The 569,266-nt window shown below is 40.5% G+C and overlaps 4 protein-coding genes and 1 long non-coding RNA gene across 15 annotated transcripts; 3 read left to right on the top strand and 2 right to left on the bottom strand.

The window, feature by feature from the left end:
• The first annotated feature begins 120,684 nt into the window (after window positions 1-120,684).
• ATP10B (ATPase phospholipid transporting 10B (putative)) lies at window positions 120,685-396,154 on the top strand. 4 transcript variants are annotated; one of them, XM_054556180.2, is made up of 26 exons: window positions 219,249-219,380; window positions 221,216-221,333; window positions 228,281-228,441; window positions 254,184-254,310; window positions 276,975-277,269; window positions 278,798-278,992; window positions 294,422-294,626; window positions 315,331-315,416; window positions 320,367-320,473; window positions 324,004-324,135; window positions 328,256-328,383; window positions 329,972-330,224; window positions 332,188-332,426; window positions 342,028-342,219; window positions 343,667-344,270; window positions 346,650-346,756; window positions 348,661-348,787; window positions 351,701-351,885; window positions 357,512-357,833; window positions 360,572-360,648; window positions 361,922-362,047; window positions 365,636-365,836; window positions 367,329-367,409; window positions 368,760-368,864; window positions 388,743-388,930; window positions 392,523-396,154. In XM_054556180.2, the coding sequence occupies exons 5-26, from the start codon at window positions 276,995-276,997 to the stop codon at window positions 392,968-392,970; spliced, it is 4,383 nt and encodes a 1,460-aa protein (XP_054412155.2). In that variant the 5' UTR covers window positions 219,249-219,380; window positions 221,216-221,333; window positions 228,281-228,441; window positions 254,184-254,310; window positions 276,975-276,994; the 3' UTR covers window positions 392,971-396,154. The 4 variants fall into 4 exon arrangements, with proteins under 4 accessions (XP_054412154.2, XP_054412155.2, XP_054412156.2 ...); XM_054556179.2 differs by lacking the exons at window positions 219,249-219,380; window positions 221,216-221,333; window positions 228,281-228,441 and adding exons at window positions 120,685-120,980; window positions 185,585-185,652; XM_054556181.2 differs by lacking the exons at window positions 219,249-219,380; window positions 221,216-221,333; window positions 228,281-228,441; ... (1 more) ...; window positions 276,975-277,269; window positions 278,798-278,992 and adding an exon at window positions 279,680-280,235.
• LOC129059602 (uncharacterized) lies at window positions 340,073-490,273 on the bottom strand. 3 transcript variants are annotated; one of them, XR_008525604.2, is made up of 3 exons: window positions 489,487-490,246; window positions 441,725-441,845; window positions 340,073-340,320 (listed from the first exon to the last, which is right to left on the bottom strand). It is a non-coding gene; the product is annotated as an uncharacterized LOC129059602 (long non-coding RNA). The 3 variants fall into 3 exon arrangements; XR_008525603.2 differs by lacking the exons at window positions 340,073-340,320; window positions 441,725-441,845 and adding an exon at window positions 463,078-472,652 and having other exon boundaries at window positions 489,487-490,273; XR_010140066.1 differs by lacking the exons at window positions 340,073-340,320; window positions 441,725-441,845 and adding an exon at window positions 483,436-485,120 and having other exon boundaries at window positions 489,487-490,273.
• Window positions 490,274-529,207: 38,934 nt separating this feature from the next.
• On the bottom strand, window positions 529,208-538,772 carry PTTG1 (PTTG1 regulator of sister chromatid separation, securin). 4 transcript variants are annotated; one of them, XM_003776709.5, is made up of 8 exons: window positions 538,321-538,772; window positions 537,946-537,980; window positions 536,053-536,259; window positions 535,547-535,648; window positions 535,057-535,241; window positions 533,636-533,729; window positions 530,075-530,233; window positions 529,208-529,345 (listed from the first exon to the last, which is right to left on the bottom strand). In XM_003776709.5, exons 4-8 carry the CDS (start codon window positions 535,635-535,637, stop codon window positions 529,266-529,268), a joined length of 609 nt encoding a protein of 202 aa, XP_003776757.3. In that variant the 5' UTR covers window positions 535,638-535,648; window positions 536,053-536,259; window positions 537,946-537,980; window positions 538,321-538,772; the 3' UTR covers window positions 529,208-529,265. The 4 variants fall into 4 exon arrangements, with proteins under 4 accessions (XP_003776757.3, XP_054412153.2, XP_009239533.3 ...); XM_054556178.2 differs by having other exon boundaries at window positions 537,946-537,985; window positions 538,665-538,748; XM_009241258.4 differs by lacking the exons at window positions 537,946-537,980; window positions 538,321-538,772 and having other exon boundaries at window positions 536,022-536,149.
• A 12-nt stretch (window positions 538,773-538,784) lies between these two features.
• On the top strand, window positions 538,785-556,537 carry SLU7 (SLU7 homolog, splicing factor). 3 transcript variants are annotated; one of them, XM_009241256.4, is made up of 16 exons: window positions 538,785-538,912; window positions 542,641-542,826; window positions 543,472-543,625; window positions 543,968-544,048; window positions 544,327-544,491; window positions 545,427-545,495; window positions 548,983-549,030; window positions 549,218-549,349; window positions 550,116-550,213; window positions 550,371-550,438; window positions 550,568-550,707; window positions 551,560-551,721; window positions 553,061-553,165; window positions 553,316-553,387; window positions 553,638-553,754; window positions 554,728-556,537. In XM_009241256.4, exons 2-16 carry the CDS (start codon window positions 542,657-542,659, stop codon window positions 554,905-554,907), a joined length of 1,761 nt encoding a protein of 586 aa, XP_009239531.1. In that variant the 5' UTR covers window positions 538,785-538,912; window positions 542,641-542,656; the 3' UTR covers window positions 554,908-556,537. The 3 variants fall into 3 exon arrangements, with proteins under 3 accessions (XP_009239531.1, XP_009239530.1, XP_054412151.1); XM_009241255.4 differs by having other exon boundaries at window positions 538,853-539,343; XM_054556176.2 differs by lacking the exon at window positions 538,785-538,912 and adding an exon at window positions 540,709-540,839.
• A 1,500-nt stretch (window positions 556,538-558,037) lies between these two features.
• On the top strand, window positions 558,038-565,044 carry FAM200C (family with sequence similarity 200 member C). Its single transcript, XM_009241253.4, has 2 exons — window positions 558,038-558,550; window positions 562,649-565,044. Exon 2 carries the CDS (start codon window positions 562,698-562,700, stop codon window positions 564,480-564,482), a length of 1,785 nt encoding a protein of 594 aa, XP_009239528.2. The 5' UTR covers window positions 558,038-558,550; window positions 562,649-562,697; the 3' UTR covers window positions 564,483-565,044.
• Window positions 565,045-569,266: the final 4,222 nt, after the last annotated feature.

Here is a 569,266-nt window from a genome sequence, read left to right as displayed (position 1 = left end):
GCACTTACTTCATGAAATACCCTTTAAAAACAAAAATGGAGCCAGGCAACCAGCAAAGTCCTTTGTGATTTTGGCAGCTCTAGCCCTAGTCTTTTGTGAATTGGGGGTGAATATGGCAGCAGGGATGAAGGAGAAACAGATTTCAAACCATAGATTCAGTGCAGCCTCATTCAACATCCACAGCAGAGCAGCAATGCTCTCAAAGAGTTAAACTGCCCTCCCTTAAGCCCAAATTCACAGGCCCAGAGGAGTTTGGGGTCTAAAGGAATTATCCTTTTTGTTTTTATTAAGTCTATTTATCTATCTCTAATAGAAAGATGGGAAAAAAACTATAACATTATAAAATATTATAAGCCTCTGTTCTGTGGGATTTTTATAATTCAAGCAAAAGCAATCTGGAAAATGAAAACTTTAAAGAGGTTTCTTTTGCAGAATGGAACACAGGAGTTGGGCCTCTTCACCTGGCTAATGCTGATAATTATCTGTGAAGACCTCTCTTGCTCTCTCAGATGAGTTTCTCTAGGTTTCAAAAGGAACTAATTCCCCAAGAGCTTGAAAGGATAGAAAAGAGGTTGTCAGATGATAAAGTTGTTTGGCTTGACATAAAAGATTCTGAAACTCAATATGAAAAGAAATGCTTCTAACATGACCTCCTCAATGACAAAAATTGGCATGTTTTAAAATTACAACAATGTTTTATACAAAGTTTTTTATAAACAAACCAATTGTCTAATGTTGTCTTTATTATAAATTTCGTGATGATGGTATTAGAAAACCTGTAATTTAAACACACTAAGGAATGAAATAGAATTACTAAGTTATTAAGTATTCGAAGTAAAGACCTTAGAGATTAACTTGTTTGTTCTCTTTCATTCAAAGAAGAAGAAATCAGTCCAGAGAGAGAAAGTGACTTACACCAGGTCATGTGGTAGATTAGTGTCAGAGCCCAAGTTAGAAATCTTGTCTCAAACATTATTTTAAAATAAGCTGGATTTGGCAGACATGGATCTGGATATTTTATTTTTTTAATATGCAAGCTTTTGTTTTAAAATCCTCACTATAATCATCCATGAAAATATAGACGTTTCGTGTTTTCAGGAGCTTAATACTATCCCTTTAAGAATAATAATGTGAGCACTTACTTCTAATAACCACAGGAGCAATACTGCTTTAATAAAATGCCACCTAGTGGAGCTTTGGAAGCAAAACACACTTCCTCCATATATCCCTCTCAAAAAGAAATACCTTCCTTATTCTCACACTTTAATCAATATCATTATCTCCCTGAGTGCTACATGATTAAAAATAACACCGAAAATTGTCCTACTTCCAGAACACAGCAGGGAAGATGACACTGCACAAAAATAAGTTGGATCACAAGAGAGAAGGCATATGGGGTCAAATTGAAACACACGGGGCTAAGGGGCCTTAAATCTTTACCCCCATTTTACTGTAATAGAAAAAAGAATTAGAAGCAAGTTTGTTGTGCTACCAACTTTCCATGGTTTGGGGGATCCAAATTGGCCTGGAAGGTGGTGCATGTAAAGGGTGAACATTATGGACAACTTACCAGAAAAAAAAACTCTCTGGAATCAGAAAACCTCAGGACTACGAAGTACCTAAAATGGTTTCTGGTTCAGCTCTCAGACTGTGGTGAGGTCCTCACTGATTCAATTTAAAGACCCCACCCAGATAGTAACGTGGACAGCATCATGGAAGAATGAATGAGCCAACCTGTAAAGTTACACATGGAAAACTAAAAATAATGCATGAATACTAGCTAGGCTTTTTCAACTCAGTAGAAAAAAGAACCCTCAAAATCAAAAGTGTCCAACATGGAATGAAAAGGCTGTCCCTGGAAGGCTGGAGAAGTATAAGTCAAAACTATTACACTGTTTAATTTAAAGAGGCTTACTCTTAACCCTATAGAGACCTAATATTTAAAAGGAATTGGAGAGAACTGTGCTTAAGGGGAGAAGATTTAGGAATCTGTCTTTGTCTTAGGTTGGTTCTTCCGGGAAACAGACTCTGAGAGGGAGATTTGAGTTCAGGATGTTGATTGAGAAGTGCTCTTGGGATCAGTACCTGTGGAGGACTGAGGGAAACAGGGCTGGGCAGAGGGAGGCATTGAGCGGTTATACACAATCAAGAAAGGCTTCAGCAGATTCCATGAGGAGGTCTAGAGCTGGAATGGCCTTTACAGTTGCCCTGTAAAGAGGTAAGGAAGCTAGACTGTTATATGCCTGCTAACCAGTCATGGCTTTGGGGTTGCCCCAGGGGCAAGGGCGTGATCTTGTATTAACAACCTTCTTTGAGAATAATTCTCAGAGGGAAATTCAACTGAAAGCAGTCAGCTGTCAATACATGAGTGCCTCAGCTTTAAAGGGGCATGTGGACAGCTCCTGACAGCATCCACTAAAGTATCTCTCCCTGTCTCTCTAGAATGTAACCAGGAAGCTACTCTTGTCATACTCCAAAGATAAATAACCTTTAGCCTGCAGTTGTTCACAAAAGAGTGTTCCTCAAGCTTTTTTGTTTTCTATCTGCATGCTTCGGAATACCTCCCCCACCGCCCCACATACAATCGTTTGCATTGGCCCTTTTCTATAATATCTCAGGATACAATAGCCTATGTTATGATAAGATAAAAGTCTAACTTATCCTTTTCTGACATTTGTCATATAAATTGTGTCCCACTTTGACTCTTAACTTCTCTGCACCTTATTTTTTAATCTACCAAATGGGTATAATCATATCCCCTCTCATGAGCTATTATGGAGACTAGATAAAATAATGGCTGCAAACTAGCATAATATTTAATCCACAGTAAATACTTAAATTGCTATTCATTATTATAGAAAGAGAGAGAGATTCGTGTATATATGTACTCACACACACACAAACACTTTCAGCCCCTAATCTCCAATGTCTTTGCCTAGATCAACGGTTCTCAGAAGTCCCTAAGACTCTTTTCATTGGCTCATGAGGTCAAATTATTTGTGTAGTAATACTACAGTATTAATTGCCTTTTTCACTTTCCTTTTTTTCTTGAGGGTAAAATGAAGTTTTTCAGAGGCTGATATGTATTGATGTCATTTCTTTGATGTCAATATGTAATGAGTTTATTACTGCTATTTTGAAATAAATTTACAAAAATTTAACTTGTTTTTCTAATTTCCCATGTGCTAAATATGGAGAGAGGTAATCTACATAAAGAAAACCTTTCAGGAAGTCCTCAATAATTGCTATAAGTGCAAATGTGTCCTGAGCCTAAAATGTTTGAGAACCACTGACCTGGACACACCGTTGCCTCCTTCCAAACTTCCCTCCACATTCACCACCCACTTTTACCACCAAACCTGCCTGATGGCCTTCCCTGACTTCTATTTCAAGGCTGCTCTCTCTGCTTTTAATATTAAGATCAACTCAGGATACGTTCTTGGAGATGGAGACATGGGATGAGGTCAGAGAGTACGCAATATGCTTTGCCCCAAGGGACAGCCACATGGAAGCTTCTTGAATATCAAATGAGGTACCAGTGAATCAAACATTGCAGTTAGAACTTGCACAGAAGATGCTGAGTGGCACCAAATGGATCACAGTGACTGACGCCCTGCTGCACAGTTGCTGACTATATTTTAGAACAAGCAAGTGCAGAACTACGTGGATCCCATCGTTAAATAAATTATCACGTGAGACTTTCTCTAGTAATTACCATAGAGATGACTCATTCAAGTCAATTCAACAGTGGAACAGAAAGTTGCAACAATGCAGTTTTAAACTGTCAGAATTTAGAAAAGAAGTAACTCTCATGATATTTGCACAGACCTTAGTTTCTTATCTTCTCTCTAGCCCTTGAGGATTGTAAGCTTTCAATGGAGGAAGGGGTAGGAATAGCAACAGGAACACGGTGTGTCCCTGCAAAAAAGAATTTTATGCGAAAGGGAGAATGAAAAATGTTAAGAAAGGTACTTGTAATGCTATAGAACTCTGCGTCCTGCAGCAGTTCAGGTGCTGCTCTCATTTTTTCCTCCCAAAAGTCCTGTTAAGAAAAAATGGCCACCCACGTTTGACAGATAAGAAACTTGAGCATAGGAGATGTATAAATGACTTCCCTGAGGCCACTCCTCAATTCGGTGATAGAATTGGGTTGCTCACCATGTCTTCCCCAACAAAAAAATCACACTTTGCCTTTTGTGAGCCAGATTGATCCAATTTTGAATTTAATTTAGTGTTTATTAATCACCTAAATAGGCACTGAGCTAGAATCAATAGGGTCTTCAAAGGCAAAGCTGTACATACCCAGAAGGCCCCTGCCCTCAACGGAGCCATTGTGATAATGAAGTAGACATAGAGTTCTGCAGAAACCCAGAAGGGGGTGAAAGGGAAGAACTCCCTGAAGAAGGTATGATTCTTGTCCTATTTTATAGACAAGAAAACAAGAGTCTCCAAAGTGATGAAACACTGTGTTCAATGTACACAAGTAGGAAGATCTAGAGTGCGGATTCACATGGCAGCCTGTGTGATTCATAAACCCCAGGACTGTTCTGGGGGGCACACTCCTCAGCATAAGGACCTGGGGAAGACCTTGTATGATGAGTGTGTACAGCGGACTAGGATGTCTTTGTCCACCCCTCAATTAGAATTACACCCTCCCTCTAGCCAGTGTGTCCTAATGGCCAGGAAGTCAGCGTTATGAGTAACAGAAGAGACTTCAAAAACTAGTAATAAACATCTGCTTGCAGAAGGGCGCTCTGGATGGGGAGCTGGGGATGTGAAAAAGTTTTATCATTTACCTGACAGCTTTTTTGTGCTTTTATCGTAACATCATATACAAGTGTTACTTTTTTAATTAAAAGAAAGGCTACTTACAGAGAAAGTGGGGTATAGAGGGAGAGAAGAAGGAAAGAAGGGAAGAAGGGGCCTTTGAGATGGGATTAAAGGGTGTATAGGATTTTGAAAGATAGAAAAAGGGAGAAGACACTTCAGGAGACAAAAATTTGAGCAGAGGCTGCAAGATAGCAAAGTACAAAGCTTTTGTTAGGAAGAGCCTGAAGTAGACAGAATGATGAAAGACCAGAAAGGATTATAGGGAGATAAAGTAGAAAAAGATAGATGGGGGCAGATCCTGCAGAGCTGTGCCTGTCATTAAAGAAGATCAAATTTCCAGACCAGCTATGAAGAGTAAAGAAGAAAGAAAATGATTTCTTTTCCATAGTTCTTCACATTTCAGAAATACTTTCACCAGAAAGATTTCTAAAAATTTATTCCTCCTGACCAATTGTAAAATTATGTTGTCTAACCAAATTTATAATTTTCCACACTAGAATGGATGCCCTTTCTTGTCTAATTATTTTATTCCTTTCTTGATACCATCCTCTGCCTTATTTTTGTATCCGAATTTGATTCTAAACCTCAACTTTCTAAGGAGTATGAAACAGCAAAAACATACTGACCTGCAGCTTTGCTGAGCAGAATATCAGAGGAAAGAGTGTTTTCAGAGTGTCTTAACCCGTCCCCTTAGTTCACAATCAACAGAGTGAGGCCCAGAGAGGGACAGGGCTCTCCCAAGGTCACACAGACAAACTCACAGTCCAGTGCCCTCATCAGTTTGCTGTGTCTGGCCCATCACCTGTTTGCCTGCTCAACTCATTCCAGGGGCTCAGTTTTTGCTGAGGTAAGAGCAGATTCCAAACCAGATCATCATTTTTCTACATAAAGAGAATATCATTCCCCTGCTTTCAGGAGTCAGGAGGGAAAGCGCAGAGAGATCAGGGGCTGGCCCACGTCACACACCCAACTTGGCCAGAACTGATGCCATACTCATCTCTCCACAGTCGCATGATATCTCCATTTTCTTCACCCTGCAAGCAATTTTGGCATAAAGTTCTAGATGGGAAAACAGATGCAATCAATATGCCATTACTGTACCAATTTCCAAACTCAAAAGGACCAACTTTCATCCAAGAGGCCATGTGTCATAAAATATAAAAGCTTCTGCCACTCTACCTCCAGAAGCACTTCCTATTTGACCATAGAGTAGACACAGTCAGGGGGGAATTGGAGCAGAGTTTGGAAGTTAATCTATACTTTAGTCCCCAGCAAATTGCCTTTGAGTTTCTGCTTAAATTTTGAATAACGTGCTACTACTACATATCAGGCAGTTTTCCCTATTTTCAGTCACTTGTTTTAAAGTTGTATTGTTATTAAAATTTCTATAATGATTCAGTCTCAAAGGACTTCATGCTCAAGAAGTACAGTCCATATGCAACAATAATGAGAAAGGAATTTCATTCTACACTCAAGAGCTTGAAAAGGGACCCAAATAAATGGACTACAACTGCATATAATGAAATCCTCTTTCTTCTTTCATCCTTTTTTCTCAATGTGCAGCTGTTCGACATCAACCTCCATCAAAATTCCTCCTCTGCTCCCATTAAGGCAGCTTCTTTTCCCTTTCACTTCAATTGCCCTCTCTTTCCCAACCATTTATTCTACAGTTTGACTTGGCATCTATCTTAGCAAGAAAACTTCACTCCTTTAGAAGAGGGAGAAATTGATCTGGCAATTTTGGGATTCTCTTTTGTGGGCTGTGTGAGTGTATGTAAATGTCCTCATATTAGTTCATTCTTGCTTTGCTATAAAGAAATACCTGAGACTGGGTAATTTATAAAGAAAAGGGATTTAATTGGCTCATGATTCTGCAGGCTGTACAGGAATCATAGCTGGGGAGGCCTCAGGAAACTTACAATCATGGTGGAGGGCAAAGGGGAAGGAGGCACATCTTACATGGCCAGAGCAGGAGGAAAGGGGGGTGGAGGAGGTGCTACACACTTTTAAAACAACCATATCTCTTGAGAACTCTATCATGAGAAAAGCACTAGGGGGATGGTGCTAAACCATTAGAAACCACCTCATGATCCAATCACCTCCTACCAGGCCCCATCTCCGATACTGGGGATTACAATTTGACATAAGATTTGGGCAGAGACACTGACCCAAACCATATCAGTCCCCTAATTTCTTCCCACTGATCCTGTTGACCCTAGAGTCACTCTTCCACAATACAGGACTTTTCATATTTGACAAAATATCTTAAGCCCGTAACTTCCCTCTTTTCTGTTCTCCAAACTAACCATGCCCATTGTGAAGTCTCTGGGCCTTCATATGTAACATATGATGTGAAATTCTTATGCAAAAAGAGGGTGAAAGAACAGACGTTGGTAGTGTTGTTAGCAAATATCAATTAAGCACTCAAATCTGAATTAAGCCAGGCATTGTTCTCGGTGCTGGGAGTAAGGTGCTAAACAGAATCCCTACCCTAAGAGAGTTTACCATCAGATTGGAAGAGACTGAAAATAAATAAACAAATAAATATATAAGATATTATAGAGTGATAAAACTATGAAAAAATTAAAATATAACATGAGATAGAGAGTTGCTGGGAGTTAGGGTAGACTTACATTAGCTACAGTGCTCAGGGAAGACCTCTGGAGGTAGTGACTTTGGGGGTGAGACCTGAATAATCCTAAGGAAGCAATTGTGTGACAATTGGAAGTCCAGCACAATGAACTTAAAATGATAACCACTTGGCATCTTCAAGGAAAAAGAAGAGCATCCCACTGGGTTAGGGCGCAGTGCCTAAGGGAAAGAGTGATGGTCTATCACTTCGTGGTGGAGAGCTTGAGGGACTATGGGTAGGGAGAGCACATTTCACTCTTAGCAAGATAAAAAGCTATGTGAGGATTTGAGGCAGGGAATGCTATGCTGATCTTGTTTTTAAAAGTTTGCTTGGTTGTTATGTGGAGAAACAACTGACAGGAGGCAAGAGAGATGGCGGCGATACCAGGCAGGAGTGGTCCAGGCGGAAGATGAGAGGGGTTCCAACTGTGTTTGTAAGAGTGGAGATGATGTGGTTCTGTGATATGTTGGGAAGGTAGACCCATTAGGATCTTGGTTTTTCAGTTGTGCAGTCCTGCCAGCATGCTCACAGAATGTTCCTGAAGTCTTCCTTGTTACAACCTCTGATATCTGTGAGCTACTATTCAAATAAAAAGTACACATTACCTTAGAGCAAGCCACCAATTTTAGTTACATTTAAATCTGAACCTACACTTAGAAAAATTATCACTAAAATAAAGAGAGTCTGAAGATATGCATTTTTGTGTACAACACACAAAAAAAGTTTTACCTGATTACAGAGGAGTTCAGCTCCTTAAAGCTCCAATAGTTCCAACCCTCCACCTCCATTTTTTGGTCCCATTTACAACATATAACTAACTATGACTTCCCCATGGCCAGTATTAGAACTCCAGAGTACCAGGACTGTTAGTTTGACTCCAAAGCTCAAGTGGTGTGGAGGTTTATGGATGACTCCACAATACTGATTCTACTCCAGGTAATAAGTCTAGGCCAGGCCAGGTAATTGTGTTTTTCGCAAATGATTGCCTCTGAAATTTACATAAGTCTCACTTAGTTAAGAAAATGTTAGAAGATAGTCTTCTGGAGACTTCTATCAAATACATTCATTATCCCTAGAAAAGAAATACAGAAAGAGAGAGCCATTATTCTCTGGATATTATCATGTCTGGAGGTAAGACATGCAAATCCTACAGCCATCATTGAGTTTGTTACCTTCCATAAAATAAAGCCTATGCTGAAGCTGACACAATAAAAAGATGGAAAGAATTTGGGTCCTTGATGACACTATTGAGGCGCTGATCAAAAATGCCTAGAGCGTGCTGTAACTCTAGACTTCAGGTTTTTGTGAGATATATTTTCTTTTTGCCTTAGCTGGTTTGCATTGTAGTTTTCGGTTACATTCAGCCAAATTCATTCCACCAGATATGTTGAGGTTCATTTTCATAAAAACATTAACAGATATTTATTAAGCACCCACTACATGTCATGTACTATTCTAAGTGCTGGTAATATAGAGGTTAATAAGGCAACACTGCCTATTTTTGTGATACTGAATATTCTCATTTGGAGGCAATAGGAAATAAGTAGAAATAAATCAGTAATCTCACATAACAGTTAATGCTATGAGAATAAAATGAGGTAAGATGCCAGAAAAGTACTGGAGGCCATAAGGAAAGGGGCAAAGTCTTATTTAAAAAAATTAGGTCTATGCAGAAGTGCACCAACCACATGGATGCTCATCACAGCAATGTTTGTAGGAGCAAAAATAATGATACTTACTGGAAATAACCTAATGAAACACATTTTGAAACATTTATATGGCATTCAAACAGGCAAAATATATTGTCAATAAAAAAGACTGGGTTAGGTCAGGTGTGATGACTCATACCTATAATCTCAGCACTTTGGGAGGCTGAGGAGGGAGGATTGCTTGAGGCCAGAATTTTAAGACCAGCCTGGGCAACAGAGAGACCCCTATCTCTACCAAAAACAAAAAAAAAATTTTAAAAGACTGGGTTAAAAGAATATATGGGATTATATGACACTCTCTCTTTGACATATTCTTAATAAAAATAAAAAGCTGGTTGTAGAAGAGTATGTACAGTGTTACCCCAATTATAGGAATTATGTAAAGGATTGATGGATACAGAAAGGTCAATAAAGATAGAGAGATAGAGATAGAGATAGAAATAGGTAAAGATTTACTTCTCATTGGTATGTAGTAAAGTTTATCAGTGTTGCTTACCTTTCATAAGAGACACAGTAGAAAAGGTAGAGAGAAAACAGACTTTTTTATTTCTTGATTTTCTGTGCAGTTTTCAAATTTATTTTACTATGTGCACTTTTAAATTTATAAAAGAAATACATTTAAATTTTTTAATTACATGTAATTTTTTTCAGGGGAAAGCAGAGTGAGGAACAATAAATGTAAGTAAAGATTATTGCTTAGGAGAGGTTTCGACATACATGACAACAAAGGAGGAGCACCGGAATTGAAATAGGAACTAGGCAGAAAAGGAGGCCATCTGTTCTACCTAGTGTTACCTGGCAAATAGTATCCCCACCATTAGGGGTATAAACACTGCAGGAAAAAATTCTACCACCAGAAGCTTTGCGATTCCAAGAGCAGCATTGTATGGGACCGGGTGCCAGGATTATCCACAGAGTAATTTCAGAGCAGAGAGATGTTGGAGGAGGATTTTATAAAAATACTTGAGAATGCCACAACAGGCCAAAGCACCAACAGATCACAGGAGTACCAGGCAAAGTGTCCCATGGCAAGGGACCTCTGAAGACCTGCACATTGAGGAGAAGGTGTAAGATTATTACCAGGTATATTTATATGACCTTGGAGAGATTCTTCCTCCCAGGTCCTTTTGTCTGAGCCAGGCCAAGAACCTGTGTTGATTTCACTTAAGCTGTGACCCCCCTCTTCACTGAACATGTGTTTTGAAAAACCCTCATCTGCTACACATCAAACCCATATTTGTGACATGATTAGCAGGTCTCCAAAGGAAGCTGAATCAAAGCCAATCTGAAGAGCAGGGCAGATTGAGCAATCTATTCTACAATAATGGAGGAGATTAGGGGAGGAGTGCTTTTCTGGATGCCTGATTTTTTTCTTTCAGTTTTGTCTTCTTGTCTTATCAATAACCATCATATATTTGATAGTTAGAGAGCCAATTTTCTGATAAATAGTTCACATGGTGAGAAATAATAGATCAGGATGAAGAAAATAGGTTTCTGTTCACCCATGGAAGATTCCACACCCTCAAAGCACTGTTACGTGAGTGCCTGTCCTTCAAGGTGTCACACGCTGTTGCTTAATGATAAACCAAAGTTGCTGTCAACCTGGGGATTTTTGCTGTTTCTCACATTAACCATGCAGCTTCAACCAGATCCTTTCACCCATTCCTCCCTTGCTTTGTTCGTTGCTAAAGTAGGATACCAGCCAAGGTAACAATCCAGGTAAAAGAAGGCATATAAAGTGCCTTGCCTTCTTATTAGTTTGTTTAGTTAATCTTAATTTCTAAAGTTATTCTCTTAATCTCTAAAAATCTCTAACTCAAAGCAACCAAGATTGAGACACGTGTGGCTTTCTTAAACCCAAAGCCAGCATTGCATTGTGTACAGCACCACTTTCTCCTACTGCTTCCAGATGTGAGACCTGAGAACCTCAGGCAGTTACTTTAGAACTGACAGGTAAAGACAGTCTATTTGCCATTCCTGCAGCTGCTAAGCCAGGCATTTTCTTTGAATCCTAGCCATGGTTTGGGTGCCAAAGGAGTCAATTTCCCTTGCCTTTGCGTGGTGCAGTGTTTGTGTGTGTAATTTAGTAGATCATGGCATCACTAATGGGTGACTGCTGAGAAGCTTTTAATTTGCATGGAACACATCCTTATGCTGAAAAGAAAGCCAAACTTTGCTTATGAATTGTCATCTGTCACTGAGAGAAAGTCTCAAAATATGTGGACTCACTTTCTTGAGGATTTCTGGAGAGTTTGAAAACAACTCTAGGGCTGGGCACAGTGACTCATGCCTATAATACAAGTGATGCAGGAGGATGGCTTGAGGTCAGGAATTCGAGACCACCCTAGGCAACATAGCAAGACTCTGTCTCCAAATTATTTTGTTTTTAATTAGCCTGGCATGATGGCATGTGCCTGTAGTTCTAGCTATACTGGAGAGCCCAGGAGCTCGAGGTTACAATGAGTTATGATCACACCACTGCACTACAACCTGGACAACAGAGCAAGACTCTGACTCTAAAAACAAACAAACATACAGACATAACTCTGTGTAGGGAAAGGCATTTTAACCTCTTTTTATCCATTCCCTTCCCAGATCTCCTTTAAAAGAGAGAGGGGAAACTGCTAGAATAATTGGTCAGAGATCAAGAATTAATTGCAACATGAATATTAATGGATAGGGCCACTGCATTAAAAGGCCTTAATTCCTCTTCGGCTATTCTCTACGTGCCTGCACTACACACAGCTTGGTCAGTAAGTCAAATCAGGACTTGCCCTTGGCAGAACTTGTCAGCTGCCTCTCTTGTTCTGAAACTTCAAGAAACACTCACCTAGCTGAGTCAGGGTTTTCCTTGGAGCCCTGCCATCACTGCCTGAATGCTAAATCACTCTGGATGTGGCAATGGGTTAGTGTCTCGTTCACTTTCAATTCCTTCTAACAAAAATATTTTGAGCACCCACTATGTCTAGACATAATTGTAGGTGGTAAACATCCATCCAACTATATATATATACATATACATATGTTTGTGTATATATACATATATATATAATTCTAGTCAATAACTAAGTAAAACCTAACTGGTAAGTGCTTTGGAACAAAATTAGACAGGCAAGGGGACCAGGGAATTCAGGGAGGGAAGGGAGATGTGTTCTGATTTCAGGTCGTATGACTGAGAAAATGACAGTCGAATCATACCTGAAGAAGCCAGGATCCGGTCTTGTGACTATTTGGGGACAAGGGCAATCCAGATATGAAAAAGAGCAAAGGCAAATGGGAGGAGGCATTTCTGTGTGTCTGTGAGTAGTAAAGAGGCTGAGTTGCCTGGACAGAGTGAGCAAGAGAAGAGTGACAGGATGGGACATCAGAGTTACCAGGTGGACAGAGGGCAGCAAATTGCATGGGACTTCTGGGTCACTATGTTGGCTCTGGGTTTTACTCAGGGCAAGAGGGAATAAACAAAGACAATTCAGGTTGTCTAAGTTTCCTATTGATGCTATTTCAAATTTGTCACGAATTACCACATGGTTAGCAGTTTAAAATACCACAGATCGACTCTGTTATAGTTCTAAAAGTCAGAAGTCCAAAATCAGCTTCACTGGGCTGAGATCAAGGTGTAAGCAAGCCTGTTTTTTTTTTGTTTAGGCTTTTTTTTTCCAGAGGCTATGAGAAGATTATCTGTTTCCTTGCCTTCTTCAGAGTTTAGTGACTACCCATATTCCTTTGCTTTTTGCCCCTGCTTCCATCATCAAAGTGCATCACTCCAATCTCTGCCTTCATCCCAGTACTTTATCCTCTCACTCCTCCAACATCCCTCTTATTAACACTTTTGTGATTACATCAGATCTACACAGATAATCCAGGCCAGTCACCCCATCTCAAGATTCTTAACTTGCTGGCTGGGTACAGTGGCTCAGCACTGTAATCCCAGCACTTTGGGAGGCCAAGGCAGGAGGATTACTTGAGGCCAGGAGTTTAAGACTAGCCTAGGCAACAGAGAGAGACCTTGAATCCACAAAAAATAAAAATAAAAAAATTAACTAGGCATGCTGGTGTGTGCCTTCACTCCCAGCAACTCAAGTGGAGGATCCCTTGAGCCCAGGAGTTGGAGGTCACAATAAGCTATGATCATGCCACTACTCTCCAGCCTAGGTGACAGAGCAAGACCTTGTCACTAAAAATAAATAAATTAATTAATTAATTAATTAATTAATTCTTAACTTACTCATTTCTACAAAGCCTCTTTTTCCATATAAGGTAAAATTCATAGGTTCCAGGGATTAGGACATGGACTTATTTCTATGGCCATTGTTCACCCTACCACAGATAATCTGATTGAATTTAGGTTTCCAAAGAATTATCTGGAGGCTCTGTTGAAAATGAACTTTTGGACTGTATGAGCAGAAACAAAAAAACCAATTAGGTGGCTCTTGCAATACCTTAAGCAAGAGATGATGATGGTTCAGTCTCAGGCAAGAGATAATGATGGTTCATCAGGGGTATTGAGAAGCCATACCTTGGAAATGTTTTAAAAACAAAACCAACATATTTTGCTGATACGGGTCATGAGAAAAATAGAAGAGAAACTGATTCCTTTAAGTTTTTAGTTTTAGCAGCTAGAAGGATAGATATTCTTTTTCCTAAATGGGAAATGTTATTGGTTATTGAAGGAGAAGATTTGGAGGAAAGATAATGAATTTAGTTTTGTATATTAAATTTAAAATTCCTATTGAAGACCCAAGCTGAGAGGTCAACATTTGAATTAAATATTAATATGTGAGCCTAAACAGGTGCATCAAACTAGGCTTTACCATAATTATGCACTGAGAATTATTATACATTGTACTTGAAATACCATTTGGCAATTATTCCTTGGATACAATTCAGACAGAAATATTGTGAGAACAAGGAAACATGGAAGATATGCAATAGCAGGTCAGGATTCATGAGCTACCAAAACTCTAGCTGTAATACCATCAAAATGCCATGCAAGAGACCCAAGATCCCATTTAACACTAACACTGTATGTATTTGCAAACATAGTTGCAATTTCCAAGGCTGACACTGAGATGTACAGAGATCCTGTTTCTTGGCTTATGGTCTATTAATCTGGGAACTTAAACTCTGGTTTGCATCAGAATCAGCAGAGTAGTGTGTTAAAATGCAACTTTCTAGATCCCGTCTCCAGATGACTCAGGAGGTCTAGATGATAGTAGTAGTGGTCTGCAACCCAGATAACATTGAGAAAGAGCAAAGGAAGGACAGATGGGCTGTGGTAAATGAGTATTTGTGGTGGGTGTTTTATTTGGTTTGGTTAGTAGTTAAGAACTCACTGAGCACTTACCATGGGTAGGTATGATCTCACTTTATTCTCACAATACTTTAAGAAGTGGGAGGAAAGTACTATTATTACTCTCATTTTGCAGATGAGAAAACTGAAGGCATAGAAATTAGATGAATTTCCAAGATTACACAGCAGTCAAGGCAGAGTTGATCTTTTCTGCTGAGCTTATTTGGCTCTAACTCTCACATCCATGCTGGTACCCAGTGTTCTGTGTTGGGGATGGGAACATGGATCAATTGAGTGGTATGAAAAATGGAAGGGTACGACTCTAAGATACTGCTGATAATGTCTGGATTTCTGTTGGAATTAGTAGGACAAGCTCTGCAGCCAGGCTGCCTGGTTTCAAACCTGTACTCTGCCACTTGACAGCAAGGTGACATTGTCTATGCTATTTCACCTCTCTAAGTTTCACTTTTCCCCTCTACATATAGAGATATAAATAGCACCCATATCATCAGTTATTGTGTTGGTGAAATAAGATGATACTTTGTAGTCCTGTTCTCCATGGCCTCCAAAATCTCTCCATGATCTGCTATCTTGTTTCCTCCTCAACTTTCTGTCTGTACTATTTACTTCACCATTGTGCATCTTGCTCAAAGATGTTGCTTCTTTTTATTCCACAAACAAATCTGGCTCACTGGGGACATTTATCTCAGAATTTTCATCTGCCTGGAAAACTCTCCCTTTCCCTCCCTCTCCCAGACTGTAACATGGCAATTTTTTTCTTATTGAGGTCTCAGTTCACATGTTTCTCCTGTAGATGAGTTATTCCTGTACACTCAACAGAAAGTAGTCCTCTATTTCCTGGCCACAATCATATTATGATTTTATCTATCTTTTCATAATATGTATCACTATCTGTATTTGTGGTGTTTGTTTACTGGTTTATTATTATCCCTACAACTAAAATTTAAGGTGCATAATGTCGCTTGTTCATTACCACAGTCTGAGCTCTTAGAACAGTACCTGCCATGTAGAGGGAACTCAGTGAAAATTTATAGACAGGAACAAAAAGAAGGGAGTGAAGGAGTGCTGTGTATGACTAAAAAATTCAGGGAAAGAACCCACAGTGGGAATCACTAGCTCCTAGATCTCATTAAATTCAGGACCCATAACCACATTTTTAATATCTTTAGAAAATCCACATTTAGCTGGAAATTGTCCTGTGCGCACACTCATTTTCCGAACCCATCCCAGACAGAGGGATCAAACAGATGGACTCTGCATTGCACCTGGGAGTGCAGCCAAATCTAGCTGTGCTGGCTGCATTGGAAAATCTTACAGAAATGGAGTAGAATTTACAGATTTCAAAGGGGAGTGAGGTCCTGCATCCCTCTTCCAATTTTGAATCACCCAGGTTATGGCTTTTAAGTGGACATTTGTATTGTTTTTCTCTGCTTAATGTTTGTTCCTTTTCTATCGGGGAGGATGAGACATCATCTGGCATTTCTGCCAATCTCGTCACCACAATTATCTGCCAGGCAGAGGATGGCTGTTTTGGGGAAAAGATACAGCTTCTCCAGTGAATCAAGTACATGTACCCCCTCTTCTTCAGGGTCGTGGACAATGGTGAGGGAGCAACAGGAAAGGTTTTGTGTGTTGAAAGACATTTTGGGATCCCTCATTTATTTACCAGTTTCAATTAGCAGTTGAGCAGAAACAACTTTTAACTGAGACATAAACAGGGTCAATTCCCAAAGAAGAACTGTGGTCTGTGTTAGGAAGAACTTTTGAATCCCCTCTGGGGCATCTATAATGAGAACTTTTCAAGATGGCAGCACCAGAGACTTGACATTTGAGAACATCCATCTTACTCAAACTTGGATCTTCTCAGTCTAAATGGCAGGCCTCTCGCTGTCCTCCTAACTTTGACAAAGTAAGTGTTGGGATTCGGTCCACTTCAGCAAATACTTACAGAAGAACATCTACCATGTTCCAGGCCCCATGTGTTGGTGTTACCATGGTAAACTAGGCACTTATCTCATGGAGATCACAGTCCAGTGGAAAATAAAGTCAAGAAAATAGATCATCACAATGCAATGCAAACTAGGTTATATATATAATAGGGTATATTATACAGTACTTTTTGGAGCACAGAGATATGTACCTAATACAGACTTAGGTGGGAAAAAAAGTCTACCAGACAAAGCAATATCCTAAGCTTAAACCTGAATGATTAGATGTACCTGAAAGGATTTTGGACCAGAAGTCAATGTACATGGATGCAGGCCCGATTCTTTGAGTTATTAGCTTTGTACATTTAAGTAAGTCATTAATTTTTTAAATAGTCTCCTGTCTTGGAATTGTGGATAATGGTTCAGCCATCTCACAAGACAGGTAAAAACAATAGATGTGCAAATGATTGGTAAATTCTAAAGCCTTTTACAAAATTCTAGCTATTACATGAGGCATCATTTGCTATCAATACTCCAGCACCTCAGCTTGTTTGTGCTTGAACTAGGGCCAGAAAGTTTGGTTTCATCCTTTCCCAGCATCATTTATCTCTGAAAGTTCTTGAGGTTATTTCATGACCAAGCTTTACAAATGTAAACCCAAATTTATTGCTAGCTTAACTCTGCAGATACTCAGTCTTATCCTCTGCCACACCTCAAGCTCTGACCCTATAGAGTTTTCTCTACTCTTTATACTTTTCTAGGAAACAAAAGAACATGATCCATGGATACTTATTAATATGATTTGTGGTTTGTCAGCAGATTTGGGAATAAAATGTTAATATTCAAGCACCATAATAGAATCACATTTATATAAAACACAAGATTCTATTGCAAAGCAAATATGAGGAGCAAGCTCTTCCATGGCAATATAGCAAGATATGACTTCATTCCTCATCTTTTTTTTTTTTTTTTTTTTTTTGAGACAGAGTCTCGCTCTGTCACCCACGCTGGAATGCAGTGGCACGATCTCTGCTCACTGCAGCCTTCGCCTCCAGGGTTCAAGCAATTCTCCTGCCTCAGCCTCCTGAGTAGCTGAGATTACAGGCATGTGCCACCACACCTGGCTAATTTTTGTGTTTTTAGTAGAGATGGGGTTTCACCATGTGGGTCAGTCTGATCTCAAACTCCTGACCTCGTGATCCGCCCACCTCAGCCTCTCAAAGTTCTGGGATTACAGGCATGAGCCACCGTGCCCAGCCCATTCCTCATCTTTTATAAAGCATAATAGCACTTTTGACTCATGGGGCAGCCCCTTTCACCTACTGCCCTTACAGGCAAGTTAAAGATCTCCTAAACAGAAATACATTTTTCCACTAATGAATGTAATAGTAGTGTGTTCATCTCCTGTGTGATCTGGGATTACCTATGAGATAGTAAACCAAACTTTAGAAACTCTGAGCCTAATGCCCAAAAAGCCCATGTCAATTTGTTAAATAGATTTGGGGAAAAAAACACACGCACACACACAAACACCCAAATGAAGAGTGAGTTGGGAGAGCAAAAGACAACCTGAAAGAAAACAAGAGATCCACTAAGGATTAATGTATGGAGACAGCATTTATGTCCTGCCCTACATTATCCTAATTTGAAATAAGCAAGTACTTTTTTTAAGAAACAGACTTTTCCAGAAAACCTTGAAGCTGGATGAGATCTCTTCCACATACCGGAGCTCAGAGAGCTAAGATAAAAGATACCTTGCAACGTAACACCACCTCCAGACTTGCATAATTTGGCCAAGGACTCAAATTGATAAAAGAAAGCTAAATCAGTAGGTTGAGACAAGAATTGATGGATAAATTTTTCTCAGAAGATGTTGTGATTCATTAAAATTTAGCTAAGAACTTCTAGAATTAGATGTTTCCATCTGAAGCTTTTTTTTGGGGAGGAAGAGTAGTAAATGGTTAAAAATCTGAATTCTGAACTCTGGTTATAGTAAATTTAGCTGTGCTGTTTGCATTTGGGGTTAATACAGAAAAGCATTCATTTCCCTTCTTACCAAAAGGATGAAATCTAATGAAAGAGCAATCACCTAACAAAATAGGAAATGGTGGAGATAGCAAATCTTCTTCCAGAGTATCAGCTAAAGCAAGTCACTGATGGGGTAGTATAGAGAGAAGGTGAGTTGAGGATGGCTTCACATTTAAGAAAAAACATCTTTTAGCATAACTGAGACAAACATCTGTTTGTGTTCAATTCAAACTTTACATTTTTTCTAAAGGAAGGATATCTTTCTGCCCAAATGAAAGTAGAATCACAGAGGCAGCACAGAGATGCCTCAAAAACAGAAAGCTGCCACTATTAGAATTTACCAATTATTCTCCTTTCTGCTCTCATTCTTAACATGCTTCTTCCTGCCCTCATATTTAACTCTGCCCAATTTTGCATCCTTTAGCTAAGGTTTCCCCCATTTCTATATTATGAATTCAAACAAGACTGAGACCAAATATTGTATCTTTCTCTGTATTGTTCCCTCACCTTGCCCACTAAGAGCGCGTATAATAAGCATTCACAAAGTGTTTGGTAAAAAAAGAAAATAGATAAGTACAGTTGGATTCTCAAAGAGTCAGCACTTTTTTTCCTATCAAGTCTTGCCTCATCCTTAAAATGAGGAAGAAATATGTTTTAATTAAGTACCCTCATTGCTACTCTTTTATTACTTACTATTCCCACCCGAATCTCATTCTGCGTACTTCTTTCCCTCTAGACATGACATATATTGCAAATGTCAAAACTTACCTGTTTTACTTCTCATTTATGTAAGAAATTATGTTTTCAGATTTTCATGGTAAAAATTGGTTTCCTGATAAACTAACCCATGATCCAATAGCTAATGGCTCATCATACCTTAGGTGTGCTAGTCCAAACTATTTCATAGGAGAAAAGATTCTAAGTCTATTCTAGACTGTTTAATAGGCCAATGGAAAGATAATCTAGAGTGGAGAAGTTTTCTAGTGCCCTTCAAATCTCTTAGCCTGAAACTTGCTTTAAGATCTAGTTAGGAACAAGCATCCACACACAAAAACACATGAAAAGTCAAGATTAAAGAGAACATCAATCATTCGATTTTCAAAAAGTCACGCCTAGGCAACTGGTGCCAAAAGCCTCATAAATGAACCGCTGCTTGAGATGAGCTTGTATTTTACGTACTTAAACACATTAATCTTAGAAATATGAACAAGAAGTCAGTGAAGCTGTTTCTTTATTCTTTGAAAGCTCAGATCTTCAAGTCGCCCTCCTCCACTTGATTTTCCTGCATCTGTTTTTTTTCTGTAGGTTGCCAGAATTCCAAGACGTGAATGATCATTGCAACTTAAATAGGCCATTTTGGCTAAAGAGAAAATCCAAAGGGGAAGTAACAGGCAAAGAAAGTCTGCTATGGGCTGACTATAAAAAGAGGTGACTGCAGAGAACATGCTTCTAGGTGTGAGGAATTGAAGAAAGATTGCTTAATGTTATAGCTCATCTTTGACTTTTAGAGGCAGAATACATAGCTGAACACAGAGGAAGAAGAAAGAGTAGCAGAAAGGCTCCAAAGCAGGTCTTTGAGTAAGGACACTTGCTCTGCCACTTATAGGGTGCTTTAATCTGGAAGACTGGAAGTCGCTTTGCTTTTTGGAGCCCAGGTTGCCCCATATAAAATATAAAAGCTGTTAGACCAAATGGTCTCCAGTGTCCCTTTGGAGAGATGATCTGATGCTCGAGGAATTCAGAAAACTACTTGGGGTGTTTGGACCTGTCAGCTCTATGATTAAAATTTTCATTCATATTTATTTTCCTCCTGTGCATTCTCAGGGTGCTTGGCAGTAGATTAGGTGTAGCGTTCAGTTCCCAGACCTTTGGATCTGAAAAATGTAGTGTCACTTTCTCATCATTGATTCCAATTGTATATTTTGGTTTATGATGCATAAACCATATTGTGAAAAATAAACCCTCCAAGTTGATGTGCTGAACCATTAAATGATGCATCTTATCTATAGGTGAAGTTTTCTAAAAGGATTTATCTACAGATAGACCATGAAGCCAACTACAATGATGTGATGTACTTTGGAGCTTTCAAACAGGCACAGATTTCTGGTTGAGAGGGAGTGCAAACAGACTCTGGCATTCAGAATTGGTGGGAATAATACAAAGCTTGGAAAAACCTAGCAGAGATTGTATTTAATATGGTACTCTGTCTCAGTTATTCATTCAATAAATATTTATTGAGCACTTATTGTGTACCCGGCACTGTGTTAGGCACTAGGAAGCAGAAGTAGGATAACTTGGTCCTTGCCCCAAAGAAGTTTATGGTTTAAAGAGTGTTATGAGAGTTTCATATGAGACAGCCTTCAGTTGAATGTCAGGAAAGCCCTCTCTCCATAATAGCATTTAATAATTGAAAGGCATCTCTTCTGTCTCTCCTAAAGGAAGAAGAACAGTTCTTTTAGATATTCCTCACATGGGATGTTTTCCTTTTTCTATCTCTGAAAACACTGCAGTTTATCCCCCTTAAGTGGGACCATCAGAAGTGAACCCCAGATGCATCTAATCTGAGAAGAGAGAAATAGGACTCTCCTTTCTGAGTACATAGTTACATTAATATAGCCGGCAATCCTATTAGCAATATTAATAATAAAATAGTAAAGTGACAATAATGATGATGGTGATCAACAAAAATAATAAGAAAGCCAAGACTCTGAATGCTTGAACTAAAGTTCATATTCCATCTCCATCTTGGTTTGAACTCCTGCAAAAGCAGAGGTAGGTGGGGCACAGTTACAAGGCCTAGATCACCTGACTCTCTGCAGTCTATTCTCTACATGCTGCTCCTTCTGCTGAGGAACCCCTCCTCTCTTCCCACAGGTCTCTCCTTGCCCACTCTCCAGCTGGCAGTGCCTTTAACAACCTCAGGTACAAGCCTAGATACCACATGCTTCATTCAGAAAGTTTTTCTCAGCTCCCAGGCCTTGGCAGATTGCCCCCTTGAGTTTTCACAGCATCTTGCCTTTGCTTGTCACAGCACTAGTCTTGCTATGTTCAAATTGCCTGTTGTGTGTTTGGATTCATGTGACTGTGGATTCAAAATGGACATAGAGGGTGAATGAATAAATAAATGAGTGATGTTGCCTACTTTGCTCAAGGCCAACTGAGCATGAGTTCCCCCCCATAACTCTGATTTCGAAGAAAGCACAGATCTGCCTTCAGCACAAATTTTCACTTATTCCCAATGAATATTCTTTCACCGGGCTTACTCTGGTTTCCTCCAGCCCATGAAATACGACTTATTTTGGCTATTGAAACAGAATAAAGAAAACACATGGTTTTTAGGAACTGCTTGGTAGCTGTTAGGAGGGATGATCCCACGATAATCAGGCTTCTCTCAGCCTGTAAGTTCCAGTGAGTCTTTCCAAGACAGCTCTGTATGGTATATTCAGGAAACTGCTCAAGTCTCAAGGTTCTGTGGGTCCAACGATGATGCTATTAATGATGCAAGAAGATGTGAAAACAATGTAGTTTCCCCCTTAAAACTCACTCAGAAAAGGCCTCGTGCAGCCCAGTAAAACAAAATTCAGGACCTGAAGAATCTGCAGAAGAATGGGGAAGAATGCAGGCATTAATGCCTCCGAGATCTTGAATTAAACCTCAGGTCTGCCCCTTAACAGCTGTATTATCTCACATTAGTTTTTTATATTCTATGAGCCTCACCCTCCTCTACTGTAAAATGAGGATAACATTCCAGCTTGTTAGGTTAAACGATATAACGCATGTTGTGGACCTAATAGGCTTCCAGCTGTTTGCTTTTTTCAAAACCATGCCTGGGATTTAACATACTTTAATCTTAAAAGATGCATGATTATAATAACATACATACCAAAGAACACCCCATTTGAAGTGGAGACAAAAAGGCAATAGGTTACTACTTTTAAGGAGCAGATACCTCTTCTACAAAGGTTCTTTTAAACCAGTGCTTTTCAACCTTGGACATAAACCATGCTCACCTGCAAGGCTTGTTAAAATAAAGATTGATGGGCCCAGCCCCCAGAGTATCTGCTGAAATAAATATGGAATGGGGCTAGAAAGTTTGTATTTCTAACAAGCTCCTAGGTAGTAGAGATGCTTTCAGTCCTCAGACCACATATTTTGGGTATCTTGAGGACATCAAGACCAATACCCAGCACCTATAACATTTCCCGGTGCAGAGCAAATACTTGGTATGAATAAATATTATTTTGGCATCCACTAAGAAATGCCCAAGAAAGCAATGGATGGGCTGCACATTTCTGGAGAACAAGTCACAGACTGTCCTCAGTTGCAGTATACCCAGGCTAAATCCTTCACAGCCTCAGCATTGCCTATTAGCTCATTACTCTCTAAAAGTACATTATTCTCTTTTGAATTAGAAGTTAATTTTTCATATATTTAACTTCAGTTTTGAGAATGTTCTAATCTATTACATTTCTAAGAGTACTCCTTCATTTCCAAAATTTGAGGTACAAAAGGGCATCGAATTAGAATGAGTCAGGGGGCAGAAATGAAAACAGAGTCTGCTCAGATATAATTTTACTCAAAAAGTAGGTCCTCTGCCTCTGTTTCCACTGAAAACATGAAGAAGAGAATGGCTAGATCACAGACCTGAAAGAGGAATCAGGGATCTAAATAAAACACTCCCTTACCCTGAAGTTGGCTAGGCATCAAAGCAGGGATGAGAAGGATCACAGGATGTGGACCAGGTAACTTCTAAGAACCCTTTTTCACCAGCACCAACAAAGGAAGAGATTGAGAATCAGGTTTAACTCCAGATCCCAACCTTTTCTTTCTAACTAAGATGTTCACCCCTACCATTTGAACACTTCTAAGAATAATTGAGGAACTCCTCCTTATAAATGGAAGAGGATGGCCAGGTGTGGTGGCTCACAGCTGTAATCCCAACACTTTGGGAGACCAAGGTGGAAGGGTCACTGGTACCCAGGAGTTCAAGACCGGCCTGGGCAACAGAGTAAGGCCCTGTCTACAAAAAATTTAAAAATTAGCTGCATGCGATAGTGCATGCCTGTAGTTCCAGTTACTCAGGAAGCTAAAGCAGGATCACTTAAGCCCAGGAGGCTGAGGATGCAGTGAGCCATAATCATGCCACTACTTCAGCCTGGGCCACAGAGATCCTGTCTAAAAAATAAAACAACAACAACAACAACAAAAATACTTGCAGAGTTCCTATCTATCTCAAATATTCCAATGACCCAATTTCTCCTTCTTAAGGAATCATGACCTCTCACTTTTTACCAAGACATTATCAGGTTTAGAGGGGACCCTGTGCACTGAAAATTGAGTTGGCCATATGGTACCTGATTTACTCACTAATTATTTTAACTAATTACTGGAAACCTATGTGACAAGGATTGTGCTGGGCCCTGGGGATATCAGATCAAATTCACTTGATCCCTGTCTTCACAGACCTAAGAATTTAGTTGTAGAGACACTATGTTCTGACACACAGAGTTTTAACAAGACAATATCACATTCAGACTTTCCCAGAATATCCCTAAGCCCTGTATTGGTACACAGAAATGTTCTGAGATGGGTGTTAAAATGCAGCCCCCAGGTTTCACCTTCACAGAGTTCATTACATCTGGGGTCATGCCATGAACCTAAATTTTTCACAAGTTCCAAAACTTTTCTAAGGTAGGTGGTCTTCATATCACTCTGGAGACACTGCTCTATTAAAGGGCACCATTCTTCACTAATGGATTTTTATGCAGTCCTATATGTAGGCCAGATTGTATTTCCTCCAATTTTAATAAAGGAATTACTTCAAATTAAATCTCCATGCTTCACTCTCTTCCTCTGCTATTACAAAGGCCTTCAGGGAGCTGTTTTAATTAAGTAATTCATGGAGAGAACACCTGTTCAGGTGTGCCTTGGCTTTACTTGGAAAATAATGATTAAAAACCAAAATCTTACTATTCCTGGAAGGAGATGGGCATCTCTTGTTTGAACACATAGATAATATTTGCAAAAGAGGGGAGGGCAGTGCAAGCATATGTTAGACTGCATGTAGATTCGTGTACCATCTGATAATATTGATGCACGGAGGTCTGATTTCATGCTGCCATTCTAGGCACTGCAGGTGGCTATGCAGTTTTTCCCTTTTTTCAAATAAATTTTATTGTGCCCATTTGGGGCTAACAGCATGGTTGATGTGATACACATAGATCATAAAATGAAGCTTTTCAAATAGAATAATCCTAAATTGGAGGTTCCAAGATGGCCAAATAGGAACAGCTCCAGTCCACAGCTCCCAGAGTGAGCGACACAGAAGACAGATGATTTCTGCATTCCTAACTGAGGTAGTGGGTTCATCTCACTGGGGGTTGTTGGAGACTGGGCCCAGCCCACGGAGCATGAGCCGAAGCAGGGTGGGGCATCACCTCACCTGAGAAGTGCAAGGGGTCGGAGAATTCCCTTTCCTAGCCAAGGGAAGTCATGACAGACGGTACCTGGAAATTCAGGACACTCCCACCCTAATACTGCACTTTTCCAACGGTGTTAGCAAACAGCACACTAGGAGATTATATCCCGTGCCTGGCTCCAAGGGTCCCACACCCACGGAGCCTCACTCACTGCTAGCACAACAGTCTGAGATTGAACTGCAAGGCAGCAGCGAGGCTGGGGGAGGGGCATCTGCCATTGCTGAGGCTTGAGTAGGTAAAGAAAGTGGCCGGGAAGCTCGAACTGGGTGGAGCCCACCACAGCTCAAGGAGGCCTGCCTAACTCTATAGACTCCACCTCTGGGGGTAGGGCATAGCTGAACAAAACGCAGAAGAAACTTCTGCAGACTTAAACGTCCCTGACAGCTTTAAAGAGAGCAGTGGTTCTCCCAGCACGGAGTTTGAGATCTAAGAATGGACAGACTGCCTCCTCAAGTGGGACCCTGACACCTGTATAGCCTAACTGGGAGACACCTCCCAGTAGGGGCTGACTGACACCTCATACAGCCAGGTGCACCTCTGAGACGAAGCTTCCAGAGGAAGGATCAGGCCGCAACATCTGCTGTTCTGCAATATTTGCTGTTCTGCAGCCTCTGCTGGTGATACCCAGACAAATAGGGTCTGGAGTGCACCTCCAGCAAACTCCAACACACCTGCAGCTGAGGGTCCTGACTGTTAGAAGGAAACTAACAAATAGAAAGGACATCCACACCAAAACCCCATCTGTACGTCACCATCATCAAAGACCAAAAGTAGATAAAACCACAAAGATGGGGAGAAACCAGAGCAGAAACGCTGAAAATTCTAAACATCAGAGCACCTCTTCTCCTCCAAAGGAATGCAGCTCCTCACCAGCAACGGAACAAAGCTGGATGGAGAATGAATTTGATGAGTTGAGAGAAGAAGGCTTCAGACAATTGGTAAAAACAAACTTCTCCACGCTAAACGAGGATGTTCAAACCCATCAGAAAGAAGCTAAAAACCTTGAAAAAAGATTAGACAAAGAGCTAACTAGAATAAACAGCATAGAGAAGACCTTAAATGACCTGATGGAGCTGAAAACCATGGCACGAGAACTATGTGATACATGCACAAGCTTCAGTAGCTGATTTGATCAAGTGGAAGAAAGGGTGTCAGTGATTGAAGATCAAATGAATGAAATGAAGTGAGAAGAGAAGTTTAGAGAAAAAAGAATAAAAAGAAATGAACAAAGCCTCCAAGAAATATGAGACTATGTGAAAAGACCAAATCTATGTCTGATTGGTGTACCTGAAAGTGACGAGGAGAACGGAACCAAGTTGGAAAACACTCTGCAGGATATTATCCAGGAGAACTTCCCCAATCTAGCAAGGCAGGCCAACATTCAAATTCAGGAAATACAGAGAATGCCACAAAGATACTCCTCGAGAAGAGAAACTACAAGACACATAATAGTCAGATTCACCAAAGTTGAAATGAAGGAAAAAATGTTAAGGGCAGCCAGAGAGAAAGGTTGGGTTACCCACAAAGGGAAGCCCATCAGACTAACAGCGGATCTCTCAGAAGAAAAACCTACAAGCCAGAAGAGAGTGGGAGCCAATATTCAACATTCTTAAAGAAAAGAATTTTCAACCCAGAATTTCATATCCAAACAAAGTAAGATTCATAATTGAAAGAGAAATAAAATCCTTTACAGACAAACAAATGCTGAAAGATTTTGTCACCACCAGTCCTGCCGTAAAAGAGCTCCTGAAGGAAGCACTAAACATGGAAAGGAACAACCAGTACCAGCCACTGCAAAAACATGCCAAATTGTAACGACCATTGATGTTAGTAAGAAACTGCTCAAATGACGAGCAAAATAACCAGCTAACATCATAATGACAGATCAAATTCACACATAACAATATTAACCTTAAATGTAAATGGGCTAAATGCTCCAATTAAAGACACAGACTGTCAAATTGGATAAAGAGTCAAGACCCATCAGTGTGCTGTATTCAGGAAACCCATCTCATGTGCAGAGACACAAATAGGCTCAAAATAAAGGGATGGAGGAAGATCTACCAAGCAAAGGGAAAACAAAAAAAGGCAGGGGTTGCAATCCTAGTCTCTGATAAAACAGACTTTAAACCAACAAAGATCAAAAGAGACAAAGAAGGCCATTACCAAATGGTAAAGGGATCAATTCAACAAGAAGAGCTAACTATCCTAAATATATGTACCCAATACAGGAGCACTCGGATTCATCAAACAAGTCCTTAGAGACCTACAAAGAGACTTAGACTCCCATACAATAATAATCGGAGACTTTAACACCCCACTGTCAATATTAGACAGATCAACGAGACAGAAAGTTAACAAGGATATCCAGGATTGAACTCAGCTCTGCACCAAGCGGACCTAATAGAAATCTACAGATCTCTCCACCCCAAATCAACAGAATATACATTCTTCTCAGCACCACATTGCAGTTATTCCAAAATTGACCACATAGTTGGAAGTAAAGCACTCCTCAGCAAATGTAAAAGAACAGAAATTATACCAAACTGTCTCTCAGACCACAGTGCAATCAAACTAGAACTCAGGATTAAGAAACTCACTCAAAATCACTCAACTATATGGAAAGTGAACAACCTGCTCCTGAATGACTACTGGGTACATAATGAAATGAAGGAAGAAATAAAGAAGGTTTCATTTGAAACCAATGAGAACAAAGACTCAACATACCAGAATCTCTGGGACACATTTAAAGCAGTGTGTAGAGGGAAATTTATAGCACTAAATGCCCACAAAAGAAAGCAGCAAAGATCTAAAATTGACACCCTAACATCACAATTAAAAGAACTAGAGAAGCAAGAGCAAACACATTCAAAAGCTAGCAGAAGGCAAGAAATAATGAAGATGACAGGAGAACTGAAGGAGATAGAGACACAAAAAACCCTTCAAAAAATCAATGAATCCAGGAGCTGGTTTTCTGAAAAGATCAACAAAATTCATAGACCACCGGTAAGACTAATAAAGAAGAAAAGAGAGAAGAATCAAATAGATGCAATAAAAAATGATACAGGGGATATCACCACTGATCCCACAGAAATGCAAGCTACCATCAGAGAATACTATAAATACCTCTATGCAAACAAACTAGAAAATCTAGAAGAAATGGATAAATTCCTCAACACATACACCCTCCCAAGACTAAACCAGGAAGAAGTTGAATCCCTGAATAGACCAATAACAGGCTCTGAAATTGAGGCAATAATTAATAGCCTACCAACCAAAAAAGTCCAGGACAAGACAGATTCACAGCTGAATTCTACCAGAGGTACAAAGAGGAGCTGCTATCATTCCTTCTGAAACTATTCCAATCAATAGAAAAAGAGGGAATCCTCCCTAATTCATTTTATGAGGCCAACATCATCCTGATACCAAAGACGGGCAGAGACACAACAAAAAAAGAGAATTTTAGACAAATATCCCTGATGAATATTGATGCAAAAATCCTCAATAAAATACTGGGAAACTGAATCCAGCAGCACATCAAAAAGTTTATCCACCGTGATCAAGTTGGCTTCATTTCTGGGATGCAAGGCTGGTTCAACATATGCAAATCAATAAATGTAATCCATCATATAAACAGAACCAAGACAAAAAACACATGATTATCTCAATAGATGCAGAAAAGGCCTTCAACAAAATTCAACAGCTCTTCATGCTAAAAACTCTCAATAAACTAGGTATTGATGGGACATATCTAAAAATAATAAGAGCTATTTATGACAAACCCACAGCCAATATCATACTGAATGGGCAAAAACTGGAAGCATTCCCTTTGAAAACTGGCAAAAGACAGGGATGCCTCTCTTGCCACTCACATTCAACACAGTGTTGGAAATTCTGTCCAGGGCAATCAGGCAAGAGAAAGAAATAATGGGTATTCAATTAGGAAAAGAGGAAGTCAAATTGTCCCTGTTTGCAGATGACATGATTGCATATCTAGAAAACCCCATCATCTCAGCCCAAAATCTCCTTAAGCTGATAAGCAACTTCAGCAAAGTCTCAGGATACAAAATCAATGTGCAAAAATCACAAGCATTCCTATACACCAATAACAGACAAACAGAGAGCCAAATCATGAGTGAACTCCCATTCACAATTACTTCAAAGAGAATAAAATACCTAGGAACTCAACTTACAAGGGATGTGAAGGAACTCTTCAAGGAGAACTATAAACCACTGTGCAATGAAATAAAAGAGGACACAAACAAATGGAAGAACATTCCATGCTCATGGATAGCAAGAGTCAATATTGTGAAAATGGCCATAATGCCCAAGGTAATTTATAGATTCAATGCCATCCCCATCAAGCTACCAATGACTTTCCTCACAGAATTGGAAAAAACTACTTTAAAGTTCATATGGAACCAAAAAAGAGCCCGCATTGCCAAGTCAATCCTAAGCAAAAAGAACAAAGCTGGAGGCATCATGCTACCTGACTTCAAACTATACTACAAGGCTACAGTAACCAAAACAGCATGGTACTGGTACCAAACAGAGATATAGACCAATGGAACAGAATAGAGCCCTCAGAAATAATACCACACATCTGCAACTATCTGATCTCTGACAAACCTGACAAAAACAAGAAATTGGGAAAAGATTCGCTATTTAATAAATGATGATTGGAAAACTGGCTAGCCATGTGTAGAAAACTGAAACCGGATCCCTTCCTTCCTCCTTATACAAAATTTAATTCAAGATGGATTAAAGACTTAAGTGTTAGACCCAAAACCGTAAAACCCTAGAATAAAACCTAGGCAATACCATTCATGCCATAGGTATGGGCAAGGACTTCATGACTAAAACACCAAAAGCAATGGCAACAAAAGCCAAAGTTGACAAATGGGATCTAATTAAACTAAAGAGCTTCTGCACAGCAAAAGAAACCACCACAGAGTGAACAGGCAACCTACAGAATGGGAGAAAATTTTCACAATCTACCCATCTGACAAAGGGCTAATATCCAGAATCTACAAAGGACTTAAACAAATTTACAAGAAAAAATCAAACAACCCCATCAAAAAGTGGGCAAAAGATATGAACAGACACTTCTCAAAAGAAGACATTTATGCAGCCAACAGATACATGAAAAAATTATTATCATCACTGGCCATCAGAGAAATGCAAATCAAAACCACAATGAGATACCATCTCATACAAGTTAAAATGGCGATCATTCAAAAGTCAGGAAACAACAGATGATGGAGATGATGTGGAGAAATAAGAATGCTTTTACACTGTTGGTGGGACTGTAAACTAGTTCAACCATTGTGGAAGACAGTGTGGCGATTCCTTAGGAATCTAGAACTAGAAATACCATTTGACCCAGCCATCCCATTACTGGGCATATACCCAAAGGATTGTAAATCATGCTGCTATAAAGACACATTCACAAGTGTGTTTATTGCAGCACTATTCACAATAGCAAAGACTTGGAACCAACCCAAATGCCCATCAATGATAGACTGGATTAAGAATATGTGGCACATAGACACCATGGAGTACTATGTAGCCATAAAAAAGGATGAGTTTATGTCCTTTGTAGGGACATGGATGAAGCTGGAAACCATCATTCTGAGCAAACTATTGCGAGGACAGAAAACCAAACACCACATGTTCTCACTCATAGGTGGGAATTGAACAATGAGAACACTCAGACACAGGGTGGGGAATATCACACACTGGGGCCTGTCGTGGGGTGGGGGGAGGGGGGAGGGATAGCATTAGGAGATATACCTAATGTAAATGACGAGTTAATGGGTGCAGCACACCAACATGGCACATGTATACCTCTGTAACAAACCTGCACGTTGTACACATGTACCCTAGAACTTAAAGTATAATTTAAAAAATAAAATAATAAAAAAGAGTAATCCTAAATTACACTTCTTATCAGTTTAGAAGGCATGACATCATGGGACAAATGCTTGACAGGCTTGAGTCCCAGCTCCTTCAGGACAAGGGAACAAGTGCGTGACCACAGATAAAGAAGGGCCAGTTTTAGAACAATGCCAAGACAAAGACAGAGAGACGTCATCATTTACCCAGTCTACCTGAGGCCCCTGAGAGACTTTGAGCACCTAACCCACTACTTCTGAAGGCAAGGCCATGTCAAGGCTGTCCTTTCCTCCACCTTCCCCACTGGCACAGCCAAATGCTGTGTTAATGGCCTCTGTAAGTTCTAAGTCTTTTGCCCTCTCTCCATAACATAAGAAAAAGAGAATACAGATGCAATTTACATTGTCAGACTAGCTTGGCAAGACATTAGCACAGCTTATAACCAGAGAAAAAAGTCCCTCAAACCCTTAATAAAAATTAGCTGGAAACTATGTCACATTTCAAATTGATGTAAGTGCTTTTGTCTCTAAGCCAGAGGGAAAAATAAAAATATCAGAAAGAGATAACGTAATTGGGCTTCTGTTAAATCAAAATGTTCTACGTTGCTAAGCTATACTATGAAAGCTTAAAAACCGATGGTGGGCATGGACATAAAGATGGAAACAATAGACACTGGGACTACTAGAATAGGGGGAGAGGAAGGGAGATAAGGGGTAAAAAAAACTATTGGGTACTATGCTCACTCTCAGAGTGACATGATCATTCATAGCCCAAACCTCAGCATCATGCAATATAGCCATGTAACAAATCTGCACGTGTACCCCCGAATCCATAAAGTTGAAATTATCCAAACATATTGGTGATAGGTGCACAATCTAAAAATAGATCTTGAGCGACATTCATGATGACTTTGGTCTACAATATTTTATTAATATATCTGTATACAAGGCTCCACAGTTGAGTCATCCATCAAGTAAAAAATTATCCACTCTTTTGTGCCATGGTGACTTTTCTTATCATTCACTCACAAATATTTATGGACCATAACATGTGCAGAACACAGGGTGAGACACTGTAGAAGGTCACAAAGTTAAATCACAGGAGAGCACCCTCTCCCTATGGAGACAATGTGCATGTGAATGTTGTCATCTCACCACATTGCGGAACCCACTACCTGTATCTTCACTAGCGGCTTCTACAGTGAGGAGACAATTGGGGCAGAGACTATAAGAGAAGGAGTCTTATAGAAAGCCGAAGAAAATCTTGCAGTGAGTCATAAGGGACAAAGTAGCCATAATTTGTTGAAGAGTAATCAGGAGTGCATTCTAGGCAGCAAATCCAAAGGCCCAGATTTTGAATCAGATGAGTCTTTCCCTGATGAAACCATGGGGAATTGTTTTTTTAAAAGTTCTATTTTTAATTAGGAAAAAAATGCAAAGTAAAAATAAGACAATATTGTCCACTGATCAAATTTGTAATATGAAATAATTATAATCAGAGCTGGCAAATCATGCTCTGAGGTTGTGTGTGATTGGCTACAACTCTTTTTTAGTGAGAATGGGCAATATATATCTATGGCCTAAAATCTGATATACCTTCTAAGATAAAAATGCCCCTTCTTAAAAGTTGTTACAAGGATGTTGCTAAATATGTGGAACTTCATTGTGGAATTTTTTTAAAAAGGAGAAATTACAAAAACCCAGATGTCCAATAGCAGGAAATTAGTTAAATTGTGGTGCATCCATATGGTGACTAAATTATCATAGAGAGAATGTTTAATAAGGTAAAAAATATTCATAACAGTGGATGAAGGTGATCCAATTTTGCTTTTTAAAATATTTGCATGAAAAACGTTTAGAGATGTATTCACCAAAATTTAAATCAATGATGGTTCTTTGAGTTGTAAAATTAAAGGTAATTTGTATTTTTTTCTTTTTATTCATCTGTCATTTTGAAATTTTTTATAATGAACAGGTATTACTTCAGAGACCAGAAAAACATTAAAAGTATTCAGTTAACCACTAAAGAGAGATATTAGATGCGTAAAGGTCAGTGGTTTCCCACTGCTCACAGTATCAAGGTCAGATTTGCTCACCTGGGTTGGCCCCCAACTGCCACCCCAATCCCCTCTCTCATTATGCCTCTACCAGCTCTCTCAGCTCTAGCCATGCAGGTCTCCAGGTCTTTTGTTATTTTCCTGCTACCACAGAGCTTTAATATAGTAAATTGTATTATTTTTTTCAATTGTTCATTCCCACCTGTGAGGGAAATGGCTGCATTTCCATCAGGAGTAGGCCAAGGCAGCCTTTTGGTGCAGCATGACTCAGCAGGTTTGGAGTGCGGGCACACAACCCCTCCACACATTATGTAACCATTCCATGTGAGGTGCATTAGGTAATCACCCATGAAAGCTTGTGCTTGGGTTGGAGCCACTATTGTCAGTAAAAAGTATAATTATCCTGCTAATGCTGTATATATGGCTTGTGTCCAGGCTCTCCTGTGCCCAGAGAGAGAATAAAGCCATGTTGAAACTCTCCACAATTCCTCAAGTGTTTTTCCAACTACCCGCCACTCGCCTGACTCCCCTTGGATCTCAGTTAGAACCTGACATTTGGCGTCATGAACAGATCCTGAGGTGAGTGAGCCTTTGGTCCCCACAGATTCTGGGTCGGCCATGTGGCCGCAACATGGGTTGTGGTACCCAGTGGCAGTTATGCTGCTCAGATGGGCTCTGGTGGAAACCAGATGGGCAGTAGTAGATGGGTCCTCCATGAGCATGGAGAAGGCACTGATGAAGCTAGAAGCACAGAGCACCAAGAAGGAGCAAGCTTTTGCTGGCAAAGTTAGATGGCATTTTTGACTGTGCTATGAGAAGTACACACCAAGTCCCTGAGGGGTAAAGCACAAGTAAGGGCCCTCTAGGCACAGGTCGGGCACCTGGAGGCCCAGCTACACAGCTCAGAAAAATAGTTAGAAGCTGCCATGAATGAGAAACTCCAGGAGCAGGCGGGATGCTTGGAGGCTCAGCTACAGAGCTTGGAAAAGGAATTAGAGGCTGCTGTGAATGCAAGCCTGAGTGCATCATGTTGGCCGGAGACCCCTCACTTGGTCTGATACAAAGGAGGAAGAACCCCCATTGCAGGCTCGCCCAGTGGTCCATCAGAAGGTAGATCATGAACAGCCATTGAGGCCACAAGGGCATGCTCAGGGACGCCCCACTGTAATACAAAATACTTTATATACTGCCTATACCCCAACTGAGATGCAGAAATTAGGCAAGCAGTGTCGCCAGTATCCAGAGGAACCTCTGTCCACCTGGATGCTTCATTTGTGGGACAAGGGAGCATATAACATCTCCTGTTCTGCCTCTGAGGTGGAAAAGCTGGCCTCTATCATGACTCACCCCTCCCTCCAACAGCAGTTGCAGGTGAGCAGGCAGTTGGCACAAGGGCAAGGTGACCACACCCTGACTGAGTGGCTATGGCCAGCCGTACAGACTGTGTGGATCAATGCCGAAGAAATACCCAAAACCATGAGTAAATGGCAGTCGTATGCCGATTTGGTGCAAGTCATCTGGGAGATGGGTATGCGGCAGACTATGTTTGACCTGAATACCCAGGGGCCAGATGATGAATGTTTCACCTCCCACATGAGGGATCTTATGTTGGGTTCTGTGCCCCTGAGTGCCTTTGGCTCCCTAGCTGCTGTCCTCACCCCAGACGTAGGGGCACCGCATACATGGAGTGACCACTGCTATGGTGGCTCTCAGGGAAGCAGAAGGCTGCCAGTGGGACCAAGGGGTCTGCGCCATACAAAAGGGGAAGATGCCCTGCCTTCCGGGGGCACCCCATGGGAGAAAAGGGGGCTCCAATGAATGACACACTCACATATGTGGGTAGATTTGATTTTGGCCAGGGTTGACCAAGAGAAAATCGATAAGCAGACCAATGAAGTTCTCTTAACTTTCTGGAGACAGTTATCTCTGAAGCAGCAATTCCAGAAAATGCCCAAGGGGGATAAGGATATTGCTGCGCGACCAGGTCCCACCCAGGCATTTCAGCTCAAAGACTACTTGCTGCAGCCGGCAGAAATCTAGAGCCTTTTCTGTTTGATTAGGGAACTGGCAGAGGCACCCAGTTTGGGAGGAAATCAGATGACTGGAGGCTACATATGGAATTAGGGATCCACTAGTCCCCCACCAATGTGCAGTGGGTGCTGGCACTGCTGGATACTAGCGCAGATTGCAGCCTTGTTTATGGGAAACTGGATAAGTTTCCTGGCAAACCTGCTTACATTGACAGTTATGGAGGACGGTCAGTGAAAGTGACACCTGTATCTCTGTACCTTGGCATTGGCCACTTGGCTCCCCATTTATATACTATGTATGTCTCTCCTATTCCAGAATACATTCTGGGGGTAGACATTTTACATGGCCTGGTGTTACAAACCATGGCCAGGGAATTCAGACACCAAGTGCATGTGGTGAAGCTGGTGCTGTGCAGATATACACATTACTAGCCTCAGGTCCTGCCCACAACCCCGACGAGTTACTTCCACTCATCAATACCATTTGCCAGGTGGGCATACAGAGATAACTGAGACAACCAAAAAGCTGGAGGAGGTGCAGATAGTGCGTGGCACCCACAGCCTCTACAATTCTCCAGTGTGGCCAGTTAGAAAGCCTGACGGAACTTGGCGGATGACAGTGGACTATCGAGAACTCAATAAAGTAACACCCTTTTTGCATGCAGCTGTACCATCAATCATGGATTTGATGGACCAGTTGACAATGGATTTGGGACAGCACCACTATGTAGTGGACTCGACCAATGGATTTTTCTCCATAGACATCACTCCAGAAAGCCAGGAACAGTTCACCTTCGCGTGGGATAGGCAACAATGGACTTTTAGTGTTGCTGCAGGGCTATGAGCATAGCCCTATCAAATGTCATGGTCTAGTTGCCACAGATTTAGCCACGTGGCAATGTCCAGAAAGGCTCCACCTATTCCATTTTATTGATGATATTATGTTAACTTCTGATTCTCGTGCAGATTTAGAAGCAGTGGCACCCTTCTTGTGGCAACATTTGGCTGCATATGGTTGGGCCATCAACAAATCCAAGGTCCAAGGGCCTGGATTATCTGCGAGATTCTTGGGAGTTATCTGGTCAGGTAAGACAAAGGCCATCCCAGAGGCTATCGTTGATAAGATTCAGGCATATTCCCGGCCCACCATGGTGAAGTAGCTGAAAACTTTTGTGGGCCTCCTGGGATATTGGCAGGCATTTGTGCCCCATTTAGCTCAAATGATAAAACTGTTGCATCTGTTAACAAAGAAGGGAGCTACCTGGGACTGGGATGATGCGGCTTAGACTGCCTTCCTGGCAGCCATGTGGGCTATTCAGCAGGCCCAAGCCCTACAGTTAGTTGACCAGGGGTGCCCATTTGAGCTGGATGTGGCTGTGACCACAGATGGTTCCAGTTGGGACCTGTGGGACTTCATGGAGTGCTTGAGAATTCCAGTAGGCTTTTGGTACCAACTGCGGAAGGGAGTTGAGCTCCAGTATTCCTTGATAGAGACACAGCTAACAGCTGTATATGCTGCCCTTCAGGCTTGTGAAATTATGACAGGATGGGCTGCAGTCATTGTGTGGACAACTTACCTGATAGTGAGATAGGTGCAATCATGGGTAATGACCCCCCAGACTGGGACAGCACAGACATCCACTTTGGCAAATTGGGGCATCTACTTGGAGCAGCAGAGTACACTGACTACACGTGTCTTAGTGGCAGAGTTACAAGAGGTCTTGGGGACTGTAGTCCTACTGCAAGATAAGGCCATGGGGCCTGAAGCACCCCTAGACCCTGAGCCTTCACTGTTTAAGGAAGGGCATTCCCCCATTCCCAATGGGGCATGGTACACAGATGGATCTAGCCAAGATGCTATTTCTGCCTGGACTGCTGTTGCAGTCCAACATAGTAGTGACACAATATGGTTTGAAACCAGGTGTGGACAAAGTAGCCAATGGGCTGAAATCAGAGCAGTGTGGATGGTGATCACCAAGGAGGTGATGCCTGTGGTAATCTCTACCAATATCTGGGCAGTCTATTGAAGCTTAACCTTGTTGTTAACTACCTGGAAAATAGAAAAGTGGCTAGTTGGCCACTGACCCATTTGGGGCTGAGCCATGTGGCAAGACCTCTGGGAAATGGGTCATCAGAAAAAGATAACTATCACATGTCAGGCCATATGTCTTTGGCCACCCCTGGCAATGATGAGGCAGATGCCTTGGCCAAGATCCGATGGTTAGAGTCAGCACCTACATGAGATGTGGCCTTGTGGCTACACTGGAAACTGGGACACGTGGGGGATAAACAGATGCAACAGGTCAATAAGCGTTGGGGTCTGTCCCTGTCCACACAAGACATTTGGGAGGCTTGTCAGAAATGCCCAGCATGTGCTCAGACATACCCTAAACAGAGGCAGCTGCCCAGTGTTACACAGGTAATGACAGGGCAAGTGTCCTTGACTAAGTGGCAAACAGACTACATCGGGCCACTGCCAAAGTTGCAAGAGTATACACATACACTAACAGCTGTGGGCATGGCCACAGGCCTGTTTTTCACCTACCCTTGCAGGGTGGCCGACCAACAGAACACCATCTGGGCCCTGCAACACTTATGTGCCCTGTATGGTTGCCCTCTGGCCATTGAGAGTGATAGGGGAACATATTTCACTGGACAATAGGTACAGCAATGGGCACAACCAATGGACGTAAAGTGGGAATTCTGTGTGCCATACAACCCGCAAGCTGTGGGTATGATTGAACGATATAATGAGCTCTTGAAGAATAGATTATGCTTGCATGTCACACCCCCATCTTTTTGGGACCGGAGTTCAAGGTTGGACCTGGTGCTCCAAATCTTGAATGAACAGCCATGGAAATGTGGCTGGTCCAGCCCTGGTGAAGGCTTTGTTACACTGGGCTGCCCACCCCCCAACCACCTTCAGTTGCAGATACACACAAAGAATTACCTCCTCCAACCAGGTATGGGGATGAATGGAAACCTGTTGTTGCCTGCCCCTGTTGCCTGCCCCAATGGTCCCTGAAGGCAGGGAACAGAAAACCTGGCTTTGGCCATGGACCCTCCAAGACTCCACTGCCAGTGGTTGGCCATCATAGCTCTCTGGGGGGAGGGCCTACATCATGACTTGCATGTCACTCCTTGGGTGTTCAATACACGGCCCCTGAGGTTGACTGTTCATAGAGAAATGGCCAGGGAAGGAACCCTTCTCCAGGGGACATATGTACTGTCTGTGTGGCCTATCATGAGCTTCCCTGTGACTTTGGCACAGATACAAGACTCAAAGGAACCATGGGGAGCTGATAAAGTGTGGCACCATCTCCCAGGGCAAAAGCCCTTGGTGTCTGCATTGTTATCCAGAGATGAAAGGTTAGACTGTATTTTGCCTGAGGGACATGATTTAACTCTGTTAGTACCTGTGCCTGCTCTGTCATTTCGACTGTAGGTTAACATGCTCCAACTGCATTGTGGACTGGGCCCACACCTTCACTGAGGTGACCAATGTTTCCAACTGTTGGATCTGCACCATCCTTCCAGGAGCAGCTGCAGATGGCTTGCCTTGGCACATACATTCAGCATCTGCAGAGAATTAGACATGGCTGGAGACTTTGAGTCCCATGGCCGACACCTGGAATGCAACAGGGCAAGCTGCAGACAAAGAATGCCGCAAGACCCATAGCATGCCTGTCCCATCTTGCCTGTAGCATTTATGATGGGAGGGGCTGGCTAGTGGGGAAATATGTAGTACCCCCAGCTCAGGGATGGCAGTGCATAGAGCAACACTGGGGTAACACCACTGTGGGATGGCTACCCTGCAAGGCCTGTGTAAACATAACACATGTCACCACACCGAAGATATGGTGGAACATGCGGCCCCACCCAAGGTCAGGCCCTGATGGATTTTATGATCCCTGGGAGTTTATGGGTCATTGAGGACACAGGGTGTCCTTACCTAGCAGCAGACTGGCCTGGACGTTGTACCTGAGTTTGGACTTACGTACCTGGCACTCTTCTCCCTGCTTTGCCCAGATGCCAGAATAACTGGGAGGTGCTATGCTCTCACTTTTTGTGAGTGTGACGAGGCCCCTGGTGGTTCTTCACCTTGGAAGTGACTATCCCTGGAGTGGGTGTCATAACTGTAAAAGCAGAAGTTACTGCTTTTGCAGAGCACACTGCTCGGGCTCTGAATCACACCCGAGGGGCCCTCCTCCTGTTAATGGATGCAGTTGATCAGATCAGGAAAGCGGTGTTGCAAAACCGAATGGCCTTAGACATAGTAACTGCTGCCCAAGGAGGCATCTGTGCCCTTTTAGGAACACAATGTTGTACCTTTATCCCTGACAGTCAACAGAACATAACAGCAGCCCTTCAAGGGGTCTCATGGGAGAATAAGTTTCTAGGGAGCCTTACTGATGAACCCCTGCAGAGATGGAGGGGCATCCCTAGGCTCTGGCCTATGCTGGGCCCCAATAGTTATAAATAGTGTAACTGGGATCCTAGTAGCTTTTGCTCTCTGTATTGTTGTTGTGGGTTATAGATTCAGGGCTCTGCCCTATGGGCACATGTCTCTGCCCAGAGGACACTCTTGGCCTAGGGAGTGGAGGGTAAGGAAAATGGCTGCACTTTAGTCAGGAATAAGCTGAGGCAGCCTTCCAAAGCAGCATAACTCAGTGGGTTTGGAGCACAGGCGCACAGCCCTGCACATTATGTAACCACACCATGTGAGGTGCATTAGGTGATCACACACGTGCGCTCGTGTTTTGCTCAGAACCACTATTGTCTGTAAAAGGTATAATTACCCTGCTAAAGCTGTACATATGGCTCGCCCCCAGGCTCACTCATGCCCAGACTCACTCGCACTTAGAGAGAGTAAAGCCATGTCAAAACTGTCTACGCCACTCACCCCACCAACTCCCCTGGGACCCCAGTTAGAACCTGACACCACCCCCTTTCCCTGTAAGAGGAGTGCATTCCTGCCCACTGCCATGCAGCTTTCTATGTCCCCAGTGGGAGGCCCATGCATCCGTGTCCCATCAGCTTTCGGCTTTGACCAAAGGAACAAAAGCAGACATGACGGAGGCCACATCCAAGTAGAAACTCTAAGAGGCAGGACAAGTGTCCACAGTACTCCTGGTCTTTCTGCTATGGGAATAGCATATCCCACTTAGGAAGCTGTTCCTTCAGCTTGAGTCCCTGAATGGGAAACTGCTGCAGCCGAAGAGAGCTTCAATCAATGCATAGCCTCCCTTTAATAAACCTTGTGGTAGAAATTTCTGAGATTTGGAGATCATTTGTTACTGCAACAATACTGACCACTACACATGGTGCATGGTGTTTCTCTATCTGGAACAATCTGATGCCAACCCCACTCCTTTGCATCGTTAAATCCATCCCAGTTCTAATCTGACTCTTTGACCTGGACAAATCTCTTCACATGCTTTCACAGCCCTGGGTATCTTTCCTCGTTAGCATTTATCCCAACTGTCATTTCACCACTTGTATGTGATTATTCAATCAATATCTGCTGTGGTGTAAACTCCTAGAGTCAGCACTTTGCCCAAAACCACACAGCTGAAAGCTGGTGGCGCCAAGGACTTGAATTCCAGCAGTCTGGTACCAAAGTCTGTATTTGTAACCACTAGACTAGGCTGCTATTAATTTCATCTGATGAATGATACAATCAGAGACCAGGTGATAAGTACTGGGAAAAAAAAAAAATGTTGTGATCTGCACAGGTGAGTCAAGGAAATAATTCTTTATTGTATACACAAAACCACCTGAGCTTCCGATGAGACGGGGGTGAGCAGCCTCAAGACAGCAGGTCTTCTTGGGTAAATATAGATTTAAGGGTAGATTTCCCTACTTTCATTATTGCCCTCCACCCAATTCACTAGTAAAACAAAGCAAATTATAGTAACAACAACAGCATCAACACCTTGGGTCCTCTTCACACCCCTTGCTGTGCCTAGCAAGATGCCCTGTACATATCAAGTGCTTAATGTGAATTGAATCAAATGGATCCTGTAGTCATTATCTTATGATTAAATGCTTGACATAAACAAGTGGTCATATGAGACCTAATTGCCCATATAATAACTCCACTTGGTGAGGCAGGTGGGATATGAGAATCTCATTCTAAAACTGAGTCTGACTCTAGAAATTAGGAACCTAAACACAGACTGCCTCAGCCATAGAGGAGGGAGAGGATGATTCTGGGGCCCACACACCTGGGTTCTTCTCCACAAGAAGAGAGACTGGGAAGGGGCTGGCATAGGAAAATTGGCTTTGGAACAGGTGATCTTGAGGAGCCTGCAGATCTCCTAGAGGTGACAAGGTGTGAGACCTGGGCCTCGGGTGGAGAAAGGGCAGGACTAGAGCTCAGTGTCTGTGCTGGTGCAGTAACAGTTCAATGGCATCATTTCTAAAGCCTCTTGTAGCTGGAATATCTTTGAGGCCAAGGCTCTCTCCTCTGACAAAGCTCATTTGTGAGTTAAAGGGAGGAGGGAGATGCTGGAGTCAGCTGCAGAATTCCTGAGGGGAGGGTAGAAGAGTGAGTTGGAAACAATGTGAAATAGCTGGTCCCCAACTCAACTGGGGCTGGTAATAAAGAATTGAGATTGAGTTAATGGGTGCAGCACACCAGCATGGCACATGTATACATATGTAACTAACCTGCACATTGTGCATATGTACCCTAAAACTTAAAGTATAATAATAAAAAAAAAAGAATTGAGATCTATTCTCAGGCAGTAGTTCTTCAAGTACAGGTGCAAGACAATCCAAATCAGAATCGCCTCAAAGAATTTTTTTTAAATATGAATTCCTGGGCCCTCTTGGAATTGACAATTGTGTGCAGAAATCTGTATTTTTCATATTCCAGATAAGACTTATGAATCCTAAAATCTGGCAATATCTGGAAGAAAGTAATACTAACTTGCCAGGGTAGGGAAATAAAATCCCAAATCCTTAGATTTGGCACCTGAATACGTGTTCTTTTTCAAGGATATTTAAGTCACCTTTAAGATCACCTGTGGATTCAGTGGAACAGTTGTTAATGGGGGTGACTAATTGCTTTTTAATAACAGACATGCCGTACGTTGCTAAACTTTCCTTGCTGATTTCCCTAACACTACACAGAGGAAAAAATGGAATTTCTTTACGTCTTGTGAGCAAATTTCAAACTGTTGCTCAAACTGTTGTTCAAACTGTTTCAAACTTCTCTCTGCTGAGAATAAGGGTAGATGCTGCATCATGCTGAGAAAAGCTTGCAACCTTGAGGTACTGGTGCAATACGGCCAAATCTCTAGCACCAAAGACAGAGTCAACTTGGTTTGTATTGAAGCCATTTCATGCAGCAGCTAAGCAGGGACCCCATTTCCTGATACCTGGTCTTCATATTTCTACAGCTTTTTAATCAAGCACCAGAAAACAGGTACTCTTCATTTTTTTCATAGCAGGGCCAAAGTCCCAAGTTCTGGCTCTAATTAACCCAGGTGCTCTCTCAAAATCAATTGTGTGGCCACAGCTGGGCTGGTGGAGACATGGGTTAGCCACCCACCAGCTAAGAGCAGCACACAGGCAGCCTTTCTGGGGTGCCTGAGCTAGTTAGGCCAGTCCTGCCAGAAGCCAAGGGAGGAGGGTGGAGATGCAGGGCTTGGAATAGGAGCCTAGAGTGGATAAGGAGGGTGGGGCTAAGCAGGTTTCTGCAGCAGGCCCAGAGAGGAGGAAATTGGGGTGGAGGAATTGTGTTCAGGCGTGTGACACTGAAGGCTGGGCTTCTATATGGGTGGGGACCACCTGCTCCAGCCACCCATGAGGAGGTTCTTTGGCAGTAGCTCCCCTTTGATGGCATATCTGGGGGTGGTAGCAGCTTAGTCCTTCTCCGTAGTGTCCCATCAGAATAAAAACGCCCAAGGAGTGCCAACCCTCCCTGTCAGCTGTGGAGTTTACACCAAGGAGGTAGGAGGTAAGTGTCTTGTTAAATCCTAAGGCTGGGGGGTGGTCTTTTCTTCTCAGTTCTCTCCACCAATTGCCGGCCTGGGACAAGGATGCTACTTCAAAGGGAGCCTCTGAGGCTGTCCTTCACCTTAGTACTCTGGGTCCTGGGGCTGCAAGCTGTGTTCACCCTCAGCTACCAGCAGCAACAGGATCCCAGGGACCCCCAATCCTCTATCTATTTGGGAAGCTCTTTGCCCAGGGCATATAGGTGACTGTGTTATGAGGGCTGTTGCAGATGGTAATGGTGATAGCTCTATGTGGTCGTGGTTCCTTTCACATGCTGATGAGCAGAGCGCCCTTGCAGGTAACCTCTACCTTAGCTACTGACTGCTTGGAAATGAGTTGCCTGTCTGGACAGTCTATAACATATAGCCATTTGGCACTACTTGTACTATTTCAAGGCCTCTTTCCAAAAGGTTACAAGACCACTATGCAAGAATTTGAAAGAAATGTGTGTGGGGAAGAGAGGGAGAGAGTTGGGATTTTTGTGATGGTGCCTAATAAAAATCATAACAGAGCTTATTGAAGCCTTATGATTTGCAAAGCATGACTGAGAAGCACTTCATATATTATTACAAGCCCATGAGGCAGGTGTTATCTATCATTACTGATGAGGATGGTGAGACTCCCAGAAGTTAACTGAGCCAACGAGAGTTTACTGATCCCAGAACCCATGCGCTTGACTTCAGTTGATGAGACCATATTTGACCAAGAGTCTTCCAGTTTCAAAGTATACAGGGCTGATAAGGAACTATTTGGGTTTGTAAATAGCCTTTCTCCAGGCAGAACAGAGGTGACGGCCCCAATCCCCAGTGACCATGCTCAATAACTAATTCAAAGCTTGGTTTTCCTCTTAGACCTCTATGGCCCGCCCTTTTGAGCTTGGAGACTGTTAAGAGTTCCTGTCAAAAACATGTAACCCATGTGGCCTGTGCCATTAAGAATACAGGGACTGTGCAACTCAGAAGTGAAGCTAATTCTTGAAGCTCTAGAGCAGTCAATAAGAAAGGGAAGGAAATGTGTTTGAGAAAGGAGAGCTGGAGACTGAGCCAGTCTCACCTCCAAAGCATGGTTCACTGGACTCATGACTCTAAACCTGGCCCTCTCCCCACCCTCACCTAATATCAGGTCCACCAACCTATAGTGAGCCAGCAGCCCTAGCTGTTGCTGTCTGTTTCCTTCTCAGGACTTCGGCACTCTGTCTTCCCTCTGCCTGGAACACTTATTCCTTGGCTTTTCCCAATATTAGCTTCCTATTTTTAATCAGGTTTCGGCTCAAAGGCCATCTCTTCACAGAGAGCTTCCCAGATCACAGCATCTAAAATACTACCCCCATTCATCTCCCTCACTGTGTTATTTTCATAATGCCTATCACAATCTGAAATTCTGTCTTCCCATTTATTTTTTAACTCTCCAGTTAGCACAAAAGTCCCATGAGTGTAGAGACCTTTCTTCTACTTCCTAGACACTTCTGTGTCCGCTGGGCTTGGCAGAGTCTCTAATAATAGCAGGGGCTTGGCTAATGCTTGCTGAGTCAATGAGTAATTGAAAGGAACAGGAGATATCATGACCACCAGTTTACCTCTTTCTCATTCAACACCTCTGCTCAATCCACCTCAGGAAGGTAAACATCTTGGTCTAAAAACCGAAGTAAAGAACACCTGGATTTTTAAGTGCTCAGGGAGCAGCTGATTTCATTCTTGGGGTAAGATAAAAAGGCTAAATGGCATCACATGGATTTAGTCCCCTGAGAAACAGCAAGGTGTGGTAAGACTGGCTCTGCTGACCAGTCTTGAAAAGGGACAGCATTTCTGACTCACCCCAGCTTGTCCTTCTAGACGCCAGGTATGGTATTGATCTTAACGATGTGGGGGTGCTTGTCATGCCAATACAATTTCAGAAAGTTGAAAGTGCACTCTTTTGCCCTGCTTTCTCAAGCCACCCACTTAAATTTCCAGTGCACTTTGCTCGCATATCTCTTTCTGTTTTGGGTGCCATTCATTTTTAAGATGGGAAGAGACCTACATTTGGAATCAGGGGATCCAAGGTGTTTCTATGAGCTGTACTCCTCTCTGCAATTGTGGGCAAGTCACTTAGTGCCTGCATTTCTTGTGTTGTTCCCTCTGTAAAATAGAATAATAACTACTGTCCTCTATAGCATGTGAGGTTGTTGTGAGATGCACAGGTAATGTGAGCCCTTCGCAAGGCACTAAGTGTGACAGTGATGTAGAAAACAGCACAATACAGCTCTTGCTCAAAAGCACACAACTCCACAAGCAATGGGGAGCAGGGAATACACAGGAAGGTGTGTCTGATTTGGAGAATTTCACTTGCAGAAAATCCACAGTACCAAAAGAAATCTATCAGAGGAAGTGACTTCTAGGCAGGATTTCTTTTTCCCGGCCGCTACCTCAAGAATCAACTTACATGCTTTAATTAACACCCAGCCTATTTGCTTTGCAGAGAGAAGTATTTGAATCTAGCCTAGTGATGCTTCCTCCTTGGCAACCACATGGCATTTGGCAGTATTTCACATGCTGGTGGTTTTTATGGGTCCCTTATTGCACTTACGTCTTCTTCATTGTAATGGGTGTTAAGCGTTTCTGGCGTCAGCCCCAGCCCTGTCTCTGTTTGATTTAAGAGACATCTGATTTTATATCTGATCCTCAGTTTGGCTCCTGTGATCCTGTTTTTAAGTCTCTCCTTATCTTGTTCTATTTCCCTGTGCTAGTCTTTATTTGCAGATTTTAGGTAATGCCTTTTTTGAAAGAATACATTTTTGAATTAGAAGCCAACTCAGAGTCCTAACAATTTTCTGGGAAGCTAGGGGCCCATAAGCAATGTTGTATTACGAAAAGAGAATTACATTAAGTTTCTGAAGACCCGAACTTGAATCCTGGCCATAATTACGAGGAATTCTTTTGCAACTTCTTGTGCCTCGATGGAGATAATAGCAATATTGGCACTGAACTTTTATTGAGAATTTACTAAGTCCTAAGAGTCTTCCTTGTATAATCTCATGTAGATTATCCAATGCCTACTATCATGCCTACTATCTGTTTTTGGAAATTGAAAATGTGAGATTTAAAAGTTCCAAGGTCACCAGGTGGTAAGTGATAGAACCCAGATTAGAATGCACACTGGTTGATTCAGAGCACATGCTCTCATCCACCAGGTGCAATGCTTTCTACTGGGCTATATTACCTGGCAATCCTTGTGGATACATCAATTGACATTACCAGGCATCTGCTTTTCACAGGATGTCATCTGATGAGGTGAGGCCTATGAAGGTACTTGGAAACTGTGCACTTTTATTCACCATTGTCCACTTGTCTTGTTTACCAAGATTTAGGAAGAATATTCCAAAAGGACTCCTATTTTCCTGGAGTAATTTCGTGGCCTTTAAAGAAAATGACAGATATTTTCATAAAGAAAAAAAAATACAACTTACCAAAGGAGAACATGAAACCAGTCCTAACTTAGAGTATACATTGTTTACAAGGCTGAAACCAAACTGTTTTAAATTCTTTAACTTTTTAGGAGAATTTGCAGCCACTGTATCCCATGTGAGGAATTAATAACATAAGCATGATAGTCAAAATGTATTTACTACTTCATATCTGCCACTGATAGAAGTATTTCTCTCATATGCAAAAGGCAATTTATCATAGTGGCTAAGGGGGTGGGTCACGGCTTACAGTGGCTGGCACTGCCAGGTGCTAGCTGTGTGAGCTTGGGCAATTTTCCCAACCACTCTGTTTTAGTTTCCCCATCTACAAATGGGGATGATAATAAACTCATCCCCTAGGGTTATTGTGAGAGTTGTACAAATCGATATGTATGACGAGCTTAAATAGTGATAGGTCCGTAATGAACTTCAGAAGTTTGCTGCTGCCGCTGCTTTTCCCTCAACCCTTTTATGAGATAGGTCCTATCATCCCCATCTTTTAAGTGTAAGGAACTAATGAATAAAAGGCAGACCACATGGCCAGAGTCAGGATTAGAACTTTGAACTGTTAAAATCCACAGCCTTCCCTCTTCAATGTCATATTTTAATAAACTTTCAAGGAAACATAAATTCCACTAGGAATTTAGTTTGACAGGAGTTTATACTCAAGATCCAATCTACTTTCTAGGTAATTATTTGTGTCCTGTCATCTTTAGCCTGGTAAGTGAAGTGTCTTGTTGCAAATGACTTAAGTTGTGTCTCTAGGATTTCACCAGATTGGCCAGAACTTTCTCCTCTCTTCAGGATTCTCTCTGTGGGCAGGCAACCATACAAGCCTAGATGTAATAAGTTTGCTTATTAAAAGCAATCAATGGAGCTACTGTTCCCCAAGACAGAGCTCTGGACCTGGCCATTTCGAGGGCCTCTTTCAGCTCTGTGATAACATTGCCCTGTGCTGGCTTAAATCTGTTGATATAAAATCTCTTGAATTAGAATGTTAGGATAAGTGACAAGAAGAAATTGTTTCAAGGGCTGTGCTGGGCTGGTCAAACACAATGACCATTTCTCGTGTCCCTAAGCCATGATAGCCAGTTGGATATTGGAGTTATTTTATTGGATCATTCTCCAACTGGGTGGTCCCTGGCTTCTGCTGCAATCCCAGCACACGATTACTGCACCATGACCCCAATAAAGCAGTCATTCTTCTGCTGTCTGCACCAAACACGCAAGGCTCTCAGGTGCTTCCCACGTAATAACAGCAGTTAATTATTAATACCTTTTATTGAGTATTTACTATCTGTAAGTTTACTTCATTAGTTCATGTAATTCTAACACAGCAACACTCTAAAGTAGATTCCAGTATTATCTTCATTATTTTAAGGAAGAGGAAACTGAAACTTAAGGAGCACACAAAGTTGGCCAGGGGCACCCAGCTGAAGGTGGCAACACCAAGGCCTAACCCCAGCCCCATGTGATTAAACATGCCCTTCAACTCTGCTCAGCTGCTCCAAACTCCTATTGCCTGAATGGGGCTCACAGAGATAGTTTGATAACACATTACAGGTTAACCTTGAAAAACCTGTTCTGCTGGCAAGGGATGGGGACAAGCCTGCCTCACTTGTTTTCCTTAGTCCTTGCAGCCCTGGCCTAGCTGGTGGAGCCTGTTTGTTTTTCTTTTGCCTAATTTTATTCAAACATGGTTGCGCTGCTTAACTACTCAGTTTGGCTTTCCCAGACAATGCTTTCATCAAGAGAATGTCCCAATAAGTTAACATGAGGGCAGGGTGTTTGTCTCTCCAAGGCACCTCAGCCCCATCCTTTTGAACACCAATCCTGTTGCATTTTTCCAATTTCCTTTCTTGTTCTCTGTTCAGCCTGGTTTAATAGTAAGTGGGACTTGATCACAGATCATAAAGTATATTTTCAGTGCTATGAGATAATATCAGTAACTGGCTTCTTGGCTTGAGGACTAGCTTATGTATCCTGTCATTTACAAACACAGACAAAACGGTGGTCCCATTGTGGCTGTATGTCAAGAAAATCCTGTTTGTTCCTCATAAGTGGTGTTTATGCAAGCTGGCTGTTAACAGGAAGGTGTGTAAAGTCAGAAAAATCTAGTTAAAGCTTGGACATCATCCTCTTTAATGTCTGTGTGATCATGAACAAATGCATTTTCCACAGTTGCATAATACTGCATTTATTTTGGTCAGCTCTGCACACATTTGTGATAACACTTTCACAGCGTCCTGGACACCGTGCTGATTCCTGTATGTATACCTTTTCACTTAACCTCCAACCTAATGAGGTAAATACTGTCATCATTGTTTACAGATTAGAAAACTAAGGTTGGTAAGGTTAAGTGCCTATTAAATGGCAGAGCTGGGATTCGAAACCAGTTATTTAGATGTCAGAATCCATTCTCCAGGCCAATGTCATGTACTGGGGGATGATTTGATGTTAAATTCTTCCTCTTCCACCACAAGATCATGCACAAGTGTTTCTTGTGTGCACCGTCTCCTTTTGAAGCTAATACTGAGGATGTGTTTTCAAGCCTTGTCAAGCTGCCCTGCTCTTCCTTGCTTGCCAGCCTTCCGATCGATGGCAGGCACAGCTTCTGTCTCATGCCCTGGCCACAGCTCGTTTTCTTTTCTGCTCTGTCTATTCTCCACATCACAGAAAGACACTTCATCAATGAGTGTAAACTTTTTTCTTTACTAATGATTGAAAAGTCTTCCAAACAAATACTTGTGCTTACCTCTGAAAATAAAACCATCCTATTTCCTTCCTCTGCAGGGCAGAAAAGTCAGCAGATACTACTGCATTTCAGGACCCTCAGAGAAAAAGCAGGGGCTATATGTGGGGCCAGTTGAATGGGCCTTGGATCAGGGGCTTGGAGGCACCCCATTAGGATGTAAGCCCGAGAGTGCAAAGATCTTCTCCATCTTGTGTGTCACTGTCCCCAGCACCCAGAGCAGCTTCCAAGTACATAGGAGCTGCTCAAAGATATATTCGCTGAATCAGTATGTCAGCTTCTAAGACAAGTGTGTGTCTATTGCAGATTTGTTTTTCAGATTGGTTTTTGTTTGGTTTGCTTAGGAGTAAAAATAAGGTTAAGTACTGGGTCATTGGAATTCTCTGTAGACACATTGTCTTCTATCGACATCTCAGTGTTCCTCTGCCTACTTAGTCTGGGTAGTCACAGGTGAAAATTTGGCTGGGCGGCGACCATCTGAGTGTCCTTGGACCTGCCTTTTTGCCTACATCCTCCTCCATTCTTTACTTCCTTTTCAGTGAATCATCTGAAACTATAATATTTCTATTTACTGGGTACTAACAATGTGGCAGGCCCAGTGCTAAATACCTCCATATATTACTACATTTAATCTTTATAAGATCTTCACCTCTACATTTTGCACATGAAGAAAACCAGTGCTTGGAGAGGTAAAAGTGACTTGCTACAAGACACTCAACCAGCTGGTGGTAAACCCAGACCTCAGTGCCAGGTCTGTGGACTCCCAATCCTGAGCCCTTTCTCTTGTCTACACAGTGAATCTACCTCTTCCCTTCAGCTGAGTTCTGCTATGAAGCTTTTCATATGAGTCAGATGCTGATCCTTCTCTGACTTTTCTCAAGCCAGACAGCCACCCACATGAAAAGATGTCATTTTCTAGAAGGGACATTCCTGAATGTCATCTACTGTTAAATGCCTGGGGTTGTGTTCCCTATCTCTATCAGAGGACACAAAATCCTGTAAGAGGCCTAGGCCTTTATTCTTGTTTGCCATTCCGTTAAGGATGAGAAAAGAGGAACTGCTTTGTGGTCTGAAAACAACTCTAGCACTTAGAAAAGGCTGCCTCCGGGCGTAAGTCATGAGGCCCAAAAGGGAAGCCATCTTTGCTCTCCTGCGAGTGAAGGTAAAGGTCATTTGGGCGCACAGCAGGGGGCCAAGGGAATGTCCTGTGTTTGAGTCCTTCATGTTCAACTTTCACATCTTGTGGCACAGCCAGGTGCAGCCTTCACTGATACCTATAAGACATTGCCATTTCAGTGGAACTTAGGTTTGTTTAAAAGGAAGACTTCTTTAATGGGACAATCAGTATTTCTTATCACAAACAGAGAATGACTATAAAATTAAACACAGAGCAATATGTGTAAACTCTAGCCAGACATTGTGGAAAGCTCTGGTTCTGAGACCTGTAAAAGGAGAGTTGAGTATTAACTAGCCCTATTTATTGAGTGCAAAGTTTCAGATTGGGAAGATATTCATTCTGGAGATAGATGGTAGTGATGGTTGCACAACATTGTGAATGTGTTTAATGCCATGAACTGTACACTTAAAAATGGTTAAACTGGTAAAAGTTATATATATTTTACCACAATAAAAAAGAATGAGGCAATTCTTTATGTACAATTATGAAACAATCTTTAAGATACATTAAGAAAAAAAAAGCAAAGTGCTGAATAGAAAGCTGCTATTTGTGGCTTTTTAAAGGTTATATACACATGTACATTTATGGTTGTATATGCAAGGATCCCTCTGGAAGAACGGCAATATTTGATCCTGTAGAGGAAGAATGACAATATTTAATCCTGTGGAGGACATGAGCTTCTAGTGTCTGGGACCATAGCGGGAAAGGTGGGGAGCGGGTGTCGTGTCTTTGTTCACTGCTTACTATTTGATTTGTGTTGCATGTATAACTCATTATAATTGATTAATAGTAATTTATTAAACCTTTACAAAGAGAGAAAAAAGACTAGCACCAAACTGACACTGTATCCTTAGAACTGTGTTTCTCAACTTTGACTACACCCTAGACTCCAACTGCTCAAAGTGAGGCCCCCGACCAGCATTGACATCACCCAGAAGCTTGTTAGAAATGCAGAATCTCAAGTCCCACCAAGGTTTTTAGAATCAGAATCTCCATTTTTGCCAAGCTCTCCAAAGGGTTTGCATGACACTAAACTGTGAGAAGCACTGCAGGGGACTAACTAAATCAGCATCTCTGAGGTGTGGCTTGAGCCTAGGAGTTTATGAAAGCTTACCCGGTGATTGCAAAGGGCAAGTGATGTTGCAAAACACTGACTTATGTATCTGGGAACACTGAAGTGGTTTAACAGGACCCATTTTGTTACTATGTGATTCAATTCTCAATGTAAGTTCCATGTGCTTATTCAAAGATCCTTGCATGTCCCATGCTTGAGAGCACTGGCCAGAATGACCATGTCAGAGCTCATGAATGCTGAGAACATGGAACATGCAATATTGAGATTCTTCTAAGCTTTGAAATAGCTTTGAGCCCATTTCTTCCTAATATAAAATAAGTTTCACTCTACACCAAAACATGCACCTATTAAGCCCTTTTTTATCCAGCAATTAAGCAAAACATCAGAGTAATGGCAAAATAAGACTTTGGAGTTAGAAAGTTGTCGATGCAAATTCTTCTTTGAGCAGCTTCTACATACCCCGTAGGGCTGTCATGAGATGGTGTCAGAGATGCTCGATCGACTGTAAGTGCTTGACCATTATTCAGTGTCCACTCTCCCTGCCATTGCCACCCACCGGTGTCCTGAGCCCCTCTCACTGCCACTGTCCCTTCACATTTGCTTATTTTGCTTTGAGCATCTCAGATACAGAGGACAATTTTCACATTGCAGTTGAAGCTCAGGAACTTGAGTTCTACCTCCCCTGTTTCTTGACAAACGGAAAAACTCTGCTGTCTCTTACTGAATTATCTGACACATTTCTAAAATATAACTGAAACCTCATTACATGGATGAACAGCTTTCCATTGGCTCATTCCTAGATCTGATATTTATAGAATTGTTGCCAAGACATCACAGTTGGCCTCAGAGGCAGTCAGGAAGTCACCGTCATTAGCGACCCCAGATGGCTGCAAGGGTAAAGAGAGCTACCGGAAGCTACTGGGATTTCTGCATGGGTAGATGCCACTGTAGAGTGGATTCCCTGGTTCCCTTCCATTGACATGACAGAGATCAGTCAGCAGAGAGGGGCTGGGTGTCTAATCAGAGAATAGATATCCTCCTTCCACAGCAACCAGAATCATCTTTTCAAAATACAAATCTGAACATGTTTAAAACTCTGCTTAAAATCCTCTAAGAGCTTCTCACTGCTATGAACATCAGTACCAACATTCTTAATAGGGTCTACAAAGGTTGGCTGCTAGCAACTCCTCCCAGTCATCTCCCCAAATCCCATTTGTTTGATTATTGGGTTGTCCTTCCCACTGGATTGAGTACTTGCTTTGTGTGAGTCCTGGTTCCAAGACGATGGGCCAAGTCTGATTTTGCACAGTATCATAGCCTTAGGGCCTAATACAAAGTAGATGCCCCAGTAAATATTCATGGAAAGAATAAATGCGTACAGGGATGCCATGCAAGGGTTTCTTGCCTGATCTTCCACTCCCTGCTTTGTACCGTCCCTCTTAGTAACACTAAAATGCTGGTAGCTGCCTATACAGGTACTAGGTCATTTTCTACCTCTAAGCTTTCACTTAAGTTGTGCCTCCTTGCCTAAGATTGTCATCTTATGCCTCTCTCCCTTTGCTTAGGAAATCTTCCTCTGAGCGAGGTTTATCTACTCCATAAATTTCCCTTGGCTGGTGGACCTTCTGAGATGTTATAGACCTCCCTTTTGTCCCCATGATGATCCAACCCAACCTCTCTCTTCACTTTTCCATTGCTTGTGTCTGCCTCTCCAACATCTTAAGGAAAGGGAAATGAGAAAATGTGAAGTGTGTAGTATGGAAAGTGCTGAGTAAGTAGGATTTATGTGTATGTGCATGTATGTGTATGATGTATCACTGGTATTTCATGGTGAATATCATCATGGTCTATCTAGCCTTAAGGCTTTTATACTCACTGTTCTCTCCATTCAGATGCTCTTCCTACCTCTCCTGCTTATTTTAACCCTTCAGAGCTCAGATAAATTCTGTGACTGCCACACGGAAGCCTTCCCTGCCCATGTCCCTAGACTCAGTCAAGCCCCCTGGTTATGTGTTCTTCTAGCTCTGTAGTTTATTACCACTTCTTGATATAGTTTATTGCCACTTCTAATTATAACCAGTATATTCATTTGGTCTAAGTTTGCCTCCCCCTTTATGCTGAAAGCTTCATGGGGACCTGCTCTATCTCCACTTTCCCTTAGCACCTAACATAGTGCCTGGCACCCCATAGGTGCTCACTGACAATGACTGGTTGATCATCTGCATCCCTATTAGGGCCCTGAGTGTGAAAAGGGAGAGTAGGGAGAGTAGACAGAATGAGAACACACAGCTGTCCTTCCTCACTGTGGTCCTGTGAGGATGTTCCTCAGCTGACTGTGCAGGTAAACCTTGAGCAGCCCTTTAGCATCTCAGGGACTTGCCTGGAAGCTCTGTCGCTGCTGGTCCTCACCCTGCTCCACAGTGTCCCCTCCCTGCTTAAATCAGGTCACAGCTCCCTGAAAGCTTGCTCCTTGGAACACTCAGCCAGCTGCAGCTGACAACTGCTGAGGCAGCAAAGGACCATGACAGCAATCCTGGAAGGGAGGGTAGGTGGCAGGGAGGCCAGCAGAGTTGTGGCTTGTAAATAGGTCTGACATCCCCAGACATGTTCTGTCTGCAAGAATATGTCTCACCTGAATCTGGGGGCCCGGCAGAGTGAAAGCTGCTATCTTCCTCCTCTATCCAAGCTGGCCCAATCAAGGCACACAAATGGTGTGATTTGACTTGAGGATTGTAAAGATCTTCTAGGTGATAAATGCCCTCACTCCCATCGTAATCCCACCACTTGTAGCTGAATGTTTTTCTGCCATTGACATTGACCAGGATATTGTTCCTGACATTGCCAAACTATCCCAAAGCTTTTGTTCCATTTGCCCCATCCTAGAAAGCCTTCTGGTGCCTGTTCCCAGCCTGTTCATGGTTAGAGGGGTTTAAACATCCAGGTAGCCCAGGGAAAGCCTTGGAAGATATGTAACTGTGTCCTTGTCTGATAACAGTCCCTTACACATGAATGGGTGGTGGCCTGGTTACAGTAATGAGATCATGCACCAAAAAAAAAAAAAAAAAAACCCTAGAATCAGGAGCCCTGGCCCCACAACCCAGCTCCACCTCTGATGTGCTGTGTGTCTCCTGCTACCTGTTCTCTGTGCCTCATTTGCCCCTTATAAGACAAATGGACAGGCAGGAGGAGATTAGTGGCTTTCACATGATGTTCTCTGGAGGTATAAGGTAGAAGAGATGCTATAGAGCCACCATGGCGGGCAAAGGGGAAAAATGCTGAGACTTTCATTCCTCACACTCACCCCTACATCTTACACACCTTTGCATACACATACACTTGCACATATACTCAGACACAGCACAGGCACTCCTGATCTCTCTTCTCCGAGAAGCTTTCATCTGTTCTATACCAGCATGCTGTAAACAACACACGGCACTGTAGATGGAAAGAGAATAGAGTCCAAAGGAATGTGATAAGGCTTAGAAGCCACTGAACTAGATGCTTTCTAAACTGTGCCGGCCCCTTGAGCTCAGCTGTAATCAGGGGAAGACAGTCCTTCTCAGGCTATTAGAGAGTAACAGAAATGTCATGGTTAAAATGTGGGTTCTGTAGCCCAACTGCCTGGGTTTAAATCTGGCATCTATGACTTACTCTGTTCCCTTAGGAAAGCTTCTTAATCTCTCTCTTCATTTCCTTATCACTAAAATGGAGATAAAGGAGCACTTACCTCCTAGAGTCATGAGAATTAAAGGAGTTAAACATGTGCAATGCTTAGGACAATGCTGAACACCATCAGTACTCACAAGTATTGGCAATTGTGATTTCATTACTTAGCATTATTAAATGGGTGCTTCACATTTGGGGGGCACATGGACCCCAGTAAATCTGTTAAAGCTATGGGCTCTTATCCTGGGAAGCTATCTACAAAAAAAACATCTTTTGCTTTCAATTCAGAGAGCATTTGGTCCAAAGTCTTCAGTAGAAAACAGAGACCCCAAATAAGAAATTTGCCTAAAATTAATAAAGTTCAGCAAAACAAGGGCTGGAGCCCAGGCTTCCTGATTCTCAGCCTTGTGTACTTTTCAGCACATACATCCCCAAATCCAGACATAATAAGGGTGGTCACATAGACTTGGATTCCATAGCTGCTTTTCCACTTGCTAATTGTGTGACTTGGGCAAATTTCTGAGCCTTAGTTTCCTTATCTGTAGACTAGGGATATACCATAACTCAAGAGTTGTTACAAAGTTCCTACCTCAGTGGAGCATGGAGGAGGGGATCAACCCCCATCCTACTCCCTGTTTCTGTGGTTTCAGGAGGGCTGTTCTAGGAAGTGAAGAGTCCCCGCTACATAGATGGCTGGCTGAGGGAATGCAAATAATTCAGTGCTATGTGATTTTTACAGTATGCTGGTATAAAACACAGATGAAAGCTGTGAGAAAGAACAGGAGAGCATGTACTCTGAGTATATATGCAAGTGTATGTGTGTGCAAAGGTGTGTGAGATGTAGGGGTGACTGTGGGGACGAATGTCTGTTTTGCCTCTTTGCCCACCATGGTGGCTCTAAATCATCTCTTCCCAAACCCTACAGCTCCAGAGAACATCATGTGAAAGCCACTAATCTATTCCTGCCTGACTTTTGTCTTATACGGGGCAAATCTCCAGAAGGTGTGATGGTACTAGAAAATAAGTCAGTGGGGCCGGGAGCTGTGGCTCACACCTGTGATCCCAGCACTTTGGGAGGCCAAGGCAGGTGGATCACCTGGGGTCAGGAGTTCAAGACCAGTCTGGCCAACATGGTAAAACCCTGTCTCTACGAAAAATACAAAAATTAAGTGGGTGTGGTGGCAGGCACCTGTTATCCCAGCTACTCAGGAGGCTGAGACAGCAGAATCACTTGAATCCTGGAGGCAGAGGTTGCAGTGAGCCGAGATTACACCACTGCATTCCAGCCTGGGTGACAGAGTGAGACTCCATCTCAAAAAAAAAAAAAAAAGTCAGTGTGCTCCAGGGAGAGCCCAGGGAGAAAGTGTGGGGAGAATACCTCATCCTGTCTTTTTGTGAGTTCTCCTTCCCTAAATATCCAGGGAGGTGACTCCCCTATGGCACAACCTTCAAACAGCTTCCCCACCTTCAAATGTTATTTCATCATATTTTTGAAAAGCTTTTAAAGGCATAATTTAATATGATTTGAAAAGGGTTTAGTGATTCATTCAAGAAGGGAGTTACTTGTGAGGCTAGCATGAGAACCCAGGACTCCTGATTCTGAATTCAGGGTACTTCCTTTACTATTGCAGGCACTGTGGTCTTTATAAAGTCCCACTTCTAAGCCCCTAAACTAGTCTCAACCTTGTGCTGCTCCAGCCTCAAGTGAACCTTCTTCCAGGCTTTACAAAATATCTGCCACAAGCCTTGCCCAGAATTACAGTTGTCATGCTGTTTCTCAGGAGAGGCAGGCATCTCCCTAGATCTGAACTTGGAAAGGAATTTTTCTCATGGTCCTTTGAAATGGAGCACTGAGCAACTTCCACAAACTTGTATTAAAATTGCAGAAAGTCTGCCTCCTCCATTTCGTGTTGGTAACTTCTGTCCCTGAACAGGTGCATAGTTAGTACCTGGGTGTATGATCTTGCCTACCTATAGCCTTCCAGTTTTCATGTCCAATCAGCCCTCTACACATGCAGGCTCCACATCCATGAATTAACCAACCTTGAATTTAAAATATTCAGAAAAAAGGGAAACAGTAAAAAATAACAGTACAGCAATACAAATAATACAAAAAAACCAATAGAGTAAAACAACTATTTAGATATCATTTGCATCATATAAGGTATTACAAGCAACCTAGAGATGATTTATACAGGAGGATATAGGTAGGTTATATTCAAATGCTATACCATTTTATTTCAGGGACTTGGGCATCCCCAGATTTTAGTATCTACAGGGAATCGGGGGGCCTAGAACAGATCTTGCATGGATGCCGAGGGATGACTATAGTTGGTTCATGTTTATAAGTACATAACTCCTCAATTAGACTTACACACTTTCTTTAGAATAAGGTAGTGTTTTATGACCTCTTTGGCATTGATTCTAACACAGTTCTCAACATAGAAGAAAGCTTAGTTTAACAAATAGTTGTTTACCTATCCAGGCAAAACATATAAAATCCTGTTCAATTTTGTTCCATAAATATACATATATAAACACACACATATGTAGACATATACATTGAAGTGACAACTACTTTGCAATCTACCCTGAAGAATTTTACTTTTTCAACCTAACCTGTCAAACAGTGAACAATTTGGCAATTAACAAATTATGATAAATGATTGTTAATTAAATTTTATGACACATCAAGCAAGGACAATCTACTTTCATGTTAGAGAGAATCCAATATTTTTCTTGAATTGCTGCAAATCTCTCAAACAAGATACACATTTATTTAAGCACCTTCCAAAGGGACCTAGTTTCAGGAATTGCAATTTGCTAAGAGATTGGACTGGGTATTTTCATGGCAAATAATTTCATTTACATTACACCCAGGCCCAGTAACACTACATGGCCTGAATAACTCATTGCTATCAGTGTGAGGTTTCCAACCCCATAAAATTGCAAGAGCATAAAAAATACATAAAGGAGACAGAACACTGAGGTTCTTTAAATGCCGTCAGCTTTTTTGCCAGCACTTTCTTCTTAGGAGACTTTAGTTGGAGGGAAATTAAAGAAATGAGTTGCACAACCAAATTAGGGTGGGAGATTTGGGCCAAGTAGATAGAGGTGAAGAAGATAATGGATGGACGGGATAACGAGCTCAGGGAGGACACTTGTAAATGCAAATACTAGGAATATGAATATGATGTTTTTATTTTGCCAAAGCTGGTTTTATGAGACTGCAGTCCCATAGTAACTGCTTCTAGTGCCAGTGTGGCCTCCATGACCCAACAAAATGCTGAAGGAGGGAAGGAAATAAGAGGAGCCTGAAGAGAATCTCTCTAGCATCCTATTTTCTCCATCAAATCTTAGCTTCTGGGATTTTTAGAAGTAGAAGGGCAACAGGGAGCAGCCGGTCCTACTGAGTTTCACAGTGTGGTTCAGTGTTGCTGAGGGCTGCAGAAAGCACAGAGCTGGGAACAGAATTTGAATCTCTTAATTCTCGTTCCAGTTCCCATAAAAGAAGAGGAAAGAGCTCTTTCATCTGTTTAGCTACCTAGAGCCCTATTAGAAAGGGTTCTTGTTGCCTCGTTTAACAAAGTTAAGTGTTTTAATCATATTGGAAATGCTGTCACAATCTGCAAAATGACTATTATATGAGAAACATTGGGACACTACTCTGTAATTGAGTCATGGCCAGTATGTTCTCTTGTCCCACGGGGCCAGTGGCCTCAACACCATTCTGTCTCCCTTGCAGTACTGTCTTCTTAAATACCTATTTCTCAAAGAAGCAGGGGAACACATCTTATGAATTATATGAACTCTGTTCTTGAGCCTACAGAGAACACAGGAAAGTATGGCAAGCCAGATAGATAGCCCCGCTGAACTATCTACCCGGAGGTAGGAAAAGCACACTTAGTTAACTATCTTTCTTTCTTTCCTTTCTTTCCTTTCTCTTTCCTTTCTTTCCTTTCTTTCTCTTTCTTTTCTCTTTTTTCTTTTCTCTTCTCTTTTCTCTTCTTTTTTCTTTTCTCTTCTCTTTTTTCTTTTCTCTTTTCTCTTTTTTATTTTCTCTTTTCTTTTCTCTTTTCCCTTTTTTATTTTCTTTTCTCTTTTTTCTCTTTTCTCTTTTCTTTTCTCTTTTCTTTTCTCTTTTCTTTTCTCTTTTCTTTTCTCTTTTCTTTTCTCTTTTCTTTTCTCTTTTCTTTTCTCTTTTCTTTTCTCTTTTCTTTTCTCTTTTCTTTTCTTTTCTTTGACAGCGGCTTACTCTGTTGGCCAGGCTAGAGTGCGGTGGCATGACCTCAACTCACTGCAACCTCCACCTCCCAGGTTCAAGTGATTCTCCTGTGTCAGCCTCCCAAGTAGCTGGGACTACAGGTGTGCACCACCATGCACTGCTAAGTTTTCTTTTGTTTTTGTTTGTTTGTTTGTTTTGGTAGAAACAGAGTTTCACCATATTGGCCAGGCTGGTCTCAAACTCCTGGCCTCAAGTGATCCACCCTCCTCAGTCTCCCAAAGTGCTGGGATTATAGGCATGAACCACTGCGCCAGGCTGAATTATTTAATATATTTCTAATTACAAATGATCATTTTCACCTGAATGTCTCATACTTCCTTGGGTAACTTATTCTTCATTATTTTATTCCAATTTTCTAATTGGTCTTTATTTAGATCTACTAGTGATAACCCAAGTGTAATAGTTAGGCTGAATGCAAAAGTTCTGCCTGTCCCCTTTCCACCCACAGCCACTTCTCACATAGACCCTTTCAACACCTATAGATGTAATATCTTTCTCTACTGGAGTGCAAGCTCCTTAGTAGTGGTTTTACTTTGTCTTCTTAAGTCTTTACACATAGCAAAGTGTTTAAATATTTGTCAACTTAGAATATAATAATCATGACATTAACCAAAATATTTTCACACTTACTATTTGCCAGACACCAGTCTAAGATCTCTAGTGCATCATCATGTTTAACAAGCAGGTTGCTGTTGCCTTATGGATGAGGTAGGAGCAATACTATTGTATTTTTTGTGTCTAAAATAACTAGGCTGGGTGAGATGGTCCCTGCAGGTGGATTTCATCGGTAAGTGTATAATCCTCTGATGACCTCCCTCCCCTCTCAGACCTCCTGAAAAAGAAACTTTATTATCATAAATCCTGTTGCAGGAAATATATCTTCCATTTCTTAGGACCTAGATATTTAATTTCACAGGCTATCAATGCAGCAGACTCACACATGCTTGGGGTAAAGTTTCAATATGCCTGATCATGTTCACTCTTCTCCCCAACCAAAACCAAAGTCGAGGATTAGAAATGACCTTGAGAGGCATCTAGTCTAGCCTCCTACTTCCAACCAGCTCTGTACTCAAGCACCCTGGACACATCTGGTGAACGGAAGCCTCTGTCTTCCTTTGTAATACTATTTGAGTTAATTCTTTTCTCTCACCAAATCTTTTTGGGTCCATTGAAGCTCACGTTTATCCTTTTTAGTTCTCAGTCATTGTCTTAACACCTAGGGTATGTGGAGGCAGAGATGAGGGAGAATGATGACTTTAGAATTCCAAGAATGTCCAAGGTATAGCAGAGTTAGTTTTGAGTTGTATCTCCTTTGTCCTCTAAGCCATGAAAAGGAAGATAATGGAGATTATGCTAGTTATGACCAATACACTTGGGATACCAAAGGCACCAGAAGAAACAGTAGTTTGAAAGTCAGCCTCTACCACTGGCCAGCTTCAGGCCATTGGAAACATTTCTCCCCAGTTTTTTAAATGGGCATTGTCTTAGTTCATTTGTGTTGCTATGAAGGAATACCTGAGGGTGGGTCATTTATAAAGAAAAGAGATTTATTTGGCTCACAATACTGCAGGATGTACACGAAGCATGGCTCCAGCATTTGCTTCTGGCCAAGGACTCAGGCTATATCTGCTTCTGGCCAAGGACTCAGGCACTCACAGCAGAAGGTGAAGGAGAACTGGTGTGTGCAGATCACCCGATGAGACAGGAGGTGAGAAAGAGGAAGAAAGACTCTTTTCAACAACTAGTTCTCTCATGGGAACTAAGAGTAAGAACTTACTCCCAGGAAAAAGGCACCAACCTTCATGAGAGATCTTCTCACCCCAGGCCCCACCTTTAACATTGAGGATCACATTTTAAGATGAAACTTGGTGGGGCCATACAAACCATATCCAAGTAGCAGGTATTATTCATGAAATTTTCTTGATTCTGAGTCCTGTATGTACTTTTTTAACCATTGATGTTTCTTAATCAGATCCAGCCTTAAAATTTGTAAGCACATTAAATATAGTGTTTCTTCCCCTTTTCGTAGCCTCAAAAATTACTGAACTGATTATCTTACTAGCAAAATAATTCAGTCTTGGTGATGAAATACAATAATTTTTGCTTAACTTTCAGGATAGTGAAGCCTGAATGAGACTAAACTTTGCAGAGTATTTTGAAAATTGCAGAGACTCATACAAGTACTCATTGTTATTTTTATTATTCAGTTGGCTGTTTGACATTTACTGAGCACATACTGTGGGCCAGACTTTGTGCTCGATATAGGGGCTGGGGCATTAAACGAAATTGGCAGAGTCTCCTCTTATGGAGCTCTCCTTCTAGTGGAAAGAGATTGAGAAAATATATACAAATAGGCGATCTCAGAAAGTGATGAATACTGTGAATAATATGAAACAAGTGATTCAGTAGTACCGGGAAGGACTGCTTTAGCTAAGAGAATCAAGGGAAAACCTGTCTGAGCTGAAACCTGAATGTAAAAGGAACTAGTCTCATCTTGAAAAGGATAGGGGAGCAACTCAGGAAGTAATGAGAGCAAACACAAAGGCCCTGATACAGGCTTCTTAAGAGTCAGGACAGAGTGTGGATGCAGCTTAGTGGATAAGAAGGGAGGGGCAGGATAAGGAGAGACATGAGCAGAGACCTGATCATATGGGGCTTGATGAGAAGTCTCTATATTTTAATTCACCCAACCCCTGCCTTTAACAAACTCAGGAACTAAAGCTCAAAGGTGAAGTGGCTTCTTCAAGGTCATGGAAACACTACATGGTTTTGGAAATTAGATCTCTTCACTTCCTGACAGTTGTTGTTCTGCTTTACTGAGCTGCCTGCAACCAGCAGCTTCCATGTCAGTCAGCAGAGGCCTTAGAGATGGAAACTAACACTGCCCTGCACTCTGCAGTTGTGATTTTTCCCGAGCTCTTTCTCCTAATGTATTATTTCCCTCCTAATTAGAGATGAATATGTTATCGTCACTTAGCTGCTTTATAAACAAGAGAAAAAACAGAAGTGATTCCACATTATTTAAGTAAACATTAGTTACTGAAATATTGAAATTGTAAAAATAGAAACAAGATCCAGTGGGTGGCTCTGCACATCAGCTCCTCAGCTGTCTCTATTGCTGTTCCATTGGGAAATGCACAGTTACCTTCTATATCTAACAGGATCCTGCTCCTGCATTCAGGAAACTTACCATCTTAAGAAATGGTTCTGCAAAAGCCTCATAGCCCTCCAAAGTCTTCCTCTGCTCATGTGTGTGGTCAGGGACCATCCCATGGCATACCTGATGGAGAAACCAGTGTGCTATGTGATAAGACCAAAGCTCTAGTATCAGATTTCTCTAGCCACAGTATCTGTGTAAAGGAGTCACCAGCAGCTGCATGTACTGTTTGGGAACTAAGAATTCAAAAAAAAAAAAAAAAAAAAAATTGTCTGTGTCTTACCTTCCATCATGTTTTGAATTCTTTGCCAGATAAATTGGCTTCTTACAGTGCTGAAAAGAGCACCCTTCCTCACAGTCTGGGCTGAAGTGCCATCTGGGCTGAAGTGCCTGCCCTTCTCTATCAGAGCCTTCATCACACTGCATTGCAATTGCCTTTCTTTGACCCCCGATAAAATCATAGGCCACTTAAGGTGAGCAGGTGCCATATCTGTTACATCCACCATTCATTCCCCAGAGCCTCGCACAGTACCTGGCACATAGTAGATATTTGATTAATATTTAATATAGTGAACTAAATTTAGATCACTACCTAAAGCAGAAGGGGGTGGGTAGGAAATAAGGAAGTTAGGGTCAGAACTTGGAGGGCATAAAGGCTAGCAGAAGGTTAGATTTGATGAGAGGACAGAAGGAGTGTTGATGGTGAGAATAAGGGAATAATAAGCATCAAACTGTATAGCCTGCTCCCCTCTCAGCAGAGGGATGAAGATGGATGGAATAAAATTAGCAAAATCATTATCATGATGATAACCACAATCTCCTCATGCTGGGAGCTAGGACTTAACCAGGGATGTTCTCTGCTTTCAGCCTCCATGCCTTTCAGATCACCATTGTGTTCCTGCTGAGGGCAGAGTAAGTGATCCTCAAACCTGGCTGACCCCAGGGTCCTCTTGGAGATGAGATCTCTGTGGGAGAGAGGGAGGAAGCAAAAAAGTAAGCAATGTCAGTTGATCCTAATCCTTCAGTAGCAGATGAGCAGCTCACTCAGGAAACACAAACCTTTGGATTCTGGGTATGAGCTTTGAAATCAGGTCTTCCATAGTTTGAATCCATAGTCTTTCACTTACTAGTTCAGTGACTATGGGCCAGTGGACATTCAATAAGTGGCAGAGGAGGTTTTTCTAATATCAATTATTATCTTGTATGCTTATTTCATTATGGCACTAGGGAGATCTCCATAGGCCTGAATCCAAAGCAGGAAAACAAAAGGAAAATTGAGAGAGAACCAGGCGAGGACTTGCGGGCTCAAAAAGGGTCATTTCTTTTTTGTTTTGTAGATGCCATTTCCTCTTTTAGTTCTGTGTTGTTTGTAAAAAGATAGCACATAGTGACATACTGTAATGCGCTAGAAATGATTTCAAATTCTAGCCCTGCTAATGCATTGGTCAGGATAATTAACTCTAACGCACAACAGACAAACTGAACTCCCAGTGGCTTTATTGGGTAGTGGTTTACTCCTCCTGTGTCATAGTCCTGTTTAAGTTGGGAGACCATTATCCAACCTGTAGCCAAGTTATCCTCCAAGCTCTCCAAGATCAATGAGGCAGAGTATGAGAGATAGAGGAGGCGCACCAGCTTTTAGCTGCTCAGCCTGGGAGTGGGACATGTTACCATCACTCATATATCACAAGGACCAACCTAAATGCAAGGGAGGCTGAAAAATACCAAGTAGCACATGGGTATTTGGAAAGTACTATCTCTGCCATAGACACTTTTTGCTGCTGACATTGGAGAGATCACTCAACCTCTTTAAGTCTCAGTTTCCTCAACTTTGCAATGGACTTAAGTTTCTACTATTTGGAGTTTGTGAGAATTACATGGGGCCCAGTGCAGTGGTGGCTCATGCCTGTAATTCCAACGTTTTGGGAGGCCAAAGCAAGAGGATTGCTTGAGCCCAGGAGTTTGAGATCAGCCTGGGCAACATAGTGAGATCCTGTGTCTACAAAAAAATTTAAAAATTAGCTGGGCGCAGTCACACACACCTGTAGTCCCACTCAAGAGCATGAGGTGGGAGGATTGCTTAAGCCCAGAAACAGAAGCTGCATTTGATCATACCACTGCACTCCAGCCTGGGCAACAGAACCTATCTCAAAAAAAAATTGCGTAGGATAACGCAGGTAAAGAGTTTAGCGTTTAGTACATTGCCTGGCAGGCAGAAACTATTCAATAACAATGTTGTGTAGATTTAAAAAAAAAAAAATCAACTAGGGTTCCTTGGCTACAGGCAACAGAAACAGGCTCTATCTAGAAAATATGAAATTTATTAGAAAGATTTGGGGTAGCTATTATTGAACCTACGTGAAGACCGAAGAACCAGATTATAAAAGGAAACTAAGGCTCCATGGCAGGAATTACAGAAAATGATTTGATTAGTGCCAACCCCTTGGCAAACTGAAGGCTGGGTATTTTGACAATCTTCCTTCCCCAGAGCTCCACACAGGAAAGAGGTTGTTCTTTTCAAAGAAATCTAGGAGGGAGTGGAGCCTGAGTGGCCACAAATAACAAATACCCATTCACTGTATTAGTTAGGAATAAGTCACATACAGGTCAATCAAGACCCAATTACAGTGGCTTAAAAGGGCAGAGGGAAGCAGCCAGTTGGTACACTGATTCAATGATGCCTTCAGGGACCCATGCTTTGTCTTTCCTCTCTGCCACCCTTAGCACATTGGCTTCTCATCCCTGTACCTTATCGTCACAAGATGACCACTCCATGTCGAGCAGGAGGAAGAAGGAGAGGCGGTACTGGGTACCGACAGATCTCTGTTATGTTTCATTGGGCAAAATTGTACCTCGTGGCTACTCCTGGCAGCAAGACATCCTGGGAAATTCTTTTAGGTTTCTAAATACGCTTTGGTATATTTAAGTAAAGGAGAAGAAGTAGAGATGGATGTATAGATCTGCTAATCTACAGTATCTGCCAAATGTCTATAGTTTAACATTAATATTAATAAACCAATGTCCTGTGACAGGAAAGAGGTGAGAGGAAACAAAACCAATTGACCTAAAGATACCTTCCACTGACTCCTCCTTCCAAAGTGTTTAGAAGAATTATAGAAAAATGTGAAAATTGCTCCTTGGGGTCTGTGGAACCCCTTTTTGGCCCAGGAGAACTTGAGTAGCATAGGGTATGGAGAGTGAACTGCTTGATTTTTTTTTTTCCCCCCGAGGCTGCTTCTGAATAGATCCCTGTACTCGAAGCTCCTTCTATAGTGAAATGTCTCAAAGGTCCAAACACAATCTACTTCCATGGTCACACATTAACAAGAAAGATAGAAGAATATTTTACAACGTTAACATGCCTTGCATAGTACCTGATCCATTCTAAGTTCTTGGAAAATTGAAGCTATTTTCTATTTTCCCTCAGGACCTATCTTTCCCAGCTTTTGATGTTCAAAATCTAAAATCTAAAAGTCAGGTACCTTCTTGGGGCAGGTTTCTGTGTATAATAGGAAAATGGAGGGAGTGCAGAGAAAGTGGAAGAAGGGCATTGGCAGATCTCCGGAAATTTGTAAGTCTTTGGGTAAATAAAATTGTCCCATTTCTTCCTTAGCTCTTTCCCCATTCTTCCTCTTACTCCAGACACATTTTTTTTTCAGGCCAGTGAAAGCAGGTAGCTTTGAAAGAGGCTAAGCATAAATACTTATGCTTTTTAATATTTTACAAAAGAACTCAGTTTATCATGCATTTAATAGCCAGCATTTATTGACTGTCTGCAATGTGTTACATGCTACAGTTGGGTTATTTTTTTTATAACACATTATCATAACAATCCTAGCTAACATTTAGGAGGCACTCATTGAGTCCCAGGTCGTTTGTTGAGTGCATTATATAAATGATCTTTTTTACTTATTACAACAAGTCCACCATGCAAAGTCTTATTATTTAACCTGTTGCAGATGAGGAAATTGAGGACCCACATAAGTTATAAAATACGTCACATATAGTTTCAGTGGTAGAGCTATGAGTCACAACTAGCTGTCTCAAGCACTAGGCTATGCTTGCTGTTTAATTTTCTCAGCAGCTCTATGGACACAGATTGTCTTATCTTATACCTGAGGAACCCAGGACTTGAGAAGTTGAATAACTTGCCCCAGGCCAAAAGCAGAGCTATTAAATGGCAGAGGCTGGATTAAACACAGGCCCATCTGAATCTTAAGTGCCAAGCTGGGCTATGTCACAAGGCTGAATATAAATTCAATCCTCCTTACCTACAATTCTACTAGGAAAAGTTGCACACACAATATAATGTAGTAGTCGAGAACACAAACTCTGGTACCAAACTAGCTGTCTGACATTAGGCTGGTTTCTTAAACTCCCTGAGCCTCAGCTTACTTATCTGTAAAATGGGGCTAACAGTGCAGTAGTATGTAAATAGCAGGGTTGTTGTAAGGGCTTGGTATAATACCCAGTCCGGAGTTACTGTTCAATAACTGCTAGCTATAATCTTTCTTCCAGCTTGTTTAAACTTTTCATATTTTCTCACTCATTGAATAGCCTTAAAGAATCTCCTCCTCTCTTTTGGCCTCAGTCTCCCCATTTGCAAAATAGCTAGAGTTTGTTTCCATATTCTCCAAATCCCCTTGTCCCCTTCCAGCTGTCATTCTATGCTTCTCACACTTCACAGTCAGGCACCATGTGAAGCCACGCTGTCTTATGCTGGCACCTACGGGAAGCATAAGGTCTCCGTGAAAATAAACACATGGTTAATGTTGGCAACAGAAGTGCCACCAGCCCCCACGTTCCTATGATTATAATAGCTGTCATTTGTACAGCCCTTGCTTTGTGCCAATTGCTTTTCAGAATTATAGATACATTATTGTACATAATTCAAGAATCTGCTCATCCCTTTCCTTCACTCTTGCTGATGTTGGCAAAATATATATTTTGCCTAAAATATGTATTGCAAGTTGGGCAGACAGTCTTGACAAGGTATCACATTAGCTGAAATATACATTGTAGGTAATATGAAACATACACATACAAGCGCACCCAGACAAACAGGCAAATATATATCTATAGAGAGATCTTTAGATTAGTAATGCGATACCATGTACCTTGTCAGGACTGTGCACCTATCTTGCATCCATGTGCAGATTGTCAAGACCCAAAATCTATTCCTCACAGTTGCCCTATAACGCAAATACTATCGATATCTCCATCTCAATATATAGATAAGGATATGAGGCTCAAAGAGATTAAGTAGGTTACCTAGCTAGGAAGTGGAAACCCTGGCAGTCTGACTCTGAGACTTTATACTATCAACCACTAGACTAACAATGTTCTGAAGTTTTCTTAATGTAAGCCCCCCTTTAAAAAGCAGGAAACCATATCCAACTTCCTGATAGTTTAAAAAAAAAAAAGAAAGAAAAACTGGCCTCTTCCTTGCCCACTGGGAGCTTTTCCAGGAGAGCAGGTAGTAGAGGTGGTATCCTCATCAGGAAGTCCCCTCAGGTGGGCTTGTTGAAGCCTTTACTGCTGACGCCATCCAGTACTCAAGCCTATGGTGAAGAAACTGTCAGGTGAAGCTGACCCATACATATCCTGACTTCCCATGTGTTCTGCCTCTTTATTCACCAGGCAGACACCAACCTGGGCTACTAGCCAGAGTAACAGACACCTAAAGCTGAGTCTATTCCTTGCTGATCTCGGGTGTGAATAGAGCTTCAGTTTACAGCTGCTCTGCACACCTGACCTCCTCTTTACCCAAGGAAAATACAAGAAGGGCAGGCAAGCAACACTCTGCTCCTGTTCTAATCTTCTGTGTGAGATAACTGAAGGAAGTAGCTGTGCTGCATTTTTGTCAAGCATGTGACAGAGATACCTTAAATGATGAGAGGGTGGCTCTACCATAATCTAAATGGGATGGAAAAATGATAGTAAAACTGTAGGCATGGCTTCTGCAATATTTAATTTGCAATGGACCATCAAATTGTTAGGTATTTGGCATTTTGTGCAACAGGATAAAGCAGATTCATGTTATTGCAAGTTTTCCATTTACAGAGTAAATGCTCTGTGGCTCTGATCCTTTGATGACTCTGTAAAGCTACTCCCAGTGCAGACAAAATGTGTTTGGACCTGTGAGAGCGTGTACACCAAGGCCTGCTGGAAGTGCCTCTTTCTGTGCTCTAGGTATGCTTAGCTGGGGACTGCATGGAGGAGGCTTCAAGCTCTGGTATCTGCAAGCTGCTCAGTCTCACCACATCGAGAACTGGGAGAGGCTTCTTTGAAGCCCATCCTGGCAACTTAGAAACTTCTAGTCAGCAGACCAGGTTCCAGTCTTGGGTCTGACCTAAGCAAGCTATACATAGCCCTGAGCACGTTTCTGGGCATCAGCTTCTCTGTCTATAAGCTATCATGGTTCGAGTGGATCATCTCTAAGACTCCTCCCTTTTTAGTCTGTCACACAGCTAGTAATAAATAGCCATTCACTGTTGTTAAGTTACTATTATCATTAGTTTTTAAGGCAAAGTAGTTGCTGACATTTCTCTTCTAAATTCAGAGCTGGCATCCACAGATCCTCCTAGCAGGTTCTCACGTGCACCCGTTCAAACACAGGTAGGCTCATCCTCTGTGCCCAACCTAATTGCTGATTACAAACATCTAAGGCTTACACAGAGGACCCCTTTAGTCATCTGACTTTGTGATTTTTCTTGTTTTCTCTGTCACTTACTAATCAATATGTCCCTTCCAATCTCTCAGAACATTCGAAATTATTAATCAGTCACTTGATAAGCACCTAATATGTGTTTGACCCTCTGATAGGTCCCATAAGGGAAAAATAGAAAATACTAGGCACTGCTATCAGTGAGTCTATGGATATTTGGAAGAAAAGATGCCCAAACTTTTCTCTATCACGCTCAGTTCTCAGCCTGACATTATTCCTTTTTCCTCCGTCATTAACTCCATTCCTTTCTTCCAGAACCAACTTCAAGACTATTTTCAACTATGCCATTCTTTGTTTCATCAAATGCCTGGTGTTTCTCCATTTTCAGGGAAGTTTAACCCCTCTAGGTCTCACCTATACATTTGCCAAAATCTCTCATGTTGCTGAGTGTTTGACAGCAAGGGCATCATTAGGGACCCTGAAGTTGAAAGTGGTGAGTTTGTTTCTTTAAGGTCATATAGCAAATTAATTGCAACACCTAGAAAATAGGGTTCCAAGTCTCACTCAGTCCTCTTCAACCCTCGTGCCCACTGGAATACTTTGTGGAAGTCTTAGCATCTATTTGAGGTATTACCAATGCAATGAGACTAAATTTTCTTTTTACAAGGTCTCATTTTTCTAGAATTTTACCTCACACTTAAAAGAGCAAGTGACTTCTATAAAATTACCATTTAGTTTTGAATTTTCACCATGTAAATAGTAATGTGCTTATTTTTAGTTAGTTTTCTGATTAAATCTTTTTGTATATGACCTCATACCTTTCCTCCATCAGGAATTAGTAGAAGTAGGTGCATTTTGGAAGGTACCCAACAGATGAGGGCTTGGATCATGGTCTCTGATGCATCAGCTGGGTGACCTTGGGCAAATTAACTTTATTTTACTCAACAGCAGAATGTAGGAAAATAAATAACTACCTCATGTGGTTGCTACGTAGGTTAAGTAAGGTGTCATCTATAAGACATGGCGCTTAGCAGATAACAGGAGCTCAATAACCTATTCTCTGAACAAAGTTCAACAACTTATCGGTCTCCTACTGTACAAAAAGTACTGTTGGGTATGATGGAAAAACAGTTGACGTATTCATTTATGAACCAAATATTCGATAAGTACCTACCATGTACTCCCTATTCAACCATCTTAGTTTCAATTCTCAACTCAAATGTTATTTATCTGTAAGGCCTTTCCTGACCACCACATCTAAAATCAGCACCTCAATTACTCTTCATTGCATCACTTCGTGTATTCCCTTCACGGTACTTCCCAGAATCTATCAATGTTTGTTTCGACGGCATGTTTATTGGTTGCCCCTTCCCCATGAGCTAGGGAGGCCTGAACATCATCTACCTTTTTCTTACTAAATCCCCAGCACTCAGCCCAGTGTTCAGAACAAAGCAGACATTCTAACTACTTTTAATTTAATGAATGAATCCTTAGCTGCTGAAGATACACTGAGAAACAAAGCAGACATAACTTTTTACTTGAACTGATTCAAAATCAAGTGGGGAAGTGTAAGAAACTTTGAAGTTTCTCTTAACACTATCAAGAGCAAACAATGACAGATTTTAAAGGTAGGTATAAATGGAAGTTCCAAACCCAGAAGAAGGAAAGAGGTAGTGGAGGTGAAGGAGATGCAGAAATCTTAGGTAGAATGTGGCTTTGGTGTGAAGTTCACAATATTTGCGAAGCATTCCCCGGACAGAGCTCCTTCTCAATTTGGCTTGTGGTGACTCTTAGGGAAGAAATCCCCCATTCTGAGCTGAGAACAGAGTTTTGCTTCAGATGTGTTTTGATTTGCACCTTTGATATTTTCCTACAACTTCAGAGCAATCACATTGTGTTGCTCCTGGAAGAGATGAGGCGTCACTTGCTAGTCAGAAAGAACCGAGATTATAAGAATTAAAACAAAAAGCATCTCTACCCCCCAAAAGGATTTATACTTTTCAGAGTGTTCTTGTTCTTTTTTCAATGACATGAGTAATACGTGTTCATCACAAATATTTTTAAACCACAAATAAGCCAAAAAAAAAGTAAATCTTATCTACCATCCCATAATGCAGATACATTTTGGTGTATATGCTTCTAACTTGTTGTATACATGTCCTAATCTTAATGTACATAGTTATTGAATGTGTTCTTTATGTGTATCAGTACGCAATAATCATTTTCTATACCATTTAATGTACTTCTACATTAAATATATTTCATAAACAATACTTCACCTAATGGCAGTAGCACATACATTAACACCTGTGTAAAGGGAAAAGAATGAGGACAATTTGGGAAAATTATGAAAGGAGGTATATTTAGAAGTTAAGAGCTGAGACTCTGGAGGGGACGGAGGTTCAGTCCTACCTCTGCATTTACAAGAGGCAGGATATCAGCAAGCCATGAACCTGACACTGCATCATTTTGCTCATCTGTAAAATGGGAATCATGACAGAAACCGTTTCCTGTGGTGGTTTTAAGGATTAAATTAAGTAAAGCGCTTGGCCCCACAGCGTTTAATAAATATTAATTTCATATTTAAAAGGGGAATAGAACAAGAACAAAAGAGAAAGAAAATGTGCATGAAGAAAAATGGCAAAAGAAAAAGAAAAGATCAAAGGGGTAGGGATGTCTTGTCCATAACCTGGGGAACTACTCAGTAGTTGGGGGAAGGCTGGGAGATGGAAGGCAGGATCAGGAGAGGTGACTGGGATGGCTGCACAGGAAGTGGTGGATTTTCTACAGGAGCTACTGATCTGTGTCTGAGCTCCATACTCTTATGCGGGGAAAAATAACACAACAACTACAATGACACAACGTCTGCCCAGAGCATTCTTGTCTGGGCTGGAAAGCTTTCCCTGGAGTGGCTGATGGGGGATTCCTTGCCTCTGCTCCACCAGGGGAGGGAGCCCTCTTGAGGGTGGAGCTAAGGAGGGCTGGACGGCAGCTGTCCCACACTCTGGGAAAAGGACCCTCAAGAGTGTCCCATTCCAGAATTCCCAGAATCAGTGAGATGCATTATATCCACTGACAGGAGCTTAGATCCTAAGCCTCCCAGCCAGAGAAAATCTGTTGCTGTTCATTGTCATCTAATTTTTTTTAGTTTTTAACAGCTCACTCAAAGTATAATTGCATATAATAAACTGTTTTTGCTTATTTGTATTTTTAAAAATATTTGTGATGAACATGTATTACTCATATCACTGAAAAAAGTACAAGAACTCTCTCTGAAAAGTATAAATCCTTTTTGGGGTGAGAGATGCATATAATTGCACGTATTATACTATAATTGCAATTGTAATTGCATATAATAAATATTAAAATCGTACGATTTGTAACTTAGACATACCCTGTGAAACCATTACCACAATGAAGACCAAAAACACATCCATCACCCCCAAAGTTTCCTCATACCTCTTTGTAGTTTCTCCTGTCACCACCCTGTCTCCCAAAAGCCTTCTACATGACTACATTTTTCTTCCTTTCCCCACTTTCTTATTTTTAATAAATATTAGAAAATTTGGTATTACGTCCCTATCATTTCATTTTCCTGAGAAGGGGTGCTCACAGTATTTTTCTTCATAACTCACTAAAAACTGTGACCCCCCCCCCACTTTCAATATCAAAGTGGCTTTAAAAGGCAGCAGCATCTCCGTATGTGTAAATGGAAATGCTTTTATATTGTCTCTCTTTTTATTATTATACTTTAAGTTCTGGGATATATGTGCAGAATGTGCAGGTTTGTTAAACAGGTATACATGTGCTATGGTGGTTTGATACACCCATCGACCCATTACCTATATTAGGTATTTCCCCTAATGCTATCCCTCCCCTACCCCCCCACCCCCTGACAGGCCCCAATGTGTGATGTTCCCCTCCCTGTGTCCATGTGTCTCATTGTTCAACTCCCACTATGAGTAAGAACATGCAGTGTTCGGTTTTCTGTTCCTGTGTTAGTTGCTCAGAATGATGGTTTCCAGCTTCATCCATGTCCCTGCAAAGAACATGAACTCATCCTTTTTATGGCTGCATAGTATTCCATGGTGTATATGTGCCACATTTTCTTTATCCGGTCTGTCATTGATGGGCATTTGGATTGGTTTCAAGTCTTTGCTACTGTGAATAGTGCTGCAATAAATATACGTGTGCATGTGTCTTTATAGTAGAATGATTTCTAATCCTTTGGGTATATACCTAGTAAAGGGATTACTGAGTCAAATGGTATTTCTGGTTCTAGATCCTTGAGGAATCGTCACACTGTCTTCCACAATGGTTGAACTAATTTACAGTCTCACCAACAGTGTAAAAGTATTCCTATTTCTCCAAATACTTTCCAGCATCTGTTGTTTCCTGACTTTTTAATGATCACCATTCTAACTGGTGTGAGATGGTATCTCATTGTGGTTTTGATTTGCATTTCTCTAATGACCAGTGATTATGAGCTTTTTTTATATGTTTGTTGGCTGCATAAATGTCGTCTTTTGGGAAGTGTCTGTTCATATCCTTTGCCCATATTTTGATGGGGTTGTTTTTTTCTTGTAAATTTGTTTAAGTTCCTTGTAGATTCTGGATATTAGCCCTTTGTCAGATGGATAGATCGCAAAAATTTTCTCCCATTCTGTAGGTTTCCTATTCACTCTAATGATAGTTTCTTTTGCTGTGCAGAAGCTCTTTAGTTTAATTAGATCCCATGTGTCAGTTTTGGCTTTTGTTGCCATTGCTTTTGGTTTTGTTGCCAATGCTATTACCTAGATTATCTTTTAGTTTTTACGGTTTTAGATCCTATGTTAAGTCTTTAATCCATCTTGAATTAGTTTTTGTATAAGGTATAAGGAAGAGGTCCAGTTTCAGTTTTCTGCATATGGCTAGTCAGTTTGCCCAAAACCATTTATTAAATAGGTCATCGTTTCCTCATTGCTTGTTTTTGTCAGGTTTGTCAAAGATCAGATAGTTGTAGATATATGTTGTTATTTCTGAGGCCTCTGTTCTATTCCATTGGTCTATAGATCTGTTTTGGTACCAGTTCCATGCTGTTCTGGTTACTGTAGCCTTGTAGTATAGTTTGAAGTCAGGTAGTGTGATGCCTCCAGCTTTGTTCTTTTTGCTTAGGATTGTCTTGGCTATATGAGCTCTTTTTTAGTTCCATATGAAATTTAAAGTAGTTTTTTTCTAATTCTGTGAAAGAAGTCAATGGTAGCTTGATGGGAATAGCATTGAATCTATAAACTACTTTGGGCAGTATGGCCATTTTCATGGTATTGATTCTTCCTATCCATGAGCATGACATGTTTTTCCACTTGTTTGTGTCCTCTCTTATTTTCTTGAGCAGTGTTTTGTAGTTCTCCTTGAAGATGTCCTTCAAATCCCTTGTAAGTGGTACTCCTGGGTATTTTATTCTTTGTAGCAATTGTGAATGGGAGTTCACTCATGATTTGCCTCTCTGTTTGTCTATTATTGGTATATAGGAATGCTTGTGATTTTTGCACATTGATTTTGTATCTTGAGACTTACCTGAAGTTGCTTATCAGCTTAAGGATTTTTGGGGTTAAGACAATGGGGTTTTCTAAATATACAATCATGTCATCTGCAAAGAGAGACAATTTGACTTCCTCTCTTCCTATTTGAATACACTTTCTTTCTTTCTCATGCCTGATTGCCCTGGTCAGAAATTCTAATACTATGTTGAATAGGAGTGGTGAGAAAGGGCATTATTGTCTTGTACTGTTTTTCAAAGGGAATGCTTCCAGCTTTTTCCCATTCAGTATAATATTGGCTGTGGGTTTGTCATAAATGGCTCTTATTATTTTGAGATACATTCCATCAGTACCTAGTTTATTGAGAGGTTTTAGCATAAAAGGGTATTGAATTTTATCAAAGGCATTTTCTGCATCTATTGAGATAATCATGTGGTGTTTGTCATTGGTTCTGTTTATGTGATGGATTACATTTATTGATTTGTGTATGTTGAACCAGCCTTGCATCCCAGGGATGAAGCCAACTTGATCATGGTGAATAAGCTTTTCCATGTGCTGCTGGATTCAGTTTCCCAGTATTTTATTGAGGATTTTCACATTGATGTTCATCAGGGATATTGGCCTGAAATTTGTTGTTGTTTTGTTGCTGCCAGGTTTTGGTATCAGGATGATACTGGCCTTATAAAATGAGTTAGGGAGGAGTCCTTCTTTTTCTATTGTTTGGATAGTTACAGAAAAAAAAAAATGGTACCAGCTCCTGTTTGTACCTCTGGTAAAATTCAGCTGTGAATCCATCTGGTCCTGGGCTTTTTTTGGTTAATAGGCTAATAATTACTGCCTCAATTTCAGAACTTGTTATTGGCCTACTCAGGGATTCGACTTCTTCCTGGTTTAGTCTTAGGAGGGTGTATATGTCCAGGAATTTATCAATTTCTTCTTGATTTTCCAGTTTATTTGTGTAGAGGTGTTTATAGTATTCTCTGATGGTAGTTCGTATTTCTGTGGGATCAGTGGTGACATCCCCATTATCATTTTTTATTGTATATATTTGATTTTTCTCTCTTAATAATCTGGCTAGTGGTCTATTTTGTTAAACTTTTCAAAAAACAAGTTCCTGGATTCATTGATTTTTTTTTTTTTTGAAGGGTTTTTTTTGTGTTTCTATCTCCTTCAGTTCTGCTCTGATCTTAGTTATTTCTTGCCTTCTGCTAGCTTTTGAATTTGTTTGCTCTTGCTTCTCTAGTTCTTTTCATTATGATGTTAAGGTGTCAATTTTAGATCTTTCATGCTTTCTCCTGTGGGCATTTAGTGCTATAAATGTCCCTCTACAGACTGCTTTAGCTGTGTCCCAGGGATTCCGGTATGTTGTGTCTTTGTTCTCATTGGTTTCAAAGAACTTCTTTATTTCTGCCTTCATTTCATTATTTACCCGGTAGTCATTCAGGAGAAGGTTGTTCAGTTCCATTTGTTGTGTGGTTTTGAGGGAGTTTCTTAATCCTGAGTTCTAATTTGATTCCACTGTGGTCTAAGAGACTGTTTGTTATGATTTCCGTTCTTTTGCATTTGCTGAGGAGTGTTTTACTTCCAATTATGTGGTCAATTTTAGAATAAGTGCTATGTGGTGCTGAGAAGAATGTATATTCTGTTGGTTTAGAGTGCAGAGTTCTGTAGATGTCTATTAGGTCTGCTTGGTGCAGAGCTGAGTTCAAGTCCTAGATTTCCTTGTTAATTTTCTGTCTTATTGATCTAATATTGACAGTGGGGTGTTAAGTCTCCCACTATTATTGTGTGGGAGTCTAAATCTCTTTTTAGGTCTCTAAGAACTTGCATTATGAATCTTGGTGCTCCTGTATTGGGTGCATATATATTTAGGATAGTTAGCTCTTCTTGTTGCATTGATCCCTTTACTGTTAAGTAATACGCTTGTCTTTTTTTGTCTTTGTTGGCTTAAAGTCTGTTTTATCAGAGACTGGGATTGCAACCCCTCATTTTTTTGCTTTCCATTTGCTTGGTAAATATTTCTCCACCCCTTTATTTTGAGCCTATGTGTGTCTTTGCAGGTGAGATGGGTCTCCTGAATACAGCGCGCTGATGGTTCTTCACTCTTTATCCAATTTGTCAGTCTGTGTCTTTTAATGGGGGCATTTAGCCTGTTTATATTTAAGGTTAATATTGTTATGTGTGAATTTGATCCTGTCATTATGATGCTAGCTGGTTATCTTATCCATGAGTTGACGCAGTTTCTTCATAATTTCGATGGTCTTTAAAATTTGGTATATTTTTGTAGTGGCTGGTACCGGCTATTACTTTCCATGTTTAGTGCCTCCTTCAGGAGCCCTTGTAAGGCAGTCCTGGTAGTGACAAAATCTCTCAGCATTTGCTTGTCTGTAAAGGATTTTATTTCTCCTTCATTTATGCAGCTTAGTTTGACTGGATATGAAATTCTGGGTTGACAATTCTTTTCCTTAAGAATGTTGAATATTGGCTCCCGCTTTCTTCTGGCTTGTAGTTTTTCTGCAGAGACATCCACTGTTAGTCTGATGGGCTTCCCTTTGTGGGTAACCTGGTCTTTCTCTCTGGCTGCCGTTAACATTTTTTTCCTTCATTTCAACCTTGGTGAATCTGGTGATTATGCATCTTGGGGTTGCTCTTCTCGAGGAGTATCTTTGTGGTGTTCTCAGTATTTCCTGAATTTGAATGTTGGCCTGTATTGCTAGGTCGGGGAAGTTCTTCTGGTAATATCCTGAAGAGTGTTTTCCAACGTGGTTCCATTCTCCCCATCACTTTCAGGTGCACCAATCAAACATAGGTTTGGTCTTTTCACATTGTCCCATATTTCTTGGAGGTTTTGTTTGTTCCTTCTCATTCTTTTTTCTCTAATCTTGTCCTCACACTTTATTTCACTAAGTTGATCTTCAATCTCTGATATCCTTTCTTCCGCTTGATTGATTTGGCTATTGATACTTGTATATGCTTCACAAAGTTCTTGTGCTGTGTTTTTCAGCTCCATCAGGTCATTTATATTCTTCTCTAAACTGGTTATTCTAGTTAGCAATTCATGTAACATTTTTTCAAGGTTCTTATCTTCCTTGCATTGGGCTAGAACATGCTGCTTTACCTCGGAGGAGTTTGTTATTACCCACCTTCTGAAGCCTGCTTCCAACAGTTCATCAAACTCATTCTCCAACCAGTTTTGTTCCCTTGCTGGTGAGGAATTGTGATCCTTTGGAGGAGAAGAGGCGTGTTCTGGTTTATGCAATTTTCAGCCTTTTTGTGCTGGTTTTTCTTCATCGTTGTGGATTTATCTACCTTTTGTCTTTGATGGTGACCTTCAAATGGGCTTTTTGTGTGGACGTCCTTTTTATTGATGTTGATACTATTCCTTTCTGTTTGTTAGGTTTCCTTCTAACAGTCAGCCCCCTCTGCTGCAGGTCTGCTGGAGCTTGCTGGAGGTCCACTCCTGACCCTGTTTGCCTGGGTATCACTAGTGGAGGCTGCAGAACAGCAAAGATTGCTGCCTGTTCTTCCTCTGGAAACTTTATTCGAGAGGAGCACCCGCCAGATGCCAGCCAGAGCTCTCCTGCATGAGGTGTCTGTCGACCCCTGCTGGGAGGTGTCTCCCAGTCAGGAGGCACGGGGGTCAGGGACACACTTGAGGAAGCAGTCTATCCTGAGCAGAGCTTGAGCTCTGTGCTGGGAGATCCACTGCTCTCTTCAGAACTGGCAGGCAGGAACATTTAAGTTTTCTGAAGCTGCACCTGCAGCTGCCCCTTCTCCCAGGTGCTCTGTCCCAGGGAGATAGGAGTTTTATCTATAAGCTCTTGATTGGGGCTGCTGCCTTTCTTTCAGAGATGCCCTGCCCAGAGAGGAGGAATCTAGAGAGAAAGTCTGACTACAGTGGCTATGCATCGCTGCAGTAGGCTCTCCCCAGTTCAAACTTCCCTGTGGCTTTGTTTACACTGGGAGGGGAAAACCTCCTACTCAAGCCTCAGTAATGGCATATGCCCCTCCCCCCACCAAGCTCAAGCATCCCAGGTCGACTTTAGACTGCTGTGCTGGCAGCAAGAATTTCAAGCCAGTAGATCTTAGCTTGTTTGGCTCTGTGGGGGTGGGATCTGCTGAGCTAGACCACTGGCTCCATGGCTTCAGCCCCCTTTTCAGGGAAGTGAATGGTTCTGTCTCACTGGCATTCCAGGTGCCACTTGGGTATGAAAAAAATACTCCTGCAGCTAGCTCAGTGTCTGCCCAAACAGCCTCCCAGTTTTGTGCTTGAAACCCAGGGCCCTGGTGGTGTAGGCACCCTAGGGAATCTCTTGGTCTGTGGGTTGTGAAGACTAGGGAAAGCATAGTATCTGGGCTGGAGTGCACCGTTCATCATGGCACAGTCCCTCACAGCTTCCCCTGACTAGGGGAAGGAGTTCCCCATCTCCTTGCACTTCCCGGGTTACATGACATCTCACCCTGCTTTGGCTTGCCCTCTGTGGGCGGCACCCACTGTCTTACTGGTCCCAGTGAGATGAGTCAGGTACCTCAGTTGGAAATGCAGAAATCACCCACCTTCTGAGCTGATCTTGCTGGGAGCTGCACACTGGATCTGTTCCTATTCATCCATCTTGCCAGCCATACCTGTATTGTCTCTTATTATTGTTTTTTTACTTGACTGTGGAATTGGAGGTAAAGTAACTGGAGACAATTTGGTTACCAGGGATGGAAGACAAATCATGACTTTATTCATTTGACAAAGGGGAGGTTCTTTGTGTATAGGAGAAAAAGCAATACAATGTTTTTGTGCTTAATGTAGTTCACAGTTTAGAAAGTGGGAACCTACCACAGCCAAGTAAACAAATAATCACTTTGTAAAGGAAAACAAAAATCATGCAGTGACCCAAAAAATTATCTGTTTTAAATGTAAAGCATAAGGAATGGTCTGTCTGAATGGAGGCAATTCATTAAGTTGAAAACAGAAGCCTGGGGAAGTTTGGGGGATATAGTTCAAGGCCATTCATCAGCTAATGCTAAGGACCTTAGTGGCAAGAAATTGAGGTCACCAGAACAGCAAGTCAGCATGGCTGGAGCATGTGAAATTGGGAGAGGCCTGAGAGTACAGCCAAAGGGAGAGGCAGGGGCCAGATCACATGAATCCCGGAAGGCATTGGAAGGAGCTTGGAGCTTGGGTTTTAGTCTAAATGCAATGAAAAGCCATAGGAAAGTTTATCACCATCTGATCTGTTGAATATTGCAGCTTCTCACTAAAGAACATATAAAAGAAAAAAATCATTAATTTACTGACTGAAGCAAATAATTATGAATGTAATATTGTTTCTCTGCTATAGCATCTTGGCTGGGAGAAAAATAACAAATGGCTGTTTTATATTGAAGCGTGCTACCTGCCAGGCATAATTCTAGACCTCTTACTCATATTTCTCATTCACCTCTACGAAACATGTAGTATTCCTACACTCATATAGATGGGAGCATTGACTCAGATTAAATAATTTCCCCATTTACAAAACTTCAAGAATAGCTCACCTAAGTAAATGGAGTCAGGGAAAATGTCTTTTTCTATCAAAACTTTTCTTGCAACTTTTCACTGCAAGGGGTCATTTAAAACCTGTTTCTGGCTGGGTACGGTGGCTCACATCTGTAATCCCAGCACTTTGGGAGGCTGAGGCGGGTGGATCACTTGAGGCCAGGAGTTCAAGATTAGCCTGGCCAACATGGTGAAACCCCATCTCTACTTAAAATACAAAATTTACTCTAGCGTGGTGGCCCATGCCTGTAGTCCCAGCACAAGAATCCCTTGAACCTGGGAGGTGGAGATTGCAGTGAGTTGAGACCGCGCCACTGCACTCCAGCCTGGGTGACAGAGCGAGACTCTGTCTCAAGAAAATAAATAAAAAATAAAACCTGTTTCCTCCATGGAGCTTACTGGTTTTTAGATAAAAAGCAGGTCATGCATTGGAAGGAGAAGGTCAGAGAGAACGAGGAAGGAGGCAAGAGGAAAATCACTGGGGGTGAAGGACACATACTGATGGGATTCTGAGGCAAGAGACCTACGATGTTCTTCCAGAGCATGATTAAACTTACTCTGCCACCTGGCAAAGTAGCATGAGGACAAGTTGTGGAGACCTGGCAGTCTGGCAACACAGAATGTTGGCAAAGAAGCAAACCTCAGCAACTGCAAACATAGGTAGCTGTTACACAAAAGGCCTCAAAAAGTTAAACAGAATTACAGTATAGAAAAAGTTTAACAGAGAACTACAGTACGATTCCACAGTTCCACTCCTTAGTATACATGCAAAAGAATTAAAAAGTTATTTAAACGCACATACATACACATACACGCATACACACGCACACACATACACGTAAACAAATGGTCATAGCTGCACCACTCATAGTCATCAAAAAGTAAATGAAAACAGTCCAATTCAGCCTGGTCAACATAGTGAGACCTGTCTCTACAAAAAATAAAAAACAATTGCCAGGCATGGCAGCATGAGCCTGTAGCTCCAGCTACTCAGAAAGCTGGGAAAATCACTTGTACTTAGGAGTTCGAGGCTATGGTGAGCTGTGATTGTGCCACTGCACTACAGCCTGAGAAACAGAGCAAGACCCTGGCTCTAAAAGATAAAAGAGAAAAAAAAAAAATGGAAACAACCCAAATGGCCATCAGATGATGAATGGATAAACATAATATGGCATATCAGTACAATGGAATGTTGCTCAGCCATAAAAAGAAATAAAGTTCTGATGCCTGCTACAGAGAAAAGCAATTTCAGAAACATTGTTAAGTGAAAGAAGCCAGATACAAAAAGCCACATGTTATATAATACCACTTACAAAATATCCAGAATAGTCAAATCCAAAGAGACAGAAAGCAGCTGAGTGATTGCCAGGGACTAGGGCAGAGGGGAATAGGGAGTGACTGCTTAATGGGGAGGGTTTCTTTCTTTGGGATAAAAATGCTAAAACTAGATCAAGGTGATGGTTTCACAACATTGAAAATGTAGTAAATGCCACCATTTGTACATGTTAAAATGGTTAATTTTAGGTTATGTGACTTTAGCTTCAATTAAAAAAAAAAAAAAAAAAACTCAGCAGGGTCATAAGGAGCACTTAGTCCATAAAGAACATCTTTAGATAATTTCTTTATTAATTCTACATATCTATGAAACTTCTATTAGATTACTTATTAGGATCGGCCAAATAATACATGGTCTCTGCCTTCATGGAGTTTACATTTTAATGGAAGAAACAGACATTAATCAAATAACAAGAATGCAAATTAAGGATGAGGCAAACACTCTGAAGGAAAAGCACCACATTGCCAGGAGGGAGTCAGGGAAGGCTTCCCCAGTGAAATGGCAAATGAATCTTCCAAAGAATTTACTAGGGAAGGGAGGAGGAGAGGGAACAAGATTCTATGTAGAAGGAATAGCTTATGCAAAGGCCTCGGGGCAGGAGGTGTGACAGGAGACGTCAGGTTCTGAAGCAAAGCCTCTCTGGCTGGTTGTAGATATGAGAAGATGTTCAGCATAAGATGAGGCTGCCAGGAAAGGCAGCTTGGGGCCACGTCCTGAAGATCCCTGCAGACCTATTCAGAATTTTGGTTCTAGTCTTTAAAAGAATAGGAGACACTCCCCAGTTTCACCTCCCCATGTGTCTCCATTCCCTGCCCTGCATTTTCCATTCTCACATGTCTTTATTTACTGTCTCCCACTACTTCTATGTAAGCTCTATGGGATAGATTCTTTCTGCCTACTGATGTGTCTTCAGTGCACAGCATGCACTAGGTGCTCAAAGGCTTGTTGAATGAATTCATGGATTTCCATTTTGAAAATATCACTCAGGCTACAGTCTGAGGAACAAATTAGTTGGGAGTGAGAGAAGCAGCAGGACAGTCAGCTGATCAGTTCTGTGGGGAGTGGGAGGGGAAGAATTAGGTTTTGAGCAACTCCTTTTAATTACCACACATGCTCCACTGCCTGTGGATGGACAACAGCTGGTTCTTTTGCAAGAAGCAGGTCTTACCTTGAAGAGTAAAGACCCTCCTATCAGCTGAGCACTCTAGCCACCTGATTCAGACTGCCCTGGTAGAGGTTAAACCCTCGGATGTCAAAGGGTAAGGGGAACATCTATTCAATGAGGAATGTTGGAAGGCTGCGGTTGGCTGGCAGGTTAGTGTGGCTGTTGAGAGGGCATTGGCACCAATGTCCAAAGACCTGGACCCTACCAAGCCTTTGGTCATTTCACCATGAAACCTTATGGTCTCTCCCTGTATCTAGTTCCCCATCATATTAAGCATATAAATGATGGGCTTGGTTTAGGTGGCTTATCCCCACCCTATTTTTTCCCCACAGTAGATTTTGTCTAATATTGTGACATTAACAATGTAAGTTTATTTAAGCCATTGTGACAAAAGGTTACTGCATTGAGTGTTATGACAAAACAATGTAAATTCAGCAACACTTTTAATGGATTCTTCAATATCCCCAGTAACATCTATATCTCAAAAATAGGTGTATAAATTGTAAAATCTGATATTCAATCTAGAGACAGTGTTCTAGTGTTCATAGATTTGGAGACCCTTGTTACCAATTTTGTGGCCACGAATTGTAAGTCATGTGGTTCTGAAACCACCGGAATGGAAAACATAAAAATCAGAATCCTAGGAACAAAGGAAGACTAAAGCCAATTGCAGAAGGGAACATGGAATTGCTTCGCAGTCTGCATGAATGTTTTGCTGCTTGCCTCTGCCTCCTCCCCTCTGCTTCCTGATTCCGGAGAGAAGAATGGTCCTTCTAGATTCAAGAAGCAGATTGTCTTATTTCCTGCCCAGATGAAATACTGTTTCACCAGTGGCAGACCCTGGGTGGCTTCTAGAATAGCTCACAAAATGAGGAACGTTTAAAGAAGCTGCCTAGACATCAAGAGACTTTTGATAGCTGCTTAATAAAGTTTATGAGAAGCAAAACTTCTACATCTTTGAAGCAGAGAAGCCTCAGGTCTGAAAATTGGTGCTGTCTTCTCTCTTGGCCTCTGCTGCATTTTCAGGATTTTTTTTTTTAAGAGATTTGTCAGAGGTGCTGATACTCTTTTCCCCAAGCTCATTAATTTCTCAGCATTATACATTTATTTTATCCTATAATTAGGCATCACTTCTCACATATTTATGGTAGTGAATGCCCATGGGCCAGGATTACCCCTTCTTGTACAGAGGCCAGTCTACACTTTTGACTTGTGTAACAACTGCATGCAGAGGCAGGGCAAGAGCCACAGACCAAATGAGATTTATGGCAGCCTCCTTTGTCCATATGCCTTTTATGCAATACATTAAACAAATATTTGAGCAATTACTATGTTCCACGTGTTACTCTAGATGCCTGGGATTTTTGCAGTGAACCAAATACAAAAATCTCTGCTTCCCAACGTAAGTAAACAATATCATAGGTTAGCAGTTGATATAAGGGCCTCTTAGGAAAAAGAAGAGAGTGGGGTAAGAAAAGCTGGGAGTGCCACGGGGTAGCAATAAGGTGGAGTGTGCTTGTACATAGGGTGTCCGGAAGTTGGCCCTTGACAAGGACTTTTATCAGGAAAAAGCCACACAGGTGTCTTGGGGAAGAACAATCCAGACAGCAGGGACAGTGAGTGAAAGACCCTCAGGAGGGTTTGTGACCCATGTATGCAGAGAATAGTCAGGAGATCAATGTAGCTGGAGAAACATGAGTGAGGGGGACACAGCAAGGTTGAGGTCAGAGAAGTAATGGAGCAAGATTATATAAGACTTTGTGAGCCTTTAAGGACTTGGGCTCTTACTGGGAGTGAAATGGGGGCCAATTGTGAGTTCTGATCAGAGGAGTGATGAGGTCTCACTTGTGTTTTAGTCATTATATGCTTATATGGTCGGCCCTCCATATCCATGGGTTCTGAACCTGTGTTTTCAAGCAACCATGGATATAAAATATCAGAAAAAAAAAATTCGTGTTGAAGAGGAATAGACATTTTTCTTGTAGTTATTCCCTAAACAATATAACAACTATTTATGTAACATTTACATTGTATTAGGTATTATAAATAATATAGAGATGATTTTAATTATATAGCAGGATATACATTGGTTATATGCAAATAGTGCACCATTTTATATCAAGGACTTGAGCATCTCTGGATTTTGGTATCCAAAGGAGGTCCTAGGACCAATCCTCCACAGATACTGGAGGACAGCTGTATTTCCATTTGCCTTATAGCCTTAACAGCAATTGAAAATTCGTGCCTGGCTCAATTACATTAGAGTTTGCAAAATGCTTTTCATAATTCTGTCACTTGTTCTATAGTTATCAGCTGACATTTCCTTGTGAAACAGAGCCTTCTCTCATCAATTTTGGGTATTTGATTACCCAGGAATACATTTCCTGCTGGAGGGTAAAAATAAATGCTTAGGTTTTTCACTTTAATGGAGCATTTTCAAGGAAAGTATTTCTTTTAATAGTCACCTCACATAGCGTCAAATGTGCCTTGTGCTTTAGAGGGACTCTCCCATAGTCTCTATCTTATATGGTTTGTTTTTGTTGCCTGGACAGAAATTCTGGCATGGACCATTGCCCTGAGTTAGCTGTCATCTTTTAGAGGCTCTTTTTGCATTGTGCATTCATGATTTCTAGGAGGAAAAGGACCACTCTGGAATGAAGGGATGTTAATTCTTCCCTAGATTTGTTGGTCAGATGAGCCAATTCTTGTGTCTAGATCCTAAAGGGCAGCCTTGATAGTGTCATCACTCCATGAGCTTCATTATTTAAAGCTAAACCCAAATGACCTGGCCGGGTTTTTAAGGCTCTGTGAAATCTGTGCCCAGATGGGCTTTAACTTCTTGATTATTTCCCAGTTATTTCCCCTCACCAATACAAACACACACATAGCCCCTCTAAGCTATCCAGGGCCTCAAAACACACTCTACTTTATTCTACCTCCAAATGTTGTCTATGGTAAAATTGTCCGCTGGGATGCTCTTCTCCAGTTATCTGTACCTGTTTAGTTTTATCCTTCAAGGCCTCCATCAAATGTTCCTTTCTTGATCTCCACCCTAAATAACCCCTAGGTTGAAATCCAATTCCATTTTCTCTGTGCACCCATGTCATTTTGCCTTATCCACCTCTCACTTTGTTTCTCATGTCCTTGCTTGTATAAAATTTGTGTTTGTGGCAACCACAGCCATGGGTTTACAAATCAGGAGATGTTGCCTTGATTTTTAAAAATTCCCCCGATGGCTAAAAGTAGTGTCTGTTTCCTGGTAGGTGCTCAAACATTCATGGAAAAGAATCTGATTCTTTGATGATTTTCAAATTTCTACTGTCATTTACACATTTAACCAATATATACTGATCACCCATTGTTTCTCAAAAAGTGGTTACTGTGGAGGATACAAAAATGAATCAAGAAGCAGATCCTGACTTCTGGGAGAGTCCAATTTAGGAGCGAGAGGACAAGTATGTAAGTTACTACAGCACAAAGTAGGAAATGCAAAAAGCTAGAAAATCAAGAACAATAGGTTGAATTCCCTCTGGCATTTCTTTGCACTGCCACAGATATTTTCTTCAATAGCTTATGATTTATCCCATCAACTAGGATGAAAACAACTTTCATAAGGCACAAGGGATTTTCTCTTGTCCCTAGAAGAGCTTTCAGTGTCATGCTGATGCCTGTCTTGAGCAGAGAACAAAGACAGACTCATTCTATGCCATGTTTTTTCTCTCATTAATTCAGGCTGAGTTCCCACTCCAAATGGGATTTAATAACTTTCCTTTCCATCAGCAACAAAGACTCCTATTTTCATGATTTCTGTAAGTTAGGAATCAATACATTTGATCCTGGATTTTCACCAAGGTGTCTTCCTCTGACTTGTCTGAAAAGTTATTTTTGGGTCCATTGTTTACATGGGCTTATCAGCCATGCAAACACATCTGGGGAGAAGACACTCACTAAGGAACTGCTTTTTCTCTAGTTTTCTGCTGGTTCAGACTTCACATTCCCCATCTGGGCCATGCAGGGTGCTGCCTTCCTTGTTAGAATCACAGCGTGCTCCTTGCATCCGCTTTCGTTATCGAAACAGGAGAGCTGAGAACAATCAGAGCTCTGCAATTCTCCCTCTCAGCTCATCTGTTTTCTCTGTTTACTTATTCATTCACTTATGTATTCATTTATTCAACAAATACTGATTAATCACTTCCTTTTTTATATACTCTGCCTATTCCCAAAAGGATCAGAGGTGGCTTGTGGGATCAAACATAATGCAAAACAGGGTAGCCAGGGATAAAAACAGAAAGCAAGGAGGAGGCCTTGCCACCAGTTCCAAAGGTGACTGGAATTTGGTCTTGGCTCTATTGAAGCAAAAAAGAGATTTGTTGGATTCCTGGGTTTTTCTTTCTGCCCAACCAAAACATGCAAATTTGTGTACAGAATATAACTTTTTCCTGCAACTAAACATCCAGTAGAGTGCTTCGTTCTTGTACTCAAATGCCTTTGGAATACATGAAATAATTAATTCACTGTTTCTCAAATTTTAGGCATTTGCATGCCACCTTTCGAATGTTTGCTTAAATGTATGACTGCTATTTATGTTTTACTTTTCTTTAAATTAACTTTTTACTTAAATTTATTTTTTATTTTTTCCATAAATGGAATACTTATATCAATTGCTATAATGAAAAAGTAATGATAAAAATAAATATAAATAACATTTCACTCCAAATAAATAATGACGCCTGCCTAAAACTCTGAGCTGTGGTATCTCCCACAGGGAGATTAGAGAGATTAGAGCATGTTATATGTTTAAATCATGCTAGCATCAGACTGAGATAGCCAGTTCTTTTGATTATACTAAAGGAAACTTAAAAAGAAAAATTATCACTATAGACATAAGTATGATATTATTTTTAATTATCATCCTACATCATTTCATACTACCTAACGTCTTTATACATCTTTATACATGTCAGTCCCCTACTTAGAAAATATTGATCAATTAACTGAAGCTGACTTTTGTGAGATAGAATTTCCTCCTACCTGGAAGATGTGAAAACTCTTTGACTCTTACACACATTGTGTTTATTTCAACAAGTACAACATTAAGCCACCTAATCTACTCCCTTTGTGTATTTCACAAAGGACTGTTACAAGATGGTTGGCTCCAGAAAAGAGTGTGTGTGTGTGTCTCTGTGAGGAGGTAACAGTCCCAATGAGATTTTGGCAGGCTTGCTAAAGTAGCAACAGTGAATTATACTTATTTAACAATATTAGGTTGCTTATAAGCAATATGCTGTAGAGAAAAATGTACAATTCGTTCATTTGAAGAGTGCTAACAATTCAAAACTGTTTTCCTTCACTTATTGCATGTCTCAGTTTCAAGATGCTAAGATTTCCTGATAGAGTCTTAAGGGAAAAGAAAAGTAGTGCTAATTACTTAAAAGATATTTAGTTCACTGATTGTTGAACTGTACAAACACTAATATAATGTAGGAAAGCAGCCATAACCACTCAAACTCTTAATAACTTAATGTAAAGTCCATGGAATACTTTTGTTAGCACTTTTTAAACTCCTTTAATATATAGGCTCTTTTTCATTCTTTTTGCGTGTGTTTTGATAATTTGGAAGGCTTACACTTCTGCTCTAGCAATAATTTTAATTGTTACTCTAGTAATTATCATTTCTCCAATTCTTTAAATAGAATCCATCAACTTTCTGTTATAAACATGATAAACTAAGGCATGTTCTCTTTTCCCCTTTACTCTGCCACCCAAATCAGTTTACAGTATTACTGCTAATGTTTACTTTTGTTATACTTCTAGTGCTTCTAGTGCTTAATTTACTATTCTCAGCCATAAAAATGTGAAAAAAAATCACTACATACCACCTGCCCTTATTTATCCCTCTCCTCCTTCCAACTTTTTCCAAGGTTGGTAAAACTCATATTCTTCCCTGAAACCATTATCCATGCATGACATTTAGTCTCAGCCCTGTAGTTAAAGAGATTCCATCCTCACCACAAGTCTTTTTTGCTACAATTTTTGTAACCATATACAGATGGGCTGAAGTTTTCTCCAATAGATTCTTCAATAAAGACTCTTGGGAACAGTATTTCCTACATTCTTGCATGTTCAAAAATGTTTCTCTGTTTCCTTTATATGCAATTGATAGTTTGGTTGGGTATGAGATTCTTAAGAGATGTTTTCTGTTCCTGAGTATTTTGTAAGTAATGCATTTCCTGTAACTATTTACCTACTTATCAAGACTTGAACTGGCATCCTTTGAAACTTGCTTTTCCCGTTCCTATATTTGATGTTTACTATATTTATCCTAGTTTTTAGTTTTCTTTCTATGGCTTTTCATTTTAGATTTATTTTTGTGTTGGCTTCAGTTTTATCTTTCATTTCTTTTTGTAGACCAACCAATTCTATTTTTTCTTCTATATTCTTACAAATTTCCCTAGGTTTTAGAATTCTGACTTGATCTCTGGTTTTATGGTGATTGCTTCATTTGGTGGCTTAGTTGTGTTGTGTGAACAATGAAACCTTGGTCACAATTTTATCTCCTCCATAGCCATATATTTTTGAGTGTTCATTATTCTTAACTTGTTTTTTCTCTTCCATTCCTCCACACCATTGTTCTTTATGGTATTTACCTGTTAAATTGACAAATTTTATGACATTTCCTTTGTGATTACTCATCTTTGAATAAGACTACTTGTTTTCAGGAGGGTTTTATAAAGAAGAAATCATTACTTTTTTATGAATTTATTTTTTAACATCAGGCACAATGGCCACGCTTGTTATCTCAGCAATTTGGGAGGCTGAGGCAGAAGGATCACTTGAGGCCAGGAGTTTAAGACCAGGCTAGGCAACATGGCCAGACCCCATCTCTACAAAAAAAATAAAATTTTTTAATTTAAAAATAATGTATTTTCTTAGAACAATCTTAAGTTCACAGCAAAGCTGAGAGGAAGATGCAGAGACTTCCTACATATCCCATCCCCTACACATGCCTGGCCTCTCCCATTATCAACATCCCCCACCAGAATGGCATATTTGTTAAAACTGAAGAATCTACACTGACACATCATAAGTACCCCAACTCTACATTTTACATTAGGATTTGCTCTTGGTATTGTACATTCTTTGTGTTTGGACAAATATATAATGATATGTATCTATCATTATAGTATCACAAAAAACATTTTCACTGTCCTAGAAATTCTCTGTGTTCTGCCTGTTCATTCCTTGCCTCCTCCTCCCCCTTCCAACGGCAAACGCTGATATTTTATTGTCTCCAGAGTTTTACCTTTTCTGGAATATTATATAGTTTGTAGCCTCTTTAGATTGGCTTCTTAAACTTAGTAATATGCATTTAAGGTTACTCTGTGTATTTTCATTGCCTGATCACTAATTTTTTTAGCATTGAATAATATTTCATTGTGTACATGTACCACAGTTTATTTGTCCATTCACTTATAGAAGGAAATCTTGGTTGCTTCCAACTTTTGGCAATTATTATTATTATTTTGTTTGTTTATTCATTTTAAGATGGCGTCTTGCTCTGCCGCCCAGGCTGGAGTGCAGTGGCGCCATCTTGGCTCACTGCAAGCTCCACCTCCCGCATTCACACCATTCTCCTGCCTCAGCTTACCGAGTAGCTGGGACTACAGGCACCCGCCCTAAGCCCAGATAATTTTTTATATTCTTAGTAGAGACGGGGTTTCACCATGTTAGCCAGGATGGTCTAGATCTCCTGACCTCGTGATCCACCTGCCTCGGCCTCCCAAAGTGCTGGGATTACAGGTGTGAGCCACCGTGTCTGGCCCAACTTTTGGCAATATTAATAAAGCCACTATAAATATCTGTGTGCAGGTTTTTGTACAGATAAAAGTTTTAAATCCCTTTGGATAAATACCAAGAAGCAAAATTGTTGGATTATATGGTAATAGTATGTTTAGTTTTGTAAGATATCACCAAACTGTCTTCTAAAGCAGCTGTGCCATTTTACATTTCCACCAGTAGTGAAGGAGAGTTTCTCTTATTCCACGTTCTTGCCAGCATTTGGTGTTGTCATTCAATGGATTTTGATCATTCTAATAGGTGTGTCATGGTATCCTGTTGTTGTTTTAGTTTGCATTTTCCTGATGCCATTTAATGTGAAAAAATAAACATTTTTTCATATGCTTATTTGCCCTCTGTACATCTTCTTTGGTAAAGTGTATTAAGATCTTTTGTCCATTTGTTAAATAGCTTGCTTGCTTTCTTGTTGATTTTTAAGAGTTCTGTGTATATTTTGGGTAACAGTCTTTATCATACATTTCTTGGTAAAATATTTCCTCCCAGTATATGTCTTATCTTCTCATTCTCTTGATGTTGTCTTTTAGAGAGCAGAAGTTTTTAATTTTAATAAAGTCTAGCTTATCAATTACCTCTTTCATGGAGTGTGCCCTTAGTGTTTCATCTAGAAAGTCATCACCATACCTGGGATCATCTAGGTTTTCTCCTACATTTTCTAGGATTTGTATAGTTTTGCATTTTATATTTAGGTCTCTAATCCATTTTGAGTTCATCTTTATGAAAGATGTAAGATCTGTGCCTAGATTTTTTTTTGCATGTGAATGTCCAGTTGTTCCAGCACCATTTCTTGAAAAGACAGTCTTTGTTTCATTGTATTATCTTTGCTCATTTGTCAAAGATAAGCTGATTGTATATATACATGGGTCTTACGTGGTTCTATTTCTGGTCTCTCCACTCTGTGCTGTTGATCTATTTCTCAGTTATTTTACCAGTACCACATTGTCTTGATTATTGTAGCTTTAAAGTAAGTCTTGAAGTTGTGTGTCAGTTCTCCCACCTTGTTCTCTTTCCATATTCTGTTGTCTATTCTGCATCTGTTTCCTCTCCACATAAACTTAGTTTGTTGATAGCCACAAAAGAACTTCTCGGAATTTTGAATGGGATTGTATTGAACCTGTAGATCAAGTTTGGAAAAACTGATATCTTGACACCTTGAGTCTTCCTATCCATGAAATATCTCTTCATTTATTTGATTTTTCCTTTGATTTCTTTTATCATAGTTTCTTTTATATTATATAATTTATTTATATATGATACATAAAAATATATATTTTTACTTATATTTTATATAATAAACTATTATATAATTTCTTTTATATTATATTATATAATTTCTTTTATAATAGTTTCTCATATAGATAATATATTCTGTTAGATTTATACAGAAGAATTTCATTTCTAGGAGTGCTAATATATATGGTGTTTGCTATGTTTTGAATTTCAAATTCCACTTGACCATTGCTGGTATATACAAAGCAATTGGCATTTGTATGTTAACTTTGTATCCTGAAACCTTGATATAATCACTTATTAGTTCCAGAAGTTAGTTGTCTATTCTTTTTTTTTTTTTTTGGATGGAGTCTTGCTCTGTTGCCCAGCCTGGAGTGCAGTGGCGCCATCTTGGCTCACTGCAAGCTCCGCCTCCCGGGTGCACGCCATTCTCCTCCCTCAGCCTCCCAAGTCGCTGAGACTACAGGTGCCCACTAGCACGCCCGGCTAATTTTTTGTATTTTTAGTAGAGACAGGGTTTCACCATGTTGGCCAGGATGGTCTCCATCTCTTGACCTCACGATCCACCCACCTCGGCCTCCCAAAGTGCTGGGATTACAGGCGAGAGCCACCGCACCCAGCTGTGTTTTTGTCTATTCTTAAAGATTTTCTACAGAGACAATCATGTCATCTGTGAACAATTACTATTATATTTCTTTCTTCCTAACCTGTGTACCTTTTATTATGTTGTCTTATTGCATTAGCTAGGATTTCTACTACGATATTGAAATGGATTCGTGAAATGGAATAACCTTGCCTTGTTCCTGATGTTAAATGAGAAATTTTGAGTTTCACCATGAAGAATGATGTTAACCATAGGTTTTTTGTGGATATTCTTCATCAAGTTGAGGAAGTTCTCCTCTGTTTCTAATTTACTGAGAGGTTTTTTTTTTTTTTATGATGAATGAGTGTTAAAATTTTTCAAAAGATTTTTCTACATCAATTGATGTGAACATGTAATTTTTCTTATATAGCCTATTGATGTGATTTAGTATATTGATCTTCAAATACTAAACTAACCTTGCATACCTGGGATAAAACCCACTTGTTTGTGGTATATAATTCCTTTGTATACATTGTTAGATTATATTTGCTATTATTTTGTTGAGGATTTTTACATCTATGCTTATAAGAGATGTCGATCTATAATCTTTCATACAATGTTTTTGTCTGGTTTTGGTAATAGAGTAGTGCTGGACTCACAGAATGAGTCAGAAAATATTCCTTCTGTTTCTGTCCTCTAAAAGAGATTGTATAGAATTGTTACAAAGTCTTTCTTAAATATCTGGTAGAATTCACCAGTGAACCCATCTGTATCTGAGGCCTTTTTATGGAAGTTTATCAATTATTGATTCAGTTCCTTTAATAGATATAGGCCTATTAAGATTATTTGTTTCTTCCTATGTGAGTTTTGGCAGACTGTGTCTTTCAAGAAATTCATCCATTTTATCTAGGTTATCAAATTTGTTAACATAAAATTTTTAATGATAATCCTTTTAATGCCTATGGGATCTGTAGTGATGTTTCCTGTTTTATTTTTTTGATCCATGCGTGATTTAGAAGTGTGTTTAACCTTCACACATTTTGAGATTTTCTAGTTATTTTTCTGTCACTGGTTTCTAATTTTATTCCATGGTGATCTGACAGTAGACGTTGTATAATTTCTATTCTTTTAAATTAGTTAAGGTGTGTTTTATGGCCCAGAATATAATCTAGCTTGGTGAGATCAATTCCAGTTGAGTTTAAGAAAAAATATGTATTCTGCTGTTGTTCTGTAAAGTAGTCTACAGATGTCAATTATATTCAGTTAATTGATGGTGGTGTTGAATTCAACTATGTCCTTACTGATTTTCTGCCTGCTGGATATGCCCACTTCTGAGAAAAAGGTGTTGAGGTCTCCAACTATCATAGTGGATTCATCTATTTTTCTCTGGCAATTCTGTCATTTTTTGTCTCATATAGCTTGATGCTGTCTCGTTAGGGTCATATACGTTAAGAATAGGATTATGTCTTCTAGAAAAATTGACTCATTTGTAATTATGTAATGCCATTTTTTATCCCTAATAACTTTCCTTGCCTTGAATTCTCTTCTGTCTGAAATTAGCATAGCTATGCCTGCTGTCTTTTTATTAATGTCAGCATGTATATTTTTCTCCACTTACTTCCATTCAATAGTGTCTTTATAGTTATGTTTATGGTAAACAATGTGTAGTTATGTCTTGTTTTTGTTCCATCCTAGTAATTTCTGCCTTTTAATTGGTGCCTTCAGATAACACATTAAAAGTAATTATTGATATAGTTGGATTAATATGTACTGTATTGGTTACTGTTTACTATTTGTTACCCATGTTATTGTTCTTATTTTTATCTTTCACTCTTTTCTGCTTTTTATGGTTTTAACTAAGCATTTTATATAATTTCATTTTATCTTTCTTAGCATATAAGTTATAATTCTTTTCTTTTTTTAGTGGTTTTCATAGAGTTTGCAATATACATTTACAACAAATCCAAGTCCACTTTTAAATAACACTATACCTTGGAAAAATAAAACCCTCCTAGCTTAAATAAGGAAGAATTAGATACTCTGAACAGACCAAGAACAAGCAGCAAGATTGAAATGGTAATTTAAAAATTATCAACAAAAAAAGTCCAGGACCAGACAGATTCACAGCAGAATTCTACAGGACATTCAAAGAAGAATTGGTACCGGTCCTTTTGACACTATTCCACAAAATAGAGAAAGAGGGAACCCTCCCTAATTCATTCTATGAAGCCAGCACCACCCTAACACCAAAACCAGGAAGGAACATAACCAAAAAACAAAACTATAGACCAGCATCCCTGATGAACATAGATGCTAAAATCCTTAAAAGAATGCTAGCTAACCAAATCCAACAACATATCAAAAAGACAATCCATCATGATCAAGTGAATTTCATATCAAGGATGCAGGGATGGTTTAACATATGCAACTCCGTGTGGTACACCACATAAACAGAATTAAAAGCAAAAATTACATGGTCATCTCAATAGATGCAGAAAAAGCATTCAACAAAATCCAGCATCACTTTAATGATTAAAACTCTCAGCAAAATTGGCATACAAGGGACATACCTCAATGTAATAAAATCCATCTATGACAAACCCACAGCCAACATAATACTGAATGGGGAAAAGATGAAGGCATTTTCTCTGCTAAGTGAAACAAGAAAAGGATGCCCACTCACACCACTCCTCTTCAACACAGTACTGGAAGTCCTAGCCAGAGCAATCAGACAAGAGAAAGAAAGGGGATCCAATTGGTAAGGAGGAAGTTAAACTGCCACTGTTTGCTGACAGTATGATCATTTACCTTGAAAACCCTAAAGACTCCTCCAAAAAGCCCCTAAAACTGATAAAAGAATTCAGCAAAGTTTCTAGATACAAGATTAATGTACAAAAATCAGTAGCTCTTCTATACACCTACAGTAAGCAAGCAGAGAATCAAATCAAGAACTCAACCTCTTTTATAATAGCTGGGGAAAAAAAAAAAAAACCTTAGGAATACACCTAACCAAAGAGGCAAAAGACCTCTACAAGAAAAACTACAAAACACTGCTGAAAGAAATCATAGATGACACAAACACATGGAAACACATCGCGTGCTCATGGATGGGGTAGAACCAATATTGTGAAAGTGAACATACCGCCAAAAGCAATTTAGAAATTCAATGCAATCCCCATCAAAATACCACCATTGTTCTTCACAGAGTAGAAAAAACAATTCTAAAATTCATATGAAACCAAAACAAGAGACTGCATAGTCAAAGCAAGACATAGCAAAAAAACAAATCTGTAGGCATCACACTACCTGATATCAAACTATACTCTAAGGCCGTAGTCACCGAAACAGCATAATACTGATATAAAAATAGGCACACAGGCCAATGGAAGATAATAGAGAATGCTGAAATAAACCAAAATACTTACAGCCAACTGATCTTCGACAAAGCAAACAAAAACATAAAATGGGGAAAGGACACCTTTTTCAACAAATGGTGCTAGGATAATTGGCTAGCCACATGTAGGAGAATAAAACTGGATCCTCATCTCTCACCTCATACAAAAATCAACTCAAGATGTATTAAGGACTCAAATCTAAGACCTGAAACTATAAAGGTTCTAGAAGATAACATTGGAAAAGCCTTTCTAGACATTGGTTTAGGCAAGGATTTCATGATCAAGAACCCAAAAGCAAATACACTAAAAACAAAGTTAAGTAGTGAGACTTAATTAAACTAAAAAGCTTTTGCTCGGCAAAAAGAACAGTCAGCAGAGTAAACAGACAACCCACAGAGTAGGAGAAAATCTTCACAACCTATACATCTGACAAAAAACTAATATCCAGAATCTACAATGAACTAAAAAACAAACAAATAAATAATCCCATCAAAAAGTGGGCTAAGGACGTGAATAGACAATTCTCAAAAGAAGATATACAAATGGCCAATAGATATATGAAAAAATGCTCAACATTAATAACCAGAGAAATGCAAACCAAAATCACAATGCGATGCCACCTTACTCCAGAAAAAATGGCCATAATCAAAGAGTCAAAATAGTAGATATTGGTGTGGATGTGGTGATCAGGGGACACTTCTACACTGCTGGTGGGAATATAAACTAGTACAGCCACTATGGAAAACAGTGGGGATATTCCTTAAATAACTAAAAGTAGAACTACCATTTGACCCAGCAATCCCACTACTGGGTATCTACACAGAGGAAAATAAGTCATTATACCAAAAAAGTCATTATACAAAAAAGTCATTATATAAAAAAACACACACACATTTATGACAGCACAATTCGCAATTGCAAAATTGTGGAACTAACCCAAATGTCCATCAATCAATGAGTGAATAAAGACACTGTGGTGTATATACATGATGGAATACTACACAGTCATAAAAAGGAATGAATTAACGGCATTTGCAGTGACCTGAATGAGATTGGAGACTATTCTTTTAAGTGAAGTAACTCAGGAATGGAAAACCAAACATCAATTCTCACTGATATGTGGGAGCTAAGCTATGAGAATGCAATGGCATAGGAATGCTGCAATGGACTTCGGGAACTTGGAGGGAAAAGTGGAAAAGGGAGCAAGGGATAAAAGACTACTACAAATATGGTACAGTGTATATATACTGCTCAGGTGATGGGTGCACCAAAATCTCACACATCACCACTAAAGAACTTATGTAACCAAATACCACCTGTACGGCAATAACCTATGGAAAAATAAAAATAATACTATACCTCTTCAAGGGTAATGTGAGTACATTATAACAACTATTGAGTAAAAATGATTAATTCTAATTCCCTCCCTTCTGTTCCTTTTGTCGTTGCTGTCATTCTTTTCACTTATATATAAGCACATATGTGTATATATACATACATATGGAATAAAGCATATTGCATCTTTATTTTGAGCAAACTGTTATCTATTTGATCAATTAAAATAAAAGTTTCAGTCCCACTTTTACTTATTCTTTGATGTTCTTCCTTTCTCTATGAAGATTCAAGTTTCTGACCTGTATTATTTTCCTCCTCTCTAAATAACAACACTTCTTACAAGGGTGTCTACTGGCAACAAATTCCCTCAATTTTTATTTGAGAAAGTCTTTATTTCTCCTGTATTTTTGAAGAATAATTTCAAAAAGTACAGAATTGTGGGTTGTTGGTTATTTTCTCAACATTTTAAATATTTCACTCTATTACTGTTTACACTTTCTGAGGAAAAGTCAGATGTAATTCTTTGCTTCATTCTATATGTACAGTATGGTGTTTTTTTCCCCTCTGACTTCTTTCAGAATTCTTTCTTTGATTTTCTGTAGTTTTAAAATAATATGCTTTGCTGTAGTTTTTTTTTTTTTTTTGGCATTTCTCATGGTTAACGTTCTCTGAGCTTTCTGGCTTTGTGTCTGACATTAATTTGGGGAAATTCTCAGCCAGTATTGTTTCAAATATTTATTCATTCTCTGCTCTTTTCTTTTTCTCCTTCTAGTATTTCCATCATTTGTATGTTACTTCTTTTTTAGTTGCCCCATTCTTGGATATTCTGCTCTGAGTTTTTAGTTTCAGTCTTTTTCTCTTCTTTTTTTTGGTTTTGGAGGTTTTTGTTATGTTTTCAAGCTCAGAGATTCCTTTCATCTCATCCAAGACTGGTTCTGCTGCTTGTTCTGTCTCCTCAAATTGTGGGGTTTTTTTTTGTTTGTTCTTGCCTTTTAGTACACCTTGTATTTTCTTATTATCATCATATCCATTATAGCTGAACATGATGTACCAGTTAAAAGAAACAGCCACAAATAAGCCTTTAATATTGTACTGGCAAGGTATGGGAAGAGGGGAAACACTATAGTCCTGTGATTCAGTCTGTCTTTTAGTGAGCCTATGCCTTTTGACTGTGAACTTCACAAGTGCTTCTCAGTTTATTTTCTTTCCCCTTACATGGGACAGGATGGCTAGGATGAACTGGAATTGGGTATTTTTCTTCTCCCACGTGGAAGGCTGGAGGGAGTCGGAGTTGGGTATTTTCTTTCCCCTAATTCAGTTAGGCTCTGATCATATTCCAACAGTTTAGGCTCTGGTTGGCTAACCTCCTCTGAGGGCAGGCCTTGTTAAAAAGAACAGAGTTGCCTGGTATATTTCAAAATGGTTCATTTTCCCCTCCCCTGACAGAAGCATGTTTGAAGGGGAGGGGTTCATTATTTACTGTGAGCACCTGGCCAGGCTCCTAGAGTTAAACAAAAATATTGGCCCCTCATGACAAGGTCCTGGAGTTTTAACTCTCAGACTTGTCCCCAGTAAGTCTCCAGCAATTTGTTCATTACAGTTCAGCTTTTCCTATCCTAGCCCAGGTTCCCACTGTGATTTCTGCCTGTGAGTCTGTTTTCCAGCAAGCCATGGTTTGCTGTATTCACCTGTCTTTCAATCTTGGGGGCAATGATTTGCCTTGTGTCCTCACTTTTCTTACAGATACAAGAAGAGTTTATTTTTCAGTCTGTTCAACATTCACTTGTTTTTAGAATGGTACATTGAATTCCAAGATCCTTACATGCAGAATTGGAAATTAGAAGTACAGGGGGAATCTAAATAAAGGGTTTTTGTGAGCAAATATTCTAAGACTTTCTTTTTTTCCCCAACTGAAATAAAAAGGCAGTTTATAGGACTATTTTTTTTTCCTCTGGTATTGTTTCCTGGAAATCAGGCTTTTAAAATAATGTTTATGTTTAGCTATACTTAGCTCCTTTTAATCAAATAGGGGTAGGGGTGATATATGATAGTAGCTAAGGAGATGAATTGCATCATCCAGTTCTCATTCTGATGGGAAAAAATGAAAGCAATTAGTTATGGTACCTGAATTTACAGTTGAGTTGGGCAGAGTGTGGTAATAATAGCAACTGCAATTTGAGTATTTATTATACCAGATCATGTTTATGTGTACACACATATGTCAGATATAGAGAATTCACATATATTTATATACATAATTTATAATAACTATGTAAAGTAGACATTGTCATACTTGTTTTGCAAATGAAGAAACTAAAGCTGACAGATAAAGTAGCTTTCAAAGGTCAAATAGCCAAAGATGGCAGAAGCAAAATTAGAACCAAGTCTCTCCAAATTAATTCCAATGTATACTTTTCCCTAGTGGTTAATACAGAATCAAGCCATATAGGAATTTCTTGGTTTTCCTGTTCCTGTTAGATTAAAGCAATTAAATAGTTGTAGATTGCATGTGTAATAATATGCCCTGGCTTCATCCACTACTGAGGACCCCAAATCTTGATTTTCTTAATCTGCATAAGTATAATGAATTCCAAGACCCTCCTATCAAATATTCTTGGAAAGTTAGTCATGTCTAATGTGTAATTCCAATAAATCCTAGTCTTCACCAGTCTGCAAGTCTTAGAGGTCATTTGCCTTCCCACAACTTGGGGTAGTATCATGCTATTGATTTGTTCAGGAAAGAAAGACTTTTCTCTATGAGCTTATTATAATCCAATCTCTGACTTCCAGGTCAGAGAGATATAGTTACATTTGTGTGTGTGTGTCTGTGTGTGTGTATGTGTGTATATCTGTTCATATGCCTTAGAAGTTTGGTTCTTGTTAGAAAATATGCAAGGTTTTTCTCTTTTAAAGAAACTCACAAACTTCATAGCAGTGGCTTCAGCAAGTAAAATATTCAATGTATGTAGCATAAACTGCCTAAAGCTCTATTGTCAACCTTGTGATGTTTACTGGTCATTAAGTGAGAGAGAGAGAATCAAAGGGATAAAATGAACCATAGGTTTTCTCTGAGATAATAACCAACTGTTCAAGATATTCAAATTAATCAGGAAGACAGAGAATCCAGGAAAAGAGTCAAAAAGGCATTGACTCTTCTGTGCAAAATTAGTTGCTATGCCACATCATATGTGACAGTAGTCTGGCAGCTTCTCTAGATGCAGAAAGGCTGTTGGTTTTTGTACTGGAGCTTCACATGGCAGACCAGACATAACTACAACTCAGGTTTAACTCTCCCCTTGCCTTGTGATGCTATGATGCTCAGGATGTTGTTGGTTTTCAGAGCTTTCAGTTACCCCCTAGTTCTGTTATGTGATTTAGATAGGCACAGGACCTGAATAGCGATGCATGTTCAGCTCTGAGAAAAATCCATCCCTTCTATCTGGAAAATCACTTTGAATATTTGCATCCAATGAATAGAAAATAATGTACGAAGACAATTGAGTGATTTTCTTAATGCTTTTATTTTTTCCTATATTCTTATAACACTTTTCCAATCAATGATTTCTTCCCAAATGCACAGTTAAAACTTCTAATTCCTTTGAAAAGGGGATTCACATCTATTACACTAAAACACAACCGTGCCAACAAGTTCTGAGGCTAGAAATTCTATTTTAAATTAGCAGCTATAATTCTGGTGAATGTTCCATAACATTGGTCATTTATCCTCCCAATCTAAGTCAAAAATATCCTATGGATACATGCTTATCTTTGTAATAAAGTATGTACAGATTATTAGATTTGTACAATTTTGGAAAAACCTGAGATTTAGTTCCTTGACATTCTGCTATGTGGCAAGTTGCTCAGGAGTAGCCCCATTTCTGTGTGTGTTCTAAAATAAAAGTTATGCCTCACATCTAGGCCATGAGCTTGCTTGAATTACTTTTAAGTCTTTATTATATATTTAGTATAGACACAAACAAGACCAGTGCTATAGCTAGGTAAGTGAGTTCTCCTAGTTGTCTCCCATTACAACTACCTGTCATCAATTGAATTTACTTTCAGTGGGCCCAGATATTAGCAAATGGGTTATTGAGTGGTAATAGCCACTATTTTTAAGCTCTGTAGATACTTTTATATCCATATATATATATGCATATATATGAGACTCTCATAAATCCTAGTTGTATGCAGACAGATTTATGTGACTGCTACACATTTAATTTTCATAATAACTTTCTGAATGTTTACAGATGTAGAGACTGAGGCTAAAAAAAGTTAGGTAATTTATCTAAGAACATATAGCTAGTGCATGATGGAACTAGGACATAAATCTAGATCTGACTGACCTAAGTTCATATTCCTAGCCATAATACTATACTGCTTCTTGCTTGTAATGAAACACAGCCTTTTGGTCCAGTCTTTCATAAAATGGAAGCCCTTTATTTGTTCACATAAATCTCTTGCTACTTCTATTTCAACAGTTTGGGGGGTACAGGTGGATATTTTAACATGGATAAGTTCTTTAGTGGTAATTCAAGATTTTGGTGCACCCGCCACCCAAGCAGTGTATACTATACCCAATATGTAGTCTTTATTCCTCACCCCACTCCCATCCTTCCCCGAAAGTCTATTATATCATTTATTTTGTTTTTGTTTTTGTTTTGTTTTGTTTTTGAGACAGAGTTTTGCTCTTGTTGCCCAGGCTGGAGTGCAATGGTGTGATCTCAGCTCACTGCAACCTCCACCTCCCAGGTTCAAGCAGTTCTTCTGCCTCAGCCTCCCAAGTAGCTGGGATTAGAGGCATGCACCAACAAACATGGCTAATTTTGTATTTTTAGTAGAGATGGGGTTTCACCATGTTGGCCAGGCTGGTCTTGAACTCCTGACTTCAGGTGATCCACCTGCCTCGGCCTCCCAAAATACTGTGGTTATAAGCATGAGCCACCACACCTAGCACATTATATCATTCTTATGGCTTTGCATCCTCATAGCTTAGCTCCCACTTTTATAAGTGAGAACATGCAATATTTGATTTTCTATTCCTGAGTTACTTCACTTAGAATAATGGCCTCCAGCTCCATCTAAGTTGCTGCAAAGGGCATAATTTTGTTCTCTTTGGGGGCTGAGTAGCATTCCATGGTGTATATATACCACATTTTCTTCACTTGTTGGTTGATAGTCATTTAGGTTGGTTCCATATTTTTGTAATTGCAAATTGTGCTGCTATAAACATACATGTGCATATGTCATTTTCATATAATGACTTCTTTTCCTCTGGGTAGATACCCAGTAGTGCTATTGTTGGATCAAATGGTAGTTCTACTTTTAGTTCTTTAAGGGATCACCATATTGTCATTCATAGTGGTTGTATTAGTTTACATTCCCACCAGCAGTGTAAAAGTGTTCCCTTTTCACCACATCCACACCAACCTCTATTGTTTTTTGACTTTTAATTATGGCCATTCGTGCAGGAGTAAAGTGGTATCACATTGTAGTTTTCATTTGCATTTCCCTGATAATTAGTGATGTTCAGCATTTTTTTATGTTTGTTGGCTGTTTGTGTATCTTGTTTTGAGAATTGCCTATTCATGTCCTTTGCCCATTTTTTGATGGGATTATTTTTTCCCTGCTGATTTGAGTTCCTTGTAGATTCTGGATATTTGTCCTTTGTCAGATGCATAGTTGTTAATATTTTCTCCCACTCTGTGGGTTCTCTGTTTACTCTGCTGATTATTTCATTTGCTTTGGAGAAGCTTTTTAGTTTCATTAGGTCCCATTTATTTATTTTTGTTTTTGTTGCATTTGCTTTTGGGTTCTTAGTCATGAATTCTTTGCCTAAGCCAATGTCTAGAAGAGTTTTTCCAATGTTATCTTCTAGAGTTTGTAAGATTTCAGGTCTTAGATTTAGGTCTTTGATCCATCTTGAGTTGATTTTTGTATAAGGTGAGAGATGAGGATCCAGTTTTATTCTTCTACATGTGGCTTGTCAGTTGTCCCAGCACCATTTATTGAATAGGGTGTCCTTTCCCCCAACCTTGTTTTTGTATGCTTTGTCAAAGACCAGTTGGTTGTTTATTTCTGGGTTTATTTCTGGGTTCTCTATTCTCTTCCATTGGTCTATATGCCTGTTTTCTTACCAGCACCATGTTGTTTTGGTAACTATAGCCTTATAGTACAATTTGAAGTTGGGTAATGTGATGCCTCAAGATTTGTACTTTTTGCCTAGTAGTGCTTTGGCTATGTGGGCTCTTTTTTGGTTCCATATGAATTCTAGGATTGTCTTTTCTAGTTCTGTGAAGAATGATGCTGATATTTTGATGGGAATTGCATTGAATGTGTAGATTGCTTTTGGCAGTATGTTCAATTTCACAATATTGATTCTACCCATCCATGAGCATCGGATGTGTTTCCATTTGTGTCACCTATTATTTCTTTCACCAGTGTTTTGTCATTTTCCTTGCAGAAAACTTTAACCTCCTTGGTTAGGTATATTCCTAAGTATTCTATTTTATTTTATTTTTTTGCTGCTGTTGTAAAAGGGATTGAGTTTTTTATTTGATTCTTAATTTGTGTTGTTGATGTATAACAGTGTTAATGATTTGTGTAAATTGATTTTATATCCTGAGACTTTACTGAATTCATTTATCAGGTTTGAGCTTTTTGGATAAGTCTTTAAGGTTTTCTAGGTATACAATCATATTAGTAAACAGCAACAGTTTTACTTCCTATTTTCCAATTTGAATACTCTTTATTTTTTTTCTCCTGTCTGATTGCTCTGTCTAGAACTTCTAGTACTACATCAAATAGAAGTAATGAAAATGGGCATCTTTGTCTTGTTCTAGGGAAAATGCTTTCAACTTTTCCTCATTCAGTATGATGCTGGCTGTGGGTTTGTCATAGATGGCTTTTATTACTTTGAGGTATGTCCCTTCTATGCCAATTATGTTGAGGGTTTTTTTCTCATAGAGGAATGGTGGATTTTATCAAATGCTTTTTCTGTGTCTATTGAGATGATCACATAATTTTTGTTTTCGATTCTCTTTATGTAATGTATCACATTTATTGACTTGTATATGTTAAACTATCCCTGCATGGCTGGTATGAAACACACTGATCATGATGTAATATGCCGTTGGATTTGGTTAGCTAGTGTTTTGTTGAGGATTTTTGCATCTATGTTCATCAGGGATGTTGGTCTGTAGTTTTCCTATTTTTTATGTCCTTTCTTGTTTTGGAATTAGGGTGATACTGATTTTATAGAATGATTTAGGGAGGATTCCCTGTTTATCTTTAATAGTTTCAGTAGGATTGGCACCAATTCTTCTTTGAATGTCTGATATAATTCAGCTGTGAATCCATCTGATTCTGCACTTTTTTGTTGGCAATATGTTTTATTACTGATTTAATCTCTGTGCTTGTTATTGTCTGTTCAGGGTTTCTATTTCTTCCTAGTTTAATCTAGGAGGGTTGTATATTTCCAGGAACTTATCCATCTCCTCTATATTTTCTAGTTTGTGTGCATAAAGGTGTTCATAGTAGCCTTGAATGATCTTTTGTATTTCTGTGATATCAATTGTAATGTCTCCAGTTTCATTTCTAATTGAGCTTATTTAGATCTTCTCTCTTCTTGGTTAATACTGCTAATGGTCTACCAATTTTATTTATCTTTTCAAAGAAATCATTTTTGTTTCATTTATCTCTTCTTTTTTTTGTTTCAATTTCATTTAGTTCTCTGATCTTTGTTCTTTCCTTCGCTGGGTGTGGATTTGGTTTGTTCTTGTTTCTCTAGTTTCTTGACGTGAGAGATTAGGTTGTCTATTTGTGCTTTTTCACACTTTTTGGTGTGGGCATTTAATGCTATGAACTTTCCTCTTAACGCAGCTTTTGCTGTATCCCAGAGGTTTTGATAGGTTGTGTCTCTTGTTACTTTTTAACACATGCCCTCTCCTCCAGTTCAGTTTTCATTTTATTATCTTCTATTCCATCTTTCACTCCTTTGGTTTTGCCATTTCTCCCAACTTTTTTACTTTTTCTCTTCCCTTTCACCTTTCTGTGTTGCAACCATTCTCTGGGACCTCAGACAACCATTCAATTAACAGGCTGTTACCAGGTACCTGCTGATTAGTTATTATCCTTGTCTTCCATAAACTCACTAACGAGTGGGAGCATCAGATATTGGGTAGGAACTCCATCCCATAATGGAAGTAGCTGAAAAAGATTAAAGTGAACCTGTTCCAATGCCTGAGGTTCAAATAAGCACCAGTAGAATTAGATTTCGAATCACTTTATCAAATATCATCTCGTATCTTTAGAGGTGAATAATCATATCTGTCTATGGTAAATTACAATCTTCTTGAACAGAAAGCACTGTTTCTTTTGTATCACTATTATTCAGAGCTTAGAAATAGTTATGTAATCAATATTTGATACGTTTTTGGCTAACAAGTATGTATAGGTAAGATATGTTTTCTATCCTATGGTCTGTTTCCAAGGAACTTTTATGTGGCATGTGTGTATTAAAAATATGAATATCTATTTCTGCAAGTATGTTTCCAAATATATTAGAAGGTAATTATGGTAAAGAATAAAGATTGATAAAGGATTGGAATAGGAACTGGAAATTTAAGGATCAAGATTAAGAGCTGCTCATGGATTGTACCATTTGGTAAATATCCTCTTTTGGGATAGAAATTCTGCCTTATTGGTGCTACATAATTATTATGTTAAGCCATTTAGGTTAGTGACATGAAAGGCTTTATAAAGAATACTGTATACCAGTGATTCTCAAAGTAAAGGGCTGAGGACCCCACAGGGTCCCTGTATCAGTCACAGTTTAACCAGAGAAACCTGTAGGAGATATCAATGAATAAACTTATTGCAAGAAATTGACTTACATGATTATGGAGACTGGCCAGGTAAGCGTGAAATCCACAGGGTAAACCATCAGGAAGGGCAGGCTGGAATTATCCAGCAGTAGCTAACGCTGCTATCCACAGATGAACTTTCTTCTTCACAGAAGACTTAGCTCTGCTTCTGCGACCTTTTAACCGATTGAATCAGGTCCACTCAGGCTATATAAAATAATCTCTCCTATTTAAAATCAACTGACTATGGACTTTAATCATACCTACAAAACACCTTCATGGCAACATCTAGATTAGTGTTCAACTAGACAACTGATGATTGTATCCTAGCCAAGTTGACACAGAAAACTAACCACCATAGTCCCAAAATCCTTTCAAGGAGTGCACTAATTCCCCTTTTACCAATTATGTATGAGGCTGGATATTTCTTCATGTACTTCAACCAAAACAACACAGCAAAAAACACTGAATGCATAAGCAGATATGAGAAGTTATTTTCTATTAGTCCAAATATGAAAGAAAAATTCTTCCTAATTTTTTGTTTGGAAAATAGTTATTTATCATAAAAATATGCCATTTGTTAAGATGTAATAGATATATTGTTATTTTTAAAGAAGTAAGTTATTTTAAAATGTCCGTTTCTGATACAGTAAATATAGATCCACATAAATAAAAACTCATTTAGGTCCTAAATAATTTTTAAGTGTGTAAAGGAGCCCTGATTCCAAAAGATATGAGAACCACTATCCTATACAAATAGAGTGATTATATCACCTTTTTCTTATCAATATAAAAAACTCAATACTTCTCCTTGTATTCAGCATAAATAATTGTGAATGTCTTCTATTGCACAGCATTTACAGTGTAAAAACTTTTCCATACTTTATGAATATCAAAACTAATCCATTTCTCCTCATGCATTGATTTGAACAAAAAATTACAATTTTATTTTGTGACCCGTTTTTGTGACTTGATCTAATGCTATAAAGTATCTATTTAGATTTTTGATATAAACATTTCAACATCAGTATTGAGTTATTTTATTTTAAAACTTAACTTTCTTCAGAATTTAGTAAGTTACAAGTTTCGTTCCATAATCATCAAAATACTTATTTTGGAGAGATTTTTATTCATGTTTTATATGCTAAAAATTAGTAAGCTGATAAAATGAGCAGAAAAGAGAATTATGGTAGTTCTCTATTCTAGCGTGTAAAATAGGAACATCAATTTCTTCCTCACTATTCAGCCACCTTTTGATTAACTGGAAAAATTAAAGGAAAATAGGTCATGGCAAAGTCAAAATCATGAGTAAAACAAAAATGGCCAAAAGATGGTACAAAATGCACTTGATAAAAATTAAGCAAAATTACATATCAGATTCTGAAACACAGTATTATTATATAGTGTCATCCTAAAGAGCAAAGTAAAGAAGTATGAAAATAATCTTTTAAGATAGAATTTAAAAACTGAGTTGCTACAGAGGCCAGGCAAATAATATGACCTACTGAAGCAGTTTGGGTGAGGAATGGGGATACTTTTGCCCTGTCCAAAGTGGATGGCCATTATTCAGCAATGGCCAGCACTTGACTTGTGGGAATATGTACCCATCATCAACAGTTTTTTTGACTTGTTTCTTGAAAAATATAGCTTCATTCTCATGAGAAATCTCCCAATGTTTGAATGTTGCCAATGAATCTAAAATTTAAGTCTGTGAAGGCTAAACAAAATATCTCTGCAGATTTTTACCATTGTGTGATATCTGGTTTTGGAGCACTGAATATCACATAAAATACTTTATGACAAAGGACCAAAAAGTTATCCACTAAGGCAACCTGCAGTTGCTGATGTTTTTTAGCTGAGTCTGTTCATGCCCCCTTCAACATTGTTTAATATAAAGTTTCTTCATTGTTGTTTCATCTTTACCTTCTAAAATTCTTTCAGAAATCAAATTAATTGGTGGAGATTTCATACTCCTTCAAACTCCTTTCTAAAAATTTGCTTTACATGTATCTAGAGGAAGAATCAAGCCTATGTTGGGGAAAGGTAGACAAGACCCATTAAACTTATCTCATTTAGTTAGTGAATCAGTCCTGTAATTATCATAACAGAAACAATGTGACATTTACTAGTTATTCTCTAATTCTGTATAGTAGGTATCTTTTAATATATTCTTGTTTTAACAAATTTATTAAGATTTTATATTTTCTACTACTTTATACATTTGTACATTTGTTTAACTTTGATAAACATAAGTTAATTCATTCCCAGTAATCAAGAGTTGGCTTTCATTTCATGAGCCAAATTATCCTTAAGTGTACAAAAGTCAAGAACCCTGGGCAGACAATTGAATATCATTGGAAAAAATTTGAGACTGAATACATACTATTGCCCAAAAAGAGATTATCTTCACAAAGGAAATATAATGGCTTTGTACGTTGTTTTATATTTTTTAGAAATAAAGAGTAATATACATTTATTCATAATAAAATGAAAGATGTACAAGTAAAAATTAAGCTATTTCTACATTTCTGCAACAACTAGAGGTGACATCACAAAATGGGTCCTTAGATACTATCACTGTGTTCATGCAAATATCCAGTCACACAAAGATGCACACATAGGCCATTATTTATAAATGGAGTTGCCCTGCACAAGTTGCTTTTCTCAGTTAGAATATACTACAATGCCTCCAAGTTACTAAGCATACCTGATGGCCATACTAAACTTAGTTTTCTAGTCACCAGTCACCAGTGTTGGATATACAAGCCCTTTCCAACAAGCAGTGGGAAACAATCTACTCTAGATGTTAATAAATTCCAGATTTCTGAGTTTTTTGCGGTTTTTTACTGTGCCTGGAAGATAAATAGTAGAGTGCCAAAGAGCGAGATAAAAGATGTATTTTAGATATGTACAAGACTGGGATCAGAATAGACTTATCTAAAATTTAAAGGATATTTGAAGGGGGATTAGGGGGAGGGGGCCTGTGCTTTGAATTTACAGATTTAAGAAGGTGAGGAAATCCCAAACAGAATAAATTCAAAGAATCTACACCAAGATATAAACTTCTGAAAGGCAAAGACAAAGAAAAAAATCTTGAAACCAACCAGAAAAAGAATAATGGCTTACCTTAGAGGAAGAATAATTTAAATGACAGAGTATTTCTCATTAAAAATAATGGAGGCCAGAAGGAAGTACAAAAATATTTAAGTGCTACATAAGAAGTTTCAATCTACAATTCTATACCCAGTAAAAACATCCTTTAAAAACAAAAGGGATCAATGCTGTGTGTGAAAACAAACAAAAAAATAAAGGGGGAAATAAGACATTCGCAAATGAAGGAAAATCAAGGGAATTAATTGCCAGCAGACTTATCTTAAAAGAAGGCTAAGAGAAGTTCTCTAAACAAAAAGGAAAGACAAAATAAGTAATCTTGGAACATCAGAAAGGAAAATATAACATGGTAATTTTAAAAATAGCTAAATACAATAGGCTTTTCTTAAACTTTCTAAATTATGTTTCACTATTGAAGTAAAAATTATGACACATTTCATTTGGTTCTAAATATATGTAGAGGACATTTATGAAAATTATAAATTAGGAAGAAGAAAGGAAGTAAAGTTTTTATATGTCACTCAAACTGGTAAAATGATAAAACTATAGATTGTAATAAGTTGTATATATATAATACAATATCTAAATCATTCAAAAAGCTATACAAAGAGATATACTCAAAAATGCAAAAGCTGAAAATGGAATTCTAAAAAAATATTCAAACAACCACAGGAAGGTAAGAAAAAGAAAAAAGACAAAAACAAAGTGGTAATCTTAGTCCCTAACATATTAATAATCACATTATATGCAAGTGATTATGTCAGTTAAAACTTGGGGTTTCGGGCCTGGAACCTCACCATGCAGCCTGCCTTTTTCCTCCACTTACAGACCCACTGGGAGGTGGAAAATATCTGGGAATCCAAGGAACACAGTTTACATACCAGTGACTTGAGAAACAAAATTCAAAATTTATTTTAAAAAAAGACTGACAAAGTAGATTTTAAAATGATCAATTACTTGCTTGCTATAAGAAACTGACTTCAAATACAGCAATATAAGCAGATTAAAAATAAAAGGATGGAAAAAGATATATTATGGAGACATTAATCCAAGGAAAACAAAAGTACCTATATTAATATCAGACAAAGTAAACTTCAGAACAAAGAAAATTACCAGAGACAGAGACATTATATAATGGTCAAAGGCTCAATCCACCAGGGAGACACAATTTTAAATGTGTATGTACCAAACAACATAGTCACAAAGCATGTAAAACAAAAACCAATATGACTGAAAGGAGGAGAAATAGACAATTCCACAATACCCCACTCTCAATTGATTTTTAAAAAATAAAAAATCAAATATAAGCAAATTTTACATCAAACAAAACAGATTAATAAACAAATGTAGAATACTCCTCCCCCAAGAAAAGTAGAATATTCATTCTCTTCAAGTGCCATCAAATACCAGGAAATAATATATTTTGAGCCACAAAATGAATGTCAACAAATTTAAAATAATTAAAATTGTACAGAGTGCATTCTCTGACCATAATGAAATCAAACTAGAAATTAATTATAGAAAGATAAAAGAAATCTGCAATCACTTGAAAATTAAACTATACACATCTAAATAGCTCATGAATAAAACAGCAAATCTCAAGGGAAAAATACATTGAACTGAACAAAAATGAAAATACAACAGAGTAAAATTAATGGGACACAGCTAAAGCAATGCTGAGAGAGAAATTTATACCACTAAATGCCTATGCTAGAAAAGAGAAAATTTTCTCTAACAATCTAAGCTTCCATCTCAGAAATCTAGAAAAAGAAGATAAAAATATCCCAAGGCAAACACAAAGACATAAATTAAAAAACAGAAATCCCTAAAACTGAAAACAAGAAAATCAACAAAAGAGCTGGTTCTTTTAAAAGATCAACAATTAGAATTAATAGACCTCCAGCAAGACTGACAAAGAAGAGAACAGACAAAAATTACTGATATCAAAAATGAAATGGATATCACCACTGACACAGCAGAATCAAGAGATAGTAAGAAAATAATATAGACAACTCTAGACAAAATGGACTAATTCCTTAAAAAAAACACAAACTACCAAAACTCACTGAATGCAAAATAGATACTTTGAATAGCTCTATATGTGTTAAGGAAACTGAATTTGTTATTTTAAAACTTCCAAAAAAGACATTTCCAGACCCAGATGATTTCACTGGGGAATCCTACAATTTGTTTAAAGAAAAATTAATTCCAATTCTGTAAATATTTTCCAGAAGATAAAGTAGAATAGCTTAACTCTCAAATTGTTTTATGAAGCTGGTATTACCCTGATATCAAAACCAGGAAAAACAGTACAAAAAATTATAGACCAAAATCCTTCATGAATATAAATGCAAAAGTTATTAACAAAATATTAGAAAAGAGAATTCATCAATAAAAAATTATACATGATGGCCAAATGGAGTCTATTTCAGGTATGCAAAGCTAGGTCAAGATCTGAAAATCTGGTGGAGGAGCCAAGATGGCCAAATACGAACAGCTCCGGTCTACAGCCCCCAGCGTGAGCAACACAGAAGACAGGTGATTTCTGCATTTCCATCTGAGGTACTGGGTTCATCTCACTAGGGAGTGCCAGACAGTGGGCGCAGGTCAGTGTGCGTGCACACCGTGCACAAGCCTAAGAAGGGCTAGGCATTGCCTCACTCGGGAAGCACAAGGGGTCAGGGAGTTCCCTTTCCTAGTCAAAGAAAGGGGTGACAGACGGCACCTGGAAAATCGGGTCACTCTTACCTGAACACTGCTCTTTTCCAATGGTCTTAGCGAACGGCACACCAGGAGATTATATCCCGCACCTGGCTCAGAGGGTCCTATGCCCATGGAGTCTTGCTGATTGCTAGCACAGCAGTCTGAGATCAAACTGCAAGGCGGCAGGGAGGCTGGGGGAGGGGCACCCGCCATTGCCCAGGTTTGCTTAGGTAAACAAAGCAGCCAGGAAACTCGAACTGGGTGGAGCCCACCACAGCTCAAGGAGGCCTGCCTACCTCTGTAGGCTTCACCTCCAGGGGCAGGGCACAGACAAACAAAAAGACAGCAGTAACCTCTGCAGACTTAAATGTCCCTGTCTGACAGCTTTGAAGAGAGCAGTGGTTCTCCCAGCACGCAGCTGGAGATCTGAGAACTGGCAGACTGCCTCCTCAAGTGGGTCCCTGACCCCTGAGCAGCCTAACTGGGAGGCACCACCCAGCAGGGGCAGACTGACACCTCACACAGCCAGGTACTCCAACAGACCTGCAGCTGAGGGTCCTGGCTGTTAGAAGGAAAACTAACAAACACAAAGGACATCCACACCAAAAACCCATCTGTACATCACCATCATCAAAGACCAAAAGTAGATAAAACCACAAAGATGGGGAAAAAACAGAGCAGAAAAACTGGAAACTCTAAAAAGCAGAGTACCTCTCCCCTCCAAAGGAACACAGTTCCTCACCAGCAACGGAACAAAGCTGGAAGGAGAATGACTGATGAGCTGAGAGAAGAAGGCTTCAGAGGATCAAATTACTCCGAGCTATGGGAGGATATTCAAACCAAAGGCAAAGAAGTTGAAAACTTTGAAAAAAATTTAGAAGAATGTATAACTAGAATAACCAATACAGAGAAGTGCTTAAAGGAGCTGATGGAGCTGAAAACCAAGGCTCGAGAACTACGTGAAGAATTCAGAAGCCTCAGGAGCCGATGTGATCAACTGGAAGAAAGGGTATCAGGGATGGAAGATGAAATTAATGAAATGAAGCAAGAAGGGAAGTTTAGAGAAAAAAAGAATAAAAAGAAACAAGCAAAGCCTCCAAGAAATATGGGACTATGTGAAAAGACCAAATCTACGTCTGATTGGTGTACCTGAAAGTGACAGGGAGAATGGAACCAAGTTGGAAAATACTCTGGGGAAGATCTCCTGGATAATATCCTGCAATCTAGCAAGGCAGGCCAACATTCAGATTCAGGAAATACAGAGAATGCCACAGATACTCCTCGAGAAGAGCAACTCCAAGACACATAATTATCAGATTCACCAAAGTTGAAATAAAGGAAAAAATGTTAAGGGCAGCCAGAGAGAAAGGTCGGGTTACCCTCAAAGGGAAGCCCATCAGACTAACAGTGGATCTCTTGGCAGAAACTCTACAAGCCAGAAGAGAGTGGGGGCCAATATTCAACATTCTTAAAGAAAAGAATTTTGAACCCAGAATTTCATATCTAGCCAAACTAAGCTTCATAAATGAAGGAGAAATAAAATACTTTACAGACAAGCAAATGCTGAGAGATTTTGTCACCACCAGGCCTGCCCTAAAAGAGCTCCTGAAGGAAACACTAAACATGGAAAGGAACAACCGGTACCAGCCGCTGCAAAATCATGCCAAAATGTAAAGACCATCAAGACTAGGAAGAGACTGCATCAACTAATGAGCAAAATAACCAGCTAACATCATAATGACAGGATCAAATTCACACATAACAATATTAACTTTAAATGTAAATGGACTAAATGCTCCAATTAAAAGACACAGACTGGCAAATTGGATAAAGAGTCAAGACCCATCAGTGTGCTGTATTCAGGAAACCCATCTCATGTGCAGAGACACACATAGCCTCAAAATAAAGGGATGGAGGAAGATCTACCAAGCAAATGGAAAGCAAAAAAAGGCAGGGGTTGCAATCCGAGTCTCTGATAAAAACAGACTTTAAACCAACAAAGATCAAAAGAGACAAAGAAGGCCATTACATAATGGTAAAGGGATCAATTCAACAAGAAGAGCTAACTATCCCAAATATATATGCACCCAATACAGGAGCACTCAGATTCATAAAGCAAGTCCTGAGTGACCTACAAAGGGACTTAGACTCCCACACATTAATAACGGGAGACTTTAACACCCCACTGTCAACATTAGACAGATCAACAAGACAGAAAGTTAACAAGGATACCCAGGAATTGAACTCAGCTCTGCACCAAGTGGACCTAATAGACATCTACAGAACTCTCCACCCCAAATCAACAGAATCTACATTCTTTTCAGCACCACACCACACCTATTCCAAAATTGACCACATACTTGGAAGTAAAGCACTCCTCAGCAAATGTAAAAGAACAGAAATTATAACAAACTATCTCTCAGATCACAGTGCAATCAAGCTTGAACTCAGGATTAAGAATCTCACTCAAAACCACTCAACTACATGGAAACTGAACAACCTGCTCCTGAATGACTACTGGGTACATAACGAAATGAAGGCAGAAATAAAGATGTTCTTTGAAACCAATGAGAACAAAGACACAACATACCAGAATCTCTGGATGCATTCAAAGCAGTGTGTAGAGGGAAATTTATAGCACTAAATGCCCACAAGAGAAAGCAGGAAAGATCCAAAATTGACACCCTAACATCACAATTAACTAGAAAAGAGCAAACACATTCAAAAGCTAGCAGAAGGCAAGAAATAACTAAAATCAGAGCAGAACTGAAGGAAATAGAGACACAAAAAACCCTTCAAAAAATTAATGAATCCAGTAGCTGGTTTTTTGAAAGGATCAACAAAATTGATAGACTGCTAGCAAGACTAATAAAGAAAAAAAGAGAGAAGAATCAAATAGATGCAATAAAAAATGATAAAGGGGATATCACCACTGACCCCACAGAAATACGAACTACCATCGGAGAATACTACAAACACCTCTACACAAATAAACTAGAAAATCTAGAAGAAATAGATAAATTCCTCGACACCTACACTCTCCCAAGACTAAACCAGGAAGAAGTTGAATCTCTGAATAGACCAATAACAGGAGCTGAAATTGTGGCAATAATCAATAGCTTACCAACCAAAAAGAGTCCAGGACCCGATGGATTCACAGCCGAATTCTACCAGAGGTACAAGGAGGAACTGGTACCATTCCTTCTGAAACTATTCCAATCAATAGAAAAAGAGGGAATGTTCCCTAACTCATTTTATGAGGCCAGCATCATCCTGATACCAAAGCCAGGCAGAGACACAACCAAAAGAGAATTTTAGACCAATATCCTTGATGAACATCAATGCAAAAATCCTCAATAAAATACTGGCAAACCAAATCCAGCAGCACATCAAAAAGCTTATCCACCATGATGAAGTGGGCTTCATCCCTGGGATGCAAGGCTGGTTCAATATATGCCAAGTCAGTCCTAACCCAAAAGAACAAAGCTGGAGGCATCACGCTACTTGACTTCAAACTATACTACAAGGCTACAGTAACCAAAACACCATGGTACTGGTACCAAAACAGAGATATGGATCAATGGAACAGAACAGAGCTCTCAGAAATAATGCTGCATATCTACAACTATCTGATTTTTGACAAACCTGACAAAAACAAGCAATGGGGAAAGGATTCCCTATTTAATAAATGGTGCTGGGAAAACTGGCTAGCCATATGGAGAAAGCTGAAACTGGATCCCTTCCTTACACCTTATACAAAAATCAATTCAAGATGGATTAAAGACTTACATGTTAGACCTACAACCATAAAAACCCTAGGAGAAAACCTAGGCATTACCATTCAGGACATAGGCATGGGCAAGGACTTCATGTCTAAAACACCAGAAGCAATGGCAACAAAAGCCAAAATTGACAAATGGGATCTCATTAAACTAAAGAGCTTCTGCACAGCAAAAGAAACTACCATCAGAGTGAACAGGCAGCCTACAAAATGGGAGAAAATTTTTGCAACCTACTCATCTGACAAAGGGCTAATATCCAGAATCTACAATGAACTCAAACAAATTTACAAGAAAAAACCCCATCAAAAAGTGGGTGAAGGACATGAACAGACACTTCTCAAAAGAAGACATTTATGCAGCCAAAAAACACATGAAAAAATGCTCACCATCACTGGCCATCAGAGAAATGCAAATCAAAATCACAATGAGTTACCATCTCACACCAGTTAGAATGGCAATCATTAAAAAGTCAGGAAACAACAGGTGCTGGAGAGGATGTGGAGAAATAGGAACAATTTTACACTGTTGGTGGGACTGTAAACTAGTTAAACCATTGTGGAAGTCAGTGTGGCAATTCCTCAGGGATCTAGAACTAGAAATACCATTTGACCCAGCCATCCCATTACTGGGTATATACCCAAATGACTATAAATCATGCTGCTATAAAGACACATGCACATGTATGTTTATTGCCACATTATTCACAATAGCAAAGACTTGGAACCAACCCAAATGTCCAACAATGATAGACTGGATTAAGAAAATGTGGCACATATATACCATGGAATACTATGCAGCCATAAAAAATGATGAGTTCATGTCCTTTGTAGGGACATGGATGAAATCGGAAATCATCATTCTCAGTAAACTATCGCAAGAACAAAAGCCAAACACCGCATATTCTCACTCATAGGTGGGAATTGAACAATGAGAACACATGGACACAGGAAGGGGAACATCACACTCTGGGGACTGTTGTGGGGTGGGGGGAGGGGGGAGGGATAGCACTGGGAGATATACCTAATGCTAGATGACGAGTTAGTGGGTGCAGCGCACCAGCATGGCACATGTATACATATGTAACTAACCTGCACATTGTGCACATGTACCCTAAAACCTAAAGTATAATAATAATAAAAAAATCTGAAAATCAATGTAATAGACCACATTACCAAGCTAAAACAGAAAAATTACATGATCATATCAATTAATGCATTAATTAAATTCAAATGGAATTAATGCAGAAAAAACTAATTCAACACCCATTCACAATAAAAAATACCTCAGAAAAATAGAAATACAAGAGAACTCCCTCAACTTTATAAAAATCATCTACATACAATATACAGCTATAGTTAAAACAATTTTGAAAAAAAATAAAGTGGAAGGAATCTATCTACCTGATTTTAAGATTTATATGATTATAGTCATCAAGACTTGTACTGGCAGGGGTATAAACAATGGAAAAGAAGCCAAAATCCAGAAATAGATCCACACAAATATGCAACTAATTTTTTTTTTTACAAAGTTACAAGAACAATTCAATGGAGGAAGGACAGTCATAAAACAAGTGATTCTAGTACAATTGAAAATCCAAATAAACACACAAGGAAACCTTGATCTTAATATTACACTTTATACAAAATTTAACTCAAAATGGATCATAGACTTAAATGTAATTCATAAAAGTACAAAATTTTTAGAGAAAATAGGATAAATATTTAAGATTTTAGAAGTATGCAAAGAGTGCAAAGAAAAATTCATTCAATATTGCTTTAAAAATTGATATAAATAAATCTTTTGGTCTATGTAATACCCTGTGAAGGGGATAAAAAGATAAGTTTTGGATTGAAAGAAAACATTTCCCAACCACGTATCCAACAAAGGAATAGTATATAAAGAACACTCAAAACTAAAAAACAAAACAAAAAAAATTAATTAAAACATAAGCAAAAGACATTAAGAAATATTTCACCAAACAAAATATATAACTGAGAAATAAGCACATAAAAAGATACTCAACATCATTATCCATTAGGAAAATGCAAATTAAAACCAAAATGAGATATTGCTATACACCTATTGAAATAACTAAAGAGTAGTGACAACACCAAATGCTGGTGAGGATGTGGAGAAACTAGGGCCCTCATACGTTGCTGGTAAGAATGTAAAATGGTATAGTCACTCTGGAAGAATATCGCAGTTTCTTAAAATACTAAATGTGCAAATACATCTAGGATTAAAATATTAAACACACATTTATTAAAATACTAAACATAGCATACAATCCAGGAATTAAACTTTTGTCTGTGCATTTATTCTAGAAAAATACTTCTATTCACACAAAACCTGTGCCCAAATGTTTATAGCAACTTTATAACAGAGCTGGAAATAACTCAGACGTCCTTCATAGGTTAATGGTTAAACAATCTGTAGTTCGAGTCCCAGATGCTTCCTAGTTATTTTATTCCTTTTCCTCCATTTTCTCTCTTGTAGAATAAGAATAATTGTGTCAATCTATTAAAGTTTTTGAGGGAATTAAATGAGTCAAAGTATGTAGAGCACTTAACATGGTGCTGGCACAAAGTACTCAGTAAAAATTAGCACCAACAGGGAGTGTAAATTAGTTCAACCATTGTAGAAGACAGTGCGGAGATTCTTCAAGGATCTAGAACCATAAAAACAATTTGACCCAGCAATCCCATTACTGGGTATACACCCTATAAGTCATTCTACTATAAAGACACATGCACACGTATGTTTATTGCAGCACTGTTCACAATAGCAAAGACTTGGAACCAACCTAAATGCCCATCAATGATAGACTGGATAAAGAAAATGTAGCACATACATACCATGGAATACTATGCAGCCATAAAAAAGGATGAGTTCATGTCCTTTGCAGGGACATGGATGAAGCTGGAAGCCATCATTCTTAGCAAACTAACACAGGAATAGAAAACCAAACACCGCATGTTCTCTTAAGTGGGAGCTGAACAATGAGAACACATGGACACAGGGAAGAAACATCACACATGGCGGCCTGTTGGGGGTTGGGGGGCTAGGGGAAGGGATAGCATTAGGAGAAATGCCTAATGTAGGTGATGGGTTGATGGGTGCAGCAAACCACCATGGCACGTGTATACCTACATAACCTGCATGTTCTGCACGTGTATCCCAGAACTTAAAGTATAATTAAAAAATAAAAATTACCACCAATAACACTTGCATAGCTTGTAGAAGGTAGTCTTAAGATTATGAAATCCACCCTGGTTGTGTGGTACTGGTGTCGGGGATGGGAGCAAAAGCCTCTGTCTACCATTGCTTCTTTAATTGACTAGTTTGGGCAGCAAGAATATAAAAGCTAGACATGACACACTGTGTAAAAATCAGGAATGAAAAGCATGATGTGGTGAATAAGAAATGCAAATACATACAAAAATGCTAAATTGCTTTAGTGTAGAAAGATTGCCTGCTGGAAATAGGAACTATAAGTAAAACTCTGTGAGTGTGATTTTTAAAATATGATTTATTACAAAATTCCAGCAGCCTAACAAAAGAAAGATAGTCTCTCTAATAAAAACTGAACATAGCATTTCTTATCTATTATTTGTTTATTAGGGTTCTAATTAGCCAGACAGTGTCACTTAATTTCAACACATTTTATAAATAATTTGCCATATGTCTGTTAGTATTTACTATTTCCAGGCAATTTGGAAAATGAACATATTTGAGGACTCTCTATTCATTGGTTAGCGTGAAAACCCAAGGGATGCTACAGACACATTTGTTCCTAAATTGCATGTGCCTCTCTCTTTACTGGGAAAGTGATCATGGGAAAGAGCTGGTCTTAGGAGAAAGACCAGTGATGGAAATATACTAGTCTTAGGAAAAAGACGATGTGGTTTGAGGTCCCATGTTCACCACCGAATTCCCATGTGGCTTTGAGCAATTGTATTCACTTCTCTGAGCATCAGCATTCTCCTCCATGGCACAAGGGGGCTGCACTAAATAACCTCTAGTTACCCACTAGTGCAATATTCTGCAATTTAACTGTATCTGTGATTCTAGACCACACTAGTCCCTAGAAGCCAGAGCACTCTGAGTGAAGGGAAGTAAAGGAACAGGGACTTAAGCATTCTTCTCTTTAGCAGATGGAGAATTTTGAAATGCCAACTCGCTCTTTTAAAAATTCTAGACTGTCTAAAGCATAGGCAAATTTCATGTTCTTAAAAATTCCTAGCTTGTGTCTTACACACACAGCGATGCAGATTTTAGATGGTGTGGGTGTTTCTTCTCTTGTAAAGTGTTTCCTATGTCCATGTTTCTTCTTGGTATTCTGATAAGATCTGTAGGTACATACAAAGTTCACAATTACTCTAACAACCAACCAAAATCTTATGTAAAGATTTTCATGAAGTTAGATATTATGTTCACTTCTTTCCAACACCTTTTGTTCCTAAGTTTGGTAATATTTCTTTTTTACTACCCTTAAAATCAACTTATTGCTCATTCTACCTTCTCTTTTATTTATGGACCCATCAATAACTATCCATCAATACGGCAGCTTGCTCATGACATTTATGCCAATTAGTTTAGTTGTAGGTAACTTAATAAAAGGATTATGCATGAAAATCTCATTTTAGGGTATGAATCAAAGCTATCAATAAGCCCATTAATAATTCTGATTTTCTGTATGTTTGTACCATTCACATAATCTGCCACTATAATATATTGGTCCCACTTTCCTTATTTTGTATAATCAAACAGTAATCAATAAAAACTATGACTACTGCAAAATGAGACTTCTGAAGCTTTGAGGGTAAATTCTTCAGCAGCATGCATATAAAAGTCACTGCAGAGAGTCCTTTCTTTCTTAAGTGTCCTTGAAACCCAGCAACTGAATTATATTTCAGGCCCCCCGAAGAGAGCTACAAGGTTATAATTGTCTCACACTTAATTACATGCATTACCAAAGGTAGCTGGACAAAGTCATTTTGTACCATGCGTAGAGAATAAAAATCACTATGAATTTTGATATTGCTGGCTCATTGATTCACAGAAAGTAGAAATTTATGCAAGAGCCATGTCTAACAATGTAAATGTTCAGCCAAGTCGAAGAACACTGCCTTCACTGTTTTGGGACTCGGCCTCACATTCACAGACTTGCTATTCTTCTCTTTCACTCTTGGGCCTAGTGAGGCAGCTTATTTTTCCTTTTTCTTTCATTGGTCACAGTTATTTATTTTCAGTGTGTCATCTTCTCTAAGTTTCTGAGGGAGTGTTAGCTTGAGGCCTTGCCTTGACATAATCAGATATAATCAGAAAAATGAAAAATTCCATAGGAAAGAGAACTATTTTAGCCAAGGTGTGTGAGAGAAATACCACCACTTTCAAGCACTGTTTTCTTGTACTGGAGCCTGCTCAATAGGGACGTCAACTTTGCTGGGGTAAGTAAAAGCATCCCGGCCTTAACCTATATAATGGGGGAGTAATTGCCTCTTAGAATCATCAAGTCTAAGTTCTGAATTAGGCCCAGGATATAACTACTTTTCTTTACACTGCATTTGAAATTTAATTTGGCTTGCTGGGTGCGAGATCCACATTTCTTTTCTAACAGAATGTTTTATTTTTCGTCAATTGATTTCATTATGATAAGCTGATGGCAAATGCTACTTCCTTACCCAACAGGGCTTGCAGCCTGAATGTGCCTGAATACATTTTATGATAAATAATATATCCTGCTATCCTGCATTCATCCAGCCCAGCCTGAGGAAGCAGATGGAGTTACAGCCTTCTTCTCAAAGCAGAAAGAAACTACAGCTTTGAGGAAGAGAATGAGATCATTACATGGCTTCCCAATTTCATCTTGATAAACTCTGAAGCTGCCATATTGCAGTAGTTTTCAACTATAGGTGGGAAGTTTGACTTTCCTTTGAGTTCAAAGGAGAAAACTGTTGCTTAAAGAAAAATGTGTTTGTTCCCTAAGTATGAGTTATTCCTTCCAGAAAAAAAAAGAAAAAAAAGCCCCATGCATGCAGGTCTATGATGAATACATTTAGGACAGTCCTGTAGCCTGCTATTAAGGCTGGAGTGACACTATCCCTAACCCTAAGGTGAAAAGTAATGTTAAAAATAAAAGTTATACTGAGCCGCTAGTTATTTTGCCTACGGGAGTGCATGCATGTGTCTGGTGGAATTTGGTTTTTCTCTGAATTTGCCAGGCAATTCTGGCCAAGGTAGGCAGAGGAGAATTTGAGAACTGTGGAGAGGAGCTTGACCTCCAAAAGCCAATCTGGCACTCTGCTACTTCCTTCTTCCACAGTTTCTTCTCTGTTTCCAGATCTTGCATATGTACAGTCAAGAGTGCTTGGAGTATTATTCCATCAACAGATGTACTGTTACATTAAGCCATTAATCAGGCAAATCACAGATGTTGTTTTCTGTCTAGATGTTACTATAATTACTCTTAATAACACCTACTGAGTTTGTCATTTCATCCATTGATGACTTTTTAAAAAACTGTTAGATAATTCATTTCTTAGAGTCTATTTATATGGATTTAAGGGTTCAGGATCCCTCCTCAGGTTTTCACCATGTATTTTTAAAGAGTATAGCAGTATAACATCACATATGAGTGGATTAATAGGCTCTTGAGAAACTGAAGGTTGAAACCCACATGCTGTCTTTACAATTAAATCATACTCCTCTCGTGCTAAACGATGAGACTTATCTTTTGAAGCATGCGATACTGGTAAGTCCAGTGAAGGAGGCTGCCTTTCAAAGGAACGGAGCTTTGAGGAATGGAATGGAACTTAGTCCAGCTGCCTAGTTTACAGATGATAAAACTAGGACCTAGAGAAATGAAGTCTGAATTACTGAGACAAAAGGACACCAGAGTCCAAGGCTCAGGGCTCTGAATCCAGTGTTGCTGCTTCTTGTTTATTTTGTTTTGTTTTGAGATGGAGTCTTGCTCTGTCACCCAGGCTGGAGTGCAGTGGTGCAATCTCAGCTCAGTGCAACCTCTGCCTCCTGGATTCAAGCAATTCTCCCGTCTCAGCCTCCCAAGTAGCTAAGATAACAGGCGTGCACCACCATGCCTAATTTTTGTATTTTTTTTTTTTTTTTTTTTTTTAGTAGAGACGGAGTTTCACCATGTTGGCCAGGCTGGTCTCGAACTCCTGACCTCAGGTGATCCACCCACCTCAGCCTCCCAAAATGCTGGGATTACAAGCATAAGCACCGCACCCAGCCCAGAGTTGCTTCTACTACCGCTTTCATTCTTCAAATAGCTTCTGCCATGTCAGAAGGGAATGAAAATTTCTTTTGTGACTCAAAAGTAAACTAAAACTCGTTGGATTCCTGAGACTGATTCTACCCATTTACCCACTCTCCTTAAAGTAAAACTTAGCCAGGCATTCTTAAATTTTGCTTTGAACCTAGGGAGCTCTAGCTTTTCTGCTGATTAAATATCACTGATTTCTCATTTTCTGGTGACATTGTTTTACAATTCTTTTGACTACAAAGTTTAAGCTTCTGGAGACTTTTCTTCTTTTCATTTTTTATAAAATACACTTTTATTAAGAGATGAAGTTGGGTAGTCAGAATAGGAGTGGGTGTGGTTTAGTAGAAAAAAAACATGGGCTTTAGAATAAAACTTGCCTATGAATTCCAGTTCTACTTCCTATAATTGTGTAACCTTGGCAAGTTACTTCACCTGTCAAATGCTCACATTAAAAGAGTGTGTGTGTGTGTGTGTGTGTGTGTGTGTGTGTAATTACCAGTACAATTCAATAACTGGCCCACAGAAGGCACTTAATAATTGCTAGTTACTACTAAGAGAACCAGATGAGAAAGAATATTAATGGATATGGCATTTTTTGTTTATTAAGTACTGTCTTAAACGTCTGGAGAAAAGGAGGCGAATCTCATTTTCTGCTTTCGGTATTAGTGATCACTGGCTGCTGTTGCCAACGCAGGGAGCCTTGCAGATAGTTAGCAGCCTGAAAACAACTTGTGTTATTTGAGAGGAGGTACTTTTGTCTGTCAGGTAAAGTTTTTGCAGGTCGCTCTGGTATGGTGCAGTACCTATCTGAACTCATTAAATTGAAGAAGTGACACAGGAACACAAGAATGCATTGTTTCTTTGCCTCATCTGCTTAATTAAAAATTCCAGATCCCTCCACTCACAAGCAAGATTGATGGTGAAATCTTCACACACATGCTACCATATGTTCTCTACCTCCTCCTCCCCAAGTACAACCTAGAGCGGTGGTTCCCAAATATGCTTCCTGGGCTAGCTGTATCAGAATTACTCAGGAACTATTAGAAGGGCAAAACCTCAGGCCCTGCTGCAGACATGCTGAGTCAGAAACTCGGGATGACTCAGAAATCTGTTTTAAACAGGCCTCCAGGTGATTCTGATGGAGTTCCAGAACCGTGACCTGGAGAACATGCCCAGTTACTATATGTACTGCAGTGTTTCTCAAAGTGAAGAACAGGTACCAAGATAGAACCAAAAATGATCTTAGGTAGGACAAAGATGACTTTAGGTGATACTCACATATTATATCAAATATCTAGATCGCATAGTAAAAGTTTTCCCCCTGAACTCTTTTTCCATCGTTAAGTCTCATTTTGGTGTGACTAGACCTTTAATACCTCTCTAGGCATTACTAATCTCCCATTTCAACAAAGAGAGCTGGATGCAATTTCGATGTCTTTAGGTAGCAGCAGGGTCCAGCTAAAACTCAGCAATAGTTTTCTTCTCTTTATGGCGTGCTATTTAAATGGTGATAAACTTTTCCTTTATAAATGTTTACATTAATTAATCACAAAAGTTAAAATACAGTTGGCACGTGGATTAGCAAAATTATGTCAGTGATATGGCAGTGAATGTATTTAGAGAAATGCTGGTATGCTAGAAAGAACCTAGTTACATCAGTGCATTAATTTCATTTGTGCCATTTATTAGCTGTGCTATTTTCTTAGCTGTGCTACTTTTCTAAGCCTCAATTTTCTCATCTATCAAATGGGAGTGATACCAACTTCATAGAAATGGTATAAGAACTTATGAATGGAATATGCCTCCTGTAACCCTCAGAACATAGTAGGAACTTGCTACATTCTTATTCTCTCAAATCTCACTTTGAAGTCAGGTTTCTGTGTGGCCTTCTCAATAGCATTTCTGTTGGGGCTTCAGATTCTTCATTTGTAATGTGACAGTAAAGAAGACTTGAAGATCTGAAAGGTTCCTTCCAGCTCTTAACTAATATGTATTTACACATGTGGATTGTATGTATGTATGTTTACATATAGTGTAAATTCTGCATATAAGTATGACTTAAGCATAAATAGTTATTTTCCCCAGGCATGAACCTGGAGTGTGCAGGGATAATATTGAAAATAGATGGCTGTGTTGGAAAAATAAAAAATCAAATTGTGAGAGATGTGGGCGCTGATGTACATATCAGAGCTCAAAGGTAATTTCATTGTATTTTACCATCATCTGTCAAACTTAAAGCAATACCAACACTAGAAAATAGATTTTTGCAGAGGTTTCTGAGGACAATGGTTTCCATGAGCTGGTGTAAATATATTCAGAGAGACTTGTTCCTACTTAATAACCCGCGTTTTTCCTTCTGAATTGCTGATGCATTCACTTACAGCATTTGAAAGGCAGTTTGTCCTTTGCTGTCAAGTGAACTTGACAGAATAATAAGAAATTCTGAAAAATTCAATCAAATCTTGTTGCTTCTCAAAGGAATTTCTCGACTACTTATTCTGTTTAAGGAGAAAAAGAGAAGACAGTGTTTCTTTGGTCTTGTATAAAACACTAACCAAGTTTAACGGCACAGGTTCTTGTTAGCAGGTGCCACATGGAGTTTTCCCTCTCAGTAATCCAGGGGACAGTTCTAACTGAAGTTTGGGGGTTCTTTGGGAAGTAGCAGCAATACATAAGGGGTCACTGCAGGACTGTACTGTTATAAAATCAGAAGCTGTTATCAGCTTATTTATTGCTTACAATATTCTTGTGAATCTGGAGACCTAAAAACAGATAAATAGTGAAACTTGCTTCTCTTCCTTAGACGATAAAATAGCTTGCATTGTCTTTTACATAACTATTATAGAATCCCAGAAGCTAGATACACTCAAATATTGGCAATTCTGATGAAATGCCCCAGGAAATATTAGACTTGATTTAACAGGCACTGAACTGAAAATTAGCATGTAAGACAGAGAGAGAATGTGCTTGCAATCATGCAGACAACAGTTCAAATTACTCTCTTTGAGCTCCAGTCTCCTTATCTATAAACTGAGGATAAAATGTTTCTACCTCACAAGATTGTCCTGAGAATTAATCAAAGAGGTAATATTGGAAGTAGCCAGAACATCTAACATTAACTGAGCACTTACTATCTGCCAGTTGCTATTTCAAGGGCTTCAACCGCATAGGATCATTTAAGCCTCAATAAATCTCTGAGATAGTTACTATTATTAGCTCCATGTTGTGGATGTAGGAACTTATACCAGAGAAAATGTAACTAACTTGCCAGCCACAATGTGGCAGGAAGAGACAGAGCCAACATGGGAACCCAAAAAGTCTGGCTGCAGATGCTCCTTTAAGGCTTAAAAACACTTGACATTGTAATCAGCATTTCATATGAGTTGAACCATGTGAAATTATAAATACTTGACCATTTTTGACATAAAAATAGCAATTTTTTGTGGTGGCACCTAATAAGCGCTGGATATGTATTAGTAGTAGCTACAGTTGCTACTACTGCTAATAGTAGCAATCATAATATTGATTTTATCCCAGACCCTCACTCATTAAGGAATACAGGTGGCATTATAGAGTAAAAACTACTAGCTTGGCGATCAGAAGCTGGGTGAACTAACTCTAGGTCTTAGTTCTCCCATTTGTAAAATAATGGGACTGGTCTTTTCCAGTTTTAATTATCAATGGCAGAACCTTAAAAACTACCTATGAGGAAGAACCAGATATTTCTATCCAATCTATCTTGGACCAATATCTAGTTCTGTCATGAATGACTAGTATATAGTTCATGTCATATACAACTCACCATGTGAGTTTGACAATACCCAAATTGGTACCTAGCCTGCTCAACACGGCAAGTTACTGAGCACATGCTTGGATATTGTACTAGAATCAAATTTAGGCACTCATTTCTAAATACCTATTTTCAATGCCTGTACTTAACTTGCTACAACCCAATAGTAAACAGTTTGTGGACTGACACTAGTTTATGCACTACCCTTTCAATAGCATTGGAACTCTGTGATATATATATAAATAAATTCTTAAAGGGAATATGTGTGTGTGTGTGTTCCCTTCTTTTAGAAATGTATTCTCTTTGGAGATTAGAAATGAGTGTCCACAAAGCAAAAGAATATTTTTAAAAGAAAGACCACAGATGGATCATAAAAACAGTAGTACTTGGGGCATTCATATAAGATAGAGAAAAGACATCAGTGTGTACCAAATTTTGTTAGTATATGTGTTTTTTTAAGTGTTTTTTATTTAAACAACAACTAATGGTCTTTCATGTCATCATATTTGAAGCACTAGAGAATTAGACATAAATGAGACATGGTGACCATCCACTCATAGCTCACAGTCTAGCCAGAGACCTCAAAATGTTAGCACATAATTGTAGAATAGTGACTAATGCTCTGAAGGAAGAGGTATTTAATTTGGCTTGGGTATCACAGGGGGCTCTGTGCTTTCAGGTGTGATTTCTTACGTTTTGTTGTTTAGAATGGTTTTACTTTATTTTTTAAAAAATTTTTATTCATTTATAACACAATATGAACTAGTCTTAAGTGCACAGCTTGATGAACTGTAACAAAGTAAACACAACCACGTAGCTACCACTTGATCAAGAAATAAAATGCTACCAGCTTTCGAGAAGGTCCTGGTGTGCCTCTTCCCAGTCACCACCCTCTCCCTTTTCACAAATGTAACCACATTCCTAATTTCCAACACCAAGAACTAAGTTTGCCTGTTCTTAAAACCTATGAATGGAATCACACTGATATATTCCTTGGTGTCTGGCTCTTTTGCTTAATGTCATGTCCACAGTCATGGTTCCCAAACTGTGTGCTAAAGCATCCCAGGGTACCACAATGTGCTCATAAGGAAACAGCAGGATATGTTTTAAATTTTAGAGTCACATAATGATAATTGACAACTTTCAGACACTGAATGAAATAATAGCTCATGGTAGTTCAGTTTCGACATTAGATTGTGCTACATTTCTTTTGATGTTTTATCTTTTAACACCAGATTTTCAAGAGTGATTAAAAGCAAGTACACACAAAAGTCAATATGAAATGAGGGTGGCTAAATCCAATCTGATTCCAATATTCAAGAAGCGCTGATATGCCCAACAGGCACAGAAATCCTATTAGTAATTTCTTGTGGTTATTTAAGAATGAAAAATATCAGTTTTTTCTTTCAATTCATGTGTATTTTTAACATGACCGCTAAGTTATTAAAACATAAGTATTGGCCAGAGGCAGTGTCTCACGCCTGTAATCCCAGCACTTTGGGAGGCCAAGGTGGGCGTATCACTTGAGGCCGGGAGTTCAAGACCAGCCTGGCCAAATAGCAAAATCCCATCTCTACTAAAAATACAAAAATTATCAGGACATGTTGGTGCACGCCTGTAATCCCAACTACTCAGGATGCTGAGGCAGGAGAATCACATGAACCCAGGCAGTGGACATTACAGTGAGCCCATATGGAGCCACTGCACTCCAGCCTAGGTGACAGACCAACACTCTTTCTCAAAAAAACAAAGTATTAAGCTATTGGGACCTTACTACTTAATAATCAGAACTATTATGTATTTCTTTTGGTGTGGTGGCACCTGTGAAAAACTTCCTGAGACACTAAGGGAGCTAAGAAAGTTTCAGAAATCTCATTATGAGATTCATTTTTGTTGCCTCATGCTATAGTCATTTGTTAATTTTCATTTGTGTGTGGTTTTCTATCATGTGAGTACACCGCAACTTATTTACATGTTCTCTTGATGGAAATTTGGATTGTTTCCGGGTTGGGGCAATTATGAAGAATGCTCCTATGAACAGTTTTGGGCATATCTTTTAGCACATGTATATATATGTATTTCTGTTGGGTATATATTTAGGAGTGAAGTTGCTGAGTTTTAATTGATACTGCTAAACAGTTTTCTTAAAGTAATTATTCCAATTTACATTCCCACCACGGTTGTTGGAGAGTATCAGTTGTTCTACTCAAAATAACACTTAATATTTGAACTTATTTTAATACTAGTAAATGCAGGCATATACAGATTTTTGTACTTTCTAAAGCTTAATTCAATTTTGGGGGTTCTACTTAAGAAAATAATACTAAACAAATTTAAGTTTAAAATGAGTAATTACTGAAAATGAGAAAATAAATTACAGAAAAGTATAAAATTTTAAAGCTAAAAAATAATCCCAAATATTACAAAATGAAAAAAACTTGAGAAAAATAATATGAATTCACTGCTCATCACACCCCTGCATTGTTTTGTTCCTATGTCCTTTTGCTGGACATTCTTGAATTGCCCCTTCATATGGAAACAATTTTGTATTCTCACTTTATGGAGAAATAGATTGGTCTTTGTTATAGTATGTTTGACCAAAACTTTTTAAATATAGTTTAGAAAAGTTTAAGTTCACAATTTGTCAAATTTGGGGAAATCTATCAGATTTTTTTTAATGAACTGCAAATTTTCAGTTCATTTTAAGTTGTATAGTAAGCTTAAATCTTCTTTGAATTGGCAACATTCATTAACAGCTTTTTTTTTTTGTCAGTGCTCTGTTTGTGGTAGCTTATGTGTTTGCTTAGATAATCCTCTTTGTTTTGTGTTGACATCTAAATCAATGCAGCAGGCAATAGGGTATGCCTAGAAGCCACTTCTGCCCTTGGAAAGCTGGCAATTAATTACTCAGTAAGTAAGGCAATTAAGTACTCAAGGCTGACCACAAGCCATGTAAAAATATTTCACTAAACTGAAACTAAACGTATCCCCAGCTCACTTTAACCCTTACCAGTTCCCACATACACATAGCTACTTCTATTGAAGTGATTATATGACTTATCTCCTCTTTTTTCTAAACCTCTTTATGTTGAAATACATTAGTTGCTTTTCTAACATGAAGCCAGCCTTGCATTCCTGGAATGTATGCCACCTGGTCATTATGTATTAGTCTTTCTATCAATCTCTGGATTTGTCTGGAAATATTTGGTTTAGGATTGTTGCTTTTATGTTTATAAAAGATTGACCTATAATATACTTTTGGATTTTTCTTTCATTTTATTTAAGAAGTTCATCTGCTTTTGGCATCAATGCTCTGCTGGCCTCATAAAATAAATTGGGAAGTGTTTTCTATTTTTATGTTTTCTGAAACAACTTGTATAAGATTGATGGTACTCCTTAGCTCTTGGAAGAAATTATGAGCCAAGCCACGTGGGCCCTGATTTTGTGTGTGTGTGTGTGTGTGTGTGTGGGGGAATGTTTTAAATAATGAATTCAATTGCTTTAATAAATATAGGACGATTCAGATTTTCTGTTTCTTCTTATAAAAAAGAGGCTTTATTTTTCTAGGTTTGTATCCTAGAAGAATTATTATTAAATAAATTTTTAAATTTATTGATACAAATGTGCTCATATCTTCCAATGGTATTATTTTTAAAATATCAGTTGAATTTTTAATATTCCTTAAGTTCCCTTCATTCTATTGGTTATTGGTTATTTGTTTCTTCTCTTTTTTTCAGTTTTATCAGTTAGCTTTTTTATAGTACCAAATTTTGGATTTTTAAAATTCTTTCTACTATACTTTTTATATTTTATTGACCTTCTTCCGTTTACATTTGTTGGGTTTCATTCGCTCTTTATTTTATCTTCTTGTAAAATATACTTAAACAATTGGTTTTTAGCCTTTCTTCTTTTCTCATATAGGCATTTAAGGCTATCGTTTCCCCGATCATAGCTTTAGGTGCATCCCATACATTTTGATATGCCGTATATTCATTTTCATGTAATTTAAGATATTTTAGAAACTTCCATTTTGATTTATTCTTTGGTCCATGGGTTATTTAGAAGTTATTGCTTGGTTTTCAAACCTAGGGGAAAATGTTTTTTAGTTATCCTTTGGTTACTTATTTCTAGCTTATATCTATTATGGTCTGAAAACATGTCTATCATTTCAACTCTTCAAAATTTTTTGAGACTTGCTTTATGGCTAGCCTGTGGCCTATTTTAATAAATGTTTCGTGAGCCCTTGAAATCCTTGTAGGCCGGGCGCAATGGCTCAGGCCTGTAATCCCAGCATTTTGGGAGGCCGAGGAGGGTGGATCACCTGAGGTCAGGAGTTCGAGACCCGCTTGGCCAACATGGTGAAACCCCATCTCTACTAAAAATACAAAAATTAGCTGGGCATGGTGGTACACACCTGTAATCCCAGCTACTTGGGAGGCTGAGGCAGTAGAATCGCTTGTGCCCCGGAGGCAGAGGCTGCAGTGAACTGAGAGCTTGCCACTGCACTCCAGCCTAAGTGACAGAGCAAGACTTCTTTAAAAATAAATAAATAAAAAGAAATCCTATGTAAAACTAGGAGTATACAGTCAAATACCCTGTATTAATTGAGTTAGTTTCTTCTTCCTCTCCCCTTTAGTGAGGTTATGTTATTTGTTTGAAATATAGTTGAGTTTGTTTTCAGTTTTATATTTTTCTCCTTCCCATCTTTGTCAATTTAATTTTTTATTGAATATAGAGAACATTAACCTACATCTAAATATCAAAATTATACAAAAACATATGCTCAGAAAAGTGTCACTGCCTCCTGTATTTCTTCTGCTTCATTCCCCTACCTCATATGGGGAGCCAATGTTGTTCTTGTCATTGACTTCCTGGGTTTCTCTTTGTAAAGATAAGTAGATATACACATATTCTCTTACTACTTCTTTCTTTTATACAAGGTAGCACATAAGCTCCTTTGCAATTTGCTTTTGTTTTCACCTAACAATGTATCTCAGAGGTCACTCTACATCAGTTCATAGAGATCTTCCTCATTCTTTGTTTACAACTGCATTGTATTCATTGAATGTATGGGGTTATAGTTTAATCAATCAGTGTCCTATGCTCAGACATTTTGGTGGTTTCCTACAGTTATTACTTTAATGAGTAGCCTCATGCATATATATGTATCTTCAGGATAAATTCCTAGAACTGGGCTGCTGAGGTGAAAGACAGATGCATGTATGGTTTTATTAACTGCTGCCAAATCTCCCTCAGTAAGGATTTTGCATTCTGACCAATCTGCATGCCTACCAGTAATTCATGTTTTCCACAGCCCTATGAACAAACTATATCGTCAAGCTTTGAGTTTTTTGCCCATCTAAGTGAGAAATAGTATCTCAGTGAATTTTAACTTCCGTTTATCTTAATGTGAATTAACTTTAATAGCTTTTCATATGTTCAAGGCCCATGCTTATATTATTTTATAAATTGCCTCTCCTTTTCTTTTGTTCATTTTGCTATAGAATGATTATTTTTCCTTCTTTTCCAGTTTGTCATTTGTCTTTTGACTTTGCTTCTGGTATTTTTGCCATATGTAGTCAGTTTATCAATCTTTTATCACATCTGGACTTTCTAGTATCAGCTAAAAACTTTTTCATAAACCTAGAATATAGGAGAACTCACCCATATTTTCTTCCAGTAAAGTTACATTATTTTACATTTAGAATTCTGATCCATTTATTTTCCTGTTTATGACATGAAGAAGGAATCTGTTTATTTGTGAAAAAATGGTTATCCAGTTGCCCAACATCATTTATTTAAAAGACTGTCTTTTCCTTAGCTATTTGAGATACAACCTTTTTAATATACTAGATTTCTATAGATTTCTATTCCGTTGGTCTGTTTGTATCCTCATAAGGCACTACCATACTATTTTAATTATAGTCTTTACAGTGTTAATATCAATAGGACTATACCCCCTTCATAGCTCTTCCTAGTCACTGTTTTTCTACCTATTCTTATGTATTTATTTTTCCATGTCAACTTTGGTCCCAATATATCTTACTTGATAAGAAAGCTTGTCAATATTTTCTTGGGTGAATCTATAAATTAACATAATTAACAGATACTAAAATAATGAAAAATGAGATCTTCATTATGTTGAGACATCCTAAACAAGAACAAGGGCCATCTTTCCACTTGCTCAAATGTATTTTTGCATCTTTCGGAGGTATTTATAGTTTCTTCATATACATTTGAACATATCTTATTATGCTTGCTCCTAAATATTTTTGTTGCCATTGTAAATAAAATTTTCTTATTATATATTTTATCTATTATCTATGTACATGAATGCTATTGAGTTTTATTATAGCTTCATTCTGAAATATGGTTTTTAGCATTAAAAAATATCTTTTGCCTCCTGTTATGCTGTTTTCTACTTTGTCCAATACGAGGATTTCAGTTCCTACTTTCTTACTGTTTCATTTGCCTGCTAAACAGGCAAATGCTTTTGTCCATTCCGTTATCTTTAGCCTTTTTAAAAACTGCTATATTTTAGATATGTCTCCTGTATACAACATAGAGTTGAAATTTGATGGGTCAATTTGAGAATCTTTTTATTTTAATAGGTGAGTTAAACTCATTTGTGTTTATTGGTATAACTGCCAAGCTTCTCATCTTATGTTGTAATTACTATAAGCACTATATTTACTGTATTTTTTCTATCTGATGTTCCTTTGCTTTTCCTTTTCCCTTCGGCTATTATGAAGTTTTTGTGCTTTTGTTTTGGTGTTTAGTTTTGTACCTCTATAGTACACTTGACCTTTTTTGGTCTTACTTAAGGTTTTAAAGCTTTCAATGGCTCTCCCTTCTCATAACAAAATCCAGTATCTTTGCTGTGGCCCATAAGACCTTTCGTAACATAGTTTTTGACTATATATCTGAACGGTTTTTTCCTACCACTCTGCACTTAATCACTGAATTCCAGCAACTGAACTTTCTTCGTCATCCTCAAGTCCTTCACACTTGAGTTTTCTCCTTCAGAATATCCTTCTCCCTTCCCCAAAATTTTTACACAATTCAATATCCCATTTCATTCAGGTTGTATTAGTCAGTTTTTTTCTTTACTATAAAGGAATACCTGAGACTAGGTAATCTATAAAGAAAAGAGGGTTAATTGATGTATGGTTCTGCAGGCTGTACAAGCATGGCACCAACATCTACTCAGCTTCTGGTGGGCCCTTAGGAAGCTTACAGTTATGGTGGAAGGCAAAGCAGGAGCTTGCACCTCACATGGCAAGAGTGGGGGCAAGAGAGGGAGAAGGGGGAGGTCCCAGACTCTTTTAAATAACCAGATATCATGTTAACTGAGAACTCAGTTATCACCAAGAGGATGGTGCTAAACCACTCATGAGGGATCCAACCCCATGATCCAATCACCTTCCACCAGGTCCCACCTCCAACACTGGGAATCACATTTCAATATGTGAATTGGAGGGACATATGTCCAAATGACATCACAGGTCTTGGCCTTCATTTCATTTCATCATCCAAAATGTCCCTAACCTTCTTATTTAAAAGATTACTCCACATCATTCTCTGGTGTCTAGCATAATGGTTGAATTTGTTTCTCAAAGTATATACATTACTAACCATTATTCATTAAAATCACAGGTAGATTCTGAAGGCCAAAGAAAAATATTTGAATGGGTCCTTTCAACTAAAGAATATATGCTCCATGGTTTTTTAACATAATTAAAATAATGGTACAGCTAAAATTCTAAAACTTAAAGGTGTGGCTTAAGTATTTTGAGGCTCTCAAATAGAGAACAGAAGTGGAATGGGATTTGGCACTCAAGATGCAAGTGGTTGGCCCTGTCTGATAACCAGATGACAGGCCTGTCTGTGAAAGTTTTTCTCTAGATTCTTTCCACATCACAATTTGAAAGTTACATCTACACATTTTTCTGATGGTGTATGTGGGCTGTTTTCTTATGCTCCCTGACCTACTTTAACAGGAATCTAGGATAAATGTACTTTCTGAACCCATGAGTAAAATGTGTATGATGTGAGGAACCTACAGAATGGAAGTCTAGCACCAGCTGTCCCATGTAATTTTCCAACTTCATGCTACATAAAGCAGAGAAGAGAGGCGTCATGAATTGATGAAGTATAGTTCAGCAACCTGGGGCTTTCAGATTTTTGCCAGATGAAAAGACAACTGGAGCTGGCTTTTAAGTAGTGGCATAATCTTTTAATTCTGGCAAAAGTTTATGAGTAAGAGATTGCCTAATCCTAAATGATGCCAACAATCTGTAACTACATTACAGAATCCTGATGTCAAAGAATTTGCTTCCAATAAATTTGCTCAAACTTCTATGAGACATAAAATACCTTTATGAACAGTAATTGTTATTGTGTCTTGGTGAGCTAATAACAAGTACAGGCATATCTCCAGGGCAAGAATGGGATGGAGGATGGATCATGGGGAAATAACTTTAAAATGGTCTCCAGGGCTAAAGCAGATGGTAGTATATTTGAAAAATGCAGGAGAATAAATTATAGCTATTTACATTTCTGCTCTGAAGGCAATGCCTGTGTTTTCTGTAGGATGACTTCTTTGCAAAGGATTATTAACTTGAGAGAGGAGAACTACAACAAATGATATTTTAATGACTAGTACAGTATTAAAAATGTGTTTCTTTTGTTGTGATTTTACTGAAAAAAAATCATATTTTGGTAGAGAGATCTTGATTATATTTTAGAAGCTCTGCTGAGTCTTTCTCATGAAGTAAAATGGTAACACACTTTAGGAGGAAAAATACTAACATGGGTTTCCCTTTCAGAAATTATTCATTTCAACAAATATTTAACAAGGTCCTGTTATGGTCATGGCATGGCACTATGCCAGGTACTAAGAGGAATTAAATATATCCCTTGACCTCAAGGCATTTATGATTTTGTGAAGAATATTTCAAAAGCTAAATTTTCTGTATTAGATATAGTAACAATATGTAGGTGACCCACCCCACTCACATTTATAGTAGCTGATTTTGTAATATCTGTTTTTAAGACCTTTCTAGTTGGAAAAAAAAAAGCACCATAAACTTTCTGATAATAACCAAACAACTTGTAGTGTTGGATAAATGTAATCAGCAATGATGAGAAAACATGATGGACTGACTGATGAGGTGGAAAGACTTTGATTGCCTGAATATGTGATAAGACCATGTATGTATATGCCTAGAAGTCAAAGAACGATTTTCGCAAAGGGCTGTCATAATACAAAACCCTTAAGAAAAGGGAAAGTGAGACATATAAAAATTAAAAAAAAAACATTTTCGGCTTGAGCAAGGGAATATTTGATCGCTCTACGAGGAGAATCTATTGACATAACCTCACAGTTCAGGGAAAAGCTACAAGGAATTGTGACACTGTGGAATATAAGGAAAAAATGGATAGAGACTGGGTATGAAGGGAGGCTCCTTGAAGGAAGTGGTTTTTAATCTCAGCTTTGAAGGTTATGCATGGGTGTAATATGTGGAAAAGAATGATTGAGTCAGAGGAACCAGAGGGAACAAATGTATGAAAACCTGAACTTGCTGGGAAACTTGTGGAGAAAAATAATTTCACTGCCCTGTTGGTAAAAGCTAAGGAAGCAAAGATAGTTTGCAAGTAGTTCACAGGGGGTGTTATTCAGTAAGCAATGAAGAGAATGTAGGGTGTGAAGAATAATGCAATGAGACTAGAGTTTTAGAAAGATAACTTTGGAAGGGCAATGTAAATGACAAGGAGAATATGTGTGACAGTCATTCACAGCAGAGAGAGCTTTATCTCATTTAGTCCTCTGCAATAACTAGCATATTGATATGCAGACATTCCACAAATATTTCAATTCAGTCAGCACTAGGTTACAGCATGTCTACCACATTCAAGCATCTGTGGAGGTGAAAAAAAATGAAAAAACTTCAGATTTTTTCAATGAGTAATGAATTTACAGAGTTTTGGAGGTCATCCAAGGTTTAGTTGCACAACTGTCATTTTCTGTGTGTAAATTGAAGGGGTACAAGTGCAATTTTGTTATATGGATATATTTCATAATGATGAAGTCCCGGCTTTTAGTGTATCCAAATAATATACATTGTACTCATTAAATAATCTCTCATCATTTACCTACCTCCCTCCCTTCCTCATTCTTTTGAGTCTAATGTCTATCATTCCCCACTCTATATCCATGCGAACACTTTATTTAGCTTCCACCTGTAAGTGAGAACATGTGGTATTTGAGTTTCTGTTTCTGAGTTGTTTCACTTCATTTTGAAATGGTTTTCATTCCACTCCCAAGGATATCAGCAGTTGGGACCAAGTTTGAAGAATGGGCCATATAAAAGATTACAAATTTTATTAAATAAACAAACTAGGAAGCCAGAACAATTTAGTCAAATTGGATGTGACTACCAATCAGAGGGCAGAAAACCCCAGGAAGGACCTACTCTTTTTGTATATTTCTGACACATGAAGAAAAATCTTTACCTAGAAGCCAAACATTCTAAGCCATGCCTAACTTGCCTCCTAGACATTATACAAACATGTACAGTATAAGCAATAGCTGCTTGACAGGGATTTTGAAATCAGGAAAAGGAAAATTCTCTTTGGTTGAAAATGATGTGGTAATATTTATCCTCACAATGCTGTGTGTGCCCCAAGCTTGCCTTTATCCTTAACCCCTGAGGAGAGAGAGAAGCTGAATTCAAGCCAGTGGGTCAAGATCCAAAAGTAGCACATGAGCTTATTCCCAATGCAGGTGGGAGGTCCCAGAGAACAACATGCTCTATAAAACTTTGGGCAGCAGATAGAGATGACCATATGCTCCTCTTTCCATTTCTACTTGTCATTTTCTACTCCCCTCTCCCCTGCAGATGACTGGAAAGCAAAAGCTAAACATTCTTCCGACAACAACAAAACACCACAAGCTATACATCTCAGCTTGTTCTTCAACAAGCACAGTCCATTTCTGAGCCAGTGTTTGGAATTTGAACTTACAACTCAACCCAACAATTTTGCTGCTTTGTCTCTCAATCTCAGGTTATTTTTTTTGTCACATCTTAGTCCAGTGTGTGAGAAACAGAGCTCTTACAGATATTTTTTAATCTTGCTGAGGAATTATCTCTGTTTCAGCTCCACAACATTCCTTTTGGACATTCTCCCACTGAGCATGTGTTCAGAGGAACTTCAGCCTCATCAGTAATCTGTATCTCAGCTGTGACTACTTTTCCAGAAAAACCTGAATTCTCAGTTTCAATGGAACACACAAAATAAGTTCTCATAAGACTAAGGTGGTATAGATGGCAAATGTTGCAGGCATAAACATCTGGTCAAGGGGTGCTCTAGATGCATACAGACTAAGTTCGTTCTGGACAGCACCTTTAGAAGAATTGAAGATACCAAGGTCTTACAGATCCTCAGTCCTCAAGGAAAAAGCCTGTCATGTTAATTAGTCCATACTTGGGCTAGAAATCTGTGGGGAAGAAACGTATACCACAAGGAGTGTAACCCAAAATTTCTCAGCCTGATGAGAATTTATATGTGAATGTCTGAAAGCACATTGTGAACCAAAAGAAGCATTGTCACTTGAGCCCCTAGTTAAGGTTTTATTTCCTTAAATTTTAAGCATGGCTCTCCCTATTGGCCCATCTGTACATTTCAGTTTTATCCATATTTATCTCCATCGATAGCATTTCATAAAGAATGTTGCCCTGAAAAAGGCACATCCTGTTGTACAGATCCATTAATGATATATTTAAAATCAACCTTTATTTATATCTGCCTCATGCAGCCCAAGACTGAACTTCATCACCCTAGACAGCATGCTCATTACCCTAGGAGCATAAGAATCAGATGTTGTGCCCTATTAGAAGCACTGTTAGTTTGGTCACCATTTTATTTTATTTTATTATTTTATTTTGGGGACAGGGTCTTGCTATGTCTCCCAGGCTGGAGTGCAGTGGCATATTGCACTCAGCTTATTGCAACCTCCACCTCCCAGGTTCAAGCGATTCTCATGCCTCAGCCTCCCAAGTAGCTAGGATTACAGGCTTACACCACCACATCTGGCTAATTTTTTGTGTTTTTAGCAGAGATGGGGTTTTGTCATGTTGGCCAAGCTGGTCTCAAACTCCTGGCCTCAAGTGATCCATCCACCTCAACCTCCCAAAGAATTGGAATTACAGGCATGAGCCACCATGCACAGCCTTTTGGTTATGATTTTAACAACCAGGAGTCTATTAGATGATTCATGTTGTAGGACGACTGCCCACAAGTATGGTATAACTATTTCCAGGAAACCACAGGGCATATATATATTCATAACAAAGTTTTCCCATAAAGTTGAGGTTTCCCTCTAAAGTATTTAATTATAATTTAACTATTTTGCATGAAAATATTTGGAAATATGCTTTTAAAGTCATTTTTAAGATTTAAAACACGTCTTCTCACTGCCAAATGTAATTGATTAAAAAAAATCACACAAAATAAAAATATGGTTCTGTCTAAGGTTTCATTTCTCAGCTAAATTTCTCCATCTGTTTATAAATTGTCCAATTCCTCCACTAGATCCTTTCACGTATTGTAATCATAGTTGTTTTATAATATTTGTCTTCTAATTCTAACGTTTGCCCTTCTACAATTGACTATTTTTTCACTTGATTATGAACCAACTTTTCCTGCTCCTTTGCCTGTCTCATGATTTTTGGTTGTATGCTGGACATTGTGTGGGAAAATCAAACAGGATGAAATAAATATTAACTCCTTGAAAAGAGCATATCCCTTTCTATTGAGACAGCTGAGGTGGAGAGTTGAGTCAGTCTAGTCATCTAATCTATAACTGAGCTGAATCTGAGATTTTCTGCAGCTCTAGTTAAATTCACTTCACCACTACCATCAAACAATTTGAAGGCAGCATTAGGGCTTTACCTTCATTGGGTCTTAGAACCTGATTATTAGTGATAGTTTCAAGATTCCCCTGTATTCTACAACCCAGCTTTCAGCTGTCCAAGTTGTACAAGATTTCTCTTGCTCTCTCTTCTTATAGCACAACCATAAACTTTTGAGGTAATATATTTTCTTTCTGCTCTCTACTTCTGTAAACAGTTTTCTATGCCTTGTTAAATCTCTCCATCATACTAGCCTGCCACCAGCCTTCAGTAGACTGATGCTTTATATTTAGTAAAGCTCCCGTGCTCCTCAGAGAAAATCTCTCTTTGATTCCCTGCCCTACTCCCGAGTTTGGCACATTAACACTATGCACGTGGCACACGTGCCATGGAAAGGGTTGGAGAGTGACTGCAGACTGACTTTGGGCTAGATTTGGCCAGGATTCTAATGTGTCATGCCAGCCCGTGCCTGGCCATAAAAGATTGATAAAAATTGGGCTTGTTTCTCCTTACCCCCATCTATGGCAGGTTTTGTTCTTCTTGTGCCATGCCCTCCGGGATGATACAGCTGTGGCAGTGTTCTCTAGGAGTAGCTCCTCTCTCTCTGTTTATCATATTTAGGTATTTTTGTGTCGTCAGGAAGATGAGGGTTTTTTTAGAGTATAATCGTGTGGCTTATTTAGCTTTATCTCTTTGACAAGTGGGAGCAAAGGTATCTTAAGAGCAGTCTACATTCTAGAAGCACAAGTTATACAGTAAAAATTGAAAGCCTGTCTCCTTGTTCTCCAGATGCATCCAAGTGTGTACACATTCACATGCCCTTATTCATTCATTTTTTTCAGTGTGGGCATATGTGTGTAAATTTTAAAATAAATACCTTGCTATATACTCGCTCTACAACTTAACACTTTTTCTCAACAATGTGTTGAGGGCATTTTTCCCCATTAGTACATATAGAACTACCTTATTCTTTTGAACATTTATATAGTATTTCATTATATTGGTTGAGCCATCATTTATCCAGGCAGTTTCTTACTGATGGACATTTAGTTATTAAATATATAATACTACAAATAATGTAGTCACGAACAATCTTACAAAGGTAGCCAGAGTTTTATGAGTATTTCTAAGGCTGAATTCCTAAAGGTAAAATAGCCAGTTTGAAGGTGTTGGCTTATTTTAAAAGATGATAATAAACACAATGTGATCTCATATTGCTCTGTGGCATTATTATGATTATTATTGCTATACTGCTTGGATGTTCTGATTACTTGTTGACAAATGCTGGGCTATTTGACCCCTTGAACAAAGGCCTAAGACCAGAGAGGCAAAGTAGGTTTTGTGGAACACAGCTCCGATTATTGTTCTATAAAAGGATTCTGTGTTCAAGTTAGATTGGGAATTCCAGTATACTTTACTTACCTACTTTTGTTTTTAGAGATAGAGACTCTGGGAAGCCATAAAGAAAAGTGAGCAATTTAATTTTATTCAACCCAGTGTTTTCCACACATCTTGATCAAGGAACTCTTTATTGCCTGTTACCTCTTGACATCCTATAGAACTGTAAACAATTTTGTTCTTTTAAAAATAAATTTATATGTTTCTGTTTCTTCAATCTCTTCCCTGGTAATGAGGTATTCAGCACTTTTCACAATGAATTGTCTTGTCTTATCTGCTATTCCAGAAGGGCTTTTTGCTTATAGAGATGGGGTAGATTCATGCTTGTTAGAGTTGTTTACAAACTAGAAATAAGCAGACTTTAAAAGGAAGCCTGAGGTGTTACCTCATAATTAGTAATTAGAGCTTTTAGTGCCTGAACACTATTGAACCTACTTGACCTTCCCAAAATTCTTCTCTTGTTTCAAGATTTTCATCTATATTTTCCCACAAATGAAGTATTATGTACTTGGAAATCTCCTGAAATCCTAACTTAGGAAAGTCTCCTGCTTATTTAAAGTTTAAGTAGGGGTAATGTGTTCTGCCAGAAGAGGAAACTAGGAAAGTTCAGTAATCTTATTCCTCATAAGGTATCAGAAGAGATCTGTGCAGTTAAACAAGAAAAATTCTATGCTAGGTAGAGTCACCGTTAATTAAGAACTTACTATATGCCAGCCACTGTGCTAAGAAGTTTACCTGAATCACCTCATTTACTAGGCTCAACAACAAACTAAGAAATACTATTATTATCTCCATTGAATGAATAAAGAACTTTGGGCCGAGTGAATCTAAAAGAAAAAAAAAAGCTTGTTGAAAGTGACAGAGCAAATACAAAAATAAGTGACAAAGATGAGAGTTAATATAAGCTTGCCCAATTTCAAAGTCTGTCTTTAACCACTACACTATTCTGTCCACTCTGTGTGTGAGTGTGTGAGAGTGTGTGTTTATGTGTGTGTGTATGTATGAGAGAGAGAGAGATTGAGAAGAGGCATACAGAAACAGAGACAGAGAGAATGATAATAAAATTAACCAAAGGTATTGTTTGGAGATGTCAGATTAACTAAAATAAGAGTCTGAGGTTGAAGGCCGGCACAAGCTCAGGTAAAATTTTCACTTGTCAGTGATCCTTCTAGATTCCATTATATTTGCTGTCTTCATTTCTCCTCTAGAGCTTCCAGTGACATAGTTGTCAAATATGCAATAAAAATCTACAGATAACGGAACTATCAAAATCTCAACTTAATACATATGTAACTTACCTGCACATTGGGCACATGTACCATAAAACCTAAAGTATAATAATAATAATAATAATAATAAAAGAAAAAAAAAAAAAAGAACAAACCAAAAAAAAAAAAAAAAAAAATCTCAACTTAAAAAATCCAGAGTTCCATACATAAAAATTTGGCTCAATTTCTAATGAACATAGATTACATGAAATCAACAGTGTTTTCTCTCTGGATAGCCAATCAATACAAGTAAAAAGAAAGGCTCAAATCAATCTACAGCTGGGAGCACACTTGAAAAAGCAAAGCATAGGTTTTTAAGGCTCAAAAAAATCTTAAACCTATTTGATCTGGTGTCACGATTACAATTTGCCATATACAGAAAACATGTATTTATTCAGCACACATGTATTGAACATTTCGCTTCCAAGGCATAAAGTCAACTGTCACAGTGCCTATATAAACACACAGCAATTAAAAAAAATTAAGAAATGAATTGCTCAAGTGCATTTGGGAATATTTTTTAAAATAGAACATTAAAGAAAATATGCAGTTTGATTCAACATATATAAATCAATAAATGTGATTCACCACATAAACAGAATTAAAAGCAAAAACCACATAACCTTGATAGATGCAGAAAAGCTTTTGATAAAATCCAACATCCCTTCATGATAAAAGCCCTCAACAGAGTAGGCATAGAAGGAACATACCTCAAGAGCCATCTATAAAATCCACAGCCAACATCATACTGAACAGGCAAAATCTGGAAACATTCCCCTTTAGAATTGGAACAAGACAAGGATGCCCACTCCCACCACTCCTATTCAACAGAGTACTGGAAGTCCTAGTCAGAGCAATCAGCAAGAGAAAGAAATAAAAGGCATCCAAATAGGAAAGGAAGAAGTCAAACTATCTCTATTTGCTGACAATATCATTCTATACTTAGAAAACCCTAAGGACTCCACCAGAAGGCAACTAGAACTGATAAATGAGTTTAACAAGGTTGCAGGATATGAAATCAATATACAAAAATCAATAGTGTTTCTATACATTAATAACATCTAGGCTGAGAGTCAAAGAATATGATTGCATTTAAAATACCACAAAAAAAGTGAAATACCCAGAAATCCAGCTAACCAATGAGATGAAAGATTGCTAAAAGGAAAACTACAAAGACTACTGGAAGAAATCAGAGATGACATAAATGAAAAATGTTACATGCTCATGGATTGGAAGAACTGATATCATTAACATGGCCATACTGCCCAAAGGAATTTAGAGATTCAATGCTATTCCTATCAAACTACCAATGTCACTATTCACAGAATTAGGAAAAAACTATTCTAAACTATTCTAAAATGCATATGAAACCAAGAAAGAGTGCAAATAGCAATCCTGAGCAAAAAGAATAAAGCCAGAGGAATCAAACTACCCAATTTCAAGCTGTACTATAAGGGTGCAGTAACCAAAACAGCATGGTACTGGCACAAACACAGACACATAGCTCCATCAAACAGAACAGAAAAACCAGAAATAAAGCCATAAACCTACAACCATCTAATCTTTGATAAGGCTGACAAAAACAATGAATTGCTTTTCAATAAATTGTGCTGGGATAACTGGCTAGCCATATGCAGATGAATGAAACTAGACTCTTACCTTTCACCATATACAAAAATTAAGATGGATTAAAGATTTAAATTTAAGACCTCGAGCTATAAAAATCCTAGTAGAAAACCTAGGAAATGCTCTTCTCAACATTGGCTTTAGCAAAGAATTTTTGGCTAAGTCCCCAAAAGCCATTGCAACAAACCAAAAATTCAAAACCTACAGAATGGGATAAAATATTTGTAAACTATGCATCTGACAAAGGTCTAATACCCAGAATTTATATGTAACTTAACAAGCAAGAAACAATCCTATTAAAAACTGGGCAAGTGACATGAACAGACACCTTTTGAAAGAAACCATACACATGGCCAACAAAGGTATGAAAAAATGCTCAACATCACTAATCAGAGGAATCCAAATCAAAACCACAATTAGATACCATCTCACACCAGTCAGACTGCTTATAATTAAAAAGTTAAAAAACAGATGCAGGCAAGGTTGAAGAGAAAAGGTATCAGGGGAACCTGCCCCCAATATTTCAATGTAGGTTCTTTCTACTTTCCGTAAGTGTTGGCTGGCTGAGAAATAAAGAGTACAAAGAGAGGAATTTTACAGTTGGGCCTCCGGGGGTGACATCACATATTGGTAGGACCATGATGCCCACCTGAGCTGCAAAACCAGCAGGTTTTCATTAAGGATTTCAAAAGGGGAGGGGGTGTAGGAACAGGGAGTAGGTCACAACAATCACATGCTTCAAATGGCAAAAAGGAGAACAAAGATCACATGCTTCTGAGGAAACAGGACCAGGGCAAAAGGCAGAACTTCTGATAAGGGTCTATGTTCAGTGGCGCACGTATTGTCTTGATAAACATCTTAACAGAAAACGGGGTTCGAGAGCAGAGAACTGGTCTGACCAAAAATTTACCAGGCTGGAATTTCCCAATCCTAGTAAGCCTGAGGGTACTGCAGGAGACCAGGGCGTATTTCAGTCCTTATCTCAACTGCATCAGACAGACACTCCCAGTGCGGCCGTTTATAGACCTCCCCCCAGAAATGCAATTCCTTTCCCAGGGTCTTAATATTCCTTGCTAGGAAAAGAATTTAGTGATATCTCTCCTACTTGCACGTCCATTTATAGGATCTCTGCAAAAAGAAAAATATGGCTCTTTTTGCCCTACCGCGAAGGCAGTCAGACCTTATGGTTGTCTTCCCTTGTTCCCTAAAAGTCGCTGTTGTTCTGTTCTTTTTCAAGGTGCACTGATTTCATATTGTTCAAACACACGTTTTACAATCAATTTGTACAGTTAGCACAATTACAGTGGTCCTGAGGAGACGTACATCCTCAGCTTACGAAGACAAAATGATTAAGAGATTAAAGTAAGACAGGCATAAGAAATTATAAAAGTATTAATTTGGGAAGTGATAAATGTCCATGAAATCTTCACAATTTACGTTCCTCTGCCATGGCTCCGGCTGGTCCCTCTGTTCGGGGTCCCTGACTTCTCGCAACAAAAAGGGAATGCTTGTGCACTGCTGGTGGGAAGGTAAATTAGTTCACTGTGGAAAGCAGTTTGGAGATTTCTTGAAACTTAAAGCAGAGCTACCATTCAACTCAGGAATACCATTACTGAGTATATACCCAAAGGAAAATAGAGAATTATACAAAAACACATACACTCATATGTTCATTGCCATGCTATTCACAATAACAAAGACATGGAACCAACCTAGGTGCCCATCAACAATGAACAGGATAAAGAAAATGTGGTACATTTATACCATGGAATACTATGCAGCCATAAAGAAGAATAAAATCATTTTCTTTGCAGCAAAATGGATGAAGCTGGAGGCCGTGATTCTAAGCTAATTAACTCAGGAGCAAAAAAACAAATACTGCATGTTCTCACTTATAAATTGGAGCTAAACATTGAGTGCACATGGACATAAACATGGGAACAACAGACACTGCTGACTACTGGTCAGGGGAAGAGGGGAGGTGGGAAGAGGAGTATGTGTTGAAAAACAACCTATTGGGTACTATGCTCACTACCTGGATACAGTATACCATGTAATGAACCTGCACATGTATCCCCATATCTAAAATAAAAGTCGAATTTTTTTAAAGGATGCTACTAACTACTGACATACAGATAAACTAGCAGTAAATAATTAAATGGCATTGGTGAAATAAATTTTAACTGGAAATCTCATTGTATTAGTCTGTTTTCACACTGCTGATAAAGACATACCCAAGACTGGCAATTTACAAAAGAAAGAGGTTTGATGGATTCACAGTTCCACATGCTGGGGAGGCCTCACAATCATGGTGGAAGGTGAAAGGCACGTCTCACATGGCAGCAGACAAGAGAATAGGAGCCAAGCGAAAGGGGTTTCCTCTTATAAAATCATCAGGTCTTGTGAGGCTTATTCATTACCATGAGAACAGTATGGGGGAAACTGCCCCCATGATTAAATTATCTCCCAATGGATTTCTCCCACAACATGAAGGAATTATGGGAGCTACAATTCAAGATGAGATTTGAGTGGACACACAGCCAAACCACATCACTCATATTCATTCAACAAGTATTTGCTGAGCAACTATTACATGCAAGACATGTGCTAGGTCCTCAGAACACAGGAAATATGTAGGACAGTCTGACCTCAAACAGCTCACAGCAGAGTGGGGTAGAGGGACATAAAAAGGATAATAATCACACAATCCATTAAGGGATATAATAGTGACATAAACAAAAAGGTGAATTAAAGTCCCAGAGAATGGTTAACTTTAATGCAAAGCATAAAGCTAGTTGACATGCTCTGGAAATGTTAAAAAAAAAAAAAAAAAAAAAAAAAGAGTTTAAGGAACACAGGCCTATATTACCAAAGAGGAAACCAGGAACAGGGAGAGAAGGTGGCTTGCCCAAAGCTAGCAATTGGCAGATTGGGACTAGAAAGATCCTTGACACCCAGGCTACTGCCTTCTCACATGCAGTTGCAAAACCTTTACACAGTCATGCATTGCATAACAATGTTTCAGTCAATGAAAGATTGCATATACCACAGTGGTCCCACATTATTACAATATATTTTTTTACTCTTCCTGTTTTATGTTTAGATATCCAAACACTTAACCATTATGTTACAGTGGCCTACAGTATTCAGCAAAGAAACATGCTGTACTGGTTTGTAGCCTAGGAGCAACAGGCTATATCATATACCCTAGGTGTGTAGTAGGCTACACCATCTAGGTTTGTACAAGTTCATTCCATAATGTACACACAATGATGAAATCACCTAATGACATTTCTCAGGTTGTCGGCCCATTGTTAAGCAACAAATGACTGTATCCAAGGAAGACATGACCTTCTCTGGCATGCTTCTTGTCTGGGAGCAGTTGCAACCACTGTCCTGAGCTTCTTAGGTTGGGATGAATATTTGTGATCATGCCCATGTACCTGCTGGAACAACAATTTTATAAAAATGAAAAATGTGGGGTTGGGTGCAGTGGCTCAAGCCTGTAATCCCAGCACTTTGGGAGGCCGAGGTGGGTGGATCACGAGGTCAGGAGATCGAGACCATCCTGGCTAACATGGTGAAACCCCGTCTCTACTAAAAATACAAAAAATTAGCCAGGGGAGATGGCAGGCTAGTCCCAGCTGCTCGCGAGGCTGAGGTAGGAGAATGGTGTGACCCCAGGAGGCGGAGCTTGCAGTGAGCTGAGATCACGCCGCTGCACTCCAGCCTGGGTGACAGAGCCAGACTCCGTCTCAAAAAAAAAAAAAAGAGAAATGTGTAAACATGGTTATGTCTAATACTGGAAATATGACTGATTTATTCTGCGTACTTATTTGTATTTTGCAAATACCATAAACACGTATTGGGGTTTTGGGGTTTTTTATTTTAATTTTTAATTTTTGTGGGTACATTGTAGGTGTATATATTTACAGACTACATGAAATATGTTTTTTTGTTTGTTTGTTTTTTGGAGACAGAATCTCACTCTGTTGCCCAGGCTGGAGTGCAGTGGCGCGATCTCAGCTCACTGCAAGCTCCGCCTACCAGGTTCATGCCGTTCTCCTGCCTCAGCCTCCCAAGTAGTTGGGACTACAGGTGGCCGCCACCATGCCTGGCTAATTTTTTGTATCTTTAGTAGACAGGATGGTCTCGATCTCCTGACCTCATGATCCGCCCACCTCAGCCTCCCAAAGTGCTGGGATTACAGGCATAGGCCACCGCACCTGGCTGAAATATGTTTTCTTAAATTTTCTTAATAAATTTTCTTAAATTTATTTTAATTTTAAGAAATAAATTTTAAGAAATAAATTTAAGAAATAAATTTTCTTAAATTAAAATTTTCTTACATTTTAATTTTAAGTTCTGGGTTGCACGTGCAAGTTTGTTACATAGGTAAACATGTGCCACGGTGGTTTCCCGCACCTATCAACCCATCACCTAGGTATTAAGTCTAGCATGCATAAGCTATTTTTTCTAATGTTTGCCCTCACCCCACCCCACCCCGACAGGCCCCAGTGTGTGTTGTTCCCCTCCGTATGTATATATAATATGTATATATATTATATGTATGTATGTACATATAATACATACAGTGTGTATGTTCCTCTCCCTATGTATATATAATACATATATATTATATATATTTTACATATATATGTAATTTTTTTACTATAGTCACCCTTTTGTGTTAATAAGTACTAGGTCTTATTCATTATTTCTATTTTTTGTATCCATTAACCATCTCCAGTACCCCTCCAACTACTCTCTACTACCCTTCCCAGCCTCTAGTAACCATCCTACTACTCTCTATCTCCATGAGTTCATTTGTTATAATTTTTAGCTCCCACAAATAAGTGAGAATATGTGAAGTTTGTCTTTCTATGCCTGGCCTATTTCACTTCACATAAGGACTTTCAGTGTCATCTATGTTGGTGCAAATAATAGCATCTCATTGTTTTTATGGCTGAAGAATACTATATTATGTATATGTACCACATTTCCTGTATCCATTCACCTGTTGGTAGATACTTAGGTGGCTTCCCAATCTTACCTATTGTAAATACTGCTGCAAGAAACATGGTAGCATAGATATTTCTTCCATATACTGATTCCATTTCTTTGGGGTATATACCTATGAAAAGGATTGCTGCATTGTATGGTAGCTCCATTTTTAGTTTTTTGAGAAACCTCCAACTGTTCTCCATAGTGGTTTTACTAATTTACATTCCCACTAACAGTGTACAAGGCTTTTCTTTTCTTCATATCCTTGCCAACATTTCTTATTTTGGCTTTTGGATAAAAGCCATTTTAACTGGGGTGGAATGATATCTCACTGTATTTTTTATGTGCACTTCCCTGATTATCAGTGATGTTGAACACTTTTTCATATACCTGTTTGTCATTGGTATGTCTTCTTTTGAAAAATGTCTATTCAGACATTTTGCCCATTTTTTAATCAGATGATTAAATTTTTTTCCTGTAGAGTTGTTTGAGCTCCTTATATATTCTGGTTATTAATCCCTTGTCAGATGGGTAGTTTGCAAATATTTTCTCCCATTCTTTGCATTGTGTCTTCACTTTGTTGATTGTTTCCTTTGCTGTGCTGAAGATTTTTAACTTGATGTGATCCCATTTGTCCATTTTTGCTTTGGTTGTCTGTGCTTGTGCGGTATTGTTCAAGAAACCTTTGCCCAGTCCAATATCCTGGAGAATTTCCTTAATGTTTGCTTTCAGTAGTTTCATAGTTTAAGGTCTTAGATTTAAGTTTTTAATCCATTTTTATTTGATTTTTGTATATAGCAAGAAATAGGGGGTCTAGTTTCATTCTTTTGCATATGGATATCCAGTTTTCCTAGCACCATTTATTAACGAGACTGTTCTTTCCCCCACTGTATGTTCTTGGAAACTTTTCCCAAAATTCAGTTCACTATAGATGTATGGATTTAACTCTGGGCTCTCTATTCTGTTCTGCTGATCTATGTGTCTGTTTTTATGCCAGTACCATGCTGTTTTGGTTACTATAGCTTAGTAGTATAAAGTCAGGTAATGTGATTCTTCCAATTCTGTTGTTTTTGCTTAGGAAAGCTTTGACTCTTCTGAGTCTTTTATGGTTCCTTATAAATTTTAAGATTTTTTTTATATTTCTGTAAAGAAAATCATTGTTATTTTGACAGGGGTTCCACTGAATGCGTAGATTGCCTTGGAGAGTATGGGCATTTTAACAATATTGATTATTCCAATTCATGAACATAGAATATCTTTCCTTTTTTTGTATCTTATTTAATTTCTTACATCAGGTGTTTTATAGTTTTTACTATAAAGATCTTCCACTTCTTTCATTACATTAATTCCTAGATATTTTATTTTATTTTTAGCTATTATAAATGGAATTACTTTTTACATTTCTTTTTCAGATTGTTCACTGTTGGTATATAAAAATGCTACTGATTATTGTATGTTGATTTTGTATCCTGCATCTTTACTGAATAATTTGGTGTAGTCTTCAGGTATTTCCAAATATAAGATAATATAATCTGCAAACAGAGATAATTTGACTTCTTCCTTTCCAATTTGGATGTGCTTGGTTTCTTTCTCTTGTCTGATTACTCTAGCTAGGTGAAAGTAGGCATCCTTGTCTTGTTACAGATCTTAGAGTGAAGACTTTCAGTTTCTCCCAATTCAATATGATACCTGCTATGGGTCTGCCATATATGGCTTTTATTATGTTGAGGTATGTTCCTTCTACACCCAGCTTTTTTAGGGTTTTTATCATAAAGGGATGTTGAATATTATCAAATGCTTTTTCAGCATCAGTCGAAATGGCCATATGGTTTTTCACCTTCATTCTGTTCATCTGATGTATCCCCTTGATTGATTTGCATATGTTGAACCATCCTTGCATCCCAGGGGTAAATCTCACTTGGTCATGATGAATGATCTTTTCAGTGCGTTGTTTAATTTGGTTTGCTAATATTTTGTTGTGGATTTTTTCATCAATATTCATCAGAGATATTGGCCTGTAATTTTCTTCTTTTGCTGTGTCTTTGTCTGGTTGTGGTATCAGAGTAATACTGGCCTCACAGAACGAGTTTGGAAGTATTCCTTCCTCATCTATTTTTCAGAATAGTTTAAGTAGGATTGATACTAGTTCTTCCTTAAATATTTGCTAGAATTCAGCAGTGAAGCCATGAGGTCGCAGGCTCTTTTTTTTTTTTTTTCTGGGTAACTTTGCATTAATGCTTCAATCTTGTAATCTTGTTACTAGTCTGTTCAGGTTTTGGATTTCTTCATGGTTGACTCTTGATAGGTTGTATGTGTCTAGGAATTTGTTCATTTCTTCTTTATTTTCCAATGTATTGGTGTATAGTTGCTCTTAGTACCTGCTAATGATACTTTGAATTTCTGTGGTATCAGTTGTAATGTCTACTTTTTCATCTCTGATTTTATTTGAGTCTTCCCTCTTTTTTTTTTCATTAGTCTCACTAAATATTGGTCAATGTTGTTTATTTTTACAAAAAATCAACTTTTTATTTTGTTGATTTTTGTACTGTTTTCTTTATTTTGTATTCATTTATTTCTGCTCTGATCTTTATTATTTCTTTTCTTCTACTAATTTTGCATTTGGTTTGCTCCTGCTTTTGTTTCTTTGGTCTTTAAGATGTATTGTTAGATTGTTTATTTGAAGTCTTTCTTCTTTTTTAATGTAGGAACTTAGAGCCATAAAATGAAAGTGATTTTTCTCTGCTAGTATGATTTAATTTCTTGCTTTTTATTTTTTCTGTATCCATTATATGTTTTTTGATTTAGGTTGCCATGAGGCTTGCAAATACTGTCTTATAACCCATTATCTTAAGCTGATAACAACTTAAAATTGTTTCCATAAACAAGCAAGCAAAAAGAAAACTAATGAAAACTCCACATTTTAACTCCATCCCTCTGCTTTTTAACTTTTTGTTTCTATTTATATCTTGTTGTACTGTCCATGTCTTGAAAAATTGTTGTAGTTATTATTTTTATTGGTTCACTTTTTAGTCTTTCTGCTTAAGATAAGAGTATTTTACACATCACAGTTACAGTGTTATAATATGCTGTGTTTTACTGTGTACTTACTATAACCAGTAAGTTTTGGACCTTCAGATGATTTCTCATTGTTCATTAATGTCATTTTCTTCAGAAGGGAGTAGTCCCTTTAATACTTCTTGTAGGATAGGTCTGGTGTTGATGAAATCTCTCAGCTTTTGTTTGTCTGAGAAAGACTTTATTTCTCCTTCATGCTTGAAGAATATTTTTGCCAGATATACTACTCTAGGATAAATTTTTTTCCTTAAGCACTTTAAGTGTGTCATGCCATGCTCTCCTGGTCTGTAAGGTTTCCACTGTAAAGTCTGCTGCCAGACATATTGCGGCTCCATTGTATGTAATTCGTTTCTTTTATCCTGCTGCTTTTAAGATTCTTTCCTTTTTCTGTTATATTTTAAGTTTTAGGGTACATGTGCACAACGTGCAGGTTTGTTACATATGTAGACATGTGCCATGTTGGTGTGCTGCACCCATTAATTCGTCATTTAACATTAGGTATATCTCCTAATGCTATCCCTCCCCCCTCCCCCCAACCCCACAACAGGCCCCGGTGTGTGATGTTCCCCTTCCTGTGTCCATGTGTTCTCATTGTTCAATTCCCATCTATGAGTGAGAACATGCAGTATTTGGTTTTTTGTCCTTGCGATAGTTTGCTGAGAATGACGGTTTCCAGCTTCATCCATGTCCCTACAAAGGACATGAACTCATCATTTTTTATGGCTGCAGAGTATTCCATGGTGTATATGTGCCCCATTTTCTTAATCCGGTCTATTATTGTTGGACATTTGGGTTGGTTCTAAGTCTTTGCTATTGTGAATAGTGCCACAATAAACATACATGTGCATGTGTCTTTATAGCAGCATGATTTATAATCCTTTGGGTACATACCCAGTAATGGGATGGCTGGGTCAAATTCTATTTCTAGTTCTAGATCCCTGAGGAATCACCACACTGACTTCCACAATGGTTGAACTAGTTTACAGTCCCACTAACAGTGTAAAAGTGTTCCTATTTCTCCACATCCTCTCCAGCACCTGTTGTTTCCTGGCTTTTTAATGATTGCCATTCTAACTGGTGTGAGATGGTATCTCATTGTGGTTTTGATTTGCATTTCTCTGATGGCCAGTGATAATGAGCATTTTTTTCATGTGTCCTTTAGCTGCATAAATGTCTTCTTTTGAGAAGTGTCTGTTCATATCATTTGCCCACTTTTTGATGGGGTTGTTTGTTTTTTTCTTGTAAATTTGTTTGAGTTCATTGTAGATTCTGGATATTAGCCCTTTGTCAGATGAGTAGATTGCAAAAATTTTCTCCCATTCTGTAGGTTGCCTGTTCACTCTGTTGGTAGCTTCTTTTGCTGTGCAGAAGCTCTTTAGTTTAATTAGATCCCATTTGTCAATTTTGGCTTTTGTTGCCATTGCTTTTGGTGTTTTAGACATGAAGTCCTTGCCCATGCCTGTGTCCTGAATGATATTGCCTAGGTTTTCTTCTAGGGTTTTTTATGGTTTTAGGTCTAACATTTAAGTCTTTAATCCATGTTGAATTAATTTTTGTAGAAGGTGTAAGGAGGGGATCCAGTTTCAGCTTTCTCCATATGGCTAGCCAGTTTTCCCAGCACCATCTATTAAATAGGGAATCGTTTCCCCATTTCTTGTTTTTGTCAGGTTTGTCAAAGATCAGATGGTTGTAGATATGCAGCATTATTTCTGAGGGCTCTGTTCTGTTCCATTGGTCTGTATCTCTATTTTGGTACCAGTACCATGCTGTTTTGGTTACTGTAGCCTTGTAGTATAGTTTGAAGTCAGGCAGCGTGATGCCTCCAGCTTTGTTCTTTTGGCTTAGGATTGACTTGGCAATGCGGGCTCTTTTTTAGTTTCATATGAACTTTAAAGTAGTTTTTTCCAATTCTGTGAAGAAAGTCATTGGTAGCTTGATGGGGATGGCATTAAATCTATAAATTACCTTGGGCAGTATGGCCATTTTCACGATATTGATTCTTCCTACCCATGAGCATGGAATGTTCTTCCATTTGTTTGTATCCTCTTTTATTTCATTGAGCTGTGGTTTGTAGTTATTGAAGAGGTCCTTCACATCCCTTGTAAGTTGGATTCCTAGGTATTTTATTCTCTTTGAAGCAATTGTGAATGGGAGTTCACTCATGAGTTGGCTCTCAGTTTGTCTGTTATTGGTGTATAAGAATGCTTGTGATTTTTGCACATCGATTTTGTATCCTGAGACTGCTGAAGTTGCCTAACAGCTTAAGGAGATTTTGGGCTGAGACAATGGGGTTTTCTAGATATACAATCATGTCATCTGCAAACAGGGACAATTTAACTTCCTCTTTTCCTAATTGTATACCCTTTATTTCCTTCTCCTGCCTGATTGCCCTGACCAGAACTTCCAACATTATGTTGAATAGGAGTGGCGAGAGAGGCATCCCTGTCTTGTGCCAGTTTTCAAAGGGAATGCTTTCAGTTTTTGCCCGTTCAGTATGATATTGGCTGTGGGTTTGTCATAGATAGCTCTTATTATTTTGATATACTTCCCATCAATACCTAATTTATTGAGAGTTTTTAGCATGAAGGGCTGTTAAATTTTGTCAAAGGCCTTTTCTGCATCTATTGAGATAATTATATGTTTTTTGTCGTTGGTTCTGTTTATATGCTGGATTACATTTATTGATTTGCATATGTTGAACCAGCCTTGCATCCCAGGGATGAAGGCCACTTGATCATGGTGTATAAGCTTTTTGATGTGATGCTGGATTTGGTTTGCCAGTATTTTATTGAGGATTTTTGCATCGATGTTCATCAGGGATATTGGTCTAAAATTCTCTTTTTTTCTTATGTCTCTGCCAAGCTTTGGTATCAGGATGATGCTGGCCTCATAAAATGAGTTAGGGAGGATTCCCTCTTTTTCTGTTAATTGGAATAGTTTCAGAAGGAATGGTACCAGCCCCTCCTTGTACCTCTGGTAGCATTCGGCTGTGAATCCATCTGATCCTGGATTTTTTTTTTTTGGTTGGTAAGCTATTAATTATTGCCTCAATTTCAGAGCCTGTTATTGGTCATTCAGAGATTCAACTTCTTCCTGGTTTAGTAGTGGGAGGGTGTATGTGTCGAGGAATTTATCCATTTCTTCTAGATTTTCTAGTTTATTTGCATGGAGGTGTTTATAGTATTCTCTGATGGTAGTTTGTATTTCTGTGGGATCAGTGGTGATATCCTCTTTATCATTTTTTATTGCATCTATTTGATTCTTCTCTCTTTTCTTCTTTATTAATCTTGCTAGTGGTCTCTCAATTTCGTTGATCTTTTCAAAAAACCAGCTCCTGGATTCATTGATTTTTTGAAGGGTTTTTTATGTCTCTCTTTCCTTCAGTTCTGCTCTGATCTTAGTTATTTCTTGCCTTCTGCCAGCTTTTGAATGTGTTTGCTCTTGCTTCTCTAGTTCTTTTAATTGTGATGTTAGGGTGTCAATTTTGGATCTTTCCTGCTTTCTCTTGTGGGCATTTAGTGCTATAAATTTCCCTCTACACACTGCTTTAAATGTGTCCCAGAGATTCTGGTATGTTGTGTCTTTGTTCTCATTGGTTTCAAAGAACATCTTTATTTCTGCCTTCATTTCCTTATGTACCCAGTAGTCATTCAGGAGCAGGTTGTTCAGTTTCCATGTAATTGAGTGGTTTTGAGTGAGTTTCTTAATCTTGAGTTCTAGTTTGATTGCACTGTGGTCTGAGAGACAGTTTGTTATAATTTCTGTTCTTTTACATTTGCTGAGGAGTGCTTTACTTCCAAGTATGTGGTCAATTTTGGAATAGGTGTGGTGTGGTGCTGAAAAGAATGTATATTCTGTTGATTTGGGGTGTAGAGTTCTGTAGATGTCTATTAGGTCTGCTTGGTGCAGAGCTGAGTTCAATTCCTGGATATCCTTGTTAACTTTCTGTCTCATTGATCTGTCTAATATTGTCAGTGGGGTGTTAAAGTCTCTCATTATTATTGTGTGGGAGTCTAAGTCTCTTTGTAGGTCTCTAAGGACTAAGTCTCTTTGTAGGTCTCTAAGGACTTGCTTTATGAATCTGGGTGCTCCTGTATCGGGTACATATATATTTAGGATAATTAGCTCTTCTTGTTGAATTGATCCCTTTACCATTATGTAATGGCCTTCTTTGTCTCTTTTGATCTTTGTTGGTTTAAAGTCTGTTTTATCAGAGACCACGATTGCAACTGCTGCTTCTTTTTTGTTTTCCCTTTGCTTGGTAGATCTTCCTCCATCCCTTTATTTTGAGCCTATGTGTGTCTCTGCACATGAGATGGGTTTCCTGAATACAGCACACTGATGGGTCTTGACTCTTTATCCAATTTGCCAGTCTGTGTCTTTTAATTGAGCATTTAGCCCATTTACATTTAAGGTTAATATTGTTATGTGTGAATTTGATCCTGTCATTATGATGTTAGCCGGTTATTTTGCTCATTAGTTGATGCAGTTTCTTCCTAGCCTCGATGGTCTTTACAATTTGTCATGTCTTTGCAGTGACTGGTCCCGGTTGTTCCTTTCCATGTTTAGTGCTTCCTTCAGGAGCTCTTTTAGGGCAGGCCTGGTGGTGACAAAATCTCTCAGCATTTGCTTCTCTGTAAAGGATTTTATTTCTCCTTCATTTATGAAGCTTAGTTTGGCTGGATATGAAATTCTGGGTTGAAAATTCTTTTCTTTAAGAATGTTGAATATTGGCCCCCACTCTCTTCTAGCTTGTAGAGTTTCTGCCAAGATATCAGCTGTTAGTCTGATGAGCTTCCCTTTATGGGTAACCTGACCTTTCTCTCCAGCTGCCCTTAACATTTTTTCCTTCATTTCAACTTTGGTGAATCTGACAATTATGTGTCTTGGAGTTACTCTTCTCGTGGAGAATCTTTGTGGTGTTCTCTGTATTTCCTGAATTTGAATGTTGGCCTGCCTTGCTAGATTGGGGAAGTTCTCCTGGATAATATCCTGCAGAGTGTTTTCCAACTTGGTTCCATTCTCCCTGTCACTTTCAGGTACACCAATCAGATGTAGATTTGGTCTTTTCACATAGTCCTATATTTCTTGGAGGCTTTGTTCGTTTCTTTTTACTCTTTTTTCTCTAAGCTTCTCTTCTCGCTTCATTTCATTCATTTGATCTTCCATCACTGATACCCTTTCTTCTAGTTGATTGAATCAGCTACTGAGGCTTGTGCATTTTTCACGTAGTTCTCGTGCCATGGTTTTCAGCTCCATCAGGTCCTTTAAGGACTTCTGTGCATTGGTTATTCTAGTTAGCCATTCATCTAATTTTTTTTTCAAGGTTTTTAACTTCTTTGCCATAGGTTCGAACTTCCTCCTTTACCTCGGAGTAGTTTGATCGTCTGAAGCCTTCTTCTCTCAACTCATCAAAGTCATTCTCCTTCCAGCTTTGTTCCGTTGCTGGTGAGGAACTGCATTCCTTTGAAGGAGGAGAGGTGCTCTGATTTTTAGAGTTTCCAGTTTTTCTGCTCTGTTTTTTCCCCATCTTTGTGATTTTATCTACCTTTGGTCTTTGATGATGGTGACGTACAGATGGGGTTTTGGTGTGGATGTCCTTTCTGTTTGTTAGTTTTCCTTCTAACAGTCAGGACCCTCAGCTGCAGGTGTGTTGGAGTTTGCTGGAGGTCCACTCCAGACCCTGTTTGCCTGGGTATCAGCAGTGGAGGCTGCAGAACAGCAGATATTGGTGAACAGCAAATGTTGCTTCCTGATCGTTCCTCTGAAAGTTTTGTCTCAGAGGAGTACTCGGCCATGTGAGGTGTCAGTCTGCCCCTTCTGGGGGTGCCTCCCAGTTAGGCTACTCAGGGATCAGGGACCCACTTGAGGAGGCAGTCTGTCTATTCTCAGATCTCCAGCTGCTTGCTGGGAGAACCACTGCTCTCTTCGAAGCTGTCAGACAGGGACATTTAAGTCTGCAGAGGATTCTGCTGCCTTTTGTTTGGCTATGTCCTGCCCCCAGAAGTGGAGCCTACAGAGGCAGGCAGGCCTCCTTGAGCTGTGGTGGGCTCCACCCAGTTCGAGCTTCCCAGGTGCTTTGTTTACCTACTCAAGCCTCAGCAATGGTGGGTGCCCCTCCCCCAGCCTCACTACCGCCTTGCAGTTTGATCTCAGACTGCTGTGCTAGCAATGAGCAAGGCTCCGTGGGTGTAGGACCCTCCGAGCCAGGCACAGGATATAATCTCCTGGTGTGCCATTTGCTAAGACCATTGGAAAAGCGCAGTATTAGGTTGGGAGTGACCCGATTTTCCAGGTGCCATCTGTCACCCCTTTCTTTGACTAGGAAAGCAAATTCCCTGACCCCTTGCACTTCCCGGGTGAGGCGATGCCTTGCCCTGCTTTGGCTCATGCTCAGTGCACTGCACCCACTGTCCTGCACCCACTTTCTGACACTCCCCAGTGAGATGAACCCGGTACCTCAGTTGGAAATGCAGAAATCACCCATCTTCTGCGTCGCCCACGCTAGGAGCTGTAGACTGAAGCTGTTCCTATTCAGCCACCTTGCTATTTCTGTCAAGATTCTTTCTTTATTATTGACTTTCATAAGTTTGATTATTAAATGCCTTGAGGTAGTCTTCCTTGGGTTAAATCTGTTTGCTGTTCTACAACCTTCTTGTGCTTGAATATTAATATCTTTCCTTAGATTTGGGAAGTTCTGTTATCCCTTTGAATAAACTTTCTACCCCTATCTCTTCCTCTGTCACTTTTAAGGCCAATATAACTTTTAGATTTGCCCTTTTGAAACTATTTTCTAGATCCTCTAGGTGTGTTTTATTCTTTTTTTCTTTTGTCCCCTCTGACGGTGTATTTTCAAATATTCTCTCTTCAAGCTCACTAATTCTTTCTTTTGCCTGATCAATTCTGCTATTAAAGACTCTGATGAATCCTTCAGTATGTCAATTGCATTTTTCAACTCCAGAATTTCTGCTTGATTCCTTTTAATTATTTCAAACTCTTCTTAAAATTTATCTGATAGAATTCTGAATTCCTTCTCTGTGTTATCCTGATTTCTTTGAGTTTCCCCAAAACAGGTATTTTGAATTCCCTGAAAGGTCACCTATCTCTGTTTCTCCAGGATTGGTCCCTGGTACCTTATTTAGTCCATTTAGTGAGGTCATGTTTTCCAGTATAGTCCTGAGTCTTCATCTGTCTCTTAATTAAATAGTTAAGTATTTATTACAGTCTTCACAGTCTGGGCTTGTTTGTACCCATCTTCCTTGGGAAGTCCTTTCAGGTATTTGGAAGAACTTGACTGTTGTGATCTAACTGTATCTGCATTAAGGGTCATCCAAAGCCCAATAACACTGTGGTTCTTACAGACTTGTAGAGATACCACCTTGATGGTCTTGAATAAGACCTGGAAGAATTTTCTGGATTATGAGTCAGGGACTACTGTTGTCTTCCCTTACTTTCTCCCAGCAAAAGGAATCTCTCTCTCTCTCTCTCTCTGTCTCTGTCTCTGTCTCTATCACTTTCTCTGTCTCTCTCTCTCTCTGTTCAGAGCTGTCTGGAGCTAGGGGTGGAGTAACACAAGCACCCCTGTGGCCACCACCACTGAGACTGCACTGGGTCAGACATGAAGCCAGCACAGCAGTGGGTCTCACACAAGGCCTACTGTAACTACTGCCTGGCTAGTGCCTATGTGCACTCAAGGCCCTGGAGCTCTAAAATCAGCAGGTGGCAATGGCAGCCAGGTTTTTACCCTTCCTTTCAGAGTAATGAGTTCCCCCAGGCCCTTGGTGGGTCCAGAGATACTGTCTGGAAGCCAAGGACTGGAGTCATAAACCTTAGAAATCTACCTGGTGTTCTGCTGTATTGCAGCTGAGCTGGCACTCAAACCATGGGACACAGTACTTCCCACTCTAATTTTCCCTTTCCATATGCGGGGGTAGGAAGAAGGGGAAGTGGCCACACCATGGCCGCTACGACTACAGGTCCACGGAAAGTATTGCCGGGCTACCACTAGCATTTCCTTAAAGTCCAAGGGCTCTTCAGCAGCTTGTGATGAATGCTGCCTGGTCTGGGAATCACCCGTCCAAGTACTGGGCTCCCCTCTAGCCCAGGGCAGGTCCAGAAATGCTGTCCAAGAGCCACGGCCTGGAATCAGGGACCCCAAGAACCCACTCAGTTCTCTATTCCACTGTAGCTGAGCTGGTACCTAAGGTGGAAGATAAAGTCCTATTTACTTTCCCCTCTGCTTTTCTCAAGCAGAAGGAACTTCTCCCCATAATCACTCCCCATGAGAATATGCTGAGTCTCACCTGAAGCCAACAAGTTTCAGAGTGTCACCCAAGGTTCATTGCATACTACCTAGATATTGCTACTGGTTATTCATGGCCCAAGGGCTCTTTAGTCAGCAAGTGATGGGTCCTGCCAGGACTGGGACTGTGTCCTTCCCTTCAAGGCAGAGATTCCCTTCTGGCCCAGGGTGTGTCTAGAAATGTCATCTGAGAGCTGGGTCCTGGAAAGGGGGACTCAAAACTCTGACTGGTGCCCTATCCTACTGAACTTTTGATTTTGATATTTGATAATGGCTGAACATTTTTCAAACGTGATGATAACTATAAAATTACAAATCCAACAAGTCGAACAAACCCCAAATAGGATAAAGTTTGTAACTGAAAAAATGTTGGCATAGCAAGATCAACATCACATGAAAAAGACATAAAGCAATATTATTGCTGGAAATAAAGAGGCTTACAACACTGATAAAAATTACAATCCATCAGGAAATCTAAAATTTTCATGCATCTAAGGACATAGCCTCATAATAACTATAAATGAATTTACAGAATTATAAAACCACAATTTTGATGGAAAGTTAGAATTGCTTTCTGATTAATTACAAGGTCAAGCATATGAAAATTTAAGAACTTAAAAAGACATGAATAATATATTTAGCAAGCTTGATGAAATGGACACAGAGAGAACCCACCACCCGAATTAGAGAATAGGTATTCTCTTTAAGCACACACCAAAATTTACAAAATTTTCCATGCACTAGACATAAAGCAAATCTTCATAAATCTAAATAATTGGTATCATACCAACCAATTTAGTTAGAGTGATTAAATTATTGATGATAAAAAGATAACTTTTTAAAAATCTCATATATTTAGGAATATTTTTAAAACTTTAAATAGGTCAAAAAAGAATAATAGAAACTGAAAATATTTAGCACAAAAAATGAAAATGCTACATATCAAATTGCAAACCAAGGTAGAAAAATTAATGCCTGAAATTTCCACATTATGAAAGAAGATGACATAATTAATAAGCAAAAAACCTAGTACAATGGTAGAAAAATAATAAGAAATTTAAAAAACAAACTAATGAACTAGAGGAAAAAATAAAAGGTAAATAGTTCATTTTCTAAAAAGACTTACAAACCAAACTTGCTCCTGGTAAAATTCATCATTTAAAGAAAGATAAGATACTCTAGAGGTTAACAAGAGATCCAGAATATTATGTACAACTTCAGGTCAACAATTTTGAAAGCTTTAGGTTACCTGATCAATGTCTTAAAGACATACAATTTATCACATTTGATTCAAGAAAAAGAAAAGCCAAATGGTCACTAAAGAGCTAAAAAACCTAATATCCAATAAGAGATCATAGCCATTAAAGAAAATAGAATGAATAGTTAAAAAATCTTTCTCAGTCCCAATCCCTTCTGCACATACCAATGCAATTTTTCAGATGAGTTCTATGTTTAAGGAACAGATAATATCACTGTTAAACTGTGCTAGAACAGGAAATAACACTTCCAATTCATATTTAAAATTAACATAATCTTGAAGTCAAAACCAGACAAGCACAGTAAGAGAGAAAAACTAAATTACAGCTAGACAGGAGGAATAAGTTTCAATGTTCTATAGCACCGTAAGATGACTATTGTTAACAATAATATATTATACAGTTTCAAATAGCTAGAAAGAGGATATTGAATGTTCCCAACACATAGAAATGATAAATGTTTGAGATGATGGATATGCTGATTACCCTGATCTGATCACCATACATTATATGTATTGCAACATCACCATGCACACCAGAAATATGTATACTTATTACGTGTCAAGTAGAAAAAAAAAATTTAAAAACTTGGTCATCTATCTTTCTAGTGGCCATAGATGGATAATCTGAAATAAAATGATAACAAATAAAAACCATCAGTTTAGAGCACGGATCAGCAAGCTACTACTCCCAGGCCAATTTTGGCCAGCAGAGTCTGTTTTTAAATGGCCTGCAGGCTAAGAATTTTTCTTTTATTTTTAAAGATTTGTTTAGAAGAAGTAAAACAAGCTATAGAGAACAAATAGTGCCTATAAAGCCTAAAATTTTTACTATGTAGCCTTCACAGTAAAAATTAACCCGAGTTAGAGAAAAATTTTAAGATTAATCTAATACGCTAGGTGTCCTTGTAAAAATGGGGAATTGGGATACAGAGACAGGAACACACATAGAACACCATGTAAACATGAAAATAGATATTGGGGTGATGCTTCCACAAGCCAAGGAATACTAGAGACTGCCAGCAAACCACCAGCAACCAGCGAAGAAGCGTGGAACTGATGCTTCCTCACAGCCCCCAGAAGGAACCGATCCTACCATCACCTTGATTTCAGACTTTGAGCCTCCAGAACTGAGAATAGATGTCTTCTCTTTAAGTCACTTGCTTTGGGGCACTTTGTTATGGCAGCTCTAGAAAAGGAGCATACATTTCTTTAACAATAAGAAATGAGGCAATGTATTACAGAACAATGGAGGATCTGCCTAGATAAAATGGTAACAGAAAATCTTCCCGTAAATGGCTAATTTGGGTTGACATGGGAAGGATAAGAAGGATCCAGACATACCAAGAGTTTGGGGCAGAACATTCCAGGGAGAGAGAATAATGTGGCCAATCCAGTTAAGGTAGGGAAAGGTTTATTTAAAACTGATTAAATGGAATGATAATTAGGAAGTGGAGGAGAGGTGATGATATAGATTATTCAGCCTTTTGAAGGATAAATGATTAGCAAAAAGAGAATACACAAAGTCAAATTTGTCCACAAAAGTTTTGAAGTCACCAAAGCCATGCTCATGGTATAGGATCCTCTGATAACTCTCAGAGACAACTTGCCATGCTCAAAGTATTGTCCTCATAGGGAATATGCTACAATCACCATTTCCGGGGATATCAGAATAATAAAATCACAAATTCATTAGAAAGTTTCCAAGCCCCAATCTTTTCTCCAAAGTCTTCTTTTTTTCTCGCACAAACACAATTTTATTGTCACACCTTAGAAGATTTACCATAATTCCATGCATTCTAATATTCAGTCCATATTTAAACTTCTCCACTTTTCCAAGTGTATGTTTTACAGATTTTTTGACGGAATAAAGATCCAATCAAGGTGTTCATATTGACTTTGATTATGTTTCTTTAGAACTCTCTCTCATCTGTTTTTTGACAATGGAGATTATTTTATTCAAGCTATTATAGTAGAGATAGCATTCATTAATGAGAAGCATCTCAAGTAAAAGACCAGGGGACTTGGGGCTTTTTAAAGGCAGGTACAAAAAGGAGTCATATTCACTGAGAAAGGTAGAAGTCAGTCATATGTAGGAACATGTGAGAGCAGGGTAGCCCATTGTAGTTAGTCAGTTCTAGAAACTTAGAAGCATAAAGAGATTTCTCTGCTATTGCTGCATTTAGGGAATACAGCATTCAGATTAAATTCAACATTATCACATTAAAAAAGAATTCATCTAGAATATTATATATTGTATGATCAAATAGTTCTCTTTTTATCATATGGATATAGAGAGTGTTCAGTTATCCTAGTGCTATTTATCACTATGAAGGTCCATCCTTCCTCCACCAGTTTCTCAATTTTCCATTCTATTTCTTTGGACTGTTTGTCTACCCTTGAGTTAATACATTGTGTTTAATTATTGTAGCTTTATAAAATCTGTTATACATGTGCTTGAAAAAAGTATCCAATTGTTGAGTGCTGAGTTATCAAAGTATTCTTTACAACATCTCTGATAAGGTATCCTCACTGTCTGAATATTCTCTGTGTGCTCAGCATCTCAAAGCACAGCTCATTCTCTTTCTCAGCTCTAACTTAAAAAGTCCATTTTGAATAGGTAATCTAGGCATATGGCACAACATTTAAAAGACCAAAAAAATGGTTTACAGTGAAAATTAGGTTTCCCTCCTTCCTTGTCCCTTACCAAATAGTTTCCCTTACCAGAGACAATCACTCTTACCAGCAAAGTTCATGCATTTATAAACATACATGTAAATTTTATTTTTGCAACACAATAGGAGCAACTATAGATACATTTCTGCCCCTTGATTTCTCCCTTGTAATTTTCATATTGGTGGAACAGAACCATTCATTCCTTTTTAACAGGTATATGTATCGTTTTCTACCATGGTTCTAATTTATTGCTAGATTCTCTCTTTACTGGGTTGAGCTGTGCATCTCTGTACTTTTTATTCCCCATTTGTCTTTTCTTTTCTTGAAAATGAAGCTAATTTCATTTGTACTCTATTGACCTCCTACATGAAGGAAATTTCCCTACAGTAACTGGAGGGTGACAAAGTGCTCTGTTGCCATAAACATCTGCAAAAGTGGTGAATTCTAGACGGCAGGATGGCATATTGGTCAAGAATACATATTTCCCAAAATCAAGTCTTTGCCATTTATAGATAAGTGACCTTGAATAAGTTACTCAAACTCTGTGTCCCCTCAATTACCTCAACTATAAAATGGGAATAAAAATAGCACCTGTGTAAATAGGGTTGTTGAGTGGATTAAAAACATATTAGTCAAACGCCTAGCACATGCTAAGAGTTCAGTCCATGTTAATCATTGTTGTTGTTCCTATCATCATTATCCCCCCCTTCCTTAGAGAATAAAGATCATCTTCCCAAGACCTCTTGGCCAAAGTTCTGAAAGACAAACAGCAGTAAAAAGAAACCCCACTCTCAGCTTGCATTTTTGTCGTCTGAACCTTATTCCCTAGGTTCTGGGGGATAACCTTATGTGTGTATTTTCTTATGAAGGAAAGATGGCAGGATCTGTCTGCCCTCCAGAACTCAGCCTGCTAGCTTGTTTTTCAGATGTTATGCTGATTGGCTGCTTACCTTGATCTGTGTCAGGAACACAGTTGACCTTTATCTGGGTCAGGGGAGTGTAATTTGACTGGCAACTCTCTTTACATGGAATCCCTCTGTGATGGTTAATTTTATGTATCAATTTGACTAGACTACAGGGTGCCCAGGTATCTGGTTAAACATGATTTCTGGGTGTGTCTGTGAGAGTGTTTCCAGAAGAGATTAGCATTTGAACTGGTGGACAGAGTAAAGCAGATGGCTGTCCCCAGTGTGGGTGGGCCTTATACAATCTGTTGAGGACCAAAAGAGAACACAAAGGTGGAGGAAGGGAGAACTCACTCTCTCTGCCTGATTCCTTGAGTTAGGCCATGGGTCTCCTGCCCTTGGACTAGGATGTACATTATTGGTTCCGCTGGTTCTGAGGCCTTAGGGCTTGGAACCCCTGGCTTTTCCCCATCTCCAGCTTGCAGATGACAGACTGCAGGACCTCTTGGCCTCCATCATTGTGGAGTAAATATAGTAAATATAGTAAATATAAATATGCACACACATACATATCTTATTGGTTCTGTTTCTCTGGAGAACCCTGACTAATACCCTCTCCATCCTAAATCTGGAGCCGGCTGCTCACACACATAAACAGCAGCCAAACACAGACAAGATAACAAGAACCTCTGGGGCACTAGGGGCCACTGCCCACACTGTGTAAATGCTCTTAAGTGCCTCACATTTCACTATACCTGGGGCCCTGGCAGGCAGGCGGCGAGACAGGTTTCTGGCTCTGGAGAATGTGGGTTAGTCTTGGTGGCCCTTTCAGGTGAGTATGACACAGTTAGTGTAGTAACCCAGAAATGTCCACATGCGTGTGCCAAACCTGAAATTAACAGCATTCTGGGCAGCTCTGGTTCAACTTCTAAAATGAGCAGACAGCTTAAAACCTCAGTGATGATCTAAATAGCTTCTTTAAGACACACTTAATTCAGATTTAACAAGACAATTAAATTTAACAAGATGTTGTTAAATACCAGTGATTGTTTAATGTGGATACACGGAGGAGCTGCCATGCAGGAGACACACATTATTATTAATTACTGCTAAATTACTTTAATCATCAGCACATAAATTTCAACATTTCTTATCAGATTAGTATACTTCATGTGCAGAATCCTAAAAATGATGTATAAACAATGATATATAGTCTTTAAAGCTCTTCTTTCTCCAACAAGGAGAATAAAAGCAAACACATGTAATATATAGACACATACAATGTGCCAAGCACAATTCTAAACACGTCACAAATTTAGTTGACCCTTGAATAGCACAGGTTTGAGCCGCATGGGTCCATGTATGCACAGCTTTCTTTCAGCCAAATACAAATTGAAAATACAATATTTGAGGGAACCCGTGTATCTGGAAGGCCATTTTTTGGTACACATAATTCTGTAATGCTGACAGTAGGACTTTGGTATGAATGGATTTTGGTGGTGGGGGGTTACTGAAACCAATCTCTTGCATATATGCAGGGACAGCTGTAATCCAACTAGCCTTCATGATAACATCATGAGGTACTACTGTTTTTTATTTCTATTTTATTTATAAGGAAAACTGAGTCATAAGATGCACACATATCCCACGGTCCAACAGCTGTGAAGTAATGGAACCAAGATGTGAACTCAAAATGACTGAATCTGGAGCTCACAGTCCCCACTGCTGATCATACTCTCTACAAGACGATTGCAAATTTGCAAATGTGTAGTTTTCAAACTCCAGTCTAGTTTGATACTAAAGGGACATGGGTCTTTGGATCTATATGAACCTGGGTAAGAATCCTAATTTACCAGCTATATGACTATGGGCTCTTAAGCCTGTTTTCTCATCTGGAAAATGTCAGTATTCATCCATTCTCACATGTAAGATGATGTATGTCAAGATGCTAGCACAGGGGCTGACACATATTATGAACTCAAGTTCATTTATTAGATATTTATAGAACACTCTCTATATTCCACCCCAGAAGTAGACACTGAGGAACAAATGATGAACAAAACAGTACAATATAGTTAATGTATTTATCACATACACACATATGAGTATACAATTGAGACCAGACAACTGCTGAGAAGAAGTGCATACTACAATAAGACTGCAAAAAGGGGACTTTGACAAAGATGAAAAATGTTCCCTAAGGAAGTGATGACTAGACAACACACAACCCTCATCCCTTATAGAAGTAGCTATTTGGCCAAACAGATCTGCTTATCTCTAGGCATGGGTGCAAGGGTAGGACATTTGACTTAGTTTTGTTTTTGTTTTGTATTTTTGCAGTGACTCTGCTTTGGAACACAGGAGGACATCAGGGCACAGTAACTCCAGTTCCAGTCAGGAACTGGAGTCAGAAATTTGATTTCTGCCTCCCCATGAATCCTACAGGGGCAACGTTGAAAAAAAAAAAAACATCTGTGTTGACCTCCTCTAGCATAGTCTCTGACATCTAAGAGGCACTCAATAAATATCAGTTAAATAAATAACAAATACAAATCATGGGGAAAAGATTCTGAGATTGCATAGCACCTCACATTATCCAGAGCTCTTTCTCAGTATTAATTAAGGAGAGTTTAGTGGTTGGACCACCAGGTTTAAATTATTCTACCAAGTACAAGCTATGTGACCTTGAACAAGTAACCTCTTTTTATTTATTTTATTTTTTTGAGATGGAGTCTTGCTCTGTCACCCAGGCTGGAGTGCAGTGGTATGATCTTGGCTCATTGCAACCTCCACCTCCCAAGTTCCAATGATTCTCCTGCCTCAGGCTCCCAAGTAGCCGGGATTACAGGCATGCACCACCACACCTGGCTAATTTTTGTATTTTTAGTAGAGATGGGGTTTCACCATGTTGGCCAAGCTGGTCTTGAACTCCTGACCTTGTGATCTGCCCTCCTCAGCCTCCCAAAGTGCTGGGATTACAGGCGTGAGCCACCGTGCCCGGCCCAAGTAGCCTCTTTCTATGCCTCAGTTGATGCCTCTGAAAAATAGGTTACAATGAAGCTTAAATCAAATAATGTGTAAGGCATTTAGCACAGTTCCTGGTACGTGATAATCTTCATGGCAATGTTAACTGGGGTAGTGGTCAACAGCAGTGATGGTGTGGTTGCTTAATCCATATAGCACAACCTAAACAGTTGATCACAACATCCTCCCTCAACATAAAGGAAAAAACTGAGGTTTAGAGATCTAAAGTTATAAAGTTATACAGCTAGTCAAGCCCAGGTCAGCTGGTTCCAAACCCACCATGCCAAGTGAGCCAACAGAAGCCTTTTGAACAGGAGCATGTCACGGAGAAAGCACATGATAGCAAAAGTCTGCCCAGGGAGCGTGTGCAGGAGAGTGAGGTCAGCTGGAAGTAACTCCTTCCTTCTGAGCAAGCAGCTGACAACCTTATGTTGTCCCCCAGTTATCTGCCCTCCTGCCTTTTTCTGGAATGGGGATGGGGGATGCAGAATCGTGAAACTAAAGAGAAACTGATTCCTCCCCCTTGAGCTCAGCAAGAGAAAGATGAGAAGAAGCCGGACAAAAGCATCCCCACCCACACTCTGATACTCTGAATCCTGACACAGCAGCGGTTGCAAGTCTGAAACCAAGCTGCCCCCTAATGTACAGTCTCCACATTCAGGAGGCTGAAGCCATTAGCAACTAACTTTAAGCTGGAAGAAAGGAAAAAGAACTCAAGTGCCTTAAGCAGTAGGTATCAGGCTCTCCATATGAACTTGGTAGTGTCCCTTACCATACGTTTTGAACTTGTCTAAGTCAGGGTTTCCCCACCTCATTCCTACTGATGTTTTGTTGGGGAGATGACGGGTGGGAAATGTTCTGTGCATTCACCATAGATGTTTAACAATACAACAGGCATTGTCCAATCTAGGTATCGGTAGACTTCCCCAGGTGTGACAACCAAAAATGCCTCTAGACATTGCCAAATGTCCTCTGGGGGACAAAATTCCTTCCAGTTGAGAACCAGTGATATAAGTTGGCTTGAAAACTGGCAATGGTTTTAAGTTAGGCGTGTTCTTGATTTTTTCCTCAGGTAATGTCAGCCTACAAATTCTTTACAAATTGGGACAAATCAGGAAGCCCTTAGCCCATCCCCTTGACTACTGTGGAAGAAGGCAGTCATGAGGTGGTCATCTTCCTCAGCTTATGTTAGGCTTTTATGGCCCATCTATATTTTCAGGAAATTGTTTCTCATCACCTAAAGTGAACTGGTATGAACCATTTCCAGAGAGGCGATCTGAAGGGAAAAGTTGTTGCAGAAATCCCTTCCACGTCTCAACCAACACCTCTACAGACACAGCTGGAAGCCTGCAGCAGATCAATGGGAATCTACCACGCTGGCAAACATTCATCTTGACCATCATGTTTGCTGCCTGCATCCAATAAATATTTCTTGGGAAGATCTTCTTTGCTAGGCATTATGCTAGATGAGGTGGGAGATGCTAAGATGAAGAAGGCATTGTTCCCACCTCCAGAGCTTCCCAATCTGTTTCGAAGAACCATGTGGAAAGGATCATGTAAACATTTTTTAACTAAGCTCAAAGCCTGAACTTGGAATCCAGGTTTCGATTCTGTCTCATTAACTGGTGAACTTGGGGTTGGCCTGTATATTGCTAGAGGTCCAGGTGAGTGGTTGAGCTCTTCCTAGGCATTGATTTGAGTTAGAACTCCTGTCGTCTTTACCTGGATACCTGATTTGGGGGAGTATGGGTTCAGAAGAACAAAGTAGTCATGCTTTCAATACATTTTTATTAAGCACTGCTATGTTCAAGACTGTGCTACTCTGGATATAGGAATGATAAAGCATATTCAATCCATTCCCTCATGGAGTTTGCCATCTAATGGGAAAGATAGACATTAGATTGAATTTGCACAAAATAAATATGTGATTGACATTTTGTAGTAAGAGCTGCAAAGGAAAAACCAGACATCTCCCAGTCACTCAGCCTGACTGTAGTCTGAGGCTGAAGGTGATAGGTGATACAAGGAGAGGCTAATGGAGCTGTTTACCTGGAGAACTTCGTGAGAGATGAGCATAAGTAAAGCCACTGCAGGATCAATGAGACAGAGTGGAACAATGAGTTGCAGAGAGGGACAGTATCTGCAGTATTTCTATAAAGTAGCGTCATTTTAGCCCCAGTAGGGTTGGTGTCTTTGGAAGCTTCGTGGACAGAGAATTAGTGTTCACAGAGGACCCTGGCAGCTGGAGTTGTTGGATTAATACATCGTTAGTGGATTCCTGGGCCACAGATATCAAGGAGGAGGCCAGAATTGCATCAGTGTATGTGAAACTCCCCAAAGAGCTCCTGAAAATAACTCTAGGAGATTCTGAGGGCGGCAAGGATTCTACAGCATGTCAAAGGGAGCAAGAGCCAGCAAACTCTGCATTACAAACCTATTTAATAAGAAGCAAAAGAAAGACCTGGGTGGAAAGGCCCTGCAGGGCTTCAAATGAAAGGGAAATTTCAAAGCTTCCTGGAAGAGTAGGCCTATACCTCAGCCTTGAAGTATGGATGTTTTAAATGTGTTTCTTAAGCTGATGTCATTCTTCCCAAATCACAGCTAGAAAATACTTTCTGCTCAGACTTAGCAAACACTGAGAAGCGAAGGGGAATGGTCTATCTCTGTGGAATCCAGTGAAGAAAGAAACCAATTATATTAGGAGCCAAATCCCATATAAGTGGAGACTATTAAACAAGATCCAAGATTCTCCCCTGGCAAGAATATACTGCCTATAATTTATCAATCTACAAATATTTATTCAGCATGCACTTTGTACAAAACATTGTAGTTAGAACTCCAGATTATAACTCTAACAATGGCTAACGTTAATGGATCAAATTCCACCTACACCACACTTTAGCTATTTAACAAAGGACAAGTTTCTGACTTCTCTGCTTTTCAATAGTCACATTTGTAAACTCTTTGCACTTAGTAAATGCTATAGTAATTTTACTATTATCATTATGATTCTTGTAATCATCATTATAAGCCAGACAGTATTACAGGATTTCATTTAATTTTAATAAGATTGACATTTTTATTATTTCCATTTTATAGATGAGGAAACTGAGGCTTAAAGAGATTAAACAACTAATCAAAGTTATTTAGCTACTAAGTTGCAGAACCAGGATTTAAACAGAGGTGTGGACTCCAAGTTCATACTTTACTACCTTGAAATGACAGAATTATATAAAATAATGTATATGAAGTACCAGCCAAGATTATGACACTCAATAAATGACAGCCTTTCTTGCTGCTGCTTAGCTTCTGGTGATGGCCGGCTACCCTCGGTGTTCCTTAGCTTGCAGACTTGTAACTCCGATGGTGCCCATTTTCCTTCTTAAATGATACGAAGAATATGCAACATGTGGTTCAGTAACTGGCACTGAGTGCTCCAACTCAAAATTCCTTGTTACAACTGGTAAAGACTGAGGTTCAAATTCCTAATCAGGAAACTTTTCATCTTGAATGGATGAGAACTATGAGTGAATCCATCAATTTTAAGGAAGAAGGAAAATTATTTTCTCCAGAACTCTAATAAGCTGAGAACTTTAAATGCTATCAGGCTGCAGAAAGCTGTGGACTCCAGAACCTTCTAGCTTCTACCCTATTTCCCCATTTGGCCATTCTTCCTCCTAAGTTACCTGTTTCTCCCCAAGTGTCAGGTGCTAGTGTTCATGAATGGCTGAATTCAGACTGTAATTGTTCATCTGAATCCAGTCATCCATTGATTTTTAGGTTCATACTGAAGTGGTGTTGAGAATTAGAAGAAACATGGTCTCTCCCCCTCAAATAAGCACTTTTCATACCAATGTCAGCAAAGTAAACATCAGCATTAATTAACAGTGACTTTGAACTGTGTAATGTTTTCCATTAGATCTGAAGGGGGCTAGAAGGAGGAGGACAAGGGACAACACATGGCGTCACCAGGTATCTGGGGAAAAGGGAACTAAATTTATAACGCAGAAGTAGACTGCTGCTTGCTTAAAAATAGAAGGGACATGTTTTGAAACCTCAAGTGGTTGATGGTGGAGATGGTTAAATCAGATGACTAATCTCCCAGTGTGCCACATTGTCCCTGCTCAGAGGGCAGTTACATGGTGGAGGACACTGCAAATGGCACAGGCATTGTAGCCTTGGAAAGATGTGGGGAAGTGTTCTGAGACTGAGGACTTCTTTTCACTCATTTGAGCCACCTTTTTAAAACACAAACCTGAAAAAAAAAATCAGCTTTTGTTACAGCCTATTACCCTCTGATGGATTTCCATTTCACTAACGATGAAACAGTCTTTTCGTGGCCGGGCGTGGTGGCTTAGGCCTGTAATCCCAGCACTTTGGGAGGCCGGGGCAGGTGGATCACCTGAGGTCAGGAGTTCAAGACCAGCCTGGCTAACATGGTGAAACCCCATCTCGAATAAAAGTACAAAAATTAGCTGGGCATGGTAGTACATCCCTGCAATCACAACTACTTGGGAGGCTGAGGCACAAGAATTGCTTGAACCGGGGAGGCAGAGGTTGCAATGAGCTGAGATCATGCCATTGCACTCCAGCCTGGGCGACAGAGTGAGACTTTGCCTAAAAAAAAAAAAAAAAAAAAAAGTCTTTTCCTTGCCCCATGTATTTGTTTCCTAGGGCTGCCATGACACATCACCACATTTTGTGGTTTTAAGCAACAGAAATGTATTTGCTCACAGTTCTGGAGGTCAGAAGTCTGAAATCAAAGAGTCAGCCGGGCCATTCTCTCTCTGAAGGGTCCAAGAGAGGAGCCTTTCTTGCCACTGCTTAGCTTCTGGTGATGGCCAGCAACCCTCGGTGTTCCTTAGCTTGTAGACTTGTAACTCCAACCTCTGCCTCTGTCTTCATGGGGCCTTCTTCCCTGTCTGTCTCTGTCTTTGTCTCTGCATCTCTGTTTTCTCTTCTTGAAAGGCCACAAGTCATTGGATTAGGGCCCACTCTACTCCAGTACAACCTCATCTTAACAAGTTACATCTGTGAAGACACTGTTTCTAAATAAGATTACATTTGGTGGTTCCAGGTGGTTGAATTTTAGGAAGACATTTTCCAACCCAGTATACCCCCTTCCTACCCTTTCACCAGCTGAGTCTAGCCACAGTGGAGTCCCCTCAGTTGTCTGAACATATCAAACTCTCTTTCCCACCTTAGTCCCTTTGAACTTCCAAGTTCTCTCTGTCTAGAAATGCACCCTCCCCCTCCCCCACCCCCACCTTAGTTCTTGGCCTGACTGGATCCTTCTCACCCTTCAAGTCTTAGTTTAAATGTTGCCACCTCAAAGAAACCTTCCCTTACCCACCTTATCTAAGCTCCTTGTTTTCATTATCTCTTCTCCATTTCCACACTTGTTTCTTTTCTCTTCTTTTTTCTTTTCTTTTCAAGACAGGGTCTTGGTATGTTGCCCAGGCTGGTCTCAAACTCCTGAGCTTGAGCAATTCTCCTGCCTCAGTCTGCCAAGTAGCTGGGATTACAGGCATGTGTCACCATGCACAGCTTCTTTTCTTGTATTTAGCATCATTTAGTATCATATTAATGCTTTCTCTCTGTCTTTCTGTGTGTGTGCTTGTGTATTTTCTTAGCTTTCTCATTAAAACATAAGTTTGCTCACCAGCCGTTCCACTAGTTTGTTTCCTCCTAGTTTGTTCACCCAGCACCTTATAAAGTCCCTGTACTAAATGAATAGTTGTTTAGTAAAACAAAAACATTTGAGTATATGTTATATGAAAGGCCAAGTGCTAGGCACTTAGGGAACATGGAATATATAAAATATAACCCCTACTTTCAAAGTACTTAGACTGGAGGCAAGATCAGAGGTGGATACAAATCATTCTAAGATGTGATGTAAGTTCAAGCAGAGAGGGACTGGAAAAGTGCTGCAGGAGCAACTCACGGCAAACAATTTAGCAAAGCTCGTGGCCTCAGGAGTGGAGGGACGCAGGTGGGGATAAACTTGCAAAGTTGTTTTCAGAGCAAAAGGGAGCTGGTACTGTACTGATGCAAAAAGTGAGAGTAATTCGTTGTGCATGCATCCTTAGGTAACCTCCAGGGCCACTGCTGTATCTGTGGGCTGGACTCAGTGGAGCCACGTGCAGTGGGTGTCTGAGCCCAGCTGTTGTAGCAGGCAAGGCAATCGGGGAAGATGCAGCCAAGGATGCCTTTCCCAGCCAGGGGTTCCTGGGCCCTGGTTCCTCGACAGGCTTTGAAGCTGGATGTGATTAGTGAGTTCTAAAACCCCCTGACAACTCAGAGGGAGTTTTTGCTGCCCACCCTTGGGTGCCCCCAAGCAGCTGGGACAGATTGTACGTGGAAGTTTTCTCTAGATTCCTGACTCCTTCCCTGCAGTTCCCACCGCAAGAAGATTGCTGTTTAAACTCCAGGTTAAAGAAAATCCTGATATTCCTGGGGCAGACTGCCACAATTTGTTTCTCTAAGAGACAGCTGGCTTGGAAGAGCCACCTTTTCTGCCTTTCTCCCTTTCTCCCCCTCCTCTGGATTCCCTTATTGTCCTCCAAGTGCAGGTAGGAGTTACCTGTGTGAGGAGTCCACTCTCAAGATCCTCATTTCCCATTAAGAGTCTATAATAGACAAGATGTCAGAGGGGAAGGGAATCAGTTGTGGTACAACAAATATAAAAAGGAAAATTTTCTCTGCAATTTGCTGATTAGAATCAAATGCACGCCTGGAGGAATGAGATCCTTTGGAAGGGCAAGACCAGCTTGTAAATGTGTAGCAAGACAATACTACCGCTTAGGGTCCTAGGGATGTGACAGGCCTTGTACCCTGAATGCATCTGGGAAGGAACTCATTTAGAAGGTACTATTTTTGGAGGTTGAGAGATATAATACAAAGAAAGTGCTTAACACAATGGCTGCTACTTGCACACGACCAGTTACTGTCAGCTGCAACTACCCTTCCAACTACTATTATCAATATTAATGTTTGCACAACGTTCATAGAAGTGGAATTCTCCATAGCATCTTGGACAAGATGGGGCCCTTTTTAAATACTTGCTGATGTATTGGCTAACGGGACTTGGAGAGGGTGATGGAGACAAGGAAGATGTGGATGGCTGGAAGAGAGAGTTCTCAGGGAAAGGAACAGGAGAAAAGAAGAAGAAATGGCTGTGGCTATGGAGAATGGAATGTGAATGGTAAATTCTTAAGAACGCTTTGTGGTATGATATACATAAGGGTGTCCTCCATATCTGTTTTTACTAAACATACATCAATTGTTAAAGTTTTTAGACTTGGTGTGGTGAGGTCACTAAATGTGGTGACAGTAAAGCCTGGCCTCAACGTGGGGTCTGAACTCAGGGGGCAGATTGACCCCCAGTCACACCTGTAGTACAAGTGAGGACTGTGTTTATTTTCTAGGGCTGCCATATAAATTACCACAAACTTGTTGGCTAAAAACAACAGAAATGCATTCGCTTACACTTCTGCTGACCAGAAGTCCAAAATCTCACAGAGCCATGCTTCCTCTAGGGGCTGTAGGGGAGATTCCATTATCTGACTCTTCTAGCTTCTGGTGGCTGCTGGCATTCCCTGACTTGTGACCACATCACATCAGTCTCTGTTTTGTGGTGCGTTGCCTTTTACTGTATCTCAGATCTCCCTCTGCCTTTCTCTTATAAGGACACTTGTCATTGGATTTAGGACCCACCTGAATAATCTAGGATGATACTCTCAACTCAAAAGCCCTAAGTTAATCACATCTGCAAAGACCCTTTTCCCAAATTAAAAAAAAATTCATAGGTTCCAAAGATTGGCACATGGACATATCTCTTTAGGGGCCACTATTCTCACCCCTATTCATTGTGACTATCCTGGAGCTCAGAGATGAGTGAATTGCTGCAAGTCTCAGTGCTAGAAAACAAAGGGGCCAGGTACAGAAACCTTAGGACAGAGATGGGAAATGACTTACCCAAGAGAGTACAGTAGACACCAATCTGAGTCAAGGCTTCTCTCTACTCCAGTCTTCAATGGTTTTACCCAAATGCATGATAATGTGGGAATTTCCTATAATGTTGAGAAGACATTTTTGTCTAGGTAGCTGTGAAACTTTAAGAAAGATATTTTGCAATTGAGATATCCTGTTTGAGACTCAGCTCAAGATATTCTTTTTCTTTTGATTAAGGATTTTTTTGAAAAGATGGTTTGTAAAAAGATAAATGAAATAGCTTATGTACCATACCAATGTTGAAACGGAAGGATAATTTCCATTTAACATGGACCTCCAACCTTACGTCAGTGAGAAGCATTTATCTTTTTACACGTTCTTTCACTTATTTATTCAACAAATATTAAGAGCACTCTGCCAGGCAGTGTGCATAGTGCTGGGGAGACAATAAATACATGAGACAAATGCATTTCTTGCATTTGTGGAATATAATACAATATGGAGAAAACAACAGCAGTAACAATAGTGCTATTTTGTAATTTGGAAATTGCTATTAATGAAATAAACATTGTGCTATGAGAGAGTATATTGGCAATGATACTACTTTAAGTAGAGGAATAAGAGAAGGTCTGTGAAATTTAGATGAGACTTGAAGGAATCCATTAGGCAAAGAGGCTGCAGAAGGCATTTCATTCCAAACAAAATGCCTTAAAAGGCCAAGGAGTTTGATGTTTTTAGAATAGTCAGAAGACCCATGTAGCCAGAACTTACCACTGGGTGGGAAAAGTGAGGCTTCCTCTATTGCAAAAAGGTTTCCTCCATGTGCCAAAATGTACCACCACACTTTACTCCAGGATTATCTCATCCCAGCCCAGTGATGACAAATCAAAGAACTTCTGTCTTTTCCTGTTTTCTAAATTCTAAATCCCTAAAAAGACTTTGATTGGCTTTGGTTTAAGTCAAGTGACTTCACTTGAAACAATCACTTTGGCCAGAGGAATGCAGTACTAAGAAAAGCCGGACCTGGATCGTCTACCTTCCTCTGTGGTCAGCAGCCCCATCAGAATCACATGATTGGAGCAGCAGGAAATCAGTTGCCCAGAGGAAAGAGGGGATGCAGGACAGACAAGGCAGTAGACATTCACCATCCCGCTCAAAATTCGGCAATTCATTAACTGCTCCCCTGATCCTTACAAGCAGGGACATTGTCTGTCTAATTCATTACTGTGTTCCTCATGCTGAGGACAGTTCCTAGGACATATTAGCTCCTCAAAAACTGTCAATTATATGTGTGGGATAAATTAAAAGAATGACATTTTATTACCATAAAAAAATTACTGTCACATGTCAATGACAGGGAAACATTCTGAGAAATATGTTTTTAGACAATTTATCCTGTACTAACATCATAGAGTGTACTTACACAAACGTAGATGGTATAGTTTACTACACACCTAGGCTATATAGTACAGCCTAGTGCTCCTAGGCTACAAGCTGTACAGCATGTTCCTCTATTGAATACTGTAGGTAATTGTAAGACAATTGTATTTGTGTATCTAAATACAGAAAAAATACAGTGAAAAGATAGTATGAAAAAAAAATTTAATGGTACACTCACATTAGGGTGCTTACCATGAATGGAGCTTACAAGACTAGAAATTGCTCTGAGTCAGTGAGTGAGTGGTGAGTGAATGTGAAGTCCTAGAACATTACTGTATACTACTGTTGACTTTATAAATACCATACACTTAGGCTACACTAAGTTTATAAACAAAGTAATTGCAATACAATGTTGTGACAGCCATGATGTCAGCACTAGGTGACAGAAAATTTTCACTCCATTGTAACCTTACAGGACTACCATCGCATACACAATCCGTTGTTGATCAAGATGTTATTTAGCGTATGACTGTATTTACAATATAAATACTTCAGAATGGATAGTTAAATTCTGTTACGCCACACAATTGTTGAAGAGTGTTGGTCTACAGAGTGGAAATACTAATACTTAAGCTGCATAACTTGCCAGGCTTCTCTGATAATTAAGTGCTATTCCATTGTAAAAGGCTTTGGAACGTATTAAAATAAAACTACATACAGACACAAGGCATTTTGTTGTTAATAGTCAGCTAGGAAATGAATGCTCAGCAGAATTGTCTAAATAGGCTCCTAAAGGGTATGGCAAAAAAAAAAAAAAAATGGAACTTTGAAGAGAAAGTTTCAGATGGCAAAAAATACTTAGCAAAAAGACAATTTTCTAAAATGATGGGTTTGAGAAGAATGAATCAGCAATAAATGTTGGTGCAAAACATTATTTAAGAAGTCTGAACATACTCCCGATTAAAAATATTTTCAAGAGTGACTCCAGCAGAAACAATAAAATGCTAGGCACAAACCCGTTTCCTTAGCCCTCCTGGCTAAGCAGGATGCAAGAGTCTGACCCGTACCTCCATCAAGTGCTCTGAACTGCTTTGAGAGCATGGCATGTGTGTGTTCAGTTGAGTGTTTTAGGTCATGTCATTTTAGGGTTAACATCATCTTCCTGGAACAGGACAGGTAGAAAGGAAGCCAGACTTCGACCCACAGGCCAAGAGTGACCAATTACATTATCATGTGGATGAATTGAGGCACAGGTAAACTGCTACCCTGGAGACTAAGTAAGCAGCTTAGAAGAGAGAGTGTGTGTATCCTCACATCCAAAGGTGGGTAGGCAATCTAGGGCAAGTAGACAGCTGCAGATATTCCTGAGTCACAAGCTGGCTGGTTGGCTCTGCCATCCTTGACATGTGGCTTCCATCTCTGGGTCCAAGGTGACTGCTGTACTGTTTTCTGCCAAGAGGAAAGAAGTTGGGGGGGCGGGGGGAAGAGTCCTGGCAAGTAGAATTGTCTTCAGAGAGGTGACTCAGAACCTGCAAATACCATGCCTGCTCATATTCCAGTGGCCCTAACATAGTCACATGGTTCCATGTAACCACAAAAAAGACTTGACTCTGAAGTCTCTAGCTGCACAACCAATGTACCGAGATAACACTTAGATCCAGGAAAGGGGTTTATTTCTAAGATAAAAGGGACACTGTGGATACTGGGGGACAAGATCACATTCTCTGATAATATCATGAATATATTGAGTTCATGCTGTGTTTGAGGCATTGTGGGAAATACAACTGTGAATAAAAGGATGGCCTGCATTCCAGAAGGCAATAATATGCTCACATACTGTAGCAACACCCACATAAAATGGAGTGTGACAAGGGGTACATAGAACCCAGTTTATGAAAGTTTAGGGAAGGGGGGATTTATTTCCTCTGAGTGCAATTTAGCAAAACTTATTGGAGGAGGTAAGATTTGAAATGGGCCCTTAACACTGAATAGGACTAAGGTAGACTGGAAATTGGAGTTAGGAGAAAGGACTGTAAAGAGGGAGAGAAGGGCCTTTGGTTGGTGGGAAGGGAAAAGCTTGCATCCCAGATAGAGTCATTTTCATAGCTGTGGCCCTTTGAGAACCATCCAGTAATCCCACAAAAATGACCACACGAAGGCTGATACTGTCAGTTTTCTCTCCAAGTCCATTCTCTTATTTCCTTAGTGATAAGAATCCTAACTTTTAGTTGAGTGTATTGTCCTCCTTAGCCTTCTATAGAGCTATATGTGATCCCGTGAACAAGTTTTGGCCAATGAGGTAGAAGTGCTAGTATCATAAACAGCTACTGAGATGCATTCCTAAGGCAACAGCTTCCTTTGCACTTTCTTCATCCTGCTGCCTGTAATTGAGGTGTGATGGCTAGAGCTCTGATAGCCACTTTGGATCAGAAGAATAAGCACTAACCCAGGAAGTGACAGCAGAAAGTCAGAATCATCCTTCTTTCCTGGTGACACCATAGAACCACCATGGTGGAAGGCCCTGGACTGCCTATCTCCAGACTTGTTTGAAGCAAAAAAGATGACTTTAGGTGTTTAAGTCACTGTCATTTTGGGTTTTCTGCCATGTTTAATGACACCAATTCCTACTGAGCACAGGCAGGTTTCAAGCCGCACTTGCTCCTAGATCACACTTACCGATGGATAGAGGTTCAACCAACAGTCAGCATATTAATTTCCTATTGCTGCCCTAACATATTACCACAAACTTAGAAGCTTAAAACAACACAACTTTATTTATCTTACAGTGCTGTAAGTCGGAAGTCCAGCATGGGTCCCACTAGACTAAAATCAAGATATTGGCAAAGTTGTGCTCTCTTCTAGAGGTGCTAGGGGAAATTTTGGATTCTTATTTAGGTTGTTGGCTGAATTTTGTTCCTTGCAGTTGTAGGACTGCAGTCCCATATTTCCTTGCTTGCTTTCACCTGAGGTCTATTCCCAGCTTTTAGATGCTGCCCAGGTTCCTTGGCTCATGACCCCATTCCTCCATCTTCAAACCAACAACAGTGGGTCCAGTCTCTGTCACTTTAGATCTCTCCTACTGCTACTTTCATCATCATGTAACTCATCAGCGCTTCTGCCTGCCTCTTTCACCTTAAAGGACTCATGTGATTACACTGGGCCAACCCAGGTGATCCAGCATCATCTCCGAATCTTAAATTCTGTAACCTTAATTCCACTTGCAAAGTTCCCTCTGCCATGTGATGTAACATATTCCCCAGGTCTGGGGATTAGGACATGGGCATCTTCAGGGAGCCATTATTCTGCCAGAGAATACAAGGTTCCCTCGGCAACCTCATCCTTTTGTCAACTTATGATCTTGTTTCAACTGTCCTCCTCATTTACAGGTGCAATAACACAAAGGGTAATTTCTCCTTGATATTTATATATAGCCCTGACAGTCAGGACTCCTACCCAGTTCTAATTCTCAGGAATAAAGCAGTGTCTTTGAGTGATTCGTCATATATCTTGGGAGTTATGCACCAACTCATAAAAGACACATAATAGATGTTTCAGGGGTTAGGTTTAAGGCAGAATTTAGTGACTTCTGGGAGTAGTTTTCTCAGGCAGATGTGAACTGGGAACCAGGGTTAAGACGAGGGTTTCTCTCTAACTTTCCTCAAAGCCAGACCTAAAATAGCCTAAGCAACACTGAAAAATTACTTAGGTTTGTTGAGTGGGTTGCAAAGAGCAACTTCTTTAGAGATTTTTTTCAAGTTTCAATTGAAGATAGGATTGGAAAATAGATGTATCATACCCAAGGCAATAATTTCAGAGAGAAGAGAAAAGATAAATGTCCTTTAAAGAAAATAAGGCGACAGGGTACCATCCAAATTATCTGGGTGGAACTAGGCAAAGGTCAGCCAATGAGTAGTCCTCTGGGGGATCAACTTGGAGATTAACTCTGGCTTCATTGTACTTTCTCCTTTGTGCACTTTAGAGGAGGGAAGCGCTTCAGTGTTAGGTCCCTGGGACAGAAGCTCGAAGAGGATAAGGAATTTGCCTATTTTGTTTTCTTTACACCCAATCTTCAGAGTACTCAGCAAACATATACAGTATTTGCATGACTACATGAATATATTGTTGATTGAGTGACAACTTGATTGGTTCACAGGTACCTAAGTCCTCCTTTGGTTCCCCATCCCCAACCCCCTGCCGGGCTATATTGCCTAGAAGTTAAACCTTGTGCTTTAAAATCAGACATGGACCTAGGTCTCATCTCCACTATCTATTCTGCCTGTGTGTTCCCTGGGAACTTCCTTGAGTCTGTTTCCTGTCTGTAATCTGTAGCCAATAATTACTCTTGGCATCGTGAAATTTCATTAAGATAGTAGATGCAAAGTGCTTAGCACAGTGCCTAGCAGTACAGTCATGTACCACAAAATGACATTTCAGTCAACAGCAGACCACAGATACAATAGTGGTCCCATAAGATTTTACCACCATATTTTTATTGTACCTTATCTATGTTTTTATTGTAACTTTTCTATGTTTAGATACACAAATACTTACTATTTTGTTACAATGGCCTACAGTATTTAGTAAAGTAACATGCTGTACAGGTTTGTAGCCTAGTAACAGTAGGTTACACCATACAGCCTAGGCGTAGAGTAGGCTTTACCATCTGGGTTTGTGTAAGTTCACTCTATGGTGTTTACACAATAAAAAAATCACCTAATGATGCATTTCTTAGAACATATCCCTGTTATTAAATGTTGCATGGCTGTACTCAAATTTGTTAGCACTTAGTGTTAGTTCAAACCCACTTCTACTGCTAAAGGGGTCTCCCGGTGATGGTCAAACTGAATTCCCAGCCTACATGCCTCTACTTGAATCAATTGGCCTGTCTCGCCAGCATTTCAACCACATGTGTGGGTGCATGTACATGAGGGTGTGTGCGCTCATGTATGCATGCACATAAATATAAAGGGGCCAAAGTAAATGTAAATGCTATCTTCTCCATGAAGCCAACTATTGAGGCCCTAGTCAGAATTCATCTCTTCACTTTAGAATTCTTGAACGTTGATTAAGTCATCTTTGTATGTATCACATACCGATGCCTAGCACAGTGTCTGGCATAATATAGAAACCTAACTGTTTCTATATTCATCTGCTCATTCATTTTGGATGAATGAGTGGATGGATAGATGGCGGATGGATGGAAAGTTAACTTACTTATGTTCTCTGGCAGCTCCACAGGGATTTATTTATCTTTAGGCACACAACTAGTCAGCACAGTGCCTTACCCACTGTAGCTATTCACTAAATAGTGGTTGGATGGTGATAAAGGAGAAGAAAATTAGAAAATCAAGACCAATCCCCACCTGGAGTCATTCTCCTTTCAGGCATTCTATTGAAAGGAGTTATTGAGAAGATAGGCAGGGAGTTGACAGCCACCCTCTGGACTCTCTCCCAGGGCCTTTTTAGAACAGGAAAGTTAATTATGGAACCAGATTAACAGTTTCTTTTTTGATACAGCCAAAGTAAAACCAGCAGGATGCAATTTAGCTCTTCCCCACTTTCCAGATAGCAGCAAATTTTCATACAAAACAAAGAGACACTTGAATTGCAAATTACTTAGAGACTCAGCTAGCAACCCCAACGGAAGAATATTTCTACTTTCAAAACCCGCTGTTGCCTTTTTAGGTTTAACCATGTAGTGGGACCTTCACAAAGGCCTGGGTGTCTCGCTGTTTCAACTGTTGGCCAAGTGGGGAGGAGGAGCAATTCATTAAGGTTTACTGGAATGTCCCAGGGTGAGCTTTTTGCTCAGAACTTTTTCCTCTTCTCCAGACTGTCTGTCTCTAACCCTCAGAGCACCAGCCTCCACTCACAGAATGAGGGCTAAAGGGTTTCTAGAGGTCATCTCACTGGAGAGTAGGAAGAGCAAATGCCTATAATGGCAAGAGGAACGTAACAAATAAAACAGGTGGTGAAGGTGAATGTATGACCTCTAGGAAGTAGATGAGGACTGGGGCAAAACTTTACCCCATCTAACCATCACTGGACCATTGGTGATTGTTACTAGACAGTTCCAAGAAGTCTGTAATCTGGATTGTTAATTGAAACATTCTTTTTAGCTGTTGGCATCTAATTAATAAGGGGGAATAATACCATCTATTAGCTGGATATTGCCTATGGGGCCACCAGTTTATAACTTCTGATCTAGCACACATGGCTTCCTTATTTGATAGACAGGAAAACCAAGGTCAAGAGACAGAAATAAAAGTATAAAAGATCACAGAGTGTCCCAATCTTCTGACACCTCCTCCAGTGCCTAGCTGATTCCACCATACAGCCTCCCCAAATTCCTGCCCCCCCACGCAGGACACAGGGAAGCTTTATTTTCACAAGAGCATTTATTAACTTATTTCTCTGATTTAAATAAATAATTCCTATTTTCTACAGAGGACTTGGAAGGTTTAACAAGGATAAGAGAAAATTAAAAAGTCACACAGCAGTGCCATTTTATTTATGGAAGAACTGGAGGCCAAGATGGAAACCTGGCTGGATCCAGGCTGCTTCCAGACATGGCCACTGGAGGGCAAGGTGGCATCTCAGTTGGCTTAGCCACCAATAACAGGTTGTAGAAAGGTTAGGGCAGGGGTTGAAAACACAGCCAGGTATGTGGCAGAAGTGAGGAAAGGAGGACAGATGAGGAAATACAGTGAATGAAGTAAATGTGCGCTGCCTGAACCCTGTAGACACCACTCAGATTCAGCTTGTGTCATTGTGTGGGAATGCAAATAATGTTGACAGCCTTTTGGAATTTTTTTATGTGAATCTTGAAATCTAACCTTTTTAAGTAAAAATTTTTGATGTGTGAATGTAGTTCAAATAATTGTGTGTGTTTGTGTGTCTGTGTCAAAACCCTTCAAGGAGCAGGATTTGGGCTGTGGACTTTCTCTTTGTGACTTCTGTTTAGTGACTCACTGAGAATGAACTGGGCCCTAGGCAGGTCAGTCAGCTGGGTTGAGAGTTTGTTTGTGATTAGTCACAGGCCACCAGAGAGCTGGCATGCAGATGACCAAAATCAGGAGGACAAGACTGAGGAGGCCGAGGCTGTCCATTGACTTAGTTCAGCTGTCACCTGGAGAGTGAGGGCTTCAACAAGAACCAGGCTGCATCTTGGACAGACCCTATAGGGAGATCTTCTGCCCAAATCTAAAGCACCTACCGTGGCCTTTTATAGAGTATGTATGTGTGCATATGTGTGTGAATAATCTTTACCTTGCTAGAATAATATAGATTCTCTCCCTTGGTAGCCTTGTGGAAGAAAACTTCATTGTCTCCAAAGGGGAAATGTTTAAAGTCAGTAAAGTTAGCAATTAGTGTGTCAACTCTTTCCTGTAATGAGTTACTGTAATGAATTACTGAAAGAGTTAGGCAGTAGAATGGAATGGAGGGAGCCCTTGAATAGGAGTCTTGAATTTTCCCACCCTGACCTCTCTCTGAGCTTCTATTTCATACTCTATGAAGTGAAAATTATGATACCTGCCCTGTTTTCTATATTGGTGAGGATTTTTTTAATAAGAAAAACAGCAGACCCAATGGCTTAAGAAAAAAACGAAAAACTAGCCTAAGCAGAGAAGGGTATGTATAGTTCACACAACTGAAAAGTTCAATCATAGTTAAATCTGGGGGTCCAAATAACATCAAAGCTAGATACCTCTCGCTCAAAACTGCAGTCTTGATTTCCCATGTTGGCTTCCAGCAGCTCTAGGTCTCCATCTTCATCATTGCAAGTACAGTGGAAAGAGACCTTCTACCACATTTTCAACACAAGTTTCAGAACTGACTTTCATTGGTCTAAAATCCCATACCCATTCTGAAACCAGTCAGTGTGACAAAAAAGATGAAATGCACTGAGTGGCTGGACCAGCACACATTTCATGGAGCAATTAGGCATTTAGCTGAGGATCTGTGGGACCATAATTTGCTTTCTGTATGGTGGCAGATAAAGTAGCAGAACTGATTCCCTGGTAGAAATAAAACGTTTCTACTGAAACAACTTCCTGGGAATCTATTCCACTTGCTCTATAAAGTGTGTCTAAAGCTAAAGCCATCCAGTTAAAGAGAAAAGGGCAAAATACTTGATTATTGCTGATACTAAAATGAGATTGTATATTTTGTATTTCTTTTCTCTCCTGTGTCATGCAGGCTTCCTTTGACAAGAGAATCGGAACTGACTGGTGACATTTGTTTCAATGAAAGCAACGGTGTGAATAGTAAGTAGTTTTTCCTATTATTCATCTCACTCGGTGGAGATAATGAACTCCTCTCCACTGCCAAGATGAGAAACTACCATTTCTTACGCATGGACACAAAGATGAGAACAATAAACACTGGGAATTCAAAAAGGAGGGAAGGAGAAAGAGGAGCAATGCTTGAAAAACTACCTATCAGGTACAATCTTTACTTCTTAGGCAATGGGGTCATTAGAAGCCCAAACCTCAGCATCACTCAATATACCCATGAAACAAACTTGCACATGTACCCTCTGAGTCTAAATTAAAAAAAAAAAAAAAAAAAAAAAACATACCACCGCTATCTCTTCCTCCAACCCGGTAAAATAAACATCAGCTGATCTGGTATGTCAGATGCCAAGTAAATGGTTTAAACTTTCTCCATTGTATATATTCCCCAGACAACATAGGACCTGTCAAATTATATATCACTTAAGATGTACTATTGGCTGCAAGTAACAGAAAGTACAGATTCAAGGTGGCTTAAATAAAATGAAAAAAGTTGTTGGCCCTCATAAGAAGTCCCAAGGTAAGAGAGGTCCACAGATGGTCAATGGAGTAAATCAGTAATGTTACCAAGACTTGGATTATGACCTCTTCAGTGGGCTGTCTCTTTCATCAGTCTCCAGCAAACTTCCTCTCACATTTATTGGCCAGAAATGTGTTACACACCCTTGCCTAAACCAGTCCTTAGCAAAGCAAATGGAACCACCACGATTGGTTTAGACTAATTGTTAGTCCCTTCTTGATGTTAAGAATGGGACTCACATTCCCTGAACTACATGGTTGTGTGGAGAAAAGTGGATATATAAACAAATCTAAAATCTTATTAGAAAGAAAAAGGAAGAAAGAATAGTGATTGCAAAGGCAATCAATAGTATCTACTATAAGATGATACTATGAAAATCTCAGCAGTGTTTCCTCTAAGAGGAAAGCTTATAAAGGTACTCAAGTTCCAAGACCTCATATATTCCATCACGGCAGAGAAAGCAGGCACCAGCCTTGGCTAACCTCCCCTCTAGTCATGGGTAAAATGAAAGAAATACTTAGACTCTAGATATAAAACCCAAGGCATTATCATTATATCATATGCAGACTGCTTCTCCAATTTGCATAATTATAAACTCCCCCTCAAAGAGTAAACATCACTGCCAACTTAAAAACAACAACAACAACTACAAATAGCATTAAATATGCATTGCTAATTTGACTTTCTAATTTGTCTGGGCTCTTCACAAAGATGTGCATAACTCCGCAGATACCAAGTACTTAAGAAAATCCTCCACCTGCCTGAAAAAACATCAACAGGAAAAGAAAAGCTAAAAATTAGTTTTTTAGATAAGAATTTGAGTTGTTGCCTGAAAATTACCTGCAGGAGTTCATTCTATTAAAAAGGACTCTCAAATTCATTGTCCCAAGCATTGCTTACCACCATTCAAGTATAGGCAATTGCTTTGTGCAGCCAAAAGAAGATAATTTTGCAAGATCTCGCCATTCAGTTTTAAGAGTCTCCTGTGAGCTGTGTATGGCCTTATATTTGGTCATTTATAGGAAGTAATCCAAGAGTTTCAGAAAGACTTTCCTGTCCCAAAATCTGTCTTTTATTGATCTGCCTCGAAGATCCACACCACTTGGGCTTCGAAGCTTCCAGCTATAGTACAAATATGCTACCTGGCCAAGGTGGATTAAGCTATTATTATTTTCCTCAATTTCAGTTCCCTGATGAGCTGCAACAATAAGTGGGACACAGGATGTGTGTATGCATAGAAGGAAGTCCTCCTGCAAGAATGGCCATAATCAAAAAATCAAAAAACAATAAATGTTGGCTTGGAGGCAGTGAACAGGGAACACTTCTACACTGCTGGTGGGAAGGTAAACTAGTACAACCACTATGGAAAACAGTGTGGAGATTCCTTAAAGAACTAAAAGTAGAACTACCATTTGGTCCAGTAATCCCACTACTAGGTATCTACCCACAGGAAAAGAAGTCATTATATGAAAAAGATATTTGCACACACATGTTTATAGCAGCATGTTTCACAATTGCAAAATCATGGAACCAACCCAAATGCCCATCAATATATATGATATATATATATATCAACTATATATATATCATATATATATCATATATATGATATATATCAACCATATATATCATATATATATGATATATCGTATATATGATATATATGTTATATATCAACCATATATATATCATATATATGATGGAAATATATATCATATATATGATGGAATATATATCAATCATATATATATGTATACATATATATATGATAGAATACTACTCAGCTATAAAAAGGAATGAATTAACAGCATTTGCAGTGACCTGGATGACATTGGAGACTATTATTCTAAGTGAAGTAACTCAGGAATTGGAAACCAAACACTGTATGTTCTCACTGATATGTGGGAGCTAAGCTATGAGGACACAAACGCATAAGAATGATACAATGGACTTTGGGGACTTGGGGTGAAGAGTGGAAGGGGGATGAGGGATAAAAGACTACAAATATGGTGCAGTGTATACTGCTTGGGTGATGGGTCCACCAAAATCTCACAAATCACCACTAAAGAACTTATGTAACCAAACTGTACCCCAATAACTTATGGAAGAAAATAAAAAATTTCCTTTGAATTAAAAAGTCCTCCTGGAGGAGGTATACAACTTACATGTGTATATGTAATTTGTAATATATGTGTATATATACTTCTATATAATGGAAATACCTGTTATGTATAAACACATAACACACATGAATACAGTGTTACATAGTGAGATCCTTTTATACAAGCTATTCTCAAACCTGCTTTGTGAACTCAATATTATAGACATCTTTCCTTTGTAGTTTGTGTGTGTGTGTGTACATGTCATTTTTTGCCATTGATTAGTATTGCATCTCAGGAATTAATGATAATTTCTTTACTCAATCCTCTTTTAAACTATACCTGTCATTCTTAGCTATATCGTCACTATTTTTAATTACATCAAAACATTCTTGTGCACAGAGATATTTCTCTGCACATATTGTTGTCTCTTTAGTAAGCTCCTTGAAGAGTCACTGCTAGGTCAGGGATGGGAGGGAAGAACCATAGAGGACTAGAATATTGATACTGCAGGATCCCTTCTGGAGGCTCAGATATGCCTGTGAAGCTGGGCTCCTAAAGTGTGAGAGTGTGTGTGTGTGTGTGTGTCTGTGTTTGTGTGTGTGTCTGTGTATGGAAGAAGAAAATGGGGACAAAGTGCAATAAATGTAAACTTTGCTGATGCCACATTTTTACACCGAGTTGTCACAGAACAAATAAGAAAACTGCTGTTATTGCAGACAACCGTTAGATTTGTTTTAGTGTTTACTTCAGCAATGACTCTCTGTGCCTTGTCTAAACTGTAAACTCCCTGTGGGCAGGAGCCAGTTCTGGTGGTTGTTGCTGTTACTGACCAATATATAGCAAATGTTTAATATATTTACATTACTGCATTTCAACATTTTTGGGTGAAAGAGTGAATAAATTATATAGAAAATATTTCCGAAAGGAAGAGATTTGCAAGAAACTTCCTAAAGAGTGACATTTCTAGGGAATCTATTATCTTCCCAATCTCCTTACTCAACCCCCCAGTATCTCTTTTGTATATAATACTTTCTATCCCACAACAATTGAAATGTAGAACCATACAATTTTAGGCATTACTCTACTGTTTTAAGGCAAAAAATTAATTCTGCCTCAGAAAGTATTGTATAAGGAACAGGTTGTAGTAAAAGGAACATCCTTGTCAGTCAAGAGTTTGTCTTTAATGTAAACCACTCAACCCTGGCCTCAAGGTCAACCTATTTTTATGGCCAGCATTTGATTTATTTTTATATTTTACTTCCAGTTTTAAACAAGATAGGTTGCTGTGCGATTATGAAAACTAAAGTAGGAATAAACTTGGACATGTGACTTTATAGTGAATTCTATAGATTGCAAAATGGATGGGTTCTGTTATGTTGTGCCAGTTTGAGTTGCTCCAAAGCACACTGGAAAATGAAATATTTTTTCTCTTTCCATAAATGATATTTATTGGCCTTTCCTATTTCCAAAGATGTTTTCTATCATATCATGCAGGATCTTACCTAAGTTTCTTGAATTCTTGTCATCCTTCCCAGAGCAGCAACGGTGGTTTTCAATTTCCCTAACTCACTTAATGTCTGTCTGGAGTTCTGTGCCCAGCAAAAGAGCTAACTGAACAGACACCCTGTACCCATCACAAACCGACAATACCACAGGCTCCTGGAGGTAGAGCAGCATTGACCTAAAAATCTTTGAAACATCCCCAAGGCAAAAGGACAATTGCTATTTGGCAATTCAAAGTGAGATCTGCAGACCAGCAGCATCCACAGCCACAGCACCTACTACCTCCTTAGAAATGCAGAATTCTAGGCCTCACCCAGACCAGCCTACTGAGTCCAAATATACATTTTCTCAAGATCCCCAGGTATTTCATATGCATGTTATGGACCTAAAGGACAATTCCTTGTGGTCATTCACCTGGATTTCTTCTTATTTTCGAGAGATCTCTCTGCTTTAATCAACAAAATGAAGCACATAAATACTAAAAGTACATTATTTAAATAGCCCACACTATTATTGTACTGGGCAAAGAACACATTTCATACTGAGTTGAAGGATATGTTCCCTATTTCAAAACAACAATTTACTCCTTTGACAATTTCATCATTTCCATAGCAACTTCCCCTCCATTCCTTCATTTGTTCAAAATGGCAGCCCTTAAGATATAAACATGCTATTACTTTTATGCATTGAATTTAGATAAATATGACACATGTAACACATTTACTATGAAATCAAAGGAAAAAGCCTCCCTAGAATATAGTGCAGTATAATCTGTAGTCACTTTAATGATGCCATCACAATTTATAGACCTGAGTAGATCATGAATTCTAAACAATTGCTGGAATCTAAAAGTATCTATTGAAATTAAGAATAAATTCTCTTGTGGTTGAGTAGGAAAAGTTTCAGGAGTGTTCAGTTCGGGAATCCAGTTATTACACAGTACACTGGGGTAAAGGGGGAAAAATGTTCCTGGAAATAACCCCAATGAGATGCACAGATAGAAGTGAAGTTTTTAGTGTGATCAAAGGAGATTTAATAACTATTTTTAAGTCTGGAAACTATTTTCTAGATGTTTAAGTCTGAACATACTACCTTAGAGTTTTATATGTGGTTAATCTCAACTGCCTGCATTTCTGAAACAAATGCATTGTTAGTATTGTGATTAAATGATGTTATTGTATAAAAAAGAATAAATTATGTTCTATGAAATCACCAAAAAACATGCATATTTATATGGCACCCTATAAAAAGGCTAAATCACGGTTTAAAAGGAGAGATAAGGTGAGCTTCCATGCTCCCAGCTTCTACTTCTAGGCTTATCTCCTCCATTCTCTTAAGGTTTCCAGTACTCTCAGTCTCTCTCACCCTCCTCTAGAAGAAAATCTATTCTTGAAATGAAATGTCAGCCATTTATATTTTGTATACATTCAAAGATTTGTTCTAATAATTAGCAGTACTATCTCTCACCATGAAAGAAAGAATTTGTCTCCCATTAAACGAATATTACATATTAGAGTAAAGAGATGATAAGTACTGACTAGATTAGAATTGGTTTTGTCTGAACAGTTGATAGCTTCCTGGACTTTAGTGTTAATATTCTGAGACTGCATCTGGATTCACCAGGAGAAAATATTTTGTGATCAGTGATGTCTGCTATGGGTATGAGATAAGGACATAGCCATACATCTGCTATGTGATATTCCATACCACAGCTTTTACTGAGCTTTTATACAGCATCCATTGTTAAGTACTTGCAGGCTACCTTATTTTTCTATCGACAAATATCAAATTATCTCCCCCAAATTAACTGCCTTAAAAGAATAATACACATTATCTTACAGTTTCTATGGGTCAGGAATCTTTGAGGAGTTTACCTGAGTTCTCTGTCTCAGGGGTTTCTTACAAGGACACAATCAAGGTATTAGCCAAGACTGCAGGCCCACCTGAAGGCTCAACTGGGGAAGGATCCACTTCCAAGCTCACTGACACGGTGATTAGTCACACTCAGTTCCTCCAAGGCTGTTGCACAGAGGGTCTCAATTCCTCACTGGCCATTGTCCAGAGACTCCCCTTAGTTTCTTGCCAGCTTGCCCTCCCCTTTAGGGCATATACACAAGAAGAGTAAGAGAGACGGTTAGCAAGAGGAAAGTCACAGTCTTTTGTAACCTAATTATAGAAGTGACATCCCATCACTTTTGCCTAATATGTTCACTGATGTAAGTCACTATGTCTACTCAAGGCCAGGGGAAGACACAAGGGTGTAAATCTTAGGGGGTAGGAATCAGTGGGAGCCATTCTGAATATTTAGGTTGATTTAAATCTTTTCCTTTTATATGCAACGCTGCAATAAGTATATCCTCTAGAGAATTGTTTTGAAAAGTTCTTGGCTTTCACTACTGGTGTTTAGTAGCCTTTTTCTGATTATATAAAAACCACAAAGTCACTGCTAGGGCCAGGTTGGGGATAGTGACATTAATAACAGGAACACATAACCAGCTTCTGCACACCTCCTATGTAATTCTCTGATCATTCTCCCTTTGCTTCAATGCTGCACAGGCTTTATTCCATTCCCTCTTCACCATGGTCACTCTTAAGATGCCTACTACTATTATCCCATTTTTACAAGTGATGAATTAGACATAGAGAAGCAGAATCACTCACTCAGGGTAGCACAGCTAATAAGGAACAGAGCTGGGATTTAGACACAAATCCACCTGACTTTAACACTGGTGTTATTGCCACTGTGCCTTTTGCCTCTCTGGAATTAGCTGATAAAGTGGTCTAAATATTTTGACAATGTACCCCTATTAGCAATAACTTTTCAGAATACGCCCTTACTATATGTATATGTATTTATAACATATCTGTAATTTTAAAAAAGTAAATATTTTTGGATAAAAGTGATTATGAATAGAAGTTATTTTATTCACACCACAATGGATTGTCTTGCCCAGAGCTGATGTTCTCTGGATGTGACATTCTCTGGTCCATGACTTCCTAGATGACAATCAAGTAGGCTTATGGGACAGAGTTGGATGCTTCTGCTGCCCAGATACTTAAAAGAGAGGGGAGAAGCTGACTTTCAGCCTCTTCTTTGCTCTATTATGAGTTTTTGAAGAAATACTGAATGAGTAGGAGTTTGGACAACTTCTTCCTTTCACTTTGTGTCATCAAATCTCTTAAGGAAGGATATTGTAGGATTGGAGCAGTCTTTCTTCCACCCTTGGAGCTGTGGTCTCCACTGTGGGAGAAAATAAAATGCTTTTAAATGCTGCCACCTCATTGGGATTGAGTGAAAGAGGAAAGTTCAGATGCTGTTTCCAAGTGAAGTTTTATACTTTATAAAGAACTATTTATTATGGCTTTAAAATTATTTATGTGTTTACTTTAAATAGATAATACGTGGACATGGTAAAAAGCACGTTTAATGCATTATGAATATTTACTGAAAATTAAGCTTTCTGTAGAGCCTGTCTACAGCCTCTCCACTTTTCTCCCCTAAAGCAACCACTTTGTATGTGTGTATCCTTCCGGTGAGAGTCTATATCCATACAAATACACATGTGGATGCCCCTTATTTTTTTATAACCTAAGTGATACACCCAGTCTCTGTAGGTGGTTTTTTTCACCTGTTACTTCTTAGAGATTGTGTTATATTAGTATATACAACCATTACTTATTCTTCTTAATGGCCACATAATATTGTATAGTAGAAATGTACCAAAATTTATGTAACAGCTCCTTATAGATGAATATTTATGTGGATTTAAATCTTTTCCTTTTATATGCAATGCTGCAATAAGTATATCTTCTAGAGAATTGTTTCGAAAAATACTTGGCTTTCACTGGTGGTGTTTAGTAGCTTTTTGCTGATTATATAAAAACCACATAGTCACTGCTGGAGCCAGGTTGGGGATAGTGAAATTAATAACAGGAACATATAGCCAGCTTCTGTACACATCCTGTGTAATTCTCTGATTCTCACTTTGCTTCAATAATTGGTATCTTAGCTGAACAAGCCCCACAATGCTACCATGAGAGAAAGGTACTTGTATTATGTGACTTTGCTGGAAGGCTAGAGAAATTAATGCTCCATCTTCCATCTTTGGATTTCCCAATGCAGCTGTGGGAAGCAAGTGTAGGAACTCTTCCATGGACTGGCTAGCAGGATTTATCTATTAATAGGAGGGTAGGGCAGCCTTGAGCAGTGATAGTACGGTGCAGTAAGGAGAGCATCAGCTTCAGGTCAACATATTTAACTTGTGTGGGCAGTTCCCCAAACCAAGATACTGTCACCAGAAAATGGAGCAGTGGACATTGGCCTGGCACAAACCATGGGTGCCCACTTTAGGGGTTGTTCATGCAGACCCTTCATCAGTGACCCTTCATCGCCATCCCTTCCATATCTCTGAATATCCTTGTTACTCTGGTCGTCTTTCCTCACTGGGATTACATGACCTCAAAGATCCTATCCCTCTCAAGCTTTCCCCCAACTTTATAATTTGCCATCACATCAGGGAGGCAGGGTCTGGCTCAGGCACCTGCCTTTACGTTGTTTTATCCCCATTTGCCAGATCACTCAGGGCTCCCCAAAAGTGTCAACCTACTCTTTCCCTTGCCTTCCTGGTTGGCTGCCTGTGGAAGTTACTAGCAAGTGCCCAACTAAAATCATTCTGAAGACATGTGTTTGCTTCAATTTTCAAATCAGTATGCTGGCCAGGGTGTCAAAAACACACAGAGAAATCTCAGCCTCTGAGTTCTGACTGGGCTTTTTCAAGTATGGACGTATTGTTATAAGCATAGAGATGACTAGGCTGACTGAACCTTTCCCTTGGGCCAAGTGTCACAGGAAAAAAAATCTTACTAATAAAAGCAGTAGCAGAGGCTACATTTTGAGTTCCTGCTTTATCCCAGAGTCTGTATGAGGCATAGAGCATCCACAAAGTATGGGACCAGTCTAAGTGGTTGGAAACCTCATCTCCATCACTCAGTAGCTGTGTCACTCTGGTACATTTCTTGCCCTCTGTAAATATCAGTTACACCAGCTACAAAACAGAGCAGTACTTGCACCTACCTCACAGGGCTGCTGTGAAAAATCAGACAATGTAGCCCCTGGGACATACCTAGCCAGTGCCTGGCATATAGTAAGCACACAGTACCAGCTGACTAGTTTTATAGCTGTTCCTGAAAGATTGTTTCTCCTCATTTCATAAATGTACAAACTCAGAATCCAAGAAGGTAAATAACTTGCCCAAGACCAAAAGTAGCAGAACTGGGACTTGAACTTAGGTCATCTGCCTCATTAATTCTTCAAATATTTATGGGCACCTCTTATGTTCCAAGCACTGAGGATAGGGAAATAAGTGAGCAAGGCACAATCCTGGCCCCCATGGAGTTTACAGCCTGATATGATACTATCAGATCCCTTGACATGCCTGCCATCCATTCCCTTCGTAAAGCTGCCCCAGGACACCTAGTTAAAATCTCCCTGAATACTCTTGACAGTAACCACCATAGCTAATATTTATAGGATACTAGTGGGTGCTCATTTAATCTCTCCAAAAGCCTGTGAGGCAGCTACAATTATTCTCTCCTTTTTACTGGTTAAAAATCTGAAGCTTAGGCCGAGGCAGGTGGATCATGAGGTCAGGAGATCAAGACCATCCTGGCTAACATGGTGAAACCCCGTCTCTACTAAAAATACAAAAAATTAGCCGGGCATGGTGGTGGGCGCCTGTAGTCCCAGCTACTCAGGAGGTTAATGCGGAAGAATGGCATGAACCCAGGAGGTGGAGCTTGCAGTGAGCCGAGATTGCGCCACTGCACTCCAGCCTGGGCAACAGAGCGAGACTCCATCTCAAAAAAAAAAACCTGAAACTTGTAGAAAGCAGAATGAGTTCTTGAATCCATGTAGCTAGTAAGTGGTGGAGCTTGGATTCAAACCCAGGCAACATACAAGAATAGTTCACTACATTGTTTAAAGGAGTCAAGCTGACTTGAGACTGGGATTGGAGCTAGAACAAAAAGTTATGTCAGTGCTGTAGTCCATATCCAATCACATATAAGGTGCATCTTATTTTTCTGTGCCCTATGCTCCTATAGTAATCCTCAGAGGTTAAAAAATATGTATACTAGGAAGGACTTTCAGCTATGAAAACAAAACAAAGAAAGCAGGCACTATCAAATTAAAATCAGGCAGTGGGACTTTGACTAAATCTGCCTTTCTGCACTCTGCTTAGTTGCATTTTCAAACACCTCTGTCCTCGAGAGGCAAGCTTTGTTAGGCTGGCCAGTGGCAGATACAGGTCTACTTCAGCCCCTGGAAATAGAGTTTGACTTGGCTGTGTGCAGACAGGCATGGCCTGGGGAGACAAAAGCCAGGGCAAAGCCCAGGGGTCTGACTGATAAACACAGCCACGGCTAGTGACTTCTGCAGAGCTGCTACAGATCACGAACAGAGTTGTGTTCAAAGGAGTCAAACAAACTTCAGTTCTGCCTCCCTGATTCAGAAGATTCATCTGAATATCCATAGGTGCCTGGTGGGTCCACGGAGGCAGTGATGCTGGCACAAGTAAAATACTATCAGCATGATTTTTCCCCATTTGCTGGCTTTATTTATGGCTCATAGTTACACCCCCTCCAGTGAGGGAGACTCTGTGCAACCCTAAGACACTGTGAGATTGTTAACTGGGAGTAAAAACAAGGCAGAAAAGAGAGGCTCCCTGCAGAAAACAAACAGGCCTTGCCCTTCACAAACAGACAAAGCCAGACGCAGCTGGAGCCTAAGTTTGTGTCTCCGTTACTTGCAAAACATAACACCCAGCAAAATACAGACTAGATTTGTATTTTTGTTCCCAACCTGAAATTAAGAAATCTAAAGCAATAAGTCCTTCATGGACCAGGTTTCCACCTGCCTCCCAACACATAAGTCACCTCAGGAAAATATAAACAATGGTCCCAGACTGTGCCAAGGAAGTGGGGGCACAGTTAATAGAGCCAAATCTGGCAAAGCACATAATTCTTTGCCAACAGCTTGCAGATATGATGTCTCCCTAAGCCTCAAGCCACCAACAGAGGGTGTTTTTAACTCATTTTACCCGTGTACAAATTCTGAATATCAAGAAAGATTGAGAGATTTGCCTAAAGTCATGCAACAATTTGATGAAAGGGAATCAGAACCCTGGATATCCCTGGTTCTTAGGCACACTTAGATTTCAGCTGCTTCTCCGGGGGAAATGTGATAACACCCGGAGGCTGCTTTGCACAGCCAGTACAACCTGGGGAGAGCTCTGTCCTCATTAGCTGTCATTAAGTTGCTGGGATCTCCAGTTGCTCTTCCTATGGGGCAGAACTGAAGACCAATGTCATTTACTTTGTATGTCCACCTCCTGGGGTTACACTGGAAACGCTTCTAATGAACCACAGCAGAAGAAAACATCATCCTCAATTAGAGCCCTCAGGAAAAACTGCTGCATTTTCCTACCTGCAGAGGAAAGCACTAAATCGGGAGTCCGTATATGAATAAACAGAGGAGAAGAAAATTTACAAGTGTGATGACTCCACAAAAGTTTCCCTGAGTCTTTACAATGGCAAATGACCCATGAGCTTTCAGAGCCACTGTATTAGTTTTTTGTAAAGTAGCTTTTGTTGTTAATGAAAACACGATCCTTTTACTTAGATTCTGTGATCAAAGGAGCTAGGAGGTCAGGGTGCCCACAATAAGACTGTCTGCCAGGCATAGGAATATCCACATACCATGTAACTGCTCGGTGGAACAGAGGTGGGATGTTTCTGGTGCCCTAAAACTCTTTCACCCAGAACTTGCCACTATACTGCTGAAGAATAAATGGTAGCAGAATGGTTAAGAGTCAAGTCGAATGGAGTTTAAGGCCTAGATCTGCCACTTGCTTGCTGTGATGTTGGAAAAATATTAACTGCTCCAAATCTATAACTCTCCAGCTATTAGCCGCTCTGGAGCTGCTAATATACCTAACAAATAGCATATAAATTATTTAGCTGAATAAATGGGCAATCTTCTTAGTAGTATTAGTATCATTCCAACAGAGCTGGAAATTACCCCAGAAACCACCTCGCCAAGACAGTCCCAATTCCAACTGAACATCAGCATCACACAAGGTGCCTTTAAAATATACATGTGGCTGGGACCCAGACTTCCTACCCATCCAGCCCGTTTTCAGGCTCTCAGCTTCATGTACCTCCCTATTCCTTTGATAAGCCATTACAAAGCCTGTCTAAAACAAAGCTATTTGCTTCCATTAGCTAAGACTACAACTATTTTTCAACACGTCTAAGGAATGAGACCAGGCTTCTCTACTTTTCAGAACTCCTCAGGTGATTCTTAGCAAACAGATTAGCATCAGTCCTTAGAACAATCTCAGGGACCCACTAACACATGCCCTAGGGAGGCTAAGTAACCCGAAGGTCACAGAACCACAAAGTTAATTAACAAATAACAACAACAAATACACCCTTGGTGTTCCTGATTTCCTTCGAATAGCCTTCTTACTGAGTCAGCACAACAAAATTCTAAAAATTAGCAGAATAGTTTTCATGGTTGATTGTCTTAAGTGTTGTCCATGCAGTCCTGGTTTTTCCACGTGTCAGCAACTGTTTAGAGCTACCAACAGATTTCTCCTTAAAGACTTACACTGTGGGTTTCAGTTAGAATTGCAAACCCAGAGACATCTGGGAATCTGTCTGAGTTAAGCATCGCTGACTTGCCCCAGGGAAGACTGACTTTTTAGGACAGGGGTTCCCCAACCCCCAGGCCATGGACCAGTAGGAAACGGGCAGCATAGTAGGAGGTGAGCAGCAGGCGAGCATTACTGCCTGAGCTCCAACCCCTGTCAGATCACTGGCAGCATTAGATTCTCATAGGAGCACAAACCCTATTGTGAACTGTGCATGCCAGGGATCTAGGTTGCTCGCTCCTTACAATAATCTATGCCTGATGATCTGAGGTGGAACAGTTTCATCCCAAAACCATCCTCATGCCCCCACATCCCTGGAAGAATTGTCTTCCACAGAACTGGTACCTGATGCCAAAAGGTTAGGAACTGCTGTTAGAGGACACAAGACCACAGTCCAGGCATCACAGCCACATCCCACAAACACCACCTCCCATTGGCTTCCTGGATGACAGGCACAGTGTCCAGGAGGAAATGAGCAGATCAGAAAAGTCAACCTGGCACACAAACCCATAAGGGATGATACACTTTGCAGGCGTCATCTGAGGGTAGTATTAAGAGCTTGTGGAGAAAAGGGAAACCTTGTACATACACTATTATCAGAAATGTTGATTAGTGGTGACTGTGGAAAACTATATGGAGGTTCCTCAAAAACTAAAAACAGAATTACCATATGATCCAGCAATTTCACTTCTGGATATTTACCCAAAAGATTTGAAATCAGTATGTCAAAGAGAAATCTCTGCTCCCATGTTCACTGCAGTGCTACTCATAATAGCCAAGTTATGGAAGCGACTTAAGTATTCACCTGTCACACTTCAAATCTCTCTTGCAGGAAGAGCCCTTGGAGGGGCTTCCCTGATTAGCCTTATCCAGGTTAACCTCTGTCTTAAGGTAAACTGCTTTGGGACCTTAAATACATCTGCCATACCCCTTCCCAGCAGTACCTAGAATAGTATGGAACTGAATGAGTGGGAGACAGTATGTGTGAAACAGGAGCCAGGAATCTTGGGGACCATCTTAGAATCCTTCCTACCACAGATACATTTTTCTTACCAACTCTGGCTTGGAGAAAAGCAAGATGGGACAGAGAGCTAAGGTACAGCATGAGAATAATAGTTAATAATATTGTATTCTATACTAGAAATTTGGTAAGAGAGTAGATTTAGGTATTCTTACCACAAAAAGTGGGGAGAGGCTATGTGAGATGATGAATATGTTAATTAGCTTGACTATAGTAAGCATCTCACTATACCTATGTACATCAAAATATCATGTGGAGTTTCTTAAATATACACAATCAAATTTTTTAAGGACATATACCTTCTATAAAAGGGACAATAAATTTATGAGATCTACCTTTTATTAGCAGCTTATGAAGTAATTCTTTAAAGATTATTCTCATTATTTTATAATCATACCCTATATGTGGGACACCCAAGACTCTTCAGCCAGCACTTAGAAGAAATGGAAGTTAAAGATGCTAATGATGCTGTATTATTAGACAGTATTTAGGAATAATCCCAAATACTCCTCAGCATGAGGTGTAAGCCACTTAACCTTCTTATGTCTATTTTATCACCCCTAAAAGAAAGAGATGAATGTTTACCTTGTAAGGCTGATATGAGAGTTTAAGGATACATTTTACCTAAATGATTATGCCAGTGAACATCCATCATTTCTTACAAACTCACCACCTACAGGCACTGTGCATACTTCTGAGGGTATTGCGATATAATCGAAGGTGTGTGACTTTATAACTGAGGCCAAAGCCTTGACTCAACCCCATTTCCATCTCTTTCAGCAAATGTATTCACCACTCAGAGCCTCAGTCATTTTTGAGGGTGGTGAGAAAAAGGATAGAAAATAATGTGTAGACCTAGTGTATGGTGTCCACCCAATATATGCTGAGTATGTAAATACCTACGCTATAGAAATACTCTTCCTAAAATTGTTACACCGCCATTCAAGTAACACCTTCATTATTTTTGCCAGAATTGCATACCGTCTATTCAGTAGTTTACTTAATACCATTTAGATCAACTATTTTACCATCTATTCAGTGGTTTACTTAATACTATTTCGATCAACTATTTTACATCCATGAAAACATGGTTTTGATGTGCTTATTTCATTTTTTTCTAAGACCGTGTTAAAATAAATGCTTTGCTATTAAAATAAAAGTACACTAACCAAAATTACCACATGTACTACCAAAGATTTTAAAAATACCTTGCATTGGGAAATGTGAAAAGCCACTTTTAAATGAAAAAGAGTGTTCCTTAGGGTTCCTGAAGAAATAAATTGGGAGCTACCCATATTTCAAATAACTTAATTTTGTTTTTTGAGAGTACCATGGAATTCAATTCATCTGATTTTTAAATTAAGCCTAAGGAAAAGGAAAAAAAATGTGTTCAGCTAAAATGAAATGAAAATATACCAGGGCCAGAACTCATGCTCAGATATTTGCAATTCCAAGGCCCATGTTTTTCGTAACATAACAAAATAAATGGAGGAAATGAGAAGGAGGTAGATGAGGAGGTGGGGTGGGGAAGAGAGTAGAGAAGGAAAGACAAAATTGCAGAGGAAGGGCAACTAGCCAGTGGGCATCCAGAGAGACAGAAACAGAGCCAGAGAAAGCAAGAAAGGCAGAGAGAGAGAAGAGAGAGGACAGAGAGAGATGGAGGCAGAAAAAGAGACAGAGACACAGAGACAGAAACAGAGAATACATTAGGAGGAAAGGGGGAAGGATTTGGTAGATTCTTAAGTGATTATAAACTTTTATTATCACCCCAAACACGGGCCTTCATGGGCTTTAAAAGACAGTTACCTCCTATCACTTCTCTTTGTACGTTATTTAGTTGATCAATAGTTCTTCAGCTGTTCTTTTAAGCCTTTAGAATCCAGGTGACATGGCATCCCCTTCGGGCAAAATTATGAACTGTACGACTTGTTTATCATTAGGGCATGTCTGATTTTTTCTGATTTCAGGATCTGAATAAATCAAGCTGGAATCCTTAACTCTAAGTCTCTGCTTTTGGTCTGATTGTGCTATGGCAATGGTACTAATTGTACTATGGCAACCGACTGAAAATGATGTTGAACAAGAGAATGAGATGGTTTCCTTTTGACTTCCCTTTTACTGCTAAGTGGTTCTCAGGAGGTGGATTTCTTGCAGACATTTGCTTCTACAACTAGAATTAAATTTTCTGCCTTTGCCATTTCCTGTCCCAAGAAGCACCACGGTGCTGCCTGCTTAGTACCTAGGGAAGAGCACTTTCATTCTATATTTTAATTAGGCCCTGACATCTGGTATGGACTGTGAGTGCTTATTTGCACACCTGCAGGCTATTGGCTGTAAAGGCGCCCAGCCTATGTGGAGATTACCAGTGCAGATGGAGACTGCAGTCATTTAATTTAATAGAGCAATTGTGTGGGCCTTGTAGAATGTACCGCAATTGTGAAATGTGGGCCCCATCCCAATTCCAGGTACCCTGTGCTGTTCCTTATGTAACACTCACTTCACTCTCCTGTCAATCTTTATAATAAACACAGTCAGAAGAGAGAATTGGCAACAGAGCTGTCTTTGAAACCTTTCAGGGTAGAAGGAAGAGAGCTGGGTCTCTAGAAAAGAATTAAATTTATAAAGACAATGGAATTTTCCAAGGATTTAAAAAATCACTACCCTCCTCTGTTAAACAAATACCCCTATATGGCTCCAACTCATCTATTGAACCTCTGTCTTTCAGTGTGCATCAAATGGTATACATGGGGCACTGAGAAGGAAGCAGATGTAACAGGAAATGGTCAGTGTGGCCTTGTGTGTACTTGTGTTTCCATGACATGGGGAAGACCCCTTACTTGCTCAGTACTGAAAAATGCCAACTCCAGACTGAGGCTCCTGTTTTCAGAGTTTACCTGTCACACTGTTTCATTTACCCCTGTGTTCTGCATCCCCAGTACCTCTCCCAGTGTCCAACATACTGTGTGTTCTCGGTAAGCATTTGTGGAAAGAAAAGAGAAACAGTAGGCCAACTGTGCCAAATCCCTGATGTCCGTCAGCTTCCTGAATGCATCTTTCTGGATGTTCTTAAAGCTTTGGGCCCACCCTGGGTAACTTGCTGGGAAATCCACCTATCAATATATTCTCTGGCTATAAAACTGAGATGCTGTTAATTGACTTATATTGTTTCCTACTTATTTCTTGCATGTCTGTGTGTCCCAGTTCTTTTAGGTTTTAGCTGAGTAGGCAGGGCACTTATAACATAGTGGCAAATGATATAAACAGAACAATGCCTAATGCCATGGTACTGATTAAAATTTGAGAGGATAGGAATTCTCTATGGCTCTGGAAAGTGAGAATGACCTTGCTTTAGATCATGATGTATGGGCAGTCCAAGAAATTGCGGAAGTGTTCAAGAAGAAAGGCAATATAAAGTAGTTAACAGCATGGATTTTGGACAGGCCTAGCTTACACACCCAGCTTCACCATTTTTCAGCCATATGAATTTAGGTACATGGCATAATCTGTCTAAATCATAGTTTCTCTTTTAAAAAATGAGCATAATTGTGAGGATGCCACGTGACTTCTAGAAATAATAAAGATTAAAAGAAGCAATAGGTGTAAAGGATTTAGCAAAATTCTAGACATACAGTAAATTAATGCTTTAAAATTCATGATGATGATGGGAAGAAATAAGAGGAAGATGACAATGATGGTAATGACCAAGACCCCAGGGTAGGTTGGCCTGACTGGAGGAAAGGAAGAGACTGCCTACCTGGGGAAGGAGTTGGGAGTGAAGGAAGTGTAGCATCAGGTAGGGTAGAGGAACAGATTGAAGAAAACCTGAAAGACTGAGAAATACTGAGAGACAGAAATGTTTGGGAGAGAAAGAGAAAAAAGTTTACTTCCAATAAATACAAGGGAGTCAGACTTCAGAACAAACACAAAACACACATCTTTAAGGGAATATATGGAAAAATTACCAAGGATACCAAGTTTACATTTGTCTACTCATAGTGGAAAAACCGCTTTCTCATGCAACTACCATATTCAGAAGGATCAAGACATAGCCACAGTCACCAGCATAGCAAGAATCCAGGATTAAACTGCTTTTGTTAGGGAGCCAAGGTTTATGTGAAATAATTAAAGTTCAAATAATTTGAGGACCAGAACCAGTCAGAGTAACCTGTTATTTTGGGAGGGGGGGGTTCTGCACACATGACCCTCACACCATATTGGAAGCAAAGTGTCATTTTTTTGCTTCTACCAAAGTAATAGTTATAATACATTCTATGGCAACAGATAATTCCAATATGAGGACTTTGGATTCAGAGAGACTTTGGTTCAAATCCCAGAATTACCATTAAATGGCACTGTGAGCTCAGAAAATATGCTTAATGTCTCTGAAGCACAGTCGCTTCATTTGGAAAAAGGGGATGAAAATATCTCTCATTTCTTTTTATGGATTAAAATATAGGTAATCATTAAGCATAGTGCCTGTCACACTGGGAGTATTCAGTCAAAGACAGCTGCTTCTCTCAGGTTGCCCAAAGCGTGACTTCCTCTGAATGCTCAAGTGACATGCGGAAAATACAAATTCAAAGAAAAGAATATTGACCTATATCAAGCTTGTCCAACCCGTGGCCCAGAGCAGCTTAGAATGCAGCACAACACAAATGTATTAACTTTCTTAAAACACTATGGGATTTTTTTTACATTTTTTTTTTTTTTAGCTCATCAGCTATCTGTTACTGTTAATGTGTTTTGTGTGTGGCCCAAGACAATTCTTTTTTTTTCCACTGTGGCCTGACGAAGCCAAAAGATTGGACATCCCTGACCTAGATGATCCTGGGAGCCTGGAACTTCACCAAGCTTGAAAAATCCCCCAAAGACTGAGTAGGAGCAGGTGTCAAACTGCAGCTGCCTTGACCATGATCTAGGTGAAGCTGTGTGTGTGAAATAGCACCACTGTGCCCACAGTCATCTGTAGCAAAATGAGAAAAATAAAGAAAATGTAATATTTTTTTCTAAAGCTAATTTTTTTAACTTAAGGGATGATTATTTATTCTAAGATCATGTCCTTCTAACTTTTTAAAATTATTATTCAATTGTTTTGGGGGAACAGGTGGTGTTTGGTTAAATGTTTAAGTTCTTTAGTGGTGATTCCTGATATTTTGGTGCACCCATCACCCGAGCAGTGTACACTGCACCCAATGTGTAGTCTTTATCCCTCATCTCCCTCCCACCCCTCACCCCAAGTCCTCTGAGTCCACTGTATCATTCTTATGCCTTTGCATCCTCATAGCTTAGTTCCCACTTATAAGTGAGAACATACAACATTTGATTTTCCATTACTGAGTTACTTTACTTAGAATAATGTTCTCCAACTCCATTCAGGTTGCTGTGAATGCCATTGCTTCATTCCTTTTTATGGCTGAGTAGTATTCCATGGTGGGTGTCTGTGTGTGTGTGTGTGTGTGTGCATGTGTGTGTGTGTGTGTGTGTGCGTGTGTGTGTGTGTGTGTGTTTTCTTTATCCACTCATTGGTTGGTGGACATTTAGGCTGGTTCCATATTTTTGCAATTGCAAATTGTGCTACTATAAACATGACTTTTCTTTTCCTCTGGGCACATACATAGTAGTGGGATTGCTGAATCATATGGTAGTTCTACTTTTAGTTCTTTAAGGAATCTCCATACTGTTTTCCATAGTGGTTATACTAGTTTACATTCTCACCAGCAGTGTAAAAATGTTCCCTTTTCACCACATCCACGCCAACATCTATTTTTTTTATTTTTTAATTATTGCTATTCTTTCCGGGATAACGAGGTATCACATCATGGTTTTGATTTGTATTTTCCTGATAATTAGTGATGTTGAGCATTTTTTCATGTATTTCTTGGCCATTTGTATATCTTCTCTTGAAAATTTTCTATTCATGCCCTTAGTCCACTTTTTGATGAGATTATTTGTTTTTTTCTTGCTGATTTGTTCAGATTTCTTGTAGATTCTGGATATTAGTTTTTTGTCAGATGCATAGTTTGTGAATATTTTCTCCCACTCTGTGGGTTGTCTGCTTACTGATAATTTCATTTGCTGAGCAGAAGCTTTTTAGTTTAAGTTCCATCTATTTATCTTTGTTTTTTTTGCATTTACTTTTAGATTCTTGGTCATGAAGTTTTTGCCTAAGCTAATGACTAGAAGAGTTTTTCTGATATTATCTTCTAGAATTTTTATGGTTTCAAGTCTTAGATTTAAGTATTTGATCCAACTTGAGTTGATTTTTGTATAAGGTAAGAGATAAGGATCCAGTTTTATTCTTCTGTATGTGGCTTGCATTATCCCAGTACCATTTGTTGAACAGGGTGTCCTTTCCCCCACTTTATGTTTTTGTTTGCTTTGTCAAAGATCCATTGGCTATAAGTACTTGGCATTATTTCTGAGTTCTCTATTCTGTTCCATTGTTTAGTACCATGCTGTTTTGGTAACTATATCCTTGTAATATAGGTTGAAGTTGATTAATGTGATGTCTCCAGATTTGTTGTTTTTTTGCTTACTCTTGCTTTGACTATGTGGGCCTTTTTTGGTTCCATATGAATTTTAGAAATGTTTTTTCTAGTTCTGTGAGGAATAATGGTGGCATTTTTATGGGAATTGCATTGAATCTGTAGATTGCTTTTGGCAGTATGGTCATTTTCACAATATTGATTCTACCCATTCATAAACATGGGATGTTTTTACATTTGTTTGTGTCATCTATGATTTCTTTCAGCAGTGTTTTGTAGTTTTCCTTGTAGAAATCTTTCACTTCCTTGGTTAGATATATTCCTAAGCATTTTTACTTCATTTTTTATTTTTTGCAGCTATCCTGAAAGGGGTTGAGTTCTTGATTTAATTCTCAGGTCAGTCACTGTTGGTAGATAGCAGTGCTACTGATTTGTGTACATTAATTTTGTATCCTGAAACTTTACTGAATTCATTTATCAGATCTAGGAACTTTTTGGATGAGTCTTTAGGGTTTTCTAGGTATATGATTATATCAGCAAACAGCAACAGCTTGACTTCCTCTTTTTCAGTGTGGATGCCCTTTATCTCTTTCTTTTGTCTGATTGCTCTGGCTAGGACTTCCAGTACTACGCTGAATAGAAGTGGCGAAAATGGGCATTCTTGTCTTATTCCAGTTCTTAGGGAGAATGCTTTCAACTTTTTTCCATTTAGTATAATGTTGTCTGTGGGTTTGTCATAGATAGCTTTTATTACCTTAAGGTATGTCCCTTCTATGCTGATTTTGCTGAGCGTTTTAATCATAAAGAGATGCTGGATTTTTTCGGGTGCTTTTTTCTGCATCTATTGAGGTGATCATGTGATTTTTATTTTTACTTCTGTTTATGTGGTGTGTCACATTTATTGACTTGCGTATAGTTAAACCAGCCCTGCGTCCCTGGTATGAAACCCACTTGATGATAGTGTATTATCTTTTTGATATGCTGTTGAATTCAGTTAGCTGGTATTTTGTTGAGGATTTTTGCGTCTATGTTCATCAGGGATATTGGTCTGTAGTTTTTTTGGTTGTTGTTGTTGTTAGGTCCTTTCCTAGTTTTGGGATTAGGGTAATACTGGCTTCATAGAATGATTTGGGGGATAATTCCCTATTTCTCTATCTTTTGGGATAATTTCAGTAGGATTGGAACCAATTCTTCTTTGAATGTCTGGTAGAATTCAGCTGTGAATTTGTCTGGTCCTGGAGTTTATTTTCTTGGCAACTTTTAAATTACTGTTTCAATCATGCTACTTGTTATTTGTCTGTTCAGAGTTTCTATTTCTTCCTGGTTTAATCTAAGAGGGTTGTATATTTCCAGGAATTTATCCATCTCCTCTAGGTTTTCCAGTTTAGGCACACAAAGGTGTTCATAGCAGCCTTGAATGATCTTTTGTATTTCTGTGGTAACAGTTGTAACATCCCCCATCTTGTTTCTAATTGAGCTTATTTGGATCTTCTCTCTTCTTTTTTTGGTTAAATTCCCTGATGGTCTATTGATTTTGTTTATCTTTTGAAAGAACCAGTTTTTGTATCATTTACCTTTTGCATTTTTTTTGTTTCAATTGCATTTAGTTCTGCTCTGATCTTTGTTATTTCTATTCTGATGGGTTTGGGTTTGGTTTGTTCTTGTTTCTCTGGTTCCCTGAGGTGTAACCCTAGATTATCTATTTATGCTCTTTCAGACTTTTTGATGTAGGCATTTAATGTTAGGAACTTTCCTTTTAGCACTGCTTTTGCTGTATCCCAGAGGTTTTGATAGGTTGTGTCACTATTATTGTTCAGTTCAAATAATTTTTTAATTTCCATCTTGATTTCGTTGTTGACCCAAGGATCATTCAGGAGCAGATTTTTAATTTCCATGTATTTGTATAGTTTTGAAGGTTCACCCTGGAGTTAATTTTCAATTTTATTTCACTGTGGTCTGAGAGAGTACTCGATATGATTTCGAGTTGCTTAAATTTATTGAGACTTGTTTTGTGGCCTATCATATGGTCTATCTTGGAGAATGTTCCATGTGCTGATGAGAAGAATGTATATTCTGCAGTTGCTGGGTAGAATGTTCTTAAATATCTGTTAAGTCCATTTGTTCTAGGGTATAGTTTAAATCCATCATTTCTTTGTTGACTTTGTCTTGATGACCTGTCTAGTGCTGTCAGTCGAGTACTGAAGTCCTCTACTATTATTATGTTGCCGTCTATCTCATTTCTTAGGTCTAGTAGTAGTTGTTTTATAAATTTGGGTGCTCCAGTGTTAGGTGCATATATATTTAGGATTGTGATATTTTCCTGTTGGACTAATCCTTTTATCATTATATAATGTCCCTCTTTGCCTTTTTTAGCTGTTGTTTCTTTGATGTCTGTTTTATCTGATATAAGAATAGCTATTCCTACTTGCTTTTGGTGTTCATTTGCATGGAATATCTTTTTCTATCCCTTTAAGTTTATGTGAGTCCTCATGTGCCAGATAAGTCTCTTGAAGACAGCAGATACTTGGTGAATTTTAATCCATTCTGCCATTCTGTATCTTTTAAGTGGAGCATTTAGGCCATTTACATTCAACATTAGTATTGAGATGTGAGGTACTGTTCTGTTCATTATGCTAGTTGTTGTCTAAATACTTTGTGGGTTTTTTTTTTCATTGTGTTATTGTTTTATTAATTCTGTGAGACTTATGCTTTAAGGAGGTTCATTTTGGTGTATTTTGAGGTTTTCTTTCAAGATTTAGTACTCCTTTTGCCATTTCTTGTAGTGCTGGCTTGGTAGTGGCAAATTCTCTCAGCATTTGTTTATTTTAAAAAGGTGTTATCTCTCCTTCATTTATAAAGCTTAGTTTTGCTGGATACAAAATTCTTGGCTGATAATTATTTGTTAAGGAGGCTAACGATAGGACTCCAATCCCTTCTGGCTTGTAGGGTTTCTGCTGAGAAATCCATTAATCTGATAGGTTCTTCTTTATAGGTTTCCTCGTGTTTTTGTCTCACAGCTGTTAAGATTCTTTCCTTCATCCTGACTTTAGATAACCTGATGACTATGTGCCTAGGTAATGATCTTTGAGATGAATTCCCCAAGTGTTCGTTGAGCTTCTTGTATTTGGATGTCTAGATCTCCAGCAAGACCAGGGAAGTTTTCCTCAATTATTCCCTCAAATAAGTTTTTCAAACATTTAGATTTCTTTCCTTCCTCAAGAAAACCAATTATTCTTATGTTTGGTTGTTTAACATAATCCCAAATTTCTTGGAAACTTTGTTCATTTTTTAAATTCTTTTTTCTTTGTCTTTGTTGGATTAGGTTAATTCAAAAGCCTTGTCTTCAAGCTCTGAAGTCTTTTCTTCTACTTGTTTAATTCTGTTGTTAAACTTTTCAGTGTATTTTGCATTTCTCTAAGTGTATCTGTTATTTCCAGAAGTTGTGATTGTCTTTGTGATATCTATTTCTCTGGAGACTTTCCATCCATATCCTGCATTTTTTTTTTAATTTTTTAAAGTTGGACTTCACCTTTCTCTGATACCTCCTTTAGTAGCTTAATAATCATCCTTCTGGATTCTTTATCTGGCAATTCAGAGATTTCTTCTTGGTTTGGATTCATTGCTGGAGGGCTAGTGTGATCTTTTAGGAATGTTATGGAAACTTGTTTTGTCATATTACCAGAATTACTTTTCTGGTCCCTTCTCATTTGGGTAAACCATTTCAGTGGGAAGGTCTAAAACTTAAAAGCTGTTGTTCAGATTCTTTTGTCCCACAGGGCAATCCCTTGATGTGGTGCTCTCCCGCTTTCTCTAGGGATGGGGCTTCCTAAGAGCCAGACTGCAGTGATTGTTAATTGCCCTTCTGGGTCTAGCCACCCAGCAAGGCTACTGGGCCCCGGTGCTGGGGAATGTGGGCTGGTGCTAGGGAATGTCTGCAAAGAGTCCTGTGATGTGATCCGTCTTCAGGTCTTCCAGCCATGGATACCAGCACCTGCTCTGGTGGAGGTAGCAGGGGAGTGAAGTGGACTGTGTGAGAGTCCTTGGTTGTAGTTTTCTTTAGTGCACTGGTTTTCTTGAATGCTGGTTATGCTAGCAGTGAAGTTGTCATGTGGTCAGACTCAGGACCTCTGGTTAGCCATGGTGTTGCAGGCAGTGGAATTAGCTGTTGTTTTCTTCTTCTTTGGAGCAGGGTGGTTCTGTTCTGAGTTGCTGTCATGGCTTCAGTTGGTTGGCTGGAGACCTCCAAAAGTACTTCTAGGAGAGTAACAGCTGCAGTAGTAGAAGGGGGATATAATCTTACTCTACACTGGCCAGGATGAGTACTTGGGTTTCTGAGGTGATGGGCGGGGCTATTGAGCTGCCAAAAGATTATGTCTTTTGTCTTCAACTACTAGGGCAGGTATGGAAAAACCATCAGGTTGGGGCAGGATTAGGCAGGTCTGAGCTCAGACTCTCCTTGGCGGGGCCTGCTGCAGCCACTGTAGGGGATGAGGGTGTGGTTCTCAGGCCAATGGAGTTATGTTCCCAAGGAAATTATGGCTGCCTCTGCTGCATCATATAGGTCTCCAGGGAAGTGGCAGAAAGCCGGCAGTGACAGGCCTCACCCAGCTCCCATGCAGCCGGCAAGGCCAGGCTCACTCCAGCTGTGTTCCACCAACAGCACCAAGTTTGTATCCAAGCAGCTGGCAAGCAGGCTTTCTAACATTTTTAAAAAACCATGGTGATGGTGAAAGTAGTTGATTGGTTTTATTTTTTATTTTGTTTTTCTTTTAATGACCTTAATTGGAAAAGTAAAAAATTTGGCAATCCTACTTCAGCTGCCAAAATTTCTTAGAAAATTTTACTGTAGCATATAATCCAAAAGAATGGGGAACCTTGGTTTAGAAAGCAGAAATCCCTTGTTTTGCCAACTGGAACATTAGAAGCAATTGCAGTACCTTTTATTCATGAGTATTGTGTATGCAGAGTATACAGGAAGCAAGGTCTTAGGGAAAAAAGAATTCTAGCCTGCTTGGTTATTGCTTATTTCAAAATGCAAGCACACAATTTAAAATCCAGTCACACCTCCTTTTACTGAGCTACAAGCCTGCTATTACAAGTGTTTGTAAAGTACCTGTTAGCAGTTAATAAGTAAAGGTGTTGGCTTATATTCTGAGGGTATCAAGGTGCTCAGACAGGCTAATTTGCCTAGTATAGGATGAAATTTGATCCCTCTCTTGATGTTCAGATTTGGGGAGCCATATTCCAAAACTCTTGGTACTTCCCTCCATTGCGTAAAGATACAATTCTAAGAACATTTATGAAATGTGAAAGACAGGGCCCAAGACCCTGTAAGCATGGCCTACATGTTGCCTCTGCAGTAATGGCTGTGGTGGAAGCGCTGGGTCTTGGAATTATCCAGTATTCCTATTGACAAGCAAATCCTGGAGCACAGCCAGAGTGGAAATGAAGGATGAGTTACTATATTGAAACAGGAAATAGAATTTAAGAAAATAGGTACAAAATTCAGATTTTCTCTCTGGAGGAAGTTTCTGAAAAGAAAATAATTAGCCTTTGGTGAGGTTGGAATGTAAGGAATGAAAAGTTTGCATGAGGAAGGTGAAAAGGCATGCTTGGAGGGAGCACAGAAAAGAGCAGACCTATGGATATTCCTTGGGGTGTAGACATATTGACAGTTCCTACACAGCCTATTGCCGTAGGTGTCTATAAAACATTAAGCTCTGATATGTGGAAAGACCAGATTTAGAAAGCCCTCAGCTATTCACTCATGCCTTGCTGAGTTCAGTAAAACACATGGAGAAATAACAATCTTAAAGAAAAAAAAAAAAACTTGTTCATTTATTTTCTTTTTGTGCAGTGTATGATAATTATAGACACATCATTTATGAGTGACAAAACTATTCTCTGATTATCTGGGTTACAGCCTTGGAATAAGATATCGTGTTTACCTGTGTTTCCTTCATGATACAAACTAAGGACTAAATTGTTATTCAAAATGTCAATTGTCATTCCAGAAGAGGCTTTGAAAAAATTATAATCTAGATAGATCCACCAGACAGATACCAGCCAGGACTTTTCTTATGAAGCATACAAGATATTTAATGGTGTCTGTGCCTAGAATTGGATTCAAGTCAGATAATAAGGCAAATTCAGAGAAAATGATTAGAATCTGAAAGGGCCCAGAAAGACAAATCTAACCTCTTTTCCAGATTCTTAAATCATGATTTTTTATGACTCAAAAAAAGCTCTAATGATCATATAATAATTTTTTGTGGATTGTGTTTCTGAGTTTATTATTATTTTGAAGTTACTGAGTCTGAGACCCTAAAAAGCCCAAATCCGGCTCTGCTAATCATCCTACTGCATTGTGGGTTTCCCAAGAAAATCATGTACCATGGCAGACAGTGAAAAAGGATGGACAGTGTTACATTATTGATAGCTGTGAAAATGCTTCAAAGCTCTGATAAAAACGTTGGGTTGATTCACAAGGTTTACTGAGACCTAAATTATTCTTCTTACCTGCCCTCTCTTGCTTTCTCTACTCTCCATCTAAATCTTGACTCCCATGTTCCAAAACATGACCCTGCAGGACAGGAGGAATAACCAGGCCCCAAAAGGGACCCAAGTCTACTCACCCACGTGTGGGCATGGAGTCTGAAAAGAGAGAAGCTAGCAGTCTCCCCAAGTGGCCTGGCCTGCACATCTGTTTATCACAGAGACTGGAAAACAGAATACGGGAAAGAGGCTGGAGCTTTTCAGGATACAATGATCTTGACCCCTAGTTCCCTCCATGTCAATGTTTTGATCAGTCAGATAAGCATCTTCTCTTCTCCTGTAAAGGAACCAAGAGGACAGTGAACAGAGATGAAAGTCTTCTGATATAGGGATCTATTTCTGAAGTGCATGTTTCTGCCTCTATAATAATATCTGCCATGTATCAAGTATGTAGTATGTGCTACATGCTGTTCAGAGGGCTTTATGTATGTTACCTCATTTCATCTTCACAGGAACCTGTAGTGTTGGCATTGTTTTATACTCAAGTTACAGATTTTAAAAAAACAACAACACAAGCTCAGAAAGGTCAAGTTTCACCTCCTTCAGCTATCTACCCAGTGTTTAAATATCCACTGTGATGGATAGTCACATTGGCTACTGTTGGCTTATAAAAATAGAAAATTCACTTTCACCACCACTCCCACCCTAGATAGCTTAATTCTACTATTGGTAATTCTGATCATGATTAATTTCCCCCTGCTATTAAAAATGTTGACTCCCTATAGCCTATTACACTGACTACTATTTGTATCTTCTATAATGGTGGTTCTCAACCAGGGTGATTTTACCCCTAGTAGACATTTGACAATGTCTGGAGACATTTTTGGTTGCCACACTTGGGAGTCGGGGTGCTACTGGCATCTCGTGGGTAGAGGCCAGAATGCTGCTAACCACCCTACAATGCACAAGACCGTTCCCTGCAACAAAGACTTATCCAGCAAAATGCCAATAGTTCTAAGATTGGGAAACCTTTTCTGCAGCAACACAAGACAAATTGGATTACATTCTGCATTAGCCCTTAGATGTCTCAAGAAAACAGTAATGATACATCTAACACCTCCACCATGTATATCACCTCATCCCTACCACACTGACTCTCCAGTCTTCCTATGCTTATCTGTTTAAAATTCCGTTTTAAAAAAAGGCTCAGAAGACTAAGTGAACTACCCAAGTGAAAAACGAAGCTAGCCCTAGATCTGAGATTACTTAGCTCCAATGTCAATTATCTTCTAACTATATCATGTCTAATCTTTCAATCTATTCATTGGGAATAAAAGTGAATAATATAGACAATGTCTCTATTCTCACAAAGTTTATACTCCAGTGAACATTAACTTAACATTTTCCCTACCCATGTATGAATTATTTTCTCCACTGTCATTTGATTTGCTCATATCAACTTTTAAAGCCAATAAAAAAATTCCCATAGTCAAGGCCCTCAAAGGAAAGCATAATTACTTTCATGGCAAATAAAAGTCTGTGCATATAGATCAGTAGAACAGAAGAGTCCAGAATTGAACCCATACAAATGACTTTGACAAAGGTACCACAGCAGTTCAATGGGAAAAGGATAATCTTTTTGATAAATAATGCTAAAACAATTGAATAGTCATATGTAAAAAGATTAATCTTGAACCCTATTTCATACCATAAACAAAAATTAAATCAAAATGGATCATAAACCTGAATGCAAGATCTAAAATTACAAAATGTATTTTAAGAAAGAAAAAAATGTTAGTGACCTTGAGCTCGGTGAAGTTTCCTTTAAAACAACAAGAAAGTGTGAACTGTTTAAAAAAATCAATAATTTGAATTTCATAAAATCAAAAACTTTGCAGTTAAAAAAGACTTACAAAAATAAAGCAAGCTATATACTAGGAAAAAATATTTGCATGACATGTATTTAACAAAAGACCTATATCTAAAATATGTAAAGAGCTCTTATAACTTATTAAGACAACCCATTAAAAAATAGGGAAGAATGATGTGATTATTATGCAGTGCATGCCTGTATCAAAACATCCTAGATACCCCATAAATATATATACCTACTATGTACCCACAACCATTAAAAATTTAAAAAAGAGATTTGAACAGACACATCAAAAAAATTACAGATGGCAAATAAACCCATGAAAAGTGCAACATTGTTAGTCTATAAGGAAATGAAAATTGGAACCACAATGAAATATCACTACAACCCACTAGAATGACTAAAAATTAAAAACACTATACCAAGTATTGACAAGGATGTAGAGCCACTGGAATGCTCATACACCACTGCTGGGAATGCAAAATGGTGAAATCACTTTGTAAACAATCTGGCCACTTCTTAAAAAGTTAAACATATACCTACCATTCAACCAAGCCATTGCCCTCCTAAGTATTTATCCAAGAGAAAAGAAAAACATATCCTCACAAAGACCTATAGACAAATGTTCAGAGTAGCTTTATTTACACAGCCAAAAACTATAAAAACCCAATATCAATAAGTAACTAAACAATTTGTGGTGTATCTGTACAATAAGAAGGAAAGAATTACATATGCAACAATATGAATCAAACTCAAAATAATTAAGATTCAAAAAAGTAGACCTTCCTTCCCCATGCCAAAAATTTAAAAAAATATATAATGCAAATAATTTATAGAACAGAAATTAACCAGTGATTGCCTGGATAACAGGGGTGGGGAGTTGTGGGGACTTATAAAAGGGAAAATAGAAACTTCTGGGCTGATGGATATGTTCATTATCTTGATTGCAATGATAATTTCACGAATGTATACATATGTCAAAACTCATCAGATTGTTCACTTTAGATGCAGTCATGCACCTCCTAATGACATTTTGGTAAATGACAGACCACATATATGACAGTGGTTCCATAAAATTATATTTTTACATGTTTATATTATACAATATAATATCATATTTTACATATTTATATTATGCAATATAGCCTAGGTGTGTAATAGGCTATACTATCTAGATTTGTGTGAATGCACTCTGAGATGTTCACACAACAATGAAATTGTCTAATGATGCTGATATTGTTTGGATTTGTGTCCTGCCCAAATCTCATGCCGAATTGGAGGGGCCTGGTGGAAGGTGATTGGATCATGGGGTGGATATTTCCCTTGCTGTTCTTGTAAAAGTGAGTGAGTTCTCAGGAGATCTGATCATTTAAAAGTGTGTGGCACCTCTCCTTTCGCTGTCTCTTCTGCCACCATGTGAAGAAGGTGCTTGCTTCCCTTTCGCCTTCTGCCATGATTGTAAGTTTCTTGAGGCCTCCCAGTCATGCTTCCTGTTAAGCCTGCAGAACTGTGAGTCAATTAAACCTCTTTGCTTCATAAATTACCCAGTCTCAGGTAGTTCTTTATAGCAATATGAAAGCAGACTAATACAGATATAGCAGTGTGAAAATGGACTATTACAGCATTTCTCAGAATGTATTCCCTTTGCTGGGTGAAGCATGACTATATGTGTAGTGTATTCTACCTTAAATATACCTCAATAAAACTGTAGAGAAATGAAATAAATAAAAGGTGACACGTCAGTGATCTTTGGCTGCCTTTTTCCCATTTGAGGGGCTGTGGCATCTGTCTCTATCCTGTAGTGCTAACTACAGTGGCCGCATGAGTGCCTTCTTTTAGTGCCAGCCCCTGAGACCTCCAAAGCCCTGTCATCACTAGGAGGGTTCTGCTGGTATAGTCATTTGGTGATTAGCCTGCCCATCCACAAAGAACTAAAAAGGCAATAATTGCTTAGATATTGCACATCGGTGACACTGGTGGCCTTGTCTTGGGTAATCTTCATCATTAAGTATGGATTGAGTTACACCAATCATTTTAGAGTCAAAGGCATAGCTTGGAGGTCACCTGAGTCCCAGTCTGCCAAATGACAGTGTCTGAGCACATCTTTCATTTCCACAGACCCTTGCCATACCTCATCCTTGAGTCTCATTTCACATCTTTATTTATACCACTGACTTCGTGTCCTGAAAGCTTATTTGTTTTGACTTTTCGGTGTCTCTTTCCTGACGCACAATCAGTGAAATCCTGAGCCACATAAAGACCACAATTCACCAAGACAGATTTATTTCCCAGAAAGTCTCTTCTTGAGTATAGGTTAAGCATGGGTTTGAGAGTTAAGAATTTATATGGACAGTGTTTGGGAAGATGACAATGATGTTTCTTGACAGATTTTTATTATTTTAACATCAGCTTTCTCTATGTCTGTATATATTAAATTTAAGAAATTGGTATAATTTGTATTATACCTGAGAGGCTGCCTGCTATAGTAGAAATTGCCACAAACTTTATACTCAAATCTGGACTCAAAGCCCACTTGTATAGTTTCCAGCTATATGAAGTTTAGCTTGGGCAAATTTCTTTTGTGAAACTCAGTTTTCTCATTTGTAATGTAGGATACTTGTTGTAAGGGTTTAATAGGATCTTTTCTTTGAAGAACCTTGGACAATAAGAAGTCATAGTAAAGTGATTCAAATCATGGGATCAGAAGCCAGACAGAGTTTCAGTCTTGACCTCATCACTGATTTTGTAACACTCTGTGCCTCAGTTTTCTCATCTACAAAATAAGGATAACTGCATCCACCTTCTAAGGTTAGTACATGGGCAAATGAGTTAATGCACGTAAAACATTTACAGCAGTACCAGGAAAAAGATGGGGACTCAATAAATGTTAGATACCATCATTATTATTGTTGCAGTTATTTGTTATAATGTCTGCCACATAATAGGTGTTCGGAAAATAGAAGGCACTGTTCATTTAAAACCCTCTCGTTTTAAACAACTTCTCCCTCCTGCAGCCCCTTAAGTAGTTCCAAGGAACCCCAAATGTTCTTCAGATCACAGTAGGAATGACACATTCTACATGTGTGTTGCTCAGCAAAGCAAATAGAATAATAACTAATGTGAGATTTTAATTATGTATATCAGTGATGCTGCTTTATAAATCAAAGCTAATTGATTCTGAGTACTTGCTACTCCTTTAACCCTCCTGCCAGCTCAGAAGCAAGCATGCAATTTTCCATGTAAACAGCAAGGGTGCTTCTAGAAAAGGTATTCAAAACGAGCAGAGTGCCATCTACCCTAGAGCAACATCAAGGCTAGGGATTTAGACTTATCATACTGAGTTCCACCCATGGTATGTATGTATCTTAGAAGGAGGAACGATGTTTCCTCACTGTAAAGTTAGATAAGCACGGCTTCACCCTCTGGCAGCCATCCTTTGACTTTTCCTTCAGAAAAAGGTCCAAACTTTTTGAATCAATGATTCTGTCTTAACCATCCCCGGGCACACTCCTAAATCTAATGGGTTCAGTAATTTAATTGGCTGTTATATAAAGCAGTATTTTCATTTTTCTAAATGCCTGATTTTCAAATTTATGTTTACTTACGCTAAATTTGGCATGCAAATGTAATTCCTAAAGCAGAAAGTAAGAGGAACTGATGGGCGTAGGTTAAAAAATGAAGCTAGTAAAGTTTGGCTGCCCAACCAAACCCCACACACCCCATGATCCCTACAGCTGCCCCCGAAGTATTTCTTAGAAACCCCAAATGTTCTTTGACTAACACTTTAAAAACTTCTTCCCTAAAGTTACTTTCTTCACTGAAGCCTCTGGATTGTTGTATTTGCGTATCTCATGAAAAGCCCACACCCGCGCGTTGACTTCACTGGTTTGTGCTTTGATACATCTCATCATGTTGAATTTAAGCTGTCTACTTTCCAAAGTGAAAAATCCAAATTTTTCAGTACTTCAAAAAATCCTTCTTTCTACCCAATGATCCATTTCTCTATTCATTTAATGATTAAGAAAAAAAGACCAAAATTTTCAAGATTCTTTAACCCAAAAAGATACAATGGTGTCTGTCATAGACTTAGATTCAAAGTCAGATAATAAGGCAAACCCAGAGAAAAGAAGGAGAGCTTGAAAGGACCCTGAAAGGCAAATCCTTGAGAGGGAGTCCTTGTATGCTAAGTGGAATAGTCATTGGATTACAAATTTGCAGACCTAGATCCTCATTAAGCCTGTCACAAGCTGCTTCTGTAACCTTTCACAGGTCAGTTAGCCTCTCTGGACTTTAGGGTAATCCAGTATGCTCACCTCATAGCATTGATGACCCTAATGAGAAGCTACAAAGGGAAATGGAAAGATTCTACAAATGGAAGAAATCATATTGTTTTTGTTTTTCCTGAAAAAAAAAAAAAAGTGGGGGGACTTGCCTCCTGGAGTTTGAATTGGCTGTGGTTTATCTTTATTCTCTTGCATGCGCAAATGCCTTTTTATGAGAAGATCCTTTTTTCTTTAAGAATTGGAATTGTGGTTGCCCTACTTAGAGTCAAAAATGCCTATGAGCAGCCGCAGCCGTCTTTAACTCCTACACATATAGCCAATTAGGGGGGATGTACGCTCATCCTGGGCCTTAGAGAATCTCCTTCTGATCCTTACAGTTAGAACTTCGTGTTCAGAAAGCTGCTTAGTTATTATATCTAATGACCTAGTTCAGCCAGGACAAAAATGTGAAATATACTTTTTCTTTCTCCTGTCCCCCACCACAAACACGCACACATCCATGTGCATGATGTACATTCCTTAAGTACACTGTGCACACACATATTTCTTTTCTCCAGACCCTTTGTGTCAAACATTTTAGAATTCCTCCTGCCAAGCTTTCATGAAGTTCCGGAGTGGACAAGGAAATGGCCCCAGTGACACACATCAGTTCTGATGGATCATTCTGATCAGCAGCCAAGAGTCTCTGGAAGAGCATGAAAGCGCTAGGTAACTGAGAACCAGTCCTTTGGGTGATTAGGTATTTTGCAGACAGTAGGATAAATCCTCATATCTTGCTAGTTATAGGAAGAGATATGCTTTCCCCCAACAAAGAAAGTGAAAGGACCAGCCCGCTATTGGTTTCCATGGCAACTCAGATCCACTACCTGCTTAGTTCATCCTGTCACTGTGGAAGACTTGAGGGAAAAACAACATTAAGCTTCTCTCTGTTTTCTGTCAAATATTTTGAAGGGACATTTCATGGCATGAGTCTGAAACACCTTTTTAGGAGTGAAAAGGAGAACATGAGAGAGAGAAAAAGGGGGAGCAATGAGCCTGGGGATGCTGGGGACATATTTGAGGGGAAGGGACTGTGGCTGATGCGGTCAGTGCCAATAAAAGAGAGGAGGAAAAGAAAGCAATAAATATGTATTGAGTGTCCACTTCAGGCCTGGTGCTGTGCTTAATAATGCACACGCTGTGGCCTCTCAGAGCCCTCCGTCTGGAAGAGAAAGGCAGGTAAACAGGTTATGACCGCATGAGCAGAGCTGCCAGGGCATCTGTACAGGGCACACTGCAGGCAGGGGCAGGAGGAGCTGACACTGGTGTTTGGGAGGATGGGTGGAAGGCAGATTTCTCCTAGGAAATTTCTATGCTAGAATCTAAAGAAAGTGTAGGGGAGAGCAGGTGAAAAAGTCCTGGGGCATTTCTGGTTGAGAGAGTGAACCATGAAGAGGCGCTGAGAAGTGAGACACCTTGGCTTAGAAGACTTCTGGAAGTTCCTTCTGGCTGGAGTGGAGCTTGAGAGGGCTTAGGGCAAAAAATGAGCATGGCTGGAGAAGTTAGCAGGTTCTGAATTATGACGTCACTTATAATAAGTCATGTTTAAGGGGCTGCAATTTATCTGGACCATAATAAGGAGCCATTAAAGTATGTGAAGCAGGTTTGTGAAAACATCATAGCGCAGCAGAGTGGAGGATGGTTCTGTAGCCAAACAGTGATGGTGGAGGGAAAGAGGGGACATTCTAAAGTGAAAGAGTGTGGGTCATGGATTAGACAAGAATGGCAGCAGTGGGGATTAAGCAATGTGTATGGGTTCTGGAAATTTTATGACTTAGAACCAACAATAGTTATTATGGGTGAAAGAGAGAAGTGAAAAATGAAGTCTATGTTGCTGGATGACTGAGTGAACAATAGTGCCACTCACTAAACAGGAGTCAGTGATGGAGGAGCGGGTTGGGGCTACTTGCTTGATTACCAAGAAGCCAGGTTGGGCCAGGTTGGTCAGGTCAGGTTAAGCCTTTAGAATAGCACTTGTCAAGCTTTTGTGTGAGCTTGTGCATGGGTATGTCCAGAGTCTGAAACAGGTGTCATGGAATACTGAGAAGATGACATGTTTAGCTTAGGACATGGCATGGGTGATTCTATTATAGAATGAGATTTCATGTAGACCCCAATATGGGGTACATAAGAGCAACCACAACAAAACAGTTCAGAACATCTTTTTATTCTCTGTCTTTAATCAAAACCTGCATACCTTCTACACCTTTCATTACTGCTACCTGCCCATGAAAGTTTGGAGGTGAGCTGTAGCCGTAAAAGAAGGAGGAAATTTAATTTCACTGTTGGTAATTGCACCAGGAACTTAGCTGTTGTGGAGTTCAACATTCTCATTCAGGCTCAGAGAAATTTACAGCAAGAATGCTAAAGGTGGCACATGGTAGAGTGCCATGGGGATAGGGTGTGGCCCATATGAGTAGTTCCTGGTGGTGGCCAACCAGCTGGCAAAAGGATCCCTCCTGTGATCCACACACATGCTTACTTACCCCTGTTCTTTCTTCCAGGAAGTCCAGTGTTAAACTCATCATCTTCTTCTAGTGGTCCACAGCTTTTCTTCAAAGGCTGAACTCATTTTTACATACAGTCATGTGAGATCTTGGTTTCTGCCATTTTAAATGCCAGGTATGAGACCCAGCCCCACAACTAGGTGATGTGTTCATCTTAAGCAAGTTGCTTAAATTCTCATTTTCCTTCGATGTATTGGAGGGATGATAGTGACAGTCGTGAGTCCCACCCCACCAGGTGGCAATGAGGGATAAATAAGACAAGGCCTGAGAAGGAGGGGTAGAAACTGGAACAGGTGTTGGGTTTCCTATCACAGTATGAGGAGGGCAGCTGGGTTGTGGAAAGAAGAGGCATGAACCCCCCAGCTCCCTCTTCCTGTGGCCCTGCCATGCGTGTCTAGCTCTCTCTGGGAAGCATTTGTTCAGAGTAACCTTGAACCATCTGTAGGAGGGTAACAAGTTCTGAGAAGAGAGAACTCCTTATGTGTAACAGAGCTGTCACTCCCAGGCATTTCTTCTGCCACATGAATAAGACAATGAATGAATCTCTCCCTGCACCCTCACTGTGTGTCAGCTGTCTAAGGTATAACTTTGAGCACAGTTCCCAAATATAGTACTTTATGTTCTCTCTGGTAATACCAATAACTCACTTCTGGAGTCGCAGAAAGTACATGGATTTGGATTCAGGCTACCTCAATGCACCTCTGACACTTACTAGGTGTGTGGTGTTGGATAAATCATTTAACTTCTGAGGGTGTCTATTTCCTCACCTGTACAAAAGAGATCATTCCTCCCAAACATTACTATAAAGATTAGAGATCATTTATGCAGGGGGCCAAGGGCAGGGCCTAGCCCAGAGTAGGCACTCAAGCAGTAGCTACATTATTTTATTCCTAATAATTTATAATAATAAAAAATAAGATGTTATGCTCTCCCCAGATCTTTAGCCCACCCTCCCTCAAACTTGCATGAATTACTATGGCTGCATAATAATTTCCCTCAGTCCTGAAGGAAGCATCTAAACTAGTAGTTATGAAACCAATTAACATCAGAGAGGATTGGAAAAAAATCCTGCCTGTGACTCTAGCCCTGTGACTACTCAGAAATCTCAGCCAGCATCACTTCAGCTGGCATCTGGAAGTTACTCCTGCACCTTGAAGCACCCCTGCAGGAGCCAGGTCTACTGAGAGTGGGCAGCCCTCTCTGCAGGCTGAGAGCAGGAGGCAGGAGAACTAGAGAGAGATGTCTAGATGGGCCTGTGCTCCCCAGCACTCTTTTGTACCCAGTGGCTGTGTGAAGGGTGGATGAAGGGTATTTGGTTTTAATTGGGAAATGCTATCAATTGTCGTGGGCTCATTTAAAAATCCATTAGTATCAGGAAGTGGATAGATTAAGCAATGAGGAAGGGAAAAGAAAAAAGCTGTCAGCGTCCTGCTTTGTAGGGAGCATACCGCCTGTCTAAGCTTCACCAGCAAGGGCTGTGCTGAATGTTAAGAAGCCTGTTAAAGTCAGTTTCAAGATGCTGGGGAGGGAGAGGAGGTGTCTGGGCCAATTCACACGAAGTCCTGGGCAAGCTTATTGTTCTCGCAGCTTCCAAAAGCGGTACTGCAGTAATCTACCCCGCATGTTTCAGATTCCTGCAGCTGTTTCTGGAAGCCTGGCAACTGTGCCACCCAGCTGTAAGCCACATCAACACCTGCAAATAGTGAAACCCCTCTGCCCCCACACCCCCCACCCCGGCCGCTTTTTTTTTTTTTTTTTTTTTTTTTTTTTTGTTCTCTGAATGCTCAGCTGGACCCAGATACCTCTTCATCCTGGGAGCCATCAGTCAGGCTAAGGGTCTATGGTGGACTTGAGGCAAACAGGGAGAAGTATGAAAGAAATATGCCAGAAGATGAATTAGAAGAGAAAGAAAAGGGAGGACAAAGATAAAAGCAAGCTATGAGAACAAGAAATGAAAGAGAGCTATGACAGGGCTGTGTATTAGCTTCCTAGGGCTTCTGTAACAAAGAACCACAAACCAGATGGCTTAAAACAGCAGAAAGGTACTCTTACAGTTTTGGAGGCTAGAAATCTGAAATCAAGGTGTTGGCAGGACCATGCCCCCTCTGAAGCCTCTAAGTGGGGATCCTTCCTTGCTTCTTCTAGCTTCTGGTAGCCTCAGGTGTTCCTTGGCTTGTGGTAGCCTCTCTCCAGTCTATCCTCTGTCTTCCCCTGGCCACCTTTCTGCTGTGTCTGTGTCTTCTAATCAGGACATATTATTTTAGATTAGAGTCTACCTAATCCAGTAAGACAACATTTTAATTTGACTACATCTGCAAAGTCCCTATTTCTGAATAAGGTCACATTCATAAATATTGAGGATTAGGATTTCAACATATTTTTTGGTGGGACAGGATTCAACCCACGCCAGGCTGTTAAGAGGACTATCTGGTTAATTCAGTACATCACTGTAGAAGGCCCTGGGAAGCTTGAAAAAGTACTAGTAAGGAATCCAGGGTCACAAACTGAAATGCCTTCAGAGGCCAGGCAGGTAACATAATAGGTTCTAGAATAAGAAAATGGTGACTGTCCTTTAGCCTGGAATCATTGGGACAACAATGAACTGGAGTACATGCCCTGGATAAGAGCAAAAACTACTCAGCCCCAGCTGCTGTCACCTTGTAGGCCTGAGACTTAGGATGCCAGATCAGATGAGAAGCCAAGAATCCAGATTTCTATGTGAAATGTCTCAGTTTTGTTTAAAACCTAGGCAGCTATTTTTTCCCCAAATATGGTGCACAACAAACTAAGACCATCTGCAAATAAGGCAGAGCCATGGGCAGTTAATTTGCCACCACTGCTATAAAGCATTGGTTCAAATCCCAGTCTTGCCACTTGCTGTGTGACGTCGGGCAATTTACCTCCCATCTCTGGGCCACAATTTTCTATTGAGGAATGAGACGGTCTTAATCATCCAAAAGAGTGTGGTAATAAATGGTAGTGAATATTCAGAGGTATAGGATGCCAGGCCCACACTAATATGCTTACATATTAGTTTAAGCAACAAAACTTACACGTTGGAAAATTGAAAGACTAGGCACAGTGACTCATACCTGTAATCCCAGCATTTTGGGAGGCTGAGGCGGGTGGATCATTTAAGGTCAGGAGTTCGAGACCAGCCTGGCCAACATGGTGAAACCCAGTCTCTACTAAAAATACCAAAATTAGCTGGGCGTGGTGGCAGGTGCCTGTAATCCCAGCTACCTGGGAGGCTGAGGCATGAGAATCACTTTAACCTGGGAGGCAGAGATTGCAATGAGACAAGATCGTGCCACTATACTCCAGCCTGGGCAATAGAGCGAGACTCAGTCTAAAAAAAAAAAACAAACAAAAGGAAAGAAAGAAAATTAAGAGACCTCAGCCACTTGTCCTGAACACTATGTAAGTGGATCAATTCAAAGCCACTGGAAAGTGCCTGCCCCAGCCTAACACTGAATAATTCTCCACATGTATAGCCCCCACCAGGGCTCCACTCTGAGTGAGGCTGTGTAACTTGTGGTTAAAAGCATGGCTTCTGTATGCAGAGATGTGAGAGAGATAGCATCTGGTGGGTAAGAAAGACAGCAGTAGAGACAAAAATTCTGGAATCCTGGCTTGAATGCTACTGACAACATCAGCTAATCAATAATGCATATTCTACATGTGAGGTACTGTCCTAAGAGCTTTCATGAATTATTCACAATTAGTCCTCATTCCAATACTGGAAGGTAGATATAATTACCCTTGTTTCATTAACAAGGATACAGAGAAGAGCTGGATTCTAGAGTTGTAAGTAAAATCTCCCAATTCATTTAAATTATGGCAATGGGATCAAGTATTTTCCAAAACACTGTGATGTCTAAACTAAGTCCATCTGCAAACTGGGCCCAGCCCATGGGCAGCTATTTCACAACCTTTGGTCATGAGCTGTGGGTTCCAGACCAAGCTTTGCCAGTTTTCAGTGTGAACCTGGGTGAGTAACATCTACTCTCTGAACCATGGTTCAGATATTCCATAGCTTGCCAAGGTCGCAGAGCTTGTATGTGTCAAAGCCCAGCATCCGAACCCAAGCAGTTCAGGGTCACTAAGTTTATTGGTGGCATAGTCTTCTATAAGTGTTTCTGATGCTTTTCTGAGACCTTTCTATCAATCAAGCTACCCACATCCAGATAGGACACATGATGCTGACTCACCTGCAATGGCTGATATTCTTAACAAACTTTAATGAAGGACAGTGAGGATGAATGCAAATGCCTGGAGGATTGCATAGATTTCTGTAAATATGAAAGGTAAAGAAGAGATAGGACAGTCCCTCCTGAATACTGCATCAGTTGGCCTAAAATTGCATCATGGAGGTTTTGTTTTCCTCAGTCATGTGACAGTTTTGATTCATGCCTTAAAATAAGAGGAATCTGGCTTTAATACTGAATGTCATTTAGTCTTAAAAACTCAATGTGCAAATAAAGCTGCCCAGTGGTTTTCCATATTTATTTTTAGCAGAAAACCTTTTAAAAAAAAGTGAAATCTTACATAGAATGCCAGCATATAAAATAGAATGGGCTGGTGTTCCTCATGTTTTGCTAAGGCATAATAATAATGACAATGGTAATAATAGCAGCAGCAAATCCTTGCCTTGGGCCAGCCACTACTTACTCTGAGACCTTACCTGTGGTAACTCATCTAAGCCTTACAACAACCCTTTGAGGAAACTGAGGCAGAGTGATGTTAAGTAATTTGTTCAGGGCTACAGAGCTCAGTGTGGGAGTCAGGCAGGCTGCCCCCAGGGCCTGCAATCTTCCCTGCCCGGCTGCTCAGCTCCTCACCCTGGTACACCACAGGGGTGCCCACATGAGAAACAGCTGATTCCAAATGGGAGCTGACAGCAGAATTCGTGTCTCACAGCCTGTAATTTGTAGTCAACTTTGAAATCGTCGTTTGCATTTACTATCTACGGAGACTTAACATATGTGAATTGTCTGTCTCAATAGACAGTTACAAAGACCTGTCATTGTACTTCAGTCTCAGCTAATCTGTCATTGAAATGCTTCATAGGGTCTTTCAAATAGAAATTCATGTCTGCCTCAAAGCCTAAGTTATAACTGAGAAGATCCCAAGTGTTACTCTACAAATTTGATGAAAACCTGTCCAATTGTTAGTTGTGGTTAGGAACAAACAGACCCAAATTTTCTTGTATTTGTATAGACAAAAGTAAAGCTTCATTGACAGAGGGAGATGGGAATCTGGGGACCGCTGCTTGCAATCTTCCTCTCAGCAACCCATGAGGCAACTCCGGAGAACCCCGGGCTCTGGGAACTCAGTCAGAGAGCCACGGTCCCAGCCAGATAGAAACAACCTTGTCTGCTGTCTCCGGGAAAGGGAGAGAGTTGTTCCAACCTGGGGTCTGGGAGAAATGACAGCATTCAGAAGTAAGGTCGGCTTAAGGAAGTATAGAGATGCAGGGGACACAGCAATTCTGGGCCTCTGAGCCTCAGGCCAGAGGGTGTTTCCAGCACCTTCTGAGAATTTGGTAATGGCTCATCTCAGATTTGCAGAGGCACTGCTGGTACCTGGTTTGTCTGGAACCAAGCATAGGTATTTAATTCGTATGATGAGGCTGAGGCTGACAGTGTAAATAATAAATTAAACCTCTCTTGAGCTTTGTTTTTTTAATACTTCACTGATAAAATATGACTTTTAAATAAAATTTGGAACTTAAATACCAAGCTTCTAGAGAGTTGAACTAGAACAGTTTTCTCAATCTTGGTATTATTAACATTTTGGACTGGTTAATTCTTTGTTGTGGGAGCTTGCCCTGGGCATTATAGGATGATTAGAAGCATTGCTGGCTTCTGCCCACTACAGGCCACTAGCGTGCTCTCCCTCCCCGACTTTCGACAATCAAAACTGTCTCGGGACATTGCCAAATATCCCCTGGGGTGAAGGGGACAAAATAAATCCCAGCTGAGAATTTTGAATTTGATTATTTCAGAGGTAATATTTAGCTATAGTCATAATACCTTATAGTCAAAGATAACTTTGAAATTAAAAGTTTAACACAATGTATTTTTGTACTGCTAAGCATATCCTTTGTCTAGACTCCCTGGTTCATAGATTGAGACCAAGATCATAGTGGTTTGCTGTCATTCCACTTGCTCTTGGCTACTTGACCTCAAGTCAGTTGCTAAAAAAAAATTAGCTTAATAATCCTGCATTGATTGACCTCTCTAACCATCTCCTATTGCCTCCAACTCCCTTCTTTCATCAGGTTTTTCTTCCCACAATTATAAAACTGGAAGAAAAATAAATGTCCAGTGTCTTGGCTAAGACAGTGTAGCTCACCCAGACAGGTTTTCTCTTCTCAAGAGGCATGATTTATTTTTTACTTTATATTTTTAAATTGTCTTTTTCCCGTCAACTTGCTCCAATAATTCCTGCTTAATTTCCGAAGGGCTCAAGACACACACCCTGTGTAAGCATGTGGGTTAAGAGTTGAAACTGCATAATCAGACCACAGCCTATATTTGAATCCTGGCTCATCCATCCATGAACTAGTTTCAGGATTGTGGGCAAGTTCCTGAAACTCTGCTTCAGTTTTATTATTTACAAAATGGGGCAGCGATAGTGCCAGTCCCATAGGGTTGTGGTGAAGATTTAATAAAATACTGTGTATAAAGTGTTTAGTAAAGTACTATGCATATAGTAAGCATTAAATATACACTATTACCTCTATCATCTTTGCCATTATAATGATTTTTAATTATCACTTCATTCCCTTTCCTCCTATTTCTGCTGAAAGTATCTGGAGGTAATGACTTCATGTAGTCAAGGGATTGCCTTAGGAACTTTTGTTGAAATAAATAATTTCCAAAAGCAATTAAAACTGTTTTCATCATACCTTTCAATCACTCTAAGGTCACCAGCCAAGATGATCTTAGAACTCAGCTGGAACCAGAAACTAGGAAGTCCCAAAAACTCCCCAAATCCTCCCCCCCAAATTCCCTAAATAACTCTTCCCTTCTTTTCTTTCCTTGTGCACCTACATAGGGTCTCCCCTGCTCTATTCAGCTTTCCTTTTCCAGAAGTAGACACTGCCATCATTTGAAGTGGCTGCACTTGAGTTCAGAATGACAGAGGAGAAAAGAACGTGTTTCTTTGACAATACCTATTCGCTCAGCAAGTGAAAAGCAAAGACCTGCATGGAAGAGGTAAATCATAGGTATAGCCAAAAATAGCTATTGCCTCTTTATCACCAACCAGAGTGAACTCCTTGCTGCCTATGTGCCCAGTATGAGGATAAAAGCCCTGGTACTGAAGAAGGGTTCAGAGGACTTGCTAGCCTTTTTTTTTTTTTCATGTGGCAAAAATTTAAGTTTTTATTATGGACTCCTGTGTCTTCTGTGCAGACAACCAGCAGTGAAGGATGTGAGTAACAGCATTAGGAGGGATGTCATTAGCATGCAATATAGCACTATGTCTACACCTGTGCACAGGCTTGGATCTGCCATTTACTAACCAAAGATTGTCATTTGTCACCTCACATATTTCAAGATACTCTCCTATCCATTAGCACAGATGGTCCCATGCTAGCTTGCCCTTGCAGTAACGGAAGTACATATCGTTTACCCCAATAGACTAAGAGTCAGAGAGGTTGTCAGTTGCTCAAAATTACAAATCAGTTCATTGTAGATCTGAGAGTGACAACTCAAGCAAGTTATTTGACCTGTTGGATCCTCAGTTTTCCATAGCTGTGTTTCTTCCTCATAGGGTTTCTAATGATTCAGTATAGAAATAATGTTTGCAAAACATGTAGCCCAAAGTCTGGCACTTACTAAGTGCTCCATAAATATTTCTGAAGACAGTGATTATTTGGAGGATGATAATGATGATATATGCAGAACGGTATATGAAAAGACCCTGCACAGCAATTAGGAGACCTGACAGGTCTTAGTCCCCAGATCTGTCCCTAATTATTAAGTTATCTTGAATTACTGTCTCAAATTCTGCAGCAGAATTTTCTACTGGGTTCATATGGAGTTAATATCATCTGCCTCTAATTGCTTATAAAGACACTAAGAGGCTCAACTGGGTAAAAAGGACCTTTGAAAAATGTAATGTACAAAACAGATTTAACTAATAAATGATTTTCTCATTCTTTGCATGCCATTGTTGTTGCTGTTACATTTCATCCTGGCAATGGTAGTTGACAGGCTGTTTACCCTATAAGCTCTTCTAGCCCATTCCTAGAAAAGAAGGAACTGCTTGAAACTATCACTGAAGGCAACTCAAGGCAGAGTCAAGATTAGGACACAAGTCACTCACCGCCAGTGTAGATTATTTCTCACTCCCAGAACGGAAGAGCTCCTACAGAGACTGATCCCGTCCTCCTTTTGGACTTCATAGAGAGACTAGATATATTGACTAATGGCATTAACAAAATGAGAGGCATCAGAGGATTCTGTGTAGCCATTCCGCTTGCTAAATTTACTGAAGCATTTCTTCAGAACTATTTGTCTTTCCTTCTTTTTCTAGCACTTCAGGGTAAAAGAGTGTTCAGAAGCTGACAGCCAGTGATGTGCTTACTCTGTGCACAGTTCATAAAGCATGACTGCTTCCAGGAGAGCTGTTTGTACAAGCCTGGGAGAGGACTCAGTCCACTAACAGAGGCAGCAGAGATTGCTTGCAGAATAAATATGCAACTTATTAAAGATTATTCTTGTATGCTGAATAGCTCCCTGATGGAGGCTGAAGCAAGGGGAGCAAGAATTGGGGAGGCCATTTCTCTTCCATGAGGTTACAAAGTCCCATTGAGATGGGAGCCAAGTCAATTAGAGAGCTGTCGAGGGATAGCGTATCTTCCAAAGCAGACTGACAATAGGTTGGGGATGGAAGTCAGTCAAAGAGCCAAAGAATTCCGCCACTGCTACTGTTTGCAATGCCCAAGTGAAGAAACATAACTAGGGCAGGAACTCTTGATATTTCGGGGCTTCTTGTACTTTGCAATCACTGAAGAAACCTGAGGACAGGTGGTGCCAATGTACCATTACCTAATTCAGCATTTGCTTTGGGTTGAGACCACAGATCATTGCTGATCTGATTATAGAAAAGAAGAAAAAAATGAATCTAGTACTGGGATTGTTTAGTCCTAGAAATAAAAGACCAGATGTGAACCCAATAGCCCTTCAGGTATTTGAAGAACTCTCAGGGGAAAGGTGATAATATTTCAACACAGCTCCTCAGTGGAGAGCCAGGGCCGATAAGCAGAGGTTATAGCAAGCTAACCCCACATTTGGAGAGTTGACAATTTCAGTGGTCCAAAATGGAATGGAATGCTTTGTGAGGTAGTAAGTTCCCTACTAGAGGTCTCTAAGCACAAAATGCTTTACAAACTGTTTTGTGAGTTCTCCTGAAGTTCAATGAAGTTATAGTATATACAGAAATTAGCTTTGACAGTGGACCCTAAATGAAAATTATTGTTGGTCAAAATTAATTTTGAATATCCTTTAAATTATCTATTAAATACAATATATGCATGATTTTATTTTTCACAAACCCAGATAGTTAAAACTGGATTGCCTCTGGGGACAATGCTGTTAAAAGTGGATATCCTACCTGTATACGTGTTCCCACTTTAGCATTTATTAATGGGTCTTGTCTGCAACAGTTATTACTATGGTGACTATGGTGTTTGCTTAGTGATGATTTCCATTAGCTCCCCTTCTTCCTCACTTATTTATTTATTCAGTATTTATTTTTTTAAAAAGGAAAAGAATGTTGGGCACAATGGCCTGTGCCTGTAGACCCAGCTACTTAGAAGACTGAGGCAGTAGGATCACGTGAGCCCAGGAGCTGGAATCTAGCCTGGGCAACATATCAAGACTCTGTCTCTAAAAATAAAATAATAAAATACAATTTTAAAAAACAAAAACAAAAAACAGGAAATGAATATAAAATGTTTATGGATATAAATGCTTATGGATATAAAATGAATATCCATAAACACCAGAATCCCTTTCAGTGGGGCTAGATGCTTGAGGATTGAAGGAATCAGAGCCATTCATATCTCTCACCTATGTTCCCTCCAGGGCATGGTCTCTGTGAGTGGATGGAATGGCAGGATCATTTTCATGTTGTCAGTGCACAGACCTTGCATATTTTTACTACATTTGTTCTTTAGTAATTTTATGGAGTTTTAATGAGTTATTTCAATTTTATTTTTCAATTGCCCATTGCTCATATATAGAAATGCAATTGACTTTTACATACTGACTTCGTATTCTGCAACTTTTTTATCTCACTTATTCTATCTTTTAGGATTTTCTAGCATATATTATCATGTTGTATGCAAGTAAAGATAATTTTACATCTTTTAAATCTATATGACTGTTGTTTGTTTGTCTGCCTTATTGCACTGCCTGGCTACCCTAATCTAATGTTGAATAAAAATTCCGAGAGTAGACATCCTTGCCTTGTTCCTGACCTTAAAGAAAAACATCCAGCCTCTCACCATCGAATATAGATATAAAGTTCTGTGTAGATATCCTTATTGGGTTGTGGAAAATCCCATCCATTCTTAGTTTGCTGAAGATTTTACCATAAATGGAAGTTGAATTTCATAGAATATTTTTTCTGCGTCCACTGAAATGATCACATGGGGTTTCTCCTTTGCTTTATTAATATGATGAGTTAAACTCATTGATTTTTGGATGTTAAATCCAACCTTGATTTCCTGGAATACATCCTACTAGATTTGATTTGCCAATATTTTGTTAAGAATTCTTAACCTACATTCGTGGGGTACATTGCTATAGAGTTTCCTTTTCCTGTGATGTGTTTGTCTGGTAATACTGGGCTTATAACATTATTTGAAAAAGATTCCCTTCTCTTTTATTTCCTAAAGGAGTTTATGTTAAATTCATCTTATTTTACCTTAAATGTTACATGAAATTCACCAGTGAAGCCATCTGTGTGCCTGGTTCTTCTTTGAAAGGTCTCTGTTTTCAATTCAAATTTTTAATTAACAAAGGATTATTTGGGATTTTTTTTGTTGTTTCTTCTTCAGTCTGTTTTGATCATTTATATTTTTCAAAGGATTTGTTCATTTTCAGTTGTCAAATTTATTGCATAAAGTTGTTCATAATGTTCCTTTATTATCCTTTCATGATTGTAGAATAGATAGTGCTTGGCGATATCAGTATTTTATTTCTTCTACCTTTTTGAGAAATTAAATAGTGGCGTATCAATTTTAAAACAAGATTTTGATTTTATTGATCATTTTCTGTTTTATCTCCATTTCTTATTCTTCGATTTTTAAACTTATATTTATTGTCTTTTTCCTTTTATTATGTTGGGTTTAATTTGATGTTTTTCTAATTCATAAGAGGGAAACCTAGATCCTTGAGTTTTTCACAACTTTTTCTGTTTCCAGGATAAGCATGAAAGCTATAATTATTTCTCAAACACTCATTTAGCTGAATCTCACAAATTTTGATGTTTATTTTAATTATCATTCACTTCAAAATGTTTTTCCCTATTTCTTCATTCATCCAAAATTATTTAGAAGTAGATTGTTTAATTTTCAAATACTTAAGACTTTTATGGATACCTTATTGCTATTAATTTTTAACCTAATTCTATGTTGTCAGAAAGCATACTCTGCATAATTTCAGGCTTTTTAGATTTATTGATTTTTTTGTCCTAACATATCCTTATAAGCATGTATCCTTGAAAAAACTGTGCCTGCTGGGGTTGTTCGGTTATATGTCTACAAATGTCAATAAGATAAAGGTTGATAGTAACGTTCAAATCTTCTACATCTTTACTAGTTTTTTTGTCTACTTCTACCAATTGCCGAAAGGTATTAGATAACCAACTATAATTCTGGGATTGTCTGTCTCCCCATTAATTTTTTAATTGTTTGCTTTACATATTTTTAAGGTCTCTTATTAGGTACATACACATTTACGATTGTTCTGTCTTCCTAATGATTGATCCTTTTAATATCATAAAATGCCTCTTCTTTTTTCTCATATTAATATAGCCAACCTACATCTTTGGTTAATTCCTAGATATTTCATTTTATTTGTGGCTATTATAAATAGGATTTTTTATTTCTTTTTCAGATTGTTCAGTTTTGTCATATAGAAATGCTACTGATTTTTTTATGTTGATTTTTGTATCCTGCAACTTTACTGAATTTGTTTATCAGTTCTAAGAGTTTTTTATGGAGCCTTTAGGTTTTTCCAAATATAAGATCATATCTTCAAACAAAGTAATTTAGCTTCTTCCATTCCAGTTTGGATGTCCTTTATTGCTTTCTCTGGTCTGATTGCTCTAGCTAGGACTTCCAGTACTGTGTTGAATAACAGTCTTGAAAGTGAGCATCCTTGTCATGTTCCATATCTTGGAGGAAAGGCTTTCAGTTTTTCCCTACTCAATATGACACTAGTTGAGGGTCTGTCATATATGGCTTTTATTATGTTGAGGTATGTTCCCTCTATACACAATTTTTAGGGCTTTTGTCATAAATAGATGTTGAATTTTGTCAAATACTTTTCATCACCAAATAACATGATTATGTCATTTTTATCCTTCATTCTGTTGGTATGATGTATCACATCGATTGATTTGTGTTGTTGACCCATCCTTGCATCCCAGGGATAAATCCCACTTGGTCATGATGAATTATCTTTTTAATGTATTGTTGAATTTGGTTTGCTGGTACTTTGTCGAGGATTTTGCATCAATATTCATCAGAGATATTGGCCTGTAGTTTCTTCTTTTGATATGTCTTTGTCTGGTTTTTGTATCAGCATAATATTGGCCTCATAGAATGAGTTAGGAGGTATTCCCATCTCTATTTTCAGAGTAATGTGATCAGGATTGGTATTAGTTCTTCTTTAAATGTTTGGTAAAATTCAGCAGTGAAGCCATCAGGTCCCAGGATTTTCTTTACTAGTAGACTTTTTTTGCTTTTGAGCTGTAGTGTCACTCTGTCACCCAGGCTAGAGCGCAGTGGTGCGATCTCGGCTCACTGCAACCTCTGCCCCCCAGGTTCAAGAGATTCTTCTGCCTCAGCCTCCCAAGTAGCTCGGACTACAGGTGTACGCCACCACGCCTGTCTAATTTTTGTATTTTTAGTAGAGATGGGGTTTCACCATATTGGTCAGGCTGGTCTCGAACTCCTGACCTCATGATCCTCCTGCCTTGGCCTCCCAAAGTGCTGGGATTACAGGCGTGAGCCAACATGCCTGGCCTACTAGTAGACTTTTTATTATGGCTTTGATCTTATTACCTGTTATTGGTCTGTTCAGATTTTATATTTCTTTCTGGTTCAATCTTGGTAGGTTGTATATGTCTAGAAATTTGCTCATTTCCTCTAGATTTTCCCATTTATCATCATACCTTTGCTCATAGCAGCCACTAACGATCCTTTGAATTTCTGTAACAGTTGTAATGTCTCCCTTTTCATTTATTATTTTATCTGGATCTTCTCTTTTTTTCTTAGTCTGGCTAAAGGTTTTTCCATTTTGTTTAACTTTTCAAAAAACCAACTTTTTGTTTCATTGCCTTTTGTATTCTTTCTAATTCATTTATTTCTGCTCTGATCTTTATTTCTTTTCTTCAACTAATTTTGGGTTTGGTTTGCTCTTGCTTCTCTAGTGCTTTAAGATGCATCATTAGATTGTTTACTTGAAGTTTTTCCTCTTTATAGGCACTCTATAGTTATAAACTTCCCTCTTAGTAATCCTTTTGCTATATCCCATCGGTTTTGGTATGTTGTGTTTCCATTATCATTTGTTTCAAGAATTTTTTTTAATTTCCTTAATTTCTTTATTTACCCACTGGTCATTCAGGAGCACATTGTTTAATTTCCCTGTGTTTGCATAGTTTCCAAAATTTCTCTTTATATTGATTTCTAGTTTTATTCCATTGTGGTCAGAGAAGATGCTTGATATTATTTCAATTTTTTGCATATTTTAAGACTTGTTTTGTGACCTAACATATGGTTTATCCTTGAGAATGATCCATGTGCTAAGGAAAATAATGTATATTCGGTAGTTATTGGATGAAATGTTCTGTGATTATCTAGTAGATCCATTTGGTCTGTAATGCAGATTAAGTCTGATTTTTTTTGTTGATTTTCTGTCTGGAAGATCTGTCCAATGCTAAAAGTGAAGTATTGAAGTCTCCAGATATTATTGTATTGGGGTCTATCTCTCTCTTTAGCTCTAATAATATTTTCTTTATATATCTGTGTGCTCCAGTGTTGGGTGCATATAGATTTACAATTGTTATATCATTCTGCTAAATTGACCCCTTTATCGTTATATAGTGACTTTCATTGTCTCTTATAGTTTTTGTCTTGAAATCTATTTTGTCTGACGTGAGTATAGATATTCTTGCTCTTTTCTAGTTTCCATTGGCATGAAACATCTTTTTTCATCTCTTTATTTTCAATCTATATGTATCTTTATAAGTGAGGCATGTTTCTTGTAGGCAACAGATAATTTTTTTTTTTAGTCCATTCAGGCACTGTATGTTATTTGATTAGAGATTTTAGTCCATTTACATTCAGTGCTATTCTTGATAAGTAAGGACTTACCCCTCCCATTTTGTTATTTGTTTTCTGGTGTTTCTTTTTTTTAATCTTCTCTTCCTACTTTCTTTCCTGTCTTCCTTTAATAAAGATGATTTTCTCTGGTGATATGATTTAGTTTCTTGCTTTTTATTTTTTGTGTACCCATTGTATCTTTTTAAATTTGAGGTTACTATGAGGCTTACAAATACCATCTTATAACCTATTATTTTAACCTGATAACATTGTTTGCATAAATAAACAAGCAGCTGAACTCTTCTACCATATTCTTACTTATTTTTAATTCATTAATTTTTATACATTCTGACAATTTCTGCTTTTTAACTGAAGTGTTTACTTCCTCAATAGTTAATGTAATTTTAATATAGTTACGTCTTAGTCTACTATTTTGTTATTTACTTTCAACTTGACCCGTCTGTTTCAGTGTGTTCTTTTGTTGTGTTTTTATTGAGTAGTTGTTGTTCCTCTTTTCCTAAAATTTTTGGATCATGTTAATAATTTTTAAAGTTTTGTTTTAATTTTTATCTTGACTTTTTAAGCTACAGTTTTCACATTTTTTTCAGTGGTTGTATTAGGTTATGAATCTTATAAATTAATATAAACTCTTAACTTTTAATAGTCTACTTAGGGTTTATATGTACCACTTTACATAAAGCTTTGCAATCATATAAATTTATTTATTCTCTTCCATACTTTGTTCTATTGTTACATGTATTACATTTACTTACATAAAAACCCCCAGAAGGTAATGTTGTTTTAAATAGGCACATGTACTATAAACTAATTTTTTAACGCACACAAAAAAAGTCTCTTTTACATTTAAATAGATATTTACCACTTCTAGTGCTCTTTATTTCCTTTCTGGGAATAAAGAGTTTCCATCTGGTATCACTTCTGCTATAGCCTGAAGAAGATTCCTTAACATTTCTTGTAGTGCAGGTCCGATGCACTACAGTATAGGTAACAAATTCCATAGTTGTTTTTTAATGTAACAATGTATATTTTGCCTTCATTCCTTATTTTTATTTATTTATTTTTTTTTTTGAGATGGAGTCTCGCTCTGTCACCAGCCTGGAGCACAGTGACATGGGATCTCGGCTCACAGCAACCTCCACCTCCCAGGTTCAAGTGATTCTCCTGCCTCAGCCTCCTGAGTAGCTGGGACTACAGGCATGCACCACCAGTGGTGCCCATCTAATTTTTGTGTTTTTAGTAGAGATGGGGTTTCACCGTGTTGTCCAGGATGGTCTTGATCTCTTGACCTCATGATCTTACCTCCTTGGCCTCCAAAAGTGCTGGGATTACAGGCATGAGCCACCATGCCTGGCCTTCATTCTTAAATAATTATTTTTGTTGCTTATATAATTCTGAGTTGATTTTTTTTCTTTGGCTCTTTAAATATGTTGTTCTAATCATTTCTCACCCTTATTCAAATCACTGTTACATATATGTGTAACACATGTGTAATATATGTGTGATGTATATATGTAACATATATGTGTAACATATATGTAACATATGTGTAACATATATGTGTAGCATATATATGTAACATATATGTGTAGCATATATGTGTAGCATATATGTAGCATATATGTGTAGCATATATGTGTAGCATATATGTGTAGCATATATATGTAGCATATATGTGTAGCATATATGTGTAGCATATATATGTAGCATATATGTGTAGCATATATATGTAGCATATATGTGTAGCATATATATGTAGCATATATGTGTAGCATATATATGTAGCATATATGTGTAGCATATATATGTAGCATATATGTGTAGCATATATGCTTTTTTCTTTAGCTTTTTATGGTCATTGGCACATCTATGTGCCTATGGCCATTTTTATATTTATTCTGCTTGTGATTTATTTTACATCTTGAATCTGTAATTTGTATCTTTTGTCAAATTTGGGAAGTTTTGTGTCATTATTTCTTTACATTTTTTTAGACTCCTTTCATTTCTTTCATTCTGGAACTTCAATAACATATATATTAGACTATTTTATATGATCTAACAGGTTCCTGTGGCATTGCTTATTCACTCTCTATTCTTGACATCATACATTGATAACAAACCAACTAAAAAAGAAATCAAGAAAGCAATCTCATTTGCAATAACTACACAATAAAAAAGACATAGAAATTAATTTAACCAAGCAGTGAAAATCTCTACAATGAAAACTACAAAACACAGTTGAAAGAAATTGCAGCAGATACAAAAACATGAAAGGATAGTCCCTGTTCATGGATCAAAAAAAGTAATATTGTTAAAATACCCATAATACCCAAAGCAATCTACATATTTAATACAATACCTATCAAAATACCAATCTTGCTCACATCTGTAATTTAAGAACTTTGGGAGGCTAAGGTAGGAGGATCACTTGAGCCTCAGGAGTTCAAGGATGCAGTGAGTTATGATTGTGCCACTGCACTGTAGCACGGGCAACAGAGCAAGACCCCGTCTCTGAAAACAAAACAAAAACAATGACATTCTTCACAGAAATAGAAAGAAAAATCCAAAAATTCTTATGAAACCACAGAAGGCCCCAAGTAGCCAAAGAAATTCTGAGCAAAATGAATACAGCTAGAGGCATCACACTACCTGACTTCAAAATATACTACAAAGCTATAGTAACTGAAATAGCAGGTATTGGTATAAAAACAGCCACATAGACCAATGGAACAAAATAGAGAACCCAGAAATAAATCAGCATATTTACAACCAACTGACTTGACAACGTTGCCAAGAACTTACACTGGGAAAACATAGCCTGTTCAATAAATCAAGTCTGGAAAACTGCATATCCATATGCAGAAGAATGAAACTAGACTCTCATCTCTCACCATATTCAAAAAATCTACTTAAAACAGATTAAAGACTTAAATGTAAGAGCTGAAACTATAAAACTACTAGAAGAAAACATAGGAAAAACACCTCAGGACATTGGTCAAGGCAACAATTTTATGGTTAAGATTTCAAAAGCACAACCAACAAAAGCAAAAATAGATAATCTTATTGCTGTATCTTCAGATTTACTAACTCTTTCCTCGTCATTTCCATTCTCCTGTTAAATCTGTCCAGTGAATTTTTAAATTTCAGATATTTTATTTGGGGCTCCAAGGTTAATCTGGTTCTTTTTCATTTTTCCCCATCTCTGCTGATATTTTTAATCTTTTCATTCATTGTAAATAAGCACATTATCCTTTACATCATTGAGGGTATTTATAATATTTCCTTTAAATTTCATGTCGTTAATTCCAATATCTAGGTCATTATTTTGTATTGGCCTGAGTTAATGGTCTTTTCCTTTGGGAATTGGTCACATTTTTGGGGATCTTACCTGTTCAACATCCTCGATATAATGAAGGTGAAATATGGAGACGCTGGATCCTGACATTTTCCTATAAAGACTGTAGGTTTTTTCTTTTAGCAGGCACTTAACTTGATTAGAACTGAACTGTTTTTGGGTGGGCAGTGGCTCCCATCTTAGCTCAAATATTTGTTTGTTTTTAGTTCATCTTTGAGCCTCCTCCGTGCATAGACAGTTCAGGGTCAAGCAAAGATGAGGGCCGACAGAATTTGGAGTAACCTTTCTGGATCTTCCCCCTTCTTTCTATAGTGAGTATGGTCCCCAGACTTAGTTCCCTGGTTATTCATATCATAAAGACAGACATTTTTCCACCAGTACCCCTACTCTTAACCAACTGCACTGGCACCCAGGCCAAAACCAGCAAAAACAGAGAACTCACTCCATGAAACTCCCATTCTCCATACAATTCCCATTCTCCACACAACTCACCTGACTACTTGACCAGATTCTACATCTAGATATTAGGGGTTCGAATTCAGAAAGCCATTGCCTCATGCCCATGAAAGACTGTCTTAATATAACCTTACTCCCAGTCAAACACTTGCAAAGCCATTAGGAGCAGGTAACTGTTCACTTGCCAGAGAGTATCCCCTGTGCAGAACCAAATTCACCAGCAGAGGATTAGCCTAGGTACAGCATGGCTGATCATTATGACAGAAGATTGGGTCAGGACCACATGGTAGCTCTGAGCTTAAACACATCAGAAGCATTTTAATTCCCCATCTTTTCTCACAAACTGCAAACAAGGCTGACTCATCTTGGTAGCTTTCCTGGGTTTAAGACTTTTAATATTTAAAATAAACTGAAAATCATAATGAGAGAAACTACTGTTGAATAAAAAAGCAGTTTCTACATCTTCCCCATAGATTCTGTAATCAAAACTATTTTCTTGGTTAAATAGTTTATGTATCCAACTAGAGAAAAGGGGGTAGGAAGGCATTATGGGAAGGTTAATGGGGTCTTACAGAGAACCCAGAGAATGGCTGAACCAGGTTTCAGAAAGGACAGGGGCCAGGACAGTTCCAGGGGCCTCAGCAGCAGAGGCTCAAGGTCCTTTTCCCAAGCGTTCTGCCAGTAAAGTGACTTCCCACCAACTCTGGGTCTGGAGAGAATTCAATTGTCTTATCTGATTTGAGGATGCATTAAAATTTAACCATGTCCACAGGGGCGGGTCATATATGGAAACATGGTGCTGGGGCTGGAAAGGTGCAGTTTTCAGAAGAGGGGTACTAACTGGATAGACACCCTGGAGAGTGTCTAGAATATACAAGGGGGCCAGAGGGGCTACTAGAAGAGCAGCAGGACAATTTCAAAGAAGCTACTTTGTGGGCAGTGTGCACATGCAAAAGAAAAACGCTTTTTGTACTCAGTCATCCAGTCCAACAACAGAAAAATATTGATTTTTCCCAGCATCTCATTCAGCCCTAAGCATATATAGCAGCTGTACTTGCTGTGTCTAGTATGCATCGTTAACAACTCCCATCAAGTGGGGTGGGGGGGAAGCACATTAGGAGGCCAATGAATTCCTGATTGTGTAGCCTCAGACTTATGACTTAATCTTTATTTGCCTCAGGTTCCTCATCTGAAGAAGAGAAATATCATTCCATTCTGGGTAACAATGAAATGAGATAGCAAGTAGCAGGTATGAAAGTTGAGAACACAGACTTGAGTCTCATCAGCAAGGTAGAGCCCTGGTCCTGATGCCCATGGCTGTGGGGCCCTGCAGACGCCTTACCTTCTTTGAGCTGCACTCTCCACATCTGTAGAACAAGAATAGGTAAACTCACTGTGGGCTTTGTCAGCATTATATCATTTATATAAATCATCGTGCATAGTGCCTAACAGTTAGCTAGCTTAAATCTGTGGTTAAAAACTGTTTTTAAGTGATGGTGCTTGGAAGAAGAATCTACAGTTGCACAGTATGGGCTTTTATATTATTGCTGTTAGCATGACTGTTATCGTCAGTGATTCAAGGAACCCCAGCTTCCAAGAAACAAGAATGAAGAAAGTATAGCTTCATAGACATCCTTCCTTCTTCAAAAATCTCTTCATTGCTATCGAGTAAGATTAAAATGCCTTGACTTGACAGACAAGGCTGTCCGGGCTCTGATTACTCTCTTCAGCCTTACTTCTCACTATCTCTCGTGTTCCCACCATCTCCCCACCTCACTCTACAACCCACCTGCTCACTATGGGCCATTCCCCAAACACTCTTTATACTTCAAATCTCTGTGCCTTTCTTCTTTCCATTTTCTCCTCTTGGAAAGACCTTTTGACCTATCTCTACCTGTTGAAATTCATGTTTCGAGTCCAATAAAACCTCCTCGTAGGCCCTTGCTACTGCCACTACCATTGTCACCTCCTGAATTCGTTTACTCCTTCAATCTTTGCTTGTACCGTTACTCTGATTTAGTTAGCCTTTGTTTTGTTTGGTCTATTTAGCTGCTTCCATGACTCAATTCCCTACCCCATTACAAGCCCCTTTAGGGCAGAGGGGCAGGCATCTGTCATAATCATCTTTGTAATCCTTGTTAGCTAGTGCAGCAGCTGACACAAAGGTGGAACACAGTAGTCATTGGAAAGGAGAAAAGAAAGAAAGGCAAGAGGACAGAAGAAATTGTGTCATGAACTGCCCTCTGTGGAGCTCAGATATGTGCTAGCAATAAGCATTAGTGCTGTGCTCTGATCAACCAAGTGGCACAGCCCACCAAGAATATCCAGAAATGGAAAAATAAACTTCTCCCTTTTATTATAAGCTTCCAGAGAGTTTTTAATCATTCCATGCTGTCAGATTATGAAATCCCAGAAAATCTGAAGCCCTAAGGGGCCTAACGATAATGTAATTATTCAGTATCTTTATATTGCAGATGTGCAAACTGAGGCCACGAGAGATTTAGCCTCTGTTCCCCAAAGTTATTCAGCAAATCAGCAGCAGAGCTGAGACAAGGATCAGGGAGCTCTGTGGCTGCCATGTCCAGACACTCCCCTCGTTAGCAACAAACCACCATTCCCAGGCCTTGCTTGATTTTCATTTTCCTGGGCTTGCCCCACATACCCAATTTCCTGCTGGCCCAGCCCAGTGAGGTAGTGGCTCATTCCAGGGGCTTGTTACTCAAACAAAAGAGAAGAAAACAATACATTCTGAGAGAACAAAGCAGCCAGCAAAAGGGTTCCATGAAACAGTGAAATTAGTGGGAGCCAAGTCCATAAGACCACCCTAAGGTCTGACAACAATTGCAAGTCTTAGGGTTTCCCAAGGCCAAAGGTGTGAAAAATTCACCATCAGGACTCACAGAACTCACTGAAAGCTGTTATTCTCATGGTTAGGTCTTATTATATGGAAAGGGCACCAATTAAAATCAGCCAAGAGAAGAGACACATTAGGCAGAAGCCAGGAAGGCCCAAATGCAGAGTTCCCACTGTCCTCTTCCCATGGAGCCATGGGTAGTGTTATTTCCCTGGCATCAGTGTGAGACAACATACACAGTGTTGCCCCCCGGAGAAGCTCCCCTGAGCCGTGGTATCCAGAGTTTGTATTGGGGCTCTATCACATACATATAGTTAGATAATTGAAATAAGTGACTAAAGCAAAGATCTCAATCAATCGAGGTTTGTTAAGCCAGCTTCAGGGTGTATCTGGGAAAAACTCAGGCCACACACATGTCTGTGACTATTTTTCCAAATAGGTTTTCAGGCAGTTTAGTATTTACACATTTCCTTAAAGAGGGGAAGGCATCCAAGAAGAAGAGACGGTAGGCAGTAAGGTGAATGGTTACATTCTTGTGAGACTTTAGTTAGTGCCCAGTAAATCTACATTTTAAATAAGATAAGGTGAATGTTTGAAAAGAAAAAAAAAAAAAGTAAAGGAAGATTCAATTACATAGACTTCTCTGGGTAGGTAGAGAGCTGACTGATCACTTGTCTTTCTTCTACACCTGGGAAGATAAGCTTGTAATGACTTTATCAGTGTGAAACCAAACAGATTTTAGTTTTAGGAGCAAGACTTAGATTGTAGACCTAAAGTTACGATTGGTATGTCCTTGTTCACAAGAGGCCAAAAAATAATTTACCTATGAATGATCTGTGGAGGCAGTCACACTCGGAGATGCCTGAGGCCTTTTACCCTTCCTGGTGGTCTGGCTAATGCATAATGCTAGTAACAGCTACTCATTTGGAAGAGGGTGTTGCATGACTCAGGCTGTAGATTTAACCTTCCTTTTGGCATAAGGAGTTTGGGATCCTGAGGTTTTTTTTAATTTTCCTTTATGGGTTGTATGCCCACATAGCTGATTTCAGTCTCCAACACCCCCGGAAGTTGAGCTGATACTGTGGGATCCAAAGTTCCCACCCTAAAAAAACATTGTTAAACTATTTGGCAGGACCCAACACGCCAGGCAAATAAAAATGAAAACACCCTCAGGAATAACATTCCAAGGGCTTAGAGATGACCAGAAGCCAAGGACAAAGGCCAGACCTTCCTTGGGCAAGGTTAACTTCTTTACCACACCGAGCCCTGCATCTATATTCTTCCTGACCTTCTTTACCTTTGTTTTCGCAAAGCATATTGGGAAATGCGTGTGCTTCGGAACCAGGCAGGCCTGTGTAGGCTCTACCACTTATGCCTGTGTGGCCTCAGCCATTCGCTTATGCCTCTAAGTCTCAGTTTTCTCCTGTGGAAAATGATGATAGAGGTGCCTATCTCTTGTGGTGTTTGTAGGGATCGGCGTTCATGTTTTCAGTGTACAATGTCCAATATAATACTAATATGTAGCAGGTACTGTAAACTCAGAAAATCTAAGACAGGTCTCAGTTAATCTGGAAAGTTTATTTTGCCAAGGTTGAGGACTCACCCGTGATACAGCCTCAGAAAGTCCTGATGACATGTGCCCAAGGCGGTCAGGGCACAGCTTGGTTTTACACATTTTTGGGAGACCTGAGACATCAATCAATATATGTAAGAAGTACATTAGTTCCTTCCGGAAAGCTGAGGACAATTCAAAGCAAAGCTCCCACCCCACCCCCGGGGGCTTCCAGGTCACAGGTAGGTGAGAGACAAATGGTTGCACTCTTTCGAGTTTCTGATAAGCCTTTCCAAAGGAGGCAATCAGAATATGGATCTATCTCTGTGAGCAGAGGGATGAGTTTGATAGAATGGGAGGCAGATTTGCCCTGAGCAGTTTCCAGCTTGAAAGGGCCCAAGATATTTTCCTTTCATAGTACCCAATAAATCAGAGCTCACACTTGCAGCCTTCTCTTCTTCATCTCTCCTCCTCCTCCTCTCCTACCTACTACTTCCTCATCCCCTTCTTCCCCCACCGCCTTGCTCTCTCTTTATTTCGTTTTTCAACTCTCTATCTTCTCTCAGGACAGGAAGATGTCACTTCAGTGTGCTGTGAATAAGGAAATGCCAAATTTAAGGGAACCAGATTCTTGCAGCAGTCTTGGGATATTCTGCCTCCTAGAGACAGCACTGATGGCATCTGTTTAACAAAGCTAGCTGTCTAGGGCTGGGATGAACAGGACTAACACTTTGTAATGACTTAGCTCCACTCCAAGTCTGGTGTAAATTGAAGATGAAAATGTGTTTTCCAAAAATACTCAGGCCGTTGCTGATGCCTGGGCCTGTTTCACCTTGGTTACACAATAGTCTTGTCTGGGCTTCTCTTCTGGGCCTACATGGCTGGGCTTGCATGCCAGGCAACTTTCCTAAGAAAAACCCTGTGCTTATCCCTGGTGTGTGCAAACAATAAACTCATCATGCAGAGAAAAGGTCTGAAGCACCCCAGAGTGACATTGACCATATTATGAAGCAACGTCTTAGTGACGCCATGGAACTTGCACCACCCTGAGTTAGGCTCGAGCGTCTCTCAGTGGCTCTCCTGATGCTTCCTAGAATTGTTCTGTGGTTTGGGAAAAGGCTCACCTTCCCCAGACTCATATTCCATGATTGAGATTAGCCTTCCATGTTTATTCTCCCCAAAAATGCCTTCTCCTACTCCCATACTCCTCCCTGACTACACATCATTCTCTTTACAGAACTATAATCAAGAAGAAAAAAACAAAAAAATTCGGTTCAGGGCCTCGGTTTCCAGATTATTAAAAAATCTGAGTCACAGATTTTGCCATTTCCTTCCCTCCATTTCTTCCCACCAATGTAGCATTCAGAATAATCAATGGCAACAGGCTAGTGCATCTTCTACCTAAGAATCCCATAGTAGGCCAGGCGCGGTGGCTCATGTCTGTAATCCCAGCACTTTGGGAGGCCGAGGCGGGCAGATCATGAGGTCAGGAGATCGAGACCATCCTGGCTAACACGGTGAAATCCCCGTCTCTACTAAAAATACAAAAATTAGCCGGGTGTGGTGGCGGGAGCCTGTAGTTCCAGCTACTTGGGAGGCTGAGGCAGAAGAATGGCATGAACCCGGGAGGCGGAGCTTGCAGTGAGCCGAGATCACGCCACTGCACTCCAGCCTGGGCAACAGAGCAAGAAAAAAAAAAAAAAAAAGAATCCCATTGTAAGCCTGTGATGTATCCAGAAAATTAGAGCTGGGTAAGATGATGAAACATTCATGCACTGCCCTTATTTTACTGTAAGATCTAGAGTGAAGAAGGTAGTTTTCCCCAAGTCACAGACATTCTTAGTGAGTAAAGCAGGGTAATCGGTGAAGACAGAACTTAAGTGAACTCAACCAAAGATTTTGCTTTCCGTATGTTCAGGTTATTTTTATGACTGCCATCTCTTCAAATTGTTCTTCCCCTGTAAGTATATCCTCCTTTCTTCATCTATTTTGCAGTCATTCTTTCTCCTGTTTCTTTCCTAAATCAGACATCATCATCTTTTTTAATCTTAAACTTTTTTAAGTCAGAGGAATAGGTCTTCTTCTGTAATTCATTAATTCAACAGATATTTATTTAGTGTCTGCTACATACAAGGAACTATTCTAGGCTTTCTGGAAAAAGCAATGAACAAAACAGACAAAAGTCCCTGTTTTCATATACTTTACATGCCAGTAGTGGAAAGAAATGGCAATAAGCAAACAAAAAATGTAAATATATATATTACATCAGATGATAAATGCTTTGAATAAAAAAATGCAAGGAAGGAGGACAAAGGCTCTCAGAGTGGAGGGAACTTACAGTTTTAAATAGGATGGTCAAGGAAGTTCTCATTAAAAAGAGCAAGAAACAGAGGAGGTGCTCAAGGGAGGTTTGCAGCTATCAAGACAGAAGTAATCACAGGTTTGAAGTCTTTGAGGGGGCACATGACCTGTGTGCCCTAACAACAACTGGGAGGCCATTATAGCTGGAGCAGACTGAACAAGAGAGAAGGAGAACTTAGAGGATCAGAGAAGAGAGGAGGGGCCAGAATGTATAGGGCTGTTGGTATTAACTGCAGAGTAACTAAGGGATACAAATACAAAGGAATTATAGTTAGAATTATAGTTATGGTACTTTACTTTTACTCCAAATATATAGGAAGCCAATGGAGAGTTTTGAGTGCAGTTGAGAAACAACTTGACATATTTTTAAGGATGTGGCCAGGTGCACTGGCCCCTTCCTGTAATTCCAGCACTTTGGGGGACTGAGGTGGGATGATCACTTGAGACCTGTAGTTAAAAGTTACAGTGAGCTATGATTATATACATCGCTGCATTTCAGCCTGGGTGACAGAGTGAGACTCTGTCTCTAAAAAAAAAAAAAAAAAAAAAGGAATTATAGCTTCTCAGGTAAACTTGTGCCATGGGGGTTCGTGGTACAGATTATTTCATTACCCAGGTACTAAGCCTAATACCCATTATTTTTCGTGATCCTCTCCCTCCTCCCATCCTCCACCCTCCAATAGGCCCCAGTGTATGTTCTTCCCCTCTCTGTACCCTTGTGTTCTCATCATTGAGTTCCCACTGACAAATGAGAACATGCAGTGATTTGGTTTTCTGTTCCTGTATTACTTTGCTAAGGATAATGGCTCCGTCCACGTCCCTGCAAAGGACATAATATCATTCTTTTTTGTGGCTGCACAGTATTCCATGTTGTATATGTACCACATTTTCTTTATCCAGTCTATCATTGATGGGCATTTAAGTTGATTCCATGTCTTTTCTATTGTGACTCATGCTACAGTGAACATACGTGTGCTTTTTTAAGAACAGACTCAGGAGGCAAAATAAAAGTGCAATCAGGTAGGAGATATAATGGTGGCTTGGATCGGGGTAGTATTAGTGGAGGCAAGAAGAAATAGACTGTTTATACATTAGTGTAAATAACATGGTATTTCTTGATTAATTGTATATGGCTAGATATAGGAAAAGAGAGCAAGAGAGAGAATGTAGGGGAGAGAGAGAAATAAGAATGACACAAAAAAATTTGACCAACAACTAAAAGGATGAAGTTGCCATGGCCATTTGAGGACAAATTATGCTTACTCTCTCTGCCTCAATTTCCTCATCTGCCAAGTGGGGGAAAATAACCAAAATGATATGGTGATTATGACAGATAAATGAGTTAATACAAGCAAAATGCTTAGAATTGTGCCTGGTGCATAATAGTTAGCTACTGTTACATCCTCCTCCTCTTCTCCCTGTGTATTCCTTCAGAGAACTAAACACAGTCTGATATGATCTTGTTTATTTTTTCTTTATATATCTCCTCCACCAAAATGTAAGCTTCATGAAGGCAATGGTCTCACTTGTCAAGTTCATGCCATATCACCAGCTTCTGCAACAGCATTTCAACCTTAGTATATGCTTGATGAATATTTAATGTGTAGAAGTATGAAAAGGTATAACAGTCAGTCAGCCCAGATTTTCCAAGACATCTCTCTTGACATAGGCACTGTCCATCTCACACACACATACTTGTCCATTTGTGACTTAGAAAATTTGGTCACTGCCATTAAGATGAACCACAGATAGGTTAGATGGTTCACGCTGGAAGATTTCTGTGTGTGCTATGCCTTGGTGAAAAGAAAATTCTATCTAAACACAGCCATCAGTGAAAGGTCTGAGATTCCATGGACAGTAATCTCAGTATGCTCTGTATGAAGCTGAAATCAATGCACCTGGTTGTTCTGTAATTAGCAGAGCTGCTGCCCTGCCTCCACCCTCTGCTTCCACTGTCAAGGTGTCGCTCATCTCTGGGCTGGCTTTCCATCCCAAGATGGTTTGGCTTGCTGTGCATGGCTGGAGGGAAGCAGGAGAGGGCAAGGACCCAATTAGATTGAAATGGAATCGAGTCTTTGGAGACCCCTTGTCAGGGTGAAGAATGTTGGATGTTCCCAGTGATGGCAGATGCTTCTTTATTTGGGCTGATCTCAGAGGTTAGAGGTCATTTGTAAATAAGATTTGCTCCATTTGGTATGGCAAGTCCTGTTTTCTGTGCCTTATTTTTTTTTTAATTCCTGAATCTTTTTCACTGTGTTTTGACATGCTTGCTGCCAGCAGAAGGGCTGTTTGGTCTGGAATGAATATTTCAAATTCTTGGGAGCAGCTAAAGTAGCAACCAAGTTCATAAGGGAGTGGATGATCTGTTCACGTGGTGCTAAAAACAACCCAGTGGGAAGAGTATAGGCAGAACACATGACAGTATGAATGAATGAATACAAAGTGAAGTCTCAATAATAATTTCCCCTGATTTTAGACGGGAGAAGGGGAAATGAGTTAAATTCATTATTTCGTCTTTAATTTGTGGTTCTAAGTCTTTGTATAGATGGTATTCCAGGGAATGTAATCTTCAAAGAAATAATATCCCATTCTGAGTATAAACACAAATTTTAATCCAAATTATGAGATTTTTAACCCAGATTAATAGACTCATAAGAACCCATGGGCTATCTGAAATGTGTTTGTTTGCTTGGATATATTTAATTAACAGCCAGTTATGACAAATGCTTCCTACGAAGCACTTGTTCTAATGTTTTAAAAATATTATTTCATGGAATCCTCACAGCCCAAGAGGTATATATTATTATTATCCCCACACAAAGAAGGTAATTGAGATCCTGAGAGGTTGAGACTCACAGCTAGTGAGAAGCTGAGCTAGGATTTGCATCCAGGTAGTCTGGATCCAATCGTTTGCAAAATGGCATAATGGTTCCAAGACAGGGCCAGCTTTGGAGTTGTTTCTTAATTTTGTCTTATTAAGGGAGGGCATATTGAAAGGAATCAGGAGCATCTCATAGAATCCAAGAGCCAAGAGAGCAGTCAGCCCTGTATGGATTGTAATCGGGGAATATAAAGTCAAAAGAAGCCTTTTTAGCCATCTGTCCTGTCTTTTAGCTCTTCTTCATGTTTTGTCTGCAAGACTGGACTTGGAACCCACTCATCAGCTTGATTGTGGCCCATCTTAGCTGACAAGCACAGTAGCCCCATCCTCTTAGCCTTTTCCACCTGCCTCTCACATTTTCCTCTCATCAGTCTCCCAGTCATCTGCAACTTTAAAGATAATAATGACTGGCCTAAATGACAGAGATTTAAAAGTTTAATTTTCAGAAGCTTCACTGGAAATCTTGAGGGGCACTGCAGCAGCCTGTTCAGAACTCTTTACGTCACACTTATTCCTTTATGCCGTGACACTTGTGGCAATGGTCTGGGGCCTAAATGAGGCAAAAGTGAGAGCATTAGCCCTGCCATGGCAGGATTAGATATCTAGCAGAATCTATTTTGTACCTCAAAACCTTATTTTCTTTTTGCTAAAAATCAATATTATAAATCAAGTCAGCATCATCATGATTTCCCATGGATATTCATTGTTCAGGATGTATTAACAGTCCATACAGACAGAGCACCCTTGTCCATGAACCCCGAGCTGTTCTGACATCCTGTCCTGTGATTCAAAAAAAGCAAGATGTGTGCACAGTCTCCAACCTATGAAGGCCCAGATGGCAACTTTCCATGTTTAAACTGTTTTTTATTATAAATACACACACACACACATATGCACATACTTCATGACAAGACCAACTAGTATTTACAACAGGCTTACTTACTGCAACCAACTCTTATGCCAATTATTCACTGAGGGAATTGAAATCAGTCCAACGTAATCAACAATAATAAGAAAAAGCAATCGGCTTAGTTGTGGGAGGGAATAATTTTTTATTGCAAACTTTTGTAAGCAGCGTGCAAATTATATGCTTCTCTACCAAAGCTACAGTGCTGACCAAGGCAACATTTCTCTTTGAAAAACTAAGAACCCATGTGGTAAAACGTCCAGGAAGGAATTTTCAACATGAGGAAAGGAAGGTTTGAGCTTATCAGGAAGAGAGGGCTATAAACTCAAGGAAAAGCTGCAAATGCAGAAAAGAAGAAAAGGAAGAATCTTCCAGAAAACTGTGCTGAAATTGTTGAAATAAGAAGCTAGTAATTGCAAAGAATATTTTATATCACACAACAAGGATCAAGATTTCTTGGCCAATGCCTGATTGAAGAAGCTTTCAGGCATATTGACTCATAAGAAAAGTTGTAAGAGAGCTGACTTTAATTTTAATTCAGTCCAGAGGACCCTGGAGCAAAGAAGAGTGCTTAAGAAGCTTGTTAAGAGACATATTTCCCAGGAAAGAAAACCAGTGTTTTCATTTTAAACTCCATTGCACTTAGTTTTTTAAGCCTATTTAAAAAGAAAAAAAATAAATTATACTTTACATTCAGTGTTTCATTTTTGCTTTCTAATAAATGTTGCAAAAGCACATATTTTGGGGGTTATTTTCCCCTTCATTTATTTTCATGATTAGTGTTGGTATTTTTATGGTATACAAAGAGTTCCCATAAGCATAATACCAATTCATAACATCACACCAAGGGGAAATAAGGGCTTATATTACATTCACTAGATTTGCCAGCAGAAAACAATTAGGTTAGCAGTTGCAATTCAAGTAAATTCAGAGTAGCCATAAAATCACCAATGCCTTGGGAGGAGTTACAGGACATTTCAGAATCTTTACTGAAGGAAGAAATGCAACTTCTTTCCTGCTGTTTGTTGATGCTGCAATTCCATTTGTGAAAGGAAAAAGTCTAACCACCATAATAGCTCTGTTAGTTTTTCATGGGATGGCAGAATGATAGGCCCGAGAGACCTGCATATAAATCCTGCCTGGGTCTTTTATAATCTGAGCTTCAGGAAGCAGCTTAACCTTCTGGGACTGAGTTTCTTCACTGGAAAATGGTAATAATCACACTTCCCTTGCAAAGTGATGGTAAGTATTAGAGATAATCTACTCAACAGCACCTGGCACATAGAATGGACCAAATAATGGCCATATTATTTTACTTTTCCTAATGAGGATAATATTATCCTAATGAGCATAACAATGTTTATAGTAGAGTTTTGAGATTATGTTCAAACAAGTCACTGGCTCTTTACATATGGATCTCTTGAATGTCCTATGCCATTCCAGTCCACTGTTATAAATCTCTGTTTTTATTTAATAACTCATCTCCATTCAACTCAACAACGATTCAGCAAGCACTGCTATGGACACAGTGCTAGGCAAGGCATACAAACACAAATCATGCATTGGCCTTTGCCCTCCAGGAACTATTGGGTTGTTGCAAAAGTAGTTGCAGTTATTGCCATTACTTTTTTTTTTTTTTTTTTTTTTCCGAGATGGAGTCTTGCTCTGTCGTCCAGGCTGGAGAGCAGTGGCACGATCTCGGCTCACTGCAAGCTCCGCCTCCCGGGTTCACGCCATTCTCCTGCCTCAGCCTCCCGAATAGCTGGGACTACAGGCGCCCACCAACATGCCTGGCTAATTTTCTGTATTTTTAGTAGAGATGGGGTTTCACCATGTTAGCCAGGATGGTCTCGATCTCCTGACCTCGTGATCCGCCCGTCTCGGCCTCGCAAAGTGCTGGGATTGCAGGTGTGAGCCACTGTGCCCAGCCGCCATTACTTTTAATGGTTAAAACCCCAGTTACTTTTGCACCAACCTAATACAGTTTTTTTATTTATTGGCTAATTGTTCAGTCCCAGTCCAGAGAACTCTGACGAACTTCAATCCTGTTGAGTTTACTTATTCCTTTGTTTATTCATCTGTTTATTCAACATTCAAGTTCGTGCTATGTGCCGGGACAGTAGTAGATCTTGAACCAGATGTAGTCCCTGTCCACAAGGAGCACTCTAGAGGGTTACTAGGGTTTGGTTTGTCCCTACCGAAACTCATGTTGAAATTTGATACCCAATGTGGCAGTATGGGAGGTGGGGTCTGATGAAAGGTGTTTGGGCCATGGGATTGGATCCCCCTTGGGTGGCTTGGTGCCATTCCCAAGGTAGTGAGTGAGTTCTTTCTATGATGATACTGGATTAGTTCTCACAAAAATGGATTAGTTCCCATGAGAGTGGGTTCTTATAAAGCCAGGACACCCCTGGGGTTTTGTCTCTTTGTTTGAGTACTCTTCCCCTATGATCATCTTCACCATGTTATGATGCAGCACAAAAACTCTCACCAAAAAGCAGGGCTGTGCCCTTGAACTGCACAGACTATAAAACTATAAGCTAAATAAACTTCTTTTCTTTATAAATTACCCAGTCTCTGATATTCTGAGACCATGGTATTGTTAGAGCAACACAAAATGGACTAAGACAAGGAGAATGCAGAGTGATTAACGTTCCAGGTTGGAATCCATACTTCTCTGACTTCAGAAATGGGGCCCAAATCTGCCATGCTGTACTGAGACACTTAATGAGCTTTATTAAAGTCCAGTCATACACCCTGCTTCATCTCTTAGTAGGCTTCTAGGAAGGGCTTTCTGGTATGTACCCAAAACTAGTCACCTAGTTTAGATTTGGGAAAGAAATGGCACTAGGGACGTCAGTGTATGTATCCGATTCCTGGCCAAAGTTTCTACCTCAAGTACATTGCTGCTTTCTGCCCTGCAGAGGCAAGACCATGAATAACAAAACGCTTAAGCAGCCCTCCTATTTCTTTAGTTTCTAGACCAAATCCTCTCTCTGAGCAATTAGCCCCTTGCTTGCTTTCTCCTTAATCTCAGCCTGGCTGGCCCTCTGTGGCCCCCCAACTGAGATCCCACCAAGTACAGGGTAAATCCAACCTATGTTTTCATTCCAGATTCAGCACCCCGCCTTATCACTTGTGACTAGATTTGGGTACATACCAGAGAGCCCTTCCTAGAAGTCTACTAGGAGATGGAGCAGGGTGTGTGACTGGACTTTAATAAAGCTAATTAAGTGTCTCAGTACAGCATGGCAGATTTGGGCCCCAGTTCTGAAGTCAGACAATATGGATTCCAACCTGGAACATGCTCCCATGAATTGTAGGGTTTTAGGAAGGATATTTAACTTTACTGAGCCCTAGTTTCCTCTTCTGTAATATGGGAATAACAATAGTTTTAGCACCAGGGATCTTGTGAAGATTAAATAAATTCATATTGGTGAAAGGCTTAGCTTAGTGTGTGATATTTGATAAGCCCTCAACCAATATATCACCGTTAAAGCAGGTGCTCTCCAAAACTGCTTCACTTTGGAACAAACTGTCCCAAGTTCACTGAGGGCTTGAACTTTTAGCAGGGAAGGCAGTTCTCAGGGATTCAGACCTTTTCCTACAGGAAGAGAGAAAATTGAGGCAGAAAAAGAGAACTGAACAACAGAAGAAGAGAATTGGAGATATACATACGCTCCCCAAAGACACACCAGGCTTTGCCTTCTATCCAACTAATCAAATTTGAACATTACATCATTTTTGTTTTAGATTTTCTTTGTAAAAAGTTAGAGCTATCGTTGAAGTTTGTTGTGTATTCCCCTCCAATTCCTCTCCTTCTCCAAGCATTACTGTTGTCCTAAACTTGGTATTATTTCCACACGTTTTTCTACTATCATAAGTATATGTAAAATTCAAAACAATATAGTTTTGCATAAAGAATATGTAGCATTGTTTTAAACCTTATATAAATAGCATTTATAACTGAACTGTTAGTTGCCTACTCAATATTTTCTTTTCTTGCTTACAGAACTTGCAATTTATTCTGATGAACAATTTGTCCAGCTTAAAGGACTACATATGCCCCCTTTTCTTGTGGCTGTAGGGGCACAGCAAAGGTCACTGGGCTAACCTCCTTAAAGGGACTCTGCTGACAGGTATATCTTTTGCTTTGCTTCCCTGTTTCTTTCCTCTTCCTATGTGGAACATGACTGAGGTGGATGTAGCTCCAATAGTCCTTTGGTTCATGACACCACCTTGATGATGGAAACCAGAGCTAAGGATGATGGAACAGGAAAAACGGGGTCCTGCAGGACCTTGGTGCCTCCATATCAGTCTTGGACTACCACTTCTAGATTTGTTTTATGTCATAAAGAAACCTCTACCTTGTTTAAGCCACTTATTATTGTTGTTTTTGTAGTTGCTAAATGTGGCTGAACCTAACCCTAGATAATGGAGACTCATATGTATCGTCTTCCCAGTGGAACTTTTTGCTCAACTTTACATTTTGTTTCCTAGCATTCTGTTTGTTTTATGAGGCAAGTATAGTGTTAAAGCACCAATTCTGGAGTAGATGGGCTGGTTCACAGCCCAACTCTGCCACCAACAGCCATGAGACCTTTAAATACTTAAACTTCTCTGCTTCTTACTTTCTTCATCTATAAAATGGGGATGATAATAATACCCCCATCACAGCGTTGTTATGAGAGTTATATGAATTAATATTGACATGCAAAGTGCTTAGAGTAGTACTTACAGCAAAATAATACTTAAACCTTAATAAGACATTATTATATGCTATGTATTCATGAGATATACTACAATTTTAACTGCCATAAGATATTCTATTTTATAAATATGTTACAATTTTTTTATTCTACTCTTTGATGGACATTTACTGAATGATGATGTAATTAATATTTCTGAAGGTCTCCTTGTGCACATGTGTGCAAATTGCTTCAAGGTATGTATATAGATGTGAAAATGCTGGGTCTAAGAACATGTGCACTTTCAACACGGCTTAATAAAGCTAAATTCTGGCCGGGTATGGTGGCTCACGTCTGTAATCCCAGCACTTTGGGAGGCCCAGGAGAGTGGATCACGAGGTCAGGAGTTCAAGACCAGCCTGGCCAAGATGGTGAAACCCCATCTCAACTAAAAATACAAAAATTAGCCAGGTGTGGTGGCAGGCACCTATAATCCCAGCTACTCAGGAGGCTGAGTCAAAGAATTGCTTGAACCCAGGAGGCAGAGTTTGCAGTGAGCCGAAACCGCACCACTGCACTCCAGCCTGGGCCACAGAGTGAGACACTGTCTCAAAAATAAATTAATTAATTAATTAAATAAATAAAGTAAGCTAAATTCTTCTCAAAATGGTCACAAAAATTTGTTTATGAAAGTATCCATTGCATCTCATCTTTGCCAAATCTCAACTTTAATTAGACTTCTCATTTTTCACCAGTCTGATGATGGTATAACAGAGTAACTTCATTGCTGTTTTAATTTACATGTCCCTGATTACTAGTTAAGCTGAAAATAACTGTATGATTTGGAGATATTTGGATTTCTTTTCTGTGAATAACCTGTTCGTGTCATTTTTTATTTTTTTATTGAGTTATCTTTTCCTTTTCAAATTTGTGTATCTAATAATGTTACAAACATCTCCTCCCAATCTGTGGTTTACCTTTCCATGTTGTTTAGGGCACAGAAAGTTTAATGTAGTGAGATTTATCAATTTTTCATTATTAATACCTGTGCCTTAAGAGTTTTCTCCCTACCTCAAGACCATAAGGATATGCTCTTGTATTTTGTTTTAATCCTCACCCTATCCGTCAATGAGGCAGGTCTTTAATGCACCTAGAATTTATTTTTTGTGTTGAAGTAGAAACAAGTTTTTGTTATCATTGCTATATGAGTTATTGATGGTCTCAACACTATTTTCCAAGGGGTCTGTCTGTCTGTACTGATTTGCAAGGCCATATCTGTCACATAACTAGCTCGCATATCTACACAGGTCTGTTGCCTGGCTCTCTGGTGTGTATCATTTGTCTGCTTGCTATCATGGTGCCAATATACACTGTCTGAATCTCAGTCTCTAAGGGGTCTTTAATCCATGAGATAATTCAAGAACCTTGCATTGTTGTCATTGTGCAGAAAAATCAGAGTCAGGATGGATTTTTCCCTAGACAGACAGCTCTTCCATCATGATGTAGAACAAGTCTCAGTGCCACAGGAACATAGCAGAAGGGCAGAATAAATTTAACTCAAACTTGCCTTTTACTTCTCTTCTCAATTTATACCCTGTGATATTACAGATTCCAAACCTGTACATGCCTTCTGCCACCATCAGAGGCTTCTCTACATGATTCTGTGCTCAACAGAGCCCCACCCACACTGCTGGACAGCAAAGCCATTTGTCTTACTAAAGGTCCAAAGGAAAGGAAAGCTGCCTAGATGTCCTATCTATAGCCTGGACAATTAAGAAGCCCATGTGATAGAGAACATTATATTGGAGGTGTAAAAAGTCACCAAATCCTCACATGTACAACTCTAAAAAGATTGAGAAAATTGAAATTAATTATCCACTCGCTAGATGGGGTGTTATCTCCTTGGCTGTCTCATGAAAGGACAGAATGAAGTTATTAGAGATTGGAAGGGGGTGGGGGTTGAGTATAGCTACCAACACGTGTTAATTTGCTTTTATCTCAATTTCCTATATCAGAATAATAAGCCAAAATACCCCCAGAAAGAATGCTAGTTTTGTTTTAAAACTCAGACAACAAAACCTCAATGACACCCTAAAAATGTTGTGGTGGTTGTCAGCCTCCCTGGACACCAGGGAATGTCAGTGGGTCTGCCTCAGTGGCCTCAATTAGATGAACATATAAAAAGCAATGCCCAGTGGTTTTTCCAAACATCCACGGTCTCTTGCCAACAATTGAGGTTTAATGAAGAGGGGAAAATTAGACCTCAGAGACTAAATCTTCTGAAGGTGGATATTTCCTGGAGGCACGTGCAACTCCCAACCCCCATCAGGCATTCCAGCCAGGGGACAGCACTCTATCATTCTTCTTCAAGCTTGTAGTGTCTGATTGATTTATCAATGTGCTGCTTCTCCAAGTCTCCACAGGCATTTTGCCATTCAAGCCACAGGAGTACTTAAATGCTGAAGCCTGTGTCTCTAACTTCTTCCCAATTCTTTTTTGTCTCTTCTCTTTCTTCTCCTGTTTTTGCTTCTGTGGGTTTGTGGTCTTGTCATAGGAGATTCTTAGTCATTTTGACTTTATAGATTCTCTTCCACTCATCTGGTATTAATAGGCTTTTCTTTAAGAAAAAACAGATTAACAACTTTGGTCTGTTATTCTTCAGAAAGATGTACTTGGATCTGTGTGCCCCTATTCAGAACATAACATGCACATATTACAATAAAGGAAAAACAGTATGTGATATTGTGTCATGGCTATGGAAAGTCTCTGTCGAGAAATTTATTTGCTTGCAATTTAATGAGTCTTATAATAACCAGAGAGTCCCTACAGCATCTCAAATGGAGCAAGAAAGTTGTGACTGGCTGTCATCAAGAGCCCAGGGTTCCTACCTTAAAAAGCCAGATCACTGTCCAGCAATACCAGCTCAGGGGGTCCTAGATTTGGGGGAGCCCACTGCAGTGGAAGAGTCAGAAGAAGTGTGACTCGCATTAGAAAGTTGCTCAGTATTGTTTCAGATGAAAATAAAGAGGGCTGGGCACGGTGGCTCATGCCTGTAATCCCAGCACTGTGGGAGGCTGAAGTGGGCAGATCACCTGAGGTCAGGAGTTTGAGACCAGCCTGGCCAACATGGCGAAACCCCATCTCTATTAAAAATACAAAAATTAGCAAGGCATGGTGGCAGGCGCCTATAATCCCAGCTACTAGGGAGGCTGAGGCAAGAGAATTGCTTGAACCTGGGGGACGGAGATTGCAGTGAGCTGACTCAGAGCCACTGCACTCCAGCCTGGGTGACAAAGTAAGACTCTGTCTTAAATAAATAAATAAATAAATAAATAAATAAATAAATAAATAAATAAATAAAATAAATATAAAATAAAATAAAGAAATATTAAAACAAACCAACAGTCCACAAATCTTTGACCCGTTGAGTCTTTTGGTGCCCTGAGGCCTATGTGTCACTGAGACACTAAGACCAGTCTCTACTTTTCTCTAATTTGAAATGCTTTCTAATTTAAGAAGTGAAAAAAATCACCTAGGTGAAATCTGAATAAAGTCTGTTGTTTAGTTCATTGTCCTATATCTATATTAATTTCTTAGTTTTTGACCAATGTATCCTGGCTATGTGAGATTAGGAGAATCTCAGGTAAAGGAACTCTCTGTATTACCTTTGCAATTTTTCTGTAAACCTAAAATTACTTCAAAATAAAACGGTTATTTTTAAACAAACTAACCAGGGCAAACACAGATGACTCAGGCTATGGAGGTAAACCTAAGTGGAATTCTGGCTCACGTTGAGGTAGAAAAATCAAGAGCCAAGGTGTCTGGGATTCGCAGTGGGGACCTCATTTTAACTCTACTACTGACTATTCTTGCAACCTTAAGCCACTTAACCTCTCTTCATTTTTATTGTTTATTATTACAAATTACATCCATATTAATTACATAATAACACAGCCAAACCTCGTTTCATTGCTCTTCACTTCATTGAACTTCCTTTATTGCACTTCACAGATACTGTGTTTTTTACAAATTGAAGGTTTGCTGCAACCCTGCATCGAGCAAAACGCCACCACGATTTTTCCAACAGCATGTGCTGGCTTTGTGTCTCTGGGTCACATTCTGGGTATTCTCACAATATTTTAAACCTTGTCATTTATTACACCTGGTATAGTGGTTTGTGATCAGTGATCTTTAATGTTACTATTGTAATCATTTTGGGGCACCGCCAACCACACTCATGTAAGGTGGCAAACTTAATCTCTAAATGTGTGTGTCCTGACTACTCTACCGTCCAGCTGTTCCCCCATCTCTCTCCCTCTTCATGGGCCTCCCTATTCCCTGAGACGTAGAAACATTGAAATTAGGCCAATAAATAACCCTACAATGGCCTCTAAGTGTTCAAGTAAAAGGAAGAGTTGAATGTCCCTCACTTTAAATCAAAAGCTAGAAAATGATTAACCTTCTTGAGGAATGCATGTTGAAAGCCAAGACAGGCTGAAATCTAGGCCTCTTGCACCAAATAGTTGACCAAGTTGTGAATGCAAAGAAAAAGTTCTTGAAGAAAATTAGAAGTGCTATTCCAGTGAATACACAAATGGTAAGAAAGCAAAACAGCCTTATTGCTGATATGAAGAGAGTTTTATAGAGCTGGATGGAAGGTCTAACCAGCCACAACACTCCCTTAAGCCAAAGCCTAATCCAGAGCAAGCCCCTAACTTTCTTCAATTTTATAAAGACTGAGAGAGGTGAGAAAGCCACAGAAGAAAAGTTGGGGCTGGGCATGGTGGCTCACACCTGTAATCCCAACACTTTGGGAGCCCAAGGTGGGCAGATTGCTTTAGCCCAGGAGTTCAAGATCAGCCTGAGCAAAATGGTGAAACCCCCACCTCTACAAAAAAAATACAAAAGAAAATAGCCAGACATGGTGGCCTGCACCTGTAGTCCCAGCAACTTGGGAGGCTAAGGTAGGAGGATTGCTTGAGCCTGGGATGTTGAGGCCACAATGAGCTGAGATGGTACCACTGTACTCCTGGACATGCCTGGACAACAGAGCAAAACCCTGTCTTAGAAAACAAAAGATAAGGCTGGGCACCATGGCTCACACCTGTAATCCCAGCACTTTGGGAGTCCGAGGCTGGCAGATCGCGAGGTCAGGAGATTGAGACCATCCTGGCTAACACAGTGAAACCCCGTCTCTACTAAAAACACAAAAAATTAGCCGGGTGTGGTCATGGGCGCCTGTAGTCCCAGCTACTTGGGAGGCTGAGGCAGGAGAATGGCGTGAACCCAGGAGGTGGAACTTTCAGTGAGCTGAGATCATGCCACTGCACTCCAACCTGGGTGACAGAGCAAGACTCTGTCTCAAAAAAAAAAAAAAAAAAGAAGATAAAAGAAAGAAATGTTGTTGGAAGCTAGCAGAGATTATTTCATAAGGTTTAAGGGAAAACAGCCATCTCCATAATATAAAACTGCAAGGTGACGCAGCAAGTGCTGATGTAGAAGCTGTGGCAAGTTATCAAAAGATCTAGCTAAGATAATTGGTAAAAGTGGCTGCGCTAAACAATGATTTTTAGTGTAGATGAGTTTTTATTGTAGACAAACAACCTTATATTGGAAGAAGATGCCATCTACGACTTTCATAGCTGGAGAGAAGTCAATGCCTGGCTTCAAAATATCAAAGAACAGGCTGACTCTCTAGTTAGAGAATAATGCAGCTAGTGACTCTAACTTGAAGCCAATGCTCATTTACCATTCCTAAAATCCTAGGGTCCTTAAGAATTATGCTAAATCTACTCTGCTTGTGTTCTGTAAATTAGGACAACAAAGCCTAGAGGATAGCACATCTGTTTATGGCATGGTTTACTGAATATTTTAGGCCCGCTATTGAGAACTACTACTCAGAAAAAGAAAATAAAAAAATTTTTTCAAAAGATTACTATTTGGCCTGGCACAGTGTTTCATGCCTATAATCCCAACTCTTTGGGAGGCTGAGGCAGAAGGATCACTTGAGGTCAGGAGTTCAAGATCAGCCTAGGCAACATAGGCAACTGTCTCTACAAACAATAAAAAAAAAAAAAATAGCCAAGCATGATAGTTCACATCTGTAGTCTCAGTTACTGAAGAGGCTGAGGTGAGAGGATTGCCCAGGAGTTTAAGACTGCAGTGAGCTGTGATCATGGCACTGAACTCCAACCTGGGTGACAAAGTAAGATCCTGTCTCTCAACAACAATAACAAAGGTAACTACTCCTTAACACTGCCCCTGGTGACCTAAGAGCTCTGATGAAGATGTACAAGGAGATTAATGTTGTTTTCATGCATGCTAACATAACATTCATTCTGTAGTTGATGGATGAAGGAGTAATTTCAACTTTCAAGTCTTATTACTTAAGAAATACATTTCATAAGGCTGCAGTCACCACCCCCCTTATCAGTCAACAGCCAAAACATCAAGACAAGCCAGGTGTGGTGACTCACACCTGTAATCCCATCACTATGGGAGACCAAGGCAGATGGATCACCTGAGGTCAGGAGTTCAAGACCAACCTGGCCAACATGGTGAAACCTCATTTCTACTAAAAATTCAAAAATTTAGTAGGTGTGATGGCGGGCGCCTATAGCCCTAGCTACCCAGGAGGCTGAGGCAGGAGAATGGCTTGAATCCAGGAGGCGGAGGTTGCAGTGAGCCAAGATCGCACCATGCATTCCAGCCTGAGTGACAAGAGTGAGACTCCATCTAAAAACAAAAAATAACATCAAGACAAAACTCTCAAACAGCAAAAAGATTATGACTCTTTTTATAAGCTCAGATGATGGCTGACATTTATTAGCAATAAAGTATTTTTTAATTAAGCTATGTATTTTTTAGACATGATGCTATTGCACACAATAGACTATGGTATAGTATAAACATAGCTTTTACATGCACTGGGGAACTAAAAAATATATGTGACTCACTTCATTGCAACATTCACTTTATTGTCGTATTCTGGAACCAAACCCACAGTCTCCAAGTTACGCCTGTATGTAATTATATACGTTATAAATTATTACAAATATTTCAGAAGAAAGGGCAATCAGATTCATCGCTAATATATGGAAAAATGAATACCCACAGTCACATCCTCCAAACCACAATTTCATCACATATGAAAATCCAGTATGAACAAATTTGCTTCTGCAGATCTTCTAGTTGACCCAGACAGTTTCAGTTCCAGTATATATTCAGTTCTAGCATATGCAAATATCAAGTCATTTTTAAGAAAAGAGGAAACTAAAGGGTTAGGTAAAAATCAAAATGGTATATAGAAAATAGAGATGGCATAAACTACTATTAAAAGATAAAGAATATTGAAAGCAGGTGAATTGTGTTCTTAGAAGTGTACCCTGGTTCTATTGGGAAAGCCTTTCCTGAGACATAGAAGAGCATCCTGTTACAAGTATCTTGGCCAGAAATTCTCCTGAACAGAGTTAAGAACTTGTAATCTTGTGTAATGGGAAAGGAGTTTCAAAACACTTCCCCAATAATTCACCAATCTCAGAAATTCAGTTTTTCATAATTCCCTCAGATCAAAGGAGACAAAAGTCAAAAGCCCTGAGTCATAAAATCAAAATAGTTTTTGTTTAATATTTCATAACAGATGTTAGCTACAAACAAAATTAATTTCAAGTTTCTTGTGTCAGGAGAGGCAAGCATTAAAAAGTTCTGAGGAGGAGATCCCAAGTGAAATTGCATCATACACATAGTTAATTACATGAATAAGTGTCATTTATATTGACATTATTTCGCATGCTACCTTGGTTGTTTTGCTTAAAATGTTTTTTGTTATACTCCCAAAATTTGGTCCAAAAACAGGGAACTTCTATTATGATTTCTCAAGTTCCTTAACCACAGTTACCTCTAACTGGAGATTTTGAGGAATTTAATGCCTACGGCTGAAAAGAACCATTACAATACAAGCCCAACTTACCTCATAGGATTATTTGGGGAATAAAATGAGATAATAGAAATAAGGTTCTTTGAAATATTTTTAAATAATTTTAAATTACAAATTATTGGTTTTTGTTTATCAAATAAGTGAAGTATTTCTTAGTGTCAGTCATTGTACCTAGGAAGGAGGTGTAAAGTGATGACTGTCCTCACAAGGCAATAGGGTAGAGGGGTAAGTGCTCCCAGGAGCACTAGGGGATAGAGTGGCAACGGACCTCATAAAGTACTGGGGTAGAGGGGTTATTGTTCCCAGGAGGCACTGAGGTAGAGTAGTGACTGCTCCCAAGAGGCCCTCGGGAGAGGGGTGACTGCTCCCAGGAGGCACTGGAATAGAATGATGACTGCTCCCAGGAGGCACTGGGGCAGAGGGGTAACTGCTTCCAGGAGGCATTAGAATAGAAGGGTGACTGCTCCCAGGAAGCACTGGGGCAGAGGGGTGACTTCCCAGGAGGCATTAGAATAAAAGGGTGACTGTTCCCAGGAGGCACTGGGGCAGAGGGCTGACTGTTCCCAGAAGGCATTGGGTAGAGGTATGACTATTCCCAGGAGGCACTGGGATAGATGAGTAACTGCTCCCAGGAGACATTAGGGTAGGAGAGGGTGACTGCTTCCAGCAGGCACTGTAGAGGGTAGAGTAGTGACTGTTCTCAGGCAGCTCTGGGGTAGAAGGGTGATTGCCTTGTAGAATCCCTCAATCCAGACTTGTACAGAGGTTCACTACCCAGAACTAAGGGTTAAAATGGGGTAAGGAAGAGTACTGTGGAGCACACACATAGCCCCTCAATCGTAAATTAGCTAGGCTTTTTGAGTATGGGAAGTGGGTTACAGCGTGCTGTTAACGATGGTGTGTCAGTGGGAGAGAAAGATGGACGCAAAATAAAATAATTTCCTTATGACTAGAATGTGAAAGAGAGGATAACAAAAGACAGGGCTGGGAAGAAAGTCTGTGTCTAGTTTATGAGGGGAAGGAGTTGTAAATTATGTTTAAGTTTTGTTCCTTATGCTGTCTGAGGGAAATTGAAATCAGAGAGGATTTTAAGCAAGGAGATGGCATGAATCAATCTAGAGTTTGGCGACATATTTCTGATTTCACTGTGGAAAACAGACTAGAGGGGGGCAAAACTGGCAGCAGAGGGACAAATTACGAGGCCAAGTAAGCACAGCTAGAGATAAGAGTGGCCTGGATGGGTGTGTGGCAATGGGTCCAGAGGAGAGTGAAGCAAACTGACACACATGTAATGGGTTACAACCAACAGGACTTGATAATTGATTGGATATGAGAGGTAAGAGAGGAATCAAAAGCTTGGGCAACCGAAAGGGTAGGGTTGCCATTCCATGAGAGAGGTAATAGAAGCATGTGCAGATGTAGGGGTAAAGATACTGAGGCTGTTTGGAGGCAAACTGAGATTGACGTTCTCGGGAGACATCAAAGGGGCAATGTGCAATAGACACTTGGATCTTTCTTGAAATTCCTCTCTACTTTGGGACGAGAAGTTTGAAACATGGAGACCTTTTGAGAACTCTGTTATTATTAATCTAATAAAAGAGGAAAAATAATAAAGTTGAGAGGGTTCTGCTATTTTTTGGAAGTGTGAGAATGTCCAGCCCAAAGCACATATGAAAAAGTAACTCAGACAAAACAGAGGAATGAAAAAGTCTCCATTTCTGAAAAGAGAAAGAAGCAGCCACTTAGTAATTATGTGCTATGAGATCACTTACCTTTCATGGAGAGTCCAGGCTGCCGTTTGGGGAAGAAATAATCTGCCCTCTGGAAAGGTCTCTTATCATGGTCATGCATCCCCCTGGACTTGACATAAGTCAAGGTGAGAATTAAACTTGAGATGAAAGTGCTAGAGATGTATATGGGCCTTAAGGATTACTTAGTCCAATTCTCTCATTTTACAGAGGAAGAAACTAGGGCCCAGGGAGAATAATGACTTGCCCATGGCCACACAGCTGGTTAGTGGGATATAGAAGCCAGATATCTTGGCTTCGCTTACCTTGTCCTTTAACGCTTAGATGAAATCGCTTGAATCCCCAACCCAGATCCTAAGGAACATCCAGTGCCACTTTCCCCACAACTTCTAAAATTCCTCTGGGACTTATGTTTTTCCCAGTCATCCCCGGTTCTGATTTCCAGAATTTTCTGTATTTCTCATTCTCCACTCTTTCCTGTGGCTTTTCTTTAATCATTTCCCTTTGGCTTGAAACCAAAGAAGGGGACAGCCCCTTCTTCATGACTTCTAGACCCCCAATCAAATGATACCTTTCATAGATGACAATTCTATTTTGTGAAGTTTCACTAACAATTTTAAAGCAACATGGAAGGACATTATATTATAATATTTTACGTATTTCTAAGTGAATATTGACTTTTTTAAAAATCTCTCTGCCCTTTTCTGCCAACACAGACACCAAACCTGCTACCATCTTATCTCTATTTCTCATGCTTTTGCCAGCTAATTTGCCCTCCCTTTCCCTCTCCCTTTTCCTTTTCTCCTTAATTCTTGTCCCTTTGCCTTTTACCCCAAATGCTGATTAAAAGTATATTCCTTCCCTAGGAAAACTCTGAAGGCAGCCACTGTAATATCAATTTTTCTCACCCCATTTCACAAATCTGGTGCCACATTCTCTGTGCTAAGCCAGATGCCTAGTCCATTAAGGAAGCTGCTCCAGAATTTCCCAGGTCTTGCTCCATGCCTGCCCGCACCTCAGTTCTTCCGGGGTGTACTAATTGGTATGTAACTCACAGACCACACATATGTTTGAAGTGAACTGAGCCAGTCAATGTGTACTATTGTCTTTTAATTGCTTTCAGCTTCATGAACTTTGAACAACTTTTATCACCTCTCAGCTCAGCACTGATTCATCCAGCTTCTGTGAGGGATTTATTTACTTTTAATTAGATCCAACTTAATTATTTTGTCAGTAAAACATACCAAAAGAATCTATAAAACAATTTTTAAGTGAAATCACATTTCTGCCTAGAGGGATGTTAAAAATGAAATTATGCATCTCATTTTACCTGTCTCTCACAAAGGAAATATTGCCTGCGCTGTTTTTTTATTTCCCAAGATATTTTGCCTTTCATTAGGAAGATACCTGGGAGATCAGGCTTAGAATAAAGGGAAGAAAATGGGAAAAGGTAGTTCACGTTTTCAAGGGAGAACACATAGGTGAGCATATAAGGCAGTGTCTCTCCAGATTTGCTATTTGGCAACCCCTACATTAGAATGACCTGGGAACTGGTGAAGAGTGCAGATTTTCCACCCCCATCCCCAGAACTTCTGATTCAGGGGGTCTGACATAGGGATGAGAAGTGAAGCTTCTCATTTGCCTATTCTTATGCTTTCTGGATTCATGCCTGCCTCTGGCTACTCAACTCTCTGATTCACTAATTGGCTATTTCTACTTCCCAAGATGCTTGCCTTGTCCTTCTCAGTCAACTGTGTTTTCTTACATCTCTAACAACTTCTTGTCCTTACTGTCTGCCATTCATTCAGTTTCCCATTGGTAGCCTATTCAGTACCTTTCCATGTATATATATATCTCATCTCCCAACCATTTTACTATGTCAGGGACTCTGCATCACTGATTTTCCTCTCTGCACTTCACCTTGTACCCTGCTTTCAGTTCTGGGCTCCCTTTACAATACCAATGTGTCCAAATGTCTTTAGCACACCAGTGTGTGAAAGATCTGTTCTGTCATCAAAGAAATCACAACTTCTGCCTGACAGTAGCTATAATTCTGGTATTAATTAATCGAGAAAATATATAATTGCAAATCCTACCACAAAATTAATAATGCCTTTGAATAAAATTACAATATATTAATCTCAACAGTGTCTGCTACACTTAAAAATAGTGGCTTGGCCAGGTGCAGTGGTTAAGAAGCAAATGGATTTGAAAAATATTTAAAGGGCAAAAATGGATAAAACTTAAAAATAGATTGGCTGTAGTAAATGAAAGAGAAGTCAAAGGTTACTCTTAAGTCATTAAGGTAAACAGAGATGCTATTCACAGAAATGAGTACTACTGGAACTAAAGTGAATTTTGGAGAGAATCCAAGAGTTTTAGAATTGTTAAAGTTGAAATACCTAGAAAACAAGTAGAAATGGCAAATAAGCAGAAGGATATTTTGATGTAAAGTTCGTGAGAGAAATCTGAGCTCCAAATACACCAAATTGGAGACTAGCTTGCAAGATAATATGTGATACTCTAAACTCTAATGAACTTGGCGGTGATAAAGTGTAATGTGGCAGACTATAAATATTTTCTTGTCTGTTTAAAAAATATTCATCTTTGGAAATCTGTTGGAGTAAAGCTCTTATGAGTTGGGGAGCTAGGAGAAAACCAATCAGGGGTTAAAAGCTTTAACTGACTCAAGGACTAGTGATGAGGGCTGAGTGTGGCATGCTGAAGATGCTTGAGTCATGAAACAGACTCTCCTTCCATCTTTCCTTTCCCACAAAGGCCCATTCCATAGGATTACATTTGTCATGTATTTTAATTATCTTCTACAGAATTGCATCCTTTCATTAATTTTATTTTAGGTGGTTGCTATTTCTTTCTCACTCTCTCTTTTCCACTAGTCCCCACTTTTACCAACCAAAGACAACAATCCCCACCCCACCCAACCCTGCATACATTTCTTCTTAATGTTTCTTTCTCTCTAGAGGAAGTCAGCTTCTGGCATCCTAATTATAGGACATGTTTTGTAGCCTGTGAATAAGGCACAATCACAGCTCTTGTTCTTCCCATTGGGAAGGACAGAGCACTTTTTTGTGCTCATAAGAACTGATTCCATACAAGCAGCTATATGTAGATGCCTGCAGCTGAGTACAATGCAAATGGGAATGCTAAAGCTCGGCCTTCCCCAAGTCTTCTAGCCTATCCAAACTCCACTGCAGAATAAGGTCTCCGCTTAGACTATTCCTTTCCCACGAAGGCCTCACTGAACTTTCTCGGGCAGGTCCAAACTGCAGAACTTACGGAGGGTCTTTCAAATGGCAATTTCTGTTTTCTGGCATATTTGTCTGCAACTAGATATCTTTTTTTAATCTAAAATGTCATCAATTTAACTTTGTGAGTGTAAGTAAATAAGCAAACACCAACACAGCAATCGTGTGAAACAATCCAGTTTCAAAAATATTAAAATGTGGAAAAAGGACATCTTGTATTCTAATAAATATAGCTTTTACTGAAATGGATTAGGAAGAAATGACAAGTTCTACAGAGAAATCACTCTATTCCCCTTATCTTTGTTTCTTCATCTGTACATGGGTTTCGGTAAAATCAGTAAAAGACTAAGTGATGGTCATTCCTCAAGCAAATCCAATCAAAATAAGTAGAAAAAGCAAAATGGATAAGAAATTTATGATGAGATTGTTTTACTGCAAATCCTTTCTTGATCTACTACAGTGCTTGGGGGCATGGATAGGAATCTGGCTCACTGAGTTTTTTTATTGAATTCAGGGTTGATGAAAAACCTGTTGTTTGTTGTTGTTATTGTTTTGACTTTGTGTTGAGGGGAAGAAACTTGCAAACCGTGTTAGCAGCCTTTCCTGCATTAGTAGGTAAGCCACAAATAATGCAAATGACTGATCCTTTCTGGGTGAGTGGTGATGTTTCTGAACCTGATTCCCAGAACAGCAAATAGAGACATAGAGGTGTAGGCCAATGTTGTCATAAGGGATCAACAGTTTTTATTTTCATAAAAGTAGTTCCTGTCAGTGCCTATTAAAAAAATATATCAATACTGTGAAACCACTTCATTTTGGTATTAAGGTTTAGCTCAAAGCCAAAGTTAATATTGAAGCTTTTGGCCAGGCATGATGGCTCATGTCTGTAATCCCAGCACTTGGGGAGGCTGAGGTGGGTGGATCACCTGAGGGTCAGGAGTTCAAGACCAGCCTGGCCAAAATGGGAAACCCTGTCTCTACAAAAAAATACAAAAAGTTTGCCAGGCATGATGGTGGGTGCCTGTAATCCCAGCTACTCAGGAGGCTAAGGCAGGAGAATCACTTGAACCTGGGAGGCAGAGGTTGCAGTGAGCCAAGATCATGCCATTGCACTCCAGCCTGGGTGACAGTGTGAGACTCTATCTCAATAAAAAAAAAATTGAAGCTTTTGAGAAGTGAGTTCACCTAAAGTAAAATATATTGCATTTAATAAAAATGCTATTTGGGTGTGGTGAAAATTGAGAAGATGATTCAAGAATGATTGTAATTTGTGAAAAACTGATATAATTATTGATTTGAAGATCTGCTAACTCCAGACTATTTCTTCTACAGTGGTTATTGTTTGTTAACTAGATATCTAATAGGAAATCTTTTCTTTTTTTTTTCCTGAGATTTACAGGGTAGAGTGCTTTAAAACCTCCTGTAGTTAACTGAAGGCCAAACTTTGTAAAATTCTAATTCATTCTAATATCAGGGTTTTATATTATTTTATCAAGAATCTAAATATAGATTAAACTTAATTTTATAGATTTTTCTCCCACAGTCCCAACCCACTGATACGCTTTTTAGAGAATTGGGCATGGAGGAACAATAATTCTCTAGTAAGGACTTATTTCTGCTTTTCAGCCTACTTGGGTCTTCTACCCGTTCTTGAAGTCAGCATGTTTGCTGTAGCCACAGAAGACTTGCAACTATGGCTTTCTCTTCCTAGGATGCTTACTTACAGAAACACAGCACACACTCACACATATATACACACAGTAGTACTCCATCCAGCCACCTCTCACTCATTCCCTGATCTCAGTTCAAGCCCCACCTCTTGGGAGACAAGGTCCCATCCCTCTGTAATGTGTTCACTGCACCCTGCTCTCTTTTGTGGTATTAAATAAAAATTATAGGAGGCCATTGTTTTGGACAAAGCTAGGCCCCAACAGACTAGACTAAAAATTAAAGTAGAGTCACTTTCACTAAACTAAAACTAAATTGTTATCAACCATCAGAGAAATCAAGAGAGAGACATAATTTCCCAAATAGGTCAGTTTCAATTGGTATGAAAAGGAAGTTGCCCCTGCCTTTAATCCTTGTTAAAAAAGCAATCTGATGTTACCCAGTCGGTTATTTTTCTATTGTTCTGTTTCCTGTTCCTGCCTTACAAGGAAACTAATTTTGAAATGACGAATTCACTTTTGTTTTGTGTTTCTGCTTTCTTCAGCCCTTTCTATACAGCCAATCTCCTCTGCTCAGCTCATTGGAACGCTGATTATATTTTATGAAATAAAGTGCTGCCCAATTTTAGAACCAAAAATAAAGTTAATTAAGATCTTTAAACCTGTTGTGATTTTGTCTTTTGACAGTTGCACTTTTCCTGGTTTGTGAATATATATTTATTTCTAAAATTGTGTGTTTAAAATCTCTCAGACACCTAATGTAAGCTCAGGCAGAAAGGGATATATGGGTAGGTTTTACTCACCTGGCATATAAACAAGGATTCAATAAGTATTTGTTGATTCAATGAATGACTAGTTGATTTATCCCCTAACAGTGAAAATGGAACTTGCTAGAGATGGGGTTTATTTGGGCTCATTAAAATGAAACAGAAAGGAACTGGAGTCAATTGGAAATGTGAGCCAGGTAAGGTGGAGAAAGTTTGGGAGAGAGAAACAGAATTCCTCAAAAAACTGAAGTTAGCCCAGCTTGTTAGGCTAAAGGTCCCCCATATAGGATTGTCCTCCTATCATCTAGAGGACATTGTGCCCAGAAGAGAATAAGGCTGGTGCTTGAGAGGATTATCACTTCAAGCCTGAGGTGATCTGAGTATAAATTAGCAAAATTAGGTAATCTGCAAGTTATGTTTAGTGAGAGGTGCCATTTCAATAATCTAGAATGAGACAAAGGCTTTACAACTGGAAGGAACTTAAGGAGTTCTTCAGGCGTGCCCCACCCTAAACTTTCTGCAAGCAGCAATAAACCACACCTCAGATAATGGGATTATACAATCCCTCTTTGTTTCCTGTTCCACTCTCAGGAAGAAATACTTTATTTGGAGGGGAGAGGGGCAGTGGGTCAAAGAGCTGCCTCTGCCCCCAGTCTCAGTCCCTCCAGCCCACCCTTCTGTGCTTCGGCCAGAATGACGCTTGGAATCTGCACTCACAATGTGTCATTTCCCTGGCACTCTTCAGATGCTCTCTTGGCCTCAGCATAAAAGCCTCAACAGGCCATCTGACCCTGGGTTGTCTCTCCAGCCTCAGCTTCTGCCACTCTTTGTCTCCCGTTCCATGTACTCTACACCAGGAGTCCCCAGTCCATGGCCTGTTAGGAACCAGGCTGCACAGCAGGAGGTAAGTGGCAGGCAAGCATTGCCTGCTGTCAGATCAGTGGAGACGTTAAATTCTCATAGGAACGTAACCCTATTGTGAATTGTGCATGCGAGGGATCTAGGTCACGCCCTCCTTATGAGAATCTAACGAATACCTAATAATCTGAGGTAGAATAGTTTCATCCCAAAACTACCCCCAACCACATGGAAAAATTGTCTTCCATGAAACCAGTCCCTGGTGCCAAAAAGGTTGAAGACCACTGCTCTATGCAACACCTCATGAACTTCTTCCCATTTCTGGAACTCGTTCTTCTACCCGGAGCACACTTCCCCAACCTCTCTACCTAGCTAACTCCTATGTTTCTTCAGGTAACTTTAAATAAATGTTCCTTTTCCCACGAGCCCTTCCCTGACTATACCACTGTGTGTGTATGTGTGTGTATATGTGTGTGTGTGCATGTGTGTGTGTGTGTGTGTGTGTGCACGTTTTCTGACCCATGGAAACATCTTGCCCTTTACTGCTAAATACTTTGGGGTGGATTTCCTAAAACCAAGAGTGTTTTTATATATAACCACAATATAATTATCAAAATCAGGAAATTTGAGATTGTTAAAATGCTATTACCTAACGGTAGTTTATATTCAAATTTTGCCCATTGTCCAATAATGCCCTTTATACCTATTTTTTCTTCCTCTAGTATAGGATTCAACCAAGAATTATGCATTACATTTAGTTTTTATTTTTAGTTTATTTTAATCATAAACAGTTATTTTGCCCCTTTTTTGACCATTTACACTTGAAAAACACAGGCCAGTTGTTTTATAGAATAGCCCCCCAATTTGAGATTTTTTAATGTTTCTACCAGAGAGGTAACTCATATTCTCAATACATCACATCAGGAGTCAAAAGATGTCATTTTATCCCAGTATTTGTGATACTATAACCATAATAGGTCCAGCGCCCAATACGTGCAGCAAATCATTATGCCAAGACGTCAAGTTGCAGGAGAAAGAGATTTAATTGGAGGGCTGTCAAATAAAGAGATGGGAGGAAACCTCAAATCCATCTCCATGAGGAGTTTCGGGCTAAAGCTTATAAGAGTTTTAGAACAGGCAGAAGTGTGAAGATTGTTGATTTGTCAAAAAGTGCAGGGTGAAATCATAGGACAGACAGATGAAGAAACTGTGTCCTCATGCTGATTCTGTTCCTATGTGGGGTCTTCAAACTGGTTGGCATCTTCAAACTGGTTGGCGTCAGCTGTTTCACTGGTCTTCAGAATCTGAAAAACACCTTCAGCAATTCTTAAACAAAGCCTCATGATTCTAACATCAGAAACTCAATCTTAAACAAAACCCTTATGACTCTAATATCAGAAATCCTATCTTTAGGAGCAATGGGGAAGCAAATGGTCAGGATCTAGTGACTTTCAGTTACAAGGAAGTAGGTCAAAGTGCAGCCTGATTAATGCTTAGTTATAACTCTATTTCTGTCCAGAATTCTTGTTAACCCTGTGAAGACAGCTTCAATACTTGCTTTGATCTCTGTTGTAAGGTGGTGTCTGCCACATTTCTCCACTAAAAAATGATTCTTTTTATCATTATAATGAATAATATTGGGGGAGGATACTTGGAAACTATATAAATATTTAGTTCCTCATCAAACTTTCATTCACTAATTTGGCATCCAAGTTATATCTGCTTTACTTTTAAGGAAGCTCATTTTACATGGTTAAAAAAAAATAAAGACTATTCTTATGATAAATGGACTTTTAACCCTACTCCACCGAAAATAGCTACATTTCCCACATCAATCCAATCTCTTCATTTAAGAAGATCTTACCACCTAATAGTGAGAGAAGTCTGATATGGATGGCATTAACCAAGGCAAGATTTCTTATTTGCATTTTCAATGCTATTCATAAATTATCTTTTCATTTCCTTTTCCTTTGCAGTAAAAAAAAAATCCATAAAGGTACATTTTTTATAATAACAAAGAAGATAAACAATATTATTTCCAGCTTGCTAAATGTTATAATATTGCTTTTGGTCACATTATGATAGGCATCCGTAATTACATTTACCTTTTCAGGCTTGCTACAAGCGCTTGCTTAGTCTCTGAAGAGCTTCCTGCCGGCTTGGGGTCTGTGGATTGAAAATCAGTTGGATTGATGAAAGCTATGAGGAGAATTATGATGAGGGTCAGATCATATGGGCATCAGGAAAGTAAAATATTACCATTTAAACTAGAAATAAAACTTTTTTTCCTACGTGATCATATTTACCATGACAAGCTGGGTAATTCATTGTAAGATTAATAGTACTTGACATTCACTCATCCACTTATTCAAAAGAAAATTATCCTATGAGCCTACTACATGAGAAAGACCATTATATACAACTTCTAACTTTATAAAATGTATCTTTGAATAATATCCTTCTGGGTCTTTAAGAAAAATTTGGCCAAAAAGAACCTTGAGAGTTTGCGTGTAGGCTTTATCTAAAAGAGTTCAGAAACTGGAAACTCCTAGGTAAAGCAGCATTTTTTTAATCATTATTATACTTTTATGTTCTGGGATATATGTGCAGAATGTGCAGGTTTGTTACATAAGTATACCTGTGCCATGGTAGTTTTCTGTACCCATCAACCCATCATCTATATTAGGTATTTCTTCTAATGCTATCCCTCCCCTAGCCCCCAACCCCACAACAGGCCCTGGTGTGTGATATTCCCCTCCCTGTATCCATGTGTTCTCATTGTTCAACTCCCACTTATGATTGAGAACATGTGGTGTTTGGTTTTCTGTTCCTGTGTTAGTTTGCTGAGAATGATGGTTTCCAGCTTCATCCATGTCCCTATAAAGGACATGAACTCATCTTTTTTTATGGCTGCCTAATACTCCATGCTATATATGTGCCACATTTTCTTTATTCAGTCTATCATTAATGGGCATTTGGGTTGGTTCCAAGTCTTTGCTATTGTGAAGAGTGCTGCAATAAAGATATGTGTGCATGTGTCTTTGTAGAAGAATGATTTGTAATCCTTTGGGTATATCCCCAGTAATGGGATTGCTGGGTCAAATGGTTCTTCTGGTTCTAGATCCTTGAGAAATCACCACACTCTCTTCCACAATGATTGAACTAATTTACACTCCCACCAACAGTGTAAAAGCATTCTTATTACTCCATATCCTCTCCAGTATCTGTTGTTTCCTGACTTTTTAATGATCACCATTCTAACTGGCTTGAGATGGTATCTCATTGTGATTTTGATTTGCATTTCTCTAACGACCAGTGATGATGAGCTTTTTTTCATATGTTTGTTGGTCACATAAATGTCGTCTTTTGAGAAGTGTCTGTTCATATCCTTCGCCCACTTTTTGATGGGGTTGTTGGTTTTTTTCTTGGAAATTTGTTTAAATTCTTTGTAGATTCTGGATATTAGCCCTTTGTCAGATGCATAGATTGCAAAAATTTTCTCCCATTCTGTAGGTTTCCTGTTCACCCTGATGATAGTTTCTTTTGCTGTGCAGAAGTTCTTTAGTTTAATTAGATCCCATTTGTCAATTTTGGCTTTTGTTGCCATTGCTTTCGGTGTTTTAGTCATGAAGTCTTTGCCCATGCCTATGTCCTGAATGGTTTTGCCTAGGTTTTCTTCTAGGGTTTTTATGGTTTTAGTCTTACCTTTAAATCTTTAATACATCTTGAGTTAATTTTTGTATAAGGTGTAAGGAAGGTGTCCAGTTTCAGTTTCTGCATATGGCTAGTCAGCTTTCCCAACACCATTTATTAAACAGGGGATCCTTTCCCCATTGCTTGTTTTTGTCAGGTTTGTCAAAGATCAGATGGTTGTAGATGTGTGGCATTATTTCTGAGTCCTCTGTTCTGTTCCATTGGTCTATATATCTGTTTTGGTACCAGTACCATGCTGTTTTGGTTACTGTAGCCTTGTAGTATAGTTTAAAGTCAGGTAGCATGATGCCTCCAGCTTTGTTTTTTTTTGTTTGTTTTTTTTTTGCTTAGGATTGTCTTGGCTATACAGGCTCTTTTTTGGTTCCATATGAAACTTAAAGTAGTTTTTTCAAATTCTGTGAAGAAAGTCAATGGTAGCTTGATGGGGTATAGCATTGAATCTATAAATTACTTTGGACAGTATGGCCATTTTCACGATATTGATTTTTCCTATCCATGACAATGGAATGTTTTTCTATTTGTGTGTGTCCTCTTTTATTTCCTTGACCAGTGGTTTGTAGTTCTCTTTGAAGCGGTCCCTCACATCCCTTGTAAGTTGTATTCCTAGGTATTTTATTCTCTTTGTAGGATTTGTGAAGGGGAGTTCACTCATGATTTGGCTCTCTGTCTATTATTGCTGTATAGGAATGCTTGTGATTTTTGCACATTGATTTTGTATCCTGAGACTTTGCTGAAGTTGCTTATCAGCTTAAGGAGATTTGGGGCTGAGAAGATGGGGTTTTCTAAATATACAGTCACGTCATCTGCAAACAGAGACCATTTGACTTTCTCTCTTCCTATTTGAATACCCTTTATTTCTTTCTTTTGCCTGATTGCCCTGGTCAGAACTTCCAGTACTATGTTGAATAGGAGTGGTAAGAGAGGGAATCCTTGTCTTGTGCTGGTTTCCAAAGGGAATGCTTCCAGCTTTTTCCCATTCAGTATGATATTGGCTGTGGGTTTGTAATGAATGGCTCTTATTATTTCAAGATACTTTCCATCAGTACCTAGTTTATTGAGAGATTTTAGCATGAAGGGGTGTTGAATTTTATCAAAGGCCTTTTCTGCATCTATTGAGGTAATCATATGGTTTTTGTCATGGTGTCTGTTTATGTGATGAATTACGTTTATTGATTTGTGTATGTTGAACCAGCCTTGCATCCCAGGGATGAAGCTGACTTGATGGTGGTGGACAAGCTTTTTGATGTGCTGTAAAGCAGCATTTCTTTGCCACCTGGGCAGATCATCCGCTTAATCAAGTACTTAGTTTCAGAAACCACCAAATGGAGTGGAGAAAAAGGAAAGGATCCCCTATCCCCACCCCCAGCCATCTAGATTAAGAAAAGCCAGCTGACTGGACAGTAGCACAGCCCAGTCACCTCATGGACAAATTTCCTAGGAAAGAACCTGTCCCATCTATTCTACTTATCACTCTCCTTTGAGGTTCCAGCCACAGGTGAGTTTCTGGAAAATGTCATCAGTATCAGAAAATGTTAGCGCCAAAGAAAACCTAAAGAATAGGTACCTTTTCCTTTGTTTTAGGATGTGTCCCAATATATTTTTCTGTACTATCCAATTTGTTCCTCACAAAAATCATGTGGAATAAGTACAGAAAGAATAGTGTTCCTGATTTCACAGTGAGGAAGCTGCAGATCAGCTGAAGGTGAAGGGACAGCTCCCCACTAGGACTGAACCAGAGCTAGACTTCTGACCTGCAAGTCATAGCCCAGCAAGCCACACTTGAGCTATCCCTGACAGCCCCAATTAGGCCAACAGCACATCCCACCCACTTCAATGCTCCCATGGCACGTATCCCAGTGTTAGGAGCATGTTATTTATGTGATTATTTGTTTAGTGTGTCACCCTAGAACATAGGGATTCTAACATCAGATACTCAATCTTAAACAAAATCCTTATGACTCTAATGTCAGAAATCCTATCTTTAGGAACAACAGGGAAGCAAATGGTCAGGATCTGGTGACCTTTAGTTACAAGGAAGTAGGTCAAAGTGTGGGTTGAGACCACTTTCAGTGTCTACCCTCCATGGATGGGGGAGAAGTGAACAGGCCAACATGCTGCATGTTTCTTCTAAACACAGTTCCTCTTGTGTCTGTTTTCAGATCTTAGCCTGCTGCTGGAAATGGCCCTCTCAGTGGACTCATCGTGGCATCGGTGGCAGTGGAGAGTCAGAGATGGCTTCCCCCATTGTCCATCAGAAACCACACCGCTGCTCTCTCCAGAGAAAGGGAGACAGAGCTACAACTTGACACAGCAGCGGATCGTGTTCCCCAACAACAGCATATTCCATCAAGATTGGGAAGAGGTCTCCAGGAGATACCCTGGCAACAGAACCTGCACAACCAAATACACCCTCTTCACCTTCCTTCCCCGGAATCTCTTTGAGCAATTTCATAGGTACAGATCCACTTGTCTGAACAATACTCTTTTTAGAGAAAGAGTCTCATTCTGTTCCCCAGGCTGGAGTGCAGTCGTGCAATCTCAGCTCACTGCAACCTCCACCTCCTGGGTTCAAGTGAATCTCCCACCTCAGCCTCCCAAATAGGTGGGACCACAGGCATGCATCACCATGCCCGGCAAATTTTTGTACTTTTATGTAGATATGGGGTTTTGCCACATTGCCCAAGCTGGTCTCTAACTCCTGGGCTCCAGTGATCCTCCTGCCTCAACCTCCCAAAGTGCTGGGATTACGGGAGTGAGCCACCACACCTGGCCAACAATACATATTTTAAACAAGTATTTACCACTTAGATAAACTCAGAGATGCTACCCTCTGGGGGCCACCTTTCCTTTAATATCCAAATGCATTTGTCTTAAGAAGTTTTTGTCATTCATTCTTTCATTCAACAAATATTTGTCAGGTTCTACTCTGTCTCAAGCCATAAGCTGGGAGCTAGAGATACATAAAAAAAAATAGAGAGGCAGAGAGATACTGTCCTTATTGAATATATTGTCTAGTAAAAGAGACAGACATTAGTTTTTTAATTATATAAATTGATATAAAGTTGTAACTACAATAGATACTTCTAAGGAGAAGTATATGGTGCTATTATAGTGAATAATAAGGAAATCTTGACCTAGTTAAGGAAGTCAGGGAATTGAAGTACAACATGAAAGAGAGATTGCATTACCTGAGTGAAAAGGGATGGACAGAAGTCAGCAGAATATTCCTGCTGACAGACCTGCACATGCAAAGGCACTGTGGCAAGAGAGAGCAAGATGCACGTGGAAAACTTGAAAACATCAGCAACTCTTTTGAGATAATGTATGAGATCATTTTAAGTTAAAAGTTAAAATATGTGCTTATATATCATCCTCAATATTGTAATTATTATTATAAGTGACCATTTACTGAGCAACTGCTGTGCTCCAGAGCCCTCTACTGTGTATCATGCAAATATTATAAATCATGTAATATTTATGGGACCCCTTTAAAGTCCATAATACTATCCCCATTTTGTGCAAGAGGAAATAAGCTCAAAAAAATCACACAACTAGTAAATAACAGGAACAGAATTTAAATCTAGATGGTTTTCCATTCCTGAGAATAATCATCTCCAGTCTCATCCATAAGAATGACAAAACGAACTTTGGGGACTTAGGGGGAAAGGGTGAGAAGGGGAGAGGAATAAAAGACTACAAATTGGGTGCAGAGTATACTGCTCGGGTGATGGGTGCACCAAAATCTCACAAATTACCACTAAAGAACTTACTCATGTAACCAAACACCACCTGTTCCCCAATAATCTATGGAAATAATAAATAAATCTAGATGGGTTTGGCTTCAAAGCCATTACCACAATGTTTGAGGTGACACTGAAAGAGAATGTTTAGTTGATCAAGGCCAAACAGTAGGGAAGAAATGGGGGAGAAAGTACATTTTTCTTCTCCATAGTGTTTATTCACACTTCGCTTGCCCCTCCAGATGGGCTAACCTCTATTTCCTGTTCCTGGTGATTTTGAACTGGATGCCCTCCATGGAAGTTTTCCACAGAGAAATCACCATGTTACCATTGGCCATTGTCTTGTTCGTTATCATGATCAAGGATGGCATGGAGGACTTCAAGAGACACCGCTTTGATAAAGCAATAAACTGCTCCAACATTCGAATTTATGAAAGGTAAGAGAAACCATCCCTGTGTTCTCTCTTGCAAATGGGTTGTGCAAACTCATCAGCATAGCCTCAAGATGAGTCTCTTTTCTTCCATTTTATTTTCCTAAATTATTTAATTCACTGATTCTCAAGTGGGGGTGATTTTGACCCCTAGTGGGCATTTAGTAATGTCTGAAGACATTTTTGGTTGTCATACTGGGAGTAGGGGGTACTACCGACATCTGGTGGGTAAAATCCGGGGGTGCTGCTAAATATCCTATGAGACACAGGACAGCACCAGGGAACAATTATTATCCAGTCAAAGTGTCAAAAGTGCTGAGGCTGAGAAAACTTGTTTAACTTGTATAAGCACTCATATTATTGAGCACACAGAAGCAGTATTATTAAAGGTGAGTTGAAAGCTTAAGAATTAAACTCTAGGATGGCTGGATTATCTTGGGAGACTAAGTTCAGGAGAAACTCTTTGGAGGATGTCAGGCAGTGTCTCCCAAACCAAGAAAATGTCTGCCATTTTAAAGCCTCAGTTGCTTGGGTTGAAAATTCTTGCTTTTAGAACCAGGTAGGTTTTAGGACCCAGAGCTGGTACACCTGTTCTTGGCTGCCCAGGGTGGAAAAGGAAGACACCTGTGGGTGACGTCTACATTCCAACAGGTGGAGTCTCAAACAAGTAGAAGGAAGTGGCCTGGTGGATACACACCTGTTCTCTGCAGGCTCGTTCCTTGTCATGTTTCTCCCCTGGGATTTGCAGCCTGGCTTTTCATTTTGAGTATCCTTCTGAAAGAAGAGAGAAAAATTTTCAGCAAAGAAGGCAAGTAAAAGATGAAAATTAAATTATGAGAATTAAAAAGACAACATTGAGCAGAGATAAAAAGGAAGGGAGGAAAAGGTGGAAAAGAAAAGAAGACAAGAAGCGAGTAGTGGTCTCTAACCTGCCCTTTGAAGGATGGTCTCACAAAGAGAACCCCAACAGACATCATCGTGGGAATCAAATCAAGACCAGCAAGTACACCGTGTTGTCCTTCGTCCCCAAAAACATTTTTGAGCAGCTACACCGTTTTGCCAATCTCTATTTTGTGGGCATTGCGATTCTGAATTTTATCCCTGTGGTCAATGCTTTCCAGCCTGAGGTGAGCATGATACCAATCTGTGTTATCCTAGCAGTCACCGCCATCAAGGACGCTTGGGAAGACCTCCGGAGGTACAAATCGGATAAAGTCATCAATAACCGAGAGTGCCTCATCTACAGCAGGTAAAGCAAAAAACTCTGGGGAAGTCTTGGGCCCAGCTTGATCTTTCTGTGGCTGCTATCACTGCAGTTACTGCTTGTAGAAGGGATGGAGTAGAGAGATACCATTATTTTCTTTCAGGGAAGCTGTTCAGTTCTCTACGGTGAGCATTGTAGTCTACAATCCAGAAAAAAGGAGGATTGAGTCAGTCTTTTAAAATGAGGAGGTCTTTATTATGTAGCATTTTCTTCGCTGTTTCAAATGTGTCTAACATTTAAGAGTTTTGCGTATATTCTCATCTCTTCTTAACCCAGTGTGGCCATGAGCACATTTAAGGCTGGTTGAGGACACTGGGAGGGAAGAGGCATCACTGTAGTTGGGGGAGCAATGGAGTATTGTGTTAGGAGAAGCACAACAGGAGACACACTGCCTGAGTTGAACAGCCTCCAGTACTTACTAACTGCCTGACTTTAGACAAGCAATATAACCTCTGAAATTCATTTTGTAATTCATAAAATTTGAACAATTCCTGAGGTGGTTGTAAGAGTTGCAGGAGATAATTCTTAGAAAATGCTTAGCACATTATCTGACATACAACAAATGCTCAGTAAATGCAAGCTGAAATTGCATTATTTTTAGAATGTAAAACCCAACATTTCCTTCATCACTAACTCTGCTTTTGGGAGTTCTCTCTGATGTTGTCTTAACCAAAGCAAAGACTGCACACCACCTGTCCTGAAGCTGAGAAACCTTGTTTTAACTTGTGTAAGTGCTCATATTATTAAGCACAGAGATGCAATATTTTTTAGGGTGAGTTGAAATCTGAAGAATTAAACTCTAGGATGACTGGACTATCTGATGTCATTAGACATTTATTTACTATCATTTTATACATGTCATTGTTCTACAAAGGTTCCATTGAGCAAATGACTAAACTAGGTTGTCAGGATAGGACATGCTCTCACTTGGCAAGGAAAGAAGACAGAATTAGAGTGTGTCTCAACTTTGTGACAACCCACGTAGTCCTAAAAGAAGCAAGGGAGTTGAGTCTGGGCTCACAGAGAGACTAGAGGGACAAAGCACCTTCAGAGCTAGCAGTTGGCAGCCTAAGATGATGGAGTCTCTAGCAGGTAAGAGTTTGACTTCTTGCTGAAGAAGGAAAACATCCATGTCTCACAAGCAGCACCCTAGGCCATCTCATTCCTTTTGACTCTCCACCCCAGCTCAGCAGGCATTCTGCACTGGCTCTGGTCCTTGTTAGAACGAAAGAGGCTTGCTTCGAGGTATGTACTCCAGCCATTTAGGCACTGCTTACTTCTAAGGAGGGGTTCTCTTCTCCAGGGGAGTGAAAGGTGGCCAGCTTGGAGCTGGCTGCTGAAAGGATTTATGAGTCAAACTCCACTTGGAAAACTGTAGCCAGGGGAAACCTCCAAGATGAGTATCTAATACAATGACTTTAGATGGTATTTACCAATATAATCAAAGAACCCCTGCAAGAAACTCCATGTTCATCCCTCAGCAGCAAACGAGCTTCTCGTCTCTTTGCTTGGAGGGACACAGTTGCACGTTTAGAAAAATTAATCTGAAGGATAATTTTTTTTCCAGCTAGATCTAATTGTCTTGAATGTTAGGAGCACACTGGACAGCCAGGGTTAAGATTTAGTTGTTCCTCACCTTTGAATATGAGAATTATAAAGAGAGGATGAAATCACTGCTGGGGTGTGATGCGTTCCTTTGAAGAGGGGGTTTTTGAGACAGCATTGTTTTTCTTTTTTTTCTTTTTTTTCTTTTTTTTTTCTTGAGACAGAGTCTTGGTCTGTCACCCAGGCTGGAGTGCAGTGGTGCCATCTCGGTTCACTGCAAGCTCCACCTCCCGGGTTCACGCCATTATCCTGCCTCAGCCTCCCGAGTAGCTGGGACTACAGGTGCCCGCCACCACGCCTGGCTAATTTTTTGTATTTTTAGTAGAGACACGGTTTCACCGTGTTAGCCAGGATGGTCTCCATCTCCTGACCTCGTGATCCGCCCACCTCGGCCTCCCAACGTGCTGGGATTACAGCCGTGAGCCGCCGCGCCCGGCCGACAAAGCATTGTTTTTCTTTTGGCAGCAATCCACCGTCACTTTTTGTTTTCCACCTTACTCTTTTGTTTTCTTCCATGGAATATACACAGTGGTGAGCCAGGAAGCTGGTGCCTCAGGGAGGAATGCCCGTGGGCTGCAGTGAGCCCGGTCCTGTTCTCCTCTCTCTGCCAGAATATCGCAGAATCGTGGCCTGGTTCTTGGGAATAATCTCAGTGTGGATTAGACCACAGACTCACCTTTGCTGGGAGCTGGCTGGACCTAGGCCAGGCTGCTGTTGTTCTGTTTCCAAAAGAGCTTCCAGGGAACATCAGAAAACCGAAATGATAACAATATAGAAAAAAGAAACATTAGTCTGCCAGCTCACTGGCAGGGAGGAGCATGGAGTTTTCATAGCAGTATTTCTCAAAGTGCATTCAGTGGAATAACAGTGACAAAGAAATAGTCTCTGAAAAAATACGTGCATGGCCAAATTATACATGCTGGCCCTCCTCCAATGGACCCATCATAGCCCATGAAGGACTAAGACAAGACACATCAAAGAAACCTGTTCGTCTTTAATTAACTCAGTGTTGCTTTACATTTACTGGGCTTTGGAAATATTTTTTAATATCTAAGTTTGGGAATTTTTACTTTTTCAAGTATACAAAAATAATTGGCTACAGGGACCAGATAGGTAATTAAATGGACTGAATAGTTTCTAAAAAGCAATATTACTCATGAAATGATAAATGGCCAATGACACTTGGCATCAGTGTTAGGAGGCAATAGGGAATGGTGGTGACTATGGCAAAGTGGGGAGGCCATGCATTTATCCTAGGAGGCAGAGCTGGTCACTTAGCTCCTGCTAATTGTTATTATGTAGAAGTACAGGCCTAGTGTTGCCAGATTGAGCTTTGTTAGGGCAGCTAAAAATTAATATTTTTATTTGAAATAACCTGACTTTTAACTGATTTTATATTATTTTGTAACTGATATAATTTTTTCAAACACTTCAGAGAATGTTTTTGAACCTAAAGTTCTATTTTGCTTATGAGCCCAAAAACTTGCAAACTTTGCTTCAAAATATTCCAGAAATCTGGAGTCTCTGCAAAAGAATAATAAGGTTCTTTTTTTGTTGATGCTTTTTTGAGATGGGCAGTGGGGGCAGGGGTCTTGGTACATTGCCCAGGCTGGTCTAGAACTTGGCTTCAGCTGTCCTCGAACTTGGCTTGAGCTGTCCTCTTGCTTCAGACTCCCAAGTAGGTGGGATTGCAGGCATGCCATCACTTCTGGCCCTAGGTTCTTCTTTTAAAGTTCATCCTCAAGGGACAGAGAGAGGGTATGACCTTGAGGTAAGAATGCAGGCCTGGGAGGCAGAGGCCTGTAGTCTAGGCCCAGATCTCAGACTAACTATTAATAGCTTAGGAAAGTCATTTAAACATATAGACCTCAGTTTCCACTTTTGTGAAATTTGGGAGTCAGACTAGATCTTGTCCTGTGAGCTGGACTAAGAAAGAACAGAACCCATAGCCAAATAAATTTTACACATTAATAGAATAAAGGTTCTAGGATGACCCTCAGTAAGTAGCCTATCAGCTTTGTTTAACCCAGCTGTCAGTTGAGATGTTCTTTGCCACAAGTAGGAGAAACTTCCATTTTAACAGGTTTAAACAATGAAGAGACTTCCTTGGCTTAAGTCACTACAAATGTCCTGAGGTAGGAGGGTGATCAGCATGATTCAATCAGCGTCCTAGATCCAGCTCTCACTAATCCTTTTCGTTCAGCCCTCCTCAGCATCATCTTAACTCTCAGGGAGATTTCTCTCATGGCAATGAAATGGCTGCAGCAGCTCCAGCCCTCACATCTACATGTGATCATGTATGAAAAGAGAAAGAAAGACACTTCTGGTAGCCATCTTGGAAGGTCAAGGAAGCTTACTACTCCCTAGACCCTCCTCACATCTCAGTGGCCTCACTTGCTCATCCCTAAACCAATCCCTAGGGGCAAGAGATGGGATTGTACTAACTAGGTTATACCTGAGCCACAGTCCCCACCCACAGAGCCCAGCATGAAGTCAGCTTCCCTGAAAGCCTATGGGCCATTCCGGGAAGATGTAAAAGCCAAAGTTTTTTTTAAAATGAGATAGTTTCCAACAGAATGAGGAACAGATGTTGGAGAAGCCACCTCAATGTCCTCAACACTATCACTTTAAAATATTTTTGAGACTTGACTCTTTGTAAATTGCTTTCCACATATTAGCAGGAATATACACATCTTGGGACATTCTATACTATATGTCCCTAAAGTTTTTCCACCTCTGAAGTGGATTGATTCTATGAAAGACCCCAGCAGAGGAAGCTAGGACATGCTATTAAATAGATAAGTGTTAGTTATCATCTTAACTGATGGATGCTAAAAGACATATCCTTTTGCCATATCAAGGACACATGACAGATGTCAGGAAAAGAATACAAGATCTAAGAGGACAATTTTTTTTTCTGGGAAGCAACATGAGAAATTATATCTCATGCCCTAGCCCTATCCATTTTATTTATTTCACCTCAAATTTACACATTTGAGCAACTGATGCTTTTTTTTTTTTTTCATTTTTGTGCAGTTGAATACTAGAGCCCTTGGAATTTTGCTCATGACCTAAGTCCATGCATCATCCACCCTAGACTTGTTTATACTATGAGGAAATGTCTTTTTGCAAACAGCAAAGGCCTTGTTAACAGAATTACAATCCCGTTAGAGCATTTTCTTTTAATATAGCAACCGTGTTTGTGATCTAAAGGTGACCCATTAATCAGATTTATGGAATGACTTCGAGGAGAGATTAGCTTCAGAATTGTATTAGTTTAGTTTCTCCCAGGGCTCAGTTTAATGAATCTAGAAACCATACCAGCAAGAGATTTGTATTTTTCTATCCAGCTTAGTAAATTTTTATTTGTGTTCGGAAAACATGCAGTACAGAGCAGGGAATGGGAACCGAGGGAACCCAGGGTGGTTCCCTATTGTAATGAAACCTAAGCCCTCCACAGTTTCAGCAGCTGGTCACTCACTTATTCATCTGTTCAGCTAATTTTAATTCAAGACTTAGTGTGTGCATTGCCATGGCAAACCTTATGTGCCCTCAAAGGACTCTCAGTCTAGGGGTCACGAGGAACTTACAAATAGCTACAGTGTCCCACGTGCTTCGGTAGCCTACCTGCAAAGGGACACAGAAGTGCAGAGGATGTGACCCACCCACCTGCGGAAACATCAAGGCCAAGGGAAGCTTTCAGTAAAAGAAGTAAAATTTCAGGAGAGCCCTGAAGGAGGAGCAATCTTTAGCCAGGCAGAGGGAACATATTTCAGCTCACAGCCTGTTCCTGTGTCAATGAAATGTTGTATGTGTGGCTTATGCTGGTATTAGAAAGACCAGGACCAATAAAGGATGGAAACTTAGCAGAAGAATAATACAGATTATATATTTTTTTAATCTGACTTTTTACTGAGACTTGGAGCATCTGTCTTCTGTAAGTCAGGCGGCTGCTAAAATAAACAGCTTTCTGACAGCATAGCACCGAGGGCCTAGCCTGGCCTGCAACCTGTTTTCTTTTGTCTGTGAGTTGCCTTTTGCACCTGTGTCCTCAGGAAAACCTACAAGGGAGGAAGCCAGAGGTCCTGATCCTGGTTATGTCACTAATTAACTACATGACCTAAATGAAGCCACTTAAGCAGTTGGGGCCCCATGTGTCTCATCTTTAAATAGTGATCATAATATCTCTCTGGCATATTTTGCGAAAAGGTGTTCAGATGACATACAAGAGGGCTTGAAAGTAATGAAGCTATAGAAATAAACTTCAGAATGCAATGCCACAGGGTGAGTAAAGCAAAGACCTTACTGGATGCTTGGCATGGAGGGCTTTGGCATGGGACCTGGGCTTTTCTCAAAGTTGCCATTTACCAAATGTGTGGCCTATGCAGGTACTCGATCACTTGAGCCTCCATTTCAACCTATATAAAATGGGGCTGATACTAGCCCGTAACTCCCGGGGTCATGTGGATCCAATGAGATTATCTTTATAAATTGTTTAGCTCAGTGCCTTTACCATAAGTAGTACTAAGTAATTTTGTTTGTTTGTTTGTTTGTTTGTTTGTTTGTTTTGAGCCCACACTGGTGTGCAGTGGCACAGTCTTGACTCATTGCAACCTCTGCCTCCCGGGCAGGGGATTCTCCTGCCTCAGCCTCCCGAGTAGCTGGGATTACAGGCGTGCACCACCACACCCGGCTAATTTTTGTATTTTTAGTAGAGACACGGTTTCACTATATTGACCAGGCTGATCTCAAACTCCTGACCTCAAGTGGTCCTCCCACTTCAGTCTCCCAAAGTGCTGGTATTATGGCGTGAGCCACCACGCCCGGCCAGTAATTTTTTTTTTTTTATTTCCAATCATCTCAAGCTTAACTTTTTCAATGCCAACCCCAGCCTGGGCCTTCATCTTTTTTGCTGTGTGTCCTACACAGACAAGGGTGGAATTGCTAGTTTTATAGTTTTAGTGGTAAAAGCCAAGGACATTCACTGAGCCACAGATACCAGCGGACAGGGTTATAATGATTTAAAAGCAAAATCCATGCTTTGCGCTCTCATTTTTTCCTGCTAGTCTATGTGGCAGGATTTTAAAATCTGAATTCAGCAAAACTCTCTAGAGGTTAGCCCTCTTTCTTTTATTTCTGTCCACAGCACACTTGAACATACCCACACCAAGATTTAGATTCAGAAAAGGGATGTAGGTGGCCTCATCTGGCTGATAGCCTCAGCCACTTGGTCCAACTCAACTTCTTAACATAGACTCCACATTAGAATATCATATTTGTACAGCTGTTAATAAGGCTGCAATTTGGTACTAATATTTCCTCTGAGTAACAACCCTCAAGGAAACCCCCAAAAGAAGATGAACTGATTGACCAGGCAGAATTTAAGCTTTGCCAGGACTATCTGAACATCAAAATACAGTCATAAGCCTATCTTCGCCCTAAAACTATATTCTGGGGTTGCTGCCTGCAGGTATCAAATGAGTTACTGCATGTGAAATGCTTAGCTTTGTGCCTGTGGCACTCATAAAATGTTAGCTTAAATATTGCTAAGGAGAGTTCATTAGCCTTGATAGGCAGAAGTCATCATGAGCTTAACCCAAGGGGAGTAAGAAAGAATGACCACAGACTGGAGTTTGGAACTGCATGAAAGAAGACAAAAAAAAAATCTTTAACCATAGAACTTGACTCCAAGCTCTAATAATATAACAAAATGGGCCTCGGGGAGGACTCTGAAAAATGCAGACAACAGAAAAACATCCATTATCATTTGAAGCCTGGCTATGAAAAGTGCAGTAGGCTGGACTTACAGACCAGCAGACCATTGCATCCAGCCTTCAGGCCTTTGCTCTACACTTGGCACCAACAAACCGGCTCCTTTCTGAAGCATCCATTTTGCAGGTGCCCATGCTACTCCCACTGCTTCACCCTGTGCTCACAGAAGGCCATAAACCATTTGGGCCAATTCAGCTTGTCATTTCAGGAGAGAATGCTTTAGGTCCTCCCCAAAACTCACTGGGTGGGAGAGTCATAAAACAAGAATTCAGGTGTCCCTGATGCTCGGCACTCTTGTCATCAGGCATGATTTGTATGTCCACGGGTGAGGATTTATGGCCTCTGTTTTGCCATTAAGGAGATCGGAATTCCAAAAGGTGAGGCTCCTGTTCTCAACCCAACCTCTGCTAGGTTTATGTCACCTTCTTCTGAGGCTCAATCAGCTTCGTGCCTCACTCCAAAACAGAGCCACGAGACCACGCTGAGTCATGTCGCTCCCACCACCATCACTCATCTGTCCTTGTAGACACACCTGTGTGACCTTATGCAAGTTAGATAACTTTCTGAGCCTGTTTCATCATCTGTGAAATAGGAATAATGATAACAATAAAAGCTATTTCATTATTAGGCAGCTAACCTGTAATGGAGGTTAAACGCTGGGTTCATTATAGGTAGTCAATACATGAAAGCTAATAATTTAAAATATCATTGTTAGAAGTCTCCACTAGGGTATCTATAACAAAGATGTTAAAATGGCCAAAGGTTAGGAAAAACTGCCTTTCTACTACCTGTATTCAAGAAAAATATACAAGGAATCAATTGATATTTACTAAACACTCCCCATGTGCTAAAAACTATACCCAACCCTATGTGCATATAGAAATATAAGACCCAGGATCATCACAGCTCTTAGCAAGCTTCTTATGTACTTTAAAATAGAAGATGCACATGACAATTAGGAAATAGGATGGTAATATACAGGGAAGTGTGGCAACAAGATGTGCACCGTCATGTCCAGTGCCCAGGAGTGAAAAGAGAAAGGCAGCATTTGGATCTGCAGAGGTTAAAGGATGAGCATTTGGGAGGCAATTCACGTCCTTGAATACCCTCAGGCTGAAGAATCATAACCCATGGCTATGATCTTGCTGGATGGCACCTGTGACTTCCGTGTCCTCTGAAGCACTGTGTTTCCATGGCCATCACTGCTTGGTGACATTCTATGTGCAGTTCTGCTTTCTTTACTGCCACCACATGGTCAAAAAGGTCAGGAGTGGGTTATCCCCAGACCTGGGGCTTCAAACATCCTCCCAGTATAAAGAACTTTATACTGTATTAGTGTAACCCAAACGTTCCAGTCCTCACTAGCTTCTGGGTATGAATGAGGTCCCATTAATAAAAACGTCCCAGTGACCATGCCATTCAGCTCCAATCTGCTGACTTAGAACCTCAGTCCTCCCACCCTAATCCTCAGCTCTCCACAGATATATCTAGGCATCCTCAGACTGGTAAATATCACATGTGTCCTCCACTATTTCCAGCCCAGCCAGGGGTCCTGGTCACCCCGCTACCCCTGCCCCCCTGCTTCTCTGGCCTCAGCTGTTTCTTTCTGGTGCTTCCCTGAGCCCTGCAAATCTAATCCACCTCCCCAACCCCATTGTGATCTGTAGGTCACACAGGTTGTAAGCAGGGAAGCCGGGATTCAAAGCCTCTCTCAATCCCTATGCTGCAGTCACTCTGTCGGGCATTCCTCTCTCACCCTGGGTTAGTGACATGGCACTGAGGATTCTGGGCCTGGCATTTGAGCTTCCTGAAGGACAGCCAGGTCAGCTCATCCTCCTATGTGGAATGGGAAGTTCCACAAGATAACTAATCCTTCTGAAAAATCCCCTCTACTCTAGTTGCCTGAAACTCTTTTAATAAAATCCAGATACTTGGGAAATGGAGCCTTAAGCATCCTCTCCTCCCTCTATTTCCCCTTTCACCTGCTCCCCCATGGCATCCAGTTGGCTACAAACCTCTCTTGCTGTTTATTTACCTCTTAATAATCCCTATCTCCTCTCAGAAAGCCATTTAGCACTGCACCACTTAATTTCCTCGGGGCAGAATCTGCCAGATGGAGCCTTCGTCCTGAGCCATGTTGATTTGTCTTATTTTTAAATAGCAGTGAACATGGGATAAAACTAAAATAGCAGTCAGTTCCCAGGTGTGGACCCCCTAGCAGGGGGACAATCCAGGGTGTGTGGATGTGTCCACCTGGGGCAGCTGTTCAAAACAGGCTGGATTAATGAGAGAATGACTTCTGCAGGCAGCTCCTGGCCAGCTGCTGGTCTCCCCTGGGCTTCACTCAATGCAAGAGCATGCTGCTTTTCTGCATCAGCAGGATTCGGCCAGTCATCACCTCCCCTGACTGAACCCCCTTGAGCTGTGTGCATCCCTGACTTTTCCACAGACATGGTCCTGACAGTGGAGGAGACAAAGTAGACGCTAGAGAATCAGCATAAAGTGGCCCAGGGCAAGAAGGAAATATCCCTGATCTCATTTTTTAATCCCTAAAATTCCTACAGAATATGTCTGTGATTCCATAACATAACTAAGTTTAGTTACTATAAATAAAGTTCTTCAAATTTTGTACCAGCCAAACTACTGAACTATGTTTCCCCTAAACTTTTTTTTTTAATGAATGCCCCCAAAGTCATATGGATCTCATAGCTTTATTATTCCTAGATGCCTGCCAGGGTATCCTGGAGGTATGTGTGCTTCTGTTTGAGAAGCACAACCCTGGAACTGGGCTATCTCTGTCTTGGGGAAGGCAAACCCACAACAGTCACTGAGAATGTTTCGTCACCACTGCATGTGATCCTAAGGAAGAGAGGATTATGTCTAAAGAAAAGACAGGCAATTATAACTAGTACAGCAGTGACCTCCTTGGGATCCAGCAAGTAATGTAAAGAAGAGAGAGACTAGTCCGACTTTCCACTTGTGGGTGGCTCCATTGATACTTAGATCATGACAGGACTTGACAGGACAATACTCCAGCCCAGAAAAACACATATGTCCAGTGACAGCTCAGAAAAACACATATGCCATAAGCTCCTCTCCATAGCACTCCATCTTCCAGCACCTTTATAACCCACATTCTAGAATAAGCAATACAGAACTTTATTACAAAGAGGAAGAATGAGATTCAGTGTTCGTGGGTGGAGGTGCATTGGCCTTGCCTTTGATATGCCTCTGTATGCAGATACTGGCCAACTAGTATTTAACAAGACCAGTTTGCTCTGGGAGGGTTGGTGATCAGGATTTGCTCAGAGTGGAAGGTGTTCTCCCTGAATCCAATCTCAAATACTGGGTAGAATGCTCAGATTATAGCAATCAACTGATACCCCACATCCCCAAAGGCATTATCCAGTAGGACACAGAAGCCAAAGGAGGGGGGAAAAAAAGGAAGACAAGACAGAATGAGTGATACATTCTATGTTCCTTGGGACAGTTTTGCTATAATATTTAAGAACATTTTAAAGCACTCTCTCAAAAAGAAAAAAGAAAACCAGTCTGTCCTTCTCTCTATGAGATTCTTTTCTCACAGAGAGTATGGACCATTCCAATGCCTGTAAGTAGCCTTATACTTGGATATTTAACAGGTTTTCCCAGGGCTACTTTGAAGAAGGAAAAATATTATCCCCTGAGTCAGCAGAGAGAGCACGAAGTGTTTGACTGTTACGATGGCACTCTTAGTGAAGGAGTTCCCACCCTAAATATATAAATAAACAACAAAATGTTTAAATAATCAAATGTATTTCCAAAATGGCACAGGGAAACAAATCTGGGGTGACTGCCCCTATTATTCATAGAAAATAAAAGTGAGGGTTGGGGGGAGATGGGGATGGTTAATGGGTACCAGAAAAAAACAAAACAAAACAAAATAGTTAGAAAGAATGATTAAGACCTCGTATGTGATAGCACAACAGGGTGACTATAGTCAATAATAATGCAATTATATATTTTTAAATAACTAAATGAATACAATTGGATTGTTTGTAACACAGAGGATAAATGCTTGAAGGGATGGATATCCTGTTTTCCATGATGTGATTATTACACATTGCATGCCTGTACTAAAGCATCCCATGTACCCCATAAATATATATACCTACTATGTACCCGCAAAAATTTAAAGGAAAAGTAAAGGGATGTGGGTGGAGTGGAAGCACAGAATGAGCTGATTAACTGAAAGGTGCTTGGAAACCTGTTATGTGCTTTCGCACGTAAGGAGGAATTATTACTAAAATGCTACAGACGCATCACCCCCAAAAGCCTCAGAAGGGGGGTCTCAATAGTCATTTGGATGACATTTAACCGTGTCTGCTGCACTGAGCTCCCAGAGCCACAGAGCACTTCCATAGAACCCTGTGGTTCTTTCGAGTTCTAAAGTTGCTCCCCAATTCCAATGTCCCTGTTTATTTTATAGACTTGGCCTTCCAAATGGAAGCACCTTTATTTCAGGTGGCTGGGGAAGTCTTCTGAGAAGATCTTTTATAACCAGGAAGATTGGATCTTAGGAAGACTTGTCTGAGGTTCTCCAGAGGGCCTCCAGGAGGGGAGGAAGACACCAAAACCCTCTTCCTCCTCAGGGACTTTTGTGATGTCAAAGGAGAAAACTGGAATTCTATTCACAACTCTTTCTCTGTGGAAGAGTAGACGTGTCATGCCCAGTGCAGCTCAGATTCCAGCAGAAACAGAAACAAGAACATGCCCAGAGGGGCTCAGCATCAGTGGAGAAGCCCAGCAAAGGAAAGCCTGCCTCTCCAGGTCTGGCTGCCTTCAGAGGCACCCAGCTTCAAGCCAGCTGGGCTCAGTTAGAAAGACCACATGTGGGATATTAGTTTGGTTTCAAATCCCACACTTAAAGCGGGACATTTCCAAATGCAGACAGATGAGCCCACACCTCCGGAACAGATCTTGAAACTGTGTCACATGAGGAATAATTGAGGGCACCTGGAAAGTTAAATTTGGCTTGGCATACCCAAAAGTCTTCATGGGACACCTGATGAATGCCTTAAAATATTTAAAGAATGGTGGAAGATGGAATAGACCGTATTACCTGGAAGAGCAGAACTGTTTAAATATTTGGTTAGGCAGAAGGAAGACTTTCTGAAATGAGAGTTCTTTGAAAATACAATGCAACCAGGAGTGGTGGCTCATGCCTGTAATCCCAGCACTTTGGGAGGCCGAGACAGGAGGATCACTTGAGGTCAGGAGTTTGAGACCAGCCTGGCCAATATGGTAAAACCCCATCTCTACTAAAAATACAAAAATTAGCTGGATGTGGTGGCAGGTGCCTGTGATCCCAGCTACTCAGGAGGCTGAGGCAGGAGGATCACTTGACCCCAGGAGACAGAGGTTGCAGTGAGCCAGGATCGTACCACTGCACTCCAGCCTGGGCAACAGAGCAAGACTCTGTCTCAAAAAAAAAAAAAGGATACATTGCCTTGAGAAGTGGGGAGTTCCTTAGCTGGAGGTGGGAAGGCTGAGGCTGTGGTACCACCTGCAGGGAGGTAGTATATCCAAGCAGTAAAAACTGTGGGTTTTGGTGTCCGGCTGGACCCAGGTTCAGGTTCCAGCTCTGTTTTTGTGAGACTTTGAAAAATTTCTTTTTGACCCCCAATTACCTCACTTGTGAAATGGGTATAATAATATCTACTCCTGTGAGTTATTATGCAAAGTAAATAAAATGTTAATTAACACAAGCACTTGGCAGGTAAGAAATGCTAAATTTGTCATTGTTCCTGTCACTGTTATTATCTCAGCTTGATAAATTAGATAAGAAGACAAAATAATTTCCTCAGATTTCTTCGGCCCTCTAATTCCACAGTTACTGTGAGGTCTCATTTCATCAAAACTCCTGGTAGCATCCTCCTAATTCCTGGACCACCCAGAGTGTTCTATTTCAGTGCGGCTCCAGATCTTCCTAAACAGTGGCAGATATCCTCGCCTTTCCTATCATTGCTCTCCTTATAATCAAAAACAATCTTTCCCATATCCCAGTTCCTTGAAACTCTATTTTCTTTGGTAATAACTGGCTATTCTGGTAAATAGTGGATATTTAGAGTAGAACCATATTAATATGACAATACAGTTACCTTCTCCTTTAAAATTTTTGTCTTGTAAGGAAGCAAGGGCTGAACACAGAACTTGGTCAAGAACTGGCAGTCAAGAAAAATTCTAAATGTTCATAAGAACAGATTTTGTTTTGTTTTGGTTTGGGTTTTTTTTTTTTTTTTTGCAACAGAGTCTTGCTCTGTCACCCAGGTTGGAGTACAGTGGTGCAATCTCGGCTCACTGCAACCTCCGCCTCCCAGGTTCAAGCGATTCTCCTGCCTCAGCCTCCCGAGCAGCTGGGACTACAGGCACACGCCACCACACCCAGCTAATTTTTGTATTTTTATTAGAGACAGGGTTTCACCATATTGGCCAGGCTGGTCTCGAACTCCTGACCTCATGATCCACCCACCTCGGCCTCCCAAAGTGCTGGGATTACAGGTGTGAGCCACCGCACCCGGCCAAAGACGGATCTTTACTAATGAGATTCTGTAGATTATGCCTGGCTATTCTAGAGAGATTATGAGGTGGTCATTCAGGGGTAAGGTAGAATACAAGGCAATCTCATGACAGGCTGACCAATCCCATGACAGGCTGGTGGATAGTTAGGTGCTGGTGGGACCTTCCTCTATTCTCTCATTAGTCTTCTGAGGAAACTTAAAGCTCACTCAGACCCTGTCTTTCTCTCACCCAAGAAAAGAGCAGACCTATGTGCAGAAGTGCTGGAAGGATGTGCGCGTGGGAGACTTCATCCAAATGAAATGCAACGAGATTGTCCCAGCAGACATACTCCTCCTTTTTTCCTCAGACCCCAGTGGGATATGCCATCTGGAAACTGCCAGCTTGGATGGAGAGACAAACCTCAAGCAAAGACGTGTCGTGAAGGGCTTCTCACAGCAGGTAGGGCTCTTTCTAAGATCTTCAATGGTAAAGTCAGAGAGAGGAAGCAAGCCTACCCTACTGGAAAATGGAACTAAACCTACTGGGTAGAGGGGAAAGTAGTAGATGCCTCCTTTTCCCTAGCACTTTAGATACACTAAATCCTACCAGCAGCCCTCTGAGATGGATATTATCTGCATATCACAGATGAGGAAACTGAGGCTTAGTAAAGTTAAATAACTTGCTGAAGGCCTCCGAGTTTCTAAATGGGGATCCACTCTGTTCAAACTGAGGAAACTATACTCTCTGCTCTGAACTGAGGAGTCTAATGTCTGTTCCATCATCCCTAGGACCAACTCCTCTTCTGTGCTCATCCAATCCCAACTCACTCTGCCCAGCTCAGCCCTAGCAATCTCTCCTGCCACGAATCCTAATACTCCTTCTGCCCCTCCTAAAGTGCAGCGAGGTATCATTAACTATGTTTCCATTTGTGTATTCCTTAACTTCTCAACAGTGCTTAAGCCTCCTTGAGGGCAGAGAGAGATCATTGATACTTTTTTTTTTTTTTTTAAAGAGACTGGGTCTCCACCGGGTGCGATGGCTCAAGCTTGTAATCCCGGCACTTTGGTAGGCCGAGAGGCAGGTGGATAACTTGAGGCCAGGAGTTCAAGACCATCCTGGCCAACATGGTGAAACCCTGTCTCTACTAAAAATTAAACAGATAACCAGGCGTGATGGCAGGCACCTGTAGTCCCAGCTACTCGGGAGACTGAGGCAGTAGAATCACTTGAACCCAGGAGGCAGACGTTGCAGTGAGCCAAGATCACAGCGTGGACAATAAAGTGAGACTCCGTCTCAAAAAAAAAAAAAAAAAAGAGAGAGAGAGACTGGCTCTCAGTCTGTCACCCAGACTGGAGTGCAGTCGCATTGACACTTGTTTAATCCCCACCCTTTCATAAATGGTACCTCAGACATCATGGAGAAATCATTATTGTTTGGTGGGTAAAAGCTCAGGCTCTGGGGTCTGACTGAGATGGGTTCAAAGCCCAGGTCCCACCACTCATCAGCCATCTCACCTTGGGCAAGTTACTATCCTCTCACACCTTGGTTCCCTCATCTGGAAAATGGGGACAAAAATATTCCCCTTTCCACAGGGTAGTTTTGAAGACTAAATGGTAGGTGCATGACTTACTTAGCATGAAGACAGGCCCATAGTAAAAGACCAGGGAACAGTTGGTATTAATATCAATGCTTTCATAGGCAATATGTGTTGACTGACTGAAGCTGGGTATGATATCCCAATTTGCAATTAAAATTCTCCTTGTGGGAGTTGATTTCCAATATGGTCCCTTTCTTTAACCAAGGGAAAAGAGTACAATTTTATCACTTTTCTTGATTCTGCCAGCCTTTGGCTGGGGAGAAATGGAATGAGTCAGAGGATTTGGGAGAAGGAAAGCAAATGATTTATTCCTCAGAGATTCTCATGAGCTAGAATGCAGTTTTCCAGACTCAAACTTCTCAAAATAAGTTTTTAGGTTCTAGGAGCAAGGGTCATTGTACCTTGCCTTGCCTCTCTCTAAGCACCTGATAAACAGCTCTCATAAAACCCTTTTTGTGTGATTGATTTGGTCCTCAGAAGCCTGTTCTGTCATGCATATCATGGGAATAATAATAGCTATCCCATGGTTTTGCTGTGAAATTCAAATGGTATAAGGAAAGTAAAGAACAGAATAAAGAGTTTGCTACCCAAGAGACTCACAATAAATGGGAACCATTGCTGCTACTGAGGCTGCAGTTGCCACCACTGGAAATGGAAACCACCACCACCCACTGTAGATCAGCATGTCCACTGGTCTCCAGGCTCTGAGTCAATCACTGAGCAAGGGGCCTGTCTCTGAGTTTTCTCACCCTTTGCTTATTACAGCCACATTTGCTAAATCACCCTAGTGTTTGCAAAAAGGCAGGGTGAGATCTGGTCTAAGTTCACAGAGTCATTCTAGACAAGCAATAACAGTCTGTTTCTGGGCTCAGAACTCTGTAGCCTGCCCTTCGACCAGAGGCTTTTGAATCTTTTCAACAGTAACAATAAGAAATGTATAAAATATTACACATAGACACACACACTCACACACGCTGACACACATGCACGTGTGTATATGCACGTGAATGAGTATGTAAGAATGACACCTTAGCCTCACCACATGCAAGGCACTCTGAGACTTTCTATGCTATTCTATCTTTTTTTTTTTTTTTTTTTTTTGGACAGAGTCTCGCTCCGTTACCCAAGCTAGAGTATGGTGGCACAATCTCTGCTTAGTGCAATCTATGCCTACCGGACTCAAGCGATTCTCCTACCTCAGTCTCCCAAGTAGCTGGAATTACAGGCGTGCACCACCACACCCAGCTAATTTTTTGTATTTTTAGTAGAGACAGGGTTTTCGCCGTGTTGGCCAGGCTGGTCTCGAACTCCTGACCTGAAGTGATCCACCTGCCTTGGCCTTCCAAAGTGTGGGGATTACAGGTGTGAGCCCTGGTGCCTGGCCTATTATACCGTTTTTGTTTTTGTTTTTTTTAAGTTCTAGGAGCAGTAAAACTTATAAATCTCCCCTTTAGCCTCCCTACCCCAACATCCTTATCCAATTCTGAACGTTTCTTACTCTCTCTGGCAGTCATTTCAGTGTTGTTTCAGTTCAACCAGTGACTTTTCTTTTTGTCTTTGGCAGCAGTTCCCAAACTATATTTTGCATATTAATTAGTCAGATAGTTTGGGATTTAGCTGGAATGAAGAGTCAGGTAAAAGGGTCATTCACACTCCAGTGCTATAGACCAGCCAATTTAATAAGTCTCTCCAACTCTAACCCTCAGTTCTCACAGAGCACTTGCTGAGATGATTTACAAAAGAAAAACAAAAAAGAGAGAGAGGTAAATTCCTATGTGAAAGGAAGATTATTTGAGCCTGAAGCTTTCCAGGGTTCTCTATCCTGTCTCAGTTCTTGATTCTCCCCCTCACTTTGCTCAAGAGTGTTTTTTTCATTTTAGTTATAATAATAGACTTTTATTGATTCCATACTAAGGGTTTTGCATGATTATCTTGTCTATCCTCAAAACAACCCAATGAGATGGGCACTATTATTGTCTCCATTTTATACAAAAGGAAACTGGGGCATACGGAGGTCCTGTAACTTGCCCAAGGTCACTGAGCAGGGAAGTGTTGGAGCAGGATTCAAAGCCAGGTTTGTCCAGAGCCTCAGTTTTTGTTTTGTTTTGTTTTGGTTTTGAGACAGAGTCTCGCTCTGTCACCCAGGCTGGAGTGCAGTGGTGCGATCTCGGCTCACTGCAAGCTCCGCCTCCCGGGTTCATGCCGTTCTCCTGCCTCAGCCTCCCGAGTAGCTGGGATTACAGGTGCCCGCCACCACGCCCGGCTAATTTTTTGTATTTTTAGTAGAGACGAGGTTTCACCGTGTTAGCCAGGATGGTCTCGATTTCCTGACCTCATGATCCGCCTGCCTCGGCCTCCCAAAATGCTGGAATTACAGGCCTGAGCCACTGTGCCCGGCCCCAGAGCCTCAGTTTTTAAGGCTCAGTAGCTCATCTCCCTGGCCCTTTAACTGTTACCTTGAGTTCACACAGAGATGCTTACTTGAAAGCACACATTTATTGTTGCCAGGATTCTGTCCACATACAGATAGCAGGTGGCAGGGATAATGAAAGTGGGCTCAGCCTGGCTCCCTGGGGGGAGACATCTTGGCTGCTCTTTGCGACCTTGCTTCTCCCTTTTACTTTTAGGGCGGAAAGATTTCTGAGTATGGATAGAACTCGCTTCTGGCTAACCCTATACCATAGGATTTCCCTAATATATTGAACAAACATGTTGATGAGAGTTGCAAGAAAAAGAAATGTTGCAAGGCCAAGTAATATAAGAAGACAATAGATTACAAGCTTTCAAATATGTGTTCTGCAGAATTTCTCTGATACTTTAATAAGCCCCAAGGAGAAGGACAGGTGCTGTTATGTAGTATTTCTAAACATTTAAGCACAAGAAACTTTTATCCCAAGAAACACATCTCAGAACTACTGTAGGAGGGGTGGGCTACCACTAAGAGATTTGCTGCAAGTATATTACAGGTGTTGAAGGTGTATCATAATCATCACAGGGGAAGTTTTTAAAAATATATATGCATCCTTCTGTATCACCACCAGTAAATTATGACTCACTAGGACTGAGTAGGGACTTGAGTGTGCATATTTTTAAAGATTTTCTCCCAGACAATCTTGATATAAACCTACCACCACCTCCTTGAAAACCTGTACAACCAAGGAGAGGCGCCATCTCCAGTGCTTCCAGAAACACTTATCCTAATAATGGGAAGAAAACTACCATCTAGGTACTTTTTACTATAGACTACTTCTTTTACATGCATTGTCTATTTTAAGCCTTAGACCACCATGGGAGGTGGGCATTACTATCCCTATTTTACACATTAAACCTCTGAGGCACTGAAAGAGCAAATCTCACTAATCATCTCAGAGATTTTGAACACCTACAAATATGGTTTGTTTGGAAATTTAATGTCTTACGTAATAAGTATTAATGGCTCTTGATAGTTTATTCTCCCTCTAAGTCCCTCCTGTCTTTGAGACCTTCACCTTGCCAAAAGAGTTTTTACTAACCACAGAGATTACTAGGAACATCTAACCCCATACATATACCCACACTCATTTTTACCATCTTCTGGATGATGAGAATTACTATATTCGGGTAATTCAAAGTCAGTAAGACATACTTTGTCCCAGCTCCCATAGATCAGCATTTCTCAGAGTCTGCTAAGCACTTATCCCAAGAGACAGTTCTTGAAAAACCCATGGTCCGTCGTCAAGTCAGATTACAGTTTACAAGTCAAATTAAGAAGCTTTTGTCCTGTGAACCCCCCTTGCAGGTTCCAATGTTCAGTAACATATTAACTTCTCTGAGAAAGCCTGGAGTCAATAAGCCTGTTAAACTTTCTTTAGCCCTGAGCTCTCCAAATTTATTTAACCTAAGAATTATTTTTCAGCACAAATATTATTAACATTCCTATGGAACTTTTCAGAAAATATTAGCCTGAATTGTGGTACAGACATGGTCACAACAGGTGAAGCGTAACAAAGAAGTTGACAATCCTCATGGCTTAGGCAGTTCATTCTTTCTTTTCCTGTTTAGGTTCAAATGAAATTATAAACATTAAAGAACTTCTTAAAAGAGTCTTTCTCCAATGACATTGCAGATTATCCTCAAGGCTGACAAAGAGTTAGTTTCAAATCCTTTTCTCAGAATTCTTCTTGGACTAAATCTACTTTTTCTTTTCATTGGAACTTTTATCTCAATGGGCCATCTTTGAATTTATAAAATTATTGACCTATTTTTGAGAGATTCACTCTCACTTCCCATTGTTAGAGAAAGAGGGGAAAGGGAAGGAATTCAAAATTAGGATTATGCTAAAAACCTGTCCAGCTGGCAAGAGGACTTTATTAGAGAATTCAAACGTACAGTTTTCCTTTTGGTGACATTCTGATACCTGAAACCTCTTTCTGTAAAAGAGTTTTAACCTAGGAATTTAACACCTGGAAAGGAGTATATAGCATTCATTTTGATAAATGTAACATCTATCGAAGCCAAAGAATCAGAAATGAATGCTTCCAGTTACTGTTTCAGATCAAACCTGTCCCTGGCTATCTATCTTCCAAATCACTGAAGCCTAAGTCCCACTGAAGCATGAGTCAGATCATTCCCCAGGGCCAACTGGGAACTTGCTATGCCAAGTATGATCTGCGGACTAGCCACTTCAGTAAGCATCACCGAGAGCTTGTCAGAAATGCAGAATCTCAGGCCCCATCCCAGACTGAACCAGAATCTGCATTTTAACAGGATCCTCGGGTGATTCATGTGCACATGAAAGTTTGAAAGGCACTGGCCCAGAGCATCATTAATCAGTGTAATAATCATGCATATCTGTTTGTTGCTCAGGTTAAAAATTCTCCATTGAGTCTCCCTTTTGACTAGCTTGCATGCCACCGATGGTTAGTGCTTTTAAGCCATTTGCTCAATTACGAATAGCTGCTGTAGCTTGGATCCTCTGCAGTGAAAGTATGTATTGATTTTGAGGTACTTAGAGGAGCATTTTGCCAACAAAGAGTTGAGATCCAGTAGGGAGAAATTTATTACCATCCCAGTTCAGTGATGTCAAACCTCAGTTAAAGCAAAAGGTGGCTGCCTGTCTTCTAACCTTGCCTGCCCTTGAGAACCAGAGAAAGTTCCTCTTTCTGGCTAGACTTGCACTGGGACCTGTCCCTGACAGGCTTTTCCAAATTTCCTTTAAGAATGAAACCTACTCCTTTCTACCTGTTGATCAGTGCTTAAATGTTGAGCACACATCACATTTTCTAGGATTCTTTTAAAATATGACTTTATAACAGTATATAATGTCAAGAAGAGATCACAACAGATAACTGGATTAAACACCTATGTGCCATAGGCAGTTTTTCTAAGTGTTCTATATCTATTATCTATTTCTACTACTCACAAGTAACCCTGTAAAATAGGTGCTTTTATTATTCCATTTAACAAATGAGGCAAGAACAGTTAAGAAACCCTGTTCTCTAGGTTAACTGAGCTCAGATTCAAACTCAGGCACAGTTCTTTGGTTGGTTTGCTTTTTGTAATGGAAATTTTTTTTTACTATACTTTAAGTTTTAGGGTACATGTGCACAATGTGCAGGTTTGTTACATATGTATACATATGCCATGTTGGTGTGCTGCACCCATTAACTCATCATTTAGCATTAGGTATATCTCCTAATGCTATCCCTCCCCCTCCCCCTCCCCCCACCCCACAACAGGCCCCAGTGTGTGATGTTCCCCTTCCTGTGTCCATGTGTTCTCAATGTTCAAGTCCCACCTATGAGTTAGAACATGTGGTGTTTGGTTTTTTGTCCTTGGGATAGTTTGCTGAGAATGATGATTTCTAGCTTCATCCATGTCCCTACAAAGGACATGAACTCATCATTTTTTATGGCTGCATAGTATTCCATGGTATATATGTGCCACATTTTCTTAATCCAGTCTATCATTGTTGGACATTTGGGTTGGTTCCAAGTCTTTGATATTGTGAATAGTGCTGCAATAAACATACGTGTGCATGTGTCTTTATAGCAGCATGATTTATAATCCTTTGGGTATATTTCCAGTAATGGGATGGCTGGGTCAAATGCTATTTCTAGTTCTAGATCCCTGAGGAATTGCCACACTGACTTCCACAATGGTTGAACTAGTTTACAGTCCCACCAACAGTGTAAAAGTGTTCCTATTTCTCCACATCCTCTCCAGCACCTGTTGTTTCCTGACTTTTTAATGATCGCCATTCTAACTGGTGTGAGATGGTATCTTACTGTGGATTTGATTTGCATTTCTCTGATGGCCAGTGATGATGAGCATTTCTTCATGTGTTTTTTGGCTGCATAAATGTCTTCTTTTGAGAAGCATCTGTTCATATCCTTCGCCCACTTGTTGATGGGGTTGTTTTTTTCTTGTAAATTTGTTTGAGTTCATTGTAGATTCTGGATACTAGCCCTTTGTCAGATGAGCAGATTGCAAAAATTTTCTCCCATTCTGTAAGTTGCCTGTTCACTCTGATGGTAGCTTCTTTTGCTGTGCAGAAGCTCTTTAGTTTAATTAGATCCCATTTGTCAATTTTGGCTTTTGTTGCCATTGCGTTTGGTGTTTCAGACATGAAGTCCTTGCCCATGCCTATGTCCTGAATGGTAATGCCTAGGTTTTCTTCTAGGGTTTTTATGGTTTTAGATCTAACATTTAAGTCTTTAATCCATCTTGAATTAATTTTTGTATAAGATGTAAGGAAGGGATCCAGTTTCAGCTTTCTACATATGGCTAGCTAGTTTTCCCAGCACCATTTATTAAATAGGGAATCCTTTCCACCCATTGCTTGTTTTTCTCAGGTTTGTCAAAGATCAGATAGTTGTAGATATGTGGCATTATTTCTGAGGGCTCTGTTCTGTTCCATTGGTCTATATCTCTGTTTTGGTACCAGTACCATGCTGTTTTGGTTACTGTAGCCTTGTAGTATAGTTTGAAGTCAGGTAGTGTGATGCCTCCAGCTTTGTTCTTTTGGCTTAGGATTGACTTGGCGATGTGGGCTCTTTTTTGGTTCCATATGAACTTTAAAGTAGTTTTTTCCAATTCTGTGAAGAAAGTCATTGGTAGCTTGATGGGGATGGCATTGAATCTGTAAATTACCTTGGGCGTTATGGCCATTTTCACAATATTGATTCTTCCTACCCATGAGCATGGAATGTTCTTCCATTTGTTTGTATCCTCTTTTATTTCATTGAGCAGTGGTTTGTAGTTCTCCTTGAAGAGGTCCTTCACATCCCTTGTAAGTTGGATTCCTAGGTATTTTATTCCTTTTTGAAGCAATTGTGAGTGGGAGTTCACTCATGATTTGGCTGTTTGTCTGTTATTGGTGTGTAAGAATGCTTGTGATTTTTGCACATTGATTTTGTATCCTGAGACTTTGCTGAAGTTGCGTATCAGCTTAAGGAGATTTTGGGCTGACACGATGGGGTTTTCTAGATATACAATCATGTCATCTGCAAACAGGGACAATTTGACTTCCTCTTTTCCTAATTGAATACGCTTTATTTCCTTCTCCTGACTGACTGCCCTGGCCAGAACTTCCAACACTATGTTGAATAGGAGTGGTGAGAGAGGGCATCCCTGTCTTGTGCCAGTTTTCAAATGGAATGCTTCCAGTTTTTGCCCATTCAGTATGATATTGGCTGTGGCTTTGTCATAGATAGCTCTTAGTATATATAAAACTGGAGAAAATAATATGATACATTCCTATGGACCCATCACCTAATTTCAACAATCAGTTTATAAGCAGTCTTGTTTTATCTGTCTCCCTACCCTCTACTCTCTGCAAATTATTTTGAAGCAGATCTTCAATATTTCATTTCACCATAAATATTTTACTATCTCTGAAGGACAGGATTTTTAAAATATATGATTATACTATCATACCTAAAAATTAGCAACAATTCTTTGATATCAACTTTCAAATCAGTGTTCAATATTTTCCATTTGTTTGAATCAGGATCCAAATAAGAACAAATATTGAGATAATTTCTTTAATCTCTTTTATTCTATAAGTTCCCCATTTAGCTCTCTTTTTAATGCATAGTTTTTGTTGCTTAATAAACCAGGTTGTTTGTCCTGTATGATTTCTCTTGTTGTTGTTGTTGTTGTTTTGTTTTGTGGTTTTTTTTTTTTTTTTGAGACAGAGTTTCACTCTTATTGCCCAGGCTGGAGTGCAATGGCGCGATCTCAGCTCACCACAACTTCTGCCTCCTAGGTTCAAGCGATTCTCCTACTTCAGCCTCCAGAGTAGCTGGGATTACAGGCATGCGCCACCATGCCCAGCTAATTTTGTATGTTTAGTAGAGATGAGGTTTCTCCATGTTGGTCAGGCTGGTCTTAAACTCCCAACCTCAGTTGATCCGCCCGCCTTGGCCTCACAAAGTGTTGGGATTACAGGCGTGAGCCACTGCGCCTGGCCCCTGTACGATTTCTTATAGTCTGTGCGTTGTCTTCCTGTGGAACCATTTAACGTGTTTTTCTGACCACTATATTTTTACAACATGGTAGTAGGATCTAGTGCGTAAGTCGGACTGGGGTTAGATTTGGCATTTGTGCATCTGCATGTCAGTGTTATGTCATAGGAACTGCAGTGTGCTACCATCTCAAGGCACAAAACATCTATCTTTTCTCACTGTTAATAGTCATTGATGATGGTTGTTTAGATTCATGACTTCAATGGAATTTGAAAAACTGGTGATATTCTAATTGGTTTATAAGGAAAAATTTCCCTTCATGAAGTATTGGGTCACTCTGAGGTGTCCTCTGTAGAGAAAATTGATGTTTTTGAGTCTTTCCTGTCATTTACATTTTCAAAATAATGAGTTGGTTGCCTGGGATCATCCAAAGGTGTTCAGTGGGTTTTTCTTTCTCAGCATCAATATGATCTCATGGTTTTAAAAATATCTGATGTATGTCAAATCAATGCATTTATTGTCTTTCATTATTGCCCCATCTCTAGCCAGTGGGAGCTTCTTAAAAATGAGAAGTGGCTCCTGAGTCCTTTTCACATGACGTTAGCAGTCTTTGGTAGATCTGGTTCCTTTTAATAGAAACCACAATAAGTACATGCTAGAGGAGTTTATTACTATTGGGTTGATTATTATTTCTATGCCATTTAAATGAACAGAACTAGGACACTTTTAAGATTAAATACATCTGGATTCATGCTGACCCTTCAAATTCAAGAATAGAGGTTTTTTACTCCGCCTCATCTATATTAAATATGTAATCTTTTTCCCACATCAGGCAAATTCCCTATCCACTGCACTACACCACCCCCTTTTGATATTTAACACTCACAGAAATTCTATGAGGTTGAAATGGTAGGAACTAGCAACATATTAGAGATGAGAAAATAACTTCAGAGAGATCAAATTTGTCAAAGATTATCCAGGTAATATAGTGTTGAGACCAAATTAGAACTCAGTTCTGACGTACCTGATTATTTATCCCATTGCGGGAAATATTCTTAACTTTCTTTAGATGTATTTTTATTTCTCAAATGAATATAATTTTCATATGTATGAAAATTCTAAAGCTCTATAAATGTTAGGTTTAATTACCTACAATAATAATAACTTGATGGTGATGGGGCAACCCTATGAAAAACTGTTACTTTTATTTTCTATAGACTTCTGGCCTCCTTGTGGTGATCTCCTCCAGTCTTCTACTTGCATATGGGTACACACTCTCCTCACACACCCATACAACATCCCCTCTTCCCAATGTCTAGCATTATTTTCACATTTCTATTAAAAGGTCTTTTCCTTTAGAGCCTTAAGAGGAAACTCTGCTAGGTTATGTGAAAGATGAAATTTTGTTTGTTTGTTTTTGTTTTTGTTTGAGACGGAGCCTTGCACTGTTGCCCGGGCTGGAGTGCAATGGCACAATCTCAGCTCACTGCAACCTCCGCCTCCTAGGTTCAAGTGATTCTCCTGCCTCAGCCTTCCAGGTAGCTGGGATTACAGGTGCCCGCTACCATGCCCAGCTAATTTTTTGTATTTTTAGTAGAGACAGAGTTTCACTATGTAGGCCAGGCTGGTCTCAAACTCCTGACCTCGTGATCCACCCTCCTCGGCCTCCCAAACTGCTGGGATTACAGGCATGAGCCACTGTGCCCGGCCCGAAAGGTGAAATATTAATGGATAATATCTTAAAGTTATGGATGATAACCTAAGGTATTAATGAATTATATCTTAAAGTTTTCTCCTTCCCAACACCTCCAATACCCAAGACACCGTATTTACATTTTAGTATTGGGCTTCACTGTCTTCACCAATTGTGGGTATTTAAGGTCAATGTGGGAAATATTTGGTATCTCAAATGAAAACCATACCAATCTAATATGGTATATGGATTAGTTAAGACTCTTGATTACATGTGACAGAACTGTAATTCAAAATAGTGTGGACAAAAAATTAAATTTATTAGAAAAATATGGGGTGGGTTGGACCTTAGGTTCATGTGGAATGAGGACTTCAGAATCCATCAGTACAATGTCCATCTATTGTCTATGTTTCTTGTGATATGTTTGGCATGAATCTTTCAAACCAACTTCCTTCATGTGGAATGAAATGTGGTACCAGTAGTATTTGTGCTTTATAGCTTAACCCCCAGAGAGGGTCTAGCAACCTTCCCTGATGTCTAGATTGAAAAGCATCCTGGGGAAAGGGACTGTCTGGCCTGGCTGGTATCATGTACCCATTCCTAGACAACTTAACTCTGGCCAGAAACAAAGGACTCTGTGATTGGCATCCTCCACTTGAACCTCATGTTTGAACTTGGTCTGTGGGGTGTGAGAGTTCTGAACAGCACAGCAATAAATATCCATTATATCTATGACTCATCAGAAGTATATAAACCTAGCTTATGTGTGACCATGGTCATTCATCGTTAAGGAAGGGGGCTTAATACCCTCCGTCTCTCTCCTATGGTCCCTAGTGTTATCCCTCTTCCCAAAAAGCCCTTCCCTTCTGACCTCTCTCTGCCTAGGCAACACTCTGACCAGTGTCCTACAGGTAATCACTCCTTCCTCTGTGCTCCCATGGACTTTGCTCTTGCCACTCTCAACTATTATAGTCCGTTCAATAAATTCATTTACTCAACCAACATCTGATGACGTCCTCCTGTTGCCAGACACTGTACTAGGATCTTTGTTTTGTGGCTTATCAGCAGAGGTGACACATTGTGATCATATCTCTCATGAACAACTTAATATAGTTTCTTGAACTGAAACTCATGCTCTCTTCTTTGTGAATTCTTTTGCCAAAACATGAGGTACAAAGCACTGGATCTCATGTCATCTTCTTGTGTTTCAGTTATCCACAGCAAGAAAGAATTTGTACAGAAAAGGTTTGTCTATGTAACACTCCTTTAAGGCGCCACTGGCCATCTGGTGGCACCTGCCCATATTTCAGGCATCAGACCACTCACACATTTATTCATCAAATATTTATTAAAAGCCTTCTATGTGCCGGATGCTGTAGCATGCTCTGGAGACCCAAGAGTAAACGAGGGATACAGGGTGCGACTTCATGCCCTTACAGGGAATTACACAGACAATTGTTAACAATTCTGCCAACAATTAGTTCCTTTTAGAAATGACAGAAGAAATCATCCTATTTCCAGTATTTGCTTGGCATGCCAAGCCCATGCCCTGTATGTTCGGGAAATGCCATAGCAAGATCTCAAGATTACTTTTAGTCAGCCCAGCTGGGAAACAGAATATTCGTCCACTTGACAAAACAGAACTCAAACTGTAAAAAAAATCCTTAAGGTAGTCTCCCTCAGAGCCCTCCAGCCCAATCTGCCTGCTTTTGTGGGAGAATCACTAGGGCGGGCAGGGACCTCTAGAGTGATTGAATAGGCAAATGATTTCCTCATCCAGAGCCAGAGGAAAGTAACTGCCAGTCACTCTGTTGTGGGTTATCTTGAAAAGAACCTTCACCTACCAGGAAGCAGAAAGGTTATCAAATGCTGGTAACTGCCATTAGTTTTCAGATAGGATTCTCAGAAATCAGAGGGTTGCTTAATTTGTATGCCAGGAAGAAAACCTCAATCACCTAGCTCGGCAGCTGGGGTGTGAAGAACATTTGCGTTCACCGTTTAGACAACTGATAACTTAAAACGAAAAAAAAAAAACTTTAGTGTTCTTCCAAGGTTGCAGCACACCTCCTGTGTAGCTTCCTTGGTTGGCATGGTTTGCCTACACTGTAACCCCTATTCCTTGGCACAGTCAGCTGAGCAGTCCACACGGGAGGGTCAGTGCCGCCATTTTGTTATCCTCATCCCCAGGTTGTGGTGGCTCTCCTTGGTATTCCTCTAGCCTGGGAATCATGTAGAAACGGACACCAAGAGTTTCACAGAAGCATGGCAGTCACTAATCCAACTCGTCTTTTTGGTAAACATTCTTGACTCTTGGTAAAAACTAAATACATAAATGATTTCTATGTTTGAGGAAAGAGTTTTCTTGGTTTCCCTTTCTTCAATCGACAGAATCTTTCATGAATGATATTTCCTAATGGACATAGAGGGATTTCAAAGTGGTCTAAGATGTTCTTCTAACCCTGTAAGAACTTTATGACTATGGGTTCCATTTAAAAAAAAAAAAAAAAAAAAAAAGACCCTTTGTGAGTATTAAAAAAAGAGGTTGTCCTTTCAATGTCCATTATTTAAGAATATATATTAAAACCAAAAGCTACAGTGAATCTAGTGAAGCTGTAAATGAAATTTTAATTTATTAATCTCAATAATTCCTTTGGAAATCTGAAAGATAGTAGTACATGCATGTGTGAGACTTATTTTTACTCTGTCTACAGACAGCATTTGGGAGCATATAGGGGATTTGTAGACAAGATGCAGTAGCTTAATCTACCAATCAAGAACCTCTGGCTTACAGAAACAGCTTCGTAGCAGGAATTACTTAACAGTCTCCTTCTTTCTTTTCCTCCCTTGAGTCATTCCACTCAAGTCAAAGCCCCACAGTGGGAGAGTTTAATGGGCAGGGCCTCACGACTTAAATTCCCATCACAATTATAAACCAGAAAGGAAAGGCAGTTTCCCACAAGAAAGCCAGAAATTTACAGAAAAAGGATGAAACAGAAGATGGGTAGCCAGAAAACAGCTATCCATTACAAACAGTTTCAAAAGATCATTCATATATTTATTTAATCATGTGTATTGATCAATTCGATCATTAATTGTAAAGAATTAAAGGAAATAAGCCTAGAAAAGTAAAACTTGAGGCAAGCGCAAGGGAAATGGCCTATTCTAGCTAATGGAATATATTCCAGCCTGAGATGGCAGGCTAGCTGTACCTGGGACACAGGTGAGTGAGGAGGACCTCAACCCCGGGGAGTGTTTACGCCCTGGCACCAGGCCCACTTTCCTTCGCTCTCAAAGATGCCGCTATTGACACGTCTAAGCTGGACTGGGAACTTTGAGTTGTCTCATGGCTGCAATCACTGATTTGTGTTGATCACTCCTTTCTTCCCTTGATTCTCACTTACTGTCCCACATGACTCCTCTATCATAGATAGTAAATAAAAGCTTGAATGCATGCATGAATGAACAGAAGACTAGACTGGCCCAAGGTGGCATCTAGGGCTGTGACTACATTTTTTATTTGTTGAGCCAAAGAAGTCCCATAAAAGAAGGGGTCTTACTCCCATCAATCAAAGTTAAGGCTGTACCTGGGGCTTTTTCTATGGCATGGGTCAGCCTTTACAGTGAGGTCTGCTTTGTATCTCCTCACCCATCACCTTTCAAAATACACACTTCTAACATCACCCTCTCCAGTACTAACCTTACCTCAACACATCTTTATGGTGTGCCTGCAAAAACAAGGTATTACAGGAGATGCCCCAGAGGAAGATGACAGTCTACCAGAGGATGCACAGATCTAGGCAGAGATGTTCAATGGAAACAGCAGCAGTGGTGGCAGCACATGAAAAGGAGCAATTCTGATTGGCAGGGGTGGAACCTTCTATGGGGATTAGCGTGAGCTTCATAGAGGGAGTGGCCAAAAAAAATTTTTAATGCTAAAAAATAAAAATTATCAAAAAAAGTCTTCTAGGCCAATTAATGCCTTAACTTTAACCCTTACCCTTTGTAGGTACTTACTTTAAAATGCAAATGTGGTTGGAAGAGGTAACACATTGCATTGCTTATTCATTATAATTTTTGTATATTTTCTACTATATATTAGAGAATGTATTCATTCATTAGGTCCTTCACAGGAATTGAGTAATGTACATAGAAAAGAAATAGGGCCAAGAGGAGAGCTTAAATACTCATCTTTCCTCTGTGCATCCAAATAACACTGTGGTTAAGGAGCAGACTCTCAGGGAGTGAGCGATGCTAAGGTTAAAGTCTGTTGTCCGGCTTTGCTGTCTAGATAGCACTGGGGAAATCACAGATTCTCCCTAAGCCTCAATTCCTTTATCTGTGAAATCGGGATAATAATGGTACCTACCTGATAGAATTATTGTAAGAATCAAAGAAGATGGCATGTATAAAATACTTAGTTGATTCTTAGTACACAACAAGCATTCAATAAGTGCTGCAGAATAATAATAACAGGAGAGGAGGAATAAAAGGTGATGATGATGATGATGATGACGACGACGACGACGACGACAATGACTTTGGAATCTGATGATGTGAATGGCAATCCTGACACTGTTACTTACCAACCATAAGACACTTTAGTCTCCATCTGCACGTCTGTCCAAACCTCTAAAGGTTTTTGTGAGAACTTTATGACAGGTGTCTGGCACATAGTAAGTGCTCCAGATAGGTAGGTCTGACCTAAAGAGCTGCAGAGACACACACTCTTCTCTGGAAAGGAGTGGTCTTTTCCTGGTCTTAATGGCTCCCTAGGCCTTTTGCTGGATAGCGAGACTTCCATCAACGGGCAGTGCCTTAGATAAAAGGCTGGGTCAAAAAGAAGTGGCCAGTTAGGCGAGCTTCTTCCATAATCTAAGAAAAACTACAGGGTGGTGAGAGGACATTATACCATCTCACAAGGGAATCAGAAACTCCTGAACAAGGTTAAAATAAGAACCCTGGCCGGGCACGATGGCTTACACCTGTAATTCCAGCACTGTGGGAGGTTGAGGTGGGAGGCTAGCTTGAGCTCAGGAGTTTGAGACCAACCTAGGCAACAGAGTAAGACCCCATCTCTATAATATATACATACACACACACACACATGTATTTATATATGTATATATGTATATATAAATTTATATATGTATATATAATATATGTATATATGTATATATATTTTTTATATAGGTATATATGTATATATTATATATTATATATAGGTATATATGTATAATATATTGTATATAGGTATATATGTATATATGATATACATTGTATATAGGTATATATATAATATACATTGTATATAGGTATATATGTATATCTAATATACATTGTATATAGGTATATATGTATATCTAATATACATTGTATATAGGTATAATATATTGTATATCTAATATACATTGTATATAGGTATATATGTATATCTAATATACATTGTATATAGGTATAATATATTGTATATCTAATATACATTGTATATAGGTATAATATATTGTATATCTAATATACATTGTATATAGGTATAATATATTGTATATCTAATATACATTGTATATAGGTATAATATATTGTCTATCTAATATACATTGTATATAGGTATAATATATTGTATATATAATATATATACAATATAGCTATAATATATTGTATATATAATATATACAATATAGCTATAATATATTGTATATATAATATATACAATATAGCTATAATATATTGTATATATATTATGTATATATAATATATGTATATAGAATATATATTTATGTATACATAATATATACATATGTATATATTATATATAAATATAAATATATGTTTATATAATATATACATTTATATATAAAACATACATGTATATATTATATATATTTAATATATACATGTATATATTATTTAATATATACATATATAAATATATGTATAATATATATAAATATATATGTATATATAATATATATATAATTTTATTTTATAAAATATAAAATTAGTCGGGTCTGGTGATGCACGCCTGTAGTCCCAGATACTCAGGAGGCTGAGGTGGGAAGATTGTTTGAACCCGGGAAGTCGAGGGCACAGTGAGCTGTGATCGCACCACTGCACTCCAGCCTGGGTGACAGAGTGAGACCCTGTCTCAAATAGATAAATAAATAAATAAATAAATAAATAAATAAATAAATAAGAACCCTGACAGGTTTGTAAGGCTCGGCAGTTCTCTGTGTCTTGGGCTGGCCCAGCAGCTTCCCTGGAGGGAAATACAGCAAATTCTTAAAAGCAAGCAGGGCCTCTGTGGTTGTCTTTGCCGCCAGCAGGACCCATGTGCCCCTCTCCACAGCCCCTCTTCCTCCAACTGAAGAAGAGAGCCCAGGGGACAAGCAGCTAGAAAGAGCAAAGTCACCTCTTCATCAAAAGAGGAAGACGGGACAAAAGTCCCACGCTCAGCAGGAAAGGAGAACACAGCAGGAGGAAGGGACATTTCAGGAGGGAGGTGGCTAGGAAGCCCCAGCAGAGGAACAAGAGTCAAACTTCACCATTGCTGGGGCCCGGCGGGTGCGATTAAACAGGCAGCAGGGACCGAGGCATTACAGAAGGATCATTAGTGCTCAGACCCCACTGGCAGTCATATGTGAAATGAGTTTGGATTTGGAGACCCAGCACTGAGCTGAGTGGTGTGGATCAGGAGTGAAGCACACGACTTAATCAGGGGCATGAAAGCAGCTGACAAATTACAGCATGATTTGTCATCATCTTGGAGCTCAGCAAGTGTTTGTCCCTGAAAGAATCAGTACCTGGAGAGAAAAGAGCCATATTTTTAGAAACTCCTGGATGGGTAATTTATTTCAAGTGAGTAGAGAGTTTATTTATGTTGGCACCCCCTCAAATCCAATGGACAGTATATTTACACGAAGCCAGAAAATGCTATCATTTCTTTGAATCAATGTGCCCCTTTGAACAGCTGTACCTTGAAGCTTTCAGTGATAAACTCACGCCCCTTGCTAAAAGCTCTACCTAGGAAACCATTTCCAATCCCACCTTTACCACTGCTGCCTTCTGTTTGGGTGGGATGTTACATGTTTCAACACTTTTCCACATAGATTCTGTTTTCTGAGGCACAATTAAGATGGGCAGGGCAGGTGGTGGTAGCCCCATTCTACAGATGAAGAAACGGAAGCTCATGAGTTGAACGCAGGATTAGTCAATGTACAGGAGAGTCAGAAAGCAAGATCTCCCCACCTCAAGTTGTGTTTCATCCCCATTGGACTAAAAGAGTTTGTACAACAGAAATGCCTTTAAAAAAAAATACTTAGCTATGAGACTGTTCAACAGGAAGCAATGTGCTGTGTAAGTAAGGAGTAGAGGGTCTGCAGTTGAACTTGAATTAAAATCCCAGCCCATGAGATTTAAATAGGTTTGACCATGGAGAGCCTTCTTTACCATTCAGTCACAGATTTCCCATCTCTAAACAGAGGCAAATTAAAGTTCCTGCTTCATAGAACAATGGTAAGCTTGAAAATAAATAATAAAGCTCTCATTACAGTGTCTGGCAGAAATAAGAGTCCAGTAAATGCTATTTATTTTGCTCTATTAGCTACTATTTTCACAGCATTTTTACAAGAGCAAAACAAGTTGAAACACTATACCTATTAAATGGTGAAATGATTAAAGGAAATATGGTCAATTTTGTTCCTGGACCAAACTGAGGGTTGGGCTGCTATTTCTCGTGGCCCAATAACAAGATGCAGATGAACTGGGGAGGAAGAGAGTTTTTATTTCTCTAACCAGTTACAGGGAGAAGGCCTGGAAATTATTGGCAGACCAACTCAAAATTACAAAGTTTTCCAGAGTTTATATACCTTCTAAGCTACATGTCTACCTGTAAGTGTGCATTCATCTGAAGACATAAGTGATTAACTTCTTTTAATCTATAACTAAGGTCTGGGTCCTAAAGACCTACTTTTGTAGCCTCAGTAAGTTTAATTAATCTAAATGAGTCTAGGTGCTGGGGTGATTACTTTATCTTGTCTCCTGACAAATCATAAGGATTTGGGGAGTTCCTTTAGACACCATTAAACTTGTTTGTAGAGGCCTGGGGAGTTTCTTCAGACCCCCAGTTAAACTTGTTTCATCCTGAAAAGGGTCCTCATAAGAATTCCTTCATTATCTCTCACGCTTCAAGTCCCAGGAAAAGCCTAGGCAACCTTGGTGAGATCTTTGTTACATTCCAGCCTTTGTGTAAGGACACCGGCTCAATCAGTTTTAATGTTTAATCTAGCTACTCAGTGCTGGGACAGTTGTAATGGAGGCCTGCGTTAGTGAGACCTGACCTGCCACATATTCATACAATAGGTTTTTGTGCAGATGTTAATAAAAATGTAGAAAAATTTAATAACATGTAAAAATGTTCAAGATCTATGAACACTAAATCTCGTTAAAATGTATAGATACACATGTATATACCTACACAAATAAATGTGGGTGTGGAGAGATATATATGTGTGTATATATACATATATGTGTATGTGTGTGTGTGTGTGTGTATATATATATATATATTTTTTTTTTTTTTTTTTGAGACAGAGTCTTGCTCTGCCAGGCTGGAGTGCAGTGGCACGATCTCGGCTCACTGCAACCTCCACCTCCCAGGTTCAAGTGATTCTCGTGCCTCAGCCTCCTGAGTAGCTGAGATTAGAGGCACACACCACCATGCCTGGCTAATTTTTGTATTTTTAGTAGAGACGGGGTTTCACCAGGCTGGTCTTGAATGCCTGACCTCAGGTGATCTGCCTGCCTCAGCCTCCCAAAGTGCTGGGATTACAGGTGTGAGCCACCATGCCCGGCTAATGGATATATATATTTAAAACCCTGGAAGTATTACATGCGCAAGCATTTTAGCTGTGGATATCTCTATGTGGTGTGATTTATAATGCCTTATTTTTAATAATCTATTTCTGTGGTATCCAATGTGATAACCACTAGCCACATGTAGCTATTTAAGCTTAATTAAAATCAAATCAAATTTTTTAAGAAAACAATTCGTTAGTCAAACTACCACACTTCAAATGCTCAATAGCCACATGTGATTAGTGGCTTCCATACTGCACAATGCAGACTCAGAACATTCCATCATTGCAGTAAGTTCTATTAGATCTGGGCTAGAGCCCCAGACCCAGGCAGGTCAGAGAAATGCAATCAGGGTAATCACCTCCCTCTGCCCTGCATCAAACTTTTCATTGGCATTTTCTTTCTCTTCCTTAATGAGGACTTAACTTTTTTTCTGACACATTACAACTATCAAAGTGTGACAAAGCAGGGATTACCTTATTTGCAATGGTTCTAACAGTGATGAGCTCTCCCAGTGATCCTATTAAGACTAGATCCCTCTGAATTAATAAACTCACAGAGTCCTCTCTCTCACAGGAGGTACAGTTCGAACCAGAGCTTTTCCACAATACCATCGTGTGTGAGAAACCCAACAACCACCTCAACAAATTTAAGGGTTATATGTAAGTATCTCATGTTCCATGCTGCTAGTAAATATCTCCACTGCAGCTAGAAAATATATTGTCTAGAAATGACCAAACAAATAAGCATCTTCATCCTGAGGAATTTTATTTTTGTGTGTATGATAAAGAGGGACTAGAGAAATTTAAATTGGGAAACTTTTTCTATTCTTTTTTTTGCTAAGTGATATTTATGTTGCAGGGTTAAATTCACCAATGTTGTTTAAAAAAAAAAAAAAACCCTTAGTAAAATAGCATCAAAATCAAGATTGTGGTCTGATTCAGGAAGGTGAATGTGATTTAATTAAGATCAATTTTTTAAGTGCCTATATTGCATTGTAGGTAAGAACAGGGACTTTGGAGTTGGACAGATCTGGGTTTGAATCGGGGTTCTGCAAATTACAAGCTATATGACCTTGGGTAAATTAATTCACCTCTCTGAGCCTGTTTCCACATCCATAAAATAAAATTATAATATCTATATCAAAGGGTTTTTCTTTTCTAAGATTAAGTGTCAGCATACATGAAGCCCTTAGCACAGCAACTGGCAGAGAGGAAATATTCAGTTAACAGTGGCTCCTGCTATTAGGATAATTGTTATTCTTATTCCTCAACTTTGGTTCAGCCTAAGAATTTTACTGCGATTCTGCTCCCATATCAGACCACTAGTCTTCTCACAAAGTAAGAGCCATAGTAACAGATGTGAGTAAATGCCCTTATACAATGCTTTTCTACAGGGGTGTCCAAACTTCTTGCTTCCCTGGGCCACATTGGAAGAATTGTCTTGGGCCACACATAAAATACACTAACCCTAACAATAGCTGACGAGCTAAGTAGTAATAATAATAATAATCTCATAATGTTTTAAGAAAGTTTACGAATTTGTGTTGGGCCATGTTCAAAGCCACCCTAGGCCACATGTGGGCCATGGGTTGGACAAGCTTGCTTTAACAGTTTTCAGAGGACTTCTAGAGAACATTATCACACGTAGTCTTCACAACAAACCCAGAAAGCGAATATCGTGATGTGGATTATGATGATCTGAGACCTTATAGATGCAAAGATTCTCCCTAACTCACAGCAGGTAAAAGGCAAAGCCAGGACTTACACAGGAGTCTTTTGACTCCAACCCCAGTGTGCTTTCCATAGCCGTACATTGTGGAGCTCAGCCATGTTACACCAATATCTCCACCAATAGGGCCTGCAGCTCCCTGAAATGCAGTTGTCTTTGCTTTCTTCCACCCACATGTCCTCAGGCCATGAGGGATATAATGAGGAGAAATAGAAAGGAGAAACAATAAGAGCAATACCAGAGAAATTGTAGCTTTTATAGGCAAATTACTTTTAAAATACCCAGAGCGAGCAGAAGGAGACAAGCAGAGAAGGGCCTGAGGTCCTGGGGAAAAGACCTTCACTGCAAAGGAAGGTAAAGGCTGTCACCTGCTCTGAAGAGAAGGGCTCCCCTTGTGCCTTAGGTTTGTGAACTTGATTCATCCCAAATCCCTCATGCCTTGAGTCACTCTCCATATCCTCTTAGAGAACAGCCTCATTGTTAGATTTCTGTTTAGGACTCTTTCTCCCCAAAACAGCTCAGGCTAGCAGCCAGTCTTTCTCAGCTTTCAACCTGGGCTCCAGCCTGCCCGTTTCAGACAGATTTCAGGACAGAACTCTCCCAGGTTCACTCAGCCCCCAGCACCTCCTCTTCCTAGTTGCTGCTCTGGGAGACCCGTCCTTCCTCCACCTGACTGGGCCTCATGGATGAGTCCTAAAAGTCCAGTTGGACAGTGGAGTAGCTAACCCATGGAATGAAGGAGAATTCCTTGCTGTGCTCCTACATCCTTGCTGTACTCAGCAAGAACACCCTCAGGCCTGGCACCCACAGATGGTCTCCACCTTCTTGCTAAGCAGACCCACTGGTCTGATGCCTCTGGGTTTCCCAGAAGCTTCTGTGGGTCTCATTAATTTAGAAGCTTCCTGAAGCTGCACAGGCTGGCTAGAAGATGAACAGCTTTTAATGATCTGTTTGAAAGTTAGGGGTGTCCGACTTGAAAATGCGACTTTTGAATGAAAGAATTTCTACAGAGCAGTGGTTCTCAACCAGAGACAATCACCACCACCACCAAAACCACCACTCCAACCAGGAGACATTTGACAATGTCTAGAATCATTTTTCTTGCCACAACTGGGGAGGGGTGCTGTTGGCATCCACTGGGTAGGGGCCAGGGATGCTACAAGGCACAGGACAGCCCCCAACCCCAGCAGAGAATTGTGTCGTCCAAAATGTTCATATCACCAAGGTTGAGAAATGCTGGCCTATAAAAAGCATAATAGACCATCCTTGTAAACCAAGAGCGCTAAATAGACAGCAACTATAAGATAGCAAATCCTTTTCTACCATTCTTTGAAAAGGAACATTACAACAGAGAGAAGTAGAAGCCTCTCTCATATGCTATCACTTCAGAACATCCTAAAATCATTCTTGAAACCACAAGCTACTGACAGTGAGACAAGCAAGGTTCATTAGCCCAGTATTAAATCCACAGCCAGCCTCCTCCTCAATAAACAGAGGGAGCAATGGTGGGTCCTGAACCTCAGTCATTCTTAGACCACCTTTATGATTTTTATCATATTCAGTAAAATCTATTTTATCTACCAGGTTTTTAATTACCTTACTTTTTCTCAAATTTATTTGAAAAGGAAAATTTGTATCACTGGGCCCTATGGGAAACCAGGATCACTTGCTATACTTAAGAGGTAAAAATTAATACAATGAAATCAAAACAGTTATATTCTAACTATTATTTACTATAGCATCCTTTGCATTAAAAAGTAGGATAGACAAACATTAGAATAGGGTCAAGAATATACTAGCAAGAAATGAAACATCCTCCTTGACATATTCAGCAGAAGTGAAAATAGAAATGACTGTGATTTAGTGTAGGTGAGTGGGGTAGTACTTTAGGTACCCTAAGGTAGTGAAAATCTCAGTAGGGTGGGTGTCTGTGACCTAGATTCCGTGGTCTTAGGATGTCCCATGTACTAGTTGTATAGCCTTGGAAAAATTTCAGCCACTCTGAGCTTCTACTTTTTCATAAATAAAAATAATCATCCTGCTAACTTCCCAGACCACAAAAAGTCAAACAAAATTCTGTAAGTAAATGTAGTTTATAAACACAGTGAGGAATCATTAGCATTAAAAGGCATATTGAGTGGCAGTATAGCACTCTGGGGCCAGACTAGTTTTGAATTCCCATTCTGCCACTTCCTGGCTTTATGAACTTGCCTCAGTTTCCCTATCTATTAAGTGGGTATGATAATAAGCCCTGTCTTATAAGGTTGTCATGAGGCTTGAGTGAAAAAGGCTTATAACTGGACTTAGCAATAAGCAATATTGAAGAGCTACAAGTTCAAAAAAGAGCTCTAAGAGTTCGGATTATTATTTTTCTGTTCTCCCCAATAGGTTTGGAAAGTTATATTTAAGCTTGCTGAAAATCTCAAAGGAACACCATCAGGATAGAATAAAGGCCAGACCCCAGGTCATAACTAGAGTTGATTGGACTCAGAAGTTTCTAGTGTGAGGTGAAAAACTGCAATGCTCCCTGGACTAGAAGAAAGAAGAAACTATCTCTACTTTTAGGATCTGCCTCCCAATAATTTGGGCAAAGGGCCACTCCTGTGAGGTCTGTTTATTTTATGAGCTATTGAGCAAGTGAAAGCTGGTGCAGGAAAGAGGCCGAGTGAGTGATGTGGCTCAGAACGAGAGGAACGACCTGCCATTCCTTACTTGACCATTCTTACCTGTCCCCTGTCTCCTGTAAGAAAAGCAAGACTACCTGGAGGCTCCCCTTGGAAGTTTATCTTCTGCAGTTCAGGTCCCCAGAAGCTGAATGACAATGAGCATGTGAACACTGCCAGTCCTTGTAAGGCCAGAAGCCAGTTCCCTTGCACTTTGCCCCTAAAACAATTTTGTTTGTTTGTTTGTTTGTTTGTTTTTTAGAGTGACAGGAAGTTTATTAAGAAAGGGATAAAAGAAGGGTTACTCCATAGCAGACCAGCCCCTTGCCCTTTTTTTTTTTTTTTTAAGATGGAGTCTTGCCCCGTAGCCCATGCTGGAGTGCAAAGGCGCAATCTCGGCTCACGGCAACCTCCGCCTCCTGGGTTCAAGCGATTCTCCTGCCTCGGCCTTCCAAGTAGCTGGGATTACAGGCACCTGCCACCATGCCTGACTAATTTTTTGTATTTTTAGTAGAGACGGAGTTTCACCATGTTGGCCAGGCTGGTCTTGAACTCCTGACCTTATGATCCACCTGCCTCAGCCTCCCAAAGTGCTGAGATTACAGACTTGAGCCACTGCACCCGGCCCTACTGGTTGCCCATTTTTATGGGTGTTTCTTGATTATATGCCAAACAAAGGGTGGATTATTCATGAGTTTCCTGGGACAGGCATGGATAATTCCCAGAGCTGAGGGTTTCTCCCCTTTTTAGACCATATAGGGTAACTTCCTGATGTTGCCATGGCACCTGTAAACTGTCATGGCTCTGGTGGGAGTGTAGCAGTGAGGACAACCAGAGGTCACTCTCATCACCATCTTGGTTTTGGTGGGTTTTGGCTGACTTCTTTGCTGCAACCTGCATAAAAACATTTTGAATATGAGAATTGAAGCCAAGGCTTTTTCACCAGAGTTCTGCCTTTTATGTTGGTAAATGGGACAGTTTTCTCAGGGTGGACAATTCCCTTCTAATGGTCTAGCTCCCACTCAGGCCTCCTAGGAGCAATAAAGAGATCTGCCCTTGAACATGAAGGAGATTAGATTCTGAGCTACGCTCACTCTTCTGAAAAAACAGGGAGGAGAGGGATCATGTTCACTCACCACTTCTAGTTCTGTGACACTACCCAGTGACAGCATGGAGAGGCCACCAAATCACCCCCTGTCTTTTATTCATCATCCCCAGGGAGCATCCTGACCAGACCAGGACTGGCTTTGGCTGTGAGAGTCTTCTGCTTCGAGGCTGCACCATCAGAAACACCGAGATGGCTGTTGGCATTGTCATCTATGCAGGTCATTGTCTCTGGGTAGTTTCTTTTGTCTGAATTTTCCTTTATCCTTCCCCCTCCAAATCCATCTTCAGTCAATGGGAACCAACCACGGTTCACAGTAACTTCCCATTTCTCAGCTAAGCAAACGGAGGCTGGGAATCATAGCACTTCACTCACTCTACAGGAGACATAATGAGATTCCGAGTTAATATCACCCATCTGCACAAGACAGGGAAAGGGATTCACACTCAATCATCCCAGCGGTTTTGTGCTACTAACTAAAGCCAGAATGAAGTGTAACTTCTTAAGCCTGTGGAATAACCTCACCAAACTTAACAACTTCCCCTTTGGAGCCTCAATTTCCTCATTTGTACAGTGGGGAGAATATTTGTATCTGCCTCATAGAGTGTTTATAAGGATCAAATTACTCAGCACATGAAAAGCATCCAGCACTGCCTATAGCAAAGAGAGGGTTTAGTGGGTTTTAGTTGTTTTTGCAGTTATGTTTTTACTATTACCTTTGTTTATTTTATGGCTCCAGATATGGTGGCCTATCTCTCCTTCCTACTTTGATCCTGCTTTCCAATGAAAAAAGATAATAGTAGCACTTCTCACAATGAAATCTAAAGTCTTGGAGGGCAATCTTGGGGCTGCTGTATCTCTAGTACTTAACACCAGTGCTCATAGGTACGCAATGCACCTGTTGTTACATGAACACCCGAAGACTTCGGCCACAACAGAGGAAACATGGTCTCTCCGGAGCATCTACCTTCGCTGGAAAACTCCAGAATGTGTTTTCTTCTGAGTCTTCCATTCACTGGGACACTTTGGAATAGTTTACTTATTGCTTTTTTGTTTGGTTTGGTCTCCATAGAACCCCAATTCTGATGGACATAGAAGAGCATTTAAATATCCATCTACCATAAGATTTACTCTTTGGGATTGTCAAAGAAAAACAGGTCTTTTTAAACATAATGTCACAATTTAGCTAGCTTTCCCTAATTTGGGAGAGGGGGATTTTATTTGTCAGTTCAGATGACTTATTTCAAAGATCTTTAGCAATGGAGTTCAACACCATCTGGTAAACCTATTAAAAATGAACTCTCCAGCAATCTCCACTCTACCAAAAAAGAAAATAGTAATCATAATCACATAGATTTAGAGCTTTGCTTCTCTGCCTGAACAGAAATAAAGAAGAAACCTTGAGTAGGTGATGGGAGTGGTATATAAGGTGGCAGATATGGAATGTTAACTATGGCTCCAGCTAGTCGGGCTGCCTACGGGTAAAATCCATTCATATTCTGCATGTTCCTGAACAAGATGATTGAACTTTCAATGCAAGAGGGACTAATAATTTCTACCTTGTAGCTTTATAAGATTCAAATGAGATTATCTGTGAAAAGGGCCTAATATGACAGTTGGAATATGTCAGGCCCTCAAAAATATGAGAAAGAAAAGATATCAGTTGTTTTCAGCATTATTATCTAGAGCTGGGGTTCTCACCTTTAGCACCATTGACATTTTGGTCCATATTATTCTTTGTGACGGGAGCTGTCCTGTAGGGTATCTAGCAGCATCTCTGGCCTCTACCCACAAGATGCATTAGCACCCCCCACCAAGTGAGATAACCCCAAATTTCTCAAGACGTTGCCAAATGTCCTCTGGGGAGTAAAATCACTCCTGGTTGAGAGCAATGGTCCAGAATTCTCATTTCACCCTTGACATTATCAATGGGTAAAACAGGGCCTCAGAGTCAAAGGCCCAAAAAGGCCAAGGTGAGATTTACAGAAGAAAGAGGTCCAATGTAGAAGTGTGTGCTCCTCACAGCAAACATTGAGTCCCAACTTACCAGAAACTAATTTAGTACTTTGTGTGTATTGATTTATTTTCCCACTTCATACACCACAATCATCTCCCATTTTTCAGATGAGGAACTGAAGTACAAAGAGGTTCACTCACCCAAGGTCACATGCCTCCTGAGTTGAACTCTTTGCAACCCAAGGTCAAGTATCCACAGAGCTGAGCTCTGACTCTAGAGCCCACACTCTTATCCACTGTCCCATACTTCCTCCCCTTGAACCCAACTCTTTCCAAAAGAACAGAGGGGTCTCAGAAGGCAAGGATCAGGTGGGTGAAGGGGATAGTCCCAGGATCCCTGAATGGAGTGAGGCTGAGAGGCAGGCAGAAAGGCTACAGGCCCAGGAGTGCTGCTGGAACCCCTGCTCACAACTGCAGCAACTTGAGTCTAATTTTAAAAGCCTAGAGTTTTTTCGCTCCTACTGTTTTGTTGCTACTTTAAAACCACAAGGCAACCAGCTAGACAGCATTAAAGCCGTTTGCTTCTGGAGCTGATATATTGGTTTTCTTTAATTTCGCACAGAAAATACGTGACTGATGTGTTTTTCATTTGACTGCTGAGGAGTATGGCACTGTAGTTAACATTCAGCAGCCCCAAAGGAGAGACTCTGTCTAAAGACAAAGTCTCAGTTTGACTTTTAGCTCTTAGTGTGTGACCTTGGGTCCCAGAGGTTGGTGAAAGGAGAACTACACTGGCAATCTGAATCTTGGGTTCACAACGTGACTCTGACATTGACTTATTCTTTCACTTTGGGCAGATCCTTTTTACCCTCTAGCCCTCAGCTTCCCCTACTGGGGAAGAAGGTGACTAGGTGAGATTGGTAGTTTTCAAACTTTGTCATCCTTTCTTTAACCAAAATTGTATGCAAAACTTCAACATAGGTGTGGAGCTGCCCAGGGTTAGTGCTGGGGTGGGGACCTTTGGTCCCTACTACTCTTGCTCAGGCAACACCAACAACTTAGGCATGACCAAAGAAACAAGTAGGGAAACTACTGGTCCCAGGCACTGTCCTACCACAGGGCTTTTGCATATACAGTTCCCCAGCCTAAAACTCTGCTGCCAACTCTGCTTTCCCTTCAGGCCTCCCTTCAATGTCATCTCCTTGGAGCAGCTTTCCCTGAGCAGGCTCTCCAACACCACCTCTTTTCCACCTTGGCCTTTTGTTTACTGTGTATTATTTATTTCACAGGACTTATTAATAATGATAATTATCCCTTCTGTCTTCTTGTATATCTTCACTAGAATGTGAACCCTATGTCTTGCCGTTGTATCCCACTGCTAGCCCATAACAAGTGGAACAGAACCTTTGTGCAAATCAGGAAAAGACAGCCCTTCTTTAAGACAGCTTACTATCATTTGCCAGAACTCTATCCACAATAAACTTATAAATCTTTGGCAACTACAGAATGAGGGCTATGCTCTAGAGTTGTGCAGGGCATAGCCTGTGCATGGGAGCTCTCTCAGTGCCCACCACAGTGTCTGGCATGCATGAAGGGGATGCTCACTGAGTACCTGCTGGTAAATTATGTGAGGCCCCTACAGCTGTTCTCAGCAACCTTCTGAGGCAGGGCAAGTTCAGGTTAAAGAGTGAAGCCTCTCTTTTATCTTAAGCTTCTGTGAGAAGAGCTGAGGGAATGGTGTAAGACATAGGCAAACAGGAACTAAGGGACTGATTTCCTCATTTTCTCTCAAAGGCCATGAGACAAAAGCCATGCTGAACAACAGTGGGCCCCGGTACAAACGCAGCAAGATTGAGCGGCGCATGAACATAGACATCTTCTTCTGCATTGGGATCCTCATCCTCATGTGCCTTATTGGAGCTGTAGGTATGGGATGTTCTAGAAAGAACAAGGACACAGTAATCGATTTATTTGGGCAAGTTTCTTCAGCTTCCTCATTTATAAAGTAGGGCTAATAAAATGTAAAGCCTACCCTGCCTACTTTAACAGGATGCCAATGAAATGAAAATGCAAGAGAAAATCTCCTAAAAGTAGTATGTGCTCTGTAACTATTCAGAATATCATCTGATATTTATTTGGTCAAGAAGTGTTTACTGAACACAGGCACTCTCGTAGCATGGAAGGAAAACGAGATGAATAAGACTGTATTTGGTTCCCATTGCTGCTGTAAAACATAAACATACAGTTATTTAGAACAACACAAATTTATTCTGTTACAGCTCTGGAGATCAGAAGTTCAAAATCAATTTCAGTAGGTTAAGGCAGGAGTCCCAAACCCCTGGGCCAAGGACCAGTACCTCCTGTCAGATCAGTGGTGGCATCAGATTCTCACAGTGCAAAACCTATTGGGAACTGCACATACAAGGGATCTAGGTTGTGTGCTTCTTATGAGAATCTAATGCTTGATGATCTGTTACTGTCTCCCATTACCCCTAGATGGGACCATATAGTTGCAAAAAAATAAGCTCAGGGCTCCCACTGATTCCACTATGGTAGGTTGTATAATTATTTCATTATATATTACAATGCAATAATAGAAATAAAGTGCACTGTAAATATAATGCACTTGAATCATCCTGAAATCCCTAAAACCATCTCCCCCTCCCCACTGACTGTGGAAAAATTGTTTTCCACAAAACCAGCCACCGATACCAAAAAGGTTGTGGACCACTGGGTTAAAGTCAGGGCATCGGCAGTTCTGGTTCCTCCTGGAGGCTCTGAGGGAAAGATCTATTCCTTGTCTTTTTCAGTTTCTAGTGGCTGCCTATAGTCCTTAGTCTGTGGTTCCTTCCTCAGTCTTCAGAGTGCACCACCCCAATCTCTGCCTACATTTCCCTCTCCTCATCTGCAGCAGTAGCTCTCCCTGCCTTTTACAAGATACTTGTGATTACATCATTGGGCCCACCTTCATAATCCAGATACTCTTCCCATCTCAAGATCTATGACCTAATCCTATCTGCAAAGCCCTTTTGCCATATAAGATAGCGTATTCACAGGACCCTAAGGATTAGGATATATCCTGGGGGGAGAGGGGGTACTATTCACCCTACCACAGGTATTCTGGGAACAGCAATGAGGAAAGTCTTCTTGAAGAGGTAGCTGCTAGAGCTGATTCTCAAGTGGAGTAAACATTTGCCAGAGGAGGAGGATGGCAGAGCCAAGTGTAGGGGCTGGACGTGGCAGGCAGCTGTGAGCAGAAAGAGAGAGGCCACTCTTAGCCCCAGGAAAATCACAAAGCAAAAAGGCAGGAAGGAAAATGATTTTGTGCAGAGGAGCAGTTGGCTGTTGGATGTGGCAAGAGTAAGGCCAAGAATGGAGACCAAAGCAGAGCCAGCCTGTGGTCCGAGCTGAGTGAGAAGCACCATGAGAGGTGGAGACAGGAGTGATCTGGAGCCCTTTAAGTTGATCCTCAGAGTGTAGATAGAAGGGCCAAGACTCCCCACTGTCTATGGCCTTATTCTAAAAATGATTCTCAGGATGCTAAAGGAGATCCCAAAAAGAACCAGGGACAATCAAGAGAAAAACTCATGTCCTCAGTCCAGAAAAATGCAGACCCGAAACCAATGAGCAGCAGTGGTGTTTGCTGTTTACTTGCATTAGTCAGAAATCGTAGCCATTGCTGTTGTTAGAAAGATGGTGTCTGAAAGGCTGAGAGCTTCATAGGGGCTCAGAGAGACTTTGTGTGCCACTACAGTGATGACGATAGGATTGAGTCTTGTGGGTAGCCTGGAGTTCCCAGGTGTGTCTAATAGCACTCCTCTTGAGGCTGGCTCACAGCTGTAAGGAGAGCACCTGGGGGAGGGAAAGCAGGGAAACAAGAAAGCCATTGTCCCCGATCCCACCCTTTCCCCAGCCCATTTGGCCACCTGTGTCCCCAAGATGCTGCAGGAACTGTTGCTTCTGCTTGAGGACATATCAGCGTGAAAAAGACATTTGAGATCATCTCACTGTGTCTCCAGAAAAAGAAAGTTAAGGATTAAAAGGCCACAGGACAAGATAAGGCACAGGCAAAACAGAATCTGCTTGGCAGATTCCCCAAAACAATAAAGAAATGAAGAAAGTTCATGAGGAGGGTCAGAATTCTATTCTGAGTTAAAAACTCATACACAGGACTCTGTTGATGCCTAATTAAAACATAGCCCTACAGAAGATGAAAGCTCTCAAATGAGCACCATTCCACTGTTCTTGACCACATGTTTACTTTGATTTTGTAAAGGTGGTGTTTCTTCTTTCCTCACCAGAATACTCTGTCCTGGCCTTCCTGACCATCCAACACCTGCTAGGGCTCCAGGACCCCCTCAAGTCCTCCTCGTCCATTCAGCCTTCTCGGGCTTTTCCCGTACTCGTCTTATTCCCTTAAAGGCCAGTGGCCCTTAGTCTGTGCCATGTGTTTTGTCCTTAGTCATCTGCTTTATAATAGTACCTTCACATAAATAGCTTCATGTCTGTAAGTTTCCTTTCTTCTGTTAGGTATGATGGCATTTTGCCCAAACTCCTGGGCAAGGAAGCATCTTTGGGCATTGCAACATCCTCTATGCCTTTTATTCTCTGTACTTCTTGGAGCTGAGAGCATTTTAAACATTAGATCATTCTATTTTCACAATAACTCTATAGGGAAGGTATTATTACTATTTAACAGACAAGAACACTGAGATTTAGTGAGCTCTATAACAGGTGCTTGATGCCCTTCACCTTACATAATCCTCAGATAATGCGTGTTGTTATCTCCTTTGCAGATAAGGAAACAGAGTTCAGTCTGTACCTGGTGCTGTTGCTATGGGCTGTCACAGCATTCTAGGCTCTGCTATTGCACCTCTCATACTGTATGTGATTTGTCCTTTTATGCCTGGCTCCCTAATTTGGAAGCAAACTCCACAATGACAAGAATTAGTACTAACTTCTTGAATTAATCAATGTCAGACAGAGGGAGGGATGAATGGGTAAACAGAGATGGATGGATGGATGAATGGATGGATGGATAAATGGATGGATGGGTAAGTAGGTGGGTGGGTGGGAGGGTGGATGGATGGATGGATAAATGGGTGAGTATATGGAGTATATGGATGGATGGATGGGTAGATGGGTGGGTAGATGGATGAATAGATAGATGAATGGATAGAAAAATTGATGAATAGAAGGATGAATGGATGGACAGATAGATGGATGGGTGGATGGATGGATGGATGGATAGATGGGTGAGTAGATGGGTGGATGGATGGGTGAATGGATAGAAAGAGGGATGGATGGATGGATGGATGGATGGATGGATGGATGGATGGATGGATGGATGGATGGGTGAGTGGATGGAGGGATTGATAGATGGATAGATGGGTGAGTAGATGGGTGGATGGATGAATGAATAGATGAATCTATAGAAAAATGGATGAATGGAAGGATGGATGGATAAATGGAAGGAAGGAAGGGTGGGTATATGGGTGGGTGGATGGAAGGATTGATGGATGGGTGGATAGACGGGTGAGTAGATGGGTAGGTGGATGGATGGATGGATGGATGAATGGATAGATAAATGGATAGAAAAATGGATTAATGGCAGAATGGATGGGTAGATGGGCATTAGATGGGATAAGAAGGGAGAGACTAGGCTCCCCACCCATGCACAAAAGTGTGGGCCACAGAACAAAAAAGAACAAGTATTTCTTTCTCTCTTTCCAGTCCCTATTTAACAAGACTTAATCAAAACATAAGTAATCCTCATGCCAATCTCCTCTTGTAAAACAAACTTAATGCCTATCAAGGGATTGAAATGTATACGAAGAACCACTTTAGAGCAACATGAACACATACACATACACAAACACACACACACACACACACACACACACACACACAGAGCTACATTGTATGAAAGAAGGAGGGGTCCTCCAAAGCACACCCATTTCTAGGAATGTGTCAAGGGCTGGTATAATTGACCAACTTTAGGACTTAGTAGAGATTCAGCTTCATTCCTGGTTTTGCCTCCTCTCAGGTCACAGCATCTGGAGTGGGACCTTTGAAGAACACCCTCCCTTCGATGTGCCAGATGCCGATGGCAGCTTCCTTCCCAGTGCCCTTGGGGGCTTCTACATGTTCCTCACAATGATCATCCTGCTCCAGGTAGGAAGCCCTCCCTAACTAGGGGCCCAATAAGATATGTGGCCAAAACTCCTACAACTTTGTAAAATAAAGAAAAAGCAGCGCTGGCCACTAGAAAGTACACACTGGATTGAGATGAGGAGATGGTCATCGCTTTCTTGTGCATCTTTGAAAGTATTCATATTTTGGGTGATTTAAGGACCCAGCCCTGCCTTGTGGAGGGGACTCTGCCCCCAGATAATAGCTGGAGGGAAATATTTATTAGCTTTTCTATTTAAGATGACAGCAGTGACCCATATGTGCCTGTCCCTTTGCCAGAACAGATAAAACTTGAATGATCTAGGAACAAAAGAAGATAAAGTAGCACAGTGAGCTACAGAGAACTCTCTGTCCCAACATTGAGAGAGAGAAACCACGAGTTGGTGTTTTAACATTTGATACATTGAGAAGGAAAAGAACAGAACTGGCCCAATATAGGACAGAAGAAAAAAGAGAGCACCTACAAAATGTGAGACAGTAATTGATAAAGAGATGAATTGTAAAACCTTCGTGTCTCTAAGAAAATACAATCAATGAAAAGATGAGGGAAGTTGTAGTTTTCCTTTTGTGGAGCTCCATCTACCATTTCTTGTAGTATTGGAGGATGTTTCATTGCCCTCTTATTGGTGAATATTTTCCATTCATCTTGCAGAGTAATCTTTTTTAAATGCAAATTAAATCATACCCGTCCTATGTACAGAATCCTCTTATGGTTTCATATCCACTCAAAGTGGAGTCCAAAGTCCTTACTGTGGCTGATGAAGCCCTAAGTGATCTGGACCCTGACTCCCTCCCTGACCTCCCCTCCTAGCCCTCTCCCACTCCTCACTCACCTGCAAGGCCTGCTCCCTGTTACTCCCCAAACGCCACCCCCACTGCTAGGCCTGTGCCTGGCTTTCTCCTCCGCTCAGAACACTCCTCCCCCAGATAACCTCACAACTCACACCCTGGCTTCCTCATATCTCCGTTCAAAGGTCATGGTTTACAAGCATCCCACCCAGCCATCAGTCTACCCTCTTTACTTTTCTTTATTCTTCCTCATGCAACTTACCACCACTCGTATATATTTATTTGTCTGTTCTTTGTCACTGGAAGGCAAGTTCTTCAAAGCCAGGAATTATGTTCTGTTAACTCCCATTTCCAGGACTTAGAACAGCATCAAATGCACAGCAAGCACTTGATAAATACGAGGTATTGAATCAGTGGGGAGAAATTAACAATAGGTCTGAATACCTATAAAAGTGGGCAGCAGCCGTTGGTGGCACAGAGTTCTGAAGGGAGTCAAGGGACTCTAAACAGAGATGCTAAGTCTCCCTCACTCCCTCCCAGCTCAGTCACAGACAACCATTGGTGACCAGACATCCCTGGTCAAAGAAGACATATCTGTTTTTCAGATTCCCCTAAGAATTCCAAGGGATGCATGAGGTCATTGACCGTTAATTTCACAGAGAGAGTCTGTCCTGTGAGCTGACCTGAACTTTCCATTAAATGCCTTTGCTACCTGCTAATGAGGATCCCAAGGGAGGGAACCTGCCTGGTTTCTGAATGGTAGAAACTCATCTCTTTTCAGGTGCTGATCCCCATCTCTTTGTATGTCTCCATTGAGCTGGTGAAGCTTGGGCAAGTGTTCTTCTTGAGCAATGACCTTGACCTGTATGATGAAGAGACCGATTTATCCATTCAATGTCGAGCCCTCAACATCACGGAGGACTTGGGCCAGATCCAGTACATCTTCTCCGATAAGACGGGGACCCTGACAGAGAACAAGATGGTGTTCCGACGTTGCACCATCATGGGCAGCGAGTATTCTCACCAAGAAAATGGTATGAGAGCTCCCAAGGGCTCCATCCCTCTTTCTAAAAGGAAATACCCTGCTCTCCTAAGAAACGAGGAGATAAAAGACATTCTCCTGGCTCTCTTAGAGGCTGTGTGGCATTTCCACAAGTTGCTTCCTATATCCTTGTGGTCTTCCTTGTCACAGATCAGGGCTGTTCCAATTACTTATAAACTTTCATTTGTTTACAAAGGTTAGAAGTTATCCCATATGTGGTTCCCCTTCAGTTGATCTTTGTCTGGTGCCAGACAAAGCACTTTATGAGACGAGTTTTTTATCTGTCAGCAATGGATTGGAGACATTTCCCAATTGTGTGCCAGTCACACAACCAAGGCTTGGGAATTTCTTAGGCCACCTTACCTGACATGTCAGGGCAGGTCTGTGTCTAGGTGCACGGTCAGATTTAACACATCCAGAAGATGCCTTCTATTCTAACAGATCTCTTAGCTTGTCACTGAGGCAAAGTTCTGATTTAGGAGATAGGGCTATAAAATGCCTGGACTGTTACCTTGCATGGACTGAATATGACTCATAAAACTGACCTGATTCCTTCAGCCATCATCTGCCCAACTTCGTCCCCCCACCCACAACACACAAACACTTTCTAAGAAAAGAAATTTTTTTTTCAATACTTTAAGTTCTGGGATACATGTGCAGAACGTGCAGGTTTGTTACATAGGTATACACGTGTCATGGTGGTTTGCAGCACCCACCAACCCATTATCTACCTTAGGTATTTCTCCTAATGCTATCCCTCCCCTAGCCCCCAACCCCCCGATGGGCTCCAGTGTGTGATGTTCCCCTCCATGTCCATGTGTTCTCATTGTTCAATTCCCACTTATGAGTGAGAACATGCAGCGTTTGGTTTTCTGTTCTTGTGTTAGTTTGCTGATGGTTTCCAGTTCATCCATGTCCCTGCAAAGGACATCAACTCATCTTTTTTATGGCTGCATAGTATTCCATGGTGTATATGTGCCACATTTTCTTTATCCAGTCTATCGTTGATGGGCACTGGGGTTGGTTCCAAGTCTTTGTTATTGTGAACAGTGCTGCAATAAACTTACATGTGCATGTGTCTTTATAGTAGAATGATTTATAATCCTTCGAGTATATACCCAGTAATGGGATTGCTGGTCAAATGGTATTTCTGGTTCTAGATCCTTGAGGAATCTTTGTCTTCCACAATGGTTGAACTAATTTACACTCCCACCAACAGTGTAAAAGCATTCCTATTTCTCCACATCCTCTCCAGCATCTGTTGTGTCCTGACATTTTAATGATCACTATTCTCACTGGTGTGAGATGTTATCTCATTGTAGTTTTGATTTGCATTTCTCTAATGACCAGTAATGATGAGCTTTTTTTCATATGTTTGTTGGCTGCATAAATGTCTTCTTTTGAGAAGTGTCTGTTCATATCCTTCACCCACTTTTTGAAGAAAAGAAATTCTTAAGAGAGCAGTATTCATTCTTTTGAGTGTGAGGGATGGAGAAAGAGAAAGGTGGAGAGAATATTATAAGCGGCTCTATCCCCTTTGCCATGGTGATAGCGGACCATTTACATGGGAGCTTCTGGTCTCTTTGTAATAATGATAAGAGCCACATTACCAGTACTTAGAGTATGCTAGTTATTTTAACACATTGTTTCATTAAATCTTCAAAATATCCCTATGAGTTAGAAACCTAAAAAAAAAAAAAAAAAAAAAAACTCTAAGGAGATAAAGTGACAAGTTATGTCAAAGCTCAAAGTCACATAACTAGTAGGTAGTCCAGTAGAGTTTGAATCTATGGGACTTAGTTTTACCCTTCTTTCTCCAGTCTTGGTAGCCCAGATGCCAATTTTTCAGAGTAGCATAGGCCCTTCCCATACTCTTACCCCACCCCAAAGTCTAGGCTTTCCCCAACATGGTCCAGCCAAGGTACTAGTGCAATAACAGGACTCCTTTCTTGCAGCTAAGCGACTGGAGACCCCAAAGGAGCTAGACTCAGATGGTGAAGAGTGGACCCAATACCAATGCCTGTCCTTCCCGGCTAGATGGGCCCAGGATCCAGCAACTATGAGAAGCCAAAAAGGTGCTCAGCCTCTGAGGAGGAGCCAGAGTGCCCGGGTACCCATCCAGGGCCACTACCGGCAAAGGTCTATGGGGCACCGCGAAAACTCACAGCCTCCTGTGGCCTTCAGCAGCTCCATAGTAAGTCCCTGACTTTCCCCTTTGAACTGTAAGTGTTCTGTGGGAAGAGATGGGAGGGTGCTCTGGAATGTGAAAAAGAAAAAATTGTACAAACCCTGAAGAGCTTTCAAAATGGTGCTCTTGGTTTTGTACATAGTCCACACATGTGTTTTGTTGGCATAGACAATTCTTGTTCATTAGAAATGTTCAATGTTTAGAAATCAGAGATTTTATGTAAGCATATAGATTTTTTTGCTTCTCTTTTAAAAATTGAATTATAAAAATTCTCCACACTAAGCCAGCATTTCCTCATGGCAACAATTGGCTTGGGTTGAGAGGTCCCTAACTCTTAGACTGGGCATGCCATCTTCAGCTCATCACAGCCCCCCACCCACCTTCTCTATGTATCCCGTCACTGAGGTGGAGGCAACTGCATACTCATTATGCATGTTTTTAAAATTATACAGTTAGGAGAAATTAGAAATATTTGTTACGCTTATGTTTCTGTAAGGGAGAAAAACAACGGATAAGCCTGTAAGGTGTATGTGTTTGAAGAAAAATGGAAGAATATACTTTTTGGTGATCAAAAATAAGTTTTAAATAGTTATGAGGCAAATAATATCTATGTCAAGATTACCCAGCCCATTTCATTCCCTTAACTAATTCCCTTCAGCCTTTATGGGCATTGCTGTTTGTGGCTTTGGTCTGGGGCTTTCTGCGTATGGTCCTTTCACATTTGATCCACTAGGACAGCCATCAGCAAACATCCAGGTAGCAAGCAAAGAAAACCAAGTTTCTCCCCAGAGATTACACAGCATTCTTAGAAGTCAAGGCAAGACCAGGGCTTCTGCCCACTGTCCTATTCCTCTTTCCTTTGCACACACTCTTTCTCCAGGGAACATAAAAACACGTCATCTGGAATCTCTGCACTTGCACAAGAGGCCACAGGGAGCGCCAGCAATCTTGAACAAGAGGTACATACTAACAGATGGGACCTAAGGGGCTACCATCCCTTTATTAGAAAATTAGATTATAAAAATGATCCTTTTGGCCAATTTTTTCCCAGTATTTTATTTCCCCCATGAATACACACACACATAACTACTTATATTTAACATTTTTTGTAATCATGGTATATATCAATTGTAGATGCTGGGATTTTCTTTAGCTCGATATCAAAAACATTTTCCATATTGCTACTTAGTATTCATAACCAAGGACTGTGTTTTCTGACTGTGACAAAGAAGAAACACTGTGAGCCTGTGTTCTGGGTCATTACTCATCTAACTTTGGGTGAGGACAAAGTTGAGTTCCCTCTCAGGTTATTGTGATGCACAGAAATGCAACATTAGCAAGGATAAGACAAGAACAGTGTGTTAAGACATATGACCTTCATGAATACACAAGTGAAATGATCATAGATGTCTTCAGGAAGATTTTCGTGGTTTTTTTTTTTTCCTGTTTGATTTTCCCAAATGAGATAACAACAAGGTGTGCATATTGCTACATCCTTCTTAATTTTGCCCCCATAAATGTAATGCACTTCCCCGAGTCCTTTTCTTAAATATTTGTAAAATGACCTTAGTGAATTCTCATTAGGCACAGATTCTATGTGTCATTGGCACCTTCCAGTTCTAGATACCACAGGCATCCCACATGCCTGAGTATGTCTCCCCCAGAAAATGAGGGGGAGAAAAAGGAAGCTTCCTTTGTGGATCTCAGTTGGGTCACATCAATTCACTGCCCCTTGTTCAGTCTGACAAGTCTCAGCAGCCCAGAAAAACTGCGTCCCTGGACCAGGCAGTAAATCTTGGATGCAGGGCTTTTAGCTGATGGTCAGTGAGAGGGACACACTAACCCCAGAGCTATCTCCAGATCCTAGATATCATCCTGCCCTGGCTGGCAGTCCCAAAGGCAAGTTCTGACTAAGTTCATTCAGGAGCAGTAAGGAAATTGACACATGAGTTAAGTTCCAATTCTTGTTGCCTGGTGAAGGGAAGATGGTGATATGTTCTTTTTATGAACCGCTAAGTATACTCTTATGTAATCAGGTCACTTAGAAATCTGGGGTTAGTGGAGCAATTGTATTTTTGAGTAGTTTTTGAGGAAGGGCACTCGGCTAAGAGTTAGGAAATGGAGGTTCTGGTTTGAGTTCTGCTACTGGCTTGCTGGGTAACCTTAAGCAACATATTAAACCTCCTTCTATGTCTCTTTCACCACCTGAAAATACTTTACTTACAATTCTCACCAGGCTGTTCTAAAGATCAAATAACATGTTTTGCTGACCTGCAGGCTAACTTCCAGCTATGAATTAGGCACATGTGGAGTCTAATGTGTCAGGTTTTCATCTCAGCTACCCCATGTACTAACTCTGTGACTTTGGTGGGCTTACTGCAATGGAAGCCTCAACCTACCCATTGTTGAAATGAAGATAATTGTTCTGGATGATGAGTTTATTTTGAGGATTTAATTCTTAAAATTGTGTGTTCCAGACAGATACCTAATGGAAATTTTAAATGATCTTTCTAAAGGGAAAGATCTTTCTAAAGGGAAAGACAGCTTTCTAAAGGGAAGCTGTCTGCCTTGAACAAATGTTCACATATCTGATGTCATAAAGAGAAAATGGGGTTTCCATAAAATACAACTGTTGAACTCTCTCCCCTGAGATCCTGGCGTATTTGGTCTAGGGTGAGTCCTGAGCACTTATATTTTAATTTCTGATGATTCTAAGGAGCAGCCAAGATGGGGACCCTCCATAAGCAGGCCATCACCCCACCAGGAAAGTCTTCACTTGGCTCAAATTGGCACTTTCTACAGCCTGGGAGGCATTTGCTGAAGGGAGTGAAGTATGCAGCCTTTAAGGACTCTTGTGCTAACCCATCAAATACCTCTAGCTGGTGTCAGATCCTTGAAGTCGTCCCTAGAGAGCTCCTGCGGCAGCCCCAGGTGGCTGTCTCGGTGCCCACCCCCACCCACTCCTGACAGACTCTCTGCACTTGTCCCCTTCCACCTGCCTTCTGTGCCTTCCTGCACCTGCCCATCTGGCACCCAATCTGTTCTGATCATCTCTTGGAACCACCAGTTCTTTACCTTCCCTTAGTGAACTCAGTCAAAATTTGCCTCTGAAACCCCCAGGGAGCATTCTACCACCTTCTAAAGAAGCCAGTTGTTGGTTTCCTTGGCCCTTTGCTCTAAATCAAAAATAACAATCAATAAAAACAGCAACAACAGAAGATGTGTTTTTTTTTCTCTTTTACTACAAAAAACCAAGAAACCATCAGTGATTGTCACCTAATTGCCTGCAATAAAATCTGTGGCTTTAAGGTGGGGGTAATATACTTATAAAAATGGTGAGTTGAGTCCCAAGCCAATGTTTAATAGTACTGGCAGATGGAAAATGAAATGGGTTTTTTTCTCCTTGTCTGTAAGCAGCCAAGATTTCAGCAGAGAGTCTTTGTTTAAAAATGCCACTTGCAGAATGTTTTTCAGTGCCATCAGACCAAAGAATATCTTCCTAATCATAAAATTTGTATTGGGGCCAGTTAGGCTCCTCCAAACTTCCACACTGCTTTCCTTTGTGGACATCCCCCCCGCCACCCCACCCTTCCGAAGAGAATGCAACAGAGAGGAGCGAAGGAGGTGTCATTGGACCTCTGCCTCCTTTCACTAATCTTGGTCTGCCTTTCTTTCTTTGGAAGAGATTTATGCAGCACTCCCAGTCTGCTCCAAATCGGTGGGACAGCCCACATACACACACTCCCACTGTAAGGTTAGATAAGAGTCCTGATTTAATTAGCCAAGTACACAGAATCTTTCTGGAAGTGATGTGATCACACAGGGCAGGAAGCAGTGAAGCCTATCTGTACTCCCCTTGTCCCCCAGTATCTCAAATCGGGGTGGGGGGACCCAGCCTCAGTGACACTGTTCACAAGAGGCGGGAACTGATAAGATCTGGAAAACTCCCTTCTTGCTTCACCACTGAGTTTTTTTCTTTGGGCTTATGCCCCTTTTGGGAAAAGCTTCCCCTAACAATCCATGTGTTCCTATTTAAGTGAGCATTTACTAACATTGGACTTTCCCAGTTCTTGATTCAAACTAAATGTCATTAAGGCCAGAGCCTTAGACAGGACAAAACCATCACTGCCCTAAATAGTGTTAGCCTCCAGCTCCCCAGCAACCAGGAAAATGTTTCCATAATAGTAATAGCCCACAGGGTTACGTAATTGAAAGGAACCAAAGGCTGATGGTGGAAAGTAACTGTCCCTCCCTCCTCTCTTCCCACCACCTCAGGCACAACCACGATTAGCAGCTTCTGTGTGTCCTTCCCAAAGGTGTACAGAAACAGACAAGTATGGCATATACACAAACACATCCTTCACAAGTGGAAGCATACCATTCCCACTGTTTAGGACTGTGCTTTTATAACCTAATGAATTTTAAAGAATATTTCCTATGTGTAGACAGACAGGTAGACATTCAATAGAGAGCTGCCTCATCTTTTTTTTTAATGACTGCTAGAATTTGTTGGATGGTTGAGCCATCATCTGTTTATATATGTGTTTGAGTTTCTCTACAGTATTCTTAGAGTGTAATTGCTAAATTGGCCAGTATGTGCATTTTTTTATTCTGGTTGATTCTTCCCAAGACATTGTACCAGTTGAGACACTCACCAACAACAAACAGAAGGGCCTGCTTCTTCCCACCTCTGCCAGTGTCTACATTTCTTTACAAGAGCCTTCCATTTATTGGGTCAGTCAACAAACATTCAGTAAGCATCTACTCTGTGGCATATACTGTCCTAGAGACTAGGGACATAAAGTCTAATAGAACATTGCTCCTGCTTTCAGGATCTTACAGCTCAATGAAGGGGCAAAAGGAGCACCAGTGACTATGGGACAATGTTCTCTGGGCTGGGATGTGTGGTTGCAGAGGTGTTATAGGAGCTTAGAAGAGGTGCAGCTATATCATACTGGGGCATCAAGGAAGCTTCCTGGAAAGGTTGGCACCTGGGCTGAATTTTGAGATGGGAGTAAAGATTAACTGGAGGAATAAGGAGAACACCTAGTGAGGAGTGGGTGAGGAGTGCAGGTTGTGAGAGGAGACAATCTGTAGAAGCAAGATGGAGAATTGTAGTTCTTCGGAGTAGCTGGAATGAAAGGTGCAATCCAGGGAGAGGAGGAGGAAATAGAGACATAAGAGGAACTATGCCATGAAGGATTTTCTTCCAAGCTCAGGAACCAGGGTTCCTGTTTATTTCCTTCTCTGGATTCCTGTAGCAACAAACTGCTGTACCCAACCTGTGATAGTCACCCATCTGAACTTGGGCAAGTTATTATTAAAACTGAAAGAAGAATAGCAGAGTAGAGTTTGGCCTACTTTTCCCAGCCTTCATTGTGGGAACACATCCCAGCCAGAAAGGAATGGAAACAATAGGGTTGCCATGTAACACAGACCCTTGCTACTCAAACTGTGGTCCTCGGAGCAGCAGCATGAACACTACGTGAAAGTTTTTCAGAATTGCCAATGCTCAGGCCCCACTCGGAGCTGCTGAATTAGAATCTGCATTTTAATGAGATCCCCAGTTGACATGTGTACATGTTAAAGTTTGAGAAATGTTGGCATAGCGTTAAAGGGTTTAGACTTTGGCATCAGGCAGTACCGAATTTAAGTCCCAGCACATTATCTGCAATTTTATGACCTGGGACAAGTTACTTAACTTCAATGAGCCTCACTTGCTTCATAGTTAAAGTGGAATTATACTAACTATATCAGTGCTCTTAGGATGATTAGATAATGGATGTGAGAGCACTTAGCCCAGTGCCTGACTTTGTTATGCTATGCATTCTCACTAAGTGTAATCTAATGATAATAGGACCCTTGAGGATATCGTTTGAGCTCAAAAATCACCTTCCTCAAAAGGGGGTTTGTATGCATTTTAGGTGGTCTACAATGGAAAGAAATCCAACTAGTTGCCTGCCACAAAGCTCTTACATAAAAAACTGGTGGCCCCACAAATGTATATTTCTTTTTCTTCCGAGAAATAGTCTGTACAATGGTCAGCAATGGGTAAGGACACTGCTTTCTAAGTGCTCTAAGTGCCAAGTTTCTAAATGTTAATGGACCACATGGGAAACCAGTGGGCTGGAGCAAAAGGAGCCATGAAGAGCCTTGCCCTGTGGCAACAAGTCTGTGGTGACTGGATAAAGGTTAGCTGACATCTGTTCCTGGCACCTGCAGGATGATCCAGGGCCTTTTACAGAGAAGGCTTTTGTTTTAATACATTGCTACAAGATTGGATGGAAATATATCAAAGAAAGAGTAGTTTTAATGAACAGACAGCAGGAGTTAATCAGTGGTGAGCTATTGTGGTATCCTAGAAAGGAGTCAGTTAACAAATGTTTTGAGGGCTTACAACCCACCAGGCATGAGGGACACATCAGAGACAGTCTCTGCCCTCATAGCACTTATAGACTAGTGGGTAAATGAATATGGACTAAATAGCTTGAAACATTTTAACTGTGTCAGCATTTGGAAATACATAATGCATAGCTTGGAACAAAGCAGTGTGTTATAAGAGGATGGGAGTCAGGTGGTATGAAAACTGTCCTAGTTCTGACCCTAAATCAATGTGTGATCTCAAGCAGTTTCCTCCTCTCTGACATTCAATTTTGGCATCAGGAAAATGGGGGATTTAGCTTTGACATCTCCAAGTTTGTTCCTCAACTTTGGGTACCTGTGGTGGTAAGATTTAACAGCATCTCATTTATGTATCCTCCCCCTAAAGAAGAAATCTGTTTTCTGAAAAAAGGAAATTTTCCATAATCCCTTTTATTACTCTCATGGACTATCTGCTGAGCCTTAAGGATGAGATAGATATACAAACGCATCTATTGTGTTTGAGATGCGCAGACACTAAAGACCCTGGGTGGTAGCAAGTCTCAAAGGCCACTTCTTTCACATGCAGGATCTTGCCTGATGATATAGGTGTTAAGATCGTGAATTCTAGGGTCAGACTAACCGAAATCAACTGAAAGAATTCCTCCCACTTACCGTGTGACCTTGGGCAAGACAATCAACTTCCTTGGGCATCAGTCTCCTCATCTGAAATAGAGACAATTGGGAGGATGATGGTACTAAATAATGTTACTGCAAGGATATAACAAGACCATGGATGTACTAGAACGTAAGAAACACCACATGAATACGAGCTGTCATTACTCTGTTGAGAAATAGGTTTGGAGTTCCTTGAGTGGTGTTGGTGACTTGATGACAAACACTGGATGGTCCCTGGAATCTGGTTTTAGAAGTTTGCAGAGAAACATTAATAAGAGAACATACTGTGACCACAGAAATGAAAAGCCTTAGACTAGCAGTTCAGGAGTCTGAGCTCTGATTCTGGCTTTACACTAACTCACTAGGCGGCTTTGGTCAAATCAGCCTGTCTCTATGGGTTTTAGTTAAGTCGGGATTCATTTCATCTCAACTTGGGACTATGAGAATCTGATGAGGTTATATAAATGACATTGCTTGGGAAGGTAGGAAGAGTTTCACAAATGTGAGCTCCTACTAGGAAGACTGGAGTCAAAGGCAGAGAGCATGGATAATATGTGTGTGTGCCCTCCTCAGGTTTTTGGAAATAATGACACCACATGGTATGGATGGTTCACATAATTGTTTTCAGGGCAATGGAAGGAAATGCAGGTCTGATTCAGTTTTATTAGCCCTCTTGCTTCTGATAAGTAGACTTTTTTTCTGGAAGTTGTCTTCTTATGATGGTATGAACAAGTTGGAGTGTGACTGTGGACTCTCGAAGAGCACCCAGAATGAAGGCTGGCATTCTTGAAGAGTGTGTGCTCCGTTCTTGTGGGGTACATCTGAGTTTCCTCCCCTCTGGCTCTCTCCTGTGCCAGCAGCCCTAGGGAGAACAGAATCAGACCTCTGGGAGTCATTGCGTTTGATAGTCAGAAAAGTCTGAGGCCTCTTTTCCCATGGACTTTTTTTTTTTTTTTTTTTTAACTCTCAACTTGGGTAAAGTTCATTGGCCCTCAGTCTTCACCCTGCACAAATTAATCAAGATTCCCTCAGTCTATCATTTTTAGCCATTGACTCTCTTCTAAACTGTGATTTAGCTGTGAACTCTGAACACTGATAGGAATGGTCTTATGTGAAAGCGTTGTGCAAAATGGCTTTTGTCATATCTAACCATTGAGAGCTGGCATTTGTTGAGCTTCTGCTTCAAAAAAGCTGTAGTTAGAGCTCTAGGAAATATAGCCTCATGGAAAACTCAACCTCTCTATTTCTGAGGCTCTTACCTTATCTCTAGAGAGATTAAACACGGACATAAGTAAAGTGAATTTAAAATACAAGCCAAAGCAAGATGCCAGTGGGGAGATAGACAAAGCCAGACACCACTACTGCCATTGCCACCACCACCTCTGCTCTGGTTAAGATCTCACTGCCTGAGAGAAGCTTTTCTGGCATCAGATCCCTGAGGCAAAATAGAGGAGCCAGAGCAATTGAAAATAAACTAACAAATAAAATATAGGTCAATATGTAGTGAATTCCAAAGGGATGGTTCAAGTAGTAACTTCTACAAAGATGTGAAAATTTGAAAATCCATGGGTCAGATCCAGCCCTTCCTCTTTTTTCTTCTAAAAAAAGAATAGGAAGAAAAAAAAAATAGGTCATGCATCATCTTTGCTTTATCTTGAAAAATCAAGAGACTTGGCAAACTAGACCAGTATTGGAGCATTACACTCAGCAGAGCAGTAGCTACCCATTAGATAGCAGTAGGACTTGCTAGGTCTCATAGCTCCCACCACCCCATAATGTCCTCCACTCTACATTGGCCCACCTTCCTCATTCACTTTACATGCCTGACTCCTGTGGACATTCTGAGTTAAGAATCTGCTATTGTGGTTCAGGAGAAAGAGAATTCATTGTGAGCTATAGAGGATCTCATGGACAAGGGGGACTTCCCATGGTTATTGAAGTCTAGGTAGGATTTTGGTTGGTAGAAGAGGATTTTTCAAGCAAAGTGTGATCAGAGGAATACAGGAGTATACATCCAAGAGGCAGCAAACAGACCACCAGGCTGAGCTGAGGGTCCATGTTGAGAAGTATGGGAATAAAGAGTGAAAATGCAAACTGGGAAAGAATCTAAATGCCAAATAATTGATCACGCTAACAATGGATATCTCTTGAAGGCTTTTTGAAGTCAAGAATGCCAGGAGGAAATGGAGTTTTAAGAAGACTGTGCAGGTTCTACATAGGAAGGATTAGAAAAAAAAAAAAAAGAGAAGCAACAGTATTAGTTTACAGGCTGGTGTAGAAAGTCAGGATTGAGGGGTAGAGGGTCTCAGCATGGTTGGAAGCAACACAAATGGTGGGAAGACACTGAGAGTGAAGAACTGTCAGCATCTGGTAATGGATGGACATGTGGCACTGAGAGGCAGGAAGGACTCAAATAAGAATTGGCAATGGCCAGACCTGTGGGAGAGGAAAACATGCTGGATGCAAGACTGCAATGAAGCTGCATCATCCTTTCCCCAGGCACGTGAAGATTCTTCTGGAGTGGGCTTCCTTCCCAAAAAAGACTCTCATTCTGGCCTTTCTCTTCCAGGAAAAAGATGTAACTCCAGATAAAAACCTACTGACCAAGGTTCGAGATGCTGCCCTGTGGTTGGAGACCTTGTCAGACAGCAGACCTGCCAAGGCTTCCCTCTCCACCACCTCCTCCATTGCTGATTTCTTCCTTGCCTTAACCATCTGCAACTCTGTCATGGTGTCCACAACCACTGAGCCCAGGCAGAGGGTAAGGACCAGCGATGGCTGGGGGGAGGAGGGTAAAGGAGGTAGAGAAGTAGAAGGCAGGGTAGGGGCGAGGGGAGAAGTTCTGATCAGGGAGACATGAAATTTGGGTCCTAGCAACAGTGTCATTTCATCACAGTGAAACCTAGAATAGGTCTCTTACCCTCCCTCGGTCTGTTTCCTCATTTTTAAATAAAATGGAAAAAGATATATATGAGCTTTCTGTGTAGCTTTCAAACTTTGTCTATGTGTCTGCAGGTAGACATTAAGAGTTAGTGATTACTGAGCACTTGGCTTTATGCCAGGCTCCATACCCAGCACTTTACCTGTATTATTTAATCCTCTCAACCCAGCAACTCTATGAGGCAGGACCTTGGATTTAACAAGCAAAGAAATAGTGGCTCAGAAAACTCAAGGTAATGAAGGACATATGGCTCATACATGGCAGAACCATCTATGCGATTCCATAATGGTTTCTAGTAATATTGTGCTATATTGCTCTCTGTTTTCATATATGGGTTAAAAATAATACTGTGTGTAATGTTCTTCCCATGGAAAAAAATGCAGCTGAATGGTCATGTATGTAAAGTTATACTCTGAAATCTACTGAAGGTGGATTTGCCTTCAATCTTCCACAGACTCTTAGCCAAGCACCCCTGTGAGTCACTGAGAGAATAATTAATTGGTACAACTTGCAACTATGAAACCAAGACAAGAAGTTTCACCCAAGCACTAAACCACAACCTCCCTTCATTATGCCCAGATTCCAAACCACCCTGAAAATCACTTCAGCACTGAAAAGTCAACAAGTTATCAGAAGTCTTCAGGAAGTTTTTGGAGGCAGAAAACTTTATCTTAAAATTAAAAATTAACTCATTTTTTAAGTTAAAAATTAACTCATTTTTAAGAGGGGAACAAGTACCATTTGGGGAAAGACAGTATGCAACTCCCAATTTTCAAGTTAATGTGGGAGCTTCAGCTGGCAGGTAGCTCAAGAGCCCAGCCTCTGGAGTCGAGCAGACCTGGGTTTGAGTTCCAAGTCTACTCCCTACACACTGGGTGATCATGGCCAATTTATGTAGACTTTTTGTACCTCAATGTCCTCAGCCATAAGTTGGGTTGATGATAGCATCCCACAGAATTATTGGGAGGATGAAATGAGATACCGTACTCAAAGATAAAGCAGAAGCATTTATGGTGAGAGTTCAGGAAATGTGAACCCTTACTATGAGTTTCTGATTCTCGTCTCCTTTTCCTTCCTTTGTCCACGCTCAGAGTGGGGTAATCAAAAGACAGTGGAAAATGACCATTGTCAATGCTTAGAATCTCAGGGCTGGAGGAAAACATCTGGCTTCACTTATTGCAAAAGTACCTTCATATTCTGCATAAGACAACTTGGTATTATTTCCAACATTGAGAGTAACGTTCTACTTTCCTCCTTTGGCCACAAGGTCACCATCAAATCCTCAAGCAAGGCTCTGGGGACATCCCTGGAGAAGATTCAGCAGCTCTTCCAGAAGTTGAAGCTACCGAGCCTCAGCCAGTCATTCTCATCCACTGCACCCTCTGACACAGACCTGGGGGAGAGCTTAGGGGCCGACATGGCCACCACGGACTCGGATGAGAGAGATGATGCATCTGTGTGCAGTGGAGGTGACTCCACCGACGACGGTGGCTACAGGAGCAGCATGTGGGACCAGGGCGACATCCTGGAGTCTGGGTCAGGCACTTCCTTGGAGGAGGCATTGGCGGCCCCAGCTCCAGACCTGGCCAGGCCCGAGTTCTGTTACGAGGCTGAGAGCCCTGATGAGGCCGCCCTGGTGCACGCTGCCCATGCCTACAGCTTCACACTAGTGTCCCGGACACCTGAGCAGGTGACTGTGCGCCTGCCCCAGGGCACCTGCCTCACCTTCAGCCTCCTCTGCACCCTGGGCTTTGACTCTGTCAGGAAGAGAATGTCTGTGGTTGTGAGGCACCCACTGACTGGCGAGATTGTCGTCTACACCAAGGGCGCTGACTCGGTCATCATGGACCTGCTGGAAGACCCAGCCTGCGGTGAGTCCTGCCTTACCAGGGTTCCAGGCACAGAGAGTTCTATAGTTTAAGCAGCAGTGTGAAATGGTAATAAGAAGCTCAAGTTGTAGTGTCACCTGGTACAGCAGGCCCCAACTGGAATACAGACCTACAAGATGCTTTCCTCAAATATCCTTAAAACATGCTGCATTTTACATCTCCTGGACCTAGGGAATCACAGTGTCCATTAGCATATTTAAAGACTGTACAGTCTTGTAGCAGATAAACATCTTTAACTTCATCCCAGTTTTCCAAACTCATTTAAACATGGATTATCCACACAGTCTTTTGCACTAGAGCATCCATTATCTTACCATGGAACACATTGTGGTCCTAACTCTTCATTTTGGAGAAAAGCACACTCAACTCAGAAAGAAAAGTGACTTACAAGAGGCAACATGGTTAACTAGTGTTAAATCCCAGACCCAGGTATCCTGAATTCCAGGTCAGAGCTTGTTTCATGCTGCCAGAATTCTGCACTGGGCTTGGTGTACTCTGGGAAGCCTCAGGTGTTCCTCTTTATTATCCTTTTCCCCAGCCTCCCCCAGATGGATTTTCATAAACTTGCACTGAGCCAGAAAAATGTTCCAAAGTCCCTACATATCAGTGTCCAATTTGGGAACAGCATGAATTAGTGTGCAGCCGCTTCCTGATTGCTAACAAGGAGAAGACAGTTATGGGGCTATGATTCTCCCAGGATAGTAGATTCCAGCCAAGCTTCAGAATTGCCCAGGCAGCCCTGTGCCTCCTGCATTATCAGCCATGGATCAGGGCCAAGAGGTTTATGGGGATTGATTAGTGTGTAGAATGGGAAGGGAGCTAATTAGTTCTCTTTATTCCCAGACTCTGGCAGACAAGTGAATTCAGTACTTCTGAGTCAAGGGAGCCACGGCACTCTATCCCTCAGCAGCCAGTCATCCAAGCTGCCCTGGAGATGTCTCTTTATTTGCTCCTCACCTGATTGCAAAATGGATTAGAGATGCCTTCAATAGAAGACACACACACAATGTTACTTTAAGAATTGAGAAGCAAAACTTTGAAAGGAGGGAGGAAATAACCTCAGGTTTAATAATATTTATGGTGTTTAAATGTTCAATTTGATGCTGAGGTTCCTGGCAGCCTAAGCAAGAAGGTAAACTCCAAGGCTTACAAGTAAAAGACAAACAGGTTTAATCTCAGGAGCTGGTGTCTTTAAAAATAAAATATTGTAAATAGTGCCGAATCAGGTGATGCACAAATGAAGACTATGCTTAAGACACCAGCAACACCTGAAAAACGAGAAAATAATCTTTGAAACAAGTTTTATATTATATAAAAACAGCCTTGGAGTAGTATCATGTAAAAATCAGAGTTTTGTTGGACTTCGTTATACTTTTCTGTTAAGAATTATATTTTTAATTTTGCATTATATACAAGGATGGGTGAGGTACACAAATTCTGTTCAATCTTAGGACCTTTAAAAATCTCCATCCAGCCCTGGTAAAAAATGATTCTGAAGCCTAGCTCAGTTTTACAAGCGACTGATAAATGATGTCTGTGGCAGTTTAGTTAAAGGAAGCGGTGATGGCATCAATCCCACCCCACACCAGCCAGCCTTGGCTGGAAAATTCTTATTATAGAATTAGATAAAGGAACTGGAATTTCAAGAGAAAAAGACAAATTACCTCTGACAGAAACTTATGTACAACTTTACAAAGGGGACTTTGAGCAACACACATATTTTTCATACTACATTCATAGGAAATGCATAAAAGAATATTTTCTCTAAATGTTATTTCTTGCATTGAGAGAAGGCCTAGCTCAGCAAAACAAATGAGGTGAGGAACTTAGCTAATGAGATCCAGGCTTGTAGATGTCTTGGGACCTAACTTGATATAAGACCTCAAGTAGAAGACAGAGAAGATGATAAATAGACTTAGAGAACAGTTTCCAAAGTCAGTTGGCCATCCAGGGATAAACTAAAAACACCTTAGGTAACAATAAAGATTCAAACTTCTAGTCCCCTGATTCAGTTGGGCTTTAACTGGACCTGAGAATCTCAATTATTAAATTCCCAGGCGGTTCTCATGCAAACAGCTGTCTGGGAACAGTACCTTAGACCACCTACCTTCCTTACATAGCACTTTACTCAGCCAGGCTTTTGATGAAAAGATGTAGAGAGCAGACAACTTAAGGACTCCCTGCATTATCTTCCAGGGCAACCTGACAGTCAGGAGAGCTCCTTCAGGTTTCCAAGGTGGGCTGTAAGGGATTCCTTCTCTAAAGTATTTGTAGTCTGCTACAGGAGATTGCAGGGTATTGGGGATGGGGATTCCTGAGCATTTGCATGTGGCCTCATGGGGGACAATGGCTATTTGACAGTGCCTGACATTAATATGGAAAAGCTGAGAAAAATCCGAGCCCGGACCCAAAAGCATCTAGACTTGTATGCAAGAGATGGCCTGCGCACACTATGCATTGCCAAGAAGGTAAGAACAAATTCCTCCAAGCATGCTTTGAATATCATTAAATAGCTGAATGGCCTTGACCCTGCTTCTTTTTCTTTATAAAAGACCCTTAGAGGTGGTTGTTTTAACATTGTCAGGATTAGCTCTTCTGACTTGCCACAAAAACCCAAGACACTGACAGTTTTGTTGAAGCCAAAATCTGAAGAGCTAGGTCCCATATCAGTGTGGCTCTGCCATGCCCTGCTTTTCATTATATGTGTAATGGGTAACACACAACTCATGACATTTTTTCAGTTATAATTTTGCTTTCCAATTATATTTTTAGATATGCATTATTTTCCTTTAAATTTGGGGAGCTTTTATATGGTCACATAAAAATCTAGATTTCTGGTTTCTTTTAAAAATGTAGAGGATCTGGCCAACTATGTTTTCATTCTGGGATGGCAGCAATCAGCTACAACCAGGAAGAAATTGATTCCTGTGATGAGGGATATGTTCAGCTGTGTTCTGTGGTTGGCCACAGTCCTTACCACTCCCTACCACTCCCTACCACTCCCTATCACATTGCACTCAGCCCAGCCATAGTTTTGTAGATTACCTAACTCATGCTTTGCAAGATCTTTGACTTTGCAGCTTCTGCAAGGCAGGCAGGCAGTGAGGGCTGTGAATTGCAGAGTGTGGACACCGAAAGAGTCACCTAAAAGCAAAGCTAATGGGGTGCTATGATGGGCATACATTTCTAGATGGCTAGACATGGGTTCTCTTGCATAAATCCCCAGGGCTTTTCATGTCTTTTATGGTTCTTAGGTCAGCATTAGAGATCAGGAGTGCCCACTTTAAAGCCAGAACCACCTGGGTATTAGTCCCACTCTCACTACTTTTAGATGTGTGACCTTGAGCAATTTCTTCACTTCTGAGTTTTATCTGTAAAATGGTGCTAATCAGCCCTCCCTCATGCAGTTGTCATGGAGATTAACTAAAATAACCATATGTGCAGCACCTGGGACAGCAACAAATGCTTACCGCTACTCCGAATCAGAATTACACCCTTACCACCATTTTCTATTGAAGTTATTTGTGCATATTTTGCCTCCCCTAATGGACTGTGCATTCCTCAAAAGCAAAAGGCCTACTTGTGTACCTTTGGTTTTCTCTGTAGTGCCATGCAGAAGGACTCAAGGAATATTTGATGCTTGAATAAAATAATATTTCATTGCTATAAGACACCATATGCATGTAATGTTAACAGGAGGGTCTAAAATGGGACTCTGAGGGAAGAAGATGTGGCTGCTAGCTTGATTATTCCAGCTACTGGCCACTCCATGTGTATGACACCATGCCTAGTGGAGTGCTCTACAGGCTGCTGCTTTCTTTCCAGCCTCATTTCTGAACTTTCTCCATCTTTCATTCAAGGAACAGAAGGAAGGCCAAGTTCATTGCCGTTCCACAGCCTTAACTCTTGCTCTTGCCCATGATTGACCCTCTGTCATTGGATCTCAGCTTGCAGGTCATTGTGTCGAGGAAACCTAAACTTCCAAAAGAAGGCAGCCCCCTATTCAGTTATTCTTCTATCCCGTCACACTTTCTCATATCACTCATTTTCTACCTAGCATTCCCTGAAATAATTACTTTAAATTTTAAATTTGGATACCACTCACCTCCCACCTGCATATAAGCCCAGGCATGCAGGGACCTTGTCTGTCCAGATCATCTCCAGTGATCTGAGCACAACAGATTTTTAGTGATAATGGAACACAAGGATAAATCTTCATCAATTTTTTTAAAAAATCATTGAGAAGAAAGCCCCATCTAATTATGTAGGGAAGTTCAAACAGGCCAGTAGGAGGCCCAGCAGGTGGGAAGAGAGAGGAAATTATCTTGTTGGTCCACCTAAGATTGTTAAGGAGCCTTTTCCCATCCCATAGGTTGTAAGCGAAGAGGACTTCCAGAGATGGGCCAGTTTCCGGCGTGAGGCTGAGGCATCCCTCGACAATCGAGATGAGCTTCTCATGGAAACTGCACAGCATCTGGAGAATCAACTCACCTTACTTGGTAGCTAAAAATAAGTCATCATTATAGGAAAAAAGGAATGCAGACAGTTGAGAAGGGAGCTCTTGGCCCCGATTCTGACACTACTATGTCTCCATTAGCAGCCTTCCCTGGGGTTCCCTTCCAGGTATTTGGCACAAATGGGCCATGCCAATACCCAACCCAGACACCACACACAGCTTCCTGAGGATGCTCTGGGGACATTCCTGCATTCCCTGCTGGAAGAAGCCTCTGAGTTTGGCTGCTTTTCCAACAGCACACTCTTCCCTTCATTCAAATGTTTGCTAAGCACCTACTATGTGCCAAGTGACATGCTAGGCTTTGGGACTGCAACAAGGGACAGGAGCCAAAAAGTCTGCCCTCCCAGAGCTTGGAGACTAGTGAGGATACTAGATGATCGAGCAAGCAATCTCAACAGACTGTGGTGAGAGCTGGGCTAGCAGATGGGCCTGGTGGGATGGAAGCACAAAAAGTAGGAGATGCCAGCCTAGCACAGGGGTGAGGGAGGGTCTAGGAAGGAAGTGAACTGAAAGCAAGAAGAGAAGCAGGTTAGGCAGAGGGGGAGGACCCAATTGAAGGCCTGGAGGTTCTGGGCTGGTGGGAAACAGAGTGGGGGAAAATGATGGAAGGCAGGAAAGGTCAGCAGGACCCAGATTATGAAGGGTCATGTCAATCAGCTGCTAAAAGTTTGGAGAGGGCAGAGGGTGAAAGCAGGGACAGATCTGTGCTTCACAAAAACTGCTGATTGCTGCAGCATGGAAGTTAGATTGCTGTGCTGAGAGAGAGAAGAGAAGCACAGAGACTGATTAAGAGACAGGCTGTGCTTCTGTTGGAGGAAAAGCATTGCCAAGAAGCAAGGGGGAGCTTTATTCAACAGGATTAATGTCCTCACACCTCGGGAGGAAAATCTGGGTTAGCAATGCCCAAACAGCGTGCACTGGCCACGTGGCAAAAAGCCTTCTTTATTCTTGGTGGACAATGTTGACCTGGGAATGAGGACCAAGTTCTAGACAGAGACACACTCCTCTGAGACTTGGCTTCTCCTCTGGATGGGTCACATGCCTCCAGCTTCCCAGCCAAATAGGAGTTCCAAGGGGAAAGACCCAAGGTCGCTGTAAAGTGGTGATGCTGGCAAGTAGGATGGCTGACAAGCCGAGGAGGGGGAATGGGGTTGGGGCATGCATTAGCTCCCCACATCCTTCAGCCTTTGGTTTCCTATGTCTCGGCTGCAGAGGTCTCTGCTTGCTGCCTCATAAGGTCCCCTTTAAAGCTGAACACAAGAATTCACTTGAACAAGAACCAGAGGATGGCTGAGCCAGACAACTCTATCTGCCAGATGATGCCACCAGAAAGTCATCCCATTCAGGCACCTGATCCCTTTCTCCCTTCCCAGAGGTTTCTTTTGTTTCATGACAGCACTCTAGGCTCAGTCCGTGAGAGGTGTTCCTCCGGTTCTTCCGGGTGAAGAGAACACACTTGTCAGAACCTGTTGGCTTCCCCTAGCTGGGAAAGGCTTTCACAACCTTCCTGTTTCATTTTCTCTTTCACACAAATAAATGTGTTTTTCCTCCTCTCTCCTTCACTCCACCTCACTATAATAAGTGAGCTTCTTCTCACCTTCCAGACTAATGCTTGTAGGGGAAGACGAGGCTCAAGCCATCACTTTTTATGGGGTTGTTTACCTGTGCATATAGCCCTCAGATGCAAAACAGGCACATTTGAGGATAGTGGGGTTCTTTGTCTCCCTTCAAGATGGCTTGGAGAGGACCGGGCTGAGAAGAGAATTCCACTTTCCACCGAGAAATTGGCACACCACTAAAAAGCTGTAATGCCTTCATGCTGTCTCAAAATATGAAATAATCTTTTCAATATGCATCCGACGTAACCGCTTTGCCAACCTATTGTCACTCTGGATTATTAAAAGAAACAAAATGCCGTGCTCCTGCCCAGAGTGAAATGCGTAGCCATTAGTCTGTGATCTGAAATGAATCTCAATTGAAAAGCAGATTTATTTTTGCTTAATCACTTAGCAACTATTCAATATTTGGATATCTATTCATCAGGGCTGGTGCAAAGCTTGAGATCCTTCAAAACTTATGGAATCTGCCCGTTTAATTCCCTCCAAGAATATTATCAAAAATGTGAGTCCCTATTAATTCTGCTTTGATCAGTTGCAGGGCAAAGATTTCAGTCTTTCCACTTCTATTCCTATTGCTGCTAGGCCAGTCCAGGCTACTGTTGCCTCTCCTCTGCAGTCCTGCCTGGCCTCCTAAGTAGCTTTTAGCTCTGAATCTCATCCTGCTTTTCCAATTTCCAACCTATTCTCTAGAATGATATTCTTAAAAGTCAAAACTGATTCTATCACTCCCAGCATAACACCCTTGAATAGCTTTCGCTACTACCAAATAAACTGCAAATCCTTTGAGGCCCTGACAAGGCTCTGCACAATCCAGCACCCCTAAGCTCCTTTTCTGGCCTCATCTCTCACCTTGCTCTGCCTCCATTTCTGCATCTTCCTCTACTGTAACCTCTGGGACTTCACACACACTGATGCCTCTACCTGGAATTTTCCTCCTCTGCCACCTCTTTGCATTATCTCCCAGGTCTCAGTTTAAGTAGCACTTCCTCAGCATAAGCCCACTCTGATTTTCCAGGTGAAGTTCAGGTCTCCTGGTGTATATTCACATGGTATCCTGACTTTCTCTCATTATATAGCTCAGTTATAAATTCTTATTCAATGACCATTGAACTCAGAGGTAGAGACCAGCTCCATCTAGTTCACTGTTATATCCTGGGTGCATAGCCTAGCACAGTGATGCTATCCAATAAACATTGCCTGGCTTCACATGGCTTTGAGGAAATTAAGCAACTACTCTTTTACGATAATGTGAACTCTGTTGTTTTTCATCACTCCAGGAGCCACTGGGATCGAAGACCGGCTGCAGGAAGGAGTTCCAGATACGATTGCCACTCTGCGGGAGGCTGGGATCCAGCTCTGGGTCTTGACTGGAGATAAGCAGGAGACAGCGGTCAACATTGCCCATTCCTGCAGACTGTTAAATCAGACCGACACTGTTTATACCATCAATACAGAGAATCAGGTGAGGTGATTCTCTGTATTGATATCTGCAGATATCAAAGTATAGAGCAACCCCTCAACCAAGAGGACACGGGATTCTAGGTGGGATTTGGGTACACCAGGGAAGCACCCAACCCCCAATAGATCACTGAATCTTGGAGTCTGGAGGACCCTGGAAGTCATCCAGCCCAATATCCTTTATCTCATCCCCACACATGGCTAGCTGGTCTCTTTTATATTACTTCTGGCACTGCTTGTTAGAAAGTTTTACCTCTCCCAAATTCTACTATTGGTCCAGTCTCCCCATTTCCCCACAGATAAGGAAACTGAAGACTACTGGGGCTAAGTCACTTGCTCAGGTTTACCCTGCTTGTTTCTGATAGGTAGAACTAAGTCTAGAACTGAGCTAGTGCTATTTACATTCTACCACACTGTTTGCTTATGGAACCTCAACTGTCAGTTTCTTACTATTTAAGACTAACTTATCCATTGAAAAAGTCCCAATTAAATTGAAATTATTCAGAGCTTAAATTTTCAGCATCAATTTATATGTCAAGCTGGTCTGCCACAGAGTAAAAACCTGAAAGGAATAATGCATGAAGCCAATATGTTTTTATGGGATAAGAAAGAGAAAGAATGAAGCAAAGTTCTAAAAATGGCACTTTTCAACTGGAATAGATTATGGGTGGCAGGGAGTGAGGTTTGGAGAGAAGATTGGGAAAGCTGAAGAGGCATATTCAAAGCTATAACACCATTTTGATTTTAGGGGGAAGTATCTGTTTTCACAATTCAAATTGCAGAAGGTAAAGTTCCACTGCATCTTCTTGGCTGATGAAGATGGGAAGTGGGCACTGAGATGTGTGCTCCTGTCAGAAGGAAGCAGGGATTGGATTCCATGGAGGGTATTAACCAGAAGAGCACTCTACTGCAGGGGTGTGGGCGTAGGGCCCGTAGGGCACCTACACCTAGGGCATACCATGGAGAAAAGGGAAGAAGACGGAAAAAGAAAAGGAGGGAGACAGGGCATCAGACTCTAAGTTTTGCCTGAGGCTGATGTAGACTACAGTAGAATGTTGGGGAGGTTTATCCTTCATTTTTATTCCATGAAGCAACAATATACACCTCTTTTTTAAAAATAAAACTAGTGTAGATTATGAAAAATGCCAGAGGACCTTTAGATGAATTGGAAAAATCATTTACTTTCCTGTCAGGTGCACAGATTATTAGATTAAACCTTAATGAATTTTCAAAATGAAAATAAGCTCAGGGAAAACTTGAGCTTTAATATTATGCTTAGGAAGGAAAGTAATTTTCAGCTTGCTTGAATGCTTGATCCCTGTGCCTGCCTGTCCTGCTTGTAATGGAAATTCGGTTTGCAATGATTCTTTCACTCCAGGTAATTCTAGAAGGAGAACATCTGCAAACCAGTGAGGCAGCCAGCCAGCCAGCCAGAGGGAGATTGAGTGGGCTTCCATGTGTTCTGCTAAATGCCACGCACTCCTGCTCATTGGTTAAACAGCCAAAGCTCATAAGGAACAGTCAGCCATACTCCACCTTTAATTCAGTCAATGACGATTCTTTCTGCCCAGTATCCTCCAGGATAGTGCCTGAATCCTCAGCCATGCCTACACCCTTGGGCTCACTAAACCTGTAAGATTAGTCTTTTCATCTCTTTACCTGGGATGAAAAATAATATGTTAAACCAGAAACTGGGGAAATACATTCTAAGTCTTAGACTTATTTAAACCCTAGTTTAATGTAGTTACATATTCTGTGGATATTTCCTCCAAGGTTTTTAATTTGCCTAATTCACTATAAATTGATTTAGGATTATTATCTCTTTGCTAGGTGTATTAAAGCAATAATCAAGTTATGAGATCTACCTAGACCCAGAATTCTCATCCCAAATATGAGAGAATTACTAACTAATCACTGAAGTGTTCATCAGTCAAGGAATTTTAAAAGGAACTAACATATTAGATAGGAACTAATACTAAAACCACTATTATTGCTATTGCAATATTGTTAATAATTAACCTATATTGAAGTTTTAATATGGCTCAAACACCATTCTTCTTGAACTTCTCTTCATCTGTAAAACAGATAAAAAAAATATTCACTTCACAGATTACTGGTAGGATTAAATAAGATCATAGAAGAAAACTACTTACTTAGTACATTACCTATGTTAATTATCTATTGCTACATAACAAATTACTCCAAAACTTAGGTGCTGAAACTACAGACATTTATTATCTTATGGTTTCTGTGGATTACGAGTTCAGGAGCATCTTAGCTGGGCACCCCTAGCTCAAGGTCTCTCTTGAGGTTGCGGTCAGGGCTGTGGGCTCATCTGAAGGCTCGACAGGTGAGTGGTTTGGGCATGGGAAGGAGTTCTGCTTCCAAGTTCACCTACATGACTGTTAGCAGGCCTCAGTTTCTCACTCTGTGGGCCTCTCCACAGGACTGCTATACAGCATGGCAGCTGGTTTTCCTTAGGGCTAATCATCCAAGAGAAAGTAAGAAAGAGCACCAAATTGGAAGACACTGTCTTTTTATAACCTAATATGGGAAGTGACATCCCATCACTTTTTGCAGAATTCTCTTCATTAGAAAGGAGTCTCTAGCTCTCGACCACAGTCAATAAAAGGAGATTACACAAGGGCATGAATACCAGGAAGTGGAGATCACTGGGAACCACCATATTAGAGGCTTCCTACCACAGTATAGGAGGTATACTAAATGTTCAGTGAATGGTAATTATTGTATACTTTAAAAGCTGGAAATAAGTAAATTCAGAGATGATTTAATTTTAAAGCTTATGTCTCCAATGACTTGCTTTAGTCATATATTGGAGGAATTTATATAATTGGTGCCAGTCCCAGCTTCCAAAGGAAACTTTGATCTCTTTCCAGATAAGTGCCTCTGGTATAAGCATACACTCCTAGAACTGCTTCCTGTGGCCTGTCTGGGCTCTATGCATATTCTAGTGCCTGCAACACTCAATTTAGCATCTTAAAAGGTAGACACAGGAATAATAAACTATGTCTTTATTCTTTCCAAAATAAGTTATGCCAGGGCAGGGTGCAGTGACTCACACATGTAATCCCAGCACTTTGAAGGCCAAGGCAGGTGGATCACTTGAGGTCAGGAGTTCAAGACCAGCCTGGCCAAAATGGTGAAACCCTGTCTTTACTAAAAATATAAAAATTAGCCAGGTGTGGTGGTGCACGCTGGTAACCTCAGTTACTTGGGAGGCTGAGGCACGAAAATCACTTGAACCCAGGAGACAGAGACTGCAGTGAGCCGAGATTATGCCACTGCACTCCAGCCTGGGTGACAGAGTGAGACTCTGCCTCAAATAAAATTTAAAAAAAAAGTTATGGCAGACATTTTCCCCCAGACAGAAATCTCTAGATCAATGTTCCCCAACCCTGGCCCTTCAGAACTGCTTTCACTATTTTTTTCAAAATCTGTATATGACTTGTACTGTTTTTTTACTTAATAATTTGACTCACTTTGAATATTATTTTTAGAAGAAACTTTTAGCACTTCAATAAATGTAAAATCATCATCCCTTGCCATGGATGAAGAAACACTGTAAAATGAAGACCTATGTGAAGAAAACAATGCTACTAAAATTGATAAAATTAATTCAAGATGGACTAAAGACTTAAATGTTAGACCTAAAACCATAAAAACCCTAGAAGAAAACCTAGGCAATGCCATTCAGGACAAAGGCATGGGCAAAGACTTCATGACTAAAACACCAAAGGCAATGGCAACAAAAGCCAAAATTAACAAATAGGATCTAATTAAAGAGCTCCTGGACAGCAAAAGAAACTACCATCAGAGTGAACAGGCAACCTACAGAATGGGAGAAAATTTTTGCAATCTACCCATCTGACAAAGGGCTAATATCCAGAATCTACAAAGAACTTAAAGAAATTTACAAGAAAAAAATCAAACAACCCCATCAAAAAGTGGGCAAAGGATATGAACAGACACGTCTCACAAGAAGACATTTATGCAGCCAACAGACACAGGAAAAAAATGCTCATCATCACTGGCCATCAGAGAAATGCAAATCAAAACCACAATGAGACACCATCTCACACCAGCTAGAATGGAGATCATTACAAAGTCAGGAAACAACAGGTGCTAGAGAGGATGTGGAGAATTTGGAATGCTTTTACACTATCGGTGGGAGTGTAAACTACTTCAACCATTATGGAAGACAGTATGGCGATTCCTCAAGGATCTAGAACTAGAAATAGCATTTGACCCAGCCATCCCATTACTGGGTATATACCCAAAGGATTATAAATCATGTGACTATAAAGACACGTGCATACGTATGTTTACTGCGGCACTATTCACAATAGCAGAGACTTGGAACCAACCCAAATGTCCATCAATGATAGACTGGATTAAGAAAATGTGGCACATATACACCATGGAATACTATGCAGCCATAAAAAAGGATGAGTTCCTGTCCTTTGTAGCGACATGGATGAAGCCGGAAACCATCATTCTCAGCAAACTATCACAAGGACAGAAAACCAAACACCACATGTTCTCACTCATAGGTGGGAATTGAACAATGAAAACACTTGGACACAGGGTGGGGAACATCAGACACCGGGGCCTGTCGATGGAGGAGGTATAGCATTAGGAGATATACCTAATGTAAATGACGAGTTAATGGGTGCAGCAAACCAACATGGCACATGTATACATATGTAACAAACCTGCACATTGTGCACATGTACCCTAGAACTTAAAGTATAATAAAAATAAATAAATTGATAATGCTGTTTTCTGCCATGACTTTATTAAAAAGTGATGTTCAGAGAAGTTGATATCAAGAATAAATTTGAATCAAAATATGACTATCTTTGATATAATCAAAAGTAATGGAAGAAAAAATTGAAAAAGGAAATACTTTCTCACTATATTTCAAGGCAAACACCAGAAAAAAAATTAATAAGTTTATTTCCATCAATAAGACTTTCATAACCATAGTCTGTTCAAACCAATGTGATCAATGCTTCATGCCACAGTTCTTAGCACCCTTCATGGAATACAACAATTGATAAACACAGGTACAATGTATTTTTTTCAATTAGGAAGCCACAGTTCAAGTAGTAATGATCCTGACTCCACTACTAAGTTTGGATGATCTTGGTTGAGTTATTAAAGATCTCATTTCAATCTCCTCATCTCTAAGATCGGGAATACACACCCTATCTACCACACAGGAATGTTCTGAGGAACAAAGGGGAACTTAAATGACCTGTGAGAAATAGAAAACACCATACCAGCATGACATATTGTCGTTATTTACCATTATATTAGTATTATTTATGATCTTATGCCATTCTTGTATCTATCTCCATCTTGCTGAGCTATTTTCACTCCCATTCACAAGCAGTGTCTTCTATTTTGGCTGTTAATTTGGTTCCAAATTAATATTCCTTTGATGTTATGTCAAATATTGCAGACAAATGTAAAAATGGGAGAATAGCTTGTAAATAATCTCTATGGTAGTAGAATTTTATGACTATCTTACTAAAGAATAAAGTGAAATTGTTAACATGCATTTCCAAGGTTGCTTACAAATACTGTATTATTATGCTTCTTTATAGGAGACCTGTGAATCCATCCTCAATTGTGCATTGGAAGAGCTAAAGCAATTTCATGAACTACAGAAGCCAGACCGCAAGCTCTTTGGGTTCCGCTTACCTTCCAAGACACCATCCATCACCTCAGAAGCTGTGGTTCCAGAAGCTGGATTGGTCATCGACGGGAAGACATTGAATGCCATCTTCCAGGGAAAGCTAGAGAAGAAGTTTCTGGAATTGACCCAGTATTGTCGGTCCGTCCTGTGCTGCCGCTCCACGCCACTCCAGAAGAGTATGATAGTCAAGCTGGTGCGAGACAAGTTGCGCGTCATGACCCTTTCCATAGGTACCCATCATACTGAGATGCGGGTGGCATCTTGGCAGGGATGATCTGATGAAAAGCTGGACCAGAGGTGGGAGGTCAGGTCTCAAAGTCAGAATGCTTAGGCTGTGAGTCATTGTCTTGGAGAGAGTTCAAAATGACAATCAAGATGCAGCAATTAGGGGATGAAGTGGGACAGTGCATCAAAGTTCTTGGGACTAGCAAGTCAGCTAAAGATAAATCAGGATTTAGATGGAGGTCAAAACCAACAGGGGCCTTGAATTCAGTGCATCCAGGTAGCTCAAGAAATGTTGCCATTAATGATGTATACTCAGACCATCTTAATTCTGGGATACAGATCATTTTCCCTTTAATACTTTATGCATGCCACAACTTCAGGTGTTTAGGGATTTGATATTCTGAGTGTTGATGGCTGGTGGGGAGATTTTAAAGATTGGTACTGTCTCATGTTTAATTTGTGTGTTTATTTCTAAATACGAGGCCAGCACAAAGCATATCACCAATAGATGCTAGCATTGGTTGATAAAGAATTTTTCAGAGGGGGCTAAACTTTAATCATGTTGGGACAGAGAAATGAAAACTGCACTCACTTAACACCTTTCAGGAACAACCAAATCTAGTTTAAAAGAATCTTCATGATCTTCTGTTACCCTCAGCCACGTCTCTTATTGTGGCCACCTTTCTTTCTCCAACATTTTCCTTTCCACGTTCCAACAAATGAAACTGTTTACCATTCTCCATGGGCCTTGTCCTCTCTCACTTCTGGGCCTTTGCACAAGTTATTTCCTCTGTAAAACACTTCTTCCAATCCCAGCTAACTTTGCTTTCCCCTGGGGGCTCCCACAGCACCCAGTACTCATAGCTCAAAGCACTGTCATACCTTCTGTGATGGCCTCCTCAGTAGACCATGAGTTCCTCGAGTAGAAAGATGTCAGCCTTATTCACTTTTGGATCCCCTGCCCAGCACATACCAAGCATGTAGTAAATATTGCCTTCTCTTAGGGATATTCTTACAGATGGTACCAGCCTCTCCTCCTCCTACACAGGCATGGGAAAAGATTTTCTTTCCTAACATTTCAAATAGAAACCCTATTAAACATGATGGTTTTGTTCCTGGTTTTCAGGTAACAACAGTAGAGAATAACAAGAGTGGGGCAGAAAGAAAGCAGAGAACAAATTTAGCAACGACATCCTACTTTTATGCCTGGAATTGTCCTCTTCAGAAATTCACACACACACAAGGCAATAGCCCAAGAATGATTTTCTCTGAGGTCAGATATTGGCTTCACTCCCATAGCAACAGAAACAAAGCCAGTGTGGCGAGAAATAGCATGGTTTCACACCTCTACTTCTCCTGGTTCACTAACAGAAGAGGTTAAAGGTTGGATTTGTTTTGCCATGGGGAAGATTAAAATTCTGCATTGCTATGCAGTCAAGAAAAAAATATTTTAGAATAAAGGCTACTTATGGCAAAACTTTTAAGACCAATAAATGTGTCATCAGATAACTAGAAGAATCATTCTCTCCCTCCCATTTTATATTCTATATCATAATAATATAAATTGAATTGTGGCTTATTCTGAGAAACTGCCAGAAAACAGGTAGGGCCAGGAAAAGAATGAAGGCAGCATAGTCTACAACAACAAGGGTTGGCAAACTATGGCTTGCAGGCTGAATCCAACCCATGGCATGTTTCTGTATGGATACTAAGAATTATTTTTCTATTTTTCAATGTAAAATTTGTAAAGGATTAATAGTCTTTCAGCAAGAATAACTGTTCAATTTTGCTTCTTGGCTCACAAAGCCTAAAATATTTACCACCTGACCCTTTACAGAAAAAGCACTGGGGAGAGTTCAGCTTCTGGGGAAGGCCTCACTGTATAGAGCTATCTGTGGCTACTTAAATTTAAATCGAATTTCACCAGCAAAATTTCCATAGACACATGTGGCTACTGGTTTCTATATTGGACAGTGCAGATATAGAACATTTCCCTCATCATGGAAAGATCTTGAACAGTCTTGGTATAGAAGGAGACCGTGTGTGTGTGTGTGTGTGTGTGTGTGTGTGTGTCTATGCCTTACCTCCAGATTCCTGAAACAACTCAGTTCATTGAATGGAAACTCAGTGTGACTAAATATATTTCAAAAACATGAATCAATCTCATTTTTCTACACTGAGAAACAAAACAATACCATCCCTCTCCTTGGAAACCATTGACAATTTCTGATTATTTCACTCTCCAAACTGTCCAGTTGTCTTGATATGGTCAGTATTTCAAGTTTGACTGAGGGAAGTGTGTTGGCCCTGGAATCTGAAAGATCTGAGTTCCATTTCTCCTGGGTCCTTTCTCTAGTGGAATTACCCTTGCCAAGTCTCTAAGTTGCTCAAATTCTCCATTGCTCATCAATAAAGTTCATTGTTACATTTGTGAAGGCATTTTTTTGAAAACTGCCCAAGTCTCTTGATTACCATCACATCCCCAATACCTAACACTGTGCCTAGAAAAAAAGACACTTAGTAAGTCCTATATTTGTTGAATGGTAAAGAAAATGGTAGGACTTATTGTCCAAAGAAGAAAAGACATCTCTCAAGCTAAGTACTATAGCAATGACTTTCTATAGCACTAGAGTAATGTTAAAAGGATTCAATTGTACATAACTGGGGACACTTCAGAGCTACCTCATTGTCACTGAGCAGTTGGACCAAAAATAAAGACACCTCATGATCTCTCTTCTTTCAGGTGATGGAGCAAATGATGTAAGCATGATTCAAGCTGCTGATATTGGAATTGGAATATCTGGACAGGAAGGCATGCAGGTATTGTTCTCTGCAACTGTTCTTGTTTCTTCCTTCCTTTCTTTGGTCCTTAGTTGAGATATAAGGAAATCTCCAGAGTGTTGGAGAAACTTCTCCCTGAGAACTTCCACCCATATCCAAAGTTGTAATGCCCTCCATAAGCAATGACAGACATAAGGACATTTGAAATCATTTTGCAAATGTACACTTTCGTAGTGTCAAAATTTAGCTTGGAAGAAGCAAACTAACTTGACTGCTAAATTTTCCCATTTAAACACACATTTTGTGGGTTTTGAGCCATTAACAATTTTATTTCCGCCACCAGTGTAAACATTTGGCACTGCTTAAATTTGTTGATGAGGATAGAGAGTATTGACTGGGAAGCTGCAGAATAGTTCTGAAATGTTACCCTTTGCGTATCTCCTATATGCCAGCAATCTGTTAGACCAGTGGTATCCAATCTTTTGGCTTCCCTGGGCCACATTGGAAGAAGAATTGTATTGGGCTACACATAAAACACACTAACTATAGCTGATGAGCTTAAAAAAAATTGCAAAAAAAGTCTCATAATTTTGGGCCACATTCAAAGCCATCCTGGGCCACATGCGACCTGCAGGTTGGACAAGCTCGTGTTAGACACTTCACATTTAGGATCTCACTGATTTTAATAATAATCACACCCTGTAAGGGATTGCTATTCCATTTTTTAGATGGGGAAACTGAGGCACAGGGAATTAGACCAAAATTTATGCCAGGATGTATAAACAGGCATGTTCAGTGTTCATGTTTTTAAACGAGTACTATAAACTGTGTCTTGTTCTGAGTAATCCCAGGGGCAGAAGACGTATTTCAGCTCTAGGTAAAGGAAGAGCTGTCACTTAGCTCCATCTGTGAATGGAGCCAATGGCCTGCCTCAGGGGGTGGTGAAAGGTGTTCAGAGGATTGAAAATTGCTTGAATGGAAGCCCCTTCTCTCTGGTTAACCATCACATCCCTAGCACGGTGCCTGACACTTACTGGGCCACAGTCAATGCTTGCTGGATAAACGGATGAAGAGCCAGCCTAGACCACTGATCCCTTCTGATCTGCCCTCCTTGGATTCTAGAGAGGTTTGGATTTCCCAGAAGGGAGGGTGGGGTGTCAGAATCCAAAAAGCTACCCAAGAGTGACCACAACAAGGGGTCTTTAGGACTCTGCTGGCTGCAGGCCTAGACCAAAGCAATGCCCTTGAGAGAGTCCCTCTGGGGCACTGGCAGCCATGGATGCAAGCTGATGTGTCTGCTCTCCCCTCTCAGGCTGTCATGTCCAGCGACTTTGCCATCACCCGCTTTAAGCATCTCAAGAAGTTGCTGCTCGTGCATGGCCACTGGTGTTACTCACGCCTGGCCAGGATGGTGGTGTACTACCTCTACAAGAACGTGGTAAGTAGCCTATGGCGTCCTCCCACCCAGGGCTTGGCAGTCCTTGCCATGGGGCCAGATCTCCCCCTAGCAGTGGGCAAAACACCTCAGCATAAAGGAAGGAGTCAGGCTGGTATAGTGTTGGATCTTGAAACTGTTCCTTAATAGCTCTGTGACCTTGAACTAGACTCTTCACTTTCTATTTTTGTGAAGTTATTGTGAGAATTGGCAATGCTGTATGAAAAGCACCTGGCACACAGAGGGCAGCATGAATAGCTACAAGTGTGGACTCTGGAGTCAGACACATTGGGTTCAAATCCAGATTCCCATATGTGATAATGTCCCCAAATCTCAGTTTCACCATCTGTAAAATGGGTGGTAATAGTACCTTTCTCATATATTTGCTATGAGGACTAAATGAGAACTTGTATATAAAGTAATTAGCATATCATAATCATTTATAAAGTTAGCCATTTTCTGTTATTGTTGCTGTCATTAGTCTTGGAGTTAAGTCTCATAAATGAGATTTTCATATTGTAACAAAGAAGGATTTGAAGAGCTAGTCTGACCTGTATCTTAGATTCCCTCTCTATATAGAGCCAGCTCAGTGCAAGAGCTATACCCCATGCCTTGGGAGAGTGAAGGTGAAAAGTACCTCACAGAATATAAGGCTGGAGCCCATGGCTTCAACTTGGGACTTGCATATCACTTCAGTGCCCCTGGGCTTGCTTTCAGGGATTTCCTGGAGGGCAGGATACTAAATAAAATATCTACTTGGCAAAGATGTTTGAGGTGCAGAGATTGTCTGGGTTGTCTTACCTGACTCCAACATGCTGTATGACCTTGAAGAAACTGAAGCTCACAGAGATTAATTAATCTTTTCATCAATAATATGGGGAAACTATAATTCTGTGTCAAGAAGCCTTAGTGTCAGAGCTCTGAAAAGCATATAGCCCTATAAAAATACAAACAATAAGTTGTGTCTCCTAAAAACTATGTTGGTTTCTGTCTTGTTGATGAGGGCCCAAAGCAAACACATACCAACTGAGGTATTAAAACAGTCAGAAGACTCTTGTTTGAAAAGCCCTTTATTAACAATGGGTATAGGAAGAAGTCAGAACAGTGCTATACCAATGGAGGGAACAAAAGACAGAGATTTTCATTATCTAGTTCAAAGGCTTTTAATAAACCCCAAGATCTTCCAAACAATTTGACTCCTCTTTGCATAAGTAAAAGGGGAGGATTAAGACCAAGGTGATGGAAGAGAAACATTAGCCACGTAGTAGCTACAAAATTGCATTTTTTTCCCTCTTGCTCCAGTCTTTCTTTCAGACTCTGACTTTCTGTGCAAAGTTCAATGTATATGTAGATAAACAGCATGACAAAAAGTAATGTAAATTCAATCAACTTGATGATAATATTATCTCAGCAAGTCTACGCAAACAAGTCACTCCATCTGACTTGAAACTTTGAGAGTGAAAGACTGTTTACTTAGAATTCAGAATGCTCCTGTTTAATTTTTTTGGCAGCTCAAGGAATAATTCTTTTGAATAAGCACAGCCTCTTCTCTGCATTAAATTTGTGAAATAGGAAAGAAAATGTTTCCAAGCAGCCACGCTTTCAAAGCTTAAATGATATTTATTTCCAGCCCAATGCCATGCTCAAAATTGCGATACTGATGCCGTATTATCTCCCTGTTGCAATTAGAAGGTGGAGAACTATGACTTCCACATCTGAAACCAATTTCAGAGGGGATTAAAACCTGGCCTGCTCTGAAATTTGAACAATGAATTAATTACTGCACTGTAGCTTCTTGAGAGAAAGAGCAGGCATCCAATCTCGGTAATGCTGCCATGGGGTTCAGTGCACTCCCTGCAAGGTACAAAGATTCCAGTTAGGCAGAAGTGAAAAACAAGCAAGATCTTATCAGGGCCTCAGGAGGAAAGCAGCACTCTGTAACGTTAAAACTCCAGGATGGGTGTTAGCATAGAGCTAAGACTAACTACATTGATTCAAATAACAATTGAATGTCTGCTGTGTGTCGGGAACAGGGCCGAGCAATGGGTATAGAGCAGGAATCAAGCCAATCATGGCCCGCGTGAGGCTGTCTATGTCAGGTCTCAGGAAGCTTTTCCTTCAAAGAGCTAGATAATAAATATTTTCAGCTTTGCAGGCTGTATATGTCTAGAAAAGTCTAATCGTATAAGTCAAAGATAGGACTGAGAAAGTTTAAAGGTAGTTAAAAAGAGAAAGAACTTTGAAAATTCAGATGCTGATTGTACTACCTTCTAGCTCTGAATTTGGGCAGGGGGCAACAGTATGTCAGAACCTTGGATTCTTCATCTGTAGAGTGAGCCTAATAATGTTAATATTATTGTTAATATTAACATGTGATATATCAGTACAATAACATAGTACTACTATTAGCAATATTAACCTTGCAAGGTTGTTAAGACAATCTATAGTGCGTATTGCACATCCAATGATGTACTATATGCTAATATACTGATGTATATCTCACTCCTGGCACATATAGAAGGTCAAATTTTATAACTGATGTTACTACTAGTGGCAATATGTTTGTTAAAATAGAGAGCCCCTCCAAAATAACATTGACCCAGCAGTTCAGAAATAGGAGTTACAGCTTGAACACAAACCTGCTGAATGATTTCTTGCCAGACCCTTCACATCTCTGTGCCTCAGCCCCACATAACTGAGAAGTTCTAGTTCTAACTCCAGGACCAGCTGCTTATATGTATGACCTTGGTCAAATCACCAAACCATATCGCAATATGGTAGACAATAACAGTGACCCAGCCCACCCACAAGAGAGGAGATCTTGAGTGAGAAAGAGCTTTAGAAAAAAATGAACAGGCAGATTTTCTCATTCACCCTTCTGAGCTGCATGACCATTAGGAAAGTATAGTGAAGTCAACCTTCTCACGAGGTCACCGTCCTACCAGGTGTCCTGTTCATGGTTCAATCTTTCTATTACCCCTTTGTCAGTGACATCCCTTTCTATTACCACTCCACTGCCATTCATATTTCGCATGCCATTGGTCTAAGTACTACTATTCCCAGCTGACAGATGATAAAATGATGTTCAGAAAGGTTAAGTAGTTTGTCCAAGGTCACACAGCTAGTAAGTGACAGAACTGGGGATTCAAAACCAGGCCTCTCTGCCTCCAAAATCTGTACTTTTAACCACCATAGTACAGTAAGTCCTCACTTAATGTCATCAATAGGTTCCTAGACACTGTGATGTTGAATGAAGCAATGTTATTCCGGGGCTTGCCATACATCATTTTGCTTTAAGTTGCAGTTTCTAAGAACCTATTGGCCACGTTAAGTGAAGACTTACTGTCCACTCCCCTTTAAACAAGTTGGTGGAATTCCCTTCAGGTCCTGAAGAATGTTAGTAGCAATAGTAGCAGTAGTAACAGCGGTAGCTACTGCTCCGAGGATTAGAATTATCTCTCATCCTTACATAACCCTGTGTGTTATAAATGAGGAAACTGCCACTCCAGCAGCTCCCAGAGGTCCCAAGTAGGAGCTGGTGACCGGCTGCACATGGAGCCCCGCTCACAAGGCCATGCTCTTTGCCTGCAGTGCTACGTCAACCTGCTCTTCTGGTATCAGTTCTTCTGTGGTTTCTCCAGCTCCACCATGATTGATTACTGGCAGATGATATTCTTCAATCTCTTCTTTACCTCCTTGCCTCCTCTCGTCTTTGGAGTCCTTGACAAAGACATCTCTGCAGAAACACTCTTGGCATTGCCTGAGCTATACAAGAGTGGCCAGAACTCTGAGGTAAGGCGACTGGGCAGCCAAAGGGAAGTGACTTCAGCTTCTTACTGACCTCTACCTCCCCTCTGGAGGCATCAGAGAAAGAGCTGTATGCTGGGGTCAGGAGCCTGCATTCTGACCACTGTTCCATCATTTACTTTGAGTAACTCCTCTCTCCTTTCCTGACCTGTTTCCCATTTGCTATTGAGGGTGTTGGGCCAGACTAGTGGGTATTTTTAATTATATCACACATTAATGTGGGACTGCCCTAGTCGAAGGGGAAGAGGCATACCTTTCAGTGGGCCCCTCCAGGCTCTGAGTTGCATCTATAGAACCCCCAAAGCCCAGTTTGAGAACCCTTGCGATTTATAGCTACTTTGCTTTTCACTGGGTAAGGTATACAATGGTTCTATTTCATATTAGGGAAGGCAAAACTTAGAACTCAAAATTACATGTGCTTTAGAATTTGCTAGTATCAAATAGACTAAGGCAGGCCTGAGATGCCATCAGGTGGTATCCTTGGAGGCCCAGAGAGGCCACACTGCAGCCCTGAATGATTTGGAGAAGTCAGACAGCATGCACTCCCAGCAGCACCAAGAAGCTGGATCAAGGGCCCCTGGATGCCTCGAAGAGGGAGCTCTGGGAAGAGGGACTTTGCAATGCCAGAGAGTATCTTGCACCTGGAGGAAAGAAGGGCAAAGCCAGGTGTGGTGTTTGAGATCTGGCAATTATTTATAGACTAACAGCAAGCCCAGCTATAACCCAAAGACAAGAGGAGAGAGCAACACAGAAGCCCAAGCCATCCAGCTGAAGGGGGCATGGTGGGAGCGCGTGTTCATCTTGGGCTCTTCTAAGTTTACCCTTCCCATCAACGTGCTGACTGCATAGCAAATTCCTTGAGTATCTAAAAGAAGTTAGTAAAGCAAGACCCAAAAACTGTAAAGGTTTCACTTTTCCCGGGGAAGGCACAGTGATTGATTGATGCCTGAGAAGCCTTGTTTCTGGAGCCATTGAATTTCAGAAACTTGGGAACCTGTGATTCAGGCTATGATTGAGATCTCTCAGATGCCACTTAGAAACTTTAGAATCTTTATACTTGCCAAGTTTGTAGCAACACTAGCAAAAGAACTAATGAGTGAATGACTCATTAGTCAATGAGTAACTGAGTACTTGGCTAGGCACTAAGGCCTGGGTACTTACTAGGTACCAAGGCACAATTGCATTTAGTCCTCTTGAACCCCAAGGAGATAGGCTGTGTTATTTTTGCCCACATTTCATGGAAGAAGAAACTAGTTCTCTGCACACTTTAGTAATTTTCACAAGGTTACACAGTTAGTTGAACTGAAGTCTGTCACCCCCAAGTCTATGCTCCTAATTACTCCATTCTACTACCACAAATACAAGAGGCATCGTATGCGTCTGGTTGTCTGTCCACAGCCAGATGCAAGAAAGTTGCTTGCAAAGAATAGAGGCTTGCTGTAAGGGTGATAATTATTGGTGTGTTCTCTCCTGGCAGTGCTATAACCTGTCGACTTTCTGGATTTCCATGGTGGATGCATTCTACCAGAGCCTCATCTGTTTCTTTATCCCTTACCTGGTAAGTCATATAGTCCCATTCTAACCACATAAATTGCAGAGAAGAATTGGTCCTTTTTATATAAATTTCCAGACTAGTAGTATCCTTCTGGACACTTTAGAGCAGAGGCTCAAACAGGTAGCCTGCAGGTTACATCCAACCCAAGGTGTTTGAAAAGCCAGAACACTACCCAAACATTTTGATTTCTGCTGGCTCTTTAAAAACTGAAAGCTATATTTATACTGGGTCATTTTTTCCCTCATAGCAAAAATCTAGACTTTGCAGCTGGGCTCACCTTGTGAGCATGTTCTCCAGTTTGCCTTAGTCTCTACCACTCCCCTTTGTCTTACACCCGGCTATCTTTACTCATTAACTGTTTCCTACTTGAACACTGAAGGTATTTGAATTTACTACCCTTGATTTTTATATACACTTGTGCTTTGAAGGTCAAGGAAGCTAGCCTTCAGAGGCACCAAGTTCCGATAATGAGATACTACACTATCTGAAAAAAGTAGCAAGAATGCAGATGGCAAGGGATACCAGCCCAATCTCAGTTTGATTCCTCAGTTTAAATAGGTAGCAAACAATATATGTCTTCTTCCTGGACACAGGGAACAGGATGGGAAGCAATTGCCACCAGGTAAACACTGTTGCTTATCCAACCTCTGGGCTCATATTCTTTCATAATTAGCAAGATGATGGGGTTAGGGGAGGCAGGGATCTTGTGCTTTGCTTGAATTTCCTGGCTTACAATACCCTCCCTGGTCAGGCCTCTGCTTGGCTTTCCTGCTATATCTTTTGCCCTTGAATATGCTCAACAGACCTACAATGTAGGACTCTGGAGTTCTACAAACCGTCTGTGTTCACCCCTCAGTTCTGACCTTTGCTGGAACTGCATTTACCCTCTTTCCAAGTGATTAACTCCTCTTATTCTGGTCTCAGCTAATATATCCTCTCTTCTGTGTTCCCAGGGTACCTTGTACTTGCCTCTATTATAGCACTTACTTCCTTAAATTGTACCACATCCGCCCTGCCTAATAGACTAAACTCATTGTAGGCAAACACAGAAGTATCCTCAGCTGTCAGCATAGTGTCTGATGGGCTCTCAATGAATTCTTTCTTCATTCATTCCACAATGGTTTCACAATCCCCATCTTGGCTTACTCCTGGCAAACACCATTTCTAAATTAGTCCTATCAATTCCTTTCTTATCTTGACCTGTTCCTCAGATCAGTAACACATAGATGGCAGCTGGGTACCTCCTTCTCCATTGACAACTGCCTTCATTGATGCTTTATAATCACTGTGTCAAAGCCAAAGTTTTAAGTCCACAGACATACCTAACAATGCCTGTCTGTTCCTCCTCTGCAGACCTATAAGGGCTCTGATATAGACGTCTTTACCTTTGGGACACCAATCAACACCATCTCCCTCACCACAATCCTTTTGCACCAGGCAATGGAAATGAAGACATGGGTAAGTGTCCCAGAGACCCTTTGCCTTCAAAATTGTGCTCCTGTCCATTGACTATACTCAAATTTCTGAATTGTTTTATTCTGTGTTATCAATCCACTCAATAAATACACACTAAGCTCCTACCTATGTCCTACCTGTACAGAGATGAAAGGGGTGACAAAGATAAAATTCTGGCATCAACTTGCTTTTCATCTAGCCAGGATGTTAAAACTAACATATATAAAACAATGAGACAATTAGTTGCAAAAATAGATAATTAATAAAAAGTTCAGGGGTATGGCCAGGCATGGTGGCTCACACCTGTAATCCCAGCACTTTGGGAGGCTGAGGTGGACAGATCACCTGAGGTCAGGAATTCAAGACCAGCCTGGCCAACATGGTGAAATCCCGTCTCTACTAAAAATAAAAAAATTAGCTGGGTGTGGTAGCAGGCGCCTGTGGTCACAGCTACTCGGGAGGCTGAGGCAGGAAAATTGCTTGAACATGGGAGGCGGAGGTTGCAGTGAACCAAGATCGTGCCACCACACTCCAGCCTGGGTGACAGAGTGAGACTCCATCTCAAAAAAACAAAAAACAAAAAAAGTTCAGGGGTGTTTCAGAGACAAGGAAAACACTGACCATACATACTTGAGGCTGTGTTAGGGAGGAATTCCCCCCATTTAATTTTAGGGTGAATGATTAGAAACGTGCCTCCAGGTAACCATATCTCAAGCATATCCAAATATCACATTTTGATATCTAAGAAGGCAATGTCACCTTTCTGATTAGATTCTTCTAGTCAGTAATAACTATAAAAACTAACAGCTTACAATTCTATACCAAGTGTCTCTCTACATGATTAGCATGTATTATTTAACCTCTAGAGCCCTTTGTGTTAGGTGTTTTTATATTCCCATTTTACAGATTTAGAAATGTGGTAGATGCAATAAGGTTTAACTTGCCCCCAAGCAGTGCAAGACAGAAGCAAGTTTTGAACCCTGGCAGTTTAATGTGAGCCTTTAACATCCATGCTAATAGTATAAGCAGATAAGATTGAATGGTACACAGGGAACACTTTACAGAAAGATTTGTCCTTAGCCAAGCTCAAATGGCTTTCTGGAAGTACAAGCATTAAAAATTTGGAAAATAGCCCCAAGTAGGCTCAGCATGTTCCTACATTCTGCAATGGAACTCTCCACCCCAACCTCCCACCACCATCACGAGCTAAAGCAGGCCATAACCAGCTGGGCAGTGGCTGATAAGAGCCACTCAAAGGTAGTTTTGGATCATGGAGTTCTCATTTTGAAAACCTCCTCTCCTATTCAACATAGTATTGAAGTTCTGGCCAGGGCAATCAAGCACAAGAAAGAAATAAAGGGTATTCAAATAGAGAGAAATTAAAATTGTCTGTTTACAGATGACATGATTGTATATTTAGAAAACCCCATTGTCAGGGCAGGCGTGGTGGCTCACGCCTGTAATCCCAGTGATTTGGGAGGCCAAGGTGGGCAGATCACAAGGTCAGGAGTTCAAGACCAGCCTGGCCAACATGGTGAAACCCCATCTCTACTAAAAATACAAAAATTAGCTGGGCATGATGGCATGTGCCCATAATCCCAGCTACTCAGGAGCTCGGGAGGCTGAAGCAGGAGAGTTGCTTAAACTGGGACCTGGGAGACAGAGGTTGCAGTGAGCCAAGATCGCACCACTGCACTCCAGCCTGGGCTACGGAGCAAGACTCCATCTCAGCCTAAAATCTCAAGCTGATGAGCAACTTCAGCAAAGTCTTAGGATAGAAAATCAATGTACAAAAATCATAAGCATTCCTATATACCAACAATAGACAGAGCACCAAATCATGAATCAACTTCCAATCACAATTGCTACAAAGAGAATAAAATACCTAGGAATACAGCTAACAATGGGAGTGAAGGACCTCTTCAAGGAGAACTACAAACCACTGGTCAAGGAAATAAAAGAGAACACAAACAAATGGAAAAACATTCCATGCTCATGGATAGGAAGAATCAATATTGTGAAAATGGCCATACTGCCCAAAGTAATTTATAGATTCAATGCTATTCCCAAACTACCATCAACATTATTCACAGAATTAGAAAAATATACTTTAAATTTCATATGAAACCAAAAAGGAGCTCGTATACCCAAGACAATCCTAAGTAAAAAGAACAAAGCTGGAGGCACCATGCTACCTGACTTCAAACTATACTACAAGGCTACAGTAACCAAAACAGACATATACACCAATGGAACAGAGTAGAGACCTCAAATAACACCACACATCTACAACCATCTGATCTTCAACAAACCAGACAAAAACTAGCAATGGGGAAAAGATTCCCTATATAATAAATGGTACTGGGAAAACTGGTTAGCCATATGTAGAACACAAACTGGAGCTCTTCCTTATACCTCATACAAAAATTAACTCAAGATGGATCAAAGACTTAAACATAAAACCCAAAACCATAAAAGCCCTAGAAGAAAACCTAGGCAATACCATTCAGGACATAGGCATAGGCAAAGATTTCATGATGAAAACACCAAAAGCAATTGCAACAAAAATGAAAATTTACTAAACTAAAGAGCTTCTGCACATCAAAAGAAACTATCATCAGAGTGAAAAGGCAATCTACAGAATGGGAGAAAATTTTTGTAATCTAACCATCTGACAAAGGGCTAATATCTAGAATCTACAAGGAACTTACACAAATTTACAAGAAAAAAACCCATCAAAAAGTGGGCAAAGGATATGAACACATACTTCTCAAAAGATGACATTTATGTGGCCAACAAACATGAAAAAAAGCTCAACATCACTGATCATTAGAGAAATGCAAATCAAAACCATAATGAGATACCATCTCACACCAGTCAGAATGGCGATTATTAAAAAGTCAAGAAACAGCAGATGACGAGGCAGTGGAGAAATAGGAACGCTTTTACACTGTTGGTAGGAATGTAAATTAGTTCAACCATTGTGGAAGACAGCATGGTGATTCCTTAAGGATCTAGAACCAGAAATACCATTTGACCCAGCAATCACATTACTGGAGATATACCCAAAGCATTGTAATTCTTTCTACTATAAAGACACATGCATACGAACATTTATTGCAGCACTATTTACAATAGCAAAGACATGGAACCAACTCATATGCCCAATGACAGATTGGATAAAGAAAATGTAGTACATATACACACCATAGAATACTATGCAGCCATAAAAAAGAATGAGATAATGTCTTTTGCAGGGACATAGATGAAGCTGGAAGCCATTATCCTCAGCAAATTAACACAGGAACAGAAAAGCAAACACCACATGTTCTCACTAATAAGTGGGAGTTCAACAATGAGAACACATGGACACAGAGAGGGGAACAACACACACTGGGGACTGTCAGGAGGTGGGGAACAAGCAGAGGGAAAGCATTAGGACAAATACCTAATGCATGCAGGGCTTAAAACCTAGATGACAGGTTGATAGATGCAGCAAACCACCGTGGCACATGTATACCTGTGTAACAAACTTGCACGTTCTGTACATGTATCCCGGAACTTAAAGTAAAATAAAAATTTTTTAAAATCCTCTGCTCCAATGTGTACCAATGACAGAACAAAGTGATAAGACAAAAAAAGGCATAGCCAGGCTTAAGCACAGGACAAATTTCTTCATAGGCCAGAAACACCAGAAGAGGCTGCAATACAATGAGGAAGGGAAGGGGAAGAGAAGGCACTGGGAAGGGTCAAACTGCAGACTTTCTGGGAACTGGGACAGGACAGAGATCATGGCAATGGGGACTCTGGCTCCTGTGGGGTAGGGCGGACTGGAACCCCATCTACTGCTGGATCTAAAATTCTCCTACTCAAGAAAGAAATCTAAAGAAAAGATAACAATGGCAAGCTGTTTGAAGGTACAGTTTTTGGTTTTTTTGTTTGTTTTTGGAGATGAAGTCTCGATCTTGTCATCCAGGCTGGAGTGCAGTGGCACCATCTTGGCTCATTGCACCTCTGCCTCCTGGGTTCAAGAGATTCTTCCGCCTCAGCCTCCTGAGTAGCTGGGACTATGGCGCGTGCCACCATGCCCAGCTAATTTTTTGTAATTTTAGTAGAGACAGGTTTTCAATGTGTTAGCCAAGATGGTCTCAATCTCCTGACCTCATGATCCGCCCACCTCAGCCTCCCAAGAGTGTATAGTTCTATCAGAAGCTGTTTGATACTAGAAACCACCAAGCTAACGAAACATTTAGAATTCTCGAAAATAAAATACTGTCATTGAAATTAAAACTACTATTTGTAGGATCCGCTCTAGATCAGACACTGGCAAAAAATAAACTGCCAAATTGAAATGTAGTTTTGGGAGCTTATCCAGAATGATACACAAATATGAAAAATAATTAAGAAGAAATGGTGGCTAGAACAAATGGCTTCAGCCTCTCTAAATAGGAATCTCAGGAGGAAAAAAAGAATGATGGAGAAGCAATATTTGAAGAAATTGTCATTGAGAATGAAAATTTATCAAAAATCTGGATATATTGCCAGGATATATCATAATTAAATTGTATAATATAAAAGATACAGAGGCAGCCCTTAAGTCATCCAGAGACTATAGACAAATTACTTGAAAAGGAACAGCTATGCTGGTGACCAAACAATAAAAGCCAGGAGACAATGAAGTAATTATCTTCAAAAAACCTGAAGGAGAAAATAAAACTAGAAAAGCTACACTATTAAGAGTAAGGCAAAATAAATCCTATTTTCAAATAAACTCTATAAGGTTAACTAACTACCCATAGGCCCTCACAAAAAAAGGAACATACTTCTGCAAGAACATAAACAAAAGCTAAAACTATAAGACACAGCATAAAGAAGGGCTATTCAATAGGTAGGTAATTTATGCTAAAGCCTTCATAGTGGATAGAAGAATAAAAATATACATTTAACTATACATTTTTCCATAAGAGTTCACTTTTTTTAGTATCTTAAGATTAATCACTAAAAGGGAAAGAGAAAAAAAATCTAGAAAACTGTCAATTCTGCAGATGTAGGAAAGATGAAAAAATGAGAGCAGGGTGGCTGGCGAGACAGCCAAATAGGAGCAGCTCCAGCCTGCAGTTCCCAGCAAGATCAACACAGAAGGTGGGTGATTTCCGCATTTCCAACTGAGGTACCCAGCTCATCTCACTGGGAGTGCTTAGACAGTAGTTACAGCCCACGGAGAGCCAGCTGAAGTAGGGTGGGGCATTGCCTCACCCGGAAAGCACAAGGGGTTGGGGAACTCTCTGCCCTAGCCAAGGGAAGCCATGAGGAACAGTCTACTCCGGCCCAGATACTACACTTTTCCCACGGTCTTCCCAACCCACAGACCAGGAGATTCTCTCGGGTGCCTACACCACCAGGGCCCTGGGTTTCAATCACAAAACTGGGTGGCTGTTTGGGCAGTCACCGAGCTAGCTGCAGGAGTTTTTTTTTTTTTTCATATCCCAGTGGCGCCTGGAATGCCAGAGGGATAGAACTGTTCACTCCCCTGGAAAGGGAGCTGAAGCCAGGGAGCCAAGTGGTCTAGTTCAGCAGATCCCACCCCCATGGAGCCCAATAAGCTAAGATCCACTGGCTTGAAATTCTCGCTGCGAGCACAGCAGTCTGAAGTTGACCTGGTACACTCCAGCTTGGTTGGGAGAGGGGTGTCCACCATTACTGAGGCTTCAGTAGGTGGTTTTCCCCTCACAGTGTAAACAAAGCCACCAGGAAATTCGAACTGGGCAGACCCCACTGCAGCACCTCAAAGCTTCTGTAGCCAGACTGCCTCTCTAGATTCCTCCTCTCTGGGTGGGGCATCTCTGAAAGAAAGGCAGCAGCTCCAGTCAGAGGCTTATAGATAAAACTCCCCTCTCCCTGGGACAGAGCACCTGGGGGTAGGGGTGGCTGTAGGCACAGTTTCAGCAGACAAACATTCCTGACTGCCAGCTCTGAAGCATAACGCTTGAGCTCTGCTAAGGGACAGACTGCCTCCTCCAGTGGGTCCCTGACCCCTGCGCTTCCTGATTGGGAGACACCTCATACAGGAGAGCTCTGGCTGGCATCTGGTTGGTGCCCCTCTGGGATGAAGCTACCAGAGAAAGGAACAGGCAGCAATCTTTGCTGTTCTGCAGCCTCTGCTGGTGATACCCAGGCAAACAGGGTCTGGAGTGGACCTCCAGCAAACTCCAGCAGACAGGCCTGACTGTTAGAAGGAAACTAACAAACAGAAAGGAATAGCATCAACATCAACAAAAAAAAGTCCACACAGGTACCCCATCTGAAGTTCACTAACATCAAAGACCCAAAGGTAGATAAATCCATGAAGACGAGAAAAAAACAGCACAAAAAGGCTGAAAATTCCAAAACCCAGAATGCCACTTCTCCTCGAAAGGATCACAACTCCTTACCAGCAAGGGAACAAAACTGGATGGAGAATGAGTTTGATGAATTGACAGAAGTATGCTTCAGAAGGTGGGTAATAACAAATACCTCCAAGCTAAAGGAGCATGTTCTAATGCAATGCAAGGAAGCTAAGAACCTTGAAAAAAGATTAGAGGAATGGCTAACTAAAACAACCCGTTTTGAGAAGAACATAAATGACCTAATGGAGCTGACAAACACAGTATGGGAACTTCGTGAAGCATACACAAGTATCAACAGCTGAATCGATCAAGTGGAAGAAAGGATATGGGAGATTGAAGATAAACTTAATGAAATAAAGCGTGAAGACAAGATTAGAGAAAAAAGAATGGAAAGGAATGAACAAAGCCTCCAAGAAATATGCGACTATGTGAAAAGACTAAACCTATATTTGATTGGTGTACCTGAAAATGATGGAGAGAATGGAACCAACTTGAAAAACACTCTTCAGGATGTTATCCAGGAGAACTTCTCCAACCTAGCAAGACAGGCCAAGACACATAATTGTCAGATTCACCAAGGTTGAAATGAAGGAAAAAATATTAAGGGCAGTCAGAGAGAAAGGTCAGGTTACCCACAAAGAGAAGTCCATTGGACTAACAGCAGATCTCTCTGCAAAAATCCTACAAGCCAGAAGAGAGTGGGGGCCAATATTCAACATTGTTAAAGAATTTTCAACCCAGAATTTCATATCCAGCCAAACTAAGCTTCATAAGCAAAGGAGAAATAAAATCCTTTACAGACAAGCAAATGATGAGCGCTTTTGTCACCACTAGGCCTACCTTACAAGAGCTCCTGAAGGAAGCACTAAGTATGGAAAGGAAAAACCGGTAGCAGCCACTGCAAAAACATACCAAATTATAAAGACCATTGACACTATGAAGAAACTGCATCAACTAATGGGCAAAATAACCAGTTAACATCATGACAGGATCAAATTCACACATAACAATATTAACCTTAAATGTAAATGGGCTAAATGCTCCAATTAAAAGACACAGACTGGCAAATTGGATAAACAGTCAAGACCCATTGCTGTGCTGTATTCAGGACACCGATCTCACATGCAAAGACACACACAGGCTCAAAATAAAGGGATGGAGGAATACTTACCAAGCAAATGGAAAGCAAAAAAAAAAGCAGGGTTGCAATCCTAGTCTCTGATAAAACAGACTTTAAACCAACAAAGATCAAAAAAGACAAAGAAGGGCATTACATAATTGTAAAGGGATCAATGCAACAAGAAGGGCTAACTATCCTAAATATATATGCACCCAATACAGGGCACCCAGATTCATAAATCAAGTTCTTAGAGACCTACAAAGAGACTTAGACTCCCACACAATAATAATGGGAGACTTTAATACCCCAATGTCGATAGTAGACAGATCAACAAGACAGAAAATTAACAAGGATATTCAGGACTTGAACTCAGCTCTGGACTAAGCAGACCTAATAGACATCTACAGAACTCTACACCCCAAATCAACAGAATGTACATTCTTCTCAGCACCACATCACACTTATTCTAAAATTGACCACATAATTGTAAGTAAAACACTCGTCAGCAAATACGAAAGAATGGAAATCATAACAGTCTCTCAGACCACAGTGGAATCAAATTAGAACTCGGCATTAAGAAACTCACTTGAAACTGAACAACTACATGGAAACTGAACAACCTGCTCCTGAATGACCACTGGGTAAATAATGAAATTAAGGCAGAAATAAAGAAGTGCTTTGAAACCAATGAGAACAAAGACACAACGTACCAGAATCTCTGGACACAGCTAAAGCAGTGTTTACAGGGACATTTAAAGCACTAAATTCCCAGAGTAGAAATGGGAAAGATCTAAAATCAACACCCTAACATCACAATTAAAAGAACTAGAGAAGCAAGAGCAAACAAATTCAAAAGCTAGCAGAAGACAAGAAATAACTAAGAGCAGAACTGAAGGAGATAGAAACACAAAAAACCCTTCAAAAAAAAAAAAAAAATCAATGAATCCAGGAACTGATGTTTTGAAAAGATTAACAAAATAGACCACTAGCCAGACTAATAAGAGAAAAATCAAATAGACACAATAAAAATTGATAAAGGGGATATCACCACTGATCCCACAGAAATACAAACTACCATCAGAGAATACTATAAACACCTCTACACAAATGTACTGGAAAATCAAGAAGAAATAGATAAATTCCTGGACACATACACTCTCCCAAGACTAAACCAGGAAGAAGTCAAATCCCTGAACAGACCAATAACAAGTTCTGAAATTGAGGCAGTAATTAATAGCCTACCAACCAAAGAAAGTCCAGGACGAGATGGATTCACAGCCGAATTCTACCCGAGGTACAAAGAGGAGCTGATATCATTTCTTCTGAAACTATTCCAAACAATAAAAAAAAGAGAGACTCTTCCCTAACTCATTTTATGAGGCCAGCATCATCCTGATAACAAAACCTGGCAAAGACACAAGAAAAAAAAATTTCAGGCCAATATCCCTGTTAAACATTGATGCAAAAATCCTGAATAAAATACTGGCAAACCAAATCCAGCAGCACATCAAAAAGCTTATCCACCACAATCAAGTCAGCTTCATCCCTGGGATGCAAGCCTGGTTCAACATACGTAAACAATAAATGCAATCCATCACAAACAGAACCAATGACAAACACCACACAATTACCTTAATAGATGCAGAAAAGGCCTTCAATAAAATTCACCTCTTAATGCTAAAAACTCTCAATAAACTAGGTATTGATGGAACATATCTCAAAATAATAAGAGCTATTTATGACAAACCCACAGCCAATATCATACTGAATGGGCAAAAGCTGGAAACATTCCCTCTGAAAACCGACGCAAAACAAGGATGCCACCCTCTCTCACCACTCCTATTCAACATAGTATTGGAAGTTCTGGCCAGGGCAATCAGGCAACAGAAAGAAATAAAGGGTATTCAAATAGGAGAAGAAGAAGTCATATTGTCTCTGTTTGCAGATAACATGATTGTATATCTAGAAAACCCCATTGTCTCAGCCCCAAATCTTAAGCTGATAAGCAACTTCAGCAAAGTCTTAGGATACAAAATCAATGTGGAAAAATCACAAGCATTCCTATACACCAATAATAGACAAACAGAGAGCCAAATCATGAGTGAACTCTCCCATTACAAAGACAATAAAATACCTAGGAATACAGCTAACAAGGGAAGTGAAGGACATCTTCAAGGAGAACTACAAACTACTGGTCAAAGGAATAAGAAAGGACACAAACAAATGGAAAAACATTCCATGCTCATGGATAGGAAGAATCAATATTGTGAAAATGGCCATACTGCCCAAATTAATTTATAGAATCAATGCTATCCCCATCAAGCTACCACTGACTTTCTCCACAGAACTGGAAAAATCTACTTTAAATTTCATATGGAACCAAAACAACCCATATAGACAAGACAATGCTAAGCAAAAAACACAAAGCTGGAGGCATCATGCTACCTGACTTCAAACTATGCTACAAGGCTACAGTAACCAAAACAGCATGGTACTGGTGCCAAAACAGATATATAAACCAATAGAACAGAACAGAGGCCTCAGAAATCACACCACACATCTACAACCATCTGATCTTTGACAAATCTGACAGAAACAAGCAATGGGGAAAGGATTCCCTATTTAATAAATGATGTTGGGAAAACTGGCTAGCCATAGGCAGAAAACAAACTGGACCCCTTCCTTACACCTTATACAAAAATTCACTCAAGATGGATTAATGACAAACATAAGACCTAAAACCATAAAAACCCTAGAAGAAAACCTAGGCACTACCATTCAGGACATAGGCATGGTCAAAGACTTCATGACTAAAACACCAAAAGCAATGGCAACAAGAGCCAAAATTGAAAATGGGATCTAATTAAAGAGCTTCTGCACAGCAAAAGAAACTATTATCAGAATGAACAGTCAACCTACAGAATGGCAGAAAATTTTTGCAATCTATCCATCTGACAAAGGGCTAATATCCACAATCTACAAGGAACTTAAATTTACAAGAAAAAACAATCCCATCAAAAAGTGGGCAAAGGATATGAACAGACACTTCTCAAAGGAAGACATTTATGTGGCCAACAAACATATGAAAAACACTCATCATCACTGGTCGTTAGAGAAATGCAAGTGAAAACCATAATGAAATACCATCTCACTCCAGTTAGAATGGCGATCATTAAAAAGTCAGGAAACAACAGATGCTGGAGAAGATGTGGAGAAATAGGAACACTTTTACACTGTTGGTGGGAGTGTAAATTAGTTCAACCATTGTGGAAGACAGTGTGGCGATTCCTCAAGGATCTAGAACCAGAAATACCATTTGACCCAGCAATCCCATTACTGGGTATATACCCAAAGCATTATAAATCATTCTACTATAAAGACACATGCACACACGTTTATTGCAGCACTGTTCACAATAGCAAAGACTTGGAACCAACCCAAATGCCCACCAATGATAGACTGGATAAAGAAAATGTGGCATATATATATATATATACCATGGAATACTATGCAACCATAAAAAAAAGGATGAGTTCATGTCCTTTGAAGGGACATGGATGAAGCTGGAAACCATCATTCTCAGGAAACTAACACAGCAACAGAAAACCAAAAATACCGCATGTTCTCACTCATAAGTGAGAGGTGAACAATGAGAACACATGGACACAGGGAGGACAACATCACACACTTGGGCCTGTCAGGTGGTGCTAGGGGAGGGATAGCATTAGGAGAAATACCTAATGTAGATGGGTTGATGGGTGCAGCAAACCACCACGGCACGTGTATGCCTACATAACAAACCTGCACACTCTGCACATGTAGCCCAGAACTGAAAGTATAATGAAAAAATGCATTTTAATTTAAAAAAAAAAGAGCAAAGAAAATGATGGCAAACAAAAAATGCAAAATGAGATGTTTAACTAAATTGAAATATATCAGTACTCATAGTTGATGTAAGTAGATTAAATTCTTCCTTTAAAAAAATTAGATTGGATTTTTTTCATCCAGCAAAAATAAGAAATGGACAAATTCACAATCATAGTTTTTTTCATACAACTCTATAAGAAACTGGTATAGATCAAATAGACAAAAAAAATAGAAGGGGTATAGAAACTTTTAATAAATTATGTTTGATCTAATATATAAAACTTTGCTCAAAACAGATAAGATTTTTTCAAACGTACACAGACCATTTACCAGAGAGACAATTCTAAATCACAAAGGAATTTGAAAGAAAAAAAAAATCAAAGTTTATGTTCTCTGACAAGTTATTTAAATTAGAAACCAGCAATAAACAGGTAGCCACATAAAACCTAACAAGCTTAGAAATTTCAAAATGTACTTCTAAACAACTTATGAAATAAAGAGTAAGTCATGATGGAAATTCTAAATACCTCTTGCTGAATGACTATAAAAATACTAGTACTTGTAATGGCAAAATCCACGATTACTTAGGTACCAACCTAAGGATTAGAAATCCCCTAGGGCGCGGTGCTCTCCAGCCCCAGAAAATCAATAATGATCTGTCTTAAGTAGGAGCAGTAATTCCTTTCCCTTCAGCAGTGATTGGTCCAGGGTGGGCACGTGATCCAGCTCTTAGCCAATGAGAGGTCAAGGAAAACCTGTTTTTTTAATTATTATTATTAATAAGATAGAGTCATGAGGTAAAAGCCTTTTGTCCCACCTTTTCCTTCCTGCTTTTGTCAGTGCCCTGTGACCAAATGGTGTGTGGCACTGCAGCCACTGTTTTGGGCAATGAGTTTAAGGACAAAGCCAACTACTGCTAGAGATCCCAGAGCAGAAAGATGAGAAGAGCCTGGATTCTTGGACACACTGAGCCCCTGGCTGCCAACCTTAAGATGTTTTGCTATAAAATATATTTCTTCTTTGCTTAAGCCGCTGTCAGGCACACTGTCGCTTTCAGTTGAAAATATAATGAATGCCATCACATTCCCAATGCCGTATTCCTCAGATTACCTTCAGAGAAGGAAACTAAAGTTAGCAAACCCTTGAAGGTATAGGGATCAGCATTCCAGCTGAGGTGTTTGGACTTTTCCTGGGAGGGAAATGTGTTCAGAAGATCCTCCCATCTGCAATGTGCCAACATCTACCTATGATACTTACCTCTCCTTTGCTTCACATCCTACCATGTCTCCCCATTGCTCTTAGGACAGAGTCCAAACTCCTCACTTACGAGCCTGGAATATCTGGCTCCTGCTGGCCCCCTGGCATCACCAGTGATGCTTCCTACTTCATATTAGAGCCCAGCCAGACCAAGCTACTTTTAGTTCTCAAATACCCTATCTCGCTTCTAGGCCTCTGCATTTGCTAATTTCTCTCCCATTTCCTCTGGCTCTCTCCTCATCCTTCAGGCCTCATCTCAAATGTTGTCTCCTCCAAGAGGCCTTCCTCGGTGTCTAGGCTGGATTCTGTAACCCCTTGGGGCTCCCATTGTGCCTTGTGATTTCTCTTATTAAACACTTATTGAACTGGATTGTGATTGTTTTCATAACGGCTCTGCACTATGCTGCTTCCAGCTCCCTTTCCTAACTTCTGGCCCTGATTACCAAATGTGAACTGAGGCTCATGGCCAGATTCTTGGCTGTAGACTCAAAGACGACTGTTTCCCATAGACCCCTCCCCATCACTTTTTTGCAGTCACATCTGCAGTTGGATGTGCTTGGTTTCTCAATTTGGTGACTTTTATCCTTTAAGTCCTCTTCTGGGCTTCACTTTCTCACTCCTCTCACAATTATGGGATGTCTAGTCCCTGTAGTAAATCTCTTATCCTAGACACTCACAGTAACTCTTCTCCCCTGACTGATACACAATCCAGAGCACACACTGTCTCCTGGTTTTGGAGATGGAGACACGACCCAGAACCCCATCCAAACAATTCTATCCCACCCCATTCACAGTGATTGGTTCAGGCATGTACATATGACCCAGTCCTGGCCAGCCAATGAGATCCTGCCTTAGGATTTTTGTTGGAAAGCAGGAGCAGTCTTTCTGCTGTGGTTGCTGAGCCAGTTGTTTGGAAGCCTGGAGCAACTGGCAATTTCTTGCCGTAATGTAGAAAGGACTACTGGAGAATGAGGCCAACAGAGGAAGGCAAGATGAAGAAAGGGAGAGGTGCAGATTCCATGGGACATTGCTGAGTGCCTGCATCCAGCTTTGCCTGAAGCTAATCCTACCTCTAGGCTTATTATAGCTCAATTCAGTCATAGTTGGTTTTTTGTACCATCTAGTCGAAAGAGCCTGGCCAATGTGTGAACAATAACTATCTGTTAAATAAATGAATCTCAAATTGTCTATGGCTATTTGGGGTTTTTTTCTATTTGTTTAATCCATTGTTTTTAGAAGAAAAAAAGAATTTAGAGGGTCGTTGTTATATGAAAAATGAATCCTAGATAGAATCCTAGGAAGGGATTTTAATCATCATTTAATCCAATGCTTTTTTTAGTTACAGATAGGGAAATTGAGGCTCAAAGAGGGTATCTAACTTGCCAGGATCACATGGCCAGGTAGAGAATGTATAATCTGAATATGCTCATAAGGAAACATCAGACAAATACAAAATGAGCATTATATTCTTTCTTTAAACAAAAAGGTGGTACGTAGGGTGAGAGTATTCCAGTATTTTTCAAAATGTCAATGCCATAAAAAACCAAAGGCTATGAAATATTCCAGATTAAAGGAGACTAAGGAGACATGAAAACTAAATGTAATATTTGACCCTAAACTGGATTCTGTACTGAATGGAAAAAAAACACACCATTAGGACATTATTGGATTAACAAAATATGAATGTAAAAAAATTTTAGCTATGTTAAATTTTAGCAATGTTAAGTTTGGTAAAATTTACCAAAATGCAGTCAAGATCACTCAGCAAGCCTGAATAAGCCAAATCCTATCCCCAAAAACATTAGACCCAAAGGATTTAAAGTTTGATCAAACTTGTAAAGAACAGGTAATCTCTATTATATCAATTTTTTCATGGAATAAAAAAATAGAAAAAGATAAGTGTCTTAGTTTATGCTACTGCAACAGAGCACCTGAGACTGGGTAATTTACAAAGAATAGAAATATATTTCTCATAGCTCTAGGGGCTGTTAAGTCCAAGACCAAAGCACCAGCAGGTTCAGAGTCCGGTGAGCACTGCTCCATGCTTCAAATGGTGTCCTCTTGCTGCATCTTTGGGAAGGGCACAAAAAAAAAAAAAAAAAAAAAAAGATGAATGTTGTGTCCTCACAAGGCAAAAAGAGATGAAACGAACACTGTGTTCTCACATGGTGGAAGGGCAAAAAAAGCACTAGGATGCTTCCATCATCCTCTTTTATAAGGGCATCTAATTCATTCATGAAGGAAGATCTTTCATGACGTAATCACTTCCAAAAGGCCCCTCCTCTTAATACTATCACAGTGGGTATTAGGTTCCAACATATGAGTTTAGAGGGGGCACGTACATTTAAACCATAGCAATAAGCAATTTGTTTTTCATGGCTATAATAACTGATATCAAAATCGGCATGGGCAGTTCAAGGGAAGAAAATTACAGACCAATCTCACTAACATTAGATGTAGAAAAAAAAATTTTTTTTGAGATGGAATCTCACTCTTGTCACCCAGGCTGCAGTGCAGTGGCGCTATCTGGGCTCACTGCAACCTCCACCTCCAGGTTCAAGTGATGCTCCTGCCTCACCCTCCCAAGAAGCTGGGATTATAGGCACACACCACCAAGCCCAGATAATATTTTGTATTTGTAGTAGAGACAGGGTTTCATCATGTTTCCCAGGCTTGTCTTGAACTCCTGACCTCAAGTGATCCACCCACCATGGCCTCCCAAAGTGCTGGGATTACAGGCGTGAACCACTGCACCCAGCCAGATGTAGAAAATTCTAAATAAAATAGTGACAAGTCATTTTGGGAGTGTGTTAAAAATGAGAAAGCATAACCAAGGAACTTCCCTATCCTGTTAGTAGATCATAAACTCTAAGGAGTTATTTGAAAACAACTAGAGGAATTTAAAGTACTCATATTTTTTGGCACAATTCTAAGTACATACCTCAGAAACACTCTTGCACACATATATATGGAGACATGTACAGGAATGTTACATCATTCTTAATAGCCAAAAAGGGGGCCTAAATATTCATCGATGAGAAAAATAAGTTGTGGCATGTTCATACCATATAATAGTTAAAATGAATCCACTAGAGCTATGTCTTTCAACATAGATAAAATTTTAAAGCAGTGGTCCCCAACCTTTTTGGCACCAGGGACCAGTTTCACAGAAGACAATTTTTCCACAGAATTGAGGGGTGGAGGTGGTTTGGAATGAAACTGTTCCACCTCAGATCATCAGGCATTTGAGTCTCATAAGGAGCATGCAACCTAGATCCCTCACATCCACAGTTCACAGTAGAGTTCTCATGCTCCTATGAGAATCTAATGTCACCACTAATCTGACAGAAGATGGAGCTCAGGCAGTAACGCTCACTTGCCAGCCACTCATCTCCTGCTGTGCAGCCCAGTTCCTAATGGGCTATGGACTGGTACTAGTCCATGGCCCAGGAGCTGGGGACCCCCCTTCTTTAAAGTATAAAATCAAGTGAAAAAAGCTGCAGAATTGTCTTTGTCTTCTCAAGCTGTCATAACCAATACCATAGACTGGGTGGCTTAAATAACAGATTTATTTCTCATGGTTCTGGAGGCTAGAAGCCCAAGATCAGTGCAGCAGCTGATTCAGCATCTGGTTCAGGCCCTCTTGCTTCCTGGACAGCTGCCTTCCAGCTATATTATCACTCACGTGGCTGAATGAAAGAGAGAAGGATCAAATCTCTCATGTCTTTTCCTACAAGGGCACTAATGCCATTCATGGGGGCTCCCCCTAATCACCTTCAAAAGGCCCCACATCAAAATGCTATCACATTGGAGATTAGGGTTTAAACATTATTAACTTGGGAGTAGGAGGACATAAACATTCAGCCCATACTAGAAGGATGCATATATGATAAAGCAAAAAAGCATCCATAAACATGGGTAAACATGTACATGTGTATGAAACATGTCAGACTGATACACACTGAATTTGTGTTCAAGATTAAAGAGGTCATTTGCAAGAGATATACACTTGCTTTAATTGTATCTGTAAGACTTAATCTTTCCATAAAATCTGAAGTAAATATAAGGTTAAAACTGATGAAGCTGAATGTTGGGTGTGTGAGGTTTATTGTCTATAAGCTTGAAATATTTCACAGCAATTTAATTACACTTTTAAAAACTAGTCCAAGATATTTTCCAAAAGGAATTCTCCTATGACTCTCTTAATCATTAGATTTTTTAAAACCATTCAAAAGATTTAATGCCCTAAAAGATTTTTAATCAGGCCTCAACATTATATTAAATGAGTGGTGAGACTAAAGATTCTGTATTCTGATTGAACACTCAACTCAGTCCTCTTTCTCAAAGCACTGAAGCCATCTGCTTTAAAAGAGAAAAAGTACTCTTTTAGCACTATTAACCCACCTAATCTATCTTGAGACTAGGTACCCTCAATAGTTACTGGTGGTTTCTGGTGATTTGGGGAAAGGAGTCAGCTACTAAAATAATTATGAAAAATATGCTTCCCTTTTTGAAAGTACTTGAAGCAGGAAGAGAATCTATTTCTTCCCTGGGTAGAAATATAACAAGAATTTTAAGAGCTTTGACAGTTTCAGTCCCCATTAAAGCAATTGAAAAAGTTAGCTAATTGCTTTCTTCTTCAGGAAACGGCGCTAGGTTATTTAGATCACATCCCTCACTGAGAACAACAAAAAATAATGGATAACTTTAAAAAAGGAAAAAAAAAAAAAAACTCTTTAAAAGCATGAGCAAGCTGACAAGAAAGCAATAACCAAACCTCAGGGAAAGGGAGATGCTAGAGAAACAAATTGAGCCAATGCCTTTCTTAAGGGTATTGGCAACTCTCCCAAAAATGAACTTTTGTTTTGGCAGACTTGATTGAGCAAAAGTTTCAGAAATCAATACCTAGGCTCCTGAGTTGGGAGTCTAAGAGACAACATTAAAATAGGATCCCAAAGGCTATGACTTCAGGGTAAGGATATACTCAAAAGTACACCCAATTATACCCCCTCCCCAGCTGGGACTGCAAAGATTTTTTTCCTCTGTGCTGAAGAGAGCAGAAAGAATCAGCACCAATTTGCCCTGGGGAAATTGTGACCACAGACTGGCCTTGGGTACATATGTAGCCCAGGTTCATGTCACCTGGGTGAGCCAAACTTTCACCTATGAATTCAGCTTAAAGTGCCTCAAGATTAGCAGTGCCCAACGATTGCAAAATACACACACACACACGCATATGCGGATGTACAGAATTCCTTTCTAGAGAAAGTTACCTTTATTCTAAGCCTCAAGTTGTGTCTAACTTTGAGCACAATAAGCACATTCAAAAATAATGAACCGCATAAAAGAATGCGTCCGTGAGTGAAAAACCAAATATCAGAGACAAATATTTTAGAAACTGGAATTATCAAATATAAATAAAAGGAAAATCTGTGTTTACTATGTCTAAAGAAACAAAGAATAAGCTTTAAAATACCTGCAGGGATTGGTAAACTATATAAAGCAACCTAGCAGATTTGAAAAATCCATAGAAAATTTAGAAGTAAAGGCTACAATAACTATAAGTTTCAATGGCTGGCTTAATAGAAAATTAGATATAGCTAAGGGAAGAATTATTGAATTGGTCAAAAGAAGTATTCAGACTATAAAACAGGAAAAGTAATGAAAATTATAGAAGCAATATTAAGAAAATAGAATGATATTTTAAGTGGTCTGACAAACATTTAATCAGAGTCTCAGAAAGAAATGAGAGAGGGAATGAAATACAGGCAATCTTTGAAAAGATTGTGATGAGAATTTTGCAGAAGTGATGAAAGATTCCAGCTCAGCAAAACCCAAGCAAGATAAATAAAAAGAAATTCGTACTTATTCTGTCATAGGAAACTATAGAACAAAAAAGACAAAAAAAGTTATAAAAGCAAGCAGACTTTAAGAGATAAAGATTTCCTTCTAGGGAAGAACAGGTAGAGATTAATAACTTAATAGCAATAATGGAAGCCAGAAGACAGTGGAATGCCATATTAAACACATTGAAAGAAAATAGCTGCCTAACAAGAATTCCATATTCATCAAAAGACGAATTTCAAGAACAATGAAATAAAGCATCAGAGAGCATATCACTATCAGACTCCCAAAAAGGACATTTTACAGGATGTACTTAAAGAGATACCTCGGGTGGAGGGTCCAAGGAATGAAGGCATGAGAAGTGATAAGCATGTGAGTAGACCTAGTGAATACTGACCATACAAACAATAATGCCAGTGAGTTGAGTGATTTTAAAAGATGATAGAATTAAAACAGCAGCAAAAGCATATTAGCCAGGAGGGATGTAAAGAGAGTTAAAGTGCTCTAAATCTCGTGTGTAATTCAGGAGGATGGAAAACTAGTTGTAAGCTTTAGACTGCAGTAAGTTTGCTTGCTTAGACTGCAGTACGTTTGCTTGCCTAGACTGCAGTACGTTTGCTTGTTTAGACTGCAGTACGTTTGCTTGTTTAGACTTATTGAGTAATCACTGAAAGAATAGTCCCAAAATTATACAAAATAGTCAATATGTTTAAAAGAACAATAGAATGACTATAGTTAACAATAGCTGATTGTGTATTTCAAAATAGCTAGAAGAGAATAATTTGAATATTCCTAGAATAAAGAAAAGAAATATTTAAAGTCATGGATGTCATGATTACCCTAATTATATATGAATATACCATATTATCACATGTACCCTGAAAATATATACATCTAGCATCAATTTTTAAAATTAAATAAAAATAAAAGACAACAAGGATGGGAAAAGAAAAGCACAAAACAGGCAGGACAAAATACGATCAAAAAACAGAATACTGCGCTGCTTTGAAAATGAATAAACTACTGCCACGTGGAAAAAATGGGCTCATCACACAAACATAATATTGAGGGAAAAAAGACAAAAAGTCATACGAAACATGATTCTATTTATCCAATTAAAAACAGGCTATGTAGGAAAACCTAGATAGGTGGTAAACCTACAAAGGATAGCATAGAAATTATCACCAAAAGCAGGGGTGAGACAGAAGAATAGGGTCTTCTGGGGTATGTGTGTTCAATTCTACATGGCAGCAATCTGGTGTTTGCTTTATAATGATAGATTAAGCTGCACACTTTTTTGAATTTTGTGTGTGTTGCATTTCAAAAATAGTTAATCAAGTAGTTTGATCACCCTGCCTCCTAATCTCAGCTATACCTTCAACAGTGTTTGCTTATTTCCCTCCACAGACCATTTTCCACGGAGTCGTGCTCCTCGGCAGCTTCCTGATGTACTTTGTGGTATCCCTCCTGTACAATGCCACCTGCGTCATCTGCAACAGCCCCACCAATCCCTATTGGGTGATGGAAGGCCAGCTCTCAAACCCCACTTTCTACCTCGTCTGCTTTCTCACACCAGTTGTTGCTCTTCTCCCAAGGTTTGAGCACTGGGGCTGTGTTTCTTTCCTAAAATTACCAATCTCCCTTTAATAAGCCATTTTTATAACCCAAGAGTCAGGAGTCTGACTTCTGCTGGCATCCTTGAGGCTACTGTTTCAGAAACAGAGATGGGACAGAAAGAACAATGAACGACAAAGGAGGCAAATAACATGGACTGTGGTCCCAGGTTAGCCACAAATTAGCAAAGTCACCAAATCAGTGTGACCTCAGTTGTGACATCTATAAAATAGGAGTATCAATTCCTACCCTCCTGCCTTACAAATTTTTTGTGTGATAAGGAATTATTTTGAGAAGCTCTATGGTCCTTTTTTGTATTAGTCCATGAGTCTCATACTCAAATGCCTGCAGGGACAGACCAGCAAGTTCAGCAAGCCAGATGGAGTACAGATATTGGAAGAAAGAGCTTCTCAGCTTCTATCATGGCCAAAAGGAAAGATCAAGTCAAACATTCCAGAGCTTCAGCATTTTCCCAGAAATTCAAATTTTGCATGAAATTGCCAATGTTTAAATATTGTTCAAATTTGTTTAAACACACACCTTCCATACAACACCTGCATTAGACAAATAATCCATGCCCAGGGACTATGTCAGATATTTCCAGGTTAAAACCTCTGCAGTAAATGTGCCTTTTCCAGAAAAATAGCAACAGCAACTATAAATGCCTTGCCTTTCCTTGGAGCTCACTCTTGACATAGGCTCTCCCATCTAGCCTCTCATTTTGTTTTTGCCATGAGCTAAGTGTTGGGCAGAGCTGTGGTTCTAGTACCCCACTCATGGGACAGCTGAAATACAAAGAGGGACCAGAATGTGTTCACAGGCCTACCACAGATCATAGTCGGAGCTAGGTTCTCCCAACTCAAAGGCCAGTGTTCTATTCTGCAGCCCACTCTCTCTAGTCAGAGCAGTGAACTTGATGATGATGTTCCCATAGGCAAGACTTAGCCCCTCTCCATCTCACCACTCTGAACATCGCAATCAAGCCATTTTACCATTTTAAGCAATAGCAAATAGACAATTATACAAAACTTTTTTTATCCCAAAATTAGAGACCCATCAACAGGCCTTACTTCCTTTAATAAGTTTGGTGGTTTGCTTAACCTAGTTTCTCTTGTCCCTAGGTTCTCTTGCCCCTAGGTTCTCTTGTCTTCTAACTTTATGTTCTCTCCATAAACAGCAATCACTATCATGGATTTAAAAACTTTTAGCAGACGACTCTTCACCATAAATTCCCCCCAGACCTCTCTTATGAATTCCAGACACATCTTTCTAGCTACCTATTCATCACCTCTACTGGGCATATTAAGTCTGAGGAAACTGGGAGACATTTCTAATCGAATTCATGATTCCACCCTCTATCACCGGCACCACCCCAGAAATCTGGGTATCTCTAGGGTTTCTTTCAGCAAATGCTACCCACTTAGGACAAAGGCAGGCCCCAGGGAACTAATTTTGACATCACCTGCTAACTCATGCCCATATCTAGGCTTTCACCAAGTACTGACAGTTCTATCCACTACGTATTTCTCAAACCCATCTACTATTTCCATTTCTATAGCCACTACTACCAATAGACTATTACCCTTTCACCCCAAATTATTTCGGTAGTCTCTTATTGGATCTTACTCTAGTCCATTATCGTTGGCTCAAAGTGTGATGTCACCTATTTATAACCTTCCAAGGGCTTCCCAAGACCTCTGCAATAAAGCACAAAAACCATAAATCTGGCCCACAATTCCTCCCTGCTCTGCTTGTGCCAACTCCTCCTGGGACATATTCCCCTACTCTTATCATCACTCCCCAAGCTTTAGCCATCGTGCCTAGGTTTTGATTCTCATCCCCTTGGCATGGCTACCTCCTATGCATCCTGCAGTTTTCAGCTTTAAAAGGTTACTGTGTGTAAACCTTTCCCCCAAGCCACCACCTTCCTCCTCCATTCATTTATTCAACAAATACTTTTCAAGTCCCCACAATGGGCCAGGCCCCCAAAGGATTAAGTCATGAACACAAGAGACAAGGTATTTGCTGTCATTTAACATGTGAATATAGTGATAAATGGAGGGGGCATTTCCTCAAGGAAGAAACATTTAAGGGCATGGGTTTGAGAAATACATAGCAGGTGGAACTGTCAGCACTTCCTTCCTTGAGGAAGAAATATTTAATTTCAGTGATCAGGTGTTTGGTGTTTGACACTCTCATTGCCTTCTCCATTTATAAGTATATTCACATGTTACATGACAGCAAGGACCTTGTCTTTCCTATTCATGGCTTAATCCCTTGGGGGCCTGGCCCATTGTGGGAACTTGAAAAGCATTTGTTGAATAAACAAATAGAGGAGGAAGGCAGTGGCTTGAGGGAAAGGTTTACACTAACGAAATTCCAGTTTTGAAGCAAAAAGTCAAATATTTCCTGGGACACATACATGGCCCCTACTACCTCACTGGGTGAGATGTGAGAGAACAAAAAAAACAGTTTATCTGGTTCCATGAGACCTACTGTAATTTTCAGAAATGTCTTGCCCACTGGCAGGGGTTGGCCAAGGGTAGAGGGGTCACCTTGCAGCTTTTAGACGTAGTGGAAGACTAGGAGCCTTCCTGCTTATAAGACTTCAAACATAAAAAGTGTTTAAAGACTATCTTTAGGAATGACCTTAGATGTCCTCCAGTTCAGATAGATTTTTTTTTTACTTTTTAGATAAGGCAACAGACATCTGGAAAGTGGATGTGAGTTGCCCACTGCCACAGCTTGTGTATATTTTCTCCATACACCACATAGTTATATTCACATTCTCACCCCTTTCCTTGCCTACACTTTGAACAGACAGAAGATTCTAGACACAGGTAAAGACTTCCAATTCCAGAGTCTGCTACAGACTGCATGCAGTTTGGCAGGAGGATAAAAACCTTGAGTCAGTCAACAGGGAGATCTGTTAACGTCTCAGGAGACCTTGGGAATCTCACCTCACCTCTTAGGGCCCTTATTTCTTTATCTGGCAAATCGTGGTAATATGATGACACTGTCAAGTCAGCAAGGCCCACAGATTCAAGAAAAGAATGTGGATTCTAAAACTACTTTAAAATCATCAAGTTTCACAAAGGCTTAACATGACAGAGCAATTAAATTTGCCTAAATTGGAGTAGCCCAGAAATAGAATGGACTGCTTTGTGCATGGCAAATAAAAGTCTTTAGATTCAGAGTGTGTGGTTCTGACCATAGCTCAACCACTGTGTGGCTGTGGACAAATCATTAAATCTCTCAGTCCCTCAGTTTCCTCATCTGTACTCAGAGGCAAACAAAAGTAATAACCACATGGGATTGTTGGGAAAAGAAAATGAGTTAATAATACATAAAGCACTTAGAATAGTCCTGGTGTATAATAAATGTTAGCTGTTGTGTTTTGTTATTTTTGTTGTTGAGCTACCCAAGACTAGAGGTGCCCAGACATGGATTTAATAGCAGTAAAGAGGATCTTGCTCCAGGCAGGGAGTTGGATTCTAAAGACCACCTTTTAATGCTGAAGTTTATGAAGTCAATGGAAATCAGAAATATCTTTATTCTGTTATTTCCCACCAGATACTTTTTCCTGTCTCTACAAGGAACCTGTGGGAAGTCTCTAATCTCAAAAGCTCAGAAAATTGACACACTCCCCCCAGACAAAAGAAACCTGGAAATCCAGAGTTGGAGAAGCAGACAGAGGCCTGCCCCTGTCCCTGAAGTGGCTCGACCCACCCACCACCCAGTGTCATCTATCACAGGACACGACTTCAGTGCCAGCACCCCAAAGAGCTCTAACCCTCCCAAGAGGAAGCATGTGGAAGAGTCAGTGCTCCACGAACAGAGATGTGGCACAGAGTGCATGAGGGATGACTCATGCTCAGGGAACTCCTCAGCTCAACTCTCATCCGGGGAGCACCTGCTGGGGCCTAATAGGACAATGGCCTACTCAAGAGGACAGACTGATATGTCCCGGTGCTCAAAGAGGGGCAGCCATCGCCGATCCCAGAGTTCACTGACCATATGAGGAGCTGCAGAAATCTGTACAAACTCAACAGAGGCCACCCAGTCACTGGTCCATGTAACCCTTCACCCCTTCCTCTTCATAGAGGAAACAACATGCCAGTCTTATTCTTTTCTCCAACAACCTTGACTTCCGTGGAGGAAGTGCTGGCCCCAAGGGGTCTGACACAAAGATGGCCTCTAGTTTTCTGCTGCTCTCAGGCAGCACATCTTGCAAACAGTTTGGAGAAGGAGGCTGTTTTTGTTGAATCGAGTTCTCAAATCGGTTTAGCCCAAAGCCATTCTTCTGACCCTCTAGATAAGCGTAGCCTACAACCCAGTGCAACTGGGCCATAAGTTTCCAAGATTCCAAGAAGTATATCAACCCAGGCAGTATCTCAGGATATGGAAGTTTCTGGGTTTATTTACCCCTCAGTGCCCAGAGTTAAAGTTTCAGAAGAGACTTGTTCACATAAGGGCTTCACCTCAAGTGTATTGCAGTAATGGCTGAGTCGGGGTTAATATCTCTTCTGGGCACAGTGAGTTGGTTCTGCTTTATGCCTGTAAGCCAAAGAAAAGCCACGTCTGAAAAGCTACTACTAAAAGACAGAAAGAAAAGTGGATTTGAACTCAGTGTCACATACTCTTCTGAGGGTTTTAGGGTCACAGCTAGTGTAAGAGGCATGAAGAATAAACATGCAAAAGGGAATGGGTGCACCAGAGACCCCTGTTTTGGCTGACAGACCGTATGTCCCACCATCTGGGGAATCTGACAAGAGGACATAGGTGGCACTCTTTTTAAAGCTATTTGTTGTATTTATTTTTAAATAAAATTGCCCATCCTCATTCAGCTCTTAGAACAAAAGAAAAAAACCCTGTAAATCAGGAGATATAAGCACATCTGCACCCAGAATAGGCCCATATGATAGGGCAACCCTGAGCTTAAACAATGACATCTTCAAGGGTAGAACTAATATGAAACCCCATTCAGCCTATTCCAGAATACCATCCTCTGGAAGACACTGGCCTGCATCAGTTAGAGTCAGAGGAAGTGTCACTTCACAGGGAAAAGAAAGATTATATAGACTTCCTATCCCTAGAGTTTATAAATGTCAACTATATAAAAGAGCTCAAAACAGTGTTAAAGGAATGAACGGTAGAATTTTAATAGGCTGTCAAAAGAAGCCAGGTCTGCTGTGGGCAAGTATAGCCTAACCCTAGTCTTGTAAAATAAGCCAGAAAGGGTTACTGAGCCACCTTAAGCTAGTACCTATATAGTAGGCAAAAAGTACAGAAATAGATGCAATAAGCGTGGTGAGTCTATGAGCCTATGAGTCATGCCACCAGCCATAAGTTGACCTATCACTCGAGAACTTCCTCAGCAAAGATGCCAGAAAACATTAAATCAAGTTGGCAAATGGCACAGGGAGCTGGCCCTCTGACCATCTTCCTGGCAAACCTGGACTGGAAGGGCCATTTGCAGCACCGTCCTGGAGCTAATATACTGTTTCACTGCCTCTGCCACATAATGATGCCAGCACTAGCCAGCTGGTGGGTATTTGGGGGATCCTGCATGAGGATTGCCCAAGAAGGGGCAGGTACACATACCTGGCAAAGTGGTGATGATGTGAATTGTTTCCCGTGAGGGGACTGAGTCAAAACTTGGATCTCAGGCACCCCAATTTTTCCAATTTCTAGCTACTACTAAAAGCCAGAAAGAACAGAACAGTGGCCTCAGGAGATCTGAGTTTGAATCCTTGCTCTCTAGGATGCAGGTGGCTTGAAGCAGAATGCCACACCTGCAAGTTGGTCAGAACTGCCTTTCTTCCCAGGCTTGACATAGGTATTAAGTCAAAATTACATGAAACCCAGTGGTAAAAAAGCTTCTGAAAGCTGTAACACCCTCAGTAATAACAAAAGGGATTTTTATTTCACAGCTAAAGGGAAAAGAGGTGGAGAAGTTAAAAAATAATGTCTGATCCTCTTCCTAAGTTCCAAACTATAGCCAACACTCTGATGCTGCTCTTGTAGGACCAACCAACCCAGTTTGCCTGGGACTTTCTCATTTTTACAGAGTCCCAAATCCTAGGAAACTGGAGCAACTGGTACAACTGGTCACCTACTCTTGCCCCTCTGTAAATCAAGCCAACTGTGACCATCCAATGTGCCATCTTACAGGGAAAAGTTATAACAACTATTCCCCTATAACATAATGCTAATGATTGTACTTAGTACATTTTTATACTTTTATGATATTTTACTGATTGGAAATGTCATCCTTTATTAAAAACATGGTTTTCCATAGTTGCCTGCCAACCTAAGTTAATATTAATCTTCTTTTATATCATTATCACTAGTTCTGGGGACTTTCTCATCCACCCATCCTCTTTTGCATTCATTCATTTATTCATTCATTCTTCTATCCAATAAATTTCTGTTAAGCCCCTACTAGATGCCTGACAATGTGCAAGGTGCTGTGAGGAGCTCAATCTGTCTTTGAGAAGCTCACACATTTGTTGAGCATCCAATGCCGCCAACCCACACTGAACATATAGAGTATCAGGAACATATTCAGCTATTTGACCAAACATGGAAATATGACACAAACCAAAAGGGCTGTAAGAATTAGAAGCAGCACATGCAGTCTGGAACTCTAATCTAGCTACTCCTCTCCTTCTGGAAGCCCAGCACCAACCTTGAATCATGACTGATTTGGTCCAGCACCAACCTCAAATCGAGACTGATTTGGGTGCCTCTTTTTATTTAATCAGTATCAACTAAGTGCCTATTAGACACAGCACTGTGATAGGCAGCAAGGATAAAATAAGAAATAAAAACAGGCCCAGTTTCTGCCCTTAAAAAAGTTCCCAATCTAGAAAGGGAGACAGATAATATTAAGGAAGTCAATGAATGTGATATTACACACTATGAGAGGAAGCGAGAATGGAGATGAAGAGAGAGGAAGGTTCCCAGGGTAGTCAGAGAAGGCTTCTCCAGGAAGGAGACATTTCAGCTGAGACCTCAGTCATGAGAACAAGACAGCAAAGAAGGGCCCTTTCAGAGAATTAAGTACAAAAGCCCCAAAAGAAGGGTTTGTTATTTAAGGAAAAGGAAGGAGGTTGGTGTGGCTAGAAGCCAATAAGACAGAGGAGGTGCCACAGGATCACGTTAGTAGTAACAACTGTATTTGCTCCCTGTGTGCTAGGTGATGGTTTAAGCACACATCATCATGGAAACCTCACAGCAGCTTTATAAGGTAAGGGTAGTTACCCTCCCCTATTTCAGTTAGCTTCTGCTGCATAACCACCCCAAAACTTGGTAAATTAATGCAACAATCATTTCTGTGCCCATGATGCTGTGTGTAGGCAACTTGGGCTAGACTCCACCAGGACATCTCACCTCTGCTCCACACGGAGTCAGCTGAACTTGCTTCTGTCTGGGGGCCTTGGCTGGTATGACTGGGATCTCTCTCCACGTAACGTCTCATCCTCAAGGAGGCCAGCCTGGCCTTGTCACATAGCAGCAACACTCTGGGAGTGAGAAAAGAAGCTGCACAGCCTTTGAGATCTAAGCTCAAACTCGCATATCATCACTGCCCACCACATTCTATGGAAGCGAGTCCCAAGGCCAGCCCAGTTTCAAGGGTATAGGAAAATACATTCCACTTTTAATGAGAAGAGCTGTAAATAAACTTGAGGCCATTTGAAATCTACCACATCCTCATTCTCAGAGAGAAGCTGAACCTGATGTGTTATAAACATATCACAGTCATATAATTAACAAGCAGCAAGGTAGCATTCTAATCTGTGGAGTCTGAAACCAGAGGCTATACTCTTTGGTTATTGAGTTGGAGTTTCACTCTTTCACCCAGGCTAGAGTACAGTGGCATGATCTCAGCTCACTGCAACCTCCACCTCCTGGGTTCAAGCGATTCTCTTGCCTCAGCCTCCTGAATAGCTGGGATTACAGGTGCCTGTCACTACACCCAGCCAATTTTTTTTTTAGTAGAGATGAGGTTTCGCCACACTGACCAGGCTGATCTCAAACTCCTGACCTCAGGTGATCCACCTGCCTTGGCCTCCCAAAGTGCTGGGATTATAGGCGTGAGCCACCGCACCTGGCTGAGGCTGTACTTTTGATCACAGGGCTACACAACTGCAAGATAAGGCTGGAGGGCAGGTGGTGACCAGGTAACAGAGGGTCTTGTCATGTCATATCAACATTCTCTTGAGAGGCAAGGTGGTGCAGTGCAGCCTTGAAAATTAGCAGGCCTGAATTTCATCCAACTGTCATAGACCTACAGCATGACCTAGGAAAGGACCACAACACAATGTGTCCAGCCAGGTTACTGCCAAGACAAAGCTTCAGTAAGTAAGGCAGATACTAGCACCTAGGAAGAACAAGAATTCATGCCTGTATTGCCCTAACATATCTTGCCCTGAGTTGGGCACCCAGCCAGACCTTCCCATGGGCATGGAGAGCCCCCAGGAGAAGGCAGTCACACAAGAGTGAATCCTCCCAGGTACCCCAAAAAGAGAAGCCCCAAGGGAACCTGGGACCCAGGCAGGACTCCACTGATAAAGGAGGTGGGGCCTATAAGCTGGGGCAATGCCCTCAGCAGGCAGGCCTTTTGAGGGCACTACCAGAGGAGTGCTGCCCAGCCAAAACTTCAGGACACCCACAATGAGATTGTGGGCATTTTCAGACAGGACCCAAATCCAGGAGTCTTTTTGTTGGAAGGTGTTCTGGTGCCACCTAGCATCGGTGGAGGAGGTGCCTCACTGGGGGTTCTTCCTGTATCAGGAGCAGGGGAAACAGGACTGAGGGTGGCAGGTTGTGTGAAGAGAGTGTGGGGTGATGAAGCCAGAAGTCAGAGGCCAGGTTTCAAGTTTGGCTCTGCCAGCAGTTTCCATGAGGCCTCTGGACAAATCCTTTCACCAGGTTTCAACCTGTTTCCTCAAACTCTTGAGGTGGGAACCACACTGGTTCCAACATGCTGTGATTCTTCAAGCTATTTGGGGAGACTGACTACAGGGTGGGAATGACCTCTAGTATATTCAAGGCCTTGTGATTTACTATTTTGCAGCTATCTCTCTCTCTGCCTCCCTCCCCTTCCCCCCCGCCACACACACCAGTGGAAAATCCCATGAGGGAGGGACCCTGGACTCATTCCCTGCTGTGTTCCCAGTGCTTGGCACATGGCAGTGCCCAGGAATACTGTGATTGTTGCTACTGAAGAAAATCATAAGTGAGGGCTGCTGTCAGACAGAGGTAAAGGGGAGATAATGGGTTGGACCCCTATGCCTTTTTGAGGTCCTGGGTTGCCTTTTTCAGATTAGTGGCTATTAAGAAGCTGCAAATACCTGATGAGGGACCAGGGCATCTGCCCTACCCAACTGTCAGGAGGCAAACCCAAGCCAGAACACCTCTTTTCCTCATACAGGCCCTAAGGTATGCTAAGGAGTGGGGAAGAGGAGCTTTCATCTCCTGTAACCTCCATCAACACCTGCGCTCACACACCCCCAACAAAACATAATTGCTTACTAGGTAATTAAAACACCAAGACAAGTCTCTAGTGCCCCTGTCCAAGCACTGCCCTGCCTGGAAGCCCCTCCTCTCAGGATATGCAGACTGCCATGGTCTCTCCCCTGATTCTTAGTAGGTCTGTGAGAGGGGCCAACTCCTCACAGGTCAGGCCTATGGAAAAGCAAGCCCAGGTGCTGCAGGAACCAAGACCACCTGGGATACAGTAGGATCCTCAGAGCCTTGGGAAAGAAAATGTGTGCTTCTCTTCTGGTCTGAAGACCCCAGAACAGCAAAGGGAGCCTGGCTGAGCAGGTACTTGAGGAAAATGTTTTTCTCCAATGTCAAGAGCTCTTCCTATCCCAGCCAACCTATGTGCCCACAAGACAAAGGGAAAGATATTCCTGCAAGTAAAATGTCACTATTTCATGCAGATAATGAAACTCAAATAAGAGATAAGCAGATGTGACTGGGGTCACCCAGCAATTTGGAGGCAAAGCTGGGACTAGAATTGAGGTCTCCTGACACCCCTCAACAAGGGCTCTTCAACAATCTCATCAGACATGAACAGGTAATTCTTTCCAAGGTTGTTTGAATGTTTAAAAATACAAAGATTTGCCCAAAAGGGTAAAATAATAAAGTATTAGGCTACATGGCAGGGGACTAAGTAGATCTGTTTGACAAGAAGATCTTTCCAGAACTCCTCATATCACCTTGTTTGCAGAGGGCAGCCTGGAATTGAAGGGTGGCCTACGCTAGTAAGAAGGCACCTCAGTGTTTTCTTTTCTCATCTGCAGAGGCAGAAATGAATTCCAAAGCACCACCAACTGTTGCTTCTGAGCCCTTAAAATGACCTTACCTTCTTCCCACAGGAAAAAGAAATGTATATTTGTAAGCATTTGTTCTTTTTACTGGATGCACAAGACAAATGTGTAAAGAGAAGCACACATTTGCTTTCCCCAGTTATAGCAGACTGGTATGTCGGACAGTGAGGGGTTTCTTTTTAAGAAGGAAATCCAAGACCTGCTTAACATCTTAACATCTGCTAGGCTTCTAGACAAGCCCTCCTCTTAAAGAGCAAGGAACAGAGGTCGAGAGAGATGTGAACTTACCAGAGGCTGAGGGTCACCTCTTTTACTCTTAGTTACCCCCATGAGCCTGCCTGGTGGCCAGAAGAGAGTGATTTAGAAGGTCTGTTTCATGTGGAAATGAAACTTCTGGGATACCACTCAATGGGGGCTTTTACCAAATGGACCCATTGATGCTTTCCCAAGTAGGAAGTGCCCAGGAATACTGTGATTGTTGCTACTGAAGATAATCATAAGTGAAGGCTGCTCTCAGAGACAGAGGTAAAGGGGAGATAATGGGGACCGCTATAGCTTTTTGAGGTCCTGGGTTGCCTTGAAAAAGATTTGTGGCTATTAAGAAGCTGCAAATACCCGATGAGGGTCCAGGGCATCATCCTCCTGGCCCTACCATCAGTCAACTGGCTCAGGATAATCAGAGGACATCATTCAGACCATGGTTTTAATGAACATCATGACCTAATGTGAGATTCTGTCTTGGTAACTCATCTATTTTATCAGCTGTTAAGAGTACTTCAGCCTGAGGAAGGAGCAGGAGTGAGAGGTCTCAGGGCAGGGTAGCAGGCCATGATGGGGAGATAATCACCTTTGGCCAAAAGACCCCATGGAAGTGACTGCCTACACATCAGACTGCTGCTGATACAACAAGATAAACAGGGAATATACCTCCTTTCCTTGTTCCCTGCAAATGCTAATGTGTTTTTCCATTTGACTTCCTTGTTCCATTTTATAGATGAGCAACCTGAGGCTTGATACCATTCCCAAAGTCAACAGACAAGTATGTGGCTGAGAGCCAAGATTCAAGCTCAAGTTGCCCAACTTCAGGGTCCAAAATATCACCTACTAGGCAGCCCTCTTTCTATAGCGTAGTGAAAAAAACTCTGGCTGAATTTAGAGTCAAGAGATCTGGGCTCCTAGATCTGCAAATTTCTTGAGACTTTTCTCCTCCTCTCCTTCTCCTCCTTTAAAATGGGGAGGTTAGCCTAGAGGACTTCTCAGGGTTCCAAATTTTTCTGAATTAATGGTTCTCATATTCAGTTTACACCTAAATGCCCTTGAAGCTTTCACTCAAGCTATCAATGAGAAATGTTTGGTTTTTTTTTTTTGGTTTTTTTTTTTGGTTTTTTTTTAAGGAGACATGTTAGAAGCCAGACTGATCCAGCTCCTGGAAAGGATAATTAAAGCCACCCGTAAGTCAACTGAAAACGTGCTGACTGGCTAAGCATTAGCAAATCACAAATATAGATTTTGGATGGGAGAGGCAGACAGGATACGCAGGTGGTAAGAAAGGAACCTGAAGGATATTAAGATAACTCCCAAAGTAAATAAGTTAAAAATCATGAATTCATGCCCGTTTCCTGAACCAGGTGCTCCCTCAGCCACCATCACCTGACTTTGACCCACCTCACCAAGCCCAGAGCCCATGCTCATGGGAACCTTACAGGGACCTTTACGCACTGTTGGCATTCTGAACACATTTTGTACTTTGCAACCTCATGCTTTTGCTCTAGCCATTTTCTTTCCCTAAAATGTCTGCTCAAAGCCCAAATCTCAAATTCAGACCTCTAAGGACCACTTTCTCTATAAAGCTATCCCGACTCACTGAACTTCCAAAGTTCTTTGTATGTCACTGTGGAACCTAATATAGACAGGCTTCTAGTTACTCGTGTCTATGTTGGGTTTTTTAGTCATTCCTGCTAGAATGTCAGAGTCAGAAGTCACAGGTCATGAATGATTCAACCTTAGGTCTTCCCAAGGCTAGCACCAGGCCTTGGCCAATGATAATAGTGGACTAGCTCATAAAAATGTTCTCTCATCTAGTCCTGACCACAAAACCAGGAGGCAGAGATGTGGAGAGACCTTTCCCCCACCCCGGCTTTCCACATACCAGGTGGTCTCTATCTCGGCCTCCCCTTCTTTTCCCCATAAGCAAAGACCAGATGATGATCCAATTGTCAAAATTCTGGGAAAATCGATGGTTCTGGTCTACGAGGCATGGCCCAGGCAGTTGCTCAAACTTCCCAGCTCCTTCCCTCCCAGTTTCTGCACAGGCACACAGTCGACAAACACTGACACAGAGCCGAGAGAAGGATTGGCGCCCTAGAAGACATGTTAATGTTGGCCCAGTTCTAATTACAACTCTAACAGCCAGAGCCATGCCTGGTAGAAAAACCAAACCAAACCAGAGGCACATTAATTTCTGCCCCAGCTGGCTCCTATCATGGGCCGGCTCACATCAGTGTGCTCGAAGGGGCCCTGCCTGAACCTCTGATGCCAGAGGAATGCACCCAGCCCTGACTCTTTCATTTTTAATTAGAAGTTCCCATTAAAACCACTACAGCAATGAGACACACACCAGGCAGCATACTTCAGGACAATTAGCACACTCCTCAGGTGGCTAAAATGGCCTGGCCCTGGCCTGGGGCCGACATAATTGCACCAGAACATACAGCCTACCAGGAGGTTCCCATTTGAAGTGGAAAGAAACAATTAGTCACACAATCTATTGGGCAGTTTGATCTGTAGGAAATTATTCAGTATACATAACTTAAAAGTTTGCCACTGGTTGAGATAGACAGAAATCATCCCTTGCCTATGGCTAACTAGGACCATAAGCAAATTTCTTTCCCTGTCCCCCGTGCCCATCCCATTAATGCTTCATGTGTTTGTGTACAGGCACCCACTGTGCAAAGCAGACTTATTGTAATTATGTGTCTGGATCACTGGAGACATGAGCATCTCATTCCTGGAATGTAGAAAATAATTAGTGGGGCAAAGAGGGTCTGGAACCCTCATCTACCTTGCTGCTCGGTACTGAATCCCCAGGCCACTAATTAAAACATGCCCCTAAGATAGCTATAGCTCCTGGCTGAGTCTTCCTGGTGATACTGAGCAATAAATAAGAGCAAATTAGAAGGCCAGAAAGACCTCTCTGAGCACCAGGAGAGCTGCAGAAAGCAACCCCAAGGCTCCCTTGGCTCCATTTGAAACCACACTCTCAGCTTCCACATGTGCAAGTATGTTTTCCACACTTGATCACCCCTCTCCAGTTCTCATCGCTAAACCACTGCATCTTCTGCAGGCCAGCGGTACCACTATAATTAATATTCAACTGGCATTTCCACTGTGCACTCAAAGCCTGTTCTTTCAGCCTTTTCAAATCCAATTCAGACCAAAGTAATCTTTGCCCTTTCATTTTGGTTCAGGCAGCAGCGATTGATAGGATTGCAGATTATGGTTTATTAGCATTTATTGAGCAGCAAAGGAGCCCTGCACAATAGTGGTTGTCACTAGGTCTCTGACTCCCATACTAAAATTAACAAGCCAGAAGGACACAAATATTGGGCAGAAAAGAGGCCAGTTCAGGGAGAAGTTTTATTTATGATTTTTCATTCAAGACTCTAGATGGAGTGGAGGGTTATAAGGCTTTGAAGAAACGGGCAGCCTGGCTAAGAGGAGGCATCCACTGTTGGGCCATTCACTTTCCAGTCTCCAGTCACCCTTCAGATTTCTCTAACTGTGGATCTAGGGGTGGTGGCAAAGGGTAAAGAAGTCTCAAGTCCTGGACTAATCCAGTGCATGACCTTGAGCCAATTACTTTCCCTGTTGGGGACTCAGCTCATTTTCAAAATGAGAGTTCATGGGACCAGTTGTATTCAGTTGTATTAAACCTAGCTCTGCAAAACACCTGGGGAGATGTGAGCAACTGTGAGTGACTGCAGTGGGGAAGGCATCAGGTTTGAGAGGCTGCAGACAGACCCAGAGCCAGAAAACAAGATGTGGAGTTTGACTGAGGGCTTAAATACAGGGAGAGAGTCCAGTGGCAGTGAGATGGACAGGAGAACTACCTTACATACAGTCCAGAAGCAGCGAAATGGACAGGAGAACCGCCTTACATACAGTCCAGTGGTAGCAAGATGGACAGGAAAACCACCTTACATAGAGTCCAGTGCTGGTAGCCTGGGCAGAAGAACCACAACTACTTGCAAAATGCATGCAGTTTCCATAGCATTTTCACTTAACACTCCCCCTAACAATCTCCACCTAGCAAACTTCATTCAACCCAAAATTTGGGGCCTCAATCCCCTATATGGCCTGTATTCCTACAGGATGAGCCAGTGGCTCAGATGTTTCTCATAGACAAGGAACGAAATCTCCGGGTTGGCCACTCCCAGACTCTCAAACTCAGAAGACACATTCAGGTGTGTCTCCCTTTCAGGGTCATTCTCAGGGCATGCTTAATTTATTGCTTTCAGATGTGTTTCCCATTCATAGGGTGCAGAGGGTCAGGCCTCCTTCCCTACATCACTAAAACTGCTTTCATCCTACCTGTTTCACATTCCAGGCATTCCCCAATGATTTTGTGTAAAGAAAATTCTTCATTTTAATCTGTAGGACATAAGTTTGAAGCCACCAGATGATGATCTCTAAAATCCTCCAAACCTCTGGAGTCTATAAAGTAGTAAGGACTGAAAAGGTGTAAGGAATCCACCATGTTAGTACAGAAGCAGCTGTAGATTTTGAAACGCCACAGAGATATGAGAGGGAGACAGGAGGAGGAAAAAGATGAACATGAAATCCCAGCGAAGCCCCCTGGTGCGGGCAGATAGATCCAGATCGATAAGATTTTCTGCCCCTTCTCTCTTGAAGGGATGCATTGCTCACCCGCATAAGCTTTGATGATAAGGAAGGTATCCCCCCACCTTTAGTGAAAATTTTATACAGGCAAACTCCAAAACCTAAAAGACATCTCCTTGGATCCTCCAAGATGAAATCAGTTATTTGCGTTTCTGCCATCAGTAAGTCTTGACTGAGAATTTCTCACTTTTTTGGTCGGGTTTGGGGTGTTTTTGTTGTAGCCATTTGTTTTTTAAGACAGACTCTTGCTCTGTGACCCAAGCTGGAGTACAGTGGCACGACCACGGCTCACTGCAGCTTCAATCTCCCAAGCTCAAGCCATCCTCCTGCCTCAGCCTCCTAAGTAGCTGGGACTACAGGCATGTGCCACTACATCCAGCTTTTTTTGTTTGTTTTAGTAGAAATGGAGTCTATGTCACCCAGCCTGGTCTTAAACTCCTAAAGCTCAAGTAATCCTCCTACCTCAGCCTCCTAAAGTTCTGGGATTACAAGAGTGAGCCACTATGCCCAGCCCAGGAGTTCTCACTTTAGAACGGCCAAAATGGAACCACCTGCCAATAAGCACCAAGAAAATGCCAATGTCTTTATGTGCATTATATTTTTATTGTTTGTGGACTTCTGAAAAGTTCTAACTTCTCCCTTGCATTTTAAATTATAAATGTGCATGTGATTTATGTATTGTCATCCTAAATGGGAACGCTTTGACTCTGTATCCCTGAGACATGGCTGTAGGGAAAGAAGCTTGCTTAAGCATAGCAACTTCTCCAGCAGTCCTTCAGAGAAAGGAGGTGGCATTGAACACAGTGCTAAATCACATCAGGATGCACAGTTTACCAATTAGAGCCCAGGCCACCAAGCCCGTCTAACCCTGACAACTATCCAGCACTCAGAAAGTTTGGGATTGAGAAGGATAATAAGAGTGCCCACCATGATAACTACCGTTTCTTAAGCATTTACAGTATTTTAGGTACTGTACTAATGCTCTGCCTACAACTCTTATCTTGGATATCCATACAAGGTATCACCATTTCTGTTTTAGAGAGGAAACTAAAGCTCAGAGACATTAAGTTATTTACAAATGGCCACATGGCTAGTATGAGGCAAAGCTGGATTTTAACTTTAGTTCCTCCAATCCCAAAACCTGTGTTCCTACCCACCAAAGTCTGGATTGTTTTGGCTCAGTCTTAAGCTTCTATCATGACAGGAGACATCGCTTACCTGCTTAGAAAGTTTCAATAGCACCTTACTGCCAACAACTGGTTCTCAAATCCAGTATCAGATGTCAGCCAAATGCAACAACTCACCATTGCCCGGGTCCCACTCTCTGGGTTGTTTTTTAACTCTGCTTTGATGGGGCCCTGGCTTAAGTAGTTTTAAAATATCCCCAGATGATTCTAATTTGTAACCATGGTTGATAACAACGGCTCTGGTCTACTCAACAGAATTGTTTTGGTTTTATTTTTTTTTTCTATGTCATCATGTTTTTTCATAGATCACTGACTCCTGGTAAATTTATAATGCACTTTTAAAAATCCAACTCAGTTTCCCAACTCACCATCAAGTATAACAGGTGGACAAAAATATATCCCACGTTTACAGCACTTATTTCTTTCCAAAGCATTCTCAGGTGCCTTCATCTCAATTGAGCCTCATGACAGCCCTATGAGGCAGACAGATGGAACAAATGTTATTATTCCCCTTTAAGATGAGGAAACTGAGGCTTAGGAAAGAGACATTCCCAAGTTCACACAGCAACTGCATGGCAGAGCTGGGACCAGAATCCAGGTCTCCATAGGGCAGTGTCTCTCCAACTTTAAAGTCACTAAGATACACTGGGATGCTTGTCCTAATGCAGTGTCCTTGGCTTCAAACTCAGAGGTCCTGATTCCGTAAGTCTTGAGAGAAGCACAAGTACCTTCATTATCACCAGTGTGATTCTGATGCATATGACCCCAAAATCTCCATTAGTGAAACACTGCCATTGAGGAATTCTTCAGTCAATTACTTTGAATATTACCCTGCCCAGAAGACAGGGAAAGGACCAGCTGATCTAATTCAAGATCCTTTCCAAACCCCTGGTATTTCATTTGCTTTCCCCTTTACTCTCTCTTATTGCCTGCTAATATCTTTCCAGAGAAATAATAATCAAAGACAAACTCTAGATCAGTGATGGTCAATGAGTTTCAGTTCAGCATTCCACCTCAGATCAACCAGCATTGTCTTCTTAGAGCCTTGGATTAAGAAAGCAATGAGGCTAAAAATGAACAAGATTATGTCCTTTGCAGGGACATGGATGTAGCTGCAGGCCATTATCCTTAGCAAACTAACGCAGGAACAGAACAGCAAATACTGCATGTTCTCACTTATAAGTGAGAGCTAAATGATGAGAACACATAGATACATAGAGGGGAACAAGAACAACACACAATGGGACCTATTGGAGGGTGGGAGGAGGGAGAGGATCAAGAAAAATAATTAATGGATATTAGGCACAATACCTGAAATAATCTGTACAACAAACCCCCATGACACAAGTTTACCTATGTAACAAACCTGCACAGATACCTCTGAAGTTAAAATAAAACTTTAAAAAAAAAAAAAGCAATGAGGCTGCTCCCAGGCATGGCAGGAAAATAAACTATGACCAGTTAGTCCTATCTGTCATGGGCACAGTGAGGATTCTGGCAGCCTTGCACTTTCATTGTTCTAGAGAGTGCTTCATCTCCAGTTCTGTTCTTATTTTTCTAGTTAGAGAATATTTCTACAAAGAGAGACCTAGTTTCTGACTATAGAGAGTAAGAAATGAATTTTATAAATTGCTTCTATGCTGCCCATAAACTATGGGTTCTGCTTGGGACATTCTGGATGCCATGATTCAGATGTAAATATCCCCCGAAATCCATCAATGTCTGGGTAGCTGATTAAGCACCATGGACTATAACAGTGTTCCCTTCTCTAATCTTCAGGCATTTTTGATTTTTGTGAGCTGATGTATTACCACGGTGAGGGGACTTTCTCACACATTCTGCTCATGATAACAGATGAGGTGTGAAATTGATTCTGAGCACCTAGGAGGGTTATGATTTATCATCACATATTAAGCCATGTGGAGTTTTACTGGATGAATCCCAACTATACTCAGAATCCAACCACACTTCTAGAAAGAAAATGGAGTGACTCAAGATACATTAAAATCAGATGTTTCACCGTTGACACCCATAAGGGACTCCCTTTCATTCATTCAATCAACAAATATTTACTGAACACCTAGCATGTGCCAGGAAATGTTCCAGGAGCTGCAGATATTGCACTGGACAAGAAAGACAAGGTCTCCTCAGATGCACTTATCCCTAGCGCTGGCTCCCCTCACTGATTGTAACTGGCAGTCACCACTGAGTGAACACACCAACAGCCTGGTGCCTGGGGATCGGTCCTCAAGGTGGCCTGAACTGGACATCATTCCATACTTCTCTGGACTCCAGAAGCTTGAAGGAATCAACTTGATGATGGCTAATGCCTTTATCATGACTCCATGCTGATCCTTCAATGCAAAGGATGTGCCCACGGAGATCTCTACTGAGGGTGTGTATTCCATGTGAGCCTCCCGGGAAGTCCCTCAGTGGAGGATCAGCTTTGGGCAAAAGACTTACCCAACTGAAAGTATGTAGACAGGAAAGAAATCTCCTTTGTGCTAAACAGTGCTTAAAATATATTCTTAGCACAAGGTGGAGCAAGGGAAATGGCAGGCAGGGCTTCAGAATCTCATAGCAAGGTTTATTTTTAAATAAACACTCCTAAGTCTCTGTTCCCTCACCTCTGAGTTCTGCCTCTGAAGACTCGGGTTGGGTCTAAGTCATACCTATTTTGAAAAAGTCCCCATAGGTGATTCTGATGAATCTAGAAAACATGGCATTCAAGTTTCACTTAGATATAGACCAAGCCTCTGTCAAAACACAAGATACAGCCAGGCATGGTGGCACCTGAGGTGGGAGGATTGCTTGAACCCAGGAGTTCAAGTTTATAGTGAACTATGATCACACCACTGCGCTCCAGCCTGGGCTACAGAGTGAGACCCCGTCTCAAGAAAACAAACAAAAAAAAAGTTACAAGGTACAAATATTGTCAAAGTTGGGGAGAATATAAACCCACTGGGGCTAGGAGCCATGAAGCTTGAGTTCTAGACAGCTGTGTGGCCTCAGACTATCTGCTTTAGTTTCTGGGCTCCAGTTTCATTATATGCACAATGAGGGGAAAGGGGCCAATGAATTTTTTTTTTTTTTTTTTTTTTTTTTTGAGACGGAGTCTTGCTTTGTCACCAGGCTAGAGTGCAGTGGCACAATCTTGGCTTACTGCAACTTCTGCCTCCCGGGTTCAAGCGATTCACCTGCCTCAGCCTCTCGAGTAGCTGGGACTACAGGCGTGTGCCACCACACCCGGCTAATTTTTGTATTTTTAGTAGAGACAGGTTTTCACCATGTTGGCCAGGATGGTCTCGATCTCTTGACTTCATGATCCACCCGCCTTGGCCTCCCAGAGTGCTGAGATTACAGGCATGAGCCCCTGCGCCCGGCCCAGTGATTTCTAAAGTGTCTTAAAGAGCTAAGATTATGTGGCTATGTTTTTTCACATTTGCAAGCCAATTTTAAACAGCAATTGACCAGGGTAAATCACTGATAAATAGTTCTTATAGGAAAGTAATGCATATTTTCAACACATTAGTCTTCCAGATCAGTCCATTGTGTGTTTAAATGTCAACAGGATCCATAATTAAGCATCTGAGGTGTTCAATGTGGAATTTTTATAAACTACCCAGTAGCAAACTCATCCTTGTGCTATTTGTTCCCCTCTCTTCTGCCTTCCTGCCCCTTACACTATCCTGTGGGTGTCCACACAACTAGAGTAGTTTGTAATTGGCTCTAAATGGCAGCTACTGGATTTCTCTAATAATATGCCTATAAATCTCTTCTTCTCATTAAAGAATCTAGAGTTGTGTCTTCTGACAGACTTTTGGCAGACTGACTTTTTGCTTAATCATTTGCATGTGATTCACATCCTTGAAGTTTTTCGTTCTGATTGTCCATCCCTCTACACCCCACTCACGTAGACACGCATGCGAATATTCTCTGTCCTAATAGCTAAGACAGTTCACCAAACAGCACATCAGCTGGAAAACATCAGATTTTTATATCTATTCTTTCTCCATAGAGATAACCTCTTTCAAGATAATGATGTGATTAAAATCTGACTTTCTTGCCCTTTCAAATGAGTTATCTAATCACAACTCTACCCGTAGCCAAGCCACAGTGCGAAATCAACAAGAGTAATTCCCTGGGAATCTTTCACCAGTTCACAATTGACTCAGCCAGTGTTCCTCTATAGAATGGGGCTTACATTTTACTACTGCCCTGGAATCATAGCATATTAGAGCAATGGGTCTTCAAACTTTGCAATGATAAGAATCCCACAGCTTCTGTACTCTGCTCTATACTGCCAGCCCTGGAAGCCTACATGCTGCACTTCCCAGATTCCCTTGCCAGGGCTGTTGGTTAAGTTCAGCCAATGTGACTCATTGGCAGCAAGAAAGAAGTCATCCTGGGCAACAGAGCCAGACTCCGTCTCAAAAAAAAAAAAAAAAAAAGTCATCCTGATTCTAGCATTGGCAGAGTTTGCTGTCTCTTCAGCAATTCTAGCAGCAGCAGCATGACACATGTCCCTCTGAGGCCCCAGCACTGCCCATGAAAGCTCCAGACCAGCAGCATCCTTACCAAGAGGCCGCCTTCTTCTTTTTAATCCTTAGCATACTCCTTCCTTCTATTCCTCCAGCCCTCTTAACACCTTTATAACTATGGTAGATGATTGGCAGAAAGTGGTCCCAATTAATCCCTTCCCTCTCTCCACAATGCTTTGCAATGTGACTTTAAAGCTTCTCCTATCAAAATATTAATTCCATTTCTCCACCTCTTGAGTCTGGGCTGGACTTTTCTCTACCTCTTAAATCTGGGCTGGCCTTAAGAATTTCTTTGGCCAATAAATTGCAGCCAAAGCATTATGGTATCAGTTCTGATTCCAGATCTAAAGAGACTTTGCATGCTTCCACTATTACTTTGGGAATCCTGCTGTGCTGCCATACGAACAAGCCCAGGCTAGCCTGCTAGAAGATGAGAGACATCACAGAGTAGAAGCAAGTGGCCCCAGCCAATAACCATCTGATATGGTTTTGCTGTGTCCCCTCCCAAATCTCATCTTGAATTGTAGCTCCCATAATTCCCACATGTTGTGGGAGGGAACCAGTGGGAGATAATTGAATCATGGGTGCAGTTTCCCCCATACTGTTCTCATAGTAGCAAATAAGTCTCACAAGATCTGATGGTTTTATAAGAGGAAACCCCTTCCGCTTGGCCCTCTGATTCTCTCTTGTCTGTCGCAAGACGTGCCTTTTGCTTTCCGCCATGATTGTTAGGCCTCCCTAGCTACATGGAACTGTGAGTCCATTAAACCTCTTTTTATTTATAAATTACCCAGTCTTGGGTATGTCTTTATCAGTAGCATGAAAACAGACTAATACACCATCCAGACCCCAGAATCAAAGCCACCCCACTGGCCTGACACTCACCTCAGGCATACAAGGGAACCCAGTAGAATTCCAATTACCGGTAGACTTAAGAGCAGTAATAAATGTTTGTTCTGTGTAGGATATAATAAATTTCTCTTCAAACGTTTTAACCTGTAAATTGTTAAGTGCAATGAGTTCTGAGATAAAGAACCAATGTATCAGTATGTTCAGCTCCCCTGTTCTTTGTTCCTCATTTTAAAGTTTAACTCCCTCATTCTTTACTTCTCCTTGCCCCTAGTTTCAGTAAACAACCCTCTCCCAGCCTCTATCACCTGCTCTGACCTTAGTCACCCTTGGTCACTTGCTCTGACCTTAGTTATCCTTGGTCACCTGCTCTGTTCCTAGTCATCCTGAGTCACCTGTTCTGTAACCATCCTTCCCGCCTAACTACTCACCCCACCACTCTGGCTCGTACCCCTGCTCTCTTTAAAATAGCCAATCATAATTACCTTAGACTGTGCGGTCCAACCCTAGTCAATAGGGGAAAGACACAGCAGTAGGGACTAGCTGCGTTAGAATAAGAACCCCTTCCCCTCCCTTGTCCGGTGTGCTCTCACCATGGCTCCATTGGTGAGATGCACCCTTCTGTAGAAGTAAATTGCCTTGCTGAAAAAATTTATGCTCGAGTGCTATTTCTTTTGCAGCACCGAAAGTTTATTTCTAACATTCTGTTTTAAGCTACTAGTATTAGTATGTTTTGTTACCCTAAAATAAATAATTGACACAGTAACTGATTCCTTGCATTAAATCTCTCTCCATTGCTGTTTTTCTGACTGGACCATGATTGATAAAGGAAACTTGTAAAAAATATAAATCTCCAGTTCAAGCACCCCAGGCAATTTTGATATACATGGTCTCAGACCATTCTTTGCCAAGCACAGCTTTCAAGGGGCTGAAGACATCATCTTGTCTATGCTTTCCCCTCTCAGGCAGTTAATAGATAAGATCACCCTTAAGGAAAAGCTCAGCCTGTTTAAATACTTGGCAACCAATTCCAATGTCCAATGAATGTTACATCATTGTCAAGGATTCTTTTTTGCTTAATTACTACCCTCATCACCTCAAGTGGCAGTTTTTGTCTCTTCTTATTTCTTGCTCAGAAGGAAAAAATAGAGGCTTGTAGATATCCCCCCATGTTTATTGAGTTATAATTGACAAAAAATGTAGATATTTAATGTGTACAATGTGATGTTTTGATATACATATACACTGTGAAGCGATTACCATAGTCAAGCTAATTAACACATTCATACCTCCTATACAGGTATGTGCCAAATCACAACATTTCAGAGGATGGATGGCATATGCAACAGTGGTCTCATAGGATTATACTGCATTTTTACTTTACCTTTTCTATGTTTAGATACACAAACACCATTGTTTTACAATTGCCTACAGTATTCAGCACATGCTGTACAGATTTGTAGCCTAAGAACAATAGGCTAGACCATACAGCCTGGGTGTGCAGTAGCCTCTGCCATCTAGGTTTGTGTAAGCACACTTTATGATGTTCACACCACGATGAAATCACCTAATGACACACTGCTCAGAACACATCCCTGTCATTAAACGACTCATGACTGTAGCGACTTTTGTGTCTGTGTGTGTGCGTGCATGCGTACATGTGGTGAGAATGTTTAAGATCTAAGATCTACTCTCTCAGCAAATATCAAGCATACAATACATTATTATCAACTGTACTCATCATGCTGTACATTTTATCTCCAGAACTTATTATCTTGTAACTGAAAGTTTTTACCCTTTGATCAAAATCCTCCCAGTTCCCCCACCCCCCGTCTCTGGCAACCACTTTTCTACTCTGTGTTTCTATAAGTTCAGTCTCTTTATATTCCACATATAAGTGAGCACATGCAGTGTTTGTCTTTCTGTGTCTAGCTTAGTTTACCTAACATAATATCCTCTCTGAGTTTATTCATGTTGTCACAAGTGGCAGGATTTCCTTCTTTTGAAGGATATTTTCTATAAGTAAAACACTTTTCCCAACCCTAAGTTAACTAACTCAAGCTAGATTCTTTAAGTGTTCATCTCTGGTCCATTGGAATTATTAAAAACAAACAAGCTCACTTTGGTATCAGACTGATCTTAGATAATCCCTGCTCTACTATGTGACTTCCTGTACATCATCAAGCTCTCTATACCTCAGTTTTCTCAGCTGCAAAATAAGGTATGATGTGAAAAATAAATGAAACAAAGTTTGTGGGAACTTAATGTGTCAGGTTTTGTCTTTCTTTTCCCCAAGTCTGTTCTCCAAGATAGATAGAAAATGAAATACTATGAATATGGTATGGATCCAAAACCCCAGATTATAAACTTTTATCAGAGCATCATGAACAGACTCTCCTATAATAATGACCAAAAAGGCCCCCATGCCTATGGCTACTGCTGTGAAGGGCCAGTGCTGAAGCCAGCCACATGCCCTGCTCCATGAGGAAGGAACACCCCGGAAAAACCTGCCTCAAGGGAAGATCCAGAAGAGGCTGATCAGTCCCTCTGAGTTCACCCAAGCAGCGAAAAGGTTTTAATTGGGCAACAAAGGAAGAAAAAAAGGGAAAGAAGGCAAATTCCTATTGCCCAACAACTGTCAACACTTTCAGTACATCTTCCACACTCACTGAAAGAAGCAGAGAACAACAGGTGAGACTGAAGATCTCAGAGGAAACATGGAGAAAGGGGTTCACATCACATGCCCCATAGAAACCACTTCTCATTTGCCTCATTAGGTCTCTGTTCTCTAAGGCCCGCCTAGGCTTTGCTTGGAGAAAAGGCAGAGAGGTCAAGAAGAAAGAGGAGAAGGGAGGCCAGGAAAATATCGAGTTTCTCTCTTCTTCCCACAAAATGTCCAGCCTTGTTGGATCCTGCCTCCCTCCAAAACACCTGCTTTACTATTTGAACAATGAAGCAGCATTTTTTAACACTTAAGATTCACGCTACCCTAAGCAAAGTCTTTTTTTTAAGACAAAGTGTGCTCCCCAAGAAACAGCCTAATGAATGGAGTTGTCTCCACTGTTGTGTATATGTCTGTGTGTGTCTATACGCAGTATTCTGTAATCAAAATCCCGTATATACACACAATGAATACTGAGAATATATGGTCCTTAATCTCAATTTTATTGAAACATAATAATTATACATATTTATGTGGTACAGGTGATATTTTGATACATGCATACAATGTGTAATCAGGGTATTTAGGCTATTCAGAACCTCAAGCATTTGTCATTTCTTTGTGTTAGGAACATCTCAAATGTTCTCTTCCAGCCATTTTGAAATATACAATAAATTATTGTTAACTATAGTCTCCCTACTATACCAGCCAATACTAGAACTTATTCCTTCTATCTAAATGTATTTTTATACCGATTAACCAACCTCCAATCATCTTCACCTCCACCCTTCCCAGCCACTGGTAACCATCATTCTACTCTCTACCTTCATGAGATTAACTTTTTTAGCTCCCACTTATGAGTTAGAACATGCAAAGTTTGTCTATCTGTGCCTGGCTTATTCCGCTTAACATAATGATCTCCAGTTCCATCAATATTTCTGCAAATGACAGGATTTTATTCTTTTTTATGGATGAATAGTATTCTATTGCATATATATACCACCTTTTCTTTATCCATTCATCTGTTGATTGACACTTAGGTTGATTCCATATCTTGGCTATTGTGAATGGCGCTGCAATAAACATGGGGGTGCAAGTGTCCATTTGATGTACTGATCTCCTTTCCTTTGGATAAATACCCAATGGTGGGTACTGCCAGATCATCTCGCAGTTATTTCTATTTTTAATTCTTTGAGAAATCTTCATACTGTTTTCCATAAAGGCTGTACTAACTTACATTTCTACCAACAGTGTATACACCAACAGTGTATAATTTTCTCCAAATCCTTACTGACGTTTGTTATTTTTTTGTCTTTCTGACAATAGCCGTTCTGACTGGGGTGAGATGATCTCTCACTGTGGTTCAGATTTGCATTTTTCTGATGATGAGTGATGTTGAGTTGGAAGAGAAGTTCAGTGACCTTGGCCAACCCATCTCCTTCTCTAGACCTCTGCCCACACCAGGTAAATTATGTAGAAATTAGACCAGATAATGTCTAAAATCCCTTCCAGCCCTGAATATTCATATGGTAAATTCTTCCCCAACATTTTGTTATATTCTGAGTTTTATTCTCTTCCTTATGAAGGCAACTAAAGAGCATTAGGGGAGAAAAGGGAAAAGCAAATGCTATAGAAGTGTGTTTATTAACTAACATAGGGAAATGAAAAGGCAACAGAGGGGATTCTATTTATATCTCCCTCAAGGATTACGCCATAATCTGTATTATTTGATTTTTTAATGCATTCATTCAGAGCTGGAGCCCTGTAGGGTGCTCTTTAAGCCTGACACTGAATGAAATAATTTAATTAAAATAAGCTCGAAGCTTTTTCAAGGCATTAAACTCCCTGAAGAGAAGATTTAGGACTGGCTCAAGTTGGTTTTAGCATCAGCTTTGGTGAGACCATAGGAAAGCATCAGAAGGGTTTGGCAATGAGTGATTCTGGAGGCATTAGAAGATGTGAGTTCCAGGCTGCTTGGAAAGGGACTATCAATATTGCAACTGTGCTTCAGGGAAAACAGACTCTTCCCCAAAGCTTCTTAACAATTCACTGGAGTCTGACATTCATTTTATCATATACTCCAGATAAAACCTATTCTTCCATATAAGAAAATGAAGTTTAATAACTATTGATAACAAATGCCATTCATTGAGTGTTCCTTATATCCTAGATTTCATCATGTTCCATGCATTATTTTATACAGTCTTCACAACTGTCTGAAGTTAAAAATTATCAAGCCCATTTTATAGATGAGAAAACTGAGGCTGCCAAGAAGTGCCTTGACTTGCCCAAGATTACACAGCTAAGAAACTGCAGATTCAAACCCCCAAGTCCATGGTGCCAAAGACAGTGCTCTTCAGCACTATACTACTTAAAATGCAAGCAACATGTTATTGCAGGAAATGGAACTGGGAAGAGGGCTAGGAGAGAAGCGTGTCCATACAAAGAAATAGAGACACAGTCCCTTCCCCTAGGGGCACACTGTCTGGCTTGCAAACATGATTCATCCTCAGAATAGCTCAAACTAAATTAAAAATGACTAAGGTTAGAGCCATACCTGAGAGCAAGTTTTCACGTGGGCAGGGCAGAAAGAAGGGGATTAAGGAAGAGAAAGGTATGATATGGACAAGCTAAGGACCTAAGTCGCCCTTCACAAGTCTGCCCAAGGCCAGAGCAGCTACCTAGCTTTTTTTGTTTGTTTGTGTTTACACTGGGCATTCCATGGCACTAGGAATTCTGTCTTCCTCATCCAGCTGCATATCGTCAGTACCTGGCGCCTATATTTTGTTTGGAGTGGGGGATGGTCAGGGGATTTGAGATATACATCATGTCAGCTATAAGAGATGCCAAAGGCTAAACTGACCACTCTGAATTTCTAGCCCTAGATTGGTGGTTTTAAAACTTAAGTGTACATTAGAATCACCTTGGGAGCTTGTTAAAACACAGATTGTTGACCCCTAATCCCAGAATTTCTGATTCAGTAGATGGGAGAAGTTTTATATTTCTTACTAGTTCGCAGGCAATGCTAACGCTGCTCGTTCAGAGTCTAGCCCTTTGAGAATCAGCAGCAACCTCCATTGCGCATGAGAATCACCTTGGGGAGCTATGAAAATGTTTAGGCCATCCTCCTGATAAATTACATCAGAATCCCCCTGGGTGGGGCCAATGTATGCACGTTTTTAAAAACTGGGTATTCCGTGTGCAGCCATAACACAAAGTAAGTAATGTAGAAGATATGTGGGCCTGAAATTAGTGCACCATAAAAGTAACTAATATTTACTGAGCACTTAGCATGTGACAGTCACTCTACTAAATACGTTACCACATGATCTCACTTAATCCACACACGAACTTTTCAAGTAGGGACTATTATTCCAATTTTACTTATAAGGAGGGTCAGATAAATTAAGATATTTGTCCTAGGATATAAATTGTTAAGTGACAACGTGGGAATCAAATTCAGATCTCTGTGTCCGCAAAGCCTCCTACCACTCAGGGTCTTTAGCTCCCTTCACCAAGCCACGTAGTGCTCTGGCCTCTGCCTTAAATCTTCAGTTTTTTTATTGAGTCCAGATGCCAAAATAATCTAAGACGGAGCAATTTCAATTAACCTCATATTTGGCATCACATAAACCAACATATATATGTGTGCATTCATAGATACATATGTGAATGAACAAATGAAAATCACAGAATGGTTGTTTTATTTAATTCAACATTCTTTTTTATAAACCCAGTTACTGTCTGGCTTATCCTCTTTTGATGGCTCATTACCATTTCCAAGAAAAGTTCAAACTCTAAATGTGGCATTCAAGGCCCTTCAATGATGAGGTCTCTGTTTCTGACTCTCCAGTCCCTCAGCCCTCCTCCTCTGTTCTCACCAATCTATTTCCAATTCCCCAAATCCAACCATGCCATCATGCCTTTGCTCATGTTTTGCTTTCTCCTTCTTTTCTCCTTCATTCCTTCTTCCTTCCTCCCTATCCAACTGGAGAACTTTAAGCCATCCTTTAAGACTCAGGTCAACTACTAAATATCGCTTTCTTTTCCATCATCCTCCTTCATATTCTTTCCTCCTCTGAGCAATCATAGCAACATGTGTATTCATATCTCATTTTATTGTTCTTCTTTTTTTGAGACAGGATCTTGCTCTGTCACCCAAGCTGGAGTGCAGTGGTGCAATTGTGGCTCACTGCAGCCCCAACCTCCACAGCTCAGGTGACTCTCCCACCTCAGCCTCCTGAGTAGCTGTGACTACAGGTGCACACCAACACACTTGACTAATAGTCTGTATTTTTTTGTAGAGACAGTGTTTCACCATATTGCTCAGGCTGGTCTTGAACACCTGGGCTCAAGCAATTCTCCCACCTCAGCCTCACAAAGTTCTGGGATTACAGGCGTGAGCCACAGCACCCAGCCTCATTTTATTATTCTTTTGTATGACTGCTTATACATTTAACTTGTTCACTGAATTTTCCAAAAGACCACATTAGCAGAATCCCAGCTCTCCCTAAAAAGTGCAATGTTCCCTGAAGATTTCTCAAGTGAGAACTCTGCTCTCTCCCATCCAGTAGGCCTGGAGATGAAGTAGTATCCATCTTCCTCTCTTCTAGACCACTCTCCTTCCTTCCTCTGTAACATCCTGCAGCTTTGAATCCATATCGTCACATTATACCACCCACCACCCCTCCTTGCTACAGTCCTACTTTCAGGGTTACACCCTCTGTTCCTTAGCTACTTTGCTCCTGCCTCACTGATACTCTCTCCAATACCACTCCTGCCTTATTGGTGATTTCAGTTTCTACATTGTTGATCCTTCGTATATCCTGCTCACTCAGTTCCCTCATTTTGTCACCTTCGATGAGCTTCTCCTCCATCCCACTTCAGCCACTCACTCCCAGGGTCTCACCCTAGACCCTAGACCTTGTCTTTAGCAATCACTAAAGCCCCTCTGAAATCTTAGTTTCAAGCATCCCACTCTCTAAGCACCACTGTCATACCTCCTATAAAACACCCCCTTTAATATCCTGATTCCTGTGATTCTTAACCCCCCAGGAACCTATGATCCATGGATTCTACCCCCTGTTCACTGTGTCTCACCTTCTCCCGGACACCAAGTCCTCACTGGCTGGCTGTCCTGACATGGCTCAGATTCCTTGGTCCACTGTTACCATCTCTCACTCTTGCCCAACCCGCAGGCCTCTTCTCACTTTGTCAAAGTCACTTGGTTAAAGTACTCCTTTCTTGGTTAAAACCAAGTCTCCGTCTGCTCTGCACCTGCACCCTGAGCTGAAGGTGTCTGGAAAAAAAGCACAACCATGCCCACTGAGTCATTGCAAAGTCATAACCGTGACCCTCAAGTAGCTCCTTCTGCTAGCTTATTCATCCTCCCACCCCCATTTTCAGCCACTGACTTTGCTTCTCTAAATCATTAAGAAAATAAGGCGGTCAGATAGGCACTTCCACAAGCCCCCATCTTTACTTTACTCTTCTACATTTGCACCCACATTCTCTGCCACCCTGCCTATGGCTGTGATATAGGACTCCAGAGGCCATCCCTCTGGCCACCCAGGGATTCCAGCTCTTGTGGCACCACTAAGCCAATAGTCTACCCTCTTTGTGCCAGTTTCTCTAGATAACCTGATGATTGGATGATACCACTTGGACAGAACAAGAGCCATGTTGGGGGTGTGGATCTCTTTTCTTTTATTAAATCAGCGATTTATTCTTTTGTGCTCTGTACCCAAGTAGAGGATAAGGCCTTTGATATGCTGTTGTTTCATCTCTGTATTGTTCCTCCAATAAATAGGCAGTGGATGCCTATTTATCTGGCTTCTACTGATTTCAAGTACTATAGTGACCCAGAGAAGAAAAATAAAATAGGATTTGAAGTCCTTCATGTATTGTGTGTTTATTTGGATTAACATGAGCCGTCATTTGGTTGAATCAGTAAAAACTAAATTTTATTCAGCCTTTTTCCTTTGTAATCATTGGACGATCTCAAAAAGTAAATAATGTATGGGGTGAGGAGTCATATGTGGGAATGAGTGGGAAAGGGGTAAAATGCCACTTTTTGTCAACTATTTCAAAAAGGCTTCACTTTTCCCAATTTTTGAAAAAGAGTAATATCTATTATTTTTCTTCCCAGCCCAAATTGTCAACAATTCCAATTCTCACTTTCCATATTATGTTAGTTAAGGGTACAGGAATGAGTCTTCTAGGATATTTGCATTTTAATTCACATTGAGCACTTACCATCCGCCCTGCTATTATACATGCATTTTATGTCTGTTATGTCAGTCTTGTGCTCAGAGGGGAGGTAGTATATTAGCATCATCTCCATATAAAATTTAGAAACTGAGACTTAGGTAAATGAGATCAACCCAAGGTTTGTAGCTACTAAATGAGGGTGCTGAGAATCAAACCTAGGCAGCCTGACTCCTGAGCGTGTATACAAGGGATGCTATGGCACCTATCATTTCCGTCTCAGAGATTCACTCCTTTGTGTCTTAAAGTTCAATGAGTATGTAGAAGGAAAATGGGATGAATGGGGTCAAGTTTTGCTGAGACAATAAAGATGAGTTAGTTCTTACAGAAGGGTCCTCAAGAAGGGATCCTTTGGAGGAGCTAAGTGCAAATTCTGTTCTTAGAGAGGTTCCATTTTAAGTTTGTCTGCTAACACATTGGCAAGGAGTAGGTGAACCCCATCTCTAAGTGGCTAAAGGAGGCTTAAGGCTTAAGGCAGTGATTTCTGGAGTGAAACTGCCAAGGTGTGAAGCCAGGCTCTTCTCCTTATTAACTGTATAATCTTGAGCAAGTTACTTAACCTTTCTAACCCTTGGGTTCTTCCTGGGTAAAAAATAGATGACTGGCCGGGAGCGGTGGCTCACACCTATAATCCCAGCACTGTGGGAGGCCAAGGCAGGCGGATCACCTGAGGTCATGAGTTCAAGACCAGCCTGGCCAACATGGTGAAACCCCATCTCCACTAAAAATGCAAAAATTAGCCGGGCATGGTGGCGTATGCCTGTAATCCCAGCCATTCGGGAGGATGAGGTGGGAGAATCGCTTGAACCCAGAAGGCGGTGGTTGCAGTGAGCTGAGACTGTGCCATTGCACTCCAGCCTGGGCGACAGAGTGAGACTCCATCTCAAAAAAAAAAAAAAAGAGAGAGATGACTATAATAGCAGCTACTTCAAAACCAACTTGGTATCAGTGTTCGCCAAAGGGGTACCATTAAACTTCAATGCAGCATGAGAGACTAAGTATATGATGACCAGACCATCTATAAAACTACAAACTCTAACCCACAATCTGCCATCAGCCCTGAAAAGCAACCCATTATCTTCAGTAACCAGCCAAGACAGATTTGTAGGAAGTCAGACCACTAGATCTTTGTTTGCTAGAGAAGCAAACAAGCCAGGAAGCCAAATAATAACCCCTGTAACAATTAGCCTAAAACAGGCAGGACTTAATTATTCACTGACAGCTTCACTAAATCTTGCTCCTCCTTTCAACTTAGAACCAACTTAGAAAGCCAAATATGCACCCTTAAGCAATCACATAGGATGCCCTGCTCCTAGTCAGCCTGCCTCCAGCTTCCCCATGACAACAGCGTTTAATCAGGCCTTCCCTTTTTTCCCCTATAAAGCTCTTCCACTCCTCTGCTTAGCTTTGAGTCTCTGCCAAAATACAAGTGGTGGTAGCTGATTCCCTTGCTGTAGCAAGCTCTGAATAGAAAGCCTTTCCCTGTTCTCATTGGATGAGTCTTAGTTTATTTCCAAAGCATTAACTGAACTCATCTGGGTAACAAATGATGGAGACTTAGATCAAGGTCTTAACGGTGAAGATGGCAAGAAGTGATCAGATTCAGGATGTATTTTTAAGGTAGAACTGTTACTGGAAAGGGGTCCTTATCCAGACCCCAAGAAAAGGTTCTTGGATCTCACGCAAGAAAAAATTTGGGGTGAGACCACAGACTAAAGTGAAAGAAAGCTTATTAAGAAAGTAAAGGAATAAAAGGGTGCCTACTCTGTAGAGAGAGCAGGGCGTTCAAAGCAAGAGAAGGAACATGCCCACCTTAGGTACCGTACTTGTTTATCTATAAGACAACAAAGCAAAAATCATGGGGAGGTGTGCTCTACTACGAGGGCTCATTACAAAGGATTGTTAATCTTTGTTTAACTCCTGTCTTCCCCAAAAATCTATGTTATAATCGTTAAAATGAAACTTATTCTTCAACTAAGAATGCTTTTGTTCTCAAGACATCTAGGACAGAAGGACATCTCTTGGGTCTCTTTAGTCCTGGATCTGCTAAGTCCTGGGTCTGTTTAGTGAATATGGAACCTGTTCCCTTAACTGTAAACATCCTGTGACTAAGAATATCTAACCTCCTGAGAAGGCAGCCCAGCAGGTCTCAGCCTCATTTTACCCAGCCCTTATTCAAGATAATACTCACTCCCATTCCCATTTACTTCCTCCCTGCTCCCCCAACCCAAAAGAATCTCTTCAATCCCCTATGTGAAAGTTCACCCTTAGAGCTAGCTTCAATCACAATTAAAATGTTAATGAAACAGCATAGTCTTGAATTTTTAAAGTATGTGTATATCTGAAAACAAATACAGCAAAATATTAACATCATTTATTATCTCTGAATAGTAGTATTATAGGTGATTTAAATTTGCTTCTTAATACATTTCTGTATTTTCTAAGCCTTTAATAATAAAACTTTTCTTATGAAAAAATATATTTCTTAAAAATTGAATTTCTGGGATGGTTCACAAATTAAAATCTGCCAGTCATTTATTCCTTGGCATGAATGAATGGAGTGTGTCTCACCCATTTCTGATGGGATGTGCAGAAGATACAAGACCCAGGATGGGGGCTGCCTGGGATCAAAGGCACAGGGAGGAACGTATTCCCCAAACATTCACAACATGACCAAAGGCAGCCTTGCTAAAGGTAAGGGTTAATTTATGGCACTCTCTGTTCTAACATCTCTGCAGGTATGTGAGAGAGAACAGAACAAGTTCAGCTCGGGAATACAAGCTGTGAGAGATACAAATAAACTAGGTATTTCCAAGCTGCTTCAGTGGGATCACTGCCAGTCCAAGGACAAGGATCAGCCTATTTCTTAATCAAATAATTAAATTGTTTGAAATGCAAACAGAGGCAAATTCAGAAATAGGTGGTTCAAAGAGAACCTTCACTGGGGCGGATTCAGCACTGACCAGACCTAATGGTCAAGGCCTAAATTTGGAGACAAGGCGCATGACTGTATTTTGACACTGAGGTGAGAAAAGAAAGGAAGTGAAATGATTGCAGGCACTGCTACCCTCCCTGCAAAACACAAGAGGACAACTGCCACTGCCCAATCCGCAATTCAACAGGCCTTCTGCTCCAAAAACTTTAAGTCATTGACTTATTTCAACGCATTCTCAGCTGAACTGACAAGGATCTATTTCTTTGCTTCAAGCAAAGAATAGGCTCCTCCTGGGCCTGGGATTTCAAATACTTAGCACATTGGCTGATTAGTATTAAGAGGATGGAAAGAAAGGGATTCTTTCCTTCCAAGGCCACCTTTCTCCTGCAATGTATACGTAGGAGAAATGCAGACGGACGGACTCTCGAAGAATCAAGTGCCTACAAAAGTCCAGAAACACATTGTCCTGCTAAATTGTAACATTTGAGGAATACTTTAGACAGATTTTTTTCATCATCTCCTCTAGTTTTTATTAAGAAAAATTATCTATTACTAAAACTTGGAAATAAAATAAGATGATCAATGCATATCCTTTCAATGTTATTAACAGCTCACCAGAGGATGAGGATTATTTAATTATCTATGACTTTATTTGATTTTACCATTCACTACTTGACCAGAAAACAGACATTGGGGGAAATAATGTTAACTTGTAAATTTCTGTCCCAAAGACTACAATTTCATTGCCCCATAAAACATTGACCAACTTTTTATCTTTTAGCAAATCCATTTCCCCATTCCTTTGACTGATTTACTATATAAATCTGTTCCTCAAATTCTCTTATTGAACCACCTCCACTTGCTTACTGAATCATTCATTCATTCATGAGCTGAATAAAATCTTTGACATATCTTCATCATCTTTTCTATGAATCATGTTTTAAATTTTTTTTGAAAGGTATTCCCCACTTTGCAGATGAGAAATGTTAAGTCTGGAGGAAAACAGAAGAGCTGCACACTATCAGGAACACAGCCAGACCTTGAAGCCAGTGTTGACACTGAAGTTCTTTCCACACAGCCAAACTAAATAGCTGTGGCCTTAGCCCCATCACTTTCCCTCTCTGGGCTCAGCTTCCTCATATGTAAATTGGGGCAAGTGGAACAGGTCATCTATACAGCTCCATCCAGACCTAGTATTATTTGGTAAGGTTAACAAAATGATTTAACAAAATGATTTAAAATGATTTAAAAAAACAAAACAAAACAGACCAGACTGATCTCCAAGTCCTCTTCCCATGTCCCCATCAACACTGACTTCTCCTGCTTCCAATCCATCAGTGAAATTTTCAAAGGAATAATCCGTTTATGTTATAGATTACAAAGTCATCAAGGTTGAGGGCAAAAGCTACTGAGAAATGAAGGCCTCACACACATACCCTCCTTAAAGGTGTATCTGTATTTACCTCCCAGGAATGATAAAATCTCTACTCAAGAGAGTGGTGAATCCAAGGCAATATGACAGGCAAGTGGGATAGTTTTATGAGAGCAGAAGAACTTTGACACCCCTACATCAAATGTATCTAGAGGGCTGGTATTCGGTCAACATGGACCAGAGCTGTGTACCAGCCAGCCCCAGTGTCCATGCCACACCAGCTGTTTTACATTTTGAACATCATCCTTGTTTCTTTGCCTTGGTTCATAGAGTCACATACAACAGTGACAAAACCTCTGCATCTGTTACTAGTCATGCATTTTCTCAAACCCAAAAATGTAACATTTGCACTTGAACACTTCCGTTGATTATGATAATTAGACTTGATTCTCATTATTCTTCATTAAACAGAAAATAGACTTATGTATTTTTCTTTTCCCCTATTAATACGTCCTAATGTTTTAACACTGAACTTCAATACATATTTCTTCAATGCTAGAATTTAAATAATGAAAACAACAAACCCTGAGACTCTAATAAAGATAAGGAATGAGCTTCCATCCTGATCCCCTCAATAAAGCTTGTCTTTTTAATGTTCTTTATCTCATGTTCCTGGCAATTAAAAGACAAGCATCTTTGCCAGAGAAGGGTATGTGTGTGTGCGTGTCTTAGAGAAAAAGAAACTAATGGGACATTTTCTGAGGCTGCTAACGATCTTACAACATAGTATGTCTTGACTTGTGGAAGGGTCACTTTTTAAAAAGACAATGATAAGTCTTCTCAGTTAGCATCAGATCTCAAGGCAATGTCCCAGAGTAGACAAGATGCCCCACAAGTGGCCAAAGGTGCATGTAGAACAGTGGTCCTCAAACCTGGCTGCACATTCAAATCACCTGAGAATCTTTTAAAACAATATATTCATGTCTACCTACAGAATGGGAGAAAATTTTTGCCATCTACCCAACTGACAAAGAGCTACTATCCAGAATCTACAAAGAACTTAAAAAAATTTACAAGAAAAAATTAAATAACCCATCGAAAAGTAGGCAAAGGATATCAACACTTTTCAAAAGAAGACATTTATGCAGCCAAGAGACACATGAAAAAATGCTCATCATCACTGGTCATCAGAGAAATGCAAATCAAAACCACAATGAGATACCATCTCACACCAGTTAGAATGGCGATCATTAAAAAGTCAGGAAACAACAGGTGCTAGAGAGGATGTGGAGAAATAGGAACACTTTTACACTGTTGGTGGGAGTGTAAACTAGTTCAACCATTGTGGAAGACAGTATGGCAACTCCTCAAGGATCTAGAACTAGAAATAGCATTTGACCCAGCCATCCCATTACTGGGTATATACCCAAAGGATTATAAATCATGCGACTATAAAGACACATGCACACATATGTTTATTGCAGCACTATTCACAATATCAAAGACTTGGAACCAACCCAAATGTCCATCAATGATAGACTGGATTAAGAAAATGTGGCACATATACACCATGGAATACTATGCAGCCATAAAAAAGGATGAGTTCATGTCCCTTGTAGCAACATGGATGAAGCTGGAAACCATCATTCTGAGCAAACTATCACGAGGACAGAAAACCAAACACCGCATGTTCTCACTCATAGGTGGGAATTGAACAACAAGAACACTTGGACACAGGGTGGGGAACACCACACACTGGGGCCTGTCGTGGGGTGGGAGGATGGGGGAGGGATAGCATTAGGAGAAATACCTAAGGTAAATGATGAGTTATTGGGTGCAGCAAACCAACACAGCACATGTATACATATATAACAAACCTGCACATTGTGCACATGTACCCTAGAACTTAAAGTATAATAATAAAAAACGACGTACCATGAAAAAGCTGCCAAGAATTCCTGAAAAAAAAAATATTCATGCCTGCAGCACTCAGACCAATAAAATCAGAGCCTCTGGCAGTGAGGTCCAAGTATAGTAATGGTAATTCTAACAAGCAGATAGAAGTATGAACCCCAGGGGTAGAGGGATGTTCAAAGAAGCTCTGCTTATAGAAGGAAAACAGTGTAAATAATATGGTTTACTGATTGGAAGTGATTAATGAAATTACTATGGTACATTCACACAAGGGGATACTATCCGGTCTTTTTTCTTTTTAAGGCAAATCTATAGATGTTGTGCAAGGCCATTTTCTCCATCAATACTTTGGGCACAGTGATTAAGTTTGAGAGGGTACCTATAAAACCATTTGAGACCTGAAGAAATTGATTACAAAATATAAAACTAAAAGTGCAAAATTGTAACTAATAAATGTTTGTCTATAAAGCATAACATGTCAACTTCAGGAACTATTAGGCTTAGTATTCATAACATTTTCATTACATTTGAAAACAGTTGTTAAGTTATATTCTCACCTCAAGAATTCCCAAGTATTCTCAAGTTCAATGGTTCTTAAAATATGCCCCCAAGAAGAGCAATATTAGCATCACCCAAGAACATGTTAGAAGTGAAAACTTTTCGGCCACATCTCAGATCCACTGAATCAGAAACTATGGGGATGGACAATTATCTAATTATCTGTTTGAACAAGCCCTGCAAGGGATTCTGGTACATGCTTAAATATGAGAACCGCTCCGCTAGTTGATTACCAAAATAAAAACATAAGAATATTATAAAATTGAAATTAAAATAAGCAATCATAAATTAAGTAATATTAAGTAACCAAGTAATTTATAAGGCCCAATTTGAAATCCTATCAAATATTTCTACTGACATATATACATTTCATATATATATGTAATACAATATATACACACACACAGACACACATATCCTCAAAAAGTTAAACATAAAATTGCCATATTTCAACTGAGCTTCAACAAGTGTGCTAAGAATATACGATGGGGGAAAGGGCAAGCTCTTCAATGAATGGTGTTGGGAGAACTGGATATCCACATGCCAAAGAAAGAAATAGACACTTATCTTATGCCATACACAAAAATCAACTCAAAATGGATTAAAGATTTAAACATAAGACCTGAAACTGTAAAATTCCTAGAAGAAAACATTGGGGGAAATCTTCATGACATTGATCTTGGCAATAATGTCTTGGATATGATATCAAAAGCACAAGCAATGAAAGCAAAACAACTGGGACTACTAGAAACTTCTGCACAGCCAAAGACAGAATCAATGGAGTGAAAAGGGAATCTACAGAATGGGAGGAAATATTTGCAAACCATGTATCTGCTGAGGCATTAATATCTGAAATATATCAGGAACTCCTAAAACTCAACAGCAGAAAAACAAATAACCTAATTTTAAACTGGGCAAAAGACTTTAATAGACATTTCCCCAAAGAAGATGTACAAATGGCCTATGGATATATAAAAAATTGCCCAACATCACTCATCATCAAGAAACTACAAACCAAAACCACAATGAGATATCACCTAACATATGTTAGGATGTCTATTATCAAAAAAACAAAAGATCAGTGTTGGCAAGGATGTGGAGAGAAGGGAGCTCTTGTACATGGCTGTTGGGAATGTAAATTAGCACAACCATTATGGAAAATTATGTGGATGTTCCTCAAAAAATTAAAAATAGAACTACCACATGATCCAGCAATACCATTTCGGGATATACAAACAAAAGAACTGAAATTAGGGTTTCTAAGAGATATTTGCATTCCGTGTTTATTTTAGCACTATTCACAATAGCCAGAATGTGGGAACATCTGAATGCCCATCAACAGATGAATGAATAAAAAGAATTTGGTATATATATGAATATTATTCAGCCTTTAACAAAAAGAAGGAAATCCTGGCATATGTGATAATATGATAAACCTTGAGGACATATATTATGCTAAGTGAAATAGGCCAGTCATAGAAGAAAAAAAAACTGCATGATTGTGCCTACAGGAGATACCAAAAATGGTCAAACTCGTAGAAGCAGAGAATAGAATAGCGGTTGCCAGGGGCAGGAGGGAGGGGAGAATGGGGAGTTGCTGTTCAGTTTCAGTTATGCAAGATGAATTAATTCTAGGGACCTGCTGTACAACATTGCATGTATAGTTAACAATACTGTATTGCACACTTAAAAATTTGTTAAGAGGGTAGGTCTCACATCATCTTCTTACCACTATTTAAAAAAAGAACAAGAAAAAAAGAATTACCATAAGACCTAGCAATTCCACTCCAAATGTATACTCCAAATAATTAAAAGAAGAGACTCAGATTCTTGTACACCATTGTTCATAGCAGCATTACCCACAATAACCAAAAGGTGAATCTAAGTGTTTATCAACAGATTAATTAAAAATGTGGTATATAAATACAATGGAATATTATTCAGCCATAAAAAGGAATCAAATTCTGATATATGCTAAAACATGAATGAACTTCAAAAACAAGATGCTAACTGAAGTAAGCCAAACATGAAGGAACAAATATTGCAGGATTCCATTTATATGAGATACCTAGAATAGGCAAATTCACAGAGAGAAAATAGAATAGAGGTAACCAAGGACTGGGAGAAGGGGAAAATAAGGAGTTACTGTTTAATGGGAACAGTGTTTCTGTTTGGGATGATGAAAAAGTTCTGGAAATGGATAGTGGTCATGGTTGCACAACATTGTGAAAGTATTTCATGCTACTGAATTGTATACTTAAAAATGTTTAAAATGAGACTGGGCACAGTGGCTCATGCCTGTAATCCCAGCACTTTGGGAGGCCGAGGCAGGCGGATCACCTGAGCTCAGAAGTTTGAGACGAGCCTGGCCAACATGGTGAAACCCCATCTCTACTAAAAATTAAAAAATTAGCCAGGCATGGTGGCGGACGCCTGTAATCCCAGCTACTAGGGAGGCTGAGGCAGGAAAGTCACTTGAACCTGAGAGGCAGAGGTTGCAGTGAGCTGAGATCGCACCACTGCACTCCAGCCTGGGCAACAGAGCAAAACTCTGTCTCAAAAAAAAAAAAAATGGTGCATTTTGTGTTTTTTATATATATTACTACAATAAAAAGTACATATATGTCATATATATATGTATATATAACTTTAATTTGTTTGATATGATTGAGGTGGACCTTCAGAGATTTTCCTAGGGTTAAGGGTCTTTCAATGTCCATAGTAATCACTTAAAAATAAGTTAATGTGAAAAAAGTCAAGTTGCTTTGTCGAAAGTGCTTCTTCTTGGCGCTCAGCTCAGAAATCACTTCCTCCAAGCCTCCCATGACACCCCCAGGTTCGTTGCTTCTCCTCTGTCCTCCCTCAGTACCTCCACCTCTACGATATTGCCCAACACCACATACTAGACTGGTTTGTTTACCTATTTACCCCAGTAGACTAAAGCTACTGAGGGCAGGGACCATTGTTCATGAGTCTCCAACATCTTACAAACCTGGACCTCAGCATTTAATAACAAATGAGTGAATAAGTGAATGAGCCAGTGAATAGATAAAACAGTTCATAAATAAACAAATGATTGTCACATCAGCCATCAGGTGTCCACTGAGATTATGTGCAAAATTTTGTACATACATAAGTTTTCAGGAGAGAAGGTCTATACCTTGCATTGGATTCTTAATGGGATGCATGACCCCAATGTGCCTAAAACCACTGAAGTAAAGAGGGGACAGGATGGGAATGGACTAGAAGATTTCCCATGGATGGCCATTGGCAAGGATTTCAAGCGGATCAAATAAGAGCGAGCAGCAGATAACATATTACACTGTGGACAAAAGCAAGGGAGGAATCAGACACTTTACTTCATGGGTCCTGCTGCATCAACCGACTATTCCTCTTTGATTCCCTGAGGTTCACCAGTTCTTTGATTTTAGAAAAACAAATGAATACTCTGGTCACTATCACTGTGTCTTTCTGGCAGACTTTAGCTAGACACAGCTGCTTCCAACTTTTAAAATTTTCAAGGACCGTGTTTTTGGAACAGCTGAATCCTCTACTGAGGAAAGGGCCCATCATTGATCTAAATTACATGCAATTCAACAGATATTTAATAAGGTTCTACTGGGTAATAGAGGCCAGGGATGCACAGATGATTATGCCATGGTTTGAGGGGCACTTATAGTTTCATGGAAGAAAATCCTCTACTCAGCCCACCTAGTAATCAAAGAAATGAAAATTAAAATGACAGCGAGAAACCTCTTTGGACCCATCAGACTTTTTTAAGGATATGGGGAAATGGGACCTTCCTGGGGATGGAAACAAAAGGTCATTCTGGAGGGTACTTTCTTGGTGCTTACCATGTATCCTACCTTACCTTGCCCTAGGGTAAGTGGTAGCTTACCCTACTACTCAGCAATCCTACTCCTGGCATATACCCCCAAGAAATTATCTCACTGATTCATAAGAGGATTTATGCAAAGTTGTTTTCTAAGTCTCCTAGAAATCCCAGAGACTCTTGTTTTTCCTTCTCCCACTTACACAGGGCATGGTGGAAACTTTAGGTAATAATGCTCTGCCACAGGGGAAGAATTCAGACGTATTGCCCTTGACCTACCCTCATCACCTAGCTCTGTAATTCCCATCTCAAACCACCTTGGGCCTGTAATTTATCTCTGTTTCCAGTAGCGGGTAGTTATAACAGGGTAAATGTTCCCTGGTGTCAGGTCCACAACTATGCCAAATGTCACACTTAGGGTCAGATTCCAGCCCCAGCTGAGGTCCGAGGGGAGTGGGTGGATGGGCGAATAGCTGAAAGAACATTTGGGGGACCATAGGCAGGTGAATATGGTTTTATTCAGCAGCTCTCTCATCAGCAGCTTACTCACACTAGCTCTCTCACACCGTTCATTTTCGGCTGCTTGCTCCGGCCACTCCCACACACAGCTGCATGGCTAGCTCTCCCTTGCCTTCAGGATCAGCAGCTTAACTCTTTCTCTCTCTGGGCACAAGCTGGTTTCTGGTTTCCCCCTGTCCATCTGCCAGATGGTAACTCTCCCGTACAGGGGTCAGTAGCTTCACTCTCTCTCTGGGTGCCAGCGCTTGCACAGGAGCCACGTCGAACCCTAGCCTCCCTCTGTCTGCAAGAAGGACAGCTCTGGTACTCTCTCTGTCTCTCTCAGCACAAGAGCAAGAGCCTGTACAGCATCAGCAGGGCAGCTATACCTTCTACAGACAATAGTGGCTCAAAGCCAAGTATGAACTTACACAAACAGGTCATATAACAAGTGGTCACTTTGGCCCGGATGTCTGCCTCAGCCTATTGTTGACCCTTTGGGTTTCAGTCTCTCCATTGAACTTTCTGTTCTTAGTAACTCATCTTTTGTGTGGAAACTGATAATTTGTGTGCTCAGTGACTTGCATACCAATTTTTCATTGAATATTTTTATTAATGTGTTCATTTGTTATGACTCTTTTCCCTAAATAAAATATAAATAAAAATATGATGACATTATGATTTAGAAAAATAATTTAGGATAAACCATCATTACATAATTTAGAAATATATAGAAAGAACTCAGGAAGCAAGTATTAAGCCTGCTTTCCAATATCTCTACTCTGTGCTTTGAATGATAAAACCTATATCACTTTGTGTAGTAGTGAAGTTTTATTTTTTTAGCTTACTAAGAAATATTTCAAATATAAAAATAAGCTCTACTTGCTCCATCTGATGTCTGATTCTGAGCAGGGCACCTAGCTGATTTGATTAAATGCAATATTTCCCCAAGGCCGGGACTGTGGATAAAATGATTTTGAATATTAAATATCTTCATAACTTCCTACTAGAGCAGGAACAACCAAAGGAAACTGCAATGTATTCAGTACTCCATCCCATTAGCAGGTGTTGGTGGTTCCAAACTTTAGCACCATCTACATCCTCTCTCTGATTATCTCTTTATGCTGCATTAGCTTTTCTTAGAAAAACCCTTGAACATCCTAGTCTATGTTTTGAATTCTACTTAAAAGGTCTCAAATGGAAACACAGATGGGCTTCAACCAGAGTGCAGGGCAAATAAAATGGAGGTTCATTCTCCCCTCCATTAGCAGCTCCTCTTCCCATCACTCCTGGAGAAATGAAGGGCTCTTGCCCAAAGTATACATTCAACACAAAGGAAGATGAAGGCCTGGACCCTGATGGCAAGGTTTACAGTATAGTGGTTAAAAAATTAAAACACGTAGGCATTAAGAAGGAACAAACATTTCAGGGGAAGAAGTTTGATGCCAAGTGAGTTGAATAAATTGTAAATGCCATGGGAACTTAGACCACAGACAAATCATTCCTAGTATTTAGAAAAGACTAAGTGAAACCAACAGACCATGAGCTAAGCCTTGGAGAATGGCAAAAATTGGGTAGGTGGAGAGGAGGGAGGGTGTTCCAGGTGGGGGAAGCTGAGTGAGCAGAGGACCTAAAAATGGAAAAAGACAAGACATATGGAAGCAAATGGAAAGGCTTGTCTGAGCTGTTTGATTAGAAATAGAAACTGAAGCCAAACCATGAAGGGTCATAAATACCAGACTGCAGAGTACACACCTGACCTTTTCCCCTCTATTCTCTGGTGACACTAATCTGATGAACTAAGTCACAAAGGGGTTAATGGTAGATGTCTTGCTTCCTAATTTTCAGATACCCCAGAGATAGCAAATACCTTTCCTGTTCCATACAAGATCCCATCTATTGGTAGAAGCTGTGTGGAAAACTGTTTTTGAGGAAGATTCTAAGGTCACATCTGAGCAGATTGTGAGTGTTGTGACTTCTTATTGGCATTTGTCAAGGATAAAACAGAAAGGAATTGCAGTAAGAATAGCAGTGAAGATGCTTTGTATTTGCCAACTGTGATTCCAAAAGGGATGACGATAATGCTAAGAAATCCAGGCATCAATGTTGCTTAATGGGGAAAGTGAATGTGCTGACAGCTGGCCTCCGCAGTAGAGAGCACTGTAATTGATTAGTAATGTCTGCCATGGGCTCAGAAGGAAGAAGTAATGCTACGAATGCTACATACTTACTGAACCTATCTTTACACTAAAAGTACTTCAGGCATCAGAACTAACCAATGCAGAAAGTTAGGTGTTCTAGTTTTGTTTGGTTTCATTTGGTTTAGTTTGGGATTGGAAAAGATATAGTTTTCAATTTGTATAACCAAATTAGCAGATATTCATTCTATGTAAAAGACCAGCCCAAAATGGACATGGTGCCTCAGAATAAACTCAAGGTAGAACCAGAGAGCCCATTCATCACAGAGTTCAGGGATTTTAAGGACTTTAATCACAACAGTTTTCTTCATCGTAACCTGTTTATTTGGTGAGACCTACCCAGTATTCATGAACTTGCTGCCCATGCCTGACAATGCTTCCTGGTGCAAGTTAGCCCTCACAGGCAGCTTTTCACCCTGATCTCTGATCTCACTGCCTCTAATTTTCCCTCCTTTTGGAAGCCCTTCATCTCCTTCCCTTCCACACTCCTGGGGAAGAAGGAGTTTGTCAGCACAGAGAGCAATTTTCTCATCTTCTTTTTATTCTTCCTGTAAATACAAACAAGCAACCAGAACTACAAGAACTTTCATATTTGCAGACACCCCAGGGTGTTTCACAAAAATCAATCTGACCAAAAACCATAAAATATAAATTCACCTGTTACAAGCACAGGATGACTGTGGAGATTTCTCCCCGTACGTCCGCATTACACAATGTCCATACAAATGACTCTGGAAACTGCACCAATTACCAGAGCCATTGGATAAATCTCAAGGTCAAGAGAATTTGCAAGAAAAAGAAAGCAAATGAAATGCATCTTTAAAGAGGTTTCTTTGCCTAAGAGAGGTGGGGCTGGAGCACATTCAAACAAAAGCAGATGATTTGGGCCAGAAATTTTCCACCTTCTCTTTGTGATTTTACAGCTGAGAATCGCAGCCCCCATCATCCATTCCAGAGGCGTTTCCTAATCTGGAGTCTCTGTGATGTTCTTCTGTTACTGTGCAAGAAATGAGAATTGTGCTGGGCATAGGGGAAGGCAGACAGGAGGGGCATAGATGCTGCATATTTAAACATATAAAATGTTTACTTTTTTCTAATTATTAAAAAAAACTTACTTAGCGTAGAAATTTACAAAACATAAGGAATAAAAAAAAATTAAAGTCACTACTAATCCCTCTCCAATCAGCAATAACCATATATTGGTTATTGCATATATTCACCAGTGCAGTCTCAAAAGGCCTGCAGCAGAACCCTCTGGTGCATGTACGACATGAAGACTCCTGGACCTACGCCCACAACTGCAGAATGCAGACTTCTAAGGATGGGTCCACACGTCTGCATTTTTAAAAGACATCCCCAGCAATTTTTTTTCAATAACATATTGTTTTAATTAAAGAGGTCATTTACAGTTGAGAAAATACCTTCTCTGGTAGTCCTTTCTTTGGTGGCTCATGAAAAAGGAGTTCTTTGTGCATTTCATCTTTGAAACATAACCTTTTCCAGATACAGTAATAATATCTTGTAGTTTCATCCAAAGGTGTGGCAAACTTCCCACTGAATAATTCATTCTAATGATTGTCTATTCACATTTTCACTCATGTTTTCCAGGCATTTTCCAACATCATTTGTTGACCAAAAAAAAAAATGTATCTTGGTTTGCTGCCATCTTGTTTTCCAGTCTGTAATCCATTTAAGCATTTGCCTACTGGTATTACCTCTTAGATTTTCTCTATTAAAAAAAAAAAATCCACCTCAGGGCTGGGTGTGGTGGCTCATGCCTGTAATCCCAGCACACTGGGAGGCCAAGGTAGGAGCATTGCTTGAGCCCAGGAGTTCAAGACCAGCCTGGGCAACATGGCAAGACCTTGTCTCTACAGAAAATTAAAAATTAGCTAGCTGGGCATAGTGACCCCCAGGAATTTTTACGAGAACTTCTTCTCTGCACTATAAACCCTCCAAATGTATATATTTGTACTTCTTTTGTTCACCGTTGTGTCACAGAGCCTGGCACATAGGGGGTACTCAATAAGTTTGTATATAGCTGGGCATGGTAACACGCACCTGGAGTCCCAGCTACTCAGGATACTAAGGCAGGAGGACCACCTGCACCTAGGAGTTCAAGACCAGCCTGGGCAACATAGTGAAATGCTGCCTCTTAAAAAAAAAAGTATAGAATAAATAAATAAATGTTCTTAATATTTTTATCTTTTTTTCTCTCACGTATAATTTTTTCTTTTCCTTCTTTTTTTTTTTCTTTTTTTGGAAATGTGTCCTCATAGTTTCACTTAATGGCAGACAAGGCACTTACAATATGCCAAACCCATGAAGTAACTATTATCTGTAACCTCTATTTTTCAGATGAAAAATCTTAGACACAGAGAGGTTATGTAATTCATTCCAACATCACACAGCTAGGAAGCAGTAGAAGCACGTTTCAACCCCAGTAGTATTACTAGAAATCCGGAGTCTTCATGGATCACGTCTACATTTGTCTTGAACCTCTTCTCAAGTTTTCAGTATCGTTTCACATTTTGTAATGGTAACATGGTATTCCGCTATACTGATTCACTAGAATTTATTTAAGAAATTATTGGACACTTTCTCTCTAATTTTCAATGCTGTGTAAAAACCATGTTAATTAAATTTTCCCATATCCAAATTTATATTTTCTTAGAATCATTTCCTGAAAATAGAATTGCTAAATCAAAGGATAGGATCATTTTTAGGTCTCTTGATTCAGATGGTCAAATCAAACTCCTGTTTTATTAAGATACACATTCACCATCAGCAGAGGTACCTATTTCCCCCATAGAAAATACAAAAACTTTGAATATCATGTAAAATATTTATTAGTACTGCTATATTTAGGGGGGGTGTTTTAGTTCTTTTTAAATACGGCACAGGGTAGGATCTTGGCGGTGCCAAAGGATAAAGAATTAGGTAAGGAAAGCTGGGCGTGGTAGCTCACGCCTTGTAATCGTAGCACCTTGGGAGGCCGAGGCAGGAGGATCCCTTGAGCCCAAGAGTTCAAGACCAGCCTGGGCAACATAGACAGACTCTGTCTCTAGTTTTAAAAGTTAAGTTAATTTTTTAAAAAAAGAATTAGGCAAAGAGACAGAACTGAGTTCTTCCCCACACCTCCTGGAAGCATTCTAGGTACCCCTTTCCAACATATCTTGGGTTTTGTTTTGTGTTTTTATGTTGTTTTGTGTTGTTTCTGTACTTGATATGGTTTGGCTGTGTCTCCACCCAAATCTCACCTTGAATTGGAGTTCCCATAATCCCCACATGTCATAGGAAGGTCTTGGTGGGAGGTAATTGAATCATGGGGGCAATTACCCCCATGCTGCTGTTCTGGTGATAGTGAGTGAGCTCTCATGAGATCTAATGGTTTTATAAAGGACTTTTCCCTCTTGGCTCAGCACCTCTCCTTCCTGCCATCATGTGAAGTATGTGTTTGCTTCCCCTTCTGCCTTGATTGTAAGTTTCCTGAGGCCTTCCCAGCCACTGGGAACTGTGAGTCAATTAACCCTCTTTCCTTTATAAATTACCCAGTCTCAGGCAGTTCTTTATAGCAACGTCAGAACAGACTAATACAGTACCTTTATTTATGTTACACTCCCAGCTGTTTGGATGTTTTCATTTCTATGCATTCCACAAATTCACTTCCTCACTGTTCCACTCCTTGGTGATGACACTCCCCAGAAGATTTACAAAAGACCTATTAAGAGTCAACAGAAGCCTTATCTACTGTGATTGTCCACAGAGCACAGATAAAGGAATAGAGGCTCAGCCAGGCTGAGTAACTTGCCCAAGGTCACACAGCATGCAAAAGGGAAGAGCCTGGATTCTCAGAGCTGGAGCTCTTAACTACCACCCTCCTAGCCTCTCTGTTGGCAAAACTTCCCGCCCCTGAAAGAAAACCCGAGCTGTGAATCAACCATTCCCCAGGCTGACTGACCTAGCAACCTTACAGCCAAACAGAGAAATTACTTCTCCCCTTGCAGCAGAAGAGGGAAGGAAAGAGTCTCTACCCTTTGCCCAAGCATTCCTAATGGATCCATCACCCCTCCCAGAGTCACTGGCTTCAAACACTTAGCCTGCGGTGTAACTGAAATCATTATCGATCCAGAGTGTTCTCTAAATGAGCTCACAATCTACCATGCCGCAGACCAGCCAGGCCCCGAGGAGCAGCTGCCTCCTTGATCCGCTCTTCCTGGCTCATATTTACACTGGGAAATTAGAAGTTAAAGTAAAAGCAGATAGAGATGGAATTTAATTAGATCAAGCAAAGAAACACAGCGTGCAAAGAAGGCAAAAGTGAATGAGCAAGTTTGTGCCAGGCATTGCCTGAGTTGGCAACTCAGTGCCCTTCCCAGCATCTCCAGTATTCATTGATGTGTGAACTTAATGGGGGCAGGGGCTGTGCCTGTATCACTCACATCATATCACTGTGTGAATGTATCACCATCCTGCTGTTAGGAGAACTTGGAAATGACAGATGAAGAGGTTGGCTTAAACCAGTCTGTGCTTGTTCTCTTCTAAGTGAGAAGCCCAGAGGAAAGGCAACCTCAGAGTTGGTCTGGAAGCGCAACCAAGCCATCAGAATCCAGGCTTTTCCTGCATTTCTGCTCTGCCATCCTTGTCGTCTCCTGCTACTCAGGCTTGATGCTCTGGGCCCTTAAGCTCCAAACATCAACTCCCCATTCAAAGCAGGAAAACAGGAAAGAGGGCAGTGCCACCCAAGCCCCCTTCCCTGTCTGCACTTTTTATCAAAAGCACCCAGCTTCTTCTCACATCTCATCCAGTTCAGGATCTCGAGCCTACTAGATGGGGTGGTGGGGGTGATGAGGGTGTGGTATTATCCTGATCCATTTAGAACAACCATAAATGACTCTTCACTGAGGTCTGACAAATTCTTGCCCCAAACAAAATTGATGTTCTATCAAAAAGAGAGAAAGAGGAATATTGGCAACTAACAATGACTGTTTCAACTGTACCCTAAGCACACAGCAGAAGGCCTGGCAAGTAGCAGGTGCTCAGTGAACAAATCTGATGAATCAACAAATGCCTTTGTTCTGTAAGGATGGAGGGAGGAGTGTGGATTGGGGAAAAGGGTCAAAGAGGAGAACAGAGGAGAGTGGAAGCTATGGAGTTGCATCTGCTTCCCATCTATTCTTGGGATAGGTTTGAGCTCCTGTGGTTGAAGGAGTAAAGGCCAGAAACGGATGGTCATAAGCATCCTGGTGATATTCTAGGTGAGGGGTAATGGCCAGAAGCTCAGGGCACTGATTGGCACCACATAACCCAGCAATTCTCTGCCCACAAGAAACTAAAAGCATTAGGGGTATCCAGAAAGAGTCCTTTGGCATGGAAAGCCAGCAGTATTCTTGGGGTGGGCCTCAGGGCGGCTTCAGCAGATGGCCTGCCAGGCTGGGGACTCTATCAGGTGGGAGCCAGAAGAGAGGAAGGAGGAGGCCACGTACAGGCCACAGCTGACAGACTGGCCATGTGTGCTCCTGCAACAAGCCTTGGAAATCCAAAGAACACTGTGAGGGGGTCAGTGCTGTCAGTCGAGAAGATGGAGGCTTGTGCCAATACAATTTGTATTTCACAGGCTGGTGCCATTTAAGTTGCAAGTGGACAAGACAGAGTTGGCTATGGTTTGCCCACAAGAGGAATGCTGGCCTAACTAGATTCTCAGACCTGGTGACACCCATGGTAAGAAGCCTGCCCAGGAAGCCAGAGTTAGATTTCGGGGTCAGGATTTGAGGATTGTGCAGACAGAGCTGGAATTGGGGAACTGCTAGCAGCCATGTCTCCCTCATCCCTGAGCTGTGCCTAGAATAAGAGTCACTACTCTCTCTCTGGTTTAGATGGTCCATCCTCATCCCTGGACCTCAGTTTTCTTACTTATAAAATGAAGGGATCACATTATAGTCCCTAAAAATCTCTTAACACTGGTATTCTGTTTTATTAGATAAGGAATATACAAACAAAAAGAGCATTAAAATAAAATCAGAGCAACTGAAGACATGAATAAAGATATGGCCCAACCAAGAGGCAGTGATGTAGCAGTTGAAATTCAGGCTCTGGACTGGGCCAGACCTGAGCTTAGGGTCAAGATCTATATCATCTTATATTTCTAAGTTTGAGACATGTTTTCATTGTCTATAAAATGGAAATAATAATACCAATCTCATCGAGTAGTGTTGAGAATTAAATAAGAGACCCATTGCCTAGGAAAGTGCCAGGTATCCACTAGGTGCTTCATAAATGTCACTTTAAAGTAACCAAAAAAAAATAAATCCTCAAGTGATGACCTGCTACTAGGACTTCAGAATCTCAATCTCCTGTTTTAGTTTCCAAATCCTTGTTCCAAAAAACTATCCATTTTCTGCCTGCCAACTTCATGTCTAAGGAGGCAGCCAGAACCATCACACCTTCCTGAAAGTTTAATGACTGCATGTTTTATTTAGGGGATTGCCAAGGTTCATCCTGGACTCAGGGAGGTGTGGGGAGTCCCTCTATTCTCAAAGGGCCCAAACTTGTTCCTTTCATAGGCCTTGTCTTGTTGGATAGCCAAATAAAAGACTTTGCCCACTCACATTCAAAAATCTATTGATTAATGGGATGCAATTCACATTATATGCCACTAATTACCCTAGGAAAGCAGTTAAAATTAATAAGGAACTACAGTTTAATTGTTCCATAATGACAGGGAGTTCCAAAGTTCCCCCTTGAGTAATAAAATTAACATTTAAACTAGTTCAGTCAAAGAACCTTCCCTTAACTATAACTCTTCACTATTAGCATGGCTTACTTATTTATTTATTTTTCTCTTTGGGCAGTTCTAAAATACCACAAATTTAACTTTAAGAATCTTCCCAATGCTCCAGACAGCGACTACATCATGTGCAGTATTTCAGGTGAACTACGGATGGCAGGAGGAACCCTGGCCCCCACCCCACACACACACACACACACACACACACACACACACACGCTAAAGTTAGATTGCCCTACATTTATTTAAGCAAGGGTAGAGAATCTTTTCAGAGGACAATGCATCTCCCTAAAGGGAGGTGAGAGGCCAGGGCCAGCTGGCAAAACGCTGTCCAGGGTAGAGTCCTCCAAGATCTCAGAAGAGACATTTTTGCTCTGAAACCATTGTTTCTTTCACATTTGAACTGCTATCACTATTCCAAGATCCTCTCTGTGCTTTTGTTTAAAGGAATGTGGCATATTTTAAAACATGCCTGTAAAAGATGGATTCTAATTTCCTCTCCCTTTGAATATGGGGAGGATTTGGTGATTCCTTTCTAACAAATAAAACAGGGCAAAAGGGATGCTGCGTGTCTTCCAGAACTAGGTTCTAAAAAGGACATGGCTTTCACTTGGCTCTGCCTCGAGACGCTTGTCCTTGGGATCCAACCACCATGTTGTGAGGAAGCCCAGGCACACGGAGAAGCTGCACTTAGGTGTTCTGGCCAACAGGCCATTGAGGCCCCCAGCCAGCAACAGCATTGACCGCCAGATCCATCAGTGATGAAGCCTGAAAAGGATTCCAAGCGCCCAGCCTTCAAGCCACAGAGGCCCCAGGCACTATGAGACAGAGACAAGTCCTGCCCCCGGTGCTCTGAATTCCTGACCTGCAGAAACTGTAAGAGCTATTAAATGATGATTTTAAGCCCCTAAATTTTGGAATAAGCTGTTACACAGCATTAGATGACTAACACAGGAATGTTTACAGACACTGGGCATCCTGGTTCTTAAACAAAGCCTTAAGGCCAGCAAGGCCTTATCCATTCAAGATAGAGGAGAAAGAGAGGGAGGCCAGCCATGCCTGACCACTGTCCCAGCTACCAGCCTTCCAGCATGCGGGTCACCCGGCAGAGCAACATATTCCAAAAGAGGTTCTTTGGCCCCGAGCAATTTTAAGGTTGAAGGATTTTCCTATAATTCACAGAGATAGGACTAAGCACAGTTTATCAACCCTGGATGTTTGCTTTCCCTAAAGAGCTAAGGACTGGCATTGCTAATCCCTTGAAAGTGTCCTTTCAGAGGCTCCCGTCATGTTGCGACTCAGTTCACACATGCTTGGGAGAGATGAAAAGTCAACGGAGAGGGAATGGCTGTGTTCTGGCACTTGTCATACCCCATTCTCCATGCCTGGCCCCAGCCACACCCCATATCCACTGTCTCTCACACCAGTACTGCTAACTGCCTCAGGCCAGGCCAGCTGTCTCCTCATTCACTCATTCATTCATTCAGTCACTCATTCAATATGCATCAAGTACTTACTGCATCAGGGGAGATAGACATTAAATTAATCATACAAATAAATAACTATACTTGTTCTAAGCACTGTGAGGCAGAAGTACAGGGTTCTCTAGGGAGCTAGGGATATTTAAACTAAGACATGGAAAACTAGAGAATTATAGAGACAAACAAGGGCGGAGTGGGGGCATAAGGAGAGCATTGCAAACAAACAAATAACATGTACAAAGGCCACAAGACAGGAAGAAAATGTGTGGTACCAGAAGTCCTAAAGAAAGACCATCAGGCCAGGTGTGGTGGCTCATGCCCATAATCTCAGCACTTTGGGAGGCCGAGGTGGTTGGATCACGAGGTCAAGAGATTGAGACCATCCTAGCCAACATGGTGAAACCTTGTCTCTACTAAAAACACAAAAATTAGCCAGGCTTGGTTGCACGCACCTGTAATCCCAGCTACTCAGGAGGCTGAGGCAAGAGAATCATCTGAACCCGGGAGGCAGAGGTTGCAGTGAGCCGAGATCACACTGCTGCACTCCAGGCTGGCGACAGAGCCAGACTCCATCTGGAAAAAAAAAAAAAAAAGACCAATCAACCAGCACCATAAGACAGGATGAGAAAAAATAATAATAATAATTTTTAAAATAAAAAAAATTTAAAAAGAAGGACCAATCAGGACAGCGGGAGCAGAGAAAGCTGTAGAAGAGCCTGATGAAAGAAGCATCCCCAGGGGAGGGTGGGGGTGATGTGTGGGCCCCGTGAAAAGATTGGGTCTGTATTCCAAAAACAACATGCAGCTGCAAAAGCGTTTTAAGCAGGAGAGTGACAAGGGGAAATTTCTTTTGTTAAATCATTTCTGTTCCCTAACCTTATTGTTTCCCTCCTATACGTACACCTTTGTAAAACTCAGATCACATTATATCACAGCTACTTGCTTAGGTAACTTTCTCCCAGACTGATGGCCTCTGAGAGCAGGGACCATGCCTGCACCATACTTGTGACTTCATCGGGCTCCTACCACTCCTCTTGCAGCCTGCAAGGCCTGGCACCATCATTCCCTTGTCCACCTCTCCAGGATCATCTCGAGTTTTTTTTTTTTCTTTTTTAAAAAATTTTATTTTATTTTATTCTAGGTTCCATGATATATGTGCAGGATGTGCAGGTTTGTTACATAGGTAAACATGTGCCATGGTGTTTTACCACACCTAACAACCTATCACCTAGGTATTAAGCCCCACATGCTTAGCTATTTATCCCGATGCTCTCCCTCCTCCCACCCCACCATCCAGTCTTTTTTCTCTGGTCACTCACCATGGACGAGGCACACTGACAGACTGTCACTTCAGGGGCCCTTCCAAGATGCCCCGGCTAAGATAAGACCCCCGCGAAATGATCTCAGAGCAACCAATGCTTCCCCACTGGAGCACCTACCAGGATTTATATCACTACTTATACACATTATTGATTTACTATCTGTCTCCCCTCCTAGATTGTCATTTTCATGAAGGCAAAGAACCTGTCTCTCTTGGTCATCATCATATCCCCAGTACCTCGCACTGTGACACACATTGCTGACATTCCAAAAAGAGTTGTTGAATGCCAGAATGAATGAGTATGAATGAACTGGCAAATGAATGGGTGAATTAATGCATGACCCCAGTGGCCACCCGGGCCAGTTCAACCTGGATGTTGGACACGTCTTTGTGATCACCCTTCAGTACTTTTAATGGCACAACCTCTTTGTTGGCCTCACTGACACACTAATGGAAGGAATCCATCTTAATGCAGGCTTTATAGGATAAATGGAAAGTGGGAACAGGTAGAGGCAGGGAAGGTATTTTTGGCAGTCTCTGAGTAGTTATCTTAATCCTTCCACCAAGTAAAAGGGTGAAAACTGGCAAACACCCATGCTTAGTGAATGATTCCCTGTGAATGCATTCCTAAGCTCCCCAAGTCCAGGACATTTCAAAGTCTTTCACAGGAACCAAACACAGTCCTATACGTCAGTGCTTTCCAAGCTACCGCTGGTCAAGGGCTGAGTTTTACTTTTATTTTCAAGCCATCACAGAAAAATATTTTATAAAATACCAAAAGTATATGCTTGGATGTGACAGCAATGTCAAATTGCTATAAATGTTTCTAAATATTTATTTTTCATTTCTGTACTCATTTCATCATGGGTAACACATATTTTGCACACTTAAACCCATCTGCAGACCACACTTTGAGTAGCACTGTTCCAGATCAGTACTCGCACTCCCACTGTGTCACTCCTCAGCCATGACAGACATTATTAATCGATTATCACACAGTTTCCCATTACGACCACATTTGGCTTTCACATCTTTCTGTTTCTAGTATTCAAGACACTGAGCAAACAATCAGAGATACCATGGGAAATAAACCTTATTTATCATCTCTACTCTACATGGTCCATAGATTGGCAATTTATCATATTTATGTCCATGATAAGGAAATGTCTGTATTTTTGTTTATAGCCTAATGAAAAGTTCACAGAGAAAGGCCAACTCATCAAAAAGAGTCCTTCTTGTTCATTCAGTTCAGTAGCAATCTTCTGCCGCTTGAAGAGTCTTTAATTCATACATACTAACAAAAGATGCAGCAATCTATATTAGGTACAGAAGCTTCTGGTCTGTTCTCAGATGTCAGCTGTACAGATCATATTTGGGAATCTGGAATTACTGGTTGTTTATTGATTTGATTCTTTCTTCCTTCAAATTCTTCATTCCTATGGCTTACCTGCTTTTATTTCAAGTTGTCACAAGGGTTCATTCACAGTGGATTGTTTTCAATACTCATTATCCACTGTGTCAAAACACTGAGGGTTTCCATTCCTCCCAAGTTCAGTCTTTTCCCCAGCAAGACTAAAACCCCTCAGTCCTTCTCCTGTAACCATCAAGCTCTGACCCAAACTCCATTCATAGTCATGGAGAGTCCAAAGTAGGAGAAGCCACGAGAGAGAGAATTGATCTGTTGTCCCTGCATTTCAGATCCAAAGCTCAGTCTGAAGAAAGATGAATTTGACTTCGAACCTTTTCTCTCCACCTCACCTGTAAAATTCTCTTTGAAATGTTTTTGCAGCTTCCCAGTGGACCCTGCAAACCACAGAATCACAGACTGTGAGTGCTAGAAGGGACACTGAAGAGCATCTGTGTAATCAAAAATCTTCTTTTTAGCAAGGAAAAACAAATGAGGTTAGTTTGAAGAGTCAGAAGAATCAGGCTGTCTCACTAATCACTTGGATGACCTTAGAAGTGCTAATTCACCTCTCAGCCACCGTTTTCAAGGAAAACAGATAAGATTCTTAAAATGTGATGACAGTGACTCACTCACGGGCTAGTTGAGAACTAAATGAGATCACAAAAAGCAAAAGTGCTATGAAAGTGGGAGCACCACGTGAATGTCAGGGTTTTAGCTGTCCTGAAGTACAGGTTAAGCATCCCAAATGGGAAAATGCAAAATGCTTTGAAATCTGAAAGTTGTTGAGTGGCAACATGACACTCAAAGGAAATGCTCATTGGAGCATTTCAGATTTTAGATTTTTGGATTAGGTATGTTCAACCAGGTAAGTATATAATGCAAATATTCCAAAATCCAAAAAATGTGAAATACTAAACACTTCTTGTCTCATGCATTTTGGATAAAGGACACTCAACCTGTACCACAGAAAACTAGAAGCAAGTGTCAGAGTGGAGACACAGGGGTGAGGGAGAGAGATAATTCAATCTACCTTTTGACAAAGACCTTTTTTGACTACTTGGGAGCTGGAATGAATTTAAGAAAAAGAATTAGGAGGTTTGGGCCCATTTTTAGTCCAGGCCAGAAGTGATAGTAGCTTGAACTAGGATAGTGATTGTGAAAGGAAAAAGTGGACAGATTCAAAAATAAGTATGAAGTAAAACCCTCAAGGCTAGATGATGGATTAGACATGGAAACAGAGAGAGAGGTATTCAGGTGAGGTTTCTGGCTTATTTAACTGGATGGTGGTGTCGTCCTCTGAGACTGGAAACACTAGAAGAGATTCAGGTAGGTGAAGCAGAGATGGAAGATCACAGTACTCACTTCCCAACAGGGTGAGTTAGAGACATCCAAGTCAAGGTGGCCGAGAGGCCACTGGAGCTGAGAGGTATGCGTGGCTCAAGATATAAAAGAAGTATATGCATGTGGGTGGGAATGGAAGCAATGGGCTGGAAGAGATCGCCTAGGGAAAGAATACCGGGTGGAAGAAGAAGTGGGCCTGGGGCCAAGCATGAAGGAATCCTGATATTTAATGGCAGAGGAGGATGGAACCTCCAGAGAAACAGAGGGGAGACGAGAGACAGAAGAAAAGGCAGAATCATATCTCAACCAATGGAGGGAAGAACTGGCCAGTAGCATCAAGTGCTGATAAGGATTTATTTAGGATAAATATTGAAAAGTATCCATTTGATGAGCAATGGACATCATCAGTGCCCTTTCATGATAGAAATCAAACTCCAGGTCCTTTCCAAGTACAGGTTGTTCCCTGTTCCTTGTCCCCGCTACCATCCAAGATTCAAAGTAGACCTCCAGTCTCTGGGAAAAAAACAGTCCTCTTTGAGGGACAGCTTTGGGCTTCAGTTAAGCCTGGAGCTTCGTGGAGACCCAGCTCCACCCTACCCTCTATGAAATCCTACGTACTGATACTGGTTTTATCTAAAACACAGATGAAATATAGAGCATGCCTGTTACACCAGACCGGGGTCCACATCAGACATCACTAATGGATCAGAATTGCCACCTACAAACCTGTGTCTCTGGGGGTGACTGTCTCCGTATCTCCAGTTCTGGTTTGCCTGCACAGCCCAGGACCCTGGATGCCCCTGCCCACCACATGGTCCATTTCTCCCTTAGGGAGGCAGAGACGGCGGAGATGAAGCACATTCCAGTGCCAGCACCTCTTTGTTCCTGGTTCCACATCCCTGGCTGCTTGACTGCACACAGCTGGTCGGCCAGACTGTTGCATCTGTTCCCAATATTGATGTGATTCTCAGTGATTTGCTCTGGAAATCAAAACCTGGGGATTGTCAGCTTTATCTAAAAAGCAGGCCCTGCTCCACTGGGGAAGAGGAATGACTCGGCTCACAGCAGAGTTGCGTTTGTTTGGTTTTTCCTGTCGGACACAAACACCCACCCGACGGGTCCTGCCCAGCATGGACGATGCACGAGCCTCCTCTGGAGTTTGATTTGGGAGGATAATAAGCTAAACAAAGGAGCAGATGATCCCGGAGGCTTATTTGCAGTCTGCACAGTTATATTTAGCCATCTTGTGACTGGGTTGCTGCCTCTGTATGGCAATTGCCCTTGGGAAATTTAATCCCTGGGGGATGCAGAGAGGGGACAGAACTGGGAGAGGGTATGGAGGAGTTTTAAATGCTGCTTTGGGGCACAGGAAGGAGGGTCAGACCAAATGTGTCCAACAGGCAATCAGCGGGGGAACGGTATTTTGGACACTTACTGGTAGAAGCATGGAAGAGAATACAAAAATGTGTAAGGGGACATTTGTGTTCATTGTCTGCAAATTGCCCAGCACATAGGATTGTGAGGTCCCTTTGTCTTTCCTTTATGCCTACCCTCAATAAGCCTGGCAGAGTGAAAATGGCAGCGGGTGGGAAATCCAAAAACCTGGATTCTAGTCCTAGTCTGCCATTAGCTCAAAGCCATCTCCCTTCTCTGTAAAACGAAAAGCCTGTCCAGAGAGGATGATCCCTAAGATCTTGTGATTTTACCCGTGACAAGATGCAGACAGGCCATGCAGCATCAGTGGGGAGCAGACGGTTAAGGAAATCGTGGAGCTGTCACAATGGAACACTCTGCAATCATTACAAATGGTGGTGCTGCCGGGCGCAGTGGCTCACGCCTGTAGTCCCAGCACTTTGAAAGGCCAAAGCGGGTGGATCACCTGAGGTCAGGAGGTTGAGACCAGCGTGACCAACATGGTGAAACCCCATCTCTACTAAAAATACACAAATTAGCTGGGCGTGGTGGCACTGGCCTATAATCCCAGCTACTTGGGAGGCTGAGGCAGGAGAATCGCTTGAACCCGGGAGGTGGAGGTTGCAGTGAGCTGAGATCGCACCATTGCATTCCAGCCTGGGCAACAAAAGCAAGACTCTGTCTCAAAAACAAAACAAAAAAAAAAAAATGGTGGTGCTGATGCCACCCAACAAAAAAATGAACTTCCATTAAAATAATCTGTAGAGGGGGGAAAATGGTGCTAATCTATATTAATTGAGACTGAAGGCATTTATAATCTCTTGCTAAGTGAGAATGGCAGCAGCAGCATGGAGCAGCCCTTCACCATCAATCAGGCAGCCGTGGAACGGGAGAGAAAGACCACAGAGAGCTGGAGGGTGGTCCACAAAGGTCTGGAGAGGAAGGGGAATCCAAGCAGAGCCTCATCTCACTCCTGCTGACCTCTCTCCCTCTGTCTTTTGGGACTAACTTCTCTGGGAATGTGAACCCCAGAAACTGGGACTGCCAGAGAAAGGAGGTTTTTATATAGGATTTGTGTTGTGGCTTGTTTTGCTTTGTTTTGGTTTCTTATCTTCATGGTGTTTCATGCCCAAATACATGAAGGTAGAGCCCAAACCACCATCTTTCCCTAGCTTGAGGCAGCAAGAGGAGTACCAAGAGGAGCTTAGGTCCTTAGAGACCCGGTCACCTGGGGGGACACTCTTCAAAAAAGATGGTGGCTATAGGCAGAAGCTCCACCTCTTGTTGGGGCCTAGCCTCCCAGAGACAGTCCATCATTCTAGAATGATGCGGCAGGAAAAACATTATATATCATCCCTCATTCCCAGAGCAGTCCTGTTTCCATCCTACTTATTCTCAAGCTGACAGGCTCATGAGCTAGTACAATAAGGCTCTGGATTCCAGGATAATGGAGGGTTTAATCTGAGTTTCAGGGAGACACGTAACTCTCACAGATATTCACCAAGTCTCCCATATCAGTCTCATCTCATCAAAGGCAAAGAGAATACTGACTGTCATGGTGTGATTTGAAAGAACCAACAGTACCTCCTTCACCACCTGCCAAAATTCCACCCTTAGCTCTTCATTCCTTTCTGTTAAAGTATACTCAACTACTGAAATGAAAAAAAAAAAGTATGAGTCAGGAAAATAAAGCTCCCTCAGTATGAAGAGCCCCCAGAATTAGAAATCACACAAATCACAAATAGGCATCTAAGTGGGCAGTTCTCCAGTCTCAATCATCTTTACCACTTCTCTTCTTTGAATCAGAAGAGTCTTTTCACATCACCATGTTATCCTTTTACGAAGGGGCAATTTAGGCCCAGAGGAGTTTCATTTCTTAAGCAAGGTCACACAGCACATTAAGAACCAACATTGGAGTCCTCTGACTCCTGGGGACATTTTAAAGGACGCTTTAAGGTGAAATTCAACACATTATTTCGTTGTTTTATAAACAGCAGGAACCTCCCCCACCAAAAGTCCTTTTTTATTCTTTCTTTGCTGGCACCAGCATCTATAGTGATTACAGTATGCAGAATGAAATCATCTGAGTGTGTAGACGATGTATCTGAATTGAGACACGCAGAGTTTGGACTTGGAATTTGACACGTCCCACACCAGTGCAAACCCTATCGGGTTATCTGGGTGTGCCTGCAGACTACATAGCCCTGGTCTCATGCTTCTCAGTCCTTTGCCTTGGTGTTTCTGCCCTCTAGTGGCAATAAACTTTACTACAGTCACATTCACCAGCAGACAACAAATCAAACGGAAGTTAGATTCGAGAAGATATAGCACTTTTCAGGAAGGATAAAGGCAACCCACATCTTTCTCTTTAAAAGCAGACCTCGTTATCATGGGAATGATGTTTAGTCTCACACACAAAAACGCTACTATCTAGTCTTTAGCCCGAAACAGATCTTAACTTTGGCATCCAAGGTCCTGGGTTGGAAAATAGATTATATAACTGACTTAGGGAGTCATTGGAATAAGGGGGCTCAGAGAATCTATAGGGCAGGAACAGAAAGACTTAAAGTGGCAAAAGAGAAGGACATTGGCGGATGGTGCCCCCTGCCAACACTGGCATTAATTAATTCAAAGTCCTGCCTTCCCCTTTTCCCAGCTTTGAAGGTTCAGTCCCCTTGTCCCCAACCCCACCTGCCTTTGCTCAGCTAACTCCTGCTCCTTCTGCCCATCTCAACTCAAGGCTCCTTCCAAATCTGAAAATGAGATGGGCCCTCGTCTTATGCTCTCATGGTATGGGGAAATTTCCCAGCATAAAACTTTTTCAAAGTCCTTAGTTTTATGTATCTCTGGTTATTTTCATGTCCACAGTACATTATATAAGCCCTATCAGTTTAGGCACCGAGCCTCCCTTATTGACCATTGAATCTGTGCCCCCAAAACAGTGATTAGCACATAGGAGGCCCTCAATTAATGCTGTTCAATTAAATTAATAAAATTGTAAGTGTTGGTTGAATGTGTGACATTTGTTTGCAGACTGAACAAACAGTTCTTGTCTCAATGAAGAAAACAGGCAAACTATACCTAGGGTCTGTCTACAGGGCTATGCAGAGCCAACTGTGAGTGCTTTCCTTGTACAAGCCGAGGGTGGACACTTTCCTGGGACATCACCCCAAATGCTCACCCTCACCCTGGGGTGAGTAGTTGAGCAAGGGTCTTTACCGTAATTACACTTTTTGATCATGAGCATCCATAGGCTCAGCTTTTGTCCCTGCAAAGGTAACAGAATCTGCCTGAAAACAGAGGACCGAAGGACAGCAGATTGAAAGGCTTTGAGGACATCAGGAGACCTGACCTTCAGAGCTGCCTCTCTGTGTGACCTTGGATGCGACCTCCCTGCACTGGGTCTCCATGCTTTCATTTGTAAAAGAAGGAGCTTGAGGTATGTAACATCAAAGTTGTGGTGTTCTGGTGTCAGAAACCCCAGCTGAAGCTGGCTTAAAGTAAAAAAGTGGAATATATTGCTCATCAAACTGCAAAGCCATGGATTCGGGGTTGCGTCGATCTAAGATATCAAGCAACGTCATCCAAGCCTGGTTTCTCTTCTCCATCCATCAGCTCTGCTTCCCTTTGTGTTCACTCCATTTGTAGGCAAGTTCCTTCTCTGTGAGGGTCTCTGGCAGCTCCAGGCTTTCATCCCCTCAGCAGAAAAATAAAGAGGCTCTCTCTCAGACCCAGAACTGTGGCTCAGCCATACCTTTTGGGCCATATACTCATCATGAGCCAGTCACAGTGGTTAGGGGAAATTCTTGGCTCCACGTGAATCACAGAAACACCACTCAGAGGCCAAGCTCCATGACAGTAACGAGGAAGCACTCTCAGAATGCTGGGGAAGAGGTACTACACACACTGAAACAAAAATGGCACCCCAGAGTCAGTGAGCTTTAAAGACTCTTCTAGCTTTTTTTACCTTGCCGTGACTCCGAGATTTGATACCAGGGAAATGGAAGGGAGAATAAAGCCATAAACACTCTCTAAAGTTAGTCCAACCCCAAATCTTTCAAAAAGCCTAAATGCGGAAGAACACTCGTCATCCATTCTGAAGGGGGAAACGGGGTGACAGCAGCAGCCCTAGAAAGCAAATGATGACTTTGACCCTCCAGAAGCCATGGGGCATGAAAACGAATGACATTTTGGTAATGCCACTAAAATGGAACATTTCTATTTCACAAAAAGATGGACAGTCAGTGAGATTCATAAAAAAATTTAAAAAAAGAAAACATTATTAAACTTTCCCTTTCACTGCTTCTTTGTATCTCTGGTTGAAATGGAGCAAGATGCAGGTTGCCATGGTGACGGCTGAATTTTAAATAACAGGGCTCAGGCGCACTGGCTGCTGGCTGTACCGCCCCAGGCAGGAAACGGTTGTGGGGAGAGAGACAGAGGCTGAGTGAGAAAGGAAAGAAAGCTGCTGGGCTCATCCCAGGACACTGTCACTTCTCCAACTTGTTTTCCTTGCACTGAGGGAAAGGTCCAAGAATGACGAACTCTCCAGCTTCTTCATAGAGTGAGGGAAGGTAGGAGTCCAGATGCATAAGAACAGAACCTGAGAAGTCACCTTGTCCCTCCCCTACCTGATTCTCTCTTGTGACAAATGGATTTCCCCTACACTTACACCCCTTCCCACGAACAACAGGCCCAGCTCACTCAAGTGTTAGACGTGACACTGGAAGCCTGTCCCTAAGAAAAATGTCCCAAGAGCTAGAGACACAAAGGGCAAGAACCCAAAGGATTTTTAAGTGAAAGAGGAATTTGCGGTTCAAAGCCCAGAAGCTGTCAATTCACATAGCTGTAGCCACATATTCCAGTTCTGCTCCTCTCTCTAGAACCATCCAAGACTGAAATGGAGAGATTCAGGAAGTGGTGAGTTCTCCATGACTGACATGTTCAAGCCAACACCAGCCAGTGAGGAGCTGCCTGACAGGGGGCTGTTCAAATCGTTTCAGGCTTCAGAGAGTCACGGTCCTGCTGGGGCAGCTCAGAGAATCCATGCGGTAGAAGACCAAGTCTTTCACCCTGCACCCTTCTACATTCCCAGGCCAGGGAAGAGGGAAACCAGAAGTGAAAGCTGGAGGAACCAGCAGCCGGAGAGCCCAGAACTCTGCTGTGATGCCTACACGCTTGTGGGGACTGGCTCTGACAGGAGGTGGTCTCTTCTGCACTGCCTTCACTGCTGGTTTATGTGTGTGTATGTGTGTGGGGGGTATGTATGGCAGGCCCAGGCCAGTTCTGTTTCCCTGCTTTCTTAGATCCTTTTCTCAGAACCTTGGAGTTCCTGACTCTGTGTGAGAAGGCACAGGCAGGTGGCCTGCTGCTGTTAACACTGGGCCACTGTCCCTTCTCTTCCCCTGACTTCACCACACACCAAGCAGACCCCAAAAAGGACTTGTGTTCTCAGCCTGCCCTGTCCCTTATCTCCTGGCCAAGGTAGCAGGCAGCCAAGGCCACTTTTTGTTTGTCAGGGAAAAGCTTCTAGATGTTAAATAATAGTAGTAACAATAATAATAATAAACACAAAGATTTTTCCTCATGGCTGGGAAAGTGGCAGGATTACTGAAGCTGAACACGTCTGACATTTCCCCAGAAGCCAGATGAGCAGAGGCCCCAGGAGAGAAGGGAAGAGCCAAAGAGACAGGGTCCCTGGGCCTGTGACCTGCACCCCTGGGACCTTGTCCTGTGCTCCAGGCCTGACAGTCGGCAGCTTGGGACCTGGGATTTCCCATCAGTATTCCCCAGGAAGGTCAGGACCGCCGGGAAAATGACAGCATCTTAAGAAGGAGATAAAAACCAGGGGAAGAGAAGGGACAGTGGTCCAGTGTTCACACCACCAGGCCACCTGCCTATGCCTTCTCACACAGTCAGGAACTCCAAGGTTCTGAGAAAAGGGTCTAAGAAATCAGGGAAACAGCACTGGCCTGGGCCTGCCATACATACCCCACACACACATACACACACATATACCCCACACACCCCACACACACACCCATACATACCCCACACACACACCCCACACACACCCCATGCACACACACCCCCCACACACACACCGCACACACACACATCCCACACATGTACACCATACACACACATGCATGCACACACACCCCTCACACCCCACACGCACCCCACACACACACCCCACACACACATAAACCACACACACACCACATGCACATATACACATACACCCCTCATGCACACCACACACACACACACCCCTCACACCTCATACACAAATACACCCCACACACCCCACACACACCCCTCACACCGCACACATACAGACACCGCACACACATACACACACCCCTCACACACATACACACACCCCTCACACACATACACCACACACACACCCCTCACACCCCACACACCCCACACACACAACCCACACACACATAAACCACACACACACCACATGCACATATACACATACACCCCTCACGCACACCACACACACACCCCTCACACCTCATACACAAATACACCACACACACCCCACATACACCCCTCACACCCCACACATACAGACACCACACACACACAGACACCACACGCACATACACACACCCCTCACACACATACACCACACACACACCCATCACACCCCACACATACATACACCACACACACATACACCTAACACACACACTCTTCACACCCCACACACAGACATGCACCACACACACACACCCCTCACACCCCACACACACCACACACGCAAATACACATGTCACACACACCCCACATACCACACACATACACACACCCCCCACACACACACATACACCCCTCACACCTCACATACACATACACACACTGCACACGCACACCTCTCACACCCCACACACACACAGACTCCACACACATACACACCCCACACACACCCCACACACACCCCTTACACCCCACATACACATACACCACACACACACATCTTACACCCTACACACACGTACACCATACACACACATGCGCACACACACACCCCTCACACCCCACACACACACCCTCATACCCCACACACACGTACACACACAGACTCCACACCCACACACACACACCCCTTACACCCCACACACATACACCACACACACACCTTACACCCCATACACGTACACCATACACACACATGCACACAGACACACCCCTCACACCCCACACACATATACACCGCACACACACACCTGGATTAGGGACAGGAGCAGGAAGGGGCCTTTTGTAGAAACAGTCCCCTGGGATACACACACACACACACACACACACACACACACACACACACACAAGGCTTGTGTTTGCATGAAACAGCTCCTGAAAGATGCACAGGATCTGTCAACAGAAAGGGACCAAAGAACTTGCACAGAATCTGTCAACAGAAAGGGACCAAAGAACTGGAGATGAAGGGGATAGGAAGGAGGTTTATTTTTCACCACACACCTTCTTGTAGAATTTTACTTATGTGCTTATATTGCCTTTTCAAAAAATAAATTCTGTCCCCCTTTCTAGAACACACATACAGAACCTGTCCCTTGTCCAGTCCACGTGAAGTTAGGAAAACTAAGTCCTAGTTTTATCCTGCCAGCAATAGTGAAGCAGTATGATGTCATACTGAGTCTTAAATATCCTTTGCCTCAGTTTCTGAGGCTGTAAAATGGGGTTAATAATACCTATTCTACCCTCCTTAGAGGCACTTTAGAAGTTCATTGAGATAAAACAACAATAGCAATGATATTGAGTGCTTAACATGTACTGGGCACAATGCTATTGTCTCAATCCAAAAACAATCCTCTAGGGTAGCAACTAATGTGAGTCTCATCTTAAGAGACAAGGAAAATAAGGCAGAGAAAAGCAACTTTCTCAAGGTCATGCAACTATATATCATAAAATAAAATTCAAAGCCCCCTCCCCCACCAACTGACTGAACGGACAATCTCTTGGCCAAGGGGATCCCAGAGTAAACTTGAAGACTGAGTTCTCAGCCATGACAGGATAGGAGACTCAGATACACATCGTTATACCCCCTCCCTCATTAACCATCATTAGCCTTTCTTCCCTAAGGGCTTAACAGAAAGTAGCCCTTTCAGACTTCATGATCAAGGACCCAAAACAAACGCAACAGAAACAAAAATAAATAGATAGGACTTAATTAAACTAAAGAGCTTCTGCACAGCAAAAGAAATAATCAGCAGCGCTAACAGACAACCCACAGAGTGGCAGAAAATCTTCGCAATCTATACATCCGACAAAGGACTAATATCCAGAATCTATAAAGAACTCTGATATGGTTTGGCTGTATCCCCACCCAAATCTCAACTTGAATTGTATCTCCCAGAATTTCCCCGTGTAGTGGGAGCGACCCAGGGAAAGGTAATTGAATCATGGGGGCCAGTCTTTCCCATGCTATTCTCATGATAGTGAATAAGTCTCATGAGATCTGATGGGTTTATCAGGGGTATCCACTTTTGCTTCTTCCTCATTTTTCTCTTGCTGCCACCATGTAAGAAGTGCCTTTCACCTCCTGCTATGATTCTGAGGCCTCCCCAGCCATGTGGAACTGTAAGCTCAATTAAACCTCTTTCGTCCCAGTCTTGGGTATGTCTTTATCAGCAGCGTGAAAACAAACTGATACAAACTCAAACAAATTAACAAGAAAACAACAAACAATCCCAATAAGTGGGCTAAGGACATGAATAGACAATTCTCAAAAAAAGATATACAAATGGCTAAAAAGCATATGGAAAAATGCTCAACATCACTAATGATCAGGGCAATGCAAATCAAAACCACAGTGGGATACCACCTCACTCTTGCAAGAATGGCCATAATCAAAAAATCAAAAAAAAATAGATGTTGGTGTGGATGTGGTGAAAAGGGAACATGTTTACACTGTTGGTGGGAATGTAAACTAGTACAACCACTATGGAAAATAGTGTGGCCATTCCTTAAAGCACTAAAAGTAGAACTACCATTTGATCCAGCAATCCCACTACTGGGTATCTACCCAGAGAAAAATAAGTCATTATATGAAAAAGATACTTGCACACGCATGTTTATAGCAGCACAATTTGCAATTGCAAAAATATGGAACCAGCCCAAATGCCCATCAACCAACAAGAAGTGCACAAAGAAAATATGGTGTGTGTGTATATATATATATACACACACACACACACCCCCACACACACACACACCATGGAATACAACTCAGCCATAAAAAGGAATGAAACAATGGCACTTGCAGCAACCTGGATGAAGTGAAGTAACTCAGGAATGGAAAACCAAACATTGTACATTCCCACTCATATATGGGAGCTAAGCTATGAGAACAACAAAAGGCATAAGAATGATACATTGGACTTTGGGGACTCAGGGGAAAGGGTGGGGTGGTGAGGGATAAAAGACTACACAGTGGGTACAGGGTACACTGCTTGGTGATGGGTGCACCAAAATCTCACAAATCACCACCAAAGAACTTATTCACATAACCAAACACCACCTGTTCCCCAAAAACCTATTGAAAACAAAAAAATACATTTAAAAATATTTTAAAAAGAAAGCAGCCCTTTCAAAAGACTCCGCCACTGGTATCAGCCTACTGCCTAATGCTGCCTCTCCTTTTTTGCCTGATAAGAGACCACCGACAACAGGGTGGTTCTGGCCAATCTACAAAGAATGCACAGTAAGGGTTTTCCTGTCTGCTTCACCTTTTGATGTCAAAGGGCCAAAAACTCCACCCTTAGATCATGCTAACACCATCATTTTTTGTACATGGGACCCATGCAGGGGGATGAAGCTCAATTGCATGTGTGCATATTTCTCCTTCATAAATATTCATGATTCCTCTGATAGCTTATTGAATATGTATATTCGACCACTCTGCTCAGCATAAATTTCTATTCCATTTGCCCCACCCTCAGAGTATCTGTTTTGGGCTTCTGACCAGAGACTATGATTCCCACCCTGTCAGAATGGCAACCCTGCAGGCTGCAATCCTTTATGAGAAATAAAGCTCTCCTTTCCAAATTTATGAACCTCCTCATTCTTCAGTTGATGATATCCAGCCTTCTGTTTCTACCGCTCACACTTTTACCCACCAAATGCAATATGTGGGTTTGATATTAGTATTCATTACTCTAGATGCAGCTTCCTGTCCTGAGGTGTTTGGGTTGATCATCAGATTTCCTCCACCTGTTTCCCCATATTGGAATTTCTACCCTACTCAAGAGAGTTTAATGAGGAGCTAGAATCTAGAGGTAGGAATATAAGCAATTTCAAAATAGGATCCTGGTCCCAGGAATTAGGATTTGTTGCATGGCAGAGACCAGGATCCTGGATTCACCTTTAACTCAGGAAAGTGACCAGAAACAAGCCCCAGCTGAGGTTTATAAACACAATTAGCTTGTTACCACCCCCACCCCCACTGTTATCATAGTGATGAGAGAGCTCTTGGATGCCAGTCCTCAATTGCTGTTCCTGATTTGCAGAGCCTTCCTAATGCATGCTTCCTCTTTCAGTTTCCTCTTCTCCTGTGTACTTCACAGACCTCTGCAATATCTACCAACTGTTGGTCATGCAATCCTTTCTTAAACTCCCCCAGAAACAAGCAGCTCACTACCCACCAGGCACAAATCTTTCTCAAACCAGCCTTAACTGTTTGTGAAGTCTTCTTTCTATTGTTCTAAAATCTGTCTCCCATTTTTTCCAGCCAAAGGTTCTGGTGCTGCCGTCTAGGATATCATATCACACCTCCTCCTTCTGACTCCTTCGAATAACTGGAGATCATCCTCATAATCTGCCTGGGTCTTCTCTTCTCTAGACCAGTGGCTCTCAAACTTAAGCATGCATCAGACATGGAGGTCTTGCTAAACCACATAGTCCAGGGCCTTACCCCCAGAATTTCTGTAGGTCCGGGGTGGGCCCAGAAATTTACATCTGTAAGATGCCACTGCTGCTGCTTAGTGATTACACTCTAAGGGCCACTGTTCTTGGTAAGTACTCCTCATCCCTTTGAAAACTCTTTCTGTGTGAGAGCTCCCTGGCCTCTTTACCCTTCTAATCTCTCTCCTGGGGACCTGCTCCAGTTCACGAATATGACACCCAAAACTAGACAAGGAACCTTGAGTAGACATGTTTGATGACAAGGAACAAAGATTTTCCTCAGGCTACCTCAAGCAATAGGAGGTGGTTATAGTGGATGTAAGAAAAAAAAGAACCTCAAATTCATGGCCAGGTTGATTGGCCCCCAGGCAAATGAGGCCTCTAGGGAGGAGCAGAGATAGCAGTACACCTGGATTTCTACGCAGAGGACAAGAGCTCTTGTTAGTCTCTTAGCAGTGGGGCTCTGTTCATCCTCAGCTCTCTCTGCCTCATCTACTATTTCTGCTGCCACCAACCAATTCTATATCCCCTCTCCATTTGTAGATTTTCTCTACCTCATAGCTTCTGCTTCCTCATTCTTGTTTCTGTTTTCTGATTTCCTTCTGCTCCCTTTTGGCCTCTACAACAGCATGGTCTCCATTAAGAGTTCAGCTTCAAGGCCTGCCACCAACCTTCTGATTTGCCTTCTTTTCCGAAGTTCAAACTTCCCAAAGAGGGAATCAGAGTGAGGTAAGCTTGTTTCAGTTTAAATAAAGCTCTTCAAAGTAGCCTGTAGACTGACAACCCTTGGGTCCTATTCAATCTTTTGTGACTGGTAAAAGGTTGGAATACATGATATAAGCACTAGCTGCCCCCTTGGAAGGAGATGGTAAGAATAACCTACAGTCCATTGGTTACCTGTAGGTTTCATCTTGCATGCCAACTTCATTCAAAAGCTATTGGCTGCCTTAAAGACTGTGTTGATAGAGGTTCAGAGGCTACATCTAAACCCAGTGGAATATGGTTAATTAGTGGTATCTGTCATGGGCATTCAAGCAACAATCCTCAGCCCACATGCCAGTTACTTGCCATCCCCACTGTTAGAGCATGTGGTCTAACAAAAGCAAACTAAGTGGAGTCATTATCTTCCTCGTTTTGAGTTTCTTACTTGTCTTTACGAGGACAAAGATTATATTTGCTTCTTTAGACAGCTGGATCACACTATGGCTTCACACTGAACTTCAGCCACCTAAAACTCTTAAGCCTTTTTTATACCTGCTATTAAGTGACATTTCTCCCATTCTGCATCATGCAAAAAAAGAAACATAACTAAACAGATAAATTTTACTTTTTTCCTTAAAATAGTTCACCTTGTTTAATTGGACCCATCATTCCAGCCTACTGAGATCTTCTTACCATGAATAATGTCTATTTCTGGCCTATTTGATAAATTGCTCAAACTCTGCAGTCCATGAAATGGGGATTAAATGTTTATCTTCTTTACAGGATTCACAAAGATGAATTTAGATGATTAGTTTCCATGTACTACCTTGCACCATTTAGGGAACAATTGCTGAGTAATTTCAAGAAATTATGTTTGCTGGGCACACTGGTTTGTGCCTGTAATCCCAGCTATTCTGGAAGCTGGAGCTGGAGGATCACTTGAGCCTGGGCATTCGAGACCAGCCTGGGTGCCTGGGCAATATAATCAAACTATCTTTAAAAAAAAGAAGAAGAAAAAAAGCAATTATCTTAGACTGACAAGTACACATGCATATTTGTCCACTGTGTTCATGGTGAGAAGAACCAAAGATAGTTAAACTATTTCACTAGTTTAACTAGTTAATAGTTAAACTATTTCATGAAGGCAGCTCCTTTCCTAAAACAATAGCTGTTGTTCATTGAATAACTTTTCTGGGTAAAGGATACTTTAATATGTTATTTCTAACTCTTACAACAACATTAAGAGGTAGGTTTTATTATCTGTTTTTAGAGATGAGACAACTGAGACATAAGGGGTTTAATCACTTTCCAAGATAACACAGCTAGTATGTGGGAGGGCTGAATCCCAGCCCCAATCTGCCTGATCCCAAATCCTGTGTCCCGTCCACTGTGCAACATAGCTGCTGCCTGAGCATGGTTCTCTGAATGACATTGAGACTTGCTGAAAATAACTGAGGGCAGAGATTGAGGGTTCATGAACATATTTACCCATGGATCACAGTGTTTGTTTGTTTTGAGACAGAGTTTCATTCTGTTGCCCAGGCTGGAGTGCAGTAGCGTGATCACAGCTCACTACAGACCCCACCTCCAGGGCTCATGTTTCCCAAGTAGCTGGGACTATAGGCTTGCCCTACCATGCCCAGTTAATTTTTTTTTTAATTTTTTGTAGATATAGGGTTTCGCTCTGCTGCCCAGGCTGGTCTTGAACTCCTGACCTCACAAGTGATCCTCCAGCCTCAGCCTCCCCAAATGCTGAGATTACAGGCATTAGCCACTGCACCAGTCTGGATGAACGTTTTTAAAAGTACCACCTGTATTAGATTGAAAAAATTATGGCATATCTATACTTTGGAATATTATAGATATTATTTAAAAGAATGGGGTAGACTGACATGTATTTGTACAAAGAATTGAGCTTTACTGTTAGCTATGTCTACTCTGATCCTATTTTTTTAACATTACATTAATATGTAGGTAGGAGGTGGAGAATTACAGACTTCAGTTCCCATTCTTAACACTTCCATCTTGATTGAATTTTTACATTTGTATATTTTTAATTAAAAAATAGAAAAACAATCTGTTAAAATTATTAGTTACCCTTTTCCTTCCCCTCTGACTCCTGAATTTCATGACTCTGTATGGCACATCAGGATCCAGGCCCCTGTGTCTACTGGCTCCAGCAATAAGAAACCTATTGTCTCACATTAGAAAACCTGAGGGAGGATAGAACTTGGGTTGGTGAACTCAGTGGTTCATGGGTGTCATACGGCATCTTTGCACTCTCCCATTTTCAACAGGAGATCTGGCTCCCTGTCCATCATTTCCTAGTTGCCACAGTTCAAAATACCACAAGCTGCTACGATAATGTCCAGCAGAAAAAGAGGCAACTATTTATTCCAATGCGACTCTTTCTAGCAGCAAGAAAAATCTATACAATGATCTCCCCTCATCCAGTTTTGCTTTCCTCGGTTTCAGTTACCCATGGTCACCCAGGGCCCAAAAATACTAAATGAAAAATTCCAGACATAAACAATTTATAAGTTTTCAATCACGCATTGTTCTGAGTAGCATGATGAAACCTTGCACTGTCCCACACCATCCCACCCGGGATGCGAATCATCCCTTTATCCAGCATCTCCACGCTGTCTATGCTACCCACCCACTAATCACTTAGTCAGATCTTGTTATCAGATCTACTGTCACAGTATCAGTATCCCAGTGCTTGGGTTCAAGTAACTCTTATTTTACTTAATAATGGCCCCAAAGCACAAAAGGAGTAGTGGTGGCAATTTAAATAGGCTAGGGAAGTCTAAAATGCTTCCTTTAAGTGAAAAGGTGAAAGTTCTCAATAAGCAATGAAATCATTTGCTGATGCTAATATCTACAGTGTGAATGAGTCTTCTATCCGTGAAATTGTGAGGAAGGAAAAAGAAGTTCATGCTAGTTTTACTGTCACACCTCAGACTGCAAAATTTACAGACACAGTGTGTGATAAGTGCTTAGTTAAGATGGAAAAGGCATTACATATGTGGAAGGAACATGTTAACAGAAACGTGTTCTGACTGATGGCAGTCACTTTCAGTACTATTCTTGGTTTCAGGCATCCAGTGGGAGTCTTGGAATGTCTCTCCCGTGGTTAAGGGGGAACCACTGTGCTAGAGACAGTCCCAGAAGACTTCTCACAGCCTACTGGTCAGAACTGCATCACATGTCCTACGAATGCAAGCATTGGTGGAGACTGAGGGCACCAAACCTGGATGGGACCAACAATTTGATCTCTGGGGCTGCGAAGCTCAGCTTCCTTTGAGGCACATGGCTTGCCTACTCTCTGAACAATATTGGGGTTCCATTATCTAGGAAAAGGAATGGGACCAGGTGCAGTGGCTCACACCTGTAATCCCAGCACTTTGGGAGGCCAAGGCGGATGGATAACTAGAGGTCAGGAGTATGAGACCAGCCTGGCCAACAGGGTAAAACCCTGTCTCTACGAAAAATACAAAAAATTAGCCGGGCATGGTGGTGCACACCTGTAGTCCTAGCTACCTGGGAGGCTGAAGCACGAGAATCACTTGAACCCAGGAGGCGGAGGTTGCAGTGAGCCGAGATCATGCCACTGCACTCCAGCCTGGGAGACAGAGCAAGACTCCATTCCAAAAAAAAAAAAAAGAAAAGAAAGAAAAGAAAAAGAATGGGAAACGCTCATGGAGACATGAACAATGGTGTCACAACTAATTCCTAAATTAACTATGATACCAGGCTCTTGTGAATGTTCTCATTCAACAATGCTATGTGCCTCTGTCCTCTCACCCCATGTATTCTCAGAAGCACACTGTTTCTGAACCAGGTATACTAGGTTTCTAGACTATTTGAATTGTTAAAGTGTTAACTAAAGTGCTCCTGAATTTGTTACTGTTACTTATGCTGACAGTGATATTCATATCACTGTCTCTGGGGTGGGCTGTGGGAAATGTCACTGTAAAGATGATTGAAATTCACTGATGAAAACCTACTTCCCTAAAGATCTAAAGCCATGGTCCAGTTGATTTCAGAAATGGCAAATTCTGAAAGTAAGCAAGCAAATGGTTTTTGGTGGTGGGTAATATAAAGCTCCGTTTAGTAGGATATATGGTATTTGACAAGGATTGAGCTGAATCGATTTTAGAGAACTTGAAAAACAGGCAGACCTGTCTTGGAGGTTTTACAGTGTTGCTTTCTGAAGGTAGAATTTAATGCCCTCTACCATTCTTCGAAAAAACTGGAAGACACCAGCCTGCATATTTCAGCCATCTGTCCATCTGAAAAGTCATCAAAACAGAGGTATCAAGTCCTTTGTTGCAAACTTGAGGAATCTCTGATGTGGAATCAATCATTTTTCTAGTAGACAAGGTGGCCTCACAGGACTGAGAGTAAGAAAGAGTGAGAAGGAAAAGGAGATGCTTTCCCAGCCCCATCAAAGCTGGACTCATCCTTATCTTTATTTCTTCCCCTACTCATCATCACTGGTGTAAAAGGGGGGATGTTTCCTCTACTTTTGGAGGCTGAGTGTCCGCACCTGCAAAGTAAACTGTCAAAAGACAGACTAACAGGAGGTAGGAGGAGCATACAAACTTTGTGTGATTTTATAAGTTTATGTGGCCCGTGGAGGTGGTTCATAAATTAGAGAAAACACTCCCAAAAAAGTGGCAAGGCTTGGAGGTTTTTAAATCATTTCAACAAAGGATGATACATTTGTAGAGATGTGACAAGACACGGGAAAGGGGGTTTGGGTTTTAGGCTTCCCAAAATTGTAGAAGGTAAATATAGGGGGAAACTCAAGGAAGATAAGGGCTATCTTTGCAAAGTTTGTTTATGCAGGTCCATTTCGGTGCAGCCTTCCATTACAGCAGTCTTCGTTTCTCAGAAGTTTCTGCTTTTAGTCAGATAAGGGATGCTTAGGGAAAACTTCTTTCTGCATCTGTTGAATCTCAAATGCCTTCAGCTCAAAATAATCCTTCTGCTACAGAAGCATATTTTGAGTTGGTATATTCTGATTCCCCACTCTTCCTCGTCCCCTAGCATGCTCTTCTTGACTTTGACTTGCGCCTTGTGCTGGGTGTTCAGTTTGTCTCCTGGGCCATTCTCCACTCTTCTCTGCCCTACTTTGTGCTCCCAAAGGCTGACCTGTAGGAAGGCATCAAAGGTTCATTGCCCTCTGACTTCCAATTGGGTTTGGCACTGGCAGGAGAAGAAAGGGAAGGAGTAGAGACAACTTTGAGCATGAACTTGGGGTATTTATTCTCCAAGTTCCCTCCCTGTGGAGTCCCCAAGTGTTGGCTGCATTTCATTGCAAAAGATGTTAGCTCAAATAAGGCAGTCCTCCCCACAGTTCTGTCTCCCCAGTTTCAGTAACCCACCCCCTCATCTGCCCCTAAAGGCTTAGGAGTGGTAATGGAGCCCTACTATTACTAATCTAGGGTTCTGCACTATGCCTTGCAGTTTCCCTACACTCTGCCCACGCCTTTGTAAATAGTTTCTTTATGAAACTCTGCTTGAGTTATCCTAATTTGAGGATGCCATCTGTTTCCTGCTGATACACTGCTCTAATTTGATCTTATATGGGTTGAATGTTTTTGCTTAGTGATATTTTTGTGTTCCTGCCTCCTGAATTAACACTCTGCATAGTGGCAAAGACTTCAGCCTCTGAAGTTGCATAGAAGTGGGTTCATATCACAATCCATCTTCTACAGTTAGAAAACCTTGGCCAGTCACTTCACCTCTTTGAGCCCCAGTTTCTTTGTCTGCAAGTGGCAGTAATAATGATAATAATAATAATAGTGTTATGTACTCCATTGAGATTCCAGGTGGATCAAATGAGACAATAGGAGTGATGAGGAGTGTGACAAATGACAGTTCTCATACCCCATCTAAAAGTAGCTCCACCAGCCGAGTGTGGTGGCTCACACCTGTAATCCCAGCACTCTGGGAGGCCGAGACAGGTGGATCACCTGAGGTCAGGAGTTTAAGACCACCCTGGCCAACATGGGAAACCCCATCTCTACTAAAAATACAAAAATTAGCCGGGCATGGTGGTGCACGCCTGTGATCCCAGCTACTCAGGAGGCTAAGGCAGGAAAATCACTTGAACCAGGGAAGCGGAGGTTGCAGTGAGCCGAGATCATGCCACTGTACTCCAGCCTGGGCAACAGAGCAAGAATCCATCTCAATAAATAAATAAATAAATAAATAAATAAATAAATAAATAAAGTGGCTCCCTGGATCCAGGTGATAGTTGTCACGAAAAAAAGGCAGCCCAGAGTTGTCAGTTCTTTTGGTACTTCAAACAGCCAGAAATCTAGTTTTATATATGAAATATCCTCTTTACTAGAACGTCAATTCCATGAAGACAGTAATGACTATTTTATTCATTAATGTATTCCCACTGATTTGAATTGCCATTTTGAATTTCTGATTTAAAAATAATCACAACTGAAAATCACTAATAAATAATGGATCCTTTTAGAACCCCCTCTAAATAAAAGAAAGTGGGTTACAGCCAATCATTTTCAGAATGTCTTCTGTGTAGCCCCTAGTTCAGATCACGTGCAACCAGGCACTTAATAAATGTGTTCTGGGCTGGTAGAAGAGATACAGCAACTACTTTCTGCCCAAACAGTTCATGGAGCCTCCTCTTCCCTGTCACAGCCTGAAGATAGGAATCCAGTGAGCTGCAGATTTGTTACCAAGTTTATAAATGCCCAGGAGACAGCTCTCCAGCAAAAGAATAACTCAGTAGACACGCTGCAGATAAATAATGTATGAAACCACTTCTATTTTAATGGCACTTTGTGGTGACAGTAATATTGATGAAAATGTTGGCATGTATTAGATGGTGTTATATTCAGTGAGAGATGACGTTTGACAGGCACTGAGCCACTTCCAACCATAATCCAAGCCAAAGATGTGATATACACCAATTCTTAGCCAATGGTTGGCCCCTGTATGAAATTAGCTGCTAGGAAAAATAAGACCAACACTTGACCGGCGCTGATATCTTGTGGTGGCTATTTGTCTTGGTCAGCTTGTACTACCACAACAAAATACCATAGAATGGGTGGCTTAAAAAACAAATTTATTTTCTCACAGTTTGGAAGCTAGAAGTCTGAGATTAGGATGCCAACATGGTCAAGTTTGGTGCCTTCTCACTGTGTCGCCATGGGGGGTGGGGGTGGCGACAGGGTAGGAGAGAGAGAGAGAGAGAGATTGAATCTTCCTCTTCCTATAAGACCGTAGTCCTATGGGTCTTAGGGCCCCACCCTTATGACCTCATTTTACCATAATGACCTCCTAGACCCTATCTCTAGATACAGTCACACTGGGGGTTAGAGCTTCAACATATGAATTCTGGGGGACATAATTTAATCCATAGCAAAAGTGATTCCCAGGCCAGGTGCAGTGGCTCAAGCCTGTAATCCCAGCACTTTGGGAGGCAGAGGCAGGTGGATCACTTGACGTCAGGAGTCAAGACCAGCCTGACCAGCATAGTGAAATCCTGCCTCTACTAAAAATATAAAAATTAGCCAGCCATGGTGATACATGCCTGTATTCCCAGCTACTTGGGAGGCTGAGGCACGAGAGTCACTTGAACCCAGGAGGTGGAGGCTGCAGTGAGTTGAGATCATGCCACTGCACTCTAGCCTGGGTGACAGAGTGAGACTCTGTCTCAAAAAAAAAAAAGAAAAAGAAAAAGGTCATTCCCAAACCTCTCTTCCACTCCAGAGGCTGAAAAAGTTAAACATTCATTTTCCCAGTCTCTTCTGGAGTTGGCAGTGGTCATGAAAAACACAATAATGCATGAGTGGAATTCTGCTGGGGAGATGAAGGGGGTTCTGGAAAGAAAATGTGCTTTCTTGATAAAAGGAGCAGACGTGACTAGTCCACACCATCTGTTTCTCTCTCTTCCTCCCCTGAATCAGGATATATCTATGGCTTTTGCAGCCATTTTAAAACCAAGAGGCACAGGAGAAAATTTCTGCAGTGACAACAGCCTTGATGTCACTGAGCCTCTAACCCAAATGCTAGTAGTAGTTACTCATATTCAGACTGGCTAAGAACAAATAAATGCCTATTTGTATATGGCTCTGTAAGCTGATGTTTTGCTAGACACAAATGAATGTGCTGTGATACTTGCCCTCTGTGGGTGTCTGTGATATCATCTATATAATGGGAATAATAACAGTATCTACTGTTGTTGTGGGAGATGGGGGCTTTAATGAGAAGCTGTTCAAAGTATTGAAATAGAGATTGGCACATAGTAAATCCTCAACACTAGCACTGTTACATAGTAATACAAGATACATTTATTTATACTGTTTTTTACACTCCTAAAATCATCACAAATAATTCTCAAATAAATGCAAACAAGAAGCTAAAGGAAATAGAGTCAGATATGTGGGGACAAAAAATAGCAGCAGATTTAGAGTCAGGAAACCCAGGTTCAGAATGTCTGATAATAAGGAAATGATCATGTAAACAAAGGCGCATCCACCCCATGAACTGCATATGCACCCATTTAAAATGCACAAAAAGACCATGCAAGGACATGAAGAAAAGCACACTACAAAATGTTAAACAACAGAACACAGAACACAGATACACAAATTAAAAGATAATCCCAATCGTGTAAAAGAAAAAAAGTGAAAATGAAAAGAAATAACCCAAAATGGTAATCTATAAGTGTATAGATAACTTTTTTCTCCTATGATTTTCTGAATTCTCCAAATTTCCAGTAAAAAAATCATAATTTCATAATTATTAAAAATTTTAATAATTTCCAATTTTCTCTTTTATACCTTCCCATATTTTCAAACTTATTTGCCATAAATTCATATTACATATATAAGAAGAAAAATAAGTTTTAAAATAAGGAAATATGGCCAGGTGTGGTGGCTCACACCTGTAATCCCAGCGCTTTGGGAGGCTGAGGCAGGTGGATCACTTGAGGTCAAGAGTTCCAGACCAGCCTGGCCAACAAGGGAAAACCCCATCTCCACTAAAAATACAAAAACTAGTCAGGCATGGTGGTGCATGCTTGTAATTCTGGCTATTCAGGAGGCTGAGGCAGGAGAATTGCTTGAACTCGGGAGGCAGAGGTTGCAGTGAGCTGAGATCGCACCGTTACACTCCAGCCTGGGTGACAGAGTGAGACTGTCTCAGAAATAAAATAAATAAATAAATAAATAAACGTGCTGACCAGAGACAGTGGAATCTGACCAGTCTTAGGAGCATTGCAGGACCCAAAGAAAAAGCACATATGGCTTCTTAAGTGTCACATATTTTAAAGTATAACTGTGTCCTGGGGGTGGAATTGGTCATGGACAGGGGCTCACTCCTACTGACCAAAGGCACAGGTGAAGGAATAAGTCAGAGTGGGCCTCAATGCATGCCCTTCTGTTTTCAGTCACACTGGAGAAACCGAGGCAAAAGATTTTTTTTCTTTCCTTCCAAGTTTATGTATATTTGTATACATTTTTTAGGTAAAAATGATATTTTTGCTATAGGGATTTTGGTTTTGAGGCTCCACGTCACCAATTACCAGCTATGTGGCACGGGGGACAGATACGTTGCAAAATCTTCTGAAAATTCCACTTTCCTATCTCTAAAATTAGGATTATAAGAAGAGCTATGGCCAGGCGCAGTGGCTCACACCTGTAATCCCAGGACTTTGGGAGGCCAAGGCAGCCAGATCACTTGAGGTAAGGAGTTCGAGACCAGCCTGGCCAACATGGCAAAACCCTGTCTAGTAAAAAATACAAAAATTAGCCAGGTGTGGTGGTGGGCGCCTGTAATCCCAGCCACTCGGGAGGCTGAGGCAGGGAGAATTGCTTGAACCCACGAGGTGGAGGTTGCAGTAAGCTGAGACTGCACCACTGCACTCCAGCCTGGGTGACAGAGCAAGACTCTGTCTGAAAAAGAAAAAAAAAAGAAGAGCTATTTCACTGAAGAATGTGGTGTTCAGCAAATATACTAATGTGTGTTAAAGTGCTTTACAAATTGTAAATCCTAATACAGTACAAACTTTAGTGAAAGGAACATAGGCTCTCACTGTGCATTCCTGATTAACATCCTAGCTGTGACGCTTAACATGTTGTGCGTGAAATTTAAGCAAATTATGTAATCTCCCTGAGCCTCAGTTTTCAGATATAGAAAATAGAGAAATCTTTCATTATTACAAGATACCTGGAGCAGTGTAAATATCCAATAAAGTTGTAATTATATTTTCTGCACTTTCCCAGGAATAATCAAAATTAACTCTTCTACTTGGAAGGGCTTCCGCAGGAGATGGGAGCGGAACGTCCTTAAAAAACTGCTGTGAAATCACCTTAGTGCCAACAAGAGCAAAGAGGAACTAGACAAGATGGCTTGTACCCTGGTTTCCTGCCCCCAGAGCATTTTTCCAGACTCTCTGACCACCTGGACACCCAAACTGGGAGCTGCCTCTCTGAAATATTATTAGAAAAGAGGGCAAGAGTCTAGATGTGAGAAAATATGAAAAAAAGAAATTTCCCTTTTAACTAACAAAGGTTTGACTGCTGGCAGGACTTAGGAAACCACTGTGTCCCTAAATCACTGAATCCCAGCAACCTAGCAAAAGGGAAAGACAGACTGTGAGGTAGTGTGTCCAACTTTCCACCTCGTCCCATTAATGTGAGCTGATAAATCATGACCTTCCTTTGTTATCGGAGGATGGCAAATCAATACTTCCATTATCATTAGTATTACTCCCAAGGCACCTCTCTAGCAGCATGTGAGCTATTCTCTCCCAAGCACAGAGCCAAAAGGATGGCTAATCTGCTTCTGAGACCCCGTCAGTCACAACAGGAAGAGAAAGGATGAATTGGAAAGAAGAAACGTAACAGTACGGAGGGGGAAAACAGCATTTGAAAAAGCCTGGAATAGTTGCTCTAAGTGTCGTCCTAGGATCTCCTTGATGACGTTCCGTGAGTGATGGTTAAAATGACAGATCCTTGGAAATGCTTAGTCTGTGGGTCAGGGGTATGACCTGCCTTAATTGACAACTTCTTCAAGCGGTTTTATGCACCTAAAGTTTGCACATTAAAAACCTAGACATCTACTATTCACTGGTGGAAATATCACTTCTAACGATCTTGAAGTTTTGGGGTCCTGCTGTTCATCTCTCAGAAATAAGTTTTGCGGAATACTTGCATGCATACTTGTAGGAGTGGGCCAGCATCTTTCATGTCAATGTCAGCTATATTTCAGTTCCAGGGGAATGCAGATGTCCCTTGATTGACCCTATCAGTACTAAAACTTTAGTGTGCATAAAAGTCAGCCAAAGGGTTGGTAAAACAGAAATTGCTGGGCCCTACCCCTAGAGTTTTCTATTCAGGGGGTCTTGAGTGGAGCCTGAAAATTTACATTTCTAAAAAGTTCACAGGTTGGTTGGCTAATCCAAAAGTCATTCCCAGGCCAAGCGTGGTGGCTCATGCCTGTAATCCCAACACTTTGGGAGGCCGAGGTGGGCAAATCACCTGCAGTCAGGAGTTTAAGACCAGCTTGGCCAACATGGTGAAATCCCGTCTCTACTAAAAATATAAAAATTACCCGGGCATGGTAGCAGGTGCCTGTAATCCCAGCTACTTGGGAGGCTGAGGCAAGAGAATTGCTTGAACCCAGGAGGCGGAGGTTGCAGTGAGCCAAGATCATACCACTGCACTCCAGCCTGGGTGACAGAGTGACTCAAAAAAAAAAAAAGTCACAGGTGATACTGATGCTGCTGGTCCAAGAAACACATTTAAAAACCACTGGCACACATGGATGGATTTTTGGAGAGTGTTCTTTTTTTATTTAGGCAGAAAAGCATGATTAAGGGAGAGGGGAAACAAATCACTTGCAATCTTAACACCCACTACCCACTGGACATCCATACACTTACACGGATACACACACATTTCTCCTCGTGCAAAAAAAAAAAAAAAAAAAGAATCACACTACATATTACCCTGTGCCTGTCTTCTTCAAGGGACAACAAATCAGGGCTCTGTCTCCACTCCGCTATGACCCACCTCTACGGCATACTGTCTAATAAATGCACAGCATGAGTACTGTCTGGACTCATCACAATTGGGTGTTATATTGTCTTCAATAACTTTATTGTTGTAACTCAACATGTTCTGTGTTAAGTCAAACAACAGAGAAAAATACAACCAAAAAGAAAAACACGTCTCAAATCCCACCACCTCAGAGATAGCCATTGTTAACAAATTGATGTACATCTTTCAACACACGTATTCCTACATACGTTTATTATTTTACATAAACTGAATCATAGACACCAAGTTATTTTGCAACATGCTTTTTCCACTTACATAAACCAAGTTTTGATAAAGCAAATACTACCTCAAAAATCTTTGAGAAATGTACTATCTAATGGAATCTTAACACAAATTCTCTATGAAATGAAGCATTCTTTTATATAGTGAATTTCTGCCTACTCCTCACAGATACACCAGGTTAATTTTAATGTGTGTGTGCATCTGTGAATTCCATATTTCATTTATTAGGTTTGCTTTAGGAAGAGTGCCCCTGAAATAAAAATGAGCCTTTTGTACTAAATCGGAGTTCTGAGCCAAAGTCAGTGTCCACAGCACAGACGAGCTGAAACTCAGAGAATTTGGAGCTTCTAGTATATATTCTGGATTTTCTTCATCAGTCTAGGACTGAAGACACCGATCTCTGGTGTCAGTTGAGATTTCACCAAGGTTCTGGTTCTGGAATGAGTCACTGGCTAAGGGTCTGATAAGCAAAGGGCGGAAGTGGGCAGAGTGTGAGAAGGGTGGGGGAGGTCCTTGATCTGATCAGTACAACCCAGAGAACATACCCATGTCCCACACGCTTGCGAGGGGGCCTTCATAATAACCAAGTGCCCCTTTGCATCTGTAGAACATGGTTACGTGTTTTTCAATTTGCCATCCTGTTGTTAATTTGTCCCCATTTTCCAGAAGAGGCTTGGTGAGATTCACTGAGATCATGCATACAAAGAAAGCCCTGAGCACAGTGCTTGGCACATAGTGGGCACTCAGTAAACCTCGATGTCACTGAGAAGACAGAATGAGAATGAGCATGCTGTGGAGTCTTTCACCTGCCTGTCCTCTGGGACAGGTTACTCTTTCATTCTGTAGACTGTAATGACATGGAAATTCCAAGATACCAAGATACAATGAAGAATCAAAGATGAGTTCCCAAAAGACAAATCACATCCCTTATTCCCCATCAAATCTAAAGCCTAATAAAGTCCATATAGCACTCATGAGGCCTCTAACCTTCTGCCTAAAAGTGGTCATCATCACAGCAAACCTGAGCCTCAGAATGGACCTAGCTTACTTGGTGACAGAGGAGGGCAACAGAAGGACTTGGCCCATGGCACCCAGCTGACCATGTCAGCAAATAGAGAGGCCTTCAAAACCTTTGCATTCCTGTTCCCTGGAGAAACTGAGGATTGCAGTAAAGTCTAATTACAACCTCTTTTTGCCTTGTTTGAAATACAAAGGGACAATGTAGCCCTAATATATTTATAGAAGGCAGTAGAGATTCAAATAAAGGAAGAGGGGGACCAAAAGAAGGGCATACCCATGTTTCTCATCTTCTTTTACCGCAGATCGTAAAAAGGAACCAGAAGCCTCAGCAGTCCCTGCTAAAGAATCATTGTCACATTCTGTTAGTTCCCTCTGATCCCGTGAAGAGGGGGGAAAAATCATTGCATGGCAATGCCATGTGTCTCAAGCTTCATTAAAGTGATTTCTCCCAAGAGTCTCCTATAACAGCATGTAAAGCACTTACAACAGTACCTGAATCATCCTAAGTAATCAATAAATGTAAACGAGTAGCAGCAGCAGCAAGAGAGACTTGCTGAGATCATTCATTTAGCTACTTGGAACCCTGCTTAGCAGAGAATTCAAGTCTTTTCACAATCAAATGAGTGTTTCTCACAGGAACTCACACTCCTTATACCTTCAGAGCCTGAAACTCTGCCTTTTGTCTCCAGTCTTCCAAGCTCTTCAGCAGACTGAAAAAGTTCTTCAGGATCTACTCTCTCCAGTGTCCTCAAGCCCACGACGACAGAGATATCCCAGCTGAAGAACTGAATTTCACAGGTCTGACACAGACACAACCCATGGAATTCAGTTCTCAAAGCTGAGGATACACATCGGCTTTTCAGAGATGGTGCAAAGACCCCTCCTTGCAGTCCAGGCCTGTCCCAGCCCTGTAAAATACAAGAGTGAAAAGCCTGGTAAATCCAATGCAGCTGCTTCCTAGTACCAGGTCTAGTCCTGGCACTCATGAGTTATAAACATCTGGAGGAGACCGGGCCAGCAGTCTGGAAGGCTGATGTGGGTGGATCTCTTGAGCCCAGGAGTTCAGGACTAGCCTGGGCAACATGGAGAATTTATCTCTACTAAAAATAAAAAATTAGCCACGCATGGTGGCATGTGGTGGGAGGATCACTTGAGCCTGGGAATTGGAGGTTGCAATGAGCTATGATTGCACCACTGCACTCCAGTCTGGGCCACAGAGAGAGACCCTGTCAAAACAAAAAAAAATTTTTAGGGGATGTGTATGGTAGACACGCATATCATTAAGCATCATTAAACATGGTATCTGGCCTTTCCTGCCTCATGACCCTTCCATATGCCATCCCCCTGGCCTGGAAAACTCGTTCCTCTCTTTAACATCAACTTATCCTGAGGTTCTTGCTTTCAATGTCACTTCCTCAGAGAGGCCATCTATGGCAGAGATTGCTAATTGTTTGCCCAATATATATTCTCTCCTCCTTCTATACTAATAGAACCCTTAAGTGGTATCTGAACACATAGACATCTGACTTTGCTTCCTCACCTGGTGTGACAAAGTGCTGGATATGAGCAGGAGTGGAGAGTTTTTTACTGTTTCCCTCCCTCTTCTCAGGCTTGGACTGTAGACATGGTGGAGAGCCACTGTGGACCATGCACATGAGTGCAGCCCCCCAGGGAACAGCAGAACAGCATGCCAGAAGAGCCCCAAAATTGTGAGGCTTCCTTTTACACCCTAGACCACTTACACCTGCACTGATAGATCAGCAAGAATGGAACATCTACCTTATTTAAGCCACTGTTACTTGGGGATCTCTGTAAGAGCACTTGAATGTTTACCTACCACCCCCTCACCATTAGCCTCCAGCTAGTCTCTTTCATAATATGGGATTCTTTTCCTTCACCGTAATTTGTAATTGTTAGATAATTTTGTATAATTATTTGATTAAAATTATCTCTCCAACAAGACTGTTTTCCATAAGCACAGAGACCATGCTAGTGTTTTTTAAATATGTATATAGGCCAGGTGTGGTGACTCACACCTGTAATCTCGGAACTTTGGGAGGCTGAGGCAGGCAGATCACCTGAGGTCAGGAGTTCAAGTTTCACCTGGCTAACATGGTGAAACCCCAGCTCTAATAAAAATACAAAAATTTGCCGGGCATGGTGGTGCACACGTGTAGTCCCAGCTACTTGGGAGGCTGAGGCAGAAGAATCACTTGAACCCAGGAGGCAGAGGTTGCAGTGAGCTAAGATTGCACAACTGCACTCCAGGCTGGGTGACAAAGCATGACTCTGTCTCTAAAAAATAATAATAAAATAAAATAAGTATATAATAGCCTTATTGAGCTATAGCTATATAGCTCACACACCAGACAATTTACCCATTTAAAGTGAAAAATGCATTGGTTTTTAGTATTTTGCAGAGTTGTACAATCATCATAATCAATTCCAGAACATTTTCATCATCCCCAAAATAGATCCCATAACCATTAGCAGTCAATCTCCATTCCCCTCCTTCACCCCTGGGGAATCACTGATCTACGTTCTGTCTATATATATGCCGGACATCTTATATAAATGAAATCATATAATCAGTGGCCTTTTGTGACTGGCTTCTTTCACTTAGGATAATGCTTTCAAGATATATCCATGTTTTAATGCGTATCAGTACATCCTTCCTATGGATGAATAATATTCCATCATTAGGATCTACCACATTTTATTTATCCATTCATCAGCTGATGGGCATTTGGGTTGTTGCTACCTTTTGCCTCTTTGATGCTTCTATGAATGAATACCCATGTAAAAGTTTTGCGTGGACATATGTTTGCATTTCTCATGGATGTGTGAACCCAAAAGTATCTGAGACAGACCTGAATCCATTTAGGAAGTTTATTTTGCCAAGGTTAAGAACATGCCTGTCACAGAGCCTCAGAAGGTCCTGACAACATTGTGCCCAAGGTGGTCGGGGCACAGCTTGGTTTTATACATTATAGGGAAACATGAGACATCAATCAATATATGTAAGATGTACACTGGTTCAGTCTGGAGAGCTGGGACAACTAGAAGCAGGGGTGGGGGCTTCCAGATCATAGGTAGATGCAAGACAAACTGTTGCATTTTTTTGTCTCTGGTTAGCCTTTTACTGAATATACAATTTACATGTGAGAGGAAGGTAGAGGAATAGTCACTTATTCGTTAGTCTGGCTTAGTGAAATAATAGGGCAGAAGAAGCAATCAGACATGCATTGTCTCACATGAGCAGAAGAATGACTGAATTCTGTCTGTCCTTTGTCCACAAGGAATTTCCTTGTGGGCAAATTGTGAGGGAGGTATGTAGCTTTTTTATCTTTGTAGCTAGCTTACGTAGGAATAAAATGGGAGGCAGGTTTGCCTCACACAGTTCCCAGTTTGACTTTCCTTTGGCTTAGTGATTTGGGGAGTCCTGAGATCTACTTTCCTTTCACAGACGTATACCTAAGTGTGGAATTTCTGTGTCATATGTTAACTGTATGGCTATCAGTTGATGAATGGCCAGACTGTTTTCCAAAGCGGCCACACTATTTTACAATTCCACCAGCAGTGTATGAGGGTTCCAGTTTCTCCACATCTTGCCAATACTTGTTAATGTCTATCTTTTGAGTATAGTTATCCTAGTAGGTGTGAAGTGGTATCTCACTATGGTTTTGATTTGCATTTCCCTGATGGCTAATGATGTTGAGTATCTCTTCATGTGCTTACTGGCCATTTGTATAGTTTCTTTGGAGAAATGTCTATTCAGATTTTTTTGTCAATTTTGTAATTGAGTTGTTTGTATTTTTATTATTGAGTTGTAAGGGTTCTCTATATATTCTAGATACAAGTCCCACATGTATAATTTGCAAATATTTTCTCCCATTCGTTGGGTGGCTTTTTAACTTTCTTAATGGGGTGTGTGCATGTGTTTTGTGTAACATTATTTCCAGCTTCTAGCATAATGTCTCCATCATAGTAGGCACTCCAGTGATAGATGGATGGAAGGAAGGAAGGAAGGGAGGGAGGTAGGGAGGGGAGGAAGGGAGGGAAGCTAGGTCTCAGTTATGCAAGCTTTCATCACAACTGTCCCAGCACTGACTGACAGCTAGGTTAAACATTAAAAGCTGATTGAGCCAGTGCCCTTATACAAAGGCTGGAATGCAACAAAAGCCCACCAAGAGTTTTGCCTGGACACTAAAGCATGACAAAATAACGAAGGAATTCTTAACAGGACCCATTTAGGATTAAACAAGTTTTAATGGGGGTCTGAAGAAACTCCCCAGGCCTCCACAAACAGGTTTATTGGAGGTCTAAAGGAACTCCCCAAACCTCCATGATTTAGCAGGAGATAAGATAAGTAATCACCCCAGCACCTGGACCCATTTAGACTAAGTAAATTTACTGAGGCTCTAGAGGAAGGTCTTCAGGACTCAGACCTTAGTTATAGATTAAAAGAAATTAATCACTAATGTCTTTAGATGAACGCACACTTACATGTAGACATATAGCTTAGAAAACTTTTTAATTTTGAGTTGGTCTAGTGATAATTTCCGGGCTTTCTCCCTGTAACTGGTTACAGAAATAAAAACTCTCTTCCTCCCCAGTTCATCTGCATCTCGTTATTGGGCCACGAGAAAGAGCAGCCTGACCCTCAGTTTGGTCCACGAACAGGAGGGAGGGAGAGAGGGAAGGAAGGGAGGGAGGGAGAGAGGGAAGGGAGGGAGGAAGAGAGAGAGAGAGGGAAGGGAGGGAAGGGAGGGAAGGAGGGAGGGAGAGAGGGGAGGGAGGGAGGGAGAGAGGGGAGGGAGGGAGGGAGAGAGGGGAGGGAGGGAGGGAGAGAAGAGGGAAAGGAGGGAGGGAGGGAACTTACTTTTACAAACCACACAGTTGAATTTCCTTATTTTAAAGATGGGGAAACTGAAAAGTTAAAAACATTAAAATGACAACATGATGAGATAATAAAAACAAGGTGATAGGCTGGGCACAGTGGCTCATGCCTGTAATCCCAGCACTTTGGGAGGCAGAGGTGAGGGGATCATAAGGTCAGGAGTTTGAGACCAGCCTGGCCAACATGCTGAAACCCCATCTCTACTAAAAATACAAAAATTAGCTAAGCATGATGGCACGCACTTGTAGTCCCAGCTACTCAGGAGGCTGAGGCAGGAGGAATGCTTCAACCTGGGAGGTGGAGGTTGCAGTGAGCTGAGATCGTGCCACTGCACTCCAGCCTGGGTGACAGAGTGAGACTGTCTCAAAAAAAAAAAAAAAAAAAAAAAAAAAAGGGTGATAGAAGTTAAAACTGGGTTTTAGCCCTAGCTTGTCTCCTACCAGCTATGGGAACTGGCAGGTCATATAACCTCTCTACACATCAGAGACCTCCTCAGAAATGGTCCTCTCTCACCAATCAGGTATTGGAAGGAGCAAAGTAAACTAATGTATGAGAAACCACTGCTTGAACATGAGTTATAATTGAGGCCGAAGGTCAAATAGCTAAATCAGCCTGGTCAGAAAATGATGGCAGGTGGCCCAATTTCTGGTCCAGGGTGAAGCATAGGGTGCCATATTTTATTTTTCAGATTGTTGCTGATTTTCTTCACCAATTAGAAGACTTTCTGGTTCAATGCAGAAAAGGGGACCACTAAATTTGTGGCAAATCACACAAATCCTGGGCCCTCCCACCACTGACAGTCCTAAACAAGAAGTGTTGCTTCTACTAACTGTAGCCCCAAGCCGAGATTGTTTTATTCACGACTGGATCCCTGGCACCTAACTGTGCCTGGCACATGGCAGATGCACAAAAGTAGTGTTTAATTTGTGGACAAATGAATGAGTGGGTGAACAAATGAATGGCACTGTAAAATAAACCTGAACCCCACAATCTTAATGAAGCCGGGGGAATTAATCTGCAGATAGAAGGATTCTGGGGTAACATTTGGGTATATCTGGAGAAAGCAAAGTATAATGCTTAGACAACAGGCTCTAGAGTTTGGCTGCCAGTGTTCTAATTCCAGCTCTGAGCCTGCCGTGAGTGCAGAGGGAAAAAGCGGCAGCCACGCATTTCCATCTCTGCTTAAACTTGCATCTATTTATGTCTATCGCTGTGCTACATCCATGCCTTTCATTCCTTCTGTTCCGTGCCAGGCTTCATGCTCCCGTTCAGCCATGGCCCTAAGCCAAAGCTCAGGCATTTTTTTCTTCTGGTTGGATCCACACAATTTGGTGATTACTATATAAACGTTTTGTATTGCTCATGCTGCAGCACCAAATCCGTTTACTCATAATGATTCACTAGAGACACTCACTTCCCTCAAGTGACATGTAATGGCTACTCCATCACCCTCAATGTGGCCTTTTACCACTTAGAATACAATGTAAATTATTTCAGAGTTTCCACTTTTTTAAGTAAGTGTTGCCTTCCCTTTCACATGAAGGAAAACCAAGACATGGAAGGGGAAAAGTGCTCCAACTTAGGTGGTTTTGCCCTGTTGCCCAGGCTGGTCTCAAATTCCTGGACTCAAGCAATCCACCCACCTTGGCCTCCCAAAGTGCTGGTATTACAGGCGTGAGACACCACAACCAGCCAACAAGGCACTTTCACGCAAATCTCACTTCACTCTCAAAAGCCATAAAAAAAAGCCATTGCCATCCTCACTTGATTAAAAAAGAGGAGGAGGAGAAGGAAAAAGAAGACAAGGAGGAGGAAGAGCAGTAGCTAAGCAGTTAAAATATCCGCCTAGCACATACAACTAACACTTTTGACCATTCGGCCCCACTGTCTGGCTCTTGAAGACATAAACAAAAATGGTTTCTTCCCTAAAGGAATTCAAAGACTAGATAAGGTGGCAAGGTACACAGATGAAAAATAAGTAACTGCAGAATGCTAGATAAACATGTACTCAGCCTGGCCTTCACAAGAGAGGCCAGCAGCTGGTAGAGAGGAGACCTTTCATTCGATCCCTCTGTGGGTCCTGAAAGCTCTGCCTTCACAGTACATGTAGAATCTGTTTACCCTCACCCAAGCCACCATCAGCTCCCACCTAGGAGACCTGCAACAGTGAGGTCTCCTGATTCCACTCCTGCCTCTGCAGTCCACCCTCCAAACAGCAGTCAGAGGGATCTTATTAAAAGATAACTCACAAGTAGGAGCTGAACAATGAGAACACATGGACACAGGGAGGGGAACATCACATACTGGGGCCTGTCGGAGGGTGGGGGACAAGGGGAGGGAGAGCAATAGGACAAATACCTAATGCATGCGGGGCTTAAAACCTAGACAACAGGTTGATGGGTGCAGCAAACCACCATGGCACATGTATACCTATGTAACAAACCTGTACCGTCTGTACATGTATCCCAGAACTTAAAGTATTAAAAAAAAAAAAAAGAGGCCAGGCACAGTGGCTCACACCTGTAATCCCAGCACTCTGGGAAACCGAGGCAGGCAGATCATCTGAAGTCAGGAGTTCAAGACCAGCCTGGCCAACATGGTGAAACCCTGTCTCTACAAAAATACAAAAATTAGCTGGGCATGATGGCGGGTGCCTGTAATCCCAGCTACTCGGGAGGCTGAGGCAGGAAGAATTGCTTGATCCTGGGAGGCGGAGGTTGCAGTGAGCCGAGATCATGCCATTGCACTCCAGCCTGGGAGACAGAGTGAGACTCCGTCTCAAAAAAAAAAAGGAGAGATAAATCAAATCATGTCACTTCCCTGCATAAAGCTCTCCAGCAGCTTTCCATCACACAGAGAACAAAACCCAAACCCCTCAGCATGGCCTACAAGGCCCATGTCATCTGGCCCCTGCCTCTACCTCCAATCGCATTTTCTACCATCCTTCCCTCATCCATCCACTCCTGCCCACCTGGCCTCCTTGCTGTTCTTAATTGCACCAAGCTGTTACCTCTTCCTGGAATGCTCTTTCCCAAAATATTTCCACTGTTCACCTGTCACTTCTTCCAGACTGTTCTCAAACCTCACCTCATCAGAGTCCATCCCTCACCCACCCTACCTAAGGAAACACAGACATGCCCCACCCATCCCCCAAATGTTCCAGCCCCTTGCCTGCTTTTCCGCCTCACACAATTTATTATTAGTTTACAGTTACTTATTTGTTTACTGTGTTTCTGCCTGGTAAGAGTGAAAGCTTCATGGGAGTAGGCCCTTTAACCAGAAGAATGCCTGGCACAGAGTAGATCAGTTTCTCAATCTTTTTTTCATTATCATCCATTTTCAGACTTTTTTTTTCCTAATCCCCCCTACTATGAAATGTTAACACTACAGATATACTATATGTCTATATATACTGTATGTATATTTGTGCTTTACACATAAAGAGAGGTTTTTTTCACCTCCTAAGGGCCAATTTTCATGCTCTTCGAGGGGAGGCATATCTTCCCCATGGAATAGGTGCTTGATAAAAATTTGTTGAATGGATAAAACTCCTGAGGAGAGCAGCAAGCTCTGAAAGATGGACATTGTTCAAGCTATAAAGTTCAGCTGGGGAAATTCCAAGCCTCCCCCCACTCAACCCTCCCATCTTTGTAGCATGAGTACATCCTGTCATGCTGTGTCTGGTGACTATCCGGTATTTTTCTAATGCAGATTTTCAGCTTTAAAACAAAACAAAACCCTACTCTTGTTTTGCATCCTGGCTCCCACTGCTATTTTGGATCCTTGAATTCACTTTTTCTCCACCTTCCTCCCCAGGCAAGCTTTAAAACCCAGATAAGGCCTGCTCCATTCGTACACAGTTTATTCTTTCCTTCATCCTACAACCTGCACTGAGTTTCTATGTGAACCAGGCGCTACAGATGAAAAGATGATGATGATTCAATCCCTGCTCTCTGGAAGCTTATGACGGTGTGAGGGTAGACAAACAGGATGCTAAGTTCAACATACCAAGGGCTCCAGGAGGAGCAACAAAGTGCTTTGAAAGGACAACTGCACTGACCCAGTGGAACCTCTCCTTGCTAATCCATTCACCCATCACTGACTTACAGAGCACCTGCTGCATGTGTCGGGCCTGTGCTAGATCCTGGGGTTGCAGCACAGACAAGACCAGCATGGCCCATGGAGATCACCAAACAGGAGAGACTGAAATCTCACTGATAATCACACAAATAAGTGAGCCTGAATGTGATAAATGCAACCAGTGGAAAAGCTCAAGGTTCTGTGAAGCACCTGGTAGTTGCAAAGAAATGACATTTAAGGAGAAACCCTGAAGAATAAGTAGAGCGTGGTCTGGCAAAGACCAGGTAAAAAGAGAGTTCCAGGCACAGGGAACAGAATGTCCAAATGGTCACAAATAGGATGTGACCAGGCACACTTGTGAGGACGGAGAGAGACTCCTCTACTGAGGTCAATAACGAGACTAGGGATGGCATGAGGAGAGGAAGGCCCAGAAAGGCAAGAGCCGATTCATGTTGGCCTTGCTGAGAAATACGGAGTTGACCTTAACTAAAGACAGAGGAAACACGGAAGGAATGTGATCCAGGTTGCATTTTTTAGATATTTTGGTTGGGTGTGGAAAACAGCTGGGAGGAGGGTAAAAAATCATCCCACACATCTGTCATCCAGTCACGCAATTTAACATGTGATCCTGCGGGGTCTTGCACCCATCGGTGCAAGTCTTGTGAGACTGTGAAATTCTCAAAGGCGGATATCACATTTTCCGCCTCTTTTAACCCCGTCCCACAACAGCAGTGCACGGCACATGGTAGACAATTAGAAAACACTTCTAGAGTAATTATTTTATAATCACAAATTCTATGTTTTTATTATGATTAACCACTCCTTCTCTCTGCCCACTGAAAGTTCCCCTCCCGTCCTCAGTCATCTTCCCATCCTCTGCCTGACTGACATATTCTGTTTCGGAAGACCACAGTATCTTTCAGACGACCTCCCACAAGCTCCCAGTCACTGCATTGCATGGAAAGCTGGACATCAGGGTGGTGATGTCCATCTTACCAAATGGTAAGCCATTGGTCCCCTTGCTGCCCCCTGCCCCCACCTGTCCCTGGTCTCCCAGACCCTCAAACCTCCAGTTCTTCAGAATCTATATCTCCAGTGAGGCACTAGTTTGTTCTTGTGCCGCCAAAACAGCCAGGCCAAAATAAACTTAAACTGTACAGTGGGAGCCATTCCTCAGCCAGAATGGGGAACAGAACAGAGCAACACAGCAAAGTAATTGCCTCCTGTTTACCAGGACGTACTTTGCACTATGAGCCATTTTGTCAACTTCATGAGATTTGCAGTCAGAAAACATGGAAACAAAAGAGCAATATGAAGGTCTTTTAACCACTGACCATTTACATTTGTCAGCATGACTGCTCCATCCATTATTATCATTTCCCTAGTGCACAGCCCAGGAAAACTGTAGTTGCATTAGATCAATAAAAAACTGAATTCTCTTTTAAGACAGAGTCCTATTGTGTAACTATGTTGGGCAAATGTATAACTTGTCCTATGAAAAGAAATCCCATACCTCATTTGGTCATAGTGCATTGTGACAGAGAAACTATTTGCTTCCATTTTTAAGAATCCACCCCCTTTCCTTTTATGTATTTTTCCCACCATATGATAGAAAATTATAAAGGAACCCAAAAGTTGTTATAAATATACTTTGCCAGATCTCACCCCAAAAAATACTACTGTGGCACTTTGCTCTTGCTATACAGAGTTAGAATAAAGGAATGGGTTTTCAATATGCATGGCTTTTAAGAGAGACTTACCTAGTATAACTTTACAAATTCGATATCCTTTCAAAGCTAAATTAATCCTGGTCTTTCAGTTCATTCTCAAAAGGTGTAAAGGAGATACATCCAAATTCCTTTATATGCTAGCTATAAAAAAAAAAATTATGTAGTACCTAACGTAGCACTTTATTTTTTTAAAAAATTTTTAAATAGTCTGCATAATTATCTCATTTAGATCTCTGCACCGCCTTAGGAGGAAAGCTGGAGCTAGCATGGAAACATTTTTGGGCCAACAAATGTTTGCCAAGAGGAAGCTGTAAGGTGATCCTCCAGTATTGAACTTTGCTAGCCCTTTCTGTAAAAAAAATTCCCCTTATAACCATGAGGTGAGTTCCTGCAAGGTGAAAAAAAAACGTTACTAAACACAAATAGCCAAACAAATAATTGCAACCCATACACCTTGTCCTGGGCACCTCTAGGCTCTGGGGCCCAGTCAGCTGGGAATCAGACGCCTGGCATAAAACATGCTTAAAGTCACAGAAACTGATGGCTAGATTCACTAAGCAGAAACAGGCAATACATTTCTCTCTGGTCTTCCAGCCTATACATTTCAAACTTGTTAACTGTTTTCTATTTGGGGATGGGGAGAATATTCTAAGTTTCACCCCTGTTTCCATGGTCTTGATGTTCTGTCTCTATGTGTATGGGCTCTGCCTACATCTGGGGTCCATTCCCTTTGTAGTTACTCAGGTACCAGTCTCTAGGGACAAGTCCCTCCATAAAGGTCACCACCTCCCAAAGAGCTTCTCCAATTCCCTCCCCACGTCCACAGCCTTAGATGCTTACCTCTGTGGAAACAATTCTCTCCTTCCAATCTCCAGGGAATAAACTCTTCGGAAGCCCAAAATGTCTTATTTGACCTGAATGTGTGCTGTATCCTTACAATGCCTGGCTCATAGAAAGCTCGCAAATGAATAATAAGAGTTATCATTGTAGTTAAGATGTATTACATGCTTATTAGGGGTAAGGCTAAATGAATTATTTCACTAAAAATTCCTAATAAAACTGTGAGGTAGGTACTATGATCAACATCATTTTATAAATGAGAAAAATTAGGCTCCGAAAGGTTCAGCAGCTTGCCCAGGCCACACAGCTGGCAAGTTAAGAAACTAGGTTTTCAACTTAATCATGCTGCCTCCAGAACCCAGGCTTCCAACCACTCTGCTGTATTGACTAAGTGAATTAAGTGAGCATCACCAAGGTCATCAAACCAATGAGCCTGACTACAGTCCCCAACGCTCAGTCCAAGGCACTTCCTTCTCTTCATCAAACCAAGTCCTGGTTTCACTGGAAGAAGGAATTGAGCCTTTAGGATAAAGGCAGAGAGCCCACACCTGCCATCCTCAACCAGCTCTTACGCATAGCAATAATCATCCCCGGGAGAAAGGCTCTCAGGCAAGGTTAATAACAAACGTAATGGTTTTACAATAGCTGCTGCTACAAAAAGCAAAACAAAAAAAAAAATTTCTGGGTGACTAAGTAACATGAATTGCTAGAAAACGAGTCTTCATTCATCCCCCTCTGAATTGCAAGATGATGGTGTGTTTTAACGGTAAATGAACACAGCATTCCCAAAGCCATCAAGTTAATGAGTCAAGTAAATCCTCAGTCTTCTCCTTATCCAGATTTTTATCTTCCCCACTGTCATTCCATCTTGCTCAGAAAATCATTTCTGGGCCTTTCTCCTGCTCCAAAGAGCTGGATTGTCACTTAAAGGCCTGTTAACTAACGAATTGCTGTTCTGCAGCTGCAAATAAAATTCACACACAGCTCAGATGAGTTTATCATGGGAGTTGATTAATTAGCAGTTACGGAGCCCTGAAAATAGAGTTCCATTTCATTAACATAGACATGTAATGTTTTGGTGCATATTGTTGTGATTTAAACATTTTGCTCCACGGCAGAGAAGACATGGAGGTGTAGGAAAAATGGGAAGTCTATGGGATAATCAGGAGTGAGATCAAATGTAAAGGATTTTTTTTAATAATGTAATGGTTAACATCGAGCTCAGGTCTTTCCTACCAGAGTCTGTTCTGAGCATTTCCTGTGATTAATTAGCTCATTTGGCCTTTGTGACCATCCTAGGAGATAGGCACTATTATTGTTAGCATTTTACACAGGAGGAAATTGTTAACCAAAAACAAAATTTGAAGCACCCCCCACCCCAACCATCTGAATGGACTTCCTCCTCAGCCAACGCTCTTTTAAAATGTAACCTGAGAGACTGTTTCGGGCCATGATGGGAAGTGGGGTTCGAACATGCCTCATTATACCTCTCCGGCATTAACATCAACACAGACTGTAAGTCTGATAAGAAATATCTTATGGGCCAGACACCATGGCTCATGCCTGTAATCCCAGCACTTTTGGAGGCTGAGGCGGGCAGATCATCTAAGGTCAGGAGTTCGAGACCAGCCTGGCCAACATGGTGAAACCCTGTCTCTACTAAAAATACAAAAATGAGCCATGCGTGGTGGTGCCCGCCAGCTACTCCGTGGTGTCCCAGCTACTCGGGAGGCTGAGGCAGGAGAATCGCTTAAACCTGGGAGGTGGACGTTGCAGTGAGCCGAGGTTGTGCCACTGCATTCCAGCCTGGGCAGCAGAGCGAGACTCTGTCAAGAAGAGAAGAGAACAGAAGAGAAGAGAAAATTTTACAACCTATTCTCTGTAAAGCCTAGTACTTAAAGGCTTCCTCTACAAATAAGAACTTGGGTTCCACAATCCTTCATCTTAACCCAGCCATTACTTTCTGTTGATCCCAGGTCTTTAGACAAACTCAACCGTCAACCAGAAAATGTTTAAATTTACCTATAGCCTAGAAGCCTCCGCTCTGAGTTGTCCCACCTTTCTGGACCAAACTAATGTATTTTTTAAATGTATTTGATTGATGTCTCATGCCTGTCTAAAATGTATAAAACCAATATGCACCTGAGCCACCTCGGGCCCATGTTCTCAGCACCTCCTGAGGGCTGTGTCACGGGCCACGGTCACTCAAATTTGGCTCAGAATAAATCTCTTCAAATATTTTATAGAATTTGGCTATTTTTCATTAACAAAATGAAGGCACACAGTTACTAAACAGTAGAGCCAAGGTTAACACTCAGGCTGGCTCCAGAGTAGTGGTTCTCAACTGGAGGGGCAGGGGGAGTGGAAGGGGAGGCTTAACCTTCCTAGGAATATTCACAGTGTCTGAAAATATTTTTGATTGCCATGAGTTGGTTGTCATTTCAAGGTGTCATGAGTTGGAGGGCATCTAGTGGGTTGAGGCCAGAGATGCTGATAAACACCTTACAATGCACAGGTCAGCACCCCCCAAGAGTAAAGAACTTTCAGTCCTAAAATGTTAATAGCGCTAAGGTGAAGAAACTCTACTCCAAAGCCTGGTCCTTGCTATTGTGTCCAAGACTTGTGCCCAGAGAAAAGGGCGGGTGACCAATGATCATCTCCCTTCCGTATGTAGCAGCTGTGTTACTTCCTGGCAGGTTACCTCAGCAGCAACAACTTACAAGGTTGATATTATTTCACTTGCCTGAAGGCTGAATTTGACCTCTTAAAAGCCCTGTGAGATCTCAGGTTTCCTAGCAAAAGCTATGAAATCTCTAGAAATAATAATTAAACATGTGACACTGGAGCAGAAATAGCAAATCACCAATAGAATAAAAATGAGATTCTAGAAAGATACATGTGTACATGCTGTAATTTAGGACCAGGTAAAAATATCCTTTCAAAGCAGAGGAAGAAATCAAAAAGCAGGAAAGCGGAGTGTACGAGAACTCTCTGTACTGTCTATGCAATGCTTCTATAAAGTCTAAAACGATCCTAATGCTAAAATTTTAGTTTTTTTAAAAAAGTAGAGGAAAAACTAGTACCTAAAGAGGAAAACATTAACACCAGATCTGTCTTATATCATACACAAAAATATACTTCAGATGGATGACAGAACTAAATGCAAATGAACAATGTGATAGCAACAAAAACTATAGAAGTTTCAAAGGTAAATATAAAAATAAATCTTTACAATCTTCACTTGAGGAAGTCCTTTCTCAATGAGACACAAAAGCAATTGCAAAAAAGACTGACAAGTCTGAGACTATCTGTGTGGCAATATAATTGCACACTGGAGCAGCAAAGAGTATCAGTTTAGTAAAGAAGTAACCAGAGTTGTTTTTGCAGCTTTCTTCTGGGAGATAATCCAGAGCCAAAACTTTGAATCTCGGGTTACAGAAGTCAAAGGGAAAGGCCCTTGTGGGGAACACCCATTTGGCATCCCTCTCTAATTTGCTTTAGATTTAACAGGGAAATTTTTCTTCCTTCTCTCTGTTCCTGGTGTCCCCGCTTGAAGGAAATCTCTGGCAAGCTGATGGATGTTATTGTTACATAGTTGCGACCTTAAGCCTAATTCTGGGTTTGGCTAGAACAACTGGCTCTTTTCTTACTATTTTAATGTCTGAACTGATATGGGTGACATTTCCTCCAGCAGTGGGGGCAGCTGATAATGATGACTGTAGGCTAGATGAGTGCTGATTGCTACACACGAAGATTACCCCAAAATGGAGGCAGTGCATGACTCTCTCCAGTACCCCAAGAGACAAAGCTAGAGAAAATACTCAGCTCCACATCCAAAACTCTGAAATTAACTTCCCCTGAGATGTGCAGAGTTTTATGCTCAAACTTCCAAAAAATATTAAAAATTCAAGATAGTCATTTTTCTCAGCATGAACTTGTGCACTCTTTTTTTTTTTTGTATATATACACCATGATTCAGCAATGAACTTGTGTTCTTATCTCCAACAAGGAATGTATCTAAATAGTCATATCTTTAAGGATATAAGTTTTTAGCAGAGTCAGGAACCTAGGAAAGAACTATACAAAGAGGTAGACAGCCCTCAGCCACCCCTTTGATGGTGTATCCACGCATTTGCATTGTCCTATTATCTTTTCTTAGAGAATCAAAAGATCTTTCTAAGATCTTGGAGAAAGAGTAACAAATAGTATGTAAGATATTATATCAGAGTCAGTCTGGAATGGGAAAAATCAGATGTGAGTCCCTACTGGAATGTGGAGCCTTAAGTTGATCACCTGATCTCTTTGAGTTTCAATTTCCTTAGCAGTAAAATGGATTTAATTCATTCATTTAACAAATATTTAATAAGTTCCCATTATGTGCTAATTCTACTGTTTCTACCAACCTTACAAATTTTATGAAAGAATTACATGAAATGACAAAAATGCTTTACAAAGTGTAAGTCATAAAAATAATTCATAAGTTATTGTTAAAAATAGAAGATTTTCTCTTGTTATTAAGTAAGACTGAAGCCCAGAACAAAATAAGAAACGTTTGCCAAATTGTAGAACAACCAGAAGGAGGAATCCCCATTGCAGTTCAAAAATTGCCCAAAAGCTGGCTTTTAGAGACCACACCCAAGACTATAGATTGCTGACAGCCACAGAAAACAAATATTTACTACAGGTTGAGCCCAAAGGCCTCCACTGAGAACCTAAAACTACACAGAACTGAAGCAGTGCGTGCATCTGATTCCCACAGGGTCTTTGGAGAAAGTGGGACTCTAGGAATTCAGAGATGAGAAGAGGGCCCAGGAATGCATCACCAGGGGCCATCCAGTCAGCTCCTCGCCCCATCCCAGGCCTGGCCTCACGGAATCCTGAAGATGAAACACCACCCACTCCACAAGCTAACAGTCCAACAACTCCAAACAACCGGTACGACCCCCAGAGTCCACGTTCTCTCTCTCAAAGAGCTTCTTGTATGGCTGCTAATCTGTTCCAAGGAGTACCATGCATAAGGACAGCAGTATGATTTTAAAAACAACAAAAACAAATAAAGAGAAGCCAGTTCTGTCCAAAAACCCATTGTTAATAACAGGGATAAAGTGTCAGCAAAGCGCTACACTCAGAAGGGTTTGGGACAAAATCAAAGCAGAACCAGGGCACACAAATGAAATAAAGGACATTGCACTTTGGGAGGCCGAAGCGGGCAGATCACCTGAGGTCAGGAGTTCGAGACCAGCCTGGCCAACATGGCGAAACCCTGTCTCTACTAAAAATACAAAAATTAGCCAGGCATGGTGGCGCGCATCTGTAATCCCAGCTACTCTCAAGGCTGAGGCACAAGAATTGCTTGGACCCAGGAGGCGGAGGATGCAGTGAGCCGAGATCGTACCACTGCCCTCCAGCCTGGGCGACAGGCCAGGAGCAAGACTCCATCTCAAAAAAAAAAAAAAAAAAAAAAGAAAGAAAGAAAGGACACTGAATGTGAAGGTCTCAAATGACAAGAAAAAACAGTAATACAATAATTAAACCCATTGAGGCATCAAGAAAGAAAAGTGACACTGTTTGCCAATTAGTATACAAGTCAGGTTCAGTATGTAAAAGATTCTTTAAAACAATAGAAAATTTAAAAAAATTCTTAATATCCAAAGACAAGATTGAGATTGAGAATAGGAACACAATAAACAAAAAGTAATAGCCATAGTCCTCCAACCCTGAAACCTCCTAAGAGCACCATATTTACTGTGCAATATTTTCATGCTATTGTCACTGCAAGAAAGTTTATGACTTGCTAAATAGAGACCACAGTCTACAACTCCAGGTTTAAAGGATATTATTTTATCATCCATAGAGATGCTAAACCACTTCCTGACCCCACTCTATCCCACCCCACCCCGAAAATAACAAAAGGTTAAAAATATGTCCCTTTGGAAATGGAGCCACATCTTTACTAAAGCACTGGAAATATCTCCAAGTCACTGACATTTTTCTATTTCCAGACCATGACAAAAGTCTCACCTACTTTAATTCTAATGTCATTTCAATATGCCTTAAACATCTTGATTATATCTTTAATGTGCCATTTACTCTGCAATAATCCACTGTACAAAAGCCTGCTGCCTCTCAAACAGAAGATAAGTACATAATAAATCAGCTTGCAATGATTATTTTTTCCCAGCTCATACTCACAGCGAGCTCCTAAAATTTCATTTTATTTTATCATTTCCAATTCAGCCGCCGTTCTCCCCCTCCTCGTTGTGCTACTGTCTCCTGTCCATCCTGTCCCCCCTTTGGCATGCCTTCCGGCCCAGGGTTTACCACTCCAATCTGCCCTGCTGGTGCCATCCAGGGAAGGAAGCGCGGTCAAGCGGTCAAGCGTCTTGGAGAAAGAGCATCTTTCTGGAGAAAGACTCTTATTTGCTGGGGTAGAGGAAGGCAGCTAAGGCCTATTTGCATATGCTTTTATTCCATTTCCACACCCTGCACGCTAACCCTCTCTGGAAAGTCCCTTCTAGATCCCTCCTCGGCACAGCGAGGGAGGAAGAGGCTGGGCCGGAATGGAAGGTTCCAGCCTGGCAGTGTCAGCTTCTCTCCGCGGAGCTGAGGGGGAAGCCGCCACCTCCCCCCATCATGCGTGCAGGGTCCGGACCCCCGGGTCGGGGACCCTCTTGCAGCACGTGTCAGGAGCAGCTTGCTGCTTTGGCCTGCGCGCTCTAGAGCGTTCTGTGCAGGATGCCCCTGCTCCCCTGCAGCCTCCCCCGAGGAAGTTCTGGTCAGGCGCTGGGTCCCCAGGCTTCCTGTCTGTACTCTCCGCAGCCCCGCGGGGAAATCCCGAGAGCTTTATCGGCTGCCCAATGAGCCTGTTGGCTTTTCAAGTGCGCGCAGGCTGTTTCAGCCAAAACCTCAATTTAAACGTTAACCAAAAATAAATAAATAACATGTGTGCAGGCATTTAAAAAGAGAGACTGCCTTTGGGGTGAAGATCAGGCAGAAAGCTCCTTTGTTTCATTGCTGCAGATACACGAGGCCTGGATTTGCTCACCCTTTGAACAAAGGGATTCTTTAAACTGTAAACTGACCTGGCAGGCGGAACACTGAGAAATCTTCCCGAGCACCTTTCTCTGGGATGTGAACATTCAAGGCAGTCCTGTGTGTCAGCTAAAGAGAACAGTCACAGCTAAATTTTAATGGGCACCTACTAGGCACCAGGCACTCTGCTAAATGTATCACGTGCATCTTCTTCCCTAATCCCACAGCAATCATAGCAGGTAGCCCGAATTATTATCTCCATTTTATGATCCCCTTTTACTCATAAGGGAATTTTATCTTTGGTGACGTTAGGGGGACTTGCCTAAGGTCACACAATTAGTAAGCGTTTCCATGGGTGCCCTTAGCTGCTCCTTTTCCCAAACTGGAAAGAACTTACAAGGCCTTTGGAATGTGCAACTGCAAATTCAAATTCCCAGTCGAGAAAAATATAGCTTCCTTTCCTTGGTCACGTGCTCATGGACAGAGAAAGACCAGCTCAAAGGATTTTGCTTCCAGGCAGATGTAGTCACTTTACTGACCTCCCCTGAAGGTTTTTGTTGCTTATCTTGCTGAGCTCCCAAAAGGTTTGTTTGAACGTCTACTATAGATAACGTTTTTAAAAGCAAATATTTATTGAGCACTTATTATACACCAGACACTGTTCATACAAACATGTTCTTATTTAATACTCCTAAGAATCCTAAAAAGCAGATACTATTAGTCTTAGATTAGAAATGAGGAAACCGAGGTTCCAAGAGAGTCGAAACTTGCCAGAGTTCACATAGCTAGAAAATATCAGAGCCAGGATTTGAATTGAGGTTTCCTGTCCCCAAATCTCTGAACCTGATACACTACATTACTCTGACTCTCAAGGGGTCCACATCAAAACTATTTCCTTGTGTGAGATTCTCTCCCATTAGAAGGGAGCTCCTTGGGGGTTTGGGGTGGATCCAGGTATCTGAGTGGGCTCTGAGCATACCTTCAGGCACTCCAGCATCTGCTGAAACGGGGTGGATGGATGGAAGGGAGGAAGCATAAGGGTGACCAGAAGAGTTAGGGGCACTCTTAACACATCCCACGTTGTATTAAGGAGTAAGCAACCTATTTGTGAAGTTTTTATAAAAGGTTAAAAGCTGCCTAATTCAGTTAGCGACAATTCTGTTTAAAGAAATCCAAAATTATTTGGATCCATGAACTGGGGTTAGACTCAAATGGAATAAACAGAAGGAACTCAGCCCTTGCTGGTTTCTGCTAACAAGTACATTATCCCGTTCCAGTCAGTTAACTCGACTTCGGCATTCCTAAGGGCTCCTTTATGACACCTGGGGGTCATTAGTATAGCTTTCCAGAAACAGGAAAGTGGATGCTTGGAGCCAGAATTTAAGTAGCTATATGCTATCAGCTGCAAGCACCTCCATCTGCTGCCTTTTGCCTCGGGAGGAATAAACTCTAAAATCTTGAGGCAGGTTTTCAGGGATGATATATGAATTCAGCCTCATCCTTTTATAACCAAAATACGTATCATTTTTGTTTCATTTTGTTGAGGGGTAGGGTGAAGGAGAGCTTAAACATCATTTATATAACTTATATTACATGCCAGGTAAAGTGCTACGTGCTTTACCACCATTATCTCATTTAATGCTTATAAGATGGGTATTCGTCTCCATTTCACAAACAAAAATCCAAAAGACAGACACTCACAGAAATTAAATAAATTCCTAGAGTTAAAAGTCAGTAAAGAAGGACTGGCACGTTGGCTCACGCTTGTAATCCCAGCACTTTGGGAGGCCGAGGCAGGTGGATCACCTGAGGTCAGGAGTTCGAGACCAGCCTGGCCAATATGGTAAAATCTCATCTCTACTAAAAATATAAAAATTAGTCGGGTGTGGTGGTGGGTGCCTGTAATCCCAGCTATTCAGGAGGCTGAGGCAGGAGAATCGCTTGAACCCGGGAGGGGGAGGTTGCAGTGAGCCAAGACAGCACCACTGTACTCCAGCCAGGGTGACCAGAGCGAGACTCCCTCTCAAAAAAATAAAAGATGCTGGAAAGAGGAATTGTGTGGAAGGAGTGTGAATCTTCTTTGCTGACAAGAGCACTGTCTTATCTGGTTTGGAGTCCCAGTCCAACTAAGCGTTATGCTACATTTCTTATAGGTACTCATAAATGCAAAAATTAACTGAATTACTGGGTTGGAGCTGTTGTCTACTCTCAGGAAGCAATCTTCAATGTTGTTATGAAGACTTTTTGAGGCCTGCATTGTTTTTACTTTAATTCCAAGCAGCATCACTCTTCCTTTTGAATACCTCACTCCCTCCCCGTCTCCATCATTGAATTAGATATTTCAAAATGCACCCATACAGGCTGTCCTCAATTCTGCACAGCACAGTACTACACCATTTATATAAGGGACTTGAGCATCCATAAACTTTGGTATCCATGAGAGGGTCCTGCAACAATCCCCCTTGGATACCAAGGGATTAACGTACTGTGTTAACTGAGACATGCATATATCAGAACCATGTCCTCAATTTGCATAATTCCGTGGTGATGTTGATATATGAGCTAAAGCTGATAAATCAATTCAATGTTATGATGTTATCTTAAGGAAGCATTAAATGAAACATTTATTCACTTTAATTTTGTGTTTTCCTTTTGAATTTTGGAGCCACTTTTTTTTCATGAGCCCTAGAAAAGCACAGACACACAGTGTCTAGAGTCCCTTATGTTTTACCTGGTCCCATGTATAAGGTATGCTTTTGCTCCATGTTTTACGTTGCACATACAGGGGACTTGAGAATCTTGCTGTTGTTTCCCTAAAATGTCACAGTGTGGGCTCAAAAGTACAAAAATATAGACAGGAAAGATGACCCTCAAGTATGCCCTGAGTACTATGGGGAAGTCTCCACCTGAATTCTTTGGCCCTCAGACTCTTTGATCTGGTAGTAGGAAATTGTGACATACACAACTATAAAAAAATAGCCCCAAGTGTCACGACAACGTTTGTGTTTCCAGCCCACTCAGTAGCTCAGATGCTTGGGGTTCTTAAACCCAGGAAATTCCCCAAATAGACAGCCGCTGTTGGGGTAAGGATTAGAGCTGGTACTTGATCAGCTGGCTTGCAGTTCAGATGGGGCTCAGACTCGGGATACAGCTCTCCCTTGTCCCTGCAGGTTCAAGTGAACCTGCTGGACTTCCTCTATCCAAAGAAAACTCTCATGTAACCAAATGCCCTTGGCCCACGAAGGTGCTGCATATCAAGCATAATAATCATTAGACACCCTCCTGCCTGCCACAGCCCACACTTTCTCCCTCCTTTCATCAGAGCACAAGCCTGTCTGGCAGAGATACTTTACCATGTTTTTGAATTTTCATTTGTGCAGAACTTGTCTCTCTGACCAGTTTAAAGGCAACAAGAAATTGTCAAAAAGCTGGGCTTTAGACTCTTGCTGAGAAAAACTAACTTGAACTCTCTAAGCCATTCTTCTAATAAAATCAGAAGTAACATATACCTGACAGGTTGCATTAAAGATTACATTTATTTTAAAAGCCAGTAGAGTGCCAAACATAATACATGATCCATAGCAGCCCCAGGAAATGACAGAGCAAAGAGATCACCTACTAAATATCTTTGTTGTGTGTCTCATGTGGCCTTTTCCCAAGCTGGACATCCAGAGCGCTATCTAAAGCATTGCGCAAGGGAAAAGGATCACATTACACTGCCACTATCAATATGCAGAAAAACAATAATGATACCAGCTGTATTTCTGCATCCTGAGAGTCTGCTCCTGAAACTGAAAATGTGTAAATGGGAAATCTCTGCATAGCTACATGTGGAAACAAAGGAACTGGGCCTATAAGAGAAGCACAGCATCCTCTCCTTCAGAAGTCCACAGGGGCTGGAGTACTGATGATGGCACACAAAGGCACCATGAGTTTCTGTGCATACTAACATTGCAGACTGCCTGCAATGGAAGGTGAACAGAGGAAAGGCAGGCATGGCTTACCAAAGGGAACACATCCTTGCCCAGCAAACTAAGGAAGTCACCGATAATGTGGGCAAGGATTTAGCCAAAAAAAATGTTCATGAATAAAGCTGTTTTAACATCAAAATATTAGCAACAAATTTAATTGCCCCAAACTGGGAATTGGTTAAATTATGGCACATCTACAACATAAGCACATTTACTCTATTTTAAATGATTATGCTAAAGAATACTTAACTTTTTTAAACCTTCTAGCTGTCTTTTGAAAGGGAACATAATGCTATAAAATGCTTGTTGTTGTCATCTAATATCTGTGCAAAAAGCAAAACAGCACACCAAAAAGATAAGAGGAAGATGGGACTATGTGAGATCTTTCTTACCTTTTCCCATCTGTGCTTTCTACATTTAAAAAAAAAAAAATTAAAGCCAGCCGCAGTGGCTCACACCTGTAATCCCAGCACTTTGGAAGGCCGAGGCGGGCAGATCACTCAAAGTCAGGAGTTCAAGACCAGCCTGGCCAACATGGCAAAACCACATCTCTACTAAAAATGCAAAAATTAGCTGGGGATGGTGGCACATGCCTGTAATCTCAGCTACTTGGGAGGTTGAGGTGGGAGAATCACTTGAACCCAGGAGGCAGAGGTTGTAGTGAGCCAAGATCGCACCACAGCACCCCAGCCTGGGCAACAGAGTAAGACTCCATCTCAAAAAAAAAAAAAATTAACCATATTAGACTTTTATAAAAAGGGGGAATTTGTTAGTTTGAAAGATAGATAAAGGAAGAAAGAGAGGCAGGAGGAAATATAAGGGAAGAAAAGGAGATCAGAAAGCAGGGATTCATAGACATCTTCCCCCCAACCTGCTTCCCCCTCTACGAACTCTGCCTCTTCAAAACCTCTGGGTGAAGAAAAACAACACTAGCCATGCTGCTAGTAAAACATTACAGACAAAAGACTAGAAACATAGATCCAATGCACCAACAGATAGTAAATATTTATAGAGCAGAGATAAGTGCAATTTAAGGGTAATTTGAGGCAAAAAGTGGTTGTCTTTCTCATGCGTTCTAAAAGCATGGAAGTATTAAAAAAACTACCCAAAAGCTTTCAACCAAGTAGAATAATCTAGGGCAATATGGGAACATCATCTTCTTTCAAAAGTATCTCAAGGGAAAATACAGTTTACAGCAAGTAGTATTAGGGAAATGATTACGTAGAGCAGAACTTCTTGTGGTTCCCATCCTGAGTCTGGTAAAAACCATGGCACAGTGTTGTGACCAGAAGGTTGGAGGACGCAGACTTCTTGGCTGCCATCCCTTCACTTCCACTTGCCAAATGAGCCACCTGCTTGGTCTCTGTCTGCCTCTGTCGCCTCAACCTGGGGACAGAAAAAATATTGGAGGCTGGGGACAGTGGCTCATGCCTGTAATCCCAGCACTTTGGGAGGCCAAGGTGGTTGGATCACTTGAGGTCAGAAGTTCAAGACTAGCCTGGCCAACATGGTGAAACCCCATCTCTATTAAAAATACAAAAATTAGCCGGGCATGGTGACAGATGCCTGTAATCCCAGCTACTCGGGAGGCTGAGGCAGGAGAATCACTTGAACCCAGGAAGCAGAGGTTGTAGTGAGCCAAGATCACACCACTGCACTCCAGCCTGGGCGACAGAGTAAGACTCCATCACAAAAAAAAAAAAAAAAAAAAGAAAAAGAAAAAGAAAAAAGAAAAAAATATTGGTACCTCACACGGCTTTTATTAGGATTAAAAGAGTTGCTGCATGTAAAATGTTTAGAGCCATTCTGACGTGTAGGAGGTAGTCCATAAATAAACAGTTGATTATTCTGGTGGACAGTTATTATGCACTGGCTGCCTAGCATCCATTTCCCTTCCTAATACTATTCCAGATTCAACCCCTAAGCCACAGACCAGTATGGGTCTATAGCCTGTTAGGAACCAGGTCGCACAGGAGGAAGTGAGCAGAGAGCAAGTGAGCCAAGTTTCACCTGTATTTACAACCGCTCCCCATTGCTCCTATTACCGTCTGAGTGCCACCTCCTGTCAGATCAGCAGCTGCATTAGATTCTCATAGAAGCACAAACCCTATTGTGAACTGCATATGCAGGAGATCTAGGTTGCACCCTCCTTATGAGAATCTAATGCCTGATGATCTGTCATTGTCTTCCATCACCCCCAGATGGGACTGTCTAGTTACAGGAAAACAAGTTCAGGGCTCCCACTGATTCTACATTATGGTGAGATGCATAATTATTTCACTATATATTACAACATAATAATAATAGAAATAAAGTACACAATAAATGTAATGCACTTTAATCACCCAGAAACCATCCCCCTGCCCCGGTCCATGGGAAAATTGTCTTCCACAAAACTAGTCCCTTCCACCAAAAAGGTTAAGGACCACAGGCTTAAACCATTCTTCCAAACAGTGATGATTGTTTCAGAAAAGGACCCATGACCCAATTCAGGCCAATAAGACAAAAACAATCAGAGGCTTGTGAAGAGTCTCCAGAAGAAACCCTCTCTCTTCCCCTGGATAGTGTCAAATATGAAGATGGGGCCTTGCCAGGATTAAGCCTGTAATCTGAGCATCTCATGGGCTGAGGCAGGAGGGTTTCCTGAACCCAGGGGTTTGAGTCCTTCATCGGCAACATAGCAAGACCTTGTCTCTAAATAAATAATTTTTTTAAAAAAGAAGAATATAAAGCCTGCAGCTACCATAGCCTTTTGGTTACCATAAGTGAGAATCTGGAGCTGCCAGAGAGCTCCAGATAAGAGTTGAAAATAAAGCCAATACTAAAGAAAGCTCTTGTTGATATCACCGGAGTCCCTAATTATGGCCTCACCTGAGGTCAAATCTCCTGCTAAACATCTCAGCTATATAAAACAATAATCTGCTATTTAAGCCAATTAAGTCTGGTCTTTTGTAATTTGCACATAAGAATCCCTAATTGATACACTTGTCTCAGATGAATAATCCTTTGCATTTCTTTCTCTGGACACTGACTACATTCCAGGCATTCTCTGCGTCAATAGAATTTTATGAAGCCTTGAGTCTCACACTCCCTTTGATTTTCTCTGAAGAAAATGGAAGCAAATAAAGCTTCAGCTGCCCTCACTGTTTCCTACTTCAACTATTTCAAACCCCCACCCCAATTTCTAAGGTACCCTCCAAAACCAAACACATGGCATGGAAAATGGTGTCCAGGCATCTGAAATAAGAAAAACATAGAAACTAAGTCAAATGCATAAAACTCTGTGGAATGTGTGTGTGTGTGTGTATGTGTGTGTGTGTGTGTGTGTGTATTTTAATCCAGTAACTACCCAGGAGGGGAAGGCAAGAAATATGATTTGCAACAATATACTTACCTATTTTGATGAAACTCCACTACAAAATAAATGTTTCTGGAACTTTGTGATGAGCTACCAGAAGGATGGGGCACATTAATCACACAGCTTTCTATATATATATATATATTTTATTATACTTTAAGTTCTAGGGTACATGTGCACAACGTGCAGGTTTGTTACATATGTGTACATGTGCCATGTTGGTGTGCTGCACCCATTAACTTGTCATTTACATTAGGTATATCTCCTAATCCTATCCCTCCCCACTCCTCCCACCCCACAACAGGCCCCAGTGTGTGATATTCCCCTTCCTGTGTCCAAGTGTTCTCATTGTTCAATTCCCACCTATGAGTGAGAACATGCGGTGTTTGGTTTTTTGTCCTCGCGATACTCACAATAGCAAAGACTTGGAACCAACCCAAATGTCCAACAATGATAGACCAGATTAAGAAAATGTGGCACATATACACCATGGAATACTATGCAGCCGTAAAAAATGATGAGTTCATGTCCTTTGTGGGGACATGGATGGAGCTGGAAACCATCATTCCCAATCACACAGCTTTCAGTCACCCCAAGACTTCCACCAGTGTCTCACATCTGACAGATACCAATATGCACTTGTCGAATTGCCCATCATTTGTGCTATGCCTGCTCAACCACAGCTGCAACTATTTACTGAGCACCCACTATCCACCAGGCACTTTGCTGGGCAGTTCACATCTATTCTCTTAGATAATTTACCTCAAAGCACATCTGCATGATAAGTACTGAACTTCCATTCCTATTTATAGAGGAAGAAACAGGGTCAGGCAACTTGCTCAAGGCCAGACAGGTAGTAAATGGTGGCACTATGATTAGAGTCCTGGCCTAATATGTAAAAGACACATTGACAGTGAATCACACATCACATGACTATCAGTAGATGAGCAAAAAAGACCATGTGGTTATGAGATGCAAATGTCAAGAGCAAAGATATTTAAGAGGTGGGAGGCAGTGTGATAGAGGGGGAAAAAACAGGAGCTCACACAGATCTGCTGTGACCAAGCTACATGACCTTAAATGAGACAAAGAATTCATTCATGCGTTTGTTCAACAAATATTCATTAAGGGTCTACTATGTGATTCATACTCAGGAAACAGCATTGAACAAAATAATAGAGCTCTTCTCATGGAACTTGCAGTCCCATGAAGATCGTAGAAATGGAAAGACCCTTTGGGATCACCCCGTCCAACTCTCCCATTGACAAACAGAAAGACAGAGACCCAGACAGAGGAAGGGATTTGCCCAAAGTTACATACACAACAAGTTGGCTAGTGGCAAAGCTGGACTAAAGCCCAGCTCTTCATATGGCCCACTACAACCATTCACAAATGAGAAGAAGGTTAACTGCCTGCCCCCAGCTCCACAGGACTCCCATGATAACTGAGGCAGAGTCTTTGAGAGCAGAAGGGAAGACCTACTATTAATATTATGAATAAAGATGTTCATGGCAGCACCGTCAGAAAGGATGTGTGCTTGCACACACACAGACATTGGAAACAACCCTAAATGTGCTCTAAGTGAAGGGCTATTAAGTAAACTATGATACATCAATATAATGGATGCTTTTGCTACTAAAAAATAATAATAATAACAAATGTTAGACTCACTGGCTTGGCATGTAGCATGGCCACGGTGTTCTGCTAAGCTTGAGAGAAAGCCAGTTGTAGACCAATTCATGTAACATAATCCTATTTCTTGTTTGTTTCTTAGTTTTAAGAATAAAATGTAGATGTGTTTGTTTCATATACTCATTTTTGAACATAGAGAAAGGTATGAAAAGACATATAACATTGGTTTTCTCAAGGAATGGATTAGAAGATCAAAGGTCAGTTATTAACTTACTTATGTACAAATTATATCCCAGCACTTTGGGAGGCCAAGGTGGGTGGATCACCTAAGATCAGGAGTTTGAGACCAGCCTGGCCAACATGGCGAAACCCTGTCTCTACTAAAAATACAAAAATTAGCCAAGCATGGTGGTGGGCACCTATAATCCCAGCTACTTGGGAGGCTGAGGCAGGAGAATTGCTTGAACTCGGGAGGCAGAGGTTGCAGTAATCTGTGATTGCACCACTGCACTGCAGCCTGGGCAACAGAGTGGAACTCCATCTCAAAAAATAATCATTTTTAAAAATTAAATTAAAGTAATTCTATTGCTAGGAGCACTGGCTCATGCCTGTAATCCCAGCACTTTGGGCGGCCGAGGCAGAAAGATTTGAGCCCAGGAGTCTGAGATCAGGCTGGGCAACATGGAGAGACCTCTTCTCTACAAAAAATTTTTTTTTAATTAGCCGAGCATGGTGGTAAGCACCTGTAGTCCCAGCTACTCAGAAGGTTGAAGCAGAAGAGATCACTTGAGCTGGGGAGATCGAGGCTGCAGTAAGCCATGATCAGACCACTGCACTCCAGCATGGGTGACAGAGCAATGCCCTGTCTAAAAAATAAATATAAGAATAATTCTTTTTAAGTGGTTTGTCCAAGGTCACACTGGGAAGTGGAACAATCCACAGCATGGATAAAGCACAGGCAGCCTAATCCCAGAGCCATGCTCCCAGCAATCAAACTGTAACTCAAGTTCCACCCAGTCCAGGCGACTTTCTAAAGCAAGTAAAATCCTAGAAAGGCACGAATACATGACTATAGTCAATATTCTTCACTTTTATTTTCACATGAACATGCACAGAGCATGGAGAGAATCGCTCCAGGCTAATGATGCACTGAGATTTAAGTAACTCACTCCAGGTCACACTGCAGTGTGTCATGAGCCAAGATTTGAATCCAGATTTTCCTCCTTCCTGAGCTTACCCTCAAGTACATACCACACCACCTGCACTTCAATCAAAATGAAGGAAAAATACATAGGAGGCTCATATACATATAAAGACCACGAAATTTCCAGGTGTTTCTTTTTTTTTTTCTTTTTTTAAATTTTACTTCAAGTTCTGGGATACAAGTGCATTTCGTGTAGGTTTGTTACGTAGGTATACGTGTGCCATGATGGTTTGCTGCACCTGTCAACCCATCATCTAGGTTTTAAGCCCCGCATGCATTAGCTATTTGTCCTAATGCTCTTCCTCCACTCACCCTCAACCCCCCAGTTGGCCCCGGTGTGTGATGGTCCCCTCCCTGTGTCCATGAGTTTCTCATTGTTCAACTCCCACTTATGAGTGAGAACATGTGGTGTTTACTTTTCTGTTCTGACTTCCAGGAGTTTCATTGTCCCTAAGGACTCACAACAGCCACCAAGGCTGCTACCTCCTCTGGAAAGTCTTGATTTAAAGGTTCTTTCAACAGGAAGTGTTGCCAGCTCAGATAGTACCTTGATCAGTGCAGTGGCTGGAAGCTTTTGCAGCCATGTCAAGAGGACACAAGTAATATCATTGTCAGGCTTGAAATATTATCTAAGAGGCACCTGACAGTCATCCTCCAGGCTACTAATGTGGCCATCGGAGTGTATGAGCGATGAACAGTGTGTCAGCCTACATTAGGCCCCCGAGACCCATTTACTGTTACTCTCCACATATCCTATTAGAACACTGTAAATCGTAGTTCTGTCTCTAGTGATGTATCCTTCTGGAGCAGGGCACAACTGACATTTAACATGCTATTGACCTAGAGCAGGCTTCTAGGTCTCTTGGCGCTGCCTGTTTGCACTTGTGAAATAAAAGTGAAGAATTAAGGCTACGTGGCAGGCACGGTGGCTCATACCTGTAATCCCAGCACTCTGGGAGGCCAAGGTGGGAGGATTGCTTGAGCCCAGGAGTTTGAGACCAACCTTGGCAACATAGGGAGATGCTGTCTCTACAAAAAAATTAAAAATTAGGCTTAGTGGTGTGCACCTGTAGTCTCAGCTACTAGGGAGACTGAGGCGGGAGGATCACCTGAGCCCAGGAGGTCCAGGCTGCAGTGAGCCATGATCGCACTACTGTACTCCAGACTGGGTGACAGAATAAGACCCTGTCTCAGAAAAACAACAACAAAAAAAGGCTACATGTATTTATGGGTTGTTGCCCAGGTTTGGGAAATGTGTGTTGAGACTGCATTAGTTTCTGACAGTTGCATGACATCTCTGTGGGTCTCAGTAGAGTTGGCATTTGGGACAAGGGCTGTGTGAATTCATACTCAGTTCCTTTCCGAGCACTAATCCTGGCTAGTTCTGGAGCCTGGGACCCACTGATCTTTGCACTGCTTCATTTCTCCCTTCCATCCAGTGCAGGAGACAGGGTAAGCCTGTGCTGAGGCTCCCAGAAAAGCAGGGATGCCAAAAAGTAATGTTTCAAAAGCAATAAGGACTTCAACAAAAATACCAAGGTGGTTTCCTGTGGGGAAACAACCGATGCTTTAAAATTTCCTTATACTAAATTTATGGGTTTTGCTTATGGGAGAAAGCACCATAATCTTTCCATATTTATAACCTCCCAATCTGACCCTGTTCTGAAAATGTGCAAGATTTTGACCTCCTCCCTCCAACATTTTGTTCAAAAAAAATTCTAAAAACCTCCATGAGCAGTTGCCCAGAGCTACCTCACAAGAGTCCACATTTACACACAAGAGGTACAGATCACTTACCATGAGAGCAAAGAAGTATATGCAAAAGTGCTAATACTCCAGCATTTTCATAAGTTCAAAATAGGAGAAATAATCTAAATGTCCATCAACACAGTTGTCATTAAATCAATCACAGCATATCCATTCTGTACAATACTAAAGTAAATGTGGCAGATCTGTATGCACAAAAATGAAACATTCTCCAGAAATCATTTCTAAATGAAAAAAAGCAAGATTTAGAGCAATGTATAGTAGGCTCTCATTTGGGTTTTTTTCAAAGTAATCTATATTCACGTATGCTGATTTATACATGAAATTTTTCTGGAAGGATAAACAAGAAACTGTTTCCAGCAGTTGCCCCTGGGGCTTAGATTAGGCGGCTTGAATCAAAGAGAATGAAACTTTCTCTTCATTCTATACACTCTTGTACTGTTTAATTTTTCTCATCGTTCATGTGTAGAATTTCTATTTAAATAAACAAAAGGGCCACATTTATGTACCATATTGTTATCAATATTAATAATAGAAGATAATGAAAGATCATACTCTTGTCAATGCCAATTAGAAAGTATGCATTTATTTAAAACACCGATGGAGTATTTATTATGTGCAAAATGACATGCTACATACACTAGCCATGCCAGAGACCTGGCTCCTTCCTTTAGGAGGGCACAGAAGTTACCATCTCCAACTCTGAAGGGAAGCAGAGTAGATTTAAGGTGTACCAAGGATCCACCACTTCCTTACAGGGTGACTGTGGGAAAATCAGATCACCTGTTTTTTTGTTGTTGTGCTTGTTTTGTTTTCTCCTTTTTTTTTTTTTTTTTTTTTTTTGAGACAGAGTTTCGCTCTTGTTGCCCAGGCTGAAGTACAATGGCACAATCTCAGCTCAACCTCTTCCTCCAGGATTCAAGCAATTCTCCTGCCTCAGCCTCCCGAGTAGCTGGGATTACAGGCATCTGATACCATGCCCAGCTAATTTTGTATTTTCAGTAGAGACGGGGTCTCTCCATATTGGTCAGGCTGGTCTCGAACTGCTGACTTCGAGTGATCCGCCTGCCTTGGCCTCCCAAAGTGCTGCACATGAGCCACCATGCCCGGCACCTCTGTTTCTTTATCCTCAAAATAAGGATATTCAAAGAGCCTACTCTTCCCACCCCCATAGAGCTATTATGAAGAATAAAAGAGATAAAGCAGGTGAGATGCTCATCCCTGGTTCTTAGTAAATGGGAACAAGTATGACAAGTGTGGGCCAATGTTATGACAGGTATTGTCCTCTATTTGAACTCTACATGCTTTCTCAAAATCAGGAAATTCTTCATTTTTTATAACTCACCATTCCTCCCTATCTAAACATGGTATCTGAACACAGAAACAAAATAGATTCAGAGAATTAAAATGCTTAGAAGAGGAGTCTAAGCTAAGCCTTGAAAGATAAGTAGAACTTCAATAGGCAGTGGGGGCAGGGGGGTGGAAAGAAGGGAAAACAGGACTTCCTTGCTAAGGAAGCAACATGAATTAAGAGAATGCAGCAGTAAATATGTTAAAGGAATGGCCAAGAACCCAGAATGGGTACCTCCATCATGGGAGAACAGTGGGGCAATCTTGGTAAAGTTTCAAATCCTGTGATGAGGAGCTTTTAGAACAAAGTAGATGCTGAAGGTTGAGGAACAATGGAATTTCTTGACCCAACAAGGAAGTGAGGAGGGCAACCAAAGTGAGAATGGAAATGAGAAAGAACCTAAGTTACCCTAAGATGTGGACTATCTAGGGTTTGGTGACCAGTTGGACGTTTAGCTAGAGAAGGTGAGGAAGAAGTTGAAGACCAGCTCCAGACTTCCAGTTAATGCAATAAATCCGAGCTTTCCCTGACAGTTGGAGGAGGAAATGGGGGTATAAGTGGGTTTGTGTCATGTTACCAAACACAGTTAACTCCTTCATCTTTAATTTGCAACCTGTCAGAAGCCCTGAGCCTGCTTCTCTTTCATTCATTCAATAAATATTTATTGAGCGCCTATTGTGTATCAACTGCTGTGTTATAAGCCAGAAATACAACAGTGAAGAAAACACAGTCCTTGATCTCACAGACCGTAAAATCGACTTGGGAGTCCAGGCGGGTGAATGGACAATCACAGTCATGCTCAGACAGGAGAATTCACGGGATATTGGGATTTCAAGTAGGAGCACCTACCCCAAGTTTGGGTTTCCTTGGAAACATAGGAAGTTATTTCAAAGCTGAGCACAGAAACGGAAGTAGGATTTAAGAAGGCAAAGACCAGAAAGAATGTTTTTTCAAGCAGAGAAAACAGCAAGTATGATAACCCTTGAGAGGTGGAGGAGCTACAGAGGTAGAATGTGGCTGGACGGAGGATGGGAGATGAGGAGTGGGCTGAAGTGGGACCAGATCACCACATAAGGTGTTTGGATTTCATGCCAAGGAGTCACTCTCTGGATATTTCTCAGTGCCAATGTGAGGTAGCAGCCACCGTTACCCTTGCAGCTCCAATGCGTATACTCAGAAGGATAGCCTCTAGGCACGTGTGCCTGGGAGCCTCCCCCGAAAGCCTGTGCAGAAGCACGAGGCAAGCCAATGAAGCAGAGCCAAGTTTTGATTTGAAAACGATGACTTTGCTTTTGTATCAGATTTCTAAATCGGGGTTTTTTATTTCAGCCCCACCAATGTCATGTGCACTGAGTTCCTTCTTTCACCCCTTCTTAAAAAAAGAAAAAAAAGAAACCCTTGTGCAAATATCCATATGAAAGTAGATACACGGGTATGACAAAGTGGGACATTCTTAAATACAGAACCTTATCTGTAGACTTTTCCCATCCTTCCATTTGCCAATCATAATAGCTCCCAAGTTTCAGTTCTTAAAACCATTGTCTCACCCTTAGGACACAGAAAGAGCCAATTTAATTTTGATGTTGGTTCTGATGCTTGTAAATGTTATATAACTTGTCCAAGGTCATCTAGCAATTTCTAGGTTTATAAGGGCAAAATAGCTTGGTTTGCTGTTTCACTGCTTACTTATCCCACTCTCTTCCTCTCCATTTATTTGCTCTTTCCTTTCCTACTCTCAGTTGCAAATAATAAAGACTTGTGTGCTTGCCTTAAGCAATGGAGATGGGGGAGAATGTGCTATGGAAGTAATAAGGCAGATATATAGGGGAACCCAAGACCCTCAGTGGGGCATCAGTAGGAACAGAAACATCCCAGAGGTCAGTCTTGGAGATGCTGGCCCTCAATCCAAGGAGGCCCCAGGAATAAGTAGCAGGAGGTCCTTGCCCTTGAGTGTCTGCCTTGAGTCTCTGTGATTCAGCTGTTTTCAGGGAGTTTGAGTCTCCCTCCTCTCTAGATAGGGCCCTGGGCTATATAAAGGACATTATCAGGGTAACTGGTGATATCAGACTGAAGATTAGACAATAGTATTGTTAAATTTCCTGAATTTGATCACCATATTTTGATTGTGTAAGAGAATAGCATTAGCCTTGTCCTCAGGAAATATATACTAGAGGATTTAGGAATAAAGGGGCTTGATACGTGCAAACTACTTTCAGATAGTTTAGAAAAAAAGTATATGGGGGGTGTGTGTGTGTGTGTGTGTGTAATGAGACAGAGAGAAGCAAATGTGGCAAAATGTTTACAGTTGGTGAATCTGGTTTAAAAGCATTCAGAAGTTCTTATTCTTGCATCTCTCTCTCTCTCTCTCCCCCCTCCCCGCCCCCATATATATATACAAGAGAGTGTCTCACTATGTTGCCCAGGCTTGGGCACAGTAGCCTGATCCTAGCTCACTGCAGCTTCAAATTCCTGGGCTCAAGCAATCCTCCCACCTCACCTTCCCAAGTAGCTGGGACTACAGGCATGCAGCACCACGCTAATTTTTTCTATTTTTTTGTAGAGATGGGATCTTGCTATGTTGCCCAGGTTGGTCTTGAACTCCTGGCCTCAAGTGATCTTTCTGCCTCAGCCTCCCAAAGTGCTAAGATTACAGGCATGAGCCAGTGTGCTCAGCCTTGAAAATAAGTTAAAAAATGAGATTACAGGAAAAAACATTAATTTTTTTTAAAGGCCAAAAATGTAGTCTTGGACCAGATGCATAAGAATGACTCAGGGACTGGTTTAAAACACTGTACCAGTGCCTGAGCCCCATGCCAGAACAATGGAATCTGCATCTCTGGGGCTGAGTTCTAGGAACTGGCTTGTGAAATAAGCATCTTGAGTGACTTCTATGTGCACTAACAAGCACAACTTTCACCTATTGTGTCAAGACCACTCCAGATTTCCCACAACTTCAGCCCTCTGAGGTATCTCTTAAATAAAAATTCTCAGTAAAGAGAGGCTCCAATAGCCCAGCCTATCTTAGATGCCAGGCCCCTTCTCAGGCTGCTACAAATCCATTTGTTGGCTGCCTTGGGGGTCAAGTGGCAGGTCCAACACCATTGGCTCAGAACCAGGGTCCCTTGGTCCTCTTGGATATGCCTCTTCTGGCTGGACTAGATTCACCAAAAGAGTGATAAGAAGAAAGACTCTGTCACTGATTCATCTATTACAATATTCTTAATAAAGATTTCCACAGCAAAGCCTTTTCAGCAAACACCAGGTGTTTTCTTCCATAATAAGAATATTGACCCCTGAAAATCGGAGGTAATGGGGGAAGTTTTGCATAATTCAGACACAGTCTTTGAAAAGCAGAAACTTGGAAAGTCTCTAGGTGACTTGAAAGTAAAGGTTTTCCCCAAGGACCAATGGTTTTATTATGTAGTCATACACTGTGTAATGATTTGAGTGCATGAGGCATAAAGTGGCTGAACTATTTATCAAGGCTTTATAAACATCCGGCTTTCCAATAAGGAGATATTATCTGAATGATATGATTTAGCTTTAAGAAGCACATTCTTGAAATACCATATTGCTGGGTATTTTTAAGTCAAGACCTAAGAGGTAAACAGGAAGGTGGGGTATGAAAGTGTTGATTTCTCATTTCTCTCAAATCAAGCCTTACTCCCACTCCTGCCCAACTCTTCCAACAGCCAGTCTTATAAATGTATTTCTTTAATAGAATGAATTTTATCCACACTCCCAAAAATTCTAGGTTGAAGCCCTAGCCCCAGTGTGATGGTATTTGGAGGCAGGACCTTTGGGAGATGATTAGGTTTGCATGAGGTCAAGAGTGTAGGGCGGTCATGATGGGATTGGTGCCATTATAAGAAGAGACATGAGAAAACTCTCTCTTCCGTGTGAGGATACAGCAAGAATGCAGTCGTCTGCAAACCAGAAACAGGATCCTCACCAGGAAGTGAATCATCTGGCACTTTCCTCTTGGACTTCTTAGGTTCCAGAACTGTGAGAAATAAATTTTTGTTATTTAAGCCACCCAGTCTGTGGCATTTTGTTATAGCAGGCCAAGCCAACTGATACAATTTCCAAAATACATCCCCAATGCATCTACTTTTCTCTAACTCCACTGTCACTAGCCAATTCCTAGTGTCCATCCTCTCTCCATGGACCATTGGCCTCCTGTTTCTATTCTTTCCCTATACACAGCAACCAGAATTATTTTTTAAACTTTTTACTTTCAATAATGTCAAGCCTATAGAAGAATATGTACTTCTGGCCAAGATGGAGTAATAGTAGATTTACCCTCTCACCTGAATCAACTGAAAAACCAAACAAAATATATGAAACAAAGGTTTTCATGACACTAAACAGTGATACCTGAGAAATAGAAACAAAGCAGGCAAGCCCTCAATTGCCCCCAGTTTACTGCATTATGAGACCTTCCAGGCCTGGGCACAGGGAGGGGCAACCCACGCAGAATCCAGCAAACTCTTTGAGTTGAGAATGCAGAGTGCAGAGTCCTTGAAATCCACAGGGGCTAGAACTCATAAGAGAGAGTACCAAAGAGAAGAAGATATAGAAAAAGAACCCCAGAGCCCTGTGAAAGTCTCCCAGGAGAGTAATGAATGCATTCATTGCATGTATGTAAAAAAAAAAAAAAACTACCCAACACTGGTGTTAGTCTGTTTGTATTACTATAAAGGAATACCTGAAACTGGGTAATTTATAAAGAAAAGAGGGTTATTTTTGCTCATAGTTCTGCATGCTGTACAAGCACATCACCAGCATCTGCTTAGTTTCTGGTTAGGCCTCAGGAAGCTTACAATCATGGTGGATGGTAAAGGGGGACCTGGCATATCAGATGGTGAGAAAGATAGCAAGAAAGATGCCAGACTGTTTTAAACGACCAGCTTTCATGTGAACTAAGAGCAAGAACTCATTCATCACCAAGGTGATGGCACTAAGCTATTCATGAGGTATCCACCCCTATGAACCAAAAAACCAACACCTTCCACTCAGCCCCACCTCCAGCATTTAGGATCACATTTCAACATGAGATTTGCAGGGGACAAAACATCCAAACCATATCAGCTGGGAAAGAACAACCTGAAAGGATTACAGGGAAAAGTACCTGTCATTCACTCTGGGCTAGAAATAGAGCCTGTTCCCTCCAACCAGACTGGAAAACCTCATCGTCCATGGGGCATTGGCTAGAGTAGTGAGAAGGGTCTTGCCCTGGTAGAGGGAAATAATTAGCCCTAGACTAGGTGCTGCTCTGATCCTGCTAAACAAATCTTAAAAAGATTAAACTAATCTGAAAAGATTAAACTATTTCCAAGTAACTTAACTGCATCCTAGAGAGGGAAGGTCAAGAATATTGAAGTAGAACAAATATCAAAAATATTTTAAGAAAACAAAGCTACCCAGCACCCAAAAAGCAAAAATTTACAATGTCTGGAATCTACTAAAAAATATACACATACAAACATAGAAGCAGAAAAACAAGATTCATAATGAGGAAAAAGATTAATTGAAACTGGCCCATAACTAACACAGATGTCAGAATTAGCAGACAAAGACATTAAAACAGGCCGGGCGTGGGGCGTGGTGGCTCATGCCTGTAATCGCAGCACTTTGAGAGGCTGAGGTGGGCAGATCACAAGGTCAGGAGACTGAGATCATCCTGGCTAACACAGTGAAATCCCGTCTCTACCAAAAATACAAAAAAATATATATATATATATATTAGCCAGGCGTGGTGGCGGGCGCCCATAGTCCTAGCTACTCGGGAGGCTGAGGCAGAAGAATCACTTGAACCCGGGAGGCAGAGGTTGTAGAGAGCCAAGATCACGCCACTCCACTCCAGCATAGGTGACAGAGCAAGACTTCGTCTCCAAAAAAAAAGACATTAAAACAGTCCTTATAATTGTATTCCGTATATTCAAAGAATATACAGACCCAAATCGAAATTCTAGAAGTGAAAATTATAATATCTAAAACGAAAAGTACACTGGATGGGATTAAGAGTAGATTATCTGTTCACACGACAAGGTGCTTAAAAAAAAAAAAGAACATATTAGAAACTGTGGAAGAAAACATTAGTGAAATTGAAGACTTCACAATAGAAACAAAACAAAATGGAAATACAGAAAGTAAAAGGCTGGAAAAAATACACAGAGCGTCAGTGAGCTATGGGACAATTTCAAGAGGCCTTTTGTACATAAAAATGAAGTCCCCAAAAGAAGACAGGTAGTCAGAAAAAAACTACTTGAAGAAATATTGAATGAAAACATTTCAAAATCTGATGAAAACTATAAACCCAGAGATCCAACAAGCTCAGCAAACTCCAAACACAGAAAAAAAAATAAAACTACATTAAGGCACATCATACTCATTCAAAATCTGTGCTCAACAGGCTATTTGGGGGAAGGAGAATATCTAGAGGAAAAAAGCAACCAAAAATGCCAGGGACAGAGAGGCAAGGATAAGAAATGCAAGTGAAAGGACAATAGAGCAGAATATTTAAAGTACCTAAAGGGAGGCTGGGCTCAGTGGCTCACACCTGTAAACCCAGCAGTTTGGGAGGTCCAGGTGGGTAGATCACTTCAGGTCAGGAGTTCAAGACCAGCCTGGCCAACATGGTGAAACCCTGTCTCTACTAAAAATACAAAAATTAGCCAGGCATGGTGGTGTACGCCTGCAATCCCAGCTACTCGGGAGGCTGAGACAGGAGAATTGCTTGAACCCGGGAGGCAGAGGTTGTGGTGAGCTGAGAACACGCCATTGCACTCCAGGCTGGGTAAAGGAAAGAAAAGGAGGGTGGGAGGAAGGGAGGAAGGGAGGGAGGGAGGAAGAGAAGAAGGGAGGGAGGGAGGGAGGGAGGAAGAAAGAGAGGGAAGGCAGGAACCTAAAAGGGAAAAACACTCTGAACCTAGAATTCCACATTAAAGACTTTTCCACCATCATTACAATAAATGTTGAGGCCAGGCATGGTGGCTCACACCTGTAATCCCAGCACTTTGGGAGGCTGAGGTGGGCGGTTCATGAGGTCAGTAGTTCAAGACCAGCCTGACCAACATGGTGAAACCCCATCTCTACTAAAAATACAAAAATTAGCCAGGCTTGGTGGCGGGAGTCTGTAATCCCAGCTACTCAGAAGGCTGAGGCTGGAGAATCGCTTGAGCCTGGGAGGCAGAGGTTGCAGAGAGCCAAGATCATACCACTGTACTCCAGCCTGGGTGACAGAGTGAGACTCTGTCTCAAAAAAAATTTTTTTAAATAAAATAAATGTTGAAGGAAGTTCTTCAGACAGATGGAGAAAGATACCAGAAAGAAATCTGGATATACGCAAAGGAATAAAGAGTATACCAAAAAATATAGAAGAGGTCGTCTTATTATTCAAATCTCTTTAAAAGATAATTAACCATTGAAACAAAAATAACGAAAATATAATATAGGATTTATAACATATTAAAAGTAAAAATGTACGACAATAATAGCTCAAAGACTAGGAAGGTAGAAATGGAAGCATATTGTTGCAAGATTCCTATACTATAAATAAAGCAACATAATAACACTTAAAAGTATACTATGATAAGTTAAAGATGCATACCATAAACTCAAAAGCAACCACTAAAAAAAGTTCTAACTAATCAGTCAAGAAAGAAGATCATGTTCAAAATATTTAATCCAAAAGAAGACAGCAAAAGAGGAAAAAGAGAGCAAAGAACAGATGGACAGGCCAGGCATCGTGGCTCATGCCTGTAATCTCAGCACTTTGGGAGGCCAAGGCGCGGGCAGATCACCTGAGGTCTGGAGTTCAAGACCAGCCTGGCCAATATGGTGAAAACTCATCTCTACTAAAAATACAAAATTTAGCCTGGCTTGGTGGTAGACGCCTGTACTCCCAGCTACTCAGGAGGCTGAGGCAGGAGAATCACTTGAACTCGGGAGGTGGAGGTTGCAGTGAGCCAAGATTGTGCCACTGCACTCCTGCCTGGGTGACAGAGTGAGATTCTGTCTCAAAAAAAAAAAAAAGATCAGATGGGCAAATAGAAAACAAATAGCAAGATTAAATAGACTTAAACCCAGCCATATCAAGAATCAAAGCTAGGGAAAAGTTGCAAGAATAGTACAAAGAACTCAACTATGGTTTTCATGGAGATTCACCAAATTTTATTGTTATTCCACATTTGCTATTGCTTGCCCTATGCATACATTTTTTTTTCATAATTTGAAAGTATGTTGCAGACAGCATGCCCTTTTACCCCTATACATTTTCACATGTATTTCCTAAGAAAAAGACATTCTCTTGCATAACCTTCAAGTTATCAAATTCAGGAAATTTAACAATGATACAATCCTCTTTTCAAAAGCCAGTCTATTCTTAATTTTCATCATTTCCCCCAATAATGTTCTTTACCAACTTATTTCTCAGTCCCAGATTCATCCCACAATTGTACACTGCATTTAATTGCCATGTCTCTTTAATGTAGAACGATTCCTCAGGTCTTCCTTGTCTTTCATGTCCTTGACTTCTTTTTCCTTTTACTTTCAGTTGATACATAATAACCACACATATTTATGCAATAAGAAGTGATATTTTGATGCATGTATACAAGGTGTAATGATCAAATCAGGGTAATTAACATATCCATCACCTCAAATAGTAATCATTTCTTTGTTTTGTGAACACTCAAAATCCCCTTTTCTGGTTTTTTGAAAATATACACTAAATTATTGCTAACCATATTCACTCTACTGTGCTACGGGACACTAGAACTTATTGCTCTTTTTTAGGTGTAACTTCGTATTCATTAACCTACCTCTCCCTATCCTCCCCTCCCACACCCTTACCAGCTTTTAATAACCACAATTCTACTCTCTGCCTCTATGAGCTCATTTTTTTAGCTCCCACACGAGTGAGAATATGTGGTATTTATCTTTCTGTGTCTAACCTAGTTCACTTAAAACAATGTCCTACAGGTTCACCCATGTTGCTGCAAACTACAGGATTTCATTCTCTTTTATGGCTGAATAGTATTCTATTGTGTACATATACCATATTTTCTCTATCCATTCATCTGTTAATGGACATTCAGGTTGATTCCTTCGCTATTATGAATAGACCTGCAATAAACATGGGGATGTAGGTATCTATGTCTTTGATAAATTAATTTCCTTTCCTCTGGATAAATACCTAGTAATAGGATTGCAGGATCATATGGTACTTCCACTTTTAGTTTTTTGAGAAACCTCCCTACTCTTTCCCATAATGGTTATACTAATTTATATTGACATCAAAAGTGTATGAGTTCACTTTTCTCTGCATCCTGACCAGTATTTGTTAATTTTTTGTCTTTTTGATAATAGCCATCCTAATAGGTGTGAAGTAATATCTCATTGTGGTTTTGATTTTCATTTTCCCAATGATTAGTAATGTTGAGCATTTTTTCATATGCCTGTTGGCCATTTGAATGTCTTCTTTTGAGATATATCTATTCAAATGTGAGGGGATCACTTCAGGACATTGGTCTAGGCAAAGATTTTCCAGGTAAGACTTCAAAAGAACAGACAATAAGAATGAAAGCAAACAAATGGGACTACATCAAACTAAAACTATAACTGCACAGCAAAGGAAACAATCAACAGAGTGAAGAGACAACCTGTTGAATGGAAGAAAATATTTGCAAACTATATATCTGACAAGGGACTAATATCCAGAATACAAAAGGAACTCAAACAACTCAACAGAAAAAAAAATTCTATTTAAAAATGAGCAAAGGACCTGAATGATCTTGATATTTTTGAAGAGTGCCAGCCAGTTGGGTTATTGTCACTGTTGTTTGGTTTGATTATAGGATGCCTCTCAATTTGGAATTGTCTGATAAAAATCATTTTTTAATGTAAATCTGATCATGACACTTTCCTACTTAAATCGCTCTTTTCTCTTTACACTTAATCACACCATTACAAAGCTATTCCTAAGCTGACCTCTGCCTTCCTCTCCCGTCACTCTCTGCCCCATCGTGTTCCAGGCTTTCTGTTGCTAACAAGCTCCAGGTGTTCTCACTTCAAGGCTGTTGCATTTGCTGTTCCCTCTTTCCTCAGCTCCCATCCTTCAGACTTCAGTTCCCAATCGCCAACTCAGAGGCATCTTCCCTGAACCCGATGTCAAAAGTAGCCCACCCCCAGAGCCAAACCTTTTCACTTCTCTTCTTATTTCCTTCAGAGCACTATAACCATCAGAAATAATCTTGTTTGTGTATTTTATTTCCATTGAAATAAAAGCCCTGGGAGGGCAGGAATCTTGTCTGTCTGTTCACAGATGAGTCTCCAGCATCGACAATATTACCAGGCACAGAGAAGGCCTTCAGTATATATTTTTGGAAAGGACAAATAAATAATGGAGAAAGAGAGCCAAGAGAGTGAAAGAGAGAAAAGGAAAGGAATGTGCTTTGAATTAAAAGAAATCTGAATGAGATAACTAAAGTCTACTGAGAGATTTCTACATGCTAAGCACCATGTTCCAACCCATTCATGGGACAGTCAGAATCTCGAGTAAGACACTTAATTTCTTAGGCCTCAGACTATGCATCTGTAAAATGAAGGCCTAACATTCTAGGAATATATGAGCCTCTACCTGCAGCCTCAGAGAGATATGAAGAGGGATATTCAGGCTATCTAAAGGGACCTTAGCAGAGAGTGGAGGAGAAAACAGGATCAAACAGCAGACACCCAAGCTGAGTGACCAGAATGAAGGTGTGAAGGGGGCTGGAAGCCATCCCTGTAGTGAATGCCTGCCTCGCTTTTCTAGGAGGTGTCCTTTGAGCCATGGGAGGAAGCCTTTCCAAAGACCACCTGATCCCATCTGCTGGACTGAGGGAATGAAGTGTCATAATGCAGAGAGAAAGAAGTGAAGAAGGAGCACAGAGAAGCAGAGGTGAGAGCTGGGAAAAGAGTTCTTTGACTTTCAAGTACTCAGCTCCAGGCCCTCCCAAAGGCCTGGCTTCCCTCCTGTTCTTGGTTTCAAGAAACACCCAATAGCCTGAAAGAGTCTTTTATACTAAAGCTAGTTCGAGCTGGTTTCTGTTCCTGCTGACTATTCATTGACTTTGGAGGGCTGCCTTCAGTTGTTGGAGGAATTCCCCCACTTAAGAGTCTTGGTGGGAAGCAGAGAGCACTTCCCACCCTAGAAGTTGAAAGTGTCAGGGATGGTTGAGCACATGACCCAGGTTCAACCAATTAGATATGCATATGCCATGAACCCATTGTAATAGTGGCGGCAATAGCAGCAGCATCCTGTGTCACCTGTGCTGGCTGTGTAAGCTAGGGTTTTCAGTGGCAGTGGCATCCATACCAGGTTGGCGCTGTGTCATCACCCAGACTACTACCCTGGCCGATGCCTGACCTTCCTTGTTACCTCCCTTTATCTGGTGCCTCTTCTATCATTTTCCTGGCATTTCTCTGAACCACTTGAGATGCTCTCAGTTGATTCCTTTTCTGCTTAAATCAGCCGGGACTGGTTTCTGTTGTCTGCAACTAAGAACTCCAGTGGCAACTAAGAAACTCCAGTTTCTTTCCATAAAAGAGTCCCAACTAGTTCAAGGAGCTCAGCCTTGCCTGAGACTTCTTTGAGTGTGTTTTCTAGCCTATCGACCCCTCTTCCCAACCACTGGTTCACAGAGAGAACCAGATGCAGGTCAAGCCTTTAGATGGAGAATCTCCTGCTGGACCTTACATTTGGTGCCCACATATATATTGCAAAAGCTGCTGGTGGCCCGGGCCCACCTATGTGTTAATTAGGAAAAAGCCTGATTAAGCAGCGGGGGATGCCCTGTGCAGGGAATACCTGCACTTGCATACACAATGGCCTTGGTAGCACATTTTTTCCAAGGCCCTGTTGGGCTGAGTTGGTATTTTAGGGAGAATATACTAAACACAAGTTTACAAATCAACAGAATCTACATTTGGTTTGGGTTGAGTAGGGAAGCCAAATTGGAAGCCATGGGTTTCACAGAGGCTTATAAGCTGAATGAGGCATAGAAACACTGTTTGTACTCTGGAATCTATGGATGGGTTTGGGGGATGGGGAGTCTTTTAAAACCCTGGAATTATATATAAAATGTAATGGGGACCTATGCTTTTCTGAAGAGAGGGTCTGTAACTCTCATTAGCTCTTCAAAAGGCTTTGTGATCTATCAACCACACACACACACACACACTCACTCACAACCACTGGTATGGTACTCTTTCATTTTACAGATACGGAAAGAAAGAACCAGAGGTGTTCAGTATCTTTCCCAAGGTCACAGAGCTGATAAGTGGTCATGTCAGGATAAAAATCTAGGTCCACAGCTCAAATACGAAAACTCTCCATGCTTTAGGTAGCATTCATATTATCATCCCAATGAAATATCTTCATCAGGAGAATTCTATCCAGTCAGGAATGTCCCAGAACTGGCACCAAAGACCTCACAGGAAGGAGTTTCCCAGCATGAGCAATGCAGCTTTTCTAAACATCAGGATTCCACTGCCCCAGCCACCTCACCCAGCCCTGGCCAGGTTAGAACAGGCCTGCAGTGGTGGTGGAGCCGATCAACGGCCACCAGGGGTAAACCCTACCCCTCTACTGTTCCCCCCACACTTCCCTGTCCCCACAACTTGTAAGCACCTGCACATACGGACCAAGCAGAGACTCAGGAAGCCTGTGGGCTGGAAAGCCACAAGTTGCTCAACTAGCACTTTAAAACAAAAAAAAAGTTTAATATTTTGTGAAGTCCCACACAAATAACACTGGTCTCTCACACCACACCCAAGGCCACATGGGAGTAGGCAGCCTTGTACATTCACATTCACCTTTCTCAAACAAGGCTTCCCTTTCTTGGGTGCTTATGATATTCATTTCATCTCATCAGTTTAAAATATTGGGGGCAGGGCCACCAAATAACTTCCCCAGTGGCTTACTTCCAGGAAATTTGTTTCATTTTTGAAAAACCTTAGGAATTACCATAATAACAGCTAAGTTATGGTCCAGATACTATGGTAAGCAATTACCATGCATATAATAATTTGATCTTCAAAATAAGAATAAATAGCATTATTGTTCCTAATTTATAGACAAGGGAGCTGAAGCCAAAGAGATTCAGTGATCTGCTGAAAGTTACAAAACTAGTAGAAGGCAGAGCAACGATTTAAATCCAGGTCTCTTGGACTCCAGGGTCTAAGCTGCTGGCTCTTCCTAGAGGTTGAATTGCCTCTCAGGAGACGGGGGTGTCAGCTGAGATTTTGGAGAATCTGCAGCTTTCCCTGGCCCCTTCAAAGGCTCTAGGCACACAAAAAAGAGGATGTCCTGCTAAGTACTGTATCTGCTTCCAATAAGAATCAGTACTTCAGAGAGTCTTAGACCATTAGATTCCACAGAATTACAGCAATTATCTCCTCCAACCTCTTCATTTTATAGATGAGGACAGCAAGGCTCAGGGAGGGCAAGCAACCAGTGCAGAACACACAGCTAGCAAGCAGTCCCTTGACTCCAGCCCAGGAAGCCATCCACCATGCCACTGTCTCCCCAGGGGGAGACACTGTGTCCACTGGTATATAGGAGATGATTTTAGTGGTACACAGATAAAACTTTAAATAGTGTTGATCTTAAAAGTGGATCTGCCATTCGATCCAGCAATCCCACTACTGGGTATTCACCCAAAGGAAAAGAAGTCATTACATGAAAATGACACATGCACACTCATGTTTATAGCATCACAATTCACAATTACAAAAATATGGAGCCAACCTAAATGCCCACCAACCAACGAGTGGATAAAGAAAACGTGGTATATATATCCCATGGAATGCTACTCAGCCACAAAAAGGAATGAAATCATGGCATTCGCGGCAACCCGGATGGAGTTGGAAACTATTATTCTAAGTGAAGTAACTCAGGAATGGAAAACCAAATATCATATGTTCTCACTTTTAAGTGGGAGCTAAGCTGTGAGGATGCAAAGGCATAAGAATGATATAATGGAGTTTAGGGACTCCGGGGAAAAGGGTGAGAGGGGTGAGGGATAAAAGACGGGATATTGGGTACAGTGTACACTGCTCCGGTGATGGGCGCACCGAAATCTCAGAAATCACCACTAAAGAGCTTATCCATGTAACCAAATACCACCTGTTCCCCAAAAACTATTGAAATTAAAAAATAAAAATAAAATAATGTAGGTCGACATCATGAGAAAACTATTCCCTTTTCACTTCTCTTTTAGTCTCTCTGATTACTTTAAGGATAATCTCAATTCAGTGCTAATATATCTTTAACAGCTTTCCTTAAATATTTCTTTAAGAAACTCTTTTAAGAGAGAAAATGGATCCTTCGTGGGAAACCGCATCAGTATCAGCAAGAACTTAGTACCATTGCTTTTTTTCTTTTTGTCTTGGTTACCCTCCCATTATGTCAAATGATGCAAGTTTTCCATTGACACATTAAAGTTTCCGTATAAATATATGTATTCATGTTAAAGAAAAATTGAGTTGATTTAAAGAAAAATATTAAACGAATACTGCTCACTGGCTATAATATAAAAAATTTTTAAAGCAGTATCAATGAAAATAAACATGTTACTTCCTAATCACTTTGTAAGCAAATCACTCACTCAGTAAGGAAACTAAAATTTTAAAGCACCTGACTGTACTCACGGTGGGTAGATGTGACTAGAAATCTATCACATTAACATGAGGGTCAGCTCCACGCTCTGTGACTTCTTCGCGTCACTCTTCACCACAACCCCCTGCACCACTCCGGGGACCTCAGGGGGAGTCTAACGGGGAAACAGCCAAAGTTTCCCCGTTAAAGGGGAAACAGCCAAAGCCACCACGGAGGGGGACTGACTGTGCGAGCAGATCGCAGCACGGAAAGTGGTATGCCGCCCCCTGGTGGGCAGTTTGGAAATTAGCCTGGCACCTTCGTCCTCTGGTGTAGATAGACAAACCTAATACTTGTAAGACATACTTTCCTAAAAGGAGAAGGTTTCCTTTGCATTGTATGTAAGCGGACATGTAAGCATAAGCACACATTGCCTGTGGATATCACTTCAGGATAGTACAGGAGGTGTTACGAAATGTTTCATACAGAAAGGGGCTTTTATGTCTGATAAGGCTGAGAACTACTGTCCTAGAGCAGCAAGACCCGCCGCTCCCTGCTTGACTTAACAGCCAGGGGAGGCCAGCTTCTATGGAGACCGCTTCGTGGTACCAAGTGTGCCTTCTAGCTGGATGTTGCAAAAGTTACTTAACCAATCAGAGCCCAAGTTTCCAACCGTCAATAATGAATGCTCACGCATACCCACACCCCATGGCTTTTCTCTGAGAGTCCAAAGCACGACGCGTGCGAGGCACTTAGCACTGATCTGGCAGCAAGTACTTATCAATGTCAGGTGGCGGTGGTAACAGCGCTCTCCCTTCCACCAACCTCTCCACCCCAGTTTTATTAAAAGAGGTCTGATTTAAAAGAAAAAACAAGAAAAAAGGAAAAAGCAAAAAACAATCAGGATTTTCGGACAAAATTTACCACGTCCATCAAGCTGAGGAAATCCTAAAGACATCAAATCTCAACGTACCACCCATCTCAGCTGAAAGATCATTTCCAAATTGGAGGAAGCTGCGACTGACTGACTGAGAAGGCAGGAGGTGCCCTCTAGTGGCATCGTTACATTAGCTTGGGAGGAAAGGTAATGCAGTTCATTTTCAAAGGGAAGGACAAAACCAATTGTTAAACTGAGGCAGGAGGCAGTGATGCTTCAAAGATGCAAGTGGGAATTTACTGTCTACTCTGTGGGCCATCGAAGATGCCTTTAGGATCTGACCTTAGCCAACAGCAAGTGGCATGCTGAAGGTCAGATCAGCTAGTCAAGGGTGGAGCTGGGAATTGAACCCAAAGGTGCTAACTACAAATCCAGAAATCTCACCCTTGACAGCAAACCTCTTGCTAGTAGGAGCTGTGGCTTGTGTCATTTTACATCCTTCAAAGCAGGAACCACAGAGTTTTGTATACATAGATACGGTATTCAATAAATTACTTAATGAAATGATATTTATGAAATGATCGTTTGTGAAATAATGAATAATGCATTATTTCATTTGTTGCTCACAATAACTGTGAGATAGCCTAGTTTACTGATAAGGAAATTAAGTCTCTGGTCAAGTAACTTGCCTAAGATCACAAAGCCAGGATTCAAACCAAGCATACTAACTCCAGAGCCTAGGTGCTTTTCCACTAGACATGCAGTTCTCAAACTGTTTGGTCTCAGGCTTCCTTTACAGTCTAGGTTTTGTTGTTGTTGTTTGTGGAGATGGGGTTTTACAATGCTCAAGCAATCCTCCCACTTCAGCCTCCCAAAGCACTGGGATTATAGACGCAAGCCACCTCGCCCGCCTGACTTCCTTTACACTCTTAAAAAAAGTATTAAGGATGAAAAAGAGTTTTTGTTTATAAGGATCATACCTATCAATATTTACAGTTTTAGAAATTAAAGCTGAGGAATTTAAAATATATTTACTTAAACATTACCATAATAAAGCAATTAATTATAACATAATTAACATATTTTTATAAAAAGTAACTATTTTCGTAAACCAAAAAACACCCACATTTAGAAAATTAACATGACATTGTTTTACATTTCTGAAAATCTCTACTATCTGGCTTAAGACAGCTGATTTCTCATATCTGCTTCTTCATTTGCTCTGCTATAATACCATACTTGGAATAGCTTCTGGAAAACTCCACTGTACACTTGTGAAAGAATGGAAATTTAAAAGGCAAATAACATCCTGGCACTATTATTAAAATATATTTGATGTCATGTACCCCTAAAAGGTCTTGGGGACCCCTGGTATGTCTAGGCACCCTTTGAGAAGCACTGATGTACAATATGCTGTCCATACGGCAAGTGAACAAAGGGCTCTGCCCTCCTGAGAGTCACATCTCCAGGGAGTTCATTCCACCTGTAATGTTCTTAGTGACTTCATAAACTCATTTCAACCTCTTTATTTTTTACATTCTTGCTCTTTTCCTGGAAATTGCATGTCCTTGAAGGCAACTCTTTCTTCCTCTGTGTTCCAGATGCAGCCAGCCATCAGGGCTATGATGAGTCCCAAAACAGAATCCTTCAAGCAATAAAGAGGATCTCTGCTTTAATCCTAGATACCTCTATATAAAGACCAAGGAGCATAAACTATTTGTATTAGTCTGTTCTCACACTGCTATGAAGAAATACCCAAGACTGGGTAATGCATAAAGGAAAGATGTTTAATTGACTCACAGTTCTGCAGGGCTGGGGAGACCTCAGGAAATTTACAATCATGAAGGAAGGGGAAACAAACACATCCTTTTTCACATGGTGGCAGCAATGAGAAGTGCAGAGCGAAGGTGGGGAAAAGCCCCTTATAAAACCATCAGATCTTGTAAGAACTCACTATCATGAGAACAGCATGGAGGTAACCACCCCCATGATTCAATTACCTCCCACCGGGCCCCTCCTGCCATACGTGGGGATTATGGGAACTACAATTCAACATGAGATTCTGGTAGGGACACAGCCAAACCACATCACTATTCATTCCTATTATTCCATTTCTAGGGAAAAGAACTTCTTAAAACATCTCACTCAATTTCACCTAGACTAAGAAGCCCAGTGTCAAGAAGTGATACTACTCCCAATTGTGTTTTATTAAAATACGTAAATGAGTCATGAATAGCAGTATCCTAAAAGACATCATACTTCACATTTGGTGGGGCTCCCCTGGCTGCCATCCCTCCCTGGTCACCAACCCTCATGTGGCCTTCCCATCAGCATCAGTGAAGAGGGGACCCCTGTTCCACCCCATTCCCCACTATGACAGCAGGGGGATGGGATAGTGTCCTCTTGGATCCTTGCTGTTGCCTCCAGACCACACTCCCTCCCTCTACCCTCAAACTCCAGCTTGGAATCTTATATCATCAAACATGCCCATCCATTTCTTATCTCATTGCAAACACCTGTGTCATTCCCTTCTCCCCCCAACCTTAAAGATTTTGTCCATAGCTCACTGCCATTCTCTTAGTACTGCTCCTTTGTTCTGTCTATGCCTTCCAAGATGCTGTCCTCTGAATTCCTTGGCAAGTCTCCAATGATCTTGTCTTCCATCTACCTCAAACCACCCAGTCCCATGGTCATCTCCTAGACATTGTCACTACGAAAAACTTCAAACACTCCATAACTGATTATCTGATCTTCAAGCACCCCACTCTCCATCTTCCCAGCTCAACATTACTCTGCCTCCTTCTTTTGGTCTTTCAGGGACATACACTTAAAATCCAAACTCATTTTCACAGCCCCTAAGATCCTCCATGATACAACCTCTGCCTACTTCTCTGGCCCTGTCTCTTAACCCTCTCCCTATCACTCACTACCCTCCAGCCCTGCTGACCTTTTCGCAATTCCTCAAACATACTAAATCCATTCCTATGTCAGTGCCTTTGCAAATGTTCTCTCGCTTCCTTGATAGATACAGCCCTGGATGTCCTCTGGGTATCTCTCTCACTTCCTTCAAATCTTTGTCCAAAAGTACCTTCTCAATGAGGCCCTCCAAAACTTCTCTATTTAACATTGCAATTCCTCCACCTACCCATTCACCCACAGGACATACCCCCTTCCCACTTTATTTTTTTCCACTACACCTATCACCTTCTAGCATACCATGTAATTGACTATTTTGTAGATAGTCTGTTTCTTCTGGCTACAATATAAGTTTTATGAGGAGGGCAGAGATTTTTGTCTGTTTGTTCAGTGCGGTATCCTTGGTTCCTAGAAGAGTGCCTGGCTCATAGTGGCCATTCAATTGATTTTTTTTTTCTTTTTGCATGAGGAAAATTAGATTATACAGATCTGAAACAATACAAAGGATCACTAAATTTCACTTCTACATGAAATTTTAAATATATCAATGTTTTAGAATTTATCAAGAATCATCTAATTTCACTTTTATCAGGTTTTAAATTAATGTTTATACTTTTGCCATATAACTTTGCTTCTGTAACAGAAACACTTGATATCTGTTATAAATTGTGTCCCTCCCCACCACCTCAAAATTCGTATGTTGAAGTCCTCACCCCCAGCACCTCAGAATGTGACTGTATTTGGAGATGGGGCCAGTAAAGAGTTAATCAAGTTAAGACGGGTCATTTGGGTGGGCCCTAATCCAATCTAACTGATGTCCTTAGGAGAAGTGGAGATTAGGACACAGGCAACACAGAGCGAAGACCGTGAGAGGACACAGTGAGAAGCCAGGGACATGACTACAATAGAAAAAGAGAGCCCTCAGAAGGAACCAACCCTGCCACACCTCGGTCATGGACTTCCAGCCTCCAGAACCATAAGAAAATAAATGTCCATTGTTTCAGCTCCCTCAGTCTATGGTATTCTGCTATGGCAGCCCTAGCACACAAATATAACATCCATGTCAGGATTAGTCTTAAATTACATTAATTTATGGTAATTATACAAGGTCTTCAGGAACACAACCCTCCCATAAAACTCAACAGCCCTGTGTCTGAGTACCCAGTAGGCACCAAGCACCGTGGAGTTTTGTGTCTGCTGCTTTCTTAGTCCCCCCTTCTTTCTCTGTTTCTTTTTCAAGGTATGAATCCATGCCTGCCTTTCCCTCTCTCCCCTTTGGCATCTCACATACCACCCTCTGCCTCTAACTACAAGACTGAAATACAATGTGTTGTACAGCTCTAGTCACATGCCCAGTTTTCAAACTAGTAAGACAGAACATCATACTCAACTAACTTTTCCTCTTTCCAGTAAGATGAAGATGCTTCTTAGTCATGTGACCTGCCCCTGACTTATACCTCTGGGCTAGTGTCCCTGTAGTGCTGTCCTTTGTGGTGTCCCTCCCTGCAAGACTGCACGAAGCCAGGAGCCAGCCTGGCTTGGGCTCTGAGCAGCATACCAAAGGCAGGCAGCTCTCACCTCTGCAGCAGGGCTGCAAAGCGGAGGTGAGCACTGGTGCATGCCATTGCCATGGAAACCCACTCCCACTCCTCGGGCAGCAGAGGAAGGTGGGGCCTGCGGTCTGTTCCACTATGTGATCTGAAAAGAGAAATGGCTCATCAGTCCCAGGCTCCTCTTGTAGGAAAAAGAGGCCTCTTCAGAAGGGAGTGTAGGCACAAATCCTCCCAGGAGCCTGTGCACACAGAGCCAAAGGGAGCCTCTTTGCACTCATTCTTCCTGCCATGATTCAGTTCCGCAAACTGATCATTCGTCTACTCCAGGCAAGACACTGGACTTGGAGACTGCAAGGATAAACAAGACCCTCGTCCAAGTTCACTCTGGCTGGAAAGGAGAGACAGATCTGCTGTTTGATTGTTCCTATTGCTTGAAAACATGCAGCTAAGGTCCCCAAAAGCCGCTGAGTATAGAATATTCTAAAGTTAGCTCTGGGCTTGCCAAGAGATGCCAGTCCTAGAAGCATCAACCATCAGGAGCAGAAAGAGGCCTGATAGATGAGGTGGTCCGCTTTGGGGATGCCTGCAGAGAAAAGCTGTGTCCATGGTTGGGGAGGTGTTCCTCTCCTTCCTGCAGTCATGAGAAGCTTTAAATGAACACATAAAGATAGGAATCCTCAGGAAGGGGAGAATGGCCTCTCACCCCCAGATACACACCTGCTGAGTTGCAGGAGAAATAGGTAAGCCTATGCTGGTGCCACCAACAGAACCAAGACTGGTGAGAGAGAGGGCTCTTGAGAGAGCATTCTGGGAGTATTTATTGTCCTTTTCAGTCTTCTCACTGCACTATGGGGAGAAGGAGAGGATCATCAGCATGTGGAGACTCACTGCAACTTAAAGATTGGCACCTGCTCCTGGTCCAGAGCTTTCTCACAGTGGGACACCTGCTGGAGTACCCAGGCCTGCAGGGAAACCTTCACTCCATCCTGGTTCTGCAGCCCTCAAAGGGGATGGAAAAGACCCCAGTGGTTAATAATGGAAGGGCAGAGGCCTTGGACAGCCCCTGGACCAAGGAATAGAAGGGCCCACGGGGGAAAGGTGTGGGAAGAGAGGCAGGCTGCCATCTCAGGAGGGACAGGGTCTTCAGCCGTGGAGGAGAGGGTGCTTCTCTACACAAGGACCTCCCCATGAGCAGAGGCCACCAGCATCGTGCAGAGCGCAACAGCCAGAACAAAGCTAGCACACTCCCCATAACCAAAAAAGTGGCCTGTCACACGAGCAGACTCTCTTCTCCCTCCAGCTGTCCTCCCAGGCTTGGGGCTGGACTAAGCCCCTGTGAGGGTCATAACACTGGAAGGCGAGAGGGGACATGTGTGGCGAGCAGAGCATACACATGGGCTTTTGCCGAGCCCTCACCTGTACTGGGGGAGAGGGAGAAGAGCCTGAAATAGGTTTGAACCTCAAGTTTTAAAATAAGCAAAGTTTAATTTTAATCAAAAGTAACTGGAAAGCTATGAAATCTGTCTGAATGCTGCTCAGCATCACCCACCACCCAGAAAGGAGACTAGGTCAACAAAACACGGCTGGTGGCAATTAAAAAAGAAAGAAACTCAGTTTATGTTTCCCCCACAGAGCTGGAGCTTCTCAATAAACAGGTTACACCTGGGCTTGGCAGAGCACAGACAAACAGGTGACCAGGAACTGTCTAGGGTGGGAGAAGCTGACCTCCTAGACTTGTGCCTGCCCGCACCACTCTCGCTCTGGAAACCTTGAAGTCAGGCTCCCTCGCCCTGATACTGTGTGATGCTAACAGTGGGTACAGTGCAGTCACTGGGTCTCTAGGAACCTGGATCCCCAGGGACTGATGACATCTTTACTCATTTCAGCAAGTCCCTGAGTACCTGCCACATGCCGGGCAGAGAATATACCAGTACACAGGACACACCTCATCCAGCTCCCAGTATAGTGGAGGAGAGGACCAGACACAGCTGAGCATGGTAAGTGCAAGGAAAAAGCCAAGATCAGGGGCTAATTGAGCAAATTGGGGGACACATAGCCTGATCTTGGGGTATCAGAAAAGGCTTCTGGTAAGAAAAGCATCTCATTGGAGTACCAGAGATGGACAGGTGTGAGCCAGGTGAATTAGGAGGGGAAATTACACCCCCAAGGAGCCACCACAAGGCCGTGTGAGCCACACAGAGCAACTCAGAATTCATCCTGGTGGCAGAGGGACATCATTTCAAAGTAGATGAAGTGGGGAATGAGTGCTGATAACCATGGGTTTATTTTTGGTGGTGATGAAAGTGTTCTGAAATTAGATAGTGGTGATAGTTGCATATACTCTATGAACTAAAAGCTACTGAATTGTACATTAAATGAATTTTCTTATGTGAATGTTACCTCAAAAAAAAAAAAAAAAAAAAGGCCAGGCGTGGTGGCTCACGCCTGTAATCCAAGCACTTTGGGAGGCTGAGGCCGGCAGATCACGAGGTCAGGAGATCGAGACCATCCTGGCGAACACAGTGAAAATCCCTCTCTACTAAAAATACCAAAAAAAAAATTAGCTGGGCATGGTGGTGGTCGCCTGTAGTCCCAGCTACTCGGGAGGCTGAGGCAGGAGAATGGCGTGAACCCGGGAGGCAGAGCTTGCAGTGAGCCAAGATTGCGCCAATGCACTCCAGCCTGGGCAACAGAGCAAGACTCTGTCTCAAAAAAGAAAAAAAATAAAAGGAATACCTGGAAGGAACTTTCAATTCCAACCAAGATGGAGTAACAGGGACCAGATTTACTCTCCTGCCTGAAACTAAAAAACAAGACAAAATATATGAAACAAGGGCTTCCCAAAGAGTGAACATCAGGCGACAGAGAACAGCGGATGCCTGAGGAATGTGAAATAAGTGAGGTGAGGCCAATGACTGTCCTCACTGGCTACTTTTGAGTTTCCAGGCCTCAGAGTAGGGAAGAAAGGGAGGCAGGCAGAGCCCAGTGAATTTCCTGAGTTGAAGAGACAGAGCAGAGAGTCAGGCCAAGGCAGGCCAAGTTTGCAGAGCAGAGCACTGGAGAGGAGAGAGCTGCACAGAGAGAACCCTGGAAATTTGCAGAGGGTCTCCCTGTAATATTCAGAAGAGCACTGATCCATACACGCATATGAGAAAACTAGCTGAAAAGATCAGAGGGAGGAATTCCTGAAGCCCACACAGGGCTGGGAATAGCGTCTGCTCCCACCAGCTAGACAGGAAAACCTCATAATTCAGGGGGCAGCAGAGTCCTAAGCGTCTCACACTTCAATAGTAGGGGGAAATTAGCCCTGGGCTAAATGCTGCTCTGGTGATGCCTAACCTTAAAGGCAAGTCTCAAATGAATCAAATTGCTTCTAGGTACCTTACCCATACTCCAGAACAAAGGTTAAGAGTATTAATAGAAATGTAAAAACACCCAGCATGAAAAAAGGTAAAATCCATGGCTGGCATGCAAAGAAGTAGAAAAATACAACTTGTAATAAGAAAGAAGAAATGGTAGCAAGATAATGGCTTTCCTGACTGTTAGCTCCTACTCTAAGAAGGTACAGTATCCTGAGAGGCAGGCTCAGAGGTGGTGTAGAGAAATGCAGAAGGTTTAGAGTTGTGAAGGTATGAATAAAGTCTGTCTTATTTCAAAAAGTGTCAGAACTTAACAAAATAGCAACAACCCCCACAAGATGCAAATTATCTGTATTAATGGAGGAGCATCTGCTTAAAGTTCTCAGTCTCAACACACATTATGCACATTGCAATCTGATCAACAGCAGATGAAAAGATCAGATCCCTCTATATTCAGTTCTGACCCAGAGGACAGCAATTAATTGGTAAGGGACTGACTAGTCCCCTTGCTCCCAGCCCTTGGTTCCCTCTACCACAAAAGACAATTTTCCAAAGCTTCAGTTTATGTTGCAGAGTATGAAAGCCATTCAGAACTACACTTTGCTTTTTTTGTTGTTTTTGTTTTTGAGACAGCGTCTCACTCTACCACCCAGGCTACTCTACCACCCACTTTACCACCCAGTGGCATGATTATAGCCACTCAAGTTGTAAACTTGAACTCCTGGGCTCAAGCGATCCTCCTGCCTCAACCTCCTGAAACTAGGACTACAGGCATGTGCCACCACACCCGGCTAATTATTTTTAATTTTTTAGAGACAAGGGTCTCACTACATGGCCCAGGTTGAACCCGAGCTCCTGGGATCAAGCAGTTCTCCTGCCTCAAACTCAAGTGCTGGGATTACCGGTGTGAGCCACTGTGTCCAAGCTATGCTTTGGTTTTTTTAGCAGCCCTATTTTACCTGAGGATGCTAAACCTAATACTCTCCCCTAAAGCCAAGTGCCCTAGTAGTCTTATGGTATCATCTTCTCCTAGAAGTCTGCCTTTCCACTAATTCCAGAAAGTCACACTGATTCAGTTGCATTTAGAAGGTAAAAAGTTTTAAAGTCAGGATAAGCGGTTGTAGGTGTTCTTAGTATTTCATGCCTAATATCCTTCAGCTTCCTCCGATAACAATGGCAAAGGGTTCACATTCTAATGTGACCATAGAAGCTACTGATATATCAAGGGAAAGACTTCTTATATAACTTAGCATCAAGCAAGGGTCAAATTCCGGTTACTACATGGCCCAAGCGAGTCAAGTGAGTTAAGTAGGCTAGGTCTGAGAAGAGACACGAAAAGTAAAAGGATCACTTCAGTTCTCACTGAGGCCATTTAAGGCAGGGTCTGTGGGATAGAAAGCCTACACTCCACCTAAAAGGCAGCAGCCAGCAATCCACCTCCAGCCCCAGCAAGTGTTGGAAACAGGGTCTACTATGGACACATCTCTTTTCAAGAGAATCTCCAAAGCCAGATTGGTGAAACACTGGAATTTTAAATATTGGAAATGATTAAGGTTTTTAAAATATCCACCCCCTCCCTCAAAAAGAAAACCTATGAGCAACCATTTGCCCTCTCTATTTTGATTCCAGCCTCAGAACTGAGATCAAAATACCAGCTCTATCATTTTCTAGCTCTTCACATCTTTGACAAATCAATGAACTTCTGAGCTTCACTGTCTTATCTGGAAAAGTGTCAAACATTAAACATAATGCTTCTCAAATACTCATGTCCAACACAAGGTAAACAACTAAATACAGTTTCCTATAGGTGGAGTGTAGACCTTAGTATCAGTAAATCATCTCCAGTGATCTTTAAGGAACTTAATTGAAGATCCCAAGGAGGCTGAATTCTCAGATTTAGAGCCTTTCAATACTGAGTATTAAAGTCATTAGAAACTAAGTAGAACCAGCAATAAAGAATGCCTAGCAATAGATACTTAATGAGTTCGAAGTAGCTCTTCTAATTAAGAGATCTAATAATTGTCACTAGTTAATGGCCACAAAAAGTCAATAAAGTACACATTGAGGGGTATACTTTTCAGGAAAAACAGTGGCAGCTTCTAAAATAACATGTTAAACCAAAAAGATTTAAGTTTTTAGAAATCAGACAAATCTCTATTGTCACATTATAGACTCTTTGTTAAACACTTCAGCTAGTTTTCACGTTGTTTTAAGTAACCTCCATGGAAAAGCAACCACAATACTAGGAAGAATCTGTTAAAGAATGCTTTATTAATACAAATACACACAAACTCTGAAGCACTAAGAAATTTAAATATCTATGTCACAGCAAACAGGTGGCAATTCAACATCCAGGGTCGACAGAATGCTTGAAGGAGACTGCAACAGATCTAGAAAACAGGAATCTCTTATTAAAATTTCTGCAAATCCTTGAGTCATTGTCCATATCAACATAGACATTAGCTGTCAATCAAAAACTCATGTTTTTCCCTTTGTCAAATCAATCACCTCCATCCCCTCCTGACACATTTTTTGGAATGTGTCTGTGGCCCCAGAATTGACTTTCATTAGGAAGTAAGTCTTAGAAGTATCTGAATCTCTATTGTTCTTAGAGACCAAAGTAAGAGTTAACAGTCTCACTAATGTAACTTATTAGGACAAATTATCCCACATCAGAACAAACAGAAAACATAATGTTGGCTTTGACTACCAGTTCAAATGAAGACCTCAAACCTTCTGCAGTAAGAAGTTATTGTCAGTCTATGCTACAGCACAGGTGTTTTGATCTTATATTAGCTTTGGATATAATACGGAATCATCATTCCAAGCAAGTTTATTATATATGCTTCAACTTATAGCCTAAGAAGATGTAAGTGAGAATTAATCTTTTGGCTGTAGTAAGACTATCCAGTTTCCAGAATAACAATTTTACTGGGGCATTTGGGACTAAAAAGCAATATTAATCGAGAATAGTTTTTTTTCTGAAAACTAATCCTTGTCATTTGAAGGACAGAAATTACTCACAGGCTCACCTCCCGCACAACTCTGTTCCCATGGTAATGGAAGTGTTACGAAACAAATTGTTTGCAGCCCTTCTAGAAGGGCACTTGCTCACTTACTGGATTCCCATGGTGGAGAGGGCATCTTCACAGGTGAAGGGGGGCCCAGCTGAAACAGCTTTTCAAGCTCTCTCTCCTCGTCAAGGATCATGAGAGGCACTCCACTCAAGGGGAGGTGCGCAATCTGGTGCTCTTCAGGCAGGTCAAAACTCTCAAAGTCTGTTACCGAGAGAAAGCGTTTTTGTCAGGGCAGCAGTTCTCAGTGTGGGCTGTAGACCCCTTGTGGTCTGAGACCCTTTCAGGGGGTCCATGAGGTCAAAACTATTTTCATGACAATATTCACACCTTTTCCCACTGGGTTGACATTTGCAATGATGGTACCAAGGCAGTGGTGGTTAAAGCTGCTGGTGCCTCAACATAAATCAAGGCAGTGACAGTAAACCATATTAGCAGTCTCTCTGTTCTGCATCTTTCTTCACTTGTAGTTTAAAAATGCCAGTTTCACTTACTGTCACTTCACCATATGCAGTAGAAAGTATTAATTTTATTAGCTCTCCATCCTTGAGAAGATGTCTTTTTAATGTTCTCTGTGATAAAATGAGAAGTATGCCATAAAGCGCTTCCACTGTACACCAAAATATGATTATCTCAAAGCAAAAGGATTTGTGCAATTATCTGAGTTGCAAGCTAAAACTAGAGAACTTTTTCCTGGAATATTGTTTTTACTTGAATTAACAACTGCAAGAAATCCCAGTCACTCAGACCTGGGTGCTTGTCACACTTTTTCTCAAAGGAATGAAAGAAGTCTATCACCTCAAGGAAAACTGACAGCCTTTGTTGCCAATGGCAGAATATAAAACGTTAAAATTTTGTCAAAAATTAAAAAATGAATTTTTTTTTTTTTTTTTTGAGACAGAGTCTCACTCTTTCACCCAGGCTGCAGTGCAGAGGCACGATCTCCGTTCACTGCAACCTCTGCCTCCTGGGTTCAAGCGATTCTCCTGCCTCAGTCTCCCAAGTAGCTGGGATTACAGGTGCGCCCACCACACCTGGATAATTTTTGTATTTTTAGTACAGACGGGGTTTCACCATGTTGGCCAGGCTGGTCTTGAACTCGTGACCTCAGGTGATCCGCCCGCCTTGCCTCCCAAAGTGCTGGGATTACAGGCGTGAACCACTGCATCTGGCCAAAAAAAGGAATTTTGGAAAACTTATCTGCAGTCATTAGCTTGACAGATGCGTTAGACTTTTCTGATGAGATCAGTTGTGATATTAATGTGCTTTTGATATTGTATAATAAAGCATCTCAACATGTGGGTATCTACATATCTCAGTGAATCAGTATTTCTGAATGATCAATGCAAGATAAGATGCAAGAATATAAGATACATTCCAAGTGCAAAATAGACCAATGGATTTTACTGTCAAGATACAAAATGCTCATTGATACGGTTTCAGATTCCACATTGCAATTTTATATTCAGAAACAGCCACTTGTGGGTTTCAGTGTAGTGGCAAAAAAAACTATCCACACTTGTCTGAAAAGACTATTAAAAACGTATCTGTGTGAGGCCAGGTTTTCTTCGTATATTTTAACAGATGTAAGAGTGAATATAGAATTTGACAAGAATCCAGTTGTCTTGTATTAAGCCAAATAAAGCAAATCTTCAAAAATATAAACCATGCCATTCTTCTCCAAACTTTTCCAAAACAAAAAATATTTTATGTTAAAAAAAATTTACATTAATATAATGTGATTACTTAGTGAATAAATATCTTAAGTTTCTCAGTTTTAATTTCTAATACAGAAAAGAGCAGATCAGACAAGCAAAAGTGGTCTTCAATAATTTCTGAGTGTAAAAGGGTCTTTAAAACAAAACAAAAAAAAAATTGAGAACCATTGTGTTAGGTAACATTCTTAAAATCCAAGTACCTTACTTCTTAGCAATTATTTTTAAAAAGTGATTTTTCTGTACAGTAACAAAAGTAGGATTTAATACTGAATTTTCTTCAAGGAGCTGTTTTCTCAAAAGATTAGAAAATCATGGTTTTCCTTATCTTTGTCCGTAGGTGGGAAAGTTCTCTAAAGCCTAAGTACTCAAGAATTAGTCTGCTCTTTTTCAAGCCTGTAAAACCCAGATGTCAAAAAGGAACTGAATGATATGTGACTATTTAACTTAAAACCACTGAATTGTAAAGGAAACCATAAACAGACAGGAGACTCCAGAGGAAAGAAGTCTGCAATATAAGGGGAGCTAATTTTATCTACAAAGAGCTCTTTAATCAAAGAAAAACACAAACAGGAAGTTAATAAAAAAAGAAAAATTGTAAGTGGCCAATAATCAAATATGTTCACCATACACACAACAAATTTAAAACAATGAAATATTTCTTTTCTGATAAAGATTAGAGTTTTAAAACATTGACAGTGAACATGGAGGAAGCAAACATCTTCATCCACTGTAGATGGATTTAACAATTTACACTATTTTGAAGGGCCACTTAGCAATATCTCTTTCCTGTAACACAGGATATTGTGGTCTTCATTCTTCATCAATATGCATAAATCTACCTCATTTTCCTCAATGGCTGAATGGTAATTATTAGCACGGATGCACCACATTTTATAATTTTAAAACTTAATCACACAAGCCCTTGAACTCAGCAATCCTTCTCAGAGTTTCCCTCCGGATGTACTCACAAACTTACAACAAGATCATTTCAAGAATACTAATCGTAGAAATGTTTGTAGTTTCTAAAAGCCAGAACAATCTGAATGCAAATTAGTAAAATAACTACATGACCTTTTTGGCTAAATAAAAGGGTAAAAGATCCAGCTCAGAAATCTGTAAGGCCCTCCCCTGATCTGATCCCACACCTCACCTGTATCCTCTTTTACTCTGCCTGTATTTTTCCTAGAACCACTTCAGTCTCTTTTCCTACCTCACGATCTTTGCACCACTTTGACCTACAATGCTGTTTTTTCTGGCTCACTCACAGTGAGATGACTTGTCTAGCATCTGACTTTCCCTTCAAATTATGGGCTCCCATAGGCAGGGCCCATCTTGTTAAACAGTGTGTCCAGCACCTAATGATGCCTGACACACAGTAGCTTCTCCTCAAATGGTTGAGTAAATTAAAGCTTGAAAAGCTGTTTCCAAAACAGAAAATACTTCAGATACATGTAGCAGGTTGAAGAAATTTGAAAAACACGTCTTCACTGTCTTATGTAGATTTTTCAAACCAAAGAAATAATCCTACCAAAGTACTCTCAGGCATTGCTCAACTTGACATAAAGCTCACTTTCTAAAAGCCTTGTGAGAAAGACTGTCCACAATGGGACTTATTCAATGTTCATGAATACATCTTACCTCCTCTAGGTGATAAGCTTTTACAGACAGGAACAATGTCTTCTACATCTTTGTTCCTATTCCCCTCCTGACCTAAGATGATACCTTGCAAATAACTCCATCAACAAGTACATTTGTCCAAAGCAACCCAGATTCAGACAGTCTCATCATAGTTTTTGGTCATATATTATATTCATAACAAATTACAGCTGAGCTGAATACTAAGCAACTAAAGGCCAAAAGCACTTTTCGCAATTGCAAAAGATACTACCTAGAGGATTGAAGGGAAAGAATTTTTCTATTTCTGGATAGGCATCATCTGAGGCAGGAACAGAGCTTTTTGCTTTAACAGTCTTCTCAGTCATCTAGAACAGCCAAAGAAAATATGGGTTAGTGAGAGTGGAAGTCTTATTAGCTGATTAGTTTTTAAATTTGTCAATTTCATGCTGCCTTTTAAGAAGCCATAATCCTTAGTTTTCATAATTGCACCTAAATATACTTCAAATAATGATTCAAATGTAATTCGAGTAGCATGACTCAAAAGTTAAAATCTGAAATTTAAGTACCAGCACCTGTCAGCATAAGTTATCAAGAATGCAGTTAATTCAGAGCTAATCAATGCAATTATTCAACCTAACAGAGGAGAAAATGGGCATGAATCACCCATGATAGTAGCTAATCATCAAAGCCATTTTTGGCTTATGGGAGTGTGATTTTTTCCACAAGTGTTACCTTAAATTATTTGCTTGGTTAATATTAAAAACAAGTTTGTGTTCCTCAAATACACACACTGAGTAAGAGGCAGCAAGACACTGTCAAGGACTTTAGAATAAACACCATGGGCAATCTCCCAGTCTGGAGCTGACAGGTCTACTACAGTCTACTACAGAAGGGTGCTACAATGGAAGCCGGCATGTTCCTGATTTATCTCACCTCACATATGCATGCCTAGAATTCCCTATGGGGTTCTCACACTTCGGTTCTGTGTCTCATTGTTTTTGCCATATCTTTGGAATTCCTGTATTTAATATTTTTCTTTAAGTTAATTCACTTTTTAAAGAAGACATCCTTGTCCTAAGTTGCACTATATGTAATTCACTATTTGTTTCCTAATGCAAATTAAACAAAACAGTTATTCAAATAAAGTGTTAATCCCCAGGCTAATGTCATCTTTCACAGCAAAGTCCTCTCATCTGGGATACATAGACCTGTAGCTTGTGACTCACACTCACACAAAGATCAACATGCTAGCAAATTGTCACCTAACAAGCTGCTGCCTGCCCTGGAAGGCTAGGAGGAGAATGGCAGCACCTGTGCTATTAAAGCAGCAACAGAACCTCTTGAGGCACCCTCTCTCTCAGTATGTATCTGTAAGTGGATACCACCAACCAGTTTCTCTTAAGGCACCCTCTCTCTCAGTATGTATCTGTAAGTAGATACCACCAACCAGTTTCAAGACACTAGTTAAGGACAGGTGAGGCAAAAATATGCATTAGCTGCATCTGAGATTTCCAATCTCAAGGTACCAAGAAGTCCACAAGGACAATCTGAGTCTCCTCCACTACTCTGCTTGCTAACCTCTATTTCCCTTCTACTCAGAGGGAAGAAAGCTAGGTAGGATGATGCCAATAGTCATTTTAAGAGTCAAAAGTGCTTCAGTGTTTAAACAGTGTCTTTATAGCCAACACTTACCTTTTTGGCAGAAAAGCTCGGCTGTTTTTGTTTGATGGGTCCCTTGGTCTTTACAGACTTTTCTGTAGCTCTGTTGACAGTTCCCAAAGCCTTTCTGGTAGCTTTAGGTAAGGCTGGTGGGGCATCGAACGTTTTGCCAAAACATGGTGTTGAAACTTGAGATCTCCCATCTAACGCTTTGATTGCTGAAGAAAAAGTCTTACCATAAGAATATTCCAGCAGCAAAATACCTGTACAACTTGAATACTGTGTATATAAACTTGACCTCTCACCCCCAAACCCATCCCCCACTTTTGGTAGTGGCATGGCTATGATAGGCCTAATAGCAGAGATTCAGCAACTTCCTTAAATCATCTCATCAAGATATTGAAAATGAAAAAGGACCAATAACAAACGACTCCAATTGCTCAAAAAGTACACTAAATGTCTCGTCCAGCTCCAGGCCACGTCCACAATACCAGTGTATCCGACTGCAGCCTTGTATACTTACAAGGTCCAGACCCCAGCTTCAGCCCATCCTTAGCAGCCACACGGGTGCCTGGTTCTCCATTTTCCTTATCAACATAGATCAGAGTAGCCATTCTGGATTATTCTAAGAATGAGAAATACATATTAGATATTGGGGAAAGGTGGGAGAAGCAAAAGTATAGCAACATACCAAACTTTCTATCCTAGGAGTGTCCACACAAAAACAAGAGCTAAACAGAGGAACAGTCACGGGCGTGAGCCAATAAGTACTTAATCCAGCTCTCAAATCTTCCAGCCTGAGTCAGAGGCTCTAAGGTCCCGAGAAGCGCGCGGTTTGGGGCTGGCACTCATCAGACAATTGCCGTGGGTCCAGTTCGCAGTCCGAGACCACGCTCAAACGGGCTCGGAGCCATCTACGCCCCGGACAGGCCCCCAACCCCAGTCCCAGCTTCAGCCCCAGCCGCAGCCCGCCTCCTTCCCCGCCCGAGCCGGCTCACCTAACCACCCGCGACCCTCCCATTCACTCACGCAGCTCTTAACAGCCACATTCATCTGAGGCCGCGGTGAACCGACGCGGCGCACTCCTGGTTTAAACCACAACTCGCGGCCCAATTGGCTCTTCTGCCCAGGAGGCGGGGCCGTGGGCGTGGTCACCAAGTAGAACCAATGGAAAGGACCTAAGCAGCCAGGGCTCCGCCCCAAAAGCTCTTTCTTGCAAACTTTGTGGCACGTTTTCTGGGAAGGAAAAACTAGGATCGTGTAATATTAAAAAATAAATTGAGAGGCTTTTTTTTTTTGCTCTCCATATTATTAAGCTGCATGGACTGAGGTACTGACTCAATAACAATGTTTTATTGCTTTAAGATATTTTTATTTAAATGACCCTGTAAAAAGGATGGAAAATAAATAGAAATATTGTAGAAACGGGGGAAACAACCAATGTTGGGTCTAAAGAATACTAGCGGAGAATAATTTAAAATTAAGAGGAAATGTAAGTACAGATAGATCAAACAGCAGCGTTTGAGTCATTCTCTTATGCTTATGATTTAGAACGAACTGATCATTCCCTAATCTTAGGACTATCCTCAATACTTCAGGCTAAGATGCTGTTTCTGTTATACCATCACGAATCTGTCTTAGGAAAAAAATTATGATTCTAATGAATACATAATTTAGTCTTCCCTTAAAATTCTATCCTTTGATAGTGATTTATTTTAAATCTCTAACACCTCAATAATATATTAACCAAAGTTGCCTGGAAGGGCTTGGCCAGGGAGCAAGAGAATATCAGAGAGATAATAAAGATATAAAAAAGGAATTCCAATTTCCCAGATATGAAAAGAAATTTTGCTTGAAAAAGTTGACGACCTTTTCGTGTTTCTATAGTAAAATGGAATACATTGCACAACTACAAGTTGAAGATATAAATTCAAAAGATAAGGCTGACCTGTGTCATTCAAATTCCGCTCCCCACAGGTCAACATATATACATTTTAACCTGCATATCAGCTGAGAGAGAGGAGTTGATTCCATATTACTCTTTCACAAAAGGCTTAACACTATACCTGACATAGACATGGTTCTCAATATATGCCAGTTCATCATCTCTTTTTCCCTGGCATTTCAGGACCAATATTGATTGAATGATTCATTCATTCACAAATATTTATTGAATATCTATTAAATGCTGGACATTATACTAGGTTATAAGAAAAGAGCCTAACTTAAGGTGAAGAAAAGAGGAAAGACAGAAAAATATGCATGCCTTTATTGTCCCTTCACTGTTCTTTTTCCTTTATCCCCATCCCTTATTTCCTCCTGTATCTCCTAAATTTTACATCATATTATATTATCAGCACTCAAAGTGTTAATTTTTGAGACTAAATCTGTACACCACCTATAGCTTCCAAGTGGGGATTCTCTATCTACAAAGGTTTTGAAGTGCAAGGTTTATCTCCTTAGGATGTCTTCTTTTTTTCACCAACAGAAAGCATTGTTTCTCCCAAGGTCATGCAGCAGCTGTAAACCATAACCACCCTCTCTTTGAATAACCACTGTTTTCTTACTAATGATGCCCTCAGACCAGCTTTGCTATTCCTATTACTGGAAATACTCAATTGCTAAACCACCCTCACTCATAACAGCACTTAGTCCCTAATCAGTTTCCCCCAATCCTGCTTTACAAACAGCAACCCATCCAGAACCAATCCCGGCTTTCCTAGACCTTCCTCAGAACCCTCCAGAGGGACCTCAAGTCTTAGAAAAGATTCAACTCTCTTGTCCTGCGCTTTCTGATTCCTCTTCGAGATGCGCTCTCCTGGTGGTTTTGGCTAATTAGGCCTTAACACTCCTAAGCAAATTTCAGGAATATTTTTAAGTGGGAAAAAAACAAAGCCTGAGTGATTCATAGACTCTACTCACTTTCACGCTAGTCTCTGACACTGTTTCTTCATCTACTGCCCTGTAAAAGCAAAATTAATATTTATGTTCCCAAACTCCAGGTATTGCAAATTCTTAATACGAAAAAAATAGATTCTATTATATTGGGCTATTTTATTGAGGCAGGAATGGTAGCTATTTTAACTTTACATTCAAAAAGGATACACGTTATTGGGGGGGAGGGGGAGAAAAACCAGAATAGAAAGCACAAAGAAAAAAAAAAATCACAAGAAATTCTACCACGAAAATTAATTTTCCAGTGTTTTATTTCACATGTATATTTTTAAAGAAGGGATGGGATAGCATAGATACTGTTTCTCCAGAATGGAAATTGTCGTATTTTTTTCTAATGATAACCTGCCTTATGTTCTCACAGCACCTGGTATTCTTTTCATAGCAACTTTTTACAACTGCTAAATCTGAATAGTTGTTTCGGTGTCTTTCGCACTCTGATGTAAATCTGAGGGAAGACACTGTTCACCAAATCCCCAGCATGTTACACAGCCTGGCTACTAATAAGCGCCAAGTTTAACTGCTTTTTTTTAAGCTGATACGTCACCAACTTCCCCATTCATTTCATAGTCCCCTGGTGAGGCTTAAGCTCTTGTCTTGTCTTTTTTTTTTTTTTTTTTTAAACTTCCTAAAATTCTCCGATTCTAAAAGAAAGCTCCTAAGTAGAAGCCAAAAAGAAGCTGCCCAACTTGAATCTCCCCACAAGCCGGGTGAACAGCGCGATACGCCCAGTTAGAGTTCTCGCGATTCCCACGGCGCAAGAGCACTGGAGGCCCCCGCTCCGCCCCGCTCCCCGCCAGGAAATTAGTGCGCATGTGCCGATCATCCGGAAGTTACCGCTGTGGCCGCCGGAATAAGGCGAAAACCCGGAAGTAAACATTACGAGATTGGCTTGGCTTCTGTCGGATGGACTCGGGGCCAGCTGCGGCGGGAGTGGGTAAGAAAATATTGCTAGAACTTGCGGGCGACGGGGAGTTGGGGAACCTGAGAAAGTAGGTCGAAGGCTCCTAATTACTGGATATGTCTTCACGGGGGTGATGAGCCCTCAGGTGTTGAGGGAGCGAGGACGGGGGACCGAAAAGGAAGCCACTGTCTTGAGACCCATTCGTGGCACTCGTGCCCTGCCAGACCAGGCCTGCGTCTTCAGGGAAACAGTCGGGATAACTATGAGAGTGTCGCCTTTGTGGCGGTGGCCTCGAAGACTTTGAGCAACCACGGACTGCGAGCAGGGAAAGCTGCTTCCAGTACCCAAGTTGACAGACTGTATTTCCTCGCCTGAAAAATTTACTTGAGCTTCAGTTTTTCCTGTTAAGTCGAGATGATCCGACTTCAGTGGGGTATCATGAGGGTATAAATGAAAACATCTATGTAAGTAAAGCGCTAAACAGTGTCTTACGTAAGCCCTCAGTAAGTGGGAGCTGTTACTGTTTTTAGTTGGAGAAAATAGGCCCCTCCACAGCGACGGAAACTAGTGAGTACAGCTTGGTGACTATAATACTTTATTCAGTTTTAGTTTTTAATATTTCAGGCCCAGAAGCCAATGTTCTGTGGACAAGTGTAACATACTGGTTTAGAGAACTGACTTTGGAGTCAGACAGACTTGTGTTTGAAGTCCTTATTTCTTACTACAATGTGTTCTTGGCTGAGGATCTTACCTCTCAGAACCTGTTTCTTCACTGTAAAATGGTGTTCATCAGACCTATGTACTGGGCTTGTTGTGAAGATTAGATGAGGTGATACACGGTAGGCTCGAGAAATGGTAGCTGTTTTAATAAAGATTAAATTTACCGTTGTTCTGCTTCTCTTCGCAGTATATTTAGGCCATCAGTTTATATGTTACACAAATATATTTGGAGGTTTTCTATAGGTCAGACATAGAAGAGCACACCTTTGAGAAGCATCGTAGACCCCCAGGCATTGAGCACTTTCCGCTGGGAAAGGGCTTGTGTAAAGGCCCAGTGTCTACAGGGAGCACGGTGTGTTAGAGGAACTAGAGGAACTACAACAAGGTCTATGTAGCTAGTAGAGAAGGAAGCGGGGATAGTTGTAATGGTGAGGCTGGAGGGTAGGCAGGTGCCAGACCATGGTGGACCATGTAGTTGTGTTAAAAAGATGTCAGTTTTTAGAGTACGAATGATAAAATCCTTTGGAGCGTCACTTTTTTTTTTTTTTTTTTTTTTTTTTTTTTGAGACGTAGTCTAGCTCTGTCGCCCAGGCTGGAGTGCAGTGACTCAATATCAGCTCACTGCAACCTTGGCCTCCTGGGTTCAGGTGATTCTCCTGTCTCAGCCTCCCGAGTAGCTAGGATTACAGGTGCACGCCACCACGCCCGGCTGATTTTTTGTATTTTTATTAGAGATGGGGTTTCGCCAGGTTGGCCAGGCTGGTCTCAAACTCCTTACCTCAGGTGATCCGCCCGCCTCGGCCTCCCAAAGTGCTGGGATTACAGGTGTGAACCATCGCACCCAGCTGTCACTATTTATTATGGTAGTTATTAGCCACTTGTGGTTATTGAGACTGGAAATGTGATTAATTTAAATAAGTGTGAAACCCATATCAACTTTTAAAGACAGAGTTGTTTTTTTCTAATTCAAATTTGCAATTATAATATGTTGGATATATTACATTAAATAAAATCTTGTAAAAGTAATTTTAGCTGTTTATTTTTACTTTTTTAATGTGACTACTGGAAAACATAAAATTACATATGGGACTAGCATTGTATTTCTCTTAGATGGTGCTGTATTGAATTTTTGGACGGTACTGCATTGGAGGATTTTAAGCTTGGGCAGTAGGACATTGTATTAGTCTGTTTTCACATTGCCAATGAAGACATACCCCAGACCGGGCAATTTACAAAAGAAGTAAGTTTGTTGAACTTAACAGTTCCACGTGGCTGGGGAGGCCTCACAAACGTGGTGAAAGGTACCTCTCACATGGTGGCGACAATAGAGAATGAGAGCCAAGCAAAACGGGTTTCCCTTTATCAAACCATGAGATCTCGTGAAACTTGTTCAGTACCAGGAGAACAGTATGGGAGCAACTGCCGCCATGATTCAGTGATCTCTCACGCGGTCTCTCCCACAACACTTGGGAATTACAGGAGTACAATTCAAGATGAGATTTGGCTGGGGACACAGCCAAACCATGTCAGACATGATATGATCAGATTTGTGTTTTGAAAAATTAACACTGCAATGTGGAGAATTGATTGGAGGGAATCAGAAGAGTCCAGTAAGTAGGAAAAAGTAATAACTTACACTAGGGTGGTAGCAGTAAGAATGGAAAGAAGTAGATGCATTTGAATGATACTCAAAAGGTGAAAATAACGGTTCTTAGTGATGAGATAGATGTAGGGATAAGCTGAAGCACTTAATGTAAAGGGACGGATGGTGGTGTCTTTCATTAAGATAGGGAACAGTAGGAGATTAGATTTCAGAGGGAAGATCATGAGATTGAATTAAGATGTATTGAGTTTAAATGCCTCTGGCCTCTAAGTGGAGATGTCAAGTAAGCAATTGGATATATGTATCTGAAGCTCAGATAAAAAGTCTTGAATAGAAAAATACATTGTTCCTTTATTATTTTTTATTTTATAGAAAAATAAGTTGGAGAGCCAGCAGTGTTGTATTGTGACCATTGAAGCCTTGGAAGTAAATGAGCTTATCCATTAGTGGGAGTTTAGAGTGGCTTAAAAGGTGCTGACTGAGCCTTGAAGAATCCAGCATTAAATAACTGGGCAAAATTTGATGACAAGAGAGGTACAAGAAAAACCAAGAGGGCCAGGCACGGTGGCTCACGCCTGTAATCCCAGCACTTTGAGAGGCCAAGGTGGGCAGATGGCCTGAGATCAGGAGTTTGAGAGCAGCCTGGCCAGTGTGGTGAAATCCTGTCACTACAAAAAATACGAAAAAATTAGCTGGGCATGGTGGCAGGCACCTGTAATCGAGCTACTCGGGAGACTGAGGCAGGAGAATTGCTTGAACCTGGGAGGCGGAGGTTGCAGTGAGCTGAGATCCTGCCACTGCACTCCAGCCTGGGCAACAAAGCGAGATTCTGTCTCCAGAAAAAAAAAGAAAAAGAAAAACCAAGAGAATGTAGTGTCAGGGAAGTCAAGCATAATATATAAAAAGGGAAGGAACAGAGCTGAAAAATGTCCATTGGATTTAGCACAATGGTCCTTGATGACTTAATGATGTAACTCTTTTGTTTAGAATGGTAGGGAGTGGAGGGCTAAGTTAGAGTGAGTAAGGATGAAAGTAGAAGGTGAGGAAATGGAGGCAGTGAATATAGATAACTCTTGAGATGTTTGTTCTTGAAGGGGTACAGAGATAGGACCCTCTTTTCTCTCATTAAGAGTTACTGTGTTAGAAAAGTTTGAGACACATACACAGAAAGAGGGATTAAGGATATATATGAGAAAAGAGTCCTGTGAAATTTTAAATACACGTGTGTGTCTCTCTCCATTTGTAAATTGGAGTTGAGAAAGAAACAGTGCTAACAGTATATAGAGACCTTGAGGAGGGGGAAGAGACTCTTCCTTACACATACCATAGGAGAAAAAAAAACATATGAAACAGTATATATTATTAGGATGTATTTTTGGTAGTTTGAGTGAATTCATGAAGGCCTACTTTTTACTGTAAATTTGACTTCTTTTCCTAGAGGAGGCCAGATAACCATGTCAGCCACGGTTGTAGATGCAGTTAATGCTGCACCCCTATCGGGGTCCAAAGAAATGAGTTTGGAAGAACCAAAGAAGATGACCAGAGAGGACTGGAGAAAGAAGAAGGAGCTAGAAGAACAGCGAAAATTGGGCAATGCTCCTGCAGAAGTTGATGAAGAAGGAAAGTAAGTACTTAATTTTTTGTATGATCCGTTCATTCAGAATTCAAATTCATGTCTATGTCTACTTAGTTTATTAATTTTTCATCCTTTTCTTTGAGAGGAACCTCTCTTCATCATTTATGTCATTTTTGTTTTTAATTTTGGTTTAATAATGAAATTATGTTGAAGGGCTTATATTGAATAGCAACAGTCCTTTTTTACCCTTCCCACCCCTGGCCTGCTCTACAGAAGTGACTGCTGTTAAATCTATTTTGAGTTTTTCTGGTTGTTACCATCACATCTCTAGATAATAATACCTACACAATTATTTTAATTAATTGACTGTAGACATTATTTGAACCAAAACTTCTTGTAATAGAAGATTTAGATTACTAACACACATCTCTATTTTCCTTCCTCTCTTGTCCGCCTTCAGTTATATCACTATTCTTAGTTTCTTAGTTGGAAATATTTTCACTATAAAATAAATTACTTCTTTATTTTTAATTATTCTTTATTATAGTATAGAGATAGCAACCTTATTCTTTTTCCCCTACCACTGCAATATTTCTGTTCTTAGATTTTGTATAAGCTACCTTTGTAATTGTAATACTGATTGTTTTCCAACTTTATCCTTAAATTTTTTTTTTTTTTTTACTTTTATTACAGAGACATCAACCCCCATATTCCTCAGTATATTTCTTCAGTGCCATGGTATATTGATCCTTCAAAAAGACCTACTTTAAAACACCAGAGACCACAACCAGAAAAACAAAAGCAGTTCAGCTCATCTGGAGAATGGTACAAGAGGGGTGTAAAAGAGGTATGTAGGCAACCTGTATACATCTTCATGGATATGGAGAGTTTAAGAACTTAATGTAAGAATTTTTAATGCAATACTATTTAAAGTAGAAACAGATAATAAAACCCTTTATCTGGTATTGAAATTCACAGTGCATTACTATTTTATCTTTGTATTTCTTTTATAAATTTTATACTCCTGAAGTCTTTAAACTTCCACATTTATAAATGTGTGGAGACTCTAACTCATTTTCCTTTTAACAAAGAAATCATTTCACTAGACAAAATAGTAATGGCAGTCAAAGTTGTTTCTAACTTATGTGGTTAAGACATTTTCTTTGTTTTTCTTTATATATATTTATAGAATTCCATAATTACTAAGTACCGCAAAGGAGCATGTGAAAATTGTGGGGCCATGACACACAAAAAGAAAGACTGCTTTGAGGTAAGTTCACTTTTGAAAATTTTGAAAACCATTGTCAGAGTCTTTCTTTTTTCTTTGTCAGAGAGCTTACTTCTCTTTTTCTGAAATCACCTATATTTAGGTACAAGTTAAATAAAAATTAGTTTCAGTGGAATTGGTTCAACACCAACAAAATTTTCTACTGTAAGACTAACTGATAATTGAATAGATTGTAAAGTGCCCACTCTGTAAAAGTTGTATGAAGTTTTCCTTTGAGCCATAAGCACTTAGGAAAAGATTAAATCTTACTCTGTTTTTAGAGACCTAGGCGAGTTGGAGCCAAATTTACAGGTACTAATATAGCTCCAGATGAACATGTCCAGCCTCAACTGATGTTTGACTATGATGGGAAGAGGGATCGGTGGAATGGCTACAATCCAGAAGAACACATGAAAATTGTTGAAGAGTATGCCAAAGTTGATTTGGTGAGCAAAATTGCCTGCTTTCCTGGGGTTTTTAAAGAATTGTCCTTTTGCTGAATCTCTAGTAGCTCTACTTTTCAAATCTTGAAGCACATTAAAAATGGTAGCATTTTTATAATAGTAGTAGTACTACTGTATAGGCTACCTTTATAATTGTAATATTGAGTAAAGGAAATAGTGTGCTAGCCATACTTGCCAACAGTTTCTTCTTATTTGATTCTTATATTGTCCTTTACTCCCTGACTTAGGTAGCAAAAGATATTGGAAGCATGAAGACAGATTAGTGTCCAAAGCTTTTGGTTTTGTGAGGTTAGAAATGTATGGCCCCAAGCTATAGCTTGCCAATGAACCTATTTTATAGTTGCCTCCCATAGCATTTGGGAGTAGTAGAAAGGGAATGGATAATTTGTTTCTGAAAATTTTATTTTATTTTAACCCACCTTCAGTTTTTACTGTTATGATTTGACCTATTCACCTTTATTCCTTTGAAGTCATAGTCACACTGCCTTTTTTTTTTTTTAATTAGAGGTATCATTTTAAAATTATAAGATTTCATATAAAAATCTGGATTTCATCTTTTCTTGAACATTGTAATATATGGTAACCCCATGCCTGCCTGGTAGGAGTCAGTCATCTAGAGTTCTGTGGCAACTGCTTGTTTTTGTCAGGGCTTGCTCCCTGCAATTTACTACTGATGCCATTTGGCTCAATTTACATTAATACCTGGTTCAAACACTGTATAACTCCTGCTCTTTATAGAGTAATAGGTCTAGGGCTACAAGAAATCCCAAAGAGATAGGTTTGTTCAGTGACCTTTTCTGAAGTAAATTAATTTAAAGTTATTCATTTTAAATATATAAAAATTTAGGTGGTGACTTGCATGTTGTAAGTAAAATTTAAATGTTTACTTTTTCTTTCTTTTTTTTTTTCTTTCAAAGGCAAAACGAACATTGAAAGCCCAGAAACTCCAAGAGGAATTAGCCTCAGGAAAATTAGTGGAACAGGCTGTAAGTAATGAAAATGATCAATAAAAAAAGTTTCATTTCTTTTAAACAAAGAAATGAAAATTGAAACAAGAATTCATTTTATAGCTCTTCAGTTAGAGAGGAAGAGAGAAATGCTATTGGGAGAAAAATAAAACTGATACTTTGTATACAGTTCATAGAAATATAAATTGATGCAGTCAGTTTGGGAACAATATTGCCACTATTTATATTTAGACACACACAGACATACACTTAACTTTTTCAAGTTAAATTATTAGATCTATCCATCCTAAAGAATTTTCTAGAGTTCAGAAAAATCTTTATGCATAAAGATACTACAGCATTTTTCACAATAGTAAAGAAATTGAAATAGCTTAAATGTCCAGGAACACGGAATTGGTTAAGTGCATCTGCATGGTATAACACTGTGTAGTTCTTAAAATGGCATTTCTCAAGACTTCATTAACAACACTGGTTAACACTTGTTATTTGAATAATATATGAAAAGATAGTATAATATTATCACACAGAAAAAAAGACCAGAACACTAGTTTTTATTTAACGTAGGATTTATGAATTTTTCTTTCTATCCTTTTTCTTTAGTATTTTCTGCATTTTCCACAATGAATATGTATTAGTTATATAACTGGGCAAAACATTTTTTATATGAATGAAAGGTCTATTGCAGCCAGTTTTTTTTTTCTTTTTTTAAAATCCTTGTCAATAGAGTAAATATATTATGCATATTCGAGTTGTCAAGTTTCTTTTTAACAAATCTAGGCACAAATAAATAGTAAACATTTATAGTTTTTTAGTTTAAATTTCTAAAAGGGACTCTAAACCATGTATAAGTAACAAAGCAAACAGAACTTGAAATAATTACCAAGTAAGCAGTTACCAAGTTACTAAGGTAACCTATCAGGCAAGTTAACAGCCTAAGTTACCAGATAGGTGTTTAAAATCCATCTCTGGCCGGGTGCGATGGCTTACACCTGTAAGCCCAGCACTTTGGGAGGCCGAGGCGGGTGGATCATCTGAGGTCAGGGGTTCGAGACTAGCCTGGCTAACATGGTGAAACCTAATCTTTACTAAAAATACAAAAATTAGCTGGGTGTGGTGGCGAGCACCTGTAGTCCCAGCTAGTCGGGAGAATCGCTTGAACCCAGGAGGCAGAGGTTGCAGTGAGCCGAGATCACGCCTCTGCACTCTAGCTTGGACGACAGAGTGAGACTGTATCTCAATAAATAAATAAATAAATAAAATGAAAACAAAATCTGTCTCAGCTCCATGAGAGATACACGCTCTTTTGAAAAGTGAATTTGCCTGCCGGGCGTGTTGGCTCATGCCTATAATCCCAGCACTTTGGGAGGCCGAGGCGGGTGGATCACGAGGTCAGGAGATTGAGACCATCCTGGCTAACATGGTGAAACTCCATCTGTACTAAAAAATACAAAAAATTAGCCAGGCGTGGTGGCGGGCACCTGTAGTCCCAGCTACTCGGGAGGCTGAAGCAGGAGAATGGCGTGAACCTGAGAGGCGGAGCTTGCAGCGAGCTGAGATCGCGCCACTGCACTCCAGCCTGGTCGACAGAGCAAGACTCCGTCTCAAAAAAAAAAAAAAAAAAAAACAGAAAAAGTTAATTTGCCTCTCTGAACTGCAGTTTAGTATGTCTGAAATAGAAATGACAACACCTACCCCCAGGAAGTTTATATACATATCACATAGTAAACACTGGGTAATTAGTAGCTATTATTGTTGTGGTTATTTTTATTTATTACTAACTTTGGGAAAAGAAAAAGGGCCTGTTTCTTTTGTTCTAATATATTCTCTGTTGTTTGTTGTAAACATAGTGTAATTTATTTCCCCAGTAAAGATACTTCATGTATGTAAGGGGCTAATGATTTTTGCCCACTTGGATGCTTGGATATTAAGATGAACCACATATAGTAGATTTAGAGACTTAGTTGTCACTATAGAAATGTATGTAAATGTCTTTGGTGAACTAGAAAATAGTGGTAACTCAAAAAAATTATTTTTTACAAAATATATTTCTGATTTTGAAAGTAACACATATTAAGTGAAAAAAATTAGAACATTATATAAAAAACAAAATATCCCCTGTGTTAATTATGAACATTTTGAAGTAGGCCTTTCCAGGTCTCTCTTGTCCACATATACCTGTTCATGTGTGCTAGAATACAAAATGTTTCTTACATGAATCCATCTTTATATATTCATTTGTTACCTTCTTTTTTAATTTAACAACATAGAGTACAGTGAGAACGTGTTTTCTGTCTATATTTATAGACCTATAGCATCATTTATTTTTGTATGAATTCACATGGCTCAAAAATTAAAACAATTTAAGAAGATGCACAGTGAAGTCTCTCCACCCCTGTTTCTATCCACCCTAACACTAAACTTCCCCTCGCCCCAACTCTGTTGTGTATGTGTGTGGCTCCTTTCAGACTGTCTTGAATAAATACAAATACAAATATATACTCTTATCCCACCTTCCTCTCCCCTCCCTTTTTTTTTAATCAAAAAAGTTAGGAAATGATACATACTTTTCTGCCCCTTGGGTAGAGTCACTTTTACTGGCTGTTCAGTGTTCCATGGAGTACAATAAATTATATAACCAGTGATCTATTAATTTGATTTTTTCCCAATGTTTTGAAAAAACATTGCACATATACAACACTCACATCACATTCTTACACATCTTTATATAATTGACATGATACTAGGATAACCTTCTAGAAGTGTATTTCAGTGAGTTTGTATTTCTAAAATTTTTATGACATATCACTTAGCCATCATTCAGAAAAGCTATGCAGATTTATGCTTCTATCTATATAGTATATATACATACACGTGTTTCTACATCTCCTCACTAATGCTATAATGTATTCTTTTTTCTTTTTAAGTATTTTTAATCTTTGAAGCCTTTATGAAGGGACATGATGAAATACCACGTTAGTATAGGCGTTCTGTGGAGTTAGAAAGTATTCTGACCAATTGCTAGCAAAGAAAAGTGTATCCTTGTGACAAGGAGTTTGGCCTCTCCTTAAATTACAATATTGTGTCACCTGTAGATTTTTTTTCATTGCCCAAACTTCACTTTGGCTGTGAAGACATGAACCCAGTAATATTTTCTTTTTGGACTTACTAGGAAACTAGTAACGTTTAATGAATACAGTATGTCTGAAAACTAACACATTTAGAAATTAATATTTATTGGGTACTTTGGTCATCTTAATCTTTCTGTTACCATTTTGTGATTATAATCTTAATTAAAATTCTCTTGAAATTTGCTGGCTTTATAGACAGTCTAATAAAATTATTTACAATGGCACTCTTGTATTCAGAATTTTTGTGCTTATTACAACTGAGAAATGTGAGAGTTTGTTCAGTTAGAATTAAGTTTTATTATCTTAACTATTTTTTAAGTGTTAATTGGATTAAGTGGAATGAAATCATGAATTATTTTTCTTCTTTCATGATGCAGAATTCTCCAAAACACCAGTGGGGAGAAGAGGAACCAAATTCTCAGACGGTAATACATATTTGCTGTCTCTGAGTATATGTTAAATTTTTAAATTTCTGATGGCTAATAATAAATAACACTAATAATAGCTTTTAAAGAACAGAAGTAAATAAGGGTTTGGTTAAAGGGAAAGGGAAAAAAAAGAACTACATGCTGCTTTCTTCTTACTTTTTTTTCCTTCCTCTCCCTCTTTTAGGAAAAAGATCATAATAGTGAAGATGAGGATGAAGATAAATATGCAGATGATATTGACATGCCTGGACAGAATTTTGACTCCAAGAGACGAATTACTGTCCGGAATCTCAGGATTCGAGAAGATATTGCAAAAGTAAGTCTTGTCAACTTAACATACATATTTGAAAAATACTTGTCTTCACATGCACATGTATGTTTATTGCGGCACTATTCACATTAGCAAAGACTTGGAACCCACCCAAATGTCCAACAATGATAGACTGGATTAAGAAAATGTGGCACATATACACCATGGAATGCTATGCAGCCATAAAAAATGATGAGTTCATGTCCTTTGTAGGGACATGGATGAAATTGGAAATCATCATTCTCAGTAAACTGTCGCAAGGACGAAAAACCAAACACCGCATGTTCTCACTCATAGATGGGAATTGAACAATGGGAACACATGGACACAGGAAGGGGAACATCACACACGGGACTGTTGTGGGGTGGGGGGAGGGGGGAGGGATAACATTAGGAGATATACCTAATGCTAAATGACGAGTTAATGGGTGCAGCACACCAGCATGGCACATGTATACATATGTAACTAACCTGCACATTGTGCACATGTACCCTAAAACTTAAAGTATAATAATAATAATATAAATAAATAAATAAATGAAAAATACTTGTCTTCCCAGCATAAATTTTATCGACTCTGGGTAGCATATGGATAATATAGTCAGAGTCATTCTAAGATAAGGTTTCATTCTGTTTTTTCTCTTCACCTGTACCCCAGAAATGTATACACACATTTATTTAATTGATCATGTTCAACTCCTCCAACTAGTCTGCTGAAATCTTTTTGCTGTGAGTAAACATTAATTTATTCTTTAAATATTTTTTTCTTCTAGTATTTGAGGAATTTAGATCCAAATTCTGCCTACTATGATCCAAAAACTAGAGCAATGAGAGAGAATCCTTATGCCAATGCAGGAAAGAATCCAGATGAGTAAGTATCAAGTTAAATGTACAGATTTCAAGATGAGGGAAAGTTAATTGTTTTCTGACCTGACCATAGATGGTGTTCATTTTAATTCAGATTCAGTTTTATGAATTAATTTTCCTTAAATCAATCTCTGAAACATTTTCTTTATTTGTATTTACAGAGTGAGTTATGCTGGAGATAACTTTGTTAGGTACACAGGAGATACCATTTCAATGGCTCAGACACAGTGTAAGTGTTTCCTCTATGTCAAGGCATTTTATATCAGCTCATAAGACGTTTGGATTGTTTAAAGCTTGTTTTCAAGAAGCATACAGTAATGCAGCTGCCAACTTATTAAGATGTTTTGAATTACTCTAGTGTTTGCATGGGAAGCCTATGACAAGGGATCTGAAGTGCATCTACAGGCAGATCCTACAAAGCTAGAGCTGTTGTATAAGTCCTTCAAAGTCAAAAAAGAAGATTTCAAAGAACAGCAGAAAGAAAGCATCCTAGAAAAGGTAATTTTGACCAAAATGCTAAAGAAGAACTTCTGTTAAAGAGAAGTTACCAGTTAATAAGCATTAGTTTTACATTTGGAAAATAATGCAAAGAGAGCCCTCTTAATCCATGAAGAATAGTCCTTTTCTTCCTTTCTCTTAGTCAGATGGTATACAATTTTATATGAGCTTTTGCAGCAAAACAAGCTACCTCAAATCTTAGTAGCTTAAAATAAACATTTATTATTTCTCACAGTTGGCCAAGTGTCCTGGTCTGGGCTTGCTCAGCTGAGGTTAGATGATGAACTAAGATGGCCTCACTCTCGTGTTTAGCAGTTAACAGGCTAATTGTCCTAAGGGGACCTCTTCTGGGACAGCTCATCTCCACCCCATGTGGTCTTTCATCCTCTAGTAGGGTAGCGCAGCTTTTTAAAATGGCATTCTCAGAGTTCTAGAGAGTGGCAGCAAAAAGTGTGCTGTGGTACATAAGTGCCTTTGCTTGCATCACATTTGCCAACTTCCCATTGGTCAAAGCAAGTAACATGGCCAGGCCCAGATTCAAGGGATAGAGAAAGACTTTGTCTCTTGATGGGAAGAAAAGCAAAGCCCTGTGGCAAAAGGGCATGTATACAAGGATAAGAGGAATTTATGGCCATCTTGTAACTTACTGTACTCAACAGATGGATAGCAACTGAGACATCTTCTATTTGCCTCAGAAAAAATTTGTGACTTTTTTTTTTCCTATTGTGCTTTCTATAACAAAACCCAGTAAAGAATGTTCCCTTTCTTTCTGATTAGAAATAAATGTTTTCTGGAAATTTAAATGCAAATCAGGTTGTAAAATGTATTGAATAATGTCCAATGTCCTTTTAGTATGGTGGCCAAGAACATTTGGATGCCCCTCCAGCTGAATTGCTTTTAGCCCAGACTGAAGACTATGTGGAGTACTCAAGACATGGGACAGTCATCAAAGGACAGGAGCGGGCTGTTGCCTGCTCTAAGTATGAGGAGGATGTGAAGATCCACAATCACACAGTATGTGCTAAACTGGAACAGTTTTGTGTCCTTGTTGGTTTTGCTCTGTATTGCTTTTTTCCACTACAACTTTATTAGCTAACCATTTGTATGCTCTATGCTTTAAAAAAAAAATTTTTTTAACTCTGTTTCATGGAATTTTTTCAAAAATAGAAAAATTTTGAAGGAATACTATGTTCATCTATATACCCATCATCTAAATTCTGAAATTTTTAACATATTGCCTTATATGCTTTGTCTAGTTGTTTGTGTGCATATGCACACTCTTTTACATATATATGTAAAATACACATATATACACACGTATAGTTTATGTATACATTTATTTGACTGAAACATTTGGAAATTATATGTATCATGACATTTTATCCATAAACGCTGTATCACATATCTCCTTAAAATGAGAATTCTCTTCTATATAACCACATCGACATTATTGCACTTTAGAAAATTAACATTAATTCTATATCACCTAATATCTAGTCATTAATCACATTTTCCAAAATATACAGAAAAATGCCTTTAACACCTATTTTTTTGTTTTAGTCAGAATTCATTTCAAATTTCTTTTGATCATTATTTGGTTATTATATCTCTTTTCTAGAGTGCATCTCTTCATTTTCATGACGGTGACCATTTAACAGAATAGGCCAATTAGTTTGTAAATTATCTCATATTCTGTATTGACTGGTTCCTAGTAGTGTTATATAACTTGTTTCTTTATCCCTGTATGTTTTATAAATAGGAATTTAGGTCTAACAGCTTGATTGGATATGTTAAATATTTTGACAAGAATATTTAATAAGTTAATGTAGTATATTCATATTGCATTGTAAACATCATAAAGCATATATTGTCCTTTGCTGTTCTCTTGAAGTAACCAAACTACAATTGTCTCTCTTAGTTGAGGGTCAAAAACCTAACTCCCTATAGGAGCCAGACCAGTGATCATACATGAGTGAAGTGAGCCAGGCAAATTGTACAAACTGGAGAACACAAGCCCTATCTAATGGGGCATCCACTGTTCAGCAACAGCTGATTATTGCCAAGTGGTTATATAGGCCCGGAATTTCCCACTCCTACGTTTTTCAAGAGAAGTCAGATATCCTAAATTTTTTTATAGGCTTTTGGGAATAGAATTAAGAGTTTTGTAACTACAGGTCCTGCTTCTCACACTTCAGGTCAGACTACCTTCTCCCTGTTAGCCAGCCTTGAATCCCCATAATTTTTCTCCCAAATTACCTTTAACAGGCTGTATTATTTTATACTCCTATCAACAGTATACAGAAGTTTCTAATTTCAGCTTTCTTTTTAAGCTTTTTAATTTCTCTCTCTGCAGCATATCTGGGGATCGTACTGGAAAGAAGGCCGATGGGGATACAAATGCTGTCACTCTTTTTTCAAGTATTCCTATTGTACTGGAGAAGCTGGGAAGGAGATTGTTGTAAGTAATTGTCTTTGGTTCTTAAAGGTATAAAACAACCGAAGCTCCTAAGTCAAACTAAAACATATTGTCTCATGTTTCAAATTTTAACTTGTTCTTAGATGATTAGTAACTATGACACTCAACTCAAATTACATGTATTTCCCACAGAACTCTGATGAATGTATTATAAATGATATAACTGGGGAAGAATCTGTGAAAAAACCTCAAACCCTCATGGAGGTAAGTTGATAATCATTTGTCCTGAATTTTTAAGTCCTGGAGGGAGGGCTTTAAAACCTGCACCTGAGTTTTTTTTTCTTTTGAAACAGAATCTTATTCTGTCGGCCAGGCTCAAGTGCAGTGCACGGTCTGGGCCCACTGCAACTTCCGCCTTCTGGGTTCAAGTGATTCTTGTGCCTCAGCCTCCCAAGTAGTGCACCCGAGCTTTGTTTTCACATTAATAACACTGCATTTCAATCCTCCCTTTCAGCTGCATCAAGAAAAACTGAAAGAGGAAAAGAAGAAGAAGAAAAAGAAAAAGAAGAAGCATCGAAAGAGCAGTTCAGATAGTGATGATGAAGAAAAGAAGCATGAAAAATTGAAAAAGGTAATTTGTGAAGTCTAAATAGTAAAAGTGACAAGTAACAGTATTCTTTGTTTTTTGGGTTGTTTTTATTTTTTTGAGACAGGGTCTTGCTCTGTTGCCCAGGCTGGAGTGCAGTGGCGCGACCTCAGCTCGCTGCAACCTCTGCCTCATAGGCTCAAGCAATTCTTCTGCCTCAGTGTCCCAAGTAGCTGGGATTACAGGCACATGCCCCCATGCCCAGCTAATTTCTGTATTTTTTTATAGAGCCAGGATTTCACCATGTTGCCCAGTCTGGTCTCAAACTTCTGAGCTCAGGTGAACCGCCCACCTCATCCTCCCAAAGTGCTGGAATTGCAGGCATGAGCCACCGCCCTTGGCCAGTATTATTTGTAAAGGCCTTTATTTGTAATGGCCTATGATCTAGTCCTGTCTCCAAATGCATTTTTACAATGATGAAACAAGCCTAGAGTCTGAGTGATTTGCTCAAGTTATATTAATGGAGATATTGTGAGGTGTAGGTATTGCCTTCTTGGAGTATTTAGTAATTATGACTAATGGACAGAAGAAATGTGCATTATAAAGCATTTTAGAGTTATAGGCATGTTGACCAGAAAGAATTGCCTTCTAGCTCCATAATTTGTAAGTTTCGACAAGTCCTTGAGAAAAGTCAGAATTGTAGTCTCTACCAGAAGCATCATTTGTGAGCTTGTATAAGTAAAGTGAACCTCATTTAATTTTTGTTATTAAATAAAATTTCTTCAACATTTATTTAAAATGTTCTAAAATGTTTTGTGCTCTGTAAAAATATCGTATAAGCCAAATAGTGATTAGTTGTAGCTTGACAGTAGAAGGGCTGACTCCAAAGCTCTTTCAGGCAATCTGTGTTTTTGATAGAGCAGTTCATATTCAGTGGGGTCTGTTGGTACTCTGCCACTTTTGAAGAAAAGACATCTGATGTAGAGCTGTGATACGCATTTTATTCCTCTCACTATAGGCACTGAACGCAGAAGAGGCCCGCCTTCTTCATGTCAAGGAGACCATGCAGATTGATGAGAGGAAGCGGCCTTACAATAGCATGTATGAAACTCGGGAACCTACTGAAGAGGAAATGGAGGCATATAGAATGAAACGTCAGAGGCCAGATGACCCCATGGCCTCTTTCCTTGGACAGTAGTAACTAGTCAGAAGACCATCCAAGATAGATGCAGCTGATACATTCTTTTTAGCTTCATATTGATGATTGTAGATAGAAAAATCCTTGTTTATTCTTCTTGCTGCCTGGCTTTAATAAATATTTCAGATGCCTCACAGTAAGTTCACTCCTTTCCATACTGAAGAAACAGAAAAGAAGAAGAGGCACATGAAGTGTGCTTTTGGGAATAGAATTTAAAATTGGATTAAGATTTTATTTCCAGTTTGTTTTTTTTTTTTTGAGACGGAGTCTCGCTCTGTCGCCCAGGCTGGAGTGCAGTGGCGCGATCTCGGCTCACTGCAAGCTCCGCCTCCCAGGTTCACACCATTCTCCTGCCTCAGCCTCCCTAGTAGTTGGGACTACAGGTGCCCGCCACCATGCCTGGCTAATTTTTTGTATTTTTAGTAGAGACAGGGTTTCATCGTGTTAGCCAGGATGGTCGATCTTCTGACCTCGTGATCCGCCCACCTTGGCCTCCCAAAGTGCTGAGATTACAGGCATGAGCCACTGCGCCCAGCCTATTACCAGTTTTACGTGAGTCATGTGTAAAAAAGCCTTGGCTCTCTACCTATTAAGAATGTCTCTTTCTCTACATTTATTAAGCTTCAAATTTTATTGCTTCGATTTTTGTGGCCCTATATTTGGTATTAGCACACCTTGGTTTTGAGAAAAAAAACAGGGCTTTGTTTTTTTTAAAATAATTACTAGCAACTCTGTGACTACATTTATTTTTATTTTTTATTTTTTTTAGAGATAGGATCTTGCTATGTTGCCCAGGCTAGAGAGCAGTGGCTTTTCACAGACACAGTCATAATGCCCTGCAGTCTTGGGCTTAAGCGATTTTCTCTCCTTGGCCTCTGGAGTAGACTAAATGTGTTAGTCTTTGAATGGAAAACAACTATTTTCTCACCATTTGGTCAATATTGACTGATCAGTAGTAGGTCTTTTACCATTCTGGACATAGGTCTAGATGTAGAAATCCTTTCCTTTATCATAGAGGATATGGTTTACGTTACCGTTTGTTTTCATTGTGATTGCCCCTATGTAAAAATCATGAATATTAGATTTTTTAAATTGTAGAATATCCTAATATTTATAGCCAGCAGCTGTTACTTTGTAAAATTTGCAAAAAAACAAAACCTGAAGTTGGTTTATTGAAAGAATTATAAGGATAGCTTGTAGGGATATTAGTAATAGATTGCCATGATCCTGAAGCCTCTTCTCAGAACACTGTGAAGATAATACTGACAGAGTGGAATCAGTGAAAACAACCTAACAAAACCTCTGAATATCAACTTTTAACAGCCCACTGGCTTTTCTAAACTACCAAAAACCACCTGTAGGATACTGCATTAAGTCAGCATCTCAGAAATGGTGGTGTGAGTAACTGAGTCAAATTGTCAAATACTTTGGATATACATAGTGTCTGGCTTTAGATTGGTATGAAATTAAACACCAATGCAAATAGATTTAATTCTTATTTACTTTAAGAATGAAAAACAATGTTCATTTTCCTACCCAAACAGGGTGGTTCAACATAAAGGCTGATGTTGTGTCTGTTTTGTATTTTATCTTTTGTTAAAGATATATAAATGACAATACTTAACTGTGAGTGGTTTGTAGCATTATTTCTAATATTTGGCAGAAAAGTTGTTTATGGGACAGGGAGGGGAACCTGGATTAGATTCCGTGAGTTTAAGAAAATTTCGGCATCTTGTCACCTAACCTTTCTGGACCTCTTTCCCTCTTCTGTAAGGCCCGGTTTACTTAGATTTAGGAAGAATTCTGTAATATCCAGAATCATGTCTTCTGTTTTATTTTGGAAAAGTAATGCCTAGTCAGCCTGGCCAACATAGCAGAACCCCGTCTCTATGAAAAATATGAAAATTAGCTGGGCATGGTGGCACACGCCTATAATCCCAGCTACTCAGGAGGCTGAGGCATGAGAATTGCTTGAACCCGGGAGGTAGAGGTTACAGTGAGCCGAGATTGCGCCACTGCACTCCAGCCTTGGCAACAGAATGAGACCCTGTCTCAAAAAAAAAAAAAAAGAAAAGAAAAACATAATGCCTAGGACATTACTCAGATTGAGCTTTGATTTTATTATCTCAATAATAGTTGCCTTTGAGTGCAAGAATTATGTACTGTAATTGTCATAATGTTATCTTCTTCCTCAAAAGAACTTCACGGGGTAATGGATGATATATAAATTTTACAAAAAGCACATGGAATTAACTCCAGGTAATCTACACAAATCCTAACCGTTGGAGTCTGGACATGAAGCTAGCTGTCTCGGATTCTGAAGCCTACCCCTTTCTCTAGTATTGAAGGCCTAGTTTCTTGACCAACAAGGCTGGTCTTTAGCAGTTTCTTCCATACACAAAAAACTTCAGCAGCCCGTCAATATTTACCAGGCTCACCCTTAACACCTGAAAATGATGTATCTGGCCCACATTCGTTGACGCCCCACCACTACTCACACACACTAGTCTTATGGAATGCTTCTAACAAAATTGTACAAAAATGAGTAAACTCATTAAGTTCATAAGAATTCTGGAAAGACCCCCAAACAGGAAAGGGCTGTATTCCGGTTTCTTTCAACAACGTTTCCTAGTTTCTACTTGGGATTTTTCTCTAAAACCTCTCTAATATGGGTTTATTTCTTTGAAATCATGTTGTTGAAAGAATTTTAAATAAAAATCTTTCATCTGAGATGGATGATGATAACAGGGAAATTCATCCCCATACTCCCACTTACGGAAAGTGGGGGGATCACCTTGCATGGGCAACAGTACACAAGCTATGGAAGCTCATCCTCCACTGCTGAAATGTCTAATCTGAAATTACAATGAGCTTCCTTCTCTTTTTCTCTCATTTATTCCACATGGAACTTGGCAATTATCAAGCGTTTTATCTCCAAGCTCAAAGCCCGACACAATATAAAAGTTTCAGTGCTCTGCATGTTAAAAAGAACTATGTGGAGTTTACAGCCACTTCCATTCCTGAAATTGTACAGTTCATCCTCTCTGGCAGACACAATAAACAAACGATTTCTTGTTCCACGTACACAAGCTAAAAAAAAAAAAAAAAAAAAAATTGGGGAGGGCTAGCGCGCATGCTCAATACTCAAGCCAGCCAGCCCATCCCACAGCCCTTTGCTACTGCGCCTGCGTGTGGGAGACGCCTCTACCAGTTTGCGGGCGGGAAGCACCCTGGAGAACCCGGATGGAACCAGGGCCTGGCTGAGGCGGAGGTTGTTGCGGATGCTTCTGTCTCCAGGCCTACCGCAGATTCCTGCTCGGGGGTCGGACCTGAGGATCCGCCGCCTCTACTGGTTCCGTCGGCCAGAGACTGGGCCCTAGGCTGAGCGGAGAGTGGGGCTGGCGCCTGAAACGGGCGCCTAAAAGAAGTCCGAGCATCCCATAGGCCTGCGCCTCAGGCTTGGAGACGGGCGGGCGGATACCGCGCTGAGTCTTTTTTTTTTCCTAGCGCTGGCGTTCTTATCTCACCCAGGAGGCTGTAAAAATCTCCGTCCTTAACAGTAACACCATCAGGCCCTATCAGTTAAGAGCTGCTTGTTATTTGCATGCATTCTTATAATTAAACCTCCCAACAACCCTGTAAGGTAGGTACTGTTATCCCCTCTGGAGGAGCTGAGGCTTGGAAAGGTCCCAGCCTGTAAGTGACAAAGCCACGATCCCAGGTGTTTGCCCCTGGAGCGTCTGCCCAGCCACCAAGTTCCTGCCCCCATTCTCCTGGCTATTGATTTTAACTGTAAAATGTAATGGTTAAATGCTCTGCCTCCCCAAACACCTGTGCCTATCATGATCTTGCATACGCAGTGGCTAGATAGAAGTTGAATTGTATTTGGTTTGGAGTTTTAGGTTTACAACTGCACTTTGGTGTTTTCACTGCTGGAATATATGTATATTAGTATTCCCTAAATATTTGTTTTGCGAGTGTTCACTTTTAACTGATTTTTCTCAGTTGTAATACTTTTTCATATCCACCCTTCATAAACTTGCAAAAACATTTTACTTTGTTATATCAGATCTTTCATTAAGCATCTGAAGATAATCTCTCAAAAGAATCGTTCTTAAAATGAGTGATATCTATCTTAAGATAATGCATTTTATCTTTTTATTATGGAAAGTTTCCAAAATACATTAAAATAGAACGGTGTAATGATGTGTACCCATCATCCAGCTTCAAGAGTTACCAACCTAAGGCCAGTCATTTCTTTTATCTCCACCCCGCTTTGTGCATGTTTGTGAGTGTGCTAAAGTACAGTATTTCAAAGGAATCCCAGACATTTTATTTCACTTGTAAATAATTGTATCTAACAAATGAGGACTTTTTAAAAACACAATCACAATACCATTATCATGCCTGTTTAACAATATCTCCTTATCATGATGATGCTTTTTGATGTTTACGTTTTTTAGGATATTGTAATTCCTAAATACCACCAAAGCGCAAGTGCAAATTGTGAGGTTCTAAAACACAAGCCTCTTGGGCAGTAAGTTCATCTTTGAGGCCCTTGAAAATTCTTGCCACCTGTTCTCCCTTTTTGAGGGGGATGGAGAAGAATACTATAAATTGATTTTCCTAAAACTGTTCAAAACAGATAAATTTTTAATTAAAATATACTTGAGAGACATAGTCAAGGTGGATAGGAATGGACTCTTAACAGGTCTTGTAATGATTTCCAGTTTGTTTTGTTTTGTTTTTGAGACAGAGTCTCACTCTGTCACCCAGTCTGGAGAGTGCAGTGGCGTCATCTCGGCTCACTGCAACCTCCGCCTCCCAGATCAAGCGATTCTCCTGCATCAGCCTCTCCAGTAGCTGGGATTACAGGCGCCCATCACCATGCACAGCTAATTTTTGTATTTTTAGTAGAGACGAGGTTTCGCCAAGTTGGTGGGGCCAGTCTCAAACTCCTGACCTCAGGTGATCCGCCTTCCTGGCCTCCCAAAGTGCTGGGATTATGGACATGAGCCACCGTGCCTGGCCTTTTTTTTGAGACAGAGTCTGGCCCTCTCACCTAGGCTGGAGTGCAGTGGCGTGATCTCAGCTCACTGCAACCTCTGCCCCCTGGGTTCAAGCGATTCTCCTGCCTCAGCCTCCCGAGTAGATGGGATTACAGGCATGCGCCACCACACCCAGCTAATTTTTGTATTTTTAGTAGAGACAGAGTTTCACTATGTTAGCCAGGCTGGTCTGGAACTCCTGACCTCAAGTGATCTGCCCGCCTTGGCTTCCCAAAGTGCTGGGATAACAGGCGTGAGCCACCGCACTGGGCCCCTCTTGTAATGATTTCTAATGTGACTAAAAACATTTTCCTTTATTCCCTCTTCCTCCCCAAATATTACATAAATATACATTAATAGAATACAGAAAAATAAGCATTTATGGTAATGTCATAATTTTATCGTCATTAATTAGAAGTGGTTCTAAGCAAAAGTAGCCATGTAGTCTCATTACTTGACAAAAGAAGTCTTAAGATCAGCTCTTTAAACTTCAGGTTGTCTTTTTTGATTGGCAGACATCCTCCAATTTAACAGGCTCATAACAACCTTGTAATAGCTCAGCTTATTTTATTGGAGTACACTTTACAACTAGTTCATCTTGGTAGATCCACTTGAAAGCCAGTGCTTTAAGTAGATATTCTTGGCTTGTGATTTTTCTTTTAATGGCCAGAGTGGGCATTCAGATTTAAATGTGTACCTGTTACTTTATTTCAGCCACATTCTCTGGCACAGAACTTTGGAAACTTTGGGGATCACCTACTTATCTTGGAGATAGAATGTTTTCTAAGGTATATTTGAGCCTACCTGTGGATTATGCCTTTACTCATTGCTAAAGAGAGAGAAAGAGAAAAGACATGGCTTTCATTTTAGGTTTCAACTTTCATAGGAGGCTGTCATCAACTCAGAAAACGTGGAAAATTTAAATATCTATTAAAGCATTGGGACCATTCACTTAGAAACCTAGAATATTTGTTAGCTAAGGATTGGTTTGAAGGATATGTTCTCGTTCCCCTAAGTCTGACTACTTAACCAGGATGTGTTTCAGGATTGCCTGAACAACATTATTTCATATTCTTTTGTTCTGCTTCTGGAGAAGATGATGTATTAGTTCTAAGGTAGTGCAGGAACGTGTATATTTTGAAAGAGTTTCCCAGTGATTGTGATGTTATAGTATCTCTTGTCACAGATCACTGTTCTAGTTACTATTTATAAGAATTATCTAAAATACTTATTTACAATACAGATTCTAGGCCCCCACTCCATAGCTGGAGAAACAGAATCTCTATGGGTAGGGCCTTCTACATCCTGTCTTTGGGTTAAACCAAACCTTAGGAATGCTGCTTATTTTGTGTATGTGCGTGTGTGTGTTCTTGACTGCTTTCCCTTAGAGGTATTTAGGTGGAAAAGCATCATGAAATTCGTTATTTTACTTAAGAGTGTTCTATGAGAGGGATTTTTCTGAAGTCTCGGTAACAAGAATAGTTGTGTTTCCCCTGAGCAAGTTGTTTTGCTTTTTTTTTTTTTTTTTTCCAGAGACTTGCTCTGTTGCCCAGGCTGGAGTGCAGTGGCATGATCTTGGCTTAGTAGCTGGGACTACAGGAGTATGCCACCATGCCCAGCTAATTTTTTGTATTTTTAGTAGAGATGGGGTTTCACCATATTGCCCAGGCTGCTCTCGAACTCCTGAGCTTGGGCAATCCACTCACCTCAGCCTCCTAAAGTACTGGGATTACAGGCATGAGCTACCACACCCGGCCATTTTGCTTTTTTATATGGACACTATGAATCATGGACTGATAGTGTGTTACACTTAGCAGCAAGGAAGCTCTGAGCCAATTTGTAGCCTACCTTTGCATCAGGGGTGGCTTAATCAGACTTAAAGACCTATTTGAAATTCTCTGCCTAAGTTGGAGTCAAAACTGCTTAACGTTCAAATAATATTACAGACCTGTTTAATCTTTAACTGTTAAAAAGAACTACCATGTTCTCACTCATAAATGGTAGCTAAATAATGTGTACACATGGAAGTGGATAATGGAGAGATGGGTAAAGGAGACTTGGAAGGGTGGGGTGGGAGGGAGTAGATGAGAAATAATGAGTACAATGTATGTTATTTGGGTGATGGATACCCTAAAAACCCTCACTTCGCCACTATGCAGTCTATGCATATAACAAAATTGCGCTTGTACCCCATAAATGTATACAATTATTTTAATCTTCATGTCAGAATCCACCCTTCCTTATTTAGTGAATTGCTCCTTTATTCAGTGATTCTTAACTGAGGGTATGCATACATCTTTGGGGCTGAATGGAAGAAGGTGGTAGTAGTGAGATGCCCTTTCTAGGGATACAAAATGTGCTAGATTTGTTTGTAACATACATTATTGAAAACAAGTTAAGCCATAACTGTAATTCACCAGTAAAGGACTTACAGGTGTTCATAACTTGTCTAAGCTCAAATCTCCCATATATAACTTGCTGGCAAATCATTTATTCCAGGGCATTAGCTATGAGTTGCTAGCTTTAAGTTGAACTATATCCTGTCATGGCTTACTTCGAATTGACATGCTGCAGGCTATATCTTGACATATACAAGATAGCATGTGATGACAGTATATAGCATGTGATGTGGCTTTGTTTTAATTCAGTTAGCCACTGGTTTTTAATGTGTGGGTTATATTTTACTCCCAAAGCAAAATTCTGTGGCATCTCTGGAATACTACCTGAGAATTTTTGTGTGCCATGTCGAAGAAACGCAAATGGGATGATGACTACGTTCGCTACTGGTTCACCTGTACAACAGAAGTAGATGGAACTCAGCGCCCACAGTGTGTGTTGTGTAACTCAGTATTTTCAAATGCTGATCTCAGACCATCAAAACTGTCAGACCATTTTAACAGACAGCATGGTGGTGTAGCTGGGCATGATCTCAATAGCCTGAAGCATATGCCAACACCGTCTGATCAGAATGAAACCTTGAAAGCATTTGGAGTTGCATCTCATGAGGATACTTTATTACAAGCATCATATCAATTTGCGTATTTATGTGCCAAGGAGAAGAATCCTCATACAGTAGCTGAAAAGTTAGTGAAACCTTGTGCACTGGAAATAGCACAAATAGTTTTGGGACCAGATGCACAAAAGAAGCTTCAGCAGGTACCCTTATCAGATGACGTGATCCATTCTAGAATTGATGAAATGAGCCAAGATATCTTAGAGCAAGTTCTAGAAGATATCAAAGCCAGTCCTCTTAAAGTGGGTATTCAGCTTGCTGAGACAACTGACATGGATGACTGCACTCAGCTAATGGCATTTGTGCGCTATATAAAAGAAAGAGAGATCGTAGAAGAATTTCTCTTCTGTGAACCATTGCAGCTATCCATGAAAGGAATAGATGTGTTCAATCTCTTCAGAGACTTCTTTCTGAAGCATAAGATAGCACTTGATGTATGTGGCTCTGTTTGTACTGATGGTGCCTCCTCTATGGTAGGAGAAAATTCCGAGTTTGTTGCCTACGTGAAAAAAGAGATACCTCATATCGTAGTCACACATTGTTTATTGAATCCTCATGCACTTGTCATAAAGACATTGCCTACAAAACTGAGGGATGCTCTGTTTACTGTGGTGAGGGTAATAAATTTCATCAAAGGGAGAGCTCCAAATCATCGCCTATTTCAGGCTTTCTTTGAAGAAATTGGCATAGAATATAGTGTCCTCCTTTTCCATACTGAAATGAGGTGGCTCTCCCGAGGCCAAATACTTACTCACATTTTTGAAATGTATGAAGAAATAAATCAGTTTCTTCACCACAAAAGCAGTAATTTAGTTGATGGCTTTGAAAATAAAGAGTTTAAAATTCACCTAGCATACCTTGCAGATTTATTCAAACACTTAAATGAACTCAGTGCATCTATGCAAAGAACTGGGATGAACACAGTATCAGCTAGAGAGAAGTTATCTGCTTTTGTTAGGAAGTTTCCATTTTGGCAAAAACGAATTGAGAAAAGAAATTTTACCAATTTTCCTTTTCTTGAAGAAATAATTGTTTCAGATAATGAAGGCGTATTCATTGCAGCCGAAATAACACTGCATCTTCAACAATTGAGCAACTTCTTCCATGGATATTTTTCCATTGGAGAGCTTAATGAGGCAAGTAAATGGATATTGGATCCATTTCTTTTTAATATCGATTTTGTTGATGATAGTTATTTAATGAAAAATGATCTTGCTGAATTACGAGCTAGTGGCCAAATCCTAATGGAATTTGAGACAATGAAGCTTGAGGATTTCTGGTGTGCCCAATTCACAGCGTTTCCAAACCTGGCAAAGACAGCTCTAGAAATCCTTATGCCATTTGCAACTACATACCTTTGTGAGTTGGGATTTTCATCACTTTTACATTTCAAAACAAAGTCCAGAAGCTGCTTTAATCTGAGTGATGATATCCGTGTGGCTATTTCAAAAAAAGTTCCTCGTTTCTCAGACATCATTGAACAAAAGCTACAGCTACAGCAGAAGTCACTGTAAGCTGATATACTTTTTTAATGAATAATTTTAATCTTAATATCATTGTAAAATTAAGCTGTAATTCTGTCTCTTTCATATTTATGATATACTGAATTCTATGTCTAAAAAACTTAAGAATTTTAATTTTGAATGAGGCATGTGAAAATATGTTTTGAGAATAAAAACACAAACAGCAGAAAAGATTAAGTACTACTGCCTAGTTGCTATCATGAGATTTTCCTAATTCTAAGTATCTGTTTAACCTGTTTGTGTGGTATATGAAAAAGATACCTAAGCACTAGAACATCCAGCTAAATGGTGCAATAGGCTAGGAATTGAGCCAGGAGAAAAGAGAAGATATCCCAGAAGTCAAAAAGGCAAAATGACAGATAGAGTTCGCCCATCTTTGTTATGGAGAGGTTAATGAAATCAGAAGAGGATTATGAAATATAATGGGAAAAGGAATGATCTGGCTTATATAAGACTTATTTTTAAATATACTCTTTGGAGTTAGTCTCACAATGTCCATTCCCCTAGCTCCTGTGCTATGAATATCATATTAATAAATAGCCTAATATATTAATCACTGTTTGTCATCTTTAAATTACTTCAGAACTCCAAGTTATCAAGGCTGCTGATAAGGAGATTCCTGAGCCTTACCGTAGAGATTGTGATTAGCAGGTCTGTGATAAGGTCAAGGATCCTCATTCGTAACCAGCCTTCCAGACTGTTCTGATGGATTCTCGGATTCTTGGGTCCTCTGGGTTCAATTTTTCCTATACTTATTTTTCCTTTACCCTAATTTTGTCACTTATATTACATCTTATATGTATTTTTCTAAGTTCAAAATGTCAGAGTATAAATCATAAATAGATGGACATGAAATCAATGGATTAATTCAAGACCATCAAAAAATTCCCCATGGGAATCTAACTTAGCACACTTTTTCTGGATGATAATTTGGCAAAATATTTTTAAATTTAAATAAATTTTCATTTATATTTTTAAACATTAATGTTTTATCAAAGTACTACATGCTCAAGGCTGGGAAAAAATGATATAGAGAGTCCTATAAGGAAAAACCACAATCCCCTTCCTGCCCAATTACCCGTTTCTTCTGTAATTTCTTGTGGTTCCACCCACATCTCTTAAGTAATATGTTCATACCATAACATATAGCAGTTGTATCAGCTTTAAAAGTTATATATTGACTCCCCTAGATAATACGTAAGGATTTAATTTATAAAATATCCATCTCTTCTACTCTTCTCAATTTTTTATTATTATTACACTAATGTTAGTCTCTTTGTTGGTTATTTATAGCCTTTTGATTAAGATTTTTTTCCTCTATAAATTTATCATGTGGAAAGAATCAGGAATGTCCAAAAGTTTTACTTCTAAGGTGGCTAATCACAACATTTTTATAATACTGAAAAATAAAAAATAAACCTGAAGGGAAATGGAACCTGACTACCAAATTTAGATGCCACATTAGTACGCAAATCAAAGTTTATATTTTATCAGTAAGTATAAATACATGCCTTTTTTCACTTAAAAATGTAGTAACAGAATATAGGTCCTAATTTTCCTATTACAATCTAACATCAAAGACAGAAAAATTTCCAAAGCTAATATGGAAATCTAGATGTGTAGGCCAGGCGTGGTGGCTCACGCCTGTAATCCCAGCACTTTGGGAGCCCAAGGCGGGCGGATCACTAGGTCAGGAGTTTGAAACCAGCCTGGCTAAAATGGTGAAACCCCACCTCTACTAAAAATACAAAAATTAGCCAGGCATGGTAGCATGCACCTGTAATGCCAGCTACTCATGAGGCTGAGACGGGAGAATTGCTTGAACCCAGGAGACACAGGTTGCAGTGAGCTGGGATCGTGCCACTGCACCCCAGCCTAGGTGACAGAGTGAGACTCCATCTCAAAAAAAAAAAAAAAAAGGAAAGTAATCTATATGTGTATATATAAAGTTTAATCTGTATGCAATTCTAAAGTTAGCAAGGAGGTAGGAATAGGAGGTAGGAATGGGAGTGTATGAAACCTAGGATTTAATAGTATGATAGAAGGACCAGGATGAAATGACCTTTGATAGCCAGTCTTTCATTAGGTCTTAGACTAAATTGGTTATTGCTGCTCTGAAACAAAAACTCAAAGGACATTTTTAAGGAAATGGCTAACTAGGATTTTTATTCATTTTCAAATTCTACAACAATTTATTTTCTCCTGATCAAATGAAAGAGCTGCAGTGTTTGCTAAAATGAAGGAATTTCAATTTTTTTTAGTTTAAAAATGTCCCACAATGGTACATATATTGGAATTTTTAGTCATGTGTTGGTTTCTTTTTTCCCAAAGAAGAGATAATTACTTTTCTTATGTTTTATTTTAGAGTCATTGATAAATTTTGAAAAGGAATAAAAATAGAATAAAAACATAATCTTCATGACCAGCAGATGTCACTCTCTGTATAGGTTTGAATGAAAGCAACTTTACTCTTATTACAGATTTTGGCAAATAGCTGATTTTAAATTAAACATCTCTAGAAAAGGTACTAATGGCTCAAATTTAAAATTCCCTACCTGAGCCTCTGTGGACTGAAAATTGGCAGGCAGAACTCTGTTGGAGCCACTAACCACGAGACTGCAAGAAATCACTGGGAAACCCAGGTGGGAAAGAGAAAATATAAATGACTTTTTCTGTAATACAAGCATGTGGATTTTTGACATCCTCACTGTTTGTCTAAGCCACCAAAAACTGCTTCAAGTTAGTAAATAATAGGTCAGCATTTTCAGGCATGAGCCAGTGGGAAGCAAAATCAAATAGACTTAACACTTTGTTTTTTTTTTTTTGAAGCAGAGTCTTGCTCTGTCGCCCAGGCTGGAGTTCAGTGGCGCAGTCTCGGCTCCGTTGCAAGCTCCGCCTCCTGGGTTCACGCCATTCTTCTGCTTCAGCCTCCTGAGTAGCTGGGACTACAGGCACCCACCACCATGCCCAGCTAATTTTTTTGTATTTTTAGTAGAGACGGGGTTTCACCATGTTAGCCAGGATAGTCTCAATCTGACCTCGTGATCTACCCGCCTCGACCTCCCAAAGTGCTGGGGTTACAGGCATGCGCCCCCGCGCCCGGCTAACTTATACTTTTAAAGAGTGAACTTGATGATACTTGAATTATATCTCAATTTTTTTTTTTTTTTTTTTTTGAGACGGAGTTTCATTTTGTCACCCAGGCTGGAGTGCAGTGGTGTGATCGTGATCTTGGCTCACTGCAACCTCCACTCCCGGGTTCAAGAGATTCTCCTGTATCAGCCTCCCAAGTAGCTGGGATTATAGATGCCCACCACTGCGTCCAGCTAATTTTTGTATTTTTAGTAGAGATCGGGTTTCACCATGGTGGCCAGGCTGGTCTCGAACTCCTGACCTCAAGTGATCCACCTGCCTTGGCCTCCCAAAGTGCTGGGATTACAAGCATGAGCCACTGCACCCAGCTTCAATTTTTAAAAATAGGCTCTGAGGCCGGGTGCAGTCGCTCACACCTGTAATCCCAGCACTTTGGGAAGCTGAGGCAGGAGGGCTGTTGAGGCCAGGAGTTCAAGACTAGCCTGAGCAACATATCAGACCCCCGTCTCTACAAAAAATAAAATTAGCTGGGCATGGTAGCACATGCCTGTAGTCCCAGCTACTCAAGAGACTGAGACAGGAGGTTTCCTTGAGCCCAAAAGGTTGAGGCTGAAGTAGGCCATGATGGTGCCACTGCACTCCAGCCTGGGTGACAGAGTGAGACCTTGTCTGAAAAAAAAAAAAAAAAAGGCTGGGCACAGTGGCTCACAGCTGTAATCCTGGCACTTAGGGAGGCCATGGCAGGAGGATCACTTGAGCCCAGGAGCTCAAGACCAGCCTGGCCAACAAAGTGACACCCTTTCTCTACAAAAATTAGCCCAGTGTGCTGGCATGCCCTCATAGTCCTAGCTACTTGGGAGGTTGAATTGGGAGTATCGCTTGAGCCCAGGAGGTGGAGGCTGCAGTGAGCTGTGATTATGCCACCGCACTCCAGCCTGGGCAATAGAGACACATATCAAAAAAATAAAGCTCTGGATAGTATACAGGTTTTTTTTTAGCACTAAATTATATCAAATACTATGAGCATGGCTTTAATATCTACCAGGCATTTAGAAACATCGGATTTGAAGCTTTCAAAGTCTACCTTAATTTGAAGGGCAGTATAAGGTTATTGTGTGCTGTGATTTGTGGTTCTATGAATAAAGAGAGACCTTAGATTATTTTACTTTTATTTTACAAATTTGCTGTAAATCTTATCATAATTCAGCAATGGATTGAGTCCTGTCTCAGCTACCAACTAGTTGTATAAACTTTGTAGTTCTTGGCATATAGGAATCAAGAGATCTGACAGTCCAATCATCTTGTTTTGACCTGCTCAGCATTCATTCATTCACTTGCTTCTTTTAATAATAACACCCTGATTTTTCTTGAGGAACTATTTTCCCCCCACTATCAGTCCATATTACCCCCTCCTGGCTAATTAGTTAGCTATAGTACTTTTGCTGGAATTAATGGGAAAGATGCTATACATGCTAAACTAATAGGATGTGTCTGGACTTCCAGTGGTCAGTTTTGCTACCTGTATTAGGGTTCTCCAGAGGGACAGAATGAATAGGATGTATGTATATGTAAAAAGGATTTTATTAGAAAGAATTGGCTCACATGATGCACAAGGCGAAGTCCCACGATAGGCCATCTGCAAGATGAGGATGAGAGAAGCCAGTAGGGATTCAGTCCGAAAG

Source organism: Pongo abelii, chromosome 4, assembly GCF_028885655.2.
Source record: "Pongo abelii isolate AG06213 chromosome 4, NHGRI_mPonAbe1-v2.0_pri, whole genome shotgun sequence".
Classification (NCBI taxonomy): Eukaryota; Metazoa; Chordata; class Mammalia; order Primates; family Hominidae; genus Pongo; species Pongo abelii.
The sequence above is the reverse complement of the archived record's forward strand: the minus strand, read 5'-3'. Positions and strand labels throughout refer to the sequence as shown.

Coding starts and splice junctions, on each gene's coding strand:
- ATP10B (XM_054556179.2), top strand. CDS start 276,995: ATGGCCCTCTCAGTGGACTCATCGTGGCATCGGTGGCAGTGGAGAGTC. Junction 332,427..342,027: donor TGGCCTTCAGCAGCTCCATA/GTAAGTCCCTGA, acceptor TTTCTCTTCCAG/GAAAAAGATGTAACTCCAGA. Junction 357,834..360,571: donor CGTCATGACCCTTTCCATAG/GTACCCATCATA, acceptor CTCTTCTTTCAG/GTGATGGAGCAAATGATGTA.
- SLU7 (XM_054556176.2), top strand. CDS start 540,802: ATGAAGACATACCCCAGACCGGGCAATTTACAAAAGAA. Junction 544,492..545,426: donor AGTATGCCAAAGTTGATTTG/GTGAGCAAAATT, acceptor TTTCTTTCAAAG/GCAAAACGAACATTGAAAGC. Junction 553,755..554,727: donor AGCATGAAAAATTGAAAAAG/GTAATTTGTGAA, acceptor CTCTCACTATAG/GCACTGAACGCAGAAGAGGC.
- FAM200C (XM_009241253.4), top strand. CDS start 562,698: ATGTCGAAGAAACGCAAATGGGATGATGACTACGTTCGCTACTGGTTC.
- PTTG1 (XM_003776709.5), bottom strand. CDS start 535,637: ATGGCTACTCTGATCTATGTTGATAAGGAAAATGGAGAACCAGGCACC. Junction 530,234..533,635: donor CTTTCCCTTCAATCCTCTAG/GTAGTATCTTTT, acceptor TCTCGGTAACAG/ACTTTGAGAGTTTTGACCTG. Junction 529,346..530,074: donor CTCTCCACCATGGGAATCCA/GTAAGTGAGCAA, acceptor CCTGTTTTCTAG/ATCTGTTGCAGTCTCCTTCA.